General features: G+C 42.8%; 8 long non-coding RNA genes across 9 annotated transcripts; 3 read left to right on the top strand and 5 right to left on the bottom strand.

Moving 5' to 3' along the window:
- Positions 1-84,373: 84,373 nt before the first annotated feature.
- Positions 84,374-91,081, bottom strand: LOC307221046. Of its 2 annotated transcripts, XR_013841299.1 has the most exons (4): positions 91,003-91,081; positions 87,749-87,925; positions 86,786-86,861; positions 84,374-84,493 (listed from the first exon to the last, which is right to left on the bottom strand). It is a non-coding gene; the product is annotated as an uncharacterized lncRNA (long non-coding RNA). The 2 variants fall into 2 exon arrangements; XR_013841300.1 differs by lacking the exon at positions 84,374-84,493 and having other exon boundaries at positions 86,738-86,861.
- Positions 91,082-168,743: 77,662 nt separating this feature from the next.
- On the bottom strand, positions 168,744-172,837 carry LOC307220980. Its single transcript, XR_013841245.1, has 3 exons — positions 172,393-172,837; positions 171,178-171,462; positions 168,744-168,879 (listed from the first exon to the last, which is right to left on the bottom strand). It is a non-coding gene; the product is annotated as an uncharacterized lncRNA (long non-coding RNA).
- A 25,566-nt stretch (positions 172,838-198,403) lies between these two features.
- LOC307221021 lies at positions 198,404-200,611 on the bottom strand. Its single transcript, XR_013841288.1, has 2 exons — positions 200,573-200,611; positions 198,404-199,745 (listed from the first exon to the last, which is right to left on the bottom strand). It is a non-coding gene; the product is annotated as an uncharacterized lncRNA (long non-coding RNA).
- Positions 200,612-203,035: 2,424 nt separating this feature from the next.
- Positions 203,036-570,731, bottom strand: LOC307220945. Its single transcript, XR_013841185.1, has 2 exons — positions 570,076-570,731; positions 203,036-203,220 (listed from the first exon to the last, which is right to left on the bottom strand). It is a non-coding gene; the product is annotated as an uncharacterized lncRNA (long non-coding RNA).
- Positions 268,552-286,417, top strand: LOC307220982. The gene is made up of 3 exons (XR_013841247.1): positions 268,552-268,623; positions 272,875-273,061; positions 285,936-286,417. It is a non-coding gene; the product is annotated as an uncharacterized lncRNA (long non-coding RNA).
- On the top strand, positions 459,743-467,649 carry LOC307220940. Its single transcript, XR_013841173.1, has 4 exons — positions 459,743-459,991; positions 460,467-460,537; positions 461,503-461,586; positions 467,577-467,649. It is a non-coding gene; the product is annotated as an uncharacterized lncRNA (long non-coding RNA).
- Positions 472,391-476,855, top strand: LOC307221012. The gene is made up of 3 exons (XR_013841279.1): positions 472,391-472,493; positions 475,629-475,696; positions 476,765-476,855. It is a non-coding gene; the product is annotated as an uncharacterized lncRNA (long non-coding RNA).
- Positions 567,293-570,059, bottom strand: LOC307221020. The gene is made up of 2 exons (XR_013841287.1): positions 569,822-570,059; positions 567,293-567,505 (listed from the first exon to the last, which is right to left on the bottom strand). It is a non-coding gene; the product is annotated as an uncharacterized lncRNA (long non-coding RNA).
- Positions 570,732-576,716: the final 5,985 nt, after the last annotated feature.

The raw sequence follows: 576,716 nt of genomic DNA, 5'->3' as shown, positions 1-576,716 counted from the left end.
AGGAATTTATATCTTCGGACAGAGTAAAGAAGAGAGGTGTGGTCATATATGCAAAAGAGAGCCTGTCACCCAAATTCCTATTTAAAGACGAACATGGAAGAATTTTGGCAATTGAGATACAACATCAAGGAGAGAAACTTTTGATATTAGGAATCTATGCGCCAAATGAGGGGAAATCGGAATTTTACAAGAAGTTGCGTGAGACCATGCTGGATTATCTGGACTACAACAACATCATTTTAATGGGAGACATGAACGGGGTCGTATCAACCAACATGGATAAGTCACAAAGCCAAAATGTTACAAAAGATGGCAGACTACCAAAGACCTTTTTTGAAATGACAGACAATATGGATTTGATTGATATTTGGAGGACAAAGAACCCCTTGGGAAGAGAGGGAACATTTTTCTCTGAAGCCCCACTGACCTGGACAAGAATCGACCAAATATGGATATCTAGAGGTCTGGCACCCAAGGTCAAAAAGGTGGAAATCTGCCCAAAGACCTGCTCCGACCATAATGCAGTAAAGATGGACATGACACTAATACCAACCGGCTCCTTTAGATGGAAGATGAATGACAATTTGTTTAGAGATCAGGAGATTATTAAGAAGGCCCAAAAAGCTCTAAAGGATTATTTTGAGATAAACATGAACACTACGGTGGAAAAAAGAACCATCTGGGACGCAAGCAAGGCAGTGATGAGGGGGTTCTTGATACAACAGAATGCTGTAAAGAAAAGGACACAAAATGAGAGGAAAGATAAAATCTTGGAGAAAATTAAAGAATTAGAAAAGAAGCTAAGATTAAACCCGAAGTCACAGCCGACGCTGAGAGAAATTAAACTTCATCAAGCACAATATTCTAAATTGATAAACCAGGAAATAGAGTGGAAGATTAAATTAATGAAACAAAAAACTTTTGAATCGGCGAATAAATGTGGAAAACTGCTAGCTTGGCAGTTGAAGAGGAGACAAAAACTAAATACAGTTACAAATTTAGAGATTGAAGGAAGAAACATTCAGAACCCTGTGGATATTAGAAAGTGCTTCCAGAGATATTTCAAAAAATTATATACCCAAGGGCCGCAAGATGAGATTGAGATTAAACAATTTTTGGAAAAAAATGGATTACCAAAATTGTCACAAGAAAATAGATCAATCCTGAACTGTAAAATAACACGACAAGAGATTGAACAAGCCATTCAGAATATGAAATTGGGCAAATCTCCAGGACCAGATGGGCTGACCTCCAAGTATTATAAGACACTAAAAGACTATCTGATACAACCACTGATGGAGGTTAGCAATGAAATTATGGAGGGGAGGAGGGCGCCAGAATCGTGGAAAGAAGCCTTCATCACATTGATACCAAAATCGGAAGCTGAAAAGACACAACTTAAGAACTATCGTCCCATCTCTCTTTTAAACGTGGATTACAAAATATTTGCAGATATTCTGGCAAGTAGATTTAAAAAAGTTTTAAATGAGGTAATTCATAAGGACCAGGCGGGCTTTCTCCCAGGTAGACACTTGTTTGCTAACACAAGGAACATTATTGACATTTTGGAACTTTTGCAAACAGACATAAATACAAAAGCAGTGTTAATTTTTATAGACGCGGTGAAGGCCTTTGACAATATCTCCTGGAAATTTATGAAGGGAAATCTAAAAGAAATGGGAGTGGGACGGGGTTTTGAGAATGGGATTGATGCAATATATTCAGAACAAAAGGCTAAATTGATAGTTAACAATGTGGTTACAGAAGAGTTTAAAATTGAAAAAGGAACACAACAAGGCTGCCCTATTTCCCCTTTGCTATTTATTTCGGTTCTGGAAGTGCTCCTGAATATGATTAGAGGGGACCGGTTGGTGGAAGGAATTCAGGTCGGAGCGAAACAATATAAACTCAAAGCTTTTGCAGATGACCTAGTTTTGACCCTGCAGGAGCCAGAATCTAGTACGAAAAGAGTACTACAATTGATCTAAGACTTTGGTCGGGTGGCGGGATTTAAACTAAACAAACAGAAAACCAAGGTATTGGGAAAAAATTTGACAGATACAGAGTCAGAACGGTTTCAGAGAAAGACAGAATTAAATGTGGTCAAAAAAGTAAAGTACCTAGGGGGTAAATATAACAGCAAAAAACCTGAGTCTATTTAAGGATAATTATGAAAAATGTTGGTCAGAAATTAAGAGAGACTTAGATAGTTGGACAAAATTGAAACTTTCTTTGTTAGGCCGAATTGCTGCTATTAAGATGAATGTATTGCCAAAAATGTTGTTTTTGTTTCAAACATTACAGATTGTGGACAAGACGGAGTGCTTCCGGAAGTGGCAGAGAGATATCTCTAAGTTTGTCTGGCAGGGCAAAAAGCCCAGAATTAAGTTTAAGATATTAACCGACGCGAAAGAGAGAGGGGGCTTTGCCCTGCCGGACTTAAAGTTGTATTATGAGGCCGCAGCTTTCTGCTGGCTAAAAGATTGGCTACTTCTCGAAGACACTGATGTATTGGATTCGTTTTTTTTTTGTTTTTTTAATAATATTTATTAAAGATTTTCAAATATAACCAAAAAAAAAAAGCATCCAAATTTAAGGCCTTATTTTCAATATCATCTTTCCAGGACTTCCCCCTCCCCGCCCCCTCTTATATTCCAATTCTTTCAAATAGATTCAGCAAATTCTTACCCCAAATTTTAAAATTATTATCATTAACCCAATTTAAAAAATATTTTCCCATCCCCTAAAATCGACCTGTTCCCTTCCACGAGTTCCCCTCTTTAATATAAAATACAGATTAACATAAAAAAAATTAAAAAAAGAATAAAATATAATTTAACACCCTTTGGATTCCAAATTTCCCTCCCCCCTTTCCCGGTTGCGTTCCCAATGTCCGTCAATATCTACTGTCTCCTGGAGCTCCCACATCTAAGCCATAATCCTTCACCAGTCCGCTTTGCCGTCTTTTTAATAGTCTTTACCATCTTTTAATCATCTTTAGTTTCAAAATGTCCAATCTTGGAAGGGGTCTATCTTCCAACTTTGTCCAATTCTTATTACTCTTGTTGTTCTTGTTGTTCTCTCTTCTCCTCTTCCCCCCCCCCCCCCCGCTCTCCTGCACAAATGTTCTAATTCCAAAAAGCTTGTAATTCCTCTACAGAGGCTTTGTTATTCAGGAACAAAACATTACGTCAAGTCCCTTCCATTCTTCAATAGATAAATCTATTGTCTCCTTTAGTGTGTAGACCTCTGTAGACAAAATAGTGTTCCATTTCTGCAGTTTCCCAGGAGATAAAAAGTCCGATTCAAATTCCATGCCAGCGATACTTGTAATAACCCACAGCTCCTCTAGAGGGATTATAGTAACTCAGTTTCATTCCCGATCACACCCACCAGTCAAAGTAACTTATTATTCCTTGTTTTAAACAGTTTATATCCAATTTATAACAAATGTAACCAGCAAAGTCCTCGTAGCAAAGTTCTCTTTTTGTTCTTCAGTTTTGGCAGCTCCTTTGACAGCTGTCAAAACCTCTATTTCTCCTCTCCAGGCGCTCTCACGGATCGCTCCCGGGGTTTCCGGGGGGGGGGGTTGTATTTTAATTCATATTCCACTCTTCTCCTCCAGCCCAGCTTATAGTTTTCCATTGCGAAATTGATAACTTTATCCACAAAAAAAAGGTTGCACTCGATCTTAGTTGTCAGGTCCTTTGCTTCAGCTCCTCTACAACAGGGGGGGAGGTTGACTTCCTTTTTATACCTCCCCCGCTTGCTCCGAATTTAAGAAAAAAATTATTCCCCTTTTTAATCCAAGTTCCAATTACTCACGGGTTATTCTTTTAAGTCCAGATTTTCAGTGGAAGAAGTCAGCGCTCTCCGCCAAATGGCATGCGGCTTCGCTCGGCAGGGGAAGCAGAGGACTCACAGCACACCCCCCCGTCACCCGCTCCGCAGCCTTTAAAAAGGCTCCTTCGCGTGGTCGGGGGGGGCGCAAACGATGCCCGCCGAGTCACCATGCCCATGGGTTTCAGCGCCCATGGTTTTTGAGGGTCCCCACGTCGCCGGCGCGGTAGAACCCAGCCCCTGCCGAGCAGGCTCCCTCCGGAGCTCGGAGGGAGTCCGCCATTCGGCGATGGCGCCAACCCGGAAGTCCCTGATGTATTGGATTTGGAAGGTTTTAACAATGCTTTTGGTTGGCATGCATACTTATGGTATGATAAGGTTAAAATCAATAAGGCCTTTAAAAACCATATTGTCAGAAAAGCAGTGTTCAATGTCTGGACAAAATATAAAGACTTATTGGAAAACAAAACTCCAAGGTGGCTATCACCTCTGGAAGCTAAGGCCCGAAAAAGACCCAATATGGAGGCCAAATGGCCAAAATATTGGGAAATTTTAGAAAAAGATGGAGACAATTGGAAATTGCAGAGTTTGGAGAAAATGAAGGATAAAGTGTGAGACTGGTTACACTACGCTCAGATTAAAGAAGTTTTCAAAAATGACAAAAAGTTAGGGTTCCAGGTGGAGAAATCGAAATTGGAATCAGAACTGCTAGAACCTAAGACTAAGGTACTTTCAAGAATGTATAACTTGCTGTTAAAATGGAACACACAAGATGAAATGGTTAAATCGGCTATGATAAAGTGGGCACAGGACATTGGGTATAATATCATGTTCGAGGACTGGGAAAGGTTGTGGACCACTGGGTTGAACTTCACTGCATGTAATGCTTTGAAGGAAAATGTAATGAAAATGATATATAGATGGTACATGACCCCAGCTAAACTTGCCAAAATATACCATTTGTCTGATAACAAATGCTGGAAATGTAAAGGGAATGAAGGAACATTCTTTCACCTCTGGTGGACGTGCCCTAGAGTGAAGGCCTTCTGGGAAATGATATATAATGAGTTGAAAAAGGTATTTAAGTATACTTTCCCCAAGAAACCAGAGGCCTTTCTCCTGGGTATTGTCGGCCAGAGGGTGATAAAGAAGGACAGAACTTTTTTTCCTGTATGCAACAACAGCAGCAAGGATACTCATCGCCAAGCACTGGAAAACTCGAGATCTACCCACACTGGAAGAATGGCAGATGCAACTGATAGACTATATGGAATTGGCTGAGATGACCGGCAGAATCCGAGACCTGGGAGAGGAGAGGGTTGAAGAAGACTGGAAGAAATTTAGGATTTATTTACAAAAATACTGTAATTTGGTTGAATGTTAAGAAGGATGCCAGACCATAAATAATTGAGCACCACTAAATTAGACGTAATCTGGATGATAAGTGAGATTGAGGAAAATATAAACCTTTTGGAGAATTATTAGACTAAATTAAATGAATGAGACTTAAGAATGTAAACAAGATGATAAATTGCTGGAAAAAGTTTACAATGATGTAAGTGGGAGCGGGAGACGTGAGGGAGTCCAAAGAAGCTTTGAAAATATGTTATGATACATGTCATATTGTTTATTATTTTTGCATTTTGTATTTAAAAAATTTCAATAAATATTTATAAATAAAAGAAAGAAAAAGGTATTTAAGTATACTTTCCCCAAGAAACCAGAGGCCTTTCTCTTGGGTATTGTCGGCCAGAGGGTGATAAAGAAGGACAGAACTTTTTTCCTGTATGCAACAACAGCAGCAAGGATACTCATCGCCAAGCACTGGAAAACTCGAGATCTACCCACACTGGAAGAATGGCAGATGCAACTGATAGACTATATGGAATTGGCTGAGATGACCGGCAGAATCCGAGACCTGGGAGAGGAGAGGGTTGAAGAAGACTGGAAGAAATTTAGGATTTATTTACAAAAATACTGTAATTTGGTTGAATGTTAAGAAGGATGCCAGACCATAAATAATTGAGCACCACTAAATTAGACGCAATCTGGATGATAAGTGAGATTGAGGAAAATATAAACCTTTTGGAGAATTATTAGATTAAATTAAATGAACGAGACTTAAGAAATGTAAACAAGATGATAAATTGCTGGAAAAAGTTTACAATGATGTAAGTGGGAGCGGGAGACGTGAGGGAGTCCAAAGAAGCTTTGAAAATATGTTATGATACATGTCATATTGTTTATTATTTCTGCATTTTGTATTTAAAAAATCTCAATAAATATTTATATATATAAAAAAAGCATCAATTCTTCGGCGATCAGCATTTTTTATGGTCCAGCTCTCACTTCCAAACATCACTACTGGGAAAACCATAGCTTTAACTATACAGACCTTTGTTGGCAAGGTGATGTCTCTGCTTTTTAGGATGCTGTCTAGGTTTGTCATTGCTTTTCTCCCAAGAAGCAGGCATCTTTTAATTTAATTTTAATTTTAATTAATTTTAATTTAATTTAATTTAAATACCTTTATTAGGACCAACCAAAATAACACAACAAAGTGAGCAAGCTTTATAGTTCTACCAAACTCTTCATCGGGCAGAATGTTAGCCAATGTTAAGGGTGTGGAGGGTTAAGGGTGGGGGAGATAAAAAAATCTGGCTTGGTGTTGATAGCCACAGAGTCTGCATTTATTCATACTGCTGGCTTGCTCATTATGGTAAGCCAAATCAGGGATTATTGGGGTGGCACAAAATTGATGGCTCTGAGAGAGGAACTCACATCTGCTATGGCCCTCTCTTTTCTTTTTAACTCAGTACGGGATGGTAACTAAACCAAAGTTTGGCTTTGCATTTTGTCCAAACTAGGGATGGGGTAGAAATTCCATTCCATTCAAAGGCAAATGTACTTAAATCATATTTGTTCTTCAAATGTTGGATGTTGAATTTTGTAGTGCAGTTTTCCAACCAAGTAATACATACAAAAATGAATCTCCTGGGTAAAATGCAAACACTAGTGAAAATAGCATATGAAAATGCACTATATTGGGAGGGGGATAGAGAGAATGATTTAAAAAATGCACATATTGCCATATATATATATATATATATATATATATATATATATACACACACACACACACACACACACACATATACATACATATATATTGTTACCGGAAAAATCCGAGGGCTCCCTTGGACAAAAAGTAAAGACACCAACCAGAGTTAATTGGAACAAATCAGCAGCCTGTAGGCTTGGCCTTTATTGAACTGTTGCAACAGGGTGCTCCCCTCACTTGCAGGTGAGAGAATAGACACCGAAAAATGGTGTGCAAGACCTTATAAAAACTTTTGAAATTCCCCTCCTCTAGGTCAAGCCCACCCCCAGAAACATCATGCATACATTACAGAAAGGAGGGGTTGAGGGAGGAGTTGGTGGTAATCTGAGTGTCTTGTCACTCCTGGCTGGTTCCTCCTTTCCCCCTCCCCATGAGTCACTTCCAGGAACTTCCAGGAGACAAAGGGGAGTTTGCAGTTTCCTGCCCCCTGAGGGAAGATCTGATCAGTGTCCTTTGTTTCAGTCCATGCTGAATCCACTCCCATATGCAAGTTCTTTGTGATCTTGATTGTCTTCTGTCTGGGACCATCAGGGTTGGCATAGCAACTGGGCAGGGCTCCTGTGTATGTGCTGGGATGCTGAAGGGATTATGGCTGCCCTGTATCAAACCTTCCCCATTTTGTAGTCCTTCCTTCATGGAGTAAAATAAAAGTGGAACAGTGCAAATCCAATGTATGGTTGATTTTCTATGAATTTATAACAGAAGCATAGCGTATGTAGTGTGTGAGTGTGAGTGTGTGTGAAGTTTGTACAAACTGAATGATTGGGGTGGGGGGTTCCTGCTACAATATATATATGTATACACAGTGGTACCTCTAGTTATGGTACCTCTAGTTATGAACTTAATTCGTTGCGGAGGTCCGTTCTTAACCTGAAACTGTTCTTAACTAGAGGTGTGCTTTCACTAATGGGGCCTCTTGCTGCTGCTGCACCACCGGCACACAATTTCTGTTCTCATCCTGGGGCAAAGTTCTCAACTCGACGTAACTCTTCCAGGTTAGCTGAGTTTGTAACCTGAAGTGTTTGTAACCTGAGGCGTTTGTAACTCAAGGTACCACTGTATACTGAGATAAAAGGTAAGGTCCAGTCGTGACCACTCTGGGGTTGTGGCGCTCATCTTGTTTTATTGGCCGAGGGAGCTGGCATACAGCATCCGGGTCATGTGGCCAGCATGACTAAGCCGCTTCTGGAGAACCAGAGCAGCACACAGAAATACTGTTTACCTTCCCGCCGGAGTGGTACCTGTTTATCTACTTTCACTTTGACATGCTTTCGAACTGCTAGTTTGGCAGGAGCAGGGACCGAGCAATGGGCGCTCACGGCATTGTGGGGATTCGAACCACCGACCTTCTGATCGGCAAGTCCTAGGCTCTGTGGTTTAACCCACAGCACCACCCATGTCCCTGAGGCAGAGTCTCACTAAAATGCTGGTGAATCTTTCTGAATGATTTTGAGAATAAAAATTGCAAACGGATGTGGAAAAGTGGAGAAGTGAATTTATGAATGGAGAAATGAGAAAAACTGAAATTGGCACATTTACCTATCTCTCATCCAAACTCAGGACAATAGTTAATTCCTTTCCCCTATCACAGTCTGCAACCAAAAAACAACAACATGGCTACTGTTAGTTGGCTAAAGGTGAGAAAGATTAACCAGGATCTTAGGTTCAGGTGACACTCTAAGGCAGAGCATTTCCTAACTTTTCATGTTGGTGACACACTTTAACTGAAGCCTAGAACCTTCTGCATGTGAAGGATGTGCTCTGAGCAGCAGCAGCAGTAGTAGTAATTTTATTATTTAAAAAAACAGAAAAAGTTTATATAGTTTAAGCATTATCTAAGCCAGCCGTTTGGACTGAGGCACAATCATCTATAGCTAAGCCAAGCTAAAAGTTTGCTTATCCATCTTCTTCAAACACACATACACAAATAAAACAGCCATCAGTAAAACTGAATCTAACCCATTTCTAAGTGCAAAAAAAAAAAAAAAGAAGGAATGGCAGATGAATGCAATTAGAATAACATTGAATTACGTGTTGCTTCTGTTGTGATGTTCTTTTACATCCATCATCCTGGACGTGATGGAACATTGCAAAATCCTGCCAGTTCTATCCCTTTCCATGTGGGCCAAAGTTGCGCAGAGCCGTTTTGGAACCCCTGTGCTTCCTCATCTACCAACAGCATCCCCTTGAGGGCATTTCCTTTCCTTTTATGTCACCTCAAAGGCCCCAAAACCAAACAGACTTTCTACTCCCACCCCACTATGTGCTTTGACTTTAATTTCTCTGCACCTGAGTCCTCTCTGTCTAAATTGGGGGACATTTCATGTTTTTCTACTTCAGAAGGCTAAGCTCATTAACGTATGAAAAGTATCCAGATAACATGCTGAAGGGAAGAGGGAGAAATTTTATGCATAAGTAAATAGCTGGCTCCAAATTGTTTTACAGTCTCTTACACAGTTGCCACTGTGAACTGCCACTGTGGCAAACGATGTCCTTATTTTCCTTCTTCTCTTTCGGAAAGAGAGAGAGAGAGAGAGAGAGAGAGAGAGAGAGAGAGAGAGAGATACCATCAGCAGGAGGCTCTGAAATGTCAACTGTAATTAAAAATGTAATTTTCAAAGACATTTCACAGTTTATTCACAAAGAGAATGGCTTTCTAGCCTATGAACCTTTAAGCTGCTCGGCTGAGTCAACACGTCAGAAATTTCCTTTAGAATCCTCTCTTTTACCTCACATGCATGGTGAGGGACTTGTCAGGTTTGCAGTGAAGAAGTCACTCATAAACATGTGGGACTTGAAAGTACAGAAATGAGCCCAGGCGCCTGTGGAGCCGCAGGTAGGATGGGGCAGAACATGGCATCAGTTGCAGTACAACACAGGGCAACAGTGCTGGGATTCAAACAAGCCACAACTTTATTGATTACAGCAGGTTTGGGCACACACATTGGATGTATATCCTAACCAGTGCTATTTTTCTAGAAAAAAGAGGTGCTGGAACTCACACGAACGCCTCCCTTGTTCTCTTATAATTGCAATGGCGGCCACCTGAGAGGTGCCAGAACTGAGTTCTGGTGAGTTCTAGCTGGAAAAAAAGACCTGATCCTAGCATCAACTAGCCCTACTGCTGGATCACACTTGGCAGGGTTAACTAAAGTTAAAGGTTGCCCTATGCATAGCTGTCAACTTTCAGATTTGAAAATAAGGGATCAGCAGCCTCAAAAATAAGGGATCAGCAGCCTCACCTGTCCCAGGGACAGTCTAGCAGCAGGAAGCAGTGGGAAACGGTGCTGGAATAAGGGAATTTCCCACAAAAAAGGGAAGGTTGACAGCTATGCCTATGACATGCATCAAATCAGAGCGATCTCCCCGAGAACACTGTTTTGGGGTGCCATGGCCTGTCAGTCATCATCTGGGTATCAGGTCTAAAGTACCATATACTATGTAAAATAATGAAAGTTTACTACCTGCCTTCTTACTCCCCACCTCTTTCTCCCCAACCTTATACTGTATACATTAAAGTCTCACATCAAATATAACTGATCTGTAAAAAATGACTTTTTGATCTGAAAATAGAGGGGATATATGTACTTTTGTAACCCAAGAAAATATTTAATAAAAACATTTTTTTAAAAAAATACCTTCCCCAGGATCCTATTAAAGGGATTCCCTGATTCTGTGGAAAGGGGAATCCCCCCCCCCAACAGATTAAACAAAGGAGCCTACCTAATGCCTTATCTGCCATTACATTGTGACAGTTGCCATGAGGTAGGCAAAAATAATTGACAGGCTTGATTCGTCTATAGGCAGATTCCTGCCTGGCCCCAAATATGGTGACGAAAGGCTTCCATAAAAGGTTCCCCCACCATAGGGCCTGCCTGCTTAACCCTGGGCAGTCCACAAACATATAGCATTGGAAAGAGGTGGGTAGGGAATCCCACAATGACCTGAGGCTGGGTGCACCTGGTTTTTATAGCCAGGGAGTGGATGTTTTCCTTCTGGTCTGCTTCCAAGCCATGCTCTTAGATTGCTTGCAATTGGTTGCAGCCATGAGCATGCCCTGGCACACAGTGTGGCTGACAGAAGAGGGAGTGATGCCCTTCCCCAGCCATGCCAAAGCTGGGAGGAAACCCTGCAAAGAAGCAACAGCCATGCCAGACTGCAACCACCACTTTCTGCCATATGAGGTAAATAGTTTTGTGTCCTCCACCTTGCCCCCGGCCACTGGAGTTTTCCATCCATGCCAATGATACAGCGGTGCTCTATTTCAGCAATATTTCAGCACAGTGGTACCTTGGGTTAAGAACTTAATTCGTTCTGGAGGTCTGTTCTTAACCTGAAACTGTTCTTAACCAGAAGCACCACTTTAGTGCGCTGCCGGAGCACAATTTCTGTTCTCATCCTGAAGCAAAGTTCTTAACCCGAGGTACTATTTCTGGGTTAGCGGAGTCTGTAACCTGAAGCGTATGTAACCTGAAGTGTATGTAACCTGAGGTACCACTGTATTACATTTTCTAGGGATCTTAATTTACCATATTTTTCGCCCTATAGGACGCACATTTTCCCCTCCAAAAATGAAGGGGAAATGTGTGTGCGTCCTATGGGGCGAATGCAGACTTTCGCTGAAGCCTGGAGAGCAAGAGGGGTAGGTGCGCACTGACCCCCCTCGCTCTCCAGGCTTCAGGAAGCTCTGCGCAACCCTCAGGAGACTGGCTCCGAGGGTTGCGCAGAGCTGCCTGCAGTCCCGGGCTCAGCGCAGCTCTGCACGGCTATCGGGAGCGTGGTGCGAAGTCCCGCCCGGCTCCCAGTGGCTGCACAGAGTTGCCTGCAGTCCCGGGCTCAGCGCAGCTCTGTGCGGCCATCGGGAGCGGGGTGCGAAGTCCGGCCCGGCTCCCGATGGCTGCGCAGAGCTTCCTGCAGTCCCGGGCTCAGCACACTTCTCCCCATCGCCAGCCTCACAAGCTCGGGGGACAGCGGGGAGGCAGAGCACGCCTTCCCGCTGTTCCCCGACCTGGTTCTTCCAGCCCCGCACCTGGGGGGGGGGAAATAAAAATTGTTTTCTTTATTCCCCCCCCCCAAAAACTAGGTGCGTCCTATGGGCCAGTGTGTCCTATGGGGTGCAAAATACGGTATTTGCCCTAGGCATCTGTCCGACTGGTAAAGGTCTGACCATAAGCCTTTCTTCCATGATAGCACCTGTTTGGACATAAGGATGGGGGAGAAATCCACCCATTTCATATTTTTTTGTATAAACCTTTGCACCTCCCAAACCAATATGCAAACCTGGAGGCAGGTGTCCTTCAAAATCCACGCTTCCCTGAATCTTGCAGTGTAATTTTCCAACCAAAAACGTGCACCAAAAAAGCGCACACAAGGCGAAAGGCGTTTACAGAAACATCGTATATTAATGAAAATAATGTACAAACCAGTATTTTTTTTTCTATTACCTGATTGGACCACCTTGTTTTTCATAATGGCATAGCAAGTTCTTCCTTCAGTAAACTGAGGACGTTTTAATTTCTTTATTTTGCTGGGAGAGGGGGAAATGACTTGGGAAAATGAGTGGTGCTTTTTTCGTACTTTCCAATATGGAAGCTTCTCTCTGAAAATCTGACCTCTTTGAAAAGAGGACCTAAGGAAATGTTCCACTTAAACACACACACACACACACACACACACACACACCAAAACCCTGTAAACCTTAATTTGTTCTGGAGGTCCATTCTTAACCTGAAACTGTTTTTAACCTGAGTTACCACTTTGGCTAATGGGGCCTCCTGCTGCCGCTGTGCGCGATTTCTGTTCTCATCCTGAAGCAAAGTTCTTAACCTGAGGTACTATTTCTGGGTTAGTAGAGTCTGTAACCTGAAGCATCTGTAACCCGAGGTACCACTGTAAGCTGATCACACTTTATATTAAAACTATTATAAATGTGAGGAGAGAGGACGTTGTAAATGAGCTGCAGATTGTTTCAAGCACGTCAGTAGTAGGTGTTGTAGATATAAGCACTCAGTTCATCTTAAAGCTTGTCGCCATCCAAAGTAACACACCCCCAGTACTCACACACATAGCAGTTAGTCATTCGTGTATTAACCCTTGTGAAAAACGCTTCTTTGAAGCGTGATTCATCAATGCCTGCAGACAGAATAGTGACAAAAAAGAAAATGGGGGAGGGTGGGAGAAAGTTAGGGTGCCATCCTTGTTAAAATATGTTAATAATCTCCTGATGTTTCTCCTGATGTGAAGCAGTTGCTTCTTTTCCCCCCACAGCGTCGCAGACATCTGCATAAAATCACATAACCGACCGCAGCAGCCCTCAGCCCAAGCGCCTCTGCTTCTCAGCAGGAATCCGGAGCTTCCCAGAGCAGATTCCGTAATGAGAAAGTAATAGGTTGATTTTTAAACAATATTGATCTTCTAAATCTCATAATTGCTAAGCATTTAGCGGCGTCTGAGCGATGAGATGGCTCAATCAGTCCGGAGATGCGGGAAGAATATAATTTCATAGGACTGCGGAGCCAATCCTGTTTGCAATCGCGAGGTGGCTTTATCAATGACAAGCGAGCCTGTCGAGGTCAATTGCTGCGCTGTCTTTTGGCATTTAGGGTCAAACTAGATGTTGGTGATTTCAGGGTGGCGTTTTCATCAGGTTTAAGGTGCTGGTTTTAACCTTTAAAGCCCTATACGGCCTAGGACCCTCGTATCTACGCGACCGCCTCTCCTGGTATGTCCCACAGAGGAACTTACAGTCTTCAAACAAAAACATCTTGGAGGTCCCAGGCCACAGAGAGGTTAGGCTGGCCTCAACCAGAGTCAGGGCTTTTTCGGCTGTGGCTCCGATCTGGTGGAACGCTCTGTCGCAAGAGACTAGGGCCCTGCGGGACTTGACATCTTTCTGCAGGGCCTGCAAGACAGAGCTGTTCCACCAGGCCTTTGGCCAGGGCACAGCCTGACTCCCTCCTTTGGCAGTCTTCACAGAACTCTAGCCCAATGGTTGCCATCAATTTGATTTGAATTAATTTTATAATGAAATGATTTTAGAATGTTGTGTTATTTTATTGTTAGCCGCCCTGAGCCTGGCTTCAGCTGGGGTGGGCGGGATATAGATGATAATAATAATAATAATAATAATAATAATAATAATAATAATAATTATTATTATTATTATTATTATTCATGGCTACCTTTTCCTGGTCTGCACCCATGAATGACAGTGCTTTCTTTCACTGTCATTAATATTGCCTATCAAAATCAAGAGAATACATTATATTCCAAGGGAAAAACTAGATGATGTTCCGCTTATAGTTTGATTCTGTGTAGTTGCTGTTGTTTTCTTGCACAAGTAGCCAGTGGGTAGGGGGGCAAGCCAGATCAGGCCCGTGGTATGGGGGAAGGGGAGCTTTAACTCTTTGCCCCCTTAGCTTTCTTCTCAGTGTGGCTGATGAGTAGGTGTGGAGGGTCAATTCCATGGTGAGTTGTTACAACTTGCCCACGCTTTTTCACCTCTAGTAACATAACCTACCACCAGTTGCACACAACTCAGCCTTCTTAAATCAATGGGATCTATGTGTTTAACAACAGCACACAGGACTTCTGGTTTCAGACTAGAAACCAGGGCAAAATTTATCCCCCGGGACAAAAATTATCTTACCGGGACAATCTTTTGACTTTCTCCTTCCACAGTGAGGTAACAAAAATGAATCTGAATATAATTGTTTTGTTCAGTTCTTCGTGTGACCTCTAGGAGTAGAAACTCATTTGTATCTATGGCACCGAGGGCAACTTAGTTTTCTGCTTTTTATAGATTTGATTCTTCAGGATCCTCTAGCTTGAAATGCTCTGGAGACCTTGTTTAATTGAAAAAGAGGCACGCTTATGACATCAAAGAAACGTGTCAAAAACGGACTGTCATCAGAAAGCTCTCTATTAATCACATAGTCACCATCTTTTGTATAATGAAAATAAAGGTGGTGTTTTTAGTGCCCTTTTAGCTCCTACGAATAATTGCCACCTGGCATATTTTCCTTCCACAGGTCATGCTCCAACTTGAAAGATGCCCTCACCAATGTCACTCTAGAAGAATCACTCATTGGCTACAACTTGACTCAAATGGTTTTTTAAAACTGCATTTTATTTCTTTTAAAGATTGTTTATGGCAAAAGCAGATCTAGGGGACTATGACCAGTGTGGTCACACTGGGCTCGGAACTTCTGGGGCACTGCAGCAGATGCCGCAACTATGACATCCAACAGAAAGAGGGGAGCCACTGGATTTTGATGTCACACAGGGCACTGATGAAATTTGAGACAATGAGGTCCACCACTGTTTATGGAAGAGCATTCCTATGGTGGGGAAGGGACTAGTTTTCCCTCTGTGAGAGTGTACTGCACAAGGTGATTTAGTCAGTGTGGTGTAGTGGTTAAGAGCGGTAGTCTCGTAATCTGGGGAACTGGGTTCGCGTCTCCGCTCCTCCACATGCAGCTGCTGGGTGACCTTGGGTTAGTCACACTTCTTTGAAGTCTCTCAGCCCCACTCACCTCACAGAGTGTTTGTTGTGGGGGAGGAAAAAGGAGAATGTTAGCCGCTTTGAGACTCCTTCGAGTAGTGATAAAGTGGGATATCAAATCCAAACTCTTCTTCTTCTTCTTCCTCATTTGATTTCAGCAGTAAAACAACTGTATGTTCCCAGCTCAATTCTTTTTGTTTGTGTGTGTGAAACACCTCCTGCTCTGAATGAGTCAGGGAATCACATTTCCTGTTCAGAACACAAAGGCAATGTTCTACGTCCACCATCAGAAGCTATGCACCTGTGAAAACTAGTTCTTGGGAATCATAAGTTGTTCAGTAGAGCACTGCCACACTAAGGTACTGCTTCCAAGCTTCCGATGGGTATCTGGTTGGCCACTGTGAGAACAAGATGCTGGTCTAGATGGGCATTTGACTTGATCCAGTAGGGATCTTCTTAGGCTTCTGCCTATAGGTTTCTACCCATGTGCCAGAAATGAGAAAAGAAAAAAACAGCTATGTGAACTGGCTGTAGCTCAACAATTAAAGAAAAAGAACCATAGCAGCACAGACTTCATAATGATGTGTCCTGTAGATTCTCAGATTCTCAAACCTTTATTGGCATATGTACAAATTCCAGTAGGGTTCATTACAAAACAACAACAACCACAGCAACCACTCATCAAAACAAAACAAAACTTGAATCTAACACTTAAGTTAGTGTTGTGTAGGATTCACAAATCCTCATTGCGTGTTGCAGAAACCTGGCTACTATCTCCATCCTATCCCCATCCTGAGTAAACATAAGGAAATGTATCCTGTAGTCCTGTGATGTTTCTAAATACGAGGTAATTATAAGCTCAGGAGGCCCTCCCCTTCCATTTCCAAGTTCCTCTTCCTCAGTATTCTTTTCTCCATGTTGTTCTCTCCTCTCTTTTCTATGTTTTTCTATAAAATGGTATTCAGGGTAGGGTGCAGATCCCATCTGGGCCACCTAGGTTTAATGAAAGTTTACAAACGAAAAAGAATGTAAAAAAAAAAAATGCTGGTTCTGAACCAGAAATGGAAAACCTATGGGCTTCTGGAGGTTGTATGACTCCAGCTGCCATCAGCTCCAGCCAGCCTGGCCAGTGATCAGGGGATGATAGAACTCATAGTCCAGCAACATTTTGAAGGCCACAGGTTCCCTAACTCTAGTTTAACAGCAGCAGTATTTGTGACCTGCAAAATACTTGATTGTGTTGTAGGGACCACCGTCAGAGTCACACGGTGTTGGCTCGGTTTCCTTTCACTGTGAAACTAGACAGCAAGACAAAACAATACTGTATGTTTCAGAATCCCCACCCCCACCATGTAGCTGTCATTAGGTGCTTATGCAATTGTGAGCAGCAGAAAAGTAGCTCACAAGATTCTTGAAAGAATAAGAGGGTGTCTAGGAGGCATTTGCTCTATTAAGATGTCCTCTGTGTTTGAAAAGACTTGGAAAGCTGCTGTCTCACAAAGTTACAAGTGACATATTCATATTATGTGCGACAAGGAAGATTACATCCTTCTTTAGCTGCATTTCTTTGGAGAGTGAACAAGTATAGGAAGTGCTTTGAAGCTGAGGCATGACTCTCTTGTTTAGAAAAACAAGAGTTACCGTGCCATAGCCACTTTGCATTAGAATGTGGACACCCAAGCTGACAGATTGCAAAATGTACACAGGAAAAGAATGTTGATGGACCTCATAGCTGTTGGCCTAAACTGGATTTATTGCCTTGCTTCGTTTTGCCTTTCAGTCCAACGATTCTCGGTTACTAAAGGTTGTACTAATGCCAACAACAAAAACCAACACATTCCTGTAACATTCTTGATTCCTGAAAGATGGCTTTCCCCCATATCCATCAAGGCAATGGATGAGGCCGGAATGTGCATCCCCCTTGCTTCTGCAGTCTCAGGGCAACTGGAATTCCGAACATGTGGAGGAAAAGCAGGAGTGGCCAGCAGGATGGCAGTGCAAGGATGTCCTCCCTACAATGGCATCTCTGCTGCCCACCAGGATGGTGCAGGAGCTGGGCCTGGTGGTGGTGAGGTTGAGGCAGTGCAGGTACACTGGAAGGAACTCCAGATTGGCTCTACTGGTGTGTCCACACCTTCCCAAACTCTGTCCTACATTTTCCCAGTGATGCCACTGTCCTAAGGCTGGTTCCGCAGGGCCACCCCACCCCCTCCATCTCCTCCTGAGGAAGCAGGAAGCAAGCTCCCTGCTGCTGCTCCCCTCTCGCTAGTAGATGGGACCAGGTTGGGCTCCCCCTTGTCACATTTTTCTGGGGAGGCAGGTGTGGCGATCACACAGGGTCCCCAGACGTTTCACCGTCTATTGAACCCTGTCCCACCACTTTATTTCTCGCTGCCACCACCCAGGCCCTACCAGGTACAATACTGAGTCCAGTCAGGGTTAAATTGGAACATAAACATTTGTTTATTTATTGCAGTTTAACAAGCGTGTGGTTTCATAAACGGTATCGGTCAATTACAATCATGGGGTGCCTATCCAGTCCTATAACTTCCACTACCTGCTCTCACTCACTAAACCACCTCTCAGATATTTACTTGTCTTCCTAGCCCCTGTTCCTGACTCAGCTTATTTTGCTACACTAACTAAACCTACCCACAAACTCTATCCCAATTCACTCCCACTCCAACCAACCACCCAACTCCCAATGAACTTTGCCCCTCCGAGAGCTGGTTTTATAGTCCCTCTGACTCCACCCCCCTGGGTCCTGATTGGGTAACCTGTTTAACTATTTTACCTCCAACACTCTCATATGTTAACGTCACAGCAGGAGTTATAACCTCTCAGTGGTCCCTTGGCTGATGGCAGAGGACACATGTGCTTCCCTGCAGCTCTGCAGAATCATGAATTCTGCCACACATTTTATGTAGGAGCTCAGCATTATATTCTGTCTGCCTCCCTCTCCTGCTAGAGATAAATACTATATTCCACCCACCTACCCACCCACCCACCCCAAAATAATTTCTAACTTCCTGAGAGTATAAACAAAGGATGGATGTAAAGAAACAGCATTCTTGAGATTACGGATGCATGTTTTTACATTCATTAGAATGGTTTCATTGCACATCAGTATCAGGGTTTCCATGTGAATAATTTTATATGGCCACATCCTTGACTGCAAATAAGCTTAGTTATTCTTATTTATGCACTGAGGCCAATGCAGAGTTAGGTATGCTTACACCCCCTGACTTAAAGAGTTGTGACATTCCTAGCTCTGTGGATTATGACATCTCTCGGCTCAATCACCGAGATCATCTAGAGTACCACTGGTAGTTGCCCTCCATGTTTCAGAAGCCCAACTAGCTTCACATACAAGCTGATCATTTTGTGTTGCTGGTACTGTGGAATACTCTTTCAGCTGAGATGTTGCAGGTATCCTTGCCCCTAATTTTCAGATGTCCTTTTTTTATATATAATTTTATTTTTAAGCTTTTACAATATACAAAAAAATCAAAAATTTGAAACACTTTCATATATCTCTAACTTTGACTCCCTTCCCACTCTTCCTTCTGTTCCTTATTTTTATGCTGTTTTTCTACCTTTCCAAATTAAACCCAATTGTTATTTAAAGGTAAAGGTAAAGGTACCCCTGCCCGTACGGGCCAGTCTTGACAGACTCTGGGGTTGTGCGCCCATCTCACTTAAGAGGCCAGGGGCCAGCGCTGTCCGGAGACACTTCCGGGTCACGTGGCCAGCGTGACATCGCTGCTCTGGCGAGCCAGAGCCGCACACGGAAACGCCGTTTACCTTCCCGCTGGTAAGCGGTCCCTATTTATCTACTTGCACCCGGAGGTGCTTTCAAACTGCTAGGTTGGCAGGCGCTGGGACCGAGCAGCGGGAGCGCACCCCGCCGCAGGGATTCGAACCGCCGACCTTTCGATCGGCAAGCCCTAGGCGCTGAGGCTTTAACCCACAGCGCCACCTGCGTCCCTAAATTGTTATTTACCCTCCATGTTAAAATACATTTTTTTAAAAAAAATATGCTGCATGTTATTTATATTAAACATGCTAACATCTTAATTTGTTTACAGTACTTTTGCAAATACACTATAAATGATTTCCATTCTTTCTTGAAAGCTTGATCTTCTTGGTTTTCTTTCAGTGAGTTTCGCCATTTCTGCATAGTCTATTCATTTCTGTAACCATTCCTCTTTTGTTGAGTTGTTTTCTTCTTCCCATTTTTGGGCATATATCATTCTGGCAAACTCCTCCCCCACACACCTGGTCTTCTCTCTGCTCTGCTGAGACTTTGAAATCTCCCTTCCCACCTGGTGGGATGGCAGGTATCTGCAAGGGCCAAAGCCTCACCACACTGTCAGGTGGGTGGGGAAAGCACAGCATTAAGGAAAAACCCTTCCAGTGCCTCGCCACCTGTGTACTGTGCACTGGAACATCTCCCTTGTCAAGACTTCTGGCAAGAGGGAACCATTCCACAAGGCTTTGCTTCTGGTCTCTCTCTGCCCCTTAGTACAGAGGAGATCAGCAAGCATTTCCCTTCCATTATGCTGCCACTGAAGTCTTCCTTACCTGGATTGCTTCTCCAGTCATGGTGGAAACAGTGGTGCTGCCTCATGAGTGTCTGCTGCCTGAGGCAGCTGCTTCACCCCACCTCATGGATGAGCCAGCTCAGTCACTGGATTCATTCATGTGACTTCTTCTTCTTCTTCTTCTTCTTCTTAGTAGTAGTAGTAGTACCCCACCCATCTGGCTGGGCCTCCCCAGCCACTCTGGGTGGCTTCCAACAAAGATTTAAAATACAGTGGTACCTCGGGTTACATACGCTTCAGGTTACATACGCTTCAGGTTACAGACTCCGCTAACCCAGAAATAGTACCCCGGGTTAAGAACTTTGTTTCAGGATGAGAACAGAAATCGTGCAGTGGCGGCGCAGCGGCAGCAGGAGGCCCCATTAGCTAAAGTGGTGCTTCAGGTTAAGAACAGTTTCAGGTTAAGAACAGACCTCCAGAACGAATTAAGCTCTTAACCCGAGGTATCACTGTACATTAAAATGTCACACATTAAAAACTTCCCTGAACAGGGCTGCCTTCAGATGTCTTCTGGATGTCAGGTAGTTGTTTATCTCTTTGACATCTGATGGGAGGGCATTCCACAGGGCGGGCACCACTACTGAGAAGGCCCTCTGCCTGGTTCCCTGTAACTTGGCTTCTCGCAGTGAGGGAACTACCAGAAGGCCCTCGGAGCTGGACCTCAGCATCCGGGCAGAATGATGGGGGTGGAGATGCTCCTTCAGGTATACTGGAATATAAGGAGAATAAGGAGAATAAGAAGAAACATGTCCCACCTTTAAACACGATTCCAGTATGAACATAAGAAGTTGTCTACACAAAATCAGCGTGTTGATCCATCTAATCTGGTGTTGGCTTCTTTGGAAAACAGTTGTCCAAGGCTGCACGGAGAAGCCTTTTGTGGCCCTGCTATTCTTCCGGGATCCATAAACTAGATGTGCTGAGTCTGAGCATGGAACACAGGATTTTGCCACTGAGCTTGGGGACCTTATGACCTCCCTTTTGTGACATTTAATTTTATTTTTTTGCTGCAAAAAGGGAAGAGTGCAGAGGAAGGATGGAAGACTGTAAATTCCATTCCATCTAGTCATTCTCCCAAAGGGATTCACAGTAATTTGCAAAACCAGGTGGCCCGTGACAATGTAGGTTCTTTTTAATCTCCCTCTCTGGCTCTTCATCCCCTCCCTGCCTCCAATGTATCCTTCAGGATTCCTCACACTGTAGACTGAACATATATCTGGCACACTTAAATCTGCTGTTCCTCACTGGGGACTTCTGCAATTAACTTATTGTCCCAGAGTACAGATGAGTACAGAGCAAATTGGTACTGGGCAAAAGGTTGATTTGTATTCATAAAATGTTATCTCTTACAAAACACCACCCCCCTTTTTATTTTGTTAAAACATGACTATTAGCAATGAAAAAAACAATAACAACCCATCCTCTTATGAACATTTTAGTCACAATTTGTTGAATGATATGATGCTCCCCAAACTAGTAGCAATTATGGCAGTTTCCTAATGTTAAAATTCTCTTTGGGATACAAACACATTAAAAAATAAAAGAGACAGCAATGGCTGTAATGAAGCCCATGATATACTACATAGAATCTCTCAACAATATCAGCAGCCATGAAGCTAGGAATGAGTATTACAATGCAGTTCGTCTCTGAAAAGTTTCCAGGGAGCCTGTGCAATCAGGAATGGATCTTGTAATCCAGAGCAAGGAATGGATTCTCTCTGCATGTCCAGTGGCCTGCACAGTACTAAGGATGCCTTGCATTTATTTATTTTTACATTTGTATCTTGCCTTCCCTCCAATGAGATCAAGGTGGTTTACCTAGTTCTTATTCTCCTCATTTTACTCTCACAGCAATCATGTGATAGTGAGTGACTGGCCTCAGGTTGCCCAGTGAGCTTCATGGCTAAGTGGGGATTTGGTCTCCCAGGTCTTGCCAATTAGGGTTGCCATATTTCAAAAAGTAAAAAACCAGGACACCCATTAGAAAGACAATGATTGCTTGGTTTACTTGCTGAAGCATCCAGGACAAACCGACGCCTCGGAAATTCCTCTGGCCCAGATTTGCATAAAATGGACATGAGCAAATGTCAGGTGTCGTTTTATAAATAATTGCTATAAGTTAAACATAAATGCAATGCATGTCAGTATAGTTTAAAAGATTGTGACCAGTTGACCTGTGTGCGTACTCAGTCTCTTGTGCAGGTGCTAACTGTTGCCAGGCAACTAGCCTCTTATATGTTAGCAGCAGCCATGACGCTCTTTGCAAAGATATGGAGACTCTTGAAGGCACCATTAAGGAATGGCTTGGCAAAATATGGGGATTTGTCTCAATGGCTAAGTTAGCACACTATCTCAGACAACAGAGAGATACAGGGAAGAAAGACAAAGACACGAGATTTTATATATATATATATATATATATATATATGAGAAATATAGTACCAGAAAGAGGTTAGTACCAAATACCGCTTATGGGTTCCCAAGTCTTTCAGTACTAATTAAGATGGAATTATGATGTGGGCTGAGCTAATGGCTAAGACTCCCATAGGAATGTCCTTCTGATGCTATCATTTCTGTGACATAATATTTCATTTAAATTTGACAGCTTAGGTTGAATTTGAATTGTTTTATTTAAATTGTGTTACAATGAGGCTTCCAGCATTTTAAATAGAGTCCTGTCTTCTGTACAGTAGGGCTATGAAGGAATAGGATTTTCAGCCATTTTATGTTTGATTTTTGGTGGTGGAACTTGACTTGTACAATGGTAAGTTCTGCACAGGAGGGTCAAAAGTTCACAGGGAGATTAAAAGTATGTTGTGTACAGTGTTGGTGGTGGAGCCATGTTCACCCGAGGAACCCAACCATTTTAACAGAGCAGTTTAACAGTCAACCACCATTTCCGAGAAACTCTGGAAACTGAAGTTCTGTGACTGGAATAGAGATCTCCTAACAACTCTCAACACCCTTAAGAAACGTCAGTTCCCAGGAAGCATTGGGGGAAGCCATGGTTGTTTCAAGTGGTTGTTTCAATGGTTGTTTCAAGTGCTCTAAATGTATAGTACAGATGGGGCCCTGGTCACATTCCTCCGCAAAGTACGCAAATGGCATTTTGTAGCTCTCAGTGACCTTATTATCGTTGCTGCCTTCATTATAAAGCAACATATAAACTCAGCATTTCCCCATATATTAATTTCACATATTTTTTAAAGGCCAGATCTGGCATATTTTTCCGCAGGCCGTCTAGCGTACCAAACAGCTAATGCAGCAGCCTGCCATGGGAGGAGGTCACTGTAGCATTCCCGAAATGCTCAATCTGAGCTCAGCAGAGGTCAAGCCCTTTCCCTTCTGCTTCTGCATTGTTTCTGAGATCCCGGCTGATGGGGAAGTTTCCCCTGTAATTTGGCTGTTGATTCAGCAGCTCTCAAGCTCCAGATGCAAGGGTTGTGTTTCTTAAGCAGGTTGCTTTCTGCATTCTTAATAGTTCACTCCCTCCTTCTCACACTCTCTGACTGGAATATTTAAATATATCCATCACTGCCACAGCTCACATCAAATCAGATGTTTATCAGACTTTCTCTCCTTTCTTTTAATTTAAAAGAGATGTAACAATAGTAACAAGCCCAGCACACAAAAAAAAAGAATGGGAGGAGGAGGGGGGTAAAACTCATCAATTCTGCTGAAAGACAGCTCTTCTGAAAATGACTGAAGGGCTGTGCCTGATTCATTTGTCTTCCCCCTCTTTTTAATATTTCAACTGCTATTGCCACCAGGGCCCTGGGTTTCAAATAAAAGAAGCTGCGGCGAGGAGTTGATTGAAAGGAACATCTTAACCAGACACCCCATCGAACGATCATTGAAGGACCTGGTGCATTTCAGAGTCATTGTGGTATAGGTGCTAGATTACTGTGTTTGGATACAGGATGTTCAAGGACAAGGTTCAAGTTGAAATCCATGCCAGGCCATGGTGCTCACTTGGATAAGAAATTGTCCCTCTGCTTTAAACTGGCTCTCATGTCATGGCCACCATATTGCATCTACAAGTGGAGCTTTCTCATAGCAACAGCTCTACATGCCAGCCATACGGAGGACAAAGGACAAAGTAGTGTGTGCGTGTGATATATCAGCGTAAATGCACCCTGCCAACAATACACTGAAAATATTTTTGGTAGCATCAAAATGGAAATTGTTACTGACTCCATCAACTAAAGACTAGCTTAACAACATGGTGCAATTCTAAGTCAGCACAATGTGATAATATCAGACAGAATCCACCCTGAAAGGACTTTTCATCAAAGAGTGTGAACAGCCATTTGTTAAATATTGGTTTGGACATTTTAATTTGAATGTATTTGGGACACATTTAGTCTCAAATGTGTATGGAGATGTGAGCATATGGTTTTCTTTTTCTACAGTGTGGCACCTCATCACTTCAACTAATGCTGAAAACAGCCTCAGCACGACAACAACTTTGTAACCAGCACAGGGACACTGAGGAACAAAGGAGAGGTACCTGTGTGCAAGGTCTACAGAAGTAGTAAAGAACCCTCACTTTTTTAAATAAGTGGGAAAGCGTGCAAAACAGCCCAATGTGAACTGAGCATGCTCAGTAGCCATGGAACTTTCAAAAAGAAAACTGGGCAGATTGAGGAAAAGGAATGGATGGCCACCTGGCTGTGGAGCATTTAAACATGGCAGGCTAAGTGGCTGGCTATTAGCATCAGTGCATTCCCTTTTCTCCTCCCTTCCCTCTTGCTGTTCATCTTCCTTCATCTTTACACAGTTTACTGCAATGAACAGTTGTGCATGGTCTCCCCCAGGGTTTGAGATGGGGGCAAAACAGGAGGAGGGGGGAAATAGTGCTGGTCAGCTGACAAATGAGCAGCAGAGGCTAGTTGAGAGAGCAGTCAAAGAAGTCAGAAGGGGGTTTGGAGGAAAGTGGACTGTGAGCAGACATCCCTCTCTCTTGTGTGTCTCTTTTTATTGTCCTTTGCTCCATTTCACTCCTTCCTTTCCCTCTTCCACCCAATGGATGAAGGAAGATACACACATAAAAAGGACAGCTAGAGCCATTTGTCTGGATAGGCCATTTCCTGTTTCACCACAATAATTTATTCTTAAATGTCCCCTGGGATGGAAGTGAGACCTGCTCCTATAAATCAATGGAGGAATCTAAGATTTTAATATAGTTGTGGCTGAATGGAACTTTCTGCTTGAACTTGGGTCTCTTTTAGTGTAGTTTTTAAAATGCCCTCCTAAAACAAACTCCAAATTAAATGCAGCTCATTCTCCCATACTTTTAGCTGTACAGTCGTACCTCAGAGGTCGAACAGAATCCATTCCGGAAGTTCATTTGACTTGCTAAACGTTCAGGAACCAAGGTGCAGCTTCTGATTGGCTGCAGGAAGCTCCTGCAGCCAATCAGCAGCTGCAGAAGCCACGACAAACGTTCGGGTTCCAAAGAACGTTCACAAACTGGAACAATCACTTCCAGGTTTGTGGCGTTCGGGAGCCAAAACGTTCAACTGGCAAGGCATTCGACTTCTGAGGTGTGACTGTATATTGCTAGTTAGCTGGGAGACAGCAGCAGCTTGTGGCAGCCCTGTGGTATAGTTCACACTGAACCCTCCAGGTCAGGCTCAGACTGGGTTTACAACAGCACTGCAGTTTGCAATCACACACATTGCACAGGACATAAGAGTCAAGTCATCAAATGATACCTTGATGCATGCAACCTTTTGCTCTTTCAGCTCCCTGAGCCAGAGGCTCACACCAAGCTTATTCAGGAGCAAAGCCCCAGTTGCAACAATATAAAACCAATTGTATGCAGTGCTACTTCTCTAGAAAAAGAGGTGCCAAAACTCACCATGAACACCTCCCTCATTCTCTTGGAATGGCAATGGTGTACACCTGAGAAGTGCCAGAACTGAGTTCTGGTGAGTTCCAGTGCGGGGGGGGGGAGGGGAGCACTGATTGTGTCTGTCTTGAGTTACTGGCTAATTAATTAGTTTGTGTGTGTGCATGAAGCTTGCATGTTCAGTTGTGTACGGAGGAAGGGATATTTATCAATTATTGCTTGCTTTTATTTCCTGCTTGTTTTGAAAATGGATGGCAGTGCTGCCTTACTCTCAGCACAGAAGTTGAAAAAGGACAGCAGTATGATATAGGATATTGAGCCATCCCAGAATCCTTCGACACTAGCAAAAACAGCAAGGTGAAACACACTACTTTGGGAGGTGGCATTTAGGGGAAATTAACAAAGGCAGGAATTGATGTCTGAATGGCGCAGCAAGACTTTGTAAAGTCTTGGCTCTCATAGAACCAACATTTTAAAAAGTGCTGTGCTTCAGGCAGCAGAACGTCTCCAGCCGACACCCTTTCTAACTATGAAAAGTTGCTTCTTGCTTGAATAATGAAACCAGAGCATCATTTAAATACTGCTGGTAGCTCTAGGGGCGGAAATCTGTCTGTGCATGAGGGAGTGCAAGGCCTTCAGCTGTGGCCACTGCTGTCCATGTACAGCTGCTCTTTCCTTTTCTAGGGCGTTTGTGCCACATTTGAATATGTATTTTCCATGACAAATTGTAACAGTGCACCACAAGCTGTTACAGCCCGTTGGGTAAATGATTAGCATTTCAAATATATTTGCAAACACTTATTTACTCAATAGATGATAATAGCTCTATTCTAGTTTAACCAATATTCCTACTGCCCTTTTAATAACGGCTTATTAATTTCTCCCCCCCACCCCATTCAGAAGGAGAGCATGCCAATTAGAAACACATTGGTGAGCTTATTTGTTCATGTCAAACATTTGCACAATATCCAGTAAATAAAAACATGGTGTAAACAAAAATCTATGATTGTCCGTAATGTAACTGGCACTTCCCAAATTACCTGTTTCTGTATTAACACACTGTGAACCAGGTCCAACATTCATGCAAAGCCTAAGGATGTGTCTTTAGATCAGGCTTAAAATTAATGCTGCTATTGTATCTGTCTGTCTATCTATCTATCTATCATCTATCATCTATCTATCATCTGTCTGTCTGTCTGTCTGTCTATCTATCTATCTATCTATCTATCTATCTATCTATCATCTATCTCTATCTATCTATCTATCATATCTATCTATCATCTATCTATCTATCTATCTATCTATCTATATCTATCTATATCTATCTACCATCTATCTATCATCTATCTATCTATCATCTACATGAACAGGATATGAACAGGATCCGTTCTGGAGCCCCGCTCACATCTAGAAGTAAACGTAACTAGTGATGGCATGTCTGCGCACGTGTGCGTCACTTTTCGCCGCTTCTGCGCATGTGTGTGCCGTCATTTTGAGCGTCTGCGCATGTGCAAGCAGCGAAACTCGGAAGTAATGTGCTCCGTTACTTCCAGGTTGCCATGGAGCGCAACTCGAACACGCTCAACTCGAAGTGTATTCAACCCGAGGTATGACTCTATCTATCTATCTATCTATCTATCTATCTATCTATCTATCTCTATCTATCTATCTATCTATCTATCTATCTATCTATCTATCTATCTAATCTATCTATCATCTATCTATCTATATCTATCTATCTATCTATCTATCTATCTATCTATCATCTATCTATCTATCTATCTATCTATCTATCTATCTATCTATCATCTATCTATCATCTATCTATCTATCTATATCTATCTCTATCATCATCATTATCTATCTATCATTATCTATCTATCTATCTATCTATCTATCTATCTATCTATCTATCATCTATCTATCTATCTATCTATCTATCATCTATCTATCTATCATCTATCTATCATCTATCTATCTATCTATCTATCTATCATCTATCTATCTATATCTATCATCTATCTATCATCTATCTATATCTATCTATATCTATCTATCTATCTATCTATCTATCTATCTATCTATCTATCATCTATCATCTATCTATCTATCTATCTATCTATCATCTATCTATCTATCATCATCTATCATCTATCTATCATCTATCTATCTATCTATCATCTATCTATCTATCTATCTATCATCATCATCTATCTATCATCTATCATCTATCTATCTATCTATCTATCTATCATCATCTATCATCTATCATCTATCTATCATCTATCTATCTATCTATCTATCATCTATCTATCTATATCTATCATCTATCTATCATCTATCTATATCTATCTATATCTATCTATCTATCTATCTATCTATCTATCTATCTATCATCTATCTATCTATCTATCTATCTATCTATCTATCATCTATCTATCTATCTATCTATCTATCATCTCTAATCTATTCACCTATCTATATAGAAATGCTTTCTGTGGGGATGGGCACCTGGAACAAATTTCAAACCAAATGTTTATAAATTTTCTACCTATGGAACACTTTGCAAATGGACTGGTCCATCACAGAATATAAAAACACAGGAGCCTGCTGGATAAGTCCAATGGCTCATCTAGTTCAGCATCTTGATCTCACAGTGACCAAAAAGCTGGAATGTGTGCAGAGGAGGGCAACCAAGGTGGTCAAGGGTCTGGAAACCAAGCCTTAGAAGGAAGGAGCTGGGTATGTTTAGCTTGGAAAAGAAGAGACTGAGAGGAGATATGACAACCATCTTCAAATATTTCAAGGGCTGTCACATGGAAGATGGAGCAAGATTGTTTTCTCCTGCTCTGGAGGGCAGTAGTCAACCCAGTGTCTTCAAGTTACAAGAAAAGAGGTTCCAACTAAATACCAGGAAGCATTTTCTGACAGTAAGAGCTGTTCAACAATGGAGCAGACTCCCATGAGAGGTGGGGGGCTCTTCTTTCCTGGAGGTTTTTAAGCAGAGGTTGGATGGTCATCTGTCATGGACGCTTTAGATTCCTGCATCACAGGGGGTTAGACTAGAAGACCCTTGGGTCCATTCCGACTCTACAATTCTTTGATTCTATGAACCCAGTGCCTATGGGAAGCCAACAAACAGGACATATGCACCTGAAAATAGCAGTCTCACCTGGATGGAAAAGGAAGAATATGGGAGAGGAGAAATCCAACTTTGCAATGCATAATCACGCTGGAAGACCCAACTCGGGTATTTCTTTTGCAACTAGTTACATGGTGCATGCGGGATGCGGGTGGCGCTGTGGGTTAAACCACAGAGCCTAGGACTTGCTGATCAGAAGGTTGGCAGTTCAAATCCCCGTGATGGGGTGAGCTCCCATTGCTCAGTCCCAGCTCCTGCCAACCTAGCAGTTCAAAAGCACATCAAAGTGCAAGTAGATAAATAGGTACCACTCCGGCGGGACGGTAAATGGCGTTTCCGTGTGCTGCTCTGGTTCGCCAGAAGTGGCTTAGTCATGCTGGCCACATGACCTGGAAGCTGTATGCCGGCTTCCTCGGCCAATAAAGCGAGATGAGCCCTGCAACCCCAGAGTCGGCCATGACTGGACCTAATGATCAGGGGTCCCTTTACCTTTACATTTACATGGTGCCCAAAGACATCAGCTTTAGGTCCGTCAAAGATGCATTGTTCCAGATCCCATGGTGAAACAAAAGGTTGCATATACCCTCTGTGACAGTGACCATAGTTATCATAGTCACCTCATTTCACTCCCTCTTTCACACAGCAAGGCCTCCTCTGACATGCCGGCCGCCAAGGTGAAAATACACTTATTATTGTCATTATGCCAAAGGAGGAATATGAAATCTTGTTGGCTGCTGCAAAAGTGGTTGGGCAACCCTGTGACCTAAATCAGCTCAACCAGAAATCCATTAAATGATTTAATTTTTGTCCATCCAGCTATCGATTGTGCTTACAGGGTAAAAGCGGCAGAGGCAGTGGCAGAGAAAGCCTGAACAGAATTATTAAAAGGAAAAAGAGAAGTGAAAGGATTGCTCATACGAGGGATCTGAAACAAGACATCTTTGACAGGCCTGATGCTGAGGTCTTCTTGCACCATGCCAGTGGTTGCAAAAGAGATACCAGAGGGACTCCAGTGTAATTCTGTGTTGCAAAGTTGGCTTTCCTCTCCCCGTTTTCTTTTCTTTTCTGTCAAGGTGAGACAGCTATTTTCAGCTACATGTGCCCTGCCTTTGGGCTTCCCACAGGCATCTGCTTGGGCATGGTGAGGGAAAGGATGCTGGACTAGATGGGCCTTTAGTCTGATACAGCAGGACTCTTCTTATGACAAAATCCAGCCAAAGTTAAACCCAAATGGATTCTATGAGAAAGCCAGGGCTCAGTCATTGACTTAGAAGAGTTATGAACAGGGGCGTCTTAAGCATATCTGGCGCCGTGGTGCAAAGATCCCTCTGGTGCCCCCCAGCAACTCCAAAACAAGGGAGGGGTAGTGGGAAATGTCCTCTGGCTCCCCCACCACCCTGATCCCTGATCCCCGGCGTGGTGGCGGCGATCAATCAGGAAAACATGCTGGCGGACATGCTCTCCGGCGTTGGGGTGCCCGAGAAGGCAGCCAGGGAAGGCTGTGTGCCGCCTTTCACCAGGAAGCAGGAGGATGACAACGACCAGGAGCAGGGCCATCTTTAGCAGATGCAGAGGCTTGGGAGGGAAGCTGCATGACCGCCAGCCATATAGTTGGGGGATCGCAGCTGGCAGGCATGCAGGGAAAGGGGAGGCTGCTGGCAAAGCTGCACAGCTCCCCCACTTGCTAGGGTGCCCCTGAGCAGCCGGCGCCCTGGCACAATGAACCACTAACACCAATTGGAGAGACAGCTCTGGTTATGAATTTGATTCCACCTAGTCTGGTATTGGGACACGGGTGGCACTGTGGGTTAAACCACAGAGCCTAGGACTTGCCGACCAGAAGGTTGGGAGTTCGAATCCCTGCAACGGGGTGAGCTCCCCTTACTCGGTCCCTGCTCCTGCCAACCTAGCAGTTCGAAAGCACCTCAAAGTGCAAGTAGATAAATAGGTACCACTCTGGCGGGAAGGTAAACAGTGTTTCCGTGCACTGCTCTGGTTTGCCAGGAGTGGCTTAGTCATGCTGGCCATATGACCCGGAAGCTGTACGCTGGCTCCCTCAGCCAATAAAGCGAGATGAGCGCCGCAACCCCAGAATCGGTCACAACTGGACCTAATGGTCAGGGGTTCCTTTACCTTTACCTTTTAGTCTGGTATTAACTCAGGATACAAGAGGCAAAATGGCATGTTGCAAACAACATGGCTGACCCCCCTTTCCTACACAACATGTGGCAGCTCATGCCCCAATATCATTCGTATGAGTATTTCGCCATACTTGGAAGTGGCATCTGCATAGTACGGTGCTGGGTAAGAGCAGAAGCAAAGCACAAAGGATATAAGAAGAAAAATGAACTGTCCCTGCAAAAAGGGACAATTAACAGGCTACTCAAGAGGCAATCAGAATTCAGCGACACATTCCAGGCAGGCCTAAACACACAGGCCACAATGAAGGGCCAAAACAGGGGGGCCTGTTTTAAAAAGCACCATTGCCCTGAAAAACCTCAATAACAGCTTGTCCAAACCCAGTGGACAGGCAGGTTTCCTAACTACATTTTATCGCTGAACAATTGCCACAGATCTGGCTGGAATGACTCAGCAAACAGTGGGATGACATGCTGGCTGTTCAATGAAAAGTGAGTGAACCCCCGGCATTTCTGGAGAAGAGAGCTAGTGTAGTTAGCTGGCATGCATAAAGGTAAAGGTAAAGGGACCCCTGACCATTAGGTCCAGTCATGACCAATTCTGGAGTTGCGGCGCTCATCTCGCTTTACAGGCCGAGGGAGCCAGTTTACAACTTCCGGGTCATGTGGCCAGCATGAAGAAGCCGCTTCTGGCGAACCAGAGCAGCGCACAGAAATGCCGTTTACCTTCCTGCCAGAGCAGTACCTATTTATCTACCTGCACTTTGACATGCTTTCGAACTGCTAGGTGGGCAGGAGCAGGGACCGAGCAACGGGAGCTCACCCCGTCACGGGGATTTGAACTGCCAACCTTCCGATCGGCAAGCCCTAGGCTCTGTGGTTTAACCCACAGCGCCACCCGCATCCCTTGCTGGCATGCATACCTGCACTCAGTTTACCGTAGATGAATCAAGTAAAGAAATCACAAGCATTTACTGTTGGAAGTTTTAACTCTTTCTCTGGGATGTTTGAAGGGAGGCAGATTTGAAGCTTGCAATGAGTCTCTTGGCACTGGCAAAAATAGAAATAGCTGCACAATGGGGGAAAGACAGAACTCTTTTATGGAAGTGGGGAATTGGGAAGTAGAGAAGCTGCTGGGAAATCAGCGGGTTTTGTTCCTCAAGTTTTAAACTGCATAGAAGAGTAATTGAGAAATCTCTTTGAGCAGGAATGAGGAATCTGTGGTCCTCTAGATGTTGCTGGACTACAACTCCCATGAGGCCTGTACATTGTAACTTTCCAAAAAAGAAAGAGAAAGGAAGAGATCACTTTCCAGTAAACACAGTTGCACTGCAAATCTGCTTCAGATTGTGGATCAGGTACAGTAATAGGAAACTTAGTTTCACTGGTCCCTGTAGGCCTCTCAAAGTTTCACAGTCAGTGCATGAAATCTGTGATTGCTTTGCGTGGCTTTGCCTCTGGACGTCTTGGCTTTGCATTAGTTCTGTTCCTCTTTGGTATATCTCTGGCTTAAGTTTGCTAGATAACCAATCAACTGAGAGGATTGATTTTCTCTTTGTAGCCAAGCCAAGCCAAGCCAAGCCTTGCTGGTTACCATGTATATGTTGGGCATATTGTGATGCCAACACTAACCATTTGCTTCCCAAAACGACTGCTCGGTAAATATAAATAATGGAATGAGGCTTGGGGAGGGGGGATAAATCTATAGAAATGGTCTTTCTTTGAAGATAAATTTGTTGTAGCCCCTAGGCACCATTTTGCAACACATTGCTCATTTCAATACGGTGCCATTGATCCTGACAAGGCGCCAGGCAAAAATGTTCCTTTTGAAGCAGACCTTTGGTTGACCTGATTGACATCCTATACCTTAAAAAATTTGGCTCTTCCTTTTTTTTTGGAGGGGGGTAGTGGTTATTGGGTTATTGTTTTTATTTTTATTTTATGTATTGCAATCTTTTCTGTGAAACCACCCTGAGGCCTCCAGGTATTGGGGGGAGGGTATATAAATAATAATAATAATAATAATAATAATAATAATAATAATAATAATAATAGACAAAATCCCCAAATCTATTCCATTCTTTATCCCTTCTGTCCTCGTCCTTGCCCCTCTGGAGAGTCATATTTTATCCCATCAGCAGATGACCACTGGAAGTGTGCAGGGTTTGCAAGATTAGAGAAAAAAGTTCCTTTGAAAGACAATATCAAAAAATAAAATAAAAAAGCACTATAAAAAAAAACTGAGTCAGAGAAGAGGTATAACTGGCTCAGACTGGCAGGGGCTGTCAGACAGGGGACATTCCCAGCAGTACCTGGAGAAACTGGACTGAACCAGGGACCTAGGCATGCAATGCAGATGCATTGACACTGAACTATGACCCTTCCCCTGAAGAAGACCACTTCACCCTGCTGCCGGTCAGGCCCTGCCTTGCACATTCAGCTGGAGATTTCTGGAAAAAAGCTTCCTCTCTAAGCATACAACTCCTCTATCTCTGAGCTATGGCTGTGTGACTGCCATGTTTGGATGCATGGCCAAGGCATCCAGCTGTTAACCAAAAGGTTGGTGGTTCGAGCCCAACCAGGGACAGCTATGGGCAGGATTTTCTGCATTACAGGCTAACTAGATGACCCTTGGAATCCCTTCCAACTCTACAATTCTATGATTCTATGGCTGTGCAGAAATACATTTGGATTAAGGATGTGAGCTTTAGCACCAGACCTTCTTTCCCAGGCATACTACTTGCCATTTTTATGCTGTAATGCCCAAATACACACTGCCATAGATTCCTTCCCACTGCCATCACTAGAGCACCATCTCTCGGTGCTGCCGGTTGCAGTTTCCAATCTGCCACCTCACCATCATTCCCTCAAAAAGGATTTATGGTATCTGCAGAATAAATAAAAATGGCATGATATTTTATTTTTATGTTTTTGAAAAACAGACACCATTTACATGAGTTATTTTAATAACCATTTACTTAGCAAATGAGCAGAAACACCTCCCCCTCTTCTCTCCACTTGTTTGCCTGGATGATTCATTCTTAACTTATTATGCTCTTATTGCATCTTTCGAGGCTGTATCTCAAAAGCTGATGACAGGAGCAGAACTAGAGTCCAAAGGAATTTTATGTACTGCGTGTTGGTGCTGCAGACTCATCCAGCACACAAGGCAAGTTAAGGACAAGTTCTGGCATATATTGATGCATACTGTTGGTCACCGTATAGATCCAAGGCACTTCTTATATCTGTACTGGACTGTTATATGTGGCTTGCAGCATATATACCAGGGGTGTACAGCAACTATAAAATTCACCTTGTGCTGTTGCGGTTGTGGTTGAGTCACTTCTTTCACAAAGCCTAAAGCAACTTACATAAAACAAAGTTAAGATAAACATAACCAACAAAAGCCTAAAAACACATTTGTATACATAAAAGGCAGGTCTTACTGATCCCACCCAGTGGCAAACTTCATGCTCCAGCACAGGGGAGCAGAGAGCAGGTGGGGGGGGGGGGTATGCCATGCGTCCTGGGGGCGGGGTACCCAGCATGGGCGGGGGCAGCCGCGATGGCACCCTGCTGAGATCACGCTGCCGGGAGCAGGGCGCTTCCCCCGCACTCCTCTTCCACCACCAGTGATCCCATCCCCACTAAAAGCAGACACACATTCCTGAAACTTGTCAAATTCATGGCCAGAGCTTGAGTAAAAAAATGAAATAAAATATTTTCCTGGTAATTTAAAATAGATATAGATGGTGCCAGGCATGTCTCCCTAGGAAGAGTGTTCCACAAACAGAGGGTTCATCACTGAAGAGGCCTGTCCTTGTACAGTGGTGCCCCGCAAGATGAATGCCTCGCAAGATGAAAAACCCACTAGATGAAGAGACTCGCGGAACGGATTATTTTCGTCTTGCGAGGCACCACTGTATTGGCACACTCCAAACCTCCTGTGGCACATGAAAAAGGATCAAAATGGAACCAATTTACAGCAGTACCTCGGGTTAAGAACTTAATTCATTCTGGAGGTCCGTTCTTAACCCGAAACTGTTCTTAACCTGAGGTACCACTTTAGCTAATGGGGCCTCCTGCTGCCACTGCGCCGCCGGAGCATGATTTCTGTTCTCATCCTGAAGCAAAGTTCTTAACCCAAGGTACTATTTCTGGGTTAGCAGAATCTGTAACCTGAAGCGTATGTAACCCGAGGTACCACTGTAATTTATGGAGAAGGAGAAGGCTACCAATGGATAGCAGCCAGGATGGCTCTGCTCTGCTTCCTTGGTCGACAGCAGATGGCTATTGAATACCAGTTGCTGGACACTGCAAGAGGGAAGAGGGTCTTGCACTCAGGTCCTGCTTCCAAGCTTCCTAGAGGGTCTTCTGGGTGGCACTGTGAAGAGAAGATGCTGGACCTCTGGCCTGATCCAATAGGACTCATCTTATGTTCTTATGCAATACATTGGATTTGCAAAGGAACTAAGTGCAAAGTAGAATGTTTGTGGGTGCAAATATCTCTGTTGTGTCCCACATACTTGTTTCTTTGATTTTCAGGTTAGAGTTTGTAATTCCAAACCTGACCGCCCACCCCAGGGGGCAGCCAGGCTGGAAATAGATTTTTGTTGTGATTATTCCTTATTTATCAGTATTTCATTTATACCCACTCCACTTTCCCTCCAAGGAGCTGAAAGCAGCATTCATGGGTCTCCTCCCCCCCCATGTAATCATCTTCCCAGCAACCCTGTAACTTAAGTTAGGTTGAGAAACAGTGATTGGTCCAAGAACACAGAGGGAGTTTCATTGCTGATTTTAACCTTACGGTTCGTCCACACGTATGCGTGTCCTGCTGGGAAAACCTGCTCTTTACCACTGAATCTTTACCAAAACATCAGTTGGGTTTCCATGAATTGATGTTTGCTTTGATTCAGCAGTAAAGGGAAGGTTTCCCCGGGAAAAGTGATGATGCAAACAGAGAACTTTTTGGGCCCATGCATAGAAATCAAGGACAAGCAAAATAACCCCTTGGACCCACGCTTTCTAGGTATGAGACAAGTGGAAGTTTCAGAAAGTCCTTAGTCTCCCGGATCCTAGTCCCTTACTGCCCCCTCCACTTTGTCCCACATTCTGGATGACATATGTAGAAGTGAACAAGCTGGGGAAGGGGCGTAATCTTTCCCTGCAGGTCTGGAAGTTTATGGAATCCATATGGAAGTTTGCGTGTTGAGGTCCCCAATCCACCCCCCAAAATAACTCACAACGGACACGTAATTTTTGTTTAAGATTTTTGGCATGATTTTGGCCACAACTTTATTAAAATACAAACTGTGAGTGGTTGTTTAGGCATTGGTTAAGACTATCTGTCCCCCCGCCTGGGGACAGAACTGACTTCCGGGCACCACCGAAAGACAGTGCGGGGGAAAGCAAGTCAGGGAAGAATTGGAGCTGAGACACAGACCCTCAACTCTCACCCGCCTGCTCCCCGAAGGCTTGCCGGCCCTAGTCCCATTCCAGGGATTGGACGAAAAGATGGCAAGCCCCAGGATTCCTTTAACGGAATTTCCTTTCCGCAGCAACCATGGAGGGGCAGGCCCAGCCTATCCTGAACCCCTCCATGGAGGGGTAGGCCCAGCCTATCCTAACCCCTCCTCCACCAGATTTATAACCAATGCCTAACCACAACCTTACAAGTTGTGACGATTTGCTACGCAGTAGGCAAAAACCACCCAGCCAGCCAATTTGCCAGGTGGAAAAATTCCTACCAGGCCCCTGCTCAAAGGCAGACGACCCCATGACAGGCATAGCAAGGTCAACGCAACAAACCCCTTATTCTAGGGCGGGTGGGCGGGTGATCCGTTGCACGCAGCAAAAGAGAAAGTACAAGGCTGTGTGCAGAGTATTTAAACCTTTTACCCCTCCCATCCAAAATTGCAACATAACTTTTGCCCCAGCAACTTGGCAATCCAATCAATGCCCCCCGGCCATCTTGAAGAACTTACCCAGCAACAAAGGGGGTGGCTCAGTAGACCCCACCGCAACACGTGCTCTCCCTGAAGGAGAACACGCTTTATGTTAACACTCTGGTGTGGCAATCTTAAGACTAATCATTTTAGGCTGAAATGCTTATTAGGGAGCAAATCCCATGGAATTCAGTGGGGCTTCCTTCTGAGAAATGTACAGTTATTGTAACATGAAGTCACATTCAGAATAGTGAAAGCAGCTAGCCCTTCTGAGCCAAGGCAAGACATTTCAGTGCTGTGAGTAGAAAATACCAAAATGTTTAAGTGTCCACAGTACAGTTGCAAGGAAAAAGGATGACCAGAAAACCAGAACCTGGCCTCCTAGCAGCCCCACCAGGTCCAGTGGGTACCAGCCATCATTGATGGTTAGAACTGCAGCCATAGCATCCCATATACAACAATTTCACAGGGCAAATTATGCGGGAAAATCCCACTGAAAATCACTAGGCTGCCTAAATCAAATGGTGTGCACTAGGTGATGCTGGTCCAATAAGGAAATTTATGTTATCCCAAGGTAAATTTAAATGAGACAGATGCAGCATCAATTATATATACATGGACACACTTGGCTGAACCCCTTCGTGAGTCTTTTTAAAAAGGTCTATGCTGTGTTGTCTTTTTTTCAAAGCCTCGGTTAAATTGGGCAGGTTATGTAAATGAAACACACTTCTCGGAGTGCAAACGTCTTAGCAGAAGCCTCATTTTGATGGGCATAAATGAGAGACGGTCAAAGTCAGGGCCGCTCCACACCTGTGTGCACATTGTTTGATCTCCCATCATTTGAACACGCCACACTTCTCTGTCAAATGTGCTGTCACTACTGTGTCTGCCCCTGACTTGGGTGATATAAAAGCTCTAGCGATGGTGACTGATCTGTGTTGGCTGGCTCACATGTCACTGACATCTGTGACAACTGTTGTTGTTCTGACTAAAACCACTAAAAAGGTCTTATAAGGCACATATAACATTTGTGATTTAGATCGTACTTCATTAGAGATTGCAGAAGCTTGTGCCACAGACCAAAAGAACAGTCTGTCGCGAATTCTTCGCTGCACTTTAGTAGAAATGCTCAGAGTTCCAGGTTCTTCAGTGCAGTATATTTATTGTGAGCTATATATACAAATATCTACAGGCTATAATACATGAGCAGTTCATACAGTCAAACAGAGTACAGTGGTGCCCCGCAAGACAAACGCCTCGCAAAACGGAAAATCCGCTAGACGAAAGGGTTTTCCGTTTTGGAGGCGCTTCGCAAAACGAATTTCCCTATGGGCTTGCTTCGCAAGACGAAATGTCTTGCGAGTTTTTCCAACTTTTTTTCCCTTTCCCCCCCTTTTTCTAAGCCGCTAAACCACTTATCAGCTGATCCGTTAAGCCGATAAGCCGCTAAAAGCCACTAAGCCGCTAATAGCGCTAATCCGCTAAGCCGTCAATGGGCTTGCTTCGCAAGACGAAAAAACCGCTAGATGAAGAGAATCGCGGAACAGATTCTTTTCGTCTTGCGAGGCACCACTGTACCTGGCTGCACCTTAAGGCAAATAGGAAGACCTTTCTATCTCTCTCTCTCTCTGACCACTCTGACTACACTCTTCTACACCACCCACTTACTGCTGGACAGGTTTCCCCTTTAAACCAATGACAGCCAACCAACTGACAGCACATTATTGCTGAGTCATTCTGACCCAGCACTTCCAAAGAAAGTATTGCAGGCTGATTGCATCAGCCAGTTGCATCAGCTAGCAAACTCAAGCCTACAGACTTACTATCTCACACAGCATTCTGTGAATCCCGACACAGTCATCGTCACTGCTTTTCTTTTACAAAAAAAAAATAATAAAAAATGTGCTGGTACTCAACATGAAGTTTTTACAGTAGATTCACAGATTTGTAGAGTTGGAAGGGACCCAAAGGGCCATCTAGACTCAGCTAAAGCTTCCATGACAGATGGCCAACCTCTGCTTAAAAACCTCCAGGGAAGGAGAGTCCACAGTCTCCCAAGGGAGACCGTTCCACTGTAAGTGCCACACTTTTAAACAGTGTTTTTCTTCTAGAAAAAAAGGCACTGGTACTGCATACCCTTCAGTATCCCCAGAAAAAGAAAACACAGATCACTAAAGTACAACAAGACTCTTATGGGGTGTTTTCCCCCCACTATGTCAGAGTACATTGGTTGCCTTTCATTGCCATTTATAAGCTTTGGACTATAGAATGCAACCAGAGGCTAAGAAAGGAAAAGGGGTTTTTTTTAGAGTCTGAGGGCCACATTCCCTTCTGGGTAGGCTTTTGAGGGCCACTCAACAGTGGTGGGTACAGGCAGAGGTAAAATCAAGCAGAGCAACAAATATTTGTTGTTGTTTAGTCGTTTAGTGGTGTCCGGCTCTTCGTGACCCCATGGACCAGAGCACGCCAGGCACTCCTGTCTTCCACCGCCTCCCGCAGTTTGGTCAAACTCATGTTGGTAGCTTCAAGAACACTGTCCAACCATCTCGTCCTCTGTTGTCCCCTTCTCCTTGTGCCCTCCATCTTTCCCAACATCAGGGTCTTAAAATATATCTTTGCATAGCAGGCTAGTTTCTACACATACTTGCCAATCACTCTCCATCTTCCATCCAGGGAAGCAAGAGTCATTATCAGACTTCAAGGACACCTTTCAGTCAGGCAAGAATGCTCAGGGTGCAAAACAGAATCAGGGAGGGGGTGCCCTGGGCAGAATTCCAAAGTCTAGGTAGAGAGTTCTAGAGGGTCATGTTTGGCCCCTAGCCTGTCGCAAGGGTTGACAGGGAAGTGCTGGGCCCCCAGAGGTCAATAAGAGGCCGGAGGCTCAGAATGCAATTGACTTTTTATTCACAGAAAGTAACACAGCAAGGTCTCCCTGGCTCAACTCCTTCAGCTTGAGAATTTTCTGGAAACTGAGCTCCAACCCTGCACCTTTCCCCTCTATCCTCTTACTCTGGAACTCTCCCCAACAGACGAAGATTACAACATGTGGTGAGCTCCTCGTCTGGGTCTGTCTGGCTTGTTGCTCAGCAGTATGTAGGACTAGAGCGGGGTGGGAGAGGAGGAGAGCCAGCAGGACAGAGATTATTCTGCCACAGGAGGGCAAGTATACCCCATGATTCCTCTCTGTCTGTGTCTGGACTCACACTGAGCCTCCAGCCCTGTCGTGGAAGCGTTTTCTTCCTTGAGAGCCAGTGTGGTGTAGTGGTTAAGAGTGATAGACTTGTAATCTGGGGAACCGGGTTCACGTCTCCGCTCCTCCACATGCAGCTGCTGGGTGACCTTGGACCAGTCACACTTCTTTGAAGTCTCTCAGCCCCACTCACCTCACAGAGTGTTTGTTGTGGGGGAGGAAGGGAAAGGAGAATGTTAGCCGCTTTGAGACTCCTTCGGGTAGTGATAAAGTGGGATATCAAATCCAAAGTCTTCTTCTTCTTCTTCTTCTGACCCCACCTTGATCGTTCCAACCTCCTGCTTCCAGCATCTCCCAGCTTGACCCTCCCCATTGTCCTGCCACCAGGACCCAGGTCTAAGTCCCTGTCTTCCCTGTCTTCCCTGGGGGGGCTCCTGGGGGACAGGCTCCCTGCACTCCTCATCCTGCCAGTCTCTGACATAGCCTGAGGTTCGCCACCACTGGGAAGTACCCTGTAATCAAGTCGGATGTGATGAACTGTACAATAAATAACCCCAACCACCTAGTGCAAAGCCACTTGTAATTTCCATTTAACCTTCCTTAAAATCTTTTCTTTCATCGTGTTCCATAATACATGACTAACATACCATGGTGATCTCCCCTGATCAAATGCAATTGGCTTGCATTATTCATACAGCATTTTATATTTTTGTCAACTTTTTTTAAAAAATGATCTGTTACCTTTTCATTAAAGATTACCTATATGGATGAGAGAGATGAATGCAGAAGAGTCTTTGTTTCAAAGAAGAGGGGGGTAGGAGTGAAGACTTTTGCTCTCCAGGCAGATTTCCTGGCACATACCCAACCTTATCTTCGTGGGGCTCCTGTTAGCGGTTGGTCTGTTACATTATGCATGATTGCTCACTGCTCCTGGGATGAGCAAACTGCACAATGTTTGGTTAGTGGCTTTCAATTGTATGCTAAGCCTTGCAGATTATTGGAGTTATTTAGGTTAATATAGTTGTTATACTTTTTATGACACTTCATTGCATCGTTATTAATAATGATGTCATGTTTGGGGGCAAGGATCAATATGATATTGGGCACATGGTGTTTACATACATCATTAGAATTGAGTGGAGGTTTAGTCTGCAGTTGAGCTTTCAAGGTAGGAGTCCGAGGTAGGAGTGTGGACTAAGGCTAATTGAAGGTGCTTAAAGGAAATTCTAAATTGGGTCATGGGTGATGATGTCCTCTAAGTGCTTACTTGAAAATATGCTTGAAAATATACTTTTGCAATTAGCTTTCGCTGAAAGAGTCTGGCTGAGACAATGAGTGTTTTGTTCAGAACATCTTACTGGGACTAGACAATTCACATTATGCTGCAGCAATGTTGGGGAACCACAGGCTTAATGTGGCCCTCTATAGCTTTCTGTCTGGCCCCAGAGGCTCTCAATAGGTCTTGCCCATCTCCAGGTCACATCCCTTCTTCCAAGGCCCCAGCCTTCACTAGTACATGCCCTCCTAAAGTACAAATCATTGAATTGTGATGATGCCTATTGCTTCCCTGAATGGCAAGATGTGAAGGTGGTGTGGAGAGCCTTCCCCCCGGCCCCCGAGTGTATCAGGTGTTAGGGGAGGTGTACTACCTTTGGTGGGGCATGTGCTGTGCTCCTTCTGGGATAGTTTATTCATTCTTGGTCCTCACCCTGCACTCAACTCTCACCTGCGGCTCAAAGATACTGTCAGCATGTGACAGCAGTCACACCCCAGGAATGGCTTTGACTGGCTGGCTAAACCAGGTGAGGGTAGCTGATGACCCTAATTCAAACCTTCAAGTGAGTTAAGCATTTCCCCTGCATATGAAGACACACTCTAGTGGATTGAGGGGATGAGATGAATAGTGGGCCCAATGGTCAAGAAGGCAGTTTCTGTACGTGCTGTAGAGGGAAGTGAGGGGCTCGTCGACCTGGGAAGGTAGCCCATCTAAGAGAAGGGAAACTCTGGCCCTCAACTTCTGCTGCTTTTCAGCTATACTCATTTGTAAGAAAAGCTTTGGAATTAAAACCCAAATAAAATGTATGCGTGCTGTCTTGTGGGACATCTTCAGGAGAAGAAACAGCTAAGGAGTAAACGCTACACAAATCCAGAGTAGAGTCCCTAAAATGGTTGGGTGGTGCTTCTTTCTGGTGACTCCTGCAGCCAAACATCTTGCTTTATTTTCTTTGGACAACATCAGCGATGGTGTGGGGGTGGGTCTTGTCATCTGGGCAGCCCAGGACCTTCATACACACTACCCAAGCTTGCACCCCAGGGAGATCACTTCAGTGCTGCTAACGCAGTGGCTTGATTTCACCCCCAGAGGCACACTCCATTGTCTCTTGAGATAGAAGGATGCCAACAATGCCAACTTTTTTTTTTTAAATGATCAGTTCCCCAGACCTCAGCCCTCCCCTATGCTCTTAGGAACTGGCAGAAATGCTCAGTGTTTGGAAGGCAGATTAGTGCCACACCACTGACAGTTGCTGCTTCTGTTACAACATTTAGGAGATTTATCATTCTGTCAGCTTGAGCATTTCTTGATGCTTTTGTTTTTGGTAACTCATTTTGGATCTTTGTGACTTTCCAGGCCAAAGAGAACAAGCTATTGAAACTCTCCTGTAAGCCTCTGACAACTCTTTAGCTCCCAGAGTGTTGCAGAGCCCACTTTGGTGGCTCATGAAGTCTAGCTAACCTCATCTGCTAAGTTCAGAGACCCTTCATCTGAACAACAACCCAGAAGTAGGCAAGTGTCCATTAGCACCTGGTAATTGCATCCCAATGGTGAAAGTAGCATGACTTTCTCCTGGCTTAGATCTGATTTTCTATCTACTTGTGCACTTTTCAAAATCCCCATGTTGATGCTGTTCAGCTCATGCAGAACTGTTAAATATTTAACAAACTTCAAGAGGGCTTTAGGCTCCCAACTCCCCTTGACAATAGCAGAAATTGTATGGCTAATTCCCTACCCAGCCCTTTGCATTTTGCATATTTCATTCGCTAACCGAATCACTTGCATTCACTGAATAATAGCCAAAGTTCTCTGTTAAGTGTCTGTAAAAGGAATTGGCAGGACCATCTTTCGTCAAGTATTCACCTTTTTACAGAATTAAAGCCCTGCTTTCCTATATTAGGCAGGCAAGAGAGTAACTCATCCTCTTCTTCTGCTCTCTGTCAAAAGATAAACGGCTGCTGTCTCTGAATGAATTAGCAGATGATGGAAACCCCACCCTTTGAAATGCTTAAATGTGGCCTCACTTGATCTAGGCTTGCTATTTCCACTTTCCCAGTTTGTGTGCTGGTGATTAGAAGTTAAGTGAGGGTCTCCACTTACATGTGATGCCAAAGGCACTGCTGTTGCCTTGTACCAAAAGTTATTTTCCTCCTCTAGCATGCACTAATAGGTTTTAACAAAAAAAAAGAGAGGTGTGTGTGTGTTAATGATTTCCTTGTTAGGTCTTCTCAGGTTTGAGTTTCAGCTCACAATTACTAAATATCATCTGCAGCACTGAGCCGCTGTAAACCAGAATTTGCCCTTGTGAAATCTGTGGTGTTACAGTACTAATTGGAAAAACAGGGTTTAACAATATAGCCTTATATTGATTCGTATACTATAAGGCTTTATTGTTAAACCCTCTCTCTCTCTCTCTCTTTGGTGATCACTCACAGCCGAGTAAGATTGTCATCCATAAACAAGGTTTTAAAAGTGAGTCTGTAAGCGACTGTACAGGCCAATTCTGGATTCACACGTCCTTCCACAGTGGGGACATAGGTGTCTGGGCGGAAGTTGATCACGGTGTGGATTTGCCAAGCGTGCCTTCCTCTTAACACATTTCTCCCTTTCGTTCTGAGTTCGAGCATCTTCAAAACCCAGGACACCTTTGGTAAAGGCTGTTCTCCAATTAGAGAGCTCACAGGCCAGTGTTTCCTAGTTGTCAGTGTTTATACTACTTTTTTAAAGATTTTTTTTCTTTTAGATTTGCCTTGAGAGAGTATTTGAGCCTCTTTTGTTGACCACCAGCATTACACTTACCATTTTTAATGGGAATGCAGCTGATAGTAGCTTCTACCTATTGTTGAAGGCTAGCAGATCTGAGCAAGGCTGGGCAGAGGGACACTTCTTCCTCATCCCCATCCCCTCCAGAAAAGTGGAACAAGGGTTTGTCCATCTCTCCCAAAGAAATAAGTGAGTTGCAGAATCATGCCTCAAATGGATAGGTGCATCTGGCATTACAAAATCATCTACCAAGGTTGCTAGCCCATCAATTATGATTTGTATTATGAGTTGAGTAGGCAGTCAATCTGGTATCCTGGGTCCTTTTCCGTTCTTGGGATGCTGTAACTGGGACTAGAATGCTTGCTCTGTACTGAACTTTGGGACTCACCTGGAAACCTAAAGATGAAGAAAGATCAATGGACGTGCTAATGCTATGAGCCCTTCCATCCTATGCTCAGGTTGTTGTTGTTTAGTCGTTTAGCTCAGGTTGTATATATGTGTAAATAAAACCATGTATCCTCAAGACACCACAGTCTCCACTGACCTTCATTCCAAGGAAACCAAACCCTGAGTAAATGACTGGAACCCCTGGAGTTTCTCACTATTCCAGGTTACAAAACATTTATCTGCCTGGTCCTCATGTGAGTGGCTACTGGGAAGTCTCAGTGGACCCATCAGGAAAAAAAAACATTTAATCCTCTCCAATGCTATTTTTCTAGGAGAAAGCGGTGCCAGAACTCACCAGGAACACCTCCCTCATTCTCTTAGAATGGCAATAGCATCCACTGAGCACCAGAACTAAGTTCCAGCGAGTTCCAGCTGGGGGGGGGGGGAGAGCCCTGGTCCTCTCTCTGTTACCATCCATGGAGGTGGGAGGGAGTGTTCAGACTCTCCACTTTATTTGATTTCATTCAAACTTTCAGAAAGTTTCTGAAGAAATCACATTCGCCTTTCTTTAAGCAGTAATAGCTTTGTTTTAAAAAAAGGTTTAAGTCCTTAATCACACTTCAAACCTATTTTCCCCCTTTATGGAAAAATTATTCTGCTGCTTTCCCCCTCCTCCACATTATTTGCCAAAATGGCTGAGGGATTGAACATGGCAATTTGACAGGGAAAATAGTGTTTTCCTTTTAAAAGTCAAAATGCTTTTGATTGTTCTTGGGGAAATTATTTCTGATTTGGTAGAAGTAATTGTGCATGTGTGTGAGAGAGAAAGAGTGAGAGAGAGTGAGAGAGCATGCAACCACATGTAGAGCTTGTGCTATCAGATCTGCTATTTAAAGTATTATTATTATTATTATTATTATTATTATTATTAGCATTATTATTATTACCATGACCACCATCCTGGCCTCCTTTAGGAGTGCAAATATTTGCTACTTTTATGCAGCCAGATATAGTGATTGCAAAAGGAAGCACATCAATGGTGGAAGAATATTTCTGAGAAGAGGATCAGAGAGAGTGATTCCTTTCTAAGGGATGGGAATCACAGCATGGAAGCTGCTTCACAGTGGAATCCTATATGTCTCCTCAGAAGGAAGGTTCAATGGGACTTCTAGGAAAGGGAGATAGGATTGCAATCTAATCCATAGGTGTGTGGATGTGGGTGTGGGTGTGGGTGGAGAGAGAGAGAGAGAGAGAGAGAGAGAGCGCAACTGGATCATATCTGCTTTTCACACCAATTGTTATTTAAATTTATTTTTAACAAACCCAAACTATCGTAATTGATAAAGTACATCAAGATCATTTAACATTAGTGTCTTTTGTTTAGAGTATCAGTGTCTACTTTACTGTCTGTAGCTTATTTTCCAAGTGAGAGAAGGTGAAGAATTTGAAGTGGGATATTTCAGTTTTCCCCCACAAACACTTCTTTTAACAGGTGGGGTACTGTACTTCTCTGCTGTTTTCTTCCCACCCTGGTAAGTTTAGTCTTTGTTCCATAATGTTAAGGCAAAACCAAGGATCACTTTAACCAGATTTGGCAAATTCCTTCAACCTTCTGGTTCAAAACTAACCATGGTCAGTGTTTAACTTTGGTGCAAGGGTAATAATGTTGCTCCATGGCTAGCTCTAAAAAAAGTAGGAAACAGAAATTTGCACATCATGATCCTCAATTTATTTGTGTGCTATGTTTCCATGGTAAACATTGCCCAATGTGGCTCACAGTGACATCAGAATAGGGCTTCCATGTGTCCTGGTTTTCCAGGAAACATCCAGGAATAAGGCTGCAAAATGATGTCTGGGCAAATTTTTGCTGAATCGACAAAATGTCCAGGGAAACCTGGACATATGTCAAGTAGGTCGATACACACACACATATTATATTTATATAATTATATATATATAATTTTGGGATGCGGGTGGCGCTGTGGGTTAAACCACAGAGCCTAGGACTTGCCTATTAGAAGGTTGGCGGTTCGAATCCCCACAACGGGGTGAGCTCCCATTGCTCGGTCCCTGCTCCTGCCAACCTAGCAATTCGAAAGCACGTCAAAGTGCATGTAGATAAATAGGTACTGCTCCGGCAGGAAGGCAAACGGCATTTCCGTGAGCTGCTCTGGTTCGCCAGAAGCAGCTTAGTCATGCTGGCCACATGACCCAGAAGCTGTATGCCGGCTCCCTCGGCCAATAAAGTGAGATGAGTGCTGCAACCCCAGAGTCGGCCACGACTGGACCTAATGGTCAGGGGTCCCTTTACCTTTTATATATATATATAATTTTAAAAAATCATTTTAAATCATTTTTTTAAAATGCTTTAAAAATGCCCCCAAAGCCCCAAACTTAATTTGGGGGGGCATGTTCCCCAACAACTTTGCCCCCCAAGAAACACCTCAACAACTTTGACCCAACAAACAAACAAACAAACAAACAAACAAACAAACAAACATGGACCCCCCCAACAACAACAACAACAATGTCCAGATTTTCACTTTGGGCAATATAGCAACCCTAAGAATACAGTAGAATAATATGATAACACACATTAATTTATTACATTCCATAACCATTAATTTACCCACAGGAGGAATGACCACTGTGAGGAGGACAGAGAGAAGAAACGGTGTGCTGCATTTACAGCAGTAAACGGGACATCTTCATCTGCCCTGGTTGCACCAAATCATGCCTCTTCCATATTGGTCTCTACGGGAGGTGCGGTAACTGTCCAAGAGTTTGGCTTCAGCCCCAAAGACACACTCTTGCATTGTCTCCTGAGAGAGATGGATGCCAAGAACAACAAAAGTTCAGAAGTGTAAATAGGCAGTGTTTCAAGAGGCCCCTGAGAAACCTCTCTTGTTAATAAATCCAGTTTTACAGTAAGACTGGACAATCCACTCAGAATGAATACTAAAGCAATCAACATGTTGATATGGAATCTGTATGAGCAGTGTATCAAGCCAAATAGTATGGTTTTTAAAAAGAGAGAACTAGTTTCTAACAATACATTTCAAAACAAATTCCGATAACGTTTCACATCGGATGGAAGGTGCAAGAGAAAGAAAGAAGAGAGAGTTCTTAGGCCCTTTGGGCACTCCTAAACTCTTCACTATGGTTAGGAAGCTGCCTATGTATTTCACCTCTTGGCTTCAGAAATCCAGGGAAGCACAAATGTTTGGGAGTTCTCCCCAGAGTAGACTTCTAAGTACTCGACTTTAGAAATGGCTACATGTTTCACCTTTGCTGTAAATATTTCAGATAATTTCCCCAGCAATGGTTCAAAGTGGAAAAGAGGCCTTTCTCCAGAGAACCTTTTTTTTTAAAAAAATGCTCAACAATCTCTAATCCACTTCTTGGGAAATATTTCCCAAGTGTTACATGCTGAACTGTGTTCAGCTGCGTGGGGAGGTTCTCCCAAATGAAAACTTACTACAGTGGTACCTCGGGTTAAGAACTTAATTCGTTCTGGAGGTCCGTTCTTAACCTGAAACTGTTCTTAACCTGAGGTACCACTTTAGTTAAGGGGCTTCCCCCTACTGCAGCTGCACCGCGACACGATTTCTGTTCTCATCCTGAAGCAAAGTTCTTAACCCGAGGTACTATTTCTGGGTTAGCAGAGTCTGTAACCTGAAGCGTCTGTAACCTAAGGAACCACTGTACTGTAAAAATATTGTGTGACACTCTTGCCTTCCCTCGTTTTACTTGCTTGCATCGATAGGATTAAATCCCATCCATTTCCCCCCCTTTTCAGCCTCTTAATTGTTTCCCATAAATGGTAACAGTATCCGATGTTCTTTCTTTTGCCTTCCTGGCGGAACGAGGCATTACAGAGTATGCCACCATCAAAGGATGTAAGCAGGAGAAGTGTACATGAACAACACCAACATCGAGGCAAGGCGGACCACTAAGAGAACTGCAGTTTCTTGTTTCCAGTTGCTTACATACAGAAATTCAATAAGCTTTAGCTAATACAACTCTCCCAGGGTCTTCCCCAGCTTCAAAAGGTTGCCATAATCTGTTTTTAGAACATCTGTTACAGAACTCGTGGTCATATAGCAACCCTTAGGAAACAACTCTATAAGACGAAGGGAGGGGGGGGGAACTCAGACAAAAACATGTGTACCATAACTCCTAAGTCTTATGCATTAAAAACAAGCATTTAAGCTTCTAATTGCTGCCTTCAGGACAGCAGTCTTTGCAATTTGCATGTCAATAGAAATTGTGCCTCAAGAAAAGAAAAGGGGGAGAGAGAACAGTGTGATTAAGACTTTGCACCATTGCTGGAGGACAACATTTTAATAACTTGGTCCCCAGCAGGGATGCTATAAGCACTCAATAAGAGGGTTTTCTGCTGTTGTTTTGCAACCTTTGATGAAATACACTAACAAAGAGTGTAAAAGAGGGAAGTTATAACCCTAGCGGTACAGAATTTTCAATGCATACCCTCCTCAATATATCCCAACACCTGTAAATTCTTCTCCAACTGTTTCAACAGAGGTCCACATTCCCTTCTGGGCATCTGTCAAGGACCACATGCCAGTGGGGAGCAGGGCCAAAGACAGAAGTGGGTGGAGTAAATTTTACCTGTGTGCCATAGGCTAGTTTCTAAACACATTTCTTTCTATCCTTCACCCGGACAATCAAAAGGCGCTATCCGAGTCTAAGACATGTTCCAACAAGGCAAGAACATCTGGGACTCAGCTACATTGGTCAAGAAAAAGATTTTTATATGCCTTATAACACTGCGAGAACAGATGGTGCAGTGGAGTCCCATCTTTTGCCAACGTGATTTAATAATAATAATAATAATAATAATAATAATAATAATAATTTATTTATACCCCACCCATCTGGCTGGGTTTCCCCAGCCACTCTGGGCAGCTTCCAACAAGATATTAAAATATAGTAGCCCTTCAAAATTAAAAGCTTCCCTAAACAGGGCTGCCTTCAGATGTCTTCTAAAAGTCTGGTAGTTGTTGTTCTCTTTGACATCTGGTGGGAGGGCGCTCCACAGGGCAGGTGCCACTACCGAGAAGGCCCTCTGCCTGGTTCCCTGTAACTTGACTTCTCACAGTGAGGGAACTGCCAGAAGGCCCTTGGCGCTGGACCTCAGTGTCTGGGCAGAACGATGGGGGTGCACACCCTCCTTCTGGTATACTGGACCGAGGCCATTTAGGGCTTTAAAGGTCAGCACCAACACTTTGAATTGTGTTCAGAAACCCACTATGAAGGTTAGAATGTGTTTTCCTGAAACACTTTTATGATGTGACTAGATCCAGCCTTGGTGTGTGAAGCAGGGTTATTCAGGGGTGTGGTTTGGGGAGAAGGCCGTGGCCTGGGGGGGTTTCAAGGGCCAAATAGAGAGGGCTGTAGGGGCACATTTCACCCCTGGCATGTAGCTTCTCCACTCCTGCCTTTATGAAACCCACATGCTCCACTCCTGTTTCCCTCTTACTTAGTGAAAAGATGCTACCACAATGGCAAGTCCTCCTTTCTCTTCTGCAATCTGAACATTTGAAGAAGCCAGCTGGCATTGTGCATGAATTGATACCCTCCAATATGGAAATAGGGACATCCTATTCAACAACAACAACAACAACTTTATTATTTATACCCCACCCATCAAACTGCAATGCCCCAGTCACTCTGAGCAGCTTCCAACTTATGTAAAAATGTAATAAAACTACACAGGGCTGTGTTCAGATGTCTTCTAAAGGTTGTATAGCTACTTATCTCCTTGGCTCAGGGAGTTACATAGCTCCATACCCTCCAACATTTCTCTGATGAAAATAGGGATGTCCTAAGGAAAAGTGGTGACGCGGGTGGTGCTGTGGGTTAAACCACAGAGCCTAGGACTTGCCGATCAGAAGGGCAACGGTTCAAATCCCCACAATGGGGTGAGCTCCCATTGCTTGGTCCCTGCTCCTGCCAACCTAGCACTTCAAAAGTACATCAAAGTGCAAGTAGATAAATAGGTACCGCTCCGGCGGGAAGGTAAACGGTGTTTCTGCGCGCTGCTCTGGTTCGCCAGAAGCAGTTTAGTCATGCTGGCCACATGAACGGAAGCTGTACGCCGGCTCCCTCGGCCAATAAAGTGAGCTGAGCGCCGCAACCCCAGAGTCGGCCATGACTGGGCCTAATGGTCAGGGGTCCCTTTACCTTTTTAAGGAAAAGTGGGACATTCCAGGATCAAATCAGAAACTGGGATGGCTTCTGTAAATCCAGGACTGTCCCTGGAAAACAGGGACACTTGGAAGGTCTGTGAACTGTGTGTCGTCTAAAACATGCACCAATATCCTCTCCAATGATGCAAGAATCCTTCAGCAGAACAGTGGCTGGCCAAAATGTTCCCTGAAAATGGAAACATTGAAACCTGCCATATAAGATAATTTAATGTCCTTGTCAAGCATCGCCTAGTATCCCCCTCCCCTTGTCACAACTACTAATAGATTTCTCTCTACATCTTTGCTGTTGTTCGTGTTGTTAATATGCCTTGGAGGCCTTGCAGGGTTTTGTCTTTCTGAAATGCATATACATAACGTGGGTGAACTTTGCTTGTTAGGGAATATAATCGGGAGCTGGGGATTTCTCTCTCCTATTCCCTGCTCTGCTCAAGAGTCGCTGGAGACATCTTGCAAGACTAGTTATTTAAGCATGACTGCTGCGTGGCTTCAATAGAGAGCTTCATTTCTCCTGAGTAATCTTTGGAAGGCTGGACTCAGTAGCATCTTTTTTTTTTCTTTCCCCGGGTGGAAATTGAAATGGCGAGAAACAGTTTGATCTGCCGTTGCCCAGAAGATGAGAATATTTCAGCAATTTATTAGCTGAATCTTATCAGCAGGGTGTGTACGTGTGTGCATTAGCTTTTTCCAAATCTACTGCAGAACTGTCACAGGGAATGCATAGGGGGAAATCGACAGCAAGCTTTCCAGAAGAAAATGCATTCTTTGGTAAAAATGTGCATTTGTCCCCCAGAGATGGGCAACATGTAGATAGCAGGATTTAGACACCTTTTGTGATCCATGGAGGATTGATTCAAACTGGGGATGCCATGCTTTATTTTTAATATATACTTCTACGGCTGCAATTCTGCACTCACTTCTTTGCAAGCAAGCCCCATGGAACTCAGTGGGGCTTATTTCTAGGAAGGCATGTATATGATTGTACTGCAAGTCCTTGCCTGGCAAACTTAAAAGTGAAAAATGTGATGGTAAATGGCTAGATGCAAAGAGTAAGTAAAACAAGAAGCACAAACACACACAGAGCTCAAATTTATCTTGCCCCAAGTCAGGCTGCTGTTTTAGCCACTCACTCCACCCAGCATATAGCTTGTCTCACTTCTTTGAGCCATCTGTTGCAAATAGATATACAGTGGGTTACATACGCTTCAGGTTACATACGCTTCAGGTTACAGACTCCGCTAACCCAGAAATAGTACCTTGGGTTAAGAACTTTGCTTCAGGATGAGGACAGAAATTGTGTGGCGGCAGCACTGCAGCAGCGGGAGGCCCCATTAGCTAAAGTGGTGCTTCAGGTCAAGAACAGTTTCAAGTTAAATTAGCAAAAATGTACAGAGTGAGCAACAAAGCCTGCTGGAATTGTAAATTAAAAGATGGTGAACTTTTCCACATGTGGTGGACATGCGAAAAAATGAAAAACTTTTGGGATTTGATTTATAATGAAATAAAAAAAATTGTTTAAATATAGATTCCCAAAGAAACCAGAGGCTTTCTTGCTAGGGATATTAGGAGATGAAGTAAGGAAAGAGGATTGTAAGCTATTTATGTATGCTACGATTGCCACTAGGATTCTCGTGGCTCAGAAATGGAAAACCCAGGAGATCCCAAGTTAATGGAGTGGCAGGTGAAGATGTTTGAATATGCTGAGTTGGCAAAAATGACTGACAAGATTAGATACCAAAAAGTAACAAAGTTTGAAGAGGAGTGGAGTAAATTTGTTGTGTATATACGAAATAACTATAGAAGTTTAAAAAGTGTAGCAGGGTTAACTTAAATCTTGTGATGTGGATGGAATGTAAATAAGAATCCGTAAGAGTGGATGTTAATTTGTGAAAGCCGAAGCAGGAAAGGAAGGAAGTCCAAGTGCGACAAAGCGCAGAGTAAATAAGAAAACACTAAGATGTTGGATGCAAGAGTTTATGTTTTATTTAACTTTGTTTTTGGAAATTTGACTTATGTTTTTATTTGTTTTTGTTTTTGAAAATTTAATAACAAGCATTTTTTTTTTAAAAAAAAAGAACAGTTTCAAGTTAAGAACGGACCTCCGGAACGAATTAAGTTCTTAACCTGAGGTACCACTGTATTTATTTATTCATGAAAGTATTTCTGTACCAGCCTCTTGTAAAATATCAGGGTGTTATACAGCAATATCAAAACCTTTTAAAAAAACAAAAACCATTGAAAGCACTGCAGAATGGTTTCCGGCATGTAGTCAAAGCAGAAATAACTTTCATTATTTCTTTGACACCAAGGGCTCATCCATACTTACTTTTGTTCTGCATTTCTATGTACAGGTCCTGGCTTCCAAGTCCAAACACTTTTAGTTGATGCTGTTTTTGCTCTGGCACTTTCCTTGCAAAAACCCTCTCCTCAGAAAACCCACGTTGCCGTTTTGCTCCAATTCAGTGGTAAAAATCGGGTTTTCCAGGGGAAAGCAGCTGGGCAACAACAAAAAAGAACTTTGATACACCTCAGGAAAGTATGGACTTGTGCCTAGAAAGTGCAGGGCAAAAGGTAATAGGTAAATAGGAAATCAATCTTAGTTCCCACCAGATACTGGAGAACCCATTATGGTTTTTTTTTTTTTCATTTTAACAGCATAGGAATACATGGGAATCATGGCTCCAGTAATAAGCTTTACTAGCTGGGTAGAACATAACCTGCCTTGCAGTTGATAAACTGGGACCTTAAAACACACACACACACACACACACACACACACACACACACACAACACCAGGCTTTTACAATCTTATTTTTTTTAGACAGAGAAGCGGGGGAACCCTTTCATTCTTTCCACAGGGCAATTTTAATCTTTGAAACAAAAAAACCAAAACCAAAGAAACCCTTTTATGTGCAAGTTCCTTTCTAAAAGAGAAAAGGAGGGAGAAAGAGAATTAGACCACCTTTTCCGTGGCTTTAGCAGTGAATGAGTCCCATCTCTTAGCACCGAGTACCTTAGGGGCACTTTGCACTTAATCGCTGGATTCCCCCCCTCTGTGACACTCTCTTGATTAGTTCACTTTTTTATTGCAAAGTGAGGACTCCAGCCTGGCTTACAAAAGCATAATGCAAGAAGGTGTGAATTCTGCCCCCACCAAACCCCACCTCTCCCAGCTCTCGCTGTGAGTGAGAATGTGTGGACGGGAAGGGGGAAATAATAGAAACCTATTTTCTCGCTGACAATTTGTATGTGCATAAGGATTGTCTGCAGAGCAGAGGACATTGCTATTACAGAGCTAATGTTCTGCCTTCCTTGGGCTATTGCAGCAATGAATCTACCTTCAGCAATGTCTTTCTGCCTGTTATGTACTGAGTTGAATAGGATCCAAAATGCAGCAGTCTGATTGGTCCTAGAACAATAGGATTCAGAATGCAGCAGTCTGATTGGTCCTAGAACAATGCAGCAGTATGATTGGTCTGCAGGAGCTACCCAATTCAGCTCCAGGTTGAAGTGAATCCACAGCCTGATTGGCCTACAGGAGAATCCTGGAATTAGCCAATCACGTGCAGCCCATTGTGTAAATAATGTATATAAAGCAGATATTGTGGGAGAACTTCCATTCCTCCTCACCACTATGAGCTAAATAAAGAGCATGAAATCCACTCTCGACTCCAAGTATATTTCACTGCCTCAGCAACTTCTGAGGAACCTGGGCGTGTTTCTGTCACTTGTGCATGTCAGAGTGATTTGGAACGCCTTTTAGGCTGCATGCAGGTCACAAGGGATGCTCTGTAGGCACCATAGCTTTAAAGTACATTCAAAGCAGATGACTTCCCCCAAGGAATCCTGGGAAATGAAGTTTACCCCTCACAGAGCCACAGTTCTCAGAACCCTTAACAAGTTCCCAGGATTCCTTGGGAGAAAGCCATGTGTATGCAGCCCATAGATTTGCCAGATGCTGGCAATAGCTCTTCTTGACTTCCATTTCAAACAGGATACTTCAAGAACCACTAGAGATTTTAGTGTGAATATTCCTACTTCGCCTTTCCCAGAGCTGAAACACGGCTATGCTTTGACAGTTGCACTTCTATGAATTGCATGATGCAGTTTTCACACACGCCTAAAATGTGTAAACAAAAGGTTTTTTTGGGGGGGGGCACTGTGCACAAAAATAAGTATATTAGTGAAGTTAGCATACATTATATTTGGGGAAACAGTTTGCAAAAAATATCTGTTTGGGGAGAATTTCATACAGAAATGCATATATTGGGAGAACTGGGCATTAAAATACTGACAAATTTTTGTGAGGACTTAAAAAAAAAAGTCTCAATTTGATACAGAAAAAAAACCCTACCTAGTTCTGAATACGGCGACCAACATTGTCCATCGCGAGGTCTAATATGCAGCAAGAAGCTTACAAAAAAAATGGGGAAAGGCGGGTGGGAGATCTGATGGTGGCAAACTGGGGAAGAGGCATGGTGAGGCCTCAATTTATCCCCCCGGGAGCGGACCCAAACGATGCTTATTGGTTGGTTGTGGCCGCCCCCATGGGGAATTCCAGCCCATGAATGCCCACTATTGGCTTACCTGCTGGCAAGCTGGAATCCACTTTGGCAACCTTCACAGGTCACAAACATGGCCATTGCCAGGATGAAACTCTGCCTCACCATAGAAGGTAAGTGGATTTGTTACACCTAAAATAGTATTTTGTTATTTTGGCTCTCTTGCGCCCATCACTAAGAAGTAAACAGGTCAGATCTATACCTTCATAGAAGTGTTTTCTTTTTAAAATATAGCAAATAGATCTATTAAAAAATAAAAAGTAAAGCTTATGTTTTATGCTTTACCATTCCCATCATTTGCTTTATGGTTCGTATTGATAGGATACTATCTCTGCACCATAGAAGGCAATAGTAAAACATCCATTGGGTTACTCATAAGTGGATAGCAGTGGAGTAAAGCTTGAACTTTTCCCCTCACCTATGGAAAGATCTGGGAAAATTGATAAACTCTGCCATGTTTATATCTTGTGGGGGCATTTATGTTTTTACCCAAGTAAATCCCTCCTACGTGGGTGAGTGAATCATGCTTTTTTAACACCCCCACTGGGGGAAGAAAAGGGAAATACAGATTTAGGTTACAGGAAGTTGTTTGTTTATTTTATTTTTATTTATTTTAAACATTTATGTACTGCACTTTGTCAAAAGACCATAGGGTGGTTCACAGCACAGAACATAAAGAACAATACATGTCAACACTTAATATAATATCCATGTGATACAAAAAAAATTAAAGTTATATTAATCCAATCAATTCTAATAAGCATTACAGAGTAATTAACAATAGCACATAATACATAACAGACAATAGCAGTACAAAATGCATAAAGAAAATAACAAGTACATGCTAAGCAACAGTATCAAATTATGCATATCATCCCAGCAACAAACCCCATGATCCCTGTAAAATATATTCACTTTCCAACTTTTTGTAGTTCCCATTTGTCCTGTACTTTTAAAGCACTGTGATTCCACTTTAAAGAGCCATGGCTTCTTGCAAAGAATCAAGGGAACTGTAGTTTGTGAAGGCAGCTGAAAGCTGTTAGGAGACCCCAATTCCACTCACAGAGCTACCATTAATAGGGTTGCCATATGTCAGGGAAAACCCAGACATGTCCTCATTTGGGGAACCAACATGCCCATTCGGGCAGATTTTTACATTTTAAAGGAAATATTCAGGTGTTGGGGGCTTGGGCTAGGGGTGTTCTGTACTCTGCAGCTGCTGCCAGCCCAAGCCTGTCAATGGCTGTCCTCATTTTTGGTCTTCAAGGTATGGCAACCCTACATTTGCAGTATCGTTTAACAACCAGCCTCACTTTCAAAAGTGCCCTGTTATGGGAAGCTCACAGATTTATCATGCTCTGCAGAAACAATGAAAACTAAAGTTTTCCTAAACTAACCAGAGGCGTAGTCCTTATTCCCTGGGACCAATGAAACAACAATGTTCTACACTGAAAATTGTTTGGAAGAGAGCACAGGCACATCTTTGCATGCTCTTGAACAGGCTTCCTCAACCTTGGCCCTCCAGAGGTTTTTGGCCTACAACTCCCATGATCCCTATCTAGCAGTACCAGTGGTCAGGGATGATGGGAATTGTAGTCTCAAAACATCTGGAGGGCTGAGGTTGAGGAAGCTTGCTCTTGAACAATGGATATCTTGATCCTGAAAGCTGCAGGCAATTGTTCCCCCAACTTTTGCACATCCAGAAAAGTATATACATTTGTAAATGTTTTAATGTATATATATATAATTTTAACAGGAAATATTATTTTTAATGCAGACTATTTTAAATGTGTTGCCCTTCTAGTGCAAGCAGTTATTCTATTGGAGATCTATGAGTAATTAAGTTGATTAATTTCATTAGCTATTTGAAATAAATTATTAAATGGATATATTATTCACCCAGCTATGGGACTAAGCGGGTAATTTATGGGCATATTACTGGTATAATTTGATGGATTTCATGTTTTATAATAAATTATCCAATTTGTTTTTCATTATTCATCATCCAGATCTAGTGCTTATTCAGTTTTAACTCTTGAACTGCAGCTATTTCCAGACAGTTTATTTTATCTGGAGATTATGCATTACTTGCATTTTGTTTGCAGGGTAGAGAGAGATTGCTTATATCCCTGACGCTGAAACTCATAGATAGTTAGAATTATACTGAAATGTAAGAAATATAACTATACTCCCCAAAATGCTAAATCTTGAAAATTGATAACGCTGAGTTTCCTTCTGCCCAGTGATTTGGGGGTACTGTGAGTTGTAGGCTGTCAAGATTTTAAATGAGACCAAGTGAAGCATTCAGTGCTGCTGCTTTCAATATGGCAGGTCCACCATGTTATACAATAATGCATCTATCTTGACTACTGAGCGTATGCTAATTCAATCACTCAACGGGAAGCTGTAGGCAATCCTGGCTCCCTGGAAAGTGTTTATAAATATGAGTTGGTTGCATTCACATTTTTGCACATTTAGATGTCTACCCAAAACATCTTCAGATGGTGTACGCCTGCATTTCCCCCTCTATTCATGTAAGGGAGGGGGGCAGTTTCCATCAATCCCCCCTTCCGTCTGCAGTTCTCTGCCCCATATTCCACATCATTTCCATGGGTTCCCCAACCTGGAAGAGCCGATTATGTGTTTGGTTTTGTGGGGGGGGGGAGTGGGAAAACTCCATTTCGTGAACTTGGTTCCATCCTTGGAAGGAATATCTTGGTTCAAGCTCATTTTAAGAAGCTGAGATCCTTACCTGTCTACCACCTGATGTGGAAGACCAACCAGGGGGTAAACTGAACCCAGTGCACTGCTTCTCCTCCTAGGCACCTGGTTGGTGATATTTTGGCTGTGAGATCAGAGAGGGGATCCTACATGAAGGGATTGGGCATTCAATATTCTCCTCCGGCTAGCAGAGAAGCCTGTTTCTACACATGTAGGGATCTTAGCTAGGTCAGGATGTAGTCATGATAATGAGACTACACCAGTGCAAGGAGTACAATTTATTTTGACAGATTCATGTTATCACATTGACCATTTGTACATTCTGGCTTCACACAATTCCATCTCGGTGGTAAATCCAAAGAACAGGGAAACATGCCAAATCTTTTCATGAATCCCAAATCTCCCACTTTGGTATGTTTGTCCAATAAAAGGGGAAAAAACTCTCATCTGAAAGGTTGTATCTTTTAACCATGGAATATTTTTCTATGAATGCTAGATTCCCAAATATGCAGCCTTTCTGCGTCAAATTCTGTCAGCTAAGTATTACTTGGTACAAAATTCAGAAAGGGGAAAAATTGCAATTTATCACAAATACACAGCTGGTGCCTTCTTCTTCTAAGTGGCTGTTTCCTAATCTGATATCAACCTCTTTGCAGCCTTGCTATCTTATTGAGCTTTAAAATCAATAACAAATAGCAATGTTCACTCCCCCAAGAGATTAACCATTTATTCCAGCTGTGAAAAACAATTGAAGGTCAAAGCAAGAGAGCTTTTAATTTGTTTTTAAAGGAGTGTATGAGTTCCTGCCCAAAGGCATGGATGAGTGACAAAGCAAAGGACCCAATTGAATAACTTTCTCATAATTGCAATAAAACAGATCTAGCTTTATTGAAGAAGAACTAAAAAGGGGGGATTTGAAGATGAGGTTTTCTCTTTGAATATCTATTTCTGAAAGGTAATTGCTTGGTGGCTTTTCAGTGGTGGTACATTTGGGCTTCTCCAGGCATTAGTGGACTGCTGAAATGGGCATAGCGTTTGCTTGCCAGAAACTGTCAAACAGTTCACAGCCCAATGGCCAAAGCTGAGTGGCAGAACAATTGCTTTGCATGGAGAAGGTCCCAGGTTTAGTCCCTGAGTTATTCCCTGCCTGAAACCCTAGGAGCCTCTGCCAGCCTATGTAGACAATAATGAACTTGATGGTCCTGTGGTCTGACTTGGTATAAGGCAGATTAGAATAATGTAATCATAGAACTGTAGAGTTGGAAAGGACCCAAAGAGTCATCCAGTCCAATCCCATGCAATGCAGGAATCACAGCTCAAGAATCCCTGGCAGATGGCCATCCAACATCTGTTTCCAAGGAAGGAGACTCCACCACCTTCCAGGGTAGACCATTCCACTGCTAAACAGCTCTTACTGTCAGAGAGTTACTAGCCCAAGGTCACCCAGCAGTTGCATGTGGTGTAGTGGTTAAGAGCAGTGGACTCGTAATTTGGTGAATCGGGTTCGCTTCCCTGCTCCTCCACATGCAGCTGCTGGGTGACCTTGGGCTAGTCACACTTCTCTGAGGTCTCTCAGCCTCACTCACCTCACAGAGTGTTTGTTGTGGGGGAGGAAGGGAAAGGAGATTGTTAGCCGCTTTGAGACTCCTTAGGGTAGTGATAAAAGGGGATATCAAATCCAAACTCCTCCTCCTCTTCTCTTTAGTTGGAATCTCCTTCCTTGTAATATGAATCCACTGGTTCAGGTCATACCCTCTGGATCAGAAGAAAACAAACTTGCTTCATTTTCAATGTAACAGTTTCTCCAGGCTAAACATGCCAAACTTCCTCAACCATTCCTCACAAGGCTTGGTTTCTATACCCTTTATCATCTTGGCCACCCTCCTCTGCACATGTCCCAGCTTGTCAATAACTTTCTTGAACTATGCTTCCCAGAAATGGACACAGTGATCCAGGTGGGACCTGAACACGGCAGTTAAATCTGACTTTTAGATAGCAATAGGCTACTTTATTGGTGCCAAGACAAGCCATGTAGTATACAAGAGAGGAATGGCCAATGGGGGATAGGATGGGGAGCAAAGAGGCTTTCACCAATGTCCCCACCAGCGTCTGCACTGTGTAAAAAGGTAAAGGTAAAGGGACCCCTGACTGTTAGGTCCAGTTGTGGATGACTCTGGGGTTGCAGTCACCTCAAAAAGAAGAGTGGACAAATTCATGGAGGTGAAGACTAACAGTGGCTACTAACCACAATATATATGTTTTGCCTCTTCTGTTGGAGGCACTGTTTGAAATGACAGGTGGGGAAAATGCTGTTGTGTTAAAGTCTTCTTGCATCCTTCCAACAGGCATTTGGTTGTCCACTGTGAGAACAGCATGCTGGGCTAGGTGGACCATTTACCTGGTGGAGCAGGTTCTTATTGTGTTCAACTTACTTTTCCTAATGGCAGGACTGGCCTATATGAAAGGCATCTCTAGTCTGTCCCCCGCACTAGAACTATATTTTCCTGGAAACAGAGAATGACTATTTAGAAAGTTCAAGGCTCTAGTGCAGATATGCCCTGCCAGACAATGTAGTGTAATACTCTATAACACGAACAGAGAAAGGGAGGTTTTTGGGGGGTGTTTTCAGTTCAATGGAGAAGCGTGTTTATCTGAGCAAAGCAATAGACACACAAGAAAAGAGTCATTTCTGTTGTACAATAGCTCATCCTTGCAAATGGGCATTTAGCCTCATTTCTTTACAAAGTTCTCATGATTAATGTTTATAAGGATGTTTTAATTGTGCATCAGCTTGAGCACTTTGGCAGAAGTTTCTCAGTAAACAAGATTACCATTACCATTATAGCAGTGTAACCACATGAAGACAAAAGAGACAGACTGCAGATCCTAAGATCATGACTCCCAGGGGTCCCAAATTGGTTTAAGAGTCAACATATTTCCCAATGGACAGAAGGAGGAAAGATTAATAATGTCTGCTTCTCTGGCCCCCTTACTGCTCTAATGTATCCAGCAATGTTGATGTGTGTGTGTGTGATTAGGCTGTTGCATTTTTCTCAAAGCAATCTCGTTTCAGATGAGCCTGAGGCTAGTGGCACAGGTCCACAGCACTATAAAAACCCTGGAACATTGGCGAGGATGAACGAAGCCCTCGACATTCACAATGATCTATGTGTCTCTTGATCTAACATTCGTTTTTTACAAGACAAACGAGCAGGATTTAGTGATGCTGTCTTGGGTTAGAAATAGATATCAAGTAAGAAAAACAAAACAAAACAAGTGGCAAAAAACAAAAACAAAAAGCCACCATTCAAGGTAGCCCCTCCCACTTTATTTCTGATATTAGGTAATATGATGCAAATGAACTCCTATTTACACCCCCTCCGAGCATTCTTGCATTTCATACATGTGCTAATTGATTCAAGGACTGATTTATGTCCCTCCTTTGGGCCTAGACTAGAACTTTAGCAATAAAATATCTAAACAGAAGTGTCACATGTAGTGGGATGGAACTGTATCTTTGAAACTGGTGTCACTGCTGCTTAGCTGATGGTGTTGGGGCAAGGCCACGCAGCTGCACCAGTGCAGTGGTGTAGCATGGGTTGCTAGTGCCCAGGGCCACATGGAGGGTTGGTGGGTAGGAGAGAAATGGATGGAATACATGTGCACATTCAACTGCTTAATTGTGTCCGCATCACCCAGGAGATCGCAGCTGCAGAGATAAGAAAAGAAGAGTCATTTCATTTTCTGGATAGGCCACTTCCTGGTTCGCATGGAGAAGCCATTTGCAGCTCCACTGAGGCAGCACTACGTGTTCAGTTTTTGCACCCGTAACAACTTTGCGCCTCTCCCACACTATGGAACTGCACCAATGGGAGGATGGATTGGTGGTGGAAGTCCTACAGATGCAGCCACACAGCCTTGAACTCAGTGCCCCAGCCCTGTCTAGGAAAGGTACAGAGACACTGGTGTCAGGAGTGTGACTTTGTGACTTAGGGGGTCATGTTGGAGGGGAAAGGTCAGCACATTTCCTAGAGCAGGAACAGCCAACATGATGCCCTTCACATGTTATTGGACTCCAACTCCAATTAGCCCCAGTCAGTATAGACCAGTGTTTCCCAAACGTGCGTCTCCAGCCGTTTTTGAACTACAACTCCCATCATCCCTAGCTAGCAGGACCAGTGGTCAGGGATTTGTAGTCCAGAAACAGCTGGAGACCCAAATTTGGGAAACACTGGTCTACAGTTATCTTCAGTGTTTATCATTTAAGTTCAGCTCTGCACATTTCCACATAAGTTAATGAGTCCTCATGAAAAAGCCCTCAGCATTTTAGTGCAACCATATCCTAATATACACAGTTCTGTATGCAATTTTGCCCAGTATAAACATTTTTCTGAAGCATTCCACCCACAATATAATGCATATTTGTGTTCCCCTCCCCACCAATGTATGCATTCATATGCAAACTTTCCTCTGTCATATATGCATTTCTGTATAGATTAACTGCCTGTAGAACCAGATTGCAAAATTCAGAGAAGTATGAATGTTGAAGGGTGGCTAAGTTTCAGTTCACATGTTGTTTCAAAAAGTGTGAATCTTTCCCCCGTGTTAGGAAGGTAGGAACCTAAGAAGTTACCTAATACCGAGTCGGACTATGTAGCTCAGTTCTATCAACACTAACTAACAGTGACTTGTCAGGGGTTTCCCAGACCAAACTGGAGATGCTGAGGGATTAAGCCCTTCCCCAGGTAGCTGGTGTTACTCCTATATGGCTTCTCCTACCACCAAATTTTCAGACACAATAAAAGCACATGCCTAGTGTTGTATGCAAAAAGTTTAAAATGCTAAGTTTTAATGCTTCAAAATTCAAGAAGACAGGTTGATTCAATTATGGGTTTTTTTATTTAAATGTTTTCCTGCTATTATCTCTTCCTCACATTTCTGAATCAGTTGACCTTTCTATCTCAGTGGTATGGGACCACTGCTGATAAAGCATTATTAATATCTTAGTACAGGCACATTAATAATCCAAATGCAACACAGTCAAAACATATTCTATCCAGTGGGGCTCATTCATACCAGCAGCGCACATACCAGGTGTGGGTGACCTGTTTTCAGAATGACCCCTGCTTTCCTCTCTCCCTGTGGAAGCAGATGATGGAGGCGGTACACATTGGCTACACTGGCCTAGGCTGACAAGAGAGCAAAAGCCGTAAAGGATTGCCTGCTGTTTTTATGAGCCTGCATAGCTACTTTGGGTACCTGTGGGAGCTGCCAATACAGAGAGCAGCAGTCAGGAACCTTTGGCCTGCTCACCCAATTAGACCTACCAGGCCTTCCCATTGGACTCACAAGTCTGCTGCGAAGAAGACAGCCCACCTGCCCTATAGGACACTGAGTGTGGGGCAGGTAAAGACAAGGCTGGGCTAGGGAGGAGGCACATGCACAACACCTGATAGAGACATGTGAAAGTACTGCAGATATATCCCCCCCCCCCGAGGAGGAACCCAAGCTGATGTCAAGGGTCAGCACATTTTGGTGTCTACTGTGGCCAAGACGCCTGCCAAGAACTCACTACTGACCCCATGAGGCTCCCAGATGGCATTTCCCCATTCCAAGCATGCAAGTTGTGGGAAGTGTTGTTGTTGTTGTCGTTTAGTCGTGTCCGACTCTTCATGACCCCATGGACTAGAGCACGCCAGGCACTTCTGTCTTCCACTGCCTCCCGCAGTTTGGTTAAACTCATGCTGGTAGCTTCGAGAACACTATCCAACCATCTCGTCCTCTGTTGTCCCCTTCTCATTGTGCCCTCCATCTTTCCCAACATCAGGGTCTTTTCCAGGGAGTCTTCTCTTCTCATGAGGTGGCCAAAGTATTGGAGCCTCAGCTTCAGGATCTGTCCTTCCAGTGAGCGTGGGAAATGTAAGAAGATACAATTTCCTCGAATGTTAAAGTTTGCAGGACCAGTGCCAAATTAGTTAGTTTGTGCCAAATTGGGGATGCATGCCTCTCCAAGACATTTCTCTAGTATTATCTACAACCCATTTCTGATTGCCTCAACATTTTTTTTGGATGTTTTGCCCGAGCAGGAACCTTCAAAACCATTGGAAGCTGCCTTATACAAAGTCAGGCCATTAGTCTACCTAGCTCAGTATTGTCTACATCGGTGTAACAAGTAGATGTTGGGGACTCCAGCTCCCATCAGCCCCAGCCAGCATGATTGATGGTTAGGGATGGTAGGAGTTCCAGTCCACAACAACTGGAGGACAACACCTTGGCTACCCTCCTGTCCTTGTTGACTGGCAGTAGCTCTACCTGGAGATGCCTGGAATTAACTCTAGGGTCTTCTGCATGCAGAGCAGATGCTCAAGAACTCAGCTTTGTGGCAGCTCTAACATCAGGCTGCAATGTTCACTGTGAAAAGATTGGCCCAGTTTCCCTCACAGATCTTTATCCACATGGATTTTACATTGCAGCATGGCATCTTCTGTTTCTCAGTAGAGAATAGTTTTCTGCAAGTGAGGGGCGGAGGGGAAGCAAATGTTATGCTGAAACCAACCTCTTGCCAATCTGACTCAATATTTATTCCCATGATTAGTTGATGGGGTAGTTATCAAGTGATGAGCTTGTCTCCATGGGTGAGTACACTTTGTATTATTCACTTGAGCATAAAAGCTCTGTCCATGTGAATCAGCCCTCACTGTGAGACAGGTAATGCCATTAGCTCCTAATTGGAAACTCAGTAAATGGATGTTGCTTGCAAGCCAATTGTCATATTTGGGGCAAAAAGATAAGGAGGGGAGAATTTCCAAGTGTCAGCTCATTTGCTAACTTCTACTACACTTGCTTCTGTACCAAAACTTTTATTTTATTTTGGTGCTTCTTGACCCTATTTCTCTTGTGAATAGGACAACTATATGAACCTGCCTATCAGCAGGGATATGGGCCGGAGCTCAGTGCTAGAGCATTTGCCTTTCTCTGAGTAGGACTGAGAAAGATTCCTGGTCTGAAACCCTTGAGGGGTACTGCTTGTCAGTGGATAATACTTAGCAACATGAACCAATGGTCTGACTTGGTATAAGGCAACTTCCTGTGTTCCTAGGACAAGATGCGCCCATTTATCAGTGATTTAAGTATAGCTAATTCTGGTTTTAGGGACGCGGGTGGCACTGTAGGGACGCGGGTGGTGCTGTGGGTTAAACCACAGAACCTAGGGCTTACCAATCAGAAGGTCAGAGGTTTGAATCCCTGCAACGGGGTGAGCTCCCGTTGCTCAGTCCCTGCTCCTGCCAACCTAGCAGTTTGAAAACACGTCAAAGTGCAAGTAGATAAATAGGTACCGCTCCGGCGGGAAGGTAAACGGTGTTTGCGTGCGCTGCTCTGGTTCGCCAGAAGTGGCTTAGTCATGCTGGCCACATGACCCGGAAGCTGTACGCCGGCTCCCACGGCCAATAAAGCGAGATGAGCACCACAACCCCAGAGTCAGCCACGACTGGACCTAATGGTCAGGGGTCCCTTTACCTTTACCTTAATTCTGGGCAGGGAAGCCAAAAATAGTTTTGATTTTCACCCCTTCAGCAAAAACTAAATCTATACTTTCACAAATAGGGATCCTGAAGCAGCAGCAGATGCACATATATTATTATTGCTCAGGACCAGCTCTCTATATATGAACCTACCTGGACCCTGAGATCATCATCTGAGGCCCTTCTTCATGTGCCTCCTCCCTGAGAGGTCTGGAGGGTGGCAACACGAGAATGGGCCTTCTTTGCAGTGGCTTCCCTTTTTGTGGAATGCTCTCCCCAGGGAGGCCTGGCGCCTTCATTATACACCTTTAGGCACCTGGCAAAAGTGTTCCTCTTTAACCAGGCCATTGACTGACTGACATCCAATGGCATTTTAAGATGTGTTGTAGGAGGGGGGATAATCGGGTTGTCCATTTTTTAATCTGATTATGCATTTTGTGTTTTTATATTTAGTTCAATTTATTGTGTCTAGTGAACTGCCATTACACACAGGAAAATAATATTATTATTGTGATTTTATGTTGTGACCCGCTCTGAGGCCTGTGGGTATAGTGCGGTATACATGAAGAAGAAGAATCATTGTAATTATCATACCTGGGGACGGATGGCAGCAAAACAAAAAATGTAATGGCTTAATTGTGCAAGGTGTTCCAGAGTTAAACCAATGATATATATGATGATCAACAGTAATTTGGATAGGCACAAACTGATGCAGCTTTCAGTACTTTTGAATAGGTAACATGAACCTATCGAGATGTGATATTCCATGGCTCTGTTCTGTGGGCTTGCAGAGAGGGAGTTGCCTAAATGTTTTGAACACACTTTTGCAAAAAGCACTTTTACTGACATCTGTCCAAAGTATTAAATGTGTCCATGGAAATGTCCTCTGTCTCTCTTCCTCTCTGTCTTCCTCTCCTTCTGCCTCCACCCCTCTCCCTCCCTCTCCATGCTCCCTTTTGGCTCATCTGGTAGGTATCCTTGTCTTCTACTTGGGACAGGCCAATCTGTCAATCTGCAATCTGGCAGCTTCAGTTTCATGTTTCTCCACTCTTAGGTTCAGCTCCACATTTCATTCACTATTACAAAAACATGTCCTTCTGGAAATTCTATGCATTTTGCTGCATATTTCTCTTAATATGCACATGTTCGTTTGCAATTTTGCCTAATCAACCCAATTTTTGCAAAGCAATGTTCCCTATATAATGTATTCTATTTTCACTAACATATGCATTTGTATGCATATGTTCCTCCTAGTATATGCATCTTTGGTCCACATTACTTGACTGGAGAAACAGTAATGCAAAATTCAGAGAGGCACGAATTTTGAAAGATGGCTACATTTTGGTTCGTGTATTCCTCCAGAAAGTCTGAATTAGTTAAGCTTGCCTTCAGTTCTCACTGAATTGAATTTCTCCCCAGCCTTATCCCCCCACACACCTCAAATTACACCATCTATTCCTGACTGCAGCCTTCCTTCTTTGCAGCTCTCTACCCTTGGGGAAAAAAAATTCCCTTGGCATATATAGGTTTCCTTCTGTTGGTGCATTTAAATGCCCGTGAAAATACATCTCCTGATGTCATATTCTGAAACTGATCTCCCATCTCTACCTCTCCCCCTCCAGTTCTATTTTCTTCACTCAGATTGCAAACCTAAGGGCAGAACCTTCTTTCCATCTTCTCAACCACACCTAATTATTGTAGGCACTCTGGAAATAATAATAAAAAAGAGAGGGAATCAAACACTTCTTCTGCTGCTGCTGTTTGACACAGCTGAGTAAATGCAGAAATCACACAACAGAGGACCAAATAGGCCAGAACAGAGAGGGAGGGGGACTTTAAATAAGAGATCCTTTTGATAAGGAATCACAGAATATACAATGCTGTTGAAATATGATGTTCTTCACCCACAAAAACATTAAGTTTATGTAGCGGTACGGACTGGATGGATGGGCTTATTGGTAGCAATGCGCTTTTAAGTTATGGCAACCCTTTATCACTCTGTTATATCATTGCGGTTGCAAAAATCGTAACTGGAGCTCAAAACCAAGAGCCTGATAAATGGGACTTTAAAGCTGTTAAACTAGCACTGCCATAAAACCCCCCACAGAAATATGCAAATAGGTTTCCCCTTTTGGACACTGATAAACCATTTTGTGTACATAGGAACACTAAATAACGGTTCAGCCAAACACCATAACCTTTTAATAACTAATAAACAATATCTAAGAAGAGAACTAATATCATAAGAAAAATGTGGGGTATTGCTGCTCTGAATTTATTATTATTATTATTTTATCACTATAGCCACAGTGCCCTTACTGTTGACGAGGATTTACACAGCAGGTGACCTAGGGAAAAATGGGTCCCTGCCTCGGAAAGCTTACAGTCTACTTATAGACAGCAGAGGGTGGAGGGGGTAAATGAGATCAAGTATTCCATGGTGCTAGGGGATGCAGGTGGTGCTGTGGGTTAAACCACAGAGCTAGGACTTGCCGATCAGAAGGTCAGCGGTTCGAATCCCTGCAACGGGGTGAGCTCCCATTGCTCGGTCCTTGCTCCTGCCAACCTAGCTGTTCAAAAGCACGTAAAGTGCAAGTAGATAAATAGGTACCGCTCCAGCGGGAAGGTAAACGACGTTTCCGTGCGCTGCTCTGGTTTGCCAGAAGTGGCTTACTCATGCTGGCCACATGACCCGGAAGCTGTACGCCGGCTCCCTCAGCCAATAAAGCGAGATGAGCGCCGCAACCCCAGAGTCAGTCATGACTGGACCTAATGGTCAGGAGTCCCTTTACCTTTACCTTTTTATTCCATGGTGCTAACATCTTATTTATTTAGGAATGAACATGAAAACGGCTCACAACACTGAAATACAACAAAGTACATTTTTGTTTGGCTGAAGTTCTGAAAAGTGCATCTCTGTAATCACAGCTGATTCATAAAGCTTGGGTTCCACGCTACCTAGATCCCTTTGCAGAAGCGTTCTTGTTAGGGGTTGGGAATACGCTGCAACATTTTGTTGCAGGTCCCAATTGCTGTTACAGATTGGCCTGCTTCTTTAGAAGAGTTGCCATGATACTGCCATTCCTCTTCCTTTCCTCTCTCTGACCCTGACATACAAAATGGGAGGTAACAGCTAAGAAAAGATAAGCACAGTTCTCAGCCCAATATACTTTGGGATATATATATATATATATATATATATATATATATATGCATGCTAAGGTCACTGGGACAAATTCTACTCTCTGTAAATCTTAACTAATTCCACTAAGGCAGTGGTGGTTATATTACTTTTTCACAAGAATTAACAGCCACCCGGGGCCTGTTTAAACTTTCCTGGTTTGAAGAAGATAATCCTCTACCTATATACTGTACTCTGTGGAAGCACCGTCCATTATATTGATTCTCTCATTTCCTACCTTTCAAAGTGATTTTTTAATATTACCCCCTTTGTAGTACATAAATCTCAGTTGGATGCTGGCTGTTCATTCCGTGAAAGTTGGCTCCTTGCCTACAGACAGTAGGCCTTTTTCAGCTGCTAAGAGGGAAAGCACACAAACTCTGGACAATCACAGTTCATGTACTGGCTCTTGGTTTCAAGGTCTCCTGAGGAACTTCAAGGAACCCCCTCTTCTGTGGGTTCAATCTTCCCTGCTGCTCCTTTTCGCTAGCTTTCTTTCTTATTTATTCAGAACAGTTTAGATATCTTAAAATATCTCAAGGGCTGTCACATGGAGGAGGGAACATGCTTGTTTCCTCCTGCTCTGGAGAGTGGGAATTGAGGCAATGGCTTCAAGTTGCAAGAAAGGAGATTCCGACTAAACATTCGGAAAAACGTTCTGACTGTAAGAGCTGTTTAGCAATGGAATGGTCTGCCCTGGAAGATTTTGGACTCTCCTTCCTTGGAGGTTCTTAAACAGAGGTTGGATGGCCATCTGCCATGGATGCTTTAGCTGAGATTCCTGCACTGCAGGGGGTTGGACTAGATGATTCTTGGGGTCCCTTCCAACTCTAAGATTCTGTGGTACCAGTATACCTGAAGGAGCATCTCCAACCCCAGTGTTCAGCCTTCAGATCCAGCTCCAAGGGTCTTCTGGTGGTTCCCTCATGGATTCAGGCTAGGGTTGTCATAGGTCCAGAATTTCCTGGACACAGCCAGGATTTGGCCCTCAGAAGCAGTGTCTGGTGGGAGATCACTGAAATGTCCAGGAAAACTCGTATATATGGCAACCCATGCTGGAAGTGTAGATTTTGGCAAATTTTCTTAAAAATAGCTCAAGTACTTTTTTTGAGCTCAATGACTTTGGGCAAAAGCAAAACAAAACAAAAAACTCAATAAGTTTTGTGTCTGGATTCTCACAATATGGCAACCCTAATCCAGGCAGAAGGCCTTCTTGGCAGTGGCACCCTCCCCGTGGAACTCTCTCCCATCAGGTGTCAAGGAGATAAAGAACTACCATATTTTTCGCTCTATAAGACACACCAGACCACAAGACACACCTAGTTTTTGGAGGAGGAAAACAAGAAGAAAAATATTCTGAATCTCAGAAGCCAGAACAGCAAGAGCAGTGAAAGCAGCAATCCCTCTTGCTGTTCTGGATTCAGGGGTAGCTGCACAGCCTGCATTCGCTCCATAAGACGCACACACATTTCCCCTTACTTTTTAGGAGAGAAAAAGTGAGTCTTATAGAGCAAAAAATACGGTACATGACTTCTGGAAGACATCCAAAGGCAGTCCTGCATCAGTCTATTATGTTTTCATATGTGTTGCAAGCTGCCCAGAGTGGCTGAGTCAACCCAGCCAGATGGGGCTGGGTATAAATGTTGTTGTTGTTGTTGTTGTTGTTGTTGTTGTTGTTGTTGTTATACAACTTGGTTTTCAAAAAAACCAAAACCCTATGCAGTGTACATGAAGCCACAAACGGTGTTGGAGTGCTGGACTAGCGCAAGGGAGAAAAGTGTTGAAATCCCCACTCGTTCATGAAGCTCACTGGGTGACCTTGGGCCAGTCATTCTCTCTCAGCCTAACCTACCTCACAGTGTTGTTGTGAAGATAAAGTGAAGAGGGGGAGACCCATGTATGCTACCTCGAGCTCTTGGATATCAATGGGTGGGAGAGAGAATAAAAATAGGTACTATTGTGGCCTAGTCACTTGCCAGAGAGATAGAACAGGTGCTTCTCCACCTTGCCATAATTTCACTCACTTTGGGGGTGGGTGAGTGAGCAGGTGCAACAAGGGAAAGGAGATACAGAAGGGAATACAGTGGTACCTCGGGTTAAGAACTTAATTCGTTCTGGAGGTCCGTTCTTAACCCGAAACTGTTCTTAACCTGAAGCACCACTTTAGCTAATGGGGCCTCCTGCTGCTGCCACGCCGCCGGAGCACAATTTCTGTTCTCTCCCTGAAGCAAAGTTCTTAACCCGAGGTACTATTTCTGGGTTAGCGGAGTCTGTAACCTGAAGCGTCTGTAACTTGAAGCGTCTGTAACCCGAGGTACTACTGTACACATTTATATGATGTGCATTGCTGTCATTTCGGCTTACAGTCTAAATTAAAGTATTCTCCAAGTTTATGGCTCAGATTACCTGTGGTCAGCCTTAAAGCTTACCTGGATATATCCTTTTAATAGGAGAAACTTTCCTTCCTCTGACACCTCCCATCAGAACCATCCTTCCCTGTTCAGGGAAGTTTTTAATGTGTGACATCTTAGTGTATTTTTGGTCTTTGTGAAAGCCACCCAGAGTGGCTGGGGAAACCCAGCCAGATGGGCAGGGTACAAATAATAAATTATTAGCAACGAGGAGAAACTCTTCCCAGCCAGCATCTGGTAGCTAAAATAACGCGTGTGCACATGCAATAATCCACTGCAACATTTTGTCGTGGGCCCCCCATGTATAATAATAATCCACCAGAAGATTCTGTTGCATGCCCTCTATGTGATGATCTTTCTTTTAGTCTTCATATGCCCTGCCTCATTATCTTGCTGGCCCACTTTCCACCACTCTCAAACACAAGTTTTCTGTCTTTTTCTTGGCTCACTTATATCCTTTTTCTCAGTTTGTGCTGTGGTTTGAAAACAACAACAACGACCATCCAACAAATCTGGCACTTTTCACCTACACTCTTGAATGATGATTCAGATACCTCCGAAGCCGTTGTTTTCAGCTTTTATTAATTTTTCCCGGCTCGTTCTTTTGTTTTCCAGCTGACAGCCTGCCAACATCACCCTCTGGTGAATTCTAAAAAGATTTGGAGAGCAGGAGATGGGCCCAAAATTTCTTGCAGGCAGTTAACAGATCAGATTTTGTCACAGCAGATATGATACTACCCACACATCTCTATTTTTAAGCAACCCATGATATAAGCCTGCAATCATCTGTCATAGTCTTAGGGTACAATCCTACAAGTGGAATGGCTATAGGACGCGATCCAACTCCTGCTATGAAAAGTATGTCACGGCTGTGAAAATACCCCAGTAATGTCAGTGGCACACATTGCCACTGAAACAGCTAAAATGTGATGAAGTTATGGGTGGGTGGCACAGGGAAATAGCACGCAGGCTGTATTCTATACCTCTTTAGTACACTGCAAAATCTGTAGATGTGTGGATTTTGTGGCATGGCAAGTTCACCTCTCAGTGCGAGCTGAATCAGATCCCACACACACCTGCCTTCTACTTAGCTACAGTACTTCAAGTCTGTTCCTTTGTTCAGATTGTTACTTGGAAAGCGGGCACTTTGAAATTTGCCATTGATCCTTGTTTAGCGTGTTGGATTCAGAACAGCCTTGTGCAGTGGAGGTTTAACTCACAGCTCGTTCACACTTCCATTTGCCCCACCACTGTCCCCTGAGAAAACTCATGGTTTAAGCGTTGAGCCAATGGCCATTGGGTTTTCTACAGATTGCTATTTGTTCCAATTTATCACTAAAGAGTAGGTTTTCCAGGGGAGAACAGTGATGCCAAGTCAAAACCACTCAGACCTATGCCTAGAAAGTGTCAGGAACACATCTGCCCCAAGTAGAGAGGCACAGCATGAGTTAGGAAGCAGGAAAGTTTGCATTTCTCTCACACAGATGGGAGCAGTCCGCTGTCTACTCCCCCTCCCCCTGACACTGAGAGGAATGCAGATAAGACGCTAGCATGGATGGAGAGAAGCCAACTCGCTCAAGAAGCACAGGCAGGCTCAGAAAGCTGGAGGGGGAGCATTTCCTCACCGGAAGAGGAGGCAATTAATCCTATGAGCCCAAGGAGTAGACATGTGGGAAAGGTATTAGACAGGAAACAAAACCAGAAATGTAAGGGTCATAGGTTCAGGATATTCTGCAGAAGCAGGAAGAACTCCTTAGAAGGGTCAACTGAATCGTAAGGTACGGAAGCTCCAATGAAACGTCCGAGCCTGATTGTTTGTTTTGCAATAAATCTTCAAGCTAATTACAACTTGTGTGCTGTGTTATCAAGATGGCAGCCTGGGCTCCTGACAGAAAGCACAGGACAAGTGTGGATGAGCCCTCATGGTCATTGTGATAATTTATCACACAACTGTGTTATTGGGCAAGGTTCAAGGTAAAACTTTGGGAAGTGATTCCTCTGGCTTCATAAAATCAGGAACAACCCATGTTTGTCAAAGCTGCCATTGAATGTTGGAAAATCACAAAACTGAAACTTATGTTCTTACATAGCCTGCCACAGGATGAATATTGCAAGTGCCTGAGACCAGTGACTGATATAATACAATCTCTTCACTCACCAAGGACTCTGCAAATTGACTGTGGTTGTGCTTTTTCTCCTGCAGACCCTTAATCTACAACTAATTGACACAACTGAAAAGTTGAAGACAATATCATGTTGGTGTATATTTGCATATTAAAAGAAACTAATAATAATATGTGACATTAATCAATATGCCATGCTGGGTATACATAATGAGCTCCGGATTCTGTTGGGAAAGTAGTTACTGGGCATGCAAAAAATAACCTTGTTTTAGTATTCATTATTTTCAGTGTTACTTTTTTGTATAAAGGCACAGTGGAGATTTGCTACCTCGGCAACCTTAGACTGTCAAAATGCGTTATGAATTACAACAATTGATTCATTATTAGCAGGGCAAAGGTGGGGGGAAAGAACAGGTTTTCTTTTTCTCTCCTTGCTTGTATTCAGGCAAATGCACTTAGCTGAGATCTGTAGTCTACAGACAGACATTAACTATCCCACTGCCATGGGATTTCTGGTAGCTTCTCATATTTATTTATTTATTTATTTTATTTATATGAATATTTATGTACCACTCTTCACCTTAGGATTATAGTGTGGGGAAGAGAAAGCACAAATTTAATAACAACTATACTGAATTAAAATGACAACAGCATAAGAAAGCAACATTATAGAACAGTACAATGGGGGGAAACATGTCAAATTCTTGCAAACCATCCTACTCCACCCAAAAGCTTTGCAGAAAAGAAGAAGAGTTTGGATTTGATATCCCACTTTATCATTACCCAAAGGAGTGGCTAACATTCTCCTTTCCCTTCCTCCTCCACAACAAACACTCTGTGAGGTGAGTGGGGCTGAGAGACTTCAGAGAAGTGTGACTGGCCCAAGGCCACCCAGCAGCTGCATGTGGGGGAGTGGAGACGTGAACCCGGTTCACCAGATTACGAGCCTACTGCTCTTAACCACTATACCACACTGGCTCTGGAAAAGGTATGTACCTATCTAATAGAATGGAACAAAGTGGCAATATAATAATAATTATTAAATAAATGTGTATACTGTCCTTTATCTGAGGACCCCAGGGTGGTTTACAAAAACACATAGCAACAAACAAAAATAACACCTTCCTCTAGTTTGAATGGCCTAGGAGAAGATGCACCTCCAGGGGGAGGGAGTTGAATTTACATGGAGTCACCTCTGAAGAGGCCTCATGCCTCATTCAAAACAGGGGCCATTGGGAGAAGCACTTTTTATTTTAATGGGCAGCCAGACCCAATATGGGCAGTTATAGAGGAGAAATGAGGCAGCTCAAAAAAGAACATTTGGGCACTTCAAATATTCATGAGATGCAAAAGTTGTATTATGTGCCTCATAGATATCTAGGGTTAAGTCCATCATACAATGGGAAGAAGGAGAGAGGAGAACTTGAGGACACACAGTAATGGTGGTAGGGGATCGATCCACATGACTACTGTGGCTCCTCCACTCACAATAATGATGACCAAGGCGCTGCCACATTGGTAGCAGCCAATGAGAGTTGAAGGAAGCAGATGTAAAAGGAGGTCCATATACCCAAAGTCTTTTCTGTGTGCAATGACGTAGCTTAGCTCCCATGAAACCACCTGAGGTCTAGAAAGTTTGAGAAATTGAATTGCATCCCCAAATATATAATCAAGAGATTGTTGATTATACATTACTGTAATGAGGTGAGACCCTCCAGAAGGAGGCCAAACAGCTGTGGAAAGTGACTACATCATGTGCTTGGAGCACACAGTTCTTCAGACGGTAGTGGGAGACCTAGATGTACAGTCATGGTTGCCATGCCTCTCGATTAATGTTGCAACCAACCTTGAGATTTAGATGGATATAGGGATGAATGACTCAGTCTATTTCTCTTCTATGTCACTTTTAGATGTGTCCATTCATCAGTCAGTTTCAGCAGCAATCAGCGGCAGGATATGGGGAGATGGTTTGGTGGTGGTAAAAAAACACACAAAACTACACATATTTGTATATTTAAATAAACATTTTTTTCTTACAAAATCAGCATTTCTGAATCTATTCTCAGTTGACTACCTGTTTCATCTTCAAATATACATCTGTATATGTTTTTTGGTGTGATTTTTTAAAAAATGCTAAGAAAACCACACTGTAAAACTCTAAGAAGTGTGAATTCCTCATGATAACTGCATTCCTATTCACATATTAGTCTGAGAGTTGTGGGAACAGGTCGAGTTAATATCAGAATTTGCAAAGAAAAAGAAATCCTCAAGCATTTCTAGATAGATGCTGATGTCAGAGTAATGCAAAGTGATCTCACTATTCAGCAAACACTCCTCATAACCAACATCCTGTGAAGTAGATGTGGTTGAGTATCAGATTCAGTTCAGTTGGTATTTAAAGGCTGAACTGAACCTGATTAAACCTATCTAATTCACATTTTCTAAAACAATGCACAAATGGAAACACAGCCTTCCTTTGAAATTTGCGCTTATCTGAATTTTGTAATGTGTGCAAATAATGAACATACATGGGTAAAATATACATTAAAAATGCACATAGTAGTGTAAAGTACATATGAAAATGGTTTATATCAGGCAATACTGCTTTACAAAAAATTTGTATACGTAGCAAAATAGTGTTGCATATTGGGATAAATTTGCAGTAAAATGTTGATGAATTTCCATGAGGACTTTCTTAAAATGCAAATTTATGTGAAAATGTGGAGAACTCAAGACTGGGAATATGAGAGATGGAGATAAACTAAAGTTGACAGAGTCACACATCCCTAGGATGTCATAGAAAGAATGAGTGAGGAACAGAGCCGCAACTGTGCCGAGGGCAGTTAATTTGAAGAGCCCTCCACTGGAAACTATGATTCTTCTGATTTCCCTCCACCCCAAAAGAGAGAGAGATGTGAATAGTAAAACAGTTACCTGTTAAATCATATTGATTTCAATCACACTGCTATTGGCTTTTTCCATAACCATCCTGCTGTTATGCAATTTCAGATAAAAAATGAAGGGAGAATTTAATTTGTAAAGTTATCCATGAATATAGTCTCACCTATAGTGCTCGCTTCGGCAGCACATATACTAAAATTGGAACGATACAGAGAAGATTAGCATGGCCCCTGCGCATGAATATAGTCTCACCTATAATTAGGAAGGGAGTTGGGGGGGTGGGGAGGTACAGGAAATACTCAAAATGTTGGAAGTGTGCCTTGTATACCTACGAAAGCTTCATTCCCTGCTAAGAGAAATAAATGGGGTGCCAGAACCCTTGGAAGCTGCTGTGACTTAGATGTCATTGTTAACACATCTCCAGTGGAAGTGTCCAACACACTATCTAATCTGGTTTCATGGGATCAGTTTCAGCTTGTGTGGCCAGAAGACATGAATATGGTGCTTGTGGAAGGACACTGACCACAAGCTATATGGGGTTGATACCAGCCCCACAATGTCTGGGGAGCCACAGATTCCCCACCCCCAATTTACAGGATTAGGGCTGCAAGCCGGTGGCCACTTCTTTCAGAGTAAAAATGTCTAGGGTTGCACTGTAAAAGGATATTGAATTCTATCAAGCAAGGCAATTAGTATTTCTTTTTTTAACATGGAAGCCTCTAAACTTACACTGTCTTTTTTAGTATGTGGGAGCCTAAGGTCTGCTTAAAAGAACAAGGGAGAGGGGAACTGTGAAGAATGCACAGTGTATCCTGCCTTGTAAGCTTGTCTCTCAGCAAGAGCTGAAAGCTACAATACATGCCATGTAGGGAGTCTGCTAGACGCATGAAAGGAGGTAACAAGAAAGGAAATTCGGAAAACGTTGCTAAAACGACAGTCACTGTTAATGGCCCAATCACAAAAATTGTCCTTCAAACTGAAGTGTGCAGTAAATAGTAATGAATCGATGTACTTTGTCGGACAGATTTGATTTGTCTAGCAAATCCAAACTGACATATGCGCTCATTTACTCGTAGATAGCCTTTTGAAAATGCCATTCTGGCAAAGCATAAAAAAAAAAGGTTATTTAGATTAGGCGGAGTTGCAAGATGAGTAGTACCTCAAGTTCATTGGTTTACATGCACACTCATTTAATTTCTACTGCTCCATTACTCCGGGTGAAATTGTCCTTAAAAAGAAAAGAAAAGAAAGAGGAAGGTGCTTGTAAAAATGGCAAAGAGACATTAAAAAGGATATGGGGACCGATATAGTAATGCCTAGGGGTGTCCCCCCTTTTCTTTTAAACCCAAGCATAAAAAGGGAATTGGCACGGAGGCCATTTTATTACACATTGCAAGGATTGTATACAATTCAAACGGGGTGAAGTATCAGTCAAGTTGTAGTTTGTTCATTTGTTGGGGGCCTTTCCATGCCTTTCTGTGATGGGAGAGTAAACTTTCCCTCCCTGTGCACTACATATAACATTGTGGATCACATCCACTTTAGTGCTGAAACAATCAGTAACACAGCAATGCAATAATTCACCTTTGTTGGGTCAACGGTGGCTAGTGATGTGCAAAACCACCAGTGGCTCCTGAATGGTGGTGAAGGTTGGGTTGGACGGGGACTTCCATACCTTGAAGCACACAGAGAGCATGGCGGTAAAGGTAATATCATGGAATCATAGATATGTAGAGTTGGAAGCAGCATCTACTCCAACTCCGTGCAATGCAGGAATCTCAACTAGGTCATACAGGATGAGTGGCCACCCAACCTCTGCTTAGAAAAATCCAAGGAAGGAGAGGCCACCATCTCTCATGGGGGTCCATTCTGCTGTCAAACAGCTCTTACTGTCAGAACATTCTTCCAGATGTTTAGTTGGAATCACTTATCTTGTAGCATGAATCAATTGGTTCACGTCCTAGTATCCAGGGCAGGAGAAAACAAGCTTCCTACATTCTCCATGTGTCAGCCCTTTGGGTATTTGAAGTGGGCTGTCAGATCTCCTCTTGGTCTCATCTGTGATGACCTGGGACTTGGGCTTGGACTCAGAACTGGAGGAGTCTCGGTCTGCTCCGGATCCTCTGCCTCAGGCGGCATCTGAACCGAGTCTGGGGCCTGATTCTGAAGAGCCCCAGTCTGCACAGGTTCCCCTGCAACAAGCACCAGCTGAGCAGAATCAGGGGCCTGAGCCTGCCCTGGCTCCAGATGCGGGGATTACCTCGTTGCCCTCTGCTGGGCAATCACGTGCAGCTGCTCCACAACCAGTTGGGTCAGGAGAGGCTGAGGTGGCCTCTGGGTCTAGTAACCCGCCAACATCTCCCGAGCTGCGGAGACTCAGGTCTCAGGAGGAGTGCTCGCCTTCAGGAGAGACAGGGAGGTGAGTCACCAGGGGATCAGGACCAGCTGTTACCCCGTCAGAGATAAAAGGCTGCCGGACCCCGCCCCCCCCAGGTTGTGGGAGCAACATTGCTGCTTGCTGGAACCCTGTGCCTGACCTAGCCTGGTTTCCTGCCTTGGCCCTGTTGGACTGACTCCTCATGGAATCCTTGGATTTGGGACTGGACCTGGACCGAGTTGCTTGGGTTAACCCCCGGACCCAGCACATTATCTTTACCAGGGTAATTCCCTCAATTGGCACCCCAGCCAGTACTGTGCACAAGAACATAGGAAATTTATACTGAGTCCATCTAGCTCAGGGTTTCAGACATGAGTCTCTTGCAACCGTCTGAAAAAGCTGGGGGTTGAACCTGAGACCTTCTGTGTGGAAAGTAGCTGTTCTTCCATTCAGCTATGACCCTTATCCATCTTGAAAGTTCTCCTTTGGCCAAATTCTTGTGCATTTGCAAATGAAAGCACACCAGAGGATACATGGAAACAGAGGAGGTTGCCTTCTACTGAGTCTGCCCATTGGTCTTTCAAGCTTAGCATTGTCTTCACTGTCTAACAACAGTTCTTCAGCCAAGGGATATTCCCAGCTGTACCTAGATATGTTGGGGCATTTGCACATTAATTCATCCCCTCCTTCCTTCCTCCATTAGCAAAATGTAGAACATGCCTCTCGTGTTCTCCTGCAAATCACATTGCTAGTAATACAAATAAGAGGGGTAGCAGCAGCAAATTTAAAGAGGACATTTTAGAGAGATTTGCACCACTTGATCCTCCTAACTTAACTCGATATAACTATTTTCACTTTAAATTTCCTTTTTCAATGCTTGCTGTGATTCTTCAGCTGCATAAATGGACTCTAAATCTAAACAACCTACTGAAATTACGCCACTGATGAAAATGATTTTAACAGAGCATTTAATATAAATCAACTTTGGAGGTACTGATTCTCAGAAACTTGCAAAATGCTAAATTATTATGCAGCAGCAAATCCACAAAAGCATGCAGTTTAGTATTCTCAATATAAGGCAAAGTCCTCCCCTCCTCCCCCACTGGTCCTCTTTTTAATTGGCTTATCTAAAAAAGAAAAGCCAATACTTTTCAGACAGTTGGCAGCAAAATCCCTCAGGACTTCAGGAAGCATAATTCCCTTTTTAAAATTCTCCACATTTATTAATGACTTGGGGTGGGGGTGGGGGAAATCACACTTAAAATTGCTCAGTGGGTCTTCCCTCCTGTGTCTCATATTCTCAGCAAACCTCCAGCACTTCTTCCTTATTTCATCCAACTGTTAACCTGACTAATCGTTAGAAAACCCAGCCTCATACAAATCAGCTGTCGTTGAGAGATTGGCAACCTGGAGGGATTTCCAGAAATATTAATGCAGGATAGAGGGAGCCAATATGGCTGTCACAGAATCACTGTTTACATTTCCAGTTGAAGTAGCTGGTGCTCCCCTACCCATTCTGTCTCTGATTTTTCTCTTCCTCCTTCTCTCATGTCAGGCGGCCTGCTCACCACAGGGGTAGGGAGGAAATGACAGGAGTTCAGAGGACTGGTGTCAGATTTTGGAGATTTAAAGGACGGTGCTCTGTGCCCAAAATAAAAGGAAGCTGCTTATCTTTTTTTTGGCAATTATGCTTACACTCATGTCTTTCCTTGCAACAAGTTAAAATGTTGTTTTTGTTGCTATTACTCCTACTACTATTTAGACTTGTTATTTACTTGTTACTCAAAGATAGCCAAGCAACTTACAATAAATTTAAAATGTAAACATAGATACATTATACCGTTAAAAACAGAGCCAAACAACCCCCAAAGCCATTTGTGTTAGAATTCCTGCTCCATGATTGCAGTCATGGGATTGTTGTCTTTCACATGATGGTGTATGTTTTGACTCCACAGAGTGGGATGTCACGGAGACAGGATGTTTGTGTTACTGTGTTCCGTAAAGTGGGACTATTGCCCTTTGTTCTGTTTATCGTTGCTGTCTGGTGCTAGAGAGAGAGGGAGCCATGTTGCAGTGCTCCGTGTGTGTTTATATGTAAATAAAGTAGATTAGCCAAAATGCTGAGTTGCTGAGGTCTGTTATGCAAAGCTGCGAAGACTCTGAGGATCCCTAAGTGTGCCAGTGTTGGTTGGCATCGGTCGCTGTGATGTTCGGGCAGAAGAAAGCTTTTGAAGCTCCCAAACGATTGACCAGGAGGGAGGGAGCATGCTAGTCAGGCTTGTGTCTCTGCCAGGGTCCTACTCCAGTGTAGGGCTGAGCTCCTGACAATTTGAAGCTTTGGTAACACACTAGTAACAAACACTCATACACAAAAAACCCCACACACAAACAACACCATCATCTTGGGGGGCAATGCTATGACAAGATCTGCAGGGATGAGCAGTTTAGGATGTAGCAGATCTCTGGTTCAGCCGGTGTTAAGTCCCCAAACCTGGCTCAGCTGAAGACATACCAGCATAACTTGTTCTGTCAGGGTTTAGCTCAAGTTTCCTTAACCTCAGCCCTCCAGATGTTTTGGGACTACAATTCCCATCATCTCTGACCACTGGTCCTGCTAGCCAGGGATCATAGGAGTTGTAGGCCAAAAACATCTGATGGGCCAAGGTTGAGGAAGCCTGGTTTAGCTGAAGATGGCTGGGCTGAGGCCGGTGTAAATTCCCAAAAAGATGCATTCTGGAGGCTTGGTGGAGTGTGACCAGAGACAGGGGACTTAGATTGGATCCTAAGTCTGTTCAGTTCAATTACCTGACCTGGCAACCTGGCACAGAACACTGTTTTAAACGCTTGTTTTCCCTCTGCCATGTTTAGGTAGAGCAACAGCAGCAACAGCAGGGTTTGGATCTGATGTAACTTTACACATGGTTAACTTAGATCTTGGCCACACTTCTACTTGTCCCATGCATAGAAAGCATGGGGCTCAGCTGTTTCGCCCTCACTCCACTTCTATCCCAGGGAAAAACTGCTCTTTAGTGCTAAATTGGAGGAAACGTTGCTCTGGAGAAAACCCGGGGAAAAGCAGTGGGGGAAAGCAACAAGAGAAGTGGAAGTGTGGTTAAGCTTTAAACCAATTTAACTCACACCAGCACACTTTACACCAGATTATTGTGCATGGGATAGTTCCCGCAGTCTCCCAAAAGCCTGAGGGGTGGGAAAGAAGATAAGTCACATATCACCTATGGAAATATCACATATAGCAAAAGAGGTGTTCCACATCTCTCTACTTCACAGGAATGGCTTACATATATCAGTACCTAACGCTTTTCACACAGGGATGGTTCACATTTTAGTGGCAATCACTTTTATTTGGTAAATATTGGAAAACACTAATCAAGTAACATATCAGCCAAGGTCACCCCTCTTCTCCCTTACGGACATCTTTCAGAATGAGCAGCAGTGTTTTGACTGGAACCCCAGCCAGTTACCTGAATGTGTAAAATGAGTATGGCGGACCTGTCCCTGGAGACAGAACTTCCAGATAACCTCACATCCCCTCAAAAACAATGCCAGTCAGTGGAAGTGGTTAGCAGATCCAGCTGTGAGTCATTTGGTGCCGCTGAGTAATTAAATGGTGAGAAACAGGGTGGAATGAACCAGTCCTATGGTGCAGCGATCTTGCAAGAAGGCAGCAGCAAAGCAAGTGGCAGTCGACTCTCTGAAAACCTATCTAGTGCTATCTCACCTGACTTGCAGGTGGCATATTCAGTCTCACTATTAAGTAAGTGATGCTTAATAAGAGGCTGCTTAATTAAGCTCCAAAACCTTTAGAAAGGTCTGCATGCAGCAGAATTAGGACTCTTGGTCTGACTGTTATTGGCACCCCGATGAGCCTATTTTGCAGCAAGTTTTATAACTAAACAGGCAATGGTTCGATAATCCAGCAACCTTCATAGGTAAATAGGAAATATTTAAAACAGAGGCTGACCATCTGTTAGATATTTTGTGGTTGCACCCTGCATTGCAGATCCTTCTTTAAACAGGAGGTTGGACTAGACGACATCTAACTTCCTTTCCAATTCTGCGATTGTGAGATAGAATGTAAATTGTATTATAAATGCTGCGAGTTCTTATTTGCTTTGTTGCTGTTCTGCACACCACTGCAAGGCCTTGGAACTCTTAAAACTCTCAGAAAGGACTGCAGAAAAAGCCAATCCACATTGTGTCCCTAATGGATATTTTGACTAACTGCTTAGGTAATGAATCACTTCATCGGGAGAATGGAATGCCTATTGAAAAACTTACAGAATGGCTCTGTGTACTGATTGTGATTAAGGACTGCTGTACACTTTTTTGACCTTGTCAATTACCATGCTGTGTCTTTTAATGTCCCTTTCTAAAGATGGCAGTGGCTGGTCTCTGGTGAATCTACTTCAAGCGTAGGGGGAGGGTGAATGGCTCCCCCAGTGTTATAAGAACAGGAGAGAAGGGCTGGGGGAGAAACTGGGTTCAGTTCATTAAGTGAGCTTCTCAAATTCACACAATCAATGCAAGAAATGAAACACAGCAATGCGATGGAATTCACCCTTCTCCAGTTTTTGCCGTAAAGGTAAAGGGACCCCTGACCATTAGGTCCAGTCGTGATCGACTCTGGGGTTGCGGCGCTCATCTTGCTTTATTGGCCGAGGGAGCCAGCGTACAGCTTCCAGGTCATGTGGCCAGCATGACTTAAGCCACTTCTGGCGAACCAGAGCAGCGCACGGAAATGCCGTTTACCTTCCCGCTGGAGCAGTACCTATTTATCTACTTGCACTTTGATGTGCTTTCAAACTGCTAGGTTGGCAGGAGCTGGGACTGAGCAACGGAAGCTCACCCTGTTGCGGGGATTTGAACCGTCGACCTTCGGATCGGCAAGCCCAAGAGGCTCAGTAGTTTAACCCACAACGCCACCCATGTCCCAGTTTTTTGCCATGCAGTCCCCCAAAACCTGAATGGAAAAAAGTGAATGTAAGTCCAATGCTTACTTACCTGAGAGTAAGCCCCATTGAACACAATGGGGTTAACTTCTGAGCAGATATGTGCAGGCAATTGCATCCCTGATGTGTAAGAGGGAAATGTGCATATAAATGCACATATTTCTCATTATGTTGGTTTTCCCCAACCTGGTGCCCTACAGATGCTAAAGCATTACAGATCTGAACAGCCCCAATCAGCATGGATGCTGGGAGACATAGCTGAAACATCTGGAGGGTCTCTGGTTTACAAAGGCTGCACTATATCAGCATCATTCCAATGGCATTGTTGTAGTTTCAATAATGATGTGTTAATGTACTTATATACAGGGGATTTCTGAGATTAGACATCAGAGGCTTTCAGCTTTCAGCTTTCATTTCTCTGGTTCTATGCAGACATACAGCAAAAGTACTATCTGGGTCTTCATCCCAGAGTGCATGTTATCTCGCTAATCCACATGAAGACCTGGGATAAACTAGTTTGTAAATCAGAGTCTTCCAGGATCCTGGCTAGGATTAAGGGATGGATCCATCGTACACACAACAAGGAAGTAAGTTAATGCCAACAAATGTGACCTCGCGCCGTGCTCTTGTCGAAGAAAATCTCCTGTGTCCTTTAAAGGAAGGTTGAATAGATTTTGGCAAATCAATTTTACAGTTCTTGCACACATCTATGGTAATAAGACGATTGTTCCTAGAAAATGAAGCTTTTTATTTATTGTTTGCCTTAGTATAATTATAGTGTATAAGGCTGCAGTCCAATGCTTACTTACTTGAGAGTAAGAACCATTGAACACAATGGGGTTTACTTCTGAGCAGATATGTGCAGGCAATTGCAGCCTTGATGTGTGAAATGAGAACATTTTGGAAAATGAAAGTCAGACACATATTTAAAATGCCGCATGTGGGTATATAAACAGTTTTGTTTCTGTCTGCACAATTATGCACTGGATATGACTTCAAGAAGTCCCTGTTTATCATCTACAGCTACATAATGACATTTTACTAATGCTATTCTTCCAGGAGAATCATACCACTGCCTATTAAGGCTCGAAGCTGCACTCTTCTATGAAGTCATAAACTGTAGAAGTGCATGTGCGTATTTATATAACGTTAGCATATTATAGGTTAGAGCTTGTGCATTTTTTTTTTTTAACCTGAAGAAGAATCGTTTGGATGGTGAGGGAGCGCAAAGAGGGAAAACCTCTTTTATTTTAGTGATTTTAGGCTGCAATCTGATACCCATCTATTGGGGAATAAGCTCTATTTAATTTTATGGGGCTATACCTTGAGTAGACATCTATTTGTGCCATTATTATGTCTCTTGGTACCAGTTACTGACTGTTGTCTTCAGACCATGTTTGTGAGCTGCAGAAGTACTGGCTGAACCAGGAGTGAGGAACCTATAGCTCTCCACACGTTGTTATACCCGCAACTTCCAATTTGCCCCAGCAATCATGGCCAATGGTCAGGGATGATGAGAGTGGTAGTCTAATGACATCCAAAGCAGCTGTATTTGGGTTCTTTTGTTGTTTTGGAAAGTGCAAATTCAGAGTGTTTGCCTTTAAAATTAAGACTAAATCAGATTTCTGTTAAAACAGTTCCATCTCTGTAGCAGCAGAGGACGAAAATCATCCATGGATCAAAACGAAGCAGAAGAAAAAAATCTGGGCAGTGAATGACCCCAGAGATATCTCTTGTTGCTCCATGAAGAGTAGGGATTCAAGATGGCAAATGGAGACAGACAATACATCAAAGGGGTTTGGACTAGATGACCCTTTGGGTGAGGACCAGTAATTATTACTCCTGTGCGGTCTAAAGCTTTTAACGTGTACCTCTGGTTTAATTTAGAGAAATAAAGTGTGCCTTGAGACTCAGAAGACTGGGAAACGCTGGCTTAGATATGTCATTGCATAAATTCCATATTGACATACAGTATTTGCGTTTACATTCTGAGCTATAGGTTTGTCCCAGATAATTTCCACCTCTGCATAGGTTCATATTGACACAGCAGAGGAATCACATATAATCACTCCATTGTCTCAAAAATCATTGTAGGATGCAATAGCATCCTATTTAGGCTGCAGCATCTGGAAGTGAAACTGTAAACTTTCATGGGACAAATTAGAATGGGGATAATGACAGTCACAATAAAACAAAACATATTATATAAGACACGTTTTGGTCTCGTGTCATTGAGCATTACCTTCACTTCACAGATAAAGTGTAGGTAACAGCATCCACTTCCACAAATCACTAATCTTTAAGAAGTGCACATGAAACTCAATATTCTCCCTAACCATCTGGCTGCTGAAATCTCTCTTAATAGCAATGGTGGAATCTGAGCTGTGGCAAGTCTCCATCTCAAATCTGGTGGGACCAAAACTTCAATCTTGCCTCATAAAGGATGCTCCTGTCCATATCTATTACTGTCAGCAAAAGCACTGCAGCAAATAACCTATTTAGTGTCCATCAGGCAAAGGCTGCTTTAAGTGGATAGAGACAGGTGTCTGAAATATGACCAAAGCTTATTATATTAAGAGAAGACTCCAGGCTGAACTAAGTACTATAAATAAAGTGGTCAACCCAGAAGATTGACTTTCATGTTTAGCTTTTGTGCTTTTGTTAGAGTAGGTCAGCATATGGAAGCTTTGGTGGTCTATCCAAGTACTAGTTCAAAAGAACAAAGTCTGTCCTCAAAAGGACTGCCGAGAACATCTGGGTACAGTAACCAAATTTTCACATATTGTATCGATTTGCCTAAATATGTCCTAGCACAGCATTTGAAATGGACATCATTAGTCTAGCATCTCAATTTGCTCAGATGATTTTTTCACCTGCATCGGTACAAAATATTTCTTAAAACCATGGGTTGAATCTAATGTTAGTCCTACGAGTAGGCCTGTTGATGTTAATGGACCTAAGTTAGTCATGGTAATGTAATCCAATGCATTTACTCTAAGCAGGACAAGCATGGGATACAAACCAATGTTGACAGCATGGATCTATTTGCTCTCCATGAGTATCTCATAGCTAGGTGCAACATTATCTCTTCTCCTTAGCTGTGACGGGGGGGGGGGCACTCGGGATCTGGGGACTCCGCCTGTCCACACAATAGTAGTATTGACAATTGGCAGTATCCAGTTAATTTCAACTCAGAGTAGGCTCAGTGATATCAATGGACATACTTAACTTACCGGTAGCTCTATTAATTTCAATGGCCCTGCTCTGAGTATTACTTGGTTGGATACAGCCCAATGTCCATGAGCCCCATGCATCATGTGAAGAACTTTTTAGGTGTTGTCCCACACATGATTCCAATCACATGCTTGGTGAGGGAAGTGAGGGCATGCTCCTTGGCACTGTCCCCTATGACTGATTTTGTTGTTCTCCACACAGCCTCTTTGTGGGAAGCCTTCTTCACTCATGGAGGCTTCTAGCATGATCTAGAACTCAGGAAGATCATGGTTCTAAACCATCAAGGACCCTACAGCAAGGAGCTGCTCAAGAAAGGCTCAGCTGCACCAGGAAGCCTTTACTCCTTTCTGCCCAGAAAGATCCAATGGCCAGCCTGGGGAAATTATGTCATTGCTGAGCTGGAAGCTTCTTCACTGAGAACAGCCACCTGCTGTCCAGAGATCCAGAAGCAATGAAACTATGGCAGCAAAGCAGAAGGAGCATCATCCCATTCACACAGGAAACAGTGTGATCCTCTATTTCTTTGCATAAACAGATATGATTGATTATGTAGATATATTATCTCACTCACTATGTGTTTCCTGATTGGCTTCTCTCTCACTGGAGAGAGAGAGAGACAACGAAGGACATTCTGATGTAGGGTTTTGTTGAGGGGTGTATTTTTGGCACCAAATGCTACCCCTCTCAACCAAATGTCAGTATTCTCTTTCTCATTCTGCTGCTCCCAAACGTTTCTAAATCATTTCTTTACCTGCATTCCTCCACAGAGCTTCTGATGCAGGAATTTTGCAGAGAAGTCTGACAAATGCGACTTAACTGAGAGGCTGTTTTCAATACTGCTTTGCAGTCAGTGCAATCAATCACTGAAGGGATGAGCCTGTGGCATCTCCTGCTAGGCAGCGCCAGAGTCCCAGGGCCAGACACTGTCCTAATGAAATAAACAATGAGAAACACAGGAAAGTAAAGTGGGCTGAAATTGGTTTCTTCAGCCTTTAATCAGACCTGACTGGCAAAAATGAGTTCTCAGTAAAGGAGTCGAGTCCATGGCTTAATCCCAGATGTGCTCAGGACCTAATACTGTTTTATTGCACATGATCAGTGACATCCTTTAGTGATTGGTGCTGACCAAATGAAACTGATCATGGCAACAGGCAGCTGATATCCAGGCCAAGCAAGACTTTATGTGAAGAGTGCTTCTCTTTTCAGCTTAAAAGCATTGGCCGTCGTATCTGTCTTGTCCCATCAAACAGTTTCAGGGTTAAACTGCCCATTATATTTAATGTGCAGTATGCTAGTATGTCTCTTTTTCCCATTTAATGTGTGTGGACCACATTTTTTTACCGAGATCACTGTGCACAGGAATGGGAGGCTATCTTTTCCTTTTTTCCTGCTTCGTGATAAGTATTGCAGTGTAATTAACAGGAACGTGTGCACCAGATTCAACAGGGTCCTGAGCCAAATCAGGCATATTCAGAGGGGTTGGGGGGTTGGATGAGTTGGGGAAACACAACCAAGTTCAGTACCAGTCAGGTTGTTGCTAGAATTCCTGCTCCATGATTGCAGTCATGGGATTGTTGTCTATCAAATGATGGTATATGTTTTGACTCCACAGAGTGGAAAGTGATGGAGACAGGATGTTTGTGTTACTGTGTTCTGTTAAGTGGGACTATTGTTCTTTGTTCTTTCTCTTTGCTGTCTGATGCTAGAGAGAGAGAGGGAGCCATGCTGCAGGCTGCGAAGACTCTGCTGATCCCTAAGTGTGCCAATGTCTGTTGGCATCGGTCGCTGTGATGTTCGGGCAGAAGAAAGCTTTTGTAGCTCCTGAATGATCGACCAGGAGGGAGGGAACATGCATGTGTCTCTGCCAGGTTCCTACTCAAGTGTAGGATTAGCTACCTGAGTAATCTGTGGCTGTCGGGGGGGGGGGTAGGGTGTCAGGCAGGAAGGAGAGGCAGACATTGGGTGGGAAAACCTTGTGGAAAGAAGCAGGACAATCCTGAAGAAGCAGGACTACCCTGACTGCTGAGAGAAGGTAGAAGACCATCTCCAGAGTCTCCTTTCTGAGAAAGCCACTTCCGAACTGGAGAGGAGGTGGGGTTGCGGGCTTCACGCCCACCCCATGTGCACAGGGCTGGTTTGCAAGTGGCTTCCCTGCAGAGAACACTATGGACCAGGCAGGATTGGGACACCAGTCATGCCTGCTGCAGGGCACTCCTTTGTCCACTTCTATTATTTCAAAATATATATCCATGTATCCATATTATTATTTTATTATTAAAAACTATCTTGATCTGAGAACTGCATCTGAACATTTGGAGATGTGTGAAATTCAATAGGCAGTGACATTCCAGTTGGCACATTCATCCAGAAGGTTTGGGTTAGGTCAGTTTTGCATTGGAATTTGAGAAGATCAAATTCTTCAAGCATCTCTACCTGTTAGCCAGCTCTGTTCTCAGTATAAGTTAAAATTTTTGTTTTGTTTTTTGTTTGTTTTGAAAAGCATTGATTTTAATGGAAACAATCATTCTTCAGATTCTTTTCACCTGAAAATACAAACAGCTTAGCACCTGTGGTCCTGGCTGCTTTTGAATACGTCTCCTCTCCTGAATGGAAAATACATTATGTGGTTTCTTAGAAAATATAGGTATGGAGGTTCTTCTCTTAATCATTATGTTTTATGGTCTAAATCAGGATTCATTTGTATTTTATCCCCCATGCTCTAGCAATCTATACATTACCCCCCTCCCTTTCTGCCTGGATAGTTGTAATTAGAAAGTGACTTATTGAACTACACCACAAACAACACACCCACCCGCTTTTGCAACCAACACAAGAGTTGAAATGATAATAGCACAGTGTCAAAACAGTAAGATTCCTCTAACAATTACTCCCAATCTCTTCTAATAGATAGTTACAAATTCTGGTCATATTTTAGTTTCAAGGCATGAATAGGAAGCAATTAAACACACACGCACAAAACCAGTCGCAGAGTATTTCATTCAAGCCATGTCTTATTCATTCAAAATGAATTTCACCCTTTCTCCTGCATCCTGCTAAGAAGCTACGGTGTGAATCGTCGAAAAGGTGGAATTTAACACGTCAGATTTCCTTTCCAGATATAGCAATCCTGCTAAATGCTCTGCTTCCCTGCAGGGCTTTTGGGTGTGCTTACATCAGACAAGTGTTCAAAGTTATTCTGTCAGGTTATCTGCCACACAGTGTGTTCCATAGGAGAGACTGCCCTCGAGGGAAAACCTGTCTCCTTAAGTAGTTTACAAATTGATCTAACAATTTGGTTTAAAATCACATGCATAATGTGTGGTTTCCTATTTCTTGAAGTTTCTTGTTGTGTTCGGGGCTGAAGAATAATAATGCCATATGATTCAAGAGACGAGCCACAGACAATTCCCCTTCCATGAACTGGGGACGTGGAAGAAAATCTTTTTATGGAGCAACCCTATGCACAAGAAGCTGTAAATCATGCCGGTGTAAAATTACATGAAATTTAAACCCCAATCAGCAGTGGGGCTTCCACTGCTTCTCTGCCTAAACTAGGGTTGCCATATGTCCGAAATTTCATAGCTGGGATCCGACTGTTTTAAGCAGTGTCCAGGTGGAAATCATTGAAATGTCCAGGACGTATGTCAACCCATGTCAGAAGTGTAGTTTTTGGCAAATTTCCTAAAAAATAGCTGGGGTGGGGGGAGCTAAAAAAAAGATAAACAACTTTGCCCCCCCAAAATTCAACAACTTTTGTGTCCAGATTTTCAGTTTTTGAAATATGGCAACCCTACCTAAACCTGGCAGAGGAGGAAGAAGCCTTTCAAATAGTGGAATTTGCTGGGTTGCCACATCATGTGACCAAGATGAACAGGCTGAGGATCCAGCCGAAGTCCCTTCCTGCTCTGATCCTGTCCCTGCCATGCTCCAAAAATATCTCGGGGGTGGGTGTGGGTGGGACTTATACCAACCTCAGTTCAGCCAGCTTCAGCTCAGCTTCATGACCTGGGATGAGCAAGTTATGCTAGCATATCTTCAGCTGAGCTGAGGTTGGAGGCTTAATGCTGGCCCAGCCTGACCCAGCTGCCTGAGCCAGTGATCCACTACATTCTAGATTGCTCATCTCCATGGAGCTTGCTATTAGGATTACAGTACCCCCTTAGCTTGCCTTTAAAGCTGAACCTCCCTGATTCAGACTTTCCAAAACAATGCATGAACTGAAACACAGCTCTCTTTCAGAATTTGCATTTCTCCATGTCTTGCAGTGCAGTTCTCTAGCCAAGTCATGCATACAAAAATGCATATACTGTGGTAAAGTCCGCATAAAAGTGCATATATTAGCAAAAGTAACAGAGGAAAATGCATCACACAGAGGAAATTGCTTTGCAAAAAATGTGTGTTGGGCAACACTGCAGAGTGGTCAGGTGGGCCACAGGGGAAGTTGCCCCAGGCACGAAATTGTTAGGGGCACAAAATTTCAACAACCGGTGCTGCCTCAATATGACTGCATAGTTCCATCACTGGGCTCTGTTGAAAATGGCTTCTCCATGCAAACCACAAAGTGACCTCTCCCGACAACATAGCAACTCTTGTTTTCTTATCTCTGTGGGACCTTGAGTTACAAACACCACGGTTTACAAACACTACGGGTTACAGACTCCGCTAACCCTGATGTAGTATCTTGGGTTAAGAACTTTACCTCAGGATGAGAACAGAAATCACACGGCGGTGGCGGTGGCAGTGGGAGGCCCCATTAGCTAAAGTGGTACCTCAGGTTAAGAACAGTTTCAGGTTAAGAACGGACCTCCGGAACAAATTAAGTTCGTAACCAGAGGTACCACTGTACACACTAAAGTGCCAGTGAATTTTCATCAGGACCTTTTGGAAAAAAGGAAGAAAAAGGCAGAAATGTAGAGACCTCCACTTTAGATTGGAAGGGATGAGAAATGGAGAGAATCTCAAATTTACAGATTGTCCCATCCTTACAATCTCATGATCAAGAGCCATTGTGATTCAGCAGACAGAAAGTTGTGCTGGATGCAGCCCCTGCTGAATTCTCGCTAGCAAATCACTATCTCTCAGGCCCAGGTCTCCTTCTGTGAAATGGGAATAATCAAGACCTATGTTGCAGGTTTGTTGTGATCAGAATTAAGGCCATGGATCCATTCATACTTCATTGAATTCCTGTGATTTTCCCACTCCCCTTGAATTAAAGAAACATCTCTCCCCAACTGCTTTGTTGTTGTTGTTTAGTTGTTTAGTCGTGTCCGACTCTTCGTGACCCCATGGACCAGAGAATGCCAGGCACTCCTGTCCTCCACTGCCCCCAACTGCTTAGGACCATGCCATTCAAGAATTGGTGGTTATTGCATGTGACCTCAGGCTGAACCCAGTTTTTGAGCTGTTTTATATAATTTTGTACTATCTTCCATTATCCACATGTTCCCAGCCTTCCAGATTTTCTTACAACAAAGCGACGGCTGCCAGAAAAAATTGTGTTACCTAATAACCAAATCCACTGTCTAAGTACTACTACTTCCAACAGTTGCATATTCTACTTTTCCTATAGGAAGGCATCATTTCCCCAAGAAATTTAGAACTGCTTCCAAACATCAGAAGAAACAACAAAATCCATGCTGAGGATCTGAGCGTTTCATGATAATATCTAAGATAAAGCTGGGATCACAGGAATCACATTACTGCTCCCTTCTGACTGAAACTGATCAATAAACAATCTGGCTTTCACCTGAAGTGCTAATATAAATAATCTCTGATCTCCGAAAAACTAAAGACCCCAGTAATAATCACTATTCACCTGTTCGCACATATTCACACATCTTGGGTGAAGCCAGTTTCTGCAAAAATTCACTTTGGTCATGGAGCTAGGACCCAGGTTTCTAGTCTTCAGTGTTTTGTGTGTGATGTCCCTATTTTTATTGGAGGGGAGACATCACCTTGCCAACAAAGGTCCGTAAAGCTATGGTTTTCCCAGTAGTGATGTATGGAAGTGAGAGCTGGACCATAAAGAAGGCTGATCGCCGAAGAATTGATGCTTTTGAATTATGGTGCTGGAGGAGACTCCTGAGAGTCCCATGGACTGCAAGAAGATCAAACCTATCCATTCTTAAGGAAACCAGCCCTGAGTGCTCACTGGAAGGACAGATCGTGAAGCTGAGGCTCCAATACTTTGGCCACCTCATGAGAAGAGAAGACTCCCTGGAAAATACCCTGATGTTGGGAAAGATGGAGGGCACAAGGAGAAGGGGACGACAGAGGACGAGATGGTTGGGTGGTGTTCTTGAAGCTACCAGCATGAGTTTGACCAAACTGCATGAGGGAGTGGAAGACAGAAGTGCCTGGCGTGCGCTGGTCCAGGGGGTCATGAAGAGTCGGACATGACTAAATGACTAAGCAACAAATGCAGGCAGGCAGGCAGGCAGGCAGGCATATGTGTAACACAGTCTGATGGTAGTGTAGCAATCTGTGCTTTAGAAGAATTCACAAGCAAGCTTGGACTCTTTGCACTGAAGAAAATCCTAGCTGTGCCACTCCTTTTTTTTTTAAAGCTGATCTTCTATCTGTTTTCAGTATGAATCTAATGAAGCCATTTGTCATTTGACAAGTTTCCTGCTCACTGAGGCTGCAGCGCTCTTTCTTCCTTTAAGTTCCCTGAGCCACAAAGTCCAACATCTGATATTTTCTTCATCTACACTATCAAGCCTTCAATCAGAGAGAGAAAGAGAAAAGGAGGGGGAGAGGGGGAAAGAGAGAGAGAATGAGAAAGAAAGACTTGATAGAAGCTCCACAGCAGAAAAAAAAACCCACTGAGCTCATACATCTCCTTGGATGGGTAGGAAGGACGAGGCGATGTAGACACAAAATGTCAGATAATTTTCTTTCTCATTCATTTGGTATAGTTTATGATCTGCGGTTTAGCTCAACATGATCTCCAGGAGTTTCAGGCATGTGGCCTTTCCAAGAATATAAATGTGTAGCTTCAAGGCTCCTGTATCTGCAGCAGTCTTTTTGGGCCACATCCATCAGAAATAAATGTATCCTTCCAGTCCAGGCAACCTCTGGGGGCTCATTAGTGATACAGAGTTCTAATTTTGATCTCATTTGCATCGTCAACCTGATTGCTCATTTTTGCGCAGGCAAACCCATCCAGCAAGAGGTCACCCTACTGCAAATTGGCAAATAGTCCACTATCTCCATTGCCTTAGATTTAAGGCCCTGTCAAAATGCTGTGGGACAATATAAAGAAAGAAAGGGGTCATCTGTCTGTCAACGAGTTTTATGTTTTTGTCTTCCCGGCTGAAACCGCGCAGCATGTTATGGCAGGCCAAACTCACCCAGGGCGAGTGTCTAACTGAAAAGCCTATGTCAGCCTTAAGTGCCATCATTTGCCAGCTGGCTATGTGCTACCAAATGGTGGAGATGAGCAGGGATGCTGTGTATCATGCCAGCAACTGCAGCTCTTCCAGGCCCTGGAGCCCTGTGTCCTTGTTGCTCCTCGCCCTTCTGCTTGCTGCCTTTCCACCACCCTCTTCTATCTAAGGAAGTGAGCAGCGACAAAGAGTGAGGAGATGGAGCAAAGAACAGTGAGATGGCACATTCTCCAACTGTCTTGCCCTCTTGGGTCCAACTGCAGAGAGTACCATGGCTGAGGAGCTGTGACAACAGTGAAGAGGAAGCGGACTCTCCCAGGTTTTCTTGCCCATGGGACCTCCAAAACCTGAAGAAGGCAAGAGGCATCCAAACATACCCATAAGAAGGGGTGGTGAATTAGTGGTTAGGTGAGCCCCAGGCCCAAGTGTCCATGCCAGTTGGCTTTGCTTCACCTATCATTCCTTTGGCCTTTTACCTGGAAGAACCCTTCAAATGGCCCTTCTCCCTAGGAACAGCAGAGATTAGTATCACTCTTCTCCCCTTGCTTTAAGGATGCAAAAGTGCAGTTTCAGCCCTCATTTCAGAGCCACTGCCAGTCTCTCCATCTCTTGAGACCTTCATCGCCTGCTGCCATGTGGTCCATTGCTATGGCCATGGAAAGCACTGGCAGTCATTGCCCCCTTCCTGACAGTGTGATGTGCAATGGTTGCGAACAGTGATGTCACTGTAGCTCATAATTCCCTCACTGAAAATATAGAGTTGAAGCTTAGACACTCATCAAGCTTGCCTTCCATCCAAAGTGAGCATTGCCATTCCCAGAGTTCTTCTCCGGATAAGATTGTAATCTGACACAAATAATAATTCCCTCCTTCCCTTATTTGTCAGGTGTAGCAATGGGGACAGGAGCAGCAGTTGTGTGTTGAGACCCCAAAACCATCCCCTCGTCGATGAATGAGACACAAGGACATGGATATTAGGTTAATGTTATTGGGCAAATTTTGGCCACAACTTGGTTACAGAATGTGAGGGGTATTGGCTTAGGCATTGGAAATGACATGAATATATCTGACTCCTGCCTGCCATGCAGGGAGTCCAGTAAGGGTCAACCATTGCTAGGGGGAGCCCCATTGATGCAAACCAACTCGAGCTCCCCCTGGGTTCCCAACAGGGTCGTGGCATGGCCCAGCCCCGGACTTCAGGAAAGATCCACACCCCCAGATTCCTTTAACAGAATACCCTTAAGCTTGGAGGGGCAGGTGATGGCCACACCTCCCCTCCTCCATCATAAGATCAATCAATGCCTAACCGCCAAAGCTTACAAAGTTGTGATGATTGCTACGAGGTAGGCAGAAACCAAATGGCCCATTCTGCTCTTGCCTGGAGGTAACTGTACCTACATCTGTGGCTTTGATGCTGCCAACTAGCTTCTCCTTTTTCTCCCGTTGAAAGACCTCCAAATACCCACTAAATGCCAAGGAAGTAAGAAGGAAAAATCTACCTGCTAACTCTGCTGTTGCTACTGCTAGTTTTTAAGAAAACAGCTTGCTTGAACCCAGTGGGATTAAAAGTGGGGATTGGAGCAGTGGTTGCTGATGTCACAAAGGCACTTGCGCATCCTTAAAGTAGGGAGAAAGAGTGAGTCCCCTCCTTGCTATTTTTAGGGAGAAGGGACATTTGGAATGCCCTATAGGTACCGCCCCGGCGGGAAGGTAAATGGCGTTTCCGTGTGCTGCTCTGGTTCACCAGAAGCGGCTTAGTCATGCTGGCCACATGACCCAGAAGCTGTACGCCGGCTCCCCCGGCCAATAAAGCGAGATGAGCGCCGCAACCCCAGAGTCGGCCATGACTGGACCTAATGGTCAGGGGTCCCTTTACCTTTACCTATGAAATAAAAGGTGAAAGGTTCTCCAGTCTGCTAGCATCTCCTCTATTTCACTTTCCACATGGCGCTCCCACACAGTGGTGAAGCAGTTCAAGAAAAGACAGACAGACAGATTTGCTAAGAAACGGAACATCGCTGGAAACAACTGTGCCCTGCATAAAATATGTGCATTTAAAACATTATCTCTCTCTGAAGAATTCTAGGCCGTAATAGGTTCCCAATACCACTGTAGTTTCGGCAACTTGCTGTTATTTATAATTAAGATACCACTTAGCTTTGCATTGTTAAATATTAAAGGGCCAGAGTTTTGTTAAGTTACATGGGCATCAGCCTCTCTGTTGAAGACTAAGAACAAAGCTCTGTCAAACATCAAGCTTTGTTTTATGGGATTTGAGTGACCAGATGATGAAAAGCAGTATATTCCTCCCTGAAATATAAATCTGAGACCCCCGGCAGAAGAAAGATAGCTGAAAGGCGGCCTCCTGCCTCACACTAAGTTTGCTCTCGGTGTGGAAAAATGATGACAGAGGTTGCATATTAAAGTCACGACCCGTCTAGTGAAGAAGCAGCATTTTGCGTTGAATAAACATTGTCAGAGCTCAGAGGGAGAGCAGTTTTCTCACTAGAACATCTTGGCATGAAACCCCTGTTCAAAAGAGGTTTCATTTCATTTCTTATTTATTTTAACTTGTGATCATTAATTAGGCTTTATAATCCTGCTCCAATTCTCCAACGACCTCCTCTGTGACATAGTTAGTAATGGAAAATTCCACTCAGATCTTTGTTTATAGGCTACACAGCGCTCTGTAATGATACATTTCACTAGTACAAATCATCCAGTTATTTAATTCATGTTTGCACTGGCAGTGTTTTAGGACTAGTTTATGTTAGTATACACTCTATGGCAGGAGTGGCAAATGTGTAGCCCTCCAGATGTTGCTAAAATACTACTTCCACCACCCCTTCCCATTGGCTATGCTAGCTGGGGACTGATGGGAGTTGGAGTCCAATAACATTCAGAGGCACCAGGTTAGCTGTCCTTGCCCTATGTTGTTGTTTAGTCATTTAGTCGTGTCCGACTCTTGTTGACCCCATAGACCAGAGCACGCCAGGCACTCCTGTCTTCCACTGCCTCCCGCAGTTTGGTCAAACTCTGCTGGTAGCTTCGAGAACACTGTCCAACCATCTCAACCTCTGTTGTCCCCTTCTCCTTGTGCCCTCAATCTTTCCCAACATCAGGGTATTTTCCAGGGAGTCTTCTCTTCTCATGAGGTGGCCAAAGTATTGGAGCCTCAGCTTCAGGATCTGTCCTTCCAGTGAGTACTCAGGGCTGATTTCCTTAAGAATGGATAGGTTTGATCTTCTTGCAGTCCATGGGACTCTCAAGAGTCTCCTCCAGCACCATAATTCAAAAGCATCAATTCTTTGGCGATCAGCCTTCTTTATGGTCCAGCTCTCACTTCCATACATCACTACTGGGAAAACCATAGCTTTTACTATACGGACCTTTGTTGGCAAGGTGATATGTCTGCTTTTTAAGATGCTGTCTAGGTTTGACATTCCTTATAGGATGAAACAAAGTCTTCAGTTCTTGACACCACCCACCTGTGCACATTGAATGTTTTCTATGAACTCAGTTTAGCCTAACATACTTACATATAAGAACAATACCATCTGACCATGAAACCTGGAACAAAAGGGGCAAACAGATCAAATGGGCAGGTTGAAGTGATGGACAACCATACACAATTGCATTGTGGGGGGAAAGAGCCCCATCTTCTTTATCATCTGATCATCCCAACTTTTTATTCTAGGTCCATCAGTGGACTTAAATAACTCTGATTAACTTAAGTCCATTGAATTAAATGAGTGCGTTCTGAGAATTACTTAAATACAACCGTGTGTGTGTGTATGCACATTTGAAAACAAAATTATTCCAATTCAAATGCACTAAAGAATCTATTTTTTCCAACATATTGACTATACAAGTAACATCTGTAGAAGAATGTGCTCAATAAAGCGTTTCCAATTTGGTTGAATTGATTACAGTATTGGCTTCCCTCTTTGATGCTAATATGATTTGTCAACATGAACACAATGGTGTCTTCATCGATTTTTATTTCCCACCCCAAAATGGTAGGAGCTGACAGCATTTTTCATTATTTAGTGCAATGATTTCTTGTGGCTGCGATCATATAAGAAATCATTTTGTGGTGCTGAACTAATATATCTTAAGTGTAATTTAATAGAAAAAAATATTGGGTCAAAAATTAATTTTATGAAAGTTATTTCTTTTGTAGCTACTTGGATTTTCCAGCATTCCAGTTTGCCGGACAGAATGATCCACCCACTCTCCCCCTCCTGTGCTACTCTGGAGGTTATCCTGACCCCCATGAGCTAATTTGGGAAGGGGGCACAGTGGAAGGAGGAGATCAACTCTGCTTCACAAGCAGAATCCTTGCACAGCCCATCCGCTGATTAGGTGAATCCTGCCCAATGATTGCTCAAACTCCAGAGTTTCCCTTCCCTTCTCCTGTTCATTCTGAATTTGCAGATCATTGCATCCACAAAGCACTTCTTCTAAAGGAAAACAATGGAAAAAACACATTTATTTAACACTTTGAAGCATTCAAAGCACTTCACACCCATTTTGTCAATCATCATTCAAACAATGCAGCAAAATAAGACAGAGTAGCAATGAACTGGCTCAATTTCACCCAACCTACCTGCACACCAGGGATATAAAACTCAGATGTGACCCATAATTGAGAAGAATTGTTATTTTCATGTGCTAAGTTCAGGGAACAATCAGACTGAGATGCAGCACTGAACATCTTGCAAAGGTAATCTATTCTTGTGACATTTCCCATCACAGTATTTTGCAGGCTCAGTAGGCGGGGACAGTTCAAATAAGGTTTGCACAGCAAATTGATGCTCTGATGCTCACCTGAACTGAACTGAACTTCCGAAGCTTTTGAAGTTCATCCATCAGCAATATTTTTGCATCCATGCACAAGGTGACTCCCATCAAGGGCAGAAGTAGTTGTTAGTGGAAGGAGTTGTCTCTCTTGAACACGGCACCCTATGTTTAAATGTTGTCACGTGATCTGAAGTGAAGCAAGGGAGAAAAAGTGCTGTCCATTTCTTTTTCCTGCAGCAATTCATTTATTATTATTTTTTAAAATATATTATTTTCTTGTAGGCTCCTGGAGAGACTGTAAGGGAAGCAAGTATATGACCGCTCTGCTGGGATTCTTGCAAAATGTTTCACTGCAAGTGAAAGAAAAACAGAGCAGGAAAAAATGAATAAAAGTCAGAAAATGCTTGGTTGGTAGAGATTCACAAGTTTCGTCATAGTTTCTGACTACAATCCTACACACATCTTCTCAGAAGTAAATACTACTGACTTCAAGGAGACTGATTCCAAGGTAGGTGTTTGTAGGATAGTACCCTAAAAACACATTGGATGTCAGACTATGCATATTATTTCACAGGCAACGTTAAAACAATTGCAAATGAAACTTCTTATATAACTACTAGGTCTCTGCAGAAAAAATAAGCAGTTAAGTCTGATAATTCTAATGGTTTGAGAGCTAATTTTGTCAGTGAAGCAATACTCTTTAAAAAAAGAAAACTCAACATATTTTTCATCAGTGTGCAACATACTACTAACTTGCTTTTAGGAGTTTAGTCCTAAATGGATATTTTCATAAAATAAGGTACAAAATGTGTTGTATGATGGAAATTTGTTTTGCAAAAATGTGTATATTAGGCAAAACTACAGGCAGACTTGTTTACTGGGATAAATACAGATTTAAATGCTAATGAATTCTCATGAAGGCTTTACAATGTTTTTTTTTTTTACAGACATGTAGTAGAAACAGCTAAAAATAGTTTTCAAAATAAAACAAAAAGTAACTGAAGACAGATTTTACAGAAAGCAAAATAACCATCTAAGGCAAAGGGACATTTCCCTCCTACTGGAAAACAAAATGTTTCCAACTGTTTCCCAAAAAACAGTTGCACTTGCATCTTGAGCCTAGACGTGAACATTGTCCAACAAATGCTGTTAAAGACATATTTATTATGCTCATTTTTTTTGTTTTAGGTTGCTGGATTCTTTTTGGATCTTAAGCTTTCCCTCACCACTGTGGCAAGATAAAGAACTTCAATGGGAGCTTCCTGTACTGTGCAGGCAGAATGCAGGTGACTGGCTGAATATGGACGCAGGTGGCGCTGTGGGTTAAACCATTCACTTTTTTCCATTCAGGTTTTGGGGACTGCATGGCAAAAAACTGGGACATGGGTGGTGCTGTGGGTTAAACTACTGAGCCTCTTGGGCTTGCCGATCCGAAGGTCGACGGTTCAAATCCCCGCAACGGGGTGAGCTTCCGTTGCTCAGTTCCAGCTCCTGCCAACCTAGCTGTTCAAAAGCACATCAAAATGCAAGTAGATAAATAGGCACCGCTCCGGCGGGAAGGTAAACAGCATTTCCGTGCGCTGCTCTGGTTTGCCAGAAGTGGCTTAGTCATGCTGGACACATGACCCGGAAGCTGTAACCGGCTCCCTCGGCCAGTAAAGCGAGATGAGTGCCGCAAGCCTAGAGTCGGCCACGACTGGACCTAATGGTCAGGGGACCCTTTACCTTTACTAGAGACATTGGGCACTGACATTAACCATCCCAATGGGCATGATCAACTGCAGCCTGTTTCTACATGAAGCACCCCTATGATGAATTGCTGCTTTGAAAAGTTCATGCAACATCTGCCATATTTCACATCCCCCATGCATTCATCTGGGCTAGAAATTCAGATTGCCTTTGACCCTCCAGATTTTTAGGATATAGGATTATCTGCTGTGGTTATGCATCAGACTTTGTGCTTCTTGGATCATGTACAGCCTGGCCGTACCTCCCACCATCTGACCACTGACAAGTTTCCAAGTGCAACTGCGGCACAGAAGGCAAATGCCTATCTCGTAGGTCACTGATGACTGCTACAAATCAAACAAGCATCTGCCAGGAGTTTTGAAATGGTAATTTTAAGTTTAAACAGTTTCCATGTGAGCAAATGAATCTGTTTCAGCAACCTTTATAACACATTCTGCTGCATTCCTTCGGTTTTGCCAACAATGTTGCATTACTCTCATTTTGAAGTTATTTTTTTAAAAAATCTGCAAATCACATGTGCAGAGTTTTTCCTTTCTCTTTCCCTTATTGTTATTTTCAGTATGTGGAAATTTCTCTTTCCACCATGAAGAACATTTTAAAAAAAAGGGTAGTGAATGGCAGTCCCTGTTACAGAGGACCTAGTTTTATTATTTATTTGTGTAAATTCTGCAAAATTAGTGTTCTTAAGTCCCCTCTCCCACCTTTTATGTGCTGGTCCTCGTACCCTTGAGGAAGGGCCATTGTTCAATGGCAGGACAGCTGCTTTGCATGCAGAAGGTTCTCAGTTCAATCGCTAGAGCCTCTAGCTAGAGCTGGCAAAGACACCCTGGAGAGCTGGTGGGAGTCAAAATAGACAATACGAAGACAGATGGACTGTTGATCTGGCACATTAGGCAGCTTTCTGTGTTCCTATGTTCCCTATTCCATGCTTCCTACAGTGTGGCCATGAAGCATGGGCTGAGTCTATGTGTGCTACTTCAGAGGTGTGCTACTTCAGAAGAACCAGCCCCAGTGCAGGCTGCCCTCCCATACCCTCCAACATTTCTCTGATGAAAATCTGGATGTCCTAAGGAAAAGCAGAACATTCCAGCATGATGATGATGATGATGATGATGATATCCCGCCCATCTGGCTGGGTTTCCCCAGCCACTCTGGATGGCTTACAGCATATATAAAAACATAGTAAAACTTCAAACATTTTAAACTTCCTGATACAGGGCTGCCTTCAGATGTCTTCTAAAGGTTGTATAGTTCTTTATTTTCCTTGACATCTGAAGGGAGGATGTTCCACAGGGAGGGCGCCACTACCAAGAAGGCCCTCAGCCTGGTTCCCTGTAACTCTGCTTCTTGAAGTGAGGAAACCAGCAGAAGACCAGTAGAAGACCCTCGGGGGATCAAATAAGAAACCAGGATGGCTTCTGTAAATCTAGGACTGTCCCTGGAAAGCAGGGACATTTGGAGGGTCTGCCCTCCCCCATGATGCCAGAGAGCCTGCGGATGGAAAGGGTGAGGGAGCAGACAGAAGTGCCTGTGTGCGTATGAAAGATGGAAATAGAGAGAAGCCCCATTTCCATTCCATGCCCAATAAGCACGGGTGCCTTTGCCCGGCGGTGCTGTGGCCCATAGAGTGCAGCAAAATACTGGGCAAGGCTTTGCCTTCAAGTCCTTTTTGGTTCATGGGGTCTAGCAATGCACAGCCTGAGGACATTATAATGATGAAACATCATGCATCATTTGTCAGACATTACAAGGAGCAAAGGGAGAAGAGACACAAAACAGTGTCAGCTCTGTGTCTCTTATGACTTCTCATCTGGCCCTGAGCAAATAATTTAGTTAAAATACTGGTATGTCCTATCCATGTAAATGAGGGTTGCTAACTCCTCTGAGTTATCAGTCTCTGGCTACACCCAAAAAACATTTCAGACAATAGTCCACCCTGGCTTTGCACTGCAAATCACAGTGTAACCTCTATGCAGCTAGGAGTATCTTTATAATAAATTTGTCCAGTCCTGGAGTCCAGAAGAGTTACTGCTGCCCAACGACATCAGTAATAACACTCCTCCACCTTTCTTTCAGCATGGCTGGCTTTAGAGCCAATTTGTCTGAGATTGCTTTGTGCTGTTTGCTCTACTGTAAATCCATAAAACAACTCCATATCTGAGAGGGGGGTGGAATGCACTGTCAATAAGAGAGCAACATAAATGTCATTTAGTTTCACCAAGAGTGCTCTTTGCAGGAAGGGTTAACACCATTATTACAAGAAAGCAATATTCTGACACCCAATTTTGCAGACAACGTATAATTACACTATTTCAGGGGGACATCACTTCCAACATGTGTAGGGATGTCATTGCGCCATTTAGAAACAAACAAACAAACAAACAAATGCACATAACTTATTGGCCTCCCAAAGAATTTAGCACAGGATTTTGTTTAAGTGAAGGCAGGGAATTGCTGTACTCATGACATATTCAAACCTATGGAAAAGGGGTCTGGCTATTAAAGTCATCTTAAGAAGGGATGGAGGAGAAATGTTGACCTTCCTGAAGTCAGTGTCATGGTCCTAAATGATACCATTAAACCAGGACTGAAGACTCATGCACTTGTACTGTCTTGTATGGTATATAACCCATGATACAAGAAACAGGGTGAGCCAAGAGGGGCATGAGAGAGGATTTTAAAAGTATGTGAAGTATGGAGAAAGTAGAGAGAGGGAGTTTTTCCTTCTTCTCTTATAATGTTAGACCCTAGGGGTCGTCCAATGAAGGTGAGTGGTGGGTAGCAGATTAAGTCTGGAAAGAAGCAAACATCTCTCCATGGAATTCATTGTCACAAGATATGGTTATAGCTAGGGATGTAAGAAGGCATCTTTTTTCTAATTCTGCACTGTATTCGCTGCATGGAGCACTGTTTTCATTCTACTGCAGTTCTTCCCCTACCAAAAAAAAAAAACAACAAAAAAAAAACCACTATGCTATTCGTATCACTGTCCATTGTGGAAGAATTACATAGTCATGTTATTCCACCTCATTCATCACCAGGCATGCAATGAATAAGCAGACACAAGCAATCTCTGCTCTTGTTCCTACTTTCATCAGAATTTTCTGGCATCCCTGGAGATGTCCAACAACTCAGATGGCTTTATAAAGGGGATTAGACAAAGTCATGAAGAATAAGGTTACTAATAACTGCTAGTCAAGTTGGCTATAAGCTGTCTCCAGTTCTTATGGAACATAAAAGGGAGAATGATTCTGTTTCCATGTCTTCTTTGTGGATTCCCCATAGGTAACAGTTTGACCATTGTGAGAGACAGGATGTTGGCCTAAGTGGATCTTTGATAAGACCCATCAGGGCCATTCTTATGTCCTTATTTGAAGTTCCAAATAGGTGATTCAGCTAATTTATTTGGGATTTCACAATTCAAGGCAAAGTCTAGGTGAGTCGGCATTAGTTCGTTCTAGAATTCATCTAAAGGTTTTGAAACTGCGTCCAGTTGTTCTGCATTCTAAGAACAATTGATGGTCCATTTCAACAATGACCGGGGGTGGTGTGGGGAATAAGTTTACAAAAGCTTTAAATATCAACCTCAAGACTTTACTTGAGGAGGATTATGATCACTTCGAACAAGCATATTAATGCATAGTGTGTTCTGGCTCATGAGAAATCATTCATATGAAGTGATACTGCGATGCTGATTTTGGATGCCATAACAGCATACACTGAGATAGATGTAGAATAACTTAGAACTCACCGAATTATATGTACAGCAGGTTCTTCACACCTATGTAAATTTAAAGAGATCACAGCACATCATGTGTGTGTGTGTGTGTGTGTGTGTGTGTGTATATATATATATATATATATATATATATATATATATATATTCTATCTGCCAATTCATTGCCATAAAATTAGTTGTTCCACAAAATGTCATATATGGATTTGTTACTTTTGCATCTCTCCTCCCCAGAAAAATAGGATGGTACAGGCTTCCCCTGACTCACGTTTTAACCTCACAACATTTATCCTTAGCACTGAGAGAGGGTGAGTGGCTGAAGAACACCCAAGGAGCTTTACAGATAAGCAAGACCTGTAACTTGCATCTGGCCCAAATATCCAATACACCATAATAGGTTTTGCTTCACAACAGGAATCCTCTGGTTAAAGACCAGCCACAGCAAAACACAAGACTAACTACAAGGAGAATCAGCCCATCAATAGCCAACTAAGAGATGAGGAAGAGGTGCCAGAAGATTTGTGAAAACGTTGAGGGACGAGTAGAGGACCTGGCTGAGTTTCCATCCTATCCTCAAAGAGTTTGTAGAACTGGGTGATTTATGAAAGAAGTGGTTTTTAAAATGTCCTGTTCAGGCATTTAAAAACACACAATAGAGATCACATGAGGGGGACAGGGAAAAGGGACAAGTGAGGATTCTCAATCAGGTGGGGAACCTATGTAAGTATGGCAGGCTTCCCACTGGAAAAAAAATCCCTACAACATACAAATGGATGTGGAGTTGGGATTGGTGACATGAAAACTGAGGAGGCAATGGGCTGTCTTCCATCCCAACATCTTATATGACTGAACATGGCTTTTGTAAAACAAGGATCCAGAGATTGACCCAATCTGATCTGCCGGTTGATTTAATCTGGCTCAAGTGGCAGTATATGTCCTGGGGTAAAACCCTAAGAAAAGCTTAGCAACTTTAATCCTAAAAAAAGCTCAAGGACTTTGGGGTTAAATCCTAAAAAAAGCACAACAACTTTGGTTGGCCCTCATGCATGCTCACTTCATCAAATCTGGCCCTCTTTGAAAAAATTTTGGGCACCCCGTTTTAAATTCTAAATAAAATCCATCCTGTGAATGTTTTCCTTTGTCTCTTAAAAGTGAGGGCAAATACTTATTCTACTAAAAAGTACAATGAAAGTACTTTAAAAGCAAGCCTTAAAAGTAAAGTGATCCAGCGGAGACTGAGAGTTGGTGTTTATATATTCAATATTGTTTGCCACATCTCACTGTATGGAAAGAGAACACCTGAGGTATTCTCCATTACGAGTTTTAGTCAGACATCTGCTTCCCTGCCATATCTAAAGCCAACTGAGAAACAAATTCCAGAGCTCAGATTTCAATATTACATTATCTCACGCATGTTCTGAACAAAACATCAGCCTTTTAGCTTGCCGTATTTGAGAAGGCTCAAACAGAGTCGCTGAGAAACAATCAACATTCAGAGAAGTTGAAATATATTGGTTGGTTGGAACTCTACTCCAGTCATAAATAATACTGCAATAGCCTGCATTGTCAGGGAGGGCAATTAAATATTATAGTAGTAACTCAGATATGTGCTCTATTTATACAAATGCAACTATTTCAGCAAAATTCAAGAATAAGCATCATGTACTTTGGATCCCTGGTCAAAGCTAGGCACTATATTGGCAAATCTCTGTGTTTAAATATGAGAGGGAAGATTATAAAAGGAGGTGATCAAAGCTGCCATTTATGTTTCATGTTTCATAGGATAAAATGTTTCATCAGAATGCACCATTCCCTTTCCTTCCCCCCCCCCCACCAAAATGCCCATTGAAATGATGCAATGCTGAAGGTTATTTTTAGTTTGTGTTGCATGGAACTATGTTTTACTCAGAGTAGGTCCACTGCAATTGATGAACACAACTAAGTGAGGTCCATTAATTTCAATGGATTTACTCTGAGTAAAACATAGATGGTTAACAACCTTTATTTATTTATGTATATGTTTTAGAAGCTGCTTAATCAACAACGACAAAAAATGGATAAAAACATAGTTAAAATTTATAGTCTAGTAAAAGAAAATATTGACAAAACCATCACCGTTAAAAGCAAATACCCATACATGTAAGAATTGTAGAACCCAAAGGTCATCTCATCCAACCCCCTGCAATAAAGGAATCTCAATTAAAGCATCCATGACAGATGGCCATCCAATCTCTGCTTTAAAAACTCCAATGAGGAGAAGCCCATCACCTTCCAAAGGAGTCCATTCCACTGTCAAACAGCTTTTACCACCAGAAATTTACTCCTGGTGTTTAGTTGGGATCTGACTTGTAACTTGAAGCCTTTGGTTCAGGTCATACGCTCCAGAGCAGGAGAAAACAAGCTTGTTCCATCTTTCCTGGGACAGCCATTTCAATATTTGAAAATGGCTATCATATATCTTCCCAGTCTCCTCAGGCTAAACATACCCAGCTCCTTCAACAGTTCCTCATAAGGCTTGATTACCAGATCCTTGATCATTTTGGTTGCCATCCTCTGCACACATTGTAGCTTGTCAATATCCTTCTTAAATTGTGGTGCCCAGTGCTGGACACAGTATTCCAGGTGTGGTTTAGGAGGCAGAATTGAGTGGTACTATAATTTCCCTTGATGAGGACACTAGACTTCTGTTGATATAGCCTAGAATAGCATTAGCTTTTTTCTGCTTTATCATACTGTTGGCTTATGTTAAGCTTCTGGTCTGATCACCCCACTAGACCCTTTTCACATGTACTACTGGCAAGCCAGGCATCCCCTATCTTATAGTGGTGCAGCTGGTTTTTCCTGCCTAAGTGTAAAGGTAAAGGGACCCCTGACCTAAGTCACGGACGACTCTGGGGTTGCGGTGTTCATCTCGCTTTACTGGCCGAGGGAGCCGGCGTACAGCTTCCGGGTCATGTGGCCAGCATGACTAAGCTGCTTCTGGCAAACCAGAGCAGTGCACAGAAACGCCATTTACCTTCCTGCTGCAGCAGTACCTATTTATCTACTGTACTTGCACTTTGACGTGCTTTCGAACTGCTAGGTTGGCAGAAGCAGGGACCGAGCAACGGGAGCTCACCCTGTCACAGGGATTCGAACCGCTGACTTTCTGATCGGCAAACCCTAGGTTCTGTGGTTTAGACCACGGCGCCACCCATGTCCCTTCCTGCCTAAGTGTAGGACCTGATATTTGTCCCTACTAAAATTTATGTTCTTTATTTGGGCCCTGCTTTCTAATCCATTAAGGTCATCTTGAACCCCGAGTTTGCCTTCTGTGGCATTAGATTAGATTAGATTAGATTAGATTAGATAAATTTATTGTCATTGTCCGTATATACACAGTATACACAACAACGAAAATCAAACACCCAAGACCGGATTCACATACACATTTGCACGTATCTCCAACACTCTCATCCTATTCAGACATAATCTATTAAAACATACATAATCCAGAATATAACACAACCTATTAAAAGCATAGCATAACCTAAAACCTATCTCATTCCTTACTACTCACTGCTTGCTATTTCTTACAACTGGCCCTGAGATCATTGTTTAGTGCAATCAGAGCTCTTGGATAGAAACTATTCAGAAGGCGTGTGGTTCGTGTTTTCATTGTCCTATATCTCCTGCCCGAAGGCAACAGTTCAAAGAGGTTGTGAGCAGGATGGGTGGGATCTCTCAGGATATTGTGTGACTTTTTCAAACTGCGAGACGTGAAGATCTCATTAGCTTCCAGTTTGATGTCATCTGCAAATTTGATGAGCATTCCCTCAATTCCTTCATCCGTGTCTTTTATAAAGATGCTGAACAACAATGGGCCCAGGACAGAACCTTGTGGCAGCCACTTGTCACCTTTTTCCAGGATGATGAGGAACAATTTGTGAGTACTCTTCATTGAAAGCAGAGATAAAATTAATAAAACTTTGAAAACAGATATAGGCAACAACAGTGTATATTTGGTAAAGACGAAAGCTTTCAGCATGTGTCCAAAACAATACAGCCAAGAGCACCCTTAACTGACTATGGATGCTTTTCAAGAAATCTTGCTTCATATTAGTTGAAGTTTCACTTAAAAACACAGAGAAAGAAAGCAATATTTCACACATGCACACAATTCATTTCCCTTCTGAAGCTCGCCAGCAATTTTTCTCTGGCAAAACATAGCCAAACAAGCAGGCTATTTCTCTCCAGTATTAAAATTCAAAGATACATTGCAACATATTTTGTCCTTGGAATTTATTATTAATTTTTTTAGAGGAAACAAACTCTAGAAAATAGGAATTTCTGTATCTTTTTCGTGCCAAGGAGATTGTTCTCCATAGCCGTAGCTCCAGGCTCATTCCATACACAAGGAACAGTAGCAGAATGTTAGGACAGATTGGAAGAACTTGCCATAAAAAACAAATGCTTTGAGTGGAAATGCATAATGTAATACAGATTTGATATGTGTAGCAGCAGTCCAGAATCTGTGCCAAACCAGCTCATTGAGGGCAAGCAATGCTCATTTCTTTCAACTTGTAATGACTGAGGAATAATTCCAAATAGGCAGTATGTTGGAAGCCGAAGAAACATTTGACATACCCCATGACCATTGGAGCCATGCAGGGTTGCAGAAAACAAGGTGATGCTGCTTCTCAGTCAGTAAGGAAAATATAAATAGGCTCCCAATCGCACAGCTTATCTTTTAAAATGCCTTATAAAACAAAACCAGAGGAGTTTTGGCAGAAAAAACAGTAAGTGAATATTTAGCTGTTAGGACAAGTCTATTTTTGTTTTACATTCTCTTGCTTTAGCTTTTGTGAACTTTGTGCCCTGCAGATGATGTTGAACTACAAATCCCATCAGCCCCAGCCATTACAGCTGTTCTAACTAAGGCTGATGGGCGTTGTAATCTAAAACCTTTGAAGGGTATCACATTGGCGAAGATTGTCATATTTGAAGTGAACTGAGGTTATTAGTCAAAGAGGCCTTTGTGAAAAAGCTAAAAGGCTGTATAGGCTTGGACTACTGCAATGCACTCTATGTGGGGCTACCTTTGAAGGTGACCTGGAAACAACAACTAATCCAGAATGCTGCAGCTAGACTGGTGACTGGGGGTGGCCGCTGAGACCACATAACACCGGTCTTGAAAGACCTACATTGGCTCCCAGTACGTTTCCGAGCACAATTCAAAGTGTTGGCGCTGACCTTTAAAGCCCTAAATGGCCTCAGTCCAGTATACCTGAAGGAGCATCTCCACCCCCATCTTTCTGCCCGGACACTGAGGTCCAGCTCTGAGGGCCTTCTGGCGGTTCCCTCACTGCGAGAAGCTAAGTTACAGGGAACCAGGCAGAGGGCCTTCTCAGTAGTGGCACCCGCCCTGTGGCATGCCCTCCCACCAGATGTCAAACAACTACCATACTTTTAGAAGACATCTGAAGACAGCCCTGATTAGAGAAGCTTTTAATGTTTGATGGACTTCTGTATTTTAATATTTTGTTGGAAGCCGCCCAGAGTGGCTGGAGAAACCCAGCCAGATGGGCAGGGTATAAATAATAAATTATTATTATTATTAGTAGTAGTAGTAGTAGTAGTAGTAGTAATTTATTCTTTATTGTGGTTCCCACTCTGATGCTTAAGGGCAGAATGCTATTGGAGGGCATCCCAGGGACCTTATCCTATCAATATAGCAGACACAGATGCGGCGTTGGAGAGGGATATTTAGCACTGGATTTCCCCTCCACTGCTACTGAAGCCTCCAACACCATGGTTTAATATTAGTAGGTCCAAAAAGGGTGTGTGTCAGGAGTACTTTGGACAAGGGTGGCACTGCGGTCTAAACCACTGATGCTCTTAGGCTTGCGGTTTGTAAGCTCGGCAGTTCGAATCCGCACAATGGGGTGAGTGCCCGTCGCTTTGTCCCAGCTCCTGCCAAACTTGCGGTTCCAAAGCACAAGTAGATAAATAGGTACTGCTGCGGCGGGAAGGTAAACTGCATTTCCGTGCTCTCTGGTTTCCTGCCACTGTGTCCCGTTGTGCCAGAAGCAGTTTAGTCATGCTGGCCGCATGACCTGAAAAAGCTTTCTGTGGACAAATGCTGGCTCCCTCGGCCTAAAAGCGGAGACGAGCGCCGCACCTCACGGTTGCCTTTGACTTAACCATCCAGGCGTCCTTTTTTCACCTTTTACTTTGGGGGCAATGCCTGAGTAGTAGTAGCAGATGACAAGGTGGGGCTCTGCCACTCTGCTGACCTCCCTCCAACTAAGTTGCTGCTGCTACATAGGACAGAGAGGGGCAGGGGTGACATGGCTGCAATATGGTGGTCAGCATGCTACTGACATGCCAGAGTGTTAGCTTTGCTCCAGCCTGTTTATGTGTGTCTATAGTCTGAAATGCTTCTACATGTAAAATTCTCCTTCCAGTTAATAAACTAGCACATTACGAAGAGGATTAGGTTAGCTTTCTCTCTTGATTGCACTAGTCTACAACATTCAAACTACATATCTTTTAGAAGACATCTGAAGGTAAAGGTAAAGGTACCCCTGCCTGTACGGGCCAGTCTTGACAGACTCTGGGGTTGTGCGCCCATCTCACTTAGGAGGCCAGGGGCCAGCGCTGTCCGGAGACACTTCCGGGTCACATGGCCAGCGTGACAAAGCTGCATCTGGCGAGCCAGAGCCACACACGGAAACGCCGTTTACCTTCCCGCTGGTAAGCGGTCCCTATTTATCTACTTGCACCCGGAGGTGCTTTCGAACTGCTAGGTTGGCAGGCGCTGGGACCGAGCAGCGGGAGCGCACCCCGCCGCAGGGATTCGAACCGCCAACCTTTCGATCGGCAAGTCCTAGGCGCTGAGGCTTTAACCCACAGCGCCACCTGCGTCCCCTCTGTAAAGACGTTTTTAATGTTTGATGTTTGATTATGTTTTTATATTTGTTGGAAGCCTTCCAGAGTGGCTGGGGTACAAGTAAAATTCTTCTTCTTCTTCTTCTTCTTCTTCTTCTTCTTCTTCTTCTTCTTCTTCAGAGACTGTTGGGATTTGAGTGCATCAGCCTACATATCTCATCCTGTGTACTTGGATAGTTGGGACACAGGTGGCACTGTGGTCTAAACCGCTGAGCCTCTTGGGCTTGCCGATCAGTAGGTCAGTGGTTCGAATCCATGCAATGGGGTGAGCTCCCATTGCTCTGTCCCAGCTTCTGCCAACCTAGCACTTTGAAAGCACACCAATGCAAGTAGATAAATATGCACCACTGTGGTAGGAAGGTAAATGGCGTTTCCGTGCGCTCTGGTTTCTGTCACAGTGTTCTGTTGTGCCAGAAGCAGTTTAGTCATGTTGACCACATGACCCGGAAAGCTGTCTGTGGACAAACGCTGGCTCCCTCGGCCTGAAAAACGAGATGAGTGCTGCAGCCCCATAGTCGCCTTTGACTGGACATAACCATCCAGGGGTCCTTCACCTTTTTTTTAACCTTTACCTGGATAGTGACCTCCACAGGTGGTTGCTCTCAGAGCTTTAGCTGACTGTTCACCAACCAAAGCGTCTATGACAGTGTGGCTGCATCACACACAGGTGGTTCTTAAGTATGGATGAATTTATGTTTGCTGGCCATTCACTTCAGTAGACTATTTGGAATCAGGTCAGTTAACGACGCCAGTTTAAACAGCTGGCCAAAGATGGTGTGTGTGAATTCCTCGTTGCCTACAATAAAATTAAGGCCAAATGCCATTTTCAAAGATCACCTTCTGCCACATGTCATGAATTCATTTCATATTATAACAAGGAACTGTTTGGACTGGATTAATCAGGAAGTTCCAACGAATTGTCTCAGTAGTCCTTCCAGACTTTAAAGTCTATGAACTTAGGTATTCTCTGAAATAGATCAAAACAGCTATCCTTCTTGCTAGCTAATTCTTCAGCATCCACACCAAGGTCACTAACTCAGACGCAGCTTAAGACTTCATGGCCACCATGACAACCATGGGGCTATCCCAACATGTCACCCATCTGATGCATGTAGAATGCCACACCCTGGATCAGGTTTTCTCAACCAGGCAGGGAGAAGGTGATCTGAATGTGCAGGATATTATCACTAGTTCCCTACTGAGACTAGATGAGCCAGTGATCTGATTCAGTATAAGACAGACTCTTACATTCCTGTGTACCTCACAGTTGCTTTTCCCTGTACAAACACGCTCACTGGTAACATAAAATGTGCAAATCACCTGAAAGAATTAAAGCTGGGGCAAATTGAGCATCCTCCAATACTGGGAATAATTTTATAAATTCTCCAAATTAAGCCATTAAATTACTGGCATCAACAGGGGTTTTCCTCCAGGTGTGAATACCATTTAGAGAGGAAGGATATTCCTTAGGGTTGCCCACCTGCTGCAGTCTCAAAATTATTACCCCTCCTAGTTGATGCTATTTACATTTTAAAAAAATATATGTGTCCACTAAATTCAAATGTGCATTGATTGTTACATTTACTCAGCCCTCAGGCTTATAGACTTCAGGGTAAATACTTGAGGTCACATTTTTTGAGGCTAATAGATTTTTGGCTGAACTGAAGCGGCGTGGGAGGAAGTTAAAAAAATGTGTGATTTTCTGTCCCCTCCCCCCCTTTAAAGGCTTCAACAATCTGTTTATGCCGCCAGGCAAAATGAAATGTAATTTAAAAAAGGCAAGCTTTATCCCATAAAAATAAGCAACGCAAGAGAAATAGGGCAATGACTACGGAGCAAAAATCTTACCAAGGGTCTTAATTTAAGTGGAATCACCATGTACACTGCTTTAGAAACAAGCAAGCCTGTCGCAACTCGCAGGTGCAAGCTTGGTGGGTGTCCTACTAAGAGACCTGCACCTGCACACTTTGAGGATTTTATGCTTTGGGATTTGTCTGCCAAAAGTGAATGCAGAGTTGGAAAAAGTTACTTAGTTTCAGGGAAAGTAGAGAGGTTTCCACACACCCACACACCCAAAAAATCCAGCTCATTATTTTCATCCAAAGGGATCAGATGCAGCCATGCATTTACCTAGGGAGGGAAGGATAAAGGGGTACAATGAGGAGCACCATTGCATTGGAAACTAAACCTCCTCCTTCACGATCCCAGCTCCAGAGAATCAAGCTTATTCTCTGTGCTTGTTTCAGGCCACAGAGGGCTGACCTTAACATTAGTCAGAGTGTGGCAACCACCTCAGGCGGTTCATTCATGGGCAGGAACAGCCTCTATGCTGCTGCTCCTGAGCCCCCTGCCCATTGTCCTATGTTGGAGCTATTTACCCCATAGGGCTGTCATGCACACCGCCCCCCCCCCCCCCCCCCCCCGTATAGCCTGTCCTCAGTACTGGTGCTGACATAAGATGGCCGTCCAAGTCAGCTTCTGTACATAGAATGTGAAGCAAAACATCAGGAAAGCTGCAGTGATACCAGGCTGAGGAGGGTGGTCCCACAGCTCCACCTGACCCATTGCTTCTGGTGGCAACACATCTTCAGTTCCATCATCCACGTCACCCCTGTTGTGGAAATAGAGCTTCTAAGAGCTGGCTCCACCATTAGAGGAACATGGTCATCTTAGGCAGATGATCTGAGGTTTCATGAAAGAGTAGTAAATTTATTAGTTACAATTGATTGTTCATCTATTGTGGGATCTTTCTTCCTCAGGCAGCAAAATAGCTTGGACAGCCTTGAATACTGTACCATTTGACTGGGGAGTAAGTGGACACCATTTGCTATCCTGCTATAAGTGGAGAATTGTATTGGAGAAGCCCTCTAGAGGCCTGTCACAATGGGTTTCAAGTTGAATTTCTGATTCCTGGTTGCATTTCCTAGACTTTCCTCCCAACCATCTTTCCTAATGTCAGACAAGTCCTAGCTGGAAGACATAAGGATCAAAGTACTGATTTTTGTAAGCCACACAGATAGTCTTTTTTGGCTAAAGTGTGGGGGTATAAATGCCTTAAGCAAGCAAGTAACTTAATACTGGCAAATGACAAGAGTGTGTTCCCAGAATGTGGAGACATGGGGCGATGACAGCAAATGAGAAGTAGGCAAAAAAAAAAAAAAAGACAGCTATCATAAAGGAAGAACATTTTTCACTGAGACAGAGTAAAGGGCTGCAGTAATAAGAAAAAAGAAAATGAGTGCCAGCAACTGCTACTGATCTTGCCCACCTGATCTGATAAATGCCAGCTACACAGACAAAGAAGTAGGCAACGTCTCAAAATTTAACAACTATGAATGAAGTAAGAGTTTCAAAGTAAGTTTGTCCAGTTTCTTTTGAAATGGTAAAAGCTGTACTATAATTATAATTTTTCGTTTTTACAATTGGTTTTCATAGCTGTGATACAAAATATAAGCACACAACCAAACGTAGTGATAGTACACATACCATATTGGCCCAAATATAAGTCCACACCCAAATAAAAGCCACACCTTTAAAATTCAAGGGGGAAAAGAAAAAAACAAAACCACAATACCCAAATATAAGCTGCTCCCTTAAAAATCCACAGGCACTCACACCCGTTCCATTTTACCGTATGTCTGTTTCAGCAGCGATATTGTAAAAGCCAATTTTTGTAAGGTTGCGAATTTAAGCCACACTTTAACTTTTCATGGTCAGAATTTGGTAAAAAAGGTGAGGCTTATATTTAGGCCAATATGGTACATGTATTGAGAGCCAGTGTGGTGTAGTGGTTAAGAACAGTGGACTCATAATCTGGGGAACCGGGTTCGCGTCTCCGCTCCTCCACATGCAGCTGCTGGGTGACCTTGGGCCAGTCACACTTCTTTGAAGTCTCTCAGCCCCACTCACCTCACAGAGTGGGGGAGGAAGGGAAAGGAGAATGTTAGCCGCTTTGAGACACCTTAAAGGGAGTGAAAGGCGGGATATCAAATCCAAACTCTTCTTCTTCTACACCCAGTCTCACCATCGTCATGTCTTTATACTATTTATTCCTCCTGTGTCATTTCATCAGGGATGTATGGTAGCATCCATCCAGTTGTATTAAGAGCCTATATTATGAGCCCACCATTTGCAAACTTTGCATCTTATTCAACCAGGTCATAACCAAAGCAAGCTTAGGGTTTTTTTTTTAAGATTTCATTGGCTATACTAGAAATGGATATACTCTGTGCACAAGGGATGCGGGTGGTGCTGTGGTCTAAACCACTGACCCTCTTGAGCTTGCTGATCATAAGGTCAGCAGTTCGAATGTGCACAACAGGCTGAGCTCCTGTCACTTTGTCCCAGCTCCTGCCAACCCAGCAGTTCGTAAGCACATTAGTGCAAATATATAGGTAGGTAACGTTGCAGCAGGAAGGTAAATGGCGTTTCTGTGCACTCTGACACTCATCATGGTGTGCTGTGGCACCAGAAGTGTTTTAGTCATGCTGGCCACATGACCTAGAAAAGCTGACTGTGGACAAACGCCAGCTCCATCGGCCTGAAAGCGGAGATGAGTGCCGCATCCCATAGTTGAATTCAACTGGACTTAGGAATCCAGGGGGTCTTTTACCTTTTACCTTATATTCTGCACTAGATGAATGCTTGGGACATGGGTGGCACTGTGGTCTAAACCACTGAGCCTAGGGCTTGCAGATCAGAAGGTCGGTGATTCGAATCCCCACGACGGGGTGAGCTCCCGTTGCTCGGTCCCAGCTCCTGCCAACCTAGCAGTTCGAAAGCACACCAGTGCAAGTAGATAAACAGGTACCGCTCCGGCAGGAAGGTAAATGGCATTTCTGTGCGCTGCTCTGGTTTTGCCAGAAGCGGCTTAGTCATGCTGGCCACATGACCCAGAAAAACTGTCTGCGGACAAACGTCGGCTCCCTCGGCCAGGAAAGTGAGATGAGCGCCACAACCCCAGAGTATTTCGTGACTGGACTTAACTGTCAGGGGTCCTTTACCTTTACCTTTTTTAGATGCATGCTGCTATCCAAATTCCCGTTGTGCTGGGCTGGATCTCTCTCTGTATTGCATTGAATGGAGGTGTCCCTCCACTCTTTTCTGTTGGCACAGCCAGCCTCCTGCCTAACAGGTGACGGAGTGGAAGGCTTACCAGCAGCACCCCAACTGGAAAAGCATGGTAGATAGTCCAGAAATGGGGCATTTCAGCCCAGGACTGGCTGGATCCCAAGCTGCACCCACAGTCTGTATTGGCTGGCATCAGTCCTGACCAGGGCCCAATTGCTGCACCAGCTTGAAACCGGCATAGGGATGAGGCCCAATCTACCTGCCTGTTCTGCCACTGTAAGCACATGCAACAGAAGCTCTGCCACTCTGCAGAGTCTTGTTGATGGCCTCAGCAGCACGTTGAGTTCGCAGTCTTGGCCAGAGGCAACCCCTAGTCAGCAACACTGCTGGGAACTGGCTTTTATATGCATAGGTTTTTAATACGTAGATTAGCTCCTGACGTCGTATATTAGAAATGTAGTACTTTATGCACAGTTCATATTATCCTATGTTGCATAGAGCGACATTGCCACCACAGTCAGCGTCTTAAAGGAACTCATTTGTGTGACTTCTGTTGCTAAGGCTTTTTCACTTTTAATTTGCACGGTGATCAAGGAAGGCACTCTTGTTTCCAGGACAGGGGAGAGAACAGCTGGCTTAAAATATGTGTACTGTGCTGCCACAGCACAGTGTGATCCTGCTAATTTAATTAAAATTCACTCGTATACATTGCCATTGCCACCTAAACGTATCCAGAAATTAAAGCTCTTGGGAGGTCATAGGCATTTTGCTTCCAAAGATGTATCCTTGTGCCAGAGTTCTTTTGCAAATCAAATACACCCTTTTTCACTTTGGAAGTTGTTTCTTTCCAACATACCTTCACCCTGGGGATGGAGTTTGGTATGCATTTAAAGAGACCCAATCTAATTTGCAGTCCCAAGACTTTTTGTGGATTGGAATGCATTCAGCAATTAAACTGCACTCTTTTCCAAATTTTGCCATGCAAGTTTTGATGCCAAAATTATAACAGAATGGCTATTTTACAAGAAAAATGCATTGCAAAGCAGTTTTTTTTGGGGGGGGCAATATATGCAAAATGCATACAACTTCAATGTAAGATGTGTATGTGTCTCTCTTTTTTTTTTTTTTTTGAAAAGGAACAGACTCACAATTTAGTGTACCCAAACTGACATGGAATGGAAATAAGCTGATACGTCCACTCAGGAAGAGGGTAGAACAAAAATAGCGATATTATACCTTTACATGACCAATCCTCTAAATGAATCTTTTGTAAGAAATATGAAACTCTGAATAAAACATGGTATACATCTCATCCATATCATTTTGTGAATTGGAGTGCATCGAAAGGGCTTGTGCTCTGACCCTCCTGTCAAACAGAGGCATATTTGGTCAAACTGCACAGTCCAGAACACAGTGTGCCCCAAGAAGAATGTTGATAGCCACATCTACAGATGCCGTGCTCATGCAAGCCAAGCCATGTGCTGCTGGGGGATGGGGAGAAAACATTTGTTGGAATTATTTTTCATGGGAGCTCCAAGTAGCAGTTTGCTATGAATTAAATTCAGCTATGGTAACTGGATGCCATCCTGATTAAAGACCTGTGTTAGGTTCTGGATGAATTTAGTGTTGATTAATGCACGTTTTCACCATCTGATTGCACATATTCATCATAAAAAGATGACAACATACAAGAAGACCAATCCCATTAAAACCAGGGCAGCCGAAGCAGCTGTTTCAGCAGCCTCTCCCCTACATGATATGCAGCATCTAGGATATGCAACAAATTCCACTGGAAGTAATATAAAAGGGTAGAACAGATCACCATCCCCTGCACTGAAATATCATTTGAGGGAGGATGTGAGGCTGTGTGGGCTCACTCCCAACAAATAGAGTGTCCACACCTTCTCCACCCACAAATCCAGCTGGCTTGAGAATGGGTTCTGCATACTGATGTGAATGGCTAGAGCTCTTCAGTGCAATAAAGGCTCTAGGCACTTCACACATGATTGACTGAGCTCAGGGTCCAGCTTACATGCCTCCATAACCCCTCTAATGTTTTCCTTCAGTTCCAGAGAGGGTTCTAACCTCCCAAAGAGACTGTCAAAAGTTTTCCTCGGTCCATTATTTTAGCAAAATGGGATAAATATCAATCCCATTATGACATTGGGAAGGCAAGGTAAAAGGGTCAGCAGCACAACTCTGTTGTATGGCAATCTGGGCCTTCAATCCATTTGTGATACTGAAGTCACTGGCAGAGGAAGAGGAGTGCTGGGGGAGCACACCGCCCCTGGCAGAATGATCCCAGTGGGGTGCCATTGTGGCTGCCTCCCCACCCATACTGGGTGCCATGCCCCCACAGGCACCATGCCATGCCCCCAGGATGCGCACCAGCCCCGCCCCGCCTGCTCCCTGCCCCCCGGTGCCGGAGCATGAAGTAATAGCCATGAAGCAATAGCATAGAGAGTTCCTATCTTCACAGGAGCCCCCAGGCATGTAATAGCTGTGTGGCGGTAAGTGTTCAATAGGTGTGTTGCCCACTGACTTCATCATCAGTGGCAGAAAACATGCTTTGCATATATAAAGGGCCAGATCCTATCCATGGCAGCTCGACTAGGGTTTCCATATTTCAAGTTCTGGACCCAAAAGGCATTTTTAGGGCAACCGTCTGATAGCCCCTCCGCTGCCCCAAACCCCAAACCCAGGACATTTGCTTTAAAATGTAAAATTCCCCTTGGATGGGCATGTAGGACCCCACCCCCACCCCCAAGAGGACATGTCTGTGAATTCTCAGATATATGTCAACCCTAACTTAAATCATTTTGTGTAACATGAAAGAACAGGTGCTCATGCAGAGATGCTGCTTGTTACATTAATGATTGGAAGCCTCAAAGCGTTTGGTAGATGTGTGATTGACCCAGGAGCTCTGATTGACAGCTTCTGAGATGATCTGATCATGGCAGCACAGGTTTCATACAGCACTACATTTAAACAACACTTGAATGTAGGGCACACTCACATGTAAGGCAACACTGAATGTAAGGCACACACTGTCAGGCTCCTGGTGGTTCCTCGGCAGTTTTCTCTCTCCCATGCATTATGTCACTTGACAGCAGGTAAATGACAAGTAGAGACAGGTGGAATTGTCAGTTTTAGTTCTCTCAGTTTGCAATGACTAGTGGACATTGCAAAAGAATAAAATTAACAACAGAATATTTTGTCACTATCTTCAAAGTAATTTAACATCACTGGCTCCAAGCATCCCATACTGAAATTAGCAGAATTGAAAAGTGCCTAGTATGGGACAAAGCATGAGATTATGATGATATTATAGGCATAGGTACTGTGTTAAGTTGATCGGATATTCTTGTTTTTCCTGATCTACCCAGAGGCTAGCTATCTTTGGCTTATTTTGTGAGGTATGAAAAGCAGCAACGTTGTTTTGTTTTGCTGAGGGAAAGGATTTCATGGAGGGCAGGCATATTTTCCCCACACTTAATAAGATTTCTTCTGTATCAGCCCATTGCCTTTTAACCAGAAGCTGAGCTGGTGCACACGTTGCCATTTTAATGTGACAGAAAAATGCTGTCAAGGTTCTGATATCTGTTCTGCAAATGAATAAACCTGGACCAATTTAAGAAAGCATGGTTAAGTGTTGCAAAACCCCTATTACACAATTCCCTGATAAAGGAGCACATTTGCCGACTACAAGAGCTTTCTGCTTAAGAGGATGCTTCTATAATTTTCTCCATCCGTTACCTAGCTGAAAAGACGCAGAGCAAAGAGCAATGTTGGCTGGTGCTTTATTGCTTTGTCTCAGGAATCCTCCTATTAACTCCCCCTCTTCACTGTCACTGAGAACAGCAGGTGGTAATTTTCCATTGGAAACAAGCAAGTATTAGTGGTTTACTTAGCTGCCATGCACAGCAGTTCTTGGGGATATTATAAACTGTAGGTCCTCTCTCATTTGTCCTTATTTATCCTGACATTGCCATTCATGACTGCACAGACATTGTAAGCGATGGTCTAATACCGCTTGTATAATTGCTTGGCACCCTCTAATATACTTGGATCCCTCAGGGTCAATAGATGCTTTTAGCTTGACATTCAGTCACGAAGGCAAGTGGAGTTTGCTTTCTTCTTCTCCTTCTCCTCCTCCTCCGCATAACTTATTGTTTTTATCCAGGTCTGTGCATGCACACATGAAGTCAATAAATCTCATTTGGACCAGACAGTGTGATAGCAGCCAAACTGCAGATGGCTGAAGAACACCAAAGGTATCAATGGGGCAGCACACTGATTTATTAAATGTCTACTGAAAGCAAAATCCCATTCATTCCGCTGAAGTAAATAAAATGCTGGAGTCTGTTTGGCTGAAGTTTAAAGCCTGGGTCAGCTCTCTGACAGATGTGGTCCTTGCTTTTTAAATGGGAGCATGTAACACAACACGGGAGAAGAGTAGAACTTGAAATATTTTGCTGGTCTGCACGTCTCTTCCCCTTCTTTATAAATGTCCTTCCTTCCTTCTTTCTTTTATCATGCTAGAGGTGATTGGATGGATGCTGAATGAAATACAAAGCTGAATTAACATGAGGAGTATTCTAACATATTCCTTAGGATATGCCCACACTTGATTTGTGTGAGAAGGGGTCCTACCCAAGTAGAACTCCTCCATATTAGACAGGATCTTGGGCTAGTCAGGATCTGCCCTTTTACCTGCATGCATAGATTGATATACACCCTGAATTTATTTCCGATCATAGATATGACTGTTGGGTATCACCAGCAGGCAGGTCTAGCACATAGGGGATCTGTAAAACATCTCACGTACTTATTTAATGTGTGTATCACCAGTATGCTGATGATACTCAGCTCTGCTTCTCAATTATACCTGATTCAGGAGAGGCTGTGTGGAGCTGTCCGTGGTCCTGGCCCAAAAGCATCAGTTACTGCACAATGCTGCGGCTACACTGGTGAAGGGAAGAGACTCGGGTCACCACATGATACCAGTGTTAAAAGACCTGCACTGGCTTCCAGTCAGCTACCAGGCCAAGTTCACTTTGTGCCAGGTTACAAAGCCCTGAATAACTTAGGCCCAGGGAACTTCAAGTACCGCCCTATCCTGTGCACCCCAAGTTGATCATTGAGATCATTGAGGAGACCACTATTAACAGTTCCCTATGGGCAAGAACTGCATGTCAATGAGGAGTTGTGCCTTCAGTTTTGTGGGCCCAGCTCTATGGAACCCCCTCTCGTAAGAAATTAAACAGGCACTGTCCCTGCCGACTGACACCAGGTCAAAACTGTTTCTCTTCAGGAGGTTTTTGCACCCTGCTCCTTCTCATATGTTTTTCTTTCTTTCTTTATTTTGAGATTTTAAATACTTGAGATTTTAATTTTCAGTGGTTCAACTGATGTTTTAAATTTTGTATATTGTAATTTTTGTTTATGAAAGCCACTTTGAGACCTAGGTGGTAAAAGGTGGGATATAATTCATTACTGCCTCTCATCCTGGAAGTCATATGCCCATCATGGCTGATACTCACTGGTAGCCTTCTCCTTCATGAATTTGTCTAACTCCCTTTTAAACCCATCATCACATCACATGACAGCAAATTTAAGAAGCCAATGGTGCATTATGTAAAGGACTGCCTTTTGCCTTTCCTGAACTCTCCTATCAGACTCAGTAGATTATCTTGGGTTCTTATATTACAAGAGAGGGAGGAAAATGTATCTCGGGGTCTTTCCACACTTACCATATATAGTGCTATAGTTGCTGGGTTCTTTTAGATGATTTGGGATGCTGCCACACAACATCATCATTATTCAGCTAGTATCCCAGAACGACATGCTCAAAACCCCATTTTCTTCCATCACAAAACTCTGACTTTTGTGAAAGAGCCAGAATGGATCCTCAGTGTTTTCATATGTGTACAAATATGCGTACAAATATCATCCCAGTTTCTGTGTGGAAGCGGTTGGGGTTGGTGGCCATGGATTGGGAGACATCTGCTTTGAGCCACTTCCCTCTGAACAGTGCAAGCTGTCAGTTCGTGAGCTCAGTTCAGAAGAGAGATGTGGTAGACAGAGTCGATGGTACTGAGTCAAGGTACTGTTTCTGACAGCAGTCATTAGCTGCAGACAAATCACAAAACCAGGTTCACCATAGCTCAGGCAGACAGATAGTTGTTCTTCTACTCTCCTAAACTCCCACAAGATTAGAATACTAGACATTAAATAATTTTTGGAAAAGCTGGCTATTCCTGTGCACATGCTCATCACTTTAACATTTACTGGCTGGAGGAGCAAGAAGGTATACAAGGGGTGTGACTACAACCACAGAACTTTTCTCAATTGGGGCACAATTTCCCATTAGTGTGGAAAGGAAAACCCTGCATTCACTCTCTAATAAGAGTGACTTACTCTTACAAACACCTACAAATTCAGTCTTAAAAATGGCAAATCAAACAGTCCCTATAAACCACTAAAAATGGTTAGTGCAGAAAGGCCCCCTCTCCACTTCCACCTCCATCACATCAATGATATCTTTTATTCCACTTTCAAAAGATCTTCCTTAACCTTTTGAAACCATGGCATAGTCTGAGGGCACAATATAGCAGCAGTCCTGTGTTTAGATAGGAACTCCCTGTACATTTGGCTCTAGCCCCTGAAAAATTGTGCTGAGTCAGACTTCAGTAGCATCGTGTTGCCTCAGTGTCCCAAGTGCCAATGGAACTAGTTTTGTTGATTCATAGGACTCAGACAACTTGCAGCATTCTATATTCTCATGCTTTTCCTGAAAAATCAAGGGGGACCTGACACAACATTTTTCTGATCTTCTGTTGTGATTTAGAAGTTTCTTATTCTCCAAAGAAGAAACTGCTGAACACAAAAGCTATGGATGGCCAAGCACTTCTGATATTTTCTTTCAACACTTACTTTTTCTGTGTGAGTGGAAAAATTCTTGACATTTCCACAGATGAACAGCCAGTCATCCTAGCAACCAAAATGAAAAAAAAGTTTCATAAATCACATTAGAAAGGCACCTGTCTTTCCTTGTTCCTCACTTTCTTTATTCTGTGGTTTGCTTTGATAAGGAAGATGAGCATCTTTGCAAAGTAGGAAGGAGACAGCAATTAAAAAACTAGAACAACTGACAAAATCTACATGTTCTCAAAGTGTATCTGTGAAAATACCTTCCCCCCTTCTCCATCTTTAAAATCAATTCAGTGCAGAAGTCTATTTGGACTTACCAAACTGAAGAAGAACATAGGGAAAGTCCTCCTGGATCAGATTAAAGACTTATCTAGCCCAGAACCCATGTTCTCCACAGTGACCTATAGAAGCTCACCAGCAGGACATGAAGGCAATAGCGTTCTCCAGCTATTGTTCCTCAGCAACTGGATTTCAGAGTCATGGTGCTTCTGATTCTGGAGGTAGCTACCAGTTTGTTTCCAAGTTCAAGTGCTGATGTTAACCTTTTAATCTCTAAATGGCCTGTGGCCGGTGTACCTTAAGGACTGCCTTCCTCCATATATACCTTCCTACATGTTCTTACATGAGGGATATGAGGCCCTACTCTAGATCCCTCAACACCATGAAGCAGGACATATGGCAACCACAGGTAGGACATAGGTTTTCATAAGTATCTGTGGGTCACTGTTTGAACAGGATGCTGGACTAGATGGGCCATTGGCCTATCTAACAGGCTTTTCTTATGTCCTGGCCAAGTGTGGTGTGTCAGGCCCCTATCAGTATATGGTTTCAGGCAAGTGATAAAGTTGTGGCTGGATAAAAGAAAAAAAAAGGTCATTGGTTGATTATTTTCCTGTTTGGTGCTTGGCAGAATTGGATTGATTACTCTCAAGCTTTATTATGATTGCATTTAACTTGTGAATTGCTTTTGCATTTGAAATACTGTCCTGGTATTTTTGACTGGTTAGCTTCCTTGAGTTTCTCAGAAAGCAAGCGAATACAGTGGTGCCTCGCAAGACGAAAAGAATCCGTTCCGCGAGTCTCTTCGTCTAGCGGTTTTTTCGTCTTGCGAAGCAAGCCCATTGACGGCTTAGTGGATTAGCGCTATTAGCGGTTTAGCGGCTTTTAGCGGCTTATCGGCTTAGCGGATAAGCGGATAAGCGGCTTAGCGGCATAGAAAAAGGGGGGGAGAGAAAAAAACCCGCAGGAACTCGCAAGACATTTTCGTCTTGCGAAGCAAGCCCATAGGAAATTCGTTTTGCGAAGCATCTCCAAAACGGAAAACTCTTTCGTCTAGCGAGTTTTCCGTCTTGCGAGACATTCGTCTTGCGGGGCACCACTAAATAAGCTTTTAAAATAAATAATAGCACATACTCATCATGCCTGCCTAGCAGCCATTGATAGTTGTACCCTACATGAAATTTCCTAATCCAACTTTAAAGCTGACCAAGTTGGTGACCATCACTATATCTTTGTGGTAGTGAATCGTGCATCCTGTTCTTCCTAGAACTGCTCCCTGAAAAGATGGGCAATATATCACGATGGCGTAGCAGGCAATCCAGCCAATTATGTTTCTAAAACATCCTTCCCTAAGTCCAGAAATCGCCGAAGAATTGATGCTTCTGAATTATGGTGCTGGGGGAGACTCTTGAGAGTCCCATGGACTGCAAGAAGATCAAACCTCTCCATTCTGAAGGAAATCAGCCCTGAGTGCTCACTGGAAGGACAGATCGTGAAGCTGAGGCTCCAATACTTTGGCCACCTCATGAGAAGAGAAGACTCCCTGGAAAAGACCCTGATGTTGGGAAAGATGGAGGGCACAAGGAGAAGGGGACGACAGAGGACGAGATGGTTGGTTAATGTTCGCGAAGCTACCAGCATGAGTTTGACCAAACTGCAGGAGGCAGTGGAAGACAGGAGTGCCTGGTGTGCTCTGGTCCATGGGGTAACGAAGAGTCGGACATGACTAAACGACTAAACAACAACAACAAGTCCAGAAATGAGGCAGCCTTAAGTTCTTTGGCATATTCTTTCTCAGCTGAAATCATTCAAGGAAGAGTTGGGATGGCAGTGAGGAGAAACATTTTATAATCTCTGCTTTTTTGTATCTAGGAAACTGTTAGTTTTGAAAGCCGATGTTTCAGCATCAAAACTGAAACCATACTTTGGGTTCAAGTGTGGTAGGGAAGCGGTTGCTTGCTCCTCTTTTATCTATCGAACAAAACAAGCCTGAGACAGCTTGGCCTGAGGGCAGAGGCCCACCTAGGAACCAGAACATGAAGTTTCTGCTCACTCAAGCAGTGTGAGTTGTTTCCTGTTTGTTTGTTTTCCTGAAGTCCTTTACCCTGCCGAAAGATAACAGCTATGTCTTCCTCAGCTGAAAATCTCTCCCCACACAACACCTTGATCTGCATGCACCAGAATATCCTGTTTACCTGGAGGAAGGCCAGAATATTTCAACACAGAAAGCAGGGGAGATGGGGGAAATCAGAAAACAAACAGCTTTGCGGCTTCATCACTGCATGATTTAGCAGGATTAAGACAGATTTTTGTTTGTTTGATTTACTATGAAGTACTTACTATGAAGTAGCTGTTTACTTTATAGTGAGAGTCCCATTGGACTAGTGTTGAAGATGAAGTGAAAACTACAAAGCAAAAGCAAAACTAATTAATAACAATGGTGATGTTCATCCTTATGCATTCTTAAAGTAGAGCCATTGTCCATTTAAATGGGTCTCTGCAGACTTAGCTGGATCTCACCCAGTAAGGCTAACAAGTAATTCTTAGTTCTCAATAAAATAATTGGGTGGTGGCAGCTGTCGTAAATTCAACGGCAGTGTGGAAGCTGGTTAGTAAGTAAGTGAAGAATATCACCCACAGTGGTTCTGTGGGTGACCAGTGTCTCATTTACCCAGAATTGTTGTTGATAAAGGTAAAGGGACCCCAAACCATTAGGTCCAGTCATGGCCGACTCTGGGGTTGTGGCGCTCATCTCGCTTTATTGGCCGAGGGAGCCAGCGTACAGCTTCCGGGTCACGTGGCCAGCATGACTAAGCCACTTCTGGCAAACCAGAGCAGCACACGGAAACACCGTTTACCTTCATGCCAAAGCGGTACCTATTTATCTACTTGCACTTTGATGTGCTTTCAAACTGCTAGGTGGGCAGGAGCTGGGACCAAACACCGGGAGCTCACCCCATCGTGGGGATTTGAACCGCCAACCTTCTGATCAGCAAGTCCTAGGCTCTGCAGTTTAACCCACAGCGCCACCCGCGTCCCATTGTTGTTGATACTACCAGGCTAAAGAACTGATCTGCACCAAGTAGCATCAATTATCAAGCTGGGAGACATAGGAACATAGAAAGCTGCCTTACTATGAGTCAGACCATTGGCTAATCTAGTTCAATATTGTCCGCACTGATTGGCAGTGGCTATCCAGGGTTTTCCTACTTCCCATTCTTCTCTGAATAGGCTGGGAATTGAACCATAAACCTACTCTATGCATACTGAGTAATTCCACAGAGTAATGGTTGTTTTAGATTTAGAAGGTTCAGATGAATGAAACTTGACTCTAGCTACCTAATTTCCATTTTCCCCACCTTCAGTGTACAGATAGAAATCACTACCTACCCCTTCACTGGAATAATGCAACTTGGGCAAAGTGTTCACTTTATTGGATAACAGGGATCTGCAAGCAGGCAAACAGAAATCCGAAGGATATGTGTGGTCACTCTCTAACTTCCGCTGAGAGTACCCCATCCTTTCCACCCTGGTTCAAACTGCTGGTTCAAGTAGATATTGATTTATACCTTCCATTTATAGCCTACCAGCTATAAATGGGGACCAAAGGAGCCCATGGTTATTGCAGCCCATGTCTGCTTTCACTATGGCTGTGTGGCGATTATGAACAATTGAAGCAAATGGAGAACAAGAGGGATGCAAAGTTAGTTAAGTATTTTTATTGATTTACTTGATCAGGGGGTGGGAGTAGCTGCCCCCACTGGGTCTTTTGACTATGCCCAAGTTGGAGCCCCCCCCGGGGGGGGGGGTTGGGGGGAATGGCCAGGTATATTTTGCAATATGTCACTGGTGCAATAACAGCACATTGGCAGGTAGTTTATACCGAGCCATTCAGACATCATTCTGCTTTATTAGTGGTTCTGTGATACTTCCTTAATGTCACCACATCACTCCTATCTGGAGGGACATCCTTGCACTATAGTGCATCGAAAGCGAGACAGTCCCACTGGAACATTTGTTTTACTCAAGTTATAGGATTTCACAAGGAAGCTATGGCATATACAGCAATTGAAAATGCCCCCCCCCAAAAAAAAACTTCTGAAAGCACATAGAACCAGTGGCGGAGCTTCATGCTCTGGCACCAGGGGCGGAGAGCAGGTGGGGGTGTGACTGGCATGCATCCCGGGGGTGTGGTGTGCCCCGGGGGTGTGGCACGCTGCCTGCAGGGGTGTGGTGCATGTCCCAGGGACGTGGCGCGTCACCTGCAGGGGCATGGCAACCAGTGGGGGCGGCAGCCACAATGGCACCCCACTGGGGTTGTGTTGCCGGGGGTGGTGTGCTCCCCCCGCCCCCTCTTCCTCCGCCAGTGCATAGAACCACCCTGAGCACAAGTTGCCACAAATGCACAATTAAAAGGACCTCTGCAGGACCCCCAAGGTATTATTGATTTTAACAAAGTCATTGTCTTAGTCTAGAACAGCAGTTCTCAACCTGTGGTTGCCTAGATGTTGCTGGACTACAACTCCCATCATCCTTGAGCTCTGGGCTTGCTAGCTATGGGTGATGGGAGTTGTAGTTCAACAACATCTGGGGACCCACAGGTTGAGAAAGGCTGGTCTAGAACCAACCCATAGCCTTCAAAAAATAAAATAAAAGCTCACCAGCATAGAATAGCAATAGAAATCCCAGTCAAACAATCAGGACTATGGTGAGCAATAGATATGTTAATAGAGGTTCACCTCTGAACAAACTTATTGCCATCAATAAAGGAAGAGTGCATTGTTTTGGTCTCTTGCAGTCCACTGGAGTTCAGAGTTATATGCTCCCATCAACCGTCTCTTTAGCTGTAACGTAACAACTACACTTGCCCTTTGACATGAAGATCCATGGTTCAGTCCCTGAGCAAATAACCACTTCAGGTAAGATAATGTCTGCAACAACAGTCTGTGGGACTGGCTCTTATCAACTCAAAAAGGCTGATTGACTTATGAATGCTGTCAGGCTGGAAAGAAGGAATTCTGCCGAATGAGCTACTAGAACAAAGCAAAGAGAATTGTTTGAAAATGCTGTACTGATGTGCCTGTAGTATGCTTTGGGGTAGGGATACACCTTTCCTCCCAAAGGAGCCAACCATAGCAAACAGCAAAGCATTAAAGCAATACAAATCAAAATTCACCAAAAAAATTCCTAACATTTAAGAACATTAAAAACATCTAAAAACAGTCGCATATCTTCTCAGCTAGCAATTGCAAAGTTCTCAAGAACTGTATATTTCAGCCATCAAAGGTCTGAGTGGATAGGAATGAATGATAAGTAGTGCTTAAGTGTGAGTAAAGCTCATCCGCATGTGATCTTTACATGTTTATATTAATGCACGCATGCAACTCCTTCCTATAGTCAAATGTGCTGCCAATGCGTGTCTGTGAAGCCTGTCAGCGATGGGGGCAGGACTGGCTTCTGCTGCCATCCTGACACATTTATGTGAAAAGTGAACACCTCTTGTTAATTCTGAATAAAAATATAGTCTTCTCTATTTACACCCCAAATAAGCTGAAATGCCATTGTTTGGGCTTAATAGTTTGTTAGCGGACCATGCCACAGGGTCATAGGCGCCGACTCCATGGGGCCTGAGGGGGCCCGAGCCCCCTCAAAAATTCGAGAAGCGGGGATTCCCCCTAGCTCATTAATATTCACCGCCCAATCAGCTGCTGCAAAGGGCGGGCCCTCACAGGTTCACTTAAGGTCGGGGCAGCCCGGGGCTCGCCCCTTTCGTTCCCCCAGCAGCAGCGGTTTGGAGGTCTTGGCCCCCCCCAATATTTTTTATAAGTCGGTATGGGCCCCCGCCCCCCCAATATTTTTTATAAGTCGGCGCCCCTGCACAGGGTTGCTCACTGCTCAGCGCACATTGGCAAAAGGAATGAGTTTCCTGGGCAAAGTCTCTGGGACTGGTATCATTTAATAGAAATCTTTCTGTGTTCCATTTATATTGCTTTATCTTGTCTGTTTCGCTCATTCATTAGGGAGAATTCTGTTGCTAACAGTGAGAGAGAAAGAGGTGAGGGATGTGAATCGCCGAGTAAAAACCTTATTAGCAGCCATTCATCAAATTTAATTATTTCTGGAATGGTGCCACCAATTACTTTTTGGCATGCTGGTTTAAATTGCATTTTTATACCACTAGTTGCCATGCAAATACGTCATCAGAATGATGCTAATTGAGTAACCACTGGAGAGTTTCAGCCTGACTTGATCTCAGCTCACACTGAAGAAGAAAGGGAGGGAGGGAGGCAAAGCATGTTATTATGAATGTTTCTGATGCAAAAGAGCATGTTTTAAGAGCCCAGTGTGTCCTGCTTAACATCAGGGATGCATGGCTTGGAAACGGTGAGGGGAAACAGCTGAAAATGACAACCATTTTCATACATTTCTGACTTTAAATGGGTTGACAGCTATAATAATTCACTATCCGTTCGCTCTCAGAAACCCACACTCCTTTGATGCCGGAGCACAAAGTGAAAGGTGGTGTTTGACAAAGAGGCAGCCAAACAGGAACAGAGGAGGAAAGAAGATTGTGGTTCACCATAAAATCCATTAGTGTAAATAACTCTGACTGATCCATAACCCCACTAAGCTGAAGCGAAGGAAAGAATGCAAGAGAATTTAGAGCTAGTGCCTGGAGTTGCCTTCTCCTGCTATGGGAGCAGGCCTGATCAGTGATTGTTCCCTTTTCGTTTTGTTCTTCTGCCGCCTGACTGCTGGGGATATCAGCCACACCAAAGCAAGTGGAGAAGGAAAGAGACCAGCTAGAAATGTTTATACTGAAAAACAAAACTGTTCTTGTCCTGGGATATGAGTCTTTTCCTATCAAGGAATGATGAGTGAATCTGTCAGTTTTGTTTCCCCCTCAATTTCTCATTTTTCCAGTAATAACTTCAGTTATTCACATTTCCACATCAATTTGTGATTTGTTAAAAGTCCTCATGAAAACTCACCTGCATTTTAGTGCCTTTCTCCCTTAATATTCAGTTTTGCAAGCAATGTCCCCTACTTTAAAGCATATTTATACATTCTTTTCACTAATATATGCATTTATATGCAAACTTTCTCAGAGTATAGGTATTTTTAAACAACTTACCCAGCCAGAGAACTGTACTGAAAAATGCAAAGGAGTTGAAATTTTGAATGATGAGATGGCTGAGGATGGCATCTTGCTACAGAAAGCATGGATGAGGTAAATTCTCCTTTACATGTGAACTGGAACAGATCCCTCCTTCTTTCCTATCCCTACTACAAACAAAGGGACAGTGTCAACTGCATTATTTTGGGTGTGGGTGTGTTGAAGCGTTGGTTCAACAAAATGTCTTCCTCTACCTGCAATCACCCACTTGCTCCCTGGTGATAATCCCAACTGCTGCCCAGAGAAGAAAGAGCAGACAAGAGGAGGTAGTCACAGCTACAGTTCCTTCTGCTTATTCGGGTGGTGGGTAGGGAAGCCATGACACTTTCTGACGTTGCTGGACTCCTAATTCCCTCCATCTCTGGCCATTGCTTATGCTAGCTGGGGATTATGAGAGCTGGAGTCCATCAGGAGTGAAACCAGTTCCCCATCCCTGCCTCTGTCCCATTGTTTGCTTGTGCTCTCCTCCTAGTCTAGAGGGACATAGTGGGCAAACAGGTAGCAGTGGTAAGAGGAGCAGCAACAGGGCCAGTGAGTTTTGTTGGTCAGCAGTGTCCTGTTCCTGGCTAAGGTTTGGGGTTTAGCAAGTGCCTAACAATGCCAGTTCCCTGCCACCAGCCCTGGTGGCAGCCAACTGAGTACCACAAGCGTTCAAGGGAGAGCCTTCAAGATTCCAAACCTGGCATCTGTTCTCCCAGTTGAGAGACACTGGCAATTTGTGAGAACTCACATTTATTGTGAACCAGGCTTTAGCTCATGGGAAACAGTTGTAGGATCAATCACATCCTTTAGATGCAGCAGGTCTCCGGATTCAATACCTGGCATCTCCTGGTAATGCTAAGAAAGACCCCTATCCGAAACCCTTGAGAGATGCCTCCAGTTAGTGTACACTAGGAGCAGCCAACAAGGTGCTCTCCAGATGGACTATGACTCTCATCGGTCTCAACCAGCATGGCTGATGCCAAGGGATGGTGGGAGTTGTAGTGCTGCAACATATAGAGGACATCACATTGGCCACCCTTAGTGTAGGCAATGCCGAGGTAGATGGCCCAATGTTCTGACTCTGTACCAGGCATCTCCCTAGTGGGGACCATCTCTATAAATAATGCACTATTGTTTCAAGCACACATTTGGTTTGACATATAATGAGAAGAAAGTTAAATTCTTTTTGAGCTGCAAATCATTCCCTTCTATCTTGTCAAAAAATCCCCAACAGACTGATAAATGCCAGAGTGTAGCGATTTTGAGTGACAACGGGAGCCGGCTGAATAAGAAGAAGAAAATGTGGATAATTTTGTAGAAATAATGCCTCCCAACTTAATTGGACAAGTAATTCAAGATGAATAATTTGAGAAGCGCTTGTAAGAATCCCACATTTGCTTCTCATTTTAAAGAGAGAGTTTAAATGTGTGTGGCACCACACAGTAGGTGGATGACAGGTTATGAAAATGAAGGTTTATACAATACCTATCCTCGGGAGTGTATATGTAATACCAGTTGTACCCTATCATCAATGTCACATTGAGACCACAATGAATGCTAAGAATCGTATACAATAATAATGAACTCGTTCTCCTGAGAGTGAATCCTTCTGCAGCCAAAAACGTTGCCAGCTATGCAGAAGGGCAAGGTAACAGCAGTACAGAAGCACTAAAATATTTCTTTTGGGGGGAGGGGTGGACTCCAAGGAGCATGCTCAGTGGGTGTGTCTGTTGAGGAAGGTGGGTAAGCAGGAAGCTAGGGAATCAGGATGGAACCAGGTGTGAAAGCTTGATGTCAGATGTGATGGGACGTAGGTTGTTTTGGTTAATAATAATGATAATAATAATTTGTATACCACCCTTCTTCCGTATATCTCAGGGTGGTTTATAACATAAAATACAAGGAAAAAAAAAACAAAATCCACAATAAAAGCAGCGGCAGCAGCAGCAACAATAACAACAATAACACAAACCAACAAAACAACCCAGGAAAGCAAGGCGGGAGAGAATGGGGTAGGTGAACAACTTTCAAATAATGGCTTGGCAAATAAGCCTACTTTCATTCTTTCTGCCTTTCTTATTTTCAGGGAGAAACTATTCAGCTCATTTCCAAGAGGGAGAAGAAATTTGCCCATCAATAGTTATATTACTGGTTCTCCCATGGTGACGATTATAATTCAGAACCTTGAAAACTCAGGGAAAGAAAGAGAAATATTAACACAGGTGTTTATGACTCTAACTAGAATATAAAAGAAATATATTTAATCTAGCTACCAAAGGTCATTTCTTGAATATATTTCTCTGGTCACTTTAGACTTCCAAGTAACTGGGAATAAATTAAGCGCCAGGACTCCACAGGAACCTTAAGAACCTCTCAGAGTTTAGGCATATAATGCCAAACAGCACTCCATGCCCTTGGCGATTAAATAAATCACAGTTAGGAAAACAAGGGGAGAATGAAGACTGTACATTCTACTGTGTGTGTGTTGTTCCCAAGCTGGGCAACCTTCATTGTTAACCTTTACATAATATGAACTTCCATCTCGAGGAGAATCTATCTAAAGTTATAGCAGCTGGCAGAAGACATTCTGGTATTCCAGCTGCTACATTTGTACCAGGGCAATTTCACCACCACCTCATCCCTCTCCTTCCTGGAAGATGTCCTGGCGATGACAGTAATGGGAGGTAAGGCAAGCAGCACCAGTGCTGCTGCTCCTAAGACCCCACAGATTTGGGTGAATGACCAGTGTTGGGTGAGCTGTGAGTTTGTTTTTGCCCTGGGTGAGATCCAGGGTAGGTGGTTATTAGCAGATGTGAGGAAACCATTCAGTTAAGCTCCAGATCACAGGAGGCATGTTTCCAGCTACCCTACCCCTTGCCCTTGGAAATCAGAAACTACTTAGGAGAGGGACTGTGAGCAACATCATAGGAGGGGTGTTTCTAGGACTATGGTGAAAGTGTGAAGCTCCCTTGCTATTTCCCCTATTGGATCCTGCATGTTGTTTAGCTAATTTTGTTAGATTTATAGTACAGTCGTACCTCAGGTCCTGAACGCCTTGGGAGTCGAACGTTCTGGTTCCCAAACGATCAAAACCCAGAAGTGAGTGTTCCAGTTTTCGAACATTCTTTTGGAAGCCGAACATCTGATGGGGCTTCTGTGGCTTCTGATTGGCTGCAGGAGCTTCCTGCAGCCAACCAGAAGCAGGCTTTGGTTTCTGAATGTTTCAGAAGTCAAATGGACTTCTGGAACGGATTCCATTCGACTTCCAAGGTATGACTGTACTCGAATGTGGGGTTTTTTGTATGTTATTATATTTGCCATGTTGTGAAATTGTTAATATGTCAGTGGTATTGCTCTGCTGTGTTATTATGAACTTGTTTTCGTAGGGTTGGTTTGAAATGCATTCCTGCTTTCTTTATTGTCAGCTGCTTTGGGCATGTCATTTGCGTGTGGAAAAGGGGCGAACAAATAAAATGAATGGATGAATGACCATGAGATTTTGAGAAAATTCCATCCCTAGCGGGGAGGAACATAAAACTGTCATATGTGTGTGTTTGCTGTCCAACAGGCATGGAAATCCATGCATGGGCCAAATGATTCATCTATAATTACCAGTCCAATTACTTTAGGAGAGTTGGAGAGCCATTTGAGGGCAGTAGACTAGGAGGGAAAAGATAATGGGTTGTGGGTTCTACTGGGTGATCAATACAAAATATAGAAAATATAAGAAGGAATTTATGCTGGATATAGAAAGAGACCAGGAACTTTTAGAGGGTCTCATACACCTGAACAATAAAATAAAACCCTTCTGATTGTCTGGATGTCATCAATGTGTCTGTAAACTTTATAGGAAGGAAAGTCTGTACCAAAAACAAGCTCTTCATAGGTGTTGACCTACAAAGCTGTTGACCTCTGGCTCTTTTTCAGCCTAACTGTTCAAGCTCTAGTAAAGATATCGAAGGAGAACTTCTACAACCCTCTTCAGACAGAAACAGCAGATGGCCCCAGCTTTCCTTTCTGATGCCTGCAGTTCCAGATAATAAGAGACTTTCCTTACCTACTATAATTCACATCACATCTAAGGGTAGCAGACGGTACTTTGTCCAAGTGAAACAGTCTGTGGCATTGTCAATAAACTAAAAACATATCGTTCTTAAAAAGAAAAGAAAAAGTTTTTCTCCACAAACACACTTGCACATTTGCCAGGAATGATTTTTTTTTAAAAAAAAATCACTCCCACAAATCTATCCTTGAACAAACAGTCCTTTGTGTCATTTGTTTCAGATTCACATAAGATTGTTTCTCTGGGTGAAGGTACAAAGTTATTAAAGTCTCCGTAATGGAAAGAAAGTTGTTCAGTGCTGGTATCTTTCATCAGGTGGGCTCAAGCCATGGCCAAGACAAGCATTTAGCAATTATTTACACATCCTTGACTCATCGATGGTGAGATAATATCTAAAAAGGGATGCAAACAATGAACAACCCCCAAATCGTTTAGTAGTCGTTTGTTTTTGTCACTGCATCCAAAGGAAGCTGCCAAAATCAGCATTTCTGAGAGCTGAGCCATGCTTTAGTTTTGAATTGGAGGCAACTGTCATTATGACACCCTGAAGGAGATGAGCTGTTACATGAAATGCTTAGCACCAGGTATGACTCATTTCTCTGGATGAGTCACTGTTCTGGTTGTGACCCCTTTGAGGAGAGGTGATTCTGTTTGCAGTTCTGCATCAGAACTGACATAGAGGAATTACTGGTACCTGCCCACAATGGATGGCGGCTGGTATAAAATAAACATTGAATGGGAGAGCATGCAACCTTCCCTCTGGATGAAGATCTGGGGCTCACTTTACTTATGTCATTTCTTGGGGCACATAAGTTGGGCATTAAAGGCTTCATTCATTCTCCCTCTATTTTTCAACATTCTGACATTTTCTTCTTTCTCACCTTCATAGCCCATTAGTTATAATTTTAGCCAGGGCTATTAAAACAACAACAACAACATGCTCATTATAAGACAAATAGAAGATAAGACAGTACCCAACAACTCTCCCGACCCAATGATTTATGTGTTTTAAGAAGGCGAGAGAACAATTTTTGTTTCTTTTTTGCTTTGTTTTCTTTTTCATTCCCCGAGGTTCTCCAGGAACAGGTCCTGCCACCAATGAAATGCACTCTGAGCAAGTTCAGAGGCATTATTTCTTTAAATATGTCAGCAATGGTTATTTAAATTTGTGGCCTGCTTTCTAAACTACTATTAATGGGAAAAATAATCTATTTAGATGTCATGATATCGACAAAGAAGGTTCTATGAAGAGGTTTCTTCAAAAGCAAAAGAGAAAAAAGTTGCAAGTTAGAAATCTCAGTTTGTTTGAGTACTTTCAAATGAGATCATTGGTACAGGAACATCTTAGAAAACAATCACACACAAATAAGCAAACACATTAGCTTCTATTCAAATATGAAACAGAACTGGAAAAAATAAAAGAATATATGGTGAAATGGACACAAAATATTGGGGGAAATGTTGCTTGGAACATCTGGGAAAATCTATGAAAACTAGCTCACAATTTCCCTTCAAATATGGGTATTATAAAATTGTTTCAAAGTTATGAGCAGATGGTACACTGTACCAGCAAAGTTAAATGAGATTAACAGAAAAATTTCCATCTTTGTGTTGGAAATGTCAAGAAGAGAGAGGTGATTTTTATTTAGCTTGAATATTTGCATTGCAAAATATGGAGAAGTGTGCAGTTTGAAGAATGATCTGGGTATTAGTCTGGAAAATGGCAGTAATTTTGGTCTGCTTAAAAAAGTTTTCTTATGATTCAGGCAGTCCGTATGTTCAGCTGAACATTCTCGAGTCATCAGTCCTTGAGTTATGTATTTTTACATATGAAGCAATGCTTAGCTTTGCTTTCCCATTAATTAATTTCACCCTGCTTTTATTATTCATTATTATTTATTTCATTTCCAGGCTACATAGTCTCAACTGTAAGGATTGAGAAACAGAATCTAAATTACCCTTTTATCCCACAAAATCTAATAGAGATTGAGCCTGATCTCTTTTTAATTGAACAAGGGGTAGCTTGATTGCTAGTTTGGAGTAAAATGATTCCCCCCCCCCATATAATTGTTTTTCTTGTTAAATATAATTTAGTTCTGCAAATAATGCTAATATAATTGCTTTTCAAAAGAGATCAAATCCTCACAACAGACACAAGTACTTCCCCGCAGCTCAGTATCCCACAAATAGAAATTAGGGAACCCACACAAAAAGTGTAAGGGGACAAAGAAATAGGGAGTTGTTGACAGACTTATGCGTTATATGCATCTTAATTGCACTAGCACTTTAATTCCTCCGTAATTGCTCTTTAATTGCTTAGATTTTCATACATTTAAAAAGCAGTTAAAACCACATTGTGCTCTGCGAGACAATCTGAAGCATTTACTGTAGACATTTTAAAGAGATCATGTAAAGAACAATTTCACAGCCTCTATTATAGTGAAGAGTTTAAAAATTACACATGACTAATTTTATTTCAGTTACGCATATAAATTATGGTAAGGGTTTTGGGTCCCCCCCCCTCTCCTTCAAGCTGCTGGGTCAGAAATGTTGGAATTTTGAAAATTCTTTTGTGCCCATAAAAATGGTCTCAGTGGAGAGTGGAATGCGGAGGCACTGCCATTTTTGAAACAAAGCTATTTCACAGGTTTGAATACACTTGTAATGAAAGCTGGAGAGAAGGATGGATGGATAAATCACACTGTTTCTTCTCTGGATCACTGATATGTTTGCTGCTCTGTGCTCCTTTTAGAGGAAGGGTGGGGCAGACATTAAATAAATCATTATTTTTAAAAATATTGTGTTCAGTCATAAATACATCACGCCTGTTTCTGCATTAATCTGATACTGTTTTACGAAAAAAATCTGCATACAATGTGTATTTAAATCCTATTTCAAACATATTCTGTCTCAAAATATAGATTCTTAAAAGTATTTCTCCTCAAAGTACAGCTTTTTGTGATGTGAGGATAATGAGGGTTTGTACCCAGTGTTTCTTTTCTTAAAAAAATTGTTTGGGGTACTCTCATTTTGACTCAAGAAAATCGCCAGGAAAGGAAATGAGGCTGCCATTGGAGGTGGTAACAACGAAATTGAGCAATCACCGTACTAGATTCCAACTCCTACTTCACACATTTAATGTTTGCTTCAGTCTGAGACTCAGGAAGCACTGTGACAGGAAATGAGGCCGCCAATGGGGGACTGGTGATTCACCGTGTTAGAGAAGAAACTATCCCGTTAGATTCACAATTTTTTTAGAGGTATGCGTACCCCCAGAAAAAAGCACTGTTTGTACCCAATGCAGTTGTCCTGTCAGCACAAGGATTTCTGTTTGCACAAGAAGAAGAGTTCAGATTTGATATCCCGCTTTATCACTACCCAAAGGAGTCTCAAAGCAGCTAACATTCTCCTTTCCCTTCCTCCCCCACAACACACACTCTGTGAGGTGAGTGGGGCTGAGAGACTTCAGAGAAGTGTGACTAGCCCAAGGTCACCCAGCAGCTGCATGTGGAGGAACAGAGATGCGAACCCGGTTCCCCAGATTACGAGTCTACCGCTCTTAACCACTACACCACACTGGCTCTATCACATTGGTTTTATCACAATGGGACTTTCTGTTCCAATCCTCCCCACTGAATGTGCTGTGAACCATGCACAAATTTGAATCAGTGGATATCGGGAACAGATTTAGGGGGCATGTGAGGAGGAAGATGGGGGTAAATCCCTGTTTACACAAGTGGAAAGGTTTGCACTGATGGGGGTTAGCAGTGAGAATGAGAAAGGCAAATTCCATGTTAGGGATCTTTAGGAAAGGAATGGAAAATAAAACTGCCAATATCATAGTGCAGTTATACAACTCTATGGTGGGACCACATTTGCTATACCCAGCACAGTTCTGGCGGCCTCACCTCAGAAAGGATATTGTAGAGTTGGAAAAGGTTCAGAAAAGGGTCACGAAAATGATCAAGGGGGTGGTGTGACTCCCCTATGAAGAAAGGTTGCAGCACTGGGGACTTCTTACCTGAAGGAGCATCTCCACCCTCATCGTTCAGTCCAGATACTGAGGTCCAGCTCTGAGGACCTTCAGGTGAGAAGTGAGGTAACAGGGAACCAGGCAGAGGGCCTTCTTGGTGGATGTCAAGGAAATAAACAACTACCTGACTTTTAGAAGACATCTGAAGGCAGCCCTGTTGAGGGAAGTTTTTAATGTTTGATGTTTTATCGTGTTTTTAATATTCCGTCAGGAGCCGCCCAGAGTGGCTGGGGAAACCCAGCCAGATGGGCGGGGTATAAATAATAAATCATTATTGTTATTTAGAGAACAAGTGTGGTTCTCCATGGCATGGAGAAAGTGGACAAAGAAAAGGTTTTCTCCCTCTCTCACAACACTAGACCTCATGGGCATCCAATGATATTGAATGTTGGGAGATTTAGGAAAGATAAAAGAAAGTATCTTCACTGTGATGGTCTGGGACTTGGACTCGGAGCCAGAGGAGTCTCAGTCTGCACCGGATCCTTTGCCTCAGGCATCACCTGAACCAAGTCTGAGGCCTGATCCTGAAGAGTCCTAGTCTTCACAGGTTCCCCTGCAACAAACACCAGCTGGGCCGAGTCAGGGGCCTGAGCCTGCCCAGCTCCAGATGTGGGGATTACCTCGTTGCCTTCTGCTTGGCCATCACTTACAGCTGCTCCACTACCGGTTGGGTCAGGAGAGGCTGAGGCAGCCCCTGGGTCTAGTAACCCACCGACATCTCCCGAGCTGCAGAGACTAAGGTCTGACAGAAAGAGAGACCTGAGTACTTGCCAGAGGAGTGCTTGCCTTCAGGCAAGACAGGGAGGTGAGTCGCCGGGGGATCAGGACTGGCCATTACCCCATCAGAGATAAAAGGCTGTCGGACCCTGCCCCAAGCTGCCTTGAGTCCCTGTCAGGGAACAGAGTGGAGTATAAATAAATTTTAACACCACCACACAAAAGCCTAGAGGCCAGTGGTCCAAGATCACGTCATAGCTGTCAACGTTTCCCTTTTTTTAAGGGAAATTCCCTTATTCCGAATAGGATTCCTTGCAAGAAAAGGGAAAAGTTGACAGCTATGGATCATGTGGTTCCTACTGATGGAACCAAATAAGAAAGCAACTTATTTTTCCGCACTTCACCATTCCCCAAATATCTTCGTTCTTCCCTCATTCCTCATGCCACCTTTCTGAAGCTTTTAAACAGGCGTTGTTAGATTTGTGGTAAAAATGCCACAAAATGAAAGATTCCTATCAATTACAATTGTTATCAGTATCCCAGGCTGCTGCAACCTCTCCGCCTTGGTGTTCAGGTTTCTTTGTGTTTTTTTTAACTTTCCTTTGAAAGCAGCTGTCCGATAAACAGAAGACAGGCATTAAAAAGAAGGCACTGTTTCTTTTCGCTCATTCCTCCGCAAACCTAGCAACATTCCTGCCTCTTATGGCACTGCTTCCAGTGCTGTTCAGTTCTGTTTTGAAATGCTGCAAGACAGACAGCGTACTGGCTGCCTCTGCTTCTTTGATCTCACAAGATTTAATTAGGGACACCAACCAGGTCTCGCATGTTTGAGGCCTGCAATTGAAAGGGTGGAATCTGTGTTTCATGTGAAGCCTGACAAATTGTGTGGGTTTGTTTGTTTTTTTATGTGGATGTGGGTCAGAAAGGCACATTGTTTTATCACCACTGTCAGATTATACCTAAAATATTGTCAGGAATGGGAGTTGCATGGAGAAAGAGGAGCCTTCAAAAAGCTCTGCTTTCTACAGCTTTTTGGGAAGAAGTCAATACTGGTCTTTTGCATTGACGGTCTATTCCTAAGGACTCAAAACTGAGATGTTACTACAGTCGCTTAACTCCTACCAATCAGTTTTGAAGTGTTGAGCTTGTGTGTGCAATGTAACATGGAAGGAGGTATTGCAATGTAACATGGAAGGGTATCCCCACCCTGATTAATAGTAATAATAATATTTTTTTATTTTTTTATATGCCACCCATCTGGCTGGGTTGCCCCAGACACTGTGGGCGGCTCCCAAAAAATATTTAAAAAGCAGTAAGACATCAACAGTTAAAAACTTCGCTGAAGAAATCCCACTTGCCCCTTCTCCATTCCTTCTGTCAGATCATTGGCACTATAGATAGCAGTATCATACCACTTCAAACAGCCAAATATTTCTGAGTACAATAGTTTGTGCAGAGAGATATTAGGAGACCCTCTATTCCCCTCACAGAATGAAATTTCCCAGTGTGATTTAACAAAGAATTCCTCTACTGATGGATTTTTCCTAACCATTCTCAGCACTCTTAACAAACTATTCCCAAGATTCGCTGGGGAAGCCATGACTGTTTATCGTGAAATGATACTGCTTTCAATGTGTGATGCAGAAGAGACCTCTGAAGAGGAAACAGAGGTAGTACTTTGAAGAGCCATGCCGATGGATAGTAGCCAACACACTTATGCAGTGCACTATAGTTCTGAGTGAAAAACCTTCCTTTCACCCCAGTTACTGGACTGTTTGACAAGGATTTCACATACAACATGCCTCAGTGTATAAATACATGTTCAAGATTCGTACCCTTCCCCTCAGAACTAGCATTCTTTATTAGTAACCTTGAAAGCCAAGCGTTGTTGCTGAAGCGTTTTTCTTCCTCTTTGGAGTGTGCAGCAGTGAATAAGTAAATGCACAACTGGTTATCAGGCATTCATCACAACTGATTGATGGGTTACATTATCAACTCGCTTGTCGCTAATAAGCTGCTTTTGTATTTGCCTGCTTGGAATGATTACCACCTCTATAGCAGGTTAATTTAGAAGGTCGCTTTATCAGACAATTTGCTATTGATAAAAATCTGTAGACAACCAATTAGGTTTCATTTACTTGGCTCACTAACTTGTCAGGCTAGTCCACTCCTGTTGCATAATTGCAAGAGGAGAGGGTAGAGTCAGGTACTGTGTTACTTCAGCGATATATAAATTATTGAGGAAAACATGCACCCTGCATAGTTCTTTGTAGGATTATTTGATTTGATCTAATTTTATTTAGTTAGTTAGTTGTAAAATTTCTTCTCTGCCTTTCACCATAGGTCCCGGGATGGGCTTCAACTGCATAATGAATAGCATTGAAACTCAATTTGTTTTTCCTCATCCATCTCAACACTGCAGCCTGGCATTAGTTCAGGATCTGCACAGCTTCTCCCAGTTCAGGTATAATAGAGTTGAGTGCCCTAAGTTTTCTAACAACTGCTTCCAGTAGCTTCGTATAAATACTAAACAGCATTGGAGATGGAGCAATCCCTATGGTGCCCCATAATTTAACAGCTGAAGGGGTTAAAAGTACTATCCTAATGCTAGTCTCTGGACTAAGTCCTGGAGATAGGACTAAAACCACTGTAATACACTGCCCCCAAATCCTTTCCCCCAGAGCTGGTTCAGGAGGTGTCACAGACAGTGGCGGAGGAAGGGGGGTGCGGTGGTGGTGGTCTGCCCTGGGTGTCTTCGCTGAGGGGGTGACATTTTGAAGTCGTGGGTGCACGGCACGCCGAATGTCTGCCATCGGCGGCTCGCTCCGCCCCTGGCTGCAGGGCACGCTTGCCGCTTCATGTACCCAAGCACCCATTGCGCACCTGGGAGGGCACCCTCCATGCCCTACCACTCTTGGGAGCGCGCCCACCCTGGGCAGCACAGGCATATGCTCCATCACTGGTCACAGAGGTATGTGCAGGACATCCACAGGGCAGGAAGAGCATGAGGCATGAAGTGCAATTAGCTTTTATTCACGGAAAGTAACAATGCAACAGAGTTACTCAGGCTCGACTCATTCAGCTTGCGATATTGCCCTTCCCTTCTAGCCTCCCACTCTGGAACCCTCCCTAGCAGATGAAGGCTGTGTCAAGGGGCTGGGCTCCTCCTTTTGGTCTGGCTGGACCATTGCTCAGCAACATGAAGAACTCTCCTAGGGCAGGGTGTCATAGGGGGAGAAGAGTCAGCAGGACTGGGACTGTCCTGCTACTGGGTAGAAAGGGCAATCTCTGATTCCTCTCTGTTAGAGTCTGTGCTCACATTGCGACACTCAGCCTCTAGCACTGTCCTTGAAGGGCCTCTTCCTTCTGACTGTTCAAACCTCCTGCTTCTAGCACCTCCCACCTCATCCCTCACCAAGACTGCTCTCCAGTATCCCACCACCATGATCCAGGATCTAAGTCATCTTCTGTGTGATCTCAGAGGGATTCTAGGTCAGGTGGCACCCATCCCTCTTCCTAATCCAGCCAGTCCCTGACAGGAAGATACCATGGTCAATAGTATCAACAGCTGAAGAGAGATAAAGGAATATGAACAAGATCTCATTCCCCCTGTTCCTTCCTCCACAAAGGTCATCCATCAGGATGTCCAAGGATGACTGAATCTCATGGCTACACCTGGACCCAGATTAGAATGGATCTAAATAATCTGTGTCATCCAATAATTCTTACAGCTGTCCCACCCACCACAACTCTCTTCACCACCTTCTCTCCAACTAGTCAATAGTTGCTCCAGCCCATGATGCAGACCTGGTTTCTTTAGGATCAGCTGTACCACTGCTTCTTTCAAGACAGTATGAAACATCCCCTCATATAATGAATCATTGACCATGCTCTGGACTCTGGACTCAACCAGTTGGAAAGCCTTCTTTTAGATTCGATAAGCCAGGAGGGACAGGGGTCAAGAGGGCACATAGTTGGACATAATGCACCTTGTCCACATAATCTAACTATATAAGCTGAAACTGTTCCCACTACACATCACTGATTCTGGCACTGGCTACTTCAACCATAGCTGTAACAACTGGAGCAGATAGTTGTTGATGGCAAATATGACATTGTGAGGTCTAGATCTTATTAAGGTGATGACCTTTTGTCTGATTTGAAGGTCATGGCTGCAGGTAAACTCTAGGAAGACCACACCAGCAGGGGGATCTCATCCTTCACTTTTTATTCTTAAATGTATAAGAATGCTGCTGTAATTTGCCATGTTTGACTTCAGGTGCTTCCAGATGCATGCTAGCTGTGGGACCGGCGATCCTACTGCATACAAGTTTTGGAAGGAGCTCCACACGATGACATTGGAATCAAATGTCCTGGGGGTGCATGCAAAGGATTCTCAAACCTATGACACAATCCAGCCTGCTCAGACTGCACAACCCTGTGCTGCTACTTTGTGTATGTGGTGGTAGCAACGCCACAAATAACTTGATTGCCAATATGCATTTCGGTGAATTGCCTGCTCTTAGTAGCCACCCAATTTTCCAACCTTCAGCAGCCTGGCAACCCACCCACGAAGCTCTGTTCTAATATGGAGAGGTCTGCAAATGACCTCAGAATAGACCCCCTACCGTAGATTGAGCCTGACTGTTGAAACACTTTATCAAACATGTACAGCACTAGCACATGAAGGGGCTGTTCTAGGAACCACCTGCCTGCATGACTACGCAGCTACAATGATTGAATGATTTCCAAGATGGACAAAGGTTAGGTGGACAAAATCCTAACTTTCAGACATTTCTGTTTCCCCCCTTGTGCCAACGATTCAGAAGGCTGAGATGTGTTGTGCTGCTAAGAACAAAACAATTTGTTTGAAACTGCAGGAGAGGTGATTACATTTTGAGGATATTCCCATTTTCTGTACTCCTGCTTGTTGCAATACCCACTTTCCTTTTGCTCAGGGCTGGCAGTTCCTTCCGTCACAACATAACTTTGCCAGATCCAAGGAAGTTGTTTGATTTATATCAAAATGTTTAATTTGACTCATTTGGCTCTAAATAGAAACAATTGTGTTAATTTACTCGACAATGCTAAGATGATTCCATAGTCACCAATCATTGCAGTTGTGAAAGGTCCATGGTCTCCTGTTGCTCTAACTGTATTGTTCCTAGGGATGGTCGAAAAATTTCATTCAGTTTCTATTTTGATGCGGACCTACTTCATTTTTACTTCCTGTGGTGACAAGTAAACTGGAATAAAACTGTGCTGTTGTTTTGGTTTTGGTTTGAAAATCACACTTTTCAAAATTTCTTGTCAGTTTGCCAACCTCAAAAGTGCTTACGAAATATTTCAGTTAGGGGGAGACATGCATAAAAATGAATGCATGTGAAGCAAATATGCAAAACCATGTGGAAATGAGGAGAGAAAAGACTGGGAAAATGAGAAACTGAGAAAAACTGAAAATGACAGATTCACTCATCCCAAACTGCAGTTGTACACAGATACATGTATATGCAATTTTTGATACGAGAATTCTCAGTTTTAGATTGCCTCATGCTACACACTGAAAATGCAAATTTCATCTCCCCCGACCAATCCCATGCTGGATGCTAACACAACACAGTGGAAAGTTTTTGTCTTAAGAAGTTCTGCTTTTCTGAGTTCTCTCCACCTCACAGTATAGTTTGTAATTAGGAGTGAAGATTATACAATTTTGACTGCTGTAAGGGACGATTGCCAAGATTCTATTTTCTGCAGCCCAAACAATTTGAGAGGCTGCAAGAGAGAGAAAAAGAGAGTCCGGGAGTGTGTTAGGGTACTTTATCATGAACTTTGGCAAAAAGAGAAACCCAAAACTGGGTCTGGGACAGATCAGTAATTGGACAGAGACAGATAAGAACGGAGGATGGGTGGGGGAATTAAAGATCATCAGATAAAAGCCCTTCCTGCTTTTCCATTCCTGCTTTTATGTGAGAAGTAAGTTTTATTAAAGATAAGAAGTGGTGCTGAAGGATCATAGGGATGTTTGCTTTGAACATTTATAAGACAAAAGTCTACAGGGGTCCCCTCCCCTCCCCGTGTAAGTTTTATTGCCCTTTGCTTTTTTGTTTAAAAGTGGTTGACACTTATATGAACTTGTTTCACTGTGTTTACAGGCGCACTGTAGCCCAGGGATTGGGAAACAGTGGCCGTAGAGTTGTTTGGATTATGTAGGGTTGCCATCCGTCTGAGAAATCCTAGACATGTCCTCTTTTGGGTGGCCAACAGGCCCATCTGGGAGGATTGTCACATTTTAAAGGAAATACCTGGGATTTGGGGAATTTATTTATTTGTGGTACGGGCATCTCTGCATGCCAGAGCTGCTGCCAGCCTGAGCTCTTTTCCCAGCTTGGGCTGGCAGCTGCTCAGGCTGTCCTCTTTTTTTGCTTTTCAAGATATGGCAACCCTAGGATTATGTCTCTCATTTCCCTTGACCATTGGCCATACTAGTGAGGGTTGACAGGAGATGAAGGCCAACACATCTGAAAGGTCAACAGATTCTCCATCCCAAGTGTTGGTTGCTGGAATTACAATCGGAGCTCAAGGTAGCAAATCAGTGATAGTACAATACATGACACTAGACAATGAGTAATGACAATGACAATTGATGTCACTGACATCAATAATGGTTCACAAAGGAGCCCATGAACAAAGTGCCAGGTGGTGTGATGCCACTAGTTTGGCTGTGCAAATTACACACACACACACACACACACACACACACACACACACAGTCTTTTAAAAGAGGCCCCATAGAAGACATGTACTCTGTATCCTTGGGGCCTCTTTTAAAGGACTCATCCTGTATATATATCCTGCCCTTTTACCAATAAAAGAATTTGTATTCATAAATTATCAAAGGGGAGAGACAACTTCAGTGTAATTTGTATGGATGTTCGTGCTGGATTGTGATGTACTTAACTTAATTTTGATGTGGCCAAGGAGTATTTGAGAGTGTAATTTCTGTTCAGGATCATATATACGTCAATGATGACATATTTACAGAACACGAGCTTTGACTTTGACCCAACATGTTCTCTGCATTAAAGTGAGAGAAGAAGCTACACTTGTTGCATATCTCCCAGTTATCCAAGGCACATGACACCAGGTACTGGCCTTCTCTGTTCTGCATTCATCTCAATGCTCTCAGATTTAGAGTTCCTGGAAGAGTCATTTGCTTCTTCCACAAATAACCCACAATAGAACTGTATCATATTGCTGGCCATCGTAAAATATTTCATATACTTTTTTTAAAAAAAATGAAGGACTACATTGCTTCATAATGCATGTATGCAATAGGATGAAGTTTCTCTGGATAAGGCAATGAATCAGAGGAAACTGTACATGAATCCAAATGCTAATATTTTGGCGAATACTAGAATAATATGACAACCAAGTTGAGGTTATATTATTTCCACCAAAATCCCATGATTCTGTAACACACACACAGAGAGAAAATGGACATTGTGGACAGTGGCAATTCTATGGTACTGCCTTTGATTCTTGGGAATGACACATAGGCACCCCAAGTATTGTGTGTTTAGTTGCAATGAAAGACACACCATAGTACAGGAATGTCAAAGTGCATCACTCTTTCATAGCCAAGAGACGAAACTTCTTGTTTCTTATGCTTCTGCTGAGCTTGATTCCGTCTTAATGCCAGACTGATTGTGAGGGCATCTCTTCTTTGTCCATTATCCTTCGGGTGGTGCTTTTCTCCCATAACCTCATCACATAACACATCTGTTTTATTCCTTGATATTACATATTTCTATGGCTCTCTCATTTTCATAAATAGAGGCCCTTGTGCTACATCTGGCACAGATATGATATCACTCATCAGAGTCAAAAAATAGTTGACCCTTCTCACCCCAAATACCTTTGATGTGTCGCCTGAGTTTTGCACCCAGTCCTAGAGACCTAGTTTTCCCTTAGGTTGTCTAAAGCCTTTCATTTTCCTTAGACTTCCTTGATTGGGTGAGTGGGTGGGTCATTTACAACTCTGCTCTGTCATTTCCATAAGTAGCAGTTGATCAAGTTCTCTTCCTGAACTATTATTTATCTCTTTTGAAGTAGCAGCTCCGACTGATTACTGGGGGAAATCAAGGTAAGCCCCGAGATGCAATTGCATCATGTTACAGAATAGATACGTGCTTTCTTTAAATATTATATAAACTGAAAACAGCTGGTGGAATTCTAAAACAGAAAAAAAATAAAATCGTACTGGCAAAGTACTCTCCATGTACAAAGTACACCACCACTCTCCATGCTGCTCTGTCCCATCTGGAGCAGCCGGGGAGTTATGTGAGGCTGCTGTTTGTGGATTTTAGCTCTGCTTTTAACACTATCCTCCCCCATAGACTGGTGTCCAAGCTAGAGGCGATTGGACTCTCCAACTCCACCTGTCTCTGGGTTTTGGATTTTTTGTCAGAACGTTCTCAGAGGGTTAGAGTAGGGTCACATATGTCCAAAGCCCTTAGCCTTAACACCGGCTCACCACAGGGTTGTGTGTTGAGTCCCCTGCTCTTTACTCTCTATACGTATGACTGTACAGCCATCTATTCCAGCAACAAAATCATCAAGTTTGCTGATGACACTACGGTGGTGGGGCTCATTTCAGGAGGGGATGAGTCCGCCTATCGGGACGAGGTGGAGCGGCTCTGTGTTTGGTGTGGAGAGAACAATCTGGCTCTTAATACAGCTAAGACCAAGGAATTGGTGATGGATTACAGGACAAAAAAGGCGGTCATTCAGCCCTTGTATATCAACGGGGAACGGGTGGAGAGGGTGGCGGAATTCAGGTTTTTGGGAGTGACTATCGATCAGGGCATGACTTGGAGCGCAAATACCACTGCTCTGGTGAAGAAGGCTCAGCAGAGAATTTATTTCCTCAGACTTTTAAAGAAGAACAATCTGAGTGAGAAACTGCTGGTCCTTCTACCGAGGCTCCATAGAGAGCATTCTCACATACTGTATTTGTGCTTGGTTCTCCAGTTGTACAGCTAGGGAGAAGAAGGTGCTCCAGAAGGTCATAACCACAGCCCAAAGGATTATTGGTCATCCTCTCCCATCTTTGGAAGAACTGTACGGTTCCCGTTGTCTTAGGAAAGCAAACAACATCCTGCAGGATGCATCTCACCCGGGATACAGTCTGTTTGCACTACTGCCTTCTGGCAGGAGATATAGAAACATCAAGTCAAGGACAAATAGACTGAAAAATAGTTTCTATCCAAGAGCTGTGGCCTTTTTGAATGCTGTAACTCGATAGTGTGACCTGGGAGTTTGATGGGTGTGGGTGTGGGTGTGGCTGGAATGTGGTTTGTTTGGTTGTTGTTGCTGTTTTGCTTTTGTTGTTTTTTTAAGGGATGACATCCAATTTCGTTGCACTGTGCAATGTTGCACTTGTGTAATGACAATAAAGAATCTATCTATCTATCTATCAAAGGTGCGCAACCTCCTGTTGTACATCAAGAGTAGGGAAAGTTTGTGGCTTGCGTAATTTGATTAAATAATATAGGGAGAATTCCCTGAATGCTAAGATCCAGATTTGAGGCAGAAAAAAGGACCATCCAAAAGCTGAGATGGGGGGGGGGGTATAGAGTAACAAATTTTGTTTGAGTAGGGTTGCCATATTTCATACAGTGAAAATCCAGACAAAAAAGTTGTTTAGCTTCTGACACGGGTTGTCATACATCTGGATTTTCCCAGACATTGAAGCGATTTCTGCCTGGACACTGTTTCCGATGGCTGAATCCTGGCATTCTGGGCGTATGGCAACCCTGTGTTTGAGAAACCTGTGATCATGGTGTTCTGCTCCATCAGTACTGATCTATTGGATACTGCAGGGTTGTAACTTGTCTCCCATTTTGACATCTGCATGAAACCAATGACATCATCTAGACATTTGGACTGAAGTATCGTCACTATGCTGATGGTACCCAGCTCATCCCCAAACACTGGGAAAGCATGACTCCCTCCTCCATTATCTATCCAGGTTTCAGTAATACACTCCAGGTCAGTAGGCTTCTGCAATATCATCCTGGGCGGCAGACCTTTCTCATACAGGGACCTGGCTGTCAGAAGCTCCTTAAGGCCCAATGGGTTGCTAGCATGGGGATATGATCAAAGGCCAGCAGTTGCCTTTATCTTTGCGGATGGACTTAAAAGTCCCCTAGATCAGTTACAGACGTCAGCTTGATCCTGAGCATTTGGTGGACACATTCAGCTTTTATTTACTTAATTAATTCCATATAGGTAGATGTGCTGCAGCAGACACGAACCACATCATGAGATTCTCAAGGCACCTTAAAGGCTAACAGATGAAATGTTATCCTCAGTCTATCTATGATCACCCATACATAAACACAGCTACAGAGCATATACACGATAACAATTCATGCATGTGGCAAGTGAACTCTAGTCCATGAAAGTTTATGACATAATAAATCTGTTAGTCTTGGGTGGGGGACACGAGATTCTGTTTCATCTCTGCTTTAATTGAATGCCATTAATCTAGCGAAAGGATGGCAACAGAACTAAAAAGCAACGTCAATTAGCAGGCGACTCCTTTTTTGTTTTGTGACTTCAGCAAAGCTCCAGAAGTGTCAATTATGAAAATATGAATACAGCATGCACTAGAATAGTTGCAATTGATACCTATGTTGATATCAGGGACATTTGTGGTTGCACTGTAGGGCTGTTAGCTTTCTGACACTATTCCTGAAAGCGGGAACAAAAAGAAAAGTGGTTTGCAGTTATTTATGTTTTCATGAGAACAAAGCATCTAAATACAGCTCAGGCAGAAGCACCCACATCTATTTTTTTTTTTAAAAAAGAATATACTTTATAAGGCTTTGCAGAGAAAATGCTGTAGGTTTGCAGACGGTTGATCTACTGCTTAAGAATTGCTGAGCAATGAAATCAAACATTGGATTCATTTAGCAACAGATATGATCTGTTGGAATGTCCAGGTGTTCTTGCTTTATCCTGGAACAATCTGCAGAATTCCTTTTATCTGAGGGAGTGTTTGCGAATGCCAAAACACTGGGGTTGTTTATGCAAAGGAAGAGTAACTGCATATTTTATCCCTTAGCCTTTGATTGCATTAGCTTCAGTGATGGCAAATTCTCTTTGAAGAAAGATCTATGTATGAACATGAATCTGAAAGAGAGAGAGAGAGAGAGAGATTGAGAAAACCTTTCTGCCTGCAGTATGTACAATAGTTCAAATTGCAGCTAGTTGGCTGATATTTTCAGTTTAAAACTGGTTTGTTCTAGCAGAAAATATATGGTTTCACAGCTTTAACAACAAATGCAAATGACGTACAATCTGAACTTAATGATCTTATGTCTCCTTCTTTAGATGGAAATGTGTATTACTCCACATACTTCAAAATGTGTTTTGCCAGTCCTTCTGCGTTTTGTCGCCCATTTTGTCGCTGAAAGGAGCATGGGACTTCTGCCCCAAATGCCTACTCTCTTGACACCACTGATGCTACTCTTGTCTCTCATTGGAACTCCCTGAACTCCTTCTCTGAGTAAGTCTACCTTAGACAGGTGCCCTGTCCTGATAGATTTGTTGTAGCTCTCGGGCTTCATTCTCTGTTTTTAATTCCCATTAGTCAAATGGAAATTCCCTAGGCTCAGGGCCAGTTCATGTGGGCACCAAACGTGTATCAGCATATGGATGCATCTGGGACTGTGAATGAAAATTGCATAGCTGTGTGACAAGCTACACAATATTGTTAAGAGCAAGCTCTTGGACAATCTTAATAGCTACAATTGGAATACGGATAGCATCTACAGAGGACAGTGTATTCATGTATACTGAATGCTCTCATTACTTTTGATAGATGGTGGAAGCAGGTAGGGAAAGTGAATCTTTAGAAATCATAGTGTTTATGTTGCAAAATTCGCCTTTCCCGTATTTTGCAAGTCTCTCTCTCTCTCTCTCTCTCTCTCTCTCTCTCTCTCCCGCTGCAGTGTAATTTCCCCCCTTTCTTCACTGATGCTTTGCGATAGAAAGAAAAGGCTAAAGCAGAAGGATGACTGCAGGTTTATAATGTCGACGACAGCAGAACAGAAATAGGGAAGGAAAAAGAAGGGGCACCATACTGCAAGTGGTCACTCGAGGCCAATAAATTATGACCACAACTATAGCCAGTGTCATTTAAGTACTCTTTAGTTTCTGATGATAAAGCACTAGCTTATCACCATGCTGACAACTGCAAACCTCTGTGGCCTCAGCTTACAGCCTGTCCATTTGTTACCCGGCCAGCCAAGCTGCACTGAATTTAGCACAACTCAAGTGGGTCATAAGCATGAATAGGTAAAAATATTCCCTGGGCTTCCAAATGGCAGGTCAGAGGCTGGGGAAGGCTGCACAGTGATATATGAACACATAGCCCTGTTCTTCTATTTGTCAGCTGCTGATAGGGCTTGCCAAGTGACCAAAAAACAAAATGAAAACAACTTGACCTGGATGTGGGGGTTGCTGGACAGTTTTTGCTTGCAGAGAAGCAGGAGGTTTGTTTGTTTTTTTGTTTTCAAAGCTGCACACCTTGGATTGAGGAGATAGGAAGCCTTTTCCAGACAAGGGTCACATTACCTTTTGGGGACCACATAACAGTGGTGGGTTGGGTGAGAAGCAGAAGTGGGTGGAATGAAAAATAGCAATTTTATCTTTCTACCATAGGCGAGTTTCTATGTACTCACAGATCTCTACCGCTCATCTAGAAGAGAAGAAGAAGAGTTTGGATTTGATATCCCACTTTATCACTTCCCAAAGAAGTCTTAAAGTGGCTAACGTTCTCCTTTCCCTTCCTCCCCCACAACAAACACTCTGTGAGGTGAGTGGGGCTGAGAGACTTCAAAGAAGTATGACTAGCCCAAGGTCACCCAGCAGCTGCATGTGGAGGAGCGGGGAAGCGAAGCCGGTTCACCAGATTACGAGTCTACCACTCTTAACCACTACACCACACTGGCTCATCTAGGCAAGCAAAGAGGTCAAGGGCACATTCCCAGCAAGCCAAAACAGACAAGGAGTGTGGAAACCAGGACTTGCAAGGGGCATGGACTGAATACAGGGTCATAGGTCTGCTTGACAGGTCTGCTTGGTGGTCCTACCATGAGGCATATTGAGGCAGCTGCTTCAGGCGGTAGTTGCTGAGAAGTGAGCAGTGAGCCTTCTGCTCACCCACTTCTGCTTCTGACCCAACCCATCAGAGCCCTGCCCCGCTTAAGCTAGCTTGCTCCCCTCAAGTTTGTGGAGAGATAATTTCCTGCCATCAAGATTCAAGGGCTTACCCACCCTTCCTCTTGTTCCACAGCTTTCCCCTGGGAAAAACACACTCTTTTACGCTCAGTCAGAAGTGGCAATCGAGTTTTAAGCAGATTGCTGTTCATTCCATTTTAGAGCTAAAGAACAGGTTTTTCCGAGAGACTTCCGGGTTAGCGCCTCCGGCAATGGCGGAGTTCCTCTGATCGGGAGGAACTTGCTCTGTGTAATTTAGGGTCTGGCTGCCATGGCGAAGGCGGAGACCCACTAAAAATCGCAGGCGGGAGAAGCCTGTGAACGTGGGATTCGGCTGGCACCTTTTGCGCCTCCCCTACTCACAGGGAGACCCGGTTTCGGGTATCCGGAGCGATGTGGGGTGAGCGGTGCGGTGCTTCGAATTGACTGCTTCTTTCACGGAGTGAAGCCGCATTGCTGTTGCCAGAGAGCGCTGACTTTTTCCTGTGGACAATTTGAGTAGAATGGAAAATTGGATTTTTAAACGTCTTAATTTGGCACCGAAACGGGGAGGTTTCAAACAGGAAGTCCGCCTTCCCCTTTTGTAAATAGATTGAAGCAAAGAATTTGCAAGCTAAAGTCTTGGAAAGTCCTATGTAAAGGATTAAACTTCCAACGGCTAAAATCATTAAACCCCCCTTGGAGGCAGGAGAAGAGGGGGAAAATTTTGGATCGCGTAAGCCTGCAGGAGAGAGTGAAGAAAGTTGGATCACCACCGCTCTGAACCTGGAAATGGACTGCTAGTAAGACTGACGTTTTGGGAAAGTTCATTGACTGTGACAGTTAGTTAAATAAGAGAAATACATTGTTTTCATTGTCTCCTTCTGCATTTAAAAAGGAGTAAAAGTAGCTGAAAATTGAAACTAATTTTACTGCTTGAACTGTGCTTAAAAGGATTGATACAAACAGAAATTGTTTCCCTCTAGAGGGAGCCTTTGAAATTGTTACAAGAGTTGGGCTGGTGGAATCTCCAGCTGCAAGAAAAAACTGTGAGATTGACCTTGGATTGCTTGAGAATGTCGACAGAAGAAGCCTTAGTGATTACACTGTGCAAGATAAGTGAGTCATTGGAACAGCTCCATAAAAAGATGGACGTGATGAATATTAAAATTGATATTTTGGGACAAAAAGCGACTAATTTGGGACAAAAAGTGAACATCTACACAGAAACTATTCAGGAACCAATGCAGGAATCTATTCTGACATGCCAAATGGTGGAGAAAGCAAGGGAGAAAGTTGTGGTTGTTGAACCTAAAGTAATACAAGTGGAGAGGGAGAGAGCCCCAGCCTTACAGAGGCAACTTGATGATTACAAGTTGTTGCCCTCTATGATTGAATTCAAAGAAAGTCAGATTGGAACCCTGCTTGGACTGGAGAAGGAAAGTTGGATAGATCACCTCATGCAGGGATTTACTGACCTTTGGGATCTGGACCTGGGTCAGGAGGAAATTGGAGTTGTGGGGACCTGCAGATTTGGAGGGACTTTGAAACACGTCCTGAAATATCTTTTGGATTTTAGTTTTAACCACGGAGATGTGGATGACATGTCAAGAAGGAATAAAAACATTGTTAGGTTGGAGCTCCCTCGAGACCTACTCTTCAGCATCAAAGAAAGGAAATTAAGAACAAGATCAGCAGAAGACAAAGTAAAGTGTATGTATAAATGCGAAGAAGACTTGCAGAAGGGACCTGGAAAAGAGTTAAGAGCCTCGGACAGAAGAGCACCAGGTTGATGGACTATATGGAATTGACGGAAATGACTGGCAGAATCCGAGACCAGGGAGAAGAGACGGTGGAAGAAGATTGGAAAAAGTTTAAAGTTTATTTATAGAAATATGGTAAAATTAATGAGTGTTAGAAAAATGTTGAAATGAAATTATATGGCCTTAGTAGAAGTGTTATAAGGAGTTAAGCATAAATAAGTATTATAGTATTAATGGAAAATAAGGTTAAAATAAGTTAAGATATTTATATGACAAAAAATAGTGAAAGATGGAAAGGATTTGCTGAAACAATTAATAGAAGTGGAATACAAAAAGGGAGGTGAGAGGAAGTCAATGAAACAAGGGAATGAAAGATAGGGCATTGAAATGGTATGATGTATGTTTTTTAATTGTTTTTGTTCAGTTTTGTTTAATTTAATGCGTTAATGTTGTGTGGTGTATTGTTTATATATTGTATTGTATTGTTTTTTCTTTTGTTTTTTCTTCTTTTTTTCTCCTTTTTTTTTCTTCTTGTTTGTAAGGTTTAAAAGTAATAAATATTATTTTATAATAGAGCTAAAGAACAGGTTTTCCGTGGAAAGGAGCGGAGCGAGTGGGAAACCACTTGGACCCGTGCTTTCTAGGCATGGGATAAGCAGAAGTGTGGAAGTGCCCCAAATAAGAATCAACTCTGGTTGACTTCTGTATTCGGAAGGCAGAGCTTATCTTTTGCCTCTGGCAGCCAGTTGTATGGGCCACTTCTGGTGATGTATTAGATGACAACAACCAGGGCAATTCCACACAGGAAGCTGATTGACTGAAGTAGTAGCCATATAGCTGTTACGTGGCTGCAGTGATTTTAACCAGGACAGCGGATCAGACATACATGAATGAGGCTGGCGGGCTTAAAACTGGGGTGTGGTGGTATTGGGTTTTTTTCCCTTTTACTATTATTATATTGTGCATTTTGTGTTGTAAACTGCCTTGTGGTCTCTCGATGAAGGGTATAATAATAATAATAATAATAATAATAATAATAATAATAACTGCATCCATGTGAATCTCACTTCAGAAGGGCCACCCCCCCCCCCAAAAAAAAGTTTGGGTTTAACTGTATACATATTTATTTCCAAAGACCACCATGTTTCTCCTATGATCTAAAATGTATTGAAATCTGGAGGAACTCCTTCCTAATGGAATTGCTCATGGCCTCAACAATGCAAATCATTAAGCAGTTTTAAAAACCTACAACACATATTTCAGGTTGCTTTCCCCTAAATTAGGCAAGTTTTTGTCTGTGTGTGTTTTGGAATTTATGGGTTTTTTACCTGCTGGACTCTGTACTGCTCTTTCAAACATATTGCTATGGTATCCGATGTAAAAGTAGTGTTCAACAGCTGCCTTTTAAATTGTAGTTATATTTTGAACGGCATTGTACGTTTATGATAGGCAAGCTATATTGGTGTAGCCTTTGCCTACCACCAAAGTAACCTGTAATTAAATACACATGGACTTGTATATATATATAAGGGGCATGCATTTTCCCTCCAAGAAATCAGCATTATTGCTCTGGTCTGAAACAATCCAACAGCTGCTTGCTGCTGAATAATTGAAGCAAAAGCTTTCCTATCCGTATAACTCGAATTCTGGACTTCCTTATTCATGCAGTCTTGCATTATACTTTCTATTAATCTTCTTTTGCAAAACAACAACATCCCACAATTGAACTCAGAATTCTTCTGTTTATGCTTTCCTCTATTATAGATATCTCTTGATTGCAGGCACATTTCTTTTATGTTAGAGGAGCTAGGGAGAGTGTTGCACTTGCTACAGGCTGTTCATTTTAGGCAATTCATTGTGCACAGCATTCCTCACCAGTTCTGGTATTTGGTTCAGAGCTAATATTCCTCAGAATCTCAGCTTTGATTTAAATACATCCCATTTCTTGGCAAGATCCATTGAAGTCACACTGCAGGCTTTGGAGTGCTAGAATGTGCTCTAAATGGGGATGGCTTTGAAGGGTACCTTGAGATTTCGGCTAAATGGGGCACGGCAACAAGTGACTCATTTCCGAGGGCATAACTAATTGTACTTGAAAACTCATGAACCCTGATGGCTGTTTGGAAAAAGAAAAGAAAAAAGCCACTCTAGGAGGAAGCAATTTAGACTGAATAAGTGGCCTGGGAGGTGATTTAACCTTTTCCCTATTCTCAACGTCTGCACTCTAAATCACCCCCCAAGCTGCTGCTGAATTCTCAATGCTTGCTTGTGAGGCACATTTGGAAACCTGCTAACCAGAAAGTGGCTTGGGGGGTAGGGTTTTTTGGGCTCTTTGGCACGAAGAAGTGGGTGAGGAACATGTAAAACTCATCACCTGACACTTCTCTGTTCTGTATTGCCCTCTCCTAAAATAGCTTTTCTCCCCTTCCTTTGAAGAAATCCTGTTGGGGTTCATTACTCATGTTTGTGGGTAACATATAGTTAGGCCCTCAAAAATTATTTTCCCAAACTCAAATAGTTGCTCTCCAGCCTGTTGCTGGGCTCAATTTGAAGAACTCTTATTAACTTTTACAATCCTGCGCAATATGAATCCAGAATTATGCTTTTTTTTTTCATCTATGCTACCCTCAGATTCAAGATATTTGGAGGTTGTTTTGCTCAGGGCGTTGGTGAAGCACAGCACATTGTTATAAGGAGCAGGGCCTTTTTATTAATGACTAATGGCGCTGTGGGTTAAAGCCTCAGCGCCTAGGACTTGCCGATCGAAAGGTCGGCGGTTTGAATCCCTGCGGCGGGGTGCGCTCCCGCTGCTCGGTCCCAGCGCCTGCCAACCTAGCAGTTCGAAAGCACCTCTGGGTGCAAGTAGATAAATAGGGACCGCTTACCAGCGGGAAGGTAAACGGCGTTTCCGTGTGCGGCTCTGGCTCGCCAGAGCAGCGATGTCACGCTGGCCACGTGACCCGGAAGTGTCTCCGGACAGCGCTGGCCCCTGGCCTCTTAAGTGAGATGGGCACACAACCCCAGAGTCTGTCAAGACTGGCCCGTACGGGCAGGGGTACCTTTACCTTTTTTAATCCTGTGGCGTTGTGGGTTAAACCACAGAGCCCAGGGCTTGCCGTTCAGAAGGTCAGTGGTTTGAATCCCAGCGACGGGGTGAGCTCCTGTTGCTTGGTCCCTGCTCCTGCCAACCTAGCAGTTTGAAAGCACATCAAAGTGCAAGTTGATAAATAGGTACCGTTCTGGCAGGAAGGTAAACAGCGTTTCCTTGTGCTGCTCTGGTTTGCCAGAAGCAGCTTAGTCATGCTCGCCACATGACCTGGAAGCTGTATGCCGGCTCCCTTGGCCAATAAAACAAGATGAGTGCTGCAACCCCAGAGTCGTCCGCGGCTGGACCTCATGGTCAGGGGTCCCATTACCTTTACCTTTTAATCGTGTAGAACTCCCTGCTTATGAAGAATCATTTGGCAAGTTCACTATATTCCCCCCTGTAATTTTCTTATAAAAACATACAACGCATCAAAATATCAAAAATGCATGCTCCTCATCCAACTTGAGGAGGAAGGGTTGGTAGCATAGCAGCTCTTGGTACCGGTGTGCCTATCAGTACCTGCTGTGGTACTCATGAAAGGTGTTGGTAATGTGGGTGACATTTGGAAGTTTACCACACCTCAACCAGTGTGGTGTATCAGTAGGTAAATGTAGGATGAATATGAACAATGATTTAGCAGCTAAATCATCATTTGTATTCACCCTCTATAAATTCTTGTCCCTTGTGTTACACAAAAGTATATCTTTTTTAATTTTTAAAATATCATCTTTTACAATTACCAATAATAGATCCATCTGAAAGCAAGGAAGTCCCTTCATACCTGAGATGCAGCTGGAGATCATCTAGAGGACTAAGATAGGATTATAGCTCCATTTTAATGTTTATACTTCCAGATAAAAGCTGTATCACCTATACAACTGGAGAGATAAGATGGCTGACAGCACTAAGCTCCCTTCACTAAGCAATGCTGAAGGCTGCCTTTTCGACAGCCTGGGGCATTCTTCATGATTAAAGAGAAGTGGAGAGGAGCAACTATTGCTGTTGTGCTTTGATTTATTTTTCCCAAAAAAATAAAATACTGAAATAATGTTAACACTTACCATTTCTGTGTATATCTTAATAGTATTAAGCATCTCTCCTTGTAAGCAATTCAGACAGGAGTTAACTTGCCAAGCTGAATATGCATCATTCCAAAAGGGGGAAATAAGAAAAGCTTATGTGTAACCTGCAAACAGTGGAATACAGGAAAATAAGAAGCTCCCTTATACTTCTTTCCAAAGCTGGCAAAAGAGACAAGAGCAAGCAGTCTTCAACCACTGGGATGTGTGGGAATAGAGACAAGAGCTGACTGGGTGGCAGTTCAGTCACTACCACACACAGGTCCTCTGGAGAAACACAAAGGATAGGCACAAGGAAGAAAGTGCCTAGCGACCATTCTCCATGTTCTACCAACCCACCAACCCACCCTGTTACTGTGGCTACGGCCATTACCAACCTGGTGCCCTCCAGATATTTTGGAACATGCAAGCTAGGGTTGATGGAAGTTGTAGCGCAAAACATCAGGCTGGAGGGAGGCAGGCTAGAAACTGCAGTTAGATCAAAATTCAGCCGCTTGGCTACTAACAGCAACCAGGCATCAGGAACAAATGAGGAGTGGTCAGAGGGAGCAGACTGGCGGGGGTGGTGTTATAAACAAAATCTGCCCTTTTTCCCTTATGGGGTATCCAAGAGCCCATATAGAGTCCTTACGTTGGTCACCTGTTGGTAGGAGAAAATAATAGAGGCCAACCAGAGAATACTGAGAAGCAAAGCAGCTAGTAAGCCTGATCTTTATTGATCTGCTGCAACAGGGTCCTCACTCACCACACACTGGAGGGAGGAGGAACCCAGAACAATGGCGCGCAAGGCCTTATATAGACTTTTGAAATTGCCACCCTGTAGATCAAGACCACCCCCAGAAACATCATACATACATCACAGAAGGGGTGTAACCTAAGACCACCCCCCAAATACATCATACCTACATCACAGAAAACGCGGTCCAAAACAGAAATTTGAATGATGTTTTTCCTGTTTGCCAGGTTATCTGATTGCCTTTCCTGATTGTCTTTCTTGATAGTCTGTCACCCATTATCTGACTGCCTTTCCTGATAGTCTGTCACCCATTAAATGCTGATTACTCAATTCCTGAGACAATGGGAAGGCTCCCTGACCCCTCCCTCCCTCCTTGCAGGTAAAACATTTGGTCAGTTTGAGAATCAAACTGGTTTCAGGTCAGTCTTCCTGTGCTGATCTATGTACGTGCTTGGTTGGTACACTTATGAACATTACCATATATCTAAGACCTCAAAATTCCTATCACAGTGGTGGTGTTGGAAATGGAAGGTGCAATGGGGTTTAGTGAGCAGGAAGAAGCTGGGGCCGAGAGAAGTCCTGATTCAGTGGCTGGAGAAGAGTGGGGACAGGAGACCGAGAAGAAGCAGGCTGCTGAAGAAACCAAGGAGTCTTTCCTCCTGCTGCGACCAGCTCCCCTCCCTGCTGCTCTCCCAGAACATGCAGAGAGGTGAAAAAAGCAGAGAGACTGGTTGTGTGCAGACATAGTCTCCGACTGCTTGGAGAGGAGGAGACTTCTCGCAACTGCCTCATTGGAGCAACACCTACAGGGAAGAGTTACTGTTATCAGTAGGCCTGAACTCATAGAATCATAGAATAGAATCATAGAATCATAGAGTTGGAAGAGACCACAAGGGCCATCGAGTCCAACCCCCTGCCAAGCAGGAAACACCATCAGAGCACTCCTGACATATGGTTGTCAAGCCTCTGCTTAAAGACCTCCAAAGAAGGAGACTCCACCACACTCCTTGGCAGCAAATTCCACTGTCGAACAGCTCTTACTGTCAGGAAGTTCTTCCTAATGTTTAGGTGGAATCTTCTTTCTTGTAGTTTGGAACCATTGCTCCATGTCTGCTTCTCTGGAGCAGCAGAAAACAACCTTTCTCCCTCCTCTATGTGACATCCTTTTATATATTTGAACATGGCTATCATATCACCCCTTAACCTCCTCTTCTCCAGGCTAAACATGCCCAGCTCCCTTAGCCGTTCCTCATAAGGCATCATTTCCAGGTTTTGTTGCTTTGAATAAAGAGCTAACTTCACTCACACCAGTGTTTTGTTGTTTTTTTATGGCTGACCATCAACTGACTATGGCTTCTGACATTGGTTGGCTTAAGGCAACAGCAACAAAAATCTCTTGCTCAATGTATATTTTAAAAGAGATCTGTTGCTTCATAAAAAGATCTATTGGAGTCAAAGTGCATTGTGGAAAATGACTTATTCTAGATCAGCCTTTCTCAACTGGGTAGATCCTTTGGACTACAAAATCCATCATTCCCTTTCACAGTCTGTGCTGATGGGCATTGTAGTCCAAATCATTCAGGGGGCACCATGTTCAGGAAGGCTGGTCTAGACCTTCAGAGTCTTTTTTAATTATTTTTTAAGTAAAATGCTGAGGGTATCTAAAGCAAATACAACAGGGAGACAAATTAGCTATTTTTAAGCAATCTCAGAGTTTCCTTTGTATCCGAGTTTCTCTCTTATATAAAATGATTAAAAGGGATCAAATCGTTCAAATAGCTCCCCAAATTCTAGACCTGCTTGAATGAGAGTAGGAGGGTGGGGGTGGGGAGAACCCTTTCACTGAAAAGATAATTGGCATATTAAGCTAATTTTTTTATTAATGTAACACAATTTTAAAATACATCTTGTCTCACCCAAAGCCAGCATGGAAGTTTTTATGTCATTATGATGTGACTTCCCTTTTTAATAATTCTCTGCAGGATCTACCTTTTCATGGCAGAATTGAGGTTTTTATTCACTTATATTTATCCTGGATATCACACAGATTTTACATTGAGAAAATTGGATCCTTGACTTTTGAGAAAGGACTAAATCAATCTATTACCCTGGGTGGCTGGTGCTGTTAAAGCGGCTAGGCATGTGCACATAATCCCGAAATATGCACAGCAGGCTGCTCATTATCTGTTGAGCAGCTGGGCACATGCAGGTAATTGGGCAGCCTGCTGAGCAGATCTCTGGACTCAGGCCCAGAGGCACTTCATCTTTGGCATTCAACAATCCACTAGGGAGACTCTGTGGTAGAGCATCTGGTTTGCATGCAGAAGGTCCCAGGTTCATAGGGCTGGGAATGTCCCTGCCTGCTACCCTGGAGAGCCAATCAATGTAGACAATACTGAACTAGATGGTTAGACTGGTGTGGCTCGCTGTAAGGCATCCTCCTCTTCCTTCACAAGCCAGTGGATCATTTATTATTATTATTGTGCCAACATGATTGCAGAAGATTGTGGCAGAGTACAACACATACTGTACCTGTATCCTTCGGTCTCCACTGTGTGTGCACACACTTTAGAGCAGGTCTAGGGCGGGAGTGGGAAATGTGTTGTTGTGCTCGTGGTGCTGGTGTGTGTGTGTGTGTGTGTGTGTATGTATGTATATATATATATATATATATATATATATATATATATATATATGATATGCAATGTCCAAACCAGGCACAGGCAAACACTGGCCCTCCAGATGTTTGGAACTACAATTCCCATCATCCCTAGCTAACAGGACCAGTGGTCAGGGATGATGGGAACTGTCGTCCCAAACATCTGGAGGGCCGGAGTTTGCCTATGCCTGGTCCAGACTCTTTACAGTGGTGCCTTGTTCTCAAACACATTGGCACTCAAACAACTTGGAACCCAAACACTTCAAACCTGGAAGTAAGTGTTCCAGTTTGTGAACGTTTTTCAGAAGCCGAACGTGCTCCATTTTGAGTGTTACGCTTCTGTTTTGAGTGCCACACTTCCATTTTGAGTGTTACGCTTCCGATTTGAGTGCCACACTTCCGTTTTGAGTGTTACGCTGAGGTCTATCAGCTTTTGCTATTTATTTTGCATTTTTGTTTTTGTGGCTCTTTTTTGTTTGTTTTTGTGACTATGTGGAACCCAGTTCAGCTACTGATGGATTGATTGTGTGACTGCAGTGCATTGTTTATTGCTTTCATTTTATGGATCAGTGGTCTCATTAGACAGTAAATCTCATGTTAAATTGATGTTTTAGGGGTTGTTTTTAAAAGCCTGGAACGGATTGATCCATCTTGCATTACTTTCTATGGGAAAGCGCACCTTGGTTTTGGAACGCTTTTGTTTTGGAACGGACTCCCGGAACGGATTAAGTTTGAGAACCAAGGTACCACTGTATAGTCAAACGAACTTTACTTTCATAAACATATAACTGAGAAGAACACATCTACAATCTCATGCTTATTCACTTTGTTCCTTTCTCCTTATTAATTAACGTTAGAGGATCTTCCTCTGTCTGCTTCATTCCAGACAGACTACACCCACACACTGTCCTCAGCAACATCCAGAGAAACCTCTCTCAGCAGCCATTCTCCACACACACACAAACAGAAAAAAAGTTAAAAATGACAGTTACTTGACTAACAGTCACAACAGAATAGAATGTCTCTCTCATGTGACTCATAGTCAGCCAATCACATGAGGGAGCTACTGCCAAAGGAAGAAAACCCATGCTAAAAAAAACATGCTAAACATTACCCAAGAATCCCTTCAGGATTCAGCCTCAATTTATTGGCTCACACCACCTACTCCATCACCTGCTCCAAGCACCAAATATATCAAATGCTTCTCCTGATTCAGATGGAACAGAGAAACAGAACTGTATGCTGATGATGCTTCTCTTCAGATCTCCTGATGACAGCTCCCGGAGGCTTCAGGTAGATGTTAAATCTTCTTCTTTGGTGATCACTCGTAGCCGAGTAAAATTGTCCTCCATAGACATGGTTTTAACAATGAGTCTGTAAGTGACTGTGGAGGCCAATTCTGGACCCACACGTCCTTCCACAGTGGGGACATTGGTTTCCGGGCGGGAGTTGATCACAGTGTGGATTTGCCAAGCATGGCTTCTTCTTAGCACATTTCTCCCTTGCGTCCTGAGTTCGAGCATCTTCAAAGCGCATGACACATTTGTTTCCCAGTTGTCAGTGTTTATACTACTTTTTTTTAGATTTGCCTTGAGACAGTCTTTAAACCTCTTTTGTTGACCACCAGCATTACACGTTCCATTTTTAAGTTCGGAATAGAGTAGTTGCTTTCGAAGACGATAATCAGGCATCCACACAACATGACCAATCCAACCAAGCTGATGTTGATGAATCATTGCTTCAACACTGGATATCTTTGCTTCTTCCAGTACAATGATATTAGTTCACCTGTCTTCCCAAGTGATGTGTATTATTATTATTATTATTATTATTATTATTATTATTTTGTAAAAAAGAAAAGATGTTAAATAGCATAGGGCACAAGACAGAACCCTGTGGGACACCACAGGTGCCAGACAGTAGCCTGTCATAACTACTTTCTTGAAGGTCCCTGAAGATTGTAGCAGAACTACAGTGCCCCCAACCCCACATTTCCTGAGATGGTCCAGACAGATACTGTGGTCAACAGTACTGAAAGTTGGTGAGAGACCAAGAAGAACAAGCAGGGTCGCACTCCCTCCATCTCTTTCCTGAGAAACCATGGTAACCAAGGAGGTTTCAGTACCATGACCAGGCTTGAGGCCAGACTGCAATGGATCCAAGTAATCAGTTTCCTCTAAGCATGCCTGAAGGTGGACTGCTGCCACCTTCTTGAGCACTAAATTGCCCTTGCTATATTCTCTCAAAGAACTGTCATCATACCAAAAGTCCATTTTGTCCAGTCCTTTATCTTCAGTAGCAGCCAGCAAGTTTCTCCCAGATAGCTCACAGGCGAACGACTGATTCTCCATTTCTCCCTTGCATATACTAATGAGAGATCCTTAGTTTGGTGTGATTGCTTCATAAACTAATACATGATTTTCTCTCTCTCTCCTCGCCCCCCCCCCCCAATCCCCGGCTTGAAAATATGAAGGCACCAAAGGAAGAACATGTCTCATTATAAGATTCATTTTGTGCGATTGTCGCTTAATGTGCACGCAAGATAGCATGAAGGAAAACTTTAGAAATTACCCTCTGTTGCTTAAATGAATATGTGTGTGTACTTCAACTTCTTCCAATTTAGAGGCAGATAGTGTAAAACTAGCTCCAAGAATGTGACAGTTTTGGCAGTGATGCTTCATAGCACACCTGCATATTTCAAAAAGCAACATTCCTGACACCTGCAAATCCAGATTGGAAACAAAGCCAGAAACCTCCCCTCAAAATTGTGCATTTTAAGCTTTAGGAGCTGTTTCTGCTGCTTTTTCCATTGCGTTGCCATACACCCGGGTTTCCCCTGACATTTTTCTGGATCGGCAAAATTCCCCCAGATGCCATTTTTACACCCGAAAACCAGGACATAGCAGGAATTTTCCTGACATATGGTGAACCTATACCTGCATTGAGAGAGAGAAAAAAATAGACGTCTAAACTGCTAGTTCCCAACACGAGTGCATCAGGTAAATGTCTTGGATTCCAAGGGTGGAAAACTTTGAATGCTGTCTACAGACACGGAAATCCATATGGGATTTTCTCAAGGGAATACGAGGAACAGGGAATCTATGCAAACATGGTTGTCCACTATGCACTTTGCTGCAGTGTCAATAAACAGAACTTAAAAGAGAGTGCCTTGCTAGCAAGGCATTATCTGTTATACCTTTCCCTACTTTCTTCAGTTCCTTGCTTAAAAAAAAAAAGTTGTTTATTCATAAATAAATAACCATGAAACATGTCTGTTCTACAGTTACCAGGAGATGGTTTTTGGTCTTTTTCTTACTAGGGTTTTGTACACACTGTAACTTTATAGCACATCTTTTCCCTCAAAGGTTTCTGGGTGCTGTGGTTTGTTGAGGGTTGTTGGATTTTGTGACTCTGTGAGGAGACTACAGTGCGCAGAATTCTTTGAGGGGAAGAATGTGCTTCGAGTGTGCTTTCAAGGTATAGTGTGTACATAGCGTAAGGTTAGGCCATCCATTTAATGAGTGGAGGTTGCTCTGTTAGAGCGAATATCACACACTTTTGCCCCACCAACCTCAATTGCCTTCAATCAGCCGAAGCCTAGCTCCCTTGCTGTTGGGTGTCTCCTGCTTAATCATAGAATTGTGTAGCTGGAAGGGACCCTGAGGGTCATTGAGTCCAGCCCCCAGCAGTGCAGGAAACTCAGGTAAAAAACATCCATGATGTATAGTCATCCAACCTCGTTTTAAAAACCTCCAAAGAAGGAAAGTCCACAACCTCCCGAGGGAAACTATTCCACTGTCCAACAGCTCTCACTGACAGAAAGTTCCTTCTGATGTTTAGTCGGAATCTCCTTTCTTGTAATTTGAAGCCATTGGTTCGAGTCCTACCCTCCAGAGCAGGAGAAAACAAGCTTGCTCCATCTTCCATGTAACAGCACTTGAGATGTTTGAAGATGGCTGTCATATTGGTTTTCTAGAACTCATCAGATAGTAAGATGATATTTATAGGCAAGCCTAAACACACACATCAAAAACCAACAACAAAACAAACCCAAAACAAAAACCTTGCTGTGAAACAGATCTGAAAACTAAACAGTAAAGGAATATAGCACTCCCAATATGCTCCCTTGAATTCATTAACAAAATTACCAGACTGGGGGGGGGGGAGGACCCACACCTCAATGTAATGCTATGGTATAGGAAGATATCAGGCCTACACACATGCTCTGGAGAGAATTCTCTTTCTCTCACTTTCCCTCTCCCTCTCATCTTACTGTTCTAATGTATAAAGATAATCTGTGTTGTATAAGAAAGTTCGCACCATCCCAATAATTGCACTTTATAAAACTTCAGAGGTTGTGTGGATAGTGTCATTACATTGTGTAGTCAACAGGTGGCACTAGATTTAGTTATACTAGGGACTCAGCTAGATTGGTAAAGAAAAAAATGCCTTATGTGTGTTGTATATGTTATATAACACACCGACACCAGATGGCACTGTGGAGTCCCCTCTTTCCCTACTGGATTTCCCTGTATGAGTTTACAACACGTTTCACTGAATTGCTTCTTTGACTTGTCTAGATCTAGCCCAGGTTGGAGTCAGGATTGGTATGTTGCTGTTCTGTTTTGATTAAGAGACACAATAAACTTCTTATTTAGTTATCTGACTGGGGTGCCCTAAATTTCCCATGACAGCTATTTATAATGCTGCCCATCAGATCTATTGAGAGAAAATTACCCTTTACATATCACACTTCAGACACATGGCTTCGATTGTTAGTTTCTGGGTTTAAAAATAAAAAATAAGCTTTTCTCTGTTTCTTTGCTTGATGTTGGCTCCTGTGTTATCAAAAATGTACTGTGCTGTTTTGTCTGCAGTGTGCTGCATTTAAATGGTTTTTTGATCAGATTTGGCCTGAAATCCACTGCCATTTCCACTTCTTTTGTATTCTTTTCAAGTTGAAGCACCTAAATTTGTACCTGCATATTGTATTACGTACATTCCCCCCCCCCCTTCTGGGTTCTCCCCCCCTTTCTGTGCTGGCAAGCTGCTAGCAACAGACTTTTTATGGAGTATTTGATTATACGTTGAGGGAGAAACAGCTTAGCACCATGTTGTGTAATTAGAACTTCTCAATAAAATCAACTTTGTTTTGTAATATCATGTGTCCTGAAAGTACAATTTGCCCTTTCCAAACAGAGAAGAGATAAGAACAAGGTTATTAGATGTTTGCCTTACTGCAATAATAGGAGTGACCATATATGTGTGTATGTGTGTGTGTATCACATTTGTAGCCTGCACTTCTTCCAAGATACAAGCCCATGAGTTAGTGGCTCTGGACCAGAAAATACCTTGTGGATTTCATGGCTTAAATTTAATAACAATAAGAATAACAATATTTCTTTATTTATACCCCACTCACCTGGCTGGGTTCCCCCAGCCACAATGAGCGGCTCCCACCAGAATATTAAAAACACAATAAAACATCAAACATTAAAAACTTCCCTAAACAGGCATGTGGCCCTGGACTTCTAGGATCTAAATCCAATACTCTCTCACTGCACCACACTGATTTTAATGTGTACTCAAACTGGCAAGTTTACTCCATACAGCACACTCACACAACAGCTAAATTCTGGAAAAGCAGATCAAAACTGTTGTTGGGTTATACCAGGAATGGGGAATCTGTGTCGCTCTGGGTGTTGTTGGATTCTATCTCCCATCAGCCTCAGCCAATATGGCCAGTGGTAACGGAGGATGGAAATCCTAGCAACATCTGGTGAGCCATAGGTTCCATCTCCCAGGGTAATCAAACATCAAATGTATCATCATCTTCTGAGTAGCCCACCAACTTCCTCTTGCCCACCCTTAATGCCAGCCTGAATGGAAAGTTAGAGATCAGTTATCTTGCAGAATACCACAGCCCTTTCAACAACAGCTTTCTGTTTCATATATTATTGGAACTCTCCCACTTGATGGTACTAAGCCATTTCCTCAGGCACTGGATGCCTTTTTCTAGATTTGTCCCTTTGAGATCCATGCAGCTCTTTGGGGCTTTATGCACCCCCATCTTACTTGCGGTTTTACAAGAAGCAGCTGTTGCCTCTTCTTTAATAATCTTGCAGGTCGTTGAGGAGCCTGAGGGACCCCACCATCTGACATCCGCGCCTGCTTCTAAATATACACCTGCACATCATGTTTTCTTGGGGCAATAGTAGAGCAGTGGGAATCTCATTTCCTTTGGCACAGCTGCACTTTTATCTTTTGCCTTCAAAACTTTCTGTAATTCTCACAGTTTTCAGAAACTTGTTTATTACTGTTTATCATGTTTTCCAACACAAAAGGTCGGCTTCTATCCCTGCATAATGCCTCCGGTTTAGTTAAACCTGGCAGATCTAGGTGGATGTACTTCCTGGAGACAAGGCTACATTCTGAAAATCACAAGATCGTGAGAAATCATAATTATATTTGTTGAAGTGCAAAAAGAGGAACACCAAGGCACCATATTTGAAGCATTTGGGAACCATCTGCAGTTTGTGAACTGCTATGTGGCCGTCAGGGCTCATTTATTTTTCCGTTGTGACACACTTTGAGGAGGTGTCAAGAATGAGACTTTGGGCTCATGTGTACTCTCCCTAACTCATCCCTCAAACCCCTCATTAAATATATGGTAAATGCCCAATTCATGGGATCCTATGATCTCCAAGGGCAAATAGCAATAGATTGCACTTATTTGATCCCATTTATATCACATCTTTTTTCTTACTTGAAACTCAAGATGGCATCCATGGAGTTCCCATGGAATCTTCCATCTAGGCATTGAGCAGACCCAGATTTGCTTAGCTTCTGCAACATGGCTGAATCTTGTGCCCTTAGGCCATGTCCTGGCTCATTTCTTTAGCTTTTCCAGATTTTTTTTCTTTCTTTTTCTTTTCTGCTCTAATTCCCACTCAGGTGCTAACTCTTACTAGCCAGCTTTACTTTTTCTACAGCTTTACTATTACATTATTTCTGTTCCCGGCCTGGTCCATTGGTGGAATGCATGTAAGCATGCCCTGCCCCATTATGGCCCGTTACTTCCCACTCTGCCCCTGTTCTGTCCCACCCTGTTCCCGTTCTGCCTTTCTCCAGGTCCAAAAGGACCCATGCATTGACAATCACACATCAATTGGACGTGCCTAAAATGATCGCCACCTGTAAATCCTTTCCCAGGCTCTTGGCCAATCAGATGAGTTGTAGTGTTGCATTTAAGTTTCAAGTTGTCATAGTTTGTTAGATTTCCTTCCCCTTAAATATGTTAAGGCTCCCAGCTTTAAGTTTCTGTTCCCTACTTAAGAGAGAATATAATGAAAATGATTTACAGGTGGTGCTTGACACCAGTCAAGCTTGCAAAAATTTATCATTTGCCCAATAGTAAATGTTGGAAATGTAAAGAGATTGAAGGTACATTCTTTCACCTTTGGTGGACGTGCCCAAAGATTAAGACCTTCTGGGAGATATCTATAACGAAATGAAAAAGGTATTTAAATATACCTTCCAGAAGAAACCAGAGGCCTTTCTCTTGGGCATGGTTGGCCAATTGGTGCGAAAGGAGGATAGAACTTTTTTTATGTACACCACAACAGCAGCAAGAATACTCATTGCAAAGTATTGGAAAACACAAGATCTACCCACCCGGGAAGAATGGCAGATGAAGGTGATGGAATACATGGAACTGGCTGAGATGACTGGCAGAATCCGGGACCAAGGAGAGGAGTCGGTGGAAGAAGATTGGAAAAAATTTAAAGTTTATCTTCAAAAATATTGTAAAATTAACGATTGTTAGAAAGATTTTGGGAAAAGAAAACTATGTGGTTTTAGCAGAAATGACATAAAGGATTAAGTAAAAATGAATTGATGAAAGAGAGAATGTAAAATTATAGTATATTAAGACAAATTATTAAGATAAAAACAAGGTTGGAAGGATTTGCTGAAATAACAAATTGAACTAGAATACAAAAATGGGAGGTGTGAGGAGGTCAAAGAAATAAGCAAAGGAAAGAAAGCTATGTAAAGGTTTGATCTGTTCTTCTTTAATTGTTTGTATTTTTTCTGTTTTTTTCTGTTTTTTTCTTTTTCTTCCTTTTTTCTCTTTGTAATCTTTAAAATTTGAATAAATATTATTTTTTTAAAAAAGTTTCTGTTCCCTAGACTGAAGTGCTGTGTGTGCACGTGTGTGTGTGTATTTGTGTGCAAGCATCCTGGAACTTTCTGAACTATCTGCTCAGAACAGCCTGTGTTGTTCAGAAAAGAATTGAGCAACCAACACACAAAATGCTTGAAAGGCTTTACAACAAGCTTCCCAACCTAATGCTCTCCAGATGTTGATGGACTCCCATCAGCCCTAGCCAGCATGGCCAAAGAGATGCTGAGAGTTACAATCCAAAAACATCTGGGAAATGTTGGGTTGGGGAAGGCTACTTTACAACCAGTTAATTGGCATTATATCAGTTACATCACCCAACAATGGAAGATTATGGAGAACACAGCAGCCATCACAAAAGCCAGAAGGGGGGTTTGTGCAGAGAAAACCATTCCATCCAAGCAAAGGAGGCAAGACAGCAAACTCACATCTTGTTTAATGGTAAGTAAGTCACAGGACTGAAGATGAAAATATTACAGATGTCTCCTTCAGTGCATATATATTGCATGTATTCAAGAAGAAATAAGGCCTATATTTGGACCCTCACGTTTTAGACCTGGCTGATTCCAAAAGAGGATATGTCTTGACTCCTCTTCCACCACCAAAGAATGCTTGTTTGAAGATCAACATTTCCATAGTCCCCTGAAAAGCCACAGCAGTGTGATGCCTTGAGTGACATGTTTATTAGTTGCAAAATACAGTGAATAAAAGTGAAGGAGAGACCTCAAATAGCTAGGCTGCTTGCCGTGACTGCAGATTGTATTTCCATTCTGTTTGATTGCCAAATAATGGTTGGTAGGTTATTTTGCAGTCTTCAGACACTTTCATGCAGCTTTCTGTGAGGGGAAATTACTCATCTCAGTCTCACTGGCATACCAAGGGAAACAGATATATTACTTCATGACCTCTGAGCAGCAACTCTTTCTATATGTTTTAATAAGAAATCTATTGGACTGGTTTTGAGGATGGATTCAGGAGACTAGTTTCCCCATTATGCATATATGTATATAAACATCACTGTTAGTTAAGGACCAGGTATAATTTCTGAAGGGCCCAATATGGTGGCCTCCTATAATTTTGAGAGCATGGTGACTTAACCATATGTTGGAGCTGTTTCAATAAACATATTCTTCATAGATACTTGTCTAGTACAATATGAGCTTTAAAAAATGGTGGAGAAATGAACTAACTGAAACTACACCAAGTTCTGAGTTCCTGAAGAAATCAGTTCTAATTGCCACATTCTGTGTGACATTTGGTAAGTAGAACTAATCACGCCATGAACTCTCCCCATAAATTCCGCAAGCGACATCACTGAATTCATATAACATTGCTGTATCCTGCTGTGTCTAACTGTTTCCATAGAACCTCCTGTTGCCTTGAGGCAAAGTGTGAGCCAAGAAGGTATTCTTAAGCAAGTAGCAGCACATTGATCTGAATTTGAATCAGAGGTGGGGCACCTTCTTGGTTCCATGAGCCAGATCCTTATCAGGATTGACCTTGCAGACCAAATGCGACAGGTGGCTGGGACCCCCAATGGCCGCCACATGATTGACAGGTCCATTATCCCTAGCAGCATGAGGAATCTTGCTAGTCCTATACTCTGTACTTTGGGAAGCACTGAACATACAACCTGCAAAGCACTTTTGTCTCCTCTCCCCCAGGAGTGGGGACAAAAAAGCCTGCATTTCACAGATTTTCTTTCCCTGCACACATCTGTTTCTTCTGAGAACAGCCAAACCTAACAGACTTTAACCCTCACTCCCCTGTCAAACCTTTGGAATGTGCTGAACATACGGCTTCAAAAGTGCTTCTTTCTCCCTTCCCCTTTGAGGAAGAAGCTGGCCTTTTACAGGCTATTGACCATGTGTGCCTGTTTTTCTGCTTGGAAATGAGCAAAAATTAACCTCCACTCATCAGCTGTTGAGCAAGTGTTCTGTTCTGCTGCATTGACAACAGGTGCCTTTTTCCTGCTGGGAACATATCAGAGGCCCAACTCTTTCCAGCGCTCTGTTCCCAAAGTGGCCAACCAGATGGCTAGGAGAAGCCCTTAAACAATATATGAGGCCAGAGACCTTTCTCACACATGAGGGGAACAATGCCTGGTGCCTCTGAGCCTAAAAGGTAATACATAGCCCATCAGGACCAGTAGACACTGAAAGCCATGGATTTGTATTAATCTCCTTTCAAAGCCACCCAAGTAAGGCCTTAACTATACAGTGGTACCTTGGGTTACATACGCTTCAGGTTACACACTCCGCTATCCCAGAAATAGTGCTTCATGTTAAGAACTTTGATTCAGGATAAGAACAGAAATTGAGCTCCGGCGGCGCAGCAGCAGCAGGAGGCCCCATTAGCTAAAGTGGTGCTTCAGGTTAAGAACAGCTTCAGGTTAAGAACGGACCTCCAGATCGAATTAAGTACTTAACCCGAGGTACCACTGTATACCCTCTGTTAAATGTTCAGAAAAAGTCAGAAGCTCAAGGCAGTATAAGTTCCTCAACTACATTTATTCAGCTTTGTCAGTGACAATGGCTCACTCATAGGAAAACAAAACCCAAACTCACAGGACTACTCAATAAAAGCCCCCACATGAACTGACTGTTGACAGTTGACAGTTGAAAGTGCATGCGCTTACTAGCCATTAGAACGTTCATCTACCAATGCTTATACGATTGGCAAGAATGTGCCTTGTAACATAAAAAGCGTTAAACCCAATACATAACACCCTCCAACATTTCTCCAATGGAAATAGAGACTTTCTAAGGAAAAGCGAGACACTCCAGAATAAAATCAGAAACTGAGATGGCTTCTGAAAATCTGGGACTGTCCCTGGAAAGCAGGGAAACTTGGAGGATCTGTGTCTATAACAGGCTGAAACTGAATGAATCATAGAATCATAGAATCATAGAGTTGGAAGAGACCACAAGGGCCATCGAGTCCAACCCCCTGCCAAGCAGGAAACACCATCAGAGCACTCCTGACATATGGTTGTCAAGCCTCTGCTTAAAGACCTCCAAAGAAGGAGACTCCACCACACTCCTTGGCAGCAAATTCCACTGTCAAACAGCTCTTACTGTCAGGAAGTTCTTCCTAATGTTTAGGTGGAATCTTCTTTCTTGTAGTTTGGATCCATTGCTCCGTGTCCGCTTCTCTGGAGCAGCAGAAAACAACCTTTCTCCCTCCTCTATGTGATATCCTTTTATATATTTGAATGTGTACATTAGGCTTTTTTATTTTTGGACTCTTGTCTTCATGGTGCTCATCACTGGCTTGATAGATGGAGAGGCATCATTAAACATGTATATATCACTTTCTGTATAGTGGGGAGCAGCATGCAAGAGGCCTCAGACAGAAGTGTGAAGCCATTGCTAAGACACAGCATGACAGGAGTCGGGGAATGGGAGAATGCAATGTGGAGATTTCCCTAGAGAGTATGAATTATGAGAAACAAAACAGAAGTATCCTTTATTAGGTTAACTGATTTTGTAAATTGAGCTGGTACTGTGGGAAAGGAGATATCTTTCATTGGAACAGCTGTTGACATGTGTGCTGCCACCAGGAGAAGTTGATTCAATGAAACGCATCACTTTACAGTCTCTATCTCATTCACTTTCTGCGGCAAAACTGTCTGTGCTAAAACCTGTAAATGAGCTTGATGACTGTGGGTGGAATCCTGCTTTCAGTGATGTGTGGGAAAGCCCTGTTGACTCCAGTGAGGTGTTTGAACGAATCATGAGTGCTGCAATCCTAGATTCATGTTCCTGAGAATAAGCCACAATGAGCTCATTGAGGCTTAAACTGAGTATTGCGTTGTTCTGTAAGGGCACAAGCCTTAATTCACGAGGGGTAATCCAATTTTTTAAAAAAAATTTTTGTATATTAATGAGAAACTACCTGTTTTGCACTTCTTGAACCAATATGTGTACCGGACACAATGATATTTTGAAATTCTCTGAATTTTGCAATGCAGTTCTCCAACAAAATTAAGTATAGGTAAAGGTAAAGGGACCCCTGACGATTAGGTCCAGTCGTGACCGACTCTGGGGTTGCAGCGCTCATCTTGCTTTATTGGCTGAGGGAGCTGGCATACAGCTTCCGGGTCATGTGGCCAGCATGACTAAGCCGCTTCTGGCGAACCAGAGCAGCGCACAGAAACGCTGTTTACCTTCCCGCCGGAACGGTACCTATTTATCTACTTGCACTTTGACGTGCTTTCGAACTGCTAGGTTGGCGGGAGCTCACCCCATTGCGGGGATTCAAACCACTGACCTTCTGCTCAGCAAGTCCTAGGCTTTGTGCTTTAACCCACAGCGCCACCTGCGTCCCTCAAGTATACAACACTGTAAATAGTATTATTATTATTATTATTATTATTATTAGAATTAGAATTTATATACTTTCCTATACCCAGAGGTCTCAGGGTGGTTCACAGAAAGTATTAACATAAAAACCACAATACATAAAAAGGCATAGGATGTCAATCAGATCAACCAAAGGCCTGGTTAAAAAGGAACATTTTTGCCTGACACTTAAAGGTATATAATGAAGGTGGCAGATGATTAGTAGGGAAAATAAACATAAATATGCATTTGTTAGTTAAAATCAGTGCTTTTTGTAAAAAAGAAGAAGAAGAAGAAGAAGAAGAAGAAGAAGAAGAAGAAGAAGAAGAAGAAGAAGAAGTAGTTTCGGGGTACTCTCATTTTGACTTAAGAAAAACCACCATTTTATAGTTCAAATCGGGAAAAGTAAGTACAGTAAATAGACAAAAGTAAAAAGAGTCACAAAATGTTTAGTGGTATGCGTATCCCTGGATCTCCCCAGAAAAAAAGCACTGGTTAAAATAGCATGTGAAATGCATTGTTAGGGATTATTGGTTGCAAAAGTGTGTATATTACTCAAAACCAAATATAAAAATGTGCATATTGGAAGGAATTGACACTAAAATGCCAACAAATTTCATGAAGATTTTTTCTTTAATTGTAAACTGCTGCCAAAATGTGGAAAACTGAATTTGCATTTGGAAAAAAAGAGAGACTGAGATAAACCAAAACTGACAGATTGATCAATCAATCCCTAATCACAACATAGGCACAAGATGGTCAGCACTCAAGAATATTCAAGGGAAGCAATTCAGCCAGTGAAATGGAATTTACGGGTACACAGATATATAGATGAAGTGCATCAAAATAAACCATAAATTGCAAGAATAAAAATGTGCTGGTTTTATCTTTGGAGTAATGAAGCATATTCTAGTGATATATTTGTTTTGCTTCTCTTAATACTGAGAAGGTTGTTTTTAATAATAGGATCTTTCACCCTGCATGCTTCTTTAATATCTGAGCATGCCACAAACAGTAACAGGTATATCTTCAGAAGAATTACCTCCTGGAGAGATGTTATTTCCATCCTAACTGCACTGACAGAAAGTTTCACTTACAAAGAAGCCAAGGTTTTCATTTTCATATTTGAGGTGAAGCCTTGCTTTTTAACATTTTCCAGGCTTGCAAGACCAGTCTGTCACATAAATACTGAAGGAAAATATTACATTAGGGCAACTCTTTCATCTCCAAAAGGGTTGTGTGAATCCTTCCAAGATAGGAATTGGTGTCTTTTTCATCTCACCTTGTGACAGCTGATACAGGTTACATCCAAAAACTTCCACTTAAACCACTCTAATAGCCCACTTTAGCGTTCATAGCTTCCCCCAAGCAATTCTTGGAGTTTGGTAAATATGAGATGGATTAGCTTTCTCTGAAGGTTCCGTTAAGCAGTCTGGGGCAACTCCTGGATCCAACTTTGAAGCTTGAGGGTCAGTTTACCTCTGTGGCTAGGAGTGCCTTTTACGAGCTTTGGCTGGTGCATTAACTTTGACTGTTCCTGTATCCTTCAGGACGGACTATTGTGTTGTGCTTTGTGTGGGGCTACCCTTGAGGCTAAGGGACGCAGGTGGCGCTGTGGGTTAAACCACAGAGCCTAGGACTTGCCGATCAGAAGGTCGGTGGTTCAAATCCCTGCGACGGGGTGAGCTCCCGTTGCTCGGTCCCTGCTCCTGCCAACCTAGCAGTTTGAAAGCACGTCAAAGTGCAAGTAGATAAATAGGTACCCCTCCAGCAGGAAGGTAAACAGCGTTTCCATGCGCTGCTCTGGTTTGTCAGAAGCGGCTTAGTCATGCTGGCCACATGACCTGGAAGCTGTACGCCGGCTCCCTTGGCCAATAAAGCGAGATGAGTGCCGCAACCCCAGAGTCGGCCACGACTGGACCTAATGGTCAGGGGTCCCTTTACCCTTGAGGCTCGTTTGGAAGCTTCAGCTCAGTTGTTATCAAGCATTGGCTACTAACAACACATGACACCTGTGTTGAGTGACCTGTGCTGGTTCCCAGTATGCTAGTAAGTTATCCTTAAGCTCTTCCTCTTGGTATACATGAGGCCAGTCTACTTCAGACATCACCATATAGTGGTGTAACAGAGCTGAAAATTCAGCCAGTATATTTCACATCTGGCAACCAATGGACCCTTTTGGTTTCAGATAGTACATGGGTAGACAACTCTTAAAACTGTGGGGTACATATTTTCATGGCCCTCTAGCAGCTATAGCGGCCCATTTACCTGAAGTAATGTATTTAGCATTAACTCTGGAACTGTATACTCAATTCTGACCAAACCAAGCCTCCTGATGTATATTGTGCTCTAGGAGGCTTAGTTTGGTCAGAATCAAGTACAGTGGTACCTTGGGTTCATTCTGGAGGTTCGTTCTTAACCTGAAACTGTTCTTAACCTGAGGTGACACTTTAGCTAATGGGGCCTCCTGCTGCCGCCACACCGCTGCCACATGATTTCTGTTCTCATTCTGAAGCAAAGTTCTTAACCCAAGGTACTATTTCTGGGTTAGCAGAGTCTGTAACCTGAAGCCTCTGTAACCTGAAGCGTCTGTAACCTGAAGCGTCTGTAATCCGAGGTATCACTGTACACACTTCCATAGTTAACATTAAATACATTATTTCAGGTAATGCTAATTCTAGCTGCTAGAGGGCCATGAAAATTTGTGTCCCAGGCTTTTTACATCCACCTACCCATGTACTGTTGGACGCAGGTGGCACTGTGGGTTAAACCACTGAGCCTAGGACTTGCCGATTAGAAGGTTGGCAGTTTGAATCCCCACAACGGGGTGAGCTCCCATTGCTTGGTCCCTGCTCCTGCCAACCTAGCAATTCAAAAGCACGTCAAAGTGCAAGTAGATAAATAGGTACCACTCCGGCGGGAAGGTAAACGGCATTTCCATGTGCTGCTCTGGTTCGCCAGAAGTGGCTTAGTCATGCTGGCCACATGACCCGGAAGCTGTATGCTGGCTCCCTTGGCCAATAAAGCGAGATGAGCACCGCAACCCCAGAGTCGGCCACGACTGGACCTAATGGTCAGGGGTCCCTTTACCTTTACCCATGTACTACCATCTGAAACCCGAGGGGCCCATTGGTTGCCAGATGTGATCCCCCCCCCCAGCTCTCTTACCCCACGAATATTTCTTATACCCCAGCTGTTTACTGTCACTGAGGCACACCTGATGATGCTTGACTGTCTGACTGTCCTCAGCAAGAAATTGTGCATTTAGCATAGTGGCACCAGAGTTATGGAACCCTACCTAATGAAATCAAGCTGGCACTGTCTGTAATGAGTTGTAGGCGCCAACTTGAAGCTCTGTTACTTCAGCAAGCCTTCCTGCGAAAGTGATTTACGATTTTTATAACCTTCTTGTCAGATGACCTGTTTTCTACTTCTCTTACTTTAACGTGTTTTGCTTTGATGTGCTTTTGTTTTTTAATTGAGATTCTTCACACTGCCTAGATATATTTTTTATGAGTTAGCAGTATAGTCAGAAAAAAATTAAATAAAAATAAATTAAAAAGCAATTGCGAAGCGCTTGAGGACAATTCATTGAAATTAAGTTGCAATGAATTGAACAGGACTTCAATTTAAAGACTGGGAAGACAGGTGATGCTGGTTTTGGAAGCACTCATTGCATTGCAGGAACTGACAATCCACATGCCACATGTAGCAGTTCAGTTGCTCAATATGCTTTAATATGACTTATCAAAGAATATAGTTTATCTCCATTACTAGGCTGCTATGTTTAATATTCTAGTTAACTTTTAAGTTAACCCCAGATGATCTACTCACATTCTTTGTCAGTGTCTCTTTACAACGCTGATAGGCGCTCTTCCATCTGCTTATTTCATTTCCCATCAACATTAATCCTCTTAAGATAAAAAGTATGTCATTTACAACATGTTTGCAAGAAATGGAAAGAAGTGCTCTTACATGCTGAAAGACGTAAGCAATTTTAGAGAAACTGCCAGACATTCAATCCATTTGATGCTGTGTCTACAATATTGTATGCAGAAGATAAAGAGAAAATACAGTGATCTTGTTGTAGGAAGATTGTTATGATAGAGTGAGAATCATTTTAGCAATGATTACAAGGGGGACCATTAAGGAGAGCATGAGTGGCAGTCAAGCTCACCCTGTATTTCAGACCTCAGGTGATTATATCCTGGCTATATTTATCTCTCTGCGGTCAAGTGGTTTTATGTTCTGGGTATGCACGAGAGCTGAAATTAGATTGCAGAAAATTTCACCATTTTGCAAAAAAAAAAAATCACATTTGAATTTTCATCACTAAATTAAACGCTCAAATTTTCCAATCAAAATTTGACATCTAACACTTAAGCTCACCTCTTTTGACTCATTCGTATCAAGACTACATAATTCTTTGGTGAGTCATCAATCATATACCATCAAGCATTGATCACAGCCACAGGTCAGCTGTCAGTTGTTGTCAAGTGTTGCCTGCTACTCTGAAGTCTCCAGCTGCCAAACACACATATTTAATATCAAACACTTGGTTAATATCCAGAGAATACTTATCAATTTATTTAGAACATTTCTTCTGCACCCACATTCTTCAGCCACAAAGACTCCAAGAGGGTCTTATGCACAATTAATTTAAACAAGACAGTCCTTGCATATAGGCTGGAAATCTAAAAGACACAACAGAAAAGGGAAAAGAGAGGGAAGGGGTGGGGTGGGGAGCAAACTTGTGTACCAATTCATAAAGTTAACTAGTAGTTTTTTAAATGATCAGCTGGAATGAACACAATTCAATACTGAGAGGCATCTCATAGACCTGGCCTTTTAGCAGAGTGGATTGAATGACTGCTGGCTCCCAGTTACTATCAGTTGTGTTGGAAAGTGGAGGCACTCTGGTCAAGAGAAATGAGCTAAAGCAGAAATAATAGTTCCGCTTCTAATACTAATACATCTCTGAGCACCTTATTCCAGGTAACAATAAGAAACTCTCTAAACTCACAAAGTAACAGACAAAGTTGTGGTTAAGCCAGTTTTCAAAAGTGGAAGCTTGAAAGTAAAGTATGCACAGAAAAAATAATAATTGAAAGGCCATGCTAATCACAAGTAGAAGAACAAAGGAAGTCAAAAGGGCTTAGAGGAGACCTAGAGGGGCAGTAGTTATTGCTATGTATTCTTACAATTCAGGGTTTATTCAGTGAAATTATTGTTTTACTTATATGAGTGTACATGGTTACCCGCCTGTTCATATTTGCTATATATTCAATTATTTCCATCAAGGCTCGACTAAATCATCTGCTTTCTTCAGCTGTTTTCCATACTGATATCAAGGATGCAGGAAATTGACAAGGGTTCTCCCATGAGCCATATTTGGGTGCTGGGTGCATGAGATCACCTGACTGTTCTTTCTATCTGTGGAATCTCCAGAGAGACATTTGTGAAGGATACGGAGCTGCCACAAGCTGTCTTTGAAGGACAAAAATCCCTTAGGAAAGCACACTGGTGTGGAAGAGGGATGGATCGTAATTACAAATTCCCAGGAAAACACAAATTAATATGAATGTGCATGCATGCACACATGCACCCTTGCTCTCACACACAAAATAATGTTTTGCCCCAAGGTACTTCATACCTTTAATTTTCCTCAAGTATGCCTGTCCATACTTGATATATTAGAAGCAATGTCACAGAAGCCATGGGGAGAAACCAGCAGAAATTAAATTTGTGTGAAATTGTTTCCCACGTTGCACATTCTCTTTGTCTCTTTTCCCGCCTGAGACACATGCTTTTCTGTGTCAGAGGTGTGTGTGAGAGAGAGAAAGGGGGGGAGGGGGATAGTAAGCAAGTACCCAGAGGATGCACACATTTGTGCTTCGTGCATTTCCCCACAAATTCATCAAGAAACTTTTGGCTGAAGGGAAGGATAAAGAATGCAACACATTCAGACCTTCAGCTTGGCCACAAGCTTCTATGCATTGTAAAGAACAATTGTTAAGCTTCCGGACTGAGCACACCTCCCACGCATGTTCCTGGTAAACTAAGTAATCACATCTACAAATGTGCACATATTTTGGATCCACTAACCTTTAGTTAGTTTTGCTAGATATATCTTTAAATTGCTTCACACTTGAGGGGCAGCTGGAAATTGTCAACCTGGGATGGTCAATGGCTAGGGATGATGGGAGCTGTGGTCTGAAATATCTAGAGGGCACTGAGTTGGGAAAGGTAGGATTAAAGAGTGTAGATATGCCAAAGAGCTTGATAAACCTATTCAAAACTAGCTGAAGTGAAACCAGGTGCCCACCACTTCATAAATAGCTCTGTTTCCTCAAGAATTCAAGTAGGACAAATCTAATGGCACACACACAACACCACCCCTCTCATTTCACCCAATAAATTAATGATCGTACACTCTTTTTAAATTGTATCTGCAGGGACTCAGGAGGAGCAGACGCAGCAGGAAATCAGGAAACTCAAAACCTCCATACACAACAGCATAACACTTCACACACACACACACACATACTTACTTAGGGTGTGCATGTCTATAGCTATCTATCATCTATCTGTCTGTCTGTCACATGATCCTGTCTAGAAGTGTGGAACCTGTGAAGGTCACAAGATTCCCATCCAGACCAACAAAGTCAAGGGTCTCTTCCTTAATTAAATCATGGCTGGTGTTAACTTTATTAGCTAATGGTTCTGCTTTTAACAGCATGGACTAAAGTGCAAGATCTCCATCTGCCACTACCTGTTCTTCTGAGATAAAACAGATGGCAAAGTTAATGAAACTGAAATTAAACATCTCAAGCTAGACTTAACATCTACTAAATGATCTCTCTCCCACCCCCTCCCCCACCCCCGCTTCCACTTCATTGATAGAGGAGTGACAGAATACCATGTGGAACCAATCAATTACAGTTTGGAAATCCTTATTTAAGATAACAGAAGAGGTAAATGTCTGGTAGCGCACAGTATTCTAGTTTTCACCGTCAACCATGTCTAAAGTCTCTAGAAGCAATTTTCCAAGTTAAATTTTCCATCAACTGGAGGACTGCAGTGAAAGCTTTATCTGCCTGAAAACACACACACACACACACACACACACACACACACACACACACAGAGAGAGAGAGAGAGAGAGAGAGAGAGAGAGAGAGAGAGAGAGATGTAGAACTCTTCATCCTTGCCCTCAGAAATCTCACCAAATATATAAGGAGGCTGGAACAGCTGCACCAAATGTTCTAGAAACATGAGGGGATATGTCACAATGCATTATCTATCTGTACCTGTACTTTGAGTGTACCATAGATACATACATACATGCATACATAATTTTATTTGTATGCCACTTTTCCATAGTTCAAACCATGCTCAAGACAGCTTACAACATGGGTAGGCAAACTGAGGCCCAGGGGCCAGATCCAGCCCAATCAACTTCTAAATCCAGCCCACGGACGCTCTGGAAATCAGCGTGTTTTTACACGAGTAGAAAGTGTCCTTTTATTTAAAATGCACCTTTGGGTTATTTGTGGGGCACAGGAATTCTTTCATTCCCCCCCGCCAAAAAAAACCATATAGTCCGGCCCCCCACAAGGTCTGAGGGATAGTAGACCAGCCCCCTGCTGAAAAAGTTTGCTGACTCCAGCTTACAACATGAAAATAACATTATGTACAGTGGTACCTCAGGTTAAGTACTTAATTCGTTCCAGAGGTCCATACTTAACCTGAAACTGTTCTTAACCTGAAGCACCACTTTAGCTAATGGGGCCTCCTGCTGCTGCCATGCTGCCAGAGCACGATTTCTGTTCTCATCCTGAAGCAAAGTTCTTAATCTGAAGCTCTATTTCTGGGTTAGCGGAGTCTGTAACCTGAAGCGTATGTAACTTGAAGCGTATGTAACCTGAGGTACCACTGTAATTACAAACATAACAAAAGTAGCCATAAGTAATAAATAAATAACACATCAGATGTACACAACCAAATTAAACAATTTCCACATCTAAAAAACACCCAACGCTAAAATTAAGATCATTAACAGCAGCAAACATAAATAAATAAAAAATCCTAAACAATACTCCAATCTTTATTTCCAATACCTTATTTCCACCAAGGACCCCTTCCATCCTGACAAACCTTTTCACACACTGAGCAGCATGAGAATGTAACTGTTAGACAATTTCCCAGAGCCAAGTTGTGCACCATGAGAAACATCATGGATAATGCCAGCAATGTTCACCTCTCCTATACTGGTGACTTCTAGATTCTCATGACAAATTGTATATAATAGTGAAACGTATGTATTAGACATGCGGCGGCAGCTGTCACATCAGGCTGCCGCAGAGTTGGGACGCAGCACTGCTCAGACCCAGCTCCGTTTCACAGCTTTCCTCCCAGATCTTTTTCCCTAAGGAGAAAGGTCCTTATAAGGACTTGGCTGGCGCAGCTGCATTTGAGCAGCAAGCCATGCCCCCGCCGAGCTTCCCTATTGGGTGCCCAACTGGGGAGGGGCGTGGCGCCAGCCTTGGAGTTGAAGCAGGGGGCAGAGCGCCCCCTGCATGACGCGGGAATCGTCTCCCGCTCACAACCCCTTCCCTTCCTGGGAGGAGGAAAGGCTTTACTTTAAGAACTGGTGCCTGAACTTGTTTTCTTCTTCCTTCATCTGTTTTCCCTTTGTGCTGTCCTTTGGAATTTAGATGGTAAATGCAAGGGCAGGGAGGGTCTTGGGTTTTTTTACTGATCTGTAAGCCACCCTGGGAGCTGAAGGATGAGGTGAAATGGATTTACAGTGGTACCTCAGGTTAAGTACTTAATTAGTCCCGGAGGTCCGTTCTTAACCCGAAACTGTTCTTAACCTGAAGCATCACTTTAGCTAATGGGGCCTCCCACTGCCGCCGCGCCGCCGGAGCACGATTTCTGTTCTCATCCTGAAGCAAAGTTCTTAACCCGAGGTGCTATTTCTGGGTTAGCGGTGTCTGTAAACTGAAGCGTATGTAACCTGAGGTACCACTGTATATAACATACACATATACACTAATACTGTGAAGGGCGAGAAAGGAGGGGCCCCTGACCAGGCAGGGGTTTAAATTTCCCAATCAGTCCAATCAGTGTTGGTAGGGGGCGTGGCCACCCTTGGACATGGCCCTGCCCAGTGTCAGTGACACGGCTGGGACAGCACGAGGGGGACATCAATCTCTGCCCCCTGCCAGATCACTGCAGGAGCCCAGATGCCTGGCCACAATCAGGGGCATACGAAGTGGGGGGCGGAGGGGACGGTCCACCCTGGGAGTCACTCTCTCTCTCTGTGTGTGTGTGTGTGTGTGTGACAAGATGGCCCCTGCCTCCCCCCAGCTGTAGAGCAGCCAAGGGCTCGCACAGTCAGTATGGGCATTGCCTCTCTCTCACGCTGTCCACACGGGCTGCCTCTCACAAGGCGACCATACAGGCTGCCGCTCTTGCACTCCAACCATACAGGTGTCCATACGGGCTGCCTCTTGTACGGCAACCATATGGCCTGCAGCGCATGCACACTCCGTACGGGATGTTGCACATTTGCAGTCCGTATGGGATGCCGCGCGTGTGCAGTCTGTACGGGACGTCACACTGGGCGGTTCGCCCTGCCCCTCAGCGTCCCGCCCCGGGTGCCGGAGGGGGTTACTCCGCCACTGGCCACAATGCTGCCCACCAGAAAAGGTGAGCGGACTTACTGCTGTTCACTGCCCTGAGTGCCTAGTAAAAAAAGATAGGGGGACATAAGTGAGTAAATAAACCCATTTCAGGAGTGGGGAATCTTTGGCTTTCCAAATGACACCAGACTTCACCTCCCATTATCCCTGATCATTGACTATGATGGAGTCCAACAAAATATGGAGGGCCACAGTTTCTCCACCCCAATCTATTTCATGCCTAGAAAACCTTAGCACCTGTACATCATATATGGATGGCTGGTTGATCAGCCCAGAGAATAAAATAATTGTGCTGTTGAAGACAGCAGCTGTGGAAAAGTAAAGCCTATGGGCGCATGTTGCCCACTGCTGAGAAGATGCCGTAACAATGACTTATTGGTTAATCAGTGAGAGATAGTCACACATCCAACATCTGGCTAGACATCGCACTCCAGCCAAACATTTAATATTTGTTCATTCCTATTTCCAAGTGACAGTATCACCTCTGTTTCAGAGCCTGCATGGTCAACAGATTCTTGGTTGACAGAGGCCACAACGTACATTGATTTCTTCTTACACCGTAGTTTCATACTGGGCATCAGAGTTTCACATGGTTTTGCTGTCGCTGGCTTCTCAAACCCTGTTTACTGGGGCTGTACATTATAGACTAGGAAAAAAGGATGAGTTTTTATGGAGGATTGCAATCTGCATCCAGGGGGGCTTTCTCAGTATTTTGATAGTGGGCACAAGAGAGTCCCTTAAAACACTCGTGTTTTACCCTAAGATTTTAATTAAGATTCAGGGGCTTTAAAAGCAAGTAACGGATTTGTTAACTGAAATCTGAAGAACATTTCATTCCCCCTTCTTCCTGCCTCCTTATCTCCCTAATTTTGCAATTAATTTAATGGATCTCTGGAACATGAACTGTGCATACACCAGCAACAGCAATAGAAGCCAATGGCTGGGGGGGGGGGTAAAACAAAGCCCACATTGTGTTTGTATGGATTGGAATTGTGGATATTTTAATTGGGATTTTTCAGATGTGCCAGAAAGCAAAGGTATGGTCAAATGCTCTTTGTATTCAGTAGGAGAAAGATATCCAATTCTTACAACCCAATACTTGTGGAATTTATAGAGGGAGAAACCATTACTGGACCCGCAGAGGTCTTGCTGGTTTCACTGCTTTAGGAACTGTGGTTTAAGTATCTCTAAAAGTCTCAGTCGTCTTCCTGATACATATGATGGCACTCACACAAGGCTTTGATGGCCATAATAAGCTGACCATTAGCTTCTATGGAGAGGCTAGCTCAGCATTCATAGCGACCACCACCATTGAATATAAAGGAGCTGTCTTCACATAATAGACTTCCATGTGAATTTCCGTGTTCTGGATGGGGGTGCTTGGATCAACAAGTGCTTTGTTTGTGTGTCAAGGTTCTTCGTTCTGACATACAAAAACAAGGAATAAAGGATTCTAGTGTCTTTTGTTGCAGATTGTTCAGACTTGGTGTGCTATTATAGCTATGACAAGAACACACTTCAAATTTGTGTTTGAAAACAGCTGTGGTTAACTTTTATCTGCCTTAACATTCTGAAAGCTCATGTCATTTTTTTTAAGCATAGAACGTGTTCCAATAACCTTTGACCTTTAACTGAAACTCAATCGCTCTACACTGTTAAAAAGATATTTTGGCATCCTTAGGTCTTTTCTTTCTTAAACTGCCAGGAAAATGATACTTCATCTCCTCTTTCTTGTGATAATGTTTATCTTGGTTTTCAATCCAGGTAGCGTCTGTGTCAGAAGCCGACAAGCTGCCTGTACTGTAGCTCCTTTGGATAGATCATCTTATCTTGATGCCTTTGCAAAGTTTATCCATAAAATGTTACAAGTTGTGTGAGTGATCGCTTTTCTCTCCAGAATCTCCGTCTTCACTTCAATCTTCCTGAGCATCAGGTAAACAATAAATCCTCTCAAGGCATATGCTCCTTCAAGGGCCAGGACAATTAAAATGTTTCAGAGGAGGGTATAGCATTGTTATGAGGCAATCTAATCAAGTGTTAACACTCCAGGTTTTCTGCCAAGGTGATGTCATTGACGTGAGACACAGGCAGGCGAAAGGGATGCCATATTACAATGATAATGGCAGTGGGGAGAACACAGGACTGACTTGGAATTGGAAGTGTTTGGAAGATCAGAGTCAAAGTCATTGATTATGTGTTGCTTAATTGATTCTGTGCTGCTTAATGCCACAGATGGAATGAGGTGGCCACAGTCACAATGTGGTCATGCTGTGAGCCAGTGATGTGAGCCAGAAAAGAAAAGAAAAAAGACTTTGGATAACAGTTTGCTTCCATTTGGAGATTCAAGCAGTTCACTTTGGTTTGGATCCAAAGCAGAGGTTTGCTGTGGTTCACTTCTTAAAGTTTCAGAGACCTTTCTAACCAGCTATAATGGGGAAAGACCATGTAAGGTAAGGGATGCAGCTGGCGCTGTGGTCTAAACCGCTGAGTCTCTTGGGCTTGCTGATTGGCAGGTTGGTGGTTCAAATCCTCACGACAGGGTGAGCTCCCATTGTTCTGTCCCAGCTTCTGCCAACCTAGCAGTTCAGAAGCACACCAGCACAAGTAGATAAATAGGTACCGCTGCGGCTGGAAGGTAAACGGCATTTCCGTGCACTCTGGTTTCTGTCGTAGTGTTCTGTTGTGCCAGAGGCAGTTTAGCCATGCTGGACACATGACCCGGAAAGCTGTCTGTAGACAAATGCCAGCTCCCTCAGCCTGAAAGCGAGGTGAGCACTGCAACCCCATAGTTGCCTTTGACTGGACTTAACCATCCAGCGGTAACTTACCTTGACCTTAATGGGAAATCAATAAACAGCTATACTTTTTTATTTCTTTGACACATCTGGATGAAATCTGTCCCTTTTGATTAGATTATGCCAAATTTCAGATGGATAGATCCAGTGACGTGGGTTGTATGCAAGGTGTGCTTAGGGTTGTTGTTGAAATAAATTCTCCTTCTCAGCTTTCCCTTGTACGGAGAGCTTAGGAACACAGGAAGCTGCCTAATGTAAAGTCAGACCTTTTGTCTACCTAGCTCAGGACTGTCTGTACTGAAGATCTCTAGGATTGCACATAGTGGGATATTCCCTGGATGGTAAGCATGTCCTAAGTGCTCTACTACTGAACCATATCCTGTCCCCTTCAATTTTATGAGTGGGGACCATCTGCAAAGAAGGAATTCCCCACAGGCATATTTTTTAAAATATATTTTTTATTAGTTTTCAATTACAATCCAATAATAGTTTCATTATAACAATATCAGTTTATAATACCATTACTAATACCATTTGTTCAAATACCGAATTATATAATTTAGATAAAGTGCCCCCCATGTGCTAGAATTGATGGTTTGATTATTTTCTTCATTTCTGCATTCCATAATCTTATTAATTTCAATTACATTCCGGTCATAATAATAATCCCTTATACAACAACTGCAATATTAATAACTTCTATTTCTGTTGACACAGTAAACGATTTATAATACTACAAATGAGGCATTCAGACTATATCCTTGTTCTTCCTGTGTGTGGCAGTTATTCTGTCCATGGCGTTTCTTCCTATCCTTATGAAATGCTGCGCCTATCTCTTCCCAGTTGCTGCTGTTATCCATCATGCCTTGGGCAGAGCTGATATCCCATTGTTCCAGAAATTTCTGCAGGCATATTTGAGGAGATTCATATGATCATGTTCCACGAATTTAAATTTCTTAATGAAATTTGTGTTAGGAAAAAATGTTTTAATTCATATGTAAATAGGAAAGTGAGTTTCCCAGTCCATGTATCTGTCTTGCCCCCAATATTTTGCACAAGCAAAATCTGGGGTTGAATTTGGGACTCCTCCTATCTCTGAGAAGCCTTAAGAACAGGCTCCAACAAAAAAAAAAAAAAAAAAAAGAACAGGCTCCAACAACAACAACAATTTATTTATACCGCACCCATCTGGCTGGGCTTCCCCAGCTACTCTGGGCGGCTTCCAACAAAATATTAAAATACAGTAATGCAACAAACAATAAAAGCTTCCCTAAACAGGGCTGCCTTCCGATGTCTTCTAAAAGTCTGGTAGTTATTGTTCTCTTTGACATCTCTTGGGAGGGCGTTCCACAGGCCCCTAGGTGCCTGAGCATCCACAAATTTTAAACAAAGGGGCCAGGACCCCCAGATTCTATTCTGTGACATGCACATGTCCTACAACAGGGTTGTCCAACTGTTTGACCACAATCGGCAGGTTGATCCCCGGACGATCATGGTCTATTGCTGGATCGTTATCACTCGCATTGCTTAGAATCATGTCTTCGCCCCTCTCGGTCTTTTCCAGTGCCACGTTGAGTGTGCGACCCTTTGTTGTCTGCTGTAGCGCTGCTTTAGTCTGTTAGTGGCTGTGTTGTTGGTGAGTGATTTATTTTAATTCTGCACACTTACTGTTTAAAAAAAGGTCATCAACTTTGTGAAGCCCTCCCCCCCTATAAAAAGGTCAAGAACTTTTTGTCGTTGTTTAGTTGTTGAGTCATGTCTGACTCTTCCTGACCCCATGGACCAGAGCACGCCAGGCACTCCTGTCTCCCACTGCCTCCTGCAGTTTGGTCAGACTCATGCTCGTAGCTTTGAGAACACTGTCTAACCATCTTGTCCTCTGTCGTCCCCTTCTCCTTGTGCCCTCCATCTTTCCCAACATCAGGGTCTTTTCCAGGGAGTCTTCTCTTCTCATGAGGTGGCCAAAGTATTGGAGCCTCAGCTTTAGGATCTGTCCTTCCAGTGAGCACTTAGGGCTGATTTCCTTCAGAATGGATCGGTTTGATCTTCTTGCAGTCCAAGGGACTCTCAAGAGTCTCCTCCAGCACCATAATTCAAAAGCATCAATTCTCCGGCGATCAGCCTTCTTTATGGTCCAGAAGCTCAACCAATTTGACCTGCCCCCCCACAAAAGGCTCAACAACTTAGGCCTGCCCCCTAAAAAAAGATCAACAACTCTGAACTCCCCCCCCACCAAATGGGTAGATCACTCCCCCCAGAAGTAAATTGCAGTATCTTGGGAGTTGGATGTCCCTGCCCTATAACATGCACACATGACGTCAGCATGCTGGAGTGTTTGCTGACATGATGCACGAATGTGCACATGCCAGAATGACATCGGAATGCTCCAGGCACCCACTGTCACGGGGTAAGGCCTGACCTCAAGAAAATCAATGCTATACTGTATAGAACATTAATGTCTCACATCGAATATAATGGATCTGTAGAAAGGACTTTATGATCTGAAAATAGAGATGATGTATGTACTTCTGTAACCCAATAAAATCTTTAATAAAAACAATTTTTTAAAGAAGATAAGCAATGCTTGTACTGCTGCAGTTACTGTTCTGCTGCTGCTACTTCTGTTGCTACTTATTACAGTGGTACCTTGGGTTAAGTACTTAATTCGATCCGGATGTCCGTTCTTAACCTGAAACTGTTCTTAACCTGAAGCACCACTTTAGCTAATGTGGCCTCCCTCTGCTGCCACGCCGCCACAGCACGATTTCTGTTCTCATCCTGAAGCAAAGTTCTTAACCTGAGGTACTGTTTCTGGGTTAGCATAGTCTGTAACCTGAAACATCTGTAACCTGAAGTGTCTGTAACCCAAAGTACCATTGTATTCCAGACAGAAAAGGCGATAGTATTACAGTGGTACCTCAGGTTACATACGCTTCAGGTTACATAGGCACATTATCAACCCGAGGTACCACTGTACAACCTACAGAACAAAGAGGCACACCTGTTGTTGCATCCACTTCTGTCTTTGGCCCTACCCATGTAGCCCTGGGAAGATTCCCCATGAGGGAATATGGGTCTTGGGCTGCAAAAGACCCCTACACCTGTATTAAAGCAGTTCAGAAAGGCTGGCATTTCTCAGGGGTGTGTGCATTTCCTATGCATTGCTAGGTAGTCGTTGGATTTTTGCCCAAAGCAAAATTCAAAATGAATTTGGGATTTTTCCTCAGGAGAAACATGAAAGAATGTAAAAGGTAGCCCCCAAAAGACCAAAAAATGCTTCAGAGGTTTCTCAGGAGAGTCTCATACCCCCCCCCCCCCAAACACTCATGATCAAAACATGTGCACTGCCATTCAGTTATTGCAAGATGCCTGCATTTTGACGTGAGTATTCTGTATCCAAGAGCTATGAAATGAATATTTCACACAAGTTACTCAATCATTTTCTTAAAAGAAAACTAATTTTCGAGTCACCTTTCTGGGGCAAACATCTAAACATTGTTTCTTCATGTAGCATCAGTAAAAGTTGATTTGGGAAGTCAAAACTAAGGTTTTGAAAAAGTTATGTAAAGTAGGAGCTAAAGTAATATGCTCTGTGTTTAACCCCTAGGAGTCTAGACAATTTCTGGTAAGGGAATTTATGTTAAGAAGCGGTTCTGAAGGACATGTTGACAGAAGATAATATTATTTATGCTTCAAAATAGTTCAGCTCTTAAAATTTTAAATAGTTCAGCTGGAATGCTGTTAAGGTGCTACACTCAATATGCCAGCAAGTTTGGAAAACTCAGCAGTGGCCAGAAGATTGGAAAAGATCAGTCTACATCCCAATCCCAAAGAAGGGCAGTGCCAAAGAATGCTCCAACTATCACACAATTGCACTAATTTCTCACGCTAGCAAGGTTATGCTTAAAATTCTACAAGGAAGGCTCAAGCAGTATGTGGACCGAGAACTCCCAGAAGTGCAAGCTGGATTTAGAAGAGGCAGAGGAACCAGAGACCAAATTGCAAACATGCGCTGGATTATGGAGAAAGCTAGAGAGTTCCAGAAAGACATTTACTTCTGCTTCATTGACTATGCAAAAGCCTTTGACTGTGTCGACCATGGCAAACTATGGCAAGTTCCTAAAGAAATGGGAGTGCCTGATCACCTCATCTGTCTCCTGAGAAATCTCTATGTGGGACAAGAAGCTACAGTTAGAACTGGATATGGAACAACTGACTGGTTCAAAATTGGGAAAGGAGTACGACAAGGCTGCATTTTGTCTCCCTGCTTATTTAACTTATATGCAGAATTCATCATGCGAAAGGCTGGGCTGGATGAATCCCTAGCCGGAATTAAGATTGCCGGAAGAAATATCAACAACCTCAGATATGCAGATGACACAACCTTGATGGCAGAAAGTGAGGAGGAATTAAAGAACCTTTTATTGAGGGTGAAAGAGGAGAGTGCAAAATATGGTCTGAAGCTCAACATCAAAAAAACAAAGATCATGGCTACTGGTCCCATCACCTCCTGGCAAATAGAAGGGGAAGAAATGGAGGCAGTGAGAGATTTTACTTTCTTGGGCTCCATGATCACTGCAGATGGTGACAGCAGCCACGAAATTAAAAGACGCCTGCTTCTTGGGAGAAGGGCAATGACAGGCCTAGACAGCATCTTGAGAAGTAGAGACATCACCTTGCCAACAAAGGTCCGTATAGTTAAAGCTATGGTTTTCCCAGTAGTGATGTATGGAAGTGAGAGCTGGACCATAAAGAAGGCTGATCGCCGAAGAATTGATGCTTTTGAATTATGGTGCTGGAGGAGACTCTTGAGAGTCCCATGGACTGCAAGAAGATCAAACCTCTCCATTCTGAAGGAAATCAGCCCTGAGTGCTCACTGGAAGGACAGATTGTGAAGCTGAGGCTCCAGTACTTTGGCCACCTCATGAGAAGAGAAGACTCCCTGGAGAAGACCCTGATGTTGGGAAAGATGGAGGGCACAAGGAGAAGGGGGCGACAGAGGACGAGATGGTTGGATAGTGTTTTCGAGGTTACCAGCATGAGTCTGACCAAGCTGCGGGGGGCAGTGGAGGACAGGAGTGCCTGGCGTTCTCTGGTCCATGGGGTCACGAAGAGTCGGACACGACTAAATGACTAAACAACAACAATGCTTCAAAACCATCACGATTTGCAGACTTTGGATTAATGTCACTGTTTGTCAAACTGCTATGCCAGGCAGAGCAAAGAGATATATGCAGAGAGAGGGAGAAAGAAAATAGAAAAAAAATTAACAATTCAACGGGGGATGGCTCAGCAGCAATGCGTAACTTTTAAAATTGTGGGAATAGCCCAGTAGCAATATGCATTTATTTGGTGTGAGTTAATTAGCTAAATAACCCTAATGATAACAAAACTAATACACACCAATAACATAAGCTTATGACTAGTAACTCACCTCCTCTGAGGTGACCAACAGAACTCTCAAGGCTACCATTTTTAAAGGGTCCTAAGCAGTCTCCTTGCAAAGTGAACGAAAATAGAGCCATTAAAAAAATTATATAGGGAATACTGTCTCCCAGGTTCCCAGTGTTAGTCAACCTCCTAACAGGCCTTAATTTATTTGACCAACCTGTACCCTCACCCTTCCCAGCCTCACAGCAGCAAGCACAATAGCGTTATACAATAATTAAACCATAAAAGCTGCAATTATTTGTTTATACATTTATATGTAGAATATCTAAATCGTTCTGCTATTAGAAAGCATTCCAATTGGTATACAAAATATTGTTATTTTGTCCACCGACAGCAGCGAGCTTTCAATAACCTTCTAAGGAATATATCCAGAGGCAGGGATTTTCATTTATATGTACTTTGCTCTGCAGTTGATGGGTGGTTAGAGGATTCACAGCAGCTATGTGATTCCCACCTTTTACTGCCTCCCAAGAAAATAAGAGTGAAATCATCATTGCTGTAATCAATTGAACCCAGCTGAATTTGTACTGAAACCTGTACTAGGGGTAGTGCTTCAGTGGGTGCAATCCTATGCACTCTCATTTGGGAACAAGTCTCATTAAACTTACTGAAGCTTGCCTGAGTGGACACATATCAGAATGCACTGTAAAAGTACCAGTTTTGGGTTAGGGATGATAGTGAACAGACCATACAGGAACCAAACTGATTCAGATGCAGCAGAGATGGGGAATCTATCACCCTCCAGAGGTTCTTGACCAGGCATGGGCAAACTCGGCCCTCCAAATGTTTTGGGACTACAGTTCCCATCAGCCCTGACCACTGGTCCTTTTAGCTACGGATCATGGGAACTGTGTTGAGAATTCCACCTTAAGGAGCAGATGTGTGGAACTGTTATGTGTCACATGTCTGTTTACATTCCAGCACTGCTTGCTGGGAACTTCCATTGTGTGTATTGCTTTTGCTTTTCCCTGTCTCTCTGAGAAGATGAGGAGAGAGAGAGACAACATGTTTCTTTGTCCTGATTTATGATTAATAAATATGTAGTTGTAGTATGCTTTCACAAGCCTATTCTGTGTGCGGAGTTCGATCTGCTGATAGTGTGCCCTGGCTTTGAAGCCCAGGTCGCTGATTTACGTTGGACCAGAGGCTGATGGGTCTTCGCAGCAGAATGGCTGGAAGGAGACGGCCCAGCTGGGGCTAGCCAGCTGGCCTTGCGGCCCTCTGCATGCCGACAAGTTGTAGGCCCAAAACATCTGGAGGGCCAAGTTTGCCTATGCCTGTTCTTGACTTACAGCTGCCATCATCCCTGACCATTGGCTATGCTGGCTTGAGCTGATGGGATCTGGATTGCAACAACATGTGGGGGAAGCATAACTTCCCCATTCCTGAGATCCTGAGATAAGGGATCCAAAAGTCCAAGTCTAAGTCCAAGTTTAGAGGTCAAACTCCAGTTCACACAATGTGAGGAAGTGCTGCAGCAGCGCCATTGTTCTCACAGGAGCCAACTCCTAGGGGCCGTGGGGCCTTCGGCCCTTACAATAAAGCATTTGAAAGCGGAGGGCCCCCACAAAGTTGATGGTCATTCCCATTCAAATGGCGTGTGTGCACTGCATCGTGTGGTCAATTTTGCAGGGTGGGGCTTATCTGGGCCCCCACAATATTTTATTCAGGTTGGCACCCCTGCTTGTTCTACTATACAGACAGCTTCTGACAGGAGACGCACTGGGATGACCGCACAGAGACCACATTTGTGTGGTTCCCTTTCCTCGAAAAAACATCAGGCAAGCCAGGACTTTGTGTGATTCTGTGCTGATGTGGAGAGCTACATCTCCACACTGAACGCTGTCCCGCATGGTGAATGGGAGAAGCTCACACTTCTCTACCGTTACACGGCATTACTGTGATTTCCAAATATATCTATGGCTTGGTAAATATCAGTCAATCACTGCCAGATGCTGTTCCTTATAGCTTTCCAATTTATTTGTCATAAAATTTATATACTGCTTGACTGTAGAAAACAACAACACTCCAAGAGGTTATTGGCATGGCAGTGGAAAGAACAGAGATAATAAGAGAATCCGAGGAAGAGCTGTACCACAGTAGAGTACAAGCAACTCCCCATTTATGTGGGGGGTTACATGCCAAGGCACCACATATAATTTGTAACTCATATATGATTTGTAACTCATAACTGCATATATTTGAAACTCCAAAAGGCAAAAACGTTCCTTTTTTAAGCAGGTCTTTGGTTGATTTGATTGACATCCTATGCCCTTTTAAAATGTAGGGGTTTTTTGGGGGGGGTGTTATTGGGTTGTTTTTATTTTGATTATATATATTGTGGTTTTATATTTTGATTTTGTTCTGTGAACTGTCCTGAGACCTCCGCGTATAGGGTGGCATATAAAAAGGTAAAAAAAAAAAAAAAAGGTAAAGGACCTCTGGACAGTTAAGTCCAGTCAAAGGCGACTATGGGGTTGCAGCTCCCATCTCGCTTTCAGGTCGAGGGAGCCGGTGTTTGTCCACACACAGCTTTCTGGGTCATGTGGCCAGCAGGACCAAACTGTTTCTGGCACAACAGAACACTGTGATGGAAACCAGAGCGCATGGAAATGCCGTTTACCTTCCCACTGCAGCGGTACGTATTTATCTACTTGCACTGGTGTGCTTTTGAACTGCTAGGTTGACAGGAGCTGGGACAGAGCAACAGGAGCTCATTCCGTCATGGGGATTCGAACCACTGACCTTCTGATTGGCAAGTCCAAGAGGCTCAGTGGTTAAGACCATAGTGCCACTCATGTCCCTGGTGGTATATAAATTAAACACACACACACACAAACACACACACACACACCATTGGAAAAGCCTGTAAACACCCTCTACACTACTGGAAAGCCTTGAACAACCCTTTTAAAAACCAGCAGCACTTACTGGACTGCACCAAACTCCACCACAATTGCTCCCTCCAAACTTCCTTGCTCAAACTCAAACTCTCCACAGGCCTCAACAGTTGGTGCAAGGGCTCCTAAGATTGTACTTGCAAAGGCTCGTGGGACAGCCAGGCACTGCTTTTGCCATTTATAAAGTCACTTCTAGGTTCGGTGTGATGTGCGTATGTGCGGTCACATGTCAATCAGTCATTGCCTATGCCTGTTTTGTATGCTGAAGGTTCCTGGTTCAGACCCTAGTGAACTGGCAATGTCTCCTGCCTGAAACCCTGAAGAGCTTCCACCATTCAGTGTAGACAACACTGGACAAGATGGACCAATGGTCTGACTTCCTGTAGAAGAGCTTCCTGCATTCCTAAGTGGTGATGGGCACTGGGAATCTCCGTCCACAGGCAATCTTTGAAAGCCAGCTGCCAATAAGGACATTTCAAGCTTCTATAGCAGTTTTGTAGCAGTTAGATCTGGCATGGCATCCCAGCAACATTCTTACATGTACCAAATACAATAATGGCACGGTTTTAAAAATAGTACTTCCAAAGATTCTCTTCCCTTCACTTGCAGAAAAGGCTAACAAATTACATAAGAGTCTTACCACACACTTTTTTTATCTTTTTAAAAAATATTGGTGTCTGCAGAACTCAAAGACAGGTTGTCTTGTACTGTTTCTTTCAGTTTTCTTTCTTTTTTCCCAAGGCAAAAGTGACATTTCATGTGTGAAGGCAATCTCTTTTGCAGCAAAATTGTGACATTTCTCTGAAATGCAGGGGGCAAACAAAGCCACGCAGAAAAGTGCTGTTATTTGTAACTTTTCTGATCTTTTCTGTAATGGAATAGATCATTGCTCTTCTAACTGAAGCAAAGCTTTGGTCGATGGGCTGAAAGCACTATATAGCTAGACAAACAATACCAGATCCATCCTGGAAGTCAGGGGGCATCAAAGAAATAGTTGAGAGTTTAGAGAGCAGTTTTCAAATATGAGATCCTGAGTATTTGTTTTCTGAGTAAACACACACAGAGAGAGAGGGGGGGGGGAGAGAGAGAGAGTTGACGTTATCAAAAGGGCAAGAGTGTGTGTGTGCTACAGTAAACAGTAAATATCAAAAAAATAGCAAGATCTCAAAAATTTAATACAACCAGAAGGTTAGTGGTTGTCCAGAGATAGCTGTGAGCAGGATTCCTGCATTGTAGTTGGTTGGGCTAGATGTCTCATGGAGTTCTTCCAACTCAACAATTCTATGATTCTGTATCTCATCTCCATTGTCTTTCCTTTGCCCCAATGGAGCCACTCTTAAACAACATTCTGTGTAGGATGGCGTTCAGCAGACAGATGAGAAAATAAATGCATGTGCAAAAGCAGGAATTCCTTGTATCTTTGGCTGGTAAAACGAAATATTAGGGCAGCTTGGATAACTGTCACCATATGGAACCTACCCCATAGCTCAGTGAAAGAACATCTGCTTTGCATGCAGTAGATCCCAGGATCAATCTTTGGCATCTCCAGGTAGAGTTGTGAGAGATTCCTGGCTGAAGCCTTGGAGAGCCACTGCGAGTCAGTGTCCACAAAACTGAGCTAGTATTGGCAGCTTCCTACATTCTTATACTGTGTACAACATGGGAAGAAACATAGTTCAATGGTAAAGGTTAAAGGTAAAGGGACCCCTGACCGTTAGGTCCAGTCATGGACAACTCTGGAGTTGCGGCGCTCATCTCATTTTACTAGCCAAGGGAGCCACCGTACAGCTTTCGGGTCATGTAGCCAGCATGACTAAGCCGCTTCTGGCAAACCAGAACAGCTCTTGCAAACGTCGTTTACCTTCCCGCCAGAGGGGTACCTATTTATCTACTTGCACTTTGGCATGCTTTCGGACTGCTAGGTTGGCAGGAGCTGGGACCGAGTAACGGGCGCTCACCCCATCGCCGGGATTCAAACCGCCAACCTTCTGATCGGCAAGCCCTAGGCTCTGTGGTTTAGACCACAGTGCCACTCCAATGGTAGATGGTAGAACTCAGTAACAGAGCCAAAGCTTTGCATGCAGGCAGTACCAGGCTCAATCCGTGCCATCTCTAACTAAAAGGATCAAGTGTAAGGTAAATGTATCTGTCTGTCTCCTCTCTCAGAATAGACAACACTGTGTTGAATTGGAAAAAAAAAATGTTTGATATGGTATAGGCAGCTTTATATGCACCTGTGATATCAAACCGCAGTTTGAGGGAGAAAGGTGGCAAGGCACCTAGGATTCAAGGATCTCCCACAGAAACCTACAAATGAAGAGCTTCATTTACTGAGGTTCCTAAATAAAAAGTAGCTATATTTTCATTACAAGTTCCTGCATTCTCAATTGATTTGACTCTGATCAAACCAAGAACACAAAAGTGAGGTTAATAATACAGGCACCTAGTAAAATGGTATGGGGATGAAGGAAGAAGGGAAACAGTAGGTGTTTTGAACCTGAAGGAATATTTCTAGAAAGGAATAATTCTGCTAGAGGACAGAACAGTCAGTCCCAAGCAACACAAATGCCGTTCCATTTCTCAGCATTGATCGGTCTCTGTACCTTTAATATTATTTATAGAGATTTTGTACAGTGAAACATATATCCATTTTTATATGACACAGTGCACAATGTTCACAATGGAAAGCAACTGACAAGTTCGAGCTTTCCATGTATGTTTAAGGGATGTCACTCCCATATATCAAGTGCCATTTCTGCCATTCTTAGGGCCCGGTCCAATTATTTGTAGTGAGTTAGAGATGCTTTGCCAGCACTTCTGGGCCAGGAGGGAAGAAGAGGTGACAAGCAATTGCCTTTATGTGGAAAGACTTGCCTCTGAAAGGTACCATGTGTAGTTGTAACTCTCAGACACTGCAGAGCAGATATGGAAAATCTGTGGCCCTCTGGATGCCATCAGTTCCAATCAGCATGGCTAATTGTCAAGAATTTAGTCAACAGCTAAAAGGTTACAGGTTTCCACCTATTGGCAGCACCTCCACCTGGAGGCCGAATCATCATCATCATCATCATCATCATCATCATCATCACCATATCTAGAAAATACATGAAGTTAATACGCACCATTCCAAAATAACAGCATATGACCTTGCATGCAGGCTTACAAACAAAAATTATATACGCACAATTGCCCTTGAATTTGCATATCAAAGTATGAAGTCAGATTTAAACAGTACATACATTCTGAGTATTTAGGAATGTGGGATAAACTACTGTGAATATTAAAATATATAACTCTAAAGACCCCCCCCTGCTTTTTTTTTTATTTTCTGCAAGAGTTCTGGGTTCAGGAGAAGGAAGGGAAACTCAGAACTCACTGGGTGACTTTCAGCATTTGTCTCCACTGATCCTCAAGCTATGCTAAATCACATGATTTTTGTGACGATCAAATAGGGGTTTGCTGTTCAATGTTAGAACATGGATATAAATTGTAATACAATACACTAAAATCAAGTTGTTCGTGGCTGTGGGCTTTATGTTAGGGTGGGAGGAGGGATTGCGATGAACTTTCATGTGATGGCCATTTATCAGGTTGAAAAAGAGCATTCAAATGCAGACAGGCTACCATTGACTAATCACCCTTTTCTCTATCTGGGCCTGTTAGTTCCATGCCCATCTGAGCAACTCCTGACCCATTTCAGGAGAAAATTGAGGTTAAAGGGCTGTCTCCTTCGTGGTAGGCCCTGCCAAGTTAAAACAAACCTTGCTTCCCTGGAGTTCATTTTATGTAAACTCCCTCTTGCTTTAAACGTCAATTTGAAGCATGGTTCCAGGCATTAGATCATCCCTTGGTGGGCAGGAAGGCAGGGAAGCATCTGTTATTAAAGTCTGGTGTTCTGATAAGTGAAACACATGGCTTCTTTTCATATAAAAAAAGGGTGGGGGAGAGAGAGAAATACAGTGTCATTTGTTTCTTATCTGCCTCCTCCTTTCAGTGAAGATCTAAGCATCTTAGAAAAATGCTTACTTGTTATTGGAAAACGGGTGTGGGGGAAGTATGGGATAATAGTAGGTGATATGCTTTTCATCCCATTACAAGAACTCTAAGATATGCTTTTCATCCCATAACAAGAACTCTAAGTAAGCTAGGGAAGCCGGATCCCCAGATATCTTACACTTTCAACGATCCCTTTATTTTTCTAGGAAAAAATGGTGCTGGAACTCAACATGAACGTCTCCCTTGTAAAACAGTGGCTCCAAGTCCCAACCCAGCAAGGCAGTCCAGAAGGGTACCATTGTTGATAGTATCGAAGGCTTCTGAGAGGTCAGTCAGTCAGTTTTATTGCACATAGCCAAAGGCTGCTTCAATGTACACAGAATCATTCGACAATTAAAAGAAAATATACTGGATTGATACAAAAGACTTAAAACATTTATATTATGAAAACATTACGTACTCTAAACAGAGCTATTAAAGTACCCCAATATACAAATCAAGACATTGAAAAATAAAATTCATAAGCTAAAATCATCACATGGCCACTAATATATCAAAAAACAATGTCAATTAATACAGTGTGCAATTTATACTCGGAGTTTGGTGACAAAGATAGAGCATAGCCTGATGTAGATAGATAGGGTCAAATAAATTCATCTCCTTTACAGTTGATGGCTACCTTGGCTATATAATTTGCTCTAATTTTCCTAGCAGCAGTTGCAAAGAGTGCTACACGCCAGGTCACATACTTATCTGTGTCTGCGAGGAGATATAAAATCATGTTAGAGGCTCCCAAACGGGATATTGGAAACCGATCAATAATTATCCATTAGGGACTAATTCAGGAAGGGCTTTTTACATCATCCACAATTATGCATCTTAGAACCAACTCAAAGGGTCCTGTACCGACCACCTGGAAGACAGAAGATGAATCGCTTGCAACATTCTTGTGAGTTTGTTTATTCATTTTGGACAGATTAAGGGGATGAGTTACAGTGAAAGAATGTGAGGACTGCTGCAGATTCACTGCTGCTCAGATCACTGGACCAACCCCACTCTGAGAGATAAAGATGACATCCATCAGAGGAATTTCAGAACAAATGGTTTAAGTGCAATCTGTCACATGTCTGATATTCCAGGTGGGCTGTAGAAGGAGAATGGAAGAGCTGCTCGCTGTGTTCAAGGTGGTGCCCTTCAAATATTGTTGGACTCAATTCCCATCAGTCCCAGACAGTGGGTCAGAGTTGATGAGACCTGTAGTCCAGTCACATCTGGAGGGCCCCACATTGGCTATCCATGTTTTACAAAGTAAATCCAGAACCAGTGGAACTGTTTGCCAAAAGCAGCAAACGCAGAAGGAAACCGTTCCAGTAATAGGAAGCATGCAAGGCTAATACAGTGCAATGATCAATAGGTCATTCACAATGAGTTTAGGCTCACAGTTATGACTAGTGGTTGCCAATCCTCCACCACACTGGACACGCTCTCTGCTCAGTGTTCTATCATGATGAAGAATCAGGCAGAGGAAGCTTTAGAAGAAGGGAGTGGCAGACACCAGTTGCTGCTCCTGCAGTTGTGTGTTTTGCCACCTATAAAACTGGGGGTGATGTTAGACCAGTCCTCTGTGCTTTTGACACACAGCAGTAGTGGGGGTTTCTTTCCAGCCCGAGGGTTGCTTTCCCTGTTGGGCAACCTCCCAAGGAACACATGATAAGGGTGGGTGGGGCATAGGCAAAAGTAGGCGGGGCAACAAATGCAATTTCCGACCCCCCTTTGTCCATTAGGCTGGTTTCTACCCTTACTCACACCTCCATCCTCCATTCTCCATCCTCCATCCATAGACATTATTGCAATTCAAAGATACATTCTAGCCAGGCAAAAAACCACTTGGTGCAAAGCAAAGTGAGAGGTGAGGCTTGTGGGTAAGGAGTGTGGCCTGCAGAGAATTTGAGGGGCCAGATAACAAGGCCTGGAGGTCCGCATTCAACCTCTGGGCCTCAGTGTCCCCAGCTCAACTAGTGGGACAAGTTGGGAGGACATTTCCTTCACACCTAGTTTGGGCCCTGTGATGATTTTTCTTGTTATAACGGGTTGATTTTACTGATGCGCTTGTTGCTCATTTTAAGAGGGGTGAAAAACAGCTTTTTTAAAAAATGTCATCACTGTATTGCTTTACCCAATGTGGAGGAAAGGTAAAGCACACTATTGTTCTTCCACCATCCACTACAACCACACTAGGTAGTTCTGTGATCTCCTCCATTTTAATCTAAAACAGCATTTATTAAGCTCTGCTGCTGTGAGGCTGTGGAGGGAGCCATCATCCCGCAATTCTGTCCCTCCTTGAAGTTCGCACAATCCTCATTAGTGCCAATTAATAGGCAGTGAACGGAAAAGAGAATCCCAGGGTGTTTATAGTTTTCATTTCTCACACCAATGCATTTAAGGAAAGTCTCATAAAGGAGATTGTAAAGTTTCTTTTAAGCATATATCGCTCATGCAAGTTAGAATTCTAAGTTCGTTGCTATTGCTTCAACTGGGATGCTCAGAGCTCGCCACTTATGAGCGAGTCCAATTGCAGTCAGCGCTATTTGTTCTTATGCATGCTTAAACATGGCCTCAGTGTGTTTCTTACCAATGAGAAAATGGGGGTGAGGGAAGGAATCTTTCAGCCACAAAAGTATGGGCCTACAACATTATTTGTTAATTTGCTTGTTTGTTTATCAATGATGTTTTCATCCTGCTCCTTATCTTGTTCCATGAAGCTCAGGGCAGCATATAGTTCTTCCTCGTCCATTTTATCCTTTCAATAAGCCTTTGAAGTAGGTTCATCGCGGAGCTTTTTCACAGTGCAGGCTGGCCCATAAAGGCAGATGGCATTCTGCCTGAGCATATACAGTCTGGCTTCAGACAGCCCTATCTGCCCATCTTCTTACAACCAAACCAGAAGAGATAGGATCTTATACTGCTGAATTTATTAACTTTGTTGTACAAAATTTGGAAATTAGATTGGTCTTTGGGAGTTACAGCTGAAGTGCGCTTAGTTCGTAAGCTACCTTGGATGAATTATTATTTGGAAAACTGGTACACCCACATTATTATTATTATTATTATTATTATTATTATTATTATCACCATTATTATTATTATTATTATTATTATTATTATTATTATTATTACCAGAATTATGCATTGGATGTTATTCCAGAGTAGGCTTCTTCTTTGTGGAACAGGAATTTAATAATATGAAGCACCCATCATTCCTATGCTGGACCACAAAGCCATCTTCCTAGCCGCCTTACTTGTAAAGCTTAGATCCTTACCATACTCATCCAGATCTTATTCCTAGTTCCTTATCTTCTCCTTCTTGGTTATCTTTTCAAATACAGAGAAAAAGCTGCTATAGAGTGGAGAAAGGAAATGTGGTTGTATGAATCAGTTGATTATTTGATGGCTACAGGGTTGTGAATGTATATCTATTGGCCACAACTTGATGGGTTACAAACAGCAAACCAGTCTAAAACATTTCCCTAATAAAAAGGTAAAGGTACCCCTGCCCGTAAGGGCCAGTCTTGACAGACTCTGGGGTTGTGCGCCCATCTCACTTAAGAGGCCAGGGGCCAGCGCTGTCCGGAGACACTTCCGGGTCACGTGGCCAGCGTGACATCGCTGCTCTGGCGAGCCAGAGCCGCACACGGAAATGCCGTTTACCTTCCCGCTGGTAAGCGGTCCCTATTTATCTACTTGCACCCGGAGGTGCTTTCGAACTGCTAGGTTGGCAGGCGCTGGGACCGAGCAGCGGGAGCGCACCCCGCCGCAGGGATTCGAACCGCCGACCTTTCGATCGGCAAGTCCTAGGCGCTGAGGCTTTAACCCACAGCGCCACCTGCGTCCCATTTCCCTAATAGTTAAAGTTAATATATCCTCCAAATAAAACTATTCATCACCTATTGTGGAGATCCATCTTGACAGTGCTGAGATGCAGTCTGACTGTTAACTGCTTTTGGCTTTACCAAGACTTAAAGCATATCCTCTTTGTGACATCACACATGACATCAGAATGGCATGTTTGCATTCAACCTAGACTATCTCCATGCCAACAGCAATGGCCAGTAAACTTCTGCAACCCAGTAACCATCAGCCTACATCAGAATGGCATGTTTGCATTCAACCTAGACTATCTCCATGCCAACAGCAATGGCCAGTAAACTTCTGCAACCAAGTAACCATCAGCCTGTTTCTATCTAGACTACAGTGGTACCTCGGGTTACATATGCTTCAGGTTACATACGCTTCAGGTTACAGACTCCGCTAACCCAGAAATAGTACCTCGGGTTAAGAACTTTGCTTCAGGATGAGAACAGAAATCGTGCTCCGGTGGTGCGGCGGCAGCAGCAGGAGGCCCCATTAGCTAAAGTGGTGCTTCAGGTTAAGAACAGTTTCAGGTTAAGAACTGGCCTCCGGAACAAATTAAGTACTTAACCCGAGGTACCACTGTATTGGATGTTCATTTTTTGCTCTCACAATCAAAGCCTGAAGAAGAGCTGTATATAATCTGAAAACCTGCTTCCACTGTTAAAGAAAACTAATTGCCAAGGACTGGGCAGAAGAGGAGTGGTGGAGACCCCCTCCCCATCCTGATGCTTCCAGGGAGGAGGAAGAGGAAGATAGTTTAGATTTACAACAGGGGCTTGAGGAAGGTCACAGCTCAGAGGCAGATGAGGGAGAAAGTTGGGAAACAATGGGAGAGGAGGAGCAAGCAGAGCTGGAGCAGCAGCTGGCTGACACATTATCACTAGAAAGCATTTCAGGCCCTCCATCTCCCAGAACCCAGGGAGCCTTAAACTTAGGAGAGCAAAGAGCTTGAAGACAGAGGGAACTTAGAGGCACCTATAGAGGAGGTGATGATGTTGATGAATGAGGAAGTGGGAAAGACGGGGGGGGGGGTGGAAATTCACTTGGGACAACACCATTATCCAAGAGGCTGGGTTCTATAGCCTCTCTAAAGTTTGAAATAAAAAAGGACTGTAATAAACTTTTCCTTGTCTTTATACTTTCCTGGGCAACCAGCCAGGAGCCACTGACATCGTTTGAGTGAGTCACAGTGATTTATTAAATCCACAGATAGAATTCCATCTCCAGTTCCATTTCTGTCAAACATACATTGGTTACATCAAAATCTGCCCAGGTCCAAATACACAATGTTAGGTCAATAGTTTGATATGTGTCCGTGATAATGATGTGTATACATTTTGCACTAACAGTCTCATTGCAACATGGGTTTTGTAGTCCTGAAGCGGCATTTATGCATAAATGTTTCTTCATGCCTATGAATATTTCAGTTGATATTGCATGGGGCTTGCATGGGTTTGGTTCAAAAATCTCATCGATTCTTGGTACAATATGTGATATCGTGGATTTGGGTGACCAAAACCATGTTAATCAGAATATTCCTTCAGTCTTTTGTCACAGTGGAAACTGACATGTCGACTTTATTTCACTAGTTTGGAAGAATAGGAGAAAAAGAATTGCATTAAGGTGATAGGTATTCATGCTTTACTATGTATTTTTCAGCTTTTATTAGTATACAATGTAACTGTTGGAACCACTTGAAATTCCTTTTTTTATCATTGTACTTACAAGAAATCATATTACTGTGTGGAAAAAGGAGAGACAATAAAATGTAAATACTTTCTCATGGGCACTGCTATTGCCTGTTTAAGTTGAAAATTGCAGTATTTAAGGCTCATTATTTACTGTATTGTAGCCTTTTATAGACAAGCATATGGTTAAGTTATTATTGTCATTAAAAAAAGAGATGATTTAACTAGCAGCTTAAAGCTTGTTTTCTTTTTAAAAAGGAAGTTTGTGGATTCATGCACAAATTGTATAATAATTACTCCTTTCAGAAAACTAGATACACACCCCCCCTCAGGCTTTAAGGCTGCAATCCTACGCACACTTAACTTGGAATTCACAGTTGCATTGTAGGGTTTAGTTCTACAGACACTTGAGGAATTTGCTTTGTGCTTTGTAAATTCTAATATCAATTCTGATTCACATCTTACTGGGCTCAAATGAATTGAGTTCCCTCCCAGGTTTTCCACTTCCCGGATGGTCTAATGCAGTTCTTGGCTCAAAAATATACATATTTTGAGAGAAAATGAATTGAGAAGGCATATTTTGAAATTGTGTATGAAAATATGCTTTTAAATACTATTTCCTGCAGATATTTCTTTTAACTAGCAAAGTAACGTAGAAACAAGGTAGAACAGGTTTTGTGATAGCTCAGTCAGTAGAGCAGTAGGTCGCGGGTTCAAGTCCCACATTGGGCAAAAGATTTCTGTATTGCAGGGGTTGGACTAGATGATCCTTATGCCCCTTTCAACTCTATAATTCTATGCTTCTATGAGTTACACCCAAATAAAGAGGTGGCAAAAAGTGGAAGCTTTTGCAAAATGTTTTTCCTTTCAATTTAAGCTGCCTGTTTTTTTTATATTCAAACGCTGAATGAGCCATAAGCTTGTTTTCATGCAATTATTAGGAAAATGCAACTTTAGCCATGCCCAGCTGTGGGTATTAACTTTCCAAAAACCTCCTCTTTAGAGCTTACTGTTTTGCAGGCTCCCAGAAAAACTGTCTGACATGCATTGCATAGCCCCAGTCTAATCAAAAATAATGTCATTAAAAAAAATGCTGCATAGGTGTTTCTTTCCGCTAGACTACACACAGCATTTTAAGTTCCTGTGTAACTTTCCCCACCCCCTTTGGGATCGTGACGCTTGCAGAAGGCGTTTCATGCTTCAGGAAGCATAGATTCGCAGGCTGCTTGGGTAGCCTAAGAACGGCACAATGCTAGGATGCTCTTCAGAAGGGAATCCGTAGCAGCAACATGCTGATCAGCTGGGACTCTAAGAGAGAGACTTAGACTTTAAGGGACTCTAAGGGAGAGTCTTATAAGACTTTTAAGGACTTCATAAGTGTTCTTCATGCTGGATTTATGTATAAGCTAAACAAGCTATATGGGACGCGGGTGGTGCTGTGGGTTAAACCACAGTGCCTAGGACTTGCCGATTTGAAGGTCAGCGGTTCGAATCCCTGCAATGGGGTGAGTTCCCGTTGCTCAGTCCCTGCTCCTGCCAACCTAGCAGTTTGAAAGCACGTCAAAGTGCAAGTAGATAAATAGGTACCGCTCCAGCAGGAAGGTAAATAGGTACCGCTCCAGCAGGAAGGTAAACAGCATTTCCGTGCGCTGCTCTGGTTCGCCAGAAGCGGCTTAGTCATGCTGGCCACATGACCTGGAAGCTGCACGCCGGCTCCCTTGGCCAATAAAGCGAGATGAGTGCCGCAACCCCAGAGTTGGTCACGACTGGACCTAATGGTCAGGGGTCCCTTTACCTTTACTAAACAAGCTATAGCTTAGGGACCCACTCTCTTGCCCCCCCCATGTAATTGTATTTCACTATTAATATAATTCTTATTAATTGTATTTCATGTCCAACAGTTACTTTGATAAAATACATATTTTGTTATGTGCAAATGGCTTCAGATACCTATTAGGTCCATAAATTACCATATAACATATATTCAACACAAAAAACAATGACAATTTGTTGTTGACAAAGGACAGCTGGACATATAAAGGGCCCCATTAACCTTCAGTAGCTTAGGGCCTCATCAAACCTAAATCTGGCCCTGACATTTGGTAATGTTCCCTGGTCATCAGATATGTCCTTTCAGATTGCAGGAGAAGGGGAGGCAAAGAGACTTTAATGAAAGGGACAAGGTTCTGGGTTAGCGGAGTCTGTAACCTGAAGCGTATGTAACCCGTGGTACCACTGTATTGACTTGGGCCTAATCATCTGTTCTGAGAGGATGAGAATGAATCCATTCCCTATTGCTGTTTGCACTTAGGTAGGTATGGAGGTTTATATGAGGGTTTATGGTTCCTGGTTCCTGGTTGTTGATAAATAAGTTTCACTGTATGAAAAAAATCTGTCAGTTCAGTTTCTCCCAGTTTGCTATTTTTTTAAGCCCTAAAAAAAGTTTGCCAGCATTTTTGTGTACATCTCTTCCAATGTACACATCTGTGCATGCAATTAAACCTATTATACACAACTTGCAAACCATTTCCCCTAATGTAACACAATTTTGTATCTGTGTACACATTTCCCACTGATATATGCATTCTTATCTACAATTTCCACAAACGTATACATTTCTGTACTTTTTCCAGTGGATGGAAATTTGGCCTTACCTGCCCCTCCCAAAAAACTGAAGTGTCTTCAGTTAAAAGGGGCTTAAAAGTGCCATCACTTTGGCTGAGCATGCCCCCAAGCTTTCTGGGGTTCTTCGAAGCACAGTACAGGCATGAGAGGCTTAAAAGTTATCGTTTTGGTCACGGTTCATAAACAATTCTATTTACGAAAAGCCAGGGACTCTCCATATTATTCCATATTCTTGCCTCTGGAATGATCTGGGCACTCTTCCTGGCTTCTAGCCTGCCCTGCGGGATTTTCCTTTGCTGGCTTGAATATCCAGTTACACTTCTCAAAAACAAAAAGGCAATGCCAGCGAGCACAAGGCACCACAGACAGTTTATATTATCCAAAGGCTGTTCAGTCGAGCCCATTACCCCAGTCATGTGGCTCCAGAGCTGGTGTATCATTTCACCTGACCACATATTAATGATGTGTTACAAGCAAGGGATGTGAGCCAATGAACTTTTAAGCTCATAATGGGCTGTACTGGGGTGAGGAATACTAACAGGATAAAACAGAAATTAATGCAGGACTAGATCTGTAATTAAATTCCCAGAAACAGAAAATGTAAGAAAGGTCACCAGATTGGCGTGCGGAGTGTTACTGAGATTTCTTTTCTCCCTGCAGAGATAGGGAAAACATTAGAGGAATTCATCTTGAGGGGAAACGTTCAGGTTAAGATCGCCGGGAGAAACAGGTACCTGTTTGACAGAGCCTGAGAATTATTATACACATTAAAAGCCTTATGAGTCAAAGCAATTTATACGTGTTGAGTTACATAGCACATGAATGCAAACACTTTTTCCTCTTGCGCCGTTGGGCCATCTCTCACATAGACAAATTGCCCCCACCTCACTGAACAACCCTTTAACCAAAAGTCTCTTTACCTTCCCCCTTAAAATTTTAGCCCAGAGTGTCCTGCAGGGGACCTTTATGAGGCCATAACTAGTAGGTTGGAGTCTCAGACAGGTTTTCTTTAAATAAACAATAAAGATTTATTTGAGGCAAGATTGTAAATAACATGAATAGATTCAACTTAGGTTACTTCAGGAATACAGTGCAATTTCACTTTAATTCATCCTCAGTTGTTTTTGCTTTATAGATTTGGTTCCTTTATATGGTGATATTTTCTTTCAGTTATCTACCATCCTTTAACAATTCTGCTCCTGAGGTACTTTAAGTAATAGACCAAAGGGCTCTCCACACCCCCTCCCTTCACTGGGTCTGAGAGTTTCTTCTTTTCCTTTGGAAGAATCTCCCCCCTCCAGACTAGATTTGAGTCCCAAGTAGGCTGTTGCTTTGCAGCGCCTACTTCCTTCTTCTGGCTCAACCTCTGCCTCCCAGTAAAATTCCAGTCTATTCCTCCTACAGGACACCACACTCTGTCCTTCACAATACGCTCAGAGCGGAAGTTGTTTTTTCTCCCCAGAACCAACTCTTTTGCCCATTCACTCTTTATACCTCAGTCTGTCTCCTAACCTGTCTCCCTACCTATCTCCCAACCTCTCCAACCTCAATTGCAACCCACCTCAACCACAACCAAAAACTTCAACTAACTGACTCTCTTCAAATCCTCTCTTTTTAAACTCTCATTCCTGGAACCACAGCCAATCAGAGGCTGCCATTTGTTAACCATTTTCTGACAGGGAAAGAAAGAAGAAGAAAAAGAAACACGTGTTGATTCAACCTGTCCAGCAAAACCAACAGATCTCACCTGGTTCTGTGAGGCATTTTGTGCAGAAAATTACCCCACTCTCTCCTTCTATTTCTTTATTTTTTTTAAGTGTCCACTGTTCCATTTCTCAATCCAATGAACCCATCCTTGCAGTCTCTCTTTTTGCATTTGAAAGGCTGGCACATGGATTTTGTGTCACAGTTCCTTCTTCAACACAAGTCACTCCCATGGTACATAGGTAATGTTTTTAAAAAAGAAATGTGGGGTGGGATGATCAGATAGGAAGTTAAATATATATGTGATCTTATTCTCTTTATACTGGACCAACACTGAAAAAACAAACAAACCCTAATGTCATTTGTGTTTTATATTCAAAATTTCCCAAAATTTATGCCATGCAATTTGGGCCAACTCTGAGCTGAAAAAATGCCCGACTTTCCCAAGAATCTACAGCAGCACAACACAGAAAATGGAAGACGCTTCTATCAAATAAGGAAAAGGGAGTTGAACTACACACACACACTTACACACTCACTCACAAAATTCCCTATGATCATTAATACTATAATCCATGAACAAGCATTTAGCTTTTCAAAACTCACAGTAATCTCATTCAATGCCATGTTAACATTTTTAAAACCATAGTGGGGTATCTATTCAGGATTATATTTCTCTTCAACAGTAAATTACATAAATCTTTTTAAAGAGCTCTCTTTATTGCTATGGTCCTTGAAACAAGAATCCTCTAAATAATAAGAGAGTGAAATTTTAATTTATAATAACAAACATTCTAACTATGCCCCCTTATTGTTGATCTTGCTGCTTCAGGCCAAGGTGGTGATGACAAAATTCTGTCATACCAGAATCTGTTGATTGGCTGCATTTCCACTTCGAATCTTGCCCTTTGGACCATTTCCATAATGGCATTTTGAATAGGGCACCTTGTTCTAATGTAAATGAACAAACCACCCTTCTGTGGTCACACACACACCCCTACGTTTGTCCTTGGTTCTATCTGAAGTATATTCTTTCCTGGAAGATGGGATTTGATAGTTTGTACATTTGTTGTCCTTTGTGGTTGTGGTTTTCAAACCATTTTGTGTTTCATTTTTCCTTCTCTGATTTGTGTGCACTTTCCCAACTTGGTTCACTTTGCCGCATGTGGAATCTTATTTTCAATGTGCCCTTCAGGTTGCCTGAAGCTGGGAGTGAAATGACAGGAGATGGATGACTCCACAAGCCACCCTGTGGCCTTCTTGTACATTTTCACTGAATCTACCTACTCTGGTCACTGTAAAGACAGGCAAAGAGGCCAAATGAATGCCAACCAGCTTTTGAAAATTGAGATGCAATTGAGCCTCCTCTACAGGACAGCTAAGGCTGAGACTTGCTGGGTTACTGATGCTACTGATGCCTTAAAGTTACTGCTGAGATTGCCTCTGAATGTGCATGTAGAAGCGGCCTTAGGACACAGTGAGTAGCTACAACAGGGTTGGGACACTTTTTCAGTCTGAGGACTGCATTCCACTCTAAGCAGCCTTCCAGGAACCACTTGCCAATGATGGGTACAGCCAACCAGAGGCAAAAGTAGGCTGAGCAGCCAATGCGATTTTTACCTTTGTACAGAAGGCTAGTTTTGATACACCCCTGCATATGTTCTAACCACTGCTATTCTTCTAGAAAAAGTGGTGCCAGAACTCACCATGAAAACTGATCACATTGCGCGGACAGGCGGAGTCCCCAGATCCCGAGTGGTCCCCCCCGTCATGTGGAATAACGACTCTAGACAACGTGCTATGGGATTAAATTGGCCACAACTTTATTAAATTTCAAATGTGGGTAGACCTTGGCTCAGGCATTGGGCGTTCTCCCTCCCTAGTCCCCAGCCGGGGACCTAGGGAGCATCAGGGTTATCCAGTGTGTGTGGGGGGGATGGGCCGGCTCTGGAGAACATATGTTCAAGCAGAGATAGCCGCCCCCGTTACGCCGCCGCAGGGGAGAGCAATGACGACCTTTCGGCGTACGGCCAAAGCCTCCCTTCAAAAACCCCTTTAACAGGGAACCCTGGTATCGCCGCCGCAAAGAGGAAGATGGACTAAAGGATTCCGCCCAAGGCCTGATACCGCCACCCGAGACCGCAAAGATTGCGGTCTCGCCGCCAAGACTACCTACATCTGAAAATCCCCTTTGCCATCCTCCAACCAGTCAATCAGGCCATGCCTGATGTCGCTCAGCCAACGCTCGTTACCACGGTCCGATAGGTGCACGCCATCGGGCCGAAATAGCTCCTTCAGACCAGAAAATCATGATGTTGGGGTGAGCGGCATGTACGCTTTCCAGGTCCGCGATCGCTGTTTTGATCAGAATTATGCTTTTTTTGCACGACCAAGTCATTTTCGCCAAGGTGGAGCACAACCGCGTTTGGCGGATGGCGGAACGCAAGTTCGTGACGCAACCAAGGGAGCAGGGCATCCCATCGCATTCCACGTTTGCACGACCAAGTCATTTTTGCCAAGGTGGAGCACAACCGCGTTTGGCGGAACGCAAGTTCGTGACGCAACCAAGGGAGCAGGGCATCCCATCGCATTACACGTTTGCACGACCAAGTCATTTTCGCCAAGGTGGAGCACAACCGCGTTTGGCGGATGGCGGAACGCAAGTTCGTGACGCAACCAAAGGAGCAGGGCATCCCATCGCATTCCACGTTGGCCGAACCAGGAAATGGAGATCTTTGGCTGCAGACCCCGATGTTCTCCGCCTGGACCAGTAGTGGCATGGATGGCCGCCCAATGCACTATGCTGTGGCCGAAGATCCACACATGTTTGGGGGTTGAGCCTGAAAGAAAGGATTATATGGTATCTGTCAGTGTCTGCTGGTTGTTTCGAATATAGCCTTTGAAGGCAGCTGAATGCCACCGCCCCATTGCTTTTATGTGTTCTGCCAGGAGGCCGCTTGCAGCTGCCGAGGTTGCTGCACCAATACAAAAGGAATGCCCGGAAAATTGTGCCGGGTCGCCTCCACAAGCATGGATGGCCTTACGCAATATTGAGACAAATTGGCAACGGGTCATGGGGCGGCCTGATGCATGAATGAGGAGGGGGCCTGGTCCCGGAGGACTTACCTTCAGGAATTTGCGTGTGTCCGCGACAGGGCATGGTCCAGTGTGTGGGGAGGAGGCTAGACTTAGCGTGGAACCCCTACCTAGTTGATCGGTTTTGGAGGCTTGGATTTTGACTTGTATCATGCGCCTGTCAAGGTTGATATCAGCCACCGACAAGCCCCTGCGATGAGGTGACAATGTGCCCCCTATGCACTCCCCGATACGGAGTGCACCAAAGAAGGATAGGGAGAAGGCTGCCCTGAAGAGCCTGACCTCATAGTTGGACCAGCAAATACTGGGGAGCGCATCCCAGATCAGCCGGAGGATCTCTATGGTTACTGGCCTCCTCTTATCTGGAATGGGCGGGTGGGAGCGACACCACCCTGCAATAAGCTTCCTTACGTGGAAAGTGTTACAGGGGTCTGGGAGCCAAAACAGTTGCTTAAGTAGGAGATGGCGGCCTTGTGCAGGCTGATGGTTTTAAGGGCCATGCCCCTACGCTTTAGGTGAACCAAATATTTTAGCGCATCAGACTTCTTAGCTGTACGCCTGCGACGTAAGCCAAACTTATGTCTGAACCCCTCGAATTGGGACCATGCTCTGGTGTAGGACCGCAGCGTTGATGGTGCAAGGGCGCTCAGAACTCCTGCTGTCACTTCTCCTGTCCAATTTCCCAGAGGTCCTCCGGAAAGGCTTCTGGGAGTTGATCGGCCTCGGGTGCTAGGTCGCGAAAGCGCTCCATCTGAAAGCGAGACAGGGCATCTGCAATGTCGTTATTGAGGCCCGGGATGAACCGCGCAGAAAAGGAGATGTTACCTTTCAGACATTCCAGCACGAAGAGACGGAGCACGCGAATTACCCTGTTGGATTTTGCGGATTGCTTCGCAATGATTCTTACCACCGCCTGGTTGTCCGACCAGAAGCACACCCTGGTGTCCTTGAGGAGGTCCCCCAAACACGGAGAGCCACTAGGATTGGAAAGTTAAGTCACGTGTAATGCCCTCCTCGTGCCAAGATGTCGGCCAAGGCTGCGCGCACCAGTGACCCCTGAAGTAAGCGCCGAAGCCAAAGCGACCAGAGGCATCAGAGTGCACCTGTAGCTGTTCCTTAGGCAGCAGGCAAGATTGGCCAGGGGCAGGTGAGAGGTTTGGCTGACAGAATCCAGTTCAATACCCAGATATGAGATGACGGTGGTTGGACCTTCAGTCTTGTCCGCTGCCAACGGGATGCCCAGTTCAGCTGCCAGCTGAATGAAGCATGCCAGCGCCTCAGCGCACGCGTCTGAGCCCGCTGGCTGGACGTAATGGGAAATGCGGTGGGACCCTGACCTGCGGTTCATGGCCCATTCCCCGAATGTGCTGAAGGTTTCAAATGCAGCGCATGCGGTGGAACAGCCCATGGGCATAGCTTTGTCAAAGTACCATTGGTCCTGGAATTTGAAACCTAGCAACCAGAAGTCCCCGGGGTGGACTGGTAACAGACGGAAGGTTGATTCGATGTCACATTTTGCCATGAGCGCGCCCGGGCCACATTCCCTAACCAGCCTGATTGCCTGATCAAGAGATGCATATTTGACTGAGCATTGTTCTTGGGGAATGGCATCATTTACTGACCCACCCCTTGGGTAAGAAAGGTTATGTATTAATCGAAACTCGCCTGGGGCCTTCTGAGGTACAATACCTAGTGGAAACACTATGAAGTTTGGAAATGGAGGTTCTGTGAAGGGACCTGCCACTCGCCCCAGCAAGCGTTCTTTGGTAATCTTCTTCTCGGCAATGTGTGTCATATCTCGGACAGACTTTTGCTTGGGGGGATTGGTGCATGAGGGGGTGCCTACCACTGGGATGCGGAAGCCTTCCTTAAAGCCCTCCTCAATGTATTTTGCTGCCTCTTTATTGGGGTACTGGTGTAACAAAGGCAGCATTGCTGATAGAGATATGGGTGAGGGGGCTAGGGAAAGGAGAGCTCTATTTGCGGGCATTGTTTTTGCTTTGCTGAGCGCCAGAGGAGCCTGAAGAGGCTCCGGCCTCTCTTTTGTCTTGGGATGTGCCTGCGCCTGATCCGCGGGAGCCTCAAAAAAGCTTCTTCCCCCGAAAACATTTCATGGTGGGGTGAGATCCACTACAGCGCTCGCATTCATGAGCAAATCGACATTTTTCTCTGAAGCAGGAGCCGTTGTTGTACTCCCAGCAAGATCTCTTGGGGGCCTTGGATTGATATTTGGACTGCTTCACATTGTCGGGCCCTTTCTTGAAGAGCGGCGACACCAACTCAGACCACACGTCATCATCTTTGATATCCCATCTAACTGTGTCGTCCACTGCCGCCCGTTCCCTGAATGCCTGGTCATAGGCGAGTGCCGCCTCCCCCCCAGATATGGCTTCAGCCTTTAGGATGATGAGTAGGTAGTTGGTCAGGTGCCAACCCCTGTCAGGGTAACTAGCGACTATAATACCCATGTAAGTGGTGTATGCAGTGAGCCAATTACGAAAGGTACGCTCAACACTCACTTTTTTATCTTTTTTCCTCTGCTCGGCGGATTTAGATTTTAGGGCTGTCGAAGCGGCAGGGGATAGCAGATCAAACAAATCCATGAACTCCCCATTAAGGATGCGTTCCCGCAACTTCTCGCGCAGGCGAATGCCTGGGGGCTGGTCGGTTCTTTTGTGGTTGGATTTCCTAATTCTACCTCTGGAGTCAATGCCCTCCTCCCCGCACGGCGCAATAGCACCATGTTCACGCCTGTGCCTCCGGTTGCGGCGCCCCCAGACCCAGTGCGGCAGCCCTGGGGCGTCGGGGCCTGTAACCCAATAGCCTTTGATGCTCCCCCCCTGTTCACTATCAGTGGAGCTGGACCTACCTGAGGAACTAGATGATCCAGACGAGTCCCTCTTGGACTTGTGGCCCCTCCTCCTGGATTTGTGGTGCTTCCTCCCGCGATGACGCGATCTGCGCGACTCAGGGCTCTTGTCACTCTTGTACCTGTCAGAGGAGCTGGAACGGGGGGACCTACCTCTGCGCCTGGTGGATGCGGATGATGAGCGTGATCCCCCTTCCTGAGCACGGCGGTCAGCGGAGCTGCTACTGCGCCCTCGCCTGCGGCTGTGAGGTAACACAGAGCGCCCTCTGTGTGAATCCCGCCGCTCAAGACGGCGCCTCAGCCGGGCAATGGTCCTATCCCTACTGTCACCACGCGCCGAGTGCGAGAGACTGCTACTAAGGGAGGAGCGGGTAGAGGAGGAGCTCTCTGTACGTCTCGGCTTGGCAACCGACCCCTTGCTGGTGTGGCTTGCCAAGGCTAGTGGGCTTATGGACCCAGAAGACCCTCTAGGTGCCGCTGCCCTCTTGGGTGCGGTCTTCTTGGGCTTGGCCTGCTCCTCCCTGGTCGGACGCGCCTTCCGCTGTCCAGTCGCCTGTCTCTGGGCAGGCTTGGTGGGCGCGCCCCTTACAGTGCCCCTTCTGGTGCGGGGAGGAGAAGCAGCCTGATGCTTTGGCGGCATGGTGTGGGGCTGATAGAGTGGGGTATGCTAGGGAATCCGGAAAACAAGGGGGGGGGCAATGATTGGTATGAAATGCCAGCTATCAACTTGCAAACACACACTAGTGATAAAGGTAATGGTACAGATAATGGGAGGGGAGGAGATAAGGCAAGAACTGAGTCACAGCAGGAATCGCTACTGAAGGCTGCAAAATAAAACAAGCAATAGTTTAGAAAATCACTGCACAGATTCCAGTTGAGGTCCATTGGCGGTCTCCCCTCGACGATAATGAGCGCGATGCCTGCTGTCCGCTGCACCTGCTGGCAAGTCATGGTGGTGATATGTAAAACCAATACGTACCTAATGAGGCTATAGGTGTGCCTGAGGACCACCGAGGCATGACCGCTGCCATGCGGCCAGATCCAGGATGGCTGCCGCCATGTGGCCACCAGCGCAATGGCCGCCGCCATGCGGTCACCATTGAAATGGCTGCAGACATGGGGCCACCCCCAAGCAGGCCCTGCACGCCCCCAACAGAGACCAGTCCTACAGTGGGTTGGCAGGGCCCCGTGATGTGGCTCCACCCCCCGCCACACAGTTTAAGGGGGGGTGGGGCAAGCAGGGGCCCACACTGTCCCCCGGGGCCGACTCGGGGGGGGTATACCCGCCGGCTGCAGAGATCCCCCCTGCTGCCCAGGGGAGGTTCAGAGTTGCCAGCGGCCTCTGCAGCCGGGGGAGGCAGGATCGCGGGGGTGGCAGGAAGGCCCCCGCCGCCCAGGGGAGGCTCCGGGGCCGCCCAAGGCCCGATTAGGCCGCGGAGCCTCCCGAGGCCCAGCCAGGCCACCCTGAGGCCTAGCTAGGCCTCTGGAGCCGGGGGAGGCCATGCGGCACGGCCTGCGGCCCCAAGATCCACCCTCTATTGTGTGGGCAGGTAATGCCTCCCCTTACCTGGCCTGGTTTCCCTGGCAACGCTTCCCCCAGGTGGGATTGGGCAACTCACTGGGGTAGGCGGGGAACTCCAGGTATCCCACCTGAGGGAAGGCAAAGCCTATGCTGATGGGGCCACTCCAGATCCAGGGCTGCACGCGTCCACGCAAAAGGCGCCCCCTGTTTTAAGTGGGGAGCGGTCATTGTTGTTGTTTAATCATTTAGTCGTGTCCGACTCCTCATGACCCCATGGACCAGAGCATGCCAGGCACTCCTGTCTTCCACTGCCTCCCGCAGTTTAGTCAAGCTCATGCTGGTAGCTTCAAGAACACTGTCCAACCATCTCTGTCGTCCCCTTCTCCTTGTGCCTTCCATCTTTCCCAACATCAGGGTCTTTTCCAGGGAGTCTTCTCTTCTCATGAGGTAGCCAAAGTATTGGAGTCTCAGCTTCAGGATTTGTCCTTCCAGTGAGCACTCAGGGCTGATTTCCTTAAGAATGGATAGGTTTGATCTTCTTGCAGTCCATGGGACTCTCAAGCGTCTCCTCCAGCACCATAATTCAAAAGCATCAATTCTTTGGCGATCAGCCTTCTTTATGGTTCAGCTCTCACTTCCATACATCACTACTGGGAAAACCATAGCTTTAACTATATGGACCTTTGTTGGAAAGGTGATGTCTCCGCTTTTTAAGATGCTGTCTAGGTTTAGGGTTTAGCAACACTTTCGCCCTCCATCTCTGATGCCTCAATGCCAAAGACCAAAAGGCCCCTTCAGAATTCTTCTGGTAGCAGCTCCCTTGTGAAGGCTCTCAGGGCTGCACGATGGGGCAAGGCAGGTGGAAACAGTCAGCCCTTGAAGGCAAACTCAGATTTTCTCCCCTCCATATCTGGAGGACACCAGGTTGTCAAAGACTGCCACAACTGCTGGAGCTGCAGAGAGGAAGGGTGGAAGGAAGCAAAGATAGTCTGGGTCAATGCTGAGGTAAAGGACCCCTGGACAGTTAACTTCCAGTCAATTTGGACTATAGGGTGCGACCCTCATCTCTGCTTTCAGGCTGAGGGAGCCAGTGTTTGTCCACAGACAGCTTTCTGGGTCATGTGGCCAGCATGACTAAACCGCTTCTGGGGCAACGGGACACTGTAACGGAAGCCAGAGCGCATGTAAACACTGTTTACCTTCCTGCCGCCGCAGTACCTATTTATCTACTCGCACTGGTGTGCTTTTGAAGTGCTAGGTTGGCAGGAGCTGGGACAAGGCAACAGGAGCTCACCCTGCTGTGTGGATTCGAACTGCCAACCTTACAATTGGCAAGCCCAAGAGGCTCAGTGCTTTAGACCACAGTGCAAGTATTTGTTCATATGGCAGTGTATGTGACATTTTATAGAAGTTGTAAATGAGCAAAGAAGGCAGGCCCTATCCCAAGGACCTTTCCATACAAGATCAACAGTGAAGAAGAAAACAAACAGGAGAGAGGTGGGAATAAGGGAACAAGTGATGGATGTGGTCAAATACAGTTACATAAACTTCCACCAACTTCAGCGGTGTGTGTTAGCTGTGCTGCTTCCTGGAAATAGAAAACCTAGACACAGTTATTGGAATAGACAAAGACTGAATTCCTCAAGCATCCCTAGTTTGCTTCCAGGCTCAGTTTCAAAGCTCTAAATGAAATCTGAAAGACTGCTTTATTCCACAGGAACATGACCATGATGTTCTTTAATTTATATGCCACTGAATTACAAAAGTGGTTTCTAAGTGTCTTGCAAGTATAAAGCCAATTGCAAAATACACAATATACAATGACATATAGCAAGCCAATCAAAACATCACAAAGTTAAAACAGCAATTTAAGAATAGTGATAGAGATATAGGAAGCACTTCTCCAGGAAGCACTTCTGAGGTGAGGCAGACATCTTTTAGAGAAAGGAGCTTCTCAGTTTTGGCCCTCCAGTTATAAAAACCCTTCTGTGAACAAGTTTGTTTATGCTACATGTTTCTGGTATTTCTTACCTGCCCTTCACTCTAATTTTCCAGGGTGGGTTTCATAAACTAAATTAGAGTCCCAGCATACAGAATCCTCAACCAAAGGAAAACACAGTACCTACTATTTGTCAAACAAGAAATGACAGGTGGCCTTGCTCCCTTGTCACCAGAAGTCCCACCTCTTTTATATAAATTTTATATGGCTTGATATAAATATTATATATACCATATTTTTTTCCGCCCATAAGACACCCCCTATGTAGAAGAAACCCTCTATTAGGGGGGACTCAGGGGGGAGATATATCCCTGTATAAGATTCCCCCCTAATTTTTGACATTATTTTTTAGAGAAAAAACCTAATGTGGGCATAAAAATTATTTCCACATATAATTTGTATATAATCATTTGGGCTTTAAAAACAACAACCCAGCAATGCACAGGTAGTTCAGATGTAAGCTGGTGCTCAATGCAAGAAACAATCCTATGCGGGTAGAGTCCTTGCATAAATCTGTTTAAAATGGATTCCTCCTCCATCTTTACTTCCAATGGCCGGGGTAAACAGGTGCATCTGTTGACCAAATGCCATCATTATTATCTTTTAGTGCCAGGCAAAATCTATTTTCTTCTGTTGGCCTTTCAAAGAATCAGATTAAGCTTTTATTGTATTTGTTCCCTGTTTAAAATGGGTAATTTGTTTTAACGACTTCTTGGTTTGTTAGTTTGCTTGTCTTACTGTAATTTTATTTAAAAAAACAAAAGTTGCTTGTTCATTGTTTCTCTGTAATTCTTTCACATTTAGCCATGTAGTTTATTTAATTATTTATTTATTTACTTGGCTAGCCTCCTTAAAATTTTTGTAAGAAGGCAGGATACTGAACGCAAACACACTTGGTTGCAGCTGGGAATGAGGATCAAGGGGTTAATTTTTTTAGTTTAGTTAGCATAAATGCTTTGGGAGAAAAATCGGTGCTCACTAATTTCAGAAGATACAGTTTGACATCCTAGCAGATGTATACATTAAGTAGCACATTATTCTAAGATTGCCTCAACGCGTTAGAAAAAACTACATGCTGAAAATATTCTATACTCTAATTAAAAGCCGGGGAGTGGGGGAATCCAGCCAGCTTGACCCTAGCTGCTATCCTGTTTAAATAAATCTATACCTCATTTAGTTTGATCGAAGGGAGACAGGTATTTTGGAGTGAAATTATTGTTTCATTCGGTTTCATCATTAGCCTCTGAGTTTTACAGTCTCCAACTGATTCAGTGGGAAAATTTCCCTACAAATTCCTTCCCTCCACAGCATCAAAGTCAAAAAAAATATGTTGGTAATTTATATGGGTAAAGTGTTATAATTTTGATGCATAGTCCCAACCATACCTCCAGACTTCCACCACCATCATCCCTCTCCTTTAGGCTATGAGAATCTGCTGCAGGCCTGTGTTAAGAACCTTGGAATGGAGTTGAATGGTATCTTGTTCATTAAATCACTGAGTTATCAACACTTGCACAGAGCAATGAAATTTCAGCTGGCAACACAGGCAGCAAGCAAGCTAAAGATTCATCAGCCCAAAATCCAGAACCCTATATGTGATCCAATGAGCACGCAGAAAACTTGTGCTGGGCCAGTAGTTGTTTCAAGGGAGGCAGTAGATAAGTATGTGCAAATAAATGTGCAGCTGCATGAGGTACCAGTAGTCTCATACAAAAGTCTCTAACGGGAAGACTGACAGCCAAGGCCTAGCCATCGCAGCAGTGCTAGGTTGGCAGGAGCTGGGACAGAGCAACGGGAGCTCACCCCATCGCACGGATTTGAACCACCAACCAATCGGCAAGGAAGCGGGTGGCACTGTGGTCTAAACCACTGAGCCTCTTGGGCTTGCTGATCGCAAGGTTGACAGTTCGAGTCCACACAATGGGGTGAGCTCCCGTTTCTCTGTCCCAACTTCTGCCAACCTAGCAGTTCAAAAGCACACTAGTGCAAGTAGATAAATAGGTACTGCTGCAGCAGGAAGGTAAACAGTATTTCTGTGCGTTCTGGCTTCCATCACAGTTGCGCCAGAAGCAGTTTAATCATGTTGGCTGAAAGCTATCTGTGAACAAACACCGGCTCCCTCGACCTGAAAGTGGAGATGTGCGCAGCACACTTACCATCCAGGCGTCCTTTACCTTTACCTTTACCTTTTACAACTCAAAGGGAAATGCTGACTGAGCTGCAGAAATGCATTAGGAGCCACACAAGCATCTTAGGGGTACAGATCAGGTCACTTTACATGAAACAAAAAAGTTCCTCCATCATCCCTAATTGTTACATGATGTCTTGTTATCCAATAGGCAGGAGATCTCTCTTGAGCTGCAGCCAGGGTTGGAAGAAGCTAAAATTTCCCATTGGCTTCGACAGGTCTTGAATTAGATTTCCTTACAAGAAGAGACTGATGGGATTACTTGCAGTTGTATTAGCATGTCGTCTCACCACTCTAGATAATGCCTCTTGCCTTCCTTGTATTAATCTAAATAAATCAAATTATGTCTCCCCTTGCCTTGTTGCTGCAAGGATCATCTAAGTGTGTGGCATATGTCACCGCATTGTTTCTGAAGCATGCATTTTAATGCTACCTAAATACCTCCTGTTTGTGTTTAGACTCCTCAGGGGCCTGAAGAACGAACTTTCTCTGCCCTGGAGGGAGCTGCATCCTCCAGCAGAAGGTAATGAGGAGGGTTGTGCCCTTGGTGTTACTTTATTTGTGTGTGGCAGATGCTCTCGAAACAGCTGGAAGGAAACCATTAGCATTCCAAAGACGCATGTTGGAGTGTCACATTGCAACATCTTCGGGAGCATCTGAGTCCTGAGGCAGCAAATATCTGGACAATGAAATATATTTAAAGGGATGCTGTCGGGTTGGAAACCAGTCAATCTATTAAAGAGAGGGAAGGAGGCAGGAACAGAAATGAGTGCCCTAACCGACTGCAACCAACCCCACCCTGAGCCCTCTGATCTCTCACATTGCCAACAAAAATTAAATTCCTTTCTACACAAAAAGTGCTCGTAATGTTCATAGGTAAAGGTAAAGGTAAAGAGACCCCTACCATTAGGTCCAGTCACAGACGACTCTGGGGTTGCGGCACTCATCTCGCTTTATTGGCCAAGGGAGCCGGCGTACAGGTTCTGGGTCATGTGGCCAGCATGACTAAGCCGCTTCTGGCGAACCAGAGCAGTGCACGGAAACGCCATTTACCTTCCCACCAGAGTGGTACCTATTTATGTACTTGCACTTGATGTGCTTTCAAACTGCTAGGTGGGCAGGAGCTGGGACCGAGCAATGGGAGCTCACCCCGTTGTGGGGACTTGAACCGCCAACCTTCTGATCAGCAAGCCCTAGGCTCTGTGGTTTAACCCACAGCAAAATGATGAAAGTTTACTGTCTCCTTACTTCTTTCTCTCTCTCTCTTACCACTTCTTTCTCCCAACCCCATATTGCCTATCACAGTAATATCTCACTCTGAATGTAAACAACCTGTATGAAGGACTCTATGATTTGAAAATAGAGATGTTGTATGTATTTTTGTTACATAAGAAACATTTTTAAATAATAAAGAAATCTACTTAAGACATAGGAAAAAGGAAAGAAAGAAGCATCTAAAAGCAGAAAGATAAGCACCATGCTCCTTCTAGGGTAAGTTTTCTCTCTTCAGTCCCTACCCTGTACTCAGCTCTCACCTGTGGATCCTAAAACCTCCAGTCTAGGAAACTCTTTTTAAATTTCTCCAACATTTCCACCCTTTTGAGGGAAGGTGGGAAATAATTAAGTAAATAATAACAACAAGGAGAAGATAGACTGTCCATGTGTGATAACCACTATCCGTTTATTGGTGAACTATTTTAATGCAGTGTTTAGAATTTTATTTTATTTTAGGGCAGAACATAAAGATTTGAATAAAGAAAGAATATGCAGTTCCCCTCAAAGACAAAGGGGAAGTATGTCAGCCAAAGTACCCTTCTGGGTGGCTTAATGAATAGTGAAGCTTTCGGTGAGGTATTTTGAGGAGTTAATCACAGCCTGTACAGTGGTGCCCCGCAAGACGAATGCCTCGCAGGACGGAAAACCCGCTAGACAAAAGGGTTTTCCGTTTTGGAGGCGCTTCGCAAAACGAATTTCCCTATGGGCTTGCTTCGCAAGACGAAAATGTCTTGCGAGCTCCTGCGGTTTTTTTTCCTCCCCCCCTTTTTCTAAGCCGCTAAGCCGCTTATCAGCTGATCCGCTAAGCCGATAAGCTGCTAAAAGCCGAAAAGACGAAAAAACCGCTAGACGAAGAGAATCGCGGAACGGATTCTTTTCGTCTTGCGAGGCACCACTGTATTTGGCATGACTTTGGTTTTAATAATCCTCTTTTTTATTCATGATAAATGCCAGTACTTCTGGAGAAAGCAACCAGTGTTGCTTCCTCTCTCCATATTTCAGGAAGCTACTGAAAGCTGCTCTGGACATTCAGGGAGACAAGAAGTCCACTTTAGACCTGCTTCCTGTTTTGTTTTTGTTTTCTTAGTTTGTAATGCTCAAAAGGGGAGCTCCTGCAATTCCATGCAGGGACAGAATGGATTTAGCAGTGTGCTACTCCTGAGCACTCATTACAGCTTTCTCAGACAGTATCTGTTGGCATGCAAGGCACATTCCAAAATGTGGCCATTATTTTTATACTAAATTCCTGTTTCAGGACAATATTTCTCTTCCCCCTCCTGCTCCAATAGTCATATTAATCAATAGTACTTATCTCGCGAAGCAAGGTATTCCCTATAGACACAGGAGATTTAAGATTCAAAAGGGTTCAAGGACTGGAGTAACGATTAACAAAAATAACTGTAGAAATTGCATGGAAGGAAACAAGGATTCGTCGTTATTTAATGAAAACTTAAATTGACTTCTCAACCCAAAAGGGATTAATTTAAATTTTTAATCTCAATGTGTCCATATGGAGATAGTCAACTCAACCTTTTCACTCATAAACTCTGGATAGGGAGTGTGTGCGAGAGAGAATATATTTTCTCAACGGTTTTAAGCAGGGATATTTTTAGAGCTGCTTCGACATCACACAATCCTCCATTTCTTAACTATTCTGGTCCTTAGAAGGATAGGGAAGTGGCTTAATTTCTGTTTAGAGGATTCATTTCTGAAGCAATGGTGTTTTTTGTGCAATGTTATATATGTCTACTCAGAAGTAAGCTCCACAAAGCTCAATGGCAAGTGTGTATGGGATTATAGACTTTGTTATATTTCTAGTTTCCGCTGTACTGTCACAACACTGAAAATAAATAAATCCCAAACGGCCACACAGCCCTGCAGGCCCAGCCTACTGAAAGGACTCAGAGTTGTATCTATTAATCATAAGTGTCCAGTTCTACAGCACATTTTGTCTGGCAGGTGCATGTCAGCATTATAAAGGGATTTAGCTCATAAACCACATTTTCTTTGAGGTTGCCCACAGATTGCAATATATTTGTTAAAAAACACACACAAAACAGCCCAGGGTTTCAAATTAATCTAGCAGACAAGCAAAATCATGTTGTCAAATTAACTCCACAGACCCACATCCCCCCTGAATCTGATTTTGTAAAAGTATGACTATAAACAAAGAAAAGATGCGTGGTATCACAAGAAAATATAAATTTAGGATAAAGCGGGGCCAGATGGGCCATTAGGCAGAGTGAGGCAGTGGCCCCAAGTGGCTGATTTGGGATATCAGCAGATGGTTAGTTATTTGATTTATTTTTATAGCATTTTTGTTTACCCAGAGGAGAAGTGTTTCATGGGATCTGCTGCCTCAGAAGGCAAAATAACTTGGCTGCCTTGGGTGTTAAGCCATTCCTTCCAACATTTATCTGATGAAAATAGGGACGCCCTATCTCATAATAATTATAAGAATATTGCTATTGATATCCCGCCCTTACACCAGTTTACCTTACACCGTCTTGCTTTATGCCAACTTCTTGTGTGTAGGATTGCTCCCTAAACTTCTAAAATACAGGTTAGACTGAATTGTTCTAATCTAGTGATACCAATCCCCACTTGGAAGCCGATTTCTATGTGCAAAAGCAACTGCAAAATCAATTTCAACTGCTTCATCAAGAGAGGGGGATACCAGAATGTGAAAATGGCCTCCTGGAATTCCGTACTCTGTTTTCAGGTCATGAAACTGGGGTGCCTACTTCGCTGAATTGTTCCAACAGTTGGGCTACGGGAAGGAGATAAACCTATCCACGGAGAAAATTCACTTTGGAGAAATTTTCAGGTTAGTTCATCCTGAACGAAACCACATTGTTAGTCCACTGTAGTGCATGAAGGAAGCCATGACAGGAAGACTGGAGGAGGAAGGGTACAAGATCACTGCTTCCTTCAACCATATTAAAATGATATTAACCACTATTCAAATATCTGTGGGGAATTTTCTCCCTGGGAGTAACAACTGATAGGTAGTAGCAACTGAAATTCTTCTCAGTTAATGGGAGGCAAAATGAGGAGCAGTATTTTGTCAAATGCTTTCATGGGTGGGAGCCCAAGAAATATTCGTTCAGAAACTGCTTCTCTGAGTAAATTCAACCTTCTGAGGAAGTTCTGCTATTAGGCAATGATGGGTAGAAGATCACCTGACCTCCTCACATACTCCCCCCCCCTTACCCAATAGGTAATGACATTTAGGTTGGATCTAGACACATCAAAGAGAGGTTTCAGTTAAACGTGTTGTGAACTTTGTATGAAAAACCTGGTTGGCAAAAACAGAACTCCACGGTGCCATCTGGTGTCGCAGTGTTAGAATGTATAAACAACACATATAAAGGGCTTTTTCTTTGCCAGTGTAGCTGAGTCCCTACTGCCAGACTTGGGGCATGAATAAGTTCAGGCGCTGGGAAGAAGTTGGCCATCAATTCCATTGGACCAGAATCAGGTGATTGGAATTGTGAGATGGAGCACAAATTGTAGGTTCCACAGTCATTTTACCTAAAACAGTCTCCCTACGATCAGCCTTGTCCCGGTCGTGAATTGAAGGAATATTAAGTCTTCTATACGTTCATAAACTTTTGAGTTTTTTTAAAATCCAGGATGGCTCTCAAACATGCAGTTCTCCACCTATTTTCTGAAGTGGTACAGTCTTAGGAAGCTGTACCATGTGATGCCACCCACCTTTGCAGCTCTCAGATAACCGAAAAGTCTCTCAATGTCCTGATTTGAAGGGTATCTTGAAAGTGGTGGGGAGAGGCCACAGTTTTTCCACAATGGGAAATATATATTTAAAAACCTATTTCACAGCTTGTCTGTCACTTCTGTTTTCTGCTCGGCCACTTGATGTAGAGAACTGAGTAATGTCTCATTTGCTGGTTTCAGGTGGCCATGTCCCAGGCTACGCTCATTTTTTACTTCAAGATGCAGGCAGTGATGGATTTTCCTCCACCTGTCTTATTTTTACATGTTTCTGCTGCAGCATTTTCATTATTTCATTGCAAGTGTCATTTCATTATGTTAGCTGTCAGCATTTTCATGATGAACCCTGTTTTTCAGGGGATTATAATTATAACTCATCTGAAAGTACATTGAACAGGAATATAACATATGGTATTTCATCCTGGAAGGCACTTTCTGAACAAGTTTTCAAAATGTCTTTTTCACTCGCCACAGACTGCATATCATCTTATACTATGCCATAAAATATGCATGTGAATAAAATTATTATTATTATTATTTCTGTGTGTTTCCTAACAAAAGGAATTGAATCAATTATATGGTCTACTTTCAAATGCATTTCAATTGAGCGGATGAGATTAACATAAAAGGGTCCGGAAGTTTCTAAATTTTTTTTAAGGAATAAACTGTTTTTAAAGTTTGATCTACTTCATTTCTCTTTGATCCAAATCTGAAAACTTTCTCCTCCTTCCCATCTTCCCTGTTAAAAAAAAAAAAAGGCACACACTTATATTCAAAAGTTTCTTATTTCTTTTTAACACTTCTTCTCTGTCACTTTCTCTACCAATTATGGTCTCATGTTATTTTTTTTAAAAAAAACCAGAAGCTTTCCCCCTATCTTTTTATTGGCATCTGCTCTATGGAACAGCCAGACCAGTTTTGTGTTGTTGTTTTTGCTTACAGTTTTTCAGTGAAAAGGGGAGATCTAATGGTTCTCAAATGTCATCTCAGATTATTCTCTTGATGATGATGATGATGATTTTAAAACAAACTTTGGCTTTGAATAACTGTGGGGGTTTTTAATGTGTGTATTATTATTATTATTATTATTATTATTTTACACTTGTCATTTTATATTTTATTCAATTTCGCCATGAAGCTTCTGTTGTAAATGAATGAAAAAATAAATGTCCTGTTGTAGCTGAGATATGGTGGTCTTCTCCCTGGGAAGTAAGCTTGTCACTAGTCAATTATTAGCAATGTGTGTTTTATTTGATTAGTGGATTAATAAGTCAATTGCATTTGTGCAACTTTGTATGTGAGTAAAATAATAGCAGTGAAGCAAAAGTGAATACTTCATTCTAAGATAAAGCGTGTTCTCCTTCAGGGAGAGCACGTGTTGCGGTGGGGTCTACTGAGCCACCCCTTTGTTGCTGGGTAAGTTCTCCAAGATGGCCGGGGGGCATTGATTGGATTGCCGAGTTGCTGGGGCAAAAGTTATGTTGCAATTTTGGTGGGAGGGGTAAAAGGTTTAAATACTCTGCACGCAGCCTTGTACTTTCTCTTTTGCTGCGTGCAACGGATCACCCGCCCACCCGCCCTAGAATAAGGGGTTTGTTGCGTTGACCTTGCTATGCCTGTCATGGGGTCGTCTGCCTTTGAGCAGGGGCCTGGTAGGAATTTTTCCACCTGGCAAATTGGCTGGCTGGGTGGTTTTTGCCTACTGCGTAGCAAATCATCACAACTTGTAAGGTTGTGGTTAGGCATTGGTTATAAATCTGGTGGAGGAGGGGTTAGGATAGGCTGGGCCTACCCCTCCTGTGGAGGGGTTCAGGATAGGCTGGGCCTGCCCCTCCATGGTTGCTGCGGAAAGGGAATTCCGTTAAAGGAATCCTGGGGCTTGCCATCTTTTCGTCCAATCCCTGGAATGGGACTAGGGCCGGCAAGCCTTCGGGGAGCAGGCGGGTGAGAGTTGAGGGTCTGTGTCTCAGCTCCAATTCTTCCCCGACTTGCTTTCCCCCGCACTGTCTTTCGGTGGTGCCCGGAAGTCAGTTCTGTCCCCAGGCGGGGGGACAGATAGTCTTAACCAATGCCTAAACAACCACTCACAGTTTGTATTTTAATAAAGTTGTGGCCAAAATCATGCCAAAAATCTTAAACAAAAATTACGTGTCCGTTGTGAGTTATTTTGGGGGGTGGATTGGGGACCTCAACACGCAATGCAGATGTGACTTACTGAGGCCACCATCAGCCAAAGCCGAAAGCCAATGCATTGCTTTATCAAACTAGCATTAGGCCCCAACACTGCACAATATGAACCAGACTATGTGACTACTCTACAGAGTTCCACAGCAGGAAGTACAGCTATTGGTACTCAGCATCCTGGGAAATTCAGCTTGCATTCTGAAGTGGGGTGGGAAGGGTTGTCGGTTCTTAGAGGGTATAAATATAAGCTTGTTGAATGTATGAGCAATGGCTTTGAGACTGCTGGAGAAGGAGTTGAATTGGATCGGGCAGGCCTCAGGGTCTCATTCAGTTCTTTGCCACTTTCACGAGCCATGATGACTATTTGGGATTGATTTTCTTTGCTTTCCTTTGTTTAGCAAAGATTACATAAGGGTCTGCCTATTGACCACTGTCTCAGCATCGAAGCTAATGGGCTGTGCTGTAAGTGGACCCTTCATAAATTCCAAACATCAAATGCTCATCTGATAAGTGATTGCCTTGTATGGGGAATAGTGGCAGCTGCACAGATGGTTGAATTAATGGACTCATCTAAGGATGTTCGGCGTCAATATAGAAGGACTTCGGCCTGGGGTTCTGACCGCTATAGCACAACAAAGCCACAAAACATTTGCTAATAGCACCATGATTGCAGACACACACGCCCCATATCTGACACAAAATTAGTCTGAGAAAACTGGTGTAATAACTGGATAGGCACATATTAATGTAGGTTTGTGTGGGAGAGAATTGATTATGAATCCATTTCTTCTAGGCATTACAGCATGCCCAGTTGTGCCATCCTGTGTATCACAGGAACCAACTGCTAGCAGCCAAGGTCCCTTCGCCCGCCAATAAAATATTTGAGGAGGCTAACTCTCCCCCCTCCAAAAAAAGTTGATGGGCATTGCCATTCAAATTACCTATTTTTTTGCTCTATAAGACTCACTTTTTCCCTCCTAATAAGTAAGAGGAAATGTGTGTGCGTCTTATGGAGCGAATGCAGGCTACGCAGCTATCCCAGAAGCCAGAACAGTAAGAGGGATTGCTGCTTTCACTGCGCAGTGATCCCTCTTGCTGTTCTGGCTTCTGAGATTCAGAATATTTTTTTCCTTGTTTTTCTCCTCCAAAAACTAGGTGCGTCTTGTGGTCTGGTGCGTCTTATACAGCAAAAAATACAGTATATGTGTGTGCTGCGTCTTGTGATTGATTATGGAGAGTGGAACTTACCTGGGCCCCCTCAATATTCTATTAAAATTGTTACCCTTGATGTGTACAGAGTTGCAAGGCACAGTCCAACCCCATTTGGAAGTTCTTTTCACCTGGACTCCAAAAATGCATCTAAAAAAAACCCAACCTCCCAAATCTGGCATCTTTCAGAGCTTATTCTCAACTCAACTACCAATATGCCAGCATCACAGATAGGTAATATGCTTGGTATCAGGATGCAATAGGAGAAACATAAAGACTATGTTCATACAGAATACCAAACCATGGTTTAATGCTATATGGACAAGCCTCATGGGCTCCTCACTTCCGTCCCTCGTCTGAGGCTGGGAGGAGAACTGGTAAGTTTAGTTTTGCTTTCAAAGAATCTTGGTTTGGTGTTACATCCAAACCAGGTACTAGTTTTTTTTTTAAAAAAACAAACAAACCAACAAACAAGGCTTAATTTCTAAATAAGCCAGCCTAAGAAGCTGGCTTGTTAAAGTAGCTCAGGCTCATGAAGACTTAGCTACATAGTGCTAAACCATGGTTTAGCACAGGGGTCAGCGAACTTTTTCAGCAAGGGGCCAGTCCACTGTCCCTCAGACCTTGTGGGGGGCTGGACTATATTTTGAAAGAATAATGCCCCCAAAATAACCCAGAGATGCATTTTAAATAAAAGGACACATTCTACTCATGTAAAAACACGCTGATTCCCAGACCATCTGCAGGCCGGATTTAGAAGGCGATTGGGCCGGATCCGGCCCCCAGGCCTTAATTTGCCTACCCATGGCTTAGCATTACATGCAAACTGAATTTATAGTTCTGGGTGTCTACTATCAACAAATCCAGACAAACCATTTAAAATTTACAGAGGGCTCTGATGAATTTCTGTAGACAGAATTCAAAGAGTTAACATGGACATACTGCATGATACTTGCCTCTTATGGAAATAGGCTCCTTGTCCACAATGACACACAAACGCCCCAGATTTTGATTCTTTGCAGTTTAATGCATGGGCCTGTCTCCATCATTTTATCTTCCTGTCACTGCTGGTACTTGTTTTGCTTCTCCTTCTTCTTTTAAATCCTCTTTTCCAAAAATTGTTTTTAAATGGGGATTTAGTAGTATACTGTGCAGTCAACAATGGATCAATGTCACCTTCCAAGGGGCTATTATACATCACATTACAAACCATAGACACTGATATGCAAATACTCTGGATGCCTCTATCATTTTGCAAGAATGCAGCGTAAGGCAAATAAGCATGCTTAGAGTTGTTCCAAAGATGGTGAGAAATCTTCTTGTGATGTGATGCTTTACCTTTTCTAAGAAGGTGCCTCTGACATGAAGATGTTGGTGCCTCTTCCAAGCTTGCACTGTCGGTCTCCCCAGAGCATTGTGGGAAATTTGAGTTTAAAATGGCAGGAACCTTCCCAGTCCCAGCCGCTGTCACCACTTCAGTCCACAGCTGGAGTAGCAAGCCAGTGAGTCAGAACAGGCATCAGTGCCACTGGTAATTGCCTGAGAGTGTCTGGGGATGACTTGGCACTCTATCTCTCTTTCCCTCTCTCCTATCATCTATCTATCTATCTATCTATCTATCTATCTATCTATCTATCATCTCATACTGATAGATCACCTTGCATACAAAATCACAGGGCAGTGTACAAAAGAGATAGCACTGAAAACAATACAGAATAGCCATAAAAACGACTGGCTCGTCTTAAAAGCTAAAACCATAGAGTATGCCTGAATTTGTTGACGCAAAGAAGTCTCCAAGATCTGAAGGTTAGAAGTGAAGATATCTGCCAAATCTTTGCTTAAAGAGCATTTCACAGCATGGGATCAGTAGCACCAAATCCCCAACTTCTAGTCAAAGCCACTTGGGCTTCTGAAAAATGGGAGACACCATTGTTGCCACAGTGTGGTGTCTGAAGAAACAACTGTGACCAAGGAATGAGTAATAGCAAAGAGTAATTTTGCTGGTAGGTGGTCTAAACCACAGAGCCAAGGGCTTGCCAATCAGAAGGTCAGTGGTTCGAATCCCCACAACGGGGTGAGCTCCCTTTGTTCAGTCCCAGCTCCTGCCCACCTAGCAGTTCGAAAGCATGTCAAAGTGCAAGTAGATAAAGAGGTGCTGCTCCGGCGGGAAGGTAAACGGCGTTTCCGTGCGCTGCTCTGGTTCGCCAGAAGCGGCTTAGTCATGCTGGCCACATGACCTGGAAGCTGTCTGCGGACAAACGCCGGCTCCCTTGGCCTATAGAGTGAGATGAGCGCCGCAACCCCAGAGTCGTCCGTGACTGGACCTAATAGTCAGGGGTACCTTTACCTTTTAGGCTGCAAGGAGTACAACAAGGTAAGCAATGAGGAAACCAGGGAAGTCAGTTAGCAATTTGGTTAAGACACAAAACACTTTGACTGAGGGCCTAAGTCAGAGACTGCAGATGTAGAAAGCTGTGGACTCATACCAGCTTTTGGAGATCCTCATTGCAAGTCAGCTATTGGATCAGTCTGTTTCCTCCCACTGATGTCTTACCATAGGTAGCCATTGGAGATTTGTGGTTTTGTATTTTGATTTTATCCTGTGAACCACCCTGAGACCTCCAGGTTTAGGGTGGTACATAAATTATAATAGTAATAGTAATAATAATTAAATAATAATAATAGTAGGAGTAGGAGTAGTAAAAATACCTTCTGGCCAGCTGCATTGGTGGTGTCCCAGTGCAGCAGGCAGCAGAAATTGAGTTGCCCCTTCTGGAAGGCTTCCGTGATGGTCTGGAGAATAAAGCACATGGCTTTGGGTGTCAATTGAGATATATCATCATATAAACACACCCACAACAGATTCAACAACTCTACACAGGTTGCAATGTATATTTTGGATCCTATTCTCAGTGTGTGTTACCCACAAAAATTGTCCCTTATCTGAGAAGCTGGAAATTTCCATCATTGCTGCCCTGAAAAATATCTGGATCCTTGTTACAGCAAGATGGACAAATCTGGAAGTATTACCGTACTTTAATTTGCTTTTTATGATGTGTGCCTCAAAAGCAGCAGACATTATGGACACACCGAGTGCTGTTGAGTTATTGGTAATTCAGCAGCAAGAAAACTGACAGTGATCACAATTCCGTCTGTTGTTTACCCTGAGGATGTCCTCAGCAGCAGAAAATGAGGATTTTGACCTTATTGTTTGACTTGCTTCCTATAAGCAGGTTGCAATTACAGCCTACTTATCATTTCCCCTGCATAATAAAAAAAATACAAGGTGGGGACTTCAGTACCACTAATGAGAGTTTCGATCCAGATGCTGACTTTAAAAAAAAAAAAAGTTAAAGCATTGCATGAGATAAAGCTACCAATTCTTCTGCTTTCCCTAGCAGTCAAAAACCTGTCCAGCAGTTAATGCACATTGGAGCCATAAAGGCTAGAGATAAAGAAACACTTTTTATGCTAATTCTGTGTCCGCCAGATGGTTACCAGGTATGAGATGCTTCCATGAAAGTGGAGTCAATTTCCTCTCTGCATTTCTTTCTTTGGGGTTCTGCTTCTAAGTCTGGTCATCAAGATACAATTCCCTTTTCATATAAATGGCATTTATTCACTTTAAAGTGGTAGTGCACCACAACAGGGACTCCATCTCTTCCAAAAATTGTGTGGCAAGGCATCCCCCTTACTCCCCAATACCAAGAATAAGAGACTGGCAACCAATACTTGGGCGAAATCAGCCCACAATTTCCTTGACAACAGATATAAGAGGTTTGGTATAGGCATTGGGTAAACCCCACCCCTTCTGGCCCACCTACCAGAAGAACTTGCATTCTGGGATCAACCGAAAATTTTTGAGGTGCTCACATTTCTGTTTTTAATGGTGTGGCACTGGTAATGTTTGGATCCATGGTTATTCCAGATTGGGATAACTGGAATATGCTAAGTAACGATGAGTGGATTCAGTCACAATCAAAAGCGGTCATTAAGGTAAGCACTTTAGATGTGTAGAAAGCAAAATACAAGTCTTGTTTTCTTTTGTGGAAGTCGGGTCATTATTGCTGTTGTTTAATTACCTTTAGGGTTTTTAAAACTCATTAAAAAATTTAGCAGTGTGCTGACTATAGTGTGCTCCACTATACCCTTGCTGTATAGCTCAGTTGGTTAGAGCATGGCGCCAAGGTTGCAGGTTTGATCCCCCTACGGGACAGCTGCATATTCCTGTCAGGAGCTCGTCCTATACTCAAGAAAAAGAGAAGAGTTTGGATTTTATATCCCACTTTATCACTACCCTAAGGAGTCTCAAAGCGGCTAACAATCTCCTTTCCCTTCCTCTCCCACAACAAACACTCTGTGAGGTGTGTGGGGCTGAGAGACTTCAGAGAAGTGTGACTGGCCCAAGGTCACCCAGCAGCTGCATGTGGAGGAGCAGGGAATCGAACCCGGTTCACCAGATTACGAGTCCACCACTCTGAACCACTACACCAAGCTGGCATACACTGGACCCTGGCAGAGACATATGCCCGACTGGCATGTTCTCTCCCTCCTGGTTGATCGTTTGAGAGCTTCATAAGCTTTCTTCAGCACGAACATCACAGCGACTGATGCCAACTGACACCGGCACACTTACGGATCTGCAGAGCCTGCGCAGTTTGCATGACAGACCTCAGCAACTCAGCATTTTGGCTAATCTACTTTATTTACATATAAACACACACGGAGCACTGCAACATGGCTCCCTCTCTCTCTAGCATCAGACAGCAAAGAGGAAGAACAAAGGACAATAGTCCCACTTCACGGAACACAGTAACACAAACATCCTGTCTCAGTCACTTCCCAAGTTGTGGAGTCAAAACATATACCGTCATGTGATAGACAACAATCCCATGACTGCAGTCATGGAGCAGGAATTCTAACAATTCCTGCATTGCAGCAGGGGGTTGGACTAGATCAGGCATGGCCAAACTCGGCCCTCCAGATGTTTGGGGACTACAACTCCCATCATCCCTAGCTAACAGGACCAGTGGTCAGGGGTGATGGGAATTGTAGTCCCAAAACATCTGGAGGGCCGAGTTTGGCCATGCCTGGACTAGATGATCCTCGAGGGTGGCATCTAACTCTATAATTTTGTGATTCTGTGACACCTCTAAGGACAAATCAAGCCCATGTAGAGCAAGAGCTACATTTCTTGTCCTTGTTAAACTGTCAATACTAGCCAAACAGGGATCAATTTAACAGGGGAACACTTTAGCAGGGTAAACAAAACAAAACAAAATCACAAAAATCATACCTCCTTTTTATGTTCATTCAGATTTTCTCAAAACACTCCGCTTGGTTCAGCCCTAAGCCACAATTCAAATTAATTAGTCAAAATGATAACATATTGGAAATCAGTACGTTGCACTTGGAAGCGAATTGTTCACACAATAGGTGAGCTCAGGAAAATGGCCCCACTTAAAAATGGCTAACCAACCTGAGCAAGACTGATTATAATTGATTCTTTGTCCTCTGATGAGCAGCTTGTTCCATTTTCCCACCCACTCTTTCTCCCTTTTCTAAGTCCAATAATCAGTTAACACCATCTCAGGTAGATTTAAGAATAAAAGGCAAATTAATGGCCTTGACTTCTCTTTAAAGGGTCATGTCAACAGTATTCATTTGCAAATACCTCCCTTTGTTCCTAACCTCCATTTTTAAAAGAAAAATGAAGTAAAGTATCTGCAACTGTATCTGTGCTAAAACAACTCAGACTTTTCCGATATCAGCAGTATTGCTATAACCCCATCCTGTCCTCGTTTTTCCAGTACCCATTGCAAAAAATGTTTGCTCGTACACTTATATTTTCCTCACTTCAGTTGCCCTCACTTGCCCCGGTGATGTCATCACAAGGAGAGGGAAACAGCTGATTTTCTTGCAAAAACAGCTGTGCCATCTTTTCCCCTTTAAAAGCAGATCAAAATGACAGTGTGTGCATGTTGGCTTATATGTTTTCTAGCTGTAATTCAACATACATGCCCTGTCATTTTGATCTACTTTCCTCCGCAATATTAACTTTATTCAGTAGGCTATAAATTTATCACTCAAAGGTGCCAAGCTGTATTGGCCGGGCAGCAAGAATTTTCTTGAGAACAGAGAGTACTGGAAATGTATGGTGTTTTTTTGTGTTTTTTGTGTTGTTTTTTTTGCTGTTTTGGCAGTAATTTTTATTGGTCTGTGTGCAGGTTGAGAAGGCAGTCAGTCAGGGCAGCACGGGTTCCCGCCAAAATAAGTGGGGAACTCTTATGAATGTACTTGACTTCCACACTCGCAGCAGACTGATGGAAAAACACACTTCATTTCCTTGTTACAGTTTCCACCAGATCATATGACTGTTTAATTGGGAACAAAACCCATTGTGTGAAATTGAACTTACTTTCAATTAAGTGTCTATGGAGTGCAGGTTTACAGTCCAATGCCTACTTAGTTTGTTTAATTAGAAGTACATTTCACTCAGTTCAATTGGTACTTTCTTCCAAGGTAGTGTATATAGAATTGCAGCCTTAGTGTATAATAATAATAATAATAATAATAATAATAATTTTATATATATATATATATATATATATATATATATATATATATATATATATATATAAATGTCTACCCTGCCCATCTAACTGGGTTTCCCCAGCCCCTCTGGGCCACTTTCAACAAAATATTAAGATACAATAGTCTATTAAAAGCTTCCCTAAACAGGGCTGCCTTCAGAAGCCTTCTAAAAGTCTGGTAGTTGTTTTTCTCTTTGACATCTGGTGGAAGGGCGTTCCACAGGGCGGGTGTCGCTACCATGAAGGCCCTCTGCCTGGTTCCCTGTAACTTGCCTTATTGCAGCGAGGGAACCGCCAGAAGGCCCTCGGTGCTGGACCTCAGCGTCTGGGCAGAACAATGGGGGTGGAGACGCTCCTTCAGGTATACTGGGCTGAGGCCGTTTAGGGCTTTAAAGGTCAGCACCAAAACTTTGAATTGTGCTTGGAAACGTAATGGGAGCCAATCTAGGTCTTTCAAGACCGGTGTAATGTTGTTTTGGCAGCCGCTCCCAGTCACCAGTCTAGCTGCTGCATTCTGGATTAGTTGTAATTTCCATGTCACCTTCAAAGGTAGCCCCACATAGAGCACATTTCAGTAGTCCAAGTGAGAGATAACTAGAGCATGCACCACTCTGGCGAGACAGTCCACGGGCAGGTAGGGTCTCAGACTGAGTACCAGATGGAGCTGATAAACAGCTACCCTGGACACAGAATTGATCTGCGCCTCCATGAACAGCTGCGAGTCCAAAATGACTCCCTGCGCACCTGGTCCTTCAGGGGCACAGTTACCCCATTCAGGACCAGGGAATCCTTCACACTTGCCCACCTCCTGTCCCCAAAAAACAGTACTTCTGTCTTGTCAGGATTCAACCTCAATCTGTTAGCCACCATCCATCCTCCAACCGCCTCCAGACAATTGGCCAACACTGTACTTGTATTAATGTTTCTTTTGGGTCATCCTGAACAGTACATCCGTCTTTCTATATATATTATCTTTTTTTGTTTGTTCAGCAATGAATATGGTGTTGTTGTTTTTCGGGTGGGGGTCTTACTGAAGAACAGTGGGGATTTGAAAATTTGAGCTGTTCTGTAATATGGGTCTTAAATAAATAATGGCCTTACTCTGCGGGGAAAGCAAATAATGAATTTTAATGTCTATTTCAAGAAAACTATGCACAGTGAAATGAATTCCAAACCACATATAAGGCTCATTTGACATCCTATAGAAGATGGTCAGGGGAGAATGGCAAAACCAAGGCATGGTTGGTTAGGACAATCTACTTTCCAGCATACTGACATTGTGTAATTCCATCCATAAAGAGCTGCCTTGTTGGCACTTCTGACATTAGAGCTCTGTTAACAAGTCCCCTGGGTACAGGATAATGTTCTGTGACACTTACACATAGTCACATTGTTAGAGTTTTTCAAAGCCTTTGAACACTTTCCAAGTTGATACAGTGTTAAGTAAATTGGATGTCAGCTGAGTCAAAGATTTGTGTGTATCTGCTATTGACACTGTCACCCAAAACCTTTTTTTTTTAATAAGTTGTTTAATGTCAGGATCTGAAGAAGAAAAGCAACACAATATGCTCTGCCTTCTCCATGATAATGATTATCATCATCTCTGCTTGGGAGGGAGGGGGAGACATTGTAATTAGAGTAGTAAGCAGACTAATATGTTAGTAGTTTTATCCTTTCCCATCAATAACCTTTGGTCATCCAAGAAAGGCATAGACATGGAAGGATTCAAGGAGGAGTACAAAAAGCCCTATCCATTCCTTTGTTAATTATGAGGTGTGCTTTTGGTGTAATTTTCGTTGTTCACTTCATTTGGAGGGGTCAGTTTTGCTACCCTGATAGGCCTTTGACTTCCACTGCCTGGGTCAGGGACAGGATTTGAGTCTGGGGGTGTCTACTTGTCCCCTTGGAACAAAATGGACTTTGATGATGAAACAGGTTGAGGGATCAGCTATCCACCAAGCCCTGTGATTCTAATGACTTTCCTTTGACAATCATCTTTAGATTTTTAGCTTTCATCTTGAATTTGAATTGTATTTCATCAGTTTGAATTGTATTTCATTGGTTATTACCTTGAAGTTATTTGGAATATGCTCATTATATCTCTCCAAGATTTAAAACAACATTTCTGCATGATATATCTTGGACAAAATCCTCGGTGGTACGGCTACTGTCTATTCTCTAACCCAACATGAAACACATGGTCAAAAGTTATTATCTTTTGACTGAAAATGGAATACATACTGAAAATGGAATACATACCACAGTCTTGAGTGCTTTGTTTCACTGCTTGTCAAGCCGGGTCAAAAACTACAAAGAAATGCGACAAAGAAGCCCTTGCCTCTATCAAACCATTCTTTGTCAATGGATAATTTTATTGTGTAAAAAAAATAATATAATCCAGGTGGACTGCGCTACAAGCGCAGCCAAGAAATGACTCCTGAAGAGGACATTTCAAAGGAAAGCAAATCTGCCACACACACTCCGCCACCCATAATCAGCACTGATATGTTCAACCAAGGACATATTGACAACGACAAAACTAATGAAACAGAAGTGGTGCAGAGCATTGGCAGGGATAGAGAATCAATGAGAGGTCATGATAGCATTAAAATAGGATAAAGATGGACACCAATGGAGAATAGTAAAGGAGAGTCAGGATGCTGCAAAAGGGACCTCTCCCATGAAGGTGTCCAAGGGGGTGGAAAATACCTTCAAGCATGCCTGCTTTGAAGGATGGGTGAATGAAGTTCCCTGTTTCTTGAGGGGGAGCCTTTTGATCACTTTTCCTTTGCACCGTATGATATATTTTCAGGTTTTTGTTAGCGGTGGCTTTGCCGCTGTGGAGCTGGCTACCCAAAGTGATCAGCAGGTCACCTCATTATTAGAATTCAGGCACAACGTGAACCCCTTTTTGTTTTCCCAGGTATTTTAAACTCAGGTAATGTCGTCTTCTTCTTCTTCTTCTTTATTGTGTTTTGTCACTGTGCAGTTGGTGGGTAAAACAAAGCTATTTAGCAGTCATCTCTGTTGAATAAATTTAGCTCTCTGTGGGGGTGTTATTCTGTGGTTTACAGACTTCAGGTAGACACCATCATCAGGCAGTGTAATACCAGTGGACATAGTAGCAGAAAGATCTCAGTAGCAAGTGGAAACATCTGGAAACCTAGGGTTGTTTATTTTGCATTAATCCTAATGCTTCCCTTGGTTGCCCTGGGCATTTTCCAGTCTGCAGATCTGGAGCAGCAAGAGGAACATCTAGAGAAGGATTAGACAATAGGGCAGTCTTCACATGTGGCTGGACTGCTAACAGCCTTGACTGGCCATGCCAGATGGGGCTGGTGGATTACACGATTAAGGGATTAATTTCAAAGAGAAGAGATGGGTCCTTTAGAATTTAGGAGCTCTAGACTTCTGTCTTCTTGGAGTTGACAGAAGTAACAGGGTGACTATTCCCTGGATATGCAGAGGGAGGCAAATATTAATGGAATCATACTTGTTTAAGAATACTGTTGCAGAAAAAAAAAACTTGTTTTACAATTCTAAATATTCTCATGTCTCCGTTTCAGTTGTGAAAACTTTTTTCAAAGCAGAATTGTTCAGCAAACATTTCTTCCTCAGCGTCAACATTTGCCACCTGAAGATTTTGCAGGAGCAACCAGGGGTTGATATGAACTGACAGCTGACATGCAATAGTAATCAACAATTAACAGCATCTGACACGCTGTTCATGTCATGCCAGCACACAATATTTTACTATTTCTGGCAGCTTTAGTGCAGCAACAGTCTGTATTTGGCAACTGGCACAAGTTGGATACTTGGACAGCAAATATTAGACATGTGACAATTAATATTTGCATGTGACTTCATCAGACTGCTTACATGCACCAGCATCCAGTATTTGACAGCACCTGATAGATTATTACAAAATTTAGTAAAATTTATATTAACTGGGTTGTATCTGACCAAGTTAAATTGGGTATGACTATATTGGATCCCACCATGTGTAGACCAGGCTTCCTCAAACTCGGCCCTCCAGATGTTTTTGGCCTACAACTCTCATGATCCCTAGCTAGCAGGACCAGTGATCAGGGATGGTGGGAATTGTAGTCTCAAAACATCTGGAGGGCTGAGTATGAGGAAGCCTGATTTAGACAATCAAAGCAAAGCAAATTTTGGGTGCTGCCATCAAATATTGTTTTTCGAATTAGAACTGTGAAATTTGAAAAGTTGCTGGATGCTACCATTTATTCCAAAGCTACCTGAGAACCATCTAAACAGATGAAAAAGAAAATGTATCATTAATGCACACTGGCTGTCCTTGATCAAAACCCTCAGAGTAACAACTTCCAAGACAACATAATATGTCCCGATCAAGTAAGCAAGCTCTGAAAAAATACAGTATATTAATACTGTTTACTTTTTAAAAAGTGCTGCAGAATGAACTCAGCTGGGCTCCAGGAATGAAGGGAAAATGTATTAAACCACAGCAGCATCTCAACACTCAGAGTGCCCATTTCATGTTAATTACATTTGCAACCACAATGAGACTGGAAGATTACTTGCCTAAGTGTGTGTTCCTGGTGATTACATTCAACTGACATTAATGGTCCTGGCAGCTATATACATATATTACAAACCCATTTAAAGTCCTACCCTCCCTTGTAGATGTTTCACTTGGATCTCAGTGAATGGCATAAATCATCAGCTAGGGAGAAGGATGATTAAATGTTGGGTTTCTTTCATTAATAGGAAAAAGACTAATGAAATAATCCAATTTTGGAGGGCTTCTTTGTTCTTCACACCTTTTCTAATTAATAACAGTCTGCTGGAAATTTCTTTTCAAAGATTTTGCTAAGATGTATCAGTTGTCTGTGGATTTGGTTACTAAGGCTATGTAGTGGCCTTTCTTGTTTAGGAGATGAGTACCATTGTTCTTCAGTTGTGCTACTGTGTATACAACACTTGGCAAAATTAAATAAACCCTTGCCTCAACTGGAATACAGATCAGCAAAGAAGAAAGTTTATCACACTTCATAAATATAGGTTCAGATGATTGTGCTATTCACATGACGTTGGCATCCGTCTGTCTCGAGAGACAATAGAGTGTGTCTCCAGGGATGAAGTCAAACTGCATAGTGAACTCTCCAGGGTGCAAGCCTGGGAAGAGGTTGACAAAGTCTCCCTTTTGGACCTGGTGATGTGGTCCAAAGGAAATCACAGCAATACATTTGGCACCAGCAGGAGTTGCCGGAATGAGGCATACAAGATGCCATCTAACTGTCTTAAGGACTCGGCCCCACTCTCTTGGGGGCCCCCCCAAAAAAAATAAAGAAAAAAACTGCATGTACATTTCCAAAATATAATATAAAAAGCAAATAAAATAAAACCTACATACAGCAACTGTGTTTTGTGTTGTGTAGGCTCCTATAATGTAAGTAATGGGCCCTGCCTGCTAGCCTGCTCCCTTAAGTATCACAATTACTTTGATAATATACATATTTTGTTATGTGCAAACGACTTTAGATACCTATTAGGTCCATAAATTACCATATAGCATATATTCAACACAAAAAAAACAGCGACAATTTGTTGACAAAGGATAGCTGGACGTATAAAGGACCTTATTACCTTGAGTAGCTTAGGGCCTTATCAAACATAAATCTGGCCCTGGTTTACTCCTTAGCCCTTTCTTCTCCAGAAGATGTCCTTCAAGACACAGGACAGCCTACGCATTTGAAGCTTTCAGCATCTGGTGTGTGTTCACTACATAACCTTTGTCATCCAATGGAGTAATTCAAGTCATTAATAAGAAGGGATTCAGTGTTATTTGATTTTATTATTATTAAGTCATTTGACGCATCCATGAAATAGTTTTAAAAGTAGGAGTTCCTGATGTTGAGGAATTAATTACACAAAAAACATTTACTCTCTCCTGTGAGGGCCACATCCCACCAAACCCCTAGGAAGCTAGTCTATCTCTTATATATGGAAATGATCTCCCTGCTCTGTGGGAGAGGGCCTCCTGCAGATACCATCTCACCAGCTTGTCCCTTTTGTATGAGATAAGATTTGGGCCTTCAGTACAGTAGCACATCACCTTTGAAACTCCCTCTCATTACATATCACCATCTCTGTTGTCTTTTTAACACCTACCAAAGACCTTCCTTTCTTATCAATGCTTTTAAGTTGAGATCCAATTGGACTGGAAATTATTTTCATATATGAAATTGCGTGGTTTTTAAAAAATAGACTGAATTGTTTCATATCTGTCTTATTGTTGATGCTTTTATTGTTAAAACACTTCAAGATATTTAAAGGGAAGTAAATCATAAATGGGATATTTCTAATGCCAAGCCACTTTTTTATTTTTAAAAAATCCTTTGGAAATGCTATATATATATATATATATATATATATATATATATATACACACACACACACACACACACACACACACACACAAACATAATGCATCCTAATTCTGCACACAGTGTAAAAGATAAACAGCATTTCCGTGCGCTCTGGTTTCCGACATGGTGTTCCATTGCACCAGAGGCAGTTTAGTCATGCTGGTCACATAACCCAGAAAGCTGTCTGTGGACAAACACCGGCTCCCTCAGCCTGAAAGCGAGATGAGCGCTGCAACCCCATAATCACCTTTGACGGGACTTAACCATCCACGGGTCCTTTACCTTTACCTTTTAATTCTGTACAACTTGTAAATTCCACATCTCAACGCTGACTGATTTAAAAACAAAGCAACACAAAAACAAATATAAGATAAGCACTTACAGATTAACAAACTACTCTGCGGTGATCTCTCGTCATCTGGATAGGCTCAAGATAAAGGTAAAAGGTAAAGGTACCCCTGCCCGTACGGGCCAGTCTTGACAGACTCTAGGGTTGTGCGCTCATCTCACTCTAGAGGCCGGGAGCCAGCGCTGTCCGCAGACACTTCCGGGTCACGTGGCCAGCGTGACATCGCTGCTCTGGTGAGCCAGAGCCGCACACGGAAACGCCATTTACCTTCCCGCTATAAAGCTGTACCTATTTATCTACTTGCACTTAAGGGTGCTTTCGAACTGCTAGGTGGGCAGGAGCTGGGACCGAACGACGGGAGCTCACCCCACCGCGGGGATTGGAACCGCCGACCATGCGATCGGCAAGTCCTAGGCGCTAAGGTTTTACCCACAGCGCCACCCGCGTCAAGATGCCAACCCCTTAATCCAAGAATCAATTCCCATCTTTCCTTTACATAATTTCTTGCTGCAGGAGCACCACGTGAACATTCTCTCCATAGGTTCCATTTATTAACGACAAGATCATTTTTCTTCTCTAATTCTCCTTACCATTAATGGAATTAGGGTAATTAATTTATACTTTGTGGCCAAATCTTCAAAATCCATTGCTGGCAGCTTAGGTCATTTCCAGTACTGTGCTACTGACATTTTTTTGTAGCTGATCAACAATTCAAAATTAATCCATTCTATATCTGAGCAACCCATCGAAGATTATTTCCCCCTAGCATATAGCAGAAAGTATATCTGAAGCAGAACACAACCAAATGCCATGTTTTGTTTTAATGTTCTGATGATATGCTGTTTGTTTTTTAGACTGTACACTACTTAGAGATTTTTGAAATATTAAGAGGTATAGAAATGCTTTTAAATAAATGAACATGTTAATAACAAAGCAAAGAAACAAATAGGCAATGACACATGTTTCCCTCTTTCTCTCTTCATTTTCAACAGCAGAGAAACAGTCCCTTTTGATGATTTGTCAGCAGCTATTTTGAAAGTATTCACATATTCGCTCCCATCCCTCTCAGTTTCGGAACAGATTTTATTTGCTGTTGTAGCAGGAACCCCCCACCCCAATCATTCATTTTGTACAAACTTCACACACACTCACACTCACACACTACATACGCTATGCTTTTGTTATAAATTCATAGAAAATCAACCATACATCGGTTTTGCACTGTTCCACTTTTATTTTACTCCATGAAGGAAGGACTACGAAATGGGGAAGGTTTGATACAGGGCAGCCATAATCCCTTCACCATCCCAGCACATCCACAGGAGCCCTGCCCAGTTGCTATGCCAACCCTGATGGTCCTAGGCAGAAGACAATCAAGATCACAAAGAACTTGCATATAGGAGTGGATTCAGCATGGACTGAAACAAAGGACAATGATCAGATCTTCCCTCAGGGGGCAGGAAACTGCAAACTCCCCTTTGTCTCCTGGAAGTGACTCATGGGGAGGGGGAGAGAAGGGAACCAGCCAGGTGACAGGACACTCAGGTTACCACCACAACTCCTCCCTCAACCCCTCCTTTTTGTAATGTATGCATGATGTTTCTGGGGGTGGGCTTGACCTAGAGGAGGGGAATTTCAAAAGTTTTTATAAGGTCTTGCACACCATTTTTCTGTGTCTTTCCTCTCACCTGCAAGTGAGGGGAGCACCCTGTTGCAACAGTCAATAAAGGCCAAGCCTACAGGCTGCTGATTTGCTCCAATTTACTCTGGTTGGTGTCTTTACTTTTTGTCCAAGGGAGCCCTCGGATTTTTCCGGTAACACTGTCCATGATGTCATCACACAGCAGCTTCTGTCTGACAGGATCACGCTCATTAAAAGTGGCCCCTGATTGACTGGGAAGACCCAAACTGACTGAGATCACCAAGGGAGCATTGCCCTCACTATGAATTGACTGCTTGCCATCAATAATGTTAGCACTTTGCCAAAATCCTGGCATCAGCATGCTTGCTACATGATCCCTGGCCGGGTGGCATTAGCTATGCGACTAATTGTGGAATGAGAGAGAGAGAGAGAGAGAGAGAGAGAGAGAGAGAGAGAGAGATGCAACAAAAAGGAAGGAGAAAACTGATGCAGTAGCAGCCAAGGGATCTAATGGCACAATGCCTCATAGCTTCAAAGCTGCCCAGGCTTCCTTGTGGCTTCTGTTTACATAACAGAAAGCATGCACACTAATTGCATCCCCACAATTAGCATCACATTAATTTTGATTCTCATAATTTAATGGCAGGCCCCCAAAATCATCCCCCATCCGTTCCCCTGCAACAGTTTGGATGGGAGATGTATTTTGACATTTTCAGAGGGACGTGAGAAAATTTTCACAATTCCATGAGAGAGGGATCTGGGAATACTTGCCTTGGATATCTTTTATGAGAGAATGTTGCTTAATGGAAGAAGGTCACCAAGGGTTTATTAATTTAAGAAGGTTGCCATGGGTTTATATCCTGTGAGCAGGGCTGACCCACCCATAGGGCAAAGTGAGTTGACTGCCTCAGGTGGCAAAATCCACAGGGGCAGCAGATCTAGCCTCCAGGGAATGCATCACCCACTACTGCTGTTGCCTCCTTGGCGCTCCACTCAGGTTCCCATACAGCAGCTTCTGAGTGAATAGGAGACACTGCTGGACTCCTCTCACCCTTTTCCCTGATGTACATCTTTATTTTCTCCTTGTTCCTGATGTAGATCCTCACTCACTCCTTCTTTCATGGTGGGCAGCTGGGTTTTGTGGTTTGCCTCAGGTTCCAACATATCTTGGGCTAGCCCTGCCTTTAGGGTGGGCCATTCTGAAAGCAGCAAGGAGAGTGCAATGTTGACCCTACCCCCAGAGGGTCAGCCATCCTGATGCCTATTCTGAAAGCACTCTCCATGCTGCTTTAATAATGGCCTAATCCCTAAGAAATGAGGTATTGCAGACCCCCCAAGCATCCCTGTTTCCCAGGGTCAGTCCCTGATTTACAGAAGCCCTCCTGGTTTCTGATTTGATCCTGGAATGTCCCACTTTTCTTTAGAATGTCCCTATTTTCATTGGAGGGACGCGGGTGGTGCTGTGGGTTAAACCACAGAGTCTAGGACTTGCCGATCAGAAGGTTGGTGGTTCAAATCCTCGTGACGGAGTGAGCTCCCGTTGCTTGGTCCCTGCTTCTGCCAACCTAGCAGTTCGAAAGCACATCAAAATGCAAGTACAGTGGTACCTCAGGTTACATACACTTCAGGTTACATACACTTCAGGTTACATACTCCGCTAACCCAGAAATAGTGCTTCAGGTTAAGAACTTTGCTTCAGGATGAGAACAGAAATCGTGCTCTGGCAGCGAGAGACCCCATTAGCTAAAGTGGTGCTTCAGGTTAAGAACAGTTTCAGCTTAAGAATGGATTAAGGTACCATTGTACATAAATAGGGAGGTAAACAGCATTTCTGAACGCTGCTCTGGTTTGCCAGAAGCTGCTTAGTCATGCTGGCCACATGATCCGGAAGCTGTACACTGGCTCCCTAGGTCAATAAAGCCTTTACCTTATTTTCATTGGAGAAATGTTGGAGGGTATGGAGTTATGCTACCCCCAAGCCAAGGAGATAAATAACTATACAACCTGAAGACATCTGTATAGGGAAGATTCTTTATGCTTAATGTTTTATTATGTTTTTATACATGTTGGAAGCTACCTAGAGTGGGCGAGCCAGTCATATGGACAGGATATAAAAAAATAAAAGGAGTAGTAGTAGTATTGAATGTGATGTCTCTATTTTCACTGGAGAAATGTTGGAGGGTATGGAATCTTCATCCCCCACTCCCGCTAATGGCCAAGACAAACAAAGAAACAAACCTCAAACCCAGTTGGGCTGGACATTTTGACCCAGGTTTAGCTGTATTTCTGTCTTGCTTTCAGTCTGTGGCTTGCCATCTTAGCCGATTACACGTGGGAAATCTCATCCTTTCTTCCTATGATCTTGCAAGGTAGGAAGAGGCAGGAAGTCAAAGGAAAAGAAAGCTTTCAATGGGGGTGGGAGAAACTGCATTGGAGCACCAGTAGAAGGATGCAAATTAAATTATTACCTTCAGAAAAAGGGGGTGTGATGATCAATCAATGAATTGATTATGTGCCACAGTACTTTAATTATCTCACTAAGATGTCTAAAGCAGGCCCATTAGTAATTGAATAATCTATTATGCTTGGAAGATTTATCAATGGCAAGTATAAATAGATTGCATTTTCCTGTTTTCTTTTACAAGGCAGCTTAAGTTATCTAACAAGTGGAAGGAAACAAAGACTTCAGCACTCCTGACACAGCATTTGTTGTATAAGGAACAAGCAGCTCACCTCTTCCCTTAAATCTATTTCCACTGTCTGAAAGGCCTGGTATGCTATGAGCTAAAAGCCTTCCATAAACCTCAGAGCATATATAACTGTACATAAAGAGCTGAACTTGATTGTGTGTAGCTTTGTTTCCTTTCACGCTTTACCCATGATTTCATTCAATCCCAAGAGCCTTGAGACCTTTCAGTTGACCTTACAGCTAGTGTGAATGGGAACAATGGTGTTATTCCATCCTAAGAACTCCTAAGAACTATCTATCTCTTGACAGATACAAGCAAATGTGCTTTTCAACACATAAGCAGGAATGTTATTTCAGATTTCAGCCATGGTGTGCAAGTTTCCATAGAAAAGTCGCCTGTCATTTGGCTGAGATCCATAGCAAGGTGATTTTGCTCCGGGTGCAAGTAGATAAATAGGGACCGCTTACCAGCGGGAAGGTAAATGGCATTTCTGTGTGCGGCTCTGGCTTGCCAGAGCAGCGATGTCACGCTGGCCACGTGACCCGGAAGTGTCTCCAGACAGCGCTGGCGCCCGGCCTCTTGAGTGAGATGGGCACACCAACCCCAGAGTCTGTCAAGACTGGCCCGTACGGGCAGGGGTACCTTTACCTTTTTTATACTAAAGATTGAGAAAGCAGCTCACTTTAAAGGCATTTTGTATGATTACTCAGCATCTTAAACAACATAGTCTTGAAGCATGTTAACGACTAACAAATTTTCTTATGGTGTAAGATTCCATGAACTAGAGAACACTTCATTAGAACCATAGAGTGTGTTGTGTATCTGATGAAGCAGGCACTAGTCCGTGAACGCTAATCCCATAATAATATTTGTTAGCCTTTTAGATATCACAAGTATATTCCTTGTGGAACGCCCTCCCATCAGATGTCAAGGAGATAGAGAACTACACAACTTTTGAAAGACATCTGAAGGCAACCTCCCTGTATTGGGAAGTTTTTAATGTTTGACATTTTATTATGCTTTTATATTTTTCTGGAAGCCACCCAGATTTTTTTTTGGGGGGGGGTTAATAAAAAATTAACAACAACAACAACAACAGTAGTAGTAGTAGTAGTAATAATAATAATAATAGATTATTATTTAAATAGTTCAAGCTGCCCCACTGCAGATTTTGTTAATTTAATAAAGTTGTAGCCCTTTAATTATACAAAGCAATTGCCCTTTTCATTTCTGCTGTACGCAAATGGGGCCAATACATTCAGAAACTGCACTCTTGGTTATCATTTGTTATAAGGAATTGCAAGCAAATGTTCACTTGGCTCATCTGAAAAAATGTGGATGCTGAAAATGATTAATCTGAAGTACCATGCATCACTTTGGTAGGTGACCTTCTATTTTCAGACAAGTCATTCATTGAACAATAATTGCTGCTTTTTGTTGCTTCTGTTAAAAAAAATGGAAGAATTGTCGTTGACTAACACACCACACCACAAAACCAATTCCCTGTGAAAACCACAATAATAGGGGAAATTGCCTACTACAAATTAATAGGAAAAGCCTTAAAGGTAAGAACATAATTGAGACCTCTAGTTTGATCGTCCAATGGAGGGATGGTGGTTTTTCATGTCAGATCACTAACCCAATATCATTAATGTGAGTTCTGATATTTATATTTTCCCCATCTATGAAGCAAGTAACTCCAAACAAGTATTCAGTTACTATTGTGTCTTTCTAAGGATCCCAGGTCAATCTACATGAGCTGAATGGTGCTTACATGCTCAGGGTGCAGCTATCCCTCAGACTAGTTTCTAACTGGCTGCACTTGGCTATAGAGATAAATGGTGCTCATTCAGTTGAGCAGCAACATGCAAACTAAAGTTGTGGGAGGAATGACAGCCTATGCCAGGGTCAGCAACCTTTTTCAGCAGTGAGCCGGTCTACTGTCCCTCAGACCATGTGGTGGGCCAGACTATATTTTGAAGAAAAAAAATGAACAGATTCCAATGCCCCACAAATAACCCAGAGATGCATTTTAAATTAAAGCCCGCATTCTACTCATGTAAAAAGACCAGGCAGGCCCCACAAATAACCGAAGAAGCATTTTAAAGAAAACGACACATTCTACTCATGTAAAAACACACTGATTCCCGGACTGTCCATGGGCCGGATTTAGAAGGCGATTGGGCCACATCCAGCCCACAGGCCTTAGGTTGCCTAACCCTAGCCTATGCAGTATAGAAGAAGAAGACTACAATGACAACAGTCATAAATTGGGATAAACTTTGGCCACCACTTGATTTAAGAAGCCAAACAAAACCCAGAGCTGCTTAGCTGTCACTTGTGAAAGGGTCCAACATATGTTCAGCTTTTTGTTTTTGTTTCATCTTCCACATGTTCTCCACCTATCTGACATATCTAACAAATTGGGAGGTGTTTCACACATGGTTCTATGGTTCTTGGTGATTCATGCTTGATGACCCTCAGCTGATCTGGCACCTCCTTGTCCAAAGGAGCATGTCTCAGAAAAAGCATTGGATGAAATTGTGGAGGGTAGCTCTGCCAGTTGGCTTATTAGCCATGAATGCTAGATGGAACCTTAATTGTCAGAAGCGATACAGTTTTGGATTCTAGATGATGGAGGCCTCTTGCCTGCATGCCTTGCCTGTGGTTTTGTCAGGCTACGGGGAATATCATCCCTCCCGTGGTGGCAGCCAAGAATCAGAGATACGATAAAAGCTATTACCAAGCAATTTATGCAATAATTCACAGAGAGCGATGAAGGAATGCAGCCTTCCCTAAAAAAAATGGCATTGCTCCAAGTAAAGTCCCACCACCTTTGTCTCCCCTATTCTACATCACTCCTGAATAGTTAATCTGAGCTTTCTGCCTCTGAGCTCTCTGCTCTACTACCTGCAATGCCCGTCTGATTCTGGGAGAGGGGGGTCAGGAATGCTTTCCAAGGACACTGAGCCTGTCATCTGTCTCTCCCCTGGTGCCTCTTCTTCTTCCTGCTGTTCCTCTTCCAATATTTCCCATCTTCTGCCCTCTGCAGCCTCTGAACTATGCCCTTCTGCAAACCACTGTTCTAAATCTATACTGTCCTCAGGAAGGTTCAGGAGAAGGGGGGGGGGGTCCCCACCATTCCTCCCCAGTCCAGCCCCTGACAGGTTTTGCTGGATGCTCCTAGCTGGATGGTTGGACTACCAGGACCTTTGGAATGATCCATGATGATAGCCCTTCTTCTAATCCTGTGGCTCATTCCCATAAACAAGTTTCATAACTAAACTACAGTCAACAGCGCTCTTTCTCTGCTTCTAATGTGCAGAGGTATCATAATACTAAAGAGACTATGCTGCTGGTACCAACCTTTGCTGCTAGTATAGCTTCCTTCCATCCCTAATGCATGTACATAGTGTGTGTTCCATCCATATTGTCTGTTCATCTAAGCTGCATGAACCTATATGTGTGTAGGCTTCCTTGGAAGCTGGAATCCTAATTATACAGAAGGCATGCAGGGTTCCAGGATGTTGTTTGAAGGCACTGGATACAGCCACTTTGATGGAGCCAAGCATGTCTGTGTCTGGTAAGTACCTGGACAGGTGACCACCTGGGAACCACATGCATGCTGCCTTGGGTTTTGTGATAGAATAAAAGTCAGATATAAATGTAAGGAAATAAGAAAAATAATGCAGGCTCTTCCCTTTATCTTCCATAACCAAGTACTCATGTATTTAAACAACCAAGTAAAATATCTACACACATGCGCATACCTGCATTCACTAGGCTTAATTCTACTACTTTAATAATGCATATCTTTGAGATGTAGTCTTATGGGGAAATCAATAATGAAATAATAGAAATTAATAGTGGCTAAGATTAATGGAGTGATTTGTTTGCCTTCCAGATGAACATAATCTTATAGGCACATTTTAACACAGTAATGGATTGGCCAGACCTCTTTAGACCCATTATAGTCCCCTTTGAATTAAAGTACCCTTAGAGGGGGGGTGGGCTATTCAAGTATCTGTCATTTTAAAAGTATTTAACTAATGCCCAATGAAAATAAATCTACAACAAATTGAAGAGACCTTCCCGGATCCATCAATCTAATTTTGTTTCGCTTTCTAAAAAGCAGATTAAGTCCACATTCTTAAATATTTACATTCATGATCAAGCCTGGTAGAAATACATTTTTGTTCTTTTAGCAAATGTATTAGATCAAGGACATGAATGAGGAAGGCACATGCTGTTCTCTTTATCAACAAAGCTCAAGGTTCACAGGAGCCTTGCAAACAAGGTACCAGGAGAATCCTATATAAAGAGATGCATACATCAGGACCATGGACAAAGGCTGAAACCCTATGCACCATATTTGAAAATACAGTGGTACCTCTGGTTACGAACTTACGGTAATTCATTCATGAGGTCCGTTCTTAATCTGAAATCATTCTTAACCTGAGGTACCACTTTAGCTAATGGGGCCTCCCGCTGCTGCCATGCTGCCGGCGTGTGATTTTTGTTCTCATCCTAAGGTAAAGTTCTTAACCTGAGGTACTACCTCCTAGTTACTGGAGTCTGTGACCCGAAGTGTTTGTAACCTGAGGTGTTTGTAACCCGAGGTACCACTGTAATACTCTTCCAGGTAAGGGAAAATGCCTCTATGTGCCCAGAGTTTTCTGCTATTTCACCCCATAGTGTTGGATATTCATGGAAACTTAAAAAGGTAATATAGAAATATGTCTGGAATTTCGGAACAACTATGCATGCATGCATTTTTCCTTTGGGTGGACAGTGGGGAGATTTCAGCTTTCAGAATACTTGCACAAGAGTTTGTGCATCCAGCTGGCAGTCCCGGGAAGGTCAGAGCCATATTATGCAGTCCCATGCAAATATTGCAAAAGACAATGCTGGGGGAAATTATCTGTAGCTCGGTTTGCAAACTCTTGTGCAAGCTGCTCAAAAATAAAGAATTTAATGTGGATTGATGGACAATCTCTTGCTAAACCTCAAAGAATTCTGTGCAAAGAATGCAAAGCACCCCCCTCCTTCTCTGCAGGATGAGTCCATTTAATGCAGAGGTGAAAATGACAAGGGATTTGTCAATTTCACCTGTACAATGAAGAAGCCTCCTAGACATGCTTGAGGAAGAGTTTGTTCCTGCAGTTCCAAAAACGTTTTCCCCACCAAGCAGACATGAAATTGCACATAGGGAGGGCCTTGGATACTCGTCCACATGAATGAGAATACAATGTCTGCATTGCAAATTGAAGTTAATGGATTACCACAGCACAGGGGAGAAACGAGGCTTTATTTCACTCAGGTCGAAGACCCAGTTTGGCACACACCCCATGCACATTTGTGTACGCGCGCGCGCGCACGCACACACACACACACACAGGCTGGGAGTCTCAATGGCACCCCTCTGGAAACTTCACCCAGGGCAAAAAAACCTGGCTAGCCCCACCCTCCCCATAGCTACCACATCATTATTATCTAGGATTAAAGGTAAAGGTAAAGGTACCCCTGCCCGTACGGGCCAGTCTTGACAGACTCTGGGGTTGTGCGCCCATCTCACTTAAGAGGCCAGGGGCCAGCGCTGTCCGGAGACACTTCCGGGTCACGTGGCCAGCGTGACATCGCTGCTCTGGCGAGCCAGAGCTGCACACGGAAACGCCGTTTACCTTCCCGCTGGTAAGCGGTCCCTATTTATCTACTTGCACCCGGAGGTGCTTTCGAACTGCTAGGTTGGCAGACGCTGGGACCGAGCAGCGGGAGCGCACCCCGCCGCAGGGATTCGAACCGCCGACCTTTCGATCGGCAAGCCCTAGGCGCTGAGGCTTTAACCCACAGCGCCACCTGCGTCCCTTTTATCTAGGATTAAGTCCCTCTAAAATCAGCGAGACGAAATTACTCACTGTCCTCTGAAGTCAGAGTATCCCTGCCACCCATGTGACACAAAAATAAAGGGCATGATTTTGATAAGAAATATGGTTATTGGAAAAAGAGATCAGTGCCCCTTCCTCTTTCCACAGTGGAGAACAGTAGAGACCATCATTTGTAGTTTGACCCCTCCTTAGGGCTTTAGTTTCAGAACATAAATATTTCACTTGTTGTCTCACTTGTAGCCTCAAAGCATAACACTTTGCTCGCAGAATACTTATGACTTAAGAAGGCAGTCTTAAGTGCTTATCCAAATCTATGCCATACAGCTTCCTCCTCACATCATGGGATAATTATCTATAAGGCATATTAATTCACCTCAAATCTCTGACCTTTCAATGTGAAAAATAGTTCTGAAAGAATAGATGGAATCTCTAAACATGAAAGGGTGAGTATTATTACTACCGAGCTTTTCAGAATCACAGTATAGTTAGTATTATCCACATGGCTAGTGAGTTATAGGATATTTTTTTTTACAAACGTGGAAAAATCAAGAGAGAACGCTTACAATAATCCTTTTAGTAATCCCCAAAGCTGCTTTTCAACCTTCACTTTTTACGTTGAAAAGCTAGCTCTCAAAGGTTTTTAGGACTGGTTGTCCATTTGAACATGCATTCCTAGAGCGTCACTCTTGTTGATCTATTCCTCTTCAATGGCGTGTGTTCTGGCCTATGTGTAAAGCACAAGAACAAGTCTGCATAATGTCATTCAGCACCTTGGCAATCTCTATTCTTGACAAAGAGTCTGATGTTTGGGCTCTAACCTACGTGATTCCGCTGCATACCAAGACCTCCTGCTTATCTAATGTATTCTTTCATGTCATTGAAAAGGACACATACAGACACATATATTCATTCCTCTATAAACATAGTTGAAAGGAATGGGGGAAACTGGTGCACACATTACTTCTGTATGCAAATCAAGTTACAAATAGAGATTTGGAGTGGAACCAAAGGCTGGCTGAAAAGTGGAGATGCTATTAGAATATTGAGAAAGACTCCAGATGGACATAACCTGTGTCTACAGCTAGCCCCTTATATTCGCCTGACAGATAGCAAATCCCTAAATCCCAAACAATGACAGAAATTAAAACTGGCCTTCTGGAGTTTTGACTTTTCCTCGAGGCCATGAATTGGCCATTTTGCATTAGAAATGTACTGTACATAGCAGATTATGTAAAAATAACCAAACCACTAAAGATTCTTTGAGTGGTGCTGCTTAATACTAGCACTGAAATGAGAGGCAGCTCAGCACTTACATCTGATAAATTACATATATCCAAAACTGTAAATCAGATTTGGACATATTGAAAAACACTCACATCAACCCCTATAATATAGTCTGTTGATAAAAACTAGGGTTACTGATGTAATTATAATCTTTCAATGTAATTATAATCCAATGGTTTTGATAGTTTATCTGATCCTTATGTCTCAAAATAGAACTTTTTGATTGCTAAAATTTCAACATTTAAAGCTCCCTATTTTCATTGGATAAATGTTGGAGCGTATGGAGTTATGCAAACCCCCATTGTACCACTGAAAATGTACGCTATGAAATGTAAAATATCTATATGGATTTATCTATATGGATTCTCAATGTAACTGCATAAAGGATTTTAAATTCTTAGTTGGGTTTAAGTATTAATTCAAACATTAACCAAACAGGAAAGCTTACTAAAACAAGAAGTCCATTCAAACAAGATGCCCAAACTGGGGAAAAAATGATATATTTTTTTTAAAAAAAACAACTTCTGAAATATCTGTTGGAATGAATTGTAATACAAAAAAAGAGATGTGTTTGAGCTTGTTCAGATGTACAGAGATAGCATATGGTACAATCTTCATTGGACTCTACCACAAGTTTAGAATACAGGTGGGAGATTGCATGATAGAATATACACACATTGAAAAAATACACTGCATATGTCAAGGAGAAAAGTTTTAATTCTATCTACTGTTATAGTCCAAATGCCATCAACTTATTTTATCCCTGCAACTCTGATTGCCACAAGGTTGCACTAGTTTCATTTGTTCTAATGGGCCGAAAGAGATGTGCAAATATACGAAAAAGAGCAAAATAGAAGCAGCAGCTCAGGAGCGCCAGTAACTCCAGCAGACCCACTGGCACAAAGCCACCAACTGTTGGGATGCTAATATCTCCTCCTGTGATCTGTCACTGCCCTCCTCTTATAGGGCTCTCAAATCAGCAGTAAAGATTTTAAGGAAGATTTTAAAGAGCAATCCCAAGGGATTGCATGAGAACTCCCATTACTTCTTTACCACTTTGTTTTATGTCATCAGCTGTGATAGATAGATTTGCTTTCTGACATGGTAGAAGAACGTGCAGGAGCTTTCAGTCAATGTCAACTGCTGCGTTGAGGAGTATTCTGGGTTCCTGTTTGGGGACAGTAGATACTGGCAGAGAGAAGAGCAGAACAATTATTTTTAATAATGGCACTGCCTTCTACACTGTTACGTGTCTTTCCAAATCTAATCCATTTTTTTTTTTACTGTTGTCAGTTTTGTTTAAAAATATGTTCCAAATCTTATATATTTTCACAATCAGGTGAGAACGCCTGAAGTCTTGCTCCAGGCACCAGTGCTGCTGAGCATCTGGACTAGTATATTGCGTGGCGAGATCCCGCCTCCCCCTTGGAAATAAAGACACAAGACACCAGTATTTTAGGTTAATGGGCAAAAATAGGCCACAACTTTACTGATTACAGGAATTGAGTGGTATTGGCTTAGGCATTGGTCCTATCAACTAACCAGCTTCAGTCTGATTGCTTAAAGACCGGCAAGGGTTAACCACCAGTAGGGGGAGTCCTGCTGATGTACATCAACTAGGAGCTCCCCTGGGGTCACCGCTCGGGGGCGTGCCTTAGGCCCACACCTCCATAGGCTTAGGACAAGGTCACGCCCCCTGGAATCCTTTACCGGACCAACCTTTGATATGGGGAAAGGTGATGGCGCTTCCTCCCCCCCACTCATCTGCATAACAATACCCTTACCAATGCCTAATCGCCAATGCCAAGGAATTTGTGACGATTTGCTACGAGGTAGGTGAAAAACCAAATGGCGGGTGCCAATTTGCCAAGTGGAAAAAATTCCCACCAGGCCCCTTGACGGCGACCAACCGAAGTCCATAGCAATGTCAAAGAGCCAAACCTAAAGGGTGGGAGGGTGGGAAACCGGAGCAACTGGGGCGCTGAAGCAGAGAAAGAGGGAAATCCTCAGCCACGCCAGCCCTAAATAGCATGGGCCATGCCTCCCAGGCCAGCCGATTGGCTGGCAAGGGAGATGACGCGTCCGAGGATTCCCCTGCTCTCGCGGGGGCTGCAAGCCAGCCCCCACGCATGTGGGGAAGGGCATGAAGCCCGCAACCCTACCTCCTCTCCAGCTCGGAAGTGGCTTTTTAGCAGTGAAGCTACACCAACAGTACTCCAATCTACAGCATTGTTACCATGTTCTCCTCAGTTATCATATTTTTCACCATCAGCTCTTGGAATTGACTCAACTGCAGATCATTAAGCTTGGAATATTATCCCCCCACCTTTAATTCATAGGGTCATGATTTTTCTTTGCAGCCTCAGGGCCTATCGTAAAACATTGAGTCACATTCACTCATGCCCAATAAAACACCCTATGATTGACTCACTAATCCATAGATCTACTGTGTATGACATGAGTTTGAATGGACACAGGGTCTGCTGCATGGTTGGACATTGTTGGGGAAGTACACCCCAGCAAGGGGCCCACTAACAAGACATCTGCTTCTTCTTTCCATATATAGTCAAAATAAGAAAAATATAATGCCAGTGTGATAAATCATAAAATTGTAGAGTTGGAAGGGACCCTAAGGGTCATTGGGTCCAACCTGCTGCAGGAATCTTGACTAAAGCATCCATGACAGGCTTAAGAACCTCCAATGAAGGAATCCCTCTTCTGAGGGAGTCTGTTCCACTGTGAATAATGAGAAATGGGATGCTCCTTAATGAGGGTCCTGGTTGCGCGCAGGCCCCTAAGGCACCCCCACTAGGAGAGTTGTTGCTGGCCGTGGCCCAAGCCTTAACCGTTAGGCCCCAGGATCGCGCCATGCTGTTTGGGCCAATTGGGGTGGTCGGTGCGATTCCTGGGGCCTACAAAAGTGGCAGTGTGCCGTAACTGGGGGCACTTGCTTCGTGCTGCTGAATACCCACTCTCCCATCCCTATTTGTAGGTTTTGCTGCTTTGGCCTTGCTTTGGAGCAGGGGCTGGGTAGGAAGTTTTTCCATTTGGCAGATTGGCTGTAGCCACTTGGTTTTTGCCTACCCCCTTAGCAATCGTCACAACTTTGTAAGGTTTGGCAGTTAGGCATTGGCTTATTGAAGTGTGTGGGAGGGGAGGTGCGGCCATCACATGCCCCTCCATAAATAAGGGTATTCTGGTAAAGCAATCTGGGGGTCCTGGATCTCGTCCGAAGTCCGCTTAAGGGGCTAGGGCCATGCCAGGACCACAGAAACCCCAGGGTGAGCTTCATTGGTCTTCATCGATGTTGCTCCCTCGTTTGGTATTTACCCTTTCAGACCTCCAGCCAGAGAGGTAGGAGTCAGATGCAGTCTGTTGCCACTGCCTAAGCCAATACCACTCACTTTGCTGTAATCAATAAAGTTGTGGCCTAAATTTTGCCTGATAACTTAAACTAAAAATATGTGTCAGTGTGAAGTTATTTTCAGGGGAAGGGCTTGGGGGCCTCAAAGCACAACAGAATTCACCTTTCCTTATTGCAGAATTTGATTTATTACAATGCAGAATTCTGCTTTTCCTTCAAAGGCTTGGACATACATAGCATTCCACGCAAGCCAGATCACCATCGCTCAGAAGAACTGAAGCTGCTTCTCACAAGCTCACTTGGCTTATAGAAAGGACATTAAATCTTCCTACTGACAACCCTATCGGGTGTGGGAGAGAAATAACTAACTATACCACTTTGAAGAAGCCGCTCTGTTATTTCCAAAACATTAGTTTTGTTTTGATATACAGCCAATGCAAGTTTGAGGGGAGAGTGTGGAGTTTTGCCCCTCCTTGTTGCTTTAATATCTGTGGATCAGGCTTTTATCTGCTCTAGCAAAACTCTTTGAGGCATGTGAATTAAAATAAAATTAAAAAAAATCACAAGATGGAGAGGCACTAGGATACAGCTCTTTATCATCCCCTGCGCCTATCCTCATTCAGGCTTGAGGCACGTATAATCACCACGTTACATAGGCTGTAAGGCAAATAACTTTGAAAGGCTTAAATGAAAAGCCAAGGACAGAGTCTTAGGTTAAGTGAGTGTCTCTCCCCTTCCCTTCATTTTCATTCTTTCTGGCACATTACAGGACAAAGTCCATGTTATGTGGAAGAGACCTTTTAGGACACACCAGCACATTTCCCCCCATCATCTCAAATCCCAACCATCCGTGAAATCAAAGCTCAGGCACGTTCCTCCTATGAGACCACATTTGTAATTACATTGTTTGGGAACAGCGTTTTATCTGTTTATCCTCCTGTGGAGCATTTTCTGGTGATCATTCATCCAGTTTCATTATTAGAGAGAGGCAGGGAAAAATAGAAATAGAAATCAAAGAGAAGAACACCCAATATACAACACTGACCTGAACTACAATGGGAACATTCTTTAGGCTCAGGCCTGTACAATATGTGAGAGCCATCACCAAGGCAAAGGCAGCCCACCAACATGGCTGACTCCACTATTAGGGTTAAGTAGCCCACCTAAGCAGTCAAGTTTAGATGGCACTAAAGGGTGACAAATGGAAGATCTCTCTTTTAAAAACGAGGATGTTCTTTGCCTGGCCCCCACAAATATCCTGTTTGCTCATTAGTGTGGTGTAGTGGTTAAGAGCGGTAGACTCGTAATCTGGTGAACCGGGTTCATGTCTCCGCTCCTCCACCTACAGCTGCTGGGTGACCTTGAGCTAGTCACACTTCTCTGAAGTCTCTCAGCCCCACTCACCTCACAAAGTGTTTGTTGTGGGGGAGGAAGGGAAAGGAGAATGTTAGCCGCTTTGAGACTCCTCGGGTAGTGATAAAGCGGGATATCAAATCCAAACTCTTCTTCTTCATTTTGATAAACCTTTTGTTTTTTTTGTTTTGTATTGCATTGCATTTTTTGCTTTTTGCTAGTGACTACAAAAATAGGATTTGTCTATAGCAGCGGTTCTCAACCCGTGAGTCTCCAGATGTTGTTGGACTACAACTCCCATCATCCCTGAGCTCTGGCCTTGCTAGCTAGGGAAGATGGGAGTTGTAGTCCAACAGCATCTGGGGACCCACAGGTTGAGAACTGCTGGTCTATAGGATCGTTGTCACATTCTGTAGTGGATGGCATGGTAGGGGGAAGGGACTTACCTGAGTTCCTGGCAGGTGAGTCAATGCCTCTTGCAGGAGGGAGATGGGTGAGGCAGTGGGGAAGGTAGCATGGTGCAAACACATTGAAAGGACTGCAGGATTGGCTTCACTTAGGCGTTTGCACTGCACCTACCGTGCTACCACCTTCCCTTACCCCTCCCTTTACCCTTTTGGTAAGCAGCAACAACTAATCTGCTGGGAGGTCAGGTGGGTGCCTCTGCCCAACACATTTTCCACTGCCAGTCATGCCACAGTGCATGCCACAATGCATGGCTGGCAGGCTGCACTTAGCTTGGTAGATCACAAGTTGTGCAGGCCTGTTCTGGTTATTTTTGTTCAAATTGGTATTTGAACTGTAATGCCTGTTTGGGATTATTATTTTTTTGTAAGTTCAGCATGCAAAATCTAGTCACTACTCTATGCGCCCACAATTCTCCCCCCCAAAACAGCATATGGGTCCTGATAAATAATGTGGAGTTTGCTGTTGATTTCAATCGGATATGGATTGCATCCCAAAACCTCGTCTATAATACGGTTGCTATATGTCTGGAATTTCCCAGATATAGCCCGGTTTCGGCAGTCAGAAGCAGTATCCAGAAGGAAATTGCTTATATGTCAGGGGAAATCTGGGCATTTGACAACCTATGTCAGAAGCATAGGTTTTGGCGAATTTCCTTTAAAATAGCTCGAAAAAGCTCAACAACTTTGCCAAAGTTGTATCTGAAAAGTTGTGAACTGTAGTTCTGTGAGGGAGACAACACAATTTTCAGCAACCTAACAAAAATCACTGGTGGAGGAAGAGGGGGGGGGAGCGCACCGCCCCCAGCACCACAACCCTGGTGGGATGTCATTGTGGCTGCCCCCCCCCCATGCTGGGTGCCACATCCCCAGGTGGCATGCCACATCTCCTGGGACATACGCCAGCCATGCCCCCGCCTGCTCTGTACCCCATGAAGTTCTGCCACTGACAAAAATGGAAAATCTTCAGCAAAATTATTCAGCAATATCCATGTGAATTAACATGATATAGAAATAACATATGTTTACAACAGGGGCAGCCAAAGTAGTGACCTCTAGATGCTGCTAGACTGAAGCTCAGATCATCCCCAACCATTGGGTCAATTGGCACAACCACTGGGTCGTTCCTGCAAAAAAATGTGCTTCGCTAAATGCGCTCTCCTGCAAAATACACATTTCTAAACAGATTTAGAGACATGAGTTGACAAATACAGGGAGAGTGAAAGCCAGTGGATAAGCGATCTGTGCATCAGCTCAGGAGGTGTTGATCAGGTCAGTTCATCATACCAGAATTCACAAATATTGAATTCCTAAGGAATCTCTAATTATCCACCAGGGACCACTTTGCCAACAGCAAAGAGCTGAAGAGCAGCACCCCAATCCCCGGATTGAATCTACATTGCCAAGACTAGAAACATTACTAATTAAACAGTGATGATTTAGAATTAATAGCACAGTGAAGAGAAAGCAACTTAAATGGCCATTTTTACACAGGTATTTGAGCCTGGGAGAAGGAAACCAAGCCTTTAAAATAGAGTTTGACTTACACCACCCTTTTTGCTGGCATATGTTCTGTCTGGTTGCCAGGTCATATGACTGAGCTGAAAGAGGTTTGGAATAGGTAGAAGTTTCTCTTTGTTCTATTTTATCCCTTCCAGGCCCCATAATACCTCCTTCTAAAGACTTGTGCCTGTTTACATTACACTACCTTCTTTGATGATCACTCATAGCCAAGTAAGATTGTCTTGCATAAACACAGTTTTAAAAATGAGTCTGTAAGTGACTGCGGAGGCCACTTCTGGATCCACATGTCCTTCCACAGTGAGGACATGGGTTTCCAGGTGAGAGTTGATCATGGTGAGGGTTTGCCAAGCATGCCTTCCTCTTAGCACGCTTCTCCCTTTTGTCCTGAGTCTGAGCATCTTCAAGATCCATGACACCTTTGGTAAAGACTGTTCTCCAGTTGGAGAGCTTGCAGACCAATGTTTTCCAGTTGTTGGTGTTCATACTACATTTTTTTAGATTTGCCTTGAGAAAGTATTTGAACCTCTTTTGTTGACCATCAGCATTACAGTTTTCATTTTTAAGTTTGGAATAGGGTACAGTGGTACCTCGGGTTAAGTACTTAATTCGTTCTGGAGGTCTGTTCTTAACCTGAAACTGTTCTTAACCTGAAGCACCACTTTAGCTAATGGGGCCTCCTGCTGCCGCTGCTGCACTGCTGCTGCACGATTTCTGTTCTCATCCTGAAGCAAGGTTCTTAACCCGAGTTAATATTTCTGGGTTAGTAGAGTCTGTAACCTGAAGCGTATGTAACCTCAAGTGCATGTAACCTGAGGTACCACTGTAATTGCTTTGGAAGATGACAATCAGGCATCCACACAACATGACCTATCCAACAAAGTTGATGCTGAAGAATCCTTGCTTTGACACTAGTGATCTTTGCTTCTTCCAGTACACTGGCACTAGTTTGTCTGTCTTCTCAGGCGATGTGTAATTTTTTCGGAGATACTGTTGATGGAATCTTTTGAGGAGTTGGAGATGGTGTTTATAAGTGGTTCATGTTTCACAAGCATACAGTAAGGTTGGTAGTACCATAGCTTTGTAAACAAGCATTTTGGTTTCCCTATGAATGTCCCAGTCCTCAAACACTGCACTCCAGTCAAGGAAAAGCTGCCCTCATAGAGCTCAGATGATGCTGGATTTTGCCAGAGCCAGGATGAAGGACTTATGCCAGCATACGCCAAGATCACTCTGTTCCACACTTGCTCATTCTGGTGGATCTTGGGTTTGGATCAAGCTGTTAGGGTTGTGCCAATGCTAATCCTACTCAGAGTAGACCCATTGAAGTTACTGAATGTGACTAACTTAGGGTCATTAATTTCAACGGATCTACTTTGCGTAAAACCTGGTTTGGTACAACCCTTCAGCTAAGTTTCCTGCACATTTCTGAGAGGTGTCAAATTGCAGAGGCGAACTACTTAACATATCACTGTCTAATGACCTGCAATAATGAGAAATCCTAACAGTATTACTGTATGCCTGTTCATATAGCTATTTATATCAATTATGCACAGTTCTGCTTCCATTCCTACTGCTGCTTAATGTGATTTAACCCATTAAACAATCAGTCGGAAGTTGCCAGGATGATTACAGGATTATATCGCAGCGGTGTGCTTTGCTGCAAAGGTTATGTTTTTGAGCACGGCCCTTCAGATGCAGCTGTGACACCTCAGGAAAGAAACTGAGAGCTGTGGGGCTGGCTGTGTGTGCCAAGAAGAGGGAGCAGGAGGGAGCAGCATTAGGCCATGGAACACGTGCTACAACCTTATGATTTGAGGGCTGGTGCAGCATCATATCTAAGAGTGTAAGTTGGGATGACTTCAGTTTTGATCCTGGAATATCCTGCTTTTACTTAGGACACCCCTATTTTCACTGGTGAAATGTTGGAGCCTATGGAGTTATACGACCCACCCCCCAAGCCAAGAAGATAAATAACTATACAACCTTTAGAAGACATCTGAAGGCAGCCCTGTATAGGGAAATTTTTTAAAGTTTAATGTTTTTATACATGTCAGAAGCCACTCAGAGTGGCTGGTGCAACCCACACAGATGAGTGGGGTATAAATAATAAAATTGTTGTTGTTGTTTTGTTGTTGTTAAAAAGGACGCACCTATTTTCATCCAAATTTCTATGGAGTTAAAAAAAGAAAACCATTAAATTTCATTCCATTGTCTCCTGAAAACAAGCAGAAGGCAGAAGGATCTTGTTTGCACCTGGTGTTTTCGTTAATGTTATGGGCATCATGGGATTTGAAGGTGTAATTATTATTGGAAACATAGGAAATCCTCAATAAATGTTTTACCCATAGCTTCATTGGGGGATACCTAAAAGACTGTCATATACCCAAGTGATCACTACGCTCTACAGGAGAGGGCCTCCTGCAAACCATCTCCTCAGGTGGTCTATTCTGCACATTTAGGAGCCAGTTCTGACAGCACATAATCATTGGAACTCGCTCTTGTTATATATGTGAGATCACCCAGACACTACCTCTGTTTTCCTTTTGACATTTCTTGAAAGAACTTCCTTTTTCAACAAGCCTTTTAAGAAAGTCCCAGGTTTAATTCCTGTCATCTCCAGGCAGGGCTGGGAGAGACTCTCAGCTGAAATGTTGGAGAGCTGCTGCCAAACATGTTTGTCTCATGAGAGCCAGTGTGGTGTAGTGGTTAAGAGCGGTAGACTCATAATCTGGTGAACCGGGTTCATGTCTCCGCTCTTCCACCTACAGCTGCTGGGTGACCTTGGGCCAGTCACACTTCTCTGAAGTCTCTCAGCCTCACTCACCTCACAGTGTTTGTTGTGGGGGAGGAAGGGAAAGGAGAATGTTAGCCACCTTGAGACTCCTTAGGGTAGCGATAAAGCAGGATATAAAATCCAAACTCCTCCTCCTCCTCCTCCTCCTCCTCCTCCTCCTCCTCCTCCTCCTCCATGCTTTCTTCAATTTGCCCCTTGTTTTCTAGACACAGGTCTGAGAGGTTTCTTTTCTTCTGTCTTGCCACTTTTACTGGGGAAACCAGCTGTTTACCACTGAATCAGAACAAATGACAATCCGCAGAAGACCCAACTGACGTTTGTTCCAAATCAGCGATAGACAGATGGTTTCCCCAGGAAAAGTGGCAAGACAGAAGAAAAAACCTCTCTGACGTGTGTCTAGAAAACACGGGCTACATTGAAGTGTGCATGAGCCCTCAGTGTGGACAATACTGAGCCAGGTGGATCAATGGTCTGACTCATTATAAGGCAACTTTCTATGTGCCTGAGGTGTATTTTCAAAGCATCAACTTCCCCACCTCTTGCCTGGCCCTCTATTCCTCCCAATAAGCAGCAGTGACTTAGAATGATCTGAGTTGTGCATCGCTGCTGCAGATGGACAGAGTAGGTTGCATGAGGAATTCTTCCCCCTTTGTTTCCAGGGCCGGAAAAATGGTGATGCTTCCTTTCCACCCATAGCTGTCAACTTACAGATTTGAAAATAAGGGACCAGCAGCCTTGAAAATAAGGGACCAGCAGCCAAAATAAGGGACCTGCAGCCTCACCTGTTCCAGGCACTCCAGTCTTCCTGTCCTCCTGCAGTCTGGTCAAACTCATGCTGGTAGCTTCGAGAACACTGTCCAACCAACTTTGTAACCAGAGGTTCAACTGAATAGAATCTGAATCACATGCACCACAAGGCCTATGCAGCCTCAACTTAAGATGGCTCCCCGGCCTGCCTTTGCACTGCAAAGTTTGCAGCAGCACGTGCAACAAAATGGCGTCCAGCATTCAAAAACCCCCTCAGCTTGCATTAACTAGTCACACACAAGGCATGCAAGCTCCACCCCCCCAGTCGTTCTTAGACTCCTTATTGGGTGAGCAACACAGCCAAGCAACACAGTTGGAGCCTCCCTCCTCCCTGGCCAGCAGGGAGGGAGGGAGAGGAGCTGCTTCCTTTGAAATTTAAGGGACATCATTTAAGGGACATTTAAGGGACATCCATCAATAAGGGACAGCAGCGGGACATGGCACTGGAATAAGGGACTGTCCCTTCAAATAAGGGACACTTGACAGCTATGTTTCCACCTCTTTAATCAAGGGGAACAAGGGGAAAATCCCATAGAGTTAGGGAGACGGTACACACATCAGGGAGAAGGGCACTCAGTTCACTGGCATCTCTGCAAGTATCCCAGTTATGTTTCAACTGCCTTATAGCTTCCACCTTTTGTGTACAGCAACCTGAGGATTTCTCCATTTTGACAGATGGGAAAATCTGTCTGGCAATCAGCAACAAAAGTCAATTGAATTCAGAGGGAAAGTGAGCAGGTGCTCAGCATCCCCTCTCCCTGGAAAACAATGATATCTGAAAGTGCTTAATGTAAATTTATTGTACCCTTACTCTGTTTCTTGACTGGATATATATATATATATATATATATATATATATATATATATATATCATATAAAAATCGACAGCATATGGTTAGAACAGCATATGGTTAGAGCCACATTTCAGAAAAAGGAATCTGCAGCTATTTCTTCACTTCATAATTATAGCATTAAATATTGTGTTTACTTTACAGCTCTTCATAACCTTTGCTTGCTGTGTAGTATTAACAGGCTTAATGTCTATGAATTTCTGTGCGCAAGGGAGGGATAGGGTGTGTTGAATGGGAAATCGCAACAACAACAACAACTGGCCATTGTGCTCATTCTCCTGAGGCAGAATGTGTACAAAATCTGTCCACAAAGAGGGAATTGTGCCCAGTTCCCAGTTAATATTCCCAATCTTGTATATTATCTAGTATATTGCCTATTGAGGTACACACTTTCCTCAAGGCCTATTGATGTCTATTTATGGTGACCAGAGAACGTGCGTACCTGCTGAATAACACCTACATTATTTGCTATGAAATACCAGTGCATTAAGGGACGCAGGTGGCGCTGTGGGTTAAACCACAGAGCCTAGGACTTGCCGATCAGAAGGTCGGTGGTTCAAATCCCCGCAATGGGGTGAGCTCCCATTACTCGGTCCCTGCTCCTGCCAACCTAGCAGTTCGAAAGCACCTCAAAGTGCAAGTAGATAAATAGGTACCGCTCCAGCAGGAAGGTAAACGGCGTTTCCGTGTGCTGCTCTGGTTCGCCAGAAGTGGCTTAGTCATGCTGGCCACATGATCCGGAAGCTGTACGCCGGCTCCCTTTGCCAATAAAGCGAGATGAGCGCCCCAACCCCAGAGTCGGCCATGACTGGACCTAATGGTCAGGGGTCCCTTTACCTTTACCTTTACCTTTACCTTTACCAGTGCATTGCATAGGATTCTGTGACATGCTCTAATTTGCATACCCAACACATGAGATTCATTGGCATAGGAGTCAACTCTTTGTTAATAATAATAATAATTTTTACCCTGCCCATCTGGCTGGGTTTCCCCAGCTACTCTGGGCAGCTTCCAACAAGTGATTAAAAATACATTAAAACATCAGTCATTAAGAACTTCCCTAAACAGGGCTGCATTCAGATATCTTCTAAATATCAAATAGTTGTTTATTTCTTTGATATATGATGGGAGGGTGTTCCACAGGCTGGGTGCCACTACCAAGAAGGCCCTCTGCCTAGTTCCCTGTAACTTTGCTTCTTGCAGGGAGGGAACCGCCAGAAGGCCCTTGGAGCTGGACCTCAGTGTCCAGGCAGAACAATAGGGGTGGAGACACTCCTTCAGGTCTGAGGCCATTTAGGACTTTAAAGGTCAGAACCAACACTTTGAACTGTGCTCAGAAACGTACTGGGAGCCAATGTAGGTCTTTCAGGACTGATGTTATATGGTTTTGGCAGCCATTCCCAGTCACCAGTCTAGCTGCCACATTCTGGATTAGTTGTAGTTTCCTGGTCACCTTCAAAGGTAGCCCCAATATAATATTTGAGGGAGTCGGCTCCTTCCCAATTTGATTGGCATTGCCATTCAAATGGTGTGCAAGTACCATGTCATGTGATCAGTTATGCAGGGTGGGACTTACCTGCTCCCTCCCAATATTTTATTCAAGTTGGTCATTGACTAGGCCTCAACATTGATTCCCCACAGTGTTGTTTCTGCTTGAAATGGTTGCATCCACAATGTGTATTTTCAGGCAGTGGGGCATTTAGATCATGTTAGACTGTGGACATAATGGTCCTCCAAGGATTCCTCTGTTTATATGCTTATGTAAATAGCTTATTTCAAAATGTGGGAAGCCTATATTACTAAGTTTTTTCCACCCTCAGCCCAGCCACCTCTGCTAATTCTAGACCTCGGCCCCAAAGTCCTGCCCTGGTGCCACCATTGACACTAGGGAAACTTGCCCTCCTTTAATAATATTCTCATTGAGCAATCATGAGTCATGCTTCCAAAGAATCCTTTAATTTCCCAGGCTCTCTGGGATGTTAGGATGCTGCCAGCAACTCCCAGTTGGTTGTCCAGGAAAGTATAAAGACAAGGGAAGGTTTCTTACGGTCCTTTTAAAATCAATATTTATAAAGAGAGGCTATAGAACCCAGTCTCTTGGATAATGGCATTGTCCCAAGTGAATCTCCACACACACACACCCGTCTCTCCCACTTTCTCATTCATCATTCTCTTCGTCTCCTCTACGGGTGCTGCTACATGCCCTCTGAGCTCTTTGCTCTCCTACTTTTAAGGCTTCCTGGGTTCTGGGAGATGGTGGTCTGGGATGCTTTCTAATGACAACATGTCAGCCAGGTGTTGCTCTGGCTCTCCCATAATTTCCCAACGTTCCCCCTCATCTGCCTCTGGGCTGTGACCTTCCTCAAGCCCCTGTTGTAAATCTATACTGTCTTCCTCTTCCTCCTCCCTGGGAGCGTCAGGATGGGGTGGGGGTCTCCACTGTTCCTCCTCTGCCCAGGCCCTGACAATTAGTTTTCTTTAACATTGGAAGCAGGTTTTCAGATTATACACATCTCTTCTTCAGGCTTTCATTATAAGAGCAAAAAAATGACCATTCAATAGTCCAGATAGAAATAACTGGGTAGTCAGGTTGATGGTTACTTGGTTGCAGAAGTTTACTGGCCATTGCTGTTGGCATGGAGATGGTCTAGGTTGAATGCAAACATGCCATTCTGATGTCATGTGTGATGTCACAAAGAGGATATGCTTTAAGTCTTGGTAAAGCCAAAAGCAGTTAACAGTCAGAATGCATCTCAGCACTGTCAAGATGGATCTCCATAACAGGTGATGAATAGTTTTATTTGAGGGATATATTAACTTTTAGTATTGGGGAAACATTTTAGATTGGTTTGCTAGTTTGTAACCCATCAAACTGAAGCCAATAGATATACATTCACAACCCTGTACCCATCGACTTTATGTGTGACTTTGGGACCGATTCATACATTTCCTTTCTCCACTCTGTAGCAGCTTTTTCTCTGTATTTGAAAAAATAACCAAGAAGTAGAAGATAAGGAATCAGGAATACATGCCCTCTGTCTTTGAGCTCTTTGCTCTCCTACTTTTAAGGCTCTCTGGGTTCTGGGAGGTGGAGGGTCTGGAATGCTTTCTAAGGACAACATGTCAGCCAGGGGTTGTTCTGGCTCTCCCATGATTTCTCAACTTCTCCCCTCATCTGCCTCTGAGCTGCTTCCTCCCTCAACCCCCTGTTCTAAATCTAAACTGTCTTCCTCTTCCTCCTCCCTGGGAGGGTCACGCTGGTGAGGCAGCCTCCACCATTCCTCCTTTGACCCATCCCTGACATGGGACAAAGTATGAAAACCACTATCGTGCATCTTTCAAAAGAGTGCTCACCTGGAGACAACATCTTGAAGGCACAATGAGAAATACATGTATGTGGTATGCATGCACTATAGAGTCGGGGCAGTATGATCTAGACATGGTGCTGGTGGTATTTATACACCATTTATAAGACTGGTCATTTACAATATTCCAGACAAGTGATATTGCTGATTGCGGTTATCGAAAAGCAGACACATGCTTTCAATCAGACTAAATAGCCCCAGAGAGACCCACATGGCGAGAAGCACTGATGTAACATATTGCCTCCAGGTATCCGAAACAGGTTCTATTCTGAAATAATTTAAGCAATCATGGGCAATGGCAACTTTTTAACCTTTGTAAAATGCTTTATACCCATTACCCTTGAAATCATACATTACCATGTCACTGCAGTGGCACTCTCCGTGGAGCAATAACATGGGCTTGACATATAGCCTCTGTAGGCCATGGCTGCTGTTTTCACCTTTGCAAAGGGCATTTCTTCTCTCCATCTTAAATTCCAAACCTTGAGAATTAACATTGTGCCCAAAAGGGCATATATAGTGAAGACTGAGCAGCCATTTTGCAGGGCTTCCCCCCCCCCAGCAGGAACTCACTGGAACTCAGTTCTGGCATCTCTCAGATTGCCATTCTAGGTGAATGAGGGAGGTATTATTTATGGTGAGTTCCGCCACCTCTTTTTCTAGAAAAACAGCACTGAGTAGAATCTTTAGAAATGGAAGCAACATTAAAGGAAAACTCATACCCCATTTCCTTTTACCATTCACACATTCCACACAAATTGAAACTGGGTGTGTGAAATGAGAAAGGCTCCTCTCTCCCAACTGACTCCTCTTAGCTCTCTTATTTAGGGCCTCACACACCAGGCTAGGTGGGGCGTGTTATGTATTAAGATTAGTGGCAGTCCTCATTTAGGGCCACCAGTGTGTAAATGAAGGGTTGAAAACTGTCACTCCTGATTGTAAGAGCTGACAGTAAGAGCTGTTCCTGACAGTAAGAGCTGTTCGACAGTGGAATTTGCTGCCAAGGAGTGTGGTGGAGTCTCCTTCTTTGGAGGTCTTTAAGCAGAGGCTTGACAACCATATGTCAGGAGTGCTCTGATGGTGGGTGTTTCCTGCTTGGCAGGGGGTTGGACTCGATGGCCCTTGTGGTCTCTTCCAACTCTATGATTCTATGATTCTATGATTCTATGATTGGTTAGCTAGTTGTGAGTTGTTACTGTTTCAAGTTACTTAGTATTATATAAAGCAGCCAGCTAGGTTGCAGTCAGTCTGATTCCAGGAGCAGTTCTAACTGCTGCAATAAAGAGCTGTGAATCCAACAGAGCTGTGTCCTTCGTCCATCTTTTCCACTATTTAACAGTGCGTACACACCACAACCCTTTTGTAGTGATCAGTTATGTCAGGCGTATGGAACTTCAGGATCAGAAGCCAACAGCATTCCCTCAAACCTATCTATCTGGTCCTTGGGACTCACCCCACACCTCTCTCCAGCCACACTTCCTCTCCCCAGTCTTCTCACTGAATCTCCTAGAACATTTTTGAGTTTGACTGGCTGGAATGTGTCCTTGAATGCTGATAATACTGGATAGAGGAGTGTGTGTGTGTGTGTGTGTGTGTGTGTGTGTGTTTGTGTAAAAACCTGTACAAAGGTAAAAAAATACATTTATTGGAACACCCACTTTTTTCTCTGGTCCCAAAGGTAGCTCAGAAGTGAAGGTGGCTGAGAAGTGTTGCCCACCTCTGACATGTGGTGAAGTCCACTCCATATCCCCTTTATTCTCCTTTCTAGGGTTGCCATATTTTGAAGGGCAAAAAAGAGGATGTGGCGTTTGCCCATTCCTTGTGATTTTGTTTGTACAGAGGGATGGAAATGGTTGATGTAGATTGACTAATGAGAAAGCTCAGAGGCGGAACCTACCTGATTTTGAGGCTCAGCCCAGGGGTTTTACTATTGGGAAATAGAGGAGTCAGAATCAGACAGAGGCAGTAAAAGTCAAACATAGTGGTTGTGACAGTTAGAGCGAGAGACAGGGATAGAACTGAGAGAGAAGGGTGTGACAGTGTGAGATAGTGCCACATCTAGTTAAGGGCACGGATTTAAGAAACCGTTCTGAACATATTTAAAACTTTTTGTTCTTCAATAAACTTTAATCTTTGTTTTTGACTTTACAATGTGACTGAGACTCAGTATTTCACCAGAAGAAACCTGGTTGGTGGCAGTGGAAGAATAAGTAGTGGTGTACAGGTCAATAGTCCATGAAATGACCAGGGGCTTTGTAAGAACACCACAAAGGACTATGGCAACTATCATTTTAAATACTCCTACTATATGTAGGCTATAGAAGCTGTGATATATTGCTGAGGGGGGCAGGAGAAGAGAAGAGAAGAGGAAAGCAAGTCTTCAACCGCCAGTTATATCTATGTCCCATCCAGAAAGTATAGCCAGAGACATTTTGGCAAATTTAAAATATCCACCCTGAAAAAGAGGACATGCCCTGGAAAAAGAGGACACATGGCAATCCTACTTGACACAGTACCTGCTTGTGTGAATGAGGCTACTACATTTCAGCATATCACCTCTTGGCTCAATCTGCACTGGTTTTCCAGAGGATGACTTGAAACTGAATAATATATCAGATGTCTGAGGTGCAGTAGAGCATCTGCACAATTGGTCAGTGGACTGAAAATGATTTAAATCAAGATGGCTGTGGCACACCAAGTCACAACACTGAAATGGTCGTGCGCAGGGAAACCAAAACTTGTTTCTGGCAACTTTGTGGCTTGTCTCAGTAGCCCCTTCTGAAAAACCAGAAAGCTTTCTCCCTCAAGTGCATGGCTAATGAATGAAGCTTCTCCCTATTCTCTGCTGTAACCCACTCCTCCTTTCTTCTCATTTCACGTGGAAAAAAGGGTGTCTTGTCATTTGGAAAGAAGGACCCGCAATGGAACCAGAAAGATTTTAAACAAAGGGGACTTGGGGAAATTCCTCCTTCATCTCTTCTGTGTGAAAAAGGCTGCTGAGAGAATATTGTGTTGGAAAAGCTGACCATAATTCCGAGGGATGCAAAAACAGATTTCATTTGTGCACCCACATTTTACAGTTTTGGGATTTTTAAGGAGGAGAAAAGAACCACAAGCCTGGTCACATCACAGTTGAGGAATAGAGATAGAGGAAGGATATATTTGTTCTGCTTTTTGCAGTGTTGGGGATCAATGTGATGTTCCAAACTTGATTCTGGATGGGGCAGCGACTCCCATGCAGATTGTACTGTTCTCCGGATTTTACAATACATTGTCGGTGCAAAAAGGTGTGCCAAAAATAAATATATAAAAGTGCATTGGAAGTGCATATTTTTCTAGTAAATACATTGAAAAGCGTTGAAATGTGTGTGTTTTTTATTTTGAAAGTTCATATTTTATACAAAATGCTTGCATAAAATATAACTTAAATGAGTGCAATGGGATGAACCAGACAGAAGAGGAAGGAAAACTCTTATGGCCAAGTGCCAACAAGACCAAAATGGGGTGAAATGAGCCCCCCCATCTCTTTCTACTCACTACACATCTCTTTTAAAATCTCCACAGCTCTTTGCAGCAGATCTTGGAGTGCTGCAGATTTGTGAAAATAATATTCCAAGCACAATGGACTGTTGCCCAATGACCTCCCTGCATTTGTGTTTTTTAAATGCAGTGTGAACTGTAGTTCTTTGCAGCTGGCATCCATTTGTCTTGGGTGACAATGCACGATTGCACTTTCAGGAGTGAAATCCCAACCATTGGAGAATTGCAGCACCTGCTGTGGCTGTGGAGACTGATATGAGGGAGACAAGTTTTGTTGCAGCTGGGGCAAATGAAGGCGTCCGGTTGTGCTGATGCAGGTACAGTGGTACGTCAGGTTAAGTAGATGAAGAAGAAGAAGAGGAGGAGGAGGAGGAGGAGGAAAAGGAGTTTGGATCTGATACCCCACTTTATCACTACCCAAAGGAGTCTCAAAGTGGCTAACATTCTCCTTTCCCTTCCTCCCCCACAACAAACACTCTGTGAGGTGAGTGGGGCTGAGAGACTTCAGAGAAGTGTGACTGGCCCAAGGTCACCCAGCAGCTGCATGTGGAGGAGCGGGGACGTGAACCCGGTTCCCCAGATTACGAGACTACCGCTCTTAACCACTACACCACACTGGCTCTCTTACTTAATTTGTTCCGGAGGTCCATACTTAACCTGAAACTTTTCTTAACCTGAAGCACCACTTTAACTAATGGGGCCTCCTGCTGCTGCTGCGCTGCCGAAGCACAATTTCTGTTCTCATCCTGCAGCAAAGTTCTTAACCGGAAGCACTATTTCTGTGTTAGCGGAGTCTGTAACCTGAAGCGTATGTAACCTGAAGCGTATGTCATCCGAGGTACCACGGTATGCCATTGCATTTGTTCTTTCTGTGCTCCTCCCAGTGGTTATTCCTCCTCTGGTCACTGCTGCGGATACAAACCTGTCTGTCTCCAGGCACTACAGTCGTCTGCAAGGGGTTCCACATACCGAGATTAATGTTGGCTGCTTTCCTGGCAGGTTTGCAGTTCTAAGGTAGTTCTAAGGTGCTTGATTATAAGGTATCAAATAAAACCAGAATTTGCAAAAATGACATACATTAAATCAAATATATTGTTTTGAGAGACTATTCATGGAGGGACGACTTTTCAGTGAGCAGACTGCATCGTGAGATTGGACTGTATGTGAAAGAGCTATATTTGTTCTCCGCAACCCTTTGATTTCAAACAACTATCCAGAGAGTCAAAAATGTTACAATTTGAACTAAGCAATTTCGAGAGGCGATTTCACATATGCAATCCAGAGGCCTTCGTGCAAACTCCTACAATTGCAATGATTCCGTTATCTCATTTCAGCCGCATAGCATACTCATTTCAAAAACAATGTGCCCCCTCACCTCAACATTTGGTGCACAGAATAAGCTAAGAGCCTTGTCAAAATAGGCAGTGCAGGGGAACCCTGATAGCTACATTAAAGCGCTACATCTTAAACATGTAGAATGCAGCCTTGTATTTCTCACTTCAAAGACCAGATTACACCCGCTAATGTTTGAAACAACATTTCGTGTTATTTCCTTTTCCTTGAAGTTGTAGCTATCCTCGACGAGAGGGTGCCACATTACAACACAGCCCAATTTTATACATTCAGGATTTACTTATTTTTGCATTGCTTAAACCAGTGCTTTTTTTTCTTTCTGGGGCATCAAGGGTATACATACTCCTGAACATTTTGTGAATTGAACATTTTGTGAATCTTTGTACTTTTGCCCATTTACTGTATTTATTTTCCCCGATTTGAACTATAAAATGGTGATTTCCTTGAATCAAAATGAGAGTACCCCTTAACGTTGTTGTTTATTTTTTTTTTGGGGGGGGAGCACTGACTTAAACTTGCATTCACACAATGTTTGTCACTGTAAACTATTGCAGCTTCCTTACTGCGAACTTCATTTCCACTTCAGTCCATTAAAAAAAGCCTCTGCTGAAATAATCTCTCTTTCACTGGTTACAGCTATTGTGTCTCTCTTCTTCCATCTCTTTGCTGGTTCCCAGTTCCCACTTGCCTTAATGTCACTTGTCGATTTCTGGCTATGGGATGTCTCTAAAAAATGACATTTCTGTGGAGCATTAACTAATGCCAGACCAAACATCTCCTCCCTTGCTTGTGTCTAGTGACAGTGGGGGTTGCAACTTCTGGGGAGAAGCTTTGTAAATGCTAAAACAGTTTGAAGCTTAGCATTATTTTTTAGGTGATGGGGGGTTTCTCTCCCCCAACAATCCTTTGCCACTGCTTCAAGCAGAGTAGCTTAGAAGCATTTTCCTTCTTAACTGGAATACAATGTCACAACAGAAACAATGCATTCTTGCCCTCGTTGACCAGGACTTCAGACCAGGTCTAGAATCCTCAAACCTATGTCTGTAAAATACAGAAGGTCTTGCCAAAGCCGTTGGCAAAGTGGAGAGGGAAGCATGGAGATCTTCCACATGATGGTGGTCATTTGTATCATGAGATCTTCAGTACAGAATCAGGGATGTCCAGGTAACGTAGACTGTATCCACCCCATTTTTATCCTCTGCACAGTGCCTACCACACTGCTAGTACTGGAGAAAGGTTACATATGAATTAAAGATTCTAAAAGAGAGCCCTCAGAAGCATTTGTGAATTGCTTCCCAAAAACACCAATGCCCTACTGTCACTGGTCAAGCCATTCCTTGAGGAATAGATCTTCAGTGAATTTGATTAATTCCCCTTTAAAGTCATCAAAGATGTTGGCCATCACTACAGTTAGTAGGAGCAAATCCCATAGTTTAGTGATGTGTGAGAAGAAGGGCTTCCTTTTCTCTGACCTCACTCTTCCACCATTCAGCTTTGCTAGATGATCCTGGTTTCTAATTTTATGAGTACTGTTGTGCCAAACCTTTTTCTCCATTTCGAAACCATTCTCTGTGAGGTGCCTTGAGTGCTCTTTCTTTCATTCCACAAATCATCTCATCAGTGAGAGATGGGTGCCCGTGCTTCAATCAAAGCCCAGGGCAATATTTCATGAGGTAACACCTTCCATAGAGCTTTTTTAGACCAGAAAGGGAGGCCGCAGAGTGCTGGAAATATGTTTACTGGGAAACACACACACACCACACAGGGACCTCAGAACAATAAAGTAAACTCAAAATTCTGTACCCGGAAAAAATTCTAAATACGTTCTGATTTGCATTGAGAATGAAGCATCAAAATGGAAGCATCTTTCACAGGGCAAAGAAACTTTTGAAAAACTGGATGGGTTTTTGGCACAGCACTAACTATGTGGGAGAGCAACTTCACCCTATCTAATTTTCCTATAATTTCCCTGCTCACCTTTCATCTGAACTTAAAAGCCCTAAACAGTAAGTTGCTCCAGCCCCTTAGCAATGTTGGTTGTCCTTTTTTGTAACTTTTCCAGCTCTGCAGCACCCTTTGTGAGGTGTGCTGACCAGAACTGTGCACAGCACTCCAAGTGAAGTCAGACTATAGATTTGTATAAAGGCATTATTATATTGGCACAGCAGTTTTATTTTCAATTCCTTTCCTAATGATCTCCAACACACAGTTCACCTTTTTCACAGCAGCTGCACATTGGGTCGACATTTTCATTGATTTCTCCACCACAACCCCCCTTTCCTGGTAAGTTACTGCCAGCTCAAACCCCATCAATGTATATGCGAAGCTTATATTTTTTTTAATTTTTGCCCTAGTGTAGCTAACTTTATGTATGTATGATGGTGTTGGTGATAGAATAGCTGAACTGTCTCACAAATTTTGGCCTTAGTCTTCCCGCATTAGCATGTCTATGTGACCTAGCTACTGTCAAGATGCATAACACTTAGGAAGGGATGTTTGGGAACACAATATGTTGTCATTACTAGCTGTTCAGGTGAAAGTTTGTTGATTAATTAAAGCAATCCAAGTAAAATGTTGGAAATGATTGTGGGTGCATCCTCCAAGCTTGTTTGGCAGACCAAATGCATGAGGGAACAACTTGTTTCCTTGTGAAAGGACCAGAGGCATCAAATATGGGCTTAGGCGAGGGGGAAAAATCCACAAATCTCTAATTTCTGGGGAACTGGAACTCAGTGCAAATGCTCATCGTTGCATCTGCATTTATTTGGAATATAACCCTATTTGAGCAGACTGGTTCTTAGCAATCCTTTCTGCTGCTGGAAATACATGTAATTCCATAAGAAAGAACACAATAAACCTGGGGCCTGAAGCCTTTTGAAGTGCTAGCTATATGAAGACAACTCTGGGAAGATTATGCTGTGCCTTCTGCCAATCGGAAAACCAGGAATAAAACACCATCCCTCACCTCTCCCACATGCATATGAACACATGAAACAAAGCTCTGCAGCAACATGCATTAGAATTTTAAACTAAACAAACATGGCATTCCAAGTACAACACGCAGGTAACTAGGAAGCCGATCAGAACTTTCCCACACAGTCAACTTTTCATATAGCTTGCCTTCCTAAAATGCTTTCTTACATTTCAGATTTATCAGTTTTGCTAAGTGAAGGCTACTTGTCCATTCTGATAAAATATTATCCTGCGAACTGCAAAGTACTCATATCTGCTTTCAGTGTGGGAGGTACGACTTTCTTTTTCCATCTTGGTCCCAGTCAAGGTCATGCTATGTAGACCATACGACGCCTCCCTAACATTGTTGTAGCTCCAGTATCCTGAACAAGGCTAATTGCCTTCCTCCCCTTCCATTTTTTCTCTCCCAACCCCACCCCCATAAACCACCACCACTTACAGCTGTCTGCCTCACTACTCACAAGAACTCACAAATGACCTAATCACATTTATTCTCCAGACACCGACCGTCTCTCACGGGGCAACAAGACAACTTCAGCAACAAGGTCACTTTTTGCTTTGTTGGAGAGTTCTTTTTGTTAGCAATAGTGTAAGCACAACCTTGTCGGTATGTCTTATGCACACACACACATCTTTTGGGTCACATACTTTTTGCCATACTTCTTCATTAAACAGAAAACACTTGGCCAGCCACTGTGTTATTTTTATTTCAAGAAATGAATTTTCACCAGCTTGCTGTGAAGTCTGTGATAATTTTTCATTGGATGTCCCCGCACCTGCCCACAGTTTTTAAAATTGATTTCTTTAACTGCTTCAAGGAACTTCAGCTAACGGATAGATTATATGTTTGGATCTCTCTCTCTCTCTCTCTCTCTTCTCTCTCTCTCTCTCTCTCTCTCTCTCTCACACACACACACACACCATTAACCAGTTTTGGCTTAAATCAACATAAAAATGGAAATTTGGAGTTGGTCCTCAGACAAAACATGTGAGGGTTTTTGAGGGAATAATTGTATAGAATTCCTGAGGGAGATTTAGTATATTCTCTGTTTCCTATGTTCTAGGCCCTGGGCCCAAACATTCAGAACATTAGCAAATCCTGTGTGTCAATCATGGCTAAAATCAAGAGCTCTGCTTGCGTCCTTTCTGTTGAATTATTCTTCTGCTTACAAATGGTTGGGAAAAACAAGGTGACTTCAAATGCACCGTCAGGGTGTATTAAATGACCATCTGGTGGCATCCGAAACCCTGTTAGCGCTGTGATTCAGAAGCACTTTTTAAAAATATATCTCTGAAAACATGTTAAGAATACTCTTGAGAGTTCCCATTCATATCCACTTAAGTGAATAGATAAACAGGATCTACCTAACCTAATTGGGAATAAAAATCAATACGGCTTCCTCTTTGCCTGTCAGCTATATCCCGTTCCTTAGGCTGCATATTGCTTAGGCTACAAACAATTTAGTAGAAACCTCCACATAAGCTTCCAATTTATTCTGTTCATCCCTTGGTCACAGCCATCAGTTTAGTTTAATAAACGGACAAAACCACAGGAGAACATCGCATTAGAAGAAAAGCAATGGCTAAGTGCATTTTGTATTTTGAAAGGTCCAGCTTGGTGAATACGGGCATAGCCTTTTCAGCTATTTTGTTTGCTCGAAGTTGCTACTGTTGCTGCAAGAGAGTTCATACAAAGAGTTATGAAAATGTCTGCACATTGTCTTTAGACTGGTCCCTTAAGTGGTGAGTTTTATGCCAATACACACACACACACACACACACACCCTATGGGCTAGGCTACTCTGGGCCAGAAGGCCCTGTCCACAGGTTCCATTGAGCCACCAGAATTTTTAGGACCTCTTTGATGTACCTATGGAAGGGGAAGAAATTTGATTCAGTTCACATTTAGAGATGAATTTGCATAATTTGCACATTCAAAAACAATGCATGAACAAAACAGCTATCCATCTAAATTCACACTTCTCCAAATCTTGCAATACAGTTCTCCAGCAGAGTAATGTGTACAAAAATGAACATACAGTCATACCTTCGATCTCGAATGCCTTGGCTCCTGAACAAATTGGTTGTGGTTCAAGGACCCGACCCCCGCGCAGTGGAATGAAACACAAGGACACGTGATATAAGGTTAATGGGCAAGAAAAGGCCACAACTTTATTGATTACAGCAGTGAAAAGGTATTGGCTTAGGCATTGGATGTCTAAAACAAGGGGGGTTTATTCACCAGTAGGTGGAGCCTGTTGATGCTAATCCAACTATAGGCTCTCCCCTGATGTCACCGAGGGTCGTGCCATGGCCTCCCACCAAGCAGGCATCGGACAGAATACACGACCGCCAGATTCCTTTAACGGAATACCCAAAAATGGAAGGCATAGACGATGGCCACACCTAGCCCTTCGACACACCACAACACATTATTCCAATGCCTAACCTACCCACAAATACCACAAAAGTTGTGATGATTGCTACGAGGTAGGCAAAAAAAACCAAAAAGCCTAATGCCAAATGGAAAAATTCCTACCAGGCCCCCTGGACAACCAGGGCAACCAACCTAAGGTCCATAGCAAGGCCAATGAACTAAGACCCTGAGCTCAAAGGGAGTGGAGGGTGGGTGACTCGCGACGGGACGACGGAGAGTGAGGCCGAGGAGGGGCTGGCGCCGCAGCATATAGGCTGCTGTAAACGCCCCCTCGGAGGCACCTAGTAGGGTGCCTGCCGATAGGCGTGGGCGCCAGCCAGGTGAGTGGGGGAGGCAGGGGGCTAACGCCCCCTGCTAGGGGCGGAGCTCGGGCTCCCGCCCACAACCACTCCCCTCTCTTCCAGGGAGGAGAGTCCTTCCGGGACAATTGAAACCCCAGAAGTGAGTGTTCAAGTTTTCGAACATTCTTTTGGAAGCTGAATGTCCGACTGGGCTTCCACAGCTTCTGTTTGGCCGCAGGAGTTTCCTGCAACCAATCAGAAGCAGCGCTTTGGTTTTGGAAGTCGAATGGACTTCCAGAATGGATTCCATTTGCCTTCCAAGGTACGAGTGTACTAGGATCAAATGTGCATTTAAAAAATAGTAAAGATAGCATATACATTTAGGGAAATTGCATTGGAGAAATGCATATATTAGGCATTATTGCAGACAAAACTCTACAGTCAGGAGAAATTCACACTAAAATGCTGGTGAATTTTCATGAGGATTTCTTAAAAGAAAATAAATTGTGGGGGAAATGTGGGGAACTGAATTTAAGACTAGAAAATGGAGAGAAACCAAGATTGACAGATTTATTCATACCTAGATACAGCTACAACTTTTGGCAAACCCAGGCTAATACAACTGATATTCAATGATAGAAGCAACAGTGTAAACAACCTTTTGAAATGAGGACTTCTTGATCCCAGTTGCACATATGACTTATTACTTCTGAAAAAATATATTTCTTGAAACATTGTTTTATAGTAAGGTAAGGCTAGCTTTGTGTACTTGCAGCAGATACTATTACAGAGCACTGGTAGCATGTGTCATTATTATTATTTTTTAAAAGAAAACATTTTATTTTCCGGTTGCTTAAAGTTACTTGTTCATACTATCTGCATAATGAATTGTCCTCTTGGAGGTGATAAATTATTTATTAGAGTAATGAACAGATCAATCAGGGCAGCCATGTAGCTGCAACACAGAGCTTTTGGCAAAGTGGGGTCTGGATGTTTACATTTATCACCGGAAAGCCTTGACTTTGATATAGACCTTTGAGAGGCATTTATTAATCATGATCTCATTACAGTTTGGGGTAGACTAATAGCTTTTTATTTGTCAGAACAGTGTCTGATGATTTAGCACTGTTGTCCAAAAGTACAGGCTTGGTTCTGCTATTTAACCTTCTGTACAAGTTTTGAAGATCGTCTTGTATCCATTTAGGCAAAGGATGCTATCCCTGCCTGGCCTCTGCCAAGCACTCCAATGGCATCTGTTTAGCAGGAACAAATGCAAGGTGTGAATGCTTGCACACAGAAAACCTCTCAGGGCTCATCTGAGAAAACAACCTCAAAACATACATCTGAGTTGCAAGAATGCACAGTGGACCTATGCAAGACGATGCAAATACAAGCAGGCTCAATGACTGTCAGTAGGTGCATTGGGGCAAAACAAGCAGACTGCATTGGGTAAGACTATTGAGGGAAGGAAAACACTTTCTCTACCCCAGGCGAGAAATGGGGATTATCAGGAGCAAGGAGAACAATTTAGCCGCCAATCAAATTTCTTCACCACCTTCACAACCACGGAGTGAGCCAGCAGTGGTGGTGTGGTTAAGAGCGGTAGACTCGTAATCTGGTGAACTGGGTTCGCGTCTCCGCTCCTCCACATGCAGCTGCTGGGTGACCTTGGGCCAGTAACGCTTCTCTGAAGTCTCTCAGCCCCACTCACTTCATGGAGTGTTTGTTGTGGGGGAGGAAAGGAAAGGAGAATGTTAGCTGCTTTAAGACTCATTCAGGTAGTGATAAAGCGGGATATCAAATCCAAACTCTTCTTCTTCTTCGACATGAGCATTTACCAATGTTTGATTACCTTTGTTGGTAGTTTGTTCTGTACCTGTGCTCAAACTGTCTCCTTTATCTCTTTACTGCTCTTTGCTCTGGGGTAAACCACAGAGCTTTCTGAACTTGGTAAAGGACACTCAGGGGAAATTGTGTCAGCCACCCAGGTCATCAGCCCATTCCACAGATTAACCAGATATGTGACAGAGGAGTCAGCTGTGTCAACAGAAAATAAATAAATCCCCAGGGCCCTCTGAAAACCAATTAGATCAATTAGTCTCTGTGACAGACCATTTTAATATACCCCTCCCTCCAATCACAGAGAAAAATGCCACTGGGTATCTAAAACTCACCAGGAGGTGATCTGACCATGACACAGTGACAGTTTTAATGCCCCTACAATTTCAGATCACTCCCTGCCCATACTATTGTATGCATTTTTTTTTACAAATTTCAAAGGCTATTTGTGTTTCAGTTTGCACATCTGTTGAAAAATTGCGAATTAGGGAGTTTCTTGCAAAAATACAAACAAAATCGATTTTTCACCCCATCCATAGGTAGTGATGATAGCAAACACTCTCAAGTCAGAAAACAGCCTATAGATTTGATTCTGTCCCCTTACCCTGAGTTTTCAGTCCTTACTTGTAAGGGGGAAATGAAGAGGAAGCTAAAGTCCTGACTCTTCAAGCCAAACCCAGTGATCTGACAGCTCTAGACCAAACTGATGCTCAATGGATGTTGCTTCCAAGAACATGCACTAGGGAACACAGCCTTAATTACTTCCACAACCAAAAAAATGAATAAAGGAAGCCATGGGGTGTGGAAACCATAGTTATTTCAGGTCCTGGCATCAGATATTATGGATCCCAGGTGTAGCTCCTCAAAATACCTGCCAAAGCAACTGCTTCACAGTCTAAATATTCTCAGAACTGTGCATATTACTCTGGGAACAGGCCCAACTTTTTCAGAATATGGCACCAAGCCCTTAAGAGTGGGAAGATACATATTAGGCACATTAAACATCTTTTAGAGCTTATTAGAGAGAGAGAGGGAGCTGGGATTTAAGATAAGTGTGTGGTTAGAAAACTCATCTAAATACACCTCTATCTGAAAGGTGAAACAGTGTGTACTATATCGCTTGAAAGCAATGAGTGGGAATTAGTAGCTATGCCACAGGCTTACAAATTATTCAGATCAGATTTGGCAGCGCGCTCATTGGAAAAAAGCATGCTACAGAAGGAAATTCAGTGAAGAAATTCCATTAAGCCAGCCCAATGCTGTTAGGTCATGCCCTGCAAGGCTCCCAGAACAGAATCCAGCCAATGGGAATAAATTGATTTTAAAAGGCAGGTGAACTGTCTGAGCTGATCTGTAGGCTGATGAATGTCAGTTACATTTGTTTGTGAACTGCATTTTATTTTAGAAGGGTAACTTCTTGGGGCAGGAACCTCTCATCTGGCTTCCACTCTGAACAGCAACAATGGGGTGCGGGTGGGGACTCAGGTCCAATGGCTGAAGGCGTCTCCCCAAGCCTCTTGATCCTGCATGCAAGATTTTCCCAGACCACATCCCTCACTGTTTCTGCTCTGCACCCTCTTAAAGTATGTTTGTCTAGCTGAAAGGTCTTTCTGAACTCTGGTGATGCATTTTGCTTGCATGGGTGGAGAATGGAGAGATGTGAATGTGTCTGCTTTTTATTTTTGTATTATTATTATTATTATTATTATTATTATTATTATTATTACATACCCTTCAACATTTTTCTAATGAAAATAGGGAGTTCCATCATCATCATAATATTCTTTCTTTATGTATACCCCACCCATCCAACTGGGTTGCTCCAGCTACTCTGGGTGAATTCCAACATATATAAAAACATAATAAAACCCTAAACATTAAAAAAAAAAAAACTTCCCTATATAGGGCTGCCTTCAGATGTCTTCTAAAGGTTGTTGAATTCCTTATCTCCTTGGCTCAGAGGTCACATAACTCCATACCCACCAACATTTCACTAATGAAAATAGGGATGCTCTAAGGAAAAGTGGGACATTCCAGGATCAATTCAGAAAGTGGGACAGCTTCTGTAAATCTGGGACTGGAAAATCTGGGACTGGAAAATAGGGACACTTGGAGGGGGGGGGGAGAAGAAGGAGAAGAAGAAGAAGAAGAAGAAGAAGAAGAAGAAGAAGAAGAAGAAGAAGAAGAAGAAGAAATTTCCCTGTAACACAGCCACTTGTAAAGCCAGTGTGGTGTAGTGGTTAAGAGCAGTGGACTCGCAATCTGGTGAACCGGGTTCTATTCCCCGCTCCTCCACATGCAGCTGCTGGGTGACCTTGGGCTAGTCACACTTCTCTGAAGTCTCTCAGCCCCACTCACCTCAGAGAGTGTTTGTTGGGGGGGAGGAAGGGAAAGGAGATTGTTAGCCGCTTCGAGACTCCTTAGGGTAGTGATAAAGCGGGATATCAAATCCAAACTCTTCTTCTTGTAAAGGGGAAAAACGATGTTAGTCCCCACTTTTGCTTTCTGTTCCCTCTACTTCCTACCCTTCCTACCTTCATATGAAAATGAGTTTGGTCTAGCGTTGAAAATAGAAGCTTGGAGAGCATTCATACAAATTTGAGCTTTCATATAATCTGGAACACAGTGACAAATAAATGTTTTCATAAATAAATAAGTGTCCTGGGGGGGTAGCTGGTTGCAACCCTGAGCACGAGGACTCCTGCAAGGTGAGATGAAGACACACATCTTCTTGTAGATTCCACTTATCTCCATATAATTCTAAATACCATTTCTTCTATGAGGGATTCAATTGTGGTGAGCAATATTAAACTGAAATGGTGAAGGTTTCTTTCTCTGCGTGAAGCTTTTCCAGGAACATGGGCATTCTTCTTAAACATATGCACAAGCCCCTTCATGTTTCGTTTCTCTGTTTCCAAACCCATCAAACACGTCATGTTTTTTCAAACATAATGTGAGCGGTAACCTTCACATGAAAGCTGAGTGACACACTCCTCAGTTTGTTCCTGTTGTGCTGGTGCAAGATACATTCCCATTAGCATTTGGCTGTAGACCTAAGTAGGCGGAAGACCTCTCTCGCTCCTCCCCAAGCCTGCAAAAGGGTTAGAATGAAAACACAGACATCATATGAATCAGAGACCCAAAAAAATAAAAATAAAACAACCCTCATGCTGGTTAACTGAGATAAAAGCATAATTTATATGTGCCACATCACAGCCACTCCCCTCTATCTCTAAGCTTTAACTGAACTAGGGAATTAGCATGGCACTGCCTGTTTCCAATAAGCTTGTGCCCATTTCATTGTACTAGCCCCTGAAAAGAAATATTTTTTTAAAAAAAATTAAATGATTCCTGTGGCACATCTGATATCAACAATGCAGTATGACTGAAATTATAGACCTGTTTTTCACACACCGAAGCAGCTTCCCTCCATTTGCTCACGAGTAAATCAGTGGGGCTGAAATCACACATCAGCTTTCAGAACGAGGCAACTTGATGGGAGTTCTTTTGGCTACAGTTTGCCAAAGTTCAGTTTGACCCTGAAGCGTATAATCAATGGACCATCCTCCATCCCTTCAGAATGCAAGTGATTCAGGCCTCAGGGAAAATTTGCACTCTGTCAAAATTGCACGCACTGTTGTTGTTGTTTTTAGAGACCTAGTTAGGACCGTATCAACGTGTCTAAAGAGAAAGCCAACTCGTGCTTCAATGGAAAGAAACTGAGAGCACCAATCTCTCTTCCTTTCCACATGAATAAACAGCTAGAGATGAGATCACATGGGAGTTTTTGGATGGAAACAAGCCAAATCACACTTTACTCTAAAATAAGTCAATGACACATTGGTCTCCTGAGTATGCTGTTGAGTTGGCAGGAGAAGGAAGAAGTAATTCTGCCTTATACTACCTTGTACCGTGGGTTGGTGTTGTTCAGGTACACTTATAATTCATTTTCTGAGTTACCAAGAGACAAGAAAAAACTTTCCAATCATTCAGCAATTCACTGTGTTTAATGGGGATTACTCCTGGGTATGTGTGTACAGTCTCTCAATTTTGCTCTATCATTTCTCACTACATGCCTAGTTCACTTGACCATCTTAAGGGGACAGTTACTAATGCCTTCCATTGATGGTTCGAATAATCCCAAAAAGTTTCATCCATAACTGATTTGTGATAGCTTTTCTCCTGCAGAAACAAACTGTCATAAGACTTACAAATGTCACAGAGTTTGGGCAATTATGGATTTATCCCGCACAGGCAAAACATTCAAGGAACGGTGAAGGCATTTTGATGACCGTACATGTTTTTCAGGCTACTGAGGTTCACCTAAAGCTACCCTTCAAGAGAAACATAGAGATCGCTGCTTGGGCAAAACATCTGAGGAATCCCATGGGAAGCAATATATTTTCTATAAAGATTTCTAAAACAATTTAGTTGGAACTTGGCAAATCCCTGCAACAAAGATGATCGGCACATTCAAGAATTCACAATGGAAAGAATCGTATTGATGAAAAGTTTTATGCTGCCTTTTCTATTCTGTCCTATGGAATTGTTTTTATTATATTTGATCTGTATCTTAATGTATTTTTAAAAGAGATTTTTATTGGTGCAAACCACTCTTACTGGTGATGGACCAATCAATCAATCAATCTGCCAGCTTGGGTGCCCTATGCTCCGCTCACAAATTTTAAATGTATAATTAATGGTGGTGTTCTTATTAGAGGTAAGCAAACTGACTTTTCTGTTGCTTATTGGGAGGTATATGTGCCAGCTTCCTGTTTGTTTTCCCTCAATAAAATATTTAGAGAGCAAAAACAATGTGTAAACTGAGTGTCCTTTTCTCGACACACATATTTATAAAATGTTAAAAAGGATTTGCTTACTCACTGACTGTGAACTCCCTGTTCTTTGTTATATCACTGAGAAGCTTTGTTTTCTTCTTTTTCTGAGTAATGAGTTCATTCATTCTTTCCCGATACAGGTATCTTCTCATCTGTAAAATGATATTATTGAAAAAAACCCTGTCTCTTGAAATAGTGATATTCCCCTCACCCTTTTTAACCAGAGGACATTGGAAGGTTTTATATACTGCATAGTCTGAGAAATACCCCAAAATGAAGAAAATAAATTTTTGCCTGGGGAGATCAGACAAAGAGACAAATCACAAATAAGTGTTTTGGGTAAACTAGGGCCACAATTTTATTTAGTAAGAACTGTGCAGGGCTTCACTAAAAACTCTCAAGCCACTTAGAGACTCAGTCTGCTTATTCATTTGCTTATTTTTACATTTATACCTCATCTCTCCTCCCAAGTTCAAGGTGGTATATTTGGCTCTTCCACTCCCGTCTTCACAACAAATTCAAATTGGTGAGGTAGGTAAGTTGAAAAAGGGTGAATTGGCCCAAGGTCACCTAGAGAGCTTCATAGCCAAGTGGGATTTTGAACCCTGGTCTCCCAGGTCCTAGTCTAATACTCTTATCACTACACCAATAGGATATGACGAGCTCACCTGGCTCTTGGGCTGAGGAGTAATCACACTACTGCTCCCATTTAGTAGGGTGTAGCTATACCTACACCCTATTCTTTCCTGCAGTAACCTACCCTCACTGATCTCACATCTCCAGGCAAGTGCAGCAGGTGGGACCCCCAAACAATCCATGCCCATTGCACAGGTCAACCGGTCCTTTGTAGCAAGTTCTGAAAATCCCCAAGTATCTATAAGGTGCCTCTGAGAGCGCAGCAGATTTCTAGCTATCCCTGGGACTCAGCTATGCAGCTGCAAGTAAAACGTTTCAAGTGTGTTGCAAAGTGCATTATACAAATGTGACACTAGATGGCGATGGTGGGCTATGGCAAATTCAATATATTTTTCAAAACGTTTTGTAAAAAAGCATTTTAAAAATGTTTTTTAGATTCCACCCTGGACCTCCCACACACCACTGTCCATTGCAGCCATCTAATGAGCTACCGTACTTAATAACAAGAGTTCCATCAAGGACTAGCTGAAGCCAAAAGGGATCAACTGTAAGAAACCACAGAATACGTTTGACTTTGGCCAGCTACGAGATACTTGAAGGGTTGTTTTTTTTTTAGAAAAAGGCTTTATTTTTATTTTCAAGTTACAAATTAAGGAATTTTGTTACATTTTTTTTAAAAGCAACACATTCCTATCAAAGTTACCGGCCTACCATTAAAAGCCAATGGTTTGTTGTTTGAAATTTAGCATTTGCCATGGATTGCTGGAAATGGAGTTTCCAAAAAATAATTTGTGCATGATTTCTTCAATTTCTTAATAGTATTCTTGATTTCACTTGCCTGTCGTGGAGGGTTCCCCTTAAATAGCAGGCAAAGCTATTCCATCCAAAATTGAATGGCCGATAAGCCTTCCTCAGATCTGGCCTGTTAATTCATTTCCTGACCCACATGACCATTCCTGTATGATTTTATAAAATCTCTCCCTTGAATATTTTAATCAATTTCAGCAAAACAAACAAACAAAAAACAGTTCTTTGAAGTGATAAGAAACTGCTGTCTAAGCTTGAGCTGATATGTTTATATAGGAGCAGAATGAAATGCATGTGTGAATTCACCACCAAGGGTTTTATGCAGTAGGTAATTTTGGTTTCCTGGTAGAAAAGTGCTTGGCAAGAGCTAAGCTCCAGTAAAGCAAAACAAGAAGCAGTCTTTCTTCAGAGTCAAAGAAAAATGAATTTGCTTTGCTGTTTCTCTCCAAATCTATTTTCGTCCCTTCGCAGCCTAAGAATGTCTATCCCCCAAGACCAAATAACAAATGAACTGTAGCAGAGATCAACCTCTTATGTGCAATATAGCCAAAAGAAAATTGGATCTCTTCAGTCCTGACACTTTGCATTCTTTGTAAAATGGAACCCTACAGCAACAGCAGGTAGAAAGATTGATCCATCTACTGCCTCTTTTTATCTGCCTGCCCCCCGCCCCCCAATTCGGTTCGTATACAAACATTTTCTAAAGTGCCTTATTTGCAACACTTGAACCCTTTCTCCTGTCCTCCATCCAACTAAACCAGATTTTGCTCTATTTGAATTTTCAACTTGAAGTTGAATGGAAAAGGGGATGGGAAATCCAATTGGTGGACTACCATTTATGAGTACAGTTCATCCATGGCAAGGCTCTACACCAAGTAGGGACTGAGATTGGTAGCGGTGGGGCTTTGTATGTGTTGCCTCGGGCACAAAATCCTGAGGGGGTGCAACCAGGGGAAAAAGATTTATCAAAATCCATTTGGAAGTATAAAAAACCAAGAATCAAGCACAAACTCCTAATTGATAAAATATATATAGAGATAGGTGGACTGGCATTACCTGATTCAAATTTATATTACGATGCGGTCTGCCTAAACTGGCTAAAGGACTGGATTGTGCTAAAAGATGGAGATTTGCTGGACTTAGAAGGATTTAATAATCACTACAGATGGCATGCTTATTTGGTGTATGAAAAAGGGAAAGTGCATAGGGGATTTATGAATCATGTTATAAGAAAATCACTATACATAACATGGGCAAAATATAAGAATCTTTTGGAACTGAAAACACCATGCTGGGCTTCTCCTTTAGAAGCAATTACAATAAAAAAAGAAAAAATATGGAAATAGGTTGGGCCACATATAAGGATTTGATAAAGGAAAAAGATAATAAATTGATATTAAAAGACTATGAGGAAATCAAACAACACCTAACAGGCTGGATCCAGTACCACCAATGGCATGAAGTGTTCAGGGCAGATAAGAAAAATGGTTTTTTAAAAGAACCTTCATTATTGGATAAATCATTGTTACAGAATAATATCAAAGTAATATCTAAAACTTACAATACATTATTGGAGTGGGAGGTTAAAGATGAACAGGTCAAGGAGGGAATGACCAGGTGGGCTTTAGACATAGGGAAAACAATCAATTTATCAGTATGGGAAGAATTATGGGCAAAGAATAGAAAATTTACAGCCTGCAAAGCGCCAAGGGAAAATGTAATCAAGATGTTTTATAGATGGTACTTAACACCTGCCAAAATAGCTAAAATGTATAAAACAAAAGCAAACCTGTGTTGGAGGTGAGGTAAAGCAGAAGGGACACTTATACAAATCTGGTGGACCTGTGAGATAAACTTATAAAAATGCTTAAATATAACTTCGTGAAAAATACAAAAGCTTTCCTATTAGGAATAACAGACACAGGTATAGCAAAAGAAGATCGGAAAATATTCCTTTATGCCACAGGCACGGTGAGAACCTAAATTGCCAGAAATTGGAAAAAAAGAATTTGTGCCAACAAAAAAGGAACAGCAGGATACATTATTAGATTATATTGAACTGGCCAGATTAACAGAGACAATTAGGAGTTTAATTTTGATAATTAAATTGTCAATGGTGGTGGGTTTGTTTGTATGTATGAGTTGTTGTGGACTATGTTGTAAATAAATAAAATAAATAATAATAACCAGGGGGTCCTTGTCCCGCTCCGGCAGAGCGCAACCTGGCACTCATCTCTGCGGCATCAGGAGGATTTGCCCACCAAGGACTGCATCCAGTGGCATAGTGTGGGGGGTGCAGGGGGGCCTGGCCGCACCAGGCGCAACATCTGGGGGTTAGGGTTAGGGGGCGCAAATCCACGGGTTAGGGGGCGCAAATTACTTGCCTTGCCCCGGGTGCTGACAACCCACGCTACGCCACTGACTGCATCGGCTGGCCTGCCTCTCCCCAACCCCAAGCAGGCAGGCAGGTGGTGCAACGTTGCCCCACTTGGCTCTCATGAGGAGGTGCTTGCCTGCCTCGGGTGCCGCAACCCACGCTACGCCACTGCACGGATGCACCCTCCCAAGAACCCCTATTCATAAAGCTGTCATCTGCACATGTGCAGCCATCCATCCATATTCAATAGTTGTCTCAACTGTACACAGCTTGGCTTAACTGCAAAGAGAATGTACCTGAAGTTTTCAAATCACTTGGAAGCTGCTTTGAGGGAAAGCACATCAAAGGGTAGTATAGCTCAAAAAAAAAAATAAAAAAAATATTTGGGATTATGGCTAACGTTCTATGCACACAGCTTCAGAAACCTGCAGAGGGAGCACACTCGGTGCAGAGCAACCTATCACAAATTCACAGCCAGAATTATATATATATATGAATGAGACCAACTAAGTTTGTTCTGGGTATAAGCTTTCATGTGTATCTCAAGAAGTGTGCATGCACACAAAAGCTTATATAGTGGTACCTCGGGTTAAGTACTTAATTCGTTCCAGAGGTCCATTCTTAACCAGAAACTGTTCTTAACCTGAAGCACCACTTCAGCTAATGGGGCCTCCTGCTGCTGCCGCGCTGCCGGAGCACGATTTCTGTTCTTATCCTGAAGCCTGAAGCAAAGTTCTTAACCTGAAGCACTATTTCTGGGTTAGCGGAGTCTGTAACCTGAAGCGTATGTAACCTGATGCGTATGTAACCCGAGGTACCACTGTACGCAGAACAAGCTTAGTTGGTTTCTAAGGTGCTACTGGATAACTTTAAAAAAATAATAATATTTATTTCGGCTGTGTCAAACCAACACAGCTACCAGCCAGAATTATGTAATTCATATTTTATTCAATAGAGGTCGGCAAGGCTGCTTAAATATGCCAGAGTAAGGAATATCAGTTTCTGAGGCAGCAACGGAGTGGCGTTATGGAGAATAATGGAAATGACCCTATTTATGACCATGTTCCAGGAACATTGCCTCACCTCTTTAAGAATCTTCAAGATTTGTTGACCAGGTCCAAGGAGGACAGATAGAAGTCACTCATAAAACATGAAGGCAACCCTGTTTAGGGAAGTTTTTAACGTTTGATGTTTTATTGTGTTTTTAATATTCTTTTGGGAGCCACCCGGGTTGGCTGGGAAAACCCAGCCAGATGGGCGGGGTATAAATAATAAATATGAAGAAGAAGGAGGAGGAGGAGGAGGAGGAGGAGGAGGCGGCATTGGATACCCATTCTTGATGTTGTCATACATGCAACATAATATGGCACAATTCTGAGGTGGCAAAATAAACTAAAGCACTTTAGACTGTCAGGGTGGGGGTGTGTGCATCACATTGCTTCCTTCTACATAACCCCCCCCCCAAAAAAAAAGAGTTGGATCCAGTCCACCCATTCTGATAGTATAAGGCTCCATCAGAAACAGTGCAGCTTGGGTCCAACCCAATGACTCCTCCTTGGTGGTATAAATCAGGCATAGCTGAGAAGAGGCTCAGCTAAAACTTACATTTCCAACGCACTCATTTTTATTCATAAGTTACTTTCACAGGAGTTGCCTTCAAAAAAGAGGACATTCTCCCTCACCTGCAGTCTGAAATAGTGCAGTCCACCTCCTCACAATTCTACTGCCTCATTTTGCTGCCTGTATAGACCAGGCTTTTGTTTCTCTAAACCTTGCCTGACATTTTGACTCAACTGAGAATACGTTAGCTTGCTACAGGAAAGCTTATCGCATCCCCACTTCAAGATAATGTGGAATGTTTTCAAAACTTTGGAGGAACAATGGTAGCTTCTCATGGTAAAGCATCAAGAATAAGTACTTAAGTAAAGAGATGAAATATCTTTGACCTTCACTATGCATTTCATTAGCAGTAGAAGATAATCAGGTCAAATGGCTTTTCATTTCAAAGCAGCAGGTCATGCCAAACATAAAACGTACATTGGTGCAGAGAGACACATTTTATGGATGAGCTCTTTTCTTTGATGTACTGTTTGAAAGTCACACTTGCTTCCAGATAAAAATAAAATAATCACCCTTATTACTATAGAACAATCTTCTTTTTTTTTTTTAAGTCCTCTCTTTTCCCGAGTTTATTTTATCTTTCCATCCCATGCATTTTAATGCTAAAAGGTAAAGGTAAAGGTACCCCTGCCCATACGGGCCAGTCTTGACAGACTCTGGGGTTGTGCGCCCATCTCACTTAAGAGGCCAGGGGCCAGCGCTGTCCGGAGACACTTCCGGGTCACGTGGCCAGCGTGACATCGCTGCTCTGGCGAGCCAGAGCCGCACATGGAAACGCCGTTTACCTTCCCGCTGGTAAGCGGTCCCTATTTATCTACTTGCACCCGGGGGTGCTTTCGAACTGTTAGGTTGGCAGGCGCTGGGACCGAGCAGCGGGAGCGCACCCCGCCACGGGGATTCGAACCGCCGACCTTTCGATCGGCAAGCCCTAGGCGCTGAGGCTTTTACCCACAGCGCCACCCGCGTCCCACACATCAAATATAACTGATCTGTAAAAAAAAAAAAAAATGACTTTTTGATCTGAAAATAGAGGGGATATATGTACTTTTGTAACCCAAGAAAATATTTAATAAAAACATTTTAAAAAAAAATACCTTCCCCAGGATCCTACTGATCTGTAAAAAATGATTCGAACCGCCAACCTTTCGATCAGCAAGTCCTAGGCGCTGAGGCTTTAACCCACAGCGCCACCTGCGTCCCATTTTAATGCTACCCATAATTTAAAAATAAGACTTAGATTTAATAGTAGTGTAGTTGTTTTAAAGAGTCTTAAGCACTTCACCAACATCATCTTGGCATGTTTTACAACATTCCTGTAAGTTAAAGCGGTACAGTGGTACCTCGGGTTAAGTACTTAATTTGTTCCAGAGGTCTGTTCTTAACCTGAAACTGTTCTTAACCTGAAGCATCACTTTAGCTAATGGGGCCTCCTGTTGCCACCTCGCCACCGGAGCACAATTTCTGTTCTCATCCTGAAGCAAAGTTCTTAACACGAGGTTCTATTTCTGGGTTAGCGGAGTCTGTAACCTGAAGCGTATGTAACCCGAAGGATATGTAACCTGAGGTACCACTCTATTGCTGTCCCCATTTCACAGATGAGTGGACTGAAGCTGTGTGGCAAAAGCTCTCTTCAGATATTTGATATGAGAGTGAATATATGAAGAGAAACCAGTGCATAGACTCTACCTTTGCCACCAGGTTCATTGCCCTCCACAAGTTGGAGGGCAGATCTCTAGAGTGGGGAGCCTGCGTTACCTTGTGCATGTTCCCCTTGATTTACCAGGGTTGTGGCATGCCTACAGTGGCCGGCTCCTTCTTCTCCTCCTGGTGCAGAGGGGAAGGTGGGTTGAAGCAGCCTCCCACTGGTCGTGGTGCCAAGAGGAAGTGGAGGAAGAGCCACCACCCACTGAGCTTCACTGTTGTCATGTTCGACTCCATCCCCAGATCCTCACAATGTATTGACGTCCCACACACAGGATGTCATGACATTTGCAACAATACACATGCAACAGCAGGACATCACAACATCATGAGTGTAATGTCGCCCACTCCCTCATCACCCTCACAAGTTGGTACCTCTGCTCTTGGCGGACCTATGTTGGCAAGGAGCTTCATAGGCAGCTGGTAAAGGTCAGCTGAACCTTAGACACACGTAGGACCACAAAAAAAATGACCCATCAGAAGACCTCCATGATTGAGGCACAGCATGAAGAGTCAAGATGATTAGGGCTTTGTGAATTGCAACAAGAACCTTGTGGACTAATTATACTTACTTTGCCAAACCTTTATTAGGCATCTCATGTATAGGCCATCATAAAACATCCATATATAAAATATTTAAATATATACAAATAAACAGCCATGTACGATATGCAACAACAAGGATTTTCATTGGAATTTCTTCCCGCTAAATAGTGCCATTCACCACTTTGAGAGATACTATTGACAAAAACTCAGCTACCCTTGCAGTTACTTCCAGGTTACTGTCAGACAGCTAGAATCTGATGTTTTCATTGTGCCGTGATGTTAAAGGTAAAGGTAAAGGTACCCCTGCCCGTACGGGCCAGTCTTGACAGACTCTGGGGTTGTGCGCCCATCTCACTTAAGAGGCCAGGGGCCAGCGCTGTCCGGAGACACTTCCGGGTCACGTGGCCAGCGTGACATCGCTGCTCTGGCCAGAGCCAGAGCCAGAGCCAGAGCCGCACACGGAAACGCCGTTTACCTTCCCGCTGGTAAGCGGTCCCTATTTATCTACTTGCACCTGGAGGTGCTTTCGAACTGCTAGGTTGGCAGGTGCTGGGACCGAGCAGCGGGAGCGCACCCCGCCGCAGGGATTCGAACCGCCGACCTTTCGATCGGCAAGCCCTAGGCGCTGAGGCTTTAACCCACAGCGCCACCTGCGTCCCGCCGTGATGTTAGACTACCCCAAAAACGGGATAGCATGCATTTGTGTAGCTGGTTGTATATGGACAGTAGAAAAGAATATGTCCTACAGTTTCTGGCACATTCAAAGAACATCCACAATGTCTATCATTTCCGGGGATGTTTGAATATCTGCCCTTGACAAAAGCCGAAGGGAAAAGGTTTAGTCGGACTAACATAAAGGCCCTGCATTGGACTGGAATTATTAATTTTGAGATATGTGACCCTGTTATCTGTTGTATTTAAAACATAGAACTTGGGCGAGCAAATTTTATTTACAGCTGATTCGATGTTTTGTTTTTCAATGTCCCTTAATCTGGTTTGAATATTGCGACAAATATATTGCTCACTTGAATTATAAAAGAGTTCCTAGTCAATGCGAATAGATTTTGCTATGTAAGAGTTGGAACCATCTGGATTTATAAGAGTCCTTAAGAGAGCAAACTTGAAGGCTGGCAACGAAAATGGCAATGAAACCAGTATTTTATAGTGCTAGCCCAAACCCAGTATTTCATTGTGTGTATACCTAGTTTTGCACACAGAACTGCACACGTCTCATACTTGATTAAACTTGGGAGCCCCAGTTATGTCTCAAGAAACTTGAGTGTATCTTATCTAAACCACTATTATATGCTTGTATCCATATTGGGATCCCAAAAAGTAGCTGGGACTACACTGTAGCTTGAAAAATCTGAATAGCAACTGGTATAAATTGGTTACCTTCCTGAAAATAAAAGTGAACTACTGCTAAAGAAGTACACTTTGTCTGTTTTATAGCACTTGTGCAATGGTTTGACCAACCTAAATTGCTCTGGAATAAAATTCTGAGATATCTGTACATTTTTACTTGCTGGACTAATTATAAAGATGTTACACTTGCACTTTAAAATTAAATAACAAAGCAGTACAATTCAACTAGTACAAAACCATTTCCAAAGCCACAGCAATATAATAGCTAGATGGACAATTGATCCAATCCAACAGGGCTGTCTTATGGTCTTATGTTTTTATGAGCCACTCAGTTTACTCCAGTGACTAGAGTTTAGTCACAGAATTCTAGAGGCAGGTCAATAAAAAGATGGTTGTACTCCATTAACAAAAAAGACTTTAACATGTAAGAGATGGATAGCTGGGAAGAAAAAAAAACTTGTAGATCAAGTTAAACAGAAAGGGTTTGTGGAGCAGGTATTGATCTGTTTGGACTATGAGAAAACAGATTTAAGAATGTAACTGAACAGTGTGAATTCTCTCAATGTATCACAATTAAAGAAACACCTGCATTAAATCACTTTTGAGCTGATTTGCTGTGAAAATGTACACATCATTCAGCGACCCTTAAAAAGCCAACAAGCCACAGGTGTGCATCATAAGATCACATGTGTGGATATAATTGTGAAGAATGTGGCTATTGTTCTCAGTCTATAGTGCACCTATTTCAAAATTTGGCTGTGCATCTATGAGCTACTTCGTCATAGTTGGATGTGCACCAAAGCAAAGGTAATTGCTTTGTGAGGAAAAAATAGAGAGAAATGGAGGTACACAAATATATTTATAACCAACTTTTAAAACTCATTAAAACCAGTTTAGAGAAGCAGGTGAACAAACAACCATTACCTGTTTCCTAGGGACATAACAGAAATGAGCTTCTAATAGAAGCTACTTGAAGAAGAAACAGTGAAAGAGACCTTTGTTGCGCCAGATGTTGCTTATCTACAACTCCTGCCACCCTTGTCCATTGGCCCTTCTTACTGGGGCTGATTGGAGTTGTAGTTCAGTAACATCTAGAAACATCTAGAAAAAGTAGTGATGTATGGCAGTGAGAGCTGGACCATCAAGAAGGCTGATCACCGAAGAATTGATGCTTTTGAATTATGGTGCTGGAGGAGACTCTTGAGAGTCCCATGGACTGCAAGAAGATCAAACCTATCCATTCTTAAGGAAATCAGCCCTGAGTGCTCACTGGAAGGACAGATCGTGAAGTTGAGGCTCCAATACTTTGGCCACTTCATGAGAAGAGAAGACTCCCTGGAAAAGACCCTGATGTTGGGAAAGATGGAGGGCACAAGGAGAAGGGGACGACAGAGGACAAGATGGTTGGACAGTGTTCTTGAAGCTACAAACATGAGCCTGACCAAACTGTAGGAGGCAGTGGAAGACAGGAGTGCCTGGCGTGCTCTGGTCCATGGGGTCACGAAGAGTCGGACATGACTAAACGACTAAACAACAACAACAACAACATCTAGAAGGTCAAAGATTCCCCACACTCACATTGGAGGTTGGATGAAAAACCTCTGGCCAATAAGATATTGGGGGACTTTGTAAAAAGCCTTACTGAAATCAAGATATACTACAGCCACAGCATTCCCCTGATCCACTAAGCTTGTAACTCTATAAAAAAAGAGAGAGAGAGAGAAATGAGATTCGTCTAGCATGACTTGTTTTTGAGAGACCACTGCTGGGTCTTAGCAATCACATCATCTTTTTCTATCTTTCTCTGACTGTTTAATGTTCTATTCTAGGACTTCTTCTGATATTCACATCAAGTTGACCCTTAATGGAGAATGGTCAGTTATGTTCCAGATTACTCCCAAAGAATGCTTGACATTCTGTACAACCGTGGCATTTATTGCTTATTCAAGGGTCAACTATGGCCTAGTCCTGCAGAAAATGGATTTCAGAAAATGAGAGTTTTGCTATGAAACACAGTAACATGCAAGATTGTGCCAAGGTCAGTCATATTGTATACATGAAACAGTGTGTGCTGATGCTATACCGGTGCGTATCACCACCACATTGTTGTATTCTTTATGTAAACAGAATATTTTGATTTATTTACCAACATAAGGAGCACAAATGAGGTTGGAGTGAGTTGGGATTAAGGAAAAGAGTTCCCCAATAAGCAGGGACTCATTCTGTCTTTCTTGTCTCACTTCAGTATAATTTACCAAGTAAACAAAACTATGGTGTCACTTTGAATAGAGAACTTCTGGACAGATTTTATAACACACAACAAGGGTTGTGTCCCTACTCTAGCATACTGTACTGGATTTTGTAAAAGGATAACCCTGTTGATTCAGATAGTTTCTTCTTAACGCCTTTGTTAAGCAGCTGTTATTACCTTGGGGGAGAAGCTTGATATTCCCAACTGCATGAATTTTGAGCAGAACTTATTTTGCTCCCTGTGGCATCCATTTTGTGTGGAGGCTTGATGTGGAACATGCTGCCCGCAAAGAGAGCAACATTTTCCCACTCTCTCTCCCCCCCCACCTTGTCCCCAAAGTGTATGTGGCTTTTTGTTTTGTATGGAGGAGTGAAACCAGCATATACTCTATACACAGTGCGAAAGATAATGCGATTTTCATGCTGACCTTCTAATGAGATGTTTTTGATGTCTTGCTGTTTCCTGTAGAAGCAAATGGGTTGCGGCTCAGAGAATTCGCATTGTTAATGGGACTGTGTGTTATCTGCTGACCACAGAAAAAGGGGTTAATGTAAGACCATTTTAACTGCGTGCATAAAAGCTGGTTTTATGACCCCCATAAACACTGCTAATCACAGTGAAGTGATCAGTGACTTTCAGCTCATTTTGATCTCCTTAGTGCATCTCGGAAATAATACTGAAACACTTCAAGTCTTCCCCCCACAAACAAAAGGATGGCAATGGTAGATTTCAGGAAACTTGAATGCTGATGGGAATAATGGGTGCAGGAAAGCGGCATTCACCAATAAAATATTCCACATATCTGCAGATCAATTTCAAGTTTTACTTATTGAGATTTGTAGCTCCATCCTCAGCATGTTAACTCAGAAAAAGCTTCAATTGATTTCAGTTGGGCTTAATTGATTTCAGTTGGGCTTAATTGATTTCAGTTGGGCTTACATTCAAGGATGTATGTTTAGGATTGCAGATTAAGGGCCAGTTCCTGTGACCTATTGCCCATGTACAATACGTATTGCATCTGGGAGTATGGTAAGCCTACATTTGTCCTATGCACCCAACTACCAGTTGACCTATAATTGGTTAAATGTCCATCTGGATTGGGTAAAACCAGGACTCGTCAATGTTTTCTGGCCTGGATGCAACATTAACCCCAAACTGCATTTGGGGACCCAAATATTTGTATGTCAATAGTGCTTCTGTTGCAAACTATCTTATTTTTTATTTATTTTTATAATATTTTTTAAATTTTCATTATAACAAACATTACATATAGATAAACATTGAACTTCATAATACTGTTTATACATTCAATAAAATATCCAAATGTGGGATTTCTCAAATCCTTTGACTTCCCTCTATCCTATCCCTTGGTTCCATTATTTAATGGTTACTTCATGCATGTCCAAATTATATTATCCATCTAATTGTATCCAATTTTTTCTTTTATTATAATAATGCAAATGTTTCTTAGAATCCTGCTGATGTATCAACTTGTATATAATGCTTTGAAATATATACATTAAAAACTTCCCATTCATTTTTGAATTTGTTATCGTCCTGATTTCTGAGTTTCTCTGTTAATTTAGCCATTTCTGCATATTCAATTAACTTAATTTGCCAATCTTTTTTCATAGGAATCCTTTCCTCTTTCCAGCATTGGGCTATCAATACTCATTGGGCTGTAATCGTACACATGAAAAGATTTTTATATTTTTTTGGTATCTCCTTTCCTATAATTCCTAATAAAAAGGCTTCAGGCTTTTTAACAAAAGTTATTTCAAACATTTTTTTTCAGTACATTGTATATCATTTCCCAAAAGTGTTTTTTTTTATAACTTTACATTGCCACCACATATGACAAAATGTACCTTCTACTTTTTACACTTCCAGCATTTTCTCTCTCTTGATTTGTACAAATGTACTGTTGTGACCTGTCTTAGATCAGGCCAGGGCCTGGTAGTGGCACCCAACCCAGCAGCGGAAGACCTAAGAAGGTATCATATTCCAAGTCAGAGCATTTGTTCATCTTGCTCAGTATTATCGACAATGATTAGCAGAGGCTCTCCAAGATTTCAATCAGAGATGGTAGCCCCCCCTACCTGAGACTTTGTGTACTCCAAATAATTGCCCTACCATTGAGCCATGGTCCTTGCTTCAAAGACCAATGGGTAAATGACTGTCTGAATGTAAAGTGACACTACCAGATAAACAGTTCATAATCTCTCTGGATACAATACAGACATCTCTCAGTAGTGAACTATACATTTGGGGAAAGTGAATGTTGAGTGTTTGTTGCATCCATATATGAAGTGGGACTGCGGAGTGCATGAGGAAAAGGAATAATAGAATACAGAGTTGGAAGGGTCATCTCATCCAATGCCCTGCAATGCAGGAATCTCATCTAAAGCATACATGACAGAAGACCACACAACCTCTGCTTAAACCAGGTCTGTCAATTCAATATATTTTTAATTAATGAGTTTCCCCATTTGAAAGATCCCTGGAAGCCTGGAATGACAACATTTTAAAATACATCCACAAGTTGCTCCATTTCTTTTCCCTTTCAAAGCTTATTGTCAAAATGAAAGAAAGGAAAGCTTGAACACAGGGCTGTGTGCAGTATAGAGAAAAAGCTCTGAAGTAAATAATAAAGAGGAACTAAATATAGCTCCAATTACTTTGTTAAATTAAGTCAGTCTCTAGGTTCATGGGGATTTTTTAAAAAAATAATAATAATAATCTGGAGGTGGCTATGCTTGAAGGAACGAATTATAACTGGTTGATTCTTCAGAAGTGTGCTATGCCAAGAAGAGGTCATAAGAAGAATTTGCTGAATACATCCTGACTTGTTATAGGATTTCTGAGAAAAGCCTTTACCTGGAGCACTAGCATAGTGACTGCATACAACATCAAAATTACTCATTTTTTTCTTATCCTTCCACCCATTGCTTCCTCCAGATTATTTTCAATCAATTCCACCCTCGCCTGCTTTCTCCTTGACCATTGTTGCTATCTGGTGACTCACCAAGTGTCACAATTTTCAAGAGAGAGATGTGGAGGGGGGACATTTGCAAGGAAGAATAGCCTTAAATGGACCAGATTTGGTACACAGGGTTTATGTTGCCTGCTTCAGTCTGTAAACTCAAGTAAGTTTGGACTGATGAATTCCAGGTGCTAAGTCATTGTATTTGTCTTCATTCTCCAAGAATAACTACAAAACATCACATGATCACCTTGGGATCAATTCACATATAGATGAAAAACCTGTCTTAGATCCTCCATCATCCATCTGCCCCACCCCCTACAAACATCCATTTTACATATAACACATGGATGACTTTAAAAAATACCATTTACATTTTATGCCCATTGTGCAGACCCTTTGAACATACTGTGATCAAAATACAGATGTTGGTGGTAGTTTCAGGTCTTGATGGGCTTCACAAAACCTCTGGGCTTTCCTCCCAAAATGGCGGTGTCTCAGAGGACCACGAAATAAGTTCATTCATTTCAAATCAGAGAATTGAAAAGGGCCCAAAACTCTGGCAGTGTTTACATTGGCTTTTTCATTCATACTCCTTGGAGTTCTTACTTCTGTGGAGCAAACTAGATTTTTAATAAAATAAATAAATAAAATAAAATAAAATAAAATAAAATAAAATAAAATAAAAGGCACAGGTAATGGTGCATTCAGTTGGCAATATGCCCCTGTTAGAAAAAGGGTTCAGTCTTTTTACAATGCTACTTCCGCGATGAATAATAATCCACATCCCTCTGCTGCTATTTAATACATGACAAGAGTCATACAGGGAGATGATTTAAGTTTGTAACCTCCAAGAATGAGCTTTTCACCTGCTCTGCTCTCCTGCCTGGGACCTTTCTAAGGTGCTTCTGCCAGGACAGTGGCAGTTTGACTCTCTAGAGAAGGGGTAGCTAACTCCATGATTGTTGAACTGAACCATCAATTTTGGTGGCATTAGCAAAAAAAGATTTATTTTTAAAGAAAACTAGACACAGCACTGGGTTGTGTGTGTGCCCATTGCCTTCTCCCTTTGGTCTTTACACCAAAGGGAGAAGAAGCAGTAACTTCTGCCCAGCTCATCTTCATAGATCAGCTAGACATGGTGGCATTTGTACCTGTTTTTGTGTGTGCATGAGAGTGTGTGTAGTATTGCCTTGGAATCTGACCTCTGGTAGACCAGCCAAAGGTGATTGTGGGCTTTGGTTCAAAAAGGTTATCCACTCTTACTCTAGGGTGCTTACTTCTCCCTTTATTGAATTTTTCATTTAGTGGAAGGAGGAGACTGGTTTTTGCTTTTAGTGTCACCAAACCATGGTAACTTTGTTCTTTTGAAATCCAGAGAGACAAGTGATATCCCAAATGCTATAAGACTTTCAATAAGACACGTCAGAGATCAGATCTGGGTTTACACACCTTTCATGTAACATATATTTCATATAGTCAAGTATACATTAATATAAGGTTACCAGATTTTTTTCAATTATTCCAGTGACACTTTACAGCTTCAATGGATTTTGTATGGAGACTGATTTGTAAATCCAGGGACTGTCCCCGGGAAACAGGGACGTCTGGTAACCTTACATTAATACATTGGTACCAAGAGGTTCAAACACTCACGCATTCACACAAATACTCATACAAGGCCCTTCATGTGGGTTGATCAAACCTCACGCAAGAGCTGTGGGTGTTGGGTTGTAGTGCTGGTCCTGGTGACACTGTGGGCAGGCAGTCCCCTTTTTATAGTCTTCTTCCTCCTTTGATGTCCATGGGTTGGCTTGTAGAAGGACTGAGTCTCCACTGTTCTTTCCTCTTCTCCTTCTGGACTACAGTCAACTTTGCTGTTGTACCTCAGAAATACATACAACGTTTTTCAGGCCTTTATCATCTGTCCGTGGCCCACCGCCAGTTCCTCCTTGTCTTTGTTCTTTTCAGAGGATATTTATTACTGTTGTTCATTGCCAGTTCCGTCCTGTTTTTATCAGGGGATTTTTGCATCAGGGGATTTTTGCTTTCAGTAAGCAAAAACAATGTTCTTTTGGACACAGTTATACATTCTTCCTTAATAAAACCAGTTTCTCGCTTTGCCAGCCAGCATATCATGCTTTGCGAATTCGCCATCTTCTTTGGACCTAACATTCACACATGACATACATACATGACATTAGGAAGGCTATGTTTAGTTTTAAGGGTTTTAGCAAACTACTTTTGCTCAGAGTAGACCCAGGACTCATCTATATTAGTAAAGAAAAAGTGTTTTGTATTGTGTTATAAGACTGTGACACCAGCTGGTGTTGTGGAGTCCTGTCTTTCGTCAATGTGAATTCACACGATGAGGTTTACAACACTTTTTTGATGTATCTAGATCAGCCTCACTGAAATTAATGCACACCCTCCAACATTTCTTTGCTGAAAATAGGGACGCCCTATTCAATAATAATAATAATAATAATAATAATAATAATAATAATAATAATTTATTTGTACCCCGCCCATCTGGCTGGGTTTCCCCAGCCACTCTGGGTGGCTTCCACAGAGACCAAAAATACACTAACATGTCACACATTAAAAACTTCCCTGAACACATTAAAAACTTCCCTGAGCCTTAAGATGTCTTCTGAATGTCAGGTAGTTGTTTATCTCTTTGATATCTGAAGGGAGGGCGTTCCACAGGGCGGGTGCCACTACCGAGAAGGCCTTCTGCCTGGTTCCCTGTAACCTCACTTCTTGCAATGAGGGAACCGCCAGAAGGCCCTCGGTGCTGGATCTCAGCATCCGGGCTGAACAATGGGGGTGGAGACGCTCCTTCAGGTATACAGGACTGAGGACGTTTAGGGCTTTAAAGGTCAACACCAACACTTTGAATTGTGCTTGGAAACATACTGGGAGCCAATGCAGATCTCTCAGGACCAGTGTTATGTGGTCCCAGTGGCCACTCCCAGTCACCAGTCCCAGTCACCAATAACAATATTGATTATGTTAATTTTATTATTTATGTCCTGCCCATTTGACTGGGTTGCCCCAGCCACTAAGGGCAGCTTCCAACAACATCTGAAGGGTCTCAGATTGGGAAAGGCTGGCATTCATTCAGCAGATCACAAGCCATGCTGTCCTGTGCTTATAAGATCACTGTGAAAAAGACACTTACAAATGGGAGGTGAAAGGTAATTATTACTTCCTGGCAAAAAACCCAAAGTCAAACTCCACCAACCACCCCCCTTTTTGTGCAACCTCCTCGACTCAGTTAGGGCAGCAGAGTCAGATGGTCTCGGTAGTTAGCTCCAGGGGAGTGCTTTGTAGTTTTGTCTCCTTTAATTACTCCAGTAGCAGTTCAATGATTTCACAAATGGAAAAGGCTTTTTTGTCTTGCTAATCTTCCCCGAGATAACTGGCCGTATCATCTTCCTCAGTCTGTTTACCTTCCGCGGCAAGTGCATGTCAGAGACTTTATGCATGAATTGGGCGATGCTTTCCCCTTTGAATCCAAACAAAGGACCTTATAGAGGGTGAGGTACAGGGGAACTGAACTTGCTCCATTGTACGGTGCCCTAACCCAGTAACACTGGCCTACAGAAATATAAGAGAGAAGGGAAGAAAGGGAAAATCAATAGGCATTTTAAGATTTCATTGTTGGTTCCTTTACTGCCTTAATTTGTTGTTGTTCCTGTGCTTTATCTTCCAGCTGTACATTAGACATCCATTCATTAGAGTACTTCTCACACTCTTTGGTTTGAGAGAATCTGGTCAATTCTACTGACAAGCAATGATGCTATTGCTGTATTCTGATCTTATGCTAGTCCCGCAGAAGTGTAGATACTGCCTTAAAACAAGCAGTCTTTTTTCTTTCTTTTTTTGCTGTCTTTGAAGCAGTCTCTCCCTTCCTTTACTTGATATATATTTTTATTTGCTTTGTCATATCATAAACACAAAGATAAGGTTTATAAGAGTCAAAAAAAATGAAGGAATAAGTTACATTTCTACTAATATTCATTTATATATGTCTTAAAGGTAAAGGTAAAGGTACCCCTGACCACTAGGTCCAGTCGCGGACGATTGGGGTTGCGGTGCTCATCTCATCCGAGGGAGCCAGCGTTTGTCCGCAGACAGCTTCCGGGTCATGTGGCCAGCATGACTAAGCTGCTTCGGGCGAACCAGAGCAGTGCACGGAAATGCCATTTACCTTCCCGCCAGAGCGGTACCTATTTGTCTACTTGCACTTTGACATGCTTTCGAACTGCTAGGTTGGCAGGAGCAGGGACCGAGCAACGGGAGCTCACCCCGTCGTGGGGACTCGAACCGCCGACCTTCTGATCGGCAAGCCCTAGGCTCTGTGGTTTAGACCACAGCGCCACCCGTGTCCATAAATGTCTTAGATTTATGTTATTTGTCTTTCTTATTATCCTGTATATGACTACAACACCGTCTTCCCCCTCCTTTAACGATCTCTCCAAGGTTAACACAAACACAAAGTTCAAGCAATAAAATACAAGTCACAAAGGGTTTAACAGCAACAACATGGCTGTTTTAATCAAAGTAGACCCAATGAAATGACTAACTTAAATCCAATAACAGCTCCTCCAAGTGTTCCTATTTTCCAGGGACAGTCCCTATTTTCATTGGAGAAATGTTGGAGAGTATGGTAGAACACCCCTATTTTCATCAATGAAATGCTGGAGAGTATGGAGTTATGTGACCCCTGAGCCAAGGAGATAAGTAACTATGCAACCTTTAGAAGACATCTGAAGGCAGTCCTGTATAGGGAAGTTTTTTGATGTTTAATGTTTTATTATGGTTTTATATATGTTGGAAGCAGCCCAGAGTGGCTGGGGCAACCCGGTCAGATGGGTGGGGGTAAAAATATTAGTGTTGTTGTTGTTGTTGTTGCTGCTGCTGCTGTTGTTGTTTAGGACAGCCCTATTTTCATCAGAGAAATGTTGCAATTTATGAGCTTTGGCATGTAGCACAGGATCCAATCCTAATGTCGAATGCACCGGCCAGCAGCCTGGCAAACTCCGGTTCTCAGAACGGCATCAAAAACTGCAACTCAAGCCTCAGAGACCTTTAGAGACTGAGTACGCAAGCCAGCAGAGATAAGGGCGGACAGAGGCATATGTAAGCATATTTACAAGTGTTTTATTCAGCATCAACATGTCTGCTTCCCTTCATGTCCAAGCAAACAGCATAAGCAAAAGCTATATACAATGGAAGTTCCCAGCAGGATGCTTGAAGTAAACAGACATGTGACGTACAACAACTCCACATGCCTGTTCTAAAGGTGGAACGGAACAATATCCTAAATGTTTCAACAGTATAAATCCATCATGATGTGCTATTACCTCATTGATGTCATTTTGCAGAATACAGCTGGGGCAACGGGACACCAGTCTGGAGGAGCCCTAAGAATCTATTCTGCATATATGATACGTTTCATAAGAAACCAATGTCTGCACACCAGTGATGTTTTCAATAATTGTTCATAAGCTTTTGTGCAAAATTGATTCAGCTTCCTCTGTGTCTCTGGACTATACTTTACCAACTGTTTGTGCAGTTTATACTGAGGGGAAATTAATTAGCTGTTGAATAATAATAATAATAATAATAATAATAATAATAATATCTTTATTGTGGCCCAACGACCCATAACATGGATTCAGAATAAAATGCAGATTCATACAGACGACCCCCCAGGAAAGGAAAACCGAAGTGTTATTTGTTTAGTCATGGGTATGTTGATCTATGTATGGGTATGGTATGTATGTATGGGTATGGGTATGTATAGTATGGGTATGTTGAGTCTACATCCCAATCCCAAAGAAGGGCAGTGCCAAAGAATGCTCCAACTATCGCACAATTGCACTAATTTCTCACGCTAGCAAGGTTATGCTTAAAATTCTACAAGGAAGGCTCAAGCAGTATGTGGACCGAGAACTCCCAGAAGTGCAAGCTGGATTTAGAAGAGGCAGAGGAACCAGAGACCAAATTGCAAACATGCGCTGGATTATGGAGAAAGCTAGAGAGTTCCAGAAAGACATTTACTTCTGCTTCATTGACTATGCAAAAGCCTTTGACTGTGTCGACCATGGCAAACTATGGCAAGTTCTTAAAGAAATGGGAGTGCCTGATCACCTCATCTGTCTCCTGAGAAATCTCTATGTGGGACAAGAAGCTACAGTTAGAACTGGATATGGAACAACTGACTGGTTCAAAATTGGGAAAGGAGTACGACAAGGCTGCATTTTGTCTCCCTGCTTATTTAACTTATATGCAGAATTCATCATGCGAAAGGCTGGGCTGGATGAATCCCTAGCCGGAATTAAGATTGCCGGAAGAAATATCAACAACCTCAGATATGCAGATGACACAACCTTGATGGCAGAAAGTGAGGAGGAATTAAAGAACCTTTTATTGAGGGTGAAAGAGGAGAGTGCAAAATATGGTCTGAAGCTCAACATCAAAAAAACAAAGATCATGGCTACTGGTCCCATCACCTCCTGGCAAATAGAAGGGGAAGAAATGGAGGCAGTGAGAGATTTTACTTTCTTGGGCTCCATGATCACTGCAGATGGTGACAGCAGCCACGAAATTAAAAGACGCCTGCTTCTTGGGAGAAGGGCAATGACAGGCCTAGACAGCATCTTGAGAAGTAGAGACATCACCTTGCCAACAAAGGTCCGTATAGTTAAAGCTATGGTTTTCCCAGTAGTGATGTATGGAAGTGAGAGCTGGACCATAAAGAAGGCTGATCGCCGAAGAATTGATGCTTTTGAATTATGGTGCTGGAGGAGACTCTTGAGAGTCCCATGGACTGCAAGAAGATCAAACCTCTCCATTCTGGAGGAAATCAGCCCTGAGTGCTCACTGGAAGGACAGATTGTGAAGCTGAGGCTCCAATACTTTGGCCACCTCATGAGAAGAGAAGACTCCCTGGAGAAGACCCTGATGTTGGGAAAGATGGAGGGCACAAGGAGAAGGGGGCGACAGAGGATGAGATGGTTGGATAGTGTTTTTGAGGTTACCAGCATGAGTCTGACCAAGCTGCGGGGGGCAGTGGAGGACAGGAGTGCCTGGCGTTCTCTGGTCCATGGGGTCACGAAGAGTCGGACACGACTAAACGACTAAACAACAACAACAACAAATGTTGATCTTTGATTCGTATGACTACTGAAAGAAACTTTGCCATGGCCACTATGATATCATTGGACTTGTCGTCCAGAAGATATTTGATATAGTAGGCTTCAGATTGACCCGGCCAATTTGCCAATACAGTGGTACCTTGGGTTACATACGCTTCAGGTTACATACACTTCAGGATACAGACTCCGCTAACCCAGAATAGTGCTTCAGGTTAAGAACTTTGCTTCAGGATGAGAACAGAAATCGTGCTCCGGCGGCGCGGCGTTAGCAGAAGGCCCCATTAGCTAAAGTGGTGCTTTAAGTTAGGAACAGTTTCAGGTTAAGAACGGACCTTCGGAACGAATTAAGTACTTAACCCGAGATACCACTGTAGTGGTTTAACCAATAGCTCCCTAGCTTGATCACATTGTCTGTAATGCAATAAAATATGCCTCGTGCAGTCGACGTCCTGAGAGCACACACAGATCCTATTTTGATAAGGGGTGCCTCTCAGTCTGCCATTTAACACTTCTGATGGGAATACATTTAATCTGGCTTTGGTGAAAACATGCTGATATGTTGGTACAAATTTCTAAGATATGCAGGTGTCTGAAACTTGAACCCATAGTGAATTCCTACTGCTAATGGGCCACAGATAACATAAGATTGAGATTGGAGATTACTATGTGATATGTCCCAGAGTCTTTGCCTCAGAGATTCAAGGGTGGTATTTGTGAGGAGAATCAGAACTTACAGGGTTAAACAGTTCTGAGTGACGTCTCACATTCTGAGGCGTGGCTATGTTCACATAGGGGAGTGTTTCTCTGTGTGTGTTCTCTCTTTCGCTTTTGATGGAGAAGCGGAGGGATGGCAGCCAATTCGCCGGGCTGATTTATGTTGTTATTCTACTCATTAAAGACTATTGGAGATAAGAGAAAAGCCTGCATCCAGTTTGCTTTATTTTCCACACACAGCAACAGTTTTTTCCCCGTTGCGTGAACTCTGCTAGAACTAAGCTAAGAAAGCTGAAGTTGTTTTGACCGGCACGGACAGCCAGTGGCGCAGCAAGGAAGTGTGCCGGACGCCATTTTATCTAACAGTATTATAGCTCAGATAGTACAGGAGAGAAGGTGGCATACCAATTGAAGTGGCTTTTCTAACCATAATTTTCATCCATGAGCTGGTAAACTCCTCGTTGTTTAGGTATGGAAGTAACCCCTTCCCTAGGCCAAAGACTGAGATCTTGAGCCAGTATCTCAGGGCAGCCCACCATGCTTTAGTTGATAGAGGACCTTCACCTGTTTCTAAAAATAGTATTGCATTTGGAACACAATTTGGAACTTGTAGGAGGGACCGGAGAAACTTTGCCTGGAAGCCATTGAACCTGGAGAATGAGCCATTGGACCAGATGTTTGAGGCGTAGAAGAGTTGAGAGACAGATTTTGCATTCAATACCTTAATGACTAATGGAACATAATGGCCTCCCCTTGTATAAAAGAATTAAAGTATAGCTAGTTTGCTTACCTCCACCTTTTGATAGGCGGTCTGCCAATGATGTTTCCAGGACTTGGAATGATGGAATAGAAGCCCTAGGTACCAGAAGAATTTGGTCTGCTCTAGTTTGTGACAGTCCAGTACCCATTTACTCGGGGAGAATCTCTTCTCAAACACCAGGACTTTTGATTTTTCATAATTGATGGATATCCCATTACCAGAGCAGTAGTCTGAGAATTTCCTTAGTTGGTAGTTCAGGCCAGGTCTGGTTCGGGAGAGGATGGCCGCATCTTCTGCATACAACAAGAGAGGAGTCTTTCTTGCCCCTATTTTTGGAAGATGGCCATCAGGGTCCATTAAGCTTGCCTCTAAGTCATTCAGAAACAAACTGAACAAAGTAGGGGCCAAAACACATCCCTGTCTCACTCCCCTGTCCATCTCAATACAGTCCAAGAGGTGGCCCTGCAACCCACACCTAACCTGCAAATTGCTTCCACAGTACAGAGCTTTAATAAGATATAGGAGGCGTTTATCCTTCAGTACTAGATGTAATTTGGAGCATAGTTGGAATCTGGGGATGGAGTCAAAGGCAGATTTCAGGTCCTTAAAGGCTACAAAGAGTTTTCCCTGCTGTTGGACAATGCCTTTTGTCGGATGTGATAATCAAATGCAGGGAAGTCTATGCATTTGAGAAAGGCCTCCATTGATAGCATGGCTGCAATTCATGAAAGAAGCTTATGTGCATTTGCAGGAGTATAGTACTTAAGAGGCAAGGTCCCAGTTTTAACCAATAGCAGTTTTATGCCTGCATTATATTTCGCAGTGAAATAGGGGAAATCCTGTTATCTTTATAAACAGTTATTAACAATTCTTCTACTCTCTCTTTGTCAAGTGGATCATTTTCATTTGCAATCTAATTAATTTCACCACCTACGTCTAGCCTGCTTTTGAGGAAAACATTTAAGCAATGTTCTTAATTAAAAAGTGAAATGCAATATAAAAAAAATCAAATCTTAATTCTCACATGCTTTTTCATACATGGAAATCATATTATTAGCTAAGTGATACATTCTCCACTTTTATTGGTTATAAATTGCAGGCTGGGTACAATTTGTTGTTTTAAATTAATTCCCTTGCTCATCCTCCATATTTTTTTTATATAAAATATTCACAGAGATATTGCAAATTCCCTTTCGTGACCAACATGATCTTTGTATGAATTCTCATAACAGTCAGCTACAACGTACATTCATCTTTTAAGAAGCTCTGTAATAAAATCACAACAAATTGCCTCCTTGTAAAGAACAACCAAGTAAGCAGTAAAAATGATATCATGTAAAAGGTTGTACATGTGTTCCTTTTCCTTACAGGCTGCTGCTGATGGGTGTGGCCTGATGCTATGCTGTCAGGATTCCATTTTATACTTGAATCAGCGCACATGTGCTCACAAATCACGGGGCTTTGCATTTTTGTTGCTCTGTCCAACACCTATTTTAAAGTATGAAATGATTGTTAAAACAGAACTTAGAAATATTAATATTAATATTAATATTAATAATTTAATATTTATACCCCGCCCATCTGGCTGGGTTTCCCCAGCCACTCTGGGCAACTCCCAACAGAATAATAATAATAATAATAATAATAATAATAATAATAATAATAAGATAAAACATCAAACTTAAAAACCTTCCCTAAACAGAGCTGCCTTCAGATGTCTTTGAAAAGTCAGATAGTTATTTATTTCCTTGACATCTGATAGAAGGGCGTTCCATAGGGTGGGCACCACTACCAAGAAGGTGCTCTACTTGGTTCCCTGTAGCTTCACTTCTTGCAACAAGGGAACCTCCAGAAGGCCCTTGGAGCTGGACCTCATTTTCCCGGCAGAACGATGGGGGTGGAGACGCTCCTTCAAGTTTAGTGGGCTGAGGCCATTTAGGGCTTTAAAGGTCAGCAACCAACACTTTGAATTGTGCTCGGAAACGTACTAGGAGCCAATGTAGGTCTTCCAGGACTGGTGCTATATGGTCTCGGCGGCCATGTGTCAGGCAGAAGATTCTGGGAGACAGCACCACCATCATCAGATGCAGGGGAGTAACAGCAGCCCCCCCCCCGCACTACACTTCCTGAGCCCCTTGTTGGAGATAAAGAACTATGTTATGTCCCAGGCACTTTGTGCACCTGCTGATCTAACCTGCTGCACTCAGATGCACTGAAGGCACTATCCCATTGCAAGCATTTAAGTAAGATTCAGCTGGCAGTCTGGTTGGCTTTTGTACACGGAATGGGAAGACCATGAATCTTGTCCTTTGCCTCAGGCAGCAGAATGTCTTGGCCCAGCCATCGATGTTTGTAGAAACCTCCCCCCCCCCGCCCCCAGTTTGCAATCACCCTTGCAATCAAGGTGGTCAAAAGCAACCCAATGAGGAACCAGAATGCCTGAGCACTGGAAGGAGGTGGACAGAAGGAAAACTAGGGAAGATGAGGAACGGTTTTGAAATGGAATGGAAAAGGGTGTGCGTACACTTGCAATATTTTGTTGCCGATCCCACTTTGTACAGTATAAAAAAAATTAAATTATCTGGAAAGGACTGTTTTTGTCCTACCCTGCTAAAAGCAAATCTCGAGATAACATATTGTCATACCAATTTCAGAACATTTACCATGTCCTATGATTTGGATTTACAATGCACTTCCCCCATGTGTGCCTAAGGCTCCCTTTCACAGCTTGGCAGATGGGAAACATGCTTGTCAATTGCCAAATTCCCTGATGCCGTTGCCATTTTAGACTGTTGAAACACAGGCAACAAATGAGAGACTTGCGTGGTACTCAGAAAGATAAGAAATTCACCAAGGGATAAGCCACAATATTTCTATTAGTCTTTATCCTTCAGTTGCTACTTGTAGAATCCCGTTCCAATCTTTTTGTAGAGGCCATGAAGATGTGATGACAGCTGCTAAGGCTTCTGCACAAGCAACAGACTTCAGTTCCCATCTTTAAAGACTCACATTTATTACAGGGACAGAACCTTTCCATTATCATCTAATGTTTATAACTGCCTGGGCAATTAACTAATGGCGTTTTTAAAATTCCATCCTCGGCCATCGTCATTTAATAAGTTTCTTTTGTGAAGCGTTTTTTATGATGCACCAAACCACTGTCACTACCATGTTTTCCATTTGTTAGGATTCCCTTTAAAGCTGATAGTAAAGGTAATAAACCCTACAAAAGGGGATTAAAGTTGTTCTATTTAACTTGTTTATTGATTTTTATTTCCTTCGGAATACCCAAAAGCATCCAAGAATGCAATAAACAACTTCAACTGCGTAGAATAAAGCATCACTTATCTGGCCTTCTCTAATGCAAACCCTCCATTCATCTTGACAAAGCAAATTACCATGCCAATAGCCCACTGTTATCACACACATAGTGTAAAGGGGTGGGGGGAGTAGGTCCTAAGAGTTCATTCACTATGACAACCTGGCAGTGCAGTCATACTCTAACATTTTGCTAAGGTTTTGGGAGTTTTTTGTGGGGAAATTTATTGAGATTCAAAAAAGAGAGGGTTGTATCCAGTGTTAGTAATACTCAGGGGGTGGGTCTACACACAGGGGGAAAATCGCTATGAATAAGGCAGAAATTAAATTGTTATAACAACAAAAAAACGCTATGGGAAATCACATAGAATTTTTGCTTACTCTCCAGCACCATCTGGTGTTGCATGTTTATAATGCATTTTTTGACTAATGTAGCTGAGTCCATGGTACACCACTTGAAATTCATGGGGATGACTAACATAGGCCCATTAATTTCAGTGGGTCATAGTGGGAGACAACCCTAAATCTTCATCCTGCTTTTCTGCTAAAAGAACAACACTCACAGCAGTGTGATCAGGTGCGCATGGAGGTAAGCTACAAAGCGGACAGCAGCTAAGGTCAAGTTTATTAAAATGTGCCTCCTTTGTGCCCCCATATAAATCCACTGCTCAGTCATACACAGAAACCCATTGCATCTTGGTTTTCGAACAGCTTAGTTCTCGAACGTTTTGGCTCCCGAATGCCACAAAACCGGAATTAACTGTTCCGGTTTGCGAACTATTTTTGGAAGCCAAATGTCCACCGGGGCTTCCACGGCTTCCAATTGGCTACAAGAAGCTCCTGCAGCCAATCAGAAGCCACACTTTGGTTTCCAAACATTTTGGAAGTTGAACGGATTCCATTTGACTTCCAAGGTACGAATGTAATAGTCACAATGATGATGGTGATCTAACAACAACAACAACATTTGTCAGTCACAGCTATGCTTAAACCTTGGATTTCTCTATTATTTGCTATGGGAAGCTATTTTGATCAATGTGTGTGAGTCTTAACTATTATGTCTATCACCATGTCCATCCCTGGCAGCTCTGTGGCTTCAGCAGACTTTCACATCCTGCCCCAGAGCATCATGCAGTGATTTTTCAACAAATATTATCTCTCTTCTTTCCCTTTCTTGTCTCCCTGGCTGGTCCCCAGGGACTTCATCCTGCAAGGCTTGACAGGTTTCATCTATCCTGGAGGGGAGAGCTCAGTGTAGAAAATTTACAACCACCCTGAGAAAGTAATATTCAGTATTTCTTTTTCCATATTTTTTTATTGATACTTTCTCATGATTTTTTAAAAAAACAACACAAAGGTAAATCTCAAAAATCTTAAGCCTTGTCTCAGACAGAAAGGGGTGGACTCTCCCAGATCTCACCTAGGAATTTCCCTTTCTTCTTCCAGTCTCCCACCCTGGGAGATCTTTTCATTCATTTATTCATTTCCATAAAATTAGAAAGCAGCTCTCAGTATTAACCACATTACCATTTGCTGTCAGGTCTGGGCTATAGGCAGCAGTGTGAGGAAAGTCAGAAGCCACAGGACAAGCCAGCAGGACAAGCCAGCAGGACCAAAGAGTACGGAGTCAAGAACAAACCAGGAGACAGGACCAAGAGTCAAGTCAGAAGCAAAGGATACAGGAACATGCCCTACTATATTGCTCAAATGAGAGTAAACTTGGATAGGGAATCTGTGACCCTCCAGATGTTGCTGTACTTCCTGTCCCCTGATATCAGCCCCAGTCAACAAGACCCCAAACCAGGAATGATGGGAGTTGTAATGCAACACCATCTGGTTCCCTATCACTGTTTTAACCGGCACAAGAAGCCCTGCAATTTCCCCTTCACACCTGGGGGGATATGAAGCTTGGGTCCAATCTTGAGGAAACTAATCTGCTGAGGCCAGGGGTAGGGAACATGTGGCAGGGATGATGGGAGTTTCAGTCCAGCAGCATCTGGAGGGTTAAAGGTTCCCCACTCTGGGCTTAGACAGAGGCTCTAACATGTGATTTAGTGACTCACCAGATATAAAGGCTCCTAGTTGAAGCTCCAGAAATTTCTCTGCACTAGAACCCAATTCACAGCCCAACGGGTAGAATACACTGTGTCTACTCTCTGTATCACAGAGCTTTAAGTCTAGATGTGGAGACCTAGTTTGCCTAAGGGGCATCAACGGACATTTTTGATGTAGCCAGTGATTGATGCATAATAAAAGCCTACTGGATTAGACTAAAGGCCCACCTAGTACAACACTCTATTCCAGGGGTCAGCCAACTTTTTCAGCAGGGGGCCGGTCCACTGTCCCTCAGACCTTGTGGGGGGGCAGACTATATTTTGGAAAGAAAAAAAAAGAACAAATTCCTATGCCCCACAAATAACCCAGAGATGCATTTTAAATAAAAGGACACATTCTACTCATGTAAAAAACACACTGATTCCCAGACCATCCGCAGGCCGGTTTTAGAAGGCAATTGGGCCAGATCCAGCCCCCGGACCTTAGTTTGCCTACCCATGCTCTATTCTCACAGTGGCCAACCAGATGCCCATTTGAAGCTTGAGAGCAACAGCACTTAGTGGTATTGAGAATTCAGTGAATTTCCCAAGGCCATGAAAGATATTTGCCATATGGCTGTCTGATACGGAAAAAGGTGTTTGTGATTTGTGTGTTTTTACAGGCTTCTCAATGTGTGTGAAATGCCTGGAGTGCACAAAGTAACACTGAAACCCATATCAGTAGCTGAAGCAGAAAGGGGGCAGGATTTTCACAGCCCATGAATAATCCCAGGCTGCGATAGTCTCCTGCCTTACATGTCCCAAGGCTGGGGAATGAAGTTAGAATGTCTCCCTTCCCTGTGCTGGAAACATTTATTCATTTTCCAAGTGGTCCAAGGAATAGTGAGTCCTGGACTCCCTACAATGATGATTTTGCCCACCTCTCAAATCCAGATTCCTTCTGGAGCTGAATCTTCACCCTGTGCTTACACAATGTTTCCATTGTCCCTACTAGTGCTGTGAACATAATCTGAACAGCAAGTAAGAAAGCTTATCAAAATCAACCTTTGAACTCCAGAAGAATCAAGGAAAGAATGTAGCATGGAGAGAGAAGGAGAGAGGGGAAAAGAGAGAATCTGTAAACAAATGGCTCCTTTTTAGTTATTGTGGGAACAGAGAGATGGAGACTACTAAGGTCATCTCCATGAATCAGCTCAACTCAAGGATGGTTATAAATAATTGTAGAGTTGTTCTAGCAGTGGTGTCAGCTGTGCAATGTTTTGCCTTATTTTACTAAATTTCTAGGATTCAACTTACTGGATGGTGGATAGCTAGGGATTGCAGGTAGACTTCATGGGGAGGGGCAAGAAAAGTAGGCCAAAACTACTCTTGTGAAATGCCACACGTTTCATTAAACTAATATAATGGGGATGGGAAACTGCCCTTCTACACTGATTATCACAGGTTCTCAGCTTTCAGTTTTCACTGAATATGTAGACATGTCACAGTTCAATTTAAAATAATCTTATTTGTTTGTCTTCAGTTTTCTCCCTCTAATGAAAACTCTCTAAAATTTTGCAAGCCTTGATCAACATATTGCGACCTGAACATGGGGTGACTTTGCCTGCTGGCGCAAGGTCCAGAAAGTGGGATGGGGGACAAAGTAGCATCCCTTTGCTACTTGCAAGATCTTGCAGGATGCTGACCACCTTACAGAATCTCATGCTTGAGAGGAAGGGCTGAGGTCTTTAAAAGGCCTCACGCTCAAGGATTTGGCCATTTTACCCCATTAACATCTGACCCACCTACCCTCAAAGTTAGAATCTCACTGAGCTATTTGCATAACCCTCCAACATTTCTCTTATGCAAACAGGGACATCCTATTCCATCATCATCATCATCATCATCATCATCACTTTCTTATTTAAACCCCCCCCCCATCTGATTGAGTTGCTACTCTGGGTGGCTTCCAACATATATAAAACATAATAAAACATTTAAAAACTTCCCTATACAGGGCTGCCTTCAGATGGCTCGGAGGTCAGATAACGCCATTCCCTCCAACATTTCTCTGATGAAAATAGGAATGTCCTAAGGAAAAGCAGGACATTCCGGGATCAAATCAGAAACTGGGACAGCCTCTGTAAATGAGGGACATCCCTGGAAAATGGGGACGCTTGAAGGGTCTATATTTGGGCCTCTCTTTGACAGGGCCAGAAATGAAGTTTTTCTTCCAGTCCGCAATTGCCCCTCAGTTGGTTTCCCCTCAACACTTTTCCCTCAGAGCCAAGATGCCCCCTCACATGAATCTGTTGTGCTTCCCAAGATGCTTCTCCTTTGTCAGACGAAGAATGTGGCACTGCTCTGATTCAGATGATTCCAGGATGTCTAGGAGCATTTGCAGCACAGATAGTGCTCACAATTTGACCACACTTGCTGTTGCTGCTAGTGTTACTTGTAGGGGAAGTGTTAGAGGGCAATGGGAGGCAGCGGCGGAGGCAGCTGCTTGGGCGCTTGACCGATAAACTGCGTTCTTGGTAGTGGTGTCTTATGTCTTATGTGTGTGTGTGTGTGTGTGTGTGTGAGAGAGAGAGAGAGAGAGAGAGAGAGAGAGAGATATTGCATGTTACAATGGTGCAGCCAGCCATGGTTCTGTAGTGCCGCAATTTCTTACAGGGGAGTATGAAATTCCAGTTTTCAGTACGTGTCCTTTGTACTTAGGGAATTAATCTGCCTTGAATATAGAAAATATTAACCTTTGGTCAGCTTCAATCAGATATAGGCACCCCTTCACTTAGGAGGGTTATTAAATCCATTAGGTAAAGGTAAAGGTACCCCTGCCCGTACGGGCCAGTCTTGACAGACTCTGGGGTTGTGCGCCCATCTCACTTAAGAGGCCAGGGGCCAGCGCTGTCCGGAGACACTTCCGGGTCACGTGGCCAGCGTGACATCGCTGCTCTGGCCAGAGCCAGAGCCAGAGCCGCACACGGAAACGCCGTTTACCTTCCCGCTGGTAAGCGGTCCCTATTTATCTACTTGCACCCGGAGGTGCTTTCGAACTGCTAGGTTGGCAGGCGCTGGGACCGAGCAGCGGGAGCGCACCCCGCCGCAGGGATTCGAACCGCCGACCTTTCGATCGGCAAGTCCTAGGCGCTGAGGCTTTAACCCACAGCGCCACCTGCGTCCCTCTATTAAATCCATTAGGTCTGTGTAAACATACTGCAAGATCCCTTCCATGTTTGCAGCGCTGCCCCGAAGTGACCTGTTAAATCCACTTGATAGTCCAGCTGTAGGCGCTCGTCTTCCAGGCAGAATGAAAGGTGCACCCACTGATCTCACTTCCTTACTATCCCCTTCCCACCCCCTCCATTGTTTGCCCGCCTGCCTCCTTCCTGTCCTCTCCCCTGCCTGCTTGCCTGCCTGCCTGCCTCCTCCAACCAGGACAACAGTGTGCCACCTGCCCTCGACTCCCAGGACTCCCGTGACTCCTGAGCTGTAAAAATGAAGGGGAAAGGCTGTTCCCCCCTTCCCCCAATGGCTCGGGGTAGGCTTGGGAGTCGCGGGCGGGCGGCATGCCGAATGTCACCCCCCTCAGGGATGACACCCAGGTCCGACCGTCCCCACCGCCCCCCTTCCTCTGCCTCTGATGCGGGGAGTGATGTTGTGTGTGAGAGCCTTGGGCCTCCCTAAGCCGGGCAGAAGCTACCCAGGCTTGGGCCTTGCTGCAGCTGCCAGCCTGGACCTTGTCCCACCTTGCCTCATCTAATACCACACTCCAGTTGGGCCTTGCCACCTCTGTCTTTATGAAGGAGTGACACCATTCAATCCTCTGTAGCCATAGAAACGTATTATACCATGGGGAAGGAGTTGCCACACCACTTGGATACTATATTGGTTCACAGGCCTATTCAGCTGGGCGGCTCCTTTTTTCCTTGTCTTAAGCCTTGGGGAAACTTCAATCCTTCCAGCTTCAAATGCTTTTGCATGTCACACGTTTGCTGGTGTGCATTAGCACATTCTTTAGAATCGGTAAACAGAACAGTATCAGATCTGAAAACAAGTCTGATCTCTTTCCAATTCAGAACATTATGCCATATGGCATCGCAGCATGCCACCTTTTGTCAGTTTGCCGCGTGATGTTATTCCACATAAACTACAAACATCACCTCTGAAGTCAGCTACAATATGCAGGGGGTTGCACTTCTCTTTTTAACATCTGCTGACAACTTAAAAGCAGTCCGGAAGCATTATGGAACAGTGACAATGATGGTTAGAGATTGTAAGGAGAAAAGAGGGTTGCATTCTTTCCCCCCCTTTTTTGCAGGCAAATATTCATGATTTTTGTGTGTGTCTTCTTCCCATGGGCGGAAACACTTCTGAAAAAGTGATTTGTCAGGAACTTTATGTTTGTTGTTATTTATTAACATATTAATAGATGTTTGGTCTAACGTGGATTTTACATTAACTGCTTAACTTACTATCAGATCCCTACTTTGTTACAGTGGTACTTCGGGTTACATACACTTCAGGTTACATATGCTTCAGGTTACAGACTCTGCTAACCCAGAAATAGTACCTCAGGTTAAGAACTTTGCTTCAGGATGAGAACAGAAATCGTGCTCCAGAGGCACGGCGGCAGCAGGAGGCCCCATTAGCTAAAGTGGTGCTTCAGGTTAAGAACAGTTTCAGGTTAAGAACGGACCTCCAGAACGAATTAAGTTCTTAACCTGAGGTACCACTGTAGTATCTTCTTACTGCAGGGGTTTTATCATTATCATTATTATTTTACATTTGCATTGTTTGGTTTAAATGTGTGTCATGGAGCACTGACTGCTGAATTCCTCTCACTTTTTAAAGTTGCTCGACGGGGGAGATATTGAGTGTTTTGAGGGGGGAGGCTTATTTAATTTCATTGTACACAGGTTGTACAATGACAATAAAGATATTATTATATCTTGATTTATTAGATATAGGCAATTGCTAATTTTATCACTGAGCTTTTCTGGCTATGTAGAAAAATGCAGGAAGATGTAGCCAGACCTAAAGCAAACCCCGACCAAGCAGTTATCAAGTACTGTTAAAACATGCATCTATATTTAGGTCCTGCCATTGACCTATAACATGCACTAATGTGTTTTTTTAGCAGAGGTCTGCTTCCCAAGTCTTTTGTTCCATTTAATCTGTGTGAGCTTCTCTGCAAATATCAGCCCAATGGCATGAAAAGAAACAATGGCCTTTTCCAAAGTGAAAAGGATGCAGCTTTGGACATTCTGCCTTTACAACATTTTTCTCAAAGGCACCTGCTATTACAGATCATCCACAGCCCCCCCCCTTTCCCCTTCTCAGTTTGGGACACAAGTGTCCCGACCTGGAGACCGGTAGCTTTAAACTTACAGTGCACTCATTGACAATTACCGTACTTTTCCGTCTGTAAGACGAGGGTTTTTTACTCTAAAATTATGTTAAAAAATGTGCCTTGTCTTATACATGGATAGTGAATGGGGTGGACGGGTGATTGGCTGCAGCTGCAAGCAGGAGCTTGTCAGCGAGGATTGTTGGCGGCTAGAAGGGCTGCTTTGGATTGGCTGCTGATTGTCTAATTGGGTAGGTGATTGGTTTATGCAGCAAATACTACTGTGGATTGGCTGCCGCTGCCGTGATTGGCAGCTGCTGTTCTGGGATGCGTGTGATTGCCAGTGGACAGCTTTTCTCAGTCAGGTAAGAGATTTTTTCTGGGGAAGGGTCTGTTTGTGATTGGCTGTCGCTGTGGCATGTGAGCGATTATCAGCTGCCAGTGATTGTCAGTGTCGATGCTGTGTGTAAGCGATTTTTGGCAATTCCCCCCCCCCCCCAAAAAAGCTGTAAAACTCTGGTCAATTCCCCCACCAAAAAGCTCAACAACTCTGAGCCATCTTCTCCCCCATTTTCTTAAATTTGAGTCCCCAAAAATAGGGGGTGTCTTATACAAGGGGGAGTCTTATAGACAGAAAAGTATGGTATTTCTTTCACTTCCAGACTCATGAAGAAAGCAGCTAACTTTGTTCAGGAATTTTCCATTGACTTCTCTCATGTATAAATGCAAACATAGCAAGAATCTGCTGGATCTGGCCAGAAGTCCATTGAGTCCATCACACTGTTGTCACACAGTGGCCAACAAGATGCCCATGGGAAGCCCCTGAGTGGAAACCTTGCCCTTTTCTCCTTTCCAGATTTTCAATATCCTTTTTGAGGTAGGGTGACCAGAACTGTACACAGTATTCCAAATGCGGTCATGATTTTTTTATCATGGCACCATGATATTGGCAATTTTATTTTCTATCCCTTTTGCTATTCACTTTTAGATTTAAGACATGCATTTAAATATTTGGGCTTATTATTAACTGTTTCACTTTGTATCTAATTTTGTGTTATTAAAATAAATGAGAAGCAACTTTGAAGGCGAAACAATTTTATGAATGCTGAGGTAACTTTGGGAGGCACTGCTGAATTAAAACAAGGTTTAAAAGGAAGTTAGCTTTAATTCTGAGAGAAATTTGAGGGAAATTAACAAATTTCAATAATTTACCAAAACCTAGTGGGGGCCAATCAACTGACAACCAAACTACAGCTATGAAAAGCAGAACTTGGTGTAGGTACATGGTCAGCATTTCACAATTTCAGCAAAACAAGTGTCAGTGACTAAATAGAAATATTTGCAGAATAAGCAAATGGATAGTGTATATGCAGACACATCAAAAATTGTCAGTTAACACTGATACTGAGATAGAGCTGGGTCAAAACCTTTACCCAGGAGGAGTGGTTATCTGTCAAGAGGATGTCTACCATGACATTTTAGACTAGGTACAAGGAAATTGTAATGCTAAGCTAGTTTCAGTTGCACACCGACCTGAAGGAAACTCTTTTTGCCACCATGGAGTAATGGAGGCTCTGGATTATTTCCGCATTTCAGAGGGTTGGACTTACATGATCCTAAGGGTCTCTTCCAACTCTATAGTTCTATGATCCTATGAATAAAGTTTCTTGTACTGGTCTTGCTGCACTCAAAGGAACCTGGCTTAAATATATTTCAGAGGGAAGGAGTGGGTGATATAAACCTGACTACCACATCTCTCTTCCAGAGGAGGCTGACAGCACTAAAAGGCAAATGTCCGAGAGAAATGATGGTAAGTCTTTTCCCCAGGCTCCTGGAAATACCAACTGCTGGTGCAAGTCTTATTGATGGTGATGAGGATTTACCATAGGAACCTTGTTCCAAGTAAGTTCCCAGTGCCATTACCTTTCTTCTACCAGTTGAGAATATGCAGTTGTCCCATATGGAGATCGAACCTGTAACCTTGAAATTATTGGGACCATGCTCTAACCAACTGAGCTATCAGTTAAGTTTCATTTTTGCTTTGTATTTATGTACTTAAGCCTAGACCGGCTTCTTTTTATAATATGGAATTCTCCCCCCCCTTTTTTTTTGCTACATTGTTGATTTTGTTATTTTGCATTTACTGACATGTTCTGGAGTTTTGTTTTATCTATCTCTGTCTCTGTCTCTATATATCGAGACAGAGATAGAGATAGAATTATTTAATTAATTAATTAATTAATTAATTAATTATTATTATTACTGGAAATTATATACCACCCTATACCTGTAGGTCTCAGGGTGATTCACAGAACAAAATCAAAATATAAAGCCACAAAATATGTAATCAAAATAAAAACAACAACCCAATAATCCCTGCACCCCAAAACCCACCACATTTTAAAAGGGTGTAGGATGTCAATCGAATCAACCCAAGGCCTTGTTAAAAAAGGAATGTTTTTGCCTGGTGCCTAAAGGTGTATTATGAAGGCGCCAGATGAACTTCCCTGGGGAGATCATTTCAGAAACAGGGAGGCACTGCAGAGAAGGCCTGTTCTCATGTTGTCACCCTCTGGACCTCTCAAGGAGGAGGCACATGAAGGAAGGCCTCAGAAGATGATCTAAGGGTCTGGGTAAGTTCATATGGAAAGAGGTAGTTCTTGAGGTATTGCGGTCCTGAGGTATTGTGGCCTAATATTCTCTATCTTGAATGTTTGCTGTAAGCCACTTTGGACACAGCTTGTACCCAGTCAGTCAATCAATCAATTACAGTGGTGCCCCGCAAGACGAATGCCTCGCAAGACGAAAAGCTCGCTAGACGAAAGGGTTTTCCGTTTTTTGAGGTGCTTCGCAAGATGAATTTCCCTATGGGCTTGCTTCGCAAGATGAAAACGTCTTGCGGGTTTGCTTCCTTTTTCTTAAAGCTGTTAATACCCGGGGAATCCGCGCTCCGCAAGGCAAAAAAATCGCAAGATGAAGCAACTCGCGGAACGAATTAATTTCGTCTTGCGAGGCACCACTGTATGTACGGAATGTCTCCATCAGTGCCTGGTTATCATTGGGACTATGGGAGAGGGAGGTCAGCAGTAGGTGGAGCCAGCACCAGTGGCAGGGAGAGTAAGAAGGCATGCAAGTGGGAGCTGGTTGGGGGCAGACTGAAGCTCATGGGGCAGTGCCCCATTCATCCTAATGAACCAGCCTCTTGCGGGATAACAGTTCCTATCATCACTGGCCATGCTGTCCAACAACAAGCATATAGTTTTATGCATGGCATGGAAAAAGTGGAGAGAGACAAGGTTTTTTCCCTCTCTCATAAGAGTGGAACTTATGGAAATCCAAAGAAACTGAGTGTTAGAAGACTCAGGATGGACAAAAGAAAGTACACACAGTTAAACTATGAAACTCATCTTCACAGATGTGCTGGTCCTGTGGGTTACCCAGGAGGCAGGATCCAAGTCCAGTTCGTGGTCAAAGGTGCAATGTGGAGGCAGTCCGTAGTAGCTGAAGCTGGGTGCAGGGCAGGGAGTTGGGAGAAGTCAGGAACAGGCATGCAAGCAGGGAGCCAGGGCAGGTCAGGAGCTCAGACAGGAACTAGCAACCAACATTGTTGCTCCCACAACTTGGGACTGGGGCTGGCTGGCTTTTATCTGCCCTGAGCCTCTGGTGACTCGCCTCTCCTGGTCTGGAGGCGAGCACTCCTCCTGCGGGAACATAGTTCCCTCTGCCTCTCTGCCCTGAGCCTCTGCAGCTCAGGAGAGGCTGGAGGGTTACCGGACCCAGAGGCAACCTCAGCTTCCCCTGACGGGGCTGAGAGTGGAGCACCTGCAGGCAATGGGTCCTCCATCACCTCAGGAGCCAGAGCAGACTCAGCTGATGCCTGCACCTGAGGATCCAGCACAGGTGAGGACCCTTCAGGCTCAAGCCCCAGCCCCGGCTCAGCTGGTTCTGGAGGCGGGGAATCCTGTGCAGGCTGGGATTCCTGAGGTTCAGCATCCGAGTCCGAATCCCAGGCCATCACAACAGAAGACACTGATGGTCGTCAACTTGGATGGCTTTAAATGAGGATTAGACAAATTTGTGGAGGAGAGTTTTATTGATGGCTATAAGGCATGATGGCTATGCTCTGCCTTGATAATCAGAGGCAGCAATGCTTCTGAATACCAGTTGCTGGAAACTGCAGGAGAGAATAGTGCTATTTTGCTCAAATCCTGCTTGCTGGTTCCCACAGGCGATTGTTCAGTCACTGTGAGAGCAGGATGCTGGATTAAATGGGCCATTGGCCTGATCCAGCAGGCTCTTCTTATGTCTTAACTGGAAGCCAATAGGTTCTCCATCCCTGATTATATTGTGCTTTCATATTTTGCATGTCCCCAATTATAAAGAACTGTCTTGTCCCATTAATTACTGTTCATTAGGGATGTGGAAACCTTTCATTCTTAAGAAATTGCTAGACTACAACTCCCATCATCTCTGACCACTCCCATTGCTGGCTGAGGCTGTTAGAGGTTCATAGAGTCACAGGTTCTCCTCCCCTGTTGCATGTATAATTGGCTATATTTTTGTACACAAAACTTAAACGAGGCGTAAATATTCCTTAGGCTGCCTGCATTCTTTGGGTCCTGGACTTCACATTTATAAGAAGGGGGAAAGAGAAGAACTGGTGGGAAAGTGCTGCCCTAAAATGCAGGCAGAGCAGACGTGACATGAGAAATATACTTCCCTGGAAAGAGCAATATTGATTTTTATAGTGATTGTTCTGCAAAGGGTTTCATCCAGTCCTGGCAGCCATTCAAAATCTACATCTAAACAGAACTCCTTCTGTCTCTTTTTCAGAGTGATGATACTGATCCATTTTCCCCATGTCAGGAAATAAGAGTGTATTCTTAATGAAAAAGGCACTCTAAGTATAAAATATTTAGAGATTACACACTGGAATACTTACTGTTTCTTTCTCCCAACTGAGGGGCTCTAATGTTTGTTTATCCCCCCCCCCCATATCAACACCAACGAGTGGATCGACCAGTCCAAGATAAAAAAGAAGAAGAAGAAAGAAAATGGCATAGCTCCTTCATCCATCAGGAACACATCTTTTATTGAGGAAGAGATTTGAAATTATTGATGAGTCAAGGTGGGAAAGTTGTTGGAAGTTCATAGATTTCAAACTGCATAGTGAGTGTGTCACTAGTTTTCCTCATTTTAAAAATATATCTCTATATTTATATATGATTTATTATCATCATCATTTATATATTTATTTATTAAATTACTATACCACCCTTCACCTAAAGATCACAAGGTATGATGATGATGATGATGATGAAAAATAACACCAGTCAAGCTTTTCAATTCACCCACATGTTCCTAAACGCTTCCTACATTACTCTAAACAATAACCCTACATGTTTTACCAGAAGATAGCATTTACAACATAGAAGTCCTACAGACTCACAAAACATACAGGCAAATCAAAGAGACGAAAGGGTGGGGAAGGTGATTTCAGAGAAACAATGGTTATACAGTGGTACTTCGAGTTACATACGCTTCAGGTTACATACGCTTCAGGTTACAGACTCCGCTAACCCAGAAATATTACCTCAGGTTAAGAACTTTGCTTCAGAATGAGAACAGAAATCGTGCTCCGGCGGCAGCAAGAGGCCCCATTAGCTAAAGTGCTGCTTCAGGTTAAGAACAGTTTCAGGTTAAGAACGGACCACCAGAACGAATTAAGTACTTAACCCGAGGTACCACTGTATCCCCTCTCAGATCTAGACCCTATCTGCTGTATACACCTACAGTTGTATCATATCACTTTAAGCAGTCATCCAAAGAATCTTGGGACCTGTAGTTTGCTAAGGGTGCTGGGTCTTGTTAGGAGACCTCTGCTCCTCTCATAGAGCTATAGTTCCCACAGAGCTGTTATGCACACAAACACTATCAGGTGCGCTGGCTTACCCCACAATTGAGGGGACCAGTGCCCCGCAACATGCTCACATCACACACACATGCTGTGTGGGCAGGTGGGCCCATTGCACATGGTGTGTGCACATCACTGTGGGATACTGAGGGGGTCTGGCCCCCTCATTGAAAATGGAGGGGGGGCAAGGTCCCTAAGTCCCCGCTAACTAGCATGCCTGAACACTGTCAATGCAGGACAGAAAGTGGAAGGGAAAAGGCATTTTAAAAAATAGGTAACCAGGCATCATAAGCAATACATTCAAATTACAGATACAGAAGGTGTACAAGCAGATTCAGTGTAAGGCTTCCTAAATGAAAACATCTCTTGCCCACGCTGACTAGACCTATTCATTAAATTACCACTGGCAAATATAATGTGGGAATGGCACCCACAAATGCACACATTTGTGGAAATAACAAGGCAAATGGATTTTATGGGGAAATTGCTTGCAAAAATGCATATATTAGACAAAATTCTGTACAAAATGCAAATAGTAAGAGAATTGCTTTCAAAAATGTGTGCAAACTTCATGCTGATTTTTTTTAACTTAATCTCAAACAGATGCAGAAGTGGGGGTGAAGTTTGGATTACTGGGAAATGAAAAATGTCAGATTCATTCATCCCTAGCTTGGGACAAACAACTGCAGAGGGAGGGAAACAATCAGTTTGTGACTTAATTGCGAGGGTTTGGAGGCATTTGGCTGGCTGGCTATTTAAAGAAAAATGTTAGACTTGTTCAACTTTTGTCTGATTCAGCACCAAGGCCAGTTCTTACCTTCCAAATTTTCTTCCCCCACCTCCCCACCCTTCCAACATGCCCACATACCATTTTATAGACTATAAAAATCATAGAATCACTGCCCTAAATCATTTTCTCTAACGTATAATGAGGCAGTGGAACTCATACCCTATTTCAATGAGGACACCAACAAGTTTACTACATCCGGGAACCTCTACAAATCTGCTCCCCATAAAACTATCAGGAAAACAATGCTACAGCCAACTGACTTGGCTCTCAAGCATTTTGGTTTCTTCAGGTATTCAGAATAAATCAATTTGCTAACCTGTTGGTGCTTCTGTCTATAATCTAATCCTGTCCACATCGCTAGAATAATTCAATGCATGCCTCTAGCCTGTTAGCAGTAAAAGAACAAATGCCAGGGAAATGTTGCTCATTCAGCTCCCACCTTTTTATTCTTATTATTAAGCATTCCCCGAGATAGTGCCCTAGGAAATGAATCTTTATGCTTTTTAATCTTTTGGTCTTAAAGAAGCATAATTGAAATCCTCCGTCTGGAATACAAACAGGGTATGTTTTACCTCACTAAGCAGACATGATTACTGTTGCTCTGCTGAAACCCTGTTGCTTAAACTATCTGGGGCTTTCAAATCACATTGTATATCCTTTCTCTCCGCTGCACAGAATGTGTGTGTGTGCTTTTGTGTTTGTGTTTGTGTTTGTGTGTGTGTGTGTGTGTGTGTGAGAGAGAGAGAGAGAGAGAGAGAGAGAGAACGAGAGATGATAAAACAAACAAGGCAACAGGGAAGAAATCTCTCCCCCCCCCCCATATGTTGGTCAAGCAGAATCATCAGAGGTTGAAGCTGACAAAGTATATAAATCCCCTCCGGTCCCTATTCTATTAGATAAAGCAGCCTAACAGAGAGAAATGAAAACTGGGATGAACTTCTCAAAGGATGTTTGATAAATTGACATCATTCCAGGCAATTTGAGGTAATACAATCTTGATGTCTGAACAGTGTAATTACTAGATATGTCGCCGGCCTCTCTCAAACATGCTGTATCAATCACCAAGAACCATTCCCCAAGTATGAAATATCAGTTTGCTTCAGAAGAAGAAAAAAGTGCAGCAGAGAAGAGCTAAATATTGAGGTTGCTTTCCTTCCTGTATTAAACAACTGGAACAATTATTTTTTATCTCGGTGAAGACAACAACAGAGTATACTGGGACCTTGTCAAAGACTGGATTTTGTAGTATCTTATTTGAATGAATTGCTGGATACTTTTTCAGTCATTATTATAATCACCATCATTAGTGTATTTGTTATTATTAATACTTTGAATTTATATAACATTGTTAAGGAGCTTCATATACTGTATCTCAGTAAATCTGAGGAAATCTCAAGAGAAACAGTATGATTTCAGTGAACAGTCAGATTTTCTCCTCAATTCCTTCACCACATAGCAAAAAAACAAAAACAAAACAAAAAAACAAAACAAAACAAAACAAACAAAAACATATTTCTCATTCACCAGATATAAATGTCCAAAACAAACCTCATAATATGTACTGGTAAATCTCAAAGTTATCCAAGCACATTTGAATAAAGAACACATTCCATCTGATTTACATTGTTTACTGGTAAGTGGCAACATTTACAATGTCAAGGCTAAAGTTAAGCTTTGTGACACAATTATTTCTGTCATTCACACTCCACTCAGTACACAAACCAGTTAGGTCAAGTCACTATCACTCCACCGTCCACCAGAGCTTTGGTTACCCAAGAAGATGGAGACTTCTGAGGGTGATGGCAAAAGTTGTATGGCATATATATATATATATATATATATATATATATATATATATATTCAAATTTTAAAAGTTACAAAAAGGAACAATAAAAAAGAAAAATAACAAAAACATGAAAAATACACACAAACAATAATAAAAAAACCCAGATCAAACCTTTAACATAGCTTTCTTTCCTTTACTTATTTCCTTGACCTCCTTACACCTCCCTTTTTTGTATTCTAGTTCAATTAGATGTTTCAGAAAATCCTTTCCATCTTTGTTTTTATCCTAATAATTTATCTTAATATACTGTAATTCTCGTCTTTCACCAATTAATAAATCAATTTTAACCTAATCCTTTATATCATTTCTGCTAAAACCACATTACTTCATTCCAACAACCTTCTAACATTCCTTAATTTTACAATGTTTCTGTAAATAAACTTTGAATTTTTTCCAATCTTCTTCCACCAACTCTTCACCTTGGTCTCGGATTCTGCCAGTCATTTCCGCCAGTTTCATATAGTCCATCACTTTCATCTGCCATTCTTCCCGGGTGGGTAAATCTTGTGTCTTCCAATACTTCGCGATGAGTATTCTTGCTGCTGTTGTTGCATACATTAAAAAAAGTTCTGTCCTTCTTTGGCACCAATTGGCCGACCATGCCCAGGAGAAAGGCCTCTGGTTTCTTCTGGAAGGTATATTTAAATACCTTTTTCATTTCATTATAGATCATCTCCCAGAAAGTCCTAATCCTTGGGCATGTCCACCAAAGATGAAAGAATGTACCTTCAGTCTCTTTACATTTCCAACATTTATTATCAGGCAAATGATAGATTTTTGCAAGCTTGACTGGTGTCATGTACCACCTGTATATCATTTTCATTATATTCTCTCTTAAGGCATTGCATGCCGTAAACTTCATACCTGTGGTCCATAACTGTTCCCAGTCAGCCATCATGATATTATGTCCAACATCTTGCGCCCATTTAATCATTGCAGATTTAACCGTTTCATCCTGAGTATTCCATTTCAACAGCAAGTTATACATTCTTGACAAATTCTTAGTTTTGGGTTCTAATAGTTCTATTTCCAGTTTTGATTTTTCCACCTGAAAACCAATTTTCTTATCCAAATTGTAAGCCTCCATTATTTGATAATAATGAAGCCAGTCTCGCACTTTGTTTTTTAGTTTTTCATAACTCTGCAGTTTTAATCTGTCTCCTTCTTGTTCCAAAATTTCCCAATATTTCGGCCATTTGGCCTCCATATTGAGCTTTTTCTGAGCCTTTGCTTCCATTGGTGACAACCACCTTGGATTTTTATTTTCAAGCAAATCCTTAGATCTTATCCAGACATTAAACAGTGCTTTCCTGACAATATGGTTTTTAAACGCTTTATGTGCTTTGACCTTATCATACCACAAGTATGCATGCCAACCAAAAACATTATTGAAGCCTTCCAAGTACAAAATGTCAGTGTTTTCAAGAAGCAGCCATTCTTTCAGCCAGCAAAATGCAGCCGATTCATAATAAAGCCTAAGGTCTGGCAGGGCAAATCCACCTCTTTCTTTAGCATCGGTTAATATCTTAAATTTTATTCGAGGCTTCTTGCCCTGCCAGACAAATCTAGAGATATCTTTCTGCCACTTCTTGAAACAGTCCACTTTGTCCAAAATTTGCAATGTTTGAAACAAAAATAACATCCTTGGCAACACATTCATCTTTATCACAGCAATTCGGCCTAGCAACGATAACTTCAAATTTGACCATATTTCTAAGTCCTTTTTCACTTCCGTACAACATTTTTCATAATTATCTTTAAATAAATTCACATTCTTAGCAGTCATGTTAACCCCTAGGTATTTCACCTTCTTATCCAATGTTAATCCTGTTCCTTCTGAAACTTCTCTCTCTCAATCTCTGTTAAATTTTTCTCTAAAACCTTAGTTTTCAGCTTGTTCAACTTAAATCCGGCAACCTGACCAAATTCTTGAATCAATTCCAATACTCTTTTAGTACTAGATTCTGGCTCCTGTAATGTCAATACCAAATCATCGGCACATGCTTTCAGTTTGTACTGTTTAGCTCCGACTTGAATCCCTTTAACTAATTGGTCCTTTCTAATCATATTTAGCAAAACCTCCAGGACCGATATAAAAAGCAATGGAGAGATTGGGCACCCCTGTCGTGTTCCTTTCTCAATCTTAAACTCTTCTGTAACTACATTGTTCACAATTAATTTAGCTTTTTTTCTGAATAAATTGCACCTATACCGTTTTCAAAACCTTGGCCTACCCCCATTCCCTGTAAATTTTTCTTCATAAAACTCCATGAAATGTTGTCAAAGGCTTTCTCCGCATCCACAAATATCAAAACTGCTTTGGTATTAATCTTCAGTTGTAATTTTTCTAAACTATTAATTATATTCCTCGTGTTGTCCGACAAGTGTCTCCCCGGGAGAAAGCCCGCTTGATCTTTATGGATTTCTTCTGCTAGTACCTTTTTTAGTCTTTTAGCCATAATGTCAGCAAAAATTTTGTAATCCACATTAAGCAAAGATATGGGGCGGTAGTTCTTAAACTGTGTTTTCTCAGTCTCTGTTTTCGGTATAAGTGTAATATATGCATCCTTCCACGACTCTGGTGCCTTTTTCCCTTCCAAAATTTCATTACAAATTCCCTTTAAAGGCTGTACTAGCCATTCTTTCAAAGATCTATAATATCTTGAGGTCAAGCCATCCAGCCCTGGGGATTTGCCTAGTTGCATATTTTGGATGGCTCCTTCAACTTCCTGGTCAGTTATTTTATAATTCAACATTAGCTTGTTCTCTTGAGAGATTTTTTGTAATCCATTTATTTTCAAAAAATGATTGATGTCCATTTGCTTCTGAGTTTCCTGTGTATATAGTTGTTTAAAATACCTCTGAAAAGGCTTTCTAATCTCCACTGGATTCTGTATAATTTTTCCTGCTACTTCCAGATTTGTAATGGTGTTGAGTTTCTGTCTTTTTTTCAATTGCCAAGCCAGCAGTTTTCCACATTTATTTGCCAATTCAAATGTCTTTTGTCTCATCTGTTTGATTTTCCATTCTATCTCCTGGTTCATCATTTACATATATTGTACCTGGTGCAACTTTATCTCTTTCAGGATCTCCTGCGACTTTGGTTTCACTCTCAATTTCTTTTCTCCTTCCTTTATTTTCTCCAAGATCTTATCTTTTTTCTCATTTTGAATTCTCTTTTGAATCGTGTTCTGTTGTATCAAAAATCCTCTCATAACTGCTTTGCTTGCGTCCCAAATTACTCTTTTCTCAACAGTGGTATTCATATTTATCTCAAAATAGTCTCTCAAGATTTTTTGGGCCTTTTTAATCACTTCTTCATTCCTAAACAAGGTGTCATTCATCCTCCATCTAAAGGAACCAACTGGTGTTAGTTTCATTTCCATCTTCACAGCATTGTGGTCGGAGCAAGTTTTAGAACAAATTTCCACTTTTCTGATCTTCGGGGCCAGTCCCCTAGTTACCCAAATTTGGTCAATTCTTGTCCATGTCATTTTGGCCTCAGAGAAGAAAGTTCCCTCTCTTCCCAAGGGGTTCTTAGTTCTCCAAATATCAACTAAGTCCATATTGTCAATCATGTCAAAAAACGTTTTTGGTAGTCTACCATCTTTTGTGACTATCTGTCTCTGTGCCTTGTCCATATTAGTAGACACCACTCCATTCATATCTCCCATCAAAATCATATTGTATTCCAAATAGTCCAACAGAGTCTCATGTAACTTCTTAAAAAAATCCGATTTTCCCTCATTTGGTGCATAAATACCTAATATCAAAAATTTCTCTCCTTGTGATTGAATTTCAATTGCCACAAATCTTCCTTGATCATCTTTAAATATGAATTTCGGTGATAGGCTCTCCTTTGCATAAAGTACCACTCCTCTTTTCTTAACTTTGTCTGATGAAATAAATTCTTGACCTAATCTTTTATTACTCAAAATTTTCCTGTGTAGCCTTATCACATGTGTTTCTTGTAAACAAATCAAGTCCAAATGTTCTTTTTTTAATAAATGAAAGACTCTCCGTCTCTTTTCCGGGGAGTTGAGTCCATTCACATTCCAGCTTAATGCTTGCAGTGCCATGATGTAGTTACTCTGCTTCTCCACCAACAGCACCCAATGCTTGATCTAGTTCTATCAATGGAGTTTGTTTCCCTGTTTTCAGGGAACTTCTGTCCAAAGCTCCAGGCTCTTTTCCAAGTTCTTTCTGCAGATCTTCTCCGTGGTCTCTCAAAAACTTGTCTTTTTCCTCAACTGATCTTATTTTTGTCTTTCTTCCTTTAAAACTAAAGGATAGACCTTGGGGGAATTCCCACCTAAAAACGATCTTGTTCCTTCTTAAAAGGGCAACCAAATCTCCAAAATTGGACCTAACGTCCAAAAGATGTTTTGGAATATCTTTAAAAATTTCCACTCTTGATTGCAGAATTGTCAAAGGATTCTGAAAATGCAGACCCAGAATTTTGTCTCTCTCTTCTTTAGATCGGAGGGTAATCAGACAGTCCCTTGTCTTAATCTTCTTTCCTCCTCTTCCCAGTCTGAAGGCCCTCACGATTTTAAATTCTTCTTGTTTCAAATCTGATTTCCAGAACTCTGCAAATTCCTGTGTCAAAAAGTCTATCAAACTGCCCTTCTCCACTTCAGGTACTGCTCTAATCCTTAAATTTGTCTGCTTTTCCTTAAGTTCAGTCATAGAAAGCGTCAATTTATGGTCCTCAATTTGCCTCTGTAGGTCTGGGACTTTCTCTGTCTTCAATTGGGTTATCTTAAATTCCACGGCAGCAGCCTTCTCCTTAGCTTCATCTGCAGTCTGTCAGGTCAAAGTAGATTCCTGTAACAATTTCTGAATGGATTCTGTATTCGTGTTCACCTTTTGTCCCAAACTATTTAAACTTTCTGTATTTAAATTCATTTTAATGGTTGCTGCATCTACTTTCACTTTTGTCTCATCCACTGTCGTTTTTGTCTCTTCGACCCTCTTATTTCTCTCTTCAACCCTTTTGTTCAATTGGTCCAAAGATTCATTGATCTTAGCAAGTGCAATCGCTAAAGCATCTTCTGATGACATTCCACTAGAGTTAGGTTGTGATGGTACAGTCGCAGATGAAGTAGAGAGACCAACAGCAGATGGTCTTCTCGCCCAATTCTTCCCAGACCTTGTTGTTTTGTCTGGGAGTGACAAATCTACTTTTTCTTTCCCATCTGCCATAACACTTAAACAATAGGAGAGCCAAGGCCAGTCCCAGCTTACGCAGTTCGTCTCTGAAGAGTGGAAAGTTCCCCTAGTAGCAATTGACAGTTTCAAAGTCTTCCTCTAGAGGGAAACAGTTGCAATAGTCCAAGAAAAATTCAAGCAGTAAAAAAAAAGATAAACAATTCCAATTTTTGTTACTTTTCAGCTACTTTCAATAACTTTCCCTCGTTATTAAAGACAGAAGAGGAAAATTAACCACAATGTATCTCTCTTGCTGAGCTAGCTGTCAGCAAGCCGCCTGTCACAGTTAATACGCAGTTCAAAGCACACAGTCTTTTGTCTGTTGGCAGCCCGTTCCCATGTTTTGAGTGATGGATTTTGAGCGATGGATTTTGAGTTCTTTCCCTCTCTCTGCAGGTATATATAGTCCAAGACTTCTCCCCTCCTTCCCCTGCTTTCTTGGGAGGGGGGTTCAATACTTTTTGTGTCAGAAATTTAGCCTTTCCAGTCAATTTTCCAAGGCTTTGGCTTGTAATCTCTTTGCTTTGATCTATTTACAAAAGCGGAAGGCGGACTTCCTGTTTAAACCTTCCCCGCTTCGGTGTCAAATTAATTCTCTTTGAACTTCCAAAATTCCCCTACTCATGGGTAGTTGGTTTTAAGATCGAATTGTCCCAAGAAGAAGTCAGCGCTCTCCGGTAACGGCTGTGTGGCTTCGCTCCGAGGAAGAAGCAGTCGATTCACAGCACCGCGCCATTCACCCCGCTTCGCTCCAGAACCCGTAGTCAGGGTTCCCCACAAATTGGGGGGGCGCAAAAGGTGCCTGCCAAATCCCCATGCTCACAGGCTTCACCCGCCTGTGATTTTTGAAGGGTCCCCGCTTTCGCCGTAGCGGTAAGACCCACTTCCCTCGAAGCAAATCCCTCCTAGTCAGAAGGATTCCGCCATTACCAATGGCGCTAAACCCGGAAGTAAAGTTGTATGGCTTTTAAATGGGAATCTAAGGGCATTTAATTTTTATTTAAGTTCTTTTTTTTTCAAGCAAAGACTCTGTTTCAAGTGGCAGCTGGATAGCCTGACTGCAAATGGGACACAAGTGTCCCAGGGGACAGTGCTACTCACTGATGAGGCATAAGTCCTAGCAACATTCCTGGAGAAAAGATGGCTGCCCTCACGCTACGACTTGGGACCATGCAATGAAGCAGAACATTGAAAGATGTAGGACATACTAAACAAAGTACTTCTTTATACAGTGCATAGTTTAACTATGGAAGAGGCTCGTAGATGAGGCAGTGGTGGCCACCAACTTGGACAACATTTAAAAGAAGATTAGACATGATGGCTATTTTCTACATCCATAAGCAGAGGCAATACACCTCCGAATACCAGTTGTTGTACATCACAAATAACCAGAGTGCTGTTGTACTCAGACCCTGCTTGTGGGCTTCCCCTGGGCACGGGGTGTGTTGTGGGGGGCACAGGGGTTGCCCTGGGCGCAAAATTGTTAGGGATGCAAAATTTCAACACCTGGTGCTGCCTCAATACAGCTGTGCACTCCCATCTCTGGGCTGCATGGAAGATGGCTTCTCCATGAGAATCAGGAAGTGACCTCTGAAGACAACGGAATGCCTCTTCTTTTCTTACCTCTGCAGCTGCAATCTCCTGAGTGACCAGCAGTTGAATGTGCATGTATACTCGGTATGTTTCCCTCCCTCCCACCCTCATCTGCGTGACCCCGGGCGCTGACAACCCATGCTACACCACTGCATGGGTATCTGTTTGACCATCATGAGAACTGGATGTTGGACTAGATGAACCACTGGCCTGATCCAGCAGGGCTCTTCTTATGCTTTAATTTTTAAAAATGAAGTTGACACTAGGCCAGAAAAAGGGTCTTTTTGAAAAGACCCAACTTCTCTTAAAATGCTATGTCTGCGTCACCCACAATGAACACCAGGCAAATCTGTATTCAGATCCTGTTCCTCTGTATTGAACTTATATCTTGAGAAGAATGTGCCTTCAGAAAGCCAAATGATGCAAGTAATCTGCCACAATTTTAGGCTAAGGAAAGGCGGGGATATCTTGCACTCTTCATCAGGCAATAACATGCAAGTTATATTGGATGCTTAATTTTTCATGTCTTGCTGATGTTGTGAGATTATTCTGAATAATGTTTGCCTCTTGTAATGGTCTTTGTGCAGGCAGTTTTATGGTGCTATTCGTTCCATTTGTTCTAACACCCTGACTTTGTAGGTATGTAGGTAGCTTCAGTGAGAAACAGATTAATTTGTGCCAACATAAGTGCACCAGTATTGTGTATTTGGCAAAGTCAACCTGTTATGTTACCTAACATTTACAATCTCATTATAGAGATTGTTGTCAAATAATAGGGATGCATACTATACTGAATTGTGGACTGTTCTGCTCAGGGGTGGGGGTGGAATCCCTTCACAAAGGAAAAAAAATCTGTGCCAGGAAAAAGGTTGCAGACTAACCTTTCTGATACGATTTTCTAGGCCCCAGGAATGCTTTTGTTTTTAAATATGAGGATCATCCAAACTTACAGTTAGCATCACCTGCAGCTGAGAGTAGCAGACAGTTCAGAGAAACATTTGCCACTTGATTCTCCTGCACACATAAAACAAGCCTTAAAAAAACCACTCCAAACAGCACCAGGTCACCCACCTCTAATGGGGAGGGGACAGTGGTGTTTCCAACATTAGCAGGGATGAATTTGCTTGACTCCTTTACCTGAAAGAGACTGAAAGTACTCTCCTGAATTGGAGAGTGCAAAATTGAGAGACCCTTTTATGTGGGGATCTGAAGACCGAAGGATTATAAATTTGACCAAGGTGGAAGCTGGAGCCATGGGGACATTTGGACTTGAAAGGAGCATGAAACAAGATTTGGAGTACCCCATAGGCTTTACCTTTAAGCATGGAGGACTGTCTGGAAAAAATATGGATCCTGTTGGGCCAGAGCCTCTCCGAGATTTGGGGTTTAACATTAAGGACTATCAAAAAGGCCGGCAGAGAGGAATTGAAAGAGATTTAAGAGCCTCGGACGTGAGATCTCCAGGCTAAACAGTACATTAGACTGATGAACATTTGTTGGGGACTGAAACCGGGAAAGGGGCGGGTGGAGTCTGGGAATCCAAAGGGTACATAACTATAACTTGCTTTGTTTTTACTTTGTTTTGCTATCTGTATGGAATTTGGGAAAGCCGTGGAAGGGAAATTTTGGTCGACTTTAGGAAGAATGTTGAAGAATGAGTAATGATGTATAAGTATCGATGTTTAAGTTTGGATATAAGGATTTGTTGAATTAATAATTTAAATTGGAATACAAGAAGGGGAGGTGTGAGGAGGTCTGAGAAACAAGTTAAATGAAAATAAGTAATTGAAATTTTATGTGTTTTTTAATTGTTTTTTAAGTTTTGGATTTTTGTATTTCTGTTATTTTTTGTCTAATTTTGTTTTTTGTGTGGTTTTTGAAAATGCTAATAAACATTCATTAAAAAAAAGAGAGAGACTGAAAGTAATTTCCCCAAGAGGAGGGGCAAGGAGGTCACATGAGGCGAGGTGACCAATCATGGGGAGCAGATTTGCCCAATTAACAGATGTTTGGACCCATTCTCACCCTCTTTCTGCTCTATGTTGCCTTTCTGTCCTCCCTCTACAATATGGACTTCTGCCATATGCTTCTTCTAAGGGCCAAATAGGCATTTTGGGAAAGAATTCTCACACCTGGAACTTTGTCTCTCCCTCCTACTTTACATTGTGGAATGCTCATTTCTTCTTTTATGAATCTCAAATGGTTGACAGTAGTTCCACTGTCTGATCTGGTGAATCTAGTTTAAATGGTATGGGCTCACACAGTTGGAGAAATCAGACACAACTGGCAGGAGTGCTCCTAAATTTATTGGGTTAATCAGGCCCAATTGGCACTGGTTTTCTTATTTAACATACTCAATTTGGCCTGGTTGGCAATTGTTTTCTGTTGAATTCAGTCATATTGGTCTCATTGCCATTTAGTGTGGGCAGGTGAGCAAATGAAGATGCATCCATATGCCACCCTGAAGCATTTTAGGGTTGTGGACATGTGGTCATCACTTCTTAGTGCAGACTGGGGGAGATTGCAGCATCCACAGGGATGCAGTGTCCACACTGGATGACGACTGTTGTGGAGTCATGCTGGACATCCGTGCTGTACATCCTTAACCTTCTCACTCCAAGGCTTACCTATGTGATTGTAGCAGGGAAAGAGAAGTACACCCAGTCATTGGCTAGGAAAACACTGAGTGCAACCGCTGGCATACTCAGAGGATGAAAGAGAGGAGCTCCCCTCTAAACAAGGAACAAGCTTCACCTGCCCTCACTTCTTCTTCTTCTTCTTGTTTAGTCATTTAGTCGTGTCTGACTCTTCGTGACCCCATGGACCAGAGGATGCCAGGCACTCCTGTCTTCCACTGCCTCCCACAGTTTGGTCAGACTCATGTTTGTAGCTTCAAGAACTTATTTATTACTCACTTATTACCTCACTTATTACCGTATTTTTCTTTGTATAAGACTAGGGGTTTTTTATTTTAAAATAAGCTGTAAAATTTGCCCTCGTCGTATACATGGGTAGTGCAGAGGGGGGTTGGGCGTTTGGTTGCTGCTGCGAGCAGATTTTCTGCAGTGACAGGGTGGGTGATTGGTGGCTGTGTGAAGAGCTGTTTGCAATTGGCTGCCTCTGTGGCAATAGCGGAGTCGATTGGTGGCTGCAGGTCTTTGGCGATATGCACAATCTTTAGCAGTGGGTAACCCACATCCTAAAAAGCTCGAAAACTCTAAGCATACCCCCCAAAGAAGCTCAAAAACTTTGGGCAATCACCTCCGAAAAAGCTCAACAACTTTGCCAGTGATGGGGCATCTGGGAGTTGGATTTAGCGCATGCGGGTGAGTGATTTTCGGCAATCCCCCCCTCCAAAATAGCTTAACAACCTTGGGCAATCCCCCACAAAAAAGCTCAACAAATCTGTGCCATTTTCCCCATTTTCTTAAATTGGAGTCCCCCAAAACAGGGGTCGCCCTATACATGGGGGAGTCCTGTGGACGGAAAACTACAGTAACTGGCTCTTGATTTGCAGATCTTCTTATGCTCTGCTTCAGTAAACACAACCAATCCACCAATCTGCTGCCTCTCAAGTCCTCCTCGGGGGGGGGGGGGTGTGTGGCAAAAATTTGAAGAGACAGACTCCTCTCACACATAATGTCTGGTCTTCATTTTGATCCAGGTCCACTCCCCTTCAAACTGGGTCCAAAATAAAATGAGGTTCACACTCCATATCTGCTGCTACCCTGCCCAGTAGCAGACACTGAGATGCAACCTTTGGTCAGCTACATCACTGCTGCTTACTGTCAGGTAAAGGGGAAGGTGGTAGTGAGGTTGCTGCAATAAAACACACTAGTGCAGTTAATTCAGCATTCCTGCTGGTGTGTTTGCACTGCACTGACCTTTTTGCCTAGCCTACCTTCTCTTCCTCCCAGTAAGCAGCAACAATGCAATGAACTGTAGGTCAGCTGAGTGCCACAACCATACCACGCTATCCACCACTGACTTGGCCTTCCCTGCCAGCCACCCTCCTACCCTATTTTCCAAGACAAAAAGCTTTACTTTTTGGAAAGGGTGTGCCTTAGCCTCAAATTGTGCATGGGGCATTGTTTCCTGCCAGGGCTCATGTTGGTCCTTGTAGAAAACTTAACAAGCCTTCCCAAGTCCCAGCAGCCAGGTGAATAAATAGGCTTAGACATGCTTAATTTTGCATAGGATTGCAACAGTAAAAAGCCCATATATGCCCCCCCCCAGCTGCTGAACTACATTCTGTGGTCACATAAACCCTGATATATCAGATGAACCATTAGGGCAATGCATTCTGCCAATCACATTTTAATCAAAGGAGGATCAGAGGACTGTGACACTGGCACATCCTAGAATATTGTCTCTGAAGATGCCTTATTCATACAATACAGCCCAGAAGCGAGAGGGGAGACTTCCGCTCTCACCCCAGAAAGCTGAGTTATAGAAAACACCCTAATGATTTATCTGAGCAGTGTTTGCACTGTGATCAAAAGAACATCATATCTGAGTCCAATTAAAGCACATCGCAATTAACTGGAAGCCTTCAGAAATAAAACTTCAAAAATAAATCACGGAAGGTTGGGATACAAAAAAATGCAACACTACTCAGCCTAACAGCTGCTACAATCTTCTTTGTTACCAAACCCTTCAGCATTGAAAAGATAGCAATAGATATCAGTGATTTACAACTTAGTGTTAATAAACATGTAAAGATCCCCCCTCTTTCTTTTGCTGGGAGTAGACAGAATTTATGAGCACACAATCTGCAATTTTGTGTGTGTGTTTTTAAAGTAATGTAATAAAAAGGATCCAGTAGGTTTTGGTTACCCCCTTGTACTGCACAGATTGTCTTTCTTGAATGAGTATCCTGGGTGGTTGTTCCCATGTTTTCTATTATTTGAGCCAACCAGGAATAAGCAGGGTAGTTTTCCCATGCTCTTGTTTTGTGGCTCACGATGTCACGCTGGCCACGTGACCCGGAAGTGTCTCCGGACAGCGCTGGCCCCTGGCCTCTTAAGTCAGATGGGCGCACAACCCCAGAGTCTGTCAAGACTGGCCCGTACGGGCAGGGGTACCTTTTACCTTTTACCTATAATATGAACGAAATACAGGAGATGCAAACCACAAAAGTTGGCTGCTTCTGAATCTAGGTCTGGGAGGTGTGGAGAAGCTGGAAGTGATGGCAAGCTTTCATCTGAAGGGAAGCAGACAACAGATGATGGTGGGGTTGCATTCTACAGCTCTTCTGTCCTCTTTCCAACTGAGTTGCTGCAGCATACCTGGACAGAGAGGCAAAGGGGTGCAATGCTAGTGAGGCTGTCACAGTGCAAAAGTGCTGGCAGGAGCACGGGTTGGTTTCACTGGTGCGTTTGCACTGCGCCACCACCCACCACCAAAACCCTTCCTCTCTCTACCCTGGCATGCTGCAGCAACTCAGCTAGATGGAGCTCAGGTACGTAGTACAGCTCTACTATGCCACCCACTGCTGGAAGCAGGCAGTACTCTAGTCCAGGGATAGCCAATGTAGGGTCCTCCATGTGCTAGGCTCCAACTCCCATTAGACCCAGCCAGATGGGCAATTATCAGGAAAGATCTGCATTGTGGTTCAACAGCACCCAAGTTATGTGTGATGGGGATGAGTGGCAGAAATGTTTTCATCTTTGCCATGAAGGATGCTGAGCCAAAGGAACTTGGAATCTCCACACATGCACAAAATATTGAGGATAGTTGGACACCGCGGGAAGAATATTAACTCTGAAACTCAAACATTTATCATCTTTCCCAGAAAGGATGAGGCGCCCTCGGTTTCCCCACTTGCTTTGTGCTACTACCTAAGTTGTGGGGTGAAAGAGACAGAGATGGATGAATCTGTCAATTCTGGTTTCTCTCAGCTTCTCATCTTTCCAATCTTAAATCCAAATCACCACATTTCCACATCAGTTTCTATTTTATTTTATTTTTTAAGACCTCATGAAAATTCACAAACCCAGTCAGATAGGTGGGGTACAAATAAATTACTATTATTATTATTTGTGGATTTTTGAAAGAAATTTCTCCTTGTATGATTCATTTTTCCATACCATTTTCACAAATATATGTATACCTGCTCAGGTAGGATCCAACTCCCAGAACTCCCTTTTGGGTCCTGTGGGAGTAGCCGCTAGCCTGAGATAGTGAGCTGACTTTCCACACTTTCTACCAATATCTTTGATACCAAACTTTTCTAATGTTTCAGGCCTGTAGTTGTTCAAAAGTAAGTGTAGCTGGATGGAAAGGCAAACAGCAAAACAACATTCAATTAGTGTAATAGTCTAGATTTGCATTAAAGAGGGAGGGGAACAGGCTGTCAGTTCTTCTTAGAAATGGAACACAGAGCTCTTTCTCTTTTCACGCCTTGTGGAAGAATTGTGCATTCAGAAACTCCCAAGGTTGCTTGTTGGCTAAACACAGCAGACCGGTCCCTTCAAAGCATTCCTGGTATGCATTGCTGCTTTGTCAATGTATTACAATGCCACAACACACACACACACATACACAGATACACACAAAAAACACATTGACATATCTAGCTGCTCCATGATCATTTCTCAAAGCAAACAACTTTCAGTGCTTGCAAATTAAAATAACTTGGCTAGAAGAATAAACAAGCCCATTTTGATGAATAGCATGCAGGTTTCAATTACATACTTGCTATTGTATTGAAGGGTTTTTTAAAAAGAAGACAATAACTTCAGATGTTCTGGTTAGTCGGAGAAGCATCTATTCATAGTTTGTGACATCAGATCTTTCACTATGCTGATCCTGCTTCAAGAGTTTGAGTACACTTATTTCAAGAGCTTGAGTACACTTATTTCATCAGCCTGGATCCTGAAATGTCACGAAGCAAACTAGAAGAGTGCTCCCCCTACCAGATTGTGTCCCAACCCTGGGGTTCCTTGAAACTCATCAGGGGTTTTGTAATGATAGGTAAAGGTAAAGGGACTCCTGACCATTAGGTCCTGTCGTGACCAACTCTGAGGTTGTGGCGCTCATCTCGCTTTATTGGCTGAGGGAGCTGGCGTACAGCTTCCGGGTCATGTGGCCAGCATGACTAAGACACTTCTGGCAAATCACAGCAGTGCACGGAAACACCGTTTACCTTCCTGTTTACCTATTTATCTACTTGCACTTTGATGTGCTTTCGAACTGCTAGGTGGGCAGGAGCTGGGACCGAACAACGGGAGCTCACCCTGTCACGGGGATTCGAACCACCGACCTTGTGATCAGCAAGTCCTAGGCTCTGTGGTTTAACCCACAGTGCCACCCACGTCCCTTCTTTTGTAATGATACAATCAGTAATAAACAAGCTTCTGCAAAAGGCAGCTTGCCCACCATTATCAATCTCTATTGTCAAGCAGAAGGGCACTGCAATGGAGGCTCATTCATTAGGGCAAAAGGGACACTGTCCCACCATCCCCAGTCTGCCCTCGGCCAGACGCCACCTGCATATCTTCTTACTTACAACCAGCCTGCCATTTTCCCCCTTCTCTGTCTCTGTGTTGCCCTTAGCAGGGAGGATGGGGACAAAGGTTAAATTAGTTGGCTCCACCTACTGTTGGTCTTCCTGCATTCTGTCCCAATATGGACTTGCCACTGTTAAAGCATTGGATGTTTTCCTGATCACACACATCCTGGAGTTCCTGAAAGGGCACACCAAGATTTTCTAGAACTTTCCCTCTGCAAAAGGGAAATGTGACCTTGTGAGCATCCTCTGTGGGGATACAAAAAGGTCTGCACCCTGTCCTGCTGTGGCATTAGAGTTCTGAGGCATGCTGGGAGAGGCTGTGAATCTTTAAGAACCACATCCCATTTTCCCCAACGTGCTTGTGGAATGAGGAGCAAGCTGCAACAGCCCTGTGACTGGCATGGCCTGTTTCCCTCCCACTGGAATCATATCCTATTGGAATGGTATCCCTTAAAAGGTAGTCATTTCTCCTTATCCATACCACACATTTTCTAATACTTGGCAGAGCTGCTTCCCCACTCCAAACCTGTAGCAACCATGATCAGGGTTCTTCTACAGCCCATTTCTCCCTTCCCCTCCCCACCACAAACTTTTTCTCATTTCACATATCATGTAGATGTGGACTTTCAACATTCACATATATGTGCATTGGTTAGGGAGCTCCATTTTGATCCCATTGGTAGTCTATTTTGGTTAGGGGATGTATGAGAAGCAATAATTCCCCCTCCCTGCCCATAAAAAACAGACAAAGCAAAAAAACAAGGGGTCTAGTGCTCCATACACACTAAAATGCTTCCCTATCATCTTCAGTCTGAACATTTTGCTCTCAGAAGATGCGGTTGCGGTTAATGATACCAATCAATCTGTGCTCTTACAACTGGTTTCATTTCCGCTCAGTGGTGCCGTTAATGTCCCAAGAAACATTAAGGCACTAATTCATCAGGTAAGTATTTACCTTTCTCTTCCTTTGGAGAAACACACACACATAACACATGCAGCCTCCTTAGGAAATGATTTTTTTTTTAAGTGTCTATGAAAATGGAATGAATGTTAATTACACTCAAACAGTGAATGGCCATCTAAACTTAGAACTGCTTGCTTCTTACAAACGCAGGGGAACAAAACCATTTCTGTTATTAAAGGAAAACCTAAAGGTTATGACTTTGATGTGTGGCTAGTTGAGTAGTCTTGGCTGTATCTTAGTGGGCCAGTTGCTCAACTAGAGAAGTAATGTGTGTTTCATATGTCAAGGAGCAGCTCAGTGCAAGGTCTTTAGGTCCCTTTGGGCAAAAAAGACAAACAAGGCAGAGATTAGATGGTAGCCAGTGGGTGATCATTGAATTGTAGAGTTGGAAAGGAACCCAAGGGTTATCTAGTCCAATCCCCTGCAATGTAGGAATCACAGCTTAAAAATCCCTGGGAGAGAACCATCTAACCTCTGCTTGAAACTCCCAGTGAAGGAGAGTCCACCAGTTTCTGAGGTAGTCTGTTCCACTGCTGAACAGCTCTTACGGGCGGAAGGTTCTTCCTAATGTTTTGTTGGCATCTCCTTTCTTGCAATTTGAATCCACTGCCTCAGGTCCTACCCTATGGAGCAGCAGAAAACACGATTGCTCCATCGTCCATTATGAGATTACACTTGCTGCAAAATCAGTCTCAGGAGAGCATTTCTCTTCCTCCTCCACCAATTTCTCTCCCACACACTCCAGGGGGAAAACAAGGTCACAAAATCTCCACCCCAACAAATGTGAAGGGGTAATATACAGTGGTACCTCGGGTTACATACACTTCAGGTTACATACACTTCAGGTTACAGACTCTGCTAACCCAGAAATAGTACCTCAGGTTAAGAACTTTGCTTCAGGATGAGAACGGAAATCGTGTGGCAGCGGTGCAGTGGCAGTGGGAGGCCCCATTACCTAAAGTGGTGCTTCAGGTTAAGAACAGAATTCCCTGGTGTTTCCAAACTACTCACTTCTGTGGCAGAAAGGATATGTTGCTTTAAACTTGTAACCTACAGTGTCGTGACAGCTGTGATGTCCATGCTTCTTCCATGTAGCAATGAGAAACAGACTCAGTGGGGCAACACCTTCCGAGCACTCAGTTTGGTTCAGGAATGCTTTCATGTTTTCATTGATTTGGGGGTTGTGGAGTGGAGACTCAGAATGAAAAACTCAAGCCAAAGCAAGGAGAGCTTCAGTGAACTCCCTCACTGTTGGAGTAAAATCCCAATCATCCCTGACCTTTGACAATACTGTCTGGATGGAGCTGATGGGAATCTCAAGTATCTGGAGGGCACCAGGTTGGGGAAGGCTGACATATGAGGCATGAGGGGAAAACACCATTTAGTTAGGAAGCTCACTTACAAAGATTTGTTTTTGTTTTTTTTATAGAATATTTATTAAAATTTTCAAAAAATAATACAATGTAAAGTGAAAAAAAGAAAAGAAAAGAAAAAAGATTACAAAAATACAAAAAATACAAAAATACAAAGGTAATTAAAAACGCATAGAATTTCCATTATTTATTTTCTTTTAACTTATTTTCCAGACCTCCTCATACCTCCCTTTCTTGTATTCCAATTCAAATTTTTAGTTCAACAAATCCTCACCATTAATTTTTACTTATTTCTAAGCATTACAGCTGGAAACCACTTAATTTCTGTCCAACATCATTCTAACATTCATTAATTTTACAATATTTCTGCAGATAGTCTTTAAACTTCTTCCAGTCTTCTTCCGCCGACTCTTTTCCCTGGTCTCGGATTCTGCCGGTCATTTCTGCCAATCCCATATAGTCCATCATCTTCATCTGCCATTCTTCCAGAGTGGGTAGATCTTGTGTCTTCAATATTTTGCAATAAGTATTCTTGCTGCTGTTGTCGCATACATAAAGAAAGTTCTGTACTTCTTTGGCACCAATCGGCCAACCATGCCCAGAAGAAAGGCCTCTGGTTTCTTCAAGAAGGTATATTTAAATACCTTTTTCATTTCATTATAAATCATTTCCCAGAAAGCCTTGATACTTGGGCACGTCCACCAAAGATGAAAGAATGTACCTTCAGTCTCTTTACATTTCCAACATTTATTATCAGGCAGATGATAAATTTTTGCAAGCTTGACTGGGGTCATGTACCACCTGTATATCATTTTCATAATATTCTCTCTTAAGGCATTACATGCCATAAATTTCATACCGGTGGTCCATAAGATTTGAACCACTGGTGCTGAAATAAAAACTGTGTGTATGCAAGTCTGAAGTCACCTTTGAAAATATCATTCTTTACTATGAGTTTCCTTTTTTTTTTTAAATAAAATTTTTATTAATTTCCAAATTTTTAACATAAACAAAAACAACATAAAAACAAACACAAAAAATCATATTTTCTTAACCTTATTTCCATAACCCTCTTTTCCCGGACTTCCCCATACCTTCCCCTTTTTGCATCCTTAATTTTAAACCATTATTCAGCAGCCCTTCTTAGCCAATTAAATAAAATTTCATTCTCCTTTTCAATTCCACCCTAAAGTTAAACACAATTTGCCGCTGCAATTCTACGTCTTCTTTTCCCTCAGCATTTTAGCACTCCTCAATTTTATAATAGTTCTTAAGATACATCTTAAACTTCTTCCAGTCTTCTTCCACAGTCTCTTTCTCTTGGTCGCGGATTCTGCTGGTCATTTCTGCCAGTCCCATAAAGTCGATCACTTTCGCCTGCCATTCCTCCAGCGTGGGTAACTCTTGTGTCTTCCAATACTTTGCTAGAAGAATCCTTGCTGCCGTAGTAGCGTACAAAAAGAAATTCTTATCCTTCTTCGGCACCAGCTGGCCGACCATACCCAAGAGAAATGCCTCTGGTTTCTTGTTAAAGGTGCACTTAAGCACTTTCTTAATTTCATTATAAATCATTTCCCAGAAGGCCTTAATCTTTGGGCAGGTCCACCAAAGGTGGAAAAAGGTACCTTCAGTCTCCATTCTTTACTATGAGTTTCCTTCCAACCTAGGCAGCTTCCTTTTCATCATTATTTTCCCCAGCCTTACACTTGTAGAATATGCAAGAGTAGCAAATCCTTTTTCAATCGATCAGAAATTAGCAGCAGTTATCCTGAAAATCCTTGTGTGTTCTATCAGCTTCCTAGGGGTGGTTTTTAAAATGCAAAGTGGAAACTGGCTTTGAACTCCTTTAATACCTCCTTTGCACATCGCACTGTCAGTGAATTTTGAATCCTTCAGCCACTCACATCCATATCATCCTCGTCACAATAGCAACCATACTGTATTACTCGTCACACAAGGTATTGAAGATATTTTGTCAAAGTTGTGGAACTGTACTGTGCAGGAGCTGAAAACTGAGGTGAACTGTGGTGATTTTATTCCTCCATTAGTTGAAGCACGAGTTGAACAAAGCACCCCAAGTTGGATCAGGGTCCCCAAAAAGCCTCATGCCAGCCTGTTTTGTTTTTGTTTTGTATTATCTCTTTCTCTGTGCCCTATATCTCTATGTTTTGCTATGTTTCTGTACTCTAGGTCCATGGACTTTGCAATAACCAAATCTGTGGATGTTCAAATGCTACCGTGGATGTTGTTGTTGTTGCTGCTGCTGGTGCTGCAAGGAGTGGGGTTGTCATAAATATTGCCTGCAGAGCTCTGGGCTTTGTTGTTGTTGTTAAAAGCACAGCAACATGCTTCCGTATTGTTAGGTGTAGTTTTAAATTTAAACACTGAACGTGAAATTTTACCTTCATATTCAAATACTTTAGACACCTTTTGATTTCAGCAGGTATCAGCCCTTGTTAAGCAGCGTACGTCTGAACTCACATGCACTTCCAGCATGCATATCAACCCAAAATATGCATATTGTTGTAAAATTGTGTCATTTTGGACCAGTTTTCCTCGCATCCCTACCCTACAGAGCTGCTGCCCACCAGAATAGACAATATTGTGCTATATGAACCAACAACGATCTATAAACCACTTTCTGTATGCATCATATTAGATGGGTGTGGATCTGAAATACTGATTGGCTTGTTATGGCCCCAATGGCCCCAATCCCTCCTTGTATATGTGAAAGTTTAAGTCACGCCCCCCCCCCTCAGCCTTCTTATTAAATTTCAAAATCACTTGGTTGTGCTGTGGCTCTAAGGACTGTTGTGATTGTGATCTTCTGTGAAGAGTGAATGGCCAATTCAGAAGTTGCCATAATAAAATATTATTCAATTCAGCAGTGGCCCAGTAAGGTCTATCAACGGGAAACCTATGGGCCAGGAGGAGAATTACCTGGTTTCTTTGCAAGCCCATTTTGCCCCTCCCTGGGGACCCTCAACACTGAAATGAAATAGTTATGCCAATTGCTTGAGCCACATGGTTCCTGCTTTCTCATATTGCTGGCACGGTGTGTGACTAGACTACATGGAAGCAGCTCCCACAATTTGATGAAAATGTAGCAAGAATTTGGCCACAGTCATTCAGGGATGCTAAGTTATCTCAGCTCATATGCACAAAAAACTCTTCCCCTCAGTTCTATGGTTATAGATCTATATCATCTATGACTATATATACCTTTAACTCTCCATGTGTATGTGAGCAGCACCAGGCCTGACAGGTGGGTGTTTTTACTAATGGTGGAAATTCCTTACCTTTGCAGAAAAATAGCACGATCCTATAGTGTCCAACAAGACCCCTCCCCAAACTGCCACAGATGAGAGTGCTGAATATGGTCCTCCCCTCCTGAAAATTAAAAACATACCTAGCATAGTGCAGAGCTAGTCCTGCATTCATTGGAGACTTGTACAGTGGTACCTCGGGTTAAGAACTTAATTCATTCTGGAGGTCCGTTCTTAACCTAAAACTGTTCTTAAGCTGCGGTACCATTTTAGCTAATTGGGCCTCCCACTGCCACCACGCCGCTGTGGCGCGATTTCTGTTCTCATCCTGAAGCAAAATTCTTAACCCAAGGTACTATTTTGGGTTAGCAGAGTCTGTAACCTGAAGCATCTGTAACATGAAGCGTCTGTAACCCAAGGTACTACTGTACTGTGAACACAACTTATGAGATATCAACAGGTATAGTCTTGCTAGGCCCCTTTCTCTACCGGCTCCATGGGGCCACTGGTCATGAGTCTCTGCTAGACAGAGGGACAAAAAGAAGGACAAAAAGGAGGTAAGGAGAGTATGGATAAAGTCTAGAGGGCCAGAGTTGTAGGTGAGAGTTGGGAGGGAGGTGATGGGATTGAGGATGGATGGGAGGAGGGAATAAGAAAAGAAAAGGAGGTGGAAGAGGGATAGGCAGGAGTTGTAAAGATGCTTGAGGAATTTCATGCTTTGCAAAATGCAATACAAACTAAGCTGATCCGTACCTCTTAGGCTAATGTGCGGATTGGAACTTATATTATGTTTCTTACACTTAAATCCATTTTTTCCTTCCATTTATGGAACCTCAAATGGCCTGTGGTTCTCAAGTGATCTTCCATCCAGGTACTGACCAGACCCAGATCTGATCTCAGGACCTCAGTGGCTAACCACCATAACTTCACCATGGGGCCATTAAAAAAACAACCGCCACCATGTGCGTTGTTGTTGTTTTCAGATCAGGAAGTCCAAGCATCTGGGCAGGCTGCAGAATGCTGAAGAGATGTTCAGAGAAAATAAGTACATATATACACACACACACAATTCATGACTGGCTCTCATCAATGCTGTAAACTCAGGCCCTCATCCATTGACATTATAAATAAATTCTAAAGTATCCTGACAATATGGGGTGGGGGTGGGGAATCCTCTTCAGCAGGGGATGAAAGATTTCAATAAATTAGAGGTCAGTTTTTGGCACAGCACTTAAAATAAATATCCTTTCCACTCCTTTACTGAACACCCTAATAGCCTGAGTCCTCCTAGTTCCTTGTTGTAGGACATAACTTTTGTTCAAGGGGGTTCTTCCCCTTAGGGAACATCGCTCAATAATGGCTTACATGGAAGGAGTAACAATAGTGGTCATCATTCTATAGCCCTTTTATCACAATTGTTCATTAATTCAGTATGATGCTTGCTTGAAACCAGCCATTTCCCCCTCAGATTTCTATCTCCTTGTTGCCATTCTCGGTTACACATGCTTTTCAGCTGGTGAATAATGTAATCAGATAAGAAACCAAGAGGCCAGAAAAGATGTCTTGCATTTGCATCCTGCCCACCCCCAAAGCAATTTACACAGATGCTGCTGCTTCAGTATTGGGTGAGGGGGTGGCGCTCTATGTTTTCAAGGGGTTTGATGTTGTTCCTCATTTCAAATCTTTGTAATTCATTTTGGGTCAGAAGGCTGATTGCTGTTAATTGAAAATTCTGTTCGTTTCTTCCACGTTGGATATTTTTCATCAAGCAGTAATTCTAATGGAAAATATAATGGGGAATGACATATAACTGTGTGATTGTGAGATCAAAATAAAATCACACACAAATAGGAAATCTAGCACTCCTGAGCTTGTTTGCAGGCTGGACTGCAAATCCCTCACTGGATCACACCTTTCTCTGAATATGGCAATGCCATTTTTGTGTTCAAAAATGTGCACAAATTATCTCTCCCCCCTCCCCGTAATATTATGAAAAAATGTCTATTTTAGAGACTAGTACATTTTATAGGCTAGTACACACAAAATGTGTACTTTTCTGCTTCATGAATTTAAAAGCATGTATTTTACAAAGGGGGTTGTACTTTATGGGGAAAATGTGCACAATTGTATAGAAAACGTATTCAATGCAGGAGGGAATAGGACAGAGTGGTACACAAGGGGGTGCAAGAAGCAGGAACAGAATTATTACTAGTGAGATTGAAATGGCATGGAATTAGCTGCTTCACACTTCCCAGCACACACGCACACATGTTTGTTTCCCGTTGATGCAATGTCATGCATGTAGGTATGTTTTTCTTTCTTTTTTAATATTGTAACCACAAGGCGCTTTCCCACTTTATCAGCATCACCCCTCCTAACTGAACGACAGTTGGGTGAGTAATGCCCCTGTGATCAGTTCTGTCCATGTACCTGCAATCTAACTGTGTGGGATATGCCCCAGGCAATCTGTTTCTGTTTGGATCAGTGTTAGGGCTCTGCACCAGATTTTGACTGAGGGCCTTGATGAAATGGGCCTGTTGAGAGGGATTTGGGTATTGGTTGAGTAGGGTTCAGCCAGCCCAAGATCACTGTGAGTCACGTTTGATGGTCCAGAGTGATCCAGGGCTGTTAGGGAGGAGGACATTGAGCAGAAAAGAGAGGCAGGCATCAGGCAGCAAAGCTCATCAAAAAGGACAAGATCCACCTGAACAGCAGGTAGCTGCATCTTTCTGGGGAAAGGTAGGAGCCCACAACACACTGACTCTCCTTCTTACCTTAAGGACCATCACGCAATGCTGATGCCTCTTTTCAACATTTATTCAATGCAGGCACTGATCCTGCAGAGTGCCTCTCTTCAAGCAGCTTCCCTGTAGGAAAGCTGCTTGCGAGGAAGCAGCACCCTACAGGATCGGTGGAGGCATCAACCCTGTGGAGTGCAGGATGCTCCTCCACAAGCGCCTTCTCTGCTTGTGAAGGAGCACCTTGAATGATTGACTCCCCTTGCTTTCAGTTGGGAGTGTGTACAGAGGGAGATGTATCATCATCATCATAATTTATTATTTATACCCCGCCCATCTGGCTCCTTCCCTATCCTCCTCCTGGTCATATGTTTAATTAGCATTTGTAAAAACAACAACAACAACAACCCCTAAACAAACATTGGCCCCACCACACATCTCATTTGTGACTAGTGGTTCTGGGTTGGTCCAGGTTGACTTCGCTTGGTGGGACGGGGCTAAATTAGGGTCACTGAGTGGACAGTATGAATGGATCAATGATATATCATGTCTTCACTGCCACAACATCTGTTGTATTGTACTGTAAGCTGCTGGGAGAGATTAAGCCCAGGATGTGGAAGTTTGTAGCCCCCCAGATGTTGAATTATATCTCCCATCAGCATCAGCCACTCTTGTGGGTGCTTGGAAAGGATAGGTGATGTAGTCTAATAACCTCTGGAGAGTCACAAAGTTCCGCATTCCTATGGAAAGTGTGCTTCTATACTTCTTATAGAAGCCAGTGTGGTGTAGTGGTAAAGAGCGGTAGTATCGTAATCTGGGGAACTGGGTTCGCGTCTCCGCTCCTCCACATGCAGCTGTTGTGTGACCTTGGGCTAGTCACACTTCTTTGAAGTCTCTCAGCCCCACTCACCTCACAGAGTGTTTGTTGTAGGGGAGGAAGGGAAAGAAGAATGTTAGCCACTTTGAGACTCCTTAAAGGGAGTGAAAGGCGGGATATCATATCCAAACTCCTCCTCCTCCTCCTCCTCCTCCTCCTCCTCCTCCTCCTCCTCCTCCTCTTCTTCTTCTTCTTCTTCTTCTGCAGCATCTGATGGGGAATTTGTGGTCCTTAAGACCATGGATGAAAACACAAACCATTGCTGTTAGAAAGGATGGGTTTAGAGCATGGCAGACCTTAACAGTCACTGTCCTGCTTCCCAGACACATGGTTGCACTTTGGGTACAGTGATGAAAAACTCTGCACTACTCAGAGTCTCTAGGGCAGGCATAGGCAAAGTCCGGCCCTCCAGATGTTTGGGACTACAACTCCCATCATCCCTAGCTAACAGAACCAGTGGTCAGCGGTGATGGGAATTGTAGTCCCAAACATCTGGAGGGCTGGAGTTTGCCTATGCCTGCTCTAGGGCCCCGTTTAGAAATCATTTGAGAGGTACCCTTCTCCCAATTTTGTGTATATTAAGGGAACGTGCACCTACAGACACAGAGATTGCTGAAATTAATATGCAAAAATGCATTCCAGTAGGAGCGATTGCTTGAAAAAATGCACTCTGTTAGGCAAAACATATAGGGGAAATTTGGAGCAATATTTATTTATTTATTATTGAAACTATGATACATTTTCTTTACAACTTTTTAAAAAGTAACAAATGGATGCAGAAATGTGTCAGACTGAATTTAAGATGGGGGGGGGGGAGGGAAACTGAAATTGAAAGATGATCCCTCCATGCTAACTTTCTTTCTTTTTTCCCCTTTGGGCAATGGGGATAGGCTTGTGGGAGGTGAACATCTATTGGGTCCTTTGAGTATTCTTTTCAAATGCTCAATAAATAAACAAATAAACCTTCAAGGCTTTTGAGTGTTCAGTAGGAATGCTCAAAGGGTTTGATTTTCGGGGTGAGCTCCAGGCTGCTTTCATATCCTTAAGGATACAGCACAGAAAGTGTGTGTGTATAATTCTTGCGCCCCTCCTTCATAAATTTGAACATAGAAACATTTTTAAACAACTAAAGTTCTACAGGAGCATGAGAAAACTCTTATTTTTTAAATGTTTGTGCCCATTTGAGGTGAAATTAATAATATGGGGTCAAATTTAGCTGTAAATGACATTTCAAGGTGAAAAACTATGGGTGTGACACCCAACAGATGAGCAGTTTACGCCCTCTAGCCCCTTTGACTTCTACATCCCTCCTATAATATGTACAGTGGTGCCTCACAAGATGAAAAGAATCCGTTCCGCGAGTCTCTTCGTCTAGCGGTTTTTTCGTCTTGCGAAGCAAGCCCATTAGCGGCTTAGCGGATTAGCGCTATTAGCGGCTTAGCGGATAAGCGGATAAGTGGCTTAGCGGTTTAGAAAAAGGGGGGGGAGGGGAAAAAAGTTGGAAAAACTCGCAAGAAATTCGTCTTGCGAAGCACCTCCAAAACAGAAAACCCTTTCGTCTAGCGGGTTTTTCGTCTTGCGAGGCATTCGTCTTGCGGGGCACCACTGTACTGTTTGTATTGCCAAAACCTGGGCAGGTGAGCTAGGCAGGCCAACACTCACCCAGTTTAGTTGTTTTGGGTGCAGCAACATCAGAGATCAGAAGGGAAGGGGCGTTGTTGTCATCCAAGCAAGTTCTACCACAAGACCAGACCATTCTTGCACTGAATTTGAGGGTTTGCCCCGGTTTGGGGCCGAAGACAGAATATCCGTACTGCTGGTGTACTGCCCAGTCAAAGGCCCAGTAGCCTTCCTGGCTGAACTGGTGGAAATGGTGCCAACTGAGAGATGTCAACACCCGTGGCAAAGCTCTATAGTGGAAGGATCTGGTCCTGCATGTTGCCAGAAGCTGCTCCTTCTTGGGTGCCTTCCCCTGCATGCAGGGAACCCATTCTCAATGCAGCAGTACTGTGCAGGATTGGATCCTCCCACAACAAATAAGTGGGAGGATTTGATCCTGTCCAGTTCTGGCCACTGCTCCTTTATGAGTGGTTCCCTGAACTCAAGGGTTTCCCCGGTAAGCAAGGAAGCAGCAACACCATGCAAGATTTGATCCCCCTTCCTAGGGCTTATAACACCCCTTTAAAGCTCTTCGCTCCATCTCTCAAATTGCTTCAGGGATGGATCTGGGGTGCAGTGGGCAGCCCTTAGGGCAGCACACATGGCGAATTGGCCTGGACTGGCAGCCACAGATCAGGGATGTAGGCTTTTATTAGAGGAGTCCATGCACTATATGTATGTGTGCATAAAATATTGCAGACCCTCCAAGTGTCCCTATTTTCCAAGGACAATCCCAGATTTACAGAAGTCATCCCAGTTTCTGATTTGATGCTGGAATGTCCCACTTTTCGTTTGTTGTTGTTGTTGTTTAGTCGTTTAGTCGTGTCCGACTCTTCGTGACCCCATGGACCAGAGCACACCAGGCACTCCTGTCTTCCACTGCCTCCCGCAGTTTGGTCAGACTTATGTTTGTAGCTTCGAGAACACTGTCCAACCATATGGGCTCTTATTTTTACCCTTATGCAATTTTAGGTTTCACTGTGAAGATAAATAAAATTAGCCCATGTCAATGCATTGCAACTTTCCAAGTAATATAATGTCCAACTTTTCGTTAGGACACCCCTATTTTCATCAGAGAAATGTTGGAGGGTGTGGAATAGGAGTTTCCCAGGGCTTTTTTTTAAAAAAGCCAGAACTCACTGAAACTCAGTTTTGACACCTCTCAGGTAGGCAACATTGCCATTCTAAGAGAACAACTCCTGAGCAGTTCCGGCACCTCTTTTTTTCTAGAAAAAATAGCACTGGACATCCCTATTTTCATCAGAGAAATATTGGAGTATATGATATTGTTTTATTGATGCGTTCCTGCCCTGGGAAAACTTGTTGAAGGGCAGGTTAGAAATACTATAAATAAATACATTAATATGTTAGGGTTTCCCTTGTTTTTTCTTCCTCCAGCTCTTGATATATTGGGGTCCCATAAGCTTTAAGGCTTGGCCTGCCTCTGAAAGCTGTTACAATTGGTCTGTCATAGATTTATGTCCATAAAGATCTGCAGAGCAGTCACCTCTCTTGCTCTCAGAGGACAAAGCTCTAGTTTTTTCTGGGTCTTTTTTTCTGACCTTCTCTGTCCATTCACTCTGTGCAATCAATTCATCTTTTCCCATAGAGTTGACAAGTGGGACTCTATTGCACCAGTTGACGTGTGTGTCAAGGATTTCCCTAGCTAGTTACCCCCCCCCCTGCACACTTTTCAGTGCTGTCACAGCAGAGAAATGGTAGAGGAGAGTGGATATTTCATGACGAAGGTTGCAAATTGACTAGAGGAAGGAAAAGAAGAAGCAAGTGTTGGTTGATACTTGGGAAATGTAAGTAATTCGAAGTATTCAGCAGGCCAATATCGGCTCTTATTTTTACCCCTATGCAATTTAAGGTTTCACTGTGAAGATAAATAAAATTAGGCCATGTCAATGCATTGCAACTTTCCAAGTAATATAATGGCCTTTTGCAGATCCTGGAAGGTTTAATAAGACTATAAAAGGGTTTTTTTCTGCTTTCAGTGAGATTAGATTCCTGGCTTGCTAGACATGGTGGTACAGCTATTGGTGAAATATGCTACATTTATCAAACATCACTGAAAATAGGAAACCTTTAGAGAAGGCACATTGCTTATATTTGAAGTGCAATAAAGCATTATTCCAAACCAAATGGACTCAGAGGAGAAGAGCCTAAAGCTAGGCTGTGTCAATGCATTACAGCTGTTTTCTAGAAAGCTCAGAATATCCATCCCATGATATATAACATCTATATTATAAAATATACCTAGCAATTCGGTTTTTTCATGGTTTGTGAAATGTGGGCTCCAGTAAATCACCATAAACCCAGTAAATCATTGGTGCCTTCCAAATGTTCTTGGACTACAACTCCTATCATCCCTGACCAGTGGCCATGCTGGTTGGGTCTGATGAGAATTGGAGTCCAACAGGATCTGGGTGGCCATAGGTTCCTAGCTCTCTGGGAATACCCAGTACCGCAATATTAGTGCAGTAGCAACTTCTATTCCCTATTTTTTATGAACATCTTCACTCTCCATGAAAGAGGCATTCTTTTTTCTGCCTCCTTCACAGGGAGCAGAAGATTTCAAGACATGTTCTGAGAAGTGTACAAGATAGCCATGTGTTCTTCAGTGCTTTTTATTTTTAAAAACCTATCTTCATGAACTCCTGCAGCATTGATCTTCTTGTACAAAGAGCATTAGCATGACAGCTTTTCCTGGAATGATATGGCATGTGATTGCATGGTCATTCTAGGAAATACTGTGAGGGTACAGCACAAATGAGATATGCATGTGTGAGAGACAGCCCACATAACCATTGAACAGCTTCCAAGTCATCTTGTCACTGAGCAGCTCATTTTCATGGCCATTGTGCATATCTCCCTAAGAACTTGACTCCAAATCTCCATTTTGTCTGAGAAGGAAAAGGTGAGCTGAGGTTTAGGCTTTAGCATGTTTGATTGGAGCGACTTGAACATCATTATTATGAGAATTATGGAAAATGCAATGGCTTCTTCCCTTCTAGGTCTCCAGTGCAGTTACATCATCCAGGCTGTGTTCACTAAATGGCTAGCTGAGACCACTGCCAAAGGAAAACATTGTCTCAGGCAGAGCAACCAGACTACAGAAAGTCACTGGTGAGTACTCTGAGACAACATTATGGTGAAATAAGATTCTCCAGGCTTGCCTCTTAGTATTTGGAGACCTTCAGGTTAGAAAAGGAATTGCATGGGTTACACATCCAGAGTGCTTGAGGCTCAGGAGAGTAATCAGGAAGGCCTCACTCAGCATCTCAAGATGTAGCCTGATAAACACAAGCTGGCAGTACATTGATTCCAGCTTAGAGCAGGGCCAGGCACAACCTCAACTATGCCTACTTTAAGGAGGCTGCAGAGCAGCTCCTGCCCCAACCAAATCAGGCACGGCTGATAGTGTGTGTTGCACATCTCCTTATGTTAATGTCTTTCTTCCATGTGTCACTCATTATTTTTTTTGTAGTAGACATCACTACTGTACTAAAAAGAGAGGGTATTTGTGACATGTTGTTCTCCTATTTACATCATTGGGAGTTCAGTAGGCTCATAGGAGCCAGCTCCTAGGGGCCAAGGGGTCTTCGGCCCCCTAATAAAATATTTGAGGGGCCCAGGCCCCCCATGTTGATAGGCATAGCCATTCAAATGGTGTGCGTGCATCACATCATGTGATGAATTATGCAGGACGGTGCTTACCTGCCTCCCCCCAATATTTTACTCAAGATGGCACCCCTGAATAAGCTCATGATTCATATCTGACCTCCAAAATCACTAATGTTTAACTTTGTGTGTGCGTGCGCACCCACTCACCCCAAAGTGCTTTCTCTTAATGTGTGAGTTTCAAAACAAACTGAAAAAGTCTTGTCAGCAGCACCTATCTTGTCCATTACCTCAAAACTGCTTGCCTGGCAACTTAGCCTGTTTGGTCAGTGTTTGTTCTGAGAGAATGAAGAGAAACCATTAAGTACATTCATCCTCAGTGATCATCTTGCTATAAGGCTGAGCAAGCGAGGGACTGTCATCTGAAGTGACAGGGCTCGGAGGCACTGTCAGGCTTCTGTGGCTGACCTATCAGTGAAGCACCATTGTCCCCTGCTCGAGTGTCAGGGTGAACTATCATTACCTCTCTCTGTTGCACAATGAAAGGAGTCTTCCACTTCCCTCCAAGGATAATAGATGGTATTCGTTCACTGAAAATATATTCAGTGAATAAATGCATAGAAGGAAGCATATTATAGCCACTTATCCTAGAGTCAGTGTCTGCAGCATTCTTCTCAAAAACTACCTTTTCTTTGAAGCATCTTGGATTTTTAAACTTTGGCGCAATGAAGAATTACCAGAGATGGTGTAGATCAGCTGCAGGCCAAATTTAGGCCTCAGGCCTTTCAGCAAACCACAATCCTTCCCACTCTCCATCCCTCACTGGCTTGGCTTCAACCCTCATTGTGTTGTGGGTGTGTCTTTCTTTCGTTGGCCTTGCTGTCCTTGAAATATGATAGTGCCTCTGACTTGCCTAGATGAAAAGAAACATATGGATTTTACATGGCTTGATTGTAGCCTACTGCACAAAGTCACAAAAGTTGCTTTATCCATTTTGTTGCCTCTGGTCATACCTGCCACTGATATGCAGCTCCCATAAATTTGACCATCAGGGAATATGGTCCTCAGGCTGAAAGAGGCTCCCCAGTGCTGATACAGCTATAGATAATGGGCCTTGAAAAAAGAATTACCTTTTTTGGAAAAATAATGTTATTCAATTGAATATTCAGTATAATTTGTACTTTATAATTTGTTATAAACTTCATTTGTATTTTGTAAATTTGATATAAAAGTGATGATTAATTTTCACCCCAATCCCAAATAAAGCCCAACTGTGCTTGGTTCCCAGTTCCCTTTTTAATATTGCATCTTCCTTCCCATCTCTCTTTCTCATGGCCCTCTTCATAACAGGACATATTGATTTCCCTTACCATTATCTAAGATTTTAAGTTGTCTTTCATCATTACCAGTTCTGAAAGAGTACTTGGATTTGTTTCCACTACATTGAACTATTTTAGATCACTCCCAGCCTTAAAACTGTGGCCAAACATTCTTCTGTGGACTTATCAAGAAGCAATATCAAAAGCGCTAGATGTGGAGAAGCACAGTCAAAGCATACCACCTTAATTTAAAATCCATGGGAACCCCCATGTTTAATACTAAAAGCATATGTGGGTGTCCCAGGAGAAAGACCATTGTTCTTTCAATGTCTGGAATATATTGTGGTGTGAACACTCATCTCCCTATTGTCCATGGTAAAAAGGTTTTAAAGGGCTTTCCATTGCTTCAACACCTTACAAAACTTGTTTGACCAGATATAAAAGAAAGGAGTACTGTCTGTACACCAGTGTCTGCTTTAGTTCTCTTAATATATATATATATTGTCTGCCATTATGAAGGAAATAATAAAAGGAAATGAGACCTTCACAGAGAAAGCCCAAAGGATTTTATTATCCAAAGTATCCTCTCCACAATTTTCCTTCCCTATTAAGGCTTTTCATATTGTTTACCAATCACACTTTCCCTCCAGACAGTAGGTTGGATACAGGTTGGTTGTTCTGTGAATGGAAAAGGTCATTTCGTTTATGGAAGGAACCATGAAAGTTTCACAGTGAAAGAAGAGGGGGGAAAGTAACTGTCCTAAGTCCCCTCATTCCCCCTCACACTACCTCTCAAAATTTTGGAAGTGTCTTCCAACTCTCTAGGGAGGTTTTTCGGGGGAGCACAGGGGGTGGTAGGGGGAGAATGTACCATCATTCATGTTCCCTTCTTCCTGTGCCAGGAGAGCTCAACAGAGTTCAATTCCAAGACACAGTTCCCATATCACTAAATATTACCCCTTTGTTTTCAAAAGGAATCAGTTCACATATTCACCTGTAAGGCAAATATAGATTAAATCCAATGATTGAGATGTTTCATCCCATTTTAAGGGTTACACTTCAGACCATTTTTTCCAGCTCCTCTTCTATTTAGGGTCCAGCTTTCAGCTGAGTTGAGGAGTGTGCTATGACAACAATAAAAAATCAACAGCTATGACCTGTTATGAGGCCCAGTGTCACAACCTAAGCAGGCAAATATATTTATGCCACTTCAACAAATGCAATGCAACAATCCAGACCTCAAAGCCCTTTGCAGAGCCCCAAGCCACAGCACCAGAGATTCATGTTGCTGTCAACCTTAACAATAGCAACATTTACGCACAATGCTGCATTCTATCATTGTATCATAATGGAATAATTATTAAAGCATTGCTAAGCAAATGTTACACACAGAAATAGATGATCTTGTAAACTTCAAACACCTGCTGATCTTGTTTACTCAGCTGCATGTCAGCTACAGTCACTGTTTAATCTCCTGAAGGAAACAGAGATGGCATATCGAAAGTCAGGAGGATCATGGGTAATGAGTATTCGAAGGTATTATTTTTTTTAAAAAAAAATATTTGATCAAGGATTTTTCTCTCTGTGCAATATGCTACAAAGTCTTTGGTGTGTTTTGCTTCGGAAGTCTTCCTGTCTCTAAGTATTCTAATTATATCTCTTCCTCTGGATACATTTACTTTCTTTTTGTAAATATTAGAACGAGATGTCTATTACAGCTACTTCTGCAATTAAAGTAAAAATGTTCTGAGATGTAAAAGTGATCATAAAAGAAACCCGGTAGCAAATATGCTCTAGGAGAGATAGGGAGACAAGTTTCAATGCCAATCAAAGGGTGAGAGGCTAAATTACAATTAATTAGGTAGAAGACAGCAAAGATCAGACTGCAAATTAGATGCAGAAAAGAAGATACTAATGTTAGATTATTGTGCATTATCTTTAATTTTTCAACATTTCCTGTAAGAAACCTTATTTTGTAAATTAAATGAAGGGTAAATGTATTTTAATGCCTGCCTAGTTTACACAGTGAAGGCTGATCTATTATGGCAAATAGGGCACTGCCCCACCAAACACAGCTGATTTTTTTCAAGTGCACCTGCTTTCTTACCTACAACCAGGCTGGAAGGTAGTCCTAGTTATCTGTTGCCTCCTCCTTTGCAGTTTTGCCCTTGTAGAACTCAATGGGGAAGAGGTTGGAGGCAAAAGTGCTAGGATATAGTTCCATTCCACCTTAAAAGGAACAGGCATGACTGTTGTGGGTCACATGCCTGTTTACATTCCAGCACAGTCTGCTGGGAACATCCGTTTGTATGTTGCTTTTGCTATACTGCTGTTTTGCTGGACACAAAGGGAAGCAGACATGTTTTTCCTTTGTTCCTGAACTATGCTGAATAAATGCCTGTAAATAATGCTTACGCATGTCTCTGTCCGCCACTTCCGTTGTGAGAAGTTATTCACTCTGCTGATAGAGCGTGCTCAAGTTTCTGAAGGCTTCTGAAGCTACGAGTCACTGATTGATGCTGTTCCAAGGGAGGCCGGAGTTCGCCTGGCTGCCGGCCAGTGGTTGGAGCCAGCTGGGGGCCTGCCTGATGCCCCTGTCTCCCCAGCAGCATCCCAACAAAAAGTACATGTCCTTGGTTCTGACTCCTCCTGCTTTTGGCCTCCCTGCTGACTTCTGCCCTATCAGTTCCAATGGGCACCAGCCACCACAGAATATGTATCCAATAAAAGCTGCTCATTGGCATAAATGCCTAACAGCATAACCCTGCATGTGTGTCAGCTCAGAGGTAAGACCTACTGAGTCCAATAGCGATTGTTCCATGGTGATTGTGTACAAGACTGAAATCTGTAAAGCAGCTAGTACTTGACTTTCCAGCTCTTACAGGAGAGTGTCATTGTCATGAAATGTTCACAAATGTTCTAAGGACTCATAATGTGTCAGCAATAGAATTTTATTGCATATTGCCACTTCTCCGAAGGAGCCGTTTGAAATGGAGGAAAAGCTCCGCAGAGGAAGACAAGAGATATATGTTGTTGGTCATTTAGTATTTATTCAAAAGAGCCAAAGTTTGGACTGCATTTGGTGTAAGTATAATAGTCAGAGGGGAATGCATAGCCACATACATTAAAGGCCTCCACCATTCAACGTTGGTCTCCTTAGAAAGCTCAGTTTCAGACATTGAGTAGAAGTCATCTGTATTAATTTGTTTTTTGAAGAGTCATTCCAATTTCAATATAGATGGGTCCTCCCACCATTATTATTTATATCTTGTCATGAAGTAATATTGCTTGTTGGCAACCCTTATCTACAAAAGTGGTTATCTCCCTTTCACAATTCATTGTTTCCCAAAATGCTATTTCGCATGTCAGTTTTGCAAGTTAGTTTGGAAATCTATTGCACACTTGAAGATGCTTATCCACAGCTAAAAATATGTAATTTATGCTCCTGAAAATGACAAATGTAGATAGCCACTGTATGTATCCCTAGCTAATGGCCGACAGTAGTTATTAGTGATCACTAGAGGAAGGTAAGCAACTCTCTGTTCCCATACCCTCTTTTGATAGGAAAATTATCATTGACACACTTAACCCTCCAACCTGCTGTCTCAAGGCATTTAGAGAATAATGGGATGGTGGATTTAAGCATCCCCTGATCAGAGGAAGAGCTTGCAATAGCCACAGCTGTCTCATTCTCTTCCTGGCAGTATGGAAATTATACTTCTATCGTATGAAAATGAATGCCTAACAGCGATGGCAAGGGATAATATTTTCTTATTCTTTTTTTCTGAACAGCACATGAAAATTCCTTTCTGTTTCTAGCAAAGAGAGAGTGCACAACTCGTAATTACTTTTTTTAAATTCTCTTAGCTCTACTTTGTACAGCTCACTGTCACTTATATGTTCATTTCAGGTAGCTCCAATCAGCTTCAGGTAGGAGGGAGAGAGAAGGCTAAAGCTGCAATCCTAACCCTTGCACTCAGTCAATCAATTCTAACCCCTGTGTCCTATCAGGATTTCCACTCCATACAATGTCAGAAAGAGGCCTTCAGTGTGGTGGCATCTATCCTTTGGAACTTCCTCCTGTTATATATCAGATAGTCACCTTCAACCTGGTCCTCTAAATGTCTGTTCAAGATCTTCCTCTTTTGACAACCCTCCTAAGGACAGACTTTTATCCCAGTTGGTATCCATATTGAATTTGAAAACAATAGTTTGTGTGTGTGTGTGTGTGTGTGTGTGTTGTTGTTGTTTTAAGTTGTTTTTTTCAGTGTAATTGTTTTTAATACTTTCTATACATGCATATCTTTTAGCTGTTTTTATACATGCAATGATTCTATGCATGCTTTTATAGTATTGTAAATTGCTTCAATGTGCCCCATGGGGAAGAATAATAAAAATTATCATAATTATTTATTGAATTGATAAAGCGCCCTATACCCGCAGGTCCCAGGGAGGTTCACAGGATAAAATCAGAATATAGAATCATAGAATCATGGAATCATAGAGTTGGAAGAGACCACAAGGGCCATCGAATCCAACCCCCTGCCAAGCAGGAAACACCATCAGAGCACTCCTGATATATGGTTGTCAAGCCTCTGCATTAAAGACCTCCAAAGAAGGAGACTCCACCACACTCCTTGGCAGCAAATTCCACTGTCAAACAGCTCTTACTGTCAGTCATCAAAACCAATCATATAAAACAACAAAGTGCATAATCAAAATAACAACAACAACCCAATACCCCCAACACATTTTAAAAGGGCATAAGATGTAGGTTAAAAACAGTTAAAACACTACACACACACACACACACACACACACACACACACACACAACATTAAAGAAACAACAACACCACATTTACCTAGTAGTAAACCCCATCTTATTCTTGGGCTTTACTATTATCTGTAAGTAAATGGCTTGTCATCTAACCATGTAGGCAAGGTTAGAATTGCCACAGTAAATCTAGCTCCCACCTCCCTGTATAGAAGGTTGATGGATGCAACTTATCTTCTTAAGACTATGCCTCCATAGCCAGAGCTGCTTCACATGTGTGCAGTTGGAACTGGAACAAAAATATTAAAAACAATAACATAAATAAATATGTGTACAGTGATTAATGCTTTTGAATTCTGAAAAAGGGGGGAGAGGAAAAATCCTGATAGCAGATTTCCCTCTCTCTCTCTCTCTATGTTCAGATACATAGTGGGGAAGCAATAGCAGAAAAGGAGGAAATCCACAAAACCAATCAAATAAATTGAACATGATTAATGGGTGCCATCAAGTAAAATTCATAATCTCAGGGTAAATAATATTCCATGAATTTACAGCAAATGTACCACAGGGCAAGAAGCCATTTGGTCTGCAGCCAGGTTTCCGGAGGTACAAGTCATCTTGTCACTTGTCCCGAAGGCAAGATCCAATTAATTAGTTGCTTTTATATGCTGTACTTCCTTGCAACAGCTCAGATCCAGGCCCTTGTAGCTTCACCGACTGACATCAGGCATGCACTTCCCCATGTTCATATATATATATATATATATAATAACCCCTGGATGGGCGACTATGGGGTTGTGATGCTCATCTCGCTTTCAAGCTGAGGGAGCTGGTGTTTGTCCAGTGACAGCTTTCCGGGTGGTGCTGTGGTCTAAACCACTGAGCCTCTTGGGCTTACTGATTGGAAGGTCAGTGGTTTGAATCCCCGCAACGGATTGAGCTCCTGTTGCTCATTCCCAGCTCTTGCCAACCTAGCAGTTCGAAAGCATGCCAGTGCAAGTAGATAAATAGGTACTGCTGTGGCAGGAAGGTAAACTGTGTTTCCATGCCCTCTGGTTTCTGTCATGGTGTTCCGTTGTGCCAGAAGCAGTTTAGTCATGCTGGACACATGACCTGGAAAGCTGTCTGTAGACAAATGCCGGCTCCCTCGGCCAGAAAGCGAGATGAGTGCCACACCACATAGTTGCCTTTCACTGGACTTAACCATTCAGGGATCTTTTACCTATATATAGGCAAATTCTAGCAGCAGGTATTCGGGACATTACTCTGTCCCATGGCAGTTTGATAGAGGAGAAAGCTACTATCTTAAACTCTATATTGTACCAACACTGTAGCTGGTTGGGAGGGTCATATTGCAATTACAGTCGTACCTCGGGTTACAGACGGTTCAGGTTACAGACTCTGCTAACCCAGAAATAGTACTTCAGGTTAAGAACTTTGCTTCAGGATGAGAACAGAAATCGCACGGCAGTGGCACAGCGGCAGTGGGAGGCCCCATTAGCTAAAGTGGTACCTCAGGTTAAGAACAGTTTCAGGTTAAGAACTGACCTCCAGAATGAATTAAGTTCTTAACCCGAGGTACCACTGTACCAGCTTAGTAAGAATCAAGTAACAGAAGAGGATGGTAGTGCTCTAGCTGGTCCTATAAGGCTGCTAACTGTGTCCTGGCTTCTCAATCTATTTATCACCCTTAGAGCATCCATCCTCATTTGACTGCCTCACTGTCTACTTGACTCCAGACCACCAAACATTGCTAGGAATCAGACACATATTCCTCAAACCTATGCTCTCAAATATGTTCAATAATATTCAACATCATATTGAATATTAAACATGTTCAGAGAAAGAGATTGAAATTAATGAACACGACTAACTTAGGTCCATTAATTTTAATAGGTTTGCTCTGAGCAGAACTTAGTTGGAGGCAACCCATACTGTGCAAAGTTGCCCTAACACAATAGGTATCAACTCTCTTCCACACTACCATTTGTTTTGTTTTTTTTAAATAATATTTATTCCAGTTTTAAAAATTACAAAAAGAAAACACTAAATTAAGCAAGAAAAAACAAGACAATACATCACTATGAATACAAACAAGCAAAAAATAAAAAACCCCAGAAAAATACAAACAATTAAGAAAAAAACAAAAAAGAAAAACAAAAAAAAACAAATCAAACCTTCTCATAACTTATTTTTCATTTGCTTATTTCCTTGACCTCCTCACACCTCCCTTTTTTGTATTCTAGTTCAGTTAGATATTTCAGCAAATCCTTTCCATCTTTATTTTTATCCTAATAATTTATCTTAACCTACTGTAATTTTACACTCTCTTCTTTCACCAATTAACTATCCATTTTTACTTAATCCTTTATATCATTTCTGCTAAAACCACATAACTTCATTCCAACATCCTTCTAACATTCCTTAATTTTACAGTGTTTCTGTAAGTAGTCTTTAAATTTCTTCCAATCTTCTTCCACCGACTCTTCTCCTTGGTCTCAGATTCTGCCAGTCATTTCCGCCAGCTCCATGTACTCCATCACCTTCATCTGCCATTCTTCCTGGGTGGGAAAATCTTGTGTCTTCCAGTACTTTGCAATAAGTATTCTTGCTGCTGTTTGTCACCCACAGTTCATACATCACAATGACTTCCTTTTTATTGTATTGCTTCTCAGGGTTGGGTGATAGCAATTCACAAGAAACCAAGGCAAGCAAGAGACTTAAAAAATAATAAAAAGGTGTTAGGCACTTACCATCAAAGGGAGTTAATGTCAGAAAACAAAATCTTTTCTTTTGACAATGATAGTAGGACCACTACTAAAAGCTATGCATGTCCACTGTCTTGTTGTCATCTTAGATACGCACTCAAAGAAAGATTCCTTTCTAGTTTCTGACATCTGCTGACGTATCGAATAATTTTTATTCCTGTGACATCTATTGTTCCATAACTTCTGTCGATTGTTTCATCCAGGAGCATGTTATGAAGAATGTGATTGGGAATGTCAGGCAGTTGTGATTATATGAAACTGACTTACACCAAATCAAAGCCTTCTAGCCTCTCTCTCTCTCTCTCTCTCTCTCTCTCTCTCTCTCTCTCTCTCTGTGTGTGTGTGTGTGTGTGTGTAATGGCCATTCTGAAGTTGTATGAGGGGTATCAGTGTAGCTGTTCATAAAAGTGCTTTAATTCAAAATATGCATTCATGCAGTCATTCATTCCCAATCCACTGGCTGCTGATTACTGGTTACTTTGTCAGGGAAGTCCAGGTGGGTTATTGTCTGTTGCACAAGGAAGCTTCTGTAGAAGAGCAGTTCCTGCTTGTTCAAGAGTTGGATGCTGTTATTATCCTCTTCAGTCAAACACCAACTTTTGGAATTATGCCTTCTCTGTCTCAAATATTGTTCATCTTCTCCTGGATTTCCTTATCCTGTATACCAAATTTGTTCATCTTCAGCCACCGGCAGCTGCTGGTATTTTTCAGCAATGCTCCACGGCAACATGTTCTCTGGCTGAATGGTTACTCATACACATTCACGCAATATATATATATATATATATATATATATGCAAAAGCAAAACCCAATATGGCTACACTTAAGCTAACTGTATGAAGCATAAAGTTAAATATATGAAACTAAATATTTACTGTTGTATATTGCAGAGGTACAGAGGTTCTTTCAATGGTGAACAAGTTATTTTTCTTTGATTGTTGTCTACCATTACTGATTTTCTCACAAAGGAACACCTCATAAAGCTCTCAGGGGACACCCCTGGAACCATTTCCAAATCACTGCTCTATAGGATACTTTGCACCAAAACTTCCTACAGTTCTTCCCTCATTCAAAACTTGGGAGTTTAGAAAAGTAATCCCCATCTGCTAGGAACAGTTGGCTTTCGGCGGATAACAATTAGAAGCCCCCCTTCCTTTTGATGATGCAGTGTTTTTAATTTCATTCTGTGCAATAGAACCATTAATGCTTCATTGCGTGGGGTTAAATTATTACAATGAGTTGCTTCCACAAATTAAATTCCCATTTTAAAGAGTTGTTTGTTTAGCATTTGCTGATTGCAAGTATGGACACTGTATAGACATTTGGTTTTAGACAGATCTAAATTGAATTTGTTGAGCAATTAGCTCATATTATCTACCCCTTTGATAATATGGAGGGTTTCAGGCTATTTTATAACTATAACTCAGCTAAAAAATATGAAGCAGCACAGCTGGTCAGTTGTTTCAGCACCATGGAGAGCTCCCAGTGTTTATCTTCCAGCAACAAGGTTGGAAATGAAACAAAGGCCTTTTAAGCCTCTGCCTCCAATCCCCAGCTCCTAGGCTCCATCGCTTTGGGGGCCAACTTTCTGTCCTGCAGATGGCTAATTCTCCTGCATTCCGTGGCCTCCTACCCATTGTGCTACTGGCACCATTGGACTGGTGAGCTGTTTTGGGAGGCACTTGGTTCCCTAAAATCCCAGGGGGAGGTTCCTGGCAGGATCCTTGCTCCATTCTACAGGCCCTATTATTGTGGCATTTGGTTCAGCAGGCTAAGCACTGCCAGCCTCAGTTTCAGTGGTCCCCTGATCACTATCACCTCCAACTCAGCATCTTGGTCATTGCTGAATTTTGGAGCCACGACATACCCCAATAAGGTACAAATAAGTGGATCCTTAGCCTATGTCATCAATATGTCTTTTCCCAAACAAAAAAACAAAAACAAAACCCACACACCTTAGGTTTTGAAATTATGCACATGTACCAAAATAAATTAAACAGCAATTCTGTGCTGCCTGGGATCGTAGAATAGAGCACACCTGCCTCTCCAAACTTGGAGAGAAAGTCTGTTGGCAGAGAAGGAGCTTTGCCCTTGCAAGCCTTCCCTTTGTGAGTGCAGAAATGTAAACTGCCTTGGCTGCTCCACCATCAATGCTCTGAAGGAAGTAATGGGTAAGAACCTAGAGGCAGAGAGGGAGGGTGTGTCAGAAGAAAAAAGAATTGATGTGTGTGTGTAACTTTGTATTAATGCAACATTTTTATATGTAACTGTATTTTTTTTTGTATAATTTTGTTTAAGATGTTTATAGCTGCTTCTTTTGTGTCCACTGCTTAGAGATATTTTTAATATATTAAGTGGTATAAAAATTAAATCGTCAAATCAAAGCCATTCCATTACCTTACACACACACACACACACACACACACACACACACACACAAACACATACACACCAGACTGGGGCAGTGGAGGAGTATGATAGGCCTGAAGCAGGCACAGCTATTTGCTTCCACTGACACAAATGGAAAAAAAAACTAGGGGGAGGATAGTCCATGTCGTTCAGCCTTTATTGGCATAATAGGGAGGGTGGTCAATATCAAAGAAGAGGACAAATGTCACCATGAAATTTAAGTACATAAGAGCCTTTGTGGATATGGCCATTTGCCTATCTAGTCCAGAATCCTGTTCTCATAATGACCGATCAGATGTCTATGGGAAGCGTGAAAGCAGAACCTGAGCAGCACTACCTCCTACTTGTGACTGGAGACGTTGGAGACAATGGATACCTTCTTCTGGATTAATATGAGCCTTGGAGAAGTTCAAATTTGGTGGCTCCATAGCTTCATATTCTCATTCACCTACCTCATAGGATTGTATGGGAATATACGCATAGGTAGAGGTAAAGGGACCCCTGACTATTAGGTCCAGTCGTGGCTGACTCTGGGGTTTTGGCGCTCATCTCGCTTTACTGGCTGAGGGAGCCGGCATACAGCTTCCGGGTCATGTGGCCAGCATGACTAAGCCACTTCTGGTGAACCAGAGCAGCACACGGAAACGCCGTTTACCTTCCCGCTAGAACGGTACCTATTTATCTACTTGCACTTGACATGCTTTTGAACTGCTAGGTTGGCAGGAGCAGGGACCGAGCAACGGGAGCTCACCCCGTCATGGGGATTCGAACTGCTGACCTTCTGATTGGCAAGTCCTAGGCTCTGTGGTTTAACCCACAGCGCCACCCGTGTCCCCATGATATATACACATACAATGTACCAATTGTAGTGATGGAGCCAGACTTGTCCTTCTGCAGTTCCTTTCACCTACCAGAGCAGTTATCAGGGAGGGGGAATTTTCAAACATTACCACCCCACTTCATCAAATAGATTTACCCCATGAACAGATTCTGATTCACTGGAACTCTGGATCCAACTTTCTGAATTTTGAATGGAAACATTACAACCCAAGGGTACATCTTTAAATGTTTTAAATCCTCCTGATATCTATGAGAGGGAGTCAGGGGCACATCAATTTCTTCTGCACGCAGTGGGGTGGGTGCAACCAAAGTCTCACATGTTGACCTCAAAGGATGGGGGAGCTCTTAGGGTAGATGAAATTTGGTAGGAGGCATTCCTTTAGTGGCAAATGTTTAGCTTCTCAAAGAAAAAAACCTTGGCCCAGATGAACTCAGTTTTTACAGCAAGTTTTTACCAAGGACTGCCGTTCTACTGCTTATAGAATCCACAGTTTGAGCATGTCAAGGGAAAAACGGGTAATTGGTTTCCCCACTGGGCTAAGAATACTTGGAATAATCACTCTGGATAATAAGTATCCATTTATCTTGTTGGCGCTCTCTCACTTTCTCACTAGTTTAAGACTCTTCCTTACTACACAGCATGGGTCACAGTCATTCCAATACTCAACACTCTACCGAGATTGCTCTCCCCATGTTGTTTCTAAGAGCTTTTCTCAAGTGTTGTTCAGTTCTCTCTCAAGTGAGTCTGACAATTGTTTTTGAGTCTTGCATTCCAGTTGCTGCATCACTTTGGCTTCAAAAGTTTTCCGAGTTTAGTCTTCCTCTTTTCTCTCCTCCTAGGGATGGGTAGATCTGTTACTTTCTATTGTTGTCGGTTTATTTCTGCACTCTTAAGCTCTCCACATTTCCACATCCATTTGCAATTTTTTAAATAAAAAAATGCACTCATGAAAATTCAGCACCATTTTAGTCTGAATTCCTCTTAGTACAAAATTTGTCCCAATGTATACATTTGGGCAAAGCAATTTTCTGCAATATTCTGCATCTTCATATGCTATTTTTGCTAATATACCAATTTTTATGCACGCTTTGCCCTAGTATTTGCATTTTTAAAATATATGATTTGGCAGGAGAACACCATTACAAAATTCGGAGAGCAACACAATTTGAAGCGTGGTTGTGCATTTGTTTGTACACAGTTCTGGAGTGCAAATTTGATTAGATCATCTATAAATGGGAAGTGAAGTGAATGTCTCCACCATCCCTATCTCTCCCCACCCCCCAATAGTCTTCTGGGATTCTGCCCAGTGTTTACACAATGATGACCTCCCCATCACCTTGCCCTTCTGCCTACAAGGTTGTGTAGTGACTCTGCCCCACCCAGGAGGCCTCTTCTGTTTCAAACTAATGCCCACAACATGAAAAACAGGCCCTTTATTTCATGTATATTAAACTCCAACACTTATGAGTACAGGTTGCATGGAGGGTCAAATATTGATCAGCTGTGCTAGTGAACTTTAATTGAAGCTGTTAACATTTCCATTTTAAGATGCTGCTGCTTATGGGGTTATTTTAAAATCAAGAGTCGTGTGGCCAAACCTGATCTGTTCTCCTTCTGTATTCAACTTGGCTAGCTAGCAATAAAAAGATCAATTTAGGAAGGTCAGAGTAATCATCCATAGTATATTTATGTACTGAATACATCACTCTCATCTAATTTATGCAGATCAATAACTAATCCAAACAGGAAAGTAAACAACAACAAAACCAACTTCCATATCTGCAATGTGCAGGTTTTGATATTTTTGTGGATAACTTCTGATTTTAAGAGGATAGGAATGCTGGCTGATATTTTAAAAAATCATTTTTTACATATCTGTAGAATAATATTATTGTCTCATCCACAAAACTAACTTACATCTCAACTGCTGAGGTTTGATATGCTTCTCTGTTAGGAGGTAAGGTATGAAAATCTTTTTGTGAAATGTTTGAGGTATGCAAGAGGGAATCAGCTTGTTGCTATGTCACTTTTATATGTGTTCATTTGTAAGACCATTTCACCTGACTTCTACATGGGTCTCTGTGTGTGCAACAAGAAGGAGGGTGTTACTGTTAGAATTCCTGATCTATGATTGCAGTCATGGGATTATTGTCTTTCACAAGACAGTATATGTTTTGACTCCACAGAGTGGGAAGTGACGGAGACAGGATGTTTGTGTTACTGTGTTCCGTGAAGTGGAATTATTCTCCTTTGTTCTTTTTCTCTTTGCTGTCTGTTGCTAGAGAGAGGGGGAACCATGTTGCAGTGCTCCATGTGTGTTTATATGTAAATAAAGTAGATTAGCTAAAATGCTGAGTTGCTGAGGTCTGTCACGGGCATGATGTGCAAACTCTGTGGATCCCTAAGTGTGCCGGTGTCTGTTGGCATCAGTCGCTGTGATGTTCGGGTTGAAGAAAGCTTATGAAGCTCCCAAACAATCGACCAGAAGGAAGGGAAACATGCCAGGTGGGCATGTGTCTCTGCCAGGGTCCTACTCAAGTGTAGGCTGAACTCCTGACAGTTACATCTAAATTCAAACACATTTTGAAAGGTTTTCTCTCAAAATATGCACTTATCTTGATGTCAAGAACTGCACCACAACAAAATAGCCTGCTGGATCAGGCAATGGCCCATCTAGTCCAGCATTGTGTTCTCACATTGGCTAACCAGAAGCATGTAGGAAGACTGCAAGCTGGAGATGTGTGCAACAACACTCTGTCCAACATGATTCGCAGCAATCAGCATTCAGATCTATGATGCATCTGGCAATGGAGGCAGAAGACAGCCATCAGTGGCCATTGATTCCTTTGTCTTCCATTATTTTTTGTAATCCCCTTTTAAAGCCACCCAAGTTGCTGGCCAACATTGCCTCTGGTGGGACTGAATTCCATAGCTGAATTACGCATTGTGTGAAAAAAATACTTTCTTTTATCTTTTCTGACTCTTCCAACCTTCTGAGAGGTGTAAAATCCAGTGAATAATTGTGTTGTGATCTGTACATTTGTCAGAGCGGTGTGGATCATGCCATTTTTTGTATCAGTATCGACAACGATCAATCTCCTGAAGCGTTCCTTAGGGCCTGGTGAGGCAAATGTTAGTGTAGACAGGGAAGCAGACAGCAGGGAAAGCAGCAAAGAGGGGTGATTCATTGGCTTCCATCAACAAACAAATTAAACAGACCGAGGCTGTGCAAATGCCTTTGGAGTTATAGAGAAGAAAGTAGATTCAGCTATCCAGAAACATCTAGGACTCAGATTCAGGAGCATGGCTAACCCTACCATTAGGCAACATGAGGCAGCTGCCTCAGGTGGCAAATGCTGGAGGGTGTGGGGAAGCACTAGTAATCTATTTGGCCACTCCCACTTTTTAAAGGACAGAGCTGTATGCGCTACATGATCTTTCCTGTGCCCTCTAAACTTGCCTGGTGCCCTCAGTTGTAGCAGAAAACACTGCCTTGTCAGCATTGTTGGAGACAAATTCAACAATTATGTCCCTTTCTGTAGTCTCCTTGGCGTCAGGCAGGAAAATATCTTGAACGGGTCTTAAACGTCCTTCCATTAGCAGACTGGACTGGCCAACATAAAGCAGTTCCTAAGAAGGATAGAATTTGCATCTGCAACTCTGTATCAGTAGAAGACATAACTCAGGTACTCCTTGAGTGCCCTTTCTATAATGATCTCAGAAACAGTTATGTCCACCCATTACTAAGATCGCAGAAGGTCATCTCTTGCAAAGACCTGTTTTTTGCTGTCTGATGTTGAGAGAGATATATCCTTTAGAACATCAAAATTTCTTGTTAAAGTTTTATAGATTCTTGTAACAAAACTTGAAGGGAGAACGGGAAATGATTTCTCCACTAGGGGTTGGGGAGTAGAAATGTAAACCATTATTCATAGCAGTACTGTTGTTGTTGTTGTTGTTGTTGTTGTTGTTGTTGTTGTTGTGCAATGGCGGCTTGCTAAACACCAATAAACCAAACTGACTGATCTTGGATGGGTTCTGTTTAAGAGGCTTCTGGGTTTGTGTCCTAGGTCAGACATGTGGAACCTCAAGGCTGGGGTGGAATGTACTCCACACAAGTCTCTGTCTAAACCTAGAAACTGTCCTCAGACCATGACCCCTCCGCAGGCCACATTTCTCAATAGCTCCACTTCATACCCTTCTGGAGTGCTCTTCTGTGACTGTAATGTGTTCTTGAGCTGTGATAATGCCTCTTGCTTGTCTGAATGCCGGCGTGTGCATATAGAAACATTGGCTTGTACATGGCTGACATTTGTCATACCTGTTGCATGGCAAGTCCCCCTCCCCCCTTGAGAAATAAAGACACAGGACACGGTATATAAGGTTAATGGGCGAAAAATGGCCACAACTTTATTGATTGCAGGAATTGAGCGGTATTGGCTTAGGCATTGGTCCTATCAGCTAACCGGCTTCAGCCTGATTGCATGAAGACTGGTGAGGGTTAACCACCAGTAGGGGGAGTCCTGCTGATGTACATCAACTAGGATCTCCCTCGGGGATCACCGCTCGGGGGCGTGCCTTAGGCCCACACCTCCATAGGCTTCAGACAGGGCAACGCCCCCCGAAATCCTTTACAGGACTACCCTTTGCTTTGGGGGAAGGTGATGGCACTTCCTCCCCCCCTCGTTTGCATAACAATACCCCTACCAATGCCTAACCGCCAATGCCGAGAAGTTGTGACGATTTGCTGTGAGGTAGGCGAAAAACCAAATGGCAGGTGCCAATTCGCCAAGTGGAAAAAATTCCTACCAGGCCCCTTGACGGCGACCAACCGAAGTCCATAGCAAGGTCAGAGGGGAAACTAAAGGGCGGGCAGGGTGGGAAACCTGATCAGCTGGAGAGGTGAAGAGAGGGTGTCCTTGGGCGCGCCAGGCATAAATAGCCCAGGCCACGCCTCCCTGACCAGCCTATTGGCTAGGCAGGGAGCTGACGTGCCCGAGGATTTCCTCATTCTCGCGGGGGCTGCGAGCCAGCCCCCGTGTGCGTGGGGAAGGTGCAGGCCCGCAACCCCACCTCCTCGCCAGTTCGGAAGTGGCTTTGCCCCACTTTTGCTTCTGGTCCTGCCCACCACTGGGATGCAGCTCTCAGAATGTTATCCAACAGGAAACGCAGCCCTTGGGCTGAAGAAAGGTTCTCCACCATTGTCCTAGTTTGAGATGCCTCCATTTCCCTCCTCCAACCAGCAGCCTTTCCTACCGATGCCGAGATAATCAGTGGATCTCACCGAAGCCTCATGGCACCGGAAAGCACTCCATTTTTCTGGAGTTCCATGAACTAATATAACAAGCAGGCTTGAAGTAAATACCAGATGAAGCATTCACAAACACATATGCAGCCGGCAGAATGTGTAACTGAATTGCCATATGCCAAAACAAAATAAAGATATTCATAAATAAAAACAATCATTAACATGCACTGCGGCTTCCAGCAGGCATCTGGTTGGCCACTGAGAGAACAGAATGCTGGGATAGATGGGCCTTTGGCCTGATCCAGCACCAGGGCTTATATGTGTTGCATATGGTTTCATTTTACAACTAATAAGGACTTTTTTCAGCCAGAACTTGCCGGAATTCAGTTTCAGCCCCCTCAGGTGGGCACCAATGCCATTATAAGAAAACAAGTGAGGTGTTCATGGTGAGTTCCAGCACCTATTTTTCTAGAAATATAGCACTGCAAATAACTGTGTATTAAATCTTCTATTGTACTTTTTTTGTTTGACCAAGGGTGTCCTATTTCCTTGCGGAACCATTTTGTAGAGAACAGACTGGGGAGGAGAACAAGGGGAACCAAGTTACGCAGATATTAAATAACTTGTTAAAGGTCACACATTAACTCAGCAGAGGTTAGTGGACTGAATGCCCAATTCACTTTGAATTTTTCACTGAAGATTTTTATGGCGATGCCCTGAACTACCAAAATAACTATGTTCCCCCTGCTCGGTAACCTTTCTTTTTCTGCTGTGATCTCATCAACTATCAAATCTCACTGGGGGGACAGATCAGTTCAAGATGAAAAGCTTCCCACTAACATGCCTGTACAGCAGGAGGTCAGCGCTGATAATTCAGCAGGTAGCTCTCTTCCCATTCTGACCTTGCTGAAATTCCGGTGTGAACAAATCCCATACTTTAAGTCTAATATACTGGTGTCCTCCACTTGCACATGGTAATTCCAGGTGTCAATAAACTACTGTGTTGGCTTACTGTAGCAGGGTCTGAGCATCAGTCATTAATAAGGAGGACATACCCATTTATTGGGAAGCGGGAAGCGGGGTTAAACCACAGAGCCTAGGACTTGCAGATCAGAGGGTCGGTGGTTTGAATACCCACGACAGGGTGAGCTCCTGTTGCTCAGTCCCTGCTCCTGCCAACCTAGCAGTTCGAAAGCACATCAAGGTGCAAGTAGATAAACAGGTACCGCTCCAGTGGGAAGGTAAATGGCATTTCCGTGCACTGCTCTGGTTCGCCAGAAGCGGCTTAGTCATGCTGGCCACATGACCCGGAAGCTGTATGCCGGCTCCTTCAGCCAATAAAGTGAGATGAGCGCCCCAACCCCAGAGTCAGCCATGACTGGACCTAATGGTCAGGGGTCCCTTTACCATTACCCATTTATTACTCAGAAGCCTTTAGATCACACCAGACAAAGGATAGTACTTTTGGATACTTACCAGTCATGAATCCACAGAAATGGGTGAAAAAGTTCTCTACAGGAAACTCTTCTGAAGATGGCAGACAATAATCAATGTGTGTGAAGGTGTAAAACTATCAAGAGCTTCACAGCTCTATTGGGATTGGGATTTGGTTGGCAGGCTCTGGTGGAGGAGGAGGAAGAAGAAAGGAAGTAGGGGCTGAATTTCAGGAACCTAGGTTGGAGGAGAAAGGACCCCCCCCCCTTTCCTCCTGACTTCAGTCACTTTGGAGGGGAAAGCAGGGATGCTGGCTCTCACCTCCAACCTTGCTGCAGAGCACAGAGCCTCAGTAGGGGCTTTGGAGTACTTTGGGTGGGGAGCCTGAACAAGAGGCAGCAACATCTGAACAGAAGGCTGGGTGAAGCAGGAGTGCCAGCTTGGCCTCACAACTGTGGGTGTCCATGGCTGTGGCCCTGGCACTGAAATTTGTGGGTGCGCGGCCCCTTCATGAGGAATTTTGTGGGTGCTCGGGCACCCAGGGCCCCAGGGAGCCAGCACCTATGTGTCAGGGACTGGACTGAAGAGGAGGATGAATGATGGAGATCACAGCCCACCTTCTTCTGTAGCTTCCAGAGAGGAGGAAGGCAGTGTCACATTACAGCAGGGCTTTGAGGAAGATAACAGCTCAGAGATAGGTGAACAGCAAAGTTATGAGGTGTTAGGAGAACGAGGAAGGGAGGCAGAACAGCTAGCTGACACATCACTTGACAGCATAACTGACCCCCCTCCCAAAACACAGTGTTCATTAAGGGTGCAAGAACAAAGGGCACAGAGACAATTATCCACAGGCGAATGCCATAGAGGCAGGTGTTGTTGCTAGAAGGGAAGGGGGAGGAGTTCAGTGAGAGCAACGCCATCATTGAGGAATGACTGTATTTCTTGTCTTTCACCACGTTAACAGAATAAAATCATAAATAAGAACTTTCTTGTTTCCTCCCTGCTTCTTGCTGCCCCCGGGGGAGGGAGAGAATTCCTCAAGTCTGACACTATGGGATGAAGCATTGTAACCTTTGCAGAGGAAGCCCACTTGCACCGATGGAGGGTGCACTTGCAATCGTGACATTCCAACAAGGCAAGAGTGTCTTGCGAGTGAATGTGCAATGCCCCATTTTAAAAAACTTGTCGCGAGGCACAGGGAAATTTGTTGGCACATCTTTGTCACTTTGTCCAAGTTCCAAGCTTCTTGCCCTGCTCCTGAACTCCTGAACTGTGTCTCGATAGCCCCATGTCTGCTGCCAAGACCGTGCCATTATTTGCCTGAATAAAGATCTCTTACTTCCAATTAGGAGCCTCCTGTCTGGGCATGTTGGATGGGAGTCAGGACAATAGCCTCACCTCAGAAAGGATGCTCATAATCACATAACCTATTGAGCCATGCATTCACCTTGTCTGTCTATCTGTCCCGCAAAAAGCACTTGCCATTTCCACTCCTGTCACGAGAAAAATGCAATTTCCTTGCAAAGTGGCAAGGAACTGGCAATTATCAGAGGGTGGAGAAATTGAAGGGAGAGGGAAACACACACACACACACACACACACACAGAGAGAGAGAGAGAGAGAGAGAGAGAGAGAGAGAGAACAAAAAGGAGAACTTTACTTTGAAACAGTGAGTTGCATCACAAAATTTAGCTTTGGAAACAGAGTACGATCATTTTCACAAAGAAATTCTGATGAGTGTCAAGGAGGAACTTTGAACAGAATAAAAACATGAAGCTGCATTTCACAATTTTTAATAAAAAATGTATTAATGCTATGAATCACCAAATTAATTATGATTTGAGAAAATTACAAGTTTCTAAAGCAAAGTGATGACAGAGAGCTCTTAACTTTATGGTTCCCAGTAGTATTTGAGTAATTACAAGAATACAAATCATATCCTGTAGCATCAGTTACAATTCCTAGCCAAGTCTCTGAATTCATTGGCAGGACTACGCGAAGCATCTGGAATGCTTTAAAAGTTTCCATACTCGCAGTGAATTCCCAATGTTTGCTCACACAGCCTTTGTGCACAGAGATCCACCTATGCATTTTTAAAATTTCAATCCACCTTCTGAGCATTGCCAGTATGGCTGCCATACAGATTTCTCACAGGATGTTGAGAGATGTGTGTGAAGGCTGTATACGGAGCAGAGCATCTGAAGACAATCTGAGACAATGTGCAGGTTCACATGGCAGCAGGTGGTTCTCCAAGCCTCACCACAATCTCAACGTACTTTAAGCTCTAATCAGGAAGGAGACATGTGTGCAATTAGGCTTCAAAGATAATGCCCCTTTCCTCACGTAAGAGTGTTGCAAGGTTCATTCTGCATGTGCATTGACTTGGCACAATGCACCTCAGACATGCAGAAGGGGTTAGGCCAGGTATAGGCAAACACGGCCCTTCAGATGTTTTGGGACTACAATTCCCATCATCCCTGACCACTGGTCCTGTTAGCTAGGGATCATGGGAGTTGTAGTCCCAAAACATCTGGAGGGCCGAGTTTGCCTATGCCTGGGTTAGGCTCTCTCCAAGTGTCACACAACAGCAGCCAAATCATCCAGCTGCAGCATAGAAGGAGGAGAGAAGCAGAGCTGTTTCATTGCCACTGCTGCCTTGGTGCCTCCCTCAACTGCCATGACGCAGCCACAGCCATCAGAGGTGGCCATTAGGAAGGGGCCGTGCCTTGTATCTGGTCTCCTGTCAGCCATGTCATTATGCTTAGTGAGAGGGAGAGAGAGGTGGCAAAGAGGTTGGTGTGGTGCAGTCGCAGTGGTAGGAGAACTGAATTAGTTCTGCCACTGTGTTCACACTGCACTGACCTCTCTGATGTCTCCCCCTCCTAGTAAGCCCAGTGAAGCAATTCATTGGAGGCTATGTGTATGGTACCAGTCTTTGTTGTGTTCCATATGGATGTCTGAACTGTCTCCATCCTAGATGTTCATGGTAAGAACGGTGACTTTAAGAAGTGGTGCCTGAGCTTTTGTTTTAACCCCTTCCCCCTTCCCCCTCCCCTTATGTATCATATCCTTTAGATGTTAAGCTTGGGGATAGGGACTGCCTTACAACTTATCTATGTAAAGTGTTCCAAGAACATTTTTGGCTAATGACTGGTGGTAAAAGTGCTTTAAACAAGTATATAAATTCAGCGTAAGAAACGATCCTGCGAACATCACACACATATGACTCCTGGGATCAGAGAGAATGTTCAAAAGCAGAATTTGGTATATGAATGCCCGGAGAAATGAAAAATGAGAAATGTCATTCAAAAACAAATTCAGGAAACAGGATCTATGCCGCAGGACAAGACCAAAAATACTCAAAACCAAAACCTGACTATGTCTTGCAGCCATTACCCAGATGGCACATACTGATAATTAAACCATGCCTGGACCTCTGGCAGCTGTCAATCACAGCATGCATAATGAACATAAAGCACCTTCAAATTTATCTTACACAGAAATCACTGCATACGTATTACCCTCCTCGTGTGAATGCCCCCCCTTTATTATGCAGCGTTTGCCCTGTCAGAATGACTAGTGGCTTCTTTGATGCTTAGAATTTTGTTTAGTTTTTAACCAGCACATTACAAAATGAGAGGCTTTCCTATACATCACAAAAATCAAAACATCTGGCACCTGACTTTTTTCAAGTGACAGCTGTCAGCATTTCACAGTACATCAATCACTTGTTCTCTTTTCCTCTCTTTATTCCAGCATTCATTTCCATCATGTACAGTGTGGTGAATAATGTACAGTGGTACCTTGGGTTAAGAAATTAATTCATTCTGGAGGTCCGTTCTTAACCTGAAGCACCACTTTAGCTAATGGGGCCTCCCGCTTCTGCCACGCCACCACCGCACAATTTCTGTCCTCATCCTGAAGCAAAGTTCTTAACCCGAGGTACTATTTCTGGGTTAGCGGAGTCTGTAACCTGAAGCTTCTGTAACCCGAGGTACCATTGTACATGCAAGTATACACAGGTCTGCTACCTAAGCAGACCTCCCCTCACACAGGGGGACTGATCCTTCCTCTCCTCCACCCTGTAGCCCCACCATGTTCCCTTTCTGGAAGGGCTCTAAATCTTCTGGAGCACACTCCTTGAGTGCTTTTCCCAGGCTGGAATGTGTTAATGGATGGTGAGCAAGGGCATATAGGAAGTCACTTAGGAAGGTAAGTTTTTCACCAATTCCTCCCAATTTTGCCTCTGGCTCCATCCACCAGAATGGAAGTTGGTACTTGGGCTGAAGAGGTTTCCTCACCTGCCATCCTAGAAGAAGGCTAGAAGATAGCTATGCACGTTTCAAAATGGAAAGTGGGACTTCTGCTGTTTGTTGTAGCTAAAGGAACTGTAAAGGCTGAACACTCCTCTTCTATGCATCAACCTTGGAAGTGGGTGTTCCATAGGGTAACCTTTCTCATTCACTTCATTTGAAGGGGCAGCTCCACATGCACAGAAAGGCATCAAATAGATCAGGGATGTCCAACAGGTCAATCACGATCTACTGGGAGGGAAACCCTGGGGAGGTTTTGGTAGATCATGGTTGATTGCTGGGTCTTTTTCCTTAGCATTGTTAAAATTGAATCTGGCCCTGCTCCTTTGTTTCACAATCTGCAGAATGGAATACAGTGGTACCTCGGGTTACAAATGCTTTGGGTTACAAACACTTCAGGTTACAGACTCTGCTAACCTAGAAGTAGTACCTTGGGTTAAGAACTTTACTTCAGGATGAGAACAGAAATCGCACGGCGGCGGCATGGTGGGATGGCGGCAGCAGAAGGCCCCATAAGCTAAAGTGGTACCTCAGGTTAAGAACAGTTTCAGGTTAAGAACAGACCTCCAGAACGAATTAAGTTCTTAACCTGAGATACCACTGTACGGAGTTTACTCAGTGAGGCTGTTCGTTTCCCCAGCGATTTGTTGGTGAGTGACTGTTCCTCTTTCTCCTCCAAAACCCTTCAAAACGGGGCTTTCTTCCTCCCTAAAAAAAGTTCAACAACTTTGACTTTTACGCCCCCCCAAAAAACAAACAAGGGTAGATCACTGCCAGGTTTCAATTCTGTAAGCAGATCACAGTCTCTTGGGAGTTGGCCATCCCTGATATAGATGGTCCCAATTTAAACAATGAGAAAGGTTTTACATGTGCAGGAACTTAGTTTGAATATGCCATGGTGGCATTGGGGTGGCGCTGGTGGGGCTGCCTTGACTCCTGGTTTCTTCACACACAGTGCATCTCTGCCAGTTACCAAGAGGGAAATGGGGAGAGGCAACAGGAAGCTTAGCAATGGTGCAAACACAATGGCAGAGACAATTGGAAGTTCCCAGTGCTGTACCCACACCACAATGAGCTCCCTGCTGCCTTGTCCCTACCTCTCTGTGTTGGGAAGTCAAGAGAGCAACACAGCACTCAGAAGTTCTTATTCATGAAAGGTGACACAGAGAGACACACAAATTGCTTCAGATAAGCAATGTCAGTTCAACCCACAGCACCTCCAAGTAACTCATGGAACTATTGGCAAGGTATTCCAGTCTTTCATAAATGTTGCCATCTGCTTCCTGGGGAGGAAAAGGGCAAAACTGTGATGATAGCTAGATAGACAGGAAGGAGAAGATCCACCTCGTGTAACCATATTGTTATTAACAAATTGCAATGTATGCCCTGCTAATTAACTTAGAAAAATGGAATATTTTCCTGTCTTCAGCGCACTAAATGGAGGTGGAAAGAGCTTCTTACACTTTGGTTTGCTTGTCTGTAAAAATTAATCCCTTCTAAATATTCAAATGCATATTGCAGATAAATATATATAATAATCAATTATTTCCTATTTAGAAAGAAAGCTACTGCTACTACTGGGCAGGTATCTGTGGTCAGATTCAACTGAAACCCACAACTATGTTTGAGAATATAACATTTGAACCAGATGATCAAATGCTTTGCGGTTGGAGTAATATTAAAACAGAGTTCCACCGGTTCTACTGTATTTTGGGGACATTGAGAATTTGACAATATGTTCCATGCCTCATTTGGCACAAAAGTTATTAGACTGCAGTCACAGCTCAATGAGTAAATCCACACATTTTATGGTTAGCGACCAATGTAATTTGTCATAACTCTGGTCCTGCTGGTGGTTTGGCTTTACCTGCTTAAAATATTGACTCATCTAGCAAAGGGGCTTCTGTTATTTCAGCAAAACAGCTCATCTTTTCCACCCAGGTTCTGTCTATCCCAGTACAATGCAAACTTGAATAAATATAGGAAATGGAGAGCCAGAAAAAGTCCTCTCTCATTCATATCTTACGGGTTTGCCCATTGTTTGTATCTTTCTGAAAAGATCCTTATTTATATTCATTGTAGTAACTTGCTTTGGGGGACAGCCAGTTTCTTCTTGTTTATACTGAATTTCTTCAATGCCAGTCTGAAGCTTCATTGTGGCTAAGAAGATGGACATGTAATGTAGTCCAATGCTAGGTGCACCATGTAATCCTAATATCTCGCTTGGGAGAAGGAGACTCTAGCAATGAAAAGCATCTTCCTGGAGCGGAAGTCAAAATAACAGCTGAAGGAACACATTTCATCTTAGATGCTGAGAAGAATGAAACATTAATAGAGGAGACCCTATTAACTGCATGGCCTTATGATTCCTTATGTGGTGATACCTATAGTATGAAATATTCTCCCTTTGGAGATAAGCCAAGCATCAGTTTCTGGGTTGTGCTTTTAAAGAAAGTCTCTTTGCTCAGGCATTCCCAGGCCATGAATGCCAGTTTTCAGCACTTTTGTTTTCTATAGTTCAGTGTTCTTCCACTCTGGATTCCAAATGTTGCTAGACTACAACATCCATCATCCAGCTAACTTGAAGGTCAGGGATGATGGGTGTTGTAGTACAACAACATCTGGTAAGACCCAAGGTTGAAGAACACTACTGTAATAATTTTTCATTTTATTTTTTTACTGATTAGTATTTTACTGATATGTTTTTATGGGTATATTTTATTGATATATATTATGATTCATTTCCAGAAAGACATCTACATCTCCAGAAAGACATCTACTTCTGCTTCATTGACTATGCAAAAGCCTTTGACTGTGTCGACCACAGCAAACTATGGCAAGTTCTTAAAGAAATGGGAGTGCCTGATCACCTCATCTGTCTCCTGAGAAATCTCTATGTGGGACAAGAAGCTACAGTTAGAATTGGATATGGAACAAATGATTAGTTCAAAATTGGGAAAGGAGTACGACAAGGCTGTATATTGTCTCCCTGCTTATTTAACTTATATGCAGAGTTCATCATGTGAAAGGCTGGGCTGGATGAATCCCTAGCTGGAATTAAGATTGCCGGAAGAAATATCAACAGCCTCACATATGCAGATGACACAACATTGATGGCAGAAAGTAAGGAGGAATTAAAGAACTTTTTAATCAGGGTGAAAGGGAAGAGAGCAAAATATGGTCTGAAGCTCAACATCAAAAAAATGAAGATCATGGCCACTGGTCCCATCACCTCCTGGCAAATAGAAGGGGAAGAAATGGAGGCAGTGAGAGATTGTACTTTCTTGGGCTCCATGATCGCTGCAGATGGTGACAGCAGCCACAAAAATAAAAGACGCCTGCTTCTTGGGAGAAAAGCAATGACAAACCTAGACAGCATCTTAAAAAGCAGAGATTTCACCTTGCTGACAAAGGTCAGTATAGTTTAAATTATGGTTTTCCCAGTAGTGATGTATGGAAGTGAGAGCTGGACCATAAAGAGGCTGATTGCCAAATAATTGATGCTTTTGAATTATGGTGCTGGAGGAGACTCTTGAGAGTCCCATGGACTGCAAGAAGATCAAACCTCTCCATTCTTAAGGAAATCAGCCCTGAGTGCTCACTGGAAGGACAGATCCTGAAGCTGAGGCTCCAATACTTTGGCCACCTCATGAGAAGAGAAGACTCCCTGGAAAAGACCCTGATGTTGGGAAAGATGGAGGGTACAAGGAGAAGGGGACGACAGAGGTTGAGATGATTGGATAGTGTTCTCGAAGCTACCAGCATGAGACTGACCAAACTGCGGGAAGCAGTGGAAGACAGAAGTGCCTGGCGTGCTCTGGTCCATGGGGTCACGAAGAGTCAGACACGACTAAATGACTAAACAACAACAACAACATGATTCATTGTTACATGGTAACTTTTTCATTGATTATAAACCACTTCAGTATTCTTTGGAGTGAAAGGTGTTAAAGAAATAATTTTATAAATAAAAAATAAATACATACTACTCCACTGAAAACTTAATATTTCTCTAGATATAAGGGTGACTCCAAGCCTAAAGGGCCTTGACAAAAGTGTCCCTGGGCGGCCCCCCTGCTCAGTCACTCATCCACAAGAAACTTAACAGGTTGCAATGCTATGCTCCAAGAAACATTGGGCAACTAGTTCCAGCTATCCTTTTAATTTCCCAGAATGGTTCACAGCAGTGTGAGGTCAGGGGCACTGTAGGAAACCTAAAGTAGACACCTGACATTGTTTGAAGTGTCAGGCCAGAAAATAATTAAAGGGACCTAAGGAATGCGTCACTAGCAGCCCTGTTCAGGGTGCTGGGATGTCCTGGCAGCTGCCCAAGTATACCAGGAGAGAAAAGAGGATGGTTTCGATGCAGTAACTGTAGCTTGTAACAGAGCTGTTAATGAAACAGTTTGGCAAGCTCAGCCTAGAAGGTGAAAAAGGGGGAAGCAGCAGGAAGAACACAGTCAGGTCCGCAGGCTCTCTACCCCATGGTGGGCCAGGGAACATCAACAAATCAGCGTAGCACCGACTATAAGCTGGATCACAGGGTAGCCACAATTCTGAGTTAAAGCTGATTGTTAATAGATAATGAGGAGAAGAGTTCTGAACTTGAGAGAATGATGTGCTCACCAAAGGGCTCTGGAAGTAAGGGAACCTGGATCACTGAAAGCATGTGGGGTTAGATTTAGAAGAGAGAAGAAGGTTAAAGTCAAAGGCCTTACAGTATAGTCTTACAGAGTCATCACAATAAATGACAACAGCATTCCATGTACGAATGCAACAAAATGGAGAGCCATTACTAGACAATAAAGGGGACCCCTGACCATTAGGTCCAGTTGTGGCTGACTCTGGGGTTGCGGCGCTCATCTCGCTTTATTGGCCGAGGGAGCCAGCGTACAGCTTCTCGGTCATGTGGCCAGCATGACTAAGCGGCTTTTGGCGAACCAAAGCAGCACACAGAAACGCCGTTTACCTTCCCGCTGGAGCGGTACCTATTTATCTATAGTGGTGCCTCGCAAGACAAAATTAATCCGTTTCGCGATTCTCTTAATCTAGCGGTTTTTTCGTCTTGCGAAGCAAGCCCATTGACGGCTTAGCGGATTAGCGCTATTAGCGGTCTAGCGGCTTTTAGCGATCAGCTGAGAGGCGGCTTATCAGCGGAACAGCTGATAAGCGGCTTAGCGGCTTAGGAAAGGGGGGGGGAAAGCGGAAAAACCCCGCGGGAACTCGCAATTTTTTTTTGTCTTGCGAAGCAACCCCATAGAGAAATTCGTTTAGCGAAGCGCCTCCAAAACGGAAAACCCTTTCGTCTAGCAGGTTTTCCGTCTTGCGAGGCGTTCATCTTGTGGGGCACCACTGTACTTGCACTTTGACATGCTTTTGAACTGCTAGGTTGGCAGGAGCAGGGACCTCTGTGGTTTAACCAACAGCGCCACCCGCGTGCCTACTAGACAGTAGACCAGTGTTAAAAAGCACTGGATGACATAAAACATCTAAATGCATGCAAACTTAATTTATAGCTACCTTGTAGTGTAGACAAATTGAAGATTCATTTGAATGGAAGCCTTCCATGTAGTGATGGCCATAAAATCAGATGAAAACATGTTTTGCTGGCAATGCAACAAAGCTGAAGAATAGCTATGCTAGAGCAAAGGAAGTCTCCTTCAAAGAGCTCCAAAGCCCTGAAAATTATTCAGGAGTACACTTCAGAAAAGGCCAACAGCAAGTCAATTAAAACTGCAGTTAAAACTGCAAAACACAACATGGGAGTAATGTTTACTCATTCGATTAACAAAATAGAAATAACCATATGTGTGTGATTGCAAATAAAAAGAATGATTTAAACACACAGAGAGACCGTTCTGTCTTCATTTTTTGTGCATGGATCAAGAGTGGGAATAAAATCAATGAAGCCTGTCATGTTACAAAAGAAATAGATCAAGCCAATATATATGAACTGGTTTTACAAGCCAACTTTCTTGGTTAATTTTAGATTTACATTCCTCAATCAAAAGTGCCATGCCTAACTATTGGAAGATTCAAAACATACAGGGGTTGTCAAGATAGATGCACGTCAAACTTCCTCACACACCCCCTTTCTTAGTAAACTGTCTTGAAAAATGGGAAGTTCTTATATAAAGAAGTCTTAGCCAGACAATGGAAGCCAGTCAGTGGGACCAAGGGTAGACAGTCCAAGGGTAGAAGTCCCATAGTTTGGGTACAGCCACCGAGAAGGCTCTTTCTCACGTTTCCTGGTCATTCTAGACCAAGCATCCTCAAACTCAGCCCTCCAGATGTTTTGGGACTACAACTCCCATCATCCCTAGCCAACAGGACCAGTGGTCAGGGATGATGGGAATTTTAGTCCCAAAACATCTGGAGGGCCGAGTTTGGGGATGCCTGTTCTAGAATATGCCATGGTTAGGGTAAAAAGAGCTTCCCATCAGATTTCAGGGCAGGTTTAGTCAATGTGACATGCTTCAGATGTTGTTGGACTACAACTCCCATCACTCCTGGTCATTGGCCATGTGATATGTGGCAGTGATATTTCAATAGTTTAAGTGTCTTTCCCTTTTCTGCTTTTCTTGCAACCAAGTCTTAAAAACCTGAAAAGGTTCCACTGAGGATAGCAGGTGGAGCTCAGCATATAGAAGGATATTCTTGCTTTTGTAAACAAAAATGGCCAACACTCTGTGAACTTGACAATGAACAGTACCAGAATGAGGGTGGTGCAGGCAGGTCTCCTGCACAGGGCACTGAACTGTGGAGGCACAAAATTAAAAAGAGCCATAATTGAGAGGATCCATTTGGGGGCACCAAATTTTGGCCTCGCTCAGGGTGCCGTATTACCAAAGTTTACCAAAGTCTATCCTGTGTGAGTGCCTGGAGGCGGTTGGAGGTTGGATGGCGGCTAACAGATTGAGGTTGAATCCTGACAAGACAGAAGTACTGTTCTTGGGGGACAGGAGGCGGGCAGGTGTGGAGGATTCCCTGGTCCTGAATGGGGTAACTGTGCCCCTGAAGGACCAGGTGCGCAACCTGGGAGTCATTTTGGACTCACAGCTGTCCATGGAGGCACAGGTTAAATCTGTGTCCAGGGCAGCTGTTTACCAGCTCCATCTGGTACACAGGCTAGGACCCTATCTGCCTGCGGACTGTCTTGCCAGAGTGGTGCATGCTCTGGTTATCTCCCGCTTGGACTACTGCAATGCGCTCTACATGGGGCTACCTTTGAAGGTGACCCGGAAACTACAACTAATCCAGAATGCGGCAGCTAGACTGGTGACTGGGAGCGGCCGCCGAGACCACATAACACTGGTCTTAAAAGACCTACATTGGCTCCCAGTACGTTTCCGAGCACAATTCAAAGTATTGGTGCTGACCTTTAAAGCCCTAAACGGCCTCAGTCCAGTATACCTGAAGGAGTGTCTCCACCCCCATCGTTCTGGCCGGACACTGAGATCCAGCGCCGAGGGCCTTCTGGCGGTTCCCTCACTGCGAGAAGCCAAGTTACAGGGAACCAGGCAGAGGGCCTTCTCAGTAGTGGTGCCCTCCCTGTGGAACGCCCTCCCACCAGATGTCAAAGAGAACAACAACTACCAGACTTTTAGAAGACATCTGAAGGCAGCCCTGTTTAGGGAAGCTTTTAATGTTTGATGTATTAGAGGATTTTAATATTTTTTTGGGAAGCCGCCCAGAGTGGCTGGGGAAGCCCAGCCAGATGGGTGGGGTACAAATAATAAATTATTATTATTATTATTATTATTATTATTATTATTATTATTACCCCTGCAGTGAATATTGCAGGTTGAACACTTTGCCTTGGTAGAAATATGAGGGATGGGGGGTGGGACATACATTTGCTTATACCAGGGCTGGACCATCGATAAACCAAGATGAGGCAGCCGCCTTGGGCAGCAGCATCCCCAGTGGCAGCAGATTCAGCCTCCAAGGAATGCATTGCCCATTGTGCTTCCACAAGCTCATTGGATGTTAGATTTGCCTCCTCCTCAGCAGCTGCTTCCCGCTCCATGGTCACCTCTTGTGGTGTTCGTACAGAGTCTCTGGTCATTTCATGGACCATTGACCTGTACACCACTGCTTTATTCTTCTGCTGCCACCAACCAGGTTTCTTCTGGTGAAATACTGAGTCTCAGTCACGTTGTAAAGTCAAAAACAAAGATTAAAGTTTATTGAAGAACAAAAAGTTTTAAATATGTTCAGAACGGTTTCTTAAATTCGTGCCCTTAACTAGATGTGGCACTATCTCACACTGTCACACCCTTCTCTCTCAGTTCTAGCCCTGTCTCTCGCTCTAACTGTCACAACCACTATGTTTGACTTTTACTGCCTCTGTCTGATTCTGACTCCTCTATTTCCCAATGGTAAAACCCCTGGGCTGAGCCTCAAAACAAGGTAGGCTCCACCTCTGAGCTTTCTCATCTACATTAACCATTTCCATCCCCCTGTACAAACATAATCACAAGGAATGGGCAAACACCACACCTCTACAGGGGCCTCTCAATGAATAGGAGACACTGGCGGTTTCCTCCCATTCCTAGGAAGGAAATCGTATAGGCTGCACTTTGGGGGTCTCCTGAGGTCTGCATCTACCTTTAGCTATCAGGTAAAGTTGATTTCATTCCTCACCCTTGTTCCCAATGTAGGTCTTCATTCCCCCACTTCTTCCCTTGCTGGTGGGGCGAGTGGACACATTTTGTGGTTTGCTTCAGGCACAAAAATGTATTGGGTTGGCCCTGGCTTATACATGACAAACTTGCCTACATTCTTTAATACATTCTGCCAAGCCTTGCACAAAATGTGCTTTCTGAATAATTAAGAGTTTGAAAATGTAGCAGGGGGTGGGTCTTCAAAATAGCCTGTGTGCTAATTCTACTGATGCGAATTGTCATACCTGTCCAGTTTAAGCTGTGTGAATTACCTAGCTAAAGCAATTATTGTATCCTATTGTCATCACATCATTAATTCTCTACAGGTTAAACAAACCCGGCATCATACTTGCAGATTTCATCCTGTATCAGCAACTTTCCCGGCAACTTGTTTTAATACAAAGTAATTGAATCAACCAACCTCCATTTGCTATTCAAGTGTGGCGTACACAGCACAATGGGCAGGAAAGGCAGTTCTTTGGAACAGGGGCTCTTGTTATCTGAAGCTGGCATCCTACCAAAACAGGCAGCCAGAGAGCCCTCTTCTGCATATATTTTTTTGCGGGGCGGGGGTTGGGGAATGAGGGTGAATTTTGATGATGTGGGAGCAAAAGTCACTGGCATTCTTCCCAGGTCCTTGCTGATCCAACTGGAAAAAAAATAATATTGTTAGGAAAATGTGTATCTTAGGGGGAAAGTGCATGAGAGATGAGGTGCCTTTGTCTCCATCAACATCAACTTTCAGGAAGAATTTGAAAACATCCTCCAGTCACGCAGTGGCTGACGAATACTGTTCCTTACAATCCTGAGATCACTGAGATAACATTTTTAACAGCAAATGGTTTTGTTTTGTTTTGTTTTTAGAATGTTTTAATCATTTTAAAATGTTTTTGGGCTGTTTTGGTTTGTGGATATGTTTGCCAACGTGGGCTCCTTTCAGAGGAAAGATGGGATATAAATTCTACAAATAAATAAATATTTTGGAGCCGGGATCGGTGAATTTTCGGTGTTCTTGCCTTTCCTCGGTTTTCCCGTTTTAAGTTCCCTTTTCCACATTTCCACAAAAGTCAGCATTACAAAAAGTTCTCATCTAAATCTACCAGAATTTGAGTGAGAATTTCTCCTAAGATACACATTTCTTCTGCAAAATTTTGCCAAATTACACATTTCCCCCTATATGCACACTGCCCCATTATATGCCTTTTTCTCTGTACATGTATTTTTGTATGCATTACTTCACTGGAGAGCTGCATTGATAAATTTGGAGAAGTGCAAATTTCAAAGGGTGGTTATATTTCCGTTTTTCATTGTGTTTTAGAAAGTGCGAAATAGGTAGACTGGCCTTTCAATGAGAAGTGAAGCAACTTTATCCTCCCATTCTTACTGGGGAGAAACAAAGTAGTTAAGTTTCAGTCCCTTGTGTGGCTCCCCCTTCCTTGCTGAAAACTGCTTGGCAAGATTTTAGCTTCTTCAAAAAGAAAAGAAAAGTTGGAAGATGCAAGAACTACCTACTCTGGAAGAATGGCAAACAAAGGTGACGGAATTTATGGGATTGGCTGAGATGACGGGCAGAATCCATGACCAGGGGAAGGAGACAGTGGAAGAGGACTGGAAGAAATTTAAAATATATCTTAAAAACTGTTGTAAAATTGAGGAATGTTAAGATGTCAAGGGGTAAGAAACAGAGAATTACAGCTGTAACTAAAAAAGTAAAGGAAATTTAATGAAAGGGAATTAAGATAAATTGACCAAAGGGTTGCTAAAGAACCATAAAACAAGGATGCAGTGATGGGGAGGTATGGGGAAGTTGAAGGAAAGAAGGTGTATGAAAATACGATTATGAAGTTATACTTGTCTAAATGTTTTGTATGTTTTTGTTTTGTGTCTTCTTGGTTTTTATTATGTGTTTGAAAAATGAATAAAAATTATTTTAAAAAAAATCAAAAAGAAAAGAAAATAACATCACTCAGAGGGCTCCATCTGCTCTGAATGCCCTCCACTGGATTTCAGGAATCATGGTTTTGTATCAGTTACAGAATATCTAAGAGTCAATTTTGTAAAAAGAAAAAAGAAAAGAAAACTCTGAGAGGGAGAAGCAATGAAAAAGTAGGACGAAGGAACAAGGAAAGACTCCTGCAAGTGGCGAGGGAGCAGGAGCAGGAAAATGTTACTGAGGTTGACCTGCATAATGCACACCTGGCTCCACCAAATGTGAAGCATTTTTGGACTCCAACCCGAAGCTGACCACAAACCATTTCACTAACTTGACTATTTGACAGGGATGCAGCATATTGACGCTGCTTGAAATGAGGCCATTTTTTTCCCCAGGACCTCTTTTGCTGAGAGATCCTCCATCTGTCGGCATATTTTGAAGCCCAGCCTCAGTGGGTCACTTTTAAAAATTTGCACGCTTTTATATAATTTAAGGCTCAAACATCCAGCCAATGACACCTTCTAACTGGGATACTTTTTTTTTTTTTTTTGAAAGATCTGTATCTCACACTGTAGGACAGAGAAGTGAAGCTCAGAATACGTATTTTTCTTTTTTTAAAAAACAAACACCCTTTAAAATGCTTTTTGCTCTTTCTGTCACAAACAGTATCGACCCTGAGTGTGGGTTTTTATGTCACCTATATGATGCCTGCAGGGGCACATGTCCCCACAGACCCACAGACCCACAGACACCATCCTTTGTACCCTCAGGGTATCTCCCCTCCCCACTGAAATTAGATTTGAAACAAGTACAGTGGTACCTCAGGTTACAAACACTTTGGGTTACAAACACTTTGGGTTACAAACTCGGCTAACCTGTAAGTGGTACCTCGGGTCACGAAATTTGCCCCAGGATGAGAACGGAAACTGTGTGCCAGTGGGAGGCCCCATTAGCAAAAGTGCACCTCAGGTTAAGAACAGTTTCGGGTTAAGAACGGACCTCAGGAATGAATTAAGTTCATAACCCGAGGTACTACTGTATTCTATTGCAACCAACAGAATGGGGGTGCTGTGTGTGCACATCTGTGTGTGTTGCCCAATAAATTTTATTTGTTTCACAAATGGGCCCATGAGCAGAAAGCGTTTGGTAACTCCTGCCTAATGTTGACAAAAATGGAAGCACACGAACACACACTCCACTTTGCATATATCATTTATATCCCACCTTTCTTCCAATCGGCTCAAGGTACATAGTCCTCTCCCTCCTAACTTTATTCTCACAACAACCCTGTGAGGTAGGTTAGGCCAAGGGACTGCGACTGGCTCAAGGTCACTGCATGAGCTGAATGTGGATTCAAAGTCTTGTGCCCTGCTGCATGGACTTCCATCCAGATAGGAACCAGACCTGGACCTATATAGCTTCAAATCAGATCCTCAGGACGAGAAAACTAAGATATGTACGTTAAATGGGACAATGTTGAAGCACTGATGCAAACTATATCTTCACTCCAGGCTGGGCTGGGATTACCCAGTCTCTGAAACCCTGGAGAAACACTACTAGCCAGTGTAGACAGTACTGAGATGTCAGAAGCGAGAGCTTCCTATGTTATGAACGTCTTCTGAATAAACACACATCTCTTGCCCTTCTTCGCCCCATCTCCTTTTTTGCTTCCATCTTGAAGTTTGCTTCCTTTTGGAGTATGCTTCCTTCTACCCCTTTAAAATGAGCTAGTAAATGTCTCATTTAGTTATTAGCCTGCAAGGTTCCCTCATGCTGCCATGGCCTTAATTATTGCAAACTCTAGGTCACTTTGCATAGCCAGCCATTGATTACAGCCGGCGTCATCTATGCCTACTAACTACAAGTTTGTTTCACCCATGTAAAGGCACTCTGGGAAAACATTTTTTTTTTTTTTAAAAAAAAAGAGATGCTAAACCAATTTTGCAATGTCTTCCCAGATGTTAGATCCATTAAATTCAACTGAACTTACTCCCATGTAAGTGGATATAGGACTACACCCAGGGCCAGATTTAGGTTTGATGAGGCCCTAACCTACTGAAGGTAATGGGGCCGTTTATATGTCCAGCTGTCCTTTGTCAACAACAAATTGTTGCTGGTTTTTGTGTTGAATATATGCTATATGCTTAATTTATGGACCTAATAGATATCTAAAGCCATTTGCACATAACAAAATATGTATTTTATCAAAGTAATTGTTGAACTGAAATACAATTAAGAAGAAGCATATTAATAATGAAATACAATTAAGAAGTATATTAATAGTGAAATAATTATTAAGCTCTAACTTAAAATGATTTTTTGTTTTGTTTTTCATCTTATATTTTGGAAATGTACATCCAGTGGTTTTTTTCTTTAATTTTTTTGGGGGCCCCCAAGAGAGTGGGGCTCTTAGCTATAGCTTTTTTAGCTTACAATAAATCCAGCACTGACTACACCCCTCAGAATCTTTGCAAAGAGCTTTCTGGATCTGTGCGAAATAAACAACTTTTTCAAAAAATAAATAAATATTTGTGTCACATATATGGCAGATGCAGGTAGCCTGCGGGATCAATTCAGCTTTTGGCTTTCCTTAGCATGATCCCGAATGCTCCTCGACATCTTCTCTGATCAAGGGCTGCAGCACATGGGAAGAACAGTGATCTGCCAGTTCCTCTGTTCCTGTCCTAACACCTTGCTTTGGTCCCCTACTAGGCTGGGAGAAAAGGAAGCCACTTGCCCCCACCTGCCCAGCACAGTAAGGGTGAGAATGGAACAGGAAATGTGCAGGTGTGAGGACTTGTGCGGGTGGAAAATGTAGGGATGGAGCAGAAGCAGCTTGCTGGAAATGATGCAGCCAATGATCCACTAGTTTCTGGCGGTGGTAGGGTGGGTGTCCCTGTTTCTTACCGGAAGGAAAAGTGGGAGCTGGTGTAGAGGTTGGTGCAGTTCAAGTAGATCTGTGGAGCCAGTCCAGAATACCATCAGTGCATCTACACAGCGCTGACTTTCTCATCACCACTCCCTCTGCCAGGCAGCTAGCCTAATGGATCTAGCCCACCTGGATTTTTGGAATGGGGAGTGCATGGACGGGCGCGTGAAAGAGAAGGGTATATAAACAAGGAGGTGAGTGGCAGAAAGAGAAATGGGATATCTATTTTTGTCTGGTTTTTTTGAGTGTATGCATGAGAGAGAGATTATTTGACAATATTTATGAGATTTTTCATATCCTCACACATACCCCTTAGGAAAGGGGCTTCTGGTTCCACTCTGCCTTGATGGAAGCAGCCCCCACGACCACGGGAGATTGTTGGCAAAGGAAAAATAAGGATGGTTGAGGGTACCGGTAATTGTCCTTGCAAATTTCCCCCAGGGACAGGGGGTAATTGTTTGTGTTTTTGTTTTTTTAAAAATATCCCCCAAATACTCATTTTACATCTTTAAAATATCAATGACTTCCCTTCTTCTCCCCCCCCCCCCAGGGGAATGGGTTTCACTTGCAGTTCGTCTTGGTACCTGGCTCTCACTCCAGCATGGAATTTGGGGGGCAGGGAGGCGCTGGATGCAAAAGCATTTCACCTGCCGGAAACCCTCCAACGATGCCATTAAGAAGCAGAGGTTCTCCTGTTAATTAGAGCTTAATTAGACTAAAGTACAGGCGCTTGCTAGAAGAGATGAGTTCACAAACTGCAGAACAAAATCAACTGCAAGGACTTTAAGGTTTGAACTTGAGATAAGACTTCATCCAGTACCCCTTAGGAAAGGGCCATTTCCCTAAGCCCCTCCTAAACAATATTCTGCACCATTTTTGTTTGCACTGTTCACCATTCCTGCTGCTCAATGCTCTGTAATAATGCTAAATTCAGGGCATTGTGCACAATGCAAAATAGTGGCCAGGCTGCCATCACTTGTAGAGTTAGCAGTGAAACAAAAACCCGTAGGAACCGAAGGAAGGAATGGTTGCAGACAGTGGGATTTTTTAGTTTAGAGAAAAGGCAAGTAAGAGATGACATGATAGAAATTCCTAAAATTATGCATGGAGAAAGTGAATGGGGGGGGCTATTTCTCTTATAAGACTAGACGATGCGGACATCCCATAAAGAGGAATGTGGGAATATTTGGGGCAGATAAAAGAAAGCAATTCTTAACAGAACACATAGTTAAATTATGGGCCTCACTCCCAAGGGAGGCACTGATGGCTGCCAACATGGATGGCTTTAAAAGAAAGAACAGAACAAACCTCCTTACAAAGGATATACTTAAATGTTTAAAAGGGGGAAATGTAGATAAGATTCAAATTCCTGGTATGACTTCCTTGTATCACTATAAACTCATTACTGCAAATTGCTGTGTTGTAGTTTTTCCTCAAAGAGCATCTTAATGATGCAAATAAGCACAGCCTTTTCCCTTTATTTAATATAATCCTGAAGACAGAGGAAATTTTCCACATTTATTTTATATGGGAAGCTAATGTCAAAAGTGCAATCAAATTAAAAGCTGAATGCAGGTGGAATATAAGAACACTCTTCAACCACCTACTGATCAAATAATTGCTAGGCAAGTGTTGCTATTACTGATTCCTTTTTTAAAAAAAAACCCTCAGATTTCAGGTGATTACAAAAAAGTTACTTTTACATTTCCTGCAATTAGAGGAAACACAAAATGCACCTGTTCTTTCCAGTGTGCTACTAGCATTAGGGCTAGAGGTTAATGTGGAATATCTCACCCTCTAAATGCATTTGTAGACTAAATGCCCAAATAATTTAATAAGGAATAGCTCAGTTCCTCTCTCACATGACTTAATAGCAGGATGCTCCTTGAAATATTAGGGCATGGGGATTAATTAAGACAATTAGAAAGAGGCATTGTGCTTTATTATGATAGGCACTGTGGTATTCAACTACATTTTACTCCGAGTGCAAATATTGAAATTAATGGGCCTAACTTAGTTGTGTTCATTAATTTCACCAATATGTGTGTGAGCCTATTGTACCCTGGAACTCTGAAGAGGGTAATGAGAAACAAGGAACAATTGTCAGAGTGGAAAGTGCTGGGAGGGGGGGCAACAGGGCAGCTCTCCTGCTGTTCCTCCTGAATTCCTAAGCAGTTCCCTTCTGTTGGAAGACAGAGCTATGTGTTCCACACAACCTACTCACCAGCTCATAAACAAACCTTCTGGTGGAGGACCCTCTCCTATCTTGTGTAAAATAAGAGTCATCTTCTAGCCCAGGTGATTTCTGTCTGTGGGATGAAGGATGGTACCATCTTGTCCTTAGCCTCAGCCTGCATAATTATTTGGGCCAGCCCTGCTCTTCCCCATGCATAAATTTCCACTCAGTGTCCACCTGCCATGGTGTTCGATATTTTTTTGTAGATCAGGGATGGGGAAACTCAGACCCAGAGGCCAAATGCAGCCCTCCAGGCCTCTCTGTTTGGTGCTTGGGTTTCTGCTCAGGGGGCATTCCCATCTCAGCCATACCTCTCCCCAAACCTGCTTAGTTTGTTTTCCCAGCTGCATCACCCCCACCACAGAATGAACACTTCTGCCCAAGGTATAGGAGCCCACGATGTGTTAAGAAGCAGCCAGCAAGAGAGAGACTCACATTCCTCTCAGACAGCTGTAAGCAGCCGCATATCAACTCCCCCTTGAATTGATAATGAAAGGAATGCAGAGAGTGGGGTAGAGAAATGCCAACTCTCTCAAGAAGCACTGGCAGGTTTGCAAAGCAGGAGAAGGGGCAGTTCCTCACTGGAAGAGGAGTTAATTAACCCCTGGAGCCCAAGGAGCAGGTTATGGGAAAGGTCTTAGTTAGAAAACAAAGCCGGAAACATAAGGGTCATAGGTTCACGATATTCTGCAGGACACGGAAACACTCCCCAGAAGGGTCAACTGACTCATAAATCACAGACGCTTGATTAGAACAACAGAGGCGATGACTTCCGGGTTGGCGCCTCCGGCAATGACTGAGCTCCTCCGATCGGGAGGAACTTACTCCATGAAAAACAGGGTCTGACCGCCACGGTGAAGGCAGAGACCCATTGAAATCACAAGCAGGAGAAGCTTGTGAACCTGGGATTCGGCTGGCACCTTTTGCGCCTCCCCTACTCGCGGGGAAACCCTGTTTTGGGGATCCGGAGCGACGTGGGGTGAGTGGCGCGGTGCTTTGAATCGACTGCTTCTTTCACGGAGTGAAGCCGCATTGCTGTTGCTGGAGAGCGCTGACTTTTTTCCTGTGGACAATTGGATTTTAAACAACTACCCATGAGTAGAAGGGAAGATTGGATCTTTAAATATCTTAATTTGGCGCCGAAGCGGGAAGGTCATAAACAGGAAGTCCGCCTTCTGCTTTTGTAAATAGACTGAAGCAAAGACGTTACAAGCTAAAGTCTTTGAAAGCTTTTGACAAAGGATTAAGTCTCCATCGGTTAAAAATACAAAAAACCCCTTGGAAGCAGGTGAAGAGGGGGAAAATTTTTGAACTTAATAAGTCTGCAGGAGTGAGGGGAAGATCAAATTACCACAGCTCTGAACCTGGGAATGGGCTGCCAAATGACGTTTGGGGAAAGTTCATTGACAGAACGGATTTGACAGCCAGCTAAAATAAGAGTAAGATACTGTTTCCATTGTCCTCTTCTGCATTTAAAATGGAGGAAAAGTAACTGAAAATCGAAACTATGTTTATTGCTGAATTGTGCTTGAAAGAACTGATACAAGTGGAGACTGTTTCCCTCTAGAGGGAGCTTTTGAAACTGTTATAGGAGTGTAACTGGGAGATCTCCAGCTGCAAGATAAGGATTCTGAGAACCAGAGATTGACCTTGGACCATTCAAAATGTTAGGAGAAGTTATTGTGTCTGCATTATCTAAGATAAGCAATTCGCTGGAAGAGCTTCATAAAAAGATGGATGACATGACTTTTAAAATTGACAATTCGGAACAGAAAGTGACTAATCTGAGACAAAAAGCGAGTACGAACACAGAAATAATTCGGGACCTGGCACAGGAACCTACTTTGGCAGAACAAATGATGGAGGAAAAGGAGAAAGTTGTTGTTTTTGAACCTAAAATAACACAAGCGGGACCCTTAGTTTTACAGAAGCAAACTGAGGACTATAAATTGAGGCCTTTTATGATTGAATCTAGAAAAAGTCAGATTTTGAGGACTGGATCCCGGCTTGGACTGAAGAAGGAAAGTTGGAAAGATCCCTCTATCCAGGGATTAATTGACTTTTGGGACATGGACTTGGATTTGGAGGAGATTGAAGTTTTGGGGGCCTTTGGGTTTGGAGGAATCTTGAAATATGTATTGAAACACTTTATAGACCCTAGCTTCAACTATGGAAATTTGGCTGAACTGTCCAGAAGGAATAAAAATATTGTTAGGATGGAGTTTTCTCGAGATTTGCTCTCAAGCATTAAAGAATATGAAGAAGATCTGCAGAAGGGACCTGGAAAAGAGTTAAGAGCCTCGGACATAAGATCTCCAGGTTGATGGACTATATGGAATTAACGGATAGGACTGGCAGAATCCGAAACCAGGGAGAGGAGTTGATGGAAGAAGATTGGAAAATTTAAAGTTTATATATAGAAATATCACAAAATTAATGAGTGATAGAAAAATGGTGGATTGATATTTTATGGATTTAGCAGAAATGTTATAAGGAGTTAAGTATATATAAGTATTTTAGTTTTAATGTTAAAATAAGGTTAAAAAAATATGTTATTTATAATATGATAGAGAATGAGATATGATAGAGATATGATTTATAATATGATAGAGAATAGAGAAAGATGGAAAGGATTTGCTGAAATAACTAGTAGAAGTGGATTACAAAAAGGGAGGTGAGAGGAGGTCGAGGAAACAAGGGAATGAAAGAAAGCGTATTGAAAAGGGGAGATGTATTTTTTTTAAATTGTTTTTGTTTTGTTTTATTTAGGGTTAGGGCTAGGGAGTGGGTTTTGTTTAGTTTAGTTTGGTGTGTTTGGTTTGATGGGTTTGGGTTGTGATTTGTATTGTTTGTGTATTGTGTTGTGTTGTCTTTTTTCTTTTTTTTCTTTCTTTTGTTTTTTCTCTTCTGTCTTCTTTCCTTTTAAAAGTAATAAATATTATTTTTAAAAAAAGATTGGAACAACAGAGGCTAATTGTTTGTATTGCAATCTTCAAGCTAATTACGATTTGTGTGCTGAGGGCCTTCTGGCAGTTCCCTCACTGCAAGAAGTGAGGTTACAGGGAACCAGGCAGGCAGAGGGTCTTCTCGGTATTGGCGCCCACCCTGTGGAACGCCTTCCCATCAGATGTCAAGGCAATAAGCAACTATCTGACTTTTAGAAGACATCGAAGGCAGCCCTGTTTAGGGAAGTTTTTAATGTTCAGTGTTTTATCGTGTTTTTAATATTTGGTTGGCGGCCACCTAGAAAGGCTGGGGAAACCCAGCCAGATGGGTGGGGGTATAAATAAATTATTATTATTATTATTATTATTATTATTATTAATCCTAGGCTGAACCCTGTCATGTGTCAGCCCTCCACCAATGCCTATGTCAAATTCAACCTACCTCTGGAATCAATAAAGTTGTGGCCTGTTTTCAAATCCCACAATTGTTCTGTTCAGTTGGTTCACGTTCAAATGTTAGGCCTTGCTCCAATGGGTGGAGGTCACTGTGAGAGGGTCCACAATATGCAGACCAATTAATAAGGAATATATATACAGCCATCATTAACAACAAATATCAAATCAAAACTTTGAAAAATCTATTCCATAGACAAGATTCTATAGTTTTCTCTTTCACGTGGTGGGGTGGTAGGAATCTTTTAGTTATACCAACTTGTAGAATAATGATAAGTAAACATGCCACTGATCAAAGGCACATAATTATCCTCTCTCACAACAATAAATGTAGACGAGGATAAAAATTGACCTGAAAAATATCAAATTCTTTGCAGATGCAGACTTTATTCCACAAGGTGCTAAATTGTGTTGTCAAGTGTCTTGTAACAACTGATTATTATTGATTCACTGTTGTCAATATAAAAAAAGAGGGGGGAGTTTTCTAATGGGAGCCAAGCCATTAGCAGACGAAGTTTCGGAGCTGTTTCTGCTTACCATGTAGCGTATATTCAACAGAAAAAACAGCAACAATTTGTTGTTGACAAAGTACAGCTGAACATATAAAGGGTCCCATTATGTACAGTAGATTAGGGCCTCATCAAACCTAAATCTGGCCTTGCTGGTATAACTATGACTATAGTGGATGAAACAGACCACACAGAATTATATCCTTTCCCCACCTAAAATGCACCCATCAGATAAAAACATGATATAAAGGCAAATTCTGAGTAGGTGAACTGGGGCCCCACAGAGACCAGAAAGTGTTTAGCTGTACACTCTTCAAGAGAACTTGATAGCTTTGAAAAAGCTACACAAGTACCAGATATTATTTGGCCAAATACCATAAACCTCATGACCGCAGAACACAGAAGCCAAGAGCTTAGTTGGATGGAGAAAAGAATTACAGAAGGCTAATGAGAACAGATTAAAGAGGATAAAACTGCCAGAGACATAAACCCACAAGCTTCAGGGCATAAGTCATCCACAAATTGACAGAAATAAAAAGTAATCAAGCTGTAATAACCGATGTGAGACTTTCTTGAAGCTTCCCATAAATAGAATGGAAGTACCTGCCTCAGTCAGTAGCATGCTTGTTTCTATGCTGCAAATAGAAATGCCCAATTATTTTTGTAAAAAAAAAATGCCCTCATGTCCTGCTTGAGGGCTTTTCATAGGAACCTGGGGAAAAAGATGCTGGACCAGAAGAGCTTCTTCATATGTTCTTCGTGGCTGGAGTGGCTTCTTCACAAGGGATGGAAATGGTCCATATAACTTTCACATTATCATCTATCTTACTCATAAATATACCCCTTTCTAATTCTGCATTAATCCAACAACTGTTCTCTTCTAAAAGGAAACGGCTTTAAAAATCCTCCCCCCAAAACATAGAATTTACAAAATGACCGCATTTCAATTGTCACAAACCATATTAAAGCATTGCAGACCCTCCAAGTGTCCCTATTTTCCAGGGACAGTTTGGGATTTACAGAAGCTGTCCCACTTTCTGATTTGATCCCAGAATGTCCTGCTTTTCCTTAGGATGCCCCTATTTTCTTCGGAGAAATGATGAAACATATGGTAGGCTGTCTCTATTTTCATGGGAGGAAATGTTGGAGGCTATGGAGTTATGCAACCCCCAAACCACGGAGATAAGTAACTAGACACCTTTATTTTATTTTATTTGCAAAAAAAAAATATTGGTTTTCAACATTTAAAACATCCCATAAACACATAAAAACAATCAACAAAGAAAACACAACAATAAACTAAACACATATAAAAAAGATTATTTCTTCTAGTACCCAACTTCTTCACATTAATAGGAGACTTCCTCAAATCCCCTCTAATGGAATTTCATTATATCACTTTTATAGCAGTTCTCCAAATCATATTTCTAATAATATTGACTCCTTTCATTTACAAAACTCTTCTCCTTTACTATTATTTCAATCCTTAAGTAACTAGACACCTTTAGAAGACATCTGGAGGCAGTCTTGTATAGCGATGTTTTCTTCATGTTGAATGGGTGGCGTAGAAATAATAAAATTGTTGTTGTTGTATAAAGGTAAAGGGACCCCTGACCATTAGATCCAGTCGTGGCCAACTCTGGGGTTGTGGCGCTCATCTCGCTTTATTGGCCGAGAGAGCCGGTGTACAACTTCTGGGTCATGTGGCCAGCATGACTAAGCCGCTTCTGGCGAACCAGAGCAGCACACAGAAATGCCGTTTACCTTCCCGCCAGAGCGGTACCTATTTATCTACTTGCACTTTGACGTGCTTTCGAACTGCTAGGTTGGCAGGAGCAGGGACCAAGCAATGGGAGCTCACCCCGTCCTGGGGATTCAAACCGCCGACCTTCTGATCAGCAAGTCCTAGGCTCTGTGGTTTAACCCACAGCGCCACCCGCGTCCCCCTTGTTGTTGAATAGGACATCCCTATTTTCATGGGAGAAATGTTGGAGGGTATAGCATTGTGTTTTGGAACTCTCTAAAATCAAGGAGTAGATCTGGAGATATTAATACCACCTCCTTGTCATGATTGCATCCCTACATTACAGCCCTATATATCAGAGGGGCTCTCCTGTCTGATATTATTTATGTACCACTGCACCACATGGTACAGGTGGCAACCATTTTGTGTGCCTCCAATTGACGTGAGACCAACACACGTGTCCTTTTGGACCCAAAGGAGGGGAGAACGGGGGCAGAACGGGTGGTGGTAGAACAGGAAAGAATGGGGGTGGGCAGGATGGGGCAGAGTGGGCTTACACATGCTCCGCTGACATGCACAGGGGCCAGGAACAGAACCCCCTCGCAAAATGGTTGGCGCTTGTACTTTAATATAATGCTTAGCAAGAAAGAAAAGTCCCTGCCCTGATGGGCCTGCTATCTAAATTTTGACAATAGTGAAGAAAACAGAGGAGAGGGTAGCATAAATGCAAATAGCAGATAAGAGATAAGGCTGTCCTAACCCCGCCTGCCTGGAAGTAAAGCCCACTGAATCCAATAGGGTGTTCTTCTGTGTGGACATGCTTCAGATAATCAGATTGTGCTGTTGGGCAGTTTTCAGAAGTGACATATAACTTCAATTTCATTGAGATTTCAGTGTGTGAGGATATCTATAGAGTTGGTGTACATTTAAACTGGTGTTGCTTATCGTGAGCCTGTAGGGAGATAGGTCTAGTTTGAAATTGTAAGGCCCCATGATTGCATTTGTCACTGCTAATATTTGCCATATGGCAATAGCGTGATGAAAGTTTCATGTTAAGCTTTCCTGGCTTGACTGTTAGCTGCATAATAATCATGCACCAATTGTATAGCATCTGTCTCCAGAAGCAATACACTGGGTCTTCTGTGTGCAATGAACCAATAAATTCAGTACAAAAATGTTAACTATTTACTTTTCTTATAGGCAGCAGTTTGTGTGTTTGGGCAGTAAATACTTCCCCACGGTAACCTCATAATCCACATTCTGTACCAATAAAATCTCATGTATTCAGTCCATTTCCTCAAGAAATTTTTACATGTGTTTGTTTTAGTGCTGGGCCAATCATATTTATTTATTAAATTTATATTCTGCCCTTCCTCCCAAAGGATCTCAGGGTGGCAATCCCTCTTCATTTTTGTGGGAGCATCCGCACCCTGTGATAATGGAGAGGGAATACCAGCTCCTTTCTATATGGGTGGAAACATCATTTTAAAAAATACTCCCCAACACACACACACACACACACACACACATGCATTTTGGGGTGGTGACAGTTTACCTTGAGGAGGAATGGAAGTTCCCCCAGAATGTCTGCTTTATATATATTATTTACACAATGGGCCCCACGTGATTGGCTAATTCCGGGATTCACCTCTAGGCCAATCTGGTTGCAGATTAACTTCCACCTGGAGCTGGATTGGGTGGCTCCTGTGAACCAATCAGACTGGTGCATTCTGGACCCTATTGTTCTAGGACCAATCAGACTGCTGCATTCTGAATCCTATTGCTCTAGGACCAATCAGACTGCTGCATTCTGAATCCTATTGTTGTAGGACCAATCAGACTGCTGTCTTTTGGATCCTATTCAACTCAGTACATAACAACCTTACAGATGAAATGTAGTTGAGGGTAGTTCCCCCTCCCTTTTTAACTTGTTTTTGTCAGTGAGAGGTGTGGCTGGAAGTGTCATGAAGACCAGATAGGAGGCATACATTCAATCCCTGGGCCTAAGGTTCCCAATTTCATTCCAAAGTGTAAAAAGAAAAAAACACACACATGCATTCACACACGCGCACACACAGAGAGAGACCTACCCTCAGCCGTTATGTCTGTAAGTCCTGGATTTCTAAGAAATATCTGCCGCAACATCCCAAACTACACAGCAGTTTCTTTTCACTCTGCCCCACTGCCATTCTGCGAACGGTCAAGCTGTAAAGCAATCTGACATTTTGTCTTGCCCTTAATTTCTTCAGTTCACGTCATTTATCCTGCTTCTGTTTGCTATGAGAACAATGAGCTACCCTTCTTCTTTGACCTCTCAAAATCGTGCTGAGCCCGCTCATTCATTATATATTTATTGCATTATTATTCAATTCTTTCTTTAAGGGGTCGCCAACCTTTTCAGCATGTGCAGGAACATTCGCAAAATGGATAAACACACACACACACTGCAGCCAAGCGCATACCACAACCTATTCTATTGGCTACAACAGAATGCTTCTTTCAGGTCTAATTCCAGCAGGGAGGATCCTGTGGACACTAAGGAAGGCCTCTATGTGCACATGTGTGCCCATGGGCACCACATTGGTGACTACTGCACTAATAAAAACAGGGTGGCACACATGACTTCCTCCCTGCCCCATCCTTAGCTTGCTTGCTTGCTTTTTAAAAATTATTTATAATTTTCAATTACACTTTTTTCACATTCATACATTAACCAATACAACTATACTTCCCTTCCCTTGCTCATTTTAATTATCCATTACTACTGTATATTACTCCACATTTTTCTATTTCCCTTTCTCATTGTACCTCTGCTTAATTTATAGTGCTGAATTTACTCAGTGCTTATTTTTTGTAAAAAAAAATTTGTTTAGGGGTACTCTGCTTTTCCTACTCATATTGAAATGCTGCCCCTCAAAGAGGCCAAACTTAGATTCACAAAATGATCTGTTTACAATGATTCTTCAGTTATTCTACAAACATTTTCCAATCTTCCTTAAAAAGTTCTTTCTTCCTAGGTTGCCATTTCGGTAGTGTAGCTCAAAAGCTCACTCATTCGGTTTTGTTGCTGTTGAGATTTCACAAAAAATGCCCAGATTTTCAGTTTTTGAAATATGGCAATGCTATTTCTTCCTGTTATTCTGTTTGTTGAGTTTGCTAATTCTACATACTTCATCAGTTTCATCTGCTACTCCTCCTTCTTTGGTACAGTTCCCTCTCTCCATTTCTGAGCATATATCATATGAGCTGCCGTAGTTGTGTTGAGAAACAAATTCTTTTGATACCTGGGGACATCTGACCTTCATCTTTATCTTTTGAACAATTCACCCTGTGAATTGGGTGAGTGATACTGACTGATGGAAGGCTCGCCAGGGAGCTTTCTGACTAGGTCTGAATGTGAACTCAGTGCTCTCCAAGTTTGACACTCTAACAACTGTGAGGTAATAATAATAATAATAATAATAATAATAATAATTTATTATTTATACCCCGCCCATCTGGCTGAGTTTCCCCAGCCACTCTGGGCGGCTCCCAATCAGTGTTAAAAACAATACAGCATTACAATACAGCATTACATATTAAAAACTTCCCTGAACAGGGCTGCCTTAAGATGCCCAGGGTAAAGGACCCCTGGACGTTTAAGTCCAGTCAAAAGCAACTATGGGGTGTGGCACTCATCTCGCTTTTCAGGCCAAGGGAGCCGGTGTTTGTCCACAGACAGATTTCCAGGTCATGTGGCCAGCGGGACTAAACTGCTTCTGGCCTAACAGAGGACCGTGACGGAAGCCAGAGCGCATGGAAATGCCGTTTACCTTCCGGCCGCAGTGGTACCTATTTATCTACTTGCACTGATGTGCTTTCAAACTGCTAGGTTGGCAGAAGCTGGGACAGAGCAACGGGAGTTCACCCACTGCACAGATTTGAACCGCTGACCTTCTGATCAAAAAGCCCAAGAGATTTAGACCACAGCACCACCCACTCCCTTGTTAATTGACTCTCACAACTGGGTCCACCCATTGCACCCGTAAGAACTTTTTTACCTTTGGGATATGGATTCAGAAGCCAATTCAAAATTCTGTGTATTTTCTGTATCCCTACAAAAACCACATGCATTTTTCTACACAAACATCCTACTAAATGTTCAGGTTCCCCCCCCCCTCAAATACAGACCTAATTTCTAAGTGAATCAGTGCATAGTGACAGGGGCTATTCTGGGCTCTGTTAACGGTTCCTTCTTCCTGCAAATGTGATTTCCCCACCCTGTGCTGTATGTTCAGTCATTCCCTCCTCATCGCTTATCTTATTGATTTCTGGACTTTATGAAAGAAATCATATTCTTTTTGATTCGTTTAGAAAATAGCTTCATAGAGGGGGAAAATAAAGTGTGCTGGGTTTGTAATAAGGATGGATTGGAGTGCTGAATATCAAGTTGCTGGCAAAGGCCGGATATACAAAGGACATCTGAGGAGTGCATTTCAAGGCAGAAAGGACAGTTGGCATGAAGTTGCCAGCCCTTATTATCCCATCCATATTCTGACACTTGCGACTTGGTTTTCTCTCCTGCTCAGTCCCTCTCACTGTTAATATGCAAACCTCTGGCTCTCCTGCTGTTTACTTCCTTCTGCTTATGATCCCATCCACCCTGGACCTTATGCTTGAGGTAATGCAAAGGCTCTCAGCTGCCTTGAAGTAAATCTGGGCTTTGAAAACTGTTGCCCCCATACATACACGTATATACGTTTGTATCTTAATATTATCTTCCAGAGATTCTGACAAATTTTATTATTATTAATAATAATAATAATAATAATAATAATAAATTATTTATATCCCACCCATCTGGCTGGGTTTCCCCAGCCACTCTGGGCGGCTTCCAAAAAATATTAAAATACAATAGTCTGCTAAACATTAAAAGCTTCCCTAGACAGGGCAGCCTTCAGATGTCTTCTAAAAATCTGGTACAGTGGTACTTCAGGTTAAGTACTTAATTCATTCCGGAGGCTGAAACTGTTCTTAACCTGAAGCACCACTTTAGCTAATGGGGCCTCCTGCTGCTGCTGCGCCACCGCCACGCAATTTCTGTTCTCATCCTGAAGCAAAGTTCTTAACCCGAGGTACTATTTCTGGGTTAGCGGAGTCTGTAACCTGAAGCGTATGTAACCTGAAGTGTATGTAACCCGAGGTACCACTGTAGTTGTTTTTCTCTTCAACATCTGGTGGGAGGGCGTTCCACAGGGCAGGTGCCACTACCGAGAAGGCCCTCTGCCTGGTTCCCTGTAACTTGGCTTCTCGCAGTGAGGGAACCGCCAGAAGGCCCTCGGCACTGGACCTCAGTGTCCAGTAAACTCAATAAACTGATCAAGTGCTTAATGCTATCTCCCAGAGATTGATTGTTATGCATCTTATAAGCTGATCAAATGCTTCATGGAGCTATCCTATACATGCCTACTCATGTTGGTGAGTATAGGATTGAGGTTTATATGAAGTCTGTCCTACAAAGGATTAGATATCAGACTGCAGTTCCAACCTCCCTTGGCCATTAGACATGCTATTTGGTGCTGACAGGAGTTGCCATTCCCAAACTGAGGAAAGCTGGAGTTGCCAAACTGGAGTTGCTATTCAGGCTGGGGAAAGCTGGACTGGAAAATAACTTTTGTTCATAGTCATTTTCGAAGTGGGTGTTAATTTAGTTTTTACTAACACCTCCTTAACATAAATGCAAAAGCATATTTGGCGAAGGCTGTGGCTGCAGTTGCATAAATACTGTGAAAGGGGGGGGGGAGAATTGTGCTGCAAAAGCTACTTTAGGTCAGGATGGCATCTAAGTGCTGTGACAGGAACCACAAACGAGATGGCTAGCTTGACCATCTTGTATCCAGCTATGGCAGCAAGCAGAACACTGGCACCCTTTCCAGAGGGCCCTGGGCACCCACATAAGTTTTGCTGTGGGTGCTTGGCATTTGCCCCCTGCCTTTGCTGCCACCCACCTCCTCCTCCAGTGCATGGAGACAAAGGCCCCAGTCTAGTTGCTGCCTCAGTGCCAGAGCATGTGTGCTATAGGAGCCAACTCCTAAGGGCTGTGGGAGCTTCAACCCCCCACAATTAAATATTTGAGAGGACTGGGCCCCCATAGAGTTTATGGCCAGCGTGGTGTAGTGGTTAAGAGCGGTGGACTTGTAATCTGATGAACTGGATTCGCATCTCCGCTCCTCCACATGCAGCTGCTGGGTGACCTTGGGCTAGTCACATTTCTCTGAAGTCTCTCAGTCTCACTCACCTCACAGAGTGTTTGTTGTGGGGAAGGAAAGAAAAGGAGAATGTTAGCCGCTTTGAGACTCCTTTGGGTAGTGATAAAGCGGGATATCAAATCCAAACTCTTCTTCTCTTCTTCTTCTTTATGGGCTTTCCCATTCAAATTGTGTGTATGCACTGTGTCATGTGATCAATTATATGTACAAGGTAGGGCTTACCTGCCCCCCCCAATATCTTATTCAAGTTGTCACACCTGGTGCGCGCCACACCGTCATGACAGCAGATGTGATGTCATTGATGTCACGCCATGTCACGCAACGTCATGATGGCGTTGTGTGGTCCGCGCCACTGTTAGGCACCCACAGTATGGGGCCCAAGTCAAAGCCCCTGAAGCAGAAGGGTGATCATATTTCCTGGAACCCAGCTTGTCATGAACTTAATACAGCAGTGAACCAACTGCAACCAATAAAACTTCAAGGCTAATTCTTCGTCTCCCTCTTTGCGGAGGCCTTGATATGGCTTCTATGAGAGAGAGAGAAAACCAGTCATTTGATAAGAGAGCTTGGAAATGAGAAGCAGGGTGCGCACATGAACCTGCAGGGAATAAGAGTTTTGGTTTGGATTGGCAGGCCGGCATGCCAATTGATGAGAGAAGAAGGAAATGGATTGAGGCTTTGCTACAGTTCTAGAAAAAGAGGTGCCAGAACTCACCATGAATGCCTCCCTTGTTCTCTTTAATGGCAATGGTGCCCACCTGAGAGGTGCTGGAACTGAGTTAGAATGAGTTCTGGCTGAAAAAAAACCCTTCCATTGAGGAGTATTTGATGCATGGAAGAAAGAAAGAAAGAAAGAAAGAAAGAAAGAAAGAAAGAAAGGGGGAGGGAGGGAGGGAGAGGCATGTGTGTGTGTGTGTGTTTTAAATAATGATTACCTCGTTATCTTCTTTCCCCCAACTCCTGTCGATTACCAATATATTGCCAATATATTAATAAAAAAACAACACCGGAAGGATCTCACACCTCAATTTTGTCCTGGTAATGGCTTATTTAGAGACATCCTTGCTCAGCAAGGCATTTATAGCTTTAGGGAAATCTGAGTTTCCTCCACATGTGTTGCTGGAAGCCTCTCAAGTTCCAGCACAGAAGTTTTCAATTCACATAAGAGGTCAACGCTCTGACAGCTTTAAACTCCCATTTGCTGCCCAACTTCAGAGCATAGCTGTCAATGTTTTCCTTTTTTTAAAGGAAATCCCCTTATTCCGAATAGGATTCCTCACAAGAAAAGGGAAAAGTTGACAGCTATGCTTCAGAGATCTTTGCAGGCAACCATTGCAGGCACCGCCAAGAATGAGCAGGAAATTAAGGAGATTGAGAAGCTGACTTGGGTGCGTAGGAGCTATAAGCTGAATCAGAGAATCATAAGGACATTTGAAGTGTGTAGATGGAAATTGTCCTGGGGCAAAGAGAAGAAGAAACATCTGTAAGTCTGGCATCTTTTTGACTGACTAGTTTGCTGGACATAGTATGCGAGCTCTGAGGGTTACTTCCATTTTTTAGTCCAATGCTTAGCACAGCACAGAGGCTATCAGGGGACCACATGCATTGCCTGCTTTACGCCTACCTTGACAAATGACCTTAGGCAAGTCTCTTAACCTCATTGTGCCTCAGGCATGATAATAGCTGCCCACTTCTGTAAAGTGCTATAAGAGCTTGGAGAGAGGGAATCAAACTATGCAAAAAATGCAAAGTGCTTTCTTTTCTTAGCTACTTAAGTTACTAGATATAGATACGGCCAGGTTTTCTCAGATGATATTAATGGCAGCCCATGTCCCTGTGTAAAAGCGGGGTAGAAGCTGACCTTCTGTGACTGGCAGAATCCGGGACCAAGGAGAAGAGTCGGTGGAAGAAGATTGGAAAAAAATTAAAGTTTATCTTCAAAAATATTGCAAAATTAAGGATTGTTAGAAAGATGTTGGGAAAAGGAAATTATGTGGTTTTAGTAGAAATGACATAAAGGATTAAGTAAAAATGAGTTGGTGAAAGAGAGAATGTAAATTATAGTATATTAAGACAAATTATTAAGATAAAAATAAGGTTGGAAGGATTTGCTGAAATAACAAATTGAATTAGAATACAAAAATGGGAGGTGTGAGGAGGTCAAGGAAATAAGTGAATGTAAGCAAGTGATGTACAGGTTTGATTTTTTTTTAAATCTTTTTTCTTCTGTTTTCTGGTTTTTGATGATTTTATATATATATATATATATGTATTGTTTCTTCTTTTTTATCATTGATTGTTATTATTTTCTTTTTTTCTGTAGTCTTTAAAGCCTTAATAAAAATTTATTTAAAAAAGAAGAAGAAGAAGAAGCTGACCTTCTGAGTACCACCATCACATGAATACATCACCATCAGCAGCAATCTGTTGTTGCTTTATCCCCAAACCAAAAGAAGAAGAAGCAGGGAACATGAGGCCTGGGGAACAAATGCAGACCTCTAGGTTTTTCTATCCAGCTTGTGGGACTCTCCTTACACAAAGGAAAAAAACGCTATAAATAAGTCAGAAATTAAGTCTTTATAACCAAAGAAAAAACGCTATGTAGAAATCACATCGAAAATCTTTTTGCTCTCCTGCGCCATCTGGTGTTGCATGTCTACAACGCGTTCAAAACATTGTTTTTTGAGTAATGTAGCTGAGTCCACCATGACTCAGTATTATCCAGAGTATTCTTCAGTGATAGAATCATAGAACTGTAGAGCTGGAAGGGATCCAGAGAGTCATCTAGTTTAACATCTGTGTAGCCAGTGGTTTACTTCTAGGGGTTTTTTTTCTATCTTCCTGGGCCATGGCCTTCAGCAGGATGGAGCGATGGAAAGAAAATGCACGCCTGCACCGCAAGGCTCTTTCTACCCAGAGTCTCATAGTTCCTTGCTGTGGCGAACCTATGGAAAGAATGCCAGAGAGCCCTCTCTGTGGGCATGCGTGCCGTCGCCCCAGCAGGGCCATAGCTTCTGTGCTGGGGGTAGGGTAGGAGGAGAAGAGGAGGGCTCGCACCATCCAGGGCCTGGTGAGCGAGTGAGGGGCTGAGTAACATTGACTTTCAATGCACCAGGGCCTCCTGCCAGTCTGTTTTTCCTACTCAGGAGTAAGCCTCCTGGTGTTCAGCAGGGCTTAACTCCCAGGTCAGTAAGCATATAAAGATGGCAACCTAAGAAGAGGCTGCTGGGTTTACATTTTGCTGGGCTTTCCCGCAGAAGCCAACAGAGAAATTCATTTCGTGGAGGCTGCAATCAAACGGCAGTTGAAGACACAGCAAAATTTGCTGCTGCTGCTGCTAACATTATTTATACCCAGCACATCTGGCTGGGTTTATTTATTTATATTTATTTGTATATGCGCACACAGACAATCATTATTATCTTGTATTAAAACTGGGAGAGGGTGGCTCTTAGTACAGCCCTCCAGTGTACACTAGTGGCCAAAATTGTGGAACCTTCTGGAAAAAATGTATTTCCAGGGTTTGATGGCTCATAACACCGCTTTGTTTTGGAGTAATACCAGTGCCTTTTTCTGTGGGGATGCAATGGGATGCATACCCCTAAACATTTTGTGAATTTAACGGGAGAAGAAATTCACTGTATTTCCCCCCAATTTGAACTGTATTTATTTCCTCTCAGTGGTGATTTTCTTGTGTCAAAATGAGAGCACCCCTAAATATTTCTTTTGAAAAAAGCACTGAGTTATACCATAAAATTATATATCAATGGAAAGATAATTTAATGAAGAATGTAATGCAGTAACTTTCATGAAGGATTATTCATTACAACAGCAGTCATAAATAAGAAACGTGAAACAAACAGAAAAAAATGAGATATACAGTGAGTTTGGGGTTGCAGTTTGGGCACTCGGTCTCTAAAAGTTTCGTCATCACTCCTATAGTTGGAAGGCTGTCTCTGGCGGTCCCCTTTGTACCCAAATGACTCAGAAGGAAGGAGCTGTGGCCCGTGGCTTTTTATAAGATTTGGCAACTTCTATGTCACATTATAGGGACGCAGGTGGCGCTGTGGGTTAAAGCCTCAGCGCCTAGGACTTGCCGATCGAAAGGTCGGCAGTTCGAATCCCTGCGGCGGGGTGCGCTCCCGCTGCTTGGTCCCAGCGCCTGCCAACCTAGCAGTTCGAAAGCACCTCCGGGTGCAAGTAGATAAATAGGGACCGCTTACCAGCGGGAAGGTAAACGGCGTTTCCGTGTGCGGCTCTGGCTCTGGCCAGAGCAGCGATGTCACGCTGGCCACGTGACCCGGAAGTGTCTCCGGACAGCGCTGGCCCGTGGCCTCTTAAGTGAGATGGGCGCACAACCCCAGAGTCTGTCAAGACTGGCCCGTACGGGCAGGGGTACCTTTACCTTTTACTTTATGTCACATTATGAATCTTTGCATCTGGACATCCATTGAGATCAATGGGGCTTACGTACACAAGCAATTCTGTGCTGAATCGTTGCAATAACCAATAAGGCATTCTAAACTAGATTAGCAACATACATCCCAGTTGAAAACATCAAGTCTCTTGAGCACGAGGGCAAGAGCCCTCCTGGCTATAAAAAGAGTGCATAATTAAAGCACTTTGACTAATCAGACATCAAAGGGCAAAAGATACAATGTGGAATTACTTATACCTTGAAAGAACCAGACAGCTGTGATGCAGAAACAGGGCTGTGGAGAGCTGGCTTTGAATGCTAAATGGAATGTATATTAACTGTCCACTCGACAAGAGCAGAATTTCTCCACGGGAGAGGTTTCATTCTAGTCAAGGGTCTCCTTGCCCTACCTGCCAAAGGAGGAGAGGCAATGTAACAGACCTACACAAGACAGAGCTCAGCAGGGGCCCCATGCAGCTAAGCGGACTGCTGCAACCAGATTGACACATGGAGGAAGATTTTGTGGCTTGGGAAAGGTGAGGGAGCCTGAAATGGAGAAGGGAATGAGTTGCCACCAAGCCTTGGATTGGCCTTGAAAGAGTGTCTTGGATCTAAGTCATGGGTGTGGAAGATCAGGATCAGGGGGCAACTTCAGACTCTTTACTTGGCCCTCGGAACTGCCAAGAGGCCACATCCTCTCAGTGGCAAACGAAGGGGAGTGTGGTGGGGGCGGTCCACCCCGGGTGTTTTCGCTGAGGGGGGTGACATTTGGCGTGCTGCCCGACCGCGACTCCCAAGCCTACTTTGAGCCGCCAGGATAAGGGGGAGAGCTGCGTTGCTTTGCCAACGGCATCCCCCTCTTCCCCCTTCGTTTTGACAGCTGGGGGAGGCTTCGGAGTCATGGGTGGGCGGCATGCCGAATATCCGCCATGGGCGGCTCACTCTGCCTCCATGAGTGGCTCGCTCCACCCCCGTGGGTGGCTTGCTCCACCTCCGGCTGCAGGGCGCACACCACTCTGTGCACCCAAGTGGCTATTCCACATCTGGGAGGGCATCCTCCATGCCCAGCGCCCCTTGGGGGAGCGCCCACCCTGGGCAGCGTGGGCATATGCTCAGCCGCTGCATCCTCTCTGCCTAGAACACACCCCTTATTGGCACAGGCTTACTGAGAGGGCATCATGAGAATTTCAGGAAACACCCAGGAAGGAGACCACTGGAGAGATGATTTGTGGAATGAAAGAAACACTCTGTGGCCACCTTGAAAATGAAGTAAACACAGTGGCAAATGAAATTAATGGACTATGCAGAATTAGACAAATGGACAGGAAGGATTAGAAACCTGTGGGACCAGAGATTCTTAGAGGACTGGAGTAAATATTTGAATTATCTGAAAAGCAATTGTAATAAACAGATTACGCTGGTAGGACTGCAAGAAGTTTTGTAAGAAGGATTATGCGAAATATTGCAAGGAAGATTATGAAGAGAATATTAGTTAAGGATAATTAAAAGTAATAGAGAAATTAAGAAATGCAGAGTAAGTGATAAAGAATGGAAAATCTTCAGAGGTAGTTGACGGAAGTCTAAAATATTGTATAAGATAAAAATGTATGTTAAATGACTGTTGGAAATGATATGTTAATAATAATAATGTATTAAAAAAGAAAAGAAAATGAAGTAAACACAACAGCTAAACCAGTGCCGTATTATAAAAATCATTGGCCTTAGGATACTGAGAGGGGCTCCTTTAACTGGTGATTGTGTGTACATAAATGCATGCAAGAGATAAATAAATACATAGACCACACCAGTGGTGTGAAGACCACAGGGCTCGTGCCAGGGAATTTTTAACCTGCTTGATAATCCAGCCCTGGCTAAAACAGCCTTAATCTCCATTATCAGAAAATAAAAAATATCAAATGAAGCAGATGGCTTGTATTCACCGAAGCACAATTGATAACCAGAAATATATTGCTTTTAAAAGAAAAACGCAGCAATGGGAGAATTACATCTAAAAAACAACTATGCTGGAAAGACTGCTTCTTTTCATCATTCAAGCTGGAAACTGATTATGAACCTTTCCCCAAGGTATTGGACACTATCATTCATTTAGAGGAACATGAAAAAGGCTTTGTTGAAATGGATGTTTTACTGGTGATCTGTAGCTGTTGGTACTTTTTGCTATTCCTTATATTTATACCTGGTTGAAAAGTTATAGACATACAACACAGATACTATTTGTGGTCTTTTTATTTGTTGTGTGAACACAAACTTGAACCTGGATGAGTTTCTAATATTCAGACACAACATTTCACGTTTCCTCTCTAGATTGTCTTTCCAACCTGCAGGGACACGGAAGGTGGACAAATTGCTATGAGCATTGTATTCTCAAACATCTTCCCTAGCTAACCATTTGCCACGTTATAAAAGAAGTAGGCTGTAGGCAGAAGAAAGATGCCTACACAAAGAGGAGGGGGAAAATGGCAGCTTACCACTGAAACGGAGGAGACCCCTGTGTAATTTTATCCACATAGTTCTGCCATTGTATGGCAGTGTTGACCTTTGAAATGCCTGCTAGGCCAAAATAAGATTATCGTAGAAAACCGACTCTCATTAAAGTCTTTTGGTGAGATCCCTCTAGTTTGTTGTGCCCCCCAAGTGGGGAATAGAATGAGCTGATCAGACATGTAACTTCTGCTGAGAATTAAAATCCAGAAGTAGAAAACTAAAGCTACAAATCCAGTCCTATCACCAACCCTCAGGCTTTCTACAGTGGGTGGGAAGAGAACTAGCAACAAAACCCTTGAAGTTGTTATTTTTAAGAGAGGCAGCATAGTCATTTTACCTGTAAAGCACAAGCAAATTAACTTTATTTTTCAGTAAAAAATAATAATCTGGACCTCTCCGTGTTCCCGTTAATCAATAGCTTCCTTAAAAGAAAGAAAGAAAGAAAGATGGGCAATACAACCCTAGGGCATTAAAAAAACAGAAAAACAAAACAGTAGAAGCACATAAAAAGTGAAGCGGGGAGCCTTACATTTTTAGAGATGCAAAAGAACCATTGAACTGCCACAGTGTACATGTGTGCATGTGTACTGAAAACAGATTTGAGCCATAGGAATTGTGATACTTCTGGCAAAAGCTGCATTTCTATTCTAGAAAGCATCCTGGTGTAGCCTCAGTTCTTGAGTATTGGCTGGGGCAAAATTCACACAAGGGCAACTGTAGGAATGGATCTAAATCCCAAAAGCATCAGCCGGGGAGGGGGGAAGGGAGTCCAAAAAGCAGCCAATAGGTAAATCAAAGGGCAAAACTCAGTAAAACAGTCCAGAATCAAGCATCATGCAAAGGCAGAGGTCAGACAAAGAGGATGACGATGGTTATTATTTTATTATTTATACCCCACCCACTCTGGGTGGCTTACCTGCACTGATGATAGTCATTGTTTGGGGGACTTTTATCCATTTCCGCAGTCACACAATCAATCAATCAATCATAAAACAAAGAACAAGCCACTGTCACAAAAACGAAAAAGCCACACAAACTAAAACACAAAAATTAGCAATAACAAGAGCACCAAATATAAGCTCCAAATATCACCTCAGAACACTGCAATAGGAAATAGAAAGCTTTGATTACAATGGGGGGATGCATATTTGCAGTATAACAGTGAAAACGGAAGCTCAGGAGCATGTTTGGCTTCCGAAGCAAAGTTCGCAAACTGGGACACTGACTTCCAGGATTGCAGCATTCGAGTTCCAAGTTTTTCAGGAATTAAACTGTTCGAAAACCGAGGTACCACTGTACATTGCTTGACAATAAAAAAGCAAGAATAAATTCATGGGAAGGGAATAGCTAAAGGGAAAGGTGCATCTGTAGAGTTTAACCTCCCAAAATCCCACAAAACGTCAAGAAAAAAAGTTTTTCTAACCCTACAAACAGCATGTGCTTGGTTCAAAAAGTATCTGGAACTGATGAGAGCTGTGGTCTCAGGGGTGGCAGTTGTCTTAGGGGAAAAGCAGTTACTTTAGTTTCATTTTCTTTTCTGTTATTTGAAGTTAAGCTAGGCCCAGGACTGGTCTTGGCTCTGATGAAATTCTCCACCCTGTTTGACTGCCTGGTTATGAAATTATTGCAGTTCTTCTTACAAAATAGATGGTGTAATCAAAATATTCCCACTGAACTCTCTTCTACACTGCTGTTCCTGGCACCCCTGAGATAACTGGATGAAATTATGTTTTTAACTATAACTGTTTTTAGACGTTTTAAAGCACAATTGCTTTTGGAGTGTTTTGACTATTTTAGAAAAAAAAAAATTCTATTGTGAGTGTCTTTGCGGCCCTGGGCTCCTTTGAGAGGAAGGGTGAGATAGACATTCAGAAAATAAATGAAGCCATCCAAATAATTACCCCAGTTAGTGATGGGAGGATCTGTCAACTTTGGTACTCTGTTTCTCTCTTTTTCAAGCTTAACATTCTGTTTCCACTTTTTGCATTTTTAAAAAAATCCTTATGGAAATTCACCAGCATTTCAGTGCATTTTTAAAAATAATATTCTTATAAGCAGTTTTGAGTAATGTATACATTTTTGCAAGCAACTGAACCCAATATAATGCTTTTGGGATGCATTTCCCACTAATATCTTCATTTTTATGCACACTTTCACCTAATATATGCATTTTTGCAAACGTTTTTTGACTGGAAAACTGCATCACAAAATTCAGGTAAGCGTGAATTTCAAACGACCACTGTGCTTTGTCTTGTGTATTGTTTCAGAAGGTGTGAATTCAATACATTTGGCTTGAAATGCAAATTGAATTAAATTTATCCTCCATCTCCACTTTCAGCAGTCCCTCCCCACTGCGAAGTTTCCAATCTAAGTTCAACCTAGTGTGGCTAAATCTGCCTGCATGGGGTGATCTGGATTTAGGGAACGATGGGGAGAAATGGAGTTAAGCACCCCTCTTCCTGCTCCTAATCCTCTCATCGCAGAGCTGCTTTTGTTAATAGAATTTCTGTGTAATGTGTAGTTTGTACCTTCATGTCTGCTCAGAAGTTCCTAGTAGATTTTCCCCACCATCGTTAGCATTAGCATCTAATTTTTATTCATTTGCACCTTTAAGCATTACATTCTATCCCACTGATCATTACTACAATCCTCCTTGTAAAGCTTTCGTTTAAAAGACACACAGAGAGAAAAAGAATGTGAAGAGAAGGGAGTTTGCCCTTTCATGTCTCGGCTGCATGCCTGTCACAGCACACGCATGGAAGATCTAAGTGAATGGCTTCCTTTGATATCTCATCCTCAGAATATTGTGCCACATCTAGGAGTGTGGAGAATAAATAAGGAAGCCACATTTTGAACCCATTTTTTTAAAAAAATAAAAAATAAAATAGCTCACGATGTTCTAAATCTCCAACAAATAAAAGCGACTTGTTTATTATGTGGGAGCTGGAAAAAAAAGATTTGGCATTTCTGTGACCATTTGCATCGAATGCACCCGCAAATCAAAACACATTGCATCATGCTCCATTCGAGTTTTCATGCAGCAATTAACCTTGAAGGAGGACAGGATCTTCTCATTTTCTGTGAATATTTAGAGCAGTCTAAAGGATTCTATTCCACTGAAGAAAAGGAAGGGTGAGCTACAGGAAGCGAAACCCAATCTTCTTTTTCCCAAGATCTGCCAGAGCTTTGTCAATGTCATATCCTCTGAGGGTTGCATGCTCCTGGCTCCAAAATATGCATGGGAGAAAGAAGCTCAGAAAATGTTAGTTCTCCCATCACAGTGCAATAATCTTATGAAAAGATGTGTTTCCTGAAACAGAGGGGTTATTATTAAGAATGATGATGGTCATAACATTATGTTCGCTGACTGGGAAAGGTTGTGGACCACCGGTATGAAATTTACGGCATGTAATGCCTTGAGAGAGAATATTATGAAAATGATCTATAGGTGGTACATGACCCCAGTCAAGCTTGCAAAAATTTACCACTTACCAGATAACAAATGTTGGAAATGTAAAGAGAATGAAGGTACATTCTTTCACCTCTGGTGGACATGCCCAAGAATTAAGGCTTTCTGGGAAATGATATATAATGAAATGAAAAAGGTATTTAAATATACCTTCCTGAAGAAACCAGAGGCCTTTCTACTGGGTATGGTAAGCCATGTGGTGTTAAAAAAGGACAGAACTTTTTTTTATGTATGCTACCACAGCAGCAAGGATTCTCATCGCAAAGTATTGGAAGACACCAGATCTACCCACTCTGGAAGAATGGCAGATGAAGATGACAGAATACATGGGACTGGCAGAGATGACTGGCAGAATCCGAGAATAGGACAAAGAGACAGTGGAAGAAGATTGGAAGAAGTTCAAAGACTATCTTAATAAACATTATAAAATTAATGAAGGTTAAAAAGATATGGGTTTAAAAATCAGTGGTTTGCAGGGGCATTGATTAAGGGAAAAGAATAGAAATTAATAAAAACTATGGGAAATGTGGGAATGGATTTGCTGACAAGATAAATGAGATTAGAATACAGAAGGGGGAGGTGTGAGGAGGTCGGCGAAATTAGGTTTAGAAAATATGGTTTGAACTTATACTTGTTTTTGATTTGTTTGTTTATTTGTTTATGTCTTTATTGTTTTCTGTGTTTATATGTCTTTATTCAAAACTTTAATAAATATCATTTAAAAAAAAAAAAGAATGATGATGGTCATCCATTCTATAACTCTTCACATTGTTACATGCTCCCCTCTTCCTTGGGTAGGGGGGAGAGCCAGGGTAGCAATGCATGTGTTTGGATTCCTTAGGAGAAGAGAAGCCTTGATTTACAAAAGTAGAGAAAAGGTGGAGGCTAACACATTCCTTGCAGGCTGAATACCCTTTGCTCCACATCAGATCCCCAGAGTGAAGTACCAGCACCGAAAGGTGGTGCCTTCACAGCTAGCTTTCATCTTGCTTGCTCTGTTTCACAGTGTTGCTATTCTCCAAAGTGCAGTTCCCTAACACAGATCCTGTGGAACGCCCTCCCACCAGATGTCAAAGAGAACAAACAACTACCAGACTTTTAGAAGACACCTGAAGGCAGCACTGTTTAGGGAAGCTTTTAATGTTTGATTCATTACTGTAATTTAATATTTTGTTGGAGGCCGCCCAGAGTGGCTGGGGAAGCCCAGCCACATGGGTGGGGTATAAATAAATAAATAAATTATTATTATTATTATTATTATTATTATTATTATTCTACTACCCAGCTTCCCCAAATGGTTCTAACAAACCAGGGAAGATCTGCATTATCAAAAACACACCTTTTAACAAGCAGGCCCATAAAGTGAGCTCCACTGACCATTTAGGAATGCAAGTGGGAATTGCCATTTTGTAGCTAGTCATGGCTTCTCCCAAAGGATTCTGGGAAATGTAGCTTGCTGAAAGTGCTAAAAGTTGTTAGGACACCCTATTCCACTCACAGGGCTACAATTCCCAGAGTTACCCGGGAATGGGAGTTGATTAATAAATCACTTTGAAAATTATAGCTCTGTGAGGGGAACTTGCAACACCCTTAATAACTGCAAATGCCTCTCAGCACCCTTAACAAACTAAACTTCTCATAATTCTTTAGGGGAAATCATGACTGTTCAAAGTGACACAATACTGCTTTAAATGTACAGGGCAGGTGGAGGCCCCAGACATTATTTTTACAGATTCAGCCAATAAAGTGATAGTCTGCCAGGTAATTCTTACTGAGTCTGAAAAGTTAGTGAACTCAGCGGGCTACTTCTATTGACCTCTGTGAGATTTACTTCCAAGTTAATGCATTTAGTATTGGTGCACCAGTCACTGCCTTACAGATCAAACGATTACCTGTTTTCATACTAGCCGCCGCAGTTTATAGCAAGTGCATTTGGACCAAAGGGACAGCAGTTCATTCTTTCCAGGTTAAGTTTAATTCCAGTGCCACAAAGATATATGACATGTCCATCCTGCCCTGTCAAAGAAGAATCACCATAATAAAACAGCTGTGCTGTGGACGAAGAGGGAGCAGAATTAACCTGGCAAAAGCCATGTCACAGGGTTGCAGTGAAACCTTTCCAGTAAAGCAACAATACAAAAAATAAAATAGAAAAATACAGAAGTTCAAGTTGGTGCAACTCATCACCACAAGCTGGCATTTCTCTCTGCACGATTTCTGTTCTCATCCTGAAGCAAAGTACTTAACCTGAGGTACTATTTCTGGGTTAGCGGATTCTGTAACCTGAAGCATCTGTATGTAACCTGAAGCGTCTGTAACCCGAAGTACAACTGTATAAACCACCCCAGACTCTGTGTTCATCACCTGAGCCCCTACTTCATGTGCCTCCTCCACGTGAGGTCCAGAGGGTGACAACACGAGAACAAGCCTTCTCTGTAGTAGCTCTATTAAATCTGGGCAAACAGGTAAAATTGCATTAAAATGCATATATTAGGAAGCATGCACACTTGAGTGAGGATAAATTCTCATGAGGGTTTTAAAAAAAACTGATGCAGAAAGGTAGAGAACTGAATTTAAGCATGGGAAAGTGAACCTGATCTCATTTTTTGACAGAATTACAAGCCTGGTAGATGAAGGGAACGCAGTGGATGTAGCCTACCTTGATTTCAGCAAGGCATTTGACAAAGTGCCCCATGATATTCTTGTAAAGAAGCTGGTAAAATGCGGTCTTGACTATGCTACCACTCAGTGGCTGACTGACCGAACCCAAAGGGTGCTCATCAATGGTTCCTCTTCATCCTGGAGAAGAGTGACTAGTGGGGTGCCACAGGGTTCTGTCTTGGGCCCGGTCTTATTCAACATCTTTATCAACGACTTGGATGATGGACTCAAGGGTATCCTGATCAAATTTGCAGATGACACCAAACTGGGAGGGGTGGCTAACACCCCAGAGGACAGGATCACACTTCAAAACGACCTTGACAGATTAGAGAACTGGGCCAAAACAAACAAGATGAATTTTAACAGGGAGAAATGTAAAGTATTGCACTTGGGCAAAAAAAATGAGAGGCACAAATACAAGATGGGTGACACCTGGCTTGAGAGCAGTACATGTGAAAAGGATCTAGGAGTCTTGGTTAACCACAAACATGAGCCAACAGTGTGACGCGGCAGCTAAAAAAGCCAATGCAATTCTGGGCTGCATCAATAGGAATATAGCATCTAGATCAAGGGAAGTAATAGTGCCACTGTATTCTGCTCTGGTCAGACCTCACCTGGAGTACTGTGTCCAGTTCTGGGCACCACAGTTCAAGAAGGACACTGACAAACTGGAACGTGTCCAGAGGAGGGCAACCAAAATGGTCAAAGGCCTGGAAACAATGCCTTATGAGGAATGGCTAAGGGAGCTGGGCATGTTTAGCCTGGAGAAGAGGAGGTTAAGGGGTGATATGATAGCCATGTTCAAATATATAAAAGGATGTCACATAGAGGAGGGAGAAAGGTTGTTTTCTGCTGCTCCAGAGAAGCGGACATGGAGCAATGGTTCCAAACTACAAGAAAGAAGATTCCACCTAAACATTAGGAAGAACTTCCTGACAGTAAGAGCTGTTCGACAGTGGAATTTGCTGCTGAGGAGTGTGGTGGAGTCTCCTTCTTTGGAGGTCTTTAAGCAGAGGCTTGACAGCCATATGTCAGGAGTGCTCTGATGGTGTTTCCTGCTTGGCAGGGGGTTGGACTTGATGGCCCTTGTGGTCTCTTCCAACTCTATGATTCTATGGTTCTATTCTATGCTTCGGTTGGCCAGACTTGAGGCTTGCAAGTCGCCTTTTTTTGCAACTCAATGTCATTAGAACATGGTGTGCCCAGTGCTTTTTTCCTGAGGGGACTCAGGGGGATGCATACCCCTAAACATTTTGTGAATCTTAGTTTGGCGGCATTGAGGAGCAGTATTTCCATATGACAGTGTTTTCAAAGCTACCAACATGAGTTTGACCAAGCTGTGGGAGGCAGTGGAAGACAGGAGTGCCTGGCACGCTCTGGTCCATGGGGTCATGAAGAGTCGGATATGACTAAATGACTAAACAATTATTTCAATATGACTAGAAAAATGAGAGTACCCCTAAACTTTTTTATATATATATATATTCAGTCCTTTATACAAAACGTGGGTGGCACTGTGGTCTAAACCACTGAGCCTCTTGGGCTTGCTGAACGGAAGGTTGGCATTTCGAATCCCCAAGATGGGGTGAGTTCCTGTTGCTCTGTCCCAACTTCTGCCAGCCTAGCAGTTCGAAAGCCCACCAGTGCAAGCAGATAAATAGGTACCGCTTTTGTGGGAAGGTAAACAGTGTTTCCGTGTGCTCTGGCTTCTGTCCCGGTATCCCGTTGCACCAGAAGTGGTTTAGTCATGCTGGCCACATGACCCGAAAAGCTGTCTGTGAACAAAGGCCGGCTCCCTCGGCCTGAGAGCGAGATGAGCGCTACAACCCCATAGTCGCCTTTGACTGAACTGTCCAGGGGTTCTTTACCTTTACCTGCTCCTCATAACCTTTCCTCATTTCAGCAACCTAATTTAGGTGGTGTGTATGTGTGTTTTGTTGTTTTGTTGTTGCTGCTGTTAAATAGTTGACAGTCAGAAACTGATCCCTTGTGAACCGTCGAGATATCTACTAGCAGATCTCAATCTATCTTCCACCCACCCTTTGCTGTACGAGATGTGGCTCTCCAGGATCTCAGACAGCCTACCTGGATGTATCGGGAGCTGAACCTGAGACCTTTTGCATGCAATACATGTGCTATAGCACTGAGCTATGGGCCTCCCCGAGCGTTACTTGAAATAAATACAACAGCTATTTCTTGTCTCACCAATCAAAGGGTAAACACTGTAATGTGCTCTCAAATCCTTTGTGTAGCATAGTCATTCCCAAACTGTGTCCGTGAGAGAACTACTAGTCAGAAATAAATTAGTTTTAAGATATAAGTCTCTTGGGAAGCCCAAGTGCTCACCTAGGAAAGAGATTTATCTGGTGCTCCCCCCCCCCTTTTCTTCTTTTTTTTGCATGATTAAGTGCTCTGCCCTTGCTTTACAGTCATTCTCCATTGGGGCAAAGGGCAGGTAATTTTGCCGTGTGTCAACATCGGATGCAATCTAGTTTTTCCAAGCCTCCTGCTTCAAGATGCTGGCAGACACAGGCTTGGAAAAGAATTAAGCAGGCTTGTTTCAGCCCACCTCCAAGGAGAGGTGAGTTTTAAACTCCCAAAATAGTTTTCAGCTCAGATTTCCATTTGATCTGAAGAACAATTAACTGCTCCACCTCTGTATGGTCCAACCTGTAATGTCTATAGCAATGGCTTCAGGCAAGGAATCCCTGCAGGGGCAAAATCTAGGGAGCCTACTTCTCACAAAGGATATCCTCTCCATCTTCCAGTACCTCCTATATATGGTCCCTAGAGCTTTGGTCACCCAACCACATCCAATTGCAAAAGGAGTCCTTTCCATGAGTGTTATGTATTTGGTGGTCTCTGTTCACTTGAGCTTGAGCCTGGACTAAGGATTCTGAGCCCCTGTGTTCTAATTCAATACATGATATCCAATCACATAGCATTATAAGGTTTTGTGCTACTGCCATTGGCTCTTAAGCTCTGAGTTATGATTTGCAGCTTGGGGGTTTAGACAGCCAATCACGTTGAGAGTGGGAGTGGCCCAGGCCTTCAGAAATACATCTAAACAGTTGATTTTCCCCTGTTGTTCAGTTCTATAAGCTCAATAAAGTCTCTTGCTGTTATCCCTGTGTCTCGCCTGGTAGAAACCCACCTACACTTCAATGAGGGTAACAGAAAAGTTTCCAAGACCTTGGATTGGAAGAATCTTCTCAGTTCCTCTGATGGGTTTGGGAAGTACTTGGGCAATTTCACAGTCAATCCAAGGAGAGCTCTGGAAAACCTATCCACCTCTACTTCTGTTGCTGAGAAGTCACAGCTTTTCCTGCTCTCAGAAGAATCAAAGCACAGTGACTTATAAAATAGAATTCTTGGGGACCTGTACTAATCAGTGCTCCCCCCCTATAAAAAGAGGTGCCAGTACTGGGTACCCATGAGTACCCCTGGGGAAAGCACTGGTACATATACAATGCACTTACGCAATGTACTTCTTGGCCTGTGGGCGCAGGGACTTGATATGGCCCATGGAGGCTTCCTATCCGGCCCCCAAGGCCTCTTCTTCTGAACTGCACCGTGTCCTCCTCTACTCTCCTCTTGGCTGTATAGGGAGAGGAAAACAGGTAGCTGCAGCTGCTGGGGGGCTGACCCAGGTTGGGCTCTTGGGAAGTAAGGGGGAGAATAACTTGTTGCCTCCACTTTAATCCCAAACTGGATCAGGATTGTCAGTCCAAATGTGACATGTAGAGGGACCTATCTGGATTGGAACCACAATGGGAGACAAAGGTTAAAACCTCCCACGCACACCCCATACCAGGATCCCTATCTGAATTAGCCCTCTGCCCTCCAGGACCTAGTATTTGACTTGGGTGGGGGAGAGTGTAATTGGAGTAAATGAGAAGCTTTCTCTTCAATTCAAAGAAGGGAGCGTGTGTGAAAGATAGAGCATGCACATGAAATAATAGATGGATACAGTGGTGGACATGCAAGATAACAAAAGTATTCTGGGAAATGATTTTCAATGAGTTGAAAAAGATGTTAAAAATAATATTTGGGGGGGGGGGGGACCAGAGGCTTTCCTACTAGGTATTTTAGGTGCAGACATTCCGAAGGAGCAGAAACAACTATTTATGTATGTGATGACAGCAGCGCGAATACTACTGGCCCAGAGATGGAAAGATGATAAAGTTCTGACCAGAGACGAATGGCTGATGAAGATGATGGACTATGCCAAAATAGCGAAACTGACCAGGAAAATCAGAAATCAGGAATAGAAGAACTTTAAGAAGGAATGGGAAAAAAATTATAATGTACTTAAGAAAACACTGTAAACAACTAAAAACTTTGGCAGGATTTGAGTAATGCTTGTAATATATGAAGAATTATGGTAAAAATGGGTTGTTTTTAAAAATAGAGAAAATAAGGGAGGCAGTTTTGGGGGGGGGGGGAGATTGATAATGGTAACCATGGAAGGATGGAGGGGAGTTGAAGGATTCAGGGAATGTTGATGTTGATATATAATGTTAGAATTCAAATTGGTTATGTAAAGCTCAATAAAAATATTTTTAAAAGAAAAAAAAAATGGATGGATGATGGGTAGATGAATAGGGCATGTTTCTGTTTGTTATTGGATGGATGTGGTAAAATATGCATGTGTGAGAGAGGGGTGATCATATCCACTTTTGCCTCTAGCTCTACCCACTGCAGGTAAATTACTCCCAAGGGAATGCAGCCTTTAAAGGAAAAATGTTCCCCAGTGCTCCTCAAAAATTGAAGCTTTTCCAGTGAAGGAATGGTTTCACAGTTTTAATTCGGGGAGGGGGGAGTGTTTTCTGCAGATAGCAAAAGATTATGAAACACTGCTGCTGAGTAGTTATGTGGACAAGTGTTAACGTCCTTTCAGAAAGTTCATCAACTCTGGTGTGTAAGGAGTTGATCTTACAAATCTGGGGTTCTCAACCTTTTTGAGCCTGTGGCTACATGTGGGAATTTGATAAAGTGTTGTGGGCACAGGTCACCAAATGGTTGCTGCAGGGTATGGAAAGGAAAGGAGGTAAAAAGTGAATTAAGAACGGTTCCTCTTGCATTTGCATTATTTCTACATGGCAGTTTCCCCAGGTCGCTATGAAATTGCATATCACACCTGTCCTCATGAACTTACGTGCAAAAATCATAAACCACAGATATTAATGGCAGCAGTGACATTACCATCACCTACAGTTCTTTTTCAGACAAAAATCAGTATTTACAGGTACGGTATTGCAATTACCAACATGGATTTTGTTTTTCATACACAAAGTCACCCCAATCAGAGCAGTCATGTGGTGAAGAACAAGTTAAAAACCACAGGCTTTCTTTTTAAAGAAGAAGACAGGAACCTAAAATAAAATCAGAATGAATTTAGCATGGAAGGAAGTGCAGTAATAAAAGATCTGTTGAAGTATGAGTTTTAAAACAACAGGAATAATGCATCAAGGTCTTACCAATAACATTCTTGCTATATATAAAGGTGATATGGGGGATGGGAGCAAGAGAGAAAGAGAGAATATAACACCAATAACACACACACTTTTCCATATCACAAAAAAAAGAGCTGGAAAGATTAAGAGAGGATTTGGGTAGGTGAAAGACAGAACTATGACAAATACAGAGTGCTGTGCTCTTCCCGTTCCCTCCACCTTTTCAAAACATTATTCAAGACTGATGAAAAAGGGCATTCTGCAAGAGCTCTAGATAACAGCAGAAGGAGAGGCAAGCCGATGAATTATGTATGGGAGCCCCCAAAAGCACGTAAGTGCTTTTTCTTGTCTTTTCCAAAACCACCCAAGAGGCCACAGGGATGTGGAGAGGGGTTGATGGTACTCAGTCCTTTTCAGCAGCAAGCAGGCCTGCGCGGACCAAGAGGCTTGTTCGTAGCATCGCGTACACATGACCTGACTAGATATGTGCCACCTCTCTGGGGCTATAATATGAGTGATTGGTGCTGAAGGGCGATACGGAGGCAAACGACATAAAGGTCAAGGTGTACAACAGAAGTAAAACCCACTGCGGGGATTGCGAAAGAGCTGTCCCAAACCTGAACGTGAAATGTAATCTCTTCGCTGCAATAGGGCAAGTCATGCTCTGCTTCCAAACCACCTCTATCAAAGGTGTGTGTGTGTGTGTGTTTTAATCCTTATGTTTTCATTCCAGAGCAGAACTTATTCAGCATCGAGATTTAGGCTAGGACTGCGACAACACATCCACAACTGAATCAAGGAACCTACGGCTGTCAAAAAGACTGAGCAAGCCTCAAAATGGGGCATGTGCGCCGTGTTCCATTTGGTGGGCCAGAAGTTACACAGGCCTGATTCAGAACACAAGGAGACATCACCTAAGCGATGCATGCTGCAGGGTCAGGTCCCAACCCAAGTGGGGTCTGTGTGAAAGTGTAAAAGCATCTGAGATTCCCTCCCCTGTGACAAAAGGACTTTCACCTCCCCTATGTTTTCGCTTACCCTAGAACATGGCAGTCGTTTCATGATTACATGAAGAGCAGGACACAACATTACAGAAGAACCAAATGCTCATATTGTAGCAAGAGGCTGCTTTTAGGTAAGGGGTTATTTTAGGTAAGGGGTTATTTTAAGGGATGCGGGTGGTGCTGTGGTCCAAACTACTGCACCTCTTGGGCTTGCTGATCAGAAGGTCGGCAGTTCGAATCCCCTTGACGGGCTGAGCTCTTGTTGCTCCATTCCTGTTCCTGCCAACCTAGCAGTTCGAAAGCACACCAGTGCAAGTAGATAAATAGGTACCACTGCAGCAGGAAGGTAAATGGCATTTCTGTGCGCTCTGGGACTCATCACGGTGTTCTGTTGCACAAGAAGCGGTTTAGTCATGCTGGCCAAATGTCCGGGAAAGCTGTCTGTGGACAAACGCCGGCTTCCTCAGCCTGAAAGCAAGATGAGTACTACCCTCCAAAGTCACCTTTGACTGGACTTAACCATCCAGGGGTCCTTTACTTTTATGTTTACCTATTAAGATATGGGACACATCCTCGCTAAGGACAAAGCTGGTTTCACAAGCATTCCTTTGCCCCAAGGAATCTTGGGAACTTTAGTTTGGGGAGCAGCATTTGAACTCCGTAACTGAGAGTTCTCTGTATCCACATCAGACTACCACAGGGGACAATACTGTATGCAAAGACAGGTAACAGCTCTCTCCAATTTCAGATTGGGGTCTCTCTCTCTCAGCCCTCCATGAAGATGGCTGGAACTCAACCTGACAGCTTCTGCTTGCCAATCAGAATTTCCAACATTGACGTTTTCCCTGTAGAACATAGGAAGCTTCTTTCTACAAAGTCAGACCATTGATCCAACTAGCACAGTACTGGCTGGCAGCAGCTCATCAGGGGTATGCTCCCCGGCCCTACCTGTAGACACCAGGGACTGAGACCTTTCACATGCAAGGCATGAGATCTATCCCTGAGCTGTGACTATAATTCCTAGGATTCTTTGGGAGAAGCCATAATAGAATGGTGTAAAACAGGGATCAGCATTTTTTTTCAGCTGTGGGCCAGTCCACCGTCCCTCAGACCTTGTGGAGGGCCAGACTTTATTTTTGGGGGGAAATGAATGAATTCCTATGCCCCACAAATAACCCAGAGATGCATTTTAAATAAAAGCAGACATTCTACTCATGCAAAAACACCAGGCAGGCCCTACAAATAACCCAGAGATGCATTTTAAATAAAAGGACACATTCTACTCATGTAAAAACATGCTGGTTTCTGGACTGTCCACGGGTTGGATTGAGAAGGCGATTGGGCCGCATCTGGCCCACAGGCCTTAGTTTGCCTACCCATGGTGTAAAATCTATGATTTGGTCTGTCCTTATAGTCACTCCTTTCTTGTTACTCTAAGCGAGCAACATTTTGGGAAAGACTTTAGGGATGCGTTTTTAAAATAATGTTACATTATGTTGCCATGCTTCAGGTTTTAGTTATTTCTCCTTTGTCTCCAAAAATGAGACTGCATTCAGAAAATTCAGCATCGAGATTCAGAAAATTAGCATGTTTTTTGAAAAGCAAATTGTAAATGTGAGGCACGGATCCATAGTGGAACCATGATATCGGGATTGGGGATGGAAGGCTTTGACTTTTTAGCTTCACTGTAGTCCCAGTCTGGATCAGCCTGCCTCCCCCCCCCCCCCCGCATGCCTGCCATTTGCATGTAAGCTTTCCCCCCTCAATGTGGAGAGGAAGTCTGGATCAGGACCCCTTAAAGCTCCCCGCCTCCACAGCAATTTGCTTTTTTAAAAAAAATGCTGTTTACAAAATTGCAGAAATGGCATCTAGTTTGCCCATAAAAGTTAAATCTCTGAGTGGATAGTAGATGTGCTCTTCATTTTAACGCACCTGCATTAATGGTAACGTGCCAAATAAAGTGCACAGCTTGCGATTTCCAAGCAGGGAGCGATCTTCAGTGTGATAATAGGGGAGTGACAAAGTACACAATTCCGCACACTTATTTTCATCTGCCAAGCGTCAGGAAGGTTGGCAGGTTCCACAGTAACAAACAAAGCTTAGGACTTCATGCAATTCTGCGAATCATTCCATCATAAAAGTGATAATTCTCGGATAAAGCTTCCTTCCTTCGCCTGTTGTTTCAAAACACACATTACAACATTTTGAAGAGTTGGGCCATACTGTGAAATGCCCTTTTTTCTATTAAGATACAAAGGCACTTTAGGGAGGCATTTTTATTTTGAGTCCTCTCTCTTTATCTGCGTGGCTTGTTCTGCATGAAACCACATTGCTTAGAATCAAGTATCTCATTTCTATACAAAGATAGCACTTTAATCTGTCCCTTTCATAATGTACCAGACTCGAGAAGCCCCTCTAGTCCAGCATTAAGAAGCCATTCAATTCATTTGCAATCTTAATGACCAAAAAAAGAAGAAGGGGGAAAAATGAAAATGATGATTGCTTGTTTGTTAACAAAGGGATGGTGTGGTTAGCCACTGGAAAGACTATTAAGCATCATAAAATTGCCCTTGAAATTTGACACTTCAAATAGCTCATTTGATATGTTATGTATCCATTTGCAAGGAAGGAAAGGGGGGTGGGAAAGGAAAAAAACAAACCCATGAAGCTATTGCCAATTACAGCATAGTGATTCATTAGATAGTTCACTAAAATGATTTAAGAAAGAGATGAAATGGCTAGGCAAATCAAATCAATTAAAGATACAAGAGGACTGAAGTGAAAAGTGACCTCAGTCCAGTTGCAGCTAGCAACAATTAGTCTCTCCTAGGTAAATAGAACATTTCTAACCAAATAACAACCTGACTGGTAAAAACCATATACTTCTGAATGATAGCAGTCTGATGCAGCCCTGAGAGCTGTAAAGAGTGACACCTTATCTCTTGTGACAGGCCAGCTATATTTTCAGCCCTGGCTGATTGCGAAGAAGGAAGAGGGATAGCACGCCAAAATCTTGAATTCTAACTGGCCAGTCATGACCTTTGTGGGTAGCAGGGCACTTTGAACCAGAGCTCAGTCGGCAGTTGTATTTGTTTGTTTGTTTGTTTGTTTGTTTGTTTGTTTGTTTGTTTTATTATGTATTTTGTGTTCTCATTTTGTATTTATATGTGGTGAACCGCCTTGTGGTTCTTCAGGTGAAGGATGGTATATAAATGTGATTAATAAATAATAAACAAATAATTGCACACATCCATAAATTGCCATCAAGTTGCAGGAATTAGTTTTTAAGGAAAGGCGTGCTGAATGGATCCATTTAGAGCACAGAAGCAGTGAGGAATAGAATGGGTTCTTAATGCTTTCTCCATGTCTCCATTCCAAATCAGTCCCAACCTTCCCACTTGCAATGTTCAAAACATAGTTTGAGACTGAAATAAATACTGTAACCAGAGGTGTATTGGAAACACTGGAAGACTTAAAGTATCTCAATGAGGTATATTGGCCTGGCAATAATTGGTCCTTCATGTCACCATTATATGTGGCCTGTCAGAGAAGAAGCGTTTCACTATTCTCCTAAGTCTGACTGTAGTTTAATGCTAAATCACACTGACTTGACTGCCTTCCAAGCCAAAATTCCTAATTCACGGGAGTGTTCCCTGTTTTGAGATAACACAGCTGCAGTACATTGGGAGGCTCCCGAAATTAATTACGTTGCATACGTGCTGGCCCAAATCATGAGTCCTCCCTGGTGTCAGGTATAGGTAATTTAGCAAATGCACCTCATAGAGGTAAGCTTTAGCACTTGATCTAAGCTGAGATTTGGCACAGAGCTGGAAGCTGGCATGGGTGCTTTGGGGTCCATTGACCAGATTGGGGTCCTTTCTGCTGCTGTATCCTTGGCGCTCCCAGGAGCTGAGTGAAGGTGTTGTATTACCTGCTTGCACGTTGGTATGTTATTACTATTCTTGTGAATAATTTGCATGCTATTGAAAACATTTAAAGACTTTTTCAACACTTGATGTTTGCTAACAAATCCCTGAAAAAGAACCCCTTTGCCCAGGGGTGTGTGAAGGGGGTGTGGAGGGGGCGGGCCACCCCGGGTACCACTCTGGGGTTGTGTGACAAGATGGCCTGCTGCCTCCCCACAGCTGTAGAGCACCCGAGGGCATGCACACAGTCAGGCTGCCACTCACACGCACCATCCATATGGGCGTCCATATGGAATGCCACACACGCACAGACGTCGTGCGTGTGTTGCCAGGCGGTTTGCCCCGCCCCTTGGCATCCTGTCCCAGGTGCCGGAGAGGGTTCCTTCACCACTGCTTTTGCCTTCTGGCTTTTAAGTTAATTTTCCAAACGTATCTGCCACATGTCCAGAATATTATCAATTCGTCTGAGATGATACAAACTAAATTTGACTTCAGGTGCTGCACACTTGTTCTACTTGTACAGGGAAATATGTCACTTTCTAAACAGATTCAAACATGGAGCCACACTGATATCTCTGATCCTGTCACTGAAAGTGACAAAAGTTGGAGGATATATGAAATGTGTCTGTAATTAGCTGTTTCCTTCTTTGAGGCATCATCTCTCTGTTGCTAATTTTCTGCTTCTGAACAGATAAATAGACATGCCCCTCTGGGGTTTTTTTTGGAGGGGGAGGGAATGAGAGTTGTTTTTCTAAGCAACTGTTAGGATACTGTTTTCACACCCTCATCATGCAAATTCAAAGAAAAAAGACTCCAAAACAGTGAAAGGTGAAAAAACTGTAATATTAGATTTGAATTATCTCTTGTTTTGTTCCCCCAAGAGCCTGTGTGGTTGGAATGTTGAACTAAGGCCTGCATACCAGAGTTATAATTCTCACTTCACCATAAGACTCACCACTTCTCAGTCAAACCTATCCCAATTGCTATAGGTTGCTTTAAATTTCATCTTATGTAAGTTGCTTTATTTTCAGCCCCACCCCCTCCCCCAAAACATTTCATCTTATGTAACTATTCCAGCATGAATTCAATTGCTGGAATAGCCAGGTTAGCATGTTAATGGCCTGCTAAATATGAACAAAGGAGAGAGGCTCTCCTTTGGGAACAAAGCAAGTAGCTCTGTGACAAAGGGGAAATGGGTGGGTCTCCCTCCCTGGTTAGTTAGAAGAACAAAAGGCCAGAGTCGGGAGCTGAGTGCTGTGAGCTAAAAGCAGGGTGTGAAAGTGCCGGGTTGAAAAGGCAGAGAGAGAGCCGAGCCTGATTTCTGCTGGAAACCAAGGCTGGGAGAAACAAGACCCCCTTGGGATCTTAATGCTGTGAACCCCTTCAACATAGGCTTGGGTTGTACAGTATATATGTTTAAATAAACCATACACCACAAAGACACTACAGTCTCCTCTGTGCCTTATTCTTAAAGGAAACACGAACCCTAGGTAAGCACCTGGAAACCCTGAAATATTGCACCTCTCAGAGACTGGAGTGGCATGAAACCATACAGTGGTGCCTTGCAAGACGAAATTAATCCATTCCGCGAGTCTCTTCGCCTTGCGGGTTTTTCGTCTTGCGAAGCACAGCTATTAGCGGCTTAGCGGCTTAGCGGCTATTAACGGCTTAGCGGCTTTAAGAAAAAGGAAACAAACTCTCAAGAACTCGCAAGACGTTTCGTCTTGCGAAGCAAGCCCATAGGGAAATTCGTCTTGCGAAGCACCTCAAAAAACGGAAAACTCTTTCGTCTAGCAAGTTTTTCATCTTGCGAGGCATTCGTTTTGCGGGGCACCACTGTATTAAGAAAAAAACCAAGCAATGGAAGGCAAATGGGACATCACTGCTTCTTTCCCTTTCACAAACTCCAATAAAACTTCCACAATTCTTTGATTAAAATTTGTTAGCAATGCTGAGAAGCTGAATGAACCTGCTTCGTGCTGGAGAATGCATTGACCATTTTTGTGCCGCAGCACTCTGGTTGAAATGATGCTATATTAAATACTTTTGTATCTGTGGTGCTACAGAGAGATGGTGGCATGTTAAATATTTGCCTTTCAGTTCTCGCAAAGTGAGGCATACAATGAGGTAATATGCATCTCTTAATAGACCGGCAGTGGGTGCTCCAGGTGACCTGGTGGCCCTGGGTAAATCATTATTGCTCAGGGGAACAAGGTTATGCAGCTTGTTCAAGTGTGTATGTGTTTGTGCATGTAATCAGACATTAATCTTAAAAGGTATCCCCATTTTGCATCTTAGAATAAAATCAAACAAACAAGTTCAATTGACCCGAGACAAGAATTAGCAATTGAAATTTGAGCCCACTCAAGATGCTGGTTGGAGGGTGGGAGGGTCAAGCCCTTGATGGGAGATCATAGGACTTGGATGAGGCCATGACATGGGAAGTGAAGCACAGAAGAGGTGCTGCTCATAATTGAGTTCAACAAGCATGAAAAACAATGCTCAGCTGCCTCAGAGGAGAAGTAATCTGGAGATAAATAAGTAACAACTATTTTAATGGAAAAACAAAGATGGAGGAGAGGTCTGGCAGAGAAATCTGGAAGAGAAATGCATTAAGAGAAACACCCTGGTGATTATTGAAATTGGGATGTATCCATACTTTAGTAACAAGTGGTTGAATAGAGTCCATCATGTTTGGTCAAGCCACAAGGTCTCTTGGGATGGTTGGTGAGGAATTTCAAGGCTCAGATACTCTTGGAATGGGCAATACAGTGGTGCCTCGGGTTACATACACTTCAGGTTACATACACTTCAGGTTATAGACTCCACTAACCCAGAAACAGTACCTCGGGTTAAGAACTTTGCTTCAGGATGAGAACAGAAATTGTGCTCCAGTGGCATGGCAGCAGCAGGAGGCCCCATTAGCTAAAGTGGTGCTTCAGGTTAAGAATAGTTTCAGGTTAAGAACGGACCTCCGGAACGAATTAAGTACTTAACCCGAGGTACCACTGTACATAACTTTTGCTCTAATCTTTGGCATGATATTACACCTCTGCTGTGGGAACTGCACTGCTGCCAAAATGCTGCCAGATACAGTTCAACGTTCTGCTTTTAGCATTTGAAGACCTAAACATCTTAGAACCAGGTTGCTACCCTGCCTAGCAACTGCACTCCTCAAACTGCTGAGAGGTCCTTGTGCCCTAGAGGTGCACATAGCTGGCAGTGGAAACTGGGCTTTTGGTGTTTCAGCTCCAGCTGTCTAGAATTAAGTATCAGCCAAAATTAGACGAGCACAATGTTTATGCACCTACTGAAGACATTTTTTATTATTATTCAAGAAGACTTTCCATGATGGATGACCCCATCACTTATGGAATATTGATTGCATATTTGCAGTTATGATTTTATTGTTTTTAGTTTTCTAAAAATGATTCTATTGCTTTTAGAAATCGGGTTCCGTATTTTATCCTATTTTTATCTTGTAGATGGCTTTGGTGGCCTCTGGCTGGGAAGCAGTTTAGAAATCTGTTAAATGAAATGAATCAATCACTCATAAGAGTCATCCAAATGTTGAAGACCAATCCCGGATTTAAAAATAATCCCCAAGGTGGCCATGCATTTTCACTACAACTTCAGCATACTGGAGAAAGAAGAAGAAGAAGAAGAAGAAGAAGAAGAAGAAGAAGAAGAAGAAGAAGAAGAAGTGGAAAAGACTACATAGCAAAGAAAATTGGGAATGCAACTTTATGAAACCCAGACTTTGTTGCTGTTTTTTTTAATACAAAAAATCTAAATACAAAGACTATATTAAAACAATAACTCATAATAAGCACAACAAATTAGTAATAGCAATTGAAAATATAAAACAGCAGGAGACAAGGAATTATGCATGAATAATGTTATGTAAATCAGTGCATCTTGATTTCATGTGTAGTTGTTAGTAGTTATGTGCAGTGGAGATGGGCTAAATGTCATTATGAGGACATTTTTTTGCCTTATATACTCTAAACCCTGGGCCATCACTAATGTAGTAAGTGAAGATTTACACTGGACTTTCCATGTTTCATTAACTACAACGAGTATGAAAACCACACTGTTCATACACTGTATTGCTAACATTATAATACACTGTATTATAAATACAGCAATGAAATGTTAAAGAAGCCATCTTTGCTGTGCTGCTACCAAGTCCTGAATTCCCACTCCATGTTTTAGGGTGTGTTTTCTAAGAGGAAGTATGCTGTTGGTTGTTCTTGTAGGAGGTAAATCTCTAAAACTGTAATTAGGGAAAGAGTTATGAATTATCAATGGCCCAAAAGCCCCTGTTGAAAATCCAGGCTGGTTTAATTATCCAGCCCATTGCATTCCAGCTCACAGCACCAAAGCTTTTAAATCTAAGACTATAAACCCTAGATAGGGAGTAAATATTTTTCCAGAGAACCACATTTATACAAATTGCTGTAAAACGTTTGATTACACGTTATAAATATATAGATATATAGATGCATAGATAGATCTAGGCCCTAAAAAATTATGGATGTCAGTGGCACAACCATGTCTAATGGCTGTCCAGAGAAAATGTTCAAATTGCTTTTCCACCTGTGAATGCGCGTTCCAGCTGTTTTGTATCATACACAGCCCATATGAACACTCAGCACTGGGACTGCAGAAATGTATTTATGTTCTCATTTTGTATTTTTCATCTTGTGAACCATCTTGGGATCTTCATACAAAGAGCGATATACAATTTATTTCATTTTATTTTATAATTTTTATTATATTAAATTAGAATTTATTATTAATTTATTATATTATATTATAATTTTATAATTAATTTAATTTTAATTTTAATTTAATTAATTTTAATTAATTAAATTAATTAACTGATAAGTAAAGGACCAAAGAAAACTAAATCTTGGCCTAGTAAAATCAAGGAAGCAAAGGAAGCAGAAGTTGTTTCAACTCACATGTTCATCTTTGGCCAGAAATGAGAACTAGTCAAACACATATGACTATTTGAATTCGCTTTGTTGTTGTTTTGAAGCCTGGTGATAATATGTAATTCATGGCTCTATTGTAGTGTTTTGACGCATATGACTATTTGCATTCGCTTTGTTGTTGTTTAGAAGTCTGGTAATAATATGTAATTCATGGCTCTTTTATAGCGTTTTGACACATACATCTTATATTGGAATGAAGTTACATAACTAAAGGTAGGCGTTTTGTTTTGTATTACAGTGGTACTTCAGGTTAAGTACTTAATTCGTTCCGGAGGTACGTACTTAACCTGAAACTGTTCTTAACCTGAAGCACCACTTTAGCTAATGGGCCTCCTGCTGCTGCCGTGCCGCTGGAGCATGATTTCTGTTCTCATCCTGAAGCAAAGTTCTTAACCTGAAGCACTATTTCTGGGTTAGCGGAGTCTGTAACTTGAAGTGTATGTAACCAGAAGCATATGTAACCTGAGGTACCACTGTATTTCCAAACCTAAGGCAGAGACCTCTTCATCCACCCAGTAAAGCTTGCTGGGACAAAAGCTAGTTGAGACCAAATGTCTTCCGTTGTTCTAGAAAAGTTGAGATAGCGGATTACTGTTGTATCTCACCAGTGATGCTGTTTCACAAAAAGCTACACTACAAGTCCTGCTCCACCTTACTGGAAAGTGGGCTTCTGTCATTCTGCAGACTTTAGAGAGAAACTCTCCTTCAGAACGCAGTGGCCTAGTGGGCCTATAATGGATAAGGTGGCCTCTCAAGTAACCTGGTCCTGAGCTGGATAGGGTCTTATAGGTTGTACAAATAATCACTCTAGCTTGTGAGACATCACATCCATTTTGCCTCTTTCATCTTCCTACATTTGGACAAAGCAAATAAAACATAAGGCAATAAAAACCAGTCCTTTGGCATACAAATTAGTGTTCTAGCTTCATTTTGTGGAAGGGTAAAAGTGAAGGCAATATATAATTCCATTACATACATACATACATACACACACACACACACTTGATGCAAGCTGCTTTCCTGACTGGTGACTTGGACGCTTTCGGCAAGATTTCTCACTTTCCATATTAAATAAAACAATAGATTCCTGTTCACAGACTTCTGATTTCCTGTTGCTAATTAGGCTTTCAAAACACCCTTTTTACAAGTGCAAATGGACTAAATCTATAACAAAAATGTCCTGGAGGTACAAATAGATTTTGTTCATTTCCTGTGAATAATCTCTTTCTGTCTTTGACATCCTGTAGTATAGCTTAACTCCCTGCCCCCCACCAAAGCCATTCTCCTCTCACAAACGTTTTATCCTTACTCAGGTGCCATTTGAGACAGTAATGCACAGTTCAATCCCCTACACTTTTCACTTTTTTTCTTTTCTTTTTGAAGTTGTAAATATCAATCAGCTAGGTTTTGTATGCTCTGAAGCCCAGTAGAAAACCACTCACTTAGAGGCATCTATGTACCCAAAGAGTGGCAAAACTTCAAAACATCTATTGTGCTTTCTCCCTTGTGACATGCAAAACATGTTTTTCGTCTTGTCTTTCCCTCATGCACACACACGTATGCACGCACACAAACACACACAAAATCTTTGTAATAAAGTATCATAAACAAGAGGAGCCCAAATGGCACTTGAGAACTGAACTATAGAATCAGCACCATTGTGGTCCATGCTTATTGTTAATTTTAAGTATTATATATTGAATTTTTAGTGCTGCCATTTTTCTTAGAGAATATTTGTTGATAGGTGGCTATTTGCATTAATCAATCTTTTTTTTTCTTGGCAGCTGCTGTTCATTTTTGTTTGACAATAAACCATAATCAGGGGGTACCACCTTCCCACACTTAGAAATATAGCCTATTAAGAAGGCTTGATAACTTCTCATTGAGATGCTATTTTTCTGAAGAAACCAGAGGCCTTCCTTCTGGGTATTGTCGGCCAGAAGGTGTTAAAGAAGGACCGAACATTTTTTATGTATGCAACAACGGCAGCAAGGATACTCATCGCTAAGAATTGGAAAACTCAAGATCTACCCACACTGGAAGAGTGGCAGATGCAGCTGATAGACTATATGCAACTGGCCGAGATGACTGGCAGGATCCGAGACCTGGGAGAAGAGAGGGTTGAGGAGGACTGGGGGAAATTTAAGACTTATTTACAGAAATTCTGTAATTTGGTTGAATGCTAAGAAGGATGCTAGATCATAAATAATTGCCTACCATTGAATTAGATTTGATTTTGATGATAAGTGAGAAATAAGGAAAATATAAATTTATTTTGGAGAATTGTTAGATTTTATCTAAATGAGCGGTGATAAATATTGTAAACAAGTGGGTAATTTGCTTGGAAAAAATCTTTTGCAACGATGTAAGTGGGAGCGGGAGATGAGAGGGAGTCCAAAGAAGAGACGAAATTATGTTATGATATAAGTAATTTTTATTTATGCATTTGTATTCAAAAATCTTAATAAATATGAAATTTTAAAAAAAAGAGAAATGCTATTTTTCTGTCTACCAGAGGGGGTAGGGAAACACAGTTTGTAGAGTTCAGCAAAATCTGTGCCATTTGATTCTGCTGAAACTTTGAGACCCGAAGGCTGGGTGATCCACCTGCAATACAGCTTGAAGCTCTCAAGATCACACAGTTCACCAGTTGAACAGCTGAGCTGTTTCAGATGCAATGAACAAAGAAAAAAAGGAATTATCAAAGTGTAGCCATGCCAGATTATCTCAGTAACAAAAGGCCATGATCCAAGCACTTATAGAATTGGTGTGCATCAAAATTCCCAGCATCCTCCACCCCAGATCCCAATTCAACCTGGCAGTATGTACATGAGAACAATTTATGCACAGAGCACCACTCTCAGAGCATGAACAGAGCCCATTGTCTTTTTTTTAATAGATTTTATTAAAGTTTTAAAAGTTACAGAAAAAATAGTAATAGTTAAACAAAAAAAACACAAAAATAAACAAAACACACACACACACACACAAATCCAACCTTTACATAACTTTCTTTCCTTTGCTTATTTCCTTGACCTCCTCACACCTACCTTTTTTGTATTCTAGTTCAATTAGATATTTCAGCAAATCCTTTCCATCTTTGTTTTTATCCTAAAAATTTATCTTGATATACTATATTTTTACATTCTCCTCTTTCACTAATTGAACAGAGCCCATTGTCAAGTCTACTGTAATAAGTTCATGCACACACACACACACACACACACACACACCACATTTGTGGCCTGCCCAACTTGTGACACACTAAGTCAAATGCATCTCACAAGCACTATGAACTGCCATATCTTGGTGGTGTGGGGTGTTCAGGTTGCTGAATTCCAAGCTTTCCAGGACTTTGCCACATGCTTTGGCAGCAATTGCATACTGTAGAGTCCAGATGCCAGCACTTCTAGAGATTTTTGGCTCAGTGAGGAGAAATCCTCCATTCATTTATGAAGGCTTATGAGAGTACTGAGGAACAATTGGATATTTGGCCTATGCACACATACAATTCTCCTTCCTTTGTACAAATGACTTAAAATGCTAAGTTTGGGGGCAATAACTGGTTTCTTCTCTCCAAAACCAAGTCAGTTACAGCTAGGGGTGGGGGAGAAATTCAATTCAGTTCACAGTTAAAAGCAAATGTACCTCTTCTGAACTTTTTGAAAGAAGTGGCAAACCGAAACACTGGCATCCTCTGAAATTTGCACTTCTCTGAATATTGCAGTACAATTCCCCAGCCAAGTAATGAATACAAAATGAAACAAGAAGAAGAAGAAGAAGAAGAAGAAGAAGAAGAAGAAGAAGAAGAAGAAGAAGAAGAGCAACAACAACAACAACAACAACAACGCTGGAGTAAAATGTGCATAAAAATTGATACATTCATGAAAATAAATTATCAAAAATGATTTTACATTGGGGAATACTCTCCATATAAAAAATGTTTATACTGGGAGAAATTTGCACTGAAATGCTGATGAATTTTCATGGGGATTCTTTAAAAAATAAAAAGTGCTTCACAAACTGATGTGGAAATGTGGAGAGTTAAATTTAAGATTGGAAAAATGAGAAACTGAGAAAAGTCGAAATTGACAGATTTGCCCATCCCTAGTTATAACCTAGAATGGGTCTTAAGGATTAATTTGAAAGAAAAGAGAGAGTGAGTTAGCAGCAAGGAAGTCTTCTGGAAGCACATGGAGTTGGTGGCAGAGGAGTGGTGTCATATTTGTAATATTTAAGAAATTTATAGATGAAAGAAGTAATGTGTGAGCCTTAAATGTCAGCTATATGCACAACTAGAACAGAATAAATGGCCAATGCAGGTGTGATTTATCGATTAACTTTGCACAGTTTGAAACAAGCGATTGGCTATTTGCATTTCCAGTTTGTGGTAATAAAACTCTAACTTTTTCAATCTAAACCTTCTTCTGGCATTAGTGTATGCCTGCTTCATCTACCATCCTACTGGAAATTAACTTGGGGAGGAGATGCAGGGGGGAATCTTAAATAAACAATTTTGTTGCCTGTCAAAAATGTTCAGTCTTTCCAAACTACAAATATTTCAAAGGTAACTATTTATATAAAGAGCTCAGCCCCACTGAATTTTTTTAAGGCTGCAGTCTTAATGCAAAACCAGATTTGCCTCACACAAAGTGGAGAATGGAAGTGAGGTGAAGCACTCGTCAATTGACAATAACTCTTCTCAGTAAGGAAGAGAAGATAATAATAATAAAAAAACCTAGATAGACCCTGATCTAATTCCAAATATAGACTTGCTCAGCACAACACACATGCAACCAGGGACCATGTCTGGAGATGTCCATTCCATGAAACATTCCAGTCCACAAGCAGACACATCCTATCAACATCTTACCAACGCCAACTGGAGCCATATTGAATGAGTCATATTTGAATGTGTAGAGTAGGACTGGGGAACCTTTGGCATTTTACAAGTTGCTAAACCCTGGCCATTTTCCATGCTAGGTAGGGATGGGAGGAGTTATGCCCCGAGGCCCCCAAACCCTTCCCCAAGTAAATACAGTGGTACCTTGGGATGCGAACAGGGATCTGTTCTGGAGCCCCATTCGCATCCTGAATGGAACGTAAGATGCGACGGTGCATCTGCGTGTGCACGGGTCACGTTTTTCTGCGCATGCGCGTGATGTCATTTTGAGCGTCTGCGCATGCGTAAGCAGCGAAACCCAGAAGTAACATGCTCCGTTACTTCCGGGTTGCTGCTGAGTGCAACCCGAAAGCGTTCAACCTGAAGCACATTCACACTGACACATAATTTGGTTTTAAGTTAATGGGCAAAATTTAGGCCACAACTTTATTGATTACAGCAAAGTGAGTGGTACTGGCTTAGGCATTGGTAGCAGACTATAACTGACCCCTGCCTCTCTGCCTGGTAGTCTGAAAGGGTAAACACCAAACGAGGGAGCAACATTGATGAAGATCAACTGAAGCTCACCCCTGTGGTCCTGGCATGGCCCTCGCCCCTCAAGTGGACTTCAGACAAGATCCAGGACTCCCAGATTCCTTTACTGGAATACCCTATTTCTGGAGGGGCAGGTGATGGCCGCATCACCCCTCCCACACACTTCATTAAGCCAATGCCTAACTGCCAAACCTTACAAAGTTGTGATGATTGATAAGGGGGTATGCGAAAACCAAGTGGCCACTGCCAATTTGCCAGATGGAAAAATTCCTACCCGGCCCCTGTTCCAAAAGAGGCCACCAACCAATATCTGAAGCAAGGCCAAAGCAGCAAAACCTACAAATAGGGATGGGAGCACTGCCGCTTTTATAGGCCCCCACCAATCACACCACCTGCACTGGTTGGCTCAAATAGCCTGGTGTGATTGTGGGGCCATAAAGACAAGGCCTGGGCCATGCCCAGCACTTTCAACCTGGCAGATGTTGTCTTAGGGGCCCATGCACAACCAGGACCCTCGTTAAAGAGGATCCCATTTGTAGTTCGGCAACCTCTGGAGAGCCAGAGGACATTGCCATCGCCCTTTCTTAACAGCAAACTCAGTAGGTGACTGCTGAGAGGATTGTAGCTGTAATATGGCCACCAGGAAAGAAGAGGGAGGTATCAGCATGTTCTGGAGAAAGCCATGGTTTAGAGGAGTACAAAAATATTTTTGGGGGGGACTCTAAGGAGAGAACCCCCCCTCCCAGGCCTTTAAGTATTGAGTATGCTGAGTGGCAACAAAACACCGGGAGATATGGAAAAGCAGGAGAGGAGGAAGAATGGAACTCTAAACTGGAACATTCCATACGGCAACATTTTGTTGCAGCTACAACTTGTTCAGCCTCTGTATGTGGTTCCTAAAGCAACAAAGGGAATTTGTGCACTGCTTTCGTTTGCATGCATATGTCATCCTAGCTGACTTGGCATTCAGGCGTACAATATCACAGACAGCAAACGGGCATGTTCAGTTTCGTGTGTGGCTAGGTGTGTAGCTTTCATAAGCAGCAGCCTATGTGCAATATGATATGGCCTCTAGAGTTTTGCTTAAGCCATGGATGTGCAGAGAATGGCAAAAGAGAGATCATTCCCTCCCATCCTGTATGTGTGTTTCGCTAGTGTGCACTGATAACAACACCATTTATGATACAAGTTTGAACACTAAGGGCTCATTTAGAAAGGCACTACTGATGGCTGTATACAGCTATGATTGCCTTCAGACATTGTTCAGACATTATTAAAGCAGCAGTACCAGCTGAGTGAGCAGACAGAATTGCATTTGTCTGGTAGGACTTCCTGTGATGTTTACCTCTGACTGGGATACATAAACAAGTCCTTCTTTGAATGTCAACTGAATGCAGACACGACTTCACACTTGGTAGACTGGTGCATCTCTGATAAGGCCCATGGCATGATCTCATCATGAAAACTTAATCAAGTCCAAGCCTTGGCATCTTTAAGAAACACCAGCAGCTTGATGCTTGGGAAAGTTGGAATGCTTCTCTGTGGCTCTCTCGGTAGGTGCATTATCATATAGCCCCCTTTTCTGCCCCACAGAAAGTAGTTGTCTGGGAAATGAAGGGTGGGCTGGTAAACAACATCTCTGAAAGAAGCTTCTTCTGAGATTTTATATCCTGCTGGTACGTCTCAATAGAACCTTTGTAGAAGCTTCCAGCATTGAAACCCACAATACTGCTGAAGACTGTCAGCAGTTCACAATACACAATATTATGTGTATTGCAGCTCAAAGAGCAGCCCGAAAAGGGAACTAACTGAAGACAGGAGGATCAAAAAGATTAAGGTAAAATGTATAAACAAGGCGGCAGTGGTTGTGGGATATTTAAAATGTAGTCAAACCAACAATTCATGTTTTGCTAGATAGGCACATGATAGGCGCTGAAACTCACAGAGCTTTCCTGTAAGTTTGCTAGAGAGGACTCTGTGAGAGAATCTCCCACTGTGCCCTACCAGGGGGGATGGTGTAGCTATATATATTATCTTACCTGTCGGGGCACATCTTCTTTTTCATCACTTCCCACTGAGCCAGAGATGTGAAAGCATCTCCAGTGCTCAGACTCCATTTTAAGCTGGACTAAAGTATGTCTTTGTAACTGAATTACCATTTTAAGCCTGCCTGAACAAAGCTGCTGTATCTGTTACTCTTCAGCTAGTATTCTGAGTAAATGTTATTTTTTCACCTTTTACAAGACTGTTTGTGTGATTGAAGGGGGAGGAAGGGGAGAAAATACCAGGAGAATCCAGTTTGCCTTAAAGCATCTTTGATTACTTAAACTGAAAGGCTAAAACTAGCCTATCTAGGCTTCCATTTTAATCTGCAAAGGGATGCACTCTGCTGAACCCACAAAGAGGAAGTAAGTGTAATATCTAATAAAGATATTCTCTCCTAGCATCCAATCACATCCCTCCAAGTAGCAGAGGGTGGAAAGGAATCCAGCACTATTTTTCATACAGTGGTACCTCCGGTTGCGCATGGGATCTGTTCTGGAGCTCTGGTCGGATCCCGAAGTATTCACAACCAGAGGTGCCGCTTCTGAGCATGTGCGCACAGCAAAACCCAGAAAAGTACTTCCGGGTTTGTTGCGTTCGCATCCTGAAGGATACACAATCAGAGGTGTGTGTATCCAGAGGTACCACTGTATTTTATTTCCCAAAGCTTGCCCGTGTAAGATGTTTATCATCCTTCTAAACTGCGCAACAGAGCAGGTCGTTCCATGGGGAGGGAATTCAAAACTACAGGCACCACCGCTGAGAAGGCCCCCTCTCTTCTGCCTGCCAGTCTAACCTTGAACGTGGTCAGCATTCGGATTCAAACCTTCCCTTGCCATATGGAGAAGGTCATAAGAGGAAAGGCATTTGGGAAGGCCAAAGAGGGAAAACTCTGACCCACAACCTTAATTAGGCTTGATGGAGATACTAAATTGGCTTCTGAGGAAATTTCCCGTGAAACATGCCCATGTGCCTCACACCTCATCTTAAGACTACAGGGGAGAGGAGGGAAGGGGCAAGTTTAATTGTACCTCTTAATGAGGGTGAAAGAGGAGAGCACAAAATATGGTCTGAAGCCCAGCATCAAAAAAACGAAGATCATGGCCACTGGGCCCATCACCTCCTGGGAAATAGAAGGGGATGAAATGGACGCAGTGAGAGATTTTACTTTCTTGGGCTCCATGATCACTGCAGATGGTGACAGCAGTCACAAAATTAAAAGACACCTGCAATGACAAATCTAGACAGCATCTTAAAAAGCAGAGACATCACCTTGCCGACAAAGGTCCATTTAGTTAAAGCTATGGTTTTCCCTGTAGAGATGTATGGAAGTGAGAGCTGGACCATAAAGAAGGCGGATCACCGAAGAATTGATGTTTTTGAATTATGGTGCTGGAGGATGAGATGGTTGGACAGTGTTCTTGAAGCTACTAACATGGCTTTGACCAAACTGCTGGAGGCAGTGGAAGACAGGAGTGCCTGGTGTTCTCTAGTCCATGGGGTCACGAAGAGTCGGACATGACTAAACGACTAAACAACAACAAAAGAAGTTTGCTGGCTATGACCCACACTGTTTAGGGGTTTATACAGTTCATAACCCCCTTCATGGATCACTGCCTTGCCGTGGCGAAGGGGCTTGAAGAACTCAGAGAAGCTATGAACTATGCCGAGCAGGGCACCCAAGATGAACAGGTCATAGTGGAGAGTTTTGACCAAACGTGATCCACCTGGAGGAGGAACCGGCAAGCCACTCCAGTATCCCTGCCAAGAAAACTCCATGGACAAAGACAACAGGCATATAAAAGTTATGACGCTGGAAGATGAGCCCCTCAGGTCGGAAGGTGTCCAACATGCTACTGGGGAAGAGCGGAGGGCAAGTACAAGTAGATCCAGAGCTGATGAAGCGGCTGGGCCAAAGCCGAAAGGACGCTCAGTTGCGGATATGCCTGGAAGCGAAAGGAAAGTCCAATGCTGTAAAGAAAAATATTGCATAGGAACCTGGAATGTAAGAACCATGAACCTGGGTAAGTTGGAGGTGGTCAAAAATGAGATGGCAAGAATAAATATTGACATCCTGGGCATCAGTGAACTAAAATGGACGGGAATGGGTGAATTCAGTTCGGATGACCATCATATCTACTACTGTGGGCAAGAAACCCGTAAAAGAAATGGAGTGGCCCTCATAGTCAACAAAAGAGTGGCAAAAGCTGTACTGGGATGCAATCTCAAAAATGATAGAATGATCTCGATACGAATCCAAGGCAGACCTTTTAACATCACAGTAATCCAAGTTTATGCACCAACTACTGGTGCTGAAGAAACTGAAATTGACCAATTCTATGAAGACTTACAACACCTTATAGAAGTGACACCAAAGAAGGATGTTCTTCTCATTATAGGGGATTGGAATGCTAAAGTAGGGAGTCAAGAGATAAAAGGAACAACTGGCAAGTTTGGCCTTGGAGATCAAAATGAAGCAGGGCAAAGGCTAATAGAGTTCTGTCAAGAGAACAAGCTGGTCATCACAAACACGCTTTTCCAACAACACAAGAGACGACTCTACACATGGACATCACCAGATGGGCAGCATCGAAATCAGATTGATTATATTCTCTGCAGCCAAAGATGGAGAAGCTCTATACAGTCAGCAAAAACAAGACCTGGAGCTGACTGTGGCTCAGATCATCAGCTTCTTATAGCAAAATTCAAGCTTAAACTGAAGAAAGTAGGAAAAACCACTGGGCCGGTAAGATACAATCTAAGTCAAATCTCTTATGAATACACAGTGGAAGTGAGGAACAGGTTTAAGGATTTAGATTTGGTGGACAGAGTGCCTGAAGAACTATGGATGGAGGCTCGCAACATTATACAGGAGGCAGCAACGAAAACCATCCCAATGAAAAGGAAATGCAAGAAAGCAAAGTGGCTGTCCAATGAGGCCTTACAAATAGCGGGGGAGAGAAGGCAAGCAAAATGCAAGGGAGATCGTGAAACATACAGGAAATTGAATGCAGATTTCCAAAGAATAGCAAGGAGAGACAAGAAGACCTTCTTAAACAAGCAATGCAAAGAAATAGAGGAAAGCAATAGAATGGGAAGAACCAGAGATCTGTTCAAGAAAATTGGAGATATGAAAGGAACATTTCGTACAAAGATTTCCATAATAAAGGACAAAAGTGGAAAGGACCTAACAGAAGCAGAAGACATCAAGAAGAGGTGGCAAGAATACACAGAGGAATTATACCAGAAAGAAACGGATGTCTCATATACCCCAGGTAGTGTGGTTGCTGACCTTGAGCCAGACATCCTGGAGAGTGAAGTCAAATGGGCCTTAGAAAGCACTGCAAATAACAAGGCCAGTGGAAGTGATGGTATTCCAGCTGAACTATTTAAAATTTTAAAAGATGATGCTGTTAAGGTGCTACACTCAATATGCCAGCAAGTTTGGAAAACTCAGCAGTGGCCAGAAGATTGGAGAAGATCAGTCTACATCCCAATCCCAAAGAAGGGCAGTGCCAAAGAATGCTCCAACTATCGCACAATTGCACTCATTTCTCACGCTAGCAAGGTTATGCTTAAAATTCTACAAGGAAGGCTCAAGCAGTATGTGGACCGAGAACTCCCAGAAGTGCAAGCTGGATTTAGAAGAGGCAGAGGAACCAGAGACGAAATTGCAAACATGCGCTGGATTATGGAGAAAGCTAGAGAGTTCCAGAAAGACATTTACTTCTGCTTCATTGACTATGCAAAAGCCTTTGACTGTGTCGACCATGGCAAACTATGGCAAGTTCTTAAAGAAATGGGAGTGCCTGATCACCTCATCTATCTCCTGAGAAATCTCTATGTGGGACAAGAAGCTACAGTTAGAACTGGATATGGAACAACTGACTGGTTCAAAATTGGGAAAGGAGTACGACAAGGCTGCATTTTGTCTCCCTGCTTATTTAACTTATATGCAGAATTCATCATGCGAAAGGCTGGGCTGGATGAATCCCTAGCCGGAATTAAGATTGCTGGAAGAAATATCAACAACCTCAGATATGCAGATGACACAACCTTGATGGCAGAAAGTGAGGAGGAATTAAAGAACCTTTTATTGAGGGTGAAAGAGGAGAGTGCAAAATATGGTCTGAAGCTCAACATCAAAAAAACGAAGATCATGGCTACTGGTCCCATCACCTCCTGGCAAATAGAAGGGGAAGAAATGGAGGCAGTGAGAGATTTTACTTTCTTGGGCTCCATGATCACTGCAGATGGTGACAGCAGCCACGAAATTAAAAGACGCCTGCTTCTTGGGAGAAGGGCAATGACAGGCCTAGACAGCATCTTGAGAAGTAGAGACATCACCTTGCCAACAAAGGTCCGTATAGTTAAAGCTATGGTTTTCCCAGTAGTGATGTATGGAAGTGAGAGCTGGACCATAAAGAAGGCTGATCGCCGAAGAATTGATGCTTTTGAATTATGGTGCTGGAGGAGACTCTTGAGAGTCCCATGGACTGCAAGAAGATCAAACCTCTCCATTCTGAAGGAAATCAGCCCTGAGTGCTCACTGGAAGGACAGATTGTGAAGTTGAGGCTCCAGTACTTTGGCCACCTCATGAGAAGAGAAGACTCCCTGGAGAAGACCCTGATGTTGGGAAAGATGGAGGGCACAAGGAGAAGGGGGCGACAGAGGACGAGATGGTTGGATAGTGTTTACGAGGTTACCAGCATGAGTCTGACCAAGCTGCGGGGGGGCAGTGGAGGATAGGAGTGCCTGGCGTTCTCTGGTCCATGGGGTCACGAAGAGTCGAACACGACTAAACGACTAAACAACAACAACACAGTTCATAACAGAGATGATTCAGTCATAAAGTAATAGATTATTTTTTACTTTTGTGGATCATTGACAGGTAACACAGCTCTGTGTTTGCATGCCTGCATGTTTACTGTTCTCTCCTAATCTTTATCTTTCATGACCAATGCTCTTGAATGTAAACACTTGTTTTTCTCTGCTCCATTCACTTCTGTTCCAGGACTTTGGAATCACATGGCGTGAGGCTCTGCAAAATAAAATGTTTTGTACAGATAAAGGTACCACTGTGGTCCTGCAATAATGAGTAGCAGGCTTCCAGGGAGCTTTGCCCAAACCTCTCCAAACTTGTAGAAATGGTCCAAATGAAAATTCTCATGGGGTGAGCCAAGGTTAAAATCTGGCAGAGATCAGAAGCGAAGAGAATTCCATTAACTCCGTCTGCGGGTCCGTTATCGCAAGCTGCCATTTGATCAGGCCTTGTCTCAGCTCTGGGAGGTTGGCAGTGGTACGAAAGGTTTTCACAAGTTGGAATGAGTTGTGAGTGCAACTACAAATTAATTCTTCCTTATGCAGAATTAGACTGTCAATCACTTTCACAGAGGGTTAGGAATATGCTCACATTCCTCAATGCAAGAGTACTTCCTGGATTTCACTAGTTGCTAATGCAATACTTTGCCACTTTTATGATCTCGATAGGAGCAGTCTGATGCCCCTGAATATATATGATCATGTGGATTCAACTTTCTGGTAATGGTCATTATAACAACTTACTTTTGATCATGTGCTTCCCAGGCTCCATCCATCAGCCAAAGACCGAGCAACTTCATTGAGTTTTCTTTCCCTCTCCCTGGTAGGAATCATATATCATAGAAATACAGTGGTACCTCAGGTTAAGTAATTAATTCATTCCGGAGGTCCGTTCTTAACCTGAAACTGTTCTTAACCCGAAGCACCACTTTAGCTAATGGGGCCTCCCGCTGCTGCACGATTTCTGTTCTCATCCTCAAGCAAAGTTCTTAACCTGAGATACTATTTCTGGGTTAGTGGAGTCTGCAACCTGAAGCGTATGTAACCTGAAGCGTCTGTAACCTGAAGCATATGTAACCAAAGGTACCACTGCATAGACTTAGAAGGGACCACGAGGGTCATCTAATCCAACCCCCTGTAATGCAGGAATCTTTCACCCAACATGGGGCTTGAACTCACAACCCTGAGATTAAGAGTCTCATGTTCTACCAACCTTGCAAATGAAAAATAAAAAAATTCCTTCCAGTAGCACCTTAAAGACCAACTAAGTTAGTTCTTGGTATGAGCTTTCGTGTGCATGCACACTTCTTCAGATACACTGAAACAGAAGTCACCAGACCCTTCTATATAGTGAGAAGGTGGGGAGGGGTATTACTCAGAAGGGTGGTGGGATTGGGTGATTGGCAGATAGCTGTGATGAGCCTGTTGACGACTCTTAACGACTGCAATAGGTCTTACAGGAAAAAGCAAGGGGTGAGAAGGTGAAAAATGGCTTTGTCATGTATAATGAGATAAGAATCCAATGTCTTTGTTCAGACCAGGTCTCTCCATGGTTTTAAGTTTGGTAATAAGTTGCAAATCACCCAATCCCACCACCCTTCTGAGTAATACCCCTCCCCACCTTCTCACTATATAGAAGGGTCTGGTGACTTCTGTTTCAGTGTATCTGAAGAAGTGTGCATGCACACGAAAGCTCATACCAAGAACTAACTTAGTTGGTCTTTAAGGTGCTACTGGAAGGAATTTTTTTATTTTGTTTTGACTATGGCAGACCAACACGGCTACCTATCTGTAACTTGCAAATGAAGAAGTTGTGACTGAGTTTGCTTTTTTCCTTGCTCATCCCAGTCCTCATTCCTTTTGTGCCACATGTCTTTCAGTCTGTCAGCCAGAGGCAATGGATTATTTGAGCTTACTGATTGTTGCAAATCATCCTGAGAGACGTTTTTCAGATGAATATTGGGATAAAAGCACACTATACGAACAGACACGGTTAGCAGCAGCAGCAATCACCACAATCCTGCTTCACTTATATGCGTTTCCTTTCAGTTAAGAACAGAAGAACAGCCCTGCTGGGTGAAACCAAAGGTTCACCTATTCCAGCATCCCACTTCTCACAGTAGCTCGCCAGATGCTACTGGGAAGCCCCCAACCATCTTGCCAGACATGGATGAAGGCAATAGCTCTCTCCTGCTGCTTATTTACCTCCCAGAAACCGGTCTTCAGATCCATTAAGTGTTAGGCATTTTATGATGGAACACTGAGCATTAACGTAAATCCTAGCAAATTGACAGAAAGAAGAGCGTCTAATCAAAGTCCACCTTGAGTCTCCTGAGCCGCTGTGTACAGATGGAGTAATTGGAGACTGACGTTAGTTTGCTAAGGCCTGGTGGGGCCCCTTTCCTTTTTACCTGACTGCTTCATCCGCTGAGCGTGAATAATTTGTCATATGCATACAGCTAATTGTCTTTTGTGTTTATTTTAGGAGCTCATTATGAAAACTACATAAATGACACTGAATGAGGTGTTGACTCAGCATGAACTATTATGGGAAAAATACACAACGCTGTGCGGAATTGCCTTTTGCATGGCAGACAGTGATGAGTAATGAGCGCCACTAATGAAGTATAGCAAAGAATCATTAAGAAAAAAAGAGGAAGGGGGAAGCGAAAGAATGCCTCCTAATTGTTTTATTTATTTGTTTTTGAGCGTCTAAGGCATTTATCACTTTTGTATCTGGGTGCCATGTCGTACAAATAAATCCAACATGAAGGAAGCATTCACCATAATCCATGAGCCTGTCAGAGCAAAACAACTACATATTAAGTTAAATCTGTAATTTATCATTCCATGGTTTCTTCCCACTCTAAATAGCTGATGTGAGTGGGTTGGTAGGGCAGCGTAACATTTACTCTCACCCTGCAAGCCTGAGGAAAACTGCACACTCGCACCAGGTATTTCTGTTAGGCGAGAAGCTGCCAATTGTGCCAGTCTCAGCTTCCTTACCTATGGCATACCACCCATCATTTCTCTGGTAAAAATAAGGACATCCTATTATTCTTATTCTTATTTTTATTCTCATTCTCATTCTCATTCTCATTCTCATTCTTATTCCCTGTCCATCTGACTGGGTTGCCCCAGCCACTCTGGGCAGCTTCCAACAAATATATAAAAAAAACTTACTGTAACAACTTCATGGTGAGTACCGTCACCTGTTTTTCTAGGAAAAAAGCACTGGACAGAAAAATTACTGAAGTAATGTATCCACAGTGTTTGGAACACTTGAAAACAGCATGTCAATAATAATAAATAATAATAACAAAAATGCATAATTGTTCTTTATGGTACAATCAAGAAAGGTCTCTGCCCCTAGAACCCAACCCTAGAACCTCTGCAACCTAGAATCCAAAGGTTAATAAATGAGGTGAGAACAGTGCTTTTTGTATAGCTCTATTACATCACTGCTCAAAGTGTCTAGTCAAGTGATCTTCTTCATCAAAGTATAACATTTCTTTAAAACCTGAAATTCCTCCTAGGGATGGCATTGTAAACAAACATATAATAACCAAAAGCTGCAAAAAGAATTTGGCTAGCCCATTCCATCACAAAACAAGCACACTGAGCCTGGAATGCAGGCAAGAAAACAGTTAATATTGCCATCACTTGCTTTGCAGGGATTAATTAGTAGGGGGAGGAAGAGATAACAGCAGGTATAGGAAACACAATCATTGCCTGTGTCTTAAGTCAGAGGAATCCGAGCTGACAACGAAAAATCAGCTTCCCGCAAGGTTTTCCTATAGGTTTGCTATTGTTGCCTGGTTAACTTTAATAATAGCCAGCCAATAGGAAAATGAACCAGCAGGAGGTGGCATTCCTGTGAGTCAAGCCAATCTTCAATGAGGCCTTCAGCCACCACCCGCCAGCTTCTTCCTGGCACCGGAGGAGTGAGGGACTGAAAATAAGACACAACATTCTAAAGAACACGCCAGATGGCATGAGGTTTCCAAAAGGTTGGTCACATCTGAGAAGTCATCTTTTCTGACTCTGTTATCAAAGTCACTTTCACAAACACATGAATTTTGATTAGACGGTTTCTTGTCCTTTTTGTTCTTTTTTTATTCACTGTTTTTAAAAGGACACACACACAGACACACACACACACACACATGGTCAGGAAAGCACGGACACTTCTCTCAAAGTAATTGAAGCATCCTTTGCAAATTCCTTCCTGGAGACAAGGGGCTCCAGAATGCCCTTTGCAACTTAATCAGCCTGCTTAAAGTTCTCTAGTAGAACAAAAGCCTTTCCATGATTGCTTTCTCTTTGATATTGAAAACAATAGAGGAGAGAAATCACGATAAGAATCCCAGACTGATTATGGCAGTGCAGAGTGAAGTGTGTATTAAGAAGTCAAACTTTTTAGAATCATGCCTGATAGCAGTGATTGCGGATTCTCTTGCAACTGCTTGATTAAAAAGAACAGGCCTCGATGATCCTCAAAAAGGAGTGTATGAGCTCAACAGTATTACAGTAGTTGAGAACACTTCGGATTTATCTTGCGCTTTAGGGAACTCAAAGCACTTCGCAGGCATAGCGTCAGAGTGGAGTTTGATGTAGCAATAAAAGAATATGTGCAGAGAACAAGTGTCGGCTCATAAAATGGGACTTCTACCTCTTTCTGTGAGCTCCCTATACCTGTTCTGGGGTTCCCCCTATCCCCCAGAGCATATTTAGAAGGCATGGGGTGCACAGAGGGGGGAAAGTTCTGTTGTGCAAGTGGACCTCATGCCACATACAACAACAACACAGTCCAAAAACTTCTCTCTGAGAAGCTCCTTTTCCCAACACACTTAGCTGGCAATTTCTCTGCTGGCTTCCCACAAAGATGCTGAGGTTCTCAGGCTTGAGTTTGCTGCTCATGAGAGATTTGCTCTGGTTTCTAGTGATGAATCAAGAGGTAGCCTAAAACCCTCTGAAATAGAAAAACACCAGTCTTCCGCATTCACCTAGAGTGGAACCTCTCACTTAATGCAATCTTTTCTCTTTGCTAATGTATACTTTTACATTTTTTTAAAAAAAAACAAACACACAAGCTATTTTTGATGTCTCCATTATAGACAACAGGGAGATATCTAAAGTCTCAAGTTTTCAGAATCTGAAATGCAATGGATATTTAAATGGTCCAAAATGAATCAGGCTCCTGTCTGTAGCACTGAAGTGGAATCTGAAGTGACACGACCCTATTGCATAGTTATGGCCTGAGTTTTGTTTATTGGTCACACGAGAGTCTAGCACATAATATATATCAAATAAGGGACGCAGGTGGCGCTGTGGGTTAAAGCCTCAGCGCCTAGGACTTGCCGATGGAAAGGTCGGCGGTTCGAATCCCTGCGGCGGGGTGCGCTCCCGCTGCTCGGTCCCAGCGCCTGCCAACCTAGCAGTTCGAAAGCACCTCCGGGTGCAAGTAGATAAATAGGGACCGCTTACCAGCAGGAAGGTAAACGGCGTTTCCGTGTGCGGCTCTGGCTCGCCAGAGCAGCGATGTCACGCTGGCCACGTGACCCGGAAGTGTCTCCGGACAGCGCTGGCCCCTGGCCTCTTAAGTGAGATGGGCGCACAACCCCAGAGTCTGTCAAGACTGGCCCGTATGGGCAGGGGTACCTTTACCTTTACCTTTATATATCAAATAATATCTACTTAAGGAAACTCCATGGAATTTTAGGCATCGTGTGGCTGATATTTGTTTACAGACTGAGCTGTTTCTTTTGCTGGAGGGGCGGACAGGCAAGAAGCACTGAGACACACATAAATGTATTTCCTCCCTTTCATTTTAAGTAAACATACCCACCCCCAAAGAGATGAATTACTTGTTGTGTGATAGCCTTAAAATATATTAAACACAATAAATCTATGCCTGCAGGGATCGTGTGCAGCAGAGACTGTGGGTTTTAAATGAGGGTGGGTTCTGCCTGTGAAGAAATTTAGTCCAGTCATGATTTAAATAAACAAAACACTTGTTATCAGCATCACAGAGATGAGATATTTTAGTTGGGGCAAATATATATATATACTGCTCAGTGATCTAATTCACAGCGAGATATAGCCAAAGGGAAGGGATGACAAGAGATTAAGGGAAAACATAATATCTAAAGCATACATTAAGCATAATTAATAGCTGAAAACAAAAACAAAGAGAAAACCTCATCCCCCCCCCCCCCAAGGACAGTGCACTGAAATAAATAAATACATCAAAGTCTCATGGTGTTACATATTCATTAAATTAAGGGTGGGATACTGTGTACCCCAGCTGGCCATCTATGAGGACTTTTCCATATGTTGTTCTAGACAGATAAATCAGTAGAAAGATGATAACTTCACACATAAGGACTAGTGCTTTGTTCAGGTGCTGACAGAGGAAATTTAGGGACTCAGATACATCAGTAAAAAAATAAAATAAAATAAATGTGTTATAACACTGTGATACTAGATGGCACTGTAGAATTTGAACCTTTGCCAATGTGATTTCCCATTATTTGCTTTACAATGCATTTTCCTGAAATTATTATTTTTTTATGTGTCTAGATCCAGCCTTGGGGGTAAGCCTGGGGAGGGGGGAATCACAACATAATGAAAAATATGTTCACGAACGAGTGGAGATTGAGGAAATTACTGGCGTGGAGACCCAAGCTTACGGCATTGCTATGATTGCAGTGCAGGCAGGACTAGTCAAGCTTGGCTCCCCACTAGGATGTTCGTTGCTGGAAGTGAGATAACCCCATATGCTACGAACTTGTACAAAAGGAGGCATCAAACTTACAAGCATGTCTGGAACGATGAATGTGATATGCAGTGCTGTACAAAGGAAGTCTTGCATTAAAATGAGGGTGGGGTGGGGGAGATTGTGTGATACATACAAGGCTCTGACCTCCTCTGCAGGCAAAGTATTTTGAGCTGCTGAAAGATGAAGGTCTCACATCTCTCAGCAGGATCCGAAGCAGGGCTGGTTTTGCCATACAACAGGATGAAATGACAAAACCACAGCAGGGTAGGTAATTTCTGAATGGTGCAGCAAGACCCTTTAGTGTTGTCCCTAGCAGAGATTTTAGGTGGGTTTGCAACCATTTGGACTTCTCACCCAACAGGCACATTGGAAGCTGTTATATACTGAGACAGAACATTGGTCTGCCTAGTTTAATATTGTCCACACTGATTGGCAGTGGGGTTCCAGATGTTCCAGGAGACTTTCCCCAGCAGATGCTCAATCTGGGCTGACACTATAGATAAGATGGGTGATAGAAAAAGTGTTCCATCAGATTCACCATTAAGGTGGAGCTAAAACTGCTCCATGCCCTTAGTGATACTGACTCTTAAGAATCAAGCCTATTCCTTCCTGCAGAGGCTCATTCTGCCCACTAAGCCCTGTGGCTTCTTCAGCTTCTGACACCTCCTCTTCCCAGCCTTCTCACTCTTCTCCCTTTGACCACTCATCATTGACCCACCACCAATCCCCAGGTTCTGAGCCTTATTCCCTTGGGGGTTCCTCAGATGATTCCTCCTGCTATTCCTTTGCATCCAACTAGACCATGTGTCAGGGTGCTGTCAGCAGCTCCCGGTTGGTTGCCCAGGAAATTATAAAGACATGGAAAAGTTTCTTACAGTCCTTTTTTATTTCAAGCTTTTCAGAGAGAGGCTATAGAATCCAACCTCTTGGATGAAAGCTTTGTCCTGAGTGAATCTCCACCCCCCATCTCTCCCACTTCCTCATTCGTAATCATCATTACCTCCTCTACAGGTGCTGCTAAGTGCCCTCTGTTTTTGAGCTCTTTTTTTTTTTTAATTAATTTTTTAGAAAAATTTTCTTTTACAAATTTAAATAACACATTCACATACACTATAATGCCAAATTCTTTTGGACTTCCCCCCGCTCCCTCCACAATCCTCATAATTTTATATTTATTTCACATTTCCTTTATAATTGTATTGCCAGTTAATAAAATCTTTACAACTCTTAACCCTCTCGCAATACCCTTTCTCATCACAAAGCCTCTTTAAATCCAACTAGCGTTGTCTGTTCATCACAAATATTTTCCAGATAAATCGTAAACTTTCTCCAGTCCTGTGTGAACTTGTGATCTTTCTGGTATCTAATTTTCCCTGTCAGTTTATCTAGTTCAGCAAAGTCCATCAATTTCCGTCTCCATTCTTCCAATGTTGGTAATTCTTCTTGTTTCCATTTTTGAGCCATTAAAATTCTTGCCGCAGTCACCGCATATTGAAAAAGTTTATAATCACTTCTATTAATTTCTCTTCCTGTAATTCCTAACAAGAAAGCTTCTGGTTTCTTCACAAACGTGTATTTAAACAACCTTTTCAACTCATTATATATCATTTCCCAGAAGCCTTTTACTTTCTTACACTCCCACCACATATGGTAAATTGTAATTCCAGCCATTGAGCAATTTCTGTTATTAATTTATCTTTTATATCTTCTCCTTGAACCTCTGGAACTGCTCTCAATCTTAGGTTCACCTCCCGTTGTCTCAATTCATTCATGGAGATTGCATCCCATAACTCCTCCTGTGTTTTAGTCATTTCTGAAATTCCCGCTTTCATCTTCTCCTCTTCTTTTTTAACTTCTTTTATCTCCACTTTTGTCTTTTTTAATCCTTCCTCAACCGATTGTGTTCTCTTACTAACTTCTTTTATTTGACCTTTCAACTCTTTTACAGTATCATCAATCTTCTGGTCCATTTTACCTATTTTGTTATCCACCTGCTCAATTCTAGTATTTACATGTTCTAATTTATCCTCCAAGTTCTTTTCACTTTGTCTAATTTCTGCAAACATTTTTAAAATTTCGGATTTGAAATCTGCCTCAGGTTTTGAACCCCTTCTTTCTCCCGGTGTTCCTCCTTCCCCAGCTTTCTTCTGTGGGTGAGACATTTTCTCCTCCTCCTTACTTTCTACCAGTTCCCTTTTTATATAAAACAGTCCCACTATCCCCAGTTGGATCCAAACCTTAAATTATACTGTGTCCCTCCTCATAACAATTCTTATCTCAAATATGTGAATGACACTTTTTTCCAAAATTCAATTCAAGAAAAAACAAATACCACTTTCATCCATTCAAAGTCCATCCAGCCGAGTCCCAAGTCTCAATATAGTCAATATAATCAGATACAATCCAATTAAACTCCACAGTTCAAATTGTCTATAAGCGTCTTCTTGCCACCAATTTGGCTATTCCATCAGTGTGGGTATTTGTTTAAATATGACCCAACTTTTACCAATTTGCTGGAGTTAGAGAGAACCCAAAGAAGAAAAGTATCCAAAACGAGACAAAAACAATCTTCTGCCACCAATTAGGCTAATCCTTAAAATCAATGTAAATGGGAAATCTTCTGCCACCAAATAGGCTAATCCAAATTTGTGTACATCAATAATCCCAAAGCCAGGAGATTTATCAGAAAAAAAACCAAAAAAAAGATCCCGAAGAGAACAAAGCAAGTAACAAAAAAAACAAGTTGTTGTATATCTTCTGACCACTAGGGGCAAGGTCTCCAGGCCGTGTTAAATTGCTCAAATAATTAAATTGTTCAATAAAAAGAAATTGCCGTCCAAAAAAAAGAAATTAAGTCTTCAAAAGAGTGAGCCGAATTATATTTAATCCTAAGCGCCAGTCCAGATCAATTTAAAACGAACCTTCTTTTCTCTGCAAACATCAGACAGTCCTGTATAACTTTAACAATGGAGTCTGGAAATCCCCTTTTATTGCGCAGCTTTTATTTCACCACCGCACCAAAGTCTGATTAAGACAAGTCAATTTCACAAGCCCCCCAAAGGACTTGAACAACTCCGTCTTGCTCCTCTGTCCCCCCTTTTCCTTTAAATCTTCCTTGATAGCTAGTATCTTCCCAAAAAGGTTATTTTGTTCAGTTAAAAAGGGGGGAAGAAACAGCAGCCGCGAGCGGTAACTTACTTTCACTTTTAATCGCTTTGTTGTTTCTATGCGTCTGAGCTGATTGCGGACAGAAAGCTGGTCTCGTAGCTTCCAATTTTTCCTCCGGTTTCTTTCCTTAATTTTCAATATTCTTCTTTATATCCAATTAAGTCCGAATTTCTTTCAAATCGAGAATTGAGAGCTCTCCTTGCAAGCTCGGGGCTTCGTTTCTCGGAGGTAGCTATGGCCTCCCTGCAACCCGCTCTCCCCCCCGCCGTTCTCGTCGCTCTTATTAAGAGCTACCTGACGGCCGGGAGGTTCGCGTTTCGGCTGCCTGCGGGAACCTGAGTGTCAGGACACCCTCCTGACACTACTTCAGGGGGTCACTGCGCCCTGTGACACCCCCAATCCTCCGAAAAACTCGGGATTCCCCAGGAGGGAAAATCCCCGCTTGCGCTCGGATCGCTGTCAACCGGAAGTCCCACCTGTTTTTGAGCTCTTTGCTCTCCTATTTTTAAGGCTCTCTGGGTTCTGGGAGATGGAGGGCCTGCAATGCTTTCTAATGACAAAGTGTCAGCTGGGTGTTGTTCTGACTCTCCCATGATTTCCCAACTTTCCCCCTCCTCTGCCTCTGAGCTGCTACCTCCCTCAAACCCTTGTTGTAAATCTATACTGTCTTCCTCTTCCTCCTCCTGGGAAGGGTCAGGGTGGGGACATGGTCTCCACCATTCCTCCTCTGCTCAATCCTTAACAATTAGTTTTCTTTAACAGTGGAAGCAGGTTTTCAGAATATACACAGCTCTTCTCCAGGCTTTGATTATGAGAGCAAAATTTAAACATCCAATAGTCTAAATAGAAACAACTGGGTAGTCAGGCTGATGGATACTTGGTTGCAGAAGTTTACTGGCCATTGCTGTTGGCATGGAGATAGTCTAGGTTGAATGCAAACATGCCATTCTGATGTCAGGCGTGATGTCACAAAGGGGATATGCTTTAAGTCTTGGTAAAGTCCAAAAGCAGTTAACAGTCAGACTGCATCTCAGCACTGTCAAGATGGATCTCCATAATAGGTGATGAATAGGTTTTTTGGGGGATATATTAACTTTTACTACTGGGGAAAAGTTTTAGATTGGTTTGTCAGTTTGTAACCTACAAGGCCAATATATATATACATTCACAACCCTGCATCCATCAAATTATCGACTTTATGTGTGACTTTGGGACTGATTCATACAACCACATTTCCTTTCTCCACTCTATAGCAGGTTTTTCCTCTGTATTTGAAAAAATAACCAAGAAGGAGAAGATAAGGAACCAGAAATATGTGCCCTCTGTCTTTAGGTTCTTTGCTCTCCTACTTTTAAGGCTCTCCGGTTCTGGGAGATGGAGGGTCTGGGATGCTTTCTAATGACAACATGTCAGCTGGGTGTTGTTCTGGCTCTTCCATAATTTCCCAACTTTCCCCCTCATCTGCCTCTGAGCTGTGACCTCCCGCAAACCACAGTTGTAAATCTGTACTGTTTTCCTCTGCCTCCTTCCTGGAAGGGTCAGGATGGGAAGGTGATCTCCACCACTCCTCCTCCTCTGCCCAGCCCCTGACACCACGATACTTACAGGTGAATTCAATGTTGCTGGGAAATGTGCTAGTTAGTGCTGTGAAATGTAGCCAATGCCAGGCATGTATTCATCTCAGCAGCACCGTCACTTTGTGCTTAGAATTTACCAGGCGGCTTTCCTGCCAGACTGCGTAGCATCAACCATGTAGCTATTTGAGATTACCTAAATAATCCAATTTGTGGGAAAGCAGCTAAAGGGGGAACAGTACAAATCCTGTCTTCGTCTCAAGAATGGAGTGTCAGTAGAAAGAAAATCTATTAATTCTCCTGCAAAGGTGAAACAGCACAGATAAGAAAGACTGGAGCCACAAAAGCTTTGGTTCTGGACTGTAGCTATGAACAACTCATTGCCACAGGCTAGTCCATATCTGAGCAAACATGTCCTGAGGTAACAATACGTTTCCTCAAAGGACATGTTTCATCCTGGCTACTTGTACTTTTTCCCCTTCTCCTCTCCCCCTCACGCATTCATGTTTGGACATGGCCAAACGGTAATTTGAGTTTGCATTACCTCTACCTGGAAGCGAAGATTTTTGCTGGGGAAGGTCTTCCATCTTGCTGACAAGCTCTTCTCAGACACAAGAAGTGTCGAGCCATCTCAAGCTGCCAAGTGCCAGCCCCTAAGGCAATATTGACATTGAAAGGGAATGGCAAAGTGTTTGCGATTTGTTTTCCTGTGACATACTACTGAGGAACGAGGGTCACTTTCAAAAAAGTGTAGGCATGCCGCCTAAAAATACAGTCAGAGGAATTTCAGCTAATATATTGGGGAAACTGAAAATGTCTCAAATCTCTACCAATAGGTCAGTGATATTTAATTAAATGGTCCTTTCCTGCAGCATGTCTTGGATGTCCTTCAGTGCATTGTCCAAGAATTGTACTTGCTTCCAGACCTATGAAACAACATGAAGCAATGAGATTCGAGCATCTCCTCACTTGGTATTCATTTATCATTTGCTTCCCAGTAGTAAGACAAGAGGAGAGTTCTCCAAATAAGAATATTAGGAAGAACGAAACACAGACATGCATTGGAATAGATGCAGCGTGTGGTGAGTACTGGATGAATTAATACAACACCAGACCTAACACATTTTGAGCCAACTGGCATAAAAAAAAAAAAATTAGTTTATTCACATGCATCATGAATTGCTACAGCCCACACTGCTGGAAGGGAGCAAACCAGCGAACCCAATCTCCTCTCTGGTCCTCACTGCTGTCCCCAAGTGGTTTATATATATTTCCTGGCTTTCATTAAACAGCCCTTTAACTTCTGGAACTGATTGACTTTGCCCACTCACTGTACTGTGCCGTGTGGTAACACAATTAGGCACAGGGTAAAACACAAGGCATCATACCAAAGTCAACCCAGAAGAAAATTAACTTTTACTGAAGGTTTTTAAAAGGCAGCAATTTGAGCAGGGGCAGATTTCAGAATAGCTTTAACAATTAAACATCAGAGCAATAAAGACACATCAATATATACCTTAATCTAGACTTTCTCTCTACTTAAAGCAGTTTCAGCTCATCCTAATCCACTGGCCAGCTGAGCATCTTTTGTCTCTGGCGCATGAGTCCTCTGCAGCTTTCTAGACTGATGTCATTTTCCTGGTTTTTAGCTCTTTTCTCCATCATTATTCCAACTCTCCTCCTAGTCACTAATTAGATTTACCTATGCAGGTAATTTCACTCCCCTCCCACCTCTTGGCCAATCAGAAATGAAGCTGAGTTTTGTTTTCCATAATATTATGTAAGCAAATATCTCCCTTGGCTTTCCCCCCTGTTTACCACAATATTTTAAGGTTTCAATTAGCACTATTTTAGCATAGATCTGGTAGGTCACCTTCAATGGGGGTGGGGGGTGGGAATCCCACGGGCAAGCAGAAACCACTGAGGAAACTCTGTGTCTAATAAGAGCAATTACTATCTCAGAAACTGGTGGAAACCAAGGAAGGACATCATCTTCTGATTGCAGTTCCTGTTGGAAAATTTTATTCCACCTTTAGCGGCAGTCATGGAACTGTTGCATGTCACACGCCTGTTTACATACCAGCACAGCTTGCTGGGAACTTCCGTTGTGTGAATAGCTTTTGCTTTTCTCTGTCTCTCTGAGAAGACAAAGAAAGAGACAACATGTTTCTTTGTCCTGATTTATGATTAATAAATCTGTAGTTGTAGTATGCTTCCACAAGCCTCATGCCTATTCTGTGTGTGCAGTTCACTCAGCTGATATAGTGTGCCCTGGCTTTGAAGCCTGGGTCGCTGATTTATGTTGGAGCAGAGGCCAATGGGTCTTTGCAGCGGGACGGCTGGAAGGAGACGACTCAGCTGGGGCTAGCCAGCTGGCTAGCCAGCTGGCCTTGTGACCCTCTGCATGCTAACAGTTCCTTGGGAGCTCATGTGAAATCCTGGCTCATTAAAAATCCTGGTTCCAAGCGACATGCAGCTTTAAAATTAAGATGAGCACTTTAATTCCAGCCCATAAACTGTTTATGGTGGCCTGAGGTACAAACAAATGATGTTATTCATGCAATTAGCAAGTGCATGCTTATTCTATTTTTATTTTTAAAAGTAAATGCTGAGGTGATCCCCTTCCCTTCATGCCTGACTCCAATCCAGATTCCTGCCCTACCCTATGCCTGTGGTGACTTAAAGAACACCAACAAAATGTTAATATTATTATTATTATTATTATTATTATTATTGCTTGAAAAACATCATGTAGCCTTGAAACCATACCCTCGCAGGTGAGCTATACATTCAGGAAACATCCGCTGCATTTAAGGAGCATGAATGTTTTGGAGGTAGCTATGTTCTGGGGGCAGATCCCAGCCTCCAAGCTGGCAACACTTAGGTAAAGGCACATTCTTAATAAGCCTCTTCGCAGTAATCTTGATAGACCTCTTCACGGCCAAATGCACAACAGGGTTTTGTATACATTGGCCTTTGTCTTTCCAAGATATAAATAAAAACTATATCCTTATGGACTCCTAACAGAAGATAGCTCAAACAAGTGAGCCATTCTAAATAAGAATGATGCCTAAAACAGAAAGCAACGCAGTTCATGTGCGTATTTTCAATGAGCATTTCTTTTAATTCTACAGAAAGTGAATCAAATTCATCGCTTCACAGGCAAGAGGTTTTATATATATATATTTAAAATAATATATTCTCCTCAAGAACTGAAGTAGCCATCCTCTTAACTGCTTCTCCAACTTCACAGTAAATAACAGAGAATTTTTTAAAAAAACAAAACAAAATGAAAACAAAAATGTGAAAAAATTTTCAAAGATAAAAGTTCAAAGTGAAAGTATACAAAAGAAAGAGGAAGAAATATGATCCTTATATAGAACAACTGGGACTAAGATTTTATAGGGGGGCAGGCAGTTAAGTGTGATTTCTTTCTTGTGTCTTCAAGGCTGCTAAGAAAATAAGAAGGTCCATCTAGGCCAAGATTCTAATCCAGCATTTTAATTCATTTTTAGATCCGTTGTACTGAGTCTCCTGTAGATATGACTGTAATTAAGTGGTATGCCAAATTGTTAAAATAAAAACAAATCCTGTAGCCTGCTAGAAGCTTCTGGAAATCTAAAGAAGCAATACCCCTCTCTGTTGTTTGCCACCACTTAAATAATAGATATTCGGAGGCATTTGTCCTGAGCCTGGAGGTAACGGATATAAAACATAAAAGGTTTAATGCTACTTGTGTTTGGGTTAGGAAAGATATTGCTATACTGATGCACTAATCCAGTAGATACGTCTCTTCGTTTGACTTTCTAATTAGATAGCTCTTTTGCTGCATCACTAAGGCTAACATCATGATGCTGTTTAGTAGAGGAATTTCAGCAAGGCTAATCACAGCCCATGGGATGAAGATTTTAGTAACTCTGTTTTTCACACATCTAAAGCTATCGTGTGGAGCAATTTAATGCACCAGAATAACATAGGACCCTGTCATCGCCTAATGCTTCAGTTCTTTTATGTTGGCAACATTATGAAACGGCTACTTTTCTTCCTCTTCTGTTAATTGGTTTTAAAGGCAAAAGAAATATACAAATAAAATCCTCTTCAAAATGCAGAGAAATATGCCAGCCCTCTAGGTTTGATAAAGTATGTGAGCAGTGCAGGGAAAGTAGCAGGAAGCTATATAAACAAGAGGCAAAGCTTTGATAATTATTGGATGAAGTAAAGATTACAGTGTCACTAATAACTCAAGATGCCAGGAAAGCTCAATGAGCTTGGACTGGAATGTCAGCTTTGGGGACTTTTAAAGCTCACCTCAAAGAAAAGAATATTTTAAAATCTGAACTGGATAAGGATTCCTAGCTTCTTCCTCCACTTGCTCCTAACACATGCCTTGGGGAGTATTTCCTGCTGATAAATTTTGTAGGTCCCCGGATTCGAAGCAGAGAATTATGATCCATTAGCATATGTCATTGCTAGCAAAAGAGAGGTCTTGTGGCATCATTCCGGTGTGGAAATGAGTGTTCTCCCCTTCTCCAAGGCTTTTGGCGAGTTAGTGTGACTGGTATGCAGGGTGCACAATGCATTTTGACTCAGGACCAGCCTGAAGGGACAGAACTTGATGTTAAAATGTGGCCAAACATCCCACAGGGGAATGAACATTTTGAACTCTCTTCCCTTAACATCACACAGAGTAGTATCCACAGGGAGAAATTCTGAATACCGTATTTTTCGCTCTATAAGACGCACCTAGTTTATGAAGGAGGAAAACAAGAAAAAAAAATATTCTGAATCTCAGAAGCCAGAACAGCAAGAGGGATCGCTGCACAGTGAAAGCAGCAATCCCTCTTGCTGTTCTGGCTTCTGGGATAGCTGCGCAGCCTGCATTCACTCCATAAGACGCACACACATTTCCCCTTACTTTTTAGGAGGGAAAAAGTGAGTCTTATAGAGCAAAAAAACCGGTATATCTAGTGATAGACAATGTCCTCCTGATATCCAAATCATTCTCAGAAGTCGTTGCTGAAATACTGGGGAAGATGGAAGGGAATTTAGTTAGCACTTCCTTGTTTTCTAGGCAGCTCTAGCTCTTTCCTCAAGTGATTTGACAAATATGCTACCAGTAAGTTTATGGCAGGGTGAGGTGGTGGTGGTAGAACATGTAGAAATGTTTTTCTATTAAAAGATGGTTCCAGAACATTCCCACAGGGAACAAAACCACTGTGGCTTTCATTCATCAAAGTGCTCCTCTGCCATTTGTCCATTCAGAAGGAGCATTCTTCCAAAGTCTAGTTTCACTGGGTGTCTAACAAGGCAAAGCTAAATGGAAGTTTTCACCTGAGCAAATCCCTCCAAAGACAACAGGAAATTAGGGGAACTAATGAAGCCTTCAAGTAATAATTGGAAAACATTTGCTTTGAATTAGGCATCCCTCTAAGTATAAAAAGTGCCAAATCATTAGCATCAACTATGAAATGAGAGTTGAATTTTATTAACTCCCAAGGAAGAGAGACTTTTAACGTTTCAGTTTTGGGATATGATTCTTCAGCTCTGAAAATCTGCCTTGAATCATAAAGCCTGAGCAGTTTAACACAATGCAATTGCTACATATCATAGTTACAAGACACATTGTAAGAGCTTTCCCGAACACTAGTGCTCTCCAGATGTTGTTCGCATAATCAACACTGGTTGGTGCTGATGAGGGTTGGAGTCCGACAACATATGGAAGGCACCAGGTTCATGAAGGCTGCATTATAGCTAGTATAGAAAAGGTAAGTTATGTAGCTGGGCTATTGGAGCTCATGGACCAGTGTGGCATACTCTGCCTGGCAGTGCCTCTCCAGAAACTCAGGCCAGGTTCTATAACAACTCTGCTAACCCAAGTGAGAGCTGGACCATAAAGAAGGCTGATCACCAAAGAATTGATGCTTTTGAATTATGGTGCTGGAGGAGTCTCTTGAGAGTCCCATGGACTGCAAGAAGATCAAACCTATGCATTCTTAAGGAAATCAGCCCTGAGTGCTCACTGGAAGGACAGATCCTGAAGCTTAAGCTCCAGTACTTTGGCCACCTCATGAGAAGAGAAGACTGCCTGGAAAAGACCCTGATGTTGGGAAATATGGAGGGCACAAGGAAAAGGGGACGACAGAGGACGAGATGGTTGGATAGTGTTCTCGAAGCTACCAGCATGAGTTTGACCAAACTGCAGGAGGCAGTTGAAGACAGAAGTGCCTGGGATGCTCTAGTCCTTGGGGTCACAAAGAATTGGACACGACTAAATGACTAAACAACAACAACCCAAGATGCTAAGGATTGAACATGCTGCCATATGCTTATATATACCTGTTCGATCACTGAGCTATAGGCCCTACCTACAAAAGATGGTTTTGGATGCTGTAAGGTCACCTTTACAACCCACCTCACCACACACCATTGCTAACTAGGTATCCTGTGCCTTGTTTTCCTTTTCAAAACTTTCCATACATCTCCCTTGCAACTGCTTCAGCTTCATTAAAATGGTTACAAAAGAGACATTGCACATTCTTGGGTAATTCATGAAAACCTTTAATAAACATTTTTTAAAAACCTGCTGCATGCAATTTTCTTATGATTAGCTCAATCAGGGTATATACAGTTTGGGTCTCCAGCTTATTTTTTGGACTACAACTCCCTCACCCCTAGCTAGCAGGACCAGTGGTCAGGGATGATGGGAACTGTAGTCCAAAAACAGTTGGGGAAACCCTGAGCTGAATGAACATTAATGGGAGTGAGTCCCAACCAAATATAAATGCTTACCATGGAATTTGCACTCAACAAGTGCCACACAATGTCCATTCTGCATTTGAAATGAGACATTCCTTTAGAGTGGCAGCACCTGTACTGTGGAACTCCTTGCCTATGGATATTAGGCTTTCGAGGTCTGCTGAAAATGTTTCGGTTTTGGCAGGCTTATTCTGACACATGATTTGGTGGCATCTGCTCTCAAATTTCTTTCAGGTATTTTACTGCTTTTAGATGTTTTTGACATTTCTTAAATGTTTAAAATGCGTTTTTATTTTTATTTGTCTTTGTATTGCAGATGTGTTTGGAGCATTGAGCGCCTTTGGGAGGAAGAATGGAATTTAAATGTAATAAACAGAGCAAACAAACAACCAATCATAAAAAAATAATAATAATGGGAGAGGGAATTAGTATTACAACATCATGCTTTTCCCCCAACCCAGTGCATGGTCATTAGAATATGCCTTCCTTTGTCCTCGGCCTCCAGACCCACACCAGCTTGCTCCTCCCATTCAACTCTACAGGAGGTTCCCTCTTCAAATGTTTCCACTTGACTCAGGAGCTAGCTATACATACAGATCAGGAAGTGGTGTAAACATGAAATTAGCCACAATCCGTATGCACCCTGCATCTTGTGTTTTCATGCATTCTCCTGTTTCTCACCCCCATGCCCCCCTCAGCTTTGGTCCAAATTGAGTGAAAAAGGAGAATTACCTGGCTCTGTTTCAAGATGGTAATATGTATGTACACAGGCAAAGTGTAGGAAAATCCTCCTCAGGCTTCTTTATATATAGTCATCTTGTTAAGAAAAGGGTCGTTTATAAATGTTTTCATTTTTTTTAAAAAAGTAGGCACTTCCTGCCTTTATTATAACCTCTAGAGTAAGCAGCCATCCTCCAACAGCAAGCTTCCCCCTTTAACGTTCTTGTTACACCTAAGCACACTTTTATTTCCTTCCCCCTCATCTTTCCATGTTAAATCCATTCATTACTCAATCACTTCTGTGCTGCAAATGGCTTCCACTCATTACACACAAAGCAAGAATCGTTTATGAATAGATTGCCTCTTACTGTCAGAGGGCTTACCAAAGCACTGGCCTCTTCAGCAAAAGTGCAACAATTGCCAGCATTATTATTATTATTAGGATTAAGACTTGTTTGTTGTAGGGCAGTTATTTTGCTAGGCAAGTGTGGCAACGGACTGTAATTTTTTGAAGAAGTGGGATTTTAATTTTATCCACCCCCCCCTTTAGTTCTAAGAATTTATTTTCTGTTATTACTTTAAAATAAAGTAAGAACACCATAAACACTTTTTACTTAAACCCAATTGAAAGAATAGATAGTGCTAAACCTTGGAATCAGTGTGTGTGTGTGTTGTAAATGAACTCCCTTCACTTTGGAGCAGCTAAAATGTTTGTGAGTCGAGGCCCCGCTCCCGGCTTTGTGATGAAATAAGACACATGGAGACAAGTAATTTATGTTAATGGGCTGAAAAAGGCCACAACTTTATTGGTTACAGAATGTGAGAGGTATTGGCTTAGGCACTGGATGAGAACAGACTATACTTGACTCCTGCCCACTCTGCAGGGAGTCGCACAAGGGTTAACAACCTGTAGGGGAAGAAGAAGTAGAAGAAGAGGATTTGGATTTGATATCCTGCTTTATCACTACCCGAAGGAGTCTCAAAGCAGCTAACATTCTCCTTTCCCTTCCTTCCCCACAACAAACACTCTGTGAGGTGAGTGGGGCTGAGAGACTTCAAAGAAGTGTGACTGGGATAAAAACAAAGATGAAGGATTTGCTGAAATATCTATTTGAATTAGAATACAAAGAGGGGAGGTGTGAGGAGGTCAAGGAGATAAGTTGAGAAAGGGAGTTATATTAAGGTTTAATTTTTTTTTGTCTTTTTGATTGTATCTTTATTTTTTTGCTGTCTTTGCCTTTTTTATTTTTATTTTTCTCTTGGATATGTTTTGTTTTTGTATATTGTGTTCCTTTTTGTAATCTTTTAAAACTTGAATAAATATTATTTGGAAAAACAACAACAAAGAAGTGTGACTGGCCCAAGGTCACCCAGCAGCTGCATGTGGAGGAGCGGAGGTGCGAACCTGGTTCCCCAGATTACGAGTCTACCACTCTTAATCACTACACCACACAGGCCCCCAACAAGGGGGAGCTTGTTGATGCGAATCAACTGGAAGCTTTCCCCTAGAGTCACCGGAGGGTCAGGCCATGGCCCTAGCCACCACCTGGGCATCGGACTGGAACCACGACCACCGGATTCCTTTAATGGAATACCCTTCAAGGAGAGGGGTAGGTGATGGCCACAACCTCCCCTCCAACACACAACATATTTCCAATGCCTAACCACCAAACCTTACAAAGTTGTGATGATCTGCTATCTGCCAAGTGGAATAAATTCCTACCAGGCCCCTTGGACAACCAAGGCGACCAACCGAGGTCCATGACAAGGTCAGGTGCAGAAGCAAAACCTAGAGGGAGGGAGAGAGTGTGATGGTTTGTGTATGCTCTTCGCAATAAGCACCCTCTGCTCATGCAGAGAGATATTTACATTCTTTATTTTACATATCTACAAGCAGCACAGTACAATCATGCATCCGAATCGTCCGGTTCAGATTCAGGGAGTGGTCTTCTCCTGCTTCTCCTCCAACAGAAGAGGCGGGGGAGCTTCATGGGATGTCTTTGATCCCTGTGCTTTAACCCTCTCCTTTCCTGTGCTGAAAGCACAGGCTTAGGCTCTCCGCCTGTTCCTGAGCTCCCTGTGCGGTGCTGGGGCTCTGCTTCAGCATCAGAGAGCCTTCCCACCTCCTGGCACTCTCCCTCTTCCCCTCCCATCACTTCTTCTCCATCTCCTTCTGACTGTTCCCACTCTGACTCTTCTCTCCCTGACTCAAAGGCGTTCCTTGGCAGTCCTGTAACAGGGAGGGAGAGTGATCTGAGGAAGCCTGGAAACAAGGAAGGACTCGTGGGCCCGCGGCCATTTTAAAACGGCCAAGCCACGCCCACCAGACAGCTGGATTGGCTGGCTGGGGTGCATGGCGCAGGCCCAGGACTCCATTGATGCAGGGGGGCAGCCACACGCCCCCTGCGAGTGCAGGAAGCGATTCCCGCTCACAACCCCTCCCCTCCTGGAAGAGGAGAGGCTTGGCCAAAATTTGGGTTAGCTTAAAACTAGCTTCTCTCAGTGAGAGAAATCTCCAATATTCCACATTGCCTGGTTCTCGGTGTTATGTACTGAAGTTATCACCCTGGGCCAGCAGGGCGATACTGTAGATAGTTTTCACTCAGGTCCACGTCAGCTATTTTAGGCGGGAAACCCTGGGTTGTTGTTGCTACAATGTTGACAGCCGGCTGCCTATAAAAGCAGGCTGGCTGAGCTGTTTGCTGTTCAGTTCTGTCCAGCTTAAAAATAAAGAGCTGCTCTGGAGAAATCACTGTGTCGTCTGCTATGTTCGCCCACAACTTAACACTCTCCTCATCCACTTTTGTATTTTGCAGGGGAATGGGGGGGGGGATGCACAAACTGTGTCAATGAGTTCATAAACATATTTAAAGCACGCCCAAAAAAAGAATCCTGGGGACTGTACCTCTCAAAGAGGTACAGTTCCTAGCACCAGTAACAAACCACAGTTCCCAGGATGCTTTATTTTCTTTTTTTTGGGGGGGAGGGAGATTTTGGATTCCTAAATCCAAAAAGGGATTGCAATTTCATAATTAATTACCTGCTGCAGCTATTAATGTGTTATGTTTTTCTTTATATTTTATTTATATAACCTCTTTTTTTGGGGGGGGGGAGGCAGAAGCATTTCACCGCTTCCTAATCATGATTTATGATGTCAAACAGTAGTCTGAACTCTTCAGCAGCAAAGCTGTTTGCTAAATAAAAATTAATCTTAATTATGGTTAAACTAGAATGGCATCGTCAACCAATTCAACTGTTTCTAAATTTTGCTAACGCTTCTGAAAGGAAACAAAAAGAGAGAGGAAGGGAGAGGAGGAAACACACAAAAGGAAAGCAAACCCTCATTTGGAAGCAGGGAGATTAACAGCTTTTGGCTATTACTAAAAAAATATGTCACTTTGTTAGGAGCAGCCTATCTAAAAACAAAAAGCCAACAGTTTTCAACAGCAGAATTCTCTGGAAGGAAAGACACATTCACAAATACTTCATGTGAGTGTGGAAAGAAAATCTTGACTGAAAGTAGAGAAGAATAGGCTTGCAGGCCAAAGATGATAGACCTCTGACCTGTTTTAACAGAACAGTTTGTATGTTAACATGCTACTTCTGAATATTGAAATGAGCCAATGTATGCGGAAGAAAATACATTGTGCAGGTTTGTGTATGTGTTCTTCATGCTATCTCTCTGCTTTTCCCATAACCATTTTGTTGGTAAGGTGAAGAAGGTAGCATCTGAAAGCTGGTTATGGTGGTGGTAAGAGCAGGGCTGCCCCCAAAATGAGGTCAATTGATGGCAGCCATCTTGGGCAGTAGAATCCCAAGGTGGTTAAATGGGACAGGCTGCCCCGAGTCGGGGGTATTACAGGCTATACTTGCTACCTTTACTCTGAGAGAGTTAAAATGCAGAAATATTTCTTTCCTGAAGAACGGAAGAACACCTATACCAGGGGTAGGCAAACTAAGGCCCGTGGGCTGGATGAGGCCCAATTGCCTTCTCAATCCGGCCAGTGGACGGTCTGGGAATCAGCATGGTTTTTAAATGAGTAGAAGGTGTGCTTTTATTTAAAATGCCTCTCTGGGTTATTTGTGGGGCATGCCTGGTGTTTTTACATGAGTAGAATGTATGCTTTTATTTAAAATGCATCTCTGGGTTATTTGTGGGACATAGGAATTCGTTCATTTACCCCCAAAAAATATTGTCCAGCCCACCATATGGTCTGAGGGATAGTGGACTGGCCCATGACTGAAAAAGGTTGCTGACCCCTGACCTATACTTTCTATAGTAGCATCTAATGTTTATCTCTTTTGAATTGGGTGTGTGTCTGAAATTCCTAGCAGCCAAGAAGGGCAAGGATCAAGAGGGCATGGAGTCAGCTGGGCTCCTTCAAGTGTCTCATCCTCATCCTCTAGCTACAGAAACTGAAACATTGTTGGCATCAATCAGTTCCAGTCAGCATAGGCAGTGGACGAGCACAATGGGAGCTGGAGACTGACAACATCTGGAGGGCCCTGAGTGGTGAAGCAGTTGCTTTAGTCAAATTTCATAGAATCATAGAATTGTAGAGCTGGAAGGGACCCTAAGGTCATCTAGTTCAAGCCCCTAGGATGGAAGAATCTCAACTGAAGCATCCATGGCAGATGGCCATACAACTTCTGCTTAAAAACCACCAAGGAGGGAGAGTCCACTCACACCCAAGGGAGTCCGTTCCACTATAGAACAGCTCTTACTGTCAAAAAGTTCTTCCTGATGTTTAGCCGGAATCTCCTTTCTTGTAACTTGAAGCCATTGGTTCGAGTCCTACCCTCTAATGGTTTAAAGTTTCCATTCTGTTTACCCATAGTAGTTATCTATGTCCAGGTGTAATAATAATAATTATTATTATTTATTATTTATACCCTGCCCATATGGCTGGGTTTCCCCAACGACTCTGGGCGGCTTCCAACAGGAGATTAAAAATACATTAAGGCAGGGACCCTCCTTTTGGATAAAATGGAGTGACAAGAACTAACTTAAAACCATGGAGAGACCTGGTCTGAACAAAGACATTGGATTCTTATCTCATTATACATGACAAAGCCATTTTTCACCTTCTCACCCCTTGCTTTTTCCTGTAAGACCTATTGCAGCCGTTAAGAGTCATCAACAGGCTCATCACAGCTATCTGCCAATCACCCAGTCCCACCACCCTTCTGAGTAATACCCCTCCCCACCTTCTCACTATATAGAAGGGTCTGGTGACTTCTGTTTCAGTGTATCTGAAGAAGTGTGCATGCACACGAAAGCTCATACCAAGAACTAACTTAGTTGGTCTTTAAGGTGCTACTGGAAGGAATTTTTTTATTTTGTTTTGACTATGGCAGACCAACACGGCTACCTGTCTGTAACAAGAACTATGTATACCATCATGAGCTCCTTGGAGGAAAGGTGAGATTAGATATAGATAGATGATAGATAGATAGATAGATAGATAGATAGATAGATAGATAGATGAGAGAGAGAATGCATTGCAAAATTCAAATAAGTGCAAATTTCAAAGGAAGGCTGTTCTTTGTTCACATTTTGTTTCAGAAGATGTTGTTAGGCAGGTTCACCTTTAATTGAATTGAATTTATCCCCTAACCCTACACCCAATTAAGGATAATATTCAAGAAACATTCCAGAGTTTTGCAAGCAAAACAGAGGTGCCCCAAAGAGTTTATAATCTAATTTGTGACATTACGGAAGAGAAAGGAAGAACGTGGTTTTTTTTTTAGCCATGCCCATCTCCTTTCTTTCAGCAGTGGGCTATGGTTCTTGAACTCGTAACCTCATAGGCTAGCAGGAGCACTCCACATGACACCCGCAACTCAGCAGGGAATATGCCGATAATTGCGAGTGTGACTGCAGCTTCCCTCATCTTACACATCTGCCACAAAAATATTTCTGCAGCCTTTAAATATTCCCACTAATGATTCATCTTGCATGACCCTAAGCCACACATTCATAAAAATGACTCCCTGCATCTTTTACCTGCGCTGAATATCAGCATGGCAGCTCAGGGAGAAACAAATATAGGCCTTTGTTAAATGCAACTGTGGATAATTAATGATATATGCTCATACCATCTATTCAAAAGAGGTCCAAGTTTAAAATTACATCCAAAAGCCGCTTCGGATTGAGGCATACTGGCAGATGATTACATACATTTTGCACAGTGTGTGATCAGTACGTTACCCATTATATTTGTGTACATAAGCAAACAAACAGCAGGAATTTCTTCCCCATTGGAAAGGGGATGAAACAGGTAGATTAAAGGCCCCTGCTTCATTTGTCAAGACATCTGAGTGCCTTATGAAGTTATGCACTATAACTACCAGTAAGCAAAACACCAGAAAAAAAGTATTAGAGAATGCTAGGTTATACATTTTATTGGGTCCATATCTGTGTGTGCCATTTAGAAGTTTGAACATCTTGAAGCAAAAGAACAGGATTTTTAATAGAGGGCAAGAAAAAGTTTTAAATGATGGAAAACATAGATCTGTCTCACATTGCTTCATGCAAACAGATAGTGCTTATTTCTTCAGATGGTATCCTCTGTATGCACACTAAATAGTGGAGGGGAACCAGGATCATGCTTGCTGGACCAGACCCTGATGTCATGTGTGCCCCCCACCCCCACCCCACAGCCCCACCCCCTGACTTCCATGCATTCAGTGTAACATTTTCAGATATAATAAGAATAATAAATATTTTTTTTATTTATACCCCACCCTTCCCAGTTCAGAAAACTGGGCTGAGGGCGGCAAACAACAAATTTAAAACACTTAATTGATACAACAAAAAACAGCATAAAATACAGTATAAAACATGAATAACAATAAATTCAGAATTTGAAAATCAATTTAGGGGGGGAATCCATCCAAGAAACATTAGATGATCACCAGGGCTAGCTGGCTTAGTCCTATTTGGGCCAGCGAGGAGACCAGGGGAGAATTAGCTGTGGGATTCCAGAGCAGGTAATCTTCATAAAAAGGGGAGGGGGAGGGAAGGAAGGGGAATAAAAGATCAGGCTAAGTTCAAATTGAAAGCCAGGTGGAATAGCTCTGTCTTACAGGCCCTGCGGAAGGAAGTTAAATCCTGCAGGGCCCTGGTCTCATGGGACAGAGCATTCCACCAGGTCGGAGCCATCACTGAGAAGGCCCTGGCCCTGGTGGAGGATAATCTGACTTCCTTAGGGCCTGGGACCTCTAAACTATGATTATTCATGGACCTTAAGGTCCTCTGCAGGGCATACCAAGAGAGGCCGTCCCGTAAATATGAGGGCCCTAAGCCACATAGGGCTTTAAAGGTCAAAACCAGCACCTTAAACCTGACCCAATACTCCACCAGGTGCCAGTGCAGATATAGCCCTATGCCCTCAGGCCTGGCCCTCAGGTTCTGTGCCAAAGTACTCTCGCGGTCCACTTGGTCTGAGCGGTTGGACCAGCCTGAGCTCGATGGAGCCGCTCTTCAGAACTAATGAGCACAGGGGAGGAACAACAACAGACAGACAGACAAAAAAATACTACCCAGATGTTGCAGAATGGTTGTGGGGTGCACTTAAAGAAGCTGTCGTTTCTCAAAGAAAGTGTCAAGGAAAATGACTAATCTCTTGTTTCAGTTTCGATGCAGTGGACATCAGAGTGAAAAGATGGAAGAAAGAAGGTGGACAAAGCAGTGCTTGGATTTAAGCTCTTGAGGTGTTGTTACTCTGCCTCCTCCTCCGCTAAATTAGTGAAGCAAATATAATCTAGCTTTAAAGATTTAAGTATCTGCTTTCCTTTATAAAGTTCCTTGCTAGTTGGTAGTCTAGGGGAATCAGGATGCTTGGTGTTATCGTGGATTCATTAGGGTAATCTTAAAAAAAAAAAAAGAGTGAAAGAGATAAGGAGAAGGAACAATTATTTTCTTATAGGAAGTTGAGCGCGTTTATGAGACTAATTACTGCATTATTTATACTCAACGAGTAATTTAAAGGGCTTGCCCCTTCATAGAGCTGGGCAGATAATGAGAATCAAAGTCTGAAAACACTCTAATGAGAAAAATCAGAACGCTCATCTCCCGCACTCCTTGCAACAGGGACCTGATTCTTGGTCCTCTGGAAATATTTGTCAAAAATGAAATACACGCTCTGAGGGGAATTCAGATTTCACCTCTCTGCGAAATATGAGTCTGTAGGGAAATGCACACCTCATAACCGATGAAAATGTAAACATTGAGCTATGGAATCATAGCTGGAAGATATATCAAGAGTCATCAAGATAACACCTACCCACCTTCTAAGGACCCAGCAGACTTAAATAATCTCACCCACATTTCTAACATATTATTTCCTGCTTACGCAATTGAGGTCTTTTCCAGATGATTGCATATGATTGTATGTAACAGCAATCATAAACATGTCTACTCTTGAAGTAAGTTCTGTTACTTCCACAGAGGGATAGGTTAGAATTTCATTTGATTCCCCATTTTAATACACGCATGCTCCACTTACATAATTCATATTTCCCAAAGTAATATGTGGCTCTAAATGCAGCTAAACCCTCAAAATGTACCCTTCTATGAATTTTGCAATCCGGTTCATTACAAAATTCATCCCCCAAAGTGTATATTAGTGGGAAAAGTGCACAGTAGGGGAAATTGTTTGCGGGGGGGGGAATGCATATATTAAAATTGCATACAAAAATGTGTATATGAGGAGAAATGTGAATGGATATGCTGACAAATGTTTCTGTTGTATTTTTATTTTTTAAAAAAATTGCTGACAGATGCAGAAACGGGGCAAATTGAAACAAATACTGGAAAAATGAGAAATGGAGCAAACCTGAAATTTTCAGATTTGTCCATCCCTGTTTCCAGGTATCATAGGCTTGTGCCAAAGTTGTTTAGTTGGTTATCTGTTGTGATGCATTGTATTTGATGTGCATCCTGACATAGTAATAGTGCAGGCCAGAGATTGGCAGTTAAGGGAGCCATCCAAGCCCAAGATTGGCAAATATGAACAAGTTAGGATCCAGTGAATCTCTGGTTTATCTGATCAATTGCCAGTTTCTGGGCTATGCTGTTGTAAGTCTGAGATACTGGCCAGCTTAGCTGAGATGGGTGGTTCTTATGTCAGTGTAATTCTGAAAAAGTGGGTGTTCCAAGGGAGTGGTTGGGGTGGGGGACTACTGTAAAACCATCTGTTGCCAGGAGTCCAAGAACATCTGTGGCCCCGCTTCTGTGTCCTAAAGTGACTCGAATGGTTTTTTAATATCTATTTCATGAAGAAGAGGGGAGATTACCTGCATTTTGAGTGAAGCCATTTGCATGAAACCACCAGTAGCCATCAGTGGCCCATCAACTAGTGACACCGTGTAGTATCAGCAGATGACTGCATGCATTCTGGCTATATGCACTGCACTACAAATGGCCACAGCATAGAGGCCAGGGAGAATAGGAAAGAACTTTGAATTTGGGTAGGGATTAGTGGTGCATCTCAGGGAGCCGTGGAAGGAACAAATTGCCGTAGCCTCTAACCCACTGATAAATTGCATTCCCAGAATATTCTGAAATGTCTGGGAGTGGAAAGGGGAAGACTTGTGTAAAGTTCTATGCCATTATTAAATCTCATTCACCAGTACACATGGAACTTCCCTCCAGTGGCCTGCAAAGTGGGCAACTTGTTATTATGCTAGAGTGCCATCTAGCTGATTCACACAGTAACTGACATCCCTACATTTCTCCCCTACCCACAGTATTGCAACTGAAGAGGGATATCTTCTCATGAGCAAACTTGTGAAGTGTTGAACATCCAAGCATGGGTATGCAAAATTTGAGTGATTTGTCTATTTTTAGGGTTAATGCACTATAGGAAAAGCACAGTAAACCCTAAGCCTGTCAAAAGGCAAGCAAAGAATTCATTGTGGAAGATCCAGTTTTAATGTGTGAACTGCATGTTGCACACATCCTTAGCAGTAATTGCTCAGTTTCATATCTGATGGTTAGCTATTCTCATGAATTTTTGCACTAGCTATTCCTGCTCCTACTTTCCTTGACAGCAGCAACAAGTGAATTAGTTGCCATAATGGGCCCAAATATAGGGTGGGAGTAAGGTATGGATGCGGGTGGAGCTGTGGTCTAAACCACTGAGCTTGCCGATCAGAAGGTTAGCGGTTCAAATCCCCGCAACGGGGTGAGCTCCTGTTGCTCAATCCCAGCTCCTGCCAACCTACAGTAGCAGTTCAAAAGCACGTCAAAGTGCAAGTAGATAAATAGGTACCGCTCCGGTGGGAAGGTAAACAGCATTTCCATGCACTGCTCTGGTTTTGCCAGAAGCAGCTTAGTCATGCTAGCCACATGTCCCGGAAAAAACTGTCTGCGGACAAACGTTGGCTCCCTTGGCCAGTAAAGCAAGATGAGCGCCACAACCCCAGAGTCATTCGCGACTGGACTTAACTGTCAGGGGTCCTTTACCTTGACCTTTTAAAGATATTCTCACTCCTGTTCCAGTCACTACTACACAGAATCATATAATCGCCGGGAGGGACCTGATGGTCATCTAGACCAACCCCCTGCAACACGGGGATATTTTGCCAAACATGGGGCTCAAACCCACAACCCTGAGATGAAGAGTCTCATGCTCTTCCAACTGAACTATCCTGCTCCATTTCTTACTGTTTCTGTCATTATGTAAAACAAAGGCTATTGAAACAGTTGTGAATCTTCAGAACCCAAAAGCAAGGATAGTGATACCAGCTAATCAGGAATTGCATAGTAGCTTCATGGCTACATAGTCAATGCAATTGGACTACATTTAAGGCAAATTGTGCCCTTTCAGAGCAAGGGTGATCCATCCTGAATCTGTTTCTTTAAATGCAGTCATTCAAAATTGCCAAACCAAAAATAGCTGTAACCGGGAGAGTTTCCACTGAGTTTTATGGTTTTGTGTTTTTATATGGTTGTAAACCGCTGTGATATATTTTTGATGATGCAGCAGTATATAAATATTTTTTAAATAAATACATAAAATTAAATTCTTCTTCTCAGCTGTCTGTGCACAGCATATATATATATATTGAGCATATATTGAATCAGACCTTTGAGTGCCAAATGGAATGCCAACACTTTCAGAACCAGGCTGGCACAGCAAACAGACCTGGATTGGGCCTGATGCTGGCTGGCACTGACTGAGCGTGGCTCAGGCTTCAGTGAATTTCAGCTCAGCTCAGCCCCATCCTCCTAACTCCTCATTTGAGTGTCAAGACCCAGCAACCACCCCCTCATAGAGAATAAGACACTAGGACACAGATATTATGTTAATGTTACTGGGCAAATTTTGGCGACAACTTTATTGTTTACAGACTGTGAGTGGTATTGGCTTAGGCAGTGAATGGACCAGACTATGACTCCTGCCCTTTGCGCAGGAAGTGAGGTAAGGGTAAACCACCAGACAGGGGAGCCCCGTCGATGCGGTCCAACTTGAGCTCCCCGAGATGTTCCCATCAGGGTTGTGTCATGGCTCTAGCCCCGCCCTGGGCTTCGGACAAGACCACACCCCCAGATTCCTTTAATGAAATACCCTTAAGCTTGGAGGGGCAGGTGATGGCCACACCTCCCCTCCCCCATCATAAGGTCAAACAATGCCTAACTGCAAAACCTTACAAAGTTGTGACGTTTGCTACAAGGTAGGCGAAAACCAAATGGCCCCATGCCAATTTTGCCAAGTGGAAAAATTCCTACCAGGCCCCTCAATGGCAACCAACCAAGGTCCATAGCAAGGCCAAGGAAAAAGAAACCTGTAAAAGAGGGAGGGAGGGCGAGGGTTTGAAGACACCAGCCAAGAGGAAGCCCTCCGGCTCACGCCACAGCTTAAACAGTCCCAGCCACACACCCCAGCCCCAGGACAGGCCGGCTGGCAATGATGTGGCCGGGATTCCCCGGGCAATGTGAGACTTTGTCCCCCGCCCCTGGAGGAGAGGAGGTGGCCATGTGGTCCACCGCAACTTCTCCCCACGGGGAAGTGGAGCGGACTTGGTGGCTTTCTGCTGGGCTCCACTGATAAGGATACTGCCCGTGAACCTTCAGCCCACACATTTGGTGTCTGGTCAGCTCAGCTCAGCCAACAAAAGCAAGTAGAGGATGTGTTTGTTCAAACCTCCAGTCCACAACCAGGCATAAGGGGTTTCTCTGGAGTTTTTGGGGTTGCAACCTAAATAGCAAAAAGTGCATGGCATTTGTACGTAATATTCATAACTGGGATTTCAAATGCTTCTGAATGCTAGCACAGTCAACATTTCCCAGGATAAAAATGTTTCTGTCACATGACTCCATTTTACCCTTTTCGGCACCCATTTGGTGACTAAACTGGAAGTTTGACAGAGAAATTAAGGTTGCAATGCACCACAGTGGATAGTGAGTTAGAGGCAAGTTGCATGGGTATCAGTATTGTTCTAACTAGCAATTGACATGGTAGAAAACGCTTAAGAAACTAAAAACTTCAATCTTTTTTTTTAATTAAAAAGAAGACAGAAAGTACACATTTGCATTCTCGTTTGCTAACAGGTGCAAAAGCTAGTAAGCAAATGTCTGGTAATCCAAGCTATTAGGTGAAAGAGGAGTATATGTCTTCTGGAACTGGCATTCAGTTTCGGTGTTGTTGCTTTTCTAATAACAATTTTCATGAGTTCATCTCATAATTACAAGATCTGCTTCATACTAGAATTGCCGTTGTCCCTTTTTGCCATCAGTGGGACCAAACATTGCTGCTATGAAAGAGCACTTCCCAAATTTCAGGTCCTGCAGAACACTTATTTTCTGAACTAAAGGCACACTCCACAACACCTAAAAAGTTTTGCTAATGAAGTGCAGAAGGTTGCTGCTTTTGCAGCATCAAAAATGGCCGAGGAGATGAGTGAATTTAGTGGATTTGCATAGGGGAGGGGGGAGAGCCGGTATTTAGCTGCAGGTGTGCTCATGCCCAACGAGGCTACTGGTGTGTTTTTTTGTCTTTTGCAGTGGGTACCACTGGACAAAAGCAGCCAATGATGCCCTGCTTTCCCCCATATGTGCACACTATAGTCCTTTGGATTTAGAGCCTGGTGTGGCATCAAGGCTTATGTCTTCATCACACACTGCCTCGTGTGTTCACTTTTGCCCTCTGTGTTCTGGATGCCCTTTCTTGAAAAAGAGTCCCTCCACTGAATCCTGTATATGTCTAGATTTCCATCAGTTTTTTTAATGGATAAAGCCTCTCATATATTACCCATTTTTACAACATGCTTTATAGTCTATTTTACAGCCAGGCTGGCTACTTCACTGTATGTAAAATCTTGTGGTGTATGTAATGATAGAATAAACAGAGACATGATATAAGGATGGAGAGAAAATGGTCTGAACAGTACTACCAAAGGGTGGAAAAGGAGCTCAATCCATTGGAAGCAGGAAAGCTGTGGGGCGTAGCCAACTAGGTTTGAGTAAACCTACTGAAGATATTTCCATACTATATTTTGCCTAAGGAAAGTGCAGAGTTTCGATGCATAACAACAAAAACATTTCTGTATCAAAGCAGGCGGAAGGGATGGGTAGAGGCACACACAAAGGAATATTCCTTTTTTCATAAGCCTGCACATATTTTCCCCAAACACAGACAATCTTTCTGAACAGCACAAATGCTTCACTAAACACTGCCAGTGTTTGATGTCTCCGTTAGCAATCTTCTCAACAGGAGAGGCCAAGTCAGAAACCGGCAGCGGTTAAAAGAAAAAAATAATGTTTATGGCATCAACAGCATGAAAATATGAGCTACCAATTTCCTGAGCACCTTCTGGCAACAGGTGCCCATTCTGACAATCAGTAGCAACCAGGCACCAAGTGCTAGAAATTGACTGAGTTTGATATATATATTTTTTCAAAGTTTTTTTTTTAAAAAAACCTTCTTGTGCTTTACTGCTTTTCTTAAATCCTGAGCTCACTAAAACATTTGAGAATTCTCACTAATTCTTGAATCATCGTTGATTTGAACTAATTCTAAGCTACTCTGTCCCAAGAAGTGACGTCAGTCAAACAGGACAGGATTCTAGCCGAAGTGAATTAAGTGTGTGCAGATCCCAGGGACGTTCAGAACCCAATAAGTCAAGCAGAAATGAGGTTTTAACCGCCGGTTAAATTCAAGCAAAGCAGGTTAGAGACCAACAAGCAAAGCCAGACAAAGTAGAGAACAAAGTCCAGAAAAGAAGGTAGCACATTGGAGATCTCCAAATGGAGCCTAGGCCTGAAGTCAGAGGAGGCAAGTTTGAATGTGCTGTAATAACTGAAGTCTGAGCCTTAAGTAGAATTGTAGCTTAATCTACAAAGCAGATAGGTTAAGCTTCTCCTCTTAAAGGGTCCCAGTGGTGTCAAAGATGGGTTCAGATTTTCTGAGATTCACATGTGTGTGTTTTTATGCATTAGTGAAGCTTGCATCTAAAATACGTGCCAGGGAAACATTAGCCAAACACTGCCAAGGAAGGAGAGAGACAAAATTAAGACTATGACATTAGGCAGTGAGTAACAACCACCTCACTACACAATGATCTGTTCACTACACCCTGGACCTACCTAAACTACTCTCCATGGTTGACACAAATCAGCATATAATAGACTGTACAGCTGCAAGCATCTTGTCCACATTTTCAGGCACCAGTAACTGACACTGATCCCACAAAATAAGGCAGAATGGTTTATCGGACACCTTGACAGACACTGTATCAATGGTGGAACTCAAGTCTGCATGGAGGTGGCAAATTTTGTCCTCATAGTGTATTTTGGCAACTAAAACTGGTTTAGGTTATATTCATACTAGGTAACTAAAGCTGCATATGCATCTAATGTCTTATGAGATCACCCTCATTTTGTGAGCCAAAACAATATGGCTCAAGTGCTATTAACCTCCATGCGAGCAGTTATAAAATCATAAAATAATATGCATGGCTTTCAAGAGTCCTGTTGCATTTTGAAGGTCTTTCTTTACAGGTTCCTAAAGGGGCTTCACATCCAAAGAATTTCCATATATGTGAAGGCCATTGCTGTGGGAAAGATTTTACTGAATCACCCAATCTCACTGCTAATATGGAAGAACTTTTATTTTCCATCAGAATTGTAGATATTAACATGACAGTCCCTTGAAGTGATGATGAAGTTATGAAAACTTGGTCCCATAATAAAAAAGTAAAATGCTTTGCAGAATGATTGAAATAAAAATTAACTTCACAGTTGAACAGGAGACATTTTCTGCCCTCCAGATATTGAATCCCATACTTCTAAAAGAGCACATGCAATTTTCATATTTTATAATGTCTAATGAGTAATATATGAAAAAGTAATGAAGACTCTTAAATATTGATATATTTGCTAAATTAAATCTGTGTCCAGTGAGTCAGAGGGAACATGACTGAATATGGAAGAAATTCTGATGTAAAAATGGACCCCCATCTTGCTGGTTCCTAGAATTTTAATATGGATCTATTTTAATTCAGCATTCTTCATAAACACAAGGCTGTATCCTCATAAGTCTGTGAGGATACAGTCTCAAATTTAGAGAGGTCCATAAACCAATATTTTAAGATATTGTAAGTCACTTACGTTGGATTATCAACTCCCTTTTCTCTGAGCGACTTCTTCCATCTCATCTTGGGAAGAGTGGCTCAGTGGTCTAGTTTAAGCCAAGGTTAGGGAATTTGTGGTCCTCTAGATTTTGTAGGATTCCAACTTTCCTCAGTCCCATCCAGCATGTCCGATAGTTAGGGATGTTGGGAGCTGTAGTCCTACAACATCTGGAGGGCCATAGATTCCCTATCTCTGCTGTTAGTGGTAGAAGGGATAGGGCTCACCAGATGTTGGGCTCCAACTGCCATCAGTAACAGTTCAGCATGGCCAGAGGTCAGGGATGATAGGAGCTGTAGTCCAGAAATATCTGGAGTATAATTGGTTCTCCACACCTGGTTTAGGCCACACATTCTTATTTTTTTCCTCATTGATAACCCTGAGTTTATGATTTTGAATCTCAAAGTCCCTCTCACTGAGATAAAATGAGATTTGTACCTTGTTTTAGTTACTGCTTTATTTTTTTTTAATGGAGAGAGGGCAAATATATGTGTGCGTGTGTGCACACACATGCATGCCATATTGACTGCCTTGAATGTCAGACAGGACAAAAAAAAATAGTTTACAGAATAACAAGTCTTGCTGAAGCAGAACCAGCTTGGCTTCTGCAAGGATATATCTTGCCTCTCTAGCTTATTAGAGTTATTTGAGAGTGTCAACATATAGCATATAGTTAGAGGTGATCGAGTTGACCTAGACCAGACATAGTCAAACTTGGCCCTCCATATGTTTTGGGACTACAACTCCCATCATCCCTAGCCAACAGCACCAGTGGTCAGGGATGATGGGAGTTGTAGTCCTAAAACATCTGGCTGGCTGAGTTTGCCCATGCCTGACCTTGACTTACAAGAAGCTTTTGGTAAAGTCCTTACCAAAGACTCCCGAGCAAGCATAGCAGCCATGGAATAAGAAGAGATGTCCTGTTAAAAGGAAAGAGGGGGAATGCAGCCCTCCTCACTCTACTGTCATCTTGATGGCTTGCCAGTGGTATTGAGATGCTACAGCTGGGGCTCCCCTCTTGCTTGTAGGATGGGCTGCATAGTGGCAGATGAGATGTTGGGACCTGGTTGTGACATCTATATAGAGGCAGGTGATTGTATAAATGTTGTATAAATTGATTGTATAAATAGATTGTATAAATGTATAAATAGATTGTATAAATGTCCACTCCATCTCAGTCTACTCTCATTCAGTGAGAAGGTTTGAAGGGAGCGTGTAAGCATGTTTTTACACTCCTCCCCTTAGTTGAGAGGGACGCAGGTGGCACTGTGGGTTAAACCACAGAGCCTAGGACTTGCTGATCAGAAGGTCGGCGGTTCAAATCTTCACGACGGGGTGAGCTCCCATTGCTCGGTCCCTGCTCCTGCCAACCTAGCAGTTCAAAAGCACGTCAAAGTGCAAGTAGATAAATAGGTACCGCTCTGGCAGGAAGGTAAACGGCGTTTCCGTGCGCTGCTCTGGTTCGCCAGAAGTGGCTTAGTCATGCTGGCCACATGACCCAGAAGATGTACGCCGGCTCCCTCGGCCAATAAAGTGAGATGAGCGCCACAACCCCAGAGTCGGCCATGACTGGACCTAATGGTCAGGGGTCCCTTTACCTTTACCTTTTACCTTAGTTGAGAACGCCACTTCAGATCTTCCCAGTGACTGTAGGAAGGAAAAGGATGGAGCCACAGGGAATGGTATTCCCAAACCTCTGGTCCATCCACAGATACAATTAATGAACATCTAAGCAGAACTAATATCTATCTTTTCTGATATAGTGACACTACAATAATATTATATGTATACAGTTGTTATGCCAATGCAATGGAGTGAGCATTAAACCACCCACGCACAACTAGTTAAAAGTGGCTGCTTTGATAATTTGCACAAGGAGGAGAGTAATAACAATTACAGGAGTCTTTTATATGCATTATCTCATCCAATGAATCTTACCTGGTAATTTTCATTTTTTATTGAAATGCAATAATGGTCTGAAATAGCAGTCTTTCCATTCCAGGCTGTGATCTTTAAGACTTAACAATGCATTACAAAATAAGACTCTCACATGTTTGATTCCTCATACTCTCAAGGAACATGAATCTTCCACAATTTGATAGTTTTAAATAGAGGTAGACAAATTTCCAATGAAATATGTAAGTCTCACTTGCCAAATTAATTTAAATTCAACATCAGACAACAAAACTGAGCTTAAGCTTTATGACTAATGACCCCAAGCATAACCCCAAGGCCACAATCTTGTGCACATGTAATTTGGAGGTAAATCCCATTGAATTAATGGTATTTCCATTTGAGTATAATCTGAAAAGAAACCAGAGTATACATCTGAGTAAATAAGAAAAGGATTTCAGGCTTCATGAGTTACTGGCACATTATGCTGATGTGCAAATCGTATTCTCTCATGTTGACATCTTAGGTTATTGCGATAGAACTAATCCATAGGAGTAGATGATTAGTCATTATTGTTGCCTTTTGAGCTCTGCAGGAATATAGAAACATAAATTAGTGGATACCTGTGTATCAGAGAAAGAGATTAGAAAGCAATTAATAGTCTTTAAACATGTTCCTGAAACTGCCACCTGGGGAACCAGTTACCATGGGTTGTTTTCAATGGAGTTTTACTCAGAGTAGACCCATTGAAATTAATGAGGATGACTAACTCCCTCAGCCCCCGTATGACCAATGGTTAGTGTCAGGAATTGTATTGAAGAGAAGGAATGGTGGAGGTCTCTCCCCCCCTTTCCTGTAGCTTACAGTGAGGAGGAAGGCAGTTTTGAATTACAATAGGGCTTTGAGGAGATAGCAGCTCAGAGACAGGAAAAACAGCTGAGTTATGTTGTGTTAGGAGAAGAAGAAGGGGAGACAGAGCAGCTAGCTGGCACGTCAATGGTCAGCATACCCAACCCCCCTTCTCCCAAAACACGCCATTCATTAAGGGTGCTAAAACAAAGAGCACAGAGACAATTGTCCATTGGAGAACGCCATAGAGGTGTTGTTGCTAGAGAGGGAAGGGGGAGGAGTTCAGTGCGAGCAACTCCATTATGGAGGAATGACCGGGATTCTTTGTCTTTTACCCTGATGACTGAATAAATCACACATAAGAACTGTCTTGTTTCCTCCCTGCCTCTTGGTGCCATCGGGGAGAAGGAAAGAGTTCCTCAAGCCTGATAGTTAGGAACGATTAGAGTCTCAGCCCAAAACATATGGAGGGTACCAAGTTGATAAGAACTGCTTAAGGTGGGCTGGTGGTCCAAAGTAGACTATATACTTATACTAGAAACTAATCTTTAAGTCAGTAAGAAAGCAGACAGGTGTTGTCTTCTAAGAACAGACCCATTTTCTTTAGGCCACATACTTAGTGAATCTGTGCACCTTATCTATCACCAGTTGCACTTTCAGAGTTCTCACCATTTTGGAGGCTGGGAGGAAGCCTGAGGTTACAGCCCCACACTTCTTCTAGAACAGCCTGTACCCACTTGGGGTTTGCAGATTTCTGGACTATAGTTCTCATCACCCATTATCATTGGACACACAGCCTGGGTTTGATAGAGGTTGTAGTTCGATATCTAGGCTTGGGGACATACTCTAGGGTGTGGAACTAGTTGCCGACTACAATAAGGTTACCATATTTTTTCAATGAATCCAGGGACACTTTTCAACTTCAATGGATTTTGTATGGGGACTGAGGTGTAAATCTGGGGACTGTCCCTGGGAAACGGGATGTCTGGTGACCTTAGACTAGAAGACTCAGCTATACAGCTGAAAATAAAATGCTTTGAATGTGTTGTAAAGGCAATATACAATAGTGACACTAGATGGATGACAGTGAGCTATGCAAAATTCAATGTGTTTTTCCAAATGTTTTTTTTAAAAAGCATTTTCACAGTGTTTTTTATATGTGTGTAGATTCCATGCCAAAGTTAAAATGCTGTTATCATTGTTGTAGGTCAGTGTTGGCCAAACTCGGGTCTCCAGCTGTTTTTGGACTACAACTCCTATCATCCCTAGCTAGCAGGACCACTGGTCAGGGGTGATGGGGATGCTAGTCCAAAAACAGCTGGAGACCCAAGTTTGGCCAACACTGTCCTAGGTATAAATGCCACTGGAGAGATATTACACAGGGACCTATTACCTGTTCCGTTATATAATTGTACAGGCAAATCATGGCTCCCACAGTGCAGTTGATCAATGAGGTATGATCCAGACATTAAGCACTTTTGATGCCCATTGATTGCAATGGAAGTATGCAGAACATGCATTGTTTTCCCATTGAAGTAGTCAAACTTAAAAGTGCTCAATTTTGGCTGGATTGTACCCATTGCTAGAGAGTAATGGTGAGCTATAGCAATTCAACAACACATGTTTACAATGTTTTTAACATGTGTGTAGATTCCACCTAGGGTAGGCAAACTTACTGCCCTGGACAGAAATCACTGGAATTCTTTAATTCCAATGGCATGGCAGCACATCTTGTGGGAGTTGCATGCGTGGGAGCTGGGCAATAGCTCAGCCCCAGGTGATGCAGACTCTGGGACTTCCAGCTAGGAGGCAAACTCTTTGAAGAATCCCTGTGCATCCTTTTCCCACAATGAAACATCAATTCCCTTAACAGAAATATACAAGAAAACAACCGGCGCTACTGAGCTACAGTCATATCTGTGCATGTTTAATACCAAACCCTAGAATTTGAAATGGCTAATTAAAGACATTAGCAAATGTCAATACAGCAATATTTTAATGACTTCAAGATAATCCCACAGCAATCAATTTAAATCAAAATGAGTTTATTGTAAAGTGCCAAAGGTGGAGAAAATGCTTCCTTTGCACTACAAAGTACAGATTTCTGAAATGAATAACGCCTGTTCAGAATTTAACTAGATAATTACTTCATTTGCATTTGGTAAAGCGATAAGAGGAATGGAAAACGACAGCTCAGTGGGAAATGATGTTAAGCGTTAATAGATGACATGCACAAGACAGCAGTATTCAAACTTTTGTCATTTTTAACAGGGCTCTATTTGAAAGAAATACATTTATTAACCTCAGTGCCCCAGTAGGGGAGAAACAATGAAGAATAAAGGTATAACAAATGAAGGAGTAGCTCATGCCATGCCTGGATTCAGCATACTATTCAGATCCTGAAGAAATATGATATGTAAGCCTCTTCAGACTTTACCACAATTTGTCTGGTTCAGTTCACAGGAAAAATATTATGTCGTGGACTGTGACAGCATGGGCTATAGCCTACACCGAGAGAGGGAACGGAACAAGCAAACAGGCAAACGAACACCACCATCTTGTTAAATTGATATCTTCCCCCCACCTTTGGCCACCACCACTAACCACCCCTTTAAATTTTGTGAATGTAACTGTCCCAACCTCCTCCTTGTACTAAAAGTACACTAACAGGTAGACTAGGTAGAGTGGGATAGAAATTAAGCAAGGGGTGAATAGCAAGGGCCCATTTTCCCCCAAACCAAACTGTCAGTTCAGTTAAGGTTTTGTTTTAGTTAAACAGTCTTTGATAAAATAATTTTGGAGGGGGGAAAATCACACTACGGTTTGAGTAAAAGGTAAAGGGACCCCTGACCATTAGGTCCAGTCATGGCCGATTCTGGGGTTGCTGCGCTCATCTCGCTTTATTGGCCGGCATACAGGTCATGTGGCCAGCATGACTAAGCCGCTACTGGCGAACCAGAGCAGCACACGGAAACATCGTTTACCTTCCCGCCAGAGTGGTACCTATTTATCTACTTGTACTTTGACGTGCTTTCGAACTGCTAGGTTGGCAGCAGCAGGGACCGAGAAATGGGAGCTCACCCCATCACGGGGATTCGAACCGCTGACCTTCTGGTCGGCAAGGCCTAGGCTCTGTGGTTTAACCCACAGCTCCACCCGCATCCCCTCACAGTTTGAGTAGTTACCCATAATAACCAATAGCAGCAACAGAACCCCAGTGATAAACACATCAAGCTAAATCTATTCTAAACTGTTTCCCTAACCAAGCTAATACTTGTCAACTTGCATCCCTTGGTTCAGCTTCTGAGTCTTCTCCTAGTTTCGGGTGTAGTGCCCAACAGTACTGTCTTAACCCTTTCTGGTATCCCAGCCCTCTTAAAGTGTTTCAGCCCTTTTTCTCGCTAGTAGTGCTTTGCCTCAAAAAAATTCTGACCCCTTATTTTCTACCTTGACATATATAATTCACTGCCCTCTCACAACCTTTTAGCCTTCCAGTTGCTGAATTGCAAGACTCGTCGGTCCCAGCAAGCATGCCCAATGGCCAGGGATTATGGAAGTTGTAGTTCAGCGACCTCTGGAGGGCCAACAGTTCCCCATGCCCGTGTTAGCCAATCAGAAAGAGACTGGAGTTTTGATTAAATTTCTGTTTCCCTTGAATTGCTAGGATCCTAGGCTAAACTTTTGACTTTCATTTGCACAGCCACCCCCTGACGGCAAACACACACTATAAGGAAAGATACTGGCATCTGCCAACTGAAGACAATACTATTCAGATGAGCCCTGGTAGTGCTCTCCTTCTGTTGGATTATGTCTCCCACCTTTTTATTCTAAAACTGAATCCTGAATATATCCAGGGCTTTTTTTTTCCAGGGGGAACTGTGCTGAGACTGCTGCTTTCCTAGTAATAATTGCAACCAGTCTCTGAACCTCAAATGGCACCTCACTTCTCTCTCTCTCAATGCTGGGTAGAGGAAGCAATTTCTATACTTCCACTTTTTATTGGGTTTTCCAATTGACTATATATTGGGAGTGGTATATGGTACAAATCCCAACTTTAAAGGGAGAGTTCCATGGCTCTAGAAAAAATTATGAACTAATTTAAATAACATAATCCTAGAAAAGGGAGAGGAGAACCAGGATGAAAAGGTAAAGGAAGTGAAGAAAGGAGGAATTTGCTTAGTTTATTTCTTTCACAATCTTTACAGAAAGGCAGTCCTGTTTCACCTCTCGATTTTTTTTTTTTTTTTAAAGAGGGGTGGGTGGGAGGGAAACAAATTAGAAATGTCTACCACCAAGTTGAGGCTAACTTCCTGATAAGGCTTTTGTAAAGGAAATTTGATTCTCAGAACTCCACTGGAATTCTTTTAATGCGTCAGCAAAATAAGAGAACTGCTGAGACAATTTACTTTGCTGGAACTCTCCCCCCCACCCGCCAAGTCAGAGTTCCAAATATAAGAAATGATTAAGGGAATTATATACCCTCAGCAAGAGATTAAAATAAATGCTACCATGAAACGGAAGGTGATGGATAAAGGTACCACCCATGGGCACTGCAATCTGTGGCCACTCGGATAGAACTCTGCCTTAAAATCTTGGACAGTCAGTACCATTCTGAGCCAGTGTAGTGGTACCATGGTTTGTGAGACAAGGACTAAAGAGAAGCAACCAGCCATTTCAAATCACTGGGTGCCCATAGGCTGCTCTTACTCTGACGGACTCACAGGGTTGTTGTGAGGTTGAAATCGTGGGAGAGGGAACAACCGTATACGCTGTTTCCTCCTCATGGGAGGAATGGCAATATATACCGTATTTTTCGCCCTATAGGACGCACTTTCCCCCCTCCAAAAATGAAGGGGAAATGTGTGTGCATCCTATGGGGCGAATGCAGGCTCCTTGGCTTCAGCGATAGCAACGCAAAGCCTCCGAAGCCTGTGCTCCGGAGGTGTCACGTTGCTTTCGCTGAAGCCAGGAGAGTCTGCTCTTTGAGGATGGTGGTGCTTCCCCCCATCGCCAGCCCCAGAGGATCGGGGGGCAGCGGGAAGGCGCACGACGCCTTCACGCTACTCTCCGACCTGGTTTGGAAGCTGGCAGTGGGGGGAAGCACCGCTTCCCCCCATTGCCCAGCCCCACAAGCTGGGTTGAAAAGCCCGCAGGAGCCGCGCAGCCTTTAAAGAGCGTGCCGCTCTTGGGGGCTTTTCCCCAAGGAGAGACAAGGGACTGACTGGTTGTTTCAGTCCCTTCTCCCTCCTGGTCGAAAAGCCCGCAGGAGTCGCGCATGGCTCCTGTGGGTTTCGTGGGAGGTGGGGGAATTCCACCACCTCCTGCAAAAGCAGGGAGAAGGTCTTGGAGTAGCTCCCAGAGCTGCGGGGGAGGATATTTTTTCCTTGATTCTCCCCCCCCCCCCGAAAACTAGGTGCGCCCTATGGGCCGGTGCGCCCTATAGGGTGAAAAATACGGTAATTCAAGCAAAAAAAACCCCCCAAATAAATAGCAACGGCGCATGAAGATATTTAGGATGGTTTGGAGGTCATCCTCTGAGAGTGCACACAAAACGTTGTCATCAGCATACTGATGCTCTATGGTGAAAGTTATGGTAACCTTACTCTTTGCTTTCAGCCTACTCAGATTAAAGAGCTTTTCATCTGTTCAATATACGATTTCTACTCCGGTGGGGAGTTTCCCTTTGACAAAGTGTAGGATCATGGCGAAAAAAATAATAAATATAAGTTGGGACGATGACACAACCCTGTTTAACACCTGATCCCACTATGAATGGTTCACTTTGATTTTTTTTTTTCTCAATAGATTTTTGTTGAGATTTTAAAGGTTACAAAAAGAAAAAATAAAGAACATATTTAAACAGAAAAAAAATAAAAATACAAAACAATACAAGAACAAAGGGAAAAAAAACAGAAAAAAGATGCAGATAATTAAAGGAAAAAAACAAATCAATCCTTTACATATCTTTCTTTCCTTTGCTTATTTCCTTGACCTCCTCACACCTCCCTTTTTTGTATTCTAATTCAATTAGATATTTCAGCAAATCCTTTCCATTTTTGTTTCTATCCTAATGATTTATCTTAATATACTATAATTTTACATTCTGTTCTTTCACCCATTAACAATCCATTTTCACTTAATCCTTTATATCATTTCTGCTAAAACCACATTACTTCATTCCAACATCCTTCTAACATTCCTTAATTTTACAATGTTTCTGTAGATAAACTTTAAATTTATTCCAATCTTCTTCCACCAACTCTTCTCCTTGGTCTCGGATTCTGCCAGTCATTTCCGCCAGTTCCATATAGTCCATCACCTTCATCTGCCATTCTTCCCGGGTTGAATGGTTCACTTTGAGAGCCATTGTTATCTGCGATTGTTGCTGTCATATTATCATGGAGGAGTCAAAAGATGTTCAAAAATTTATCTGGGCAGTCAATTTTCAGAAGGACAGTCCGCAAGGCATTACTATTTACAGTGTCAAAGGCCTTGGTCAGGTTTAACAGCCAGAAGTCCTTGCACCAATGGAATGAATGTGTTGAATATCATCCAGTACTTTTCTTAAGGTGCCTCTGCCTGATTTGGGGGCTGCTCCCATGCTACATCCCACCTTCTGGGTCCAACCCAATGCATCTTTCTAGTGATGAAGCTACAGGTGAGTCATTGCCATTATCTAAGATACAAGTGGTTATGGAACAGTTTCTTAGACTGCTATTGATATGCTACTGATTAGATTTTTTTTTTTTAAGGGGGCTGACCCAGTATGTTTATGAAACCATAAAATTGGTTTGATTGGGAGGTATACATAATAAATGAGGATGAAGCTGATGCCAGCAAAATTGTCCACAGTTGACTGATACATAATTAGAGAAAGTGTCAGAGCAGAGTATGACTGACCCTCATCATGCATTTTAATTATGGTCTTTAATTGCCTTTTTCAATCCTATAAAAACCAGTGGCCCACGTCTCTTTACCAGCCACACCGATTGAGCCAGTGTTTATCACCGGTAAAAGAGTAGAGGTCGCTTTGTCTTTTAGCAGAGATTCCCAGAATATATTCATCCCTTCCTAATAGACAACTAAAACTTCAAAGCCTACAATGTGTTGTTTTTGAAAGGAGCTCATTTGGATGACAGCATTCTTGGGGAATTTTCACCTGCTTAACAGAACAGCGTGAGGAGAAAGTACAAAGGAAATATTTTTAATTTTTTGTTTTTGGAGATCTTGTGCTGAAAACTTAATAGCTGGCAAAGGCCATAATTAAAAGAGGACTCCAGTTGTTTTCTAGGCCCCTTCAAAGCCACAATTTTAATGGCTCCTGCACCCCCTTCCAGAGATCTGTTGTTGCAGATATTCAAGGGAGTTAATTCTGTGATGCTAAAGATGCAAGTTAAATTGTGACAATTCAAAGGGCCCCCTAGAGTACTATACATCCACGACAGAGGTAATCTAACATTCATTAGGCAAGAGGAAGGCAATAATTATTTCCTTTTTAAAAGAGGGGGGATCAATGTATCCATATGGGTTAGATTACCTGCATCCAAAGGAAATGGAAGCTGTTCTTTTATTTCCTAGCAATTAAAATATTTGATGTCAATCTCCAATAATGGAGCTAGTCTAAGATCAGAGAGCTGGCCAGACTACCTTTGCAAAGTCTGCCATTGGTGAAGATTTAGAATTCTGATTTTGAAACACTTCCGTTTCCTCTGAAGGTATCAAATTTGAATGCAGCTCTATAGGGGTGTTCAGGCATTTCCTTGAACATGCAAACTATATCCATGGATGAGGGGTGGGGGCAGAGATATGCAAACAAGCCTTGCCCCCAAACCACTGTCTGCTTCAGTCACTGATAACGCAAGGTCACTGATTGTGTAAGGTGTTATACTTGCATTCACATGAACACGAGCAAAAGCTCCCTGTAAACTTTCTCCATTGAACACAGGGAAGGGCGGGGATTTAGCAAATGGAGTTATGTGCATGGAGATATTAGGGGTGGACTTTCTGGCAAATCCCTGCTTCCTGTTCACAGGTTGAGACAAATGCCAAGCAACATATTAGGAACAACTGTCTCACCAGTGGTACATGCTCTGGTTATCTCTTGCTTGAACTACTGTAATGCGCTCTACGTGGGGCTACCTTTGAAGGTGACCTGGAAACTACTACTAATCCAGAATGCAACAGCAAGATTGGTGACTGGAAGTGGCCACCAAGACAATATAACATCAGTCCTGAAAGACCTACATTGGCTCCCAGTATGTTTCCGAGTACAAGTCAAAGTGTTGGTGTTGGTCTTTAAAGCCCTAAATGGCTTCGGCACAGTATACCTGAAGGAGCATCTCCACCTCCATCGTTCAGCCCAGACACTGAGGTCCAGCTCCAAGGGCCTTCTGGAGGTTCCCTCAGTGAGAGAAGTAAGGTTATAGGGAACCAGGCAGAGGGCCTTGTTGGTAGTGACACCCGCTCTGTGGAATGCCCTCCCATCAGAAATGATATTTTGTAAAAGTTGTGGGTGAAGGTCCCCCCTCCCCCGTTAATGATTTGGTCTGAAATTTGTTTTGCTGTTCGAAAACAGGAGATAACAGTGAGCATTTAATTTATATAAAGTAGTGATTCTAACAAAACAGAACAAATAAAGTGACATATGGAGCTGTATTCAACTATTTTTTACTCAGATCCACTGAAATTAATGGACCTATATTAATTTCAGTGGATGGTATTCAATAATAGTACAACCACTGAAGATAATGGACATGATGAAAGGAGCGATGGGAACTTGACATAAAATACAGGACTGGAACTACTGAAGGCTGAGTTGGCCTAAGCTTGTAATAATAATAATAATAGTAAATAATAATAATAATAATAATAATAATAATAATAATAATATTTGTATCACCCCTATCTGGCTGGGGTGCCCCAGCCAATCTGGGTCGCCTCCAGCATATATAAAAAAGCGTAGAGATAAATAAGCCTTTAAAATAGAGTTTTTCTTACACTACACTTTTTGATGGTGTAAGTTTCAATAGGTTGCCAGATCACATGACTGAATTGAATGGAGTTTGGATCCAGTGTTAGTCTCTCCTGACCAGTCCGGCCTCCACCACTCCCTAGGAAAGTCCACTTCTCAGGGCATTCAAAATAACCCAGCTAAACTCAGAACTTGCTGACTGAGTCATATATCCACCACATCCTATAATACTCATTCCAGTGGATGGTTAGGATTATGCCCTAAATTTGATTCTTCAATTTCAGTGGATCAACTCTGAGTCAGACTTAGCTGAACACAACCCAATGAATCTATTTTAAGCAACATTTAGTTGAAACACTACAGAAACGCTGTGTGTTTAAAAGCTAAATCTATGGATGAGTTTACGCAGGCTGTATAAAAGTAGAGTATAATGGAAAATTAATTACAAAACACCTTGAACTAAATGCCTGAGCTATGAAGCTATAAATTAAAGTTGTAATAGTACACAGTTAGCGAAGGCTACCAAAACCTGTAAAACAAACAAAACGTTTTATTCTTATAATTATGGAGTGAAAAAATAGCTGCAGATTGTTGTTCCTCAAACATGTGGTTTTAATTCCATGTTGTGTACCAATACAAAAAGCAGGTCAGGAAACAGAATAAGGAAGCAATCAAGCCCAAAATTAAGCAGCTTAAAGTCTCAGCGCTTTCAATGGAAGAGTGATGGTGAACATCACTTAATTTTCTGTTGAGATCAATGAATGATGGTTGCCAGATAGCTTTGTGTGTGCGTATGTGGAAGAAGAAGAAAATATTTAAGTTATTCTTTATCCTGTCTAATCTGCTATGTACTTTGTAATAACAGATAAATGGTTGTTTCCCCCAGGATTATTTAAACATGGTCATGGTGATTGTGATCCCCTAATCTTCAACATCAACTTCGTTGGACTGGCCATGTGGTTTGGATGCCTGATGATCGTCTTCCAAAGCAACTACTCTATTCCAAACTTAAAAATGGAAAGTGTAATGCTGGTGGTCAACAAAAGAGGTTTAAAGACTGTCTCAAGGCAAATCTAAAAAAATGTTGTATAAACACCAACAATTGGGAAACGCCTGCGAGCACTCCATTTGGAGAACAGCCTTTACCAAAGGTGTCATGGGCTTTGAAGACACTCAAACTCAGGACACAAGGGAGAAACGTACTAGGAGGAAGGCATGCTTGGCAAATCCACACCGTGATCAGCTCCTGCCTGGAAACCAATGTCCCCACTGTGGAAGGATGTGTGGTTCCAGAATTGGCCTGCACCATCACTTACGGACTCATTGTTAAAACCATGTTTATGGAAGGCAATCTTACTCAGCTACGAGTGATCACCAAAGAAGAAAGAATCTCAGCAGAGTCTTCAGTGGGAAGAGTGGAATACGTCAGATAGGTATCACACAGGCCAGGATCTTCTTAGTGTTGATCCCAGTTTGAACTTTGTCCCAAGTGATTTACCCTGAGTGATGGCCTTATCAGTATAGGCTTTGAAACCAGCCTTTAAAAAACATTTATTTAGTTCTGCCCCCCCCCCACTTAAAGGCTTTATCATACTCTTGGGCTGAAGCTGTTTTTAAGCTGTCAATTATAACTAGTTAATCAGCATGGTGTATTCTTGGGCTGCTAATCGTTTTTAGGCTGCCTTTTTAAATGAGCGCTTTCAATTAAACATGATATTATTCTATGTTTGTTTATGTAAGCTGCCTTTTGGAAATTTTACTGCAAAAGGCAGCCTAGATAGAAGAAGAAGAGGAGTTTGGATTTGATATCCCGCTTTATCACCACCCTAAGGAGTCTCAAAGTGGCTAACATTCTCCTTTTCCTTCCTTCCCCACAACAAACACTCTGTGAGGTGAGTGGGGCTGAGAGACTTCAAAGAAGTGTGACTAGCCCAAGGTCACCCAGCAGCTGCATGTGGAGGAGCGGGGAAGTCAACCCGGTTCACCAGATTACGAGTCTCTTAACCACTACACCACACTGGCTCTATATACTTAGTATATATACTTAGTTAAATAAAGTAAGTTGGAGCACTTCAATCTGAGGGATGTGTGGCGCAGTAGCAGAGATTATTCACCCCCCCCAAAAAAAAAAAATCACACACAGCACCCTCTCATTTCAGTGCCTCACGCAGGCAAACCAAATGTGCTTTCCTAAATCCACCTCTGCTATTCTGCAGATGAACATGGGTATCTGCCCTCCAACAAATACTCTTTTGCGAGAAATTGGTGTCCGTAACAGTTGAGGAAATTTCTAACTCATATGACAGATGTCCTTCTACTTGTTATGCCCTAACAAGTTCTCCATCATTATAAACTTTAATAAGGGGGCCCAAACTTCAGAGCAGGTTGACAGAAATGAAGATGATCTTTTCTTTAGGACTTAAAGATTTTAATAATATTTGTAGACAAGGGCAGGGAAACTTCCAAGGTTCTCAAGATTGATGTGGGACAGCTTCAATACACCATTCTTCACTGCTGGAGGAGTCCAAGGACAAATGTAAACTTTAAAGTCAATGAATTTCACCTACTGCAACTCATACCACTTTGAATTGTGTGGGCTTCAGAAGGCTATCAGCAGTGTACATTGCTGCATCCAATTTGCCACAGAAAAACCAGGTGACTGATTGTCTGGTTGTGCAGGACACACTACAGAAACAGATTACAGTGGTACCTCGGGTTAAGTACTTAATTCGTTCTGGGGGTCCGTTCTTAACCTGAAACTGTTCTTACCTGAAGCACCACTTTAGCTAATGGGGCCTCCTGCTGCCGCCACACCTCCGGAGCACAATTTCTGTTCTCATCCTGAAGCAAAGTTCTTAACCCAAGGTAATATTTCTGCGTTAGCAGAGTCTGTAACCTGAAGCGTATGTAACCCAAGGTACCACTGTACAGTGTTCCACACACTGTCTTGGCCACTGATTCCATTTTTATTGTGAAGTTTGGTCATGTATAATAATTTGTAAGCTGAGGACACCTTGCATCCCACCACAAGAACTTAGGCCAAATTTGATATTTCCCACTTCTCTTTCTTTTTTCTTTCTTTCTTTTACATTTGATTAACAGATAATAACCAGTAACAGAAGTCAATAAAAAGGGGGGGGGGATATGTTGAGGAAAGTACAGATTCCAATTTATACAGCAGGCTTCATGAAAATTCCCAGTTACATTACAACCCATAAGGAGCTGAGAGATGACTGGAATAAAGCTAAAGGCTGTAATTCAGGTGAGAGGAAATGTTGGCCCTTCAGATGATGCAAAACTACAATCCCTTGCTACAATGCCTGAAAAAGGCTGAAATCTATGCATCAAATGAATCAAATTATCATGTGTGTGTATGTGTTTGATTGTTTGAATTTGTGGCCCCCAGTTTGGGTATTTGATCATGAGCCGACATGATCAGGATTTTTAGAGCAAAACATCAAAAAGGGTAAAATCCCATAATCCCTCTATTGACAAGTAACAGTCACTTTCCCATGACACCTCCATTTCACAGGACAATTTGGAAGTTGTGGTGGCCAAACACAACCACACATGACTTTCTGGGACTCAGCATTCACTTCAGCCAGCCGCCAAAAACCTTCCCTCAGCCAAACTGTTTCTCTCATAGAGAGGGAATTTCTCCAAACATCTCCCATCTTAGACCCTTCTCTCCCAGATTGTCAGACATTTTACATCTAGTATTTTCTCTATTTATGAAATAAATGTATAGGAATCATACATGCTGGTTTTCTTTTGTTTGATTCTCATCATTATTAGCCCTAAGAATGATGGTATCTGAAATGAAAGATGGCTTCTCATATGTCTACCCCTAGATCTGCCTGTATCACTAGGCCAAACTTGGCATACTTGAAAACACCTGCTATAGCTGCAAACAAGCTAATATTTTAACAGCTGCTCTAGCCTGATTTGGTTAGTTCAGCATATCTGTACAGCTGGAAGAAGGCCACCCTTCTGCACTGGTAATCACAGTTTCTGGCTGCTCTGACTGAGGGTCACACAACTATTAATTTGTCTCCTGTGATAAGGAGAAAAGAGGGAACTCAGTACTTTAATATTTTCTCCTTGCGAGTGAGTTCCCCTCCCCACCCTGAGATTGTAACAAGAATTTTATTTCCCTTTTACCAGCATTCCCATTCTGCCTGCAACTTTGCAAAGCAACGTTAGTGCCTTTTCATCTCTCTTTCTTTTGCAATCCTATTGGAAGAAAAGAGAAAAATAAAATATAAATCTTGGCAGCTGACATTAACAATAAGAATGTTTCATCAGGTAAAAGGTAAAGGACCCCTGGAAGGTTAAGTCCAGTCAAAAGCGTCTATGGGGTTATAGCGCTCATCTTGCTTTCAGGCCAAGGGAGCCGCTGTTTGTCCACAGACAGCTTTCCGGGTCATGTGGCCAGCATGACTAAACTGCTTCTGGTGCAACGGGACACCATGACGGAAATCAGAGTGCACAGAAACACCATTTACCTTCCCGCTGCAGCGGTACCTATTTATCTACTTGGACTGGCTTGCTTTCAACTGCTAGGCTGGCAGGAGCTGGGACAGAGCAACGGGAGCTCACCCCATCACTGGGATTCGAACCACCAACCTTCTGATTGGTAAGCCCAAGAAGCTCAGTGGTTTAGATCACAGCGTCACCCATCCAAGATGGTTGGGATGACTGCAAGGTGAGGGCTGCATGGATGCATTAGTGGGAGTGCAGGTTTGGTTCCGCTGGAGCAGCCACACCGTTCCAACTTCACCACTGCACTGGCTTCCATTGTTGTAATAAGTGGCTGCAACATCACTGTCAGGAGGGGGAGGGGCAGCATGGCACCACCTCAGTATGCCTGCTAGGTTGGCAGGAGCTGGGACAGAGCAACGGGAGCTCACTCCATGATGGGGATTTGAACCGCCAACCTTCTGATTGGAAGCCCAAGAGGCTCAGTGATTTAGACCACAGCACCACCAGCGTCCCAGTAAGGTTCCATCAATCCCTATTTAAACAGATTGATATACCGTATTTTTTGCTCTATAAGACTCACTTTTTCCCTCCTAAAAAGTAAGGGGAAGTGTGTGTGTGTCTTATGGAGCGAATGCAGGCTGCGCAGCTATCACAGAAGCCAAAACAGCAAGAGCGATCGCTGCTTTCACTGCACAGCGATCCCTCTTGTTGTGCTGGCTTCTGAGATTCAGAATATTTTTTTGTTCTTGTTTTCCTCCTCTGGTGCATCTTATAGAGCAACAAATACGGTGCACAGTCTATATGACCAGTCACAAACCATTTCAGGGGTCCTTCCTGCTTGAGTCATCCTGACCCGCAGAGATTTCACTTCACTTCTAACAAGCCCCAAATCGCTTTAAGGTTTCAGATTGGGATTTGGGATGCTTCCAAATATGATGCACCTCATTAGAAAAATCCACCAGCATATATTAAGGTGGCAATTTATACATTGCCAAAAAATGCCTAATTGAAAAAGAGGACAAAAAGACACATAAAATATGATCTCCTGGTATTCTTATTGGTTTGACAGTTACCTGAGATATCACTATAAATGTCAGATATAGTATATGGAATGGATGTACCCCGTTTGAAGGAGACTAACTAGTCAAAAAGTATTTTCTCAATTGACTGCCAAATACTTGCCACATGTTTCAAGTGTTGATTAAGCATTTATGGAACTACTTCTTCAAAGAAGACCACCTGTTGCCAATATCGCTGTCTTTTCAGCAGCAATTTAAGCCTTTGTAACTAAAAAGAACTCGGGACGCAGGTGGCGCTAAAGGTTAAAGCCTCAGCGCCTAGGACTTGCCGATCGAAAGGTCGGCGGTTTGAATCCCTGCGGCGGGGTGCGCTCCCGCTGCTCGGTCCCAGCGCCTGCCAACCTAGCAGTTCGAAAGCACCTCCGGGTGCAAGTAGATAAATAGGGACCGCTTACCAGCGGGAAGGTAAACGGCGTTTCCGTGTGCGGCTCTGGCTCGCCAGAGCAGCGATGTCACGCTGGCCACGTGACCCGGAAGTGTCTCCGGACAGCGCTGGCCCCTGGCCTCTTAAGTGAGATGGGCGCACAACCCCAGAGTCTGTCAAGACTGGCCCGTACGGGCAGGGGTACCTTTACCTTTACCTAACTAAAAAGAAATCCACATTTGTTGACGTGTTGCTGTTTTAACATACTGTGATACATTATATCTTAGCTTTATTTTTCTATTTCATTTCAAATAACCCTGAAAGTACAGCTAAATATACATTTTTTAAAAACAACAACAACGAGTAACTATAATTCAGGCCAATAGGATGGAAGAGAAGTTTGATTCAGTACACATTGAAGCAGACTCTGTCAAATTCACACTTTCAAAAGTGAAATAAAACAAAGAGCTATGCTTTGTAATTCTGACTTTTCCAAATGTTGTGATGCTGCTCTCCAATGAAAGAATATCCATGAATATGAATACATTGGGGAAAGTGTGCATGAAAATGAAGATATTGGTGAAAATTGCATTAAAAAGGCATTATAGTAGGTAAAATCATTTTCAAAAATGCAATTTTAAAATTTTAAGCAGGGGAATGGAGAATCTTCTCAGTTTGATGGTGATGGGGGGTAAGCCCTGGCCAAATGATTTTTTCCCCCTCTTTTCTTTTTTGCAAGGATTCTGAACAAGTGAGGGGTAGGGTTCTTTCTTGTGCTTCCCCCTTGCCTTCTCTCTCTTCCCTTTCCTGCCTTCCTCCAATGGCTGGCAAATGTGAGCTTCAGGCTGTACTCTCTGCAGAAAGAGCTCTGTGGATCAGAACCACTGACCACCAGCGTGGGTAAAGGAAAAAGAGACGGCTTGCAGTGCTGCATCCAAACAACACTTCTTGCTGTAGAGGAAACATGCAAGGAGGGGCTGGATCTCCTGCTGCCTTTCCCTTCCTCCCCAAAGGGAGGGAGGTCACCACCAGCCATCTAGCACTGGAAAGAGTGGCCGTGGGGCGCAGGGGGTTATGCTAATGTAAACAGCTTTGCAGAACCCACGATCCTCCAGCGTCCTCCACTGGCTCAGAGGGAGGTTAAGCCCAAAGCGTTCAGTCCCCTTCCTTTTTGCAAAGATCTGCTAGGTGAAATGGAAGAGCATATGTTGCCAAACCACCAGTGGCAACACGAAAACAACAACAACACCCAGACATTTTGATAGGGTTGCCAAAGTGAAAAGATGTTGAGTTTTTGGAGCTTTTTAAAAGGAAACTCGCCAAAAATGAAACACTTCCAGGAATGGTTTCCATACATCTGGGTTTTCCGGACATTTTAGCCATTTCCAAAAATCCTGCCCAGACACTATTTGCAACGGATGAATCCTGGACATGTCTGGGGAAACCAGGATGTATGGCAGCCCTAATCTTGCCACCTTGGGTGACCCTGCTTGGAGTATGGGACTTTCAACAACTTCTCTCGCAAGGATCACAGGAATGTGCAAACCCAGTCACCATGACAAGGTGATGATCCCATGAGTGAGATTTGGGGCTGAACTACACAGCAGCAAACAGAATGTTTTCAATGTATTGTAAAGTGTGATATACAAATGTGACACTAGATGGCGAGAGTGAGCTAGGCAACATTCAATGTATTTTTCAAAACATTTTTTTAAAAAGTATTTTCACAGTGTTTTTTATATGTGTATTGATTCCACCTTGGATAGGACCCCTAACTTGGCTGAGAAAGAGAGAAGAGGAGAGGGAGAAGGAGAGGGAGAGGGAGAGGGAGAGGGAGAGAGAGAAGACCTGAAATACAGCACAAAACTGCATCAATACAAGTTGTAACATTTTACATTGAAATACGGGGCAATCCTGTATTATACAGGACAGGTGGCAACCCTAGGTGGAATACAAATTAATAGAATAGAATAGCAGAGAATAGAATATACTGCAATCTAGAGTTTTCCTAGTCTGAGAGGGAGGTGAAAGTCTGGGCTGTATTTCTGGGCACAATTAATTCACTGTCCTTGAGTCCAGCGCAAAACTACTATTAGTAGTACTACCACCATCAAAATCGTTTGGTGAATACCAACAGCACCATGAACTTCATTTAATTTAATTTAATTGTATATATTAACATGTGATTGATGCTTTGATCTGTTAACCTTTAGATTTCCGGCCCATTCAAAAGTGCCCCTTTCTAGAAAGATCACATCAACAGAATTTTCACCCATCTCAGGATGTGCCCCAAACTCCAAGGTAAATGCAGCCAATTAACTCAAGCTGCCAAAAAACAGAGAATGAAATGCTCACACAGAAATATCTCCCATCTAGATGCTTTAAAAATTACAGTCTGTTCTGAAGAAACCCAAGTGCTTGCAAGTTCCCTGACCTCCATTATGTGCAAAGGTGAAAAAGTCCAGAGAAGAAAACAAATCTATAATCATAGCCAGAAACCTTATGTTTATTCATAAATGGCAGCACTTGGTGAATTCTCATTAACCGCACTCATTACTCATTAGGTGATGATCCCTGGGTCCTTAGGTTGAAGAGTGCTTTGAACTGTTTCTTCCCCTGTTTTTAATTAATCTTTGGGTGGGTAAATTCGGTAATTTCATTTAATGTGACTGGTTATGAAGCCAAGAAAGAAAGCAGGCTAGTTTAGGCAGTGAAAGTTTGTGTAGGCAATAAGAGCTGTTTGGAGAACCTGTGACGTGGAATGAAGTCTATGCTCATGCACCAAGTTGATAGTCTCCACTTCAATCTCCACATACCTGTGATGTGCCATGCTAAATGCAAACCAGCAGCCTGTCTTAAGACCCGTCAAGTACTTGATGAACCCCCTCTTTGCGTCAGGGACTGGCTGAATGACAAAGAATACCGGGAGACTCCAGCCAAGGACCCCCTAGGAAAGCCACTGGGGAAGAAGGCTCAGACCCATGGGAGTAATTGTGGGACACAGAAGACAGATCAGAGGAGGAGGGAAGCTGGGAGGTGGAAGACACAGGAGGCTTGAGGAACAAGAAGTTCCCCTGACACTTTGTTCTGGTTTGTTTGGCAGAACCAGCCAGGCTGCAACATCAGGAAGATCATGGAGCTTCTGGATTACTGAGAACACCAGAATTCACCCACTGAATTCATCCTATGAAAAGGCCACCATTTTGAGGATTTGCTTTTTCCATCATCACTGCTGCCTGTAGTGTGGCTGTCCACAAATGCATGAAGCACAGGAGAGGCAAGAAACAATGGGCTGTTGGTTTATATAGAGATATAGCTAATTTTCTCTTTGTTTTATTTAACCACCAGCTCCGGTGGTACCCCTGCCACTGAGAAAAAATGGTAGGATGATGGTAGGTTGCTCAGAAAGGCTTGGAAGGCTGGTTCTGGCCTAGAGGTTGGCGGTTCCCCATCCCTCTCTTAGATGCTCACTGTATCTAGCAGGCAGGACAGTATTTGTGCTACATGTCACAGCTGAAGTGTCCCATTGCAGAATGACTGAAAATACAGCAAAATGATATTATTATTATTATTATTATTATTATTATTATTATTATTATTTATACCCCGCCCATCTGTCTGGGTTTCCCTAGCCACTCTGGGCGGCTTCCAACAAAACACTAAAATACAATAACCTATTAAACATTAAAAGCTTCCCTAAACAGGGCTGCCTTCAGATGTCTTCTAAAGGTTTGCTAGTTATTTTTCTCTTTGACATCTGGTGGGAGGGTGCTCCACAGGGCAGGTGCCACTACCGAGAAGGCCCTCTGCCTGGTTCCCTGTAACTTGGCTTCTTGTAGCGAGGGAACCGCCAGAAGCCCCTCGGCGCTGGACCTCAGTGTCTGGGCAGAACGATGGAGGTGACACACATCTTTTATGGAAAATTACCAGGTCAACTCAAGATCCTGGTTCTTACTTTCGAATGTTGTCTTGGTTATATACACCATAAGCTCCTCCTGGGGCACCCTCTTGTGCCCATGTAGTGAAAAGTCCCTGAACCTTGAGCAGGGAGTATCATGCTCTTTCAGTGCACAATAACCCATCTCACAAGTTCATGCTGTCCCCACCAAGAAGCCCCCAGGCCAAGTGGAAGGGGCCTCTTGTCACCTTTATCAATATGCACAGTGCTATTTTTCTAGAAAAAGCGGTGCCAGAACTCACCACGAATGCCTTCCTTGTTCTCTTATACTGGCAATGGCGTCCACCTGAGAAGTGCTGGAACTCAGTTCCGCCGAGTTCCTGCTGAAAGAAAAAGCCCTGATTATGCAGATTGTGTACAGGTGTGTATTTTATAATAATTGCTACAAAAACAGAACTGGGTTCATTCTCAGAGTGCTCATTCCTTTTAGAGAGTCAGTGTGGTGTAACGGTTAGAGTGTTGGACTATGTGAAAACATTATTTGAATCTTCACTCATCCATGAAGCTCACTGGGTGCCCTTGGGCCAGACACTATCTCTCAGAGTAACCTACCTCACGGACTTGTTGTTAGGCTGAAATGACAAGAGGAGTTCCATGTACACCACACTGAACTCCTCTCAGGAAAAAGGTGGTCTCTGAATGCTAAGAATGAAGATGAGGGAAGGGAACATAGCTGCGTAATCTGTGATTCATGTGTGCAAAGTCACACATTATAAAGTTGTAGACTTTTGACTAATTGAGTGCAAAAATCCCAAAGACGTACAGTAATAAATGCAGATCTTGAGTTGATCTGTGCTCTCCATTTCTTTTTTGCATTCGACTGCAACATCCTGGAATCCAAAACCTAAACCATCCCTATCTGCTTTTAAATTTTTACAGCTGGGACTGCATTGTTGCTATGAACAAAAGGGGGGAGAATGCATCTGTTCCAAATTGACATGCTAATGCCAAGTCCATCCTATGAGCAACAATTTTGTCCTGTCCCCATCTGTAGGTAGATAGCATTGAGTTGAAAAATACAAAAGTCAATTTGTCATTCTTTCATTCAATGAAAGGGCAAACCACTTATTCAAATTTCACTCCCTTTCCACCTTTTCAGAATATGTAATGTTGGAAGTTTGAAAGTGGCTCTGAGCTGAAATAAAATGGTTTTAATTAAACTAAAGGCAAGAATGGAAAAGGCAATTGTCTGTACTGTAGGGAAATAGGAAGATTTCCATCATCTAAGACAGTAAATGCAAATGAATCACAAGCTAAATAAAGATGAAGCCTGCAGCTTTGCAATGCAAAAGCAGAGAACAATTCTTTCCTCCAAATTAGGCATTTTTTTCTAGTTTTCCCCTTGTGATCAGTGTGTGTTCAGCTGCTTTTAAAAAATGGTGTTTACGCTAATGAGAATTCTTACATTTTAAGTTATTTTAGCTCTTTTGCATGTTGAACTATGGTTGTCATTAGGCTTCATATAAAACAAGGCTAAATATATGTTTGTGCAAGAAATTCATTAATCTGATTGTGGTTCATCCACAAAGTTGTGGAGTACAACCCCAAATTGGACCTAGAAACATTCTGACAGGTTAGATATTCAGAATTCTAGAGCTGAAGGCTGATACAGTTGTACCTTGGTTTTCAAATGCCTTGGGAGTTGAACATTTTGGCTCCCGAACGATTGAAAACCAGAAGTGATTGTTCCAGTTTTTGAACGTTCTTTGGAACTTGAACATCTGACGTGACTTCTGCAGCTTCCTATTGGCTGCAGGAGCTTCCGGAACGGATTCCGTTCAACTTCCAAGTTACCTCTGTATTCAGTAATATAGAATCATTAGGGATTCTCTACAGTTCACTCCAGAAACTGAGAAATATAATAATTGCAATAAGTCAATTATACAATACATTAAACTTTCAAAGTCCTTCCAGATATTTAGCATATTTCCTTACATACAAACATACAAGATCAATATTTTTATCATTTTTATTATTATATTTTTCTCTCCCTTTTCCTCCAAGGAACCCAGGGTGTTATATATGGGTCTCCCTTGCCCAACATTTTACCCTCATCACAAGCTTGTGCGACATGATAGTGACTTGTCCATGGTAATCTAGTGAGCTTCAGTGCCAAATTTAAAAGCACACATTCTACTCATGTAAAAACACCAGGCAGGCCCCACAAATAAATTATCTAAAATGTTCTAATCATTTGTTTCTGTCATGGGCAATTTCAACACAACTTTTCAGACCTCAGAAATAGCAACGGTTTTTAAAAACTCACATCATTTATAATGAGGTCCAAACCCGCCCCCCCCCCGCCACAAAAACACAAAAAGAATTCACAGCAAGGGGCTTGTCTGAACTTGTCTTTAAGTTATTCATTAGGGTAGTTATATGGTGAGATCATAATGTCTGCACTATTTTTTTCATAACTTACTCGCCAGGTCCAGAGAGAAGTGAAAAATACCCACAGGGAAGAAAAGTAAGTAAAATAAAAAGAATTGTTGTTGTTGTTTAGTCGTTTAGTCGTGTCCGACTCTTCGTGACCCCATGGACCAGAGAACGCCAGGCACTCCTGTCCTCCACTGCACCCCGCAGCTTGGTCAGACTCATGCTGGTAACCTCGAAAACACTATCCAACCATCTCGTCCTCTGTCGCCCCCTTCTCCTTGTGCCCTCCATCTTTCCCAACATCAGGGTCTTCTCCAGGGAGTCTTCTCTTCTCATGAGGTGGCCAAAGTACTGGAGCCTCAGCTTCACAATCTGTCCTTCCAGTGAGCACTCAGGGCTGATTTCCTTCAGAATGGAGAGGTTTGATCTTCTTGCAGTCCATGGGACTCTCAAGAGTCTCCTCCAGCACCATAATTCAAAAGCATCAATTCTTCAGCGATCAGCCTTCTTTATGGTCCAGCTCTCACTTCCATACATTACTACTGGGAAAACCATAGCTTTAACTATACGGACCTTTGTTGGCAAGGTGATGTCTCTACTTCTCAAGATGCTGTCTAGGCCTGTCACTGCCCTTCTCCCAAGAAGCAGGTGTCTTTTAATTTCGTGGCTGCTGTCACCATCTGCAGTGATCATGGAGCCCAAGAAAGTAAAATCTCTCACTGCCTCCATTTCCTCCCCTTCTATTTGCCAGGAGGTGATGGGACCAGTAGCCATGATCTTTGTTTTTTTGATGTTGAGCTTCAGACCATATTTTGCACTCTCCTCTTTCACCCTCAATAAAAGGTTCTTTAATTCCTCCTCACTTTCTGCCATCAAGGTTGTGTCATCTGCATATCTGAGGTTGTTGATATTTCTTCCGGCAATCTTAACTCCGGCTAGGGATTCATCTAGCCCAACCTTTCGCATGATGAAATCTGCATATAAGTTAAATAAGCAGGGAGACAAAATGCAGCCTTGTCGTACTCCTTTCCCAATTTTGAACCAATCAGTTGTTCCATATCCAGTTCTAACTGTAGCTTCTTGTCCCACATAGAGATTTCTCAGGAGACAGATGAGGTGATCAGGCACTCCCATTTCTTTAAGAACTTGCCATAGTTTGCCATGGTCGACACAGTCAAAGGCTTTTGCATAGTCAATGAAGCAGAAGTAAATGTCTTTCTGGAACTCTCTAGCTTTCTCCATTATCCAACGCATGTTTGCAATTTGGTCTCTGGTTCCTCTGCCTCTTCTAAATCCAGCTTGCACTTCTGGGAGTTCTCGGTCCACATACTGCTTGAGCCTTCCTTGTAGAATTTTAAGCATAACCTTGCTAGCGTGAGAAATTAGTGCAATTGTGCGATAGTTGGAGCATTCTTTGGCACTGCTGAGTTTTCCAGACTTGCTGACATATTGAGTGTAGCACCTTAACAGCATCATCTTTTAAAATTTTAAATAGTTCAGCTGGAATACCATCACTTCCACTGGCCTTGTTATTTGCAGTGCTTTCTAAGGCCCATTTGACTTCACTCTCCAGGATGTCTGGCTCAAGGTCAGCAACCACACTACCTGGGGTATATGAGACATTCATTTCTTTCTGGTATAATTCCTCTGTGTATTCTTGCCACCTCTTCTTGATGTCTTCGGCTTCTGTTAGGTCCTTTCCACTTTTGTCCTTTATTATGGAAATCTTTGTACGAAATGTTCCTTTCATATCTCCAATTTTCTTGAACAGATCTCTGGTTCTTCCCATTCTATTGCTTTCCTCTATTTCTTTGCATTGCTTGTTTAAGAAGGTCTTCTTGTCTCTACTTGCTATTCTTTGGAAATCTGCATTCAATTTCCTGTATGTTTCACGATCTCCCTTGCATTTTGCTTGCCTTCTCTCCCCCGCTAATTGTAAGGCCTCATTGGACAGCCACTTTGCTTTCTTGCATTTCCTTTTCATTGGGATGGTTTTCGTTGCTGCCTCCTGTATAATGTTACGAGCCTCCATCCATAGTTCTTCAGGCACTCTGTCCACCAAATCTAAATCCTTAAACCTGTTCCTCACTTCCACTGTGTATTCATAAGGGATTTGACTTAGATTGTATCTTACCGGCCCAGTGGTTTTTCCTACTTTCTTCAGTTTAAGCTTGAATTTTGCTATAAGAAGCTGATGATCTGAGCCACAGTCAGCTCCAGTCAGTTTTGCTGACTGTATAGAGCTTCTCCATCTTTGGCTGCAGAGAATATAATCAATCTGATTTCGATGCTGCCCATCTGGTGATGTCCATGTGTAGAGTCGTCTCTTGTGTTGTTGGAAAAGCATGTTTGTGATGACCAGCTTGTTCTCTTGACAGAACTCTATTAGCCTTTGCCCTGCTTCGTTTTGATCTCCAAGGCCAAACTTGCCAGTTGTTCCTTTTATCTCTTGACTCCCTACTTTAGCATTCCAATCCCCTATAATGAGAAGAACATCCTTCTTTGGTGTCACTTCTATAAGGTGTTGTAAGTCTTCATAGAATTGGTCAATTTCAGTTTCTTCAGCACCAGTAGTTGGTGCATAAACTTGGATTACTGTGATGTTAAAAGGTCTGCCTTGGATTCGTATCGAGATCATTCTATCATTTTTGAGATTGCATCCCAGTACAGCTTTTGCCACTCTTTTGTTGACTATGAGGGCCACTCCATTTCTTTTATGGGTTTCTTGCCCACAGTAGTAGATATGATGGTCATCCGAACTGAATTCACCCATTCCCGTCCATTTTAGTTCACTGATGCCCAGGATGTCAATATTTATTCTTGCCATCTCATTTTTGACCACCTCCAACTTACCCATGTTCATGGTTCTTACATTCCAGGTTCCTATGCAATATTTTTCTTTACAGCATTGGACTTTCCTTTTGCTTCCAGGCATATCCGCAACTGAGCATCCTTTCGGCTTTGGCCCAGCCGCTTCATCAGCTCTGGATCTACTAAAAAGAATACTGAACAATTTATGGAGTGGTAGGCAACAAATGCATCAGAACTGTTTTCTCTTTGCAATAAAGATAATCCTCACTATTGATGAACTAACAAAATGCAGCAGACATTCTGTTCCGGTGCCCACGCAGACACTTTGTTTCAGATGTTTTAAGGCAAGGGTAACAGGCCTGAGGTTATCCCATTTTTACCTTTGTAGCAACCCCTGAGTCAAAAGTTGGCAACTGACCAGAGAAGTAATAATAATAAAAAGACTGCTGTTTTGAGTGGGTGGGTGTTTCAGTCTGGTTGTGAGAAAAGTAAGGCACATGGCCTTATATCTAATGTTCATCATCATCATCATCATCATCAGCTGTGCATCTTAGATAGCTTTTTCTGCTTCCCATTCAAAATGGCTGAACTCTGTCTCCAGATTCAACTCCAGATTCTGGCCCAGTTACCAGAAATTTATATTTCAAGGGTTAGCAGGCCTGACTGAGCAGGGTTGGGAAAGATATTTGATTCAGTTCAAATTTCAGTGAAAACCTAAGCTGCACAATATACAAGCACAGTTGTCCTTCAAAATTTGTGCTTCTCTGAATATTGAAATGCAGTTCTCCAGCTAAGTCATGTGTACAAGCACTGCCTCTCTGAATACAGTGGTACCTTGGGTTAAGAACTTAATTCGTTCTGGAGGTCGGTTCTTAACCTGAAACTGTTCTTAACCTGAGGTACCACTTTAGCTAATGGGGCCTCCCGCTGCCGCCGTGCCGCCGCTGCACAATTTCTGTTCTCATCCTGAAGCAAAGTTCTTAACCCGAGGTACTATTTCTGGGTTAGCGGATTCTGTAACCTGAAGCATCTGTATGTAACCTGAAGCGTCTGTAACCCGAAGTACCACTATATAAACCACCCCAGACTCTGTGTTCATCACCTGAGCCCCTACTTCATGTGCCTCCTCCACGTGAGCTCCAGAGGGTGACAACACGAGAACAAGCCTTCTCTGTAGTAGCTCTATTAAATCTGGGCAAACAGGTAAAATTGCATTAAAATGCATATATTAGGAAGCATGCACACTTGAGTGAGGATAAATTCTCATGAGGGTTTTAAAAAAAACTGATGCAGAAAGGTAGAGAACTGAATTTAAGCATGGGAAAGTGAACCTGATCTCGTTTTTTTGACAGAATTACAAGCCTGGTAGATGAAGGGAACACAGTGGATGTAGCCTACCTTGATTTCAGCAAGGCATTTGACAAGGTGCCCCATGATATTCTTGTAAAGAAGCTGGTAAAATGCGGTCTTGACTATGCTACCACTCAGTGGCTGACTGACCGAACCCAAAGGGTGCTCATCAATGGTTCCTCTTCATCCTGGAGAAGAGTGACTAGTGGGGTGCCACAGGGTTCTGTCTTGGGCCCGGTCTTATTCAACATCTTTATCAACGACTTGGATGATGGACTCAAGGGTATCCTGATCAAATTTGCAGATGACACCAAACTGGGAGGGGTGGCTAACACCCCAGAGGACAGGATCACACTTCAAAACGACCTTGACAGATTAGAGAACTGGGCCAAAACAAACAAGATGAATTTTAATAGGGAGAAATGTAAAGTATTGCACTTGGGCAAAAAAAATGAGAGGCACAAATACAAGATGGGTGACACCTGGCTTGAGAGCAGTACATGTGAAAAGGATCTAGGAGTCTTGGTTGACCACAAACTTGACATGAGCCAATAGTGTGACGCAGCAGCTAAAAAAGCCAATGCAATTCTGGACTGCATCAATAGGAGTATAGCATCTAGATCAAGGGAACTAATAGTGCCACTGTATTCTGCTCTGGTCAGACCTCACCTGGAGTACTGTGTCCAGTTCTGGGCACCACAGTTCAAGAAGGACACTGACAAACTGGAACGTGTCCAGAGGAGGGCAACCAAAATGGTCAAAGGCCTGGAAACGATGCCTTATGAGGAACGGCTAAGGGAGCTGGGCATGTTTAGCCTGGAGAAGAGGAGGTTAAGGGGTGATATGATAGCCATGTTCAAATATATAAAAGGATGTCACATAGAGGAGGGAGAAAGGTTGTTTCCTGCTGCTCCAGAGAAGCGGACACGGAGCAATGGTTCCAAACTACAAGAAAGAAGATTCCTCCTAAAAATTAGGAAGAACTTCCTGACAGTAAGAGCTGTTTGACAGTGGAATTTGCTGCCAAGGAGTGTGGTGGAGTCTCCTTCTTTGGAGGTCTTTAAGCAGAGGCTTGACAACCATATGTCAGGAGTGCTCTGATGGTGTTTCCTGCTTGGCAGGGGGTTGGACTCGATGGCCCTTGTGGTCTCTTCCAACTCTATGATTCTATGATTCTATGAGACACTGAGAGAAAACTGAGCATGATAGATTTACTCATCCTTTTATGGGACCCTGTGACATAGTGGCTGGGTGTGGAACATGTTGCCGAGAGAGGAGAGCGGGAAAGGCCCAGTGTGCAGACAAAAAACCTTCCAATGGTGCAGTGCTGGCCCACCCATGTGGCAAGGTGAGGTGACTGCCTTGGGTGGCAGGTTCCACAGGGTCAGGAGATCCGGCCTCTTAGAAATGCATCCATCACTGTTGCTGCTATGGCTGCAGTGGCAGCAATGGCTGTGGCACGCTCTTTGGAGGACCTCCATAATGCTGTCTCTGCGTCCGCTTCTCAGTGAATAGGAGGCGCTGCTGGTTTGCTCCCCCCCCCTCCAGGGAGGAAATGGCGGAGGCTGCCCTCTCCTAGGGTCTCCTGGGGTCTCCCAGGCTCTGCAACCACTTGGCTTGATTCAGAGCAGGCCCCTTTCCCCAGGCCCATGACTGTATTTGATTCATATATACAGTAGTACCTCTGGTTAAGAACTTAATTCATTCCGGAGGTTCATTCTTAACCTGAAACCGTTCTTAACCTGAGGAAGCACTTTAGCTAATGGGCCTCCTTCTGCCGCCATGCCACCACCGCATGATTTCTGTTCTCATCCTGAGGTAAAGTTCTTAACCTGAGGTACTATTTCTGGGTTAGCGGAGTCTGTAACCTGAAGTGTCTGTAACCTGAGGTGTCTGTAACCCAAGGTACCACTGTGTGTGTGTGTGCGCGCGCACACACACACACACACGCATGTGTGTGTATATATATAAACTGTTTTACAATTTAGAATGCTCATTTAAACATCTTTAAAATACGTCCCTTCTTCTCTTTCCATGGTTCATTTTGCATATTATAAATCCCTGCATATTTTACATAAACTAAACCATTCAGTATTCCATTATTATCACATCCATCAAAACTGTTGAATTTATCTTAATGCTTCCAACGTTTTCAAGTATACACAATTCCCCCCCATATATTCAATAAACATTTTCCAGTTTTCTCTAAACGTATGTTCTTCTTGTTGTCTTATTCTATATGTTAATTCTGCAAGCTGCACATATTCCATCAGCTTAAGTTGCCATTTCTCTTTAGTTTGGACCTCGCTCATTTTCCATTTGATTCCCACTTCAGCTATCAGGCAATGTTGATTTCATTCCCTGCCTTGTTCCTGGTGTTGATCTTTATTTTTCCCTTGTTCCTAGTGCACATCTTCACTCACTCCTTTCTTCCCTAGTGGGAGAGGAGGCATTTTGTGGTTCACCATAGGTGCCAAAATTTCTTGGCCTGGCCCTGCATCAGTGGAACACAGTAATCCAATGTTTGCTTTAGCTTCCTATTGACATCTGGGTTCAGTTAAACATTTTGGTCAGGCATAGGCAAACTCATCCTCCAGATGTTTTGGGACTACAATTCCCATCATCTCTGACCACTGGTCCTGTTAGCTAGGGATGATGGGAGTTGTAGTCCCAAAACACCTGGAGGATGAGTTTGCCTATGTCTGATTTTGGTGATTACCTAAAATATATAATTAGCCGGAGCATGGCATATATGTATAAGAGGCGATATCTACCTAATATTCCACTATGATTAAAATCCAGCTTTTAAGTTTAGGGATCTGTTTTAACAAAAGAGCTGCTGAGTAAATGCAGAGAACAGTTATTGCTTCTTGCTCTTCAGATGTAGAATTCTGTGAATTTCACTTGAGGCTTGTTGAGGAATTGTAGCATTTGGTTCGCCAAGGATAGGGTGAGACAGGGTGAGATGGGATGCATTCATCGTCTGTTACACTATCTGAGTCCTTGGGATTGTGTGGGCAATAAATAAGTAAATAATCCTTAGTGTGGAGATATTTCAATAGATCAGCAGAAGATAGACACCAGCTCCTGTATTCGCAATTCTTTTGCTAAGAAGCTGTATTCAGATATAGCACATTTATCAGTCAATAAAATGGAAGGTGCTTCTCCTGTGAAATTTTACGCTGCCTGCAAATTGCTCTCCATCCAGTTACATACGTTCCAAACTGAGAGCACGTTTGTGATAAGATAACAACTGCAGGGTGTGATGGGATAAAGGCACAAACAGTTGTAATAGCTTCCTGATTGCAAAAATAGAGCAAGTCTGAAAGGTTATCTGTATCCACCATAGGCAACTTCTTGATTTCTGGCCTGTTCCCACATTGAAATTCAGATGAAAAATTGCAAAGGGGCTTTCACTTGCCGCGGACTAATAAGTACCATTACCTGAGGCAATTTCCAGTTCTGAAGTGTGGCTGCGTTCCCTGACACCACACAGAAGGAAACTCCAGCAGCTATACAGTGCCTGCTGCTTATGGCATTAAACCCTTCGGCAAAGTGATGTGATGATAACTTTAACTGGTAACAGGCATCCTTTGCCACAAAGATATTTTTAAGAGTTGATTGAAAGCCCTTTTTCTGTCCTGCCACTTTAAAGAAGGTGGGCCTGTCTTTGCTATAAGCAACTGGCTGCTGTGTTGAATAGACTCCTTTGTAAAACACACACACACACACAATAGCTTCCCTGGTGCATTGCCTTCAATAAAGCGAAACATGGGCGGGTGGGGAGGGAGGGAAGCAGGCAGGGAGAGATTTCTGTCAAGAAGAAAAGTCAGCTCAGACATTCGAAGGGGGAACACTTTGCCTACCGCTTCTGTGAGGGACAAAAATTCGTATGGAAGCCAAGCGAGGAACATCATTAGTGCACCTAGATCAAAGTTATGGTATCCCCCTGTCAGCACATACACTTTAGAAAGGTACGGCTTCCTAGGGGTATGTGAGCAACTTTTGACTGCTCCCTCATGTGCTCACAGAGTGCAGATAATCAAGTCTAGGCAAGCAGCTGGGTTCAGGATGAGGGGCAGAATTTGATGCGCATATTCAGGAATAGCTCTGAAGGATATTCAGGAATAGCTCTGGGTAGATTGGGGAGGGGAGGGGAAGGCAAGCAACCCGCAAAGTTATACGAGATCCTGTTTTTGTTGTGAAGTGGAATGAAAAGGCAGCATGCCAGAAACTAGGGTACATAATAGAGCACATTATCGTGCCACTCACAAGCAACACAAGCAGGAGTTGTTTGGGAATAATCTGATAATAATTTTCAAACTCTAGTGCCTTTGTAGAGTGGGTGGAAGAAAGGAAAGCTGGCACAGGGTGTGGGGGGGGAATATATCAGCACCACTGAACAAGAGGAGAACCCGCAAGGAAAACATAAAAGACGAGCCCCATGATATCTCTCTGGTGTGCCTGTCTTTGCTGTAGTTTTGACTTTTTCCCTGAGCTGCAAAAGTTGTGCAGGCTTCCGCCTGCCCCCCTTACTTTTATTACTTTGAAAGTTGATAAGGAGGCAGCTGTGAAGTTTATGTGTATAACGATAACAGCGGCTTTTCTATCTGTCTTCCTTTAATCTCCTGTTCCGACTTCTTTCCCTGCAAAGCCTGTCGACCTCTTTCCCCCGTCCCAAGGACAACACAAAATGTCGCCTTGAGTGGCCACACAGTTTGGAGGTGTGTGTGTTAGGTTTTGTGCAGTTATCAGCAACTGCAAATACCAGGTGGATGTCCTCCATCTGATCTGTGCCACTTTAGTCCGCCGGTGTCAGCCCACATGACTGAATATTTCTCCACACAAAAATAGAAAAACAAAAAGGAAAGAGAAATGAAAACCTTCCACATAGAAACTAGATCTCAGGAGAAAGAGTTCTAGAGCCCAGACTTTTCATTGACATGCCAAGATTTTTACGTAGAAGGATGTGGGAAACAGGATGGAAGCGAAATCACATGAACCCCTCTCCTTCCTATGCAGGCTTAAAGGTAAAGGTAAAGGTACCCCTGCCCGTACGGGCCAGTCTTGACAGACTCTGGGGTTGTGCGCCCATCTCACTTAAGAGGCCAGGGGCCAGTGCTGTCCGGAGACACTTCCGGGTCACGTGGCCAGCGTGACATCGCTGCTCTGGCCAGAGCCAGAGCCAGAGCCAGAGCCGCACACGGAAATACCGTTTACCTTCCCGCTGGTAAGCGGTCCCTATTTATCTACTTGCACCCGGAGGTGCTTTCGAACTGCTAGGTTGGCAGGCGCTGGGACCGAGCAGCGGGAGCGCACCCTGCCACAGGGATTCGAACCGCCGACCTTTCGATCGGCAAGCCCTAGGCGCTGAGGCTTTAACCCACAGCGCCACCTGCGCCCCTTATCCTATGCAGGCTTATACCTTCATAAAAGACTTTTTGGATCAGGGAGAATGAACATGGCAAGGGAGGCTGTGTATTGCTTGTGAAGAGTTTACTGGAAAGAAACACAACACAACATGGTAACCCTGAACCAAGAAAGTAAGCTCAGATCCTTGCAGAAACCAAGAGCCTCAGGAAGCATTCAGGTGCCCTCAGACTGTGGCAGAAAAATGGAAGCTTATTTAGCAGAGAAAGAAAACTTTAGAGAAACCGGAGGGCAGATTGGGAATCTTGCACATTCTTATGGTACCATCTTTTGTTTTCACAGAAGCTTGTCTGAAATATTCTCAGAGTCCTGTAGTGATTTCATGCTCTTTATTGCAGCTTGTAAAACACTGATTGAATTGCCCCCCAAACCTCAGGCTTTTATATACATTATTTACACAATGAGTCCTGTCTGGTTGGCTGATTCTGCTTTCCTCCTGGAGCCTGATTGGTCTTTTCCTGCAAGACAATCAGTTGTCGCATTCTAGGATCCTACTTGCCTATTGTTCTAGGATCCAAGCTTAGTACATAACATTGTCAGATTTTGATATTCAGATGACACGCTTAGTAATTTACCTTATTATTGTTGCCTAATTCTTGGAATGGAAGCATTCTCTTTTTTATATATATATAAATTTTTTATTAAGAGTTTTTTTTAAAAAAAACACAATAGAAAGAAAAAAAACAGCATATGCAAATAAAAAACAGAAAAGAAAAACAAACATAATATTTGGCATCGTGTAATAACCAACTTTTCTTCATTTTTGGGCTTCCTCACATCTCCCGCTCCTGCATTCCATATTAATAAAACTTTAGCCAGCAATTTATCACCTTGTTTCCATTCTTATTATACACATTTTCAATAGTTTGTCCCTAACTTTGAATATTTTATCTAAATCTTAAATACCTAATTTTAACATAGTATTTATTCAAAATTTATTATTCTCATAGAATTCACTCATTCTCATAATCTTTTCAACTAACTTTATGGTGCCCTGTTGTTTTCGAATCTCTCATCCTTCTTAACACTCATATAGTTTACAGTGTCTTTGTAAATAGTCCTTAAATTTCTTCCAATCCTCCTCCATTGCTTCTTCTCCCAGGTCTCGGATTCTGCCAGTCATTTCTGCCAGCTCCATGTAGTCCATCAGTTGCATCTGCCATTCTTCCAGCGTGGGCAAATCTTGGGTTTGCCAATATTTAGCTACAAGTATCCTTGCTGCTGTTGTTGCATACATAAAAAATGTTCGATCATTCTTTAACACCCTCTGGCCAACAATGCCCAAAAGGAAGGCCTCTGGTTTCTTAGGGAAAGTATACTTAAATACCTTTTTCAACTCATTATATATCATTTCCCAGAAGACCTTAACCCTAGGGCAAGTCCACCAGAGGTGAAAGAACGTTCCTTCAGTTTCCTTACATTTCCAACACTTATTGTCTGGCAGGTGATATATTTTTGCTAGCTTGACTGGGGTCATGTACCACCTGTATATCATTTTCATAATGTTTTCTTTCAAGGCATTACATGCCGTAAACTTCATACCGGTGGTCCATAACTTTTCCCAGTCAGAATGGAAGCATTCTCATCTTGTATTTGATTCAATGTCATGATTCAGAATCCCAGATATGGATTTACCAACATTTAACAGAAAATTGCACTAATCCTAATTTTGCAATGCAATTGTCTGACCAAATAATATTTAGAAAAAAATGCATATATTATGAGAAAGTACACCTGAAAATGAGGATATTCATAACAATCACATACTAAAATGTAATGTATTAAGGAAAATTGTGTAGAGTAGTCAAAACTGCATATAAAATGTGTTTATTAGGAGAAACTCACACTAAAATAGTGATAAATTTTCATGAGCATTTAAAAATAATAATCTCTAATTGCTACAAAATGTGGAGAATTGAGCAGATCCTGTCATCCCTGCTAGCAGCTGATTGTTTGGTCTTCAGAAGCTCCTTTGAAAGTGTAATGTTGCACAGCACGTTGTCTAGGCAGTTCCTGCAAACCCCTTTTCTCCTGAGCCACATTTTTTGCTGCCCCACCACACCTGATATTATATTGTATGTGAGTTGTAGGGCACACGGGCAAGGCTTGACCAAAATGGGCTCTGGTGAGCATAATTAGACTTATAGGCTGGAGATTCCCCACTTCTGATTTAGATGAGGATATGCTTCAGCTCTGAAACATCATTCACAAACATACCTAGCACCCAGAAGATTGCATATACAGTGGTACCTCAGGTTAAGTACTTAATTCGTTCCGGAGGTTCGTTCTTAACCTGAAACTGTTCTTAACCTGAAGCACCACTTTAGCTAATGGGGCCTCCTGCTGCCGCCTCACCGACAGAGCCCGATTTCTTATACTGAAGCAAAGTTCTTAACCTGAAGCACTATTTCTGGGTTAGCGGAGTGTGTAACCTGAAGCATATGTAACCTGAAGCGTATGTAACCCGAGTTTACCACTGTACAGGTCACTCACAACTTATGTTCATTTACCTTGTGCACATTTACCTTTATGTGCTTCACAAATAAACAAATACAGTGGTACCTCAGGTTAAGAACTTAATTCGTTCTGGAGGTCTGGAGGTCTGTTCTTAACCTGAAACTGTTCTTAACCTGAAGCACCACTTTAGCTAATGGGGCTTCCTGCTTACCGCTGCACCGCCACTTCACGATTTCTGTTCTCATCCTGAAGCAAAGTTCTTAACCCGAGGTAATATTTCTGGGTTAGCGGAGTCTGTAACCTGAAGCGTATGTAACCCGAGGTACCACTGTAAATAAGTGTAAAGGGCAAAGAAAGGGGGCTGATATCTGGAAATTACTTTGGCAATTCCACCCACCATTGAACCCAATGTGTTTTGACTATATGTTATCCAGCGCCGAGGGCCTTCTGGCGGTTCCCTCACTGCGAGAAACGAAGTTACAGGGAACCAGGCAGAGGGCCTTTTCGGTAGTGGCGCCCGCCCTGTGGAACACCCTCCCATCAGATGTTAAAGAAATAAACAACTATCTGACTTTTCGAAGACATCTGAAGGCAGCCCTGCTTAGGGAAGCTTTTAACATTTGATGAATCGTTGTATTTTAATATTCTGCTGGAAGTCGCCCAGAGTGGCTGGGGAAACCCACCCAGATGGGCGGGGTATAAATAATAAATTATTATTATATTGTATTTTGGCTTAATGTGCTATTCCCAGAACATAACCCCCACGTACGTTGGGAGCCATCTGTAGGGGTACCAACTGGAACAAAATAGGGGGGCAGTTAAGCCCCGCCCCACACAACTGATCACATGATATGGTCACACACACCATTTGAATGGCAATGCCCATCAATTTTTGGGGGGGCAGCCCCCTCAAATATTTTATTTTGGGTGGCAAAGGGCTCTCGGCCCCTAGGAGTTGGCTCCTATGGTCACTTGTATATATTTTAAAGTCTAAATCTGACCAAGCATTACTATCTCTCTTTTGTTCTTTTCCTCTGGGGTTATGCAGATATGTAAAACATTGGGAGAGACTGCGGTGGAGTAGAAGTAATGATAGTAATCTCAGGAATGGATACGGAAGACTAGCAACAGCCACAGTTTGCACGAATTGTCATTTGCCCTCTAAAGCAAGTGGATACAACGATAAACAAAGAGCTTCAGTTACCTAATTAGCAAGCAACAAATGCATGTAATAAAACTTTAATTAGTAACTATGATATAATTTACTTTTGATGAACAACCAAACAACTTAATCTGCTTTTTCTATGTCACTTTAAACCCCCCTCAGTCCTCTTTCAGAGCTCTGCATTGCACTTTGGGGAGGTTAGGGCTTATGAGTCTCATTCGTAAAATGAAGTTCTTGGAATAGTTTTCCTGTTGATGATTTTTTATTTGGAAAAGCAATGGGAATATTAATCTCAGAAAGAATGCATCTAGGTTTATCTATTCATTCTTATTAGAGAAGTGCATGACAAAATTCAAAGCTGTGTATTTCAGTTGAGTTTTGGGTCTAAGAAGTGTGAACTGGGAGGATTAGACTGAAATGTGAGCTGAGTGGAATTTTTCCTCCATCTGAAATTAGAGTTCTTTCTTTCTGAAATAATTTTTATTTGATTTTCCAAGTATAGAGTTATAACAATACAAAATACATATCCATATTTAGAGATTTCTCTGAATCTCTAGACTTCCCACTTTCCCCTTCATCAGTCCTATTATAATCCTTTTGAGCTGCATATTATTTCATCTTCCAAATTTTATGTCTCTCCATTTTGTCCATAATATTTTCTACATTACGAGCGTTATTGCAATCCTGCTAATGTTTTCATCTGCTTACAGTGGTCTCTCAGGTAAATTATAATTCCCCCCCCCCCCCATTTTTAATTGAAATTTTGGTCTTCTTGGTTCCTGAGCTTTCTGGTCAATTTTGCCATTTTGGCATAATCCAAAAGCTTAATTTGCCATTCTTCTCTGGCAGGGACTTTGTCTTCTTTCCATCTCTGGGCTAGTAACATCCATGCTAATTTCTCTACTGAAATTAGAGTTCTAAGCTTGCTTGAGCGGAACTCTGCTCACCAGAGGCTTCGACTGATGAACAAGGGCAGAGGTGATTTCTGCCAATTGCAGTTTCCTCCTTCAGCCCCCTGCGCCTCCCACAGTCTGCTCCAGAAGGTTGGAGGACCCTCAGTAACAGCATGGGAGCTGGGACAAGGGGCACAAGACAGAAGGGAAATCTGTAAGAACCCATCTACCTGCATGCTGCCACTGGGAACATTTGCTGGATTGGAGTCCCTTCTGTGAACAAAAGGAGCAGTTTGTTTGTTTGTTTTTGTTTGTTTGTTTGTTTAAAATGCCACCCTTCATTCAAGGATCACAAGGTGGTTCACAGTATTAAAAAACAACAATCCAATCCATCCATTTCCAGCATGGCAAGTCGATATTTTAAAGCTGCTGTGAGTTTTTATTGTACATCACTGCTATTTTCTTATCACTTGAGAGGTTTTTCTTTTAATTCACTGTAGGTGGCCCCCAGGGATGCTGACTGGTCACAGAAAAATGGGAGATAAATTTTATTAGTAAAAAAAAATCCTAAATAAAGCAGCTAGATTAAAGAGTTGCTGTACTTTCAAAAAGCATATTTATAGGTGAAGAGGGAGAACTATAATCCATGTGTGTCATTGGCTGTGGGTAGAGAACCAATGTTGGCCACTATTCTAGTTTAATTAACATTGTGGTGTACTCTGGACCCAAGCCTTTCTGAGCTTCTATACCAGCAGCAATTATTTGAATTTGGCTCAGAATATATATATATATATATATATATAGAGAGAGAGAGAGAGAGAGAGAGAGATATTCTGTTGGACTGGGAATAGAAGAATTCTGCTCAGGTGTGTTTCTTGGGAGATGAAGGGAGACTGGCATGAGCTAAGGACAATGTAGATGGGCCTAGAATAATTATCACTTTTTCAGGGAATTAGTTTGCAAGATACTAAAGCATGCTTTAATATAACTGCAGCAATTATTCACGGATCATTCTGATTAGCAGCAAATCTGAGATGCCTTCAGGGGCCAACTTTTCTACTACTTAAGCTGCATCTTCATTCTTCAAAGTGTATTGAATATGCTTTGCCATTCCAGCAGAGAGGTGCTCACTATTCATGTTTTCAGTCGTGGGTTCTGCAGAATTATATCCCTGCACTTAGGCTTGCATAATCATTGTCTGTGAAACACAACATGGCTTTTCAACTCTTAAAGCAAAGTTTTAGACATTGTTTCAAAGATCTTTCTTAACAAAGAAAGAAGAAGAAATACAGCCAAAGGGTGTTCTGAATGTTAATTTGAACTTGGAAGCAATTTCATATTGGAATGGGTGCAACATGGGTGGTAGGACTGTATACTAGATATTTCTTGAGTGCTCCTATGGCAAGTTTATACTGTGCTTTTTGAGAACTAAACATAGTTCTGTGTGTTCAGATTATGGGAGGAAAGGTAGGGGGCATTAATGAAATACAGTTGTACCTTGGTTTTCCAACAGCTCAGTTCGTTTTGGCTCCTGAACACTGCAAACCTGGAAATGAGTGTTCTGGTTTGCGAACTATTTTTGGAAGCCGAATGTTCAGCAGGGCTTCTGTGGCTTCCGATTGGCTGCAGGAGCTCAGTGCAGCCAATCAGAAGCCACACTTTAGTTTCCGAACAGTTTGGAAGTCGAACGGACTTCTGGAATGGATTCCTTTCGACTTCCAATGTACAACTGTACAGAAGACCTATCTTATGACTCCCTGAAATTCAAGCGCTGACACTTCACATCATTTATCTTATAGTAATCCTTTTCTTACAGAGGCCCAGTAAAACAGGTCAGTATAGGGCACTTCCCAGTATTCTGTCACACTCTAAAGTGACTCAGGATTATAAACCTAGTTGCAGATATGCAGATGTGAAGGAAAAGTCGCACACACAAAAATGTAGTCTAATGCATGTGTGCACTATGAGACATATAATGACATGCATCACAGATACTTGATGTGCAGCAGATGGTGGTCATGTGCATTCATTATATCGTTTTGGGCACCTGGCTTAAAAAACCCCACAGCTTTCAGCAAGTACATCACAAAATGGTGTGAATTTCAAAGGACAGCTGCATTTCACTGCACATATTGTATAAAGAACTTTGAATTAGGCAAAAGGAATACAGTGGTACCTCAGGTTAAATACTTAATTCGTTCCGGAGGTCCGTTCTTAACCTGAAACTGTTCTTAACCTGAAGCACCACTTTAGCTGATGGGACCTGCTGCTGCTGCCGCATCGCCGGAGCATGATTTCTGCTCTTATCCTGAAGCAAAGTTCTTAACCCGAGGTACTACTTCTGGGTCAGTGGAGTCTGTAACCTGAAGCGTATGTAACCTGAAGCGTATGTAACCCAAGGTACCACTATACCCGTATTTCTCACTCCATAAGATGCACCTAATTTTTAGAGGAGGAAAACAAGAAAAAAAGTATTCTGAATGCAACAGTGGATGTGTGATTTTTTTGGTGCAGGCTGTAGCCATGGACATACTATGTGATCTGATGGTGAATTTGGGGTGACCCAGTGTAAAACTCCTGAGGATCCATGTGGATCCGTGCATTGTAACCATGTTTTTTTTGCACCATTGTGGCCCACGAAACAGTGGGTGCGTGGTTTTGTTGGTGCAGGCTGTAGCCATGGACATGCTATGTGATCTGATGGAGAATTTGGGGTAACCCAATGCAAAAATCCTGAGGATCCATGTGCTTTTATCTCCCCCTACAGCAGCCTCCTTTATCTTTAGAGTCCTTTATCTCCCTCCCAATCCCTTGCCAATAAGCTGCTCAGTGGCTTTGTTTCAAAAACTCCTTCCCTCTTTCTAAAAAACAAAAGCACGATCTGCTTTTTGCCCCTAGGCAATTCGGCTCCAGGGACCACGCATTCGCTCCATAAGACGCACAGGCATTTCCCCTTACTTTTTAGGAGGAAAAAAGTGTTTCTTATGGAGTGAAAAATACGGTAGCTCCTCCATCCCTACATGTAGCTACTGCAAAGTGATGGTGAATATATTAAGACACAAATAATCATCTCCCTGTGAACAGTTTTCCAAAATCAAGGCAGAAAGAAGTGATTGAATGTGCTGTGAATGATTCCCTAGAAAAAATGTTTAACAGTTGGATGTACCTTCCCTGCTCCTCTATCTCTGCCAAACGTCACCTCCTCTAGGCACATGGAAGCCTACTAATTTATTGTTGTCTAAGGATCTAAAGCACAATCTGTATGATGCATTATATTTTCCCAAAGCCACAGAATTAAATCTATCAGATTCAATTATATGACTGACAGGAGACGTTCCCAAAGATGCTTAAATGCATCACAATAGTCAATAAACCTATACTCTGAATACAATAGGTGCAAAATGCTTTTGTGGGCATCTTTTGTTTCCAAAACAATGCCATGATTGTGTAATTCAGCTAAAGGGCCTTGAGGGAATTTGAGTGTAATCAAATATGACAGAACAAATAGAACAGCAAATGCACTGGCAAAGGTCCACATCGCTGAAGGTGTTCGTGCCTTGATATTTAAAAATATCCTTCTCTTTCTCACATTAAGGCTACTGAAGCATCACATGCAGCTATGCAGACCAGTGCTATTTTTGCCTTATCCCAAGAGGTTCTTAAGACAGAAGCTGGAAACCAGTAGCTGGTCGCTCTGAAGCTAGGTAATTTTAGACTCTTACAAGGGCCCCCTCCTTAGGTGGTAATGTGCAGGACTTTGCTATCTTCAAAATGGCAAAGCAGCCCCATGACGTTTGCGGGCACTTGTTCATTTTCTTGAGTGGCCATAGATGTCTCTCCCAAAGTCCTGCCCTAACAGCACCACTGATAATGGGGATGGTGCTATCATTAGCTTATGTTAGAGACAATATTCTCTTTCATGCACTCCAATTCTGTCTCCATTTACCTGGCAACACTTCTCACTGAACTTAAATGTGACTTACTTTGAAGGAGATGTGAAACTGTAATTTATGTAGTTATTTGCAAAACAGCAGGAACAAAAATAAAATAAAATGCAGATCATTAATTTCATAATGGATGCTCTAGTTGAGATTCCTGAATTACAGGGGTTGGACTAGTGATGACCCTTAAAGTCCCTTCCAACTCTACAATACTACAATTCTGTGATTTATTGCAAGAGTGAGAATGGGCTTGCATTTGATGATAGATGGCTTGATCATAACGCATTGCAGAAATATGGTTTTAAGAAAGCATATTTAAACATTTATGGTGCACCTAGTGAAGTGGATATAATAATATGTGTTCATAAAGGTGGTACTAATACAGAGAGATCAAAACATTTTAGCACTGCCACTTTTCTACAGTTACACCTAACATTCACGAAAAGCATTCAGTCTGAAATTATAGTCATAGCTTCCGATGTTGTGCATTTACTGTTTCCACTGGAAAAAAAATGGCACCCACAGTGCTCTGTGAATGTTGAGAATCAAAATGTTAATTAGCTTTCATGCCATCGAGCTTTTATATATCTTTCCTCATACATGAAAATTTTCTTCAAGCTGATATCATAGTTGACACCTCAATATTGTTACATGCCACTCAACCCATGAGCAGTGCAGGATTCCTTGGGGCCAATTCCTCACTCAGGATTCATGGTTTTTTTGGACACTGTCAGGGAACTGCCATCGGAACAGGGAAGGGAGGTAGAGGGGCCGTTGGGATACAGGGATCCTACAAATGTCTTGTGAAGCAGTTCCTCTTCCTGTGGTGGCGAAAGGCACGCCTCCAGTGGGGAAGAGGGAAAGGGGTCAGGGGATGCTGCTGGGAGCCCCAGCACAGCTCCTGGTCAAGCTGGCCAGGAGGGAAGCACGTCTCTTCCATTGCCCACCTTATGCAGAGGGGTAAAGCACAAAGAAGGAAGGAAAAGGCTGGAGGTGACAAAGTTCTTATGTTGGGGACAAAACCGGAAAAAGCCACTCCCGGATTCTGCTAGCAATTGAGGTGGACATGAACTTTGGGGTTCCACACTGTAAATAGTTTTTGCACCAAATAAAACCTGTAAAAGACAGGTGAGAGTCCTGCCTCGTTACTCGCGAGCAACCACCCCTGCCATCTGACAGACACTGTGGTGTCTTTAAGATATATATTTTATTTACACATATATACAACCTGAGCCTACAATGAAGGGGTTCAAAGCATTACATCCCAAGAAGGTCTCATGTCTCTGATTGCTGTCACCTAATAGACTGACACATTTTTCCTCAATCGTGCCACAACCAACTGAAATTGTAAAACTTCCTCCTAAGAGAAACTATGGCTTTGTCTTCAGACGAATGATCTCAGAGCTCAGGGAGGAGTAGTATCTATTTACCAACTGGCAGAGATTCTTTGCTTTGTCAATCGATTTCTTGATGGCTCTGCATCTTCTCTTTGTCCTCTTTTAATGGTTCATCCCCTACTTGCATGCACCGCTTCTACTTCTCAAACCAGTGGTGAAAGTGCTGCTTCTTCTTTGGCAATCACTTGTAGCCGAGTAAGATTGTCTTCCATGAACACAGTCTTAACAGTGAGTTCATAAGTGACTGTGGAGGCCAATTCTGGATCCACATGTTCTTCCACAGTGGGAAAAAAGGTTTCCAGGTGGGGGTTGATCATGGTGAGAGTTTGCCAAATGTGCCTCCCTTTTAGCATGTTTCTCCCTTTCGTCCTGAATTCGAGTATCTTCAAAGCAACCTTTGCTAAAGACTGTTCTCCAATTGGAACGTTCACAGGCCAGTGTTTCCCATTTGTCAGTATTTATACTACATTTTTAAAAAAGATTTGACTTGAGAGAGAGTCTTTAAACCTCTTTTGTTGACCACCAGCATTACGCTTTCCATTTTTAAGTTTGGAATAGAGTAGTTGCTTTGGAAGACAATAATCAGGTATCCGAATAACGTGATCAGTCAAACAAAGTCTGATGTTGAAGAATCATTGCTTCAACACTGGTGATCTTTGCTTCTTCCAGTACACTGGCATTAGTTTGTCTGCCTTCCCAAGTGATATGTAATTTTTTCCGGAGACACCGTTCATGGAACCTTTTGATGGACTGCTTCTAATTCTCAAACCAATGGTGAGAGTGCAGAGTAAATGGAACCATGTATACAGAATCAGTGTGAGTAGAGTGGTACCTCGGGTTAAGAACTTAATTCATTCCGGAGGTCTCTTCTTAACCTGAAACTGTTCTTAGCCTGAGGTACCACTTTAGCTAATGGGGCCTCCCGCTGCCGCCGCACCACCAGAGCACAATTTCTGTTCTCATCCTGAAGCAAAGTTCTTAACCCAAGGTACTATTTCTGGGTTAGCGGAGTCTGTAACCTGAAGCATCTGTAACCTGAAGCATCTGTAACCCAAGGTACCACTGTAACTGAGTTTGCTAAATGAAAGCTATCTGTGTGTTCAGATCTGTGACACTGAGCTAACACTGATTGCTTCTAATAAAAAAATTCATTTCAGTCACAGAAATGCATATCCCAAGGACACAGTGCTAAGATATCTGGTGTCCAACCATGTAGTCTATAAATTGTGGTCAAGACAAAGGTGCTTTGGATTGAATCATTTGGACATCTCACCCAGTAGTGCCAGCTGTAACTGTGGCTTTTCATGTTCGTTCCAAGCCTATCTTAATAATATACTTTATATCAGCTTTTGCCAACCTGGTGCCCTCCAGACCTTCTAGAATACAAGCCCCATCTGAACCATCCAACATGTCTGAAATTTGGGGATGATGGGAGTTGTGTTGCAAAACATCTAGACTGCCACAGCTTTCCTATGTCTCTGCCTTAGGGCCTTGTGAATACAAAACTTGTGCTCTACCACTGAGTTATGGGCCATCTGCATAATCCACTACCTTGTGGACATATGGGCCTGCAACTGCCCACTTGGGAAACTCAAGCTCTAGCTGGGGAGCTTTCCCTTTCCAAGAATAACAATGGGAGAGCCCTGCTTGCACTCTAAAATGGTGTCATTCACAAGTCAAAAACATGCACCTGGAGACAGGAAAAGCACCAAGCTGTAAGTCCTTATGTTTGTTGTTAATATTATTTCAATATTATTCTGGAATAGTTAAGAGTGAGGAAAGCTGAAGCCATGAAATCATCATCGGTGGTTTATCATGCAAAATATAACATAACATGGCACTTTAGGCAAATTGTGCCTCTACAACAATCTTTTATTCCAATCAACAGTAGCACTTAACATATTTTGTGACAAAGAATACAACTTGCAATCATGCAAATGAGATTTCTGAGGCAAATTAAGGGGTGCGGGTGTTGTGTGGAATGATGATGAACTTTTGAGGCAATATATTGAAAGCAGAGTAACCTATCAGTCTAATCTGAATCAGGGGAACCTGTGGTCTTCCAGATATTGTTGGACTCCTATCAGGTCCTTCCAGCATAGCATAGCCAGTGGTCCGGGGTGATGGGAGTTGCAGCCTGTCAACATCTGGAAGGCTACAAGCTCCTCACCTCTCACCTTAATAGATTACAACAGAATTTCAATTCTAAAAAGTGAGGTGAGTTAGGCTGGTAGATCCTGACTTGATGCTAGGTGAGTCATGGACTCAAGGCTTCACCAGTCCACACCACTAGCTCTCAGACTGCCACTCAGTGCTAAGCACCTGTGGAAAGTTGTGGTCCTGGTTACCCAGAATCCCTGGACAAGGTCGGCTGTTGCTACCTCACATAATGTGCTGGTTGACAGGTGAACAACAGGTAATGAAGCTCCCAGTTCTCTAATGGCATTAGGAAAGCCACCTGCAATATAGAGATGATAATACAGCTCTGTTTTAAAGTTCACCGAGGGAAAAATATATGAAAATATAGTTGATCTCCTTCATATCTGTGATCAGAAACTTTTGGCATATTGAGGTGGTGCCGTGCTGCCACCAACACCACCCTGACAGTGGTGTTTTAGCCACTTATCACAACAATGGAAGCTAGAGTAGTGGTGAAGTTGGAACTGTGTGGCTGCTCTAAAGGTAAAGGTAAAGGTAAAGGTACCCCTGCCCGTACGGGCCAGTCTTGACAGACTCTGGGGTTGTGCGCCCATCTCACTCAAGAGGCCAGGGGCCAGCGCTGTCCAGAGACACTTCCGGGTCACGTGGCCAGCGTGACAAAGCTGCATCTGGCGAGCCAGAGCCGCACACGGAAACGCCGTTTACCTTCCCGCTGGTAAGCGGTCCCTATTTATCTACTTGCACCCGGAGATGCTTTCGAACTGCTAGGTTGGCAGGCGCTGGGACCGAGCAGCGGGAGCGCACCCCGCCGCAGGGATTCGAACCGCCGACCTTTCGATCGGCAAGTCCTAGGCGCTGAGGCTTTAACCCACAGCGCCACCTGCATCCCGTGTGGCTGCTCTAGTGGAACCAAATCTACATTCCCACTAGTGCATCCATGCAGCCCTGACCTCACAGTCATCCCACCCATCTTGGATGGGTGGCACTGTGGTCTAAATCACTTGGGCTTGCCAATCAGAAGGTTGGCAGTTTGAATCCCCATGATGGGGTGAGCTCCCATTGCTCTGTCCCAGCTCCTGCCAACCTAGCAGTTTGAAAGCATTCAATTGCAAGTAGATAAATAGGTACCACTGCAGCGGGAAGGTAAACTGTGTTTCCATGTGCTCTGGTTTCCGTCACAGTCCTCTGTGTGCCAGTAGTGGTTTAGTCATGTTGGCCACATGACCCATAAAGCTGCGGACAAATGCCAGCTCCCTCAGCCTGAAAGCAAGATGAGCGCCACACCCCATATTCAGCCTTGACTGGACTTAATCATCCAGGGGTCCTTTACCTTTTACCATCTTGGTAAGTGGTTTGATGTGAAACATCATATTGTGGCCGTATCCAAGCCTGTTGAGAAGCATGAGGTGAATTTCTTATGCCTCTATCACTTCCCCAGATCTTCACCACTGACCTCAGTGAAACTGGAAAGAGGTTGTGGTGGGTGGGTGGGTGGACAACAAGCAATTTCAAACCAGACCAACATGTTAGAAAGATCTGGATCTGTTTTGAAATGGGCTGGGATGTTTCATCCATGAACCTCATCATTGCCACTGCACTGCCACATCACTAATTAAAACATCTACCTAAGCAAGATTGCTATTGGTGTATGGAACCTATGAAATAAGGAGAATTTGTAACATTGCTTGGAGGTACCCAGTAAACAGTCATTAGGATGGGGCACAGCAACTACTGTGCCAGAGCAAAACAAGACTGTAAGATAATACTCCAGTATTAGAGGTGAATTGCAAATAGATTGTGATCAGGTAGCTCATCAAAAAATCAACCTGGAGCATGGGTATCACAAGTGGTACATGAAGTAAGAGTTCATCAATATCAGAACTGCACTAGTCCCTGCAATGCTGCTAATTCATGCTCCCTGACTCATTAGAATAGTGGCAGAATGACGTCCAAGTTCCTAGGAATGACATATGTACTCTAAATGGCACTAGAACTGAGATGCCCAAAAGGCGGTCTAGCAAGAAGTAAACAAGGACCTTGGATGGGCACTTATTTGGAAAGAGATGTTTGGCTTGCTGATCACTTTCCTTTTCAAAAGTAAACAGCTGCAACCCACCAGAAAGCTAGGTGCACTTGACGCCACTGATTTCAGTGAGCTTGAGTACACTCAACTTTCTGTTGGACCGTGGCCACAATCTATGATGCTTCTACTTCATGCTTTATAAGCTGAACAAACTGAGGACTGGCTGTCATTCTGTCAGGAGCTCGTCCTACACTCGAGTAGGACCCTGGCAGAAACACATGCCCGACTGGCATGTTCTCTCCCTCCTGGTTGTTCATTCAGGAGCTTCATTAGCTTTCTTCTGCCCGAACATCACAGCAACCGATTCCAACAGACATTGGCACACTTAGGGATCAGCAGAGTCTTCGCAGCTTGCGTAACAGACCTCAGCATTTTGGCTAATCTACTTTATTTACATATAAACACACATGGAGCACTGCAACATGGCTCCCTTTCTCTCTAGCATCAGACAGTAAAGAGAAAGAACAAAGGACAATAGTCCCACTTCACGGAACGCAGTAACACAAACATCCTGTCTCCGTCACTTCCCACTCTGTGGAGTCAAAACATACACCGTCATGTGAAAGATAACAATCCCATGACTGCAATCATGTAGCAGGAATTCTAACATGCCATATGCTATAGCACTGAGTCAGAAGGATGGAAGATGAAACATGACCCTTTCAAAATTCCCAAGGAATGGTCCATTATAAAGGATCAATCTTGCTAGCTGTGGGATAAGGCCTAAGGTGTCATCTTGGGTGACCAGCTGCCATCTTGTGCTTGTCAGTAACACTGCTGTAGCCTCATGATTCAAAGGGTAGCAAGTAAGGAGAACCATAGGAAATAGGTTGAATCTTTTCTTTTCTTTTAGCCATTAAGTGTTTGTTACATTTTAGAACACAATTCAAACAATAACAAGGGAACCCCTTCCACTGACCTTGTCTCATAATATTTTAAAAGAGCTGCATCAAAGGCGGTTCACGCAGAAAGGCTGATAGTTAGCGATATGAAAAATTCAAGCGGAAACTTGTAAAATGAACCAAGAAATAAGAACACAATTCTAGAGATCATAGTTTTGGTATTGGAATGAGTATTCATGCCCTTCTCACCGACCCACCACCTCCTTCAACAGCAAGAATATAATTAGAGCTGAGTCAAAACAATCTTATTTAATTTCTTTTCTTTCTGTCTTTTTTCATTTTGCTTGTGTTCACTGTTGTTGAAAAACACCCTCCAAGATGTGATTAGTATCTAAGACATGGACAAAAGTGAGAGAGAGATGCCTGATTTTCATGTAATTTGCTTACCTGTTAGATGAAAAGCTCTCATCAAACATGCAAATTTCCACATGAAAAGCAAAACTCTTGAAAAAATCAACCCCATCTTAGATGCAACAGGCCAAAGCAACACCTATACTTTTCTATCCCTCCAGAGATTTACAGAACTTGCACTTGGACTAGAATTCATAATCTAAGGATCATGTTCTGCTTTGGCCTTTCAACACTTTGAAGATCAAGATAAAGCTCATACTAATAGGAGTAGTAGTTTTGTTACCACATAATGCTACACACGTACACCGAAGGAACACACATTGTTATTTTTAACCTAGAGATGGGGCTGTCACCCTCTTGGGGTCTTTGGGAACATTTGAAGACTGGAAAACTGCCATTGGCACTCCACAACTAAGCACACATCATAGCTCCTATACTATCATTTACAGTAGAAAGCTTTTTTCCAAGCTGAATTTCAGTGGAGGGAGGGAATGCAGGACACCAAGGAAGGCCTGGGAAGTGGAGAGAAGGGTCACCATGGGAGCCAAGGAAGGCCTCAGTGGGCACCCTGAGGGCATCCCGTTGGTGACTCCTTGAACCAGATCGTGGTGCACCACAGCAAGCAATGTTGTTACCAGGAGGAGGAAGGAACCTTGAGAAAGCAAGCCAGAATTCTGAGCAATTGAATATGCAGTTTAGTACAAAAATAGATTAGGTATTCAGATCAGATTATTTGGTTAATTCTATAGATGAACCAGATGTGGAGCGCCAAGAGAAATGGAGTATGGAGGAGCTAAAGGGCAATCTACACATCTAATCCTATTGAAATAACAAATTGTATGGGAGGAGCAGCTGGAAAGGGGGATTTATGCCAAATAGTGAGATGAGAGGGCAAAAGACACCACAGAGACATGCAGAGAGTCAAACTGGGTTACAGAAAGGTGTCAAATGCAACTTGTTTCTCATCCCTCAGGCTTAGGCAGAGCAGCAGCTTTGCTGGTTAATGGAATGGGAATCTAGTGCAATGTTACGCCAGCCTAACAGCTGCTTTATGGCAGCTTCTTGGGCTTAGGATTGCTTCCTTGGACTGTGTTGCCTGATGGCTGTTTTGATGTCAAGGTAATACCACACACTTCGTTCCAAACAGCATTCTTTATTCGAGGCTATATAACAGTTGATGAAGTTCCAGAGGTGCCTTCCAATGTGGGGGGGGGTGTTTGTGAAGAGGCCACTGACTCATCTGCACATGGAATAATTCTGAATTGTCTTCCTTTACAGAACTGTCTCTTCTACGGTGCTCTTCAAAAGAGTGTAGCGAAAGATGGAAATAATGGACAATTCGTATTCCACACATTTGTGTGTGTATTTGTGTGTGTGTTTTAAATGCCCGTTTTAGAAAAACCTTCAGTCGAACAACAAGTGGAATTATGAGCGGAAAAACTGTAACAATTGGCACTTTGGCGAAGCCTTGGATAAAGGGGGCGGGGGATGAAGTCAACTGCATTATGCAGTTGCTGAATGCTTGACATTTCAGAGAAGTTAATTGGCCAGGTAGCAACAGGCTAGCATAATGGTTGCAAACACAAAGACATGTGGGTGTGTAATCATCCACCCACAATAAAAAGCACCTGCACTTTTGACAGATTTGTGGGAACTACTACACAGCATTTACTTAGTGTCCTTCACTCATGATTTTTTTTTAATTGAAACATGAGCTCAGGTATGACCAGTGTGTCCTCTAACAAGGATATCCAAGGTGGGGCCTTCCAGATGTTGTGGACTACAATTCCCAGCAAGCATAGGCTAAGGATTATGGGAGTTACAGTCCACAACATCTGAAGATTACTTACCATGAAGGTGGCCATATCAAACAATGGCCATGATCCAGCCAAGAATTAGCACTTCCAAGGCTCCAGTTCAGTGTAATTGCTTGGGAGACACAGTGCAACGCAAAACATGTTTACTCAGCGGTAAATTATGTGGAGAAGGGGACTTCATCCCTAGGAACCGGGTTTAGGATTTTTTCCCTTATCTCTCTGTTCTTTCCCCCCTCCTCTGTTCTTTTTCTTTTCTTGTTCTCTTTATTTCTCTCCTCTTTTTGTCTTTTATATTCTATTTTTCTCTAGAAGCTATTTTATTGCATTATGAAGAAAAGAAGAAGAGTTTGGATTTGATATCCCACTTTATCACTAGCCGAAGGTGTCTCAAAGCGGCTAACATTCTCCTTTCCCTTCCTCCCCCACAACAAACACTCTGTGAGGTGAGTGGGGCTGAGAGACTGCAAAGAAGTGTGACTAGTCCAAGGTCACCCAGCAGTTGCATGTGGAGGAGCGGGGATGCGAACCCGGTTCCCCAGATTACTAGTCTACCGCTCTTAACCACTACACCACACTGGCTCTCTGAAAAGGAACAGTGTTTGGGATTTCAGCCTGGAGTCCCATGGATTTCAGTGGAACCTACTTTGAGTGAACATATATGTACTATGGGGTCACTCCATGTTGCAGTATTTTGTTGTGGGCCTCACTTGTTTGTTTGTTTGTTTTAAATTAACTTGAACAATGCAACACAGAGCTCAACATGTTGTTCACAGGAAATTGGATTCTGGCCAGTATCATCAAACCAATATTTGCTCATTGGCAGTCCAATGCCAGAAGTGTTTATGATAATATATTAAATTATGACAATTATACTTTGTTTGGTGCCTTTGTTTAACCTTCCAGTCTCTCGAGCTGATGTTCATGATCGTCAGACAAAGTTGCGGTTGCCCTTTTTTGTGTGTGTCAACACTGAAAGAGTGCAAAGCTATATAATTAATATAAAGCCAAATAAAGTGGAGAGGGGGGAAATGTTATCCACTCTGCTGCTTGGGAAGAAATTATACCCTAATAAATGAATTCCTTGTTGATCCAATTTGTATTGCTGGTGAACTGTTGAGGTTCTACACAAAGGTTAATTTTCACATCAGTTCTCTGTGACGTTCCTTTATTTTTTTTCACAGAATGTTCTCATTCCTCCCGCCCCACCATACTCTAAATGTCAAGACGTTGTGCATTTCCTGTGTTCAGCTCTGGCATTACTTCCCAAAACAGATGACATTAAAAGTCAGTGATGCCATGAATTTTCTAATTAAAATGAAATAATAAGAATCTAGTTAAAAACTGGCTGTGCAGCTGGACTCATTCACATAGCATGTAAACATAGATGGTTATGAATAGTACCTTGAAAATGATCGTTCATATTATTATTTTTAACCATGAGGTCCCAGAGGCTCTAAGTACCTGATATATCCAGATGTGACAGCCCCTCCCCTGGGAAATTCATGAGGTTACATATCAGAGGTGCCAAATCTCTTATCTTTTTGGCACTTATTTAAAGATATTCCCTTTTCAACAGGCCTTTTAAGTAGAGATTTCCACCTCAATCTACACCTGTATTGGATTTGAAATTCTATGTGAAATAGAATAATATATGTTGTTGTTTAGTCATTTAGTCATGTCCGACTCTTTGTGACCCCATGGACCAGAGCACTCCAGGCACTCTTGTCTTCCACTGCCTCCCACAGTTTGGTCACACTCATGCTGGTAGCTTCGAGAACACTGTCCAACCATCTCGTCCTCTGTCGTCCCCTTCTCCTTGTGCCCTCCATCTTTCCCAACATCAGGGTCTTTTCCAGGGAGTCTTCTCTTCTCAAGAGGTGGCCAAAGTATTGGAGCCTCAGCTTCAGTGAGCACTCAGGGCTGATTTCCTTCAGAATGGATTGGTCTGATATTCTTGCAGTCCATGGGACTCTCAAGAATCTCCTCCAGCACCATAATTCAAAAGCATCAATTCTTCGGCGATCAGCCTTCTTTATGGTCCAGCTCTCATTTCCATACATCACTACTGGGAAAACCATAGCTTTAACTATACGGACCTAATATATAGGTGTCCTCAAAATGCATGTCCTAGTCAGGCACAGGTTGTAAGTATGTGTAAATAAACTATATTTCGTAAAAACACTGCAGTGTCTACTGTGCCTATTTTCCCTGAAGGAAATGCAACCCTGGGTAAGTACCTGAAATGCACTGGAATCTTGTTATCGCTTAGCAGAGATTGGAGGTGGCATGTAACAATATCATGGGAGGATTGGGATTGCATTGTATGTCCAACTGTCTTTCTCCTTTTACTCCTGGATGATTTCCTATACAGGTTTATACAGGATTTTCTATAGAGTCACCAGAAAGCAATAATGTGCTGATTAAAGTTAACAAACTTGAACTTGATTAAGCCAAGACACTGGTGTGTTTGTGTGTGTATGCATGTGCTTATGCACAAGCTCATGTTAGGAGTCCAACTGACTGGTGATTTGACTGTCCTAGATGGGATCACACACCTCCATAAGTTTCCCAGGTTGGATATCTGCTGTCCATTAGGACATTTGCTAAAACATTTTAGTTTACAAGGCATTAGGGATGCTAGGCTATACATTATAATCACTGTACTGCTGCTGCAACTTAGTAAGTTTATTTGCATGGAGATCCTATATATGTCTACTCTGAGGTAAACTCAATCGAATTCAATGGTATTTACTTTCAGCTGACATTGCATAGACCTAAAGCTTTTCATAGTATGTTGGACTAATGGATTTTGTGGTATTTTTTCTTATTTTGATAAGTAAACATGTTTTTTTATGGCAGCTGGGAACTTATAAATTAAGTAAATGCCTCAATGTGATCAGGTAACCGATGAGCTACTCACTAATAGTATATCTGATATTCTTAGAAATCTGGATTGTTTTATTCTGGAAAGAGAAGATTTATAAAGCTTTTCCTGTATATGCACAAACACACAAACCCCTTTGTGTTTCTGCCTGGCTGCAGTTAACCAAAGGTAAAGGTAAAGGATCCCTGGACAGTTAAGTCCAGTCAAAGGTGTTTATGAGGTTGTGGCACTCATCTTGCTTTCAGGCCAAGAGAGCCGGCATTTGTTCACAGACAGCTTCCCGGGTCATGTAGCCAGCATGACTAAACTGCTACTGGACTGGGAAGGAAGCCAGAGTGCATGGAATTGCTTTCTACCTTCCTGCTACAGCAGTACCTATTTATCTACTTGCACTGGTGTGCTTTTGAACTGCTAGGTTGGCAGGAGCTGGGACAGAGCAACAGGAATTCACCACATTCCACAGATTCGAACCGCCGACCTTCCGATCAGCAAGCCCAAGAGGCTCAGTGGTTTCGACCACAGCGCCACCCACTCCCTTACCAAAAGACACTGGAAACAATCACACCATCATTCTCTTCCATGTTGTTGGGTGGAGCTAGACCAGTTTTCCATCTCCAAGTCGCAATCCTGAAAGGACAAGCTTACAAGGAGTTAAAGTGTTCCCTGTGCTTTGTATTTTAAATTACTTTTGGAAAAAAAAGTAATATCCATATTGTACCTTGAAGGAAGACCTAAGCTGTAAACTTTAACTGCACCCTGAGTTGGCAATCATTTCACAGGGACAAGACACTGCAATGGAAATTGCTCTATAAATAAGATCCCTTACAGAAGAATTAAAATGGAATTCATATTATTGATGTTCACTAGCAGCCATAAAAAACACAAAAGACAGCCAGGAAGTGGCACTTGTTTCAAATCACTATCTGACGCACCTGAAGGACACCCTCAAAGTCGGCTTTTGATCAATGGTGATGAATCTGTTCATCCGGCTCTTTGGGTAACTCTAATGCATTTGGAAACCTTGAGGAAATACAGCAAGGCAGAAGGAGATAGGATAGATATTAGCTGCACCTACAGAGAGTTCCATTTGATCATTTATTCCAAAATCTGCCCTTTTACAATGAAACAATGTCAAGCTAAACATCTTTTTGTTGGGTTACTTTTATGCCTCTCTTTATTGGGCAGACTCCCCAGGGAGTTACAACCTCCCGCAACCTGACAAGAAAGCTATAATCATGCTGTTTGCAATAGAGTTATCATCTCCAATGCTGGCTCATATATTTCATAGACCGTGCCAGGAAATGAACTGTAGTCCCGTTGTCACTTCATTCCTCTGCTTGCTCCGATTGGTCGCTAACGTTGTGCTGGAATCCCTGCAAATCTATCAGAACAAGCTAAGTATTGCTCGAAATTAAATGTATAACCTGTTAATCTGAAACAGGGCAGGGGAATGGCTGGCTGTTCACATCTTATAGTTATTGAGGGAGGGGGCTTATTTTTATGCTTTGGTATATCAGGATATATGAAAGAGGAAATACTGGCAAGGGATTAGATTCCTCCAGTGCTTCAAACCATTTTTTTTTAAAAAAAGAATTCTGCGATGAAAAGAAGCTAATAACATAACATCGTTTTTCAAAGATGGATTTGATTAGTGAAGCTAAACACACACAGAGGGCGGGGGGGGGGGAGAAATACAGAACTTGGTTGCTCTTATAATTCAGACAAAGCAGAAGCCAAGCATGACAAGCCAGGTCTATTACAGCATGTGATATTTATAGTGAGGTGTGATTGATGCCCAATTGTTAGCAATGACATTGATGGGGCTCCACGCCTAGCAGGTGCTGCAAATGTTTCAGTTTTGTTTAAACCGGCACTTATTTTTATTTGCTACTCTAGAAAATTATTTTGAATGAACTTAGTGCCTGTGAAAAGGGACAGATTTATAACCTCAGAAACTTAAACACGGTGTTAAAAAACAACCACCACACAATGGGCACATCTTGGTCTCATGGGCAGTTTTCCTGTGCAGTTTTCCAGAATCATGTATATAAAAAGGAAATTGTGCTAAATTTAGCCTCTAGGCACTCTCAAATCAGTTTGTGACAATGATCTACAATGCAGATTCTTCAAAAGAAATAACTAAAGGTATACATTTCTATTAAAAATAAAATAAAATAAAAGTAGTATCTGTTCATACACAGTGGATTTCTTTTTTTAAAAAAATGTAAACAATGCTTAATGAGTTTTGGGGAAGGAATAATTGCTTATTTTACGAATGTTGGTAAATGGCAGTTGACGTTGGTTGACTCTGTATCTGAAGTCCATTTCAATCAATATGAGTAGATTAGGTCTATAGAACAACCCACATGCCCAGGGATATTGGACGTGGGGCTCAATGGCAATTGGCCATTTGGCAGAGCTGGGTGTGGTTGCTTACTCAGTTTCCCAATGTGAGGGTCACTACAGGTTACAGAGAGGGACTAGGCAGTGGGTTGGGTGGGATGGGTACAGTAGTGGAGTCAGTGCAACCCATTACAGTGAACACCTAAGTATATCTTGTAAGAAGCGGAAATGGGTAATATTTTCATCAGCCACAAAACCAGACCATTCCTCATCAACAGAATTCAAGGTCAACGCTGCACATACACGCTGAAAACTTTATGTAAAGTAATTTGATTATGTGAATTTAAGTGTCACCCCCATCAAATTGCTTAGCCTTAACCTTGGGCTTTCTAAACGATTTATACACAGCTCAAACTACTAAGGTTCTCCTACAGTTAAGCGCAAGGAAATGTCAGATGTAATGGGTTATGTGAAGCTAGTGATTTTTAATGATGAAGTCCAGACTTCTTCATGTTCAGAACATTCTTGTAGATCATTTCACTTCTCGGAGAGCAAAAGGTAGACATGAATGAGTGACAGATTAGTAAGAGAAAATCAGAATCATGCTTCATTACTTTAAGAATGGTGAGTAACTGTGTGTGGCTTCCAGAGTTGGTTTATTTTGTCCATTAGACATGTCCATGCTCTTTTAGATAGAGCAATTAAATAGATCATTAGTCATTTTATGGAGTGTCCACTCAGAAGTCAGAGGGAAATTGTTTCTCTCCTGCAAGAGGAGCTGTATAATTCACTGATAAAAAATCAGAATCCCTCCCATGAGATAAATTGTGCATCAACTGGCTATAAACCTATTAAAATAAAGCCAAACCATCTATTCACCATTGTTACCATCAAGTATGCATAGTAAATGAGTAAAACATGCTTGACTCAGTTTGGTTGTAGATCAGAGCAAGTTCATTCCAGAAGATGTTGGGCAGGGACCCAGCTTAGTCTGTTGCAAATATGAAGATGATGATGATGATTAGAATTTATATACCACCCTATACCTGGAGGTCTCAGGGCACTTCACAGAACAACATCAAAATATAAAACCACAAGATATAAAATCAAAATAAAAACAACATCCCAATAACCCCCCAATAATCCCCCCTTTGATCATTTGGAACATCCATCCTGGTCGTCGGATGAAGAGTCAAAGAGAAAAGCTAATGAAGCCTGATAGCTGAGATTGTACTACTCACTGAATGGATACAGAAGGAGCAGGGATGGACAAAATTGTCAATTTCAGCTTATCCCTGTTTCTTATTTTCCCAGTCATAAATTCAGTTCTCTATATTTCTGCATAAGTTTATTTTTATTTTTATTTAAATTCTTCAGCATTTTGGTCCAAATATACACATTTTTACAAGTAATTTGCCTAACATGCACAATTTTGCAAGCAAATTCCCTCACTATAATGCATTTCTGGATGCGGTTCTCATTAATGTATGCCATATGGTACAAATTCATTCAGCATAAAACTAAGTCTGAGAGCATTCTTCACCCTCACGCAGTGCCGAGAACATTGTGGACTATGCACCCTTGTGCAAATTAATTGAAACAAACAAATTAGTTTATTATACAAAACTCACATATACATGCACCAAATTCACATACATGTACATTAGTAACAGATATGACCTCCACTATTTTTAAGCAGCATTTGAACACGGTTTGGCATAGAGTCTACTAGTTTTGAACAGTCACTGTTGCTTTTCGGATCTCTTTACCACACTTGAATCAATGATTGAATCATGAATTTCTTCACTACTTTTGATGTGTGACAGCGGGCTAGGTCCTGCTGCAATATCCCAGTACCATCAGGATACCTCTTTTCCAGCTCTCGAATAACTCTCTTTCATAGAACCTCAATATATTGTGGTGAGCGTATCACTCCTTCTATTGGCTGCAGGCTTCCGACACCATAATGATCAACTGACTTTTTGTGTTTGTTTTGAGTACAGGATTACGAGTAAGATAGAAAACATGCTTTGTTTCAGTTAATTTGCACAAGGGTGTATATTTGACATAGATACCAAACCTGCTTGTCATTGATTTAAAATGTCAGCGTCACACTTGTTTGTTTTGTTTGTTATTATTATTGTTCTTTTTTTATGTGCCATAAACGGGATGTAAATATTTAATTAAAAAATTATTTTCATTAATGTATGTTCTATATTGTGCTCCTTCTGGGATAGTTTGTCCACCTTTGGTATTCACCCTGCATTCAGCTCTCATCTGTGGCTCCTAGAAGCTGTAAGCATGTAACAGCAGCTACAATCTGGGAAATTAAGAAGCTGCATACACATACATGACACAAGAAAATTAGGAACGTTTTAGGTCTTGTATGTTTGTTTTTAATGTTGCTAGAACAAAGAACCCTGGAGCTACTTGTCTGAAATTTTGCAGGGATAACTCCCTCTTAAGGGGTGAATATTTCCAGATAACAATTTGGATCCAGGGTCCAGATCAGATCTGGATTGATCCTATATGAATGAGGATCCAGTCCAATTTGCCAAATAGTGCTCCCAAATCAGTACAGTCCTAAACCATATTAAACATTGCTAAACTTGCTGTGCAAACAAAAAAGCACTTTTTTAAAATGGAACCGATCCTACTTAACGAGTTTCTGTCAACGAGACCATGTTGAAATAGGTAGAGATTCTTTAGAAGAACACCCATCAGACTTAAAGTCTTCAGAAAGAAATATCACAGTGATGATCAGGTTTTCTGTCTATTAGAGAGTTTTTTCCTCCTCTAGCGTAGCATCATTTCATAAAGTCCTGACACTTCCTTTCCTTTGTGATGACACCCAAGAGAGCTTTCTTGCACAAAAGGCTGAGTACTACATGGCTCCATTGGTTAGGCTCATAAATGACAAGAGAAAATTCATGTGCATGTTTAGAGGAAATTGGCACGTAACCTCTTCTAACAATAATGGGAACTAAGCTTGCAAACTCTATTTCATAAAGGTGAAGCTCCACTCCAGGAGCAAAGCACATTCCATAAAGCATTAATAGATCATTAATCTTGCTCCACTTTCTTGACCTACTGATATCATATAAATAGCACTCTCCACCACTACCATCTCTTGCTGGCATTCTAGTGACATTTTCCAATTCAGCTCGAGCTACTCCTTCTGGTGCCCTGTGCATCCTTAGTGCCTCTGTTTTCGGTATAAATGCTACAAAAGAACTGTAGTGTAAAAATAGCAGCTGGGCATTCTGATCCTTAACTTCATAGTCCTCTGTTTGGTAGACCCCACACTGATGCAGGCTATGAAATACTGAATGTGAAGCCTTCTCCTTCTCCATAGCTCATCTTGTATTTTGTGACCTGAAGGCAACACTCAATACCCTGCAAAAACAAAGCCTTTCATAGCATTCTTCTGAATGCCAGGTACAGCTTGCTGACATTAGAGTGCAATGTCCATTCAAGTGCTAATTACAGGCCACTTATTTCTTATAGCTTTGTGCATGACGACTATTGATTACAACCAACGTTAACAGAGAGCCACAGCATCCACTAGTCTTTTGTACTCGTATAGAGCTGACAGGGTACAGGACATAGATGTTGCTGTTGTAATAGTTGTTGTTACAGCAAGATTAGTGCACATCAGCCTTCCTCAGCCTCAGGAGTGCCAACTCTCCCCCCCCCCCAGGGTGGGCACATCACATGATGCATCGTGTGATGTCATGTGATGTGCCCCACCCAGCAGGACATGCCGTGGGGAAAGGGAAGCAGAGCGTGGAGCCCAGCGTTGCATTCTTACTCCTCCTTCCTGCTCGATGCTGCACAGGGAGAAGGAAGCAAGCATGCTGCCGGGCTTCATGGTCCACCTGCTTCTCCCTGAGGCATGCACCTGGTGGGGGCGGAACATGCTGTAGTGGAAATGTGGAAGATAATTGTATTTTGAGGAGTTAGGTGGCATGTCCCTTTCCCTTTAACATCCCCAGTTTGAGGTCTGCTGGAGTCTTGTGTTTCACACACCTGTCGGGAGTTTCTTGGGTTCTTCTGTGTTGCAAGTGCTGGCTGGATGCCCGGCTGCAGGTAGTTGGAGACTCTCAGCCGCTCTGTATTAATCATGAGTAATGCCAGGTGCACTTGATTACACCAAGGCAGGCTATAAAAGCCATAGGTGGGAGGGGCCCTGTGAGCTTCTGCCCAGATCAGAGGACCTGATGCTGGGAGACCGACAGTCGGGGTCTCTCTCCTGCTGTTCTACCTGGGGCTCCAGGCAACTGAAGGGGAGATTGGGTAGCCCCTGTTGGGTATGTTTTATGTTATGCTTTGTATACCTGCTGTTTATTTTGTTAATAAAACTGTTTTGGTTCCCCTTCCACCTTCTCATTCCTTTTGTCCTGATATCCTTGGAAAGAACTGCTGTATTTGGCAGTACACATGCATAGGGAGATCTTCATCCTTGCTCCTGGGTCCTGGGTGAGGCCTGGGATGTGCGGAGGGCAACCAGTGGTCACCCCCCCCCCCAATATTGTGGAGGCCTGGACCCCCTGATTCAAAATATTGAGGGGGCTGATGCCCCTAGCGCCCCCTATACCTGGCACTGATACTCAGCCTGGAGCCTGCCAGATCTTTTGGACTGCAGTTTCCATAATTCCTCACTCTTGTCCATGCTGGGAGTGGCTGATGGCAGTTAGAGTTAAAACATTTGAAGGGCACCAGGTTGGGAAAAGCTGGTCTACATCAGGGCATTTTACAGAGAAACAGAAGCAAAGTAACTCTCAGCAAAACAGGTTTCTGCCCTGGAACTTGGTGTGACTGGAAAAAATGGCTCTGTCAGCTGACTTGCATCCACGTGAGTTTCTCGCGTCGTGCCAAAAATTAACAAACAACTTCTGCAGCAGGTTAATAGCTTGCTTTCTTAAAAATCTCCTTTTTGACATGTAGTACTATAATGTTTGGAGAGACAAGATAGCAGGTCCTGCACAAAACAGATATTTAGTTTGTTGCTTTCAGTCCTGCTAGCACAAAATGTACAGAAATTGAGATTTAAAATAACAACAACAACTATGTATTCTGTTAACCACTCAGAGGGTTTATTTGCAAAAGAATAAGATGATAAAGCATTAATGAAGAATAAATTGAAAATAATAATAAACAAGAAACTCTCTACCATGCATGAACTGTTAGTTAAAACCTGGACAATATTAACATGCACTTTGGTTTGTACAAAAAGTGGCACACTTTTCATCTGAAGATGCTGCTGGGTTTGGCACTATGACAGATATACAATTACAGCAGACTCTATAGTAATCCATTTATATGATGCTGATATTTTGTAATTCTATGTTATTATTGTATTATACATTTTATAATATAATTATGATTAAATGATAGCAATGGTACACTTCAGTACAGAGCATTAATCGTATATATTGCATTTGCTTTAAAGCTGTATTTTCAAAAATATTCTAATAAAATGATTTTAATAAGTTAATAAAGCATTGAAATAAAAGGAGCCAGCTTCCTTCCATTCAAAACTGAATCCCGAGATTTGGACTCTTTTAGCAACCAACCTATTTCTGAGTTTTTAAGGTTTTCTAACCACATGTCTAATAAATGGCAGTCATTTTTAATGCTGGCGCCTAACAGTTCTTCAAAATTTGTTTTCAGAACAGCTGCAGTGTCTACATTGTTCTACAGTGTAGCGCAGTATGGTGTTTGTATGATCTCTATCATTGTATCACCTAAGGATTTGTTAATGGGTCATCAAGATGAATGCCAAGCAATCTGCTATTGACCGGAATATTTCTGAAATATATTGACCAGATATTTCAGAATTTTTCAGATAGTGGGTCTGAATGGTGTTTAGCAGAAGAAATGAGATGGAGGGGTTGTCTAACCAAAAGATGCAGTTAGCATAGGTAGGATGCTCAGATAATTCTGAATTCACAATGCGTATCCTTCCCATACAGTCTCATACTAGCACAGCCCTGTGTTTTCTGTAATCTCTGCTTATCCAAACATTTGAATATTAAAATGTTATGAACATGGCATTTGAATGAATGAGGTTAGTCTCCCTCAGGTCTCTACATCTTATGACGCATACAGCTGACCAGCTAGAATATAAATGAGCTCAGCTACTCTTGCTTGGAGGTGTACAGTGGTACCTCAGGTTAAGAACTTAATTCGTTCCGGAGGTCCGTTCTTAACCTGAAGCTGTTCTTAACCTGAGGTAACACTTTAGCTAATGGGGCCTCCCGCTGCTGCCACACCGCTGATGCACGATTTCTGTTCTCATCCTCAAGCAAAGTTCTTAACCCGAGGTACTATTTCTGGGTTAGTGGAGTCTGTAACCTGAAGTGTCTGTAACCTGAGGTACCACTGTATTATGAATTAAGTGCCATTTCTGCCAGATGTTCTTCTCCAGTTCAGTACAATGAGATGTACTAGGGGGCGCATCGGAAGATGGCTGACAATAACATCTCTCTGACCCACACGAGGTAATTTGGCGGCTATGATGGGAGTAATTAGCCTCCCTACCCCCCCCCCCAGGATGGTGGGGGGACTGCCCTTGCCTGCTGTGCCCTATACCACCCCCAAATTTGTGGGGATGGGGGCACTAGGCACAAAGCCCTCCTGTGGGATTCTGGCGCTCCTGGACGCCGTCCCTGATCCGTGCCACTAGCTGCAAGAACTTCAAAAGAAACAATTTGGATGAAGGAATGCACATATTTCAAGGAAGGAGGGGGAGTAAAGACTGCTAACAGAAGAGATCTCTGATAAAACAAGACAAGAATAAAACATGAGAAGATACACCAAGATACGGTATGGCAAATGACTGATGGGGGAGGGGGAAAAACTTTCCTTTCTTTTCTTATGTGATTAAACAAGAATCCACTCCCCTCACAAGTCAGAAATGTCGTTTTAAGGACTTAAGCTGTGGATTTAAGGCTGTGTGGAGATAAACTTTCGAACCAAAGCATGTTTTAAGAAGAGCGTGGAATGTATAAGAGCTTTGGAATGACACAGTTAAAAATGCCGTCGCCATATTGGGAAGTTCTGTCGGAGGTCTTGAGTCTGGGAGGAGAAAGAGAGAAATAGAGCTGTTTATACATTGTGGGTGAAACTCCTCAGAGGGACTTAAGAGCGACAGTTTTGCATGATGGAAAGAGTGATGTTATCTATGAAGGTGATGATATATGGAAACCATCCTGATTTGAGGATTGGAAGAACAGAAAAATTCACACAGGATTATTATTGGTGTTTATCGGCTTAAGGAGACTATCAGAAGAGATCATAAAGAAAAAAGAGAAAATATATGAACAAGATGTGATGTGGAAACAGCAAGACAAGACTGGATAGAATTATGAACTCTGTTTGGACTGATTTGGATTGATTTGGACATTAACGCAGTAGCAAGAAGATGATCAGAATCCCCCTTCGGATCTTGAAATATGGGTCCCCCCAACAAAATTTAAAATTCGGCTTTGTAATTTGGAATTTATGTGATGTGATTTAATTTGATTGGCTGGTTAATATATATATATATATATATATATATATATATATATATATATATTTAAAGAGATGTTGTGAATGTGTTGTCAGCATCAGGTCAGTGCCCAGGGCATTATTCCTGGGTTGCAGGGGGTTGGACTAGATGACCCTTGTGGCCCCTTCCAACTCTACAATTCTATGATTGCTGGAACCTTGCCTACTCCCAATGGAGGCGGATCCACTGAGACTCCGGGGGCACAGCTCTCCCACTGAAGAAGATGTCAAGGGGTCTAAACAAAAATCCTCTTCAAATCTCAAACTTACACAATATTTCCTGTTCCATATGTGTTACACTTATTTGAACTTAGAGGCATTTCTATCAATCTCCTATTCTCTGGCCAATCAGCTCTCTGCATCATTCAATCAGTCCTAAGCCAAAAGTATTGTAATGGCAAAGAAGAACCAAAGTGTGTTAAGGAGTAAGCTATGTTAAGTGCAGTGGGTCTTACTTCTGAGAAAATGTGCTTAGGATCATGCCATAAATTGTGCCATGTGAAGGTTGTCACTGCTGTCTTGTGTGCGGTAAGATTCACTGTATCGATCAGGGCACTGTTTCTATGCCACTAAAACAGTCAGATGTGGAGGAAGCAGGGCTTTTTGTTTCTAGCAGGAACTCCGGCACCTCTCAGGTTGGTGCAATTGCCATTCTAAGAAAACAAGAGTGGTGTCCATGGTTAGTTCTGTCACTACTTTTTCTAGAAAAAATAGCACTGAGACCAAGTTTAGAGCCAGTGGAGTGGAGTGGTCAGAGTGTTGGACTATACAGTGGTACCTGGGGTTACATGCACTTCAGGTTACATAAGCTTCAGGTTACAGACTCCGCTAACCCAGAAATAGTACCTCAGGTTAAGAATTTGGCTTCAGGATGAGAACAGAAATCGTGCTCCGGTGGTGCGGTGGCAGCGTGAGGCCCCTTAGCTAAAGTGGTGCTTCAGTTTAAGAACAGTTTCAGGTTAAGAACGGACCTCAGGAACGAATTAAGTACTTAACCTGGGATACCACTGTAACCTATAAGACCAGGGTTTAAATCCCTACTCAGTCATGAAACTCAGTGATCTTGGGCTGGTCGCTGTATCTCAGGCTGACATACCTCACAGGTATGAGGTGAGGATAAAATGGAGAAGGCGAGAACCATGTACACCACCCTGAGCTCTTCTTGGAGGAAAGGTGAAATATAAATGTTGAAACAGCAGCAAAAACTGCTGGGCACCTTTGTTGTCATATTTTGGCACCAGGTAAGGACTTCTCTTCCCACCACCACCACCACCCCTGGCTTTTGATAGACTAAGGGGATGTTGTTTGTTATTAGTGTGCTGCCAACATTTCTTGTATCTGCTATGGTAGTTGTTTGGGGTTTTCATTTTTCTGTTTTATTGTATAACAAACTTCTTTCTGTCTTTAACAGTGTTGTAAGACACTCCTTAGCCTTTTCTTTGCAAGGGAGTGGAGGTTGAGGGTCAGATTTTTCCTTCTCTTAGATGGCCTATTTTACCAGGTTGCCAGGCCCCATCTTCCCCTCAATTCCCTCTACAGCATTTGCGGAAAACCTTCTTGACCATTAAACCCACTATTGGTCTCATCTGCTCAATCTGACAGAGCATGTCTTTGCATGCAGGGGGAATTGCATTGGGCAGGGGGAATTGCCCAAAACTTATGATAAACTGATGTACACAAATGGGGTTGCCATCCTTGTTTCTACTTCTTTTTAAGAAGGCTTATGCATCTTTAATGGCAGTGGAGAAATTTAGTAGATGAAACATTTCCTGGTGAGGGAAATTTCTCCAGGCCAGGCTGATATTCAAGGAGCTGAGCTAGAGAAAAATACAGGAAAACTATTTTGTTGTTATTCTTTTCCTTAGTACTTAAACTTTGCTTCGCAGAAATTAAAGCGACACGCTTAAAGGATTACGATATAAATACTGACAAGACACAAGAGGAAAAGAGGAAGGGAGGACAGAAAAGGAGATAAGGATATGGACAATAAACGTGTGATTTATAAAACATAGGTGAAAGCTGGAAGTTCTGTTTTTTTAATCCTCCATCTCCCCCAATTTAATTTACAAAGATAACATTTTTTTTAAAAATGTTAAGGGAGGAAAGCCCAGATTAATGGTTAGGTTGTAGGGAGTATTTTTAAAACACAGTAGAACCATGATAGATAGCAAGGGAAAGAGAATACTGATCACAGGTGTGTGTGGAAGAAAATAGCATCAATAATGAGATTGATAAGAGGAAGCTGACCCAAAGCGATCACAGAGGTAAAGCCAGAAAAGATAACAGAAGAACAATAAGATGTGTTCAGGAATTCAGTCAATGATGAGACAGCATAAAGCAGATGTGGGGAGACTTTGGACCTACAGAGGCTGCTGAATGACAACTCTCATCATCCCTGGTCATTAGCCATGTCTGCTGGGGCTGATGAGAGTTGTCACTCAGCAGGACGTGGAGGGCCACAGGTTCCCTACACCTAGCATTAAGTATGTAGGGTGTGGACTCCAATGTCTGTGGCTCAGCCTATCCTACTCTCAACCTTTCTGTGTTGAGTGGGAAGGTTTGAATGGGACGTCTGAGCAAATTCAGCTGTCTCCCTCTCCATACACACTTCACGGTGTTGTGCCAAATAGATAGCACTAAATGAAGACTAATTTCTGAGCATTTTCAAGCACTATGGCTATCTTAGGTATTGGGGGGGGGGTAGTTGTTACGATGTTTTGTTCATTCTGATGAACATATAAAACATATGAACATATAGAAAGCTGCTTGACCCAGTGAAAGCCATTTCAAATGTGAGTGAAGCTGGACAACTTCCATATCCATTCCTTGCTTTCAAAACAATAATAATTGAACCTTGAGAGGGAGTGAAGTTGGCATAACAGGGTCTTGGCAAAGGACATCATTGGCTTTTGGCTGGTTTTTCTGGCCAAGTTTCAGATAAGATGGGTGTAATGGTTATAAGGGGTTGCTCGTGCATAAGTTACCGCCACTCCTGGCTAGGTAGCCTGGTTAAACCTGTTCTGGCTGGACAGCCCTTCACTTCGTGGCTGTTCAGTCGCTAGCAGAATCCGTCAGTGGCCGTTTCTTGAACTTCTTCCAGCAAAGAAGTTCTTTGATGCCAAGTCTACGCCTACTTTCCCTGCGCGGAAGTCTTCTGCGCAGGGTGGGTGTGGGTAGCGGAGGACCCGTGCTCTCCCCGCTGGTCTCCAGCGAAGAGTCTTGGAGCCCCCTCGCCGATTCTCCCATCTGCCCTCCTCTATCCCTGGTGTTACGCTGATTTCCTTCCCCAGCCGATGAGCTCCCTCTCTCCCTGCTGGGCCCCTCTCCAGCATCGCTTGAGAGCCTTGCCTCCACCTCTGGCTCCGATGTCAGTTCCCTGACAATGGGGGAGATATGGGAGTCAGCTTGAGTGTATTTTCTACAAAGAGCTACAATTCTGAGATGTTTTAACAGTTAGTCCTTCTTCCCAGGGTTATCTGTATCATGGACCTCAGTGGTCTTCTTCTTCTTCTTCTTCTTCTTCTTCTTCTTCTTCTTCTTCTTCTTTTCTTTTGTCGTTTAGTCATGTCAGGGTCTTTTCCAGGGAGTCTTCTCTTCTCATGAGGTGGCCAAGGTATTGGACCCTCAACTTCAGGATCTGTCCTTCCAGTGAGCACTCAGGGCTGATTTCCTTCAGAATGGATAGGTATGATCTTCTTGCAGTCCATGGGACTCTCAAGAGTTTCCTCCAGCACCAGTGGTGCTTAGCTCAGAGCAATGTACAGTTTCTTTGGCATGAACCTCCACCAGAAATTGTGACAGCAATTCTGAAGCAAAGTATTTCACATAGTAAGGTGTTAAGTATTTCATTAGTTAAGTGTTTCATTTAAAAGAAGACGTGAGAGAGAATCAGAACAGGTAGAAACCACACAATGTTTCTCCCAGCAGAGAAGCAACTGTGACAGCGGAAATCCCTTCCAAACCAAAGTAAGACACTTTTCAGTTTTATTAAGTGCTACATATTAACACAAATGCAAATAAATGTCCACAGTATCTTTGTAAAGCAAGAGGGATTGGGAGGGGAGGGGGGAAGGAGGACAACCAGTTACACCCCTGTCACTTCATCGGCCTCAACCCTACCAGGTCCAATGCCCACTGAATAGATTTATTATTATTATTTTGTAGGTGAGAAAACTGTGTATTGTTGTTGCATAGCCTTTTTTATTACGTCATAAACAATCTGTATCTAAACTGTTGCCAAAGTCTCACCAGGGTTGCCAGATTTTTCCTGGCCTCTCTCCTGTGTCTTGGACATTAACAGGAATTTTGACTGATCTGGATGATTGAGGGTTAAGGTTAGCAGATGTGGGCAAGGATTTTAAGTTATAGCTCCAATAAAGCATATTATTGTAAGCACTGCCAAACAATAAAAAAAATGTGTTACTGGTTTGTTTGTTTTTAAATATGTTGGAATACAATTCTTGCTAATGGCATACACTGTTGACAGATTCATTGCCACCAAGTTCTCACAACAGAGTTTGTCCTTGCAGAGTTGCCCCTTTGTAGGCTCTTCACTCTGTATGGGTTCCAACAGAGTAATTCTGCAAATAAATACAGGAATAATTTCCTTTGCCGGGAACACAGAAACAATTGTGAGGTTAAAAGCTATCATTTTAGCATAACAGGAAAAACAAATGAGCTGGCTTTATTTCGTGGGGAGGTGGTTGTTCTTTGAGATGTTTGTTTCTGAAATATACTTGGAGTCCTGTAGTGATTTCATGCTCTTTATTGCAGCTTGCAAAACAGTGATTGAATTGCCCCCCAAACATCAGGCTTTTATATACATTATTTACACAATGAGTCCTTTCTGATTGGCTGATTCTGATTCCCTCCTGGAGCCTGATTGGTCTTTTCCTGCAGGCCAATCAGTTGTTGCATTCTATGATCCTACCAGCCTAACAGGCTGATTAGCTTCCTCCTGGAGCCTGACTGGTCTTTTCCTGCAAGCCAATCAGTTGTTGCATTCTAGGATCCTACTTGCCTATTGTACTAGGATCCAAGCTTAGTACACAACAGTTTCTGAATGCTTTTCTGTTTTGAATTGTGTGATTATGAAGTCTACAAGGCATTAGCAACAACCAACTGATCTGATATTAATTTTCACATACAACCCATGGAATGCCCATATTTGATAGGAACAGAGGAACAGATATAGATACAGTGGTACCTGGGGTTACAGACTCCACTAACCCAGAAGTAGTACCTCAGATTAAGAACTTTACCTCAGGATGAGAACAGAAATCGTGCGGCAGCAGCGGGAGGCCCCATTAGCTAAAGAGGTACCTCAGGTTAGAACAGTTTCAGGTTAAGAATGGACCTCCAGAATGAATTAAGTTCGTAACCAGAGGTACCCTAACCCTAACATAGTTTATATAATTACATAAAATACATTGCCATTCCATGATTCCATGATTCCAGTTTCTTTTTACATTATCTTTTTACACTATTTTTACATTTATTTTTACAATTTATTTACATTATTCCAATGTAAATGGTGGAGGGAAATAATCAATTATGTATACTTCACAGACTGAAAGCAACAATAGTAGTGAATGTCAACAATGTCAATAGTATTCTATGGATTGATTTCCATTCTGGACATGGGGCAAATTACTACTACTACTACTACAAAAATACAAACACTGGCAATTTCTGATCCTGTTGCCATTTTCATCAGAATGGTATGGCTTCCCTATCCTCATTTGAAGATTCATTCAAAGAAGAGAAAATCTGTCATCCTTTGTCAACTTGTTGGAACTGATAACCATTACAGTGCTCAAATGGACACTTTCAGCCTCTTACTACCATGTTGATTTTTGTTCATTTTTTTCCCAGCTGAGCTTCTCATGCAAGATTTGAAGATTGGTGTTCGTATCATGCTTTTGTAGTATGTCTTGCTGATATCTTGCCTGCAGTTCGGTAGCAAGCACAGTGGGGTGAAGCCATAAAGGAAAACACCTCCAACACAAAGATAGCCATAGCACAGCTAGCTTCCTGTACACAATTTCTCTGTTCCTGTTGACTCAGGATGTAACACGCTCTATGTGATGGATAAAGTGGTAAGGAAATTCCCCTTTACAATGTTTCTCTTTTGAAGCTGCTTCTTAAAGGGAGAGAGAAATGTTAGAGTCTGGTTCCATTTCATTTTTACCAAACTGGAAGGGGCTGAAATATCTTGCCTTGTGTGCCACTCGACTTAGAGAGCAAAGATTTGCATGGCCATACCTTACACACATTTACTAGGGAGTAAATTACAATAAACAGTGAGGTTTCAGTGGGAAAAAAGTCCAACCTAATCTCAATGACATTTAAGTATCCCACATCATAATTAAGCAGTTTTGTGATTGGACCAGTCTTTATTCAGGTGCACCTCCGAGGGCCTTCTGGCAGTTTCCTCACTAAGAGAAGTGAGGTTACTGCGATCTAGGCAAAGGGCCTTCTTAGCAGTGGCACCCACTCTGTGGAACACCCTCCCATCAGTTATCAAGGAGATAAAGAATTCCCTAACTTTTAGAAGACATCTGAAGGCAGCCCTGTATCAGGAAGTTTTTAATGTTTGACATTTTACTATGTTTCTATATGTGCTGGAGGGACGCGGGTGGCACTGTGGTTTAAACCACAGAGCCTAGGACTTGCTGATCAGAATATCGTGGTTTGAATCCCCACGACAGGGTGAGCTCCCCTTGCTCGGTCCCTGCTCCTGCCATCCTAGCAGTTTGAAAGCACGTCAAAGTGCAAGTAGATAAATAGGTACCACTCCGACGGGAAGGTAAACAGCGTTTCCGTGCGCTGCTCTGGTTTGCCAGAAGTGGCTTAGTCATGCTGGCCACATGACCCACAAGCTGTATGCCGGCTCCCTCGGCCAATAAAGCGAGATGAGCGCTGCAACCCCAGAGTCGGCCACGACTAGACCTAATGGTCAGGGGTCCCTTTACCTTTACCTTTATATGTGCTGGAAGCCACCCAGAGTGGCTGGGGAAACCCAGCCAGATGGGTGAGGTATAAATAATATTATTATTACTTATTTAGACAATTTATATACTGCTTAATCACAATTGTCCATAAGCAGTGTCATTATACTCAACAATACAATCAAGATAAAGTTAGTTTTAAAACTATAGCACCAGAAATGACTTAAAATGCCTGCTAGAATAAGAAAGGTATTCAGTAGGCACTGGCAGTTCAGTTGAGAGGGGTGCTGTGTAATTTTGGCTGAAAGGGAGTTCAGAAAATTGGGCCTGCAATAATGAACGCCCAGTTCTTGTGGATACATTACTGTAATCCTAATCATATATACTTGTAGGCATGTCCTACTAAATCAATTAAACTTATTTGTTGAGGAAGCAAACACAGTCATGATCAAACTGTCAATTTTAGAATGTAACATTTCAGAATAAGCAGGAAAAGTGATGGGTATATCCGCTGAACACTACAGACTTGTGTCCAGGGTTCCCTTCATCACTCTGGAAGCATCATCCTTTGGTTTAAGGGGGTGAGGAAAGTCTGATAGGCTGGGCACAGTGTGTTATGTACTGAAGTTCTCACCCTGGGCCAGCAGGGGGATACTGTAGATAGTTATGCAAATGAAGGATCGAAAGTGACGTTCAGTGATTGGATAGTTTTAGAAAATTGTTACAGTTACGTGGTACTGGAGCTCTATATAAGCAGGCTGACTGAGCCCTTCAGTTCAGTTCTGTTCTAGCCTCTTAATAAATAAGAACTGTTTGAAGAATCGCTGTGTCGTCTGATATGTTCACCCACAACTTAACACAGAGAAGCAATCAAAATGAGCTCAAAGCCACTGATCAGAGATGAGCAGGTTTATGGGGGCCATAAAATCACCTTCAGTGCATGCAATTAAACAGTCCTGCTACAGTAGCATTAACAATAAGAATTTGCAAAGCCACAACAACCATTACTGAGCCCAAAAACAACATTTACCCTTGATTGACCATGCCAGCAATAAATATGGCCAAAAGTGGGTGTCATGCCACACTCAAGCACAACAAAAATTATTACTATTATTTTTTAAATCTGCATACCACACTTCATCCATAGATCTCAGGGCAGTTCACAACATCTACTTTAGAGGATCCAGATTAGGCCACCTCTGCTCTTTCAGAATAAACATCACATCAAAAAAATATCCCATGGCGTCATGGGCCAGTGGAAAGTTAAGACACAGTTTTTCAAGTCAAAGTCCACCATATTGTTTGCTATGCAACACTGGTTCACTGAATTTACTAGTCAATTGATCAGTTATGTTACCTGTGAAGTCACAAATGCCATTTGGCATTGCAATAGAGAGAGCCAGTGTGGTGTAGTGGTTAAGAGCAGTGGACTCATAATCTGGTGAACCAGGTTCACGTCCCCGCTCCTCCACATGCAGCTGCTGGGTGACCTTGGGCTAGTCACACTTCTCTGCAGTCTCTCAGCCCCACTCACCTCACAGAGTGTTTGTTGTGGGGGAGGAAGGGAAAGGAGAATGTTATCCGCTTTGAGACTCCTTAGGGTAGTGATAAAGTGGAATATCAAATCCGAAGTCTTCTTCATTATGATGTCAACTTACAGCAAATGCAAGAGCGGTGATCAATATCTGGCTAGTTCATTGGCCTACTATTATCAATGTTTTGGACCTACCAAATGCTGAAGCTTAATCCGGACAAATTTTAGTATACAACAAAGAATAAATGGATTCCTGCCAAAATCTCATTAGGTAGGAAGATATGGTACCTAAACAAATTGCATTTATATTTTAAAAGATGCTCCCTTTTCATTTTGAAGCATTTTCTGGATTGATTTTATGTGCCAACAATTATACAGGGGAATGTAAAACTTATTCTGATTTTTTTTAAAAAAAAATGCAAGTTGGGACAAGCTTGTTTAGCATTTCACTGCCATTAAAAGATTAACACAGGACCTGTTGTATGGGAGGGGCCAAGTTATATCAAGTCAGTTGGACATGGAATGGGTTTCATTCTTAACTTGCATAAACGTTTCTCCTGAGAGTTCACAACCTCCAGCTACCCATGCTGGATTTGTAGTGGCTATATCAGATTGTTTATCTGATTTAATCAGTGTTTTTTCGGGGGGGGGGGATTTGAGGAAACTCACCACAGAGTTTACTTGTTTATTGTTAGCCCAGTTGCAGTGCTTCCCCCCGCTCGGCTGTGCCTAAATGTAAGATGTGGTTAATAAACTCTAGCAGACAATGTCGTTGATTAGAAATGGCCACAACTTTATTGATTACAGATATAGGTGGATTTTTGGTTCAGGCATTGGGTGTACAGTTTCAGGAGCTTGTCCTACACTCAAGTAGGACCCTGGCAGAGACATATACCCGACTGGCATGTTCCCTCCCTCCTGGTCAATCGTTCGGGAGCTTCAAGAGTTTTCTTCAGCCGGAACATCACGGCCACTGATGCCAACAGACACTGGCACATTTAGGGATCCACAGTCTTCACAGCTTGCGCAACAGACCTCAGCAACTCAGCATTTTGGCTAATCTACTTTATTTACATATAAACACACATGGAGCACTGCAACATGGCTCCCTTTCTCTCTAGCATCAGTTAGTAAAGAGAAAGAACAAAGGACAATAGTCCCACTTCACGGAACACAGTAACACAAACATCTTGTCTCCTTCACTTCCCACTTTGTGGAGTCAAAACATACACCGTCATGTGAAAGACAACAATCCCATGGAACAGAAATTCTAACATACAGTATATGAACTTAATCCATTCCGGAAGTCCATTCTTAAACTAAAGTGTTCTTAAACCAAGGTGTGCTTTCCAATAGCAGCGGGGGACTCAATTTACAAATGGAACACACTCAACAGGAAGCGGAACATATTCTGCTTCCAAGGTAAAGTTCCCATACCAAAACACTTACTTCTGGGTTTGCAGTGTTCTTAATCCAAGTTGTTCATAAACTAAGCTGTTCTTAAACCAAGGTACCACTGTATATCTGTTCCTGCCCCCCAACACACACACACACACACACAGAGAGAGAGAGAGAGAGAGAGAATGAGAGAGAGAGAGAACTCAGTTCCTCCGAGTTCCTGTTAAAAAACCCCCTGATTTTTAATGTTTGCCATATTCTGATAAGCAAAAAGAGGACACATTTGCCGACCTCTACTTTTAACTATGGGTCAATATGACCCATGAAAAAGAGGATGTGGCCTGGAAAAAGAGGACATATGGCAACTCCACTTTTGAATTCCCGTATTTTCCCTTGTATAAGATGCCCCTGTATATAAGACGCCCCCTATTTTGGGGGTTGCAACCAATCACCCAGCCCCACAATGCACTGACTGTGTATAAGACAAGCCCCGTTTTTAAACATTATTTTTGAGTTGAAAAACCTAGTCTTATACACAGAAAATTATGGTATATACTGTGACAATGGCACGTGAGAGATCTTTGTTATTGCTGTTCTCAATTATGCTGCAATTTGTAAAACAATATTATTATTATTAATACAGGAGGATAAAGCTGTAAATATGCCCACTCCAAGAAACTTAGAATTACATTATGCATTTGCAGATGGAGTAATTCATGCCTGTGTCCTTTTATATGCAGGAGACGATGCCTTAGAAACTTCTATCTGGTTGCCCATTTGCTTATCGTGAGCCCCGTCAAGAAGAAGGAAAGAAATGTGCATTGTTAGGTCTTCCTAGCTTCAGACTAAATAAAAAATGCAGTTTGTTTGATCTAGTATGGTAGATACGTCTTCGGGGATTGATTAAAGTCAGAGGTACATGGTGCTACATTCCTCGTGTGTATTTCATCATCAAAGGATTCTCATTTAGCTCTTTGAATAAAATATGAAGATAACCGATAAAGCACCTGTGTCACTGCTAAAATCCTTTGAACCAATATTTATTAAAACTGAAAGCAGAAGGGAGCAAATGAAGACACCTTTGTATTAAAATGAGCAAATCAGTCTGATGGAGCAGATATCTTTTGATTCTGAGATTTAGATCCCTTATTTAAACTGAAGGTACCCAAAAAAAAAGTTCATGACATTGGGGGATGGGGAATTATGGAAATTATGTTTCCATAAAAGACTGAAATGGAGATCAGCTTCAAGGCACAGGCAACTCCACAGAAACTCATTTGGTGGAGCAAATGGATGGTAAGACCCAGTTTTTTGCATACAAAATCCATGTTATACATGAACTTAGAACAGTTGTACCTCTGGGTACGTACTCAATTCGTTCTGGAGGTCCATTCTTAACCTGAAACTGTTCTTAACTTGAAGCACCACTTTAGCTAATGGGGCCTCCTGCTGCCACCGCACTGCTGCCACAGCATTATTTCTGTTCTCATCCTGAAGCAAAGTTCTTAACCCAATGTACTATTTCTGGGTTAGCGGAGTCTGTAACCTGAAGCGTCTGTAACCCGAGGTATACTGTATTTGAAAGCTGGGGAAGCAAATGGGGCAGTGTGGAATATTTCAGAGGTGTAGATTGGTACCCCCTTGCTACCCCATGGAGTCACCCCTGTACTGAGGAGAGAAGGGATCTGTTCTTCATGACTGCAACTTATCTGTCACAGAAAGCACATTCTTCCATTGGAATAAGTGGTGTGGATTGGTTGCAAATTGTGAGCTCCACAGCTGGGAACTTTTAGAAATGTCTGATCAAATCACTGAAATCTGTCTTTGCAGCAATTTCTTTCTTCTGAATATGCCAGAGTTTTTCATTACTTCTGTATGAGTCTCTGGGAATATCTTGATTGGTACATTATAGATAATGACTTTTTAGATACCTGGAATAATAAATATTAAATGGGGATCATCCGATGGAGTAGAAAAATGACAGTACAGGGCTTTATAATTATGCTCTATCTTGGCTAAAATATTTTCACAGAAAAATGGCTCCCTCACTAAACCTGCCTAAAGGGCAGTATATCATCTTATGGAGATGATTGACATTTCAGTGATGAAACAATTGAACTGTGGCTCAGTATCACCTTATCTGCTTCATCTATCTTAATACTTCAAAGCCCCTTAGATATCCATAAATAGTTCAACCACGTTGACAATTCTTAGGGGCTAATGCATCTTAAAATATAATTGGGCCTGCTCTTTCATTCCTAGAGGTCCAATGATGTCTTAATGATCTTCTGTAAAACAGATCATTTAGTAATCTACCTGCATTGTTTTAACACGCCCAAATAATTCCACCCTTCATTCTTCTTAACCTTCCAGGGAAGGCTGGTGTAAAACAACCTGGTATAAGTGAAGATGGTGTAAAGTTACACCACATTAAAAGCTGCTTCAGCAGTGGGGCTACTGCTGGCTGAGGCAGATGAAGCTTTAAAAATCATGTTTGAGTTACACCACTGCCACAAACTTAACTTGTGGCAGTTTGTGAGGTCACATGATGCAACTGAACAGGCTAAGGATCCAAGCAAAGTTCTCCCCTGCCACAGCCCCAGGACACCCCATTTTCAGCGTTTATGCTGGTTTAAGATCTGCCAGGCTTGGTTGAGCCAGCTGGCTCTCAGCTGAACTGAGATGGAGGAGATACACTGGTGTGTATCCAGTGGCGTAGCGTGGGGGGTGCAGGGGGGGCCGGCCGCACCGGGCACAACATCTGGGGTTAGGGCAAATCCACGGGTTAGGGGGCGCAAATCCACGGGTTAGGGGGTGCAAATTACTTGCCTTGCCCTGGGTGCTGACAACCCACACTACGCCACTGTGTGTATCCAGTTTAGCCAAGGCTGAAGGAGTAAGCCCAACACAGACTGACTGCACTGAGAACCTCCCAGCTTACTTACATATCTGCTGGATCTAACCTGCTCATCCCAGCCAATCCTGCTATAGGATTGCTCCCTTAATCTCTGAAGCCTCACAAAGAGGCCAGCAATTAGTAAATCGGCATTGCTATGCCAAAGTGCTGTTGGAATACAACTAATGTTGTGGGGGCAGGAATTCAATTCAGTTTGTAGCAAGAGCACACTTTCCAAATTCTGCAGTGTATATATATCCAGCCAAGTAATGCGTACAAAAATGCATACACTAGGGTAAAGTATGCATATAAGTGCATATCATAGAAAAGTACATTATATAAGCAGGAAATCACATGCAAAAATACATATTGCAGGAGAAATTTTAATGGGGGGGATGGACAAACGGATGTGGAAATGTGAGAACTGAATTTAACATTAGGAAAAAACTGAGTGAAAATGACATTACACCCATCCCTCACTTCCGCTCCCATGATCCTTGACTATTGGACATGTTGTCTGGGAGTGATGGACATTTAACCACATCTGGAGGTCTCCATGTTGGTACGCAAGGTTGCCACACAGAGGCTATTTTAAGGCGGTGGAACCGGTTCCCCCACACTGGGAGCCAAGCAGAGAGGGCATTAGGTAAGCATTTGCCCACAGGAAGGAGGCATGAGGGCTCTGACAGGGTCCTAGAGTCCCCCTTCCCCTTCACAAAGCCTAGTAAGCATCTGGCCAGCTTTGGGAAGGAGGTGAGAGGACTCTAGCATCCTGGCAGACCCCTTGCACCTTCTTCCCAAAGCTCAGGATAGCATTGGAGTTGGGGGGAATGCCAAATTTTGGCTTAGTTCAAGGTGCCATAGTACCAATGAATGCTCCAATATACACCTACATGGGAACAAGCCCCACAGGACTCAATGGGTCTCACTTCAGAGTAGGAATAACTACATTTAATAATAATAATTTTAATTTGCCATTTTTTTTAAAAAAAAATATTATTTAGACATGCATACAAAACAGTAATGGACGCGGGTGGCGCTGTGGGTAAAAGCCTCAGCGCCTAGGGCTTGCCGATCGGAAGGTCGGCGGTTCGAATCCCCGCGGCAGGGTGCGCTCCCGCTGCTCGGTCCCAGCGCCTGCCAACCTAGCAGTTCGAAAGCACCCCCGGGTGCAAGTAGATAAATAGGGACCGCTTACTGGCGGGAAGGTAAACGGCGTTTCCGTGTGCTGCGCTGGCTCGCCAGATGCAGCTTTGTCACGCTGGCCACGTGACCCGGAAGTGTCTCCGGACAGCGCTGGCCCCCGGCCTCTTGAGTGAGATGGGCACACCAACCCCAGAGTCTGTCAAGACTGGCCCGAACGGGCAGGGGTACCTTTACCTTTACCTTTACAAAACAGTAATGCACATACACTTACAGACAAAAAAAGGGGAAAAGGTAAGGGAAAGAGAAAAATACATAAAATAGGTAAATAATAACACACCCATGTGGCTTCCCTCTGCCAGTGCTTATCATCTTTCTTACTTTAAAGTTCTTATTTGCATTGCAATTCATGTATCTCTACCTTACTTCTCTTATTAAACTGTTATTTTTTCTAGATCAGCTTTACAGCTTAGTCTAAACATATCAGCATGCTATCTTTAGAGCAGTGTTTACTCATATATTCTTCAAACCATATCCATTGTGACCTTAATTTCTGATTTGTTTGATATCTTATTGCTGCAGTTAATTTCGCCAATTCTATAAATTCAGATAATTTATATAACCAATCCTCTTTTGTGAGTATATAATTTCCTTTTCAATTCTTTGCAAGTAGTAACCTGGCTGCTGCAGTTGCATATAGAAATATTTTTTTTTCTATCTTGGGGTACCTCATTTCCTATTATACTCAATAAAAATGCCTCAGGGTCCCCCCCCCCCAAGAGATTCTGAACATCTTTTTTAGTTCCTCATGGATGCAACTCCTTTTTTCTTTTTTCTTTTCTTTTTCGCAGCCCCACCATAACTGTATCATAGTACCTTCTACTTCCATGCATTTCCAGCAAAGATGGATTTTGTCTTGTATATTTTGGCAATCTTTGATGGTGTCATATGCTACCTGTAAAACATCTTCATGATATTCTCTTTTATGGAATAACAGGCGGTGAATCTTATATCAATTTTCTTTCCCACTGGTCTAATTGGATTGCATGTCTGATATCTTGGGCCCATTCGACCTGTACTTCTTTTATTTGTTCATCTTTTAAATCCTACTCTAATAATAAATCGTATACTTTAGCTAATTTTTTTATTGTTTCTTAATAATACTTTTTGTAGTTTCGATTCTTCCTTTCCAAAGCCTGATTTTTTTATACAAAGTAAAGACATTGTTTAATTGGTAGTATTGAAGCCAGTCTGTGAGATGGTGCCTTATTTCCTCAAATTCTTTTAACTTCAGTTGGCCTTGTTCTTCTCTTACTAATTGACTATACAGTGGTACCTCAGGTTAAGAACTTAATTCGTTCCGGAGGTCCATTCTTAACCTGAAACTGTTCTTAACCTGAGGTACCACTTTAGCTAATGGGGCCTCCTACTGCCACTGCACCGCCGCCGCAAAATTTCTGTTCTCATCCTGAAGCAAAGTACCTGAGGTACTATTTCTGGGTTAGTGGAGTCTGTAACCTGAAGCGTCTGTAAACCGAGGTACCACTGTATGTTGCCCAATTCCCTGTCATATTTAATTTTTTTTTAAATAATTTTTATTGATTTTCCAACACAAATAAAAACAAACAACACACTCACATACACAAACAAAAACATATAAACATGTATAATTTCATAATCCTGTTTCCATACCCCTTGTTTCTCATACCTCCCTTTTGCTGCATCCTTATTTTTAACATTTTTTTTTTTAGCAATTCTCCAATAATTAATTATTTAATTCACTTTCATTACATTCCTTTTTCTTTAACTTATTAGTTACAGCTGCAATTCTCTATTTCTTATTCCCTGACATCTAACACTCCTCAATTTTACAATAATTTTTAAAATATATCTTGAATTTCTTCCAATCTTCTTCCACTGTCTCTTTCCCTTGGTCACGAATTCTGCCGGTCATCTCTGCCAGTCCCATATATTCAATCACCTTCGTCTGCCATTCTTCCAGAGTAGGTAGTTCTTGTGTCTTCCAATACTTTGCGAGGAGAATTCTTGCTGCTGTGGTAGCGTACATAAAAAACGTCCTATCCTTCCTTGACACCAATTGGCCGACCATGCCCAGAAGAAAAGCCTCAGATTTCTTAGGAAAAGTCCGCTTTAGGACTTTCTTAATTTCATTATAGATCATTTCCCAAAAGGCTTTAATCCTCGGGCAGGTCCACCAAAGGTGATAGAAAGTACCTTCAGTCTCATTACACTTCCAGCAATTATTATTGGGCAAATGATAAATTTTTGCAAGCTTGACTGGGGTCATGTACCACCTATAAATCATTTTCATTAAATTTTCTTTTAAGGCATTACATGCCGTAAATTTAATACCGGTGGTCCATAACTGCTCCCAGTCTGCAAACATAATGTCATGACCAATGTCTTGTGCCCATTTAATCATAGCTGATTTCACCGTTTCATCCTGTGTATTCCATTTTAGCAGCAATTTATACATTCTTGACAAATTCTTAGTATTGGGTTCTAACAATTCTGTTTCTAGTTTAGACCTCTCCTTCTGGAAGCCTATTTTCCTGTCCTGTTTAAATGCCTCATATATCTGATGATAATGTAACCAGTCTCGTACGTTAGGCTTTAGTTTCTCATAACTCTGTAATTTAACTTTTTCACCGTCTTGTTCTAAAATTTCACAATATTTTGGCCAATTAGACTCCATATTAAGTTTTTTCACCTCTTTGGCTTCCATTGGTGACAGCCACCTGGGAGTTTTACTTTCTAACAAATCTTTATACCGCATCCAAACATTATATAATGCTTTTCTAACAATATGGTTTTTAAAACCCTTATGTACTTTTACCTTGTCATACCATATATATGCATGCCAACCAAATCTATTATCGCCCTGTCATATTTAATTTTTTAACTGAAAAAGCTTCTTATGGTGACAGCCACCATGGTGTATGCAGTTCCAATAACGGTTGGCAAGTTGTCCACACCTTATACAAAGCGCTCCTAAAGATGTGATTGGTGAAACCTCTGTGGACTTTTACTTTGTTGTATCCTAGATAGGCATGCCACCCGTATCTGCTGTTGAAGCTCTCTAGGTCCAGTATATCTAATTTTTCCAATAGAATCCAGACATTAATCCAAATTAGACACTTGGCTTCATAATAGATTTTGAAATTTGGTAATGTGAATCCTCCTCTCTCTCCTGTCTATCAGTAGTTTGTGCTTAATGCAAGGTTTCTTTCCTTGCCAAACAAATTTTGTCAAGGCCATCCTCCATTCCTCAAAACAATCTTTTCTTGTTATGAAAAGCTCACCTCCTCTACTTCAATGCATAGTCTGCATTTAATTTTAAGGAACATGTACATGACTATCAGCCCTAAACAAGTAAATAAAGCAATGGCTATTGTGTCTCAACTTGTTCCTCATTGCCGTTTAAAAATGGCCCCCATTTAGCTGCAACAATAGCACTGATGTCTTCCTGGATAATTCTGTTTCTCGGTTCAGTGCAGGGACAAGGTGAAAACACATGAGGTGTTATTAACAGCATTATTGATGCCTTGTGATAGGTTTCCTGATAAACACACTGGCTGCTGTTTCTGCAGTTAAGAGACTTGGGAAGAATTTTTTTTTCTACACATGGCAAAGTTTAATCACACCTAAAGTATGGCAAATAGCAATATCATAAATGCAACTGAAAATATGACTTTCTGAAATGGCTCTCCGTAATCCTTTCTGGTAATGTTTTGCTATCAACCTTGACCTACCTTCAAATCTTTTCTTTCCTGCTCCCAATCCCATTTCTACCACCTTACAAAACTTATGGAGAAGGTGGGGATGCAAAAGACCAGGCATCCAGTTGCCCTTGAAACCAAAAATGTTGGCCCCAATTAGGGATGTCAGAGAAATCTGACAAAAATGGAAACAGGAGAGGAAATCCCAGGTGCTTACTCATTCATCCCATGTCCAGAATTGAAAATAATTCAGAAATATGATCAATATTTTTCAGCTGTGGACTCATGCTGGGATAAAATTGAAAGTGTGCATTTATTAAGTGGAAATACAAATTCTGGTTTTGTACCTGTGTCGAATGTCCTGAATTTAGGGAAATTGCAGGCGTCATCAAGCCTGGAGTGCAATGCATTGAGACTTCTGCCAGGTTGTCCTAGTTATAAGAAAGCTGGTTTTATTTATTATTAGTATACCCCACCTTTCTACCATGGCGATCAAAGCAGAATTTTTAGTTTACCAAGGCCAGGGGTTCTCAAACATTTTAAACAGGGGGGCAGTTCACTGTCCGTCAGACATTGTTGGGGGCTGGACTATAGTTTGAAAAAAATATGAACAAATTCCTATGCACACTGCACGTATTTTATTTGTAGTGCACAAAAAACAGGAAAAAAACAATACAATATTTAAAATGAAGAACGATTTTAATCAACATAAGCTTATAAGTATTTCAGTGGGAAGTATGGGCCTGCTTTTGGCTAATGATAATATAACAGCAATAATGAATTTCTATGATAACAGCAATATGTCAGTGCCCTCTTACCAGTCACAATGTGAATGAGGAGAAAATTGTCTATGTTGAGGATAACCTTGTTTGATTTCTTGTTGTTAAGTTGTGGGTGAACATATCAGACAACACAGCGATTCTTCAAACAGCTCTTGTATATTCACAGGCCAGAACAGAACTGAACTGAAGGGTTCAGTCAGCCTGCTTATATAGAGCTCCAGTACAACATAACTGTAACAATTTTCTAAAACTATCCAATCACTGAACGTCACTTTCGATCCCTTATTTGCATAACTATCTACAGTATCCCCCTGCTGGCCCAGGGTGAGAACTTCAGTACATAACACTTGTGATGTTCAGTTTTCTTGTCTGCTACTTCACAAAATACTAACCGCCGCACGGGGGGGGGGGGGAGAGAAATGAGAACAGAGCCTCGGCTGAGGTAAAAGTAAAAGCCATCCCTCCCAGTGCAGGCTAGGCTACTCACCCCAGGAGTGCTGCCACCACAAGCCCAGCCAATAACTCCTCTGGGGTGAAAGAATAGGCGGGTGAGTGTGCGTGTGCATGTTTTTACCTCAGGCCTTGCCGCCGCTTCCCTTCCCTTCCTTCTCCAGATGGCAGCGAAGGGCTCCTCACGATGGTGCATGTGACGTCGATGACTTGCTTCTTCCTTCCTTTCCTTTCCACTTCCCTCACATGTTCGCGCACCCTCCCTCCTCTCCTTTCCTCTCCTCTGTGATGCATTTGTTGCAATCGCCTCACATGGGGCTCCTGGCGTATGTCCTGGTCCCCGCATGCAGTGTATGTGTGGGAGAATGGAAACACACATAGACCATAGCTGTCTTACAGATTTGAAAATAAGGGACCAACAGCCAAAATAAGGGATTTTAGTCAACCAGCTCCCGAGCCAAAGGCAGAAAGCCCAGCCAGCCCAGCCAGCCCAGCAGCCAAACGAAGCCTCAAGTGGTGGTTCCCAAAGCGCAGCAAAATGGCAAAGAGGGTGCAGCAAGAAAAACCACCGTCACCTCTCCACTGGGAAGCGCTGAGCAAAGGCGAGTTCCCAGGCAACACGGCCGATTTGAACAGCACAAGGCATGCAAGCTCCACCCCCCAGTCATTCTTAGACTCCTTATTGGGTGAGCAACGCAGCCAAGCAACACAGTTGAAGCCTCCCTCCTCCCTGGCTGGCCGGGAGGGAGAGGAGCTGCTTCCTTTGAAACCCGGGAAATTTAAGGGACATCATCAATAAGGGACAGCAGCAGGACACGACACTGGGATAAGGGAATTTCCCGCCAAATAAGGAACGGTTGACAGCTATGACATAGACCCGCTAGACAGTGGCAGGTTCTGTAATTGCTGGATGGGCTGGGTTAAGGACCCTGGCAGGCCAGATAGTTTGAGGACCCCTGCCCAAGGCACTGATCAGATCCAGATCTGCTTAGCATCTGTGCATGCATACGACACAGAAATCACTTAATTAATTATTGAATTTCTATGAATGTACAACAGAGATCAATAGAAGAGGAAAATTAAAATTCCAGAAATCTCACGCACTAAATAAAAAAATAAAAATGGATGAGAGGAACATGGGGAGTAGGGAAGGAAAACATATCTGACAGCCAAAGACTTCTTTGTTGTTAGTTTTGATGCTGGCTGTTTATGAAGACACAAACCCTAAGCAATATATTATGCAGATTAAACAAGGAAAAAGCAGATTGTCACTCAAGTACAAAAGGAAGTTTTATTTCATTAAGCATTTATTTTAAAAGGCGTTTGAACAATCCGCCCTTTAGTCATCATATAAAAGCTTGACATAAAATATTCTTCCCCTAACAATGCCTTTGCATCCATAATTAAATAACCAAAAATGAATTTCCAGCATCAAACATTCTACCATTCAGCTATTTCAGTATCGGACTGGAGAAAAATGAACTCCTAAATGAATACAAAATAGAGACAGTCAAAAATCTTTTTCTTTTTTTGAAAGAATGTCCAGCTTTGGAGATCCACCAGCATAAACAAGTTTATCCAAGAACAAATTGAAATTGAATCTGTGTTCACGATTAGGATGCATTCTGTGCATGCTGCATTGCTTTGAATAAGCTATCCATCCTAATGTGCATATTGTCACATCCACATTCTTGCTCAACTAGTTACACATTATTGAGGCATGCCTAAATATGGATTTGTTCTAGATATGGTGTTCACTTAGGGAAAATTCCTATGCACAATACACTGGCATAAAGGAAGACAGTATAAATTAAGGCAGCATAAAGTTACAGCAGCTCCAAACCCTGTTCAGCACAAAATATATTGTGATTTTAAAATAGTGCAATTTGTGAGTTTGGACCTGTCGTGCAAAAAATCAGGCAAAGGCCTGCCAAAGTCACAGTTTGGTCTGCCACCTTGATTCACAATGGTGCCCAGAATCTAAACATTGATGACATCTGTCACCCTCACCTTGGGAATCCTTGTGCTAAGTTTGGTGATGATTCGTGCCAAAAAGGGGGCAGAGTCATGCCAAAGTCATATTTGGGCCACCATCTTGATTCAAAATGGCAGCTGGCATCTGAAGGTTGAGAATTACTGTCGCCCTCAGGAAACCTCATGTTGAGTTTGGCGATGATGTCTTGAGAGGTGTCTGAAGCTATGGGGAATTAATTCTTTCTTGACAAAGCACTCAGTTTCATCAGCTCCTAAAGTTCAAGTAATATACACAGCATTATTCCCCACTAACTAGTTGCCTAGACAACCCATGACTGCAGACCTGGGCCCTAGCTCAGACAGTTGGAGCAACAGCCTAGCTCCACCCCCATTCCTTCTCAGCCCCCATTGGCTGATGTGGTGCACTCAAGCCCTCAGAGGCTCCACCTCAACAGCAGATCAAGCTGTTCCCTTCACTTCAAGCCTCTTCTTGAACAGAGAGACAATGGAGGGGGGGAACTCAGGGAATTCCTCAGACACAACCCTTTCCCAGAGCTCTGCAGGCTCTCCTGGTCCCAGGACCTTCTGCAGCTCTTCTCTTTCCTCCTTCTCTCTGTCTCTGCCTGCCCTGTCTCCTGCTCCTGACCCCCTTCTTCTTCCACACCCAGCAGCTGCTGCATGGGTGGCACAGAACCAACAAATTACTGGCCCCTTCCCCTAGATCCTTCTCCTCTCTCCTCTCTGCCCACAACCCCCCAACACTCCTCGTGTCCCTCCTGTCCCTGACATCACCCTATTTCTGGAGATGACAGCTTGAAAATTGTGGAGAAGAGTGCTTTGAATTCCTGTTGGTTTCAGTGAGATTACAGATATCTTCCATGCTTTCATTGCAATCAAAGGGACTTGAAAATACTAAACATTGATAAGTTCATGTCCGGTGCACCTACGCACAACTCAGAATATTTTTAGGATTATATAGTTAGATTTCATACACGTATTTGATTTAATATTAACATAGCATGTTTGACTATGATAGTCATTTGATTTAACAAGGAAAAAAAATTGATTCTGTCTCAGCGGAATAGTACTGTATGCACACACACACACACCCTACCACTGCAATGATAGATGACATAGCTAATTCAGTGTAGCAAAAGGTTAATTCAGCAATTTCATGCCTCCATTTCTTCTGAGAATGTATCAGCTTCAGTTCAGACTGCATTAGCTCCATTGTGATGCTAAGTTATGGTCTGCCTTGAACTATCTAGAGGCTCTATTATTTAATGTATGTCTTGTTGGGCAGTCACCTCTGGCCTGATGAATTTTGTTTGCCCATATGCTCCTTGTATGGCACAGTGTAGGCCAAGTAACCAAGCCACCATCAGATACAATGCTCAATGTGGTCGTAGCGGTGAAGAACTGGTATGGTTTACTTTCAGATTAGGCTTGTGGTGCTATTTGATACTATTTGATTGCAGCAGTAGCAACTGTTTGTGAGGATGGGGATGCTTACTTAAGCTACTGATAGCTGAGCTGCAGCTTCTTAACAGGAAGGGGAGAAGCAAGGCAGCAGAGAGGTCAGCATGGTGCAAACACACTGGCAGAGCCAATCTGGCACTACTATTAGTAGTTTTGCACCATGCCAACCTTCCAGCTGCCTTGACCCTCCCTCTCTTCCTCTTCCAACAGAGACTCAGCTGTTGGGAAGTCAGATATGTGCCTCTGCCCCACGATGCCAACTTCAACTGGATACTGGTCTTAAAATAAAGGGATCCAACTCTGAAACAATTAACAACTACTATCAAGCCTTATATTTCCAACACTAACCAGCACCTGTAGAGGTGGTGATGAGGTTGACAAATGAGCAAGTGGGAGAGATGCAGGGTATAGAGTGGAGAAAGGAAATGTGGTTGTGTGAATCAGTCCCAAAGTCACAGATAAAGTTGATTATTTGTTGGGTGCAGGGTTGTGAATGTATATTTACTGGCCTCAACTTGATGGGGTACAAACTGGAAAACCAATCTAAAACTTTCCCTCAGTAGTAAAAGTTAATATATCCCCCAAATAAAACTATTTATCACCTGTTATGGAGATCCATCTTGACAAGGCTGAGATGCAGTCTGACTGTTAACTGCTTTTGGCTTTACCAAGACTTAAAGCATATCCTCTTTGTGACATCACACCTGACATCAGAATGTCATGTTTGCATTCAACCTAGACTATCTCCATGCCAACAGCAATGGCCAGTAAACTTCTGCAACCAAGTAACCATCAGCCTGACTACCCAGTTGTTTCTATCTAGACTATTGGATGCTCATTTTTTGCTCTCATAATCAAAGCCTGAAGAAGGGCTGTGTATAATCTGAAAACCTGCTTCCACTGTTAAAGAAAACTAATTGTCAGGGACTGAGCAGAGGAGGAATGGTGGAGACCCCCTCCCCATCCTGACCCTACAACAGGGGGTTGAGGGAGGTAGCAGCTCAGAGGCAGATGAGGGGGAAAGTTGGGAAATCATGGGAGAGCCAGAACAACACCTGGCTGACATGTTGTCATTAGAAAGCATCCCAGACCCACCATCTCCCAGAACCCGGCAAGCCTTAAAAGTAGGAGAGCAAAGAGCTCAAAGACAGAGGGCACTTAGTGGCATCCATAGAGGAGGTGATGATGATGATGACGAATGAGGAAGTGGGAGAGATGGGGGGTGGAAATTCTCTTGGGACAATGCCATTATCCAACAGGCTGGTTCTATAACCTCTCTCTGTAAAGATTGAAATAAAAAAAGGACTGTAAGAAACTTTCCCTTGGCTTTGTATTTTTCTGAGCAACCAGCCAGGAGCCGCGGACAGCATCCTGACATCATCAGCATTTTACTGGATGATAAGTCTATCAATGGCTGCTCTTCATGATGGCTGCGTTCTCCCTCCACTCTTGGAAGCAATATGCATCTGAATACCAGTTGCTAGGAATCACGGGGGAACAGAATCACAGGCTGAATCCCAATTCCACAAGGTGCATACCAGTTGGTTACTTTTGCTCTTTCATATTAGAATGCTGGTGGTCCCTCTTCCCCTTTATATATTTGTCAGGTTTTCCATAGAGGCTGCAGGATTTAATTCCTCTACAGTATAATTGCACATAGAGTTTCATGAATGACAAATAAGGATTTAGGTCTTTAAAATCTCTGACAGCAGGGAGATATTTTTAGGTATGAAAGCACACTTGTTTGCAGAAATGCACCTTCAAAAGTTTTCATCTTCTTAAGGACACATTATAATGTAAACCACGGTAATCCCCTAGGGAGGAATTTTCGAAGAGTGTGACAATAGTGTCTTTATTTTTAAAAAATGCAAGAAGAACACAGTTCCATTATCCAAGTCGAAGTATTCAGGTATGGGCATTTAAATTTCTGTCATAAGGTTTGGAGATGACCTTGAAAGATAGCAGCATGGGGGTATGGCTGGATTACCCTGGACTGGCAATGGGATTCCTAACTAGGATGGGCCTGTGGCCAAGGGTGATGGTAACAGCATCTGGAGGGCCACAGGGTGCCCCCCTCCTGAGATCCAGGAAACTTTAAATGTAGGTAAAGGACCCCTTACAGTCAAATCCAGTCGCAGACGACTCTGGGGTTGCGGCACTCATCTCGCTTTACAGGGAGGGAGCCTGCATTTGTCCGCAGACAGTTTCCGGGTCATGTGGCCAGCATGATTAAGCTGCTTCTGGTACAACGGAACACCGAAACCAGAGCAGTGCACAGAAATGCCATTTACCTTCCCACCAGAGTGGTACCTATTTATCTACTTGCACTTTTGGTGTGCTTTTGAACTGCTAGGTTGGCAGGAGCTGGGACCGAGCAACGGGAGCTCACCCCATCGTGGGGATTCGAACCGCTGACCTTCAGATTGGCAAGCCCAAGAGCAAGTGCAAGCCCAAGCCCACCCGTGTCCTTGTAGATGTAGAGGAGCATTCAAAAAATTATTACCTGACCTGCAGTCAGAAGGATACAACTCATCATTCTACCACCTTTGGCTTAACACTTCACAGTACAGAATGTGTAGAGTGCCTTATGTGATCTGTTCTGATATTATCTGAACTCTGCTGTCAGCATGACGGAAACCCAATAACTTGTGGGAGGAATCATATGGCTCAATCTGACTCATCTCTGTGCCGACTGTCACATTTCCCCAAACTGTGGTGAAATTGGAATTAAGAAGGAGGTCTTGCATGGACCACAGTCACTTCTTTTGATGTTGCTTCAGAGTGGCAGTAGAGAGGACTGTGCTTCAGGGGTTACTGTGACATCCTGGTAACATCAGTTAAGAGTGAGTAGCTAGCCCCGTTGATTTTGATGAACCAATAAGTAAGACTAACTTTCTCTGGATTGGGTCACCTTGACAATTTTGGCAGGGATCTCAAAGAAGAGATATGGACATATGCAAGAGAAAACAAACAAACACACAGCTGGAGCACTTTTCAGTTTTCATAGCCAAAGCTCCCACAGCCAAATATATAACCCAGTGAGCAGTTTAAAAAGCAGCATGTCTACTGGCTGATGATTATTCCTTTTGTATCCAGATTTCTCCCACTAAGGATTTCAGGGAGGAATATATGGAGTTATCCTAGTTATCCTTCTATAACTATCATGTGGCTAGGTTGGAACAGTGCTATTTTTCTAGAAAAAGAGTTGATGGAACTCACCATGAATGCTTCCCTTGTTCTCTTATGATGGCAATGGCGCCCACCTGAGAGGTGCTGAAACTGATGCATGTTGGGTTTACCTCAGTCTAAGAACAAGCACTAAACTAGATACCACCCTGGGCTTCTTTGGAAGAAAGGGCAAGATTCAAATTTAGCGAATAAAAATGTATAAAAATAGATATCTCACCATCTTTTTTTTTTTGGGGGGGGGGTGTTTCTTAAGAGCAACTATTGCAAAGGGCAATTTGGATCTGGGATATAGCAATTCCTTAGTGCAAATCCACTCCTCCAGAGCTACTATTAGCCATGAAAAGGAAAACATAGCAGTGAATAAGCATATCATACCTGTCTTTTTCTCCCTTAATAATGAATATCTTCCTGGACAAGAGTGATGTGACTCCTCCTTCTCAGCACTGCAGCCCCAATCCAAAGCCTGAAGCTGTTTTTACACAAAGGTGGGAGGTGGTTAGAGATATGTGACTGTCAGTCTGGGCTTCTCTGCTTCTCATTTTTCCACTCTTTAGTTCTCCACATTTCCACACCCGCTTGAGAATTTTAGAATTTAAAAGCCCTCAAGAAAATTCATCAGCATTTTAGTGTAAGTTCCCCCCAATATACACATTTTTACAGAGCGTATTTTCCATAATACAATGCATTTTTGTATATTATTCCCTATAAGATGGTGCATGTGTGGTGGAAATGCGGAAGACAATTGTATTTCAAGGAGTTAGGTGGCAAGTCCCTTTCCCTTTAACATCCCCAGTTTGAGGTCTGCTGGAGTCTTGTGTTTCACACACCTGTCGGGAGTTTCTTGGGTTCTTCTGTGTTGCAAATGCTGGCTGGATGCCCGGCTCCAGGTAGTGGGAGACTCTCAGCTGCTCTGTATTAGTTCCTGTGGCGTTTGCCTCCTAGGATGGGTCAAGGAAAGGTTTAAAATGGGTATGATGTGATTGGCCAGTGAGAATGCAAGGGGGGAGTAAAAGATAGAGTGGGAGCATTTGAAAGACAGTTGAGGTTTGTCAGTTGGGAGTTGAGGTTTGTCAGCTGGGAGTTGAGGTTTGTCAGTTGGGAGTTGAGGTTTGTCAGTTGGGAGTTGAGGTTTGTCAGTTGGGAGTTGAGGCTTGGGTGTTGGAGAAGGAAGAGGGTGGATTAGGAGTGGGTTGGTAGAGTTGTATTGTGAGAGCGTGAGAGGAATTGTTAGGTGGAGTCAGATAGATAGTTGGGAATAATTCAGTTTGAAGTTGTTAGGAACTAAGATTTAAGAAACCATCAAGAGAAATAAATGGAAACCATACGCTTGTTCCTGCATTTAAAAATAAACTTGATTATTTGTTTATGTTAACAACTGTCTGGACTCCATGTGTCCCCGTGAGAAGCGGGGTGGTGGCAGAGAAGAAAGCAACCACAGTGGTGGCACAGGGTGAAATGTCCGGGGGCCCTGTGTGATCGCCACAGTTCCATCTTGGGGTCCTGGGCTACTCATGAGTAATGCCAGGTGCACTTGATTACATCAAGGCAGGAGGGGCCCTGTGAGCTTCTGCCCAGATCAAACGACCTGATCCTGGGAGACCGACGGTTGGAGTCTTTCTCCTGCTGCTCTACCTGGGGCTCCGGACAGCTGAAGGGGAGATTGGGTAGCCCCTGTTGGGTATGTTTTATGTTATGCTTTGTATGCCTGCTGTTTATTTGTTACTAAAACTGTTTTGGTTCCCCTTCCACCTCCTCATTCCTTTTGTCCTGATATCCTTGGAAAGAACTGCTGTATTTGGCAGCACAGCATGTTTGCTTATTTTTGCTAATATATGCATTTTATGCACATTTTACCCATATATATGCATTTTTGTACATATTACGTGGCTGGGGAACTACAGGGCAAGATTTGGAGGGGTGTTTCAGTTTGTAGATTGTTTTGGAAAGAGCAGATTAGGCATGGTTGCCTTTAAATGTGGATTGAATCACATCTCTGTACCCTCACCCCCAGTTCGTTTCCAGAGTGAGACACTTGGGGAGAACTGATGGGTGATCTCCAGTTAACGTCTAGTTTGGTCTCCACTCCACCAGATCAACTCTTTGAGTTCCAGTGACTCTGTGCTTTTCAATAAGAAGCATTACATTATTCAGTAAATTGAGGCCATTGGAAGAAACGTTTGCGAAGAGATTCTTTTTGGTTTATTTGTTTGTTTTGATCATCTCTTCCTCATTTTCAGGTCATTTAAAAAAAAAATCATATGTCAGATATTATTTGTGAAGAGAAAATCAGATCAAATTATGTATTTGACCTTTTCTCCATATTAAAATTCTTAATAAATATTTTGATTGTTTGTTGAGACTTCGCTGCCAGATAGTTTGCATTGATTTGAATAATGAGACATTCGCCTACCTTCCACTTGGAGAAGAGTCTCGAGGGGGAGGGGGGGGAGAGGAAAAACCTGGTGCCATGACAGCTTGCATTAATAAGCACAAAACATTATGTTTTCATCTCCAGCTTGGTCTGTGTGCTTGTTTCTCATTTGAATATGCACAGGATGCTTTCTTGCCATTTTAGCTTCATTTACATTTTTCTAAGGGTAAATGCTTCCATGATTGAAAATGGCCTGCTCCCTCTATCACATTGAAATGTAAGGTTCAGTTAACATATATTTATACCTCTCTTTTTTAAAAAGTCATCACAGGATTAGCACTCTGTGCATCCTTTTTCCTTCCTTGGTTTGCTTTTGATGGCTGAACAAACAGCTGGGCTAATATATGAAAATATATATAGAAAACAGTCACCAACTGTTTTAAGAATGCCACTTTAATTTCTTCTTCTTTTAATTCAGCAGTTTCAAGAGTACCTGCCACAGAAATGTCCTCTAATTATCTGGTGCACAGCACCTTTTGAAATAACTAATCATACAAAGGGATGTTTGGGCAAGTATTAGCATGTATTTTCAGAATACAGGAATATGATCAACCATTTTTCTGTTGTACTAATGCAGGTGTGAGGAACCTTTGGACCTCCAGATAATGTTGAACTACAACTCCCATCAGGCCTAGCTAGGTTTTTTTTAAAGGTGTTGGGAACCGTAGCTCTGTGAGGGGGAAATTACAGTTCCCAGGATTCTTTGGAAGAGGTTGTGTGCTTTAAATATATGCTATAGCTCTGCTCTCAGATTGTTTCTTTCTGCTATTTCAACAACATAGTTATTGTAGGAATATAATTGACCTGGGGTGAATTTTATGTCCTTCTGGTTCCTTTCTGTTGTTCTGGTTTTCCCCCAAAATATTTTAAATGGAATAGAGAAAAAGCAGCATGTTGTACTTAACTATCCAAAGAAAAGCATTGTCAATTGCTGGTTAGCAATTGTTATTTGTGTGCCCACCTGGAGACCCCCTGACCCCAGGTGACACCTGGGTGGAATAATGACTCATGACAATGTGTCATGGGATTAAAATTGGCCACAACTTTATTACACTTTCAGATTTAGGAAGACCTTAGCTTAGGCATTGGGCGTTTATACCTCCCAGTCCCCGGCTGGAGATCTGGGGTACATCAGGGTTCAGCAATCTGTCTGGGGATTGGGCTGGCTCTGGAAGATGTATGTTTAAGCAGAGAGGCCCCCCCCCCATTTCACCAAAACACAGGGGAGTGCACTGACAATCTTTCAGCATATGGCCAGTGACTCCCCTCAACACAACCCCTTTAATGGGAAACCCTGGGATCGCCGCTGCTGGGGGGCGTGTGTCACCGCTTCATGCCCCCAAGAGCTCCCAGGTAGGCTCCACCCCCTTTATGCTTAAAGAATGGACCCTACCCTTACCTGGTCTGCTCCCCTGGCTCCGCCTCCCCATTCGCGATTGGTTATTTGAAGTGAGGTTTGGCAGGAACCTCAAGGTTTGCGACTTGCTGAGATGGTCCAGCAACGCTTTGCCAGGAGTCATATAGGATCAGGGGTGCTGTGTGTGGACACACAAAAGGAAGTCCTCCGTTTGATGTGGAGAGTAGTCATTCCTGTACTGCTTCAATATGTCAGAAAAGTGATAC

The sequence above is a fragment of the Podarcis cretensis genome, assembly GCF_951804945.1.
Source record: "Podarcis cretensis genome assembly, chromosome: 7".
In the NCBI taxonomy this organism is placed as follows: domain Eukaryota; kingdom Metazoa; phylum Chordata; class Lepidosauria; order Squamata; family Lacertidae; genus Podarcis; species Podarcis cretensis.
Note: the sequence above shows the minus strand (reverse complement) of the source record. Positions and strands in the feature narration are given on the sequence as shown.